The following is a 507,990-nucleotide window of genomic DNA, read 5'->3' as shown; positions in this document are numbered from 1 at the left end:
TGGACATATTTGTTGGAAGAGGGGAGGAAACCCAGAGTAGATAGTACGAGTGCAGTAATTATCTCTTAAAAGGAGTTAGGAATACTTCTCTTTCTGAGGCAGGAGTCAAGAAAGAGGCCAGGAAGATTCTTTACGTCTTGGTGGTGCAGTTCATGTCTTGTTTCCATTTGCATCTCCAGCATTGCTGCAGTGCCTGGTGCGAACTGGAAGCTCAGTAAATGTTTGTTAAATAAATGAGATGAATGAAAGAGAAAATTTTGTGATGAAAACTCAAGAAGTTTAGAGAATTACTTTTGAAAAGTCTTGATCTTCTCTTTTTTCTTGCTTAGCTATCACCTCCGTTTGTATTTATTAATAACAAAAAGAGAGATCCATAGCACTTGACTTGACAAAACAGAATATTTGCTATTTATTCCTTTGATTTTTAAAATTTGTTTTTAAGAAATAGTCAAAGTCGGGAAAACACCATGCTTCGGGCTAAAGTGGCACAGTTACAAACAGATCATGATGCTCTGAAAAGGCAGATTTCAGCTGAAAGATATGAACGGTGAGAAAAAAGTTTAACATTGATCAATGTTTTTATTTATTCCCTATCCTGTTCCAAAAAGGATTTAATATGGCTTACAAGTGGCAAACGTTTTTAGCATTAATAAAATTTTTTAGTAATTCTCCTAAAGAGGCAATAGGTGTTATGAAAGATAATATCCCTGCAGTAAATAAAATAGCAAATATTGTGTAAATTTCCCATAGCGTTCCTCAGGGCAAGATTAGGGCGTTATTTCAAAGGATGCAGCTAGGGAATCAAGAAGACAGTAAGGATTCTACAAGAGCCCAAAACAATATGGTCCAATAGGAAGCTCCAAATGCAAATCATCATAAAAGTGATGATGCTGATGATCATAAGGGCAGTTAACAAATATATGCCAGATACTATGTACATGTCTGATTAATCCTATTAACAATCTATTAGGCCTCTATTATAGGAAACTGAGATCACACAAATAGTAAATAGCAGAGCCAATACTAAAATCCAAGCAGATCTGCCTAGTTTTAAAGGCTGTACACTTAACCTTTACAATAGATTTCTTACAGCTTAGTAATTTTCATCCTTACATTTCGGTTCATTTGCTTTATTATTTTGAAAAATTTAATCCCCAAGTGATACAAACAGGAATGAGACCTTCTTTAACAGTTAAAGTCGAAGTCTAATGTGCAAATCAACTGTCAAGTTACTTTTCTTCCCTTCTGCTTTCCTACTGTGTTAATACCATAGACATCAGCATTCCTGAAATTTCATTCTCAAATAGCGGTCAAATTGCTTATTGGGTCAATTTTTGAGTTCTCTTATTCTTATCCATTTGCATCAAAACTTTTGAGTGATGTGCTGTTTGGAATATAGATGGAAAAAATATCTTAAAAAGTTTCTTAACGGAGTTAATAGTGAAAAAAGGTTTGTGAAACACCCAACTAGGTAGAAATCCTGGACACTGAAGAAGTCAAGGCAGAAAAGTCTGGGCCACCTACTGAATAGCCACAAAGGAGGTGGCAGCACAGCTACTGTGCTTTGTGGGGCAGACACAGACATAGAAGGAAAGCATAGCAGAGAGAGTGGGTTATTTCACTCCTGACATTTGGGAGTTTTGAGGCAGGAAGAAGGAAGAGGGCTGATTTACGTGCGACAAGAGGTGTGAAAGGAAGGGCCAGAGGAGGGAACCAACCAACTTTGAAAGTCTGTGTTCAGAGGGGCTTTGAACACTCCTATGATCCATATTCCTTTAATTGAAATCTTTTATCCATTACTTAGAATTCATAGAAAGACGTAGGACTTAAATGTAGTAGAAATACTAATTAATTAGTTGAGTAGAAATTACTTAATTAGTTAATAAGAATAACAGCACCTTATGTTTATATACCACGTTTTTGATGTAATCTCTTATTTGATCTTTACTGACAGAGAACGAGCAATCCAAGAGATGCGTCGCCATGGTCTTCCCACACCACCCCTCAGTTCTACTCTGAGGTCTCCTTTACATTCTCCTGAAGACGTGAACTGAGAATTATCAGAAAGGTAGGTACGTAACACCAAGGACAAGCAAAACTAGTCTATGCTTATAAAAATTCAGAAGGGAGTTTTCTGTGTGGGCAGAGGGGAGGTTGCCTGTAAAGGTGGTCAGCAGAACTTTCTGAAGTGATGGGCTCCCTTCTGGTCATAACCTCTGCTCTAAAAGTAACTGTCTTGATTACTAAAAGCATAAGTTCCTTTTCCGTGTTTTAGACATTTTATAAATGAAATCATACTTTTCTGGCTTCTTCTCCTCGGCAGTATGTTTGTGAGATTCAGCCATACTGTTGTGTGTACTTGTAGATTGTTTAGTCTTGTTGCTGCATAATGTTCCATTATGTGTTGTTGATGGACATTTTCTAACTTCCAGTTTGGGCTATTACAGATAGTTATGATGAACACTCTAGGACCTGTATGTTGGTGAAGAGCTGTGTGCATTTCTTTCGAGGATACACTTAGGAGTGACACTGTTGGGTCACTGGACATGTGTGTTCAGTGCATGTCATGTCATTGGACATGCATATGTTCAAGCTTGAGTAGATATGGCAAAGCAGTTTCCAAAGTAGTTGTAAAGAGCGAGGACACTGGCTGCAGAAGGGTCAAAGGATGTACTGATTCTTTGTAGATGGGATGAGTGGGAAAGAAGCGTGTCGGGCCCGGGGTTTGAAAGGTGGGTGATCGTGAAAAATGTAGGCTCGTTGACAGGAATAGTAAAGTCATTCTGTTTAAAAATTATGCATTTCTTTGCCTCTTTTAATAGAAGTATATGGAAGATAAGCATTTCCTGGATGACTCAGAATCCTCATCCTGAACGTTAGTTATGCGCCGTGCTTTAACATACTGATGCCACCAGGGTTTATTGGTGTCTGTAGGGCCTAGGTTTAAGTGATTCCTGATGACTGTGCTTTTGCTTTTGTGTGTGTGTTTGATTAAAACATACGGTTTTCTCTTTGACTTTGAGGACCACTTCTCCCTGCTGGCTGCAGTCACTGTGTCCTTCTAAGCTACTGCATTAATTTGAATGCGATTAGATGGAAGTTCAGCTTCTTGTTATAAAGCCTTATAGCGGTTGTGACACAGCTGCATTTTAGATCAGGGGTTGGTAAAGAGGGTCTGTGGGCCAGATCACCCCACTGCCTATTTTGGTAACTTCAGCTTTATTGGAGCATAGCCACACCCGTTTGTTGACATATTGTCTATGACTGCTTTTCCACACTGGCAGAATTGAGAACTTGTGACAGGAACCCTGTGACCCACAAATCTAAAATATTTACTATCTAGCCCTTTATATCTTGTAGCCTCTGGAAAACAACTGTACACCCATGAGATAATAAGACCAAAAAAGCAAATAATTCCCTAGTTTTATGAAAATAGACTTGACCTTATAGACCCCCTAAAAGGGTCTTTGGGACACCCAGGGATCCCCAGACTATACCTTAAGAACCACTGTTATAGAACATAGTAGAATCCAGCAATCTCTAAAGCTGTGATGAGTTAGAAAACTTTTTTAAAATTACAGTAAAATATATAACATGAACTTTGCCATCTTAACGTGTGTGTGTGTGTGTGTGTGTGTGTGTGTGTGTGTGTGTGCAAGATTAGCCCTGAGCTAACATCCATGCCCATCTTCTATTTTGTATGTGGGACACCTGCCACAGCATGACTTGATAACTTGTGGGTACGTTTGCACCTGGGATCTGAACCGGCGAACCCCAAGCTGCCGAAGCGGAGCATGCAAACTTAACTGCCATGCCACTGGGCTGGCCCTGCCACCTTAACTGTTTTTTAAGTGTGCAACTCAGTGGCACTAAATTCACAATGTTGTGCAACCATCACCATTTCCAAAACCTTCTCATCACCCCAAACACAAACTCTGTACCCATTAAGCAGTAATTCTCCAGTCCCCTGACCTCACTTCCCCATCCCCTGGTAACCTCTAATCTGCTCTTCTGTCTCTCTAAATTTGCCTATTCTAGATTTTTTCATATAAGTGAAATCATGCAGTATTTGTCCTTTTCTTCTGGCTTATTTCACTTAGGATAATGTTTTCAGAGTTCATCTATGTTGTAGTATGTGTCAGAGGTTCATTTCTTTTTATGCCTGAACAATATTCTTTTATATGTTTACACCACGTTTTGTTTATTCATCATCAGTTGATGGACACATGGGTTGTTTTCACCTCTTAGCTGTTGTGAATAATGCTACTATGAACATGGGTGTACAAGTATCTGTTTGAGTTGCTGTTTTCAAATCTTTTGGGAGTACCTAGGAGTAGAATGTTGCTGGGGTCATATGATAATTCTGTTTAACTTTTTGAGTACCTGCCAGACTTCTTCCATATGGCTGTACCATTTTACGTTCCCACCAGCAATGTAGGGATTCCAATTTTCCACATCCTTGCCAACACTTGTTGTTTTCCATTTTTTTTATTATGGCCATCCTAGTAGATGTGGATTAGAAAACTTACACAACCATTTGCAGATTCTCAGAGTAGCCTAATGATGTTGTTAATTGGTAACCGATTTCCATTCATATTTTCTAAATATTGTCACCCAAACTAATTTTAAGGGATTTCCCCATAAGTACTCAGAAATGAATATGAAATATTCATATTTACAGTGTCTCTCTGATAGTTAAAATATATAATCCAATTTTGTTTTTACTTTTTAAAATTATTGTTTCCAATACATGCTCACTGAGAAAACACAAAATACAAAAGTAAAAAGAAGGAAACAAAAATCACCTTTTTCCCCTTTTTTTATTGTGGTAAAATATGTATAACATCAAATTTATCATTTTAACCATTTTCAAGTGTACATTTCTCTGGTAGTTAGTACATTCACATTATTGTGCAAAACTAATCTCCACCATCCATCTCTAGAACTTTTGTATCTTAGCTGATTGAAGCTCTGTACACATTAAACACTAACTCCCCACTTTCCCCTTCCCCTGGCAACCACCATTGCAATTTCTGTCTATGAATTTGACTACTCTGTGTACCTTGTGTAAGTGGAATCATATAATATTTGTCCTTTTGAGACTGGCTTATTTCACTTACCGTAATGTTTTCATCCATTTTGGAACACGTGTCAGAATTTCCTTCCTTTTTGAAGCTGTATAACAATATTCCATTGGATGTATATGTCACATTTTGTTCATCCATTCATCTATCAATGGATGCTTGGGTTGCTTCCACCTTTTGGCTATTGTGAAAATGCTGCTATGAACATGGATGTGCAAATCAAAATCACTTTGATCCTGCAACCCAAGGAAAATAGCAGTTAGCATTTTGGTGTACTTCCTTCTTGTATTTAATTTGTAGTGAACATACACACCCATGCCTAGACATACATATATAATTCTAATAGAGATCATACTCAAAATAATTTTTATCCTGTTTTTTTTTGTTTTGTCTTATTCTTTAGGATTTTTTCTCATTGTGGTTGCAAGCATTTATTCTTATCATTAAAAGCATTTTCAAAAATGCCATTTTAAAATAGTAATCTAATGATTCATCACATGGATATTCCAAGATTTATTTAATCATTCTCCTCTTCTGGGACGTATAGCTTATTTTCAGGTTTTTCTGTTATAAATAATGTTTTACATCAGTATTGGACAACATGTCTAATATCTTCTTAAGTATGTCTTCCTAGGTATAGAAAAAGATTATTGTTTTCTCTCAATGTTTCCATTGTGGGATTTTTCATATTTTAATGGGTGTGTTTTAATTGGGAGGGTGATTAGATAGCACGTAAGGTCAAAATATTTGGAAAAAATATTTGATTATCCATAGTGTGCTATTCTAAGACCCAGGCAACATAATTTACAGTACTTGTGTATAATTTTATTACAGCTAGACATCATATCCCTTCTTTTGAGTGGTTTTTCTCAATTAACCTGCTATATTCTTTTCACTGTGTATCATTCCTTTAGTCCTCCTGTACTTTGAAGTACTTTGGTAGTTTGAGGGGAATATCTCTTTGAAGTATAGAACAGTACTTCTTAACTATTAAATATAACTTGATTGTGGGCAAAGGTTTTATTAGCGACTGTAATTTCAATTAAAACGTTACTGACTTTCCGTTTTTCGTGAACGTACTAAGTAATTTTGTCATTTTCTCTTAACTCACCTTTTTCCTCCCCTTCTTTTTCAGAATGATGACTTTCAATGAGTTTGCTATATGGATTTCTTTAAAGGACAGAACAGTAATGAAATATTTGAAGTACTTGTTTCTGAAAATCATGAACATTGACACAGATTCTACCTCTGTCAACTTTTATTTAAATCAGTGAATATTTATGTAAAAAATTTGGTTTAAAAGAGCTGAATGTGTATATTTTCATATATATAACAGAACAAAATATGTATTAATAGTGCTAACTAATATCTGTATTTTTTATTATTCCTGACTTAAATTACTCCTCAAAGTGTGTTTATACTGTGAATTAATATAATGTATTGTTCACATTATGCTTTAATAATCTTTTTCTTAATGAGCCGTGATATATATATGTAAATATTCTTACATACTTGTTTTCAAAGTGTTTTTAGTTTTCATGCCTGTGTTTATAACCCATATCTTTTTCACATTCACAAAGTATTATCAACTTTGATGATATGTTGTCACACTTAACTTTTTTCTTCTGAATGTAAAATTAATTATTCACCAATTTGCTGTCTGTCATCAAGGGGAATATATTCAGGTCTATTCTTATAACAGCAGAGGTCTTGATAAAATAATAATTACCATATGTGATTTGTTATTGCCAACTAGAAGAATGGTGATGGCAAAGATATGTTTATGTGTTATATACAAAATTATATCATTTTGGCTATCACATGTAATACAAATTCTATCAAATCAAAATAAAGCTATATTCAGATTTTTGTAAATCAATAGAACAGAAATTAGGGACACTTTTCAGTAAATAAAATTCCTCACTATATTAATCTAAAATTTCAGAGTATAAAAATATATTGGGTAAATATAGTAGCACATTTTGTTAAAATTCTAATATACATTCAATAATATCAATTTTTTTGCTTCTAAACCTGTATGTTGTAATTTATGAGTCTTCCAGAACAGTATGTAAACACTGAACTGTGGCATATTAAATAGAAAACAGCTTTTTACAATTAATATACAAAGTTGTAATTTTTAAGAATTTAGATATATACGTATATTAGTAGAAGAACAGAAGTACAAAACAGAATGCCAGATACAAAAACTAATTGTGTTTGAACCATAACCATTTAAAGAAAATCCTGTTCTTAATAGATTTCATTATGATTGCAAAAGAACTTAAAAACTACATAGGAAAGTGGAAGACCAATTATTTATGATACATGTTGTTTCCTCCTGTGGTTTAATGAAGTGGAGTGTATGTGTGTGTGTGTTTGTGTGTACCTGGGGGTGGGCAGTGCTCTTTTTCTAAAACTAATATGCCTTATATGTTCAGGTTATGCCCTTTGCAATAATTCAGTGTGTGTTTGGTGTGACATGGCTTACTTTTCCACCATCTTTGTAATTTTATGTATTCAATCTCCTTTGTGTGAATTCGTGTATTATAGCAAAATACAAGAGAAATGGATCTATTTGCGATGTCATAAGGAAAATCTTTTAATAAACATGTAAATAAAATAAAAAATATTTGTCCCCACCTTTTCCCCCAAAGCAACAGCAAGAAATATTTTGATAGATGTTTTATTTTTAATGTTTTCTATAATTAAAAAATGTGTAGCTTGCCATAATTATTTTCATAACCATGATACTACAATTTTTTAAAAATTAATTTTATCTTAAAATACTGAATGTTCTGACCTTTTATAGATGTTTTTAATTTGTTTTAAATAATTTTAAGTTATAGAGCTTGACACAAATTTTCTAATAAACTTTCCAGTCAATTTATTTTCTCTTTCTTACAGATAGATTTTTCTAGTTTTAGCCGTATTCTTAGTTCTCAAATTGGGTACAGTTTATTCAATTCAAAGTTTATCATGGTGAGATATGGGGAAATCCTTGAACTTAGCTGTCAGGCACTTTTTTTAAACTTTCATTTGTTTCCAGTTAGTTCAAAATATAGGAAATGAAGTCAAAGTTTCTATTTGAAATCCATGTACAAAATGGTTAAACAAGAGCGTGTGTGTGTGTGTGTACATTTTTCTCTTTTGTGAATGGTCTTCGTTGAGAACATCAATTATCGTTGACTATGCCACCTGCTACCTGTCCTTATTGCAACTTATCACACATCTGATATCATACCCCTCTCTCTAATTCTTAGAAGATTTTAGCATCTGGCTTACTGTCTCTCTACTGTTAGTTCTATCATCAGTCTTTTTATGTCGGTATCGTCTTGGAACAGTGGTTATTGACCAGGTCCGTACTTTGAAGTTACCTGGACAATTTTAATGAAAAGCTGATTCGTGAACCCTACACCAGTCCAGATAAATCAGAATCTCGGAGTGCGATGTGGGCATTTTTTTAAATTGTAGATTCTCTAGATGATTCTAACGTGCAGCCAGGATTTAAAATGCTAATTTAGAAACTGCCTCACCAAACTGATTTCATGGCCCACTAGTGGGACTCAATCTATAGTTTGAAAACACTGCTCCAGATCTTGTCATTTCCTCACAAAATCTCAACTTCTAGCATCCTGCTCACCTCTCTTTCTAGGTCATTCGATTTATTATGCCTATCCCAACAATTGCTTGATTCTACCCGGATCTCCAGACCGTTGATTCTGTCACTCATCCCTTGTCTGTAAGTCCGTCACTCTCCCTCTCCTTGTTCTCTAGCATAGACATCATTCTCCTTGCATATACCCTAAATCATCTTTTCTCTTTGAACTGAGAACTCAAATCTTGTTTATATCCAACTACTTCTCTGTATATTCTCTGTTTATTCTCCAACTACTCTGCATCTGTACTAAGTAGCTGAACGTGGCTGGAGAAACAAAACCATGCTGACTTTTCACTTGAAATGTACGGCCCTGAAGATCAACGGCCCACAGCACTGTATGACAGTCCTTACACATTTTCCTGGTCAGTTCACACTTAACCTCTCCCCAACAAGTATTTCACAGCTTCTCCGCTCTACTCAGACCTTCTATCCTTCCTCCTCATTCTCTGCTTGTTTCTTTTTTCACTGAGAAAATGGAAACAGTAAGACTTTTTCACCCTCCAATCTATTAATAACACATCTGAATCCATATAACTTCCTTCCCTCCTATCATAACATGAACTGTTCCATCTGGTTGTGACCCGTATCCATTCCTTCCACTACTTAAAAAGGCTCCTGCAATTAACCCCACATTCCTGAGTCATTTTTGCACTATTGGCTTGTTCCACTCGCATACATACCTCCCATTTTAAAATCCTCCCAGACCCTACCTTTCCATTTTTAGCACACTTTATAGCTAGAATTCCTTGAAAAGAGTTATCTTTACTCACTTCATCCCCTTTTTACCCCCACTTTTCTTCTTGGACTTTTCCAATCTTGCTTTTTTCTCGTTACTCCAGTCAAACCATTCTTGTTAAGGTACCAACAACCCCATGTGTTTTTTATTTCCACTATTACCTTTTTCACAGCTAATATTTCCACTAGTGCTTTTTTGTAATGTTTTGTACTTACTTGATGCTGCTCCTATGTTCCTCTGAGGAAGGATTGGGCATAGATATAGCTTTAAAATGAATTAGTTTATCTGAAGATAAGATGGAGAACTTCTTCCAGAAAGCATCAGAAATAGAGATTGAAAGTGTAGAAGAAAAGATAAGCATTATAGAGGATATTACCAACATCGAGGTAATAATAAGCCTTAGAAAAGAGAAATATTAGAAAGGAATGCAGAAAATATTTTAAGAAATAATGGAGAGAAATGTCCCCAAATCAAAGAAGGATATAGTCTGAGGTCTTTATTAAAAGGGTTCAGAGAAAGCCAAGTAGGAGAGAAGGAAAAACCCACATTTAGACACAATATCAAAGAAAGGAGAGAAATTTATATAAAAACTTCCAGAGAGAAAATGGGTCACCTAAAAAGAAACAAGGATCAGTTCTGCATCTATTATGGACTGAATGTGTCCCCCTAAAATTCCTGTGTGGAAATTCTGCTCCCCAATGTGATGATGTTAGGAGATGGGGCTGTGGGTAGTAATTAGGTCATGAGGGTGGAGCCCTCATTATTGGGATTAAAAGAACTTGTAAAATGAACCTTGCCCTTGTAAAAGGAACCCTAGAGAGCTCTCTTGCCCTCTCTGCTTTGTGAAGATACAGCAAGAAGTCAGCAGTCTGCAACCCAGAAGAGGGCTCTCACAAGAACCCAGCCATGTTGGCACCCTCATCTTGGACTTTCAGCCTTTGGAACTGAGAAATGAATATATATTGTTTATAAGCTACCCAATCAATGGTAAATTGTTACTGCAGCCCAAATGGACTGAGAACATCAAACTTCTCCATAGCTACACTGGAAACCAGCAATGTAGTATTTTTGGAGTACAGAAAGAAAAGAATTTTGAACCTATTAACTTTATAACTAGCTATGCTATCATTCAAATCTGAACGTATAATAAAAATGTTCTTAGGCATGCAAAGTCTCGGAAGTTTTATCAGGTGAAGATCCACACTGAAAACACTTTTGGAGGAAGAGAAGTAAGCATAGAAAATACTGCAAGAGATATGTGAATTAAAGATAATCAAGTAGCTTGGCAAAGTCTGTTGTACTAATAAAAAGAGGGGGAGGGAGAAAAAGAAAAGGAGAAAGTATATCCGTAATAATTCAGGACAAAAATTCTAGAATCTAGATAATACCAATGCACTGGGTGGTGGGGAAAAGGAGAAAAAGAGCACATAGGAACGTGAGAAGAGGTAAAATACTTGTCTTGTTGGGAGAGGATACAAATATTGATGTTTCAGGGAGAAATAACACAAATATGTCTTAAGAGCAACTATCATAATGATGTAACAGTAAACACTTACATAGGACTTCATTCTTACCAAGCACTATTCTAAGAGTTTTAACATATGTTAACTTATTTAATTCCCACAACAACCATATTCTCCTTTATTGTCATTTTACAGATGAGGGCACAGGCAAGAATTGCCCATGGACACATAACTAGTAATGGTGAAGTCACTTTTAGACAATTTTTAAAGAGATTTAACATTTAAACGAGCGTAACAAAACTTTTTCTGCAATAGAAAGCAAGAAAAGAGGAAAAAAAGTTGAAGTTCAGTAGGTGGAAAATATGAAATGAGATGGCAGAAATAAATCCTTATGTTAGAGTAACCATGATAAATATAAATGGATAAAATTCATCAATTAAAAGACAAAGTCAAATTGAATTTAAAAAATACGTCAGCTACAAGAGAAATATATTTAAAAATAAAAAGGCATAGAAAGTTTGAAAACAAAGGATGGAAAAAGATTTACCAGGCAAATGGGAACCAAGAGAAAGCTAGAGTACTTATCATCTGACAAGATAGAATTTTAGGGGGGGTAAAAAGGTGTTATATACTGGTCAAGAAGAATAGAACAAGCGGATATAGTCATCATAAATATACAGCCAAATATATATATATATAAAACTCCACACCCAACAAACTGAGTACGCGTTTTTTTGAGCCCATTTTTAACTTTTAAAAAATAGACCACATATTAACCCTTAAAGGAAGCGTCAAATTCAAAAGGATTAAATCATGTAAATCGTTTCTCTGACCATAATGCATAAAATTAGAAAATAATGAAAGGATAGAAGAAACTTCAATGTGTTTGGAAACTTAAAAATTTGCTTCTAAATTACTCTTTGCTAAAGATGAAAATCATAGAGAAAATGAAATAATTTAGACCGGTAGTTAATGATAATAGAACCACTAGAATCAAAATTGTGGGACATGTAGGAATAATTAGAGGAAAACCTATAACTTTAAATATGTTAATTGGGAAATAAAAACAAACGAGCAAGCATTTAACTCAAGGGATTGGAAAAAAGTAACAGCAACCTCTGCTCCCCCTTAAAAAATAATGGAAATAATAAAGGACAGAAAACAATGAGTTAGAGAACAATAACATCAACTAAAAAAATTGAGATTAAAAACCCGAGTTGGATCTATAAAAGGACTTATTACTAAGCTTTACTTGAAATGACTTATCAAGAAAATATACATAAAATTCAAAACAAAAAAGAAATAACTACAAAAGCATCAGATATCAAGAAAATTAAAATATGAAGAATGATTATATGCTAATGTATGAAATTTTCACGAAAATTAAAAATGTTGAAATTTGGTGCAAGAAATAATATTGAACTCAACTAGAACAATATGTGTTAAAAAAAATCGAGACATGGTCAAATATGAAAGGTCTGGGATTTTATTTTACCTTATTTACAAGCTAATAAGTTAACCTATTGCTGTTTCCTGGGTGCTGGCAGAAAATAGGAGACCCCCTGGGTTAGAGACAAAGGCCTTTGTTACTCATGGCACAGCTGGCAGCATAAGCATCATGTTTGCACTGGTTGTCGTTAATACTCCAAGCCCCCACAGGGGCATGTGGAGGAGCCCAGAAGAATTCTAGGCATGCAGAAGTTCATGTCACAACCCAGGACCACTGAGTTTAGGGAATCCATCTCTTTTACAGAAGCAGTTAGTAAGCTTGCTCTTTGTCCCAGAAGGAGACGTTGCCTTATCCCACAAGGTTGCTCACTGCAAACATGATGCTGAGGAATGGCCTGGGTAAATATCAGTCAGGGCCTTGCATTCTTGGCCTACCCACAACAAAAATGTACAGGGATGCTAAGGGTCCATGGCAAATTGCCTTTCCCAAGGATAATCCACCCCTTGACCCTATACATTCTTAGCCAAACTTGAGTTTTCGTATAAGTATGCCACTCCACTGGCCACCCTGCTTAATCTGTCCAACAGAGACTGGGGCCAAACCTGTTCAATTTGTCGCATGTAGCATCAATCAAGGCTAATATCAATAAGATTCCAAGCAGCAGGAAGAAGCTAACCAGCAGTACTGACCTCAGTCATGCCTCCCAGGATCCCAGACACAGCCAACTGTGAGTAACTATCATGGGGAGCAGTGGGTTGTTTTAGACATCCAGGGTGTAGTCTAAAGTCAGCTGTTAAACATTATAAGTCATGCAATGTAGACTGACCTGCTAATCTCCGGTGCTATCGCCAATGGGGTAATAGATGACCAAAAAGCAACCCTCACCCACAGAGAAGAGAAAGTCCGTGGCCATCTCTCCCTGAAACGCAAACAGATAGCCCAAAGGGTCACAAGTCACTCCAGTTGGGGGTTTGTTGTTAAACCTGATTTGGATCATCATTACATTTGGTTAAGAACCATGGGCCACATCACTGAGTAGTTGCAGCCTTGATACATATACATGGCATAATCTGACGCTGCTCAGCAGTCAGGAGAAGCATATGGATTTGTATCAATGAAATTTTAAAAAGATTGTGCTTGTCTGTGTGTTTGTACATGTATAGGGTAGAGTCCATGTTCGGGAACCGCCATTAATGGCATTAGGCCTAGCAAAATGGATCAAAAGTGGCCACGCCCACATGAGATTTTCTGTTTTCATAGCACGTGGACAGGCATGACAGATAGAGCAGCAGGTCAGACTGCCAGCCACTGCAGTTTCTTGATTCAGGCAGACCATATGATTTTTTGCCAGGCTGCAATGTAGGCTCTTTGTAGGGGACAAAGAAAGCATTCATTGCTATTGGTTTGGGCCCCACTCAAAGAATGCTGATTTGTGGGTTAGCTGATATAAAGGACCAAATAGAATGCCCAAGTGAGGCACATACTGTCTCCAGTTCCCACAAAGTCCAACAAGGAGCTGAATCTCCTTTTTGGTGGAGGAGAGAGGAGGGGCAGACATACAGCATTTTTTCCTGGCGTGCCCGAGGAATTGAGCATTGTAAATCTGCTTCTATAGTCCCAAAACACTTCACTTGACAAACTGGCCTGTGAATTTTGTTGGGGTTTATCAGCCACCCCTGCTGGTATAGAGGTGATAGGGGCCTTGAGAGGCTTCTGACTTCCGATCAACAAGAGGTCACCTACAAGGTGAAAACTTTGAAATCAGAGGGTAGAGGCAGAAGTCCTAAATCCTAGCTCACCCACTAGTGACAAATGGCAGGGAGTTTGTCCCACTAGCATGTCTCTACTTTCAGCTCTTCCCTGATTGGGATAATCCCCTCTGACACTTATGGGATGGGAAGTATAAGCACATAGCACGTCAATTCCTACTATACGTTCAGATGTACAAGCAACAAGGGAGCATTGATTTAGTCCAAAAGGTCCCACCTATAAGGTCATATTAGCTTCTCTCCCCTACTCTGAACCCTACCCAAAACCCATAAGTAAAATCTGAGCACTGTCTGATCAGGTAGGATGGTGACTGTGTGTCTATTCCAAGGGAACCATAAAAACTTGAGTCCTCCTTCCTTGAAATTCGTCACATATTCATACAGAGTGTGTATAACCTTCAGTCCTCCTTGGAGACAGGGAGACCTTGACCCAGTGACTAGGCTCCTTAAAGTAGCATGACTTTCCTGAGGTCAGGAAAGAGAAGGAGGGAGAGATGAGAGGGTGTAGAGGGAGAGAGCAGCTCCTCCCCAGTAAGCAAAGCTTTGCATTTACTCAACTAAATGAAACCAAAATTCTGTGTCCTTACTGCTGACACCATTTATTTCAGCTTTGGGGACCCCTTGACTCAAGAGCCATGGTCATGTTTTCTTTTGACGGTCCAGGGCTTACTGCCCCATTGTCATAGTGACATCCCTTTCATATCCCACCTGAGGAGGAGAACACCACTCAGCAGCTTGTTGCAATCCCACCTCTCATTGCTCAGCCTCTAAATATTTGTTAACAGGTAGGACAGTTGGGGACCCTTATTTCCTCCCATCGTCCAATACTTGAGTGAGAACATTCACTACCAGCTCCTGTGCAATCTTCTCATAGCCCCTAACCTCATCCTTTCTCTTCCAGATAGCCACATCTCTCAGCAACCTGTCCTTGCTGTCCAAACTGGGAAGAACTGTAAGCGGTCTGAAATTTTGTCCTACTCCCAACCTATCAGGTTGGACTGCCACACGTTCTTGAGTGACCAGCTGAAGACATGAAACTTCTGGGTCAGAGACAAAGCTCTTTGTTACTGCACAGCAGGCAGTATGAGTTTTGTACCAGTTCATGTCCTCCTATCCTGTGGGACCATGCAGGGAGGCCTGGGTGGATGCTGCACATGCAGAGGGTTTACATCACAGCTGAGAACCGCAAATTAGGAAACCTCAGTCTTCCATAAGAGGCTTCAGGCAAACCTGCCCAACCTTTGCCCTGGAGGGAGATGTTAACTTCTTTATATTGGACAGCAAACAAATCTGGCCCCTGCTCTGGGGTGACATTATATCTCCCAAAGCTGTACGAACACGCTTGAAAAGATAGTCCAAAGCAAAAACTGTCAGTGCCTCTGCTAAAAAGACATGCAGAAATGAGGGCTCAGTGGAGAATTGTCTCCCAACACTTGTAATGTTAATTTTTTTAAATGTGGTAAAATATACATAAAATTTACCATTTTAACAATTTTTAAGTGTACAATTCAGTGGCATTAAATACATTCACAATGTTATGCAGCTGTTATCATTATCCATTTCCAGAACTGTAATATTATTTTTAATGCACTGCTGGTTTTGGTTTTCTGGTGTTTTATTCAGATTTTTTATCTCTGCTCATAGGTGGGGCTGGCCTGTAGTCATCTTTTGTGTGAAACCCCACTGTCTAGCTTTCATGTCATAGTTGCCCTAGCTTCCTAGAATGAGTTGTGAAATTTCTCTTTTCCCATGCTCTGGAACCCTTTGCATTACATGGGAATTGATGGCTCCTTGAAAGTCTGTTAGAATTGACTCGTGAAATCACCTGGGTAGGCGTCTTTTTTAGACGAAAACATTTGCTCACCTTTTCAATTTCGTCTACAAATATTGATCTATTCAGATCTTCTCCCTCTTCTTAAGTCAGCTTGGTAATTCAGTTTTTCTGGAAAATCTATTTCATCTAGATTTTTATTTTTTTAATTTTTATTTTTTTTGAGGAAGATTAAGCCTGAGCTAACTATTGCCAATACTCTTTTTGCTGAGGAAGACCAGCCCTGAGCTAACATCCATGCCCATCTTCCTCCACTTTACACGTGGGACGCCTACCACAGCATGACTTTTGGCAAGTGGTGCCATGTCCACACCCAGGATCTGAACCAGCGAACCCCGGGCCACCAAGAAGCAGAACATGCGCACTTAACTGCTGCGCCACCAGGCCGGCCCCTTATCTAGATTTTTAAAAATCCATACCTCAGTTATTTCTCTTTTCTTGTGAAATATTTATTTTTTGTTTCCCTTCACTAATTGACCAGAGATTGGCCATTTTTTCCCTAAGAATCAACTTTTTATTTTGTTGATTAAATGTACTGTTTGATTTGTTTTCTATTTCATTAACTTCTGCTTTCATTTCTTCCTTCTTTCTGCTTTCTTTGTTTTTATTTGTTTTTATTCTTGAGTTATATACTTAATTTTTAATCTTCCTTATTTTCTGATGTATGCATTAAAGGCTATAAAATTTCCTCTGAGAACCTTGGGTTGCACCCCCACAGATTTTTTTGTCATTACTGTTTCTCATTGCTTTCTAAATAAATTCCAATTTCAGTTCTGGATTATTCCTTAACTGAGGTCACTGTATGATTTATCATCCAAGTCGAGACACTTTTGTGAGTGAAATATATATACTATGTCAGGACAATTGGTGTAAGCCAGAGATGTTCCAGGTGAACCAGAAAGTGTAGTCACCCAATTTTTAACACAAGTTACTTAAAAGGAAGTTTTAAAATTTTCTAATAAGATTTTGTTACAAATCTCATTTTGATCAAAGAATGTGATCTGCATGGATTTTGTTTTTTTGAAATTCATTGAAGTTTTTGTTTTTTGGGGGTTTTTTGGCCTAAAACTTGGTTAATTTTTGTACTTTTCCAATGGTTTTGCACAGAATGCATATTTTCTGTTTCTTGGGTACACATTTCTTGATATCTGTTAGCTCATGCTTGTTAATGCACTATATAGTTATCTTTGTCTATGTGATATGTCAATTTCTAAGAAAAGTTAAATTCTCCCACTATGAGAGCAGTTTGTTTTGTTTTGTTTTTGTTGAGGAAGATTGGCCCTGAGCTAACATCTGTTTCCAATCTTCCTCTTTTTGTTTGAAGAGTATTGTCCCTGAGCTAACATCTGTCCCGTTCTTCCTCTATTTAGCACGTGGGACTCTGCCACAGCTTGGCTTGATGAGTAGTGCATAAGTCTGTGCTCGGGATCTGAACCTGCGGACCCCAGGCTGCTGAAGCAGAGCGCAAGAACTTAACCACTACACCACCAGGCTGGCCCTGAGAGCAGATTTTTAACTTTTCCTTTTTTTCAGTTTTCAGCTTAAATAAATTCAAAACATCTATTGTTTGATATGTAATGTTTCAGGGCTGTTATATTTTTTTTTGTTGGTTTGTACCTTTTAGCATTTGATACTTTTTACTTTGAAATCTCTTTTATCAGATATTAATATTGCTGCTTACACTTTCTTCTTCTTCCTTTTTTTTTGCTGAGGAAGGTTAGCCCTGAGCTAACATCTGTGCCAGTCTTCCTCCACTTTATATGTGGGTCACTGCCACAGCATGGCTGATGAATGGTGTAGGTCAGCAGATGGGAGTTGAACCTGCACACCCGGGCTGCCGATGCAGACTGTGCCGAACTTAACCACAACACCACGAGGCCGGCCCCTTTTCTTTTTTTTTAACAGCTTTATTGAGATATAATTTATATATCTCCATACAATTCATTCATTTAAATTGTATGATTTGATGAGTTTTAGTATATTCACAGAGTTATGCAACCATTACCACAATCAATTTTAGAACATTTTCATCATCCCAGAAAGAAACCTCATACCCATTAAGGTCACTCTCCATTTTCCCCCAACACTCCTCCCCCAAACCATGAATTTACTACTGTCTCTATAGATTGTCTGTCGGGACATTTGATATAAATGGAATCATGCAATATATGGTCTTTTGTGTCTGGCTTCTTTCACTTACCATAACGTTTTCAAGGTTCATCCATGTGGTAGCATGTGTCTTTTTATTACCAAATAATATTCCATTGTATGGATAATATCACATTTTGTTTAATCTATTTGACTGTTGATGGACATTTGGATTGTTTCCCCTTTTTGGCCATTATAAGTAATGCTACCATAAACATTCATGTTTTGTGTGGATATATGTTTTCAGTGGTCTTGAATGTATACCTAGGAGTGGAAATTCTGGGTCATATAATGACTCCACATTTACATTTTTAGGAACTGCCAACTGTTTCCCAAAGTGGCTGTACCATTTTACATTACCACCAGCAATGTATGAGGGTTCTAATTTTTCTACATCCTCACCAACACTTGTTATTATCTATCTCTTTTATTACAGCTATCCTACTGGGTGTAAAGTGGTATTTCATTGTGGTTTTCATTTTCATTTCCCTGATGGTTAATGGTGTTGAGCATCTTTTCATTTGCTTATCGGCCATTTGTATATCTTCGTTGGAGAAAGGTCTATTGAGATCCTTTGCCCTTCTGAAAATCGGGATATTTGTCCTTTTAATTATTCAGTTATACAAGGTCTTTATATTTTCTGTATAAAGTCCCTTATTAGATAAATAATTTGCAAATATATTTTCCCATTCTGTGGGTCATATTTTCACTGTCTCGACGGCATCACTTGCTGCATGAAAGTTTTAAATTTTGATGTAGTCTAATTTTATTATTTTTTCCTTTTATTGTTTGTGCTTTTGGTGTCATATCTAAGAAACCATTGTCTAACTTATGGATGTGAAGATTTAATCCAATGTTTTCTTCAAGAGTTTTATAGTTTTTATGGGCCGGCCCGGTGGCCGAGTGGTTAAGTTCTTGCCCTCTGCTTCTGTGGCCCAGGGTTTCACTGATTCGAATCCTATGCACAGACATGGCACCGCTCATCAAGCCATGCTGAGGTGGCGTCCCACATGCCACAGCTAGAAGGACCCACAACTAAAAATACACAACTATGTACTGGGGGGCTTTTGGAGAAAACGGAAAAATAAAATCTTTTTTTAAAAAAGAGAGTTTTATAGTTTTTATATTTTTGGCTTTTACCTTTGATCTATGATTCATTTTGGATTAAATTTTGTATATGGTGTGAGATAGTGGTCCAGATTCATTCTTTTCTTTTTTCCAGCCTCATTCTTTTGCATATGGATAGCCAGTTGTCCTCATATGCTTCTTTTTGTCAGTATTTACCTAGTATACTTTCCCATTAATTTATTTTTAGATACCATCATAAGTTGTAATTTAGATGTAAGATATGGAAGATACAACAGTTATCCCCATTTTATAGATTTAAAAAAATTATATAATCATTTTCTAGTTCTTTTCTAGAATTTTAGATGATCTCTCTATTTTGATTTTTTAAGTATGCTTTTTGGTGAGGAAGACTGGCCCTGAGCTAACATCTGTTGCCAATCTTCCTCTTTTTTTTTTCCACCCCACAGCCCCAGTAGATAGTTGTATATCCTAGTTGTAGGTTATTCTAGTTTTTCTACGTGGGATGCAGGCAAAACATGGCTTGATGAGCAATGTGTAGGTCCACACCCAAGATCTGAACCCGTGAACCCAGGGCCGCCAAAGCAGAGCATGTGAACTTAACCACTGGGCCATGGGCCTGGCCGCCCCCAGTTTTACAGATTTGAGGAAATGTCTCAAGTTAAGTGAGTTATCCAAGGACCCATGCATAGGGACAGAAATTAGTACTATGGATAGGATAGGTGTTCTGATTCTCAAGCCATCCCAAAAGGTACTGCTTTCCCTCTGAGCCATTTAAATAAGCCCACTTTATTTACCTTAAACTCTGAATATTCACAACGGCCCATCCCCTGGAGTGGTCAGAAGGGAGTTACTAATCTTAGACCTGACTAGGGGAAACTTTCGAAATGATGGTATACTTCAATTTTCTCACTTTGGAGGTCAAGACTGTTGGGAAGACACAACAGGATTCTGAAGAAGTTGCAAGGGACAATTAAGATACTTCCTACACCACAATATTTCTTCTGCTTTAGCTTTTCTCTATCTTTTTTTCTTTGTTATTATCGATATGACTTTTACTTGCACAATTAATTTTTGTCCCACTCAGTTCATTAGTCTCGTCTCTCTGTGAAAGATTTTCCTATTGTACGCCTTCCCTGAACATTAAGGAAATTCAATGTGACTACACAGGGAAAGGATGATAAGCTGACATGGTGGAATACAGAATCAAAAGGCTTTGGAGATCCATGGTGTAACTCAGGGTTTCTCAACCCTGACACTATTGACATTATGGACTAGATCATTCTTGGTTGTGAGGACTGTCTTATGCATTGTAGAATGTTTAGCAGCATCTCTGACCTCTACCCACTAGATGCCAGTAGTAGCACCTGCCAACCAGTTGTGGCAACCAAAAATGTCTCCAGACACTACCAAATGTCTCCTTAGAGGACCAAATTACCCAGAATTGAGAACTACTGGTTTAACCATATAATTTCTTTCTCATGTCCTTCCTATAACCCCTAAGACAGCAGTTTGATGGTTAAATATTTTAAAAATTGCTAATGTTCTACATCTTTCTTTTGTATTGTCTTATGGTCTTTGAAAATCTATGTCTTAACTGCAAGGCAGTTAGCTATTTCAAAAGTGGAATAGCGGACTGATACCTGGTTTGATGTGCCCCACTATCATTGTTATTATATGTAGTAATATGAACCAACGTGTTTGAAAAGTGAGGGAAAAAACAGCACCTGTCAAAAATGGTCCCTGACAGCTTCTGATTTCTGAGGCCCATGAGACACAAAGTCCGGCTGGAAAGCTCTGAGCATGAATTCTCTAGAACTCTTTCAATATATATATATATTTTTTTGAGGAAGATTAGCCCTGAGCTAACTACTGCCAGTCCTCCTCTTTTTGCTGAGAAAGACTGGCCCTGAGCTACCATCCGTGCCCATCTTCCTCCACTTTATATGTGGGACGCCTACCACAGCATGGCGTGCCAAGCGGTGCCATGTCTGCACCTGGGATCTGAACCGGTGAACCCTGGGCCGCTGAGAAACAGAACGTGCGAACTTAACCGCTGAGCCACCGGGCCGGCCTCTCTTTCAATATTTTAAGAGTGTATAATTTGGGGTATCTTGCCCTGCAAAATTAAAAGACTGTAGACTACACTTGATTTATGTAAATATGAATTTTTATAGAGTGTGTTTTCATGTAGTTGGCAAGACTATAATATGTCAAGAAAAAGACCCCAGTTACATGTTCTTACAGATTTAATTTTTGCCTTCTGAGAACTTCTAGGGCTGCTGGATCAAATCAAAAGGAACTTGCTCAACGCTTTATGAAACTCTTTATTATGCTTATTTGGAATAAAGCAGACATTGTTCAGAATATGCAAGCACTGAACAACTGAATGATACCTATATTCACAAAAATACCCAAACATATTTTATGCTGCTGGTTAACTAAAATGTTTCATCTTGAAAAATCCAGTTGGATAAGGCAACATGCTCTGGATTCTCCCAGCATCAAAGTGGCTCCTTCTAAGTCATGCACCTGCATTAAAATTATTAGTCCTGTTTTTGGCATTGGGACATCCTGCTCAATATCGACTACCTATTAGGGTTACCTCTCATCTTTTGCATCTTTTGTCACAGCGGACTATTTTGGCTTTGTTTTCCATTTCCTGATTAATAATGACACTAAATTATTTTTAGCATCTTTGCATGCAGAGTGAATGAAAAGATCACCAGAAACTTATTTCCGTGTTTCATCAAAACAGTCATAGCAAAAAGTATGGAGAAAAAAGTCTCAGTGTTTCCAGTTAAGCCACAAAAGGAAAAGATAAATATTTTCCTTAAAATATCAAAGTCAGTATTGAATTTCATTATGGTTGGGGACAATAATGTCATTGTCACTCTGTTCAGATGTACAGCGACTCAGCAAAGCAATTTCGAACCTTTTTATTTGTGCGGCATCTTTCAACTTGTCTAACTTTCAGGAGTCTTAATGCCATTTCTCATTGTTGGGCGCTCTGTAGGGCGAAACTCTGGGTTCCAGTTCGCCCCGGTCAGTCTCTGGGTCATCCAGGTAACAGGGGCCGGATTTGCATCCCATGGGGGTAGTGACTGTTGTCCCAGATGCTTGCCCCATGCAGATGCGCCTCCCTGTGAGCCCACCGCCGTAACCTCAGACCCCACGCGTTCAGCTGCCCCTCGGGCCATGCCCTGCAGCGGTGGGGAGGGCACTGATCAATCCCACGCCCTTCCCTGTGGCCCTCTCCCGGTTTCTGGGGATCCAGGGAAGAAAGCCGTCCGGTACGTGCCATCCCCGGCGGCCGCGAGAGGGAACGCGGGGCGCCGGGTGCCCCGCGGCGTCGCCCGGGGGTCCAGGCGCGAAGCCGGGCGGGGCCGCGACGCGGGTCCGAGCGCCCGAGGCGCCGGCGGAGCATGTGACCACGCCGCGCGGGGCCGGGCGCGCAGTGCCGCGCGGTGGCGGCGGCGGGCAGAGCAATGGAGGCCGCGGCCGCTTGAGAGGCGGGTGCGCTGCCGGGGCTGCTGCGGAGCTGCTGGTGCTGCGGGGCTGCCGCGGGCTGTGCAGCCGCGTCCGCCGCCCGCGCGGGACCGCCCGTCGCCGTCCGGCCGCTCGGCCAGCCTCGGCGCCAGGCGGGGACCTCAGGTGAGCGCCCTCTCGGCCCGCGGCCGGAGCCAGACAATGGGGGCAGCGGGCGGGCTTCTTCCTTCCACTCGCGACCCCCCGGGCCGGGCCCCCGCGGCGCCCCGGGATTCCCGACCTTGCCCTTGCCCTAGGGGCGTGGGCTCGGGGCGGCTGGCCGTGGACTTTGGGGCGGTGTCCCCGCGTGTGTGTGCGGCGCGGACCCTCCCCGAGGAACCGGCGCACGGTGTGCACCGCTTTGGATCCCACGCAAAGGAACCTGCGGACGGGCTGCAACCCCGGGAACTTGCAGAGAGCGTGGGACCTTCTAATTCCCTCTCTCCTTCCCGCGCCGCGGCATCATGTCCCGGGGTCCCCGGCGCGGGTCCTGGCTGCAGCGGGGGGCAGAGCGAGACCTCGCCGTCTGGGATCTTGGACGCTGACCAGGGTCAGCCCTCTCCCCCCGTCAGAGCTGCATTGCTTTGTTTAACCTCTGCCAAGCCAATTCGCACAAACTCTTGTTGCCCCAATTCTGATGAGCCACCAGTTTGATGGCTGAGGCAAGACAAAGGTTTTCCCTGTTTACCAAGAGCTGGAGCCGGGAGACCGCACGCTGCCAGTGGTGTGAAATGTGTTTTCCTTATCTTCTCCCAGGGGTTCTTGCAGTGGCTTTCCTGGTTCTATAACCGTCCTTTCTTGCAGAGCTCTGTAGTGGCGAGATTGGACCTTCTAACCCTACAGATAGGGTGGGTGGGGTATGGCTTTTATTCATGGTTATCAGTAAACAGAAGGGCAGACGTTTACATTTTATATGGGATGTTTGCAGAATAGAGGCATCGTAATCATTTTCTGAATTCTAGATTTTTGAGAGAGAATATATATGTTTAAAGACACACTGATTCAGTGGGTGGGGGAAGGGAGAAGAAAACCTAGTAACTGGACCATGTGTTGTGAAATTTTAATATGGTTTTATGAATAATGGCCTGGAAACTGATCTGCTGTAGGTGACGGAGTGTCTGTGTAGGGGGTGGTGGTGATGGACGGGGAGTGGTTAGAATACAAAGAATAAGGCAATTTTAGTAAAAGGTTCATAGTAAACATCCTGTAGCAAATTTTTAATTCATTTAGCTGTCATTACATCTTTGTCTCCCTGTGAAAATCACCTATAGTAGTTGTTGAATTATATATAAAATGGCTAACAATTATCTGGCATTATATGTGACTCAGGAATCTGAATACAACAATCAATTTTGAGTAATTTAAAAAGTCAACAAAGACACCTTCGCTACTGCCTCCTTTATTCTGTGAGAAAACTGAGTCCTGGTTCAATATATTCAACAGAAAATAGTCTGTACTAAAAAAAACCTCAAAGGCAGATTTTTTAAAGAAAGATTTTGAAAAAATGCATCATATGGAGGTGATATTGTTGCGTTATAGATGACTTCAACTCAAAAATGTGAAGGGATAAAAATAATGCTACCAGATCACCACTTTGCAGTATTACCTAAAATGTGTTTTATTCAAAACCTTATTTTTACAGGCACCTCTGACATCGAGAAACTTTCACTCTAAAGACTTACTAGTACTTAGCACTGAATTTGGATTCAGGAAGATAATAATACTGACTTGACATACTTAGGCAATTGATGTGAGAAACAAAAGCCACCGCACAGTTCTTTCTAAACTATAAAGCACTACGATAAGTGTAAGTTGTTATTGCTAGATGGGGAAGCTGTATTTAACAGTTTTCTCTTACGAGATTTTGGAAATTAATTGAAATTAGTATGAAATTCTCCAGGGCAAAGGATGGTCTTTCAGTCTTTTTTTGTAGTCCACATTTCTAATCTGGCGTATAGTAGGGTTCAATAAATAGTTGTGGAAAGAATGAATTAATGCAAAATGAAATACAAATGGATAGGGAGCTGGCCTGGTGGCGCAGCGGTTAAGTGCGTACATTCTGCTTCGGTGGCCCGGGGTTCGCAGGTTTGGATCCTGGGTGCGGACATGGCACCGCTTGGCAAGCCATGCTGTGGTAGGCATCCCACATGTAAAGTAGAGGAAGATGGGCACGGATGTTAGCTCAGGGCCAGTCTTCCTCAGCAAAAAGAGGAGGATTGGCAGCAGATGTTAGCTCAGGGCTATTCTTCCTCAAAAAGAAAAAAAAAATACAAATGGGTAAAACATACACACGGATTGAATTGGTTTGCTTCTTTTAGTATAACGAACATTAACTGAAGGCTTACTGTGTGCCAAGAACCATGCACAGGTTATAGAAGCCTGGCGACCTTCCTTTTTTGATCCTGTTGTGTGTATGTTTCTGTGAAGAACGGGGCCCCTGGGGGTATTAATGGTCGGCTCATATGACCGAGTAGCACAATAGAGCATTTCACTTGTATGTACATATACTTCCTCACAAAGGCCTGTGGGGAGGCAGGGCAGATACTATCATTCCCATTTTGTAGGTGAGGAAATCCAGACTCAGCGAGATTAAATGACTTGCCAACTCCTTGCCACTGAAGCGCCAAGGCTGGGGACTCGATCTGGATCTCACGCCTAGAGCTTTCTCCTCTGAATCACACTGCCTTCTCCCAGAGAGGCTGCACCTCCCGAAAGATCCCTCTCCAGTTAGGCCTCATGAGAAAGTCTACCTTTTGAATAACTTTTATATAGGGAAAAGTTATAGTTTACAACCTAGTGCTTACTGAAGTGGTTAAATGTGCAAATTCTGGAGTTAGGTGACTAAATTTGAACCCTGGGTTTACCAGTTACCAACTCTGCGTCCTTGGCAAGTGACTTAATCTGTGTCTCAGTTTCCTCATCTGTAAAATGGTGGAAGTGATAGAACCTGCCTCATAGGATTTGGGGGAGGATGAGATGAAATAATGTGTCTGCTTAGCACAGTGTCTAGCACAAACTAAGCATTCAGTGTCAGCTAATTATTTTTATTCTCATTATTATAATGTAAAGCAGTGACTTTTAAACTTTCTTTTTTGCGCAGTAAGAGATGTATTTTACATTGCCATCCAGTATACATTACAAATATGTTTAATTTTTTAAAAGACTCATGAACCAATGCTTAGACTTCCCATATGTCATGCATTCTTATATTTTTTATTCTATTTTATTTAGGAATGCCAGCTGAGATCCACTAAATTTCGCATCCCATTAATGTGTCAGGACTTGCGGTTTGACAAGCAACTAATGTAAAGGATAATCAGATTAAGTGCATTAAAGAAAAATTTGTTATTGAATCTTTATATTTTTCCTTCTAATGATTTGGAATTTGAATATTAAACTACACTAAAAATAAGTTCTTAAACATTTCTTAGTAACTAGTCATTTATTGAGTATTTATTATGGTCCAGGTACTGTGCTAAACAGTCTGTTTATATATGTTATCTAATTTAGTGCTCACAACAGCCTGTAACTTGGCCTTGTGTTTCCATTTGATAATTGAAATTAAGACTCAAAGAGGTTTTATTAACTTGCTCAAGGTCATAAAGTTAATGAGAGATGAAGCAGGAATTCCAACTGAGTTCTGTTTGACCCCAAATTTCTCTGCTCTCTCCCACGCTCTGTTCTGATGTTCTCTCACAGTGATTTCTAAAGATGTATCATTTTTCTTTTACGTAAATTTGAATGGCAATATTGAGAATTTACCCATTGTAGTACATGTCTTGTAGTTTCCTTTGAAAGGACCCATTTGAAGAAAATTTTCAAGTTAGTGAAGTAAGAAAGCACACTGGGTAGACTAGTAATTCATTTTGACTTTGGCTGGTCTTTGATGTAAATATTTTGGAATAGCTTCTCAGGGTTTTATGATGGAGTCAATTAATTGGTCAGTTTCATTGAGCACCCAAAGGTTTAATATATCTTCAGAAGAGACATGAAATAGCTGTGTAACTATAAAAAGGCTTCATTACAAATGAATGTCGGCTTTTGTTAAGGCACAAAATGAAGACTCAAGAGCTACAAAGAGTATTTAATAGTATATTGATTTGTCTCAAAATCACCAGGCAGTAAAAGCATTTATTTTGGAAAGTGCTTGTAAGAAACTACCACTAACTGTCCTATTAATTTTTTTTTTGTATTCAATTCTTTGCAAATGTTTCTTAAATTTTTAGCAGTGTTTTAATTTTTTGCTATTTCTGAAACTTTCCTCCTCTTTGAAAAATATTGTCAGAGGGGATTGAAGAATGTTTTAAGGAAATATATTTTATAAATGATACTTAGGATACACAAATAGATGATTTTCAATGACAATGCAAAGGCAAATTTCACTGTTTATTTCACAATTATATCTTATAGATTCAGGCCCTTTAGTGTCTGGTTTGCGTATTGCTGTCAACATGTAGGAGTGTATCTTGTCGAAAAGCTGATTCCAGGTGCTTAAAGATATATAAATATGTTCCTGCTTTTGTGTTATAGCTTCTGCATACATGGAGCTTTAAACTTTTAACTGTATGTTGAAACAGTTTAGTTGTTGAATTAAGGTTAGTCTTTTCACAACTAGTAACTTTTTGTGTGTGTGTGTGTAAGATTGGCCCTGAGCTAACATCTGTGGTCAATCTTCCTCTTTTTGCTTGAGGAGGATTGTTGCTGAGCTAACATCTGTGCCAGTCTTCCTCTATTTTATGTGGGCACTGCCACAGCATGGCATGATGCGTGGTAAGTCCTTGCCTGGGATCCACACCCATGAACCCCGGGCCACTGAAGTGGAGCACACAAACTTAACCACTACGCTACCGGGCCAGCCCCCAAAACTGATCATTTTAAAATCAGAGTCTGTGTAGATCATGATGATATATTAGAGAAGGACAGCAGTTTCATGGTTTATTTATGTGGTTTGAAAATCCGTATGTTTCTGCTCGTCTGTCATCCTTTTCTATTGAGATTAGATTAAAGTGAATGTATTGTTTCATTTGTTGTTGAATATCAGATTTCATCCTTAGGTTAGCCCTGAAAAAATTGTTTTATGATGAAATGTGTATAAATGTAGTAAGCTTACTTTTTATGCTTATTTTATTAATTTATTTCTTTTCTCTAACACCTGACCCTTCATGAATTGGTATAGTTTTTGTAGCGTCAAGAAACGTTCCAGCTATAAAGCAGTCACTGTAATTTGTATGTTCAGGCAGATACTAACCTCGGTTACCATCACATTTTTTACTACTTTCATTCTTGATGTGAACATTCTTAGAGATAAGGAGAGCAAAACCAATTTAGATATTTACTTGTACTAGTGTCTTTGAGGCAGATACATATGCATATTTTAGGTTTATGTATATGTATGATTTCCACAGATATGTGAGGAGTGCGAGATTACAAACTCTTAATCCATAAATAAAAAATTATCTTGGGGCTGGCCTGGTGGTGTAGTAGTGAAGTTCGCGTGCTCTGCTTTGGTGGCCCAGGGTTCACAGGTTTGGATCCTGGGCACGAACCCAACACCACTCATCGAGCCGCGCTGTGGCAGTGTCTCGCATAAAGTAGAGGAAGATTGGCATAGATGTTAGCTCAGTGACAGTCGTCTGCAAGCAAAAAGAGGAATATTGGCAACAAATGTTAGCTCAGGGCCAATCTTCCTTAAACACACACACACACACAAATTATCTTAAGTAACATTGTGGAAATAAAAAAAACTAAGTAAAAATCTTTGAGATGTTGAGTGCCTTATAGTCAGTCACATGTTATCAGAAATATTTAAGAAGCCACATAGAACAACCATATGCAATAGCTTTTATATTCTAGTAAGTTTGTATGTAGAAAGGTGATTCCGTTTAAAACGTCAAAAATGAAAAGCAGAAATATTTTCATTCAGATTTTTAAATCTTCGCCAGCTCTTCCAGATGTTTGTAGAATTTTTCGAATAGTATACTTTGAGGCTTAAGTGGAGATTCCAATAACTTTGCTTCTGAAAATGGTACTATATTAAATATTAAGTATTTGAGGAAAAGATACAGAAACTGCCTCCCTGAAAGACTTGGGAAATATTTAAATCAGAACTAAGTACTCAGTTCAGTAGAGACAGGTTGTTAGAACAGAATTTAAGAGCAGACAGTAGCTGCTGAGAGGAATTATTCCAGTAACAAGAAAGGAAGGACAGCTTGGCGAAAGGCATTGGGCTTTTTATCAGGGAAGGTAGGAACGACCCACCCAGAGGTCCACTGGCCTCGCACCGCTCGCCTGGTGAGGGATTGGCTGGCACTGAGAGGGCGGAGGTGAGCAGGCAGGGAGGGTGGGCAGCGGAGAAGCTTAGTTATTATTTAAATCTGGCATAAGCCGGATTCAATAAATAATCTGTGAAAAGTCTTGTATATAATTGTTAACCCACAGTTTCCTCACTTGGGAGGAATAAAAAGTCCGTGGTCCCAAGATGACTGTTTTTGGAAGCGGAAACATCAGAACTTCAGTGTCAAAGCCTTTCTGGTCTCAGGTGGGGCCACTGCTGATGGGCTTAGGGGAGCTTCTGACAGCTTCAGCAGAGCTGGGAAGACACTGCTGATGAATTTCTTCCTTTTCAGAAGTTGTTGATAAATTTGGAGTGCTTGTTTTTCCCTGTCAGAGCATCACTGTGACAGATGCAGTGGGCTTTCTTGGTTCTGTTTACGATGCAGCTGCCCGGGCATGTTTGCGGTGGGTTAACTGTTTTCTGGAGTTAATGAGGTCAGGGTCACAGGTTCAGTTCCTGCGAAGGCCAGTTAGCTTTGCTTTGTTCTCTGATCTCATATTGTACTCTTAACCCAGACCAGCCATCTGGCGAAGGCAGATCATTGATCACAAAGGAACTAATAAGCAAGACAGTGTGGGAGGCGTGGCAGGAATTGAGTTATTAGAGAAACAGTTCCAAAAGCATGTGCCAGTTTGTGTTTCATAGCATTTTCTTAATATTTGGAAGATAACGTGATTGTCACGTTATTTTCTTGGTCATTTCTGTTTAACTCTCATTTTAACAGGTTTTTCTAGTTGCAAGTTTTTAGATATCTCATTCATTCAGCAGTTACATATTGTCCTGAGTGTTCTGAACTTTCCTCTAGGTGTGTAGGACAGCGACTGTGTCAGTGAGGGTGGAGTAAATGTCTGAAAGTAGAGGATCAAACCTCCTACTCAGTTGTTTACAGATCCAGCTCCACTGAATTAAAAAATAAAAGTTAAAAAAAGCAAAACACTGTTTTGAATGAGAACAAATAGACTGAGAATATCTAGGGAAACACTTTATAGTTTAAGTATACCTAGGTCTACAAATCTCTTATTCCCTTTATTAAAATTACTTCTAATATCAAGAGAAATATCAGAGATCATCTAGACTTGTGCTTTCTCATATGATAGCCACTGGTCTCGTATGGCTATTGAGCATTTGAAATGTGCCCTGTCAAAATTGAGATGTGCTGTAAGTTTAAAATACACACTGGATTTCAAACACTTGGTATGAAGAGAGACTGTAGGGGCTGACTTGGTGGGGTAGTGGTTGAGTTTGTGTGCTCCACTGTGGCGGCCCGGGGTTCTCAGGTTCGGATCCCCAGTGCGGACCTAGCATGGCTCATCAAGCCATGCTGTGGCACCATCCCACATAAACCAGACAAAGATTGGCAACAGATGTTAGCTCAGGACCAGTCTTCCAAACAAACAAAAAAATCCCCAAAGTAACAAAAAAAAGAATGTAAAATATGTCATTAATAATTTTTTAATATTGATTGCATGTTGAAATAATGTTTTAGATATGTTAGATTGAATACAGCATTATTAAAAATAATTTTATGGTTCTTTTTACTTTTTTAAATGTGCCTACTAGAAAATTAAAAACTACATATGTGGCTTACATTTATGGCTTGCATTATATTTCTATTAGGCAGCGCTGTTCTAGCCCAAACCCTCATTTTACAGATGAGAAGGCTAAGGTCAGAGGTTAAGTAACTGAGCTGAGTTCTTTCCATTGCCTGTAATCTCTCCTGCTAATAGGTTAGGTGCTCAGGAAGATAGGAGCTCTTTGAACCATTAGCAGACCATTTAGTGCATGGCAATTATCATATGTTACAAGATCTGTGCCTGACTCATTGCATATTAGGTATTTTGTCGATTGTGAGTGTGTGTGAGTGTATACACATGCCACATATATAGGAAGGGACTTCGTCTTGTTTGTGATGTTGATATTTAGGCTCAATTTTACCTTCCTGCATAGGTCAGAGGCCCTACAGCTTTATTTAGTTCTGAGAAAAGTACATTAAAATATTAGACATTAACAGTTGTAATTCTGGATTCAAGTGGGTACTTTTAATGTGTACTTCTCATTACAAAGAAGATTTCTGGTAGTTTTTAATGAACCTGGATAGACAAGGCAGCAGGATTTTCGGGCTGTGTCCCTTTTGGAAGGAGGAGAGCTGAAGTGAAGAGAGATGGCTCAGTCTGTGTTCTGAAGACAGAACTTATTATGAGCTGTTACTTACCATCTCTTAGCCATGGCTTCTCCTGATGTTCCAGCTGAGGAAGAAATAGCTGGGGTTGGCTGGTGCGAAAGTTGTGGCCCCAGCATGTGGGCTTCCTGTCAGTTTTGTGAGCATAATGGTCTTTATTTTTGAGGAAGGTTAGCCCTGAGCTAACATCTGCTGCCAATCCTCCTCTTTTTGCTGAGGAAGACTGGCCTTGAGCTAACATCTGTGCCCATCTTCCTCTACTTTATATGTGGGTCGCCTACCACAGCATGGCGTTTGCCAAGTGGTGCCATGTCTGCACCGGGATCTGAACTGGCAAACCCCGGGCTGCTAAGAAGCGCAACATGCACACTTAACTGCTGCGCCACCGGGCCAGCCCCAGCATAATGGTCTTTAATTGGCAAAGAGAAAAAAGAAGAAAACCTCAGGACCAAATTTATTGTCTGTTATTTTTGGTTAAGAATTTTGCTTTCCTAATCAACATAGGCAGTTCAAATTAACATCTTAAAGATGTTTACTTTATGTGCCTTCAGATCTGGTCTTTCTTTTTGGCCCACACAGAGTTCCAAGTCACTATCAGTTTATTATCAGTGACTCAGTGACAACTAGTGAACGACGACTTTGTCAGGCAACCTCGGACACTTCAATTAATCTCATCATCCGTACTAGCTAGTAATGTGCATGAATTTATCCTTTCATTAGGGGCAGTGTGGAGGTTGAAAGAAGGTATGTGATTACTTCCAGAATGGGGGCTTATAAAAACATTTCTGGATTATCATTTTTCTATGCTTTTTGTCTGTTACAAACAACCAAGATTTATCCTGGGTACAGAGAAACAAAGCAAGATGGCAATCTCTGAATGGTTACCTTCGAGTAGGCCAAAATAAGAAACTGTGTCCTGTGGTATGAAGTTTAGTGAAAAGTGCCATGACCATCCACATCCCATCCAGCCTGAGTCATCAAAACCCAGTTCATCTCATGTCAGCAGATATGTTACTGAGTACACACCATGTGCTGGTCACAGTGGGCAGAGTATGACAAGAACAAGGGCTGGGGGACTACAGCTCACTTGAAGACCAAAGTCTTCATCACTTTTGTTGTCGTTTCTAACTTGAGAAAAGAATGTAGCGTTTTTACATTGTTGCAGAACGACTGCATTACGATTCACGTTCAGCAAGTCACTAGCTGATTTCGTGTACTGTCGTGTTCCATTTCTAGCAGTAACCGGGTTTTTTCCTTGGGGTCGTGGGGGCAGTCAGTTGGAATAATGAGAGGCTTGTTGTCACCTGGGGAATCATTGAACATGGGAGGGTAGCACACTTCCTCTGTATTCTCTCCTTTTTCCCTGCTCCAGCTGTTTATACCAGGCACTGTGGAGTTGCTAGTGAATATAAAAATGAAGAACTCACGGTCTAGTAAAGAAGAAAGATAAGACAGAATGTAGAGTATGCTATGAGAGAAGGGCGCAGTGTTATGGGAACTCAGAGGAAGAAGCTGTCATTCTGGTGAGGAGTGGTCTAATGAGGGAAGACAAGGAGGCAGCTTGCAGAGGAAGTGACATTTGAGCTGGGTCTTAAAGGATGGGTAGAATTTTAACAGATGGAGAGAGGGCAGGAAGGTATTCCAGAATTAGGGAACAGAATGAGCAAAGATAGGGCAAGCACGAAAGCCATGGTGTACTGAGGACGCAGGAACAGTGGGCATGGAAGGGAACGGCAGGAGATAAGAGTAAAAAAGTGAGTAAGTCAAAATGTGGAGGGATTTGAAGGGTGAAGGGTGCTGACATTTTTTAGGCAACGGGGAGCTATGGAAACCAGGGAGTGGCATATTTGCATCTATTTTGGAAGGATGACTGGGAGTTGAGAGGTCTGGTTCTAGGCCCAGCTTTCCCTTTAATTAGCCTAGTGACTTTGTGCAAGTCACTTCGCTCCTCTGGGCCTCAAATAATCTCCTGCATAAGGTAAAAGGGTGGGGCAAGTGTTATCCAGTCAATCAGTAAACAGATACAGTAGTTACCAAGGGCCTACTCTGTGCCAGGGCTCCTGTTGGTGCTGGAACCCTAGAGCAAGCACAAAGGGCCCCTGTGCCAGGGAGATGATATTCTGGTGGGAGAGACACACAGTGAAGAGTATATAATGTCATGTCAGGTAGTGATAAGTACTATAACGAAAGTGGAGCAGAGTGAGTGGAAAGTGGTGCTGTTTCTAGATAGCGTAGCGCAGAGATCTTTGAAGGAAGTGGAGGAAGCCGTGGGAATATTTCAGATCTCTTCTAGATCTCAAATCATAGGTATAATTAAGGGAAAAGCTATGGGAGTTCAATCTCTTCAACATTGATTAAAATCGGTTTCCAAATAGATGTTGTTCTTACAGTTTCGATTCGTTCCACCAATACGCTTATTGATGGGCAGAATCTTTTTAGCACTCCATCGTTTAAATAGCTTGACTAAGTATAGCATAATTTAATTTTAGGAAACAATTTCTTTCATCATCTGAAAAATGTTGCTCATGTTGGTAATTTTGGATCCTGCCCCTCCCTCAGCACATTATCCATCTCCAACCTTGTGGCTTATGGAAGGGGGAATATGCTAACATTTAACCAACCAGATTTAAGGCAGTTGTTCAATATGTTGAATAGCTCTTCCAAGTTATTTTAATATAAATTAAAATTAAGTGGGAGCTCTGGGACAGCCCTGTTTTAATTAGAGTTGGAATGCATCTTAGGAGACCATTTCTGCCAGTTATAATCATAACAGTGGCATTAGGAATTTTTAAAAGAATCAGTAATAAGCTGAGTCTATCCTGAGGTCTTAAAGTTTGGTTTGTAGGTGATTCTTGCTGAATCAATGAAAGGCTGAAGAAGGCGCACATTCTTTTTTGGCCCTAAACCTTTTCTTGGTGATGTGGAACAGTTGAGCGGTAGTCAGCAGAAGAGAGGAAGAGAGTATGCTTAAAAGTGGCTTGTTCTTTGTGTGAGATATTAGGTAGGGAGATCTGGTCTTACCGTTTATTGAGGACCGTTCACAGAGTTTTAAAGTGATTTCCCACCAATTATGTCTGCCGTGTCAGGAAGCTAGAGTGGTAGACTGTCCTTTTAGAGACAGTGTAAGATGTGATCCCCGACCTTAGGCTGGCATGGAATCCAGGCTATGTGGCTTTGTTTCCTTACCTAGCAGTTCACAGCCAGTGAAGCTGGCCCTGCCTGAATAATTTAACTCATCTTGTCCTTTAAGATAGTTTCAAGGAGTTGCTATTAGAACTGAATGATGTACAGTTTGGGGCTTGCACATGTATTTTTGTTCTTTCTTCATTTTCCTTTTTACAGAAGATAGAAGTACCTCCTTGGTCTTCAGTTCTCCTGCTGGTTGTTTATAATTCCTGCTCTAGATTACTCATTCTGCCAGTCCTTGTTGTAATATCATTTATTTTTTAAAATTAAGTTCTCATTATAATTCCCTCATGCATCTGTCGTCCTCAGAATGTTTAGTTATTCGGTATAGAAAGGAAGGAAGGAAGGAGAGAGGGAGGGAGAGAAGAAAGGGAGGAAAGGAGGGAGGGACGGGAAACAAGAAAGAGAACTCTGGATACTGTACCAACAGGTCATGTTAATGTTTGTTTTGCTTATTATATCTGAATTTCCAATATTCTGATTTTTTCCCTCAAATAAAAAAATTTTTCATTATGGTAAAATTTATATAACATAAAATTTACCATTTTAACCATTTTTAAGTGTGCAGTTCATTGGCGTTAAGCACATTCCAAATGTTGCATAACCAACAGCACTATGCACTTGCAGAACTTTTTCATCATCCCAAACAGAAACTGTGCCTATTAAACACTAACTCCTCATTCCCGCCAGCCCCTGGTGACCTCTATTCTATTTTCTGTCTCTATGAATTTGCCTATTCTGGGTATTTCATGTAAGTAGGATCATACAATATTTGTCCTTTTGTGGCTGGCTTATTTCACTTAGCATAGGATTTTCAAGGTTCATCCATGTTGTAGCATATGTCAGACCTTTATTCCTTTCTATGGCTGAATAAGATTCCATTGTTCACATAACAATAAAAAAACCCATTCGTCTGTTGATGCGCATGTGGTTGTTTCCACCTTTTGGCTATTGTGAATAATGCTCCTATCAACATTGCTGTCTAAGTATCTGTTTGAGTCCCTGCTTTCTGTTCTTCTGGATATACACCTAAGAGTGGGGTTGCTGGATCATATGGTAATTCTAGGTTTCACTTTTTGAGGACCTGCCAAACTGTTTGCCACAGTGACTGTAACATTTTAAATCCCCATCAACAATCCACAAGGGTTCCAGTTTCTCCACATCCTCACCATCACTTGTTGTCTTTTGTTTTTTGATAATAGCCATCCTGACAAGTGTGAGGTGATATCTCGTTGTGGTTTTGATATGCATTTCCCTAATTATTAGTAATGTTGAGCAACTTTTCATATGCTTATTGGCCATTCCTTTATCTTTTTTTGGAGATGTCTATTCAGGTTCTTTGCCCATGTTTGAATAGAGTTGTTTTCTTTTTTGTTGCTGAGTTTTAGAAGTTCTCTATATATTCTGAATATCAATTCCTTATTTGATATATGATTTGCAGATATTTTCTTCCATTTTGTGGGTTGCCGCTTTACTCTGAATAGTGTTTTTTTTTTTTTTTTTGAGGAAGATTAGCCCTGAGCTAACATCTGTGGCCAATCCTCCTCTTTTTGCTGAGGAGGACTGGCCCTGAGCTAACATCTGTGCCCATCTTCCCCTACTTTATATGTGGGACGCCTACCACAACATGGCGTACCAAGTGGTGCCATGTCTGCACCTGGGATCTGAACTGGTGAACCCTGGGCCGCCGAAGCAGAATGTGCATGCTTAACCACTACATCACCAGGCTGGCCCCTAATGGTGTCTTTTGATGCACAAAATTTTAAAATTTTTGCAAAGTCCAATTTGTCTGTTTTTTTCTTTTGTTACCTGTGCTTTTGGTGTCATAGCCAAGAAACCAGTGCCGAATCCAATGTGGTGAAGCTTTTGTCCTCTATTTTCTTCTAAGAGTTTTATTGTTTTAGATCTTACATTTTGGTCCTTGATCCGTTTTGAATTAATTTTTGTATACTGTGTTAGGTAAGAGTCCAACTTCATTTTTTTGCATGTGGGTATCAAGTTTTCCTAGCACCATTTGTTGAAAAGACTGTTGTTTTCCCATTGAATGAGCTTAGCACCCTTGTCAAAAATCATTTGACCATATATGTGAGGGTTTATTTCTGAACTCTCTATTCTATTCCACTGGTCTATTTGTCTACCTTTGTGCCAATACTATACTGTTTTGATTGCTTTGACTTCGTAGTAAGTTTTGAAATGAGGAAGTGTGAGTCCTTCAGTTTTGTTCTTTTTTTCAAGATTGTTTTGGCTATTTGGGGCCCCTAGAGATTCCATATGAATTTTAGGATAAAATTTCTATTTCTGCAAAAAAAGTCATTGAGGGTTTTGGTAGGGATTGCATTGACTCTGTCGATTTCTTTGGGTAGTCTTGATCTTTTTAAGTCTTCCAGTCCATGAACAGGAGATGTTCATTTCACTTATGTCTTCTTTAGTTTCTTTCAGCATTGTTTTCTAGTTTTTATTGTACAGATCTTTCACCTCCTTGGTTAATTCCTAAGTATTTTCTTCTTTTTGATGCTGTTGTAAATGGGATTGTTTTTGTAATTTTCAGATTGTTCATTGTTTGTGTGTAGAAATACAAATAATTTTTGTGTATTGACTTTGTTTACTGCTACTTTGCTGAATTCATTTATTAGTTCTAACGGCTTTTTTTTGTGAAGTATTTAGGGTTTTCTACATAGAAAATCATATCATCTGCAAATAGAGATAATTTTGCTTCTTCCTTTCCAATTTAGATGCCTTTTATTTCTTTTTCTTGCTTAATTACTGTGGCTAGAACTTCCAGTACCATGTTGAATAGAAGTGGTGAAAGCAGGCGTCCTTGCCTTGTTTCCGATCTTAGAGGAAAATCTTTCAGTCTTTGACCATTGAGTATGATGTTTGTTGTGGATTTTTAATATATGGCTTTTATTATGTTGAAGTAGTTTCCTTCTGTTCCTATTTTGTTGAGTGTTTTTATCATGAAAGGGTGTTGAATTTTGTCACCTGTTTTTCCTCCATCAATTGAGATGATCATGTGTTATTTTTTCTTTGTTTTGTTGATGTTGCATATTACTTTGATTGATTTTTCTTACGTTGAATCATCCTTGCATTCCAGGAATAAATCTCACTTGGTCATGGTGTATAATCCTTTTAATATGCAGTTCAATTCTATTTGCTAGTATTTTGTTGAGGATTTTTGCGTTAATGTTCCTAAGGGATATTAGTCTGTAGTTTCCTTTTCTTGTAGTATGTTTGTCTGGCTTTGGTATCAGGGGAATTCTGGCCTCATAGAATGAGTTAGGAAGTATTCCCTCCTCTTTAGTTTTTTGGAAAAGTTCGAGAAGGATTGGTATTAATTCTTTAAATGTTTGGTAAAATTCATTGGTGAAGTCATCAGGTCCAGGACTTTTCTTAATTGGGAGATTTTTTTTAAAAGATTTTATTTTTTTCCTTTTTCTCCCCAAAGCCCCCCGGTACATAGTTGTATATTCTTCGTTGTGGGTCCTTCTAGTTGTGGCATGTGGGACGCTGCCTCAGCGTGGTTTGATGAGCAGTGCCATGTCCGCCCCCAGGATTCGAACCAACGAAACACTGGGCCGCCTGCAGCGGAGTGCGTGAACTTAACCACTCGGCCATGGGGCCAGCCCCCTTCATTGGGAGATTTTTGATTATTGATTCTATTTCCTTACTTGTCATAGGTCTGTTCATATTTTCTATTTCTTTGTGATTTAATTGTGGTAGATTTTGTGTTTCAAGGAATTTTTCCATTTCATCTAGCTTATCCACTTTTTTAGCATACACTTATTCATAGTACTCTCATATAATCTGTTTTATTTCTGTAGAATCGGTAGTAATGTCCCAACTTTCATTTCTGATTTTAGTAATTTGAGTCTTCTCTTTTTTTCCTTAGTTCATCTAGCTAAAGGTTTGTCAGTTTTGTTGATCTTTTCAAAGAACCAACTTATGGTTTCATTGGTTTTCTCAGTTGTTTTTCCCTTCTCTATTTCATTTATCTCTGCTTTTAGCTTTACTATTTCCTTCCTTCTGCTGGCTTTTGGTTTAGTTTTTTTTTTTTCTAGTTTCTTCACTTGTAAAGTTAGGTTATTGATTTGAGCTCTTTCTTGTTTTTTATTGTAAGTGTTCATAGCTAGAAATGTCCTCCTTAACACTGCTTTCACTGTATCCCATAAGTTTTCGTATGTTGTGTTTTCATTTTCATTCATCTGTGAGTATTTTCTAATTCTCCTTGTGATTTCTTCTTTGGTCCATTAGTTGTTTAAAAGTGTATTGTTGGGCTGGCCCGGTGGCGCAGCAGTTAAATTTGCACGTTCCGCTTCAGTGGCTTGGTTTGGTTCACTGATTTGGATCCCAGGTGCAGACATGGCACTGCTTGTCAAGCCATGCTGTGGTAGGCATCCCACATATAAAGTGGAGGAAGATGGGCATGGATGTTAGCTCAGGGCCAGTCTTCCTCAACAAACAGAGGAGGATTGGCAGCAGATGTTAGCTCAGGGCCAATCTTCCTCAAAAAAAAAAAAGTGTATTGATTAATTTTCCCAATTTTGTGAATTTCACTGTTTTACTTTTGTTATTGATTTCTAATTTCATCCCGTTGTGGTCAGAGAAGATGCTTTGTATGATATCTATCTTTTTACATCTATCAAGACTTAATTTCTGGCCTAACATGTTGTCTGTCTTGGAAAGTGTCCCAGGTGCACTTGAGAAAAATGTGTATGCTGTTGTTGTTGGGTAGAGTGTTTGGTGTGTCTGTTAGGTGTAGTTGGTTTATTTTTTTTATTTTTATTTTTTTAAAGATTTTATTTTTCCTTTTTCTCCCCAAAGCCCCCCAGTACATAGTTGTGTATTTTTAGTTGTGGGTCCTTCTAGTTGTGGCATGTGGGACGCCGCCTCAGCGTGGCCTGATGAGTGGTGCTAGGTCTGCTCCCAGCATCCAAACCAGCGAAACCCTGGGCGGCCAAAGCGGAATGTGTGAACTTAGCAACTAGGTCACAGGGCCAGCCCCTAGTTGGTTTATTTTGTTGTTTAAGTCCTCTTATCCTGTGACTGGTTGTTCTAGCCATTATTGTGAGTAAGGCATTGAAGTCTCTAACTACTATTGTAGAATTATTTCTCCCTTCAGTTCTGTCAGTTGCTTCATACATTTTGATCATCTGTCATTAGATGTGTGTTTATACTGTTATATCTTCTTGCTATATTGAACCTTTTATTAACATGTAATGTCTTTCTTTGTCTCTTGTAACCCTTTTTTGATTTAAAGTCTCCTTTGTCTGATATTAGTATAGCCACCCCTGCTCTCTTTTGGTTACTATTTACATGGAATATTTTTTCCCATCTTTTCAGTTTTAACCTGTTTGTGTCTTTGGATCTCAAGTGAGTCTCTTGTAGACAGCATATAGTTGGGGCATGTGTTTTTATCTACTCTGCCAATCTGTGTCCTTTTTTTTTTTTTTCTGCTGAGGAAGATTTGCCCTGGGCTAACATCCATGCCAGTCTACCTCTATTTTTTAGTATATGGGCTGCCAGCACAGCATGGCCACTAACCCAACAGTGTAGGTCTGGGAACTGAACCCAGGCTGCTGAAGTGGAGCATGGTGAATTTAACCACTAGGCTACTGGGGCTGGCCCAAATCTGTGTCTTTTGATTGGGGAGTTTAATTCATTTACATTTAAGGTAATTAATGATAAGGAGGGACTTACTTTTATCTTTGCACTGTTTTCTATATGTCCTGTGGCTGTTTTGTCCCACATTTCCTGCATTACTATCTTCTTTTGTTTAGTTGATTTTCTATAGTGAAATGTTTAAATTCCTTTCTAATTTCCTTTTGTGTATATTCTATAGCTATTTTCTTTGTGGTTACCAGGGGATTACATTTAACACACTGAAGTTATAACACTCTGATTTGATTTTCTATCAGCTTAATTTCAATAACATACAAAAACTCGGTGCCTTTCCAGTTCTGTCCCCACCTATCTTTATGCAATTTTATGCCAAAAAACATACTCTAATAATTCTTTTAAATGCATTAGTCTCCTAAGTTATTTAGAAAACAAGATCTGGAGTTACATACCAAAGTTACAGTAATAATAGCTTTTATACTAATAATTCCTTTTTTTCTTTAAATGTACTAGTCTCTTAAATCATGTAAAAAACAACAAAAAAAGTACAGTTACAAACCATTGTTAAAATAATACTATCTTTTATAATTGCCCATGTGCTTACTTTTATTGAGATTTTTATTTCTCCTTATGCCTTTGAGTTACTGTCTAGTGTGTCTTCATTTCACCTTGTAGGACTCTCTTGAGCATTTCTTGCAGGGCAGGTCTAGTGGTCACAAACTCCCTCTACTTTTGTTTATCTGGGAATGTTGTAATCTCTCCCTCACTTTTGAAGGACAGTTTTGCCAGATATAGCATTCTTGGTTGACAGTTTTCTTCTTTTAGTACTTTGAATATATTGGCCCATTGTCTTCTGGCCTCAAGTTTCTGATGAGAAATCTGCTGACAGTCTTACTGAGGAGCTCTTGTATGTGATGATTTGCTTCTCTCTTACAGCTTTCAAGATTCTCTCTTTGTCTTTTTCTTTTGAAAGTTTGATTATAATGTGTCTTGGTGTGGGTCTCTGAGTTCATCTTACTTGGTGTTAATTGAACTTTTTTGGTTTTTATATTCATGTCTTTCATCAAATTTGGGAAGTTTCAGCCATTATTTCTTCAGATATTCTCTTTGCCCCTTGCTCTCTTCTCCTTCTAGGACTCCCAAAATGCTTATGTTGGTCTGTTTGATGGTTTTCCATGGGTCCTTTGGACTCTTTGCTTTTCTTGAATCTTTTTTCTTTCTGTTCCTCAGCATCAGTAATTTCCATTGTCCTGTCTTCAAGTTCGTTGATTATTTCTTCTTGCTCAAATCAACCTTTGACTCCATCTAGTGAATTTTTCATTTCTGTTATTGTACTTTTCTACTCCAGAATTTCTTTTTCATTTCTTTTTAGGTTTTCTATTCTTTATTGATATTTCCATTTTGTTCACACGTTGTTTTCTTGACTTTCTTCACATCTTCCTTTAGTTCCTTGAGCACCTTTAAGAGAGTTGTTTTAAATTCTTTGTCTAGTATATCCGCTGTTAGGTCTTTCTCAGGGACAGTTTCTCTTGATTCATTTTATTCCTTTGAATGGACCATACTTTCCTATTTCTTTGTATGCCATGTGACTTTTTGTCCAACACTGGACATTTGAATCTAATAATGTGTTAACTCTGGAAATCAGATTCTCCCTCTTTGCCAGGATTTGCTGTTTTTTGTTTATTGTTTTTTTGATTGTTGTAGGCTGTCTCTGTGCTAGGAATTAGCCTGAAATGTAAACTTAATGTCTTCTTGGGTCTTTTCTGAACCTTTCCCAGGGCATATGGGGTCACTTTCTAATTTTCCCTGTATATGCTGTTGTGTTTGAATGTCCTACTCTTTAACGTCTGGTTCCTGGAAGGAAAAAAACTGAAAAATGAAGGAGAGGAAGGTGCTGGCCCTTTAAATTCCCTGAAAGTCACTTCAGCCAGAGGGAGAGGGGCTTGCAACAATGGGGGGAGGTACAACAACAGTGGCTGCCAGCCTTGGTGATCAAAAGCCAGAATCAGCTATCAGAGCATAGATCTCCAATATTTGGAGGACAGAGTCCTTTTTGCCCACCTTGGCTTCCTCAGGCTGTGTGCAAGCTGCTCCAGGAACCAAGCACAGCTGCCTGCTACACTGCTGGGGGTGGGGGATGGATAACTGCTATGGTGCTAAGAGCTGAAATTGAAATCAACCACAATTTACACTCCAAGACTTCCTCTGGAAGTTGCAATCCTTTGACAGACTCCAGAATTCCAAAACAATTACATTGGACAGATTCTGCCAGTGCAGTTGTTTTCTAGGGATAGAGAGAGATTCCTGGTGCTTTATACTTTGCCATCTTCCCAGAATCCTCTTCCCTTTGCCCGTTTTTGAAATGGGATGTTTGCTTTTTTGTTGTTGAGTTGTAGGAAATCTTTATATAGTCTGGATATTAATCACATCAGATATATGCTTTGCAAAGATTTTCTCTCGTTCTTTGGGTTGTCTTTTCACTCTCTTGATAGTGCTCACATGTTTTCTTAACTATAATAGTAATACATGAATGTGAAGGGGGATTACTATAAAAAGCAAGCAGCAAACACAAACCTGGCTATTCAGGTAGCTGGTCGTATTGCTGCTGTTTGATGAAGGCTCCCAGGAGAAGACAAGATGAAGAAAGTCTCTGAGTTGCAGTTTGGATTCAGCTTTCCTGAGAGTTTGTAAATGCTGCTTCTGGGTAGCCAGTGGGCAAGGCCGTGAGTGAATCCTGAGAAACACAGGCCTTCCTACAGTCAGAGCATCTGACACAGAGTGGAGTCGAGTATTGGTTATTCATATATTTTTCCTCCGTGTTGCTTCCTGAGACTTTGCTGATAACCGCCACATTCTGGTTTTCTTATGTATCTCTATTCACTTTGATTCAGCACTGATATTCTGCCCATGGTGTTCACCTTCTTTTCCCTATCCTATCTCCTTCTGTACTAATTGTACATTTTTCTGATTGTACATTTGTCCTGGTGTGTCCATAGCCCATGTTGGTGAGAGAAAAGCTTTCTGCTAGTTCAGTGAGTAACCAGATAAGCTTTCACTCTGGTTCTTTCTTTGGGGAACAGGACTATGCATTACAATTCCATCTACAAGATGTTTTTCATTACAAGTCTTCTGTTTTCAACTTCCATATCCAACTTTCTCAAGAAATTTGCCTTTTTGACTGGAATTCTCATTGTTTGTTTACAACCTGAAGCTGCAGTGGCGTGCTTATGGTTTTCATTGTTAAAATGAGGAAAATTACTGTTACTACTCTCCCCAGACCCATACTTAGGACAGTGGGAAGAAAACACCAATGTATACTTATTGGCTGTCTCAGTCTGGCAAAGACTACTTTGCTGTGATTATGTAAAGCTGAGTAAGTAAGCAAAAAAGACAGTACAGATTCCAGGAAATCGTCTTTACAACGTGATGGATGGAGAACCAGCATGAGGAGATAGTATAAATTTTCAGTACGTGATGCCTTGTCTTTAATTCTATAAGTAAAATCAAAACAAAACAGAACAAATCCTGTAGGAGAATGAAGGTCATTAACAAGTTTAGAAATGGTGATGTTTCCTGACCTGTCTTTGTGGAGGTTCAACGATGGAAGATGGAAGCCTAACCTCTGTACTTCTGTCTTTAATTGATAAGAGGGGTGCATACAAGAGCCCATTTTTTGTGCATGAGATCAGCTCCAAGTGTAGTGGGCTGTAGAATTAGCCTTGACAAACAGGTTGATATCAAAGCAGGAAGAGAGCTATTAATTGTGTGCTTTCCACTCCCAGGGTCCCATCTCAGTTCTAAGAATGGATAGATTTCATGACCCCAGTATTGCTCAAATAGATTCAACCAGTATAGAATTTTTTTGGCATTTTGTCTTCTTATAAGAGAACAAGAGTTGTTCTCAGATGCAGTTGAATCTTCATTTTTAGTCAGTGAAATAAAAACATTGTAATACTGCTTTGCCTGAATAAGTTTATGGTTGCTGAGTTTTTTATGTTTATAAATGTGTATATACACATGACTTTGTTTTTATGCAACCTTATTTATAAATAGTTTCTCAAAATATGCTGTTTGTATTTGTTTGGCTAGAGAGCCAGTATCTTTGAAAAGGTAATAAGGAAACAAGTGTTTCCTCAGAGGATATTTCAGAGTTTTACTGCACCAAGTAATGTTTCAGTGTAAAAGAAATGAGCCGTTTCTGTACCTAGCCTCAGGTTATATAGTCTTGCAGCATTTTTTGGCCTCCTTCCTTCAGCTGTAATGAATGTGTTAGCATCTGTCCCAGAGCTAAGAATAGTTTAATATAAATTCCATACCACCCACCATCCTTGCAATGAGAGAAGAAATAAATAAGGACTTTCTCTTTCTCAACAGACTGAGACTTCCGGACTCTGGCCTTAGCAGATCTTGTTTTGTCCAACATCTCTAAATATCTCTGCGCTGTTTAAAGGGTAGAGACAACCAGGATTCAGGATTGAGGCATAAGCTCGTAGGACTCATCTCCACCTGCCAGCGTACTGTGGACTTCTTGCTCCAAACCCTACAGACTGGAGCTCCCCTCTCTGACCACGGTCTTCTTGCCTTTCAACCCACCATTTCCTCATAGTTATAACCTTTCTTTTTTGCCTTCATTATGACCCCTTTTTTACCCCTTCCCATTTTCCCAGTGCTTCAGTCTGCCCTCACGCTCAGCCTAGGCTCCATGAGTGAACGTTTCTATACTCATCAGTACTCAACTTTCTGGCACTCTTGACCACCCACCCAGAACCCAAGCCAGTGCACACCCTGGTTCCAGCTCTCTTCCCTCGTTCTATTACACATTTATATTGTGTGTCCTCAACTGAGCCATCATCATTGGTCAGAACTAAAATGTTTCCAATAAAATACTAATTAAAAATTGCAATGACTTATTTTATTGCCTTTGACTCCTTACCAAATTTTTCAAAGCAGTTATTTCAAACCTTTTCCGTACACTTCAAATCCACCTTCATTCTTGGATGACTTAGCCTTTTGGTTTTTTCAGGAAATTAAGCCTAAACTTGCCTCTCTTACTTTTCTCCTTCTCAAGTATTTCAGTTCCCATAACTACTTCACTGTCTTAGGTTCTCTCTAGATCTCAGTTCTTTTAACGGACGTTTTTTGAATGCCTACTCTGTTGACATTTGGTAGGTATTGGATAATAATAACTTAAATTAGAGTGGATCCTATACTTTACAAAGTACTTGCATATACATTATCTCACTTAATCATTATCAAGCTCCTTTTCTTTAGTGATTCAGAACAAAAACTACCCTTTTACAAAGCCGAACTCTCTATTTGTTCTCTTAACCTTATCATCTCCCACCTCCTCAGAAACTTTGGTCTTCAGTTATCTTCTTTCTCCCACTGGTTATTTCCTTCTTGATATAAATATCCTTAGGCCTGGCCTAATATTAAAAAACAAACAAATAAACAAAACTCCTAGGACTTACTCCCTCTTTGAGATGCCATTCCGTCTTTTATCTTCCACTCAGTCACTCACAGATTTCTCACAAGTGTGGCCTTATGTCTCCACCTTAACTTTAAAAATTTCTACTAATTCCTTATAGCATGCAGTCTTGGTTTCCTATTCTCATCTTGAACTGAAACTGCGTTTTACAGGTTCACTAAAAATTCCAACCATAGCCAAAAAAATACACTGCCCTTTTTGCAATCTGTATCTGGGCACAGGTTGAGCACAGACATCTGAAGTTGATTTTTCACCCTTGAGACAACTGAAGTCATCTGAGGTTTGGTGCTGTGTGGCTCACAATGACCAGCTGTGGTTGTTGGGCAGTGGGGGAGGGAGCCGAGCCAAATACAGAAAGCTATCAAGAGCTCTCAGTCCTTGAGGAAGATGGTGAATGCCCCTGCAACCTCTTGACGTGAGCCTTTATTATCTATCACACAGGTTGCAGGGGACCATTATTTTCTATGATTCATCACCTTCCTTCTGTAGTTACTCATGTGTGGGATGAGGCCACTAGCAGAAGTACTACTCCTTTTTCCTCTTGTCCCTGCCTGTGAGCCCCAGCTCTTCTGTAATACCTACAGCTTCCAGGTAGATAAAGTGCAGTCCAGCCTATCTTTAAACTGAGTGTGTGCTGTCCTGGTTGGCTTTCTGGATTCGTAGTTTTGAAGGTGCCCTCAGGATGCCATGCAATGCAGAGAGGGGGTGGTGGTTCCCCACAAACACCAGAAGGCAGCCACTGCAGTTGGTTACTTTTGAATACCCTATTAAGAGATAAGAAATCAGACAATTCTATTATTACCTCCATCTTTAAGTTTTCTTGGGAGCATTGTTAAATATATATCAAAGCTCCAAGGTTCTGCATGAGGAATTTTCCACCTTATTAGGGGATCAGTAGCATATCAAAAATTTTAATTATAGTTGTCATTCCCTTCAATGTGGCTAAGAGACAGATGGGGAATAGTGGAGGTGATTATCCCTTGTAAACAGGATTGTTTTGCTCTGGTCCTACATGTCTACCTGAAAAACACACACACACACACTCAGTATGGGGAAGGTCTGTTACAGTGCTGTGTACATTGAAGAAACTAAATAAATAGCTTGTTGAATTAGTGCATGAAAAAATAAGTGAAATCCATGAGGATTAGGAGTGTCTGGGTATTATAGGTGACTGGACAACAACATAGAGGAGGAAAGAAGATTGTGATAGGAGAAGGTAGAGAAAAGTAAGTGGGTTAAGACAAAAAAGTAAAAATTAGAGTCAGATACATTCAAAAGAGATTTAATGAGGAAGTTAGAATTAGTCAAGGTGGTTCAGATGGAAAGTTGCAAAATAGAACAAGGATTGCCTGTTCTGTTATATAAGATGCTTACCTTTTCAGGAAAGGGAGGAAGTCTTCATCCAGGAGCATCTATTTTTTATAGGATATTAGGAGTAGACAATGGGAATTCAGAAAAGGAAAAAGTGTGTTTCTTAAACACTCTGATAAGTAATTTTTCTCCAGAGAAAAGCCAGAAGCAGGAGGTGAGTATGTATTAGCGATGGGAAGGGTGGGAGAGGATGAGTGTCATGCATCAGCAGCCGGTCCTCTGCCCTGGGTTGGGCCTGCAGGGCGCTACTGGGGTGGCTTGACTTTCTGAATAATCTGGTCTGTCCCAAAACATTCCTTCTCATATCTCAGTTTCCATCCTGTGCTTTAATTCTTTGGATCTGGATACCTGTCTCTAAGGATTCCTCTTTAAAATGCAATTCTCTGCCTGGGAGGGGTGGGTAACCCATTGGTAGCATAAATTAATGTACTTAATTAGCACAAATCACTTAACAGAAAAACGGGTCCAGGTTCTACATCTCATTGTGTGACAAGGTTAGTTCTCTCTCCCTTGTCTTTCAGATCAGATGGTTATACTCACTTCTGCCATTCATTCAAAAACATTTATGGAGTGACTACTGTGTGCTAGAGATTGTTTCATTAGATCCTAGAGAAACAACAGTGAACCAAACAGACCAAAGTCTCTGCCCTCATGGAGCTCCCATTCTAGTGTGTATGTGGGGAGGGCAGGCAATAAACAAATGAATAGGTAAAATATATAGAATTTCAGATCATGGTTTGTGGTCATTCCATGTAAAGGTCGTTCCTTTTTTGGAGGATAAAAAGTAGGGAAGGCGGATGGCACATATGAGGGTGGGGAGATAGCGGTGGTGGCAATTTTAGAGAGGGTGGTGGGGGACAACCTCTTTGAGAAGCTGACATTTGAAGGACGTGAGGGAGCAAGAAGCGATGTGGTTATCTGGAGGAAAAGCATTTCAGACAGAGGAAATAGCAACTGCAATGGGCCTGAGGCAGAGCCTGCTTGCCATGTCTAAGGGAAGTGAGGAGTCCCTGCATCCCTAGCTGAGTGAAGGGCGAGGGCAGCAGGAGAACTGTCCCGAGGGAAGCAGGAGCAGACTCTGTAGGGCCTGGTGGGCCATTGGAAGGACTTTGGCTTTTACTCCAAATGAGATAGGATGGCATTGGAGGGGTTTAAGCATCAGGATGACATGACTGTAGGGGAACAAGGGCAACAGCAGGGTGTGCCTTTAGAAGGTTATTCATAGCTTGGACTGGAGTGATAGTGATGGAGGAGTGTCAGATTCTGGATATGGTTTGGAGAAAGAGGACACAGAGAGACATGTGAAGTTGGAGGCAGGGATTGGAGTTATGCTACCACAAGCCAAGGAATGCCAGGAGCTGCCAGAAGCTGGAAGAGGCAAAGAAAGAGCCTCCTCTAGAGCCTTTGGAGGAAGTATGGTCATGCTGACACCTTGATTTCGGACTCCTGGCTTCCAGAACTGTGAGAGTAAATTTCTCTTGTTGTAAACCACCACGGTTGTGGTGGTTTGTTATAGCAGCTCTAGGGAACTAATACCGATGCCTATTAGACGTCAACGTGGAGATGTTGAAATGACAAATGCGTTTGGGTTTCGGGGAAAAGACCTGGGCTGGAGATGTAAAATTGGGAGTCTTTAGTATAGAGGTGATGTTTAAAGCAATGAGAGTGGATGAGATCCCCAGGGAGAAAGTGTCTTGAGAAGAGAGTATGTCCAGGGACCGAGTCCTGGGGCTGTCCTGTGTTCAGAGGTTGGGCAGGTGAGGATTTGGGAAGACCACCTAGTGAGCTCATTCGGGCAGAAGTTGGTGGGGAAGGCCTGAATCTCTCTCCCTTTCTGAATATCTAGGGGAAAAATGATCTGTTGAGTTAGAGACCTCCTACTTTTAAGGCGGTCGGTTAGCTTTTGTTCTGTACTAACCTCAAATGTCTTCCACCGGGGAACATTTTATATCAGGGGAGAAAGAAAGGATAGAGAGGCCCTTTTATCCTGTTCAAGAATGAGTGTAGAGGGCCAGCCCGGTGGTGTAGTGGTTAAGTTCACATGTTCCGCTTTGGTGGCCTGGGGTTCACTGGTTTGGATCCTGGGCATGGACCTATGCGTTGCTTGTCAAGCCATGCTGTGGCAGGCGTCTCACATATAAAACAGAGGAAGATGGGCACAGATGTTAGTTCAGGGCCAGTCTTTCTCAGCAAAAAGAGGAAGATTGGTGGCAGATGTTAGCTCAGGGCTAATCTTCCTCAAAAAAAAAAAAAAAAAAGAATGAGTGTAGAAAGCTGCCAGAATATTACCAGAGCAGCAAAGAAGCTGTGACTTCAGTCCTTCTCTTCTTCCACTCCAAAAGAGAAATATACCAGATCAAAGGAGGAATTAGAATCAATTAGAGAGAGAGAGACTCTTTCGGATAGTCGTAGTAAGTTGAGACTAGAAGGGGCTTAATTAATGTGATAATGTGTGTACAAGCTCAGCATACAGCTCTACATATAATGGGTGAGCAACTTATGTAATTATTATTAGGTAATAGCTATTTTCTAATCCTAGACTTTCCCTTTACAGACAAGGAAATTGAGACTCGGATGTTCAGGAACCAACGGTGACTCCCTTAAGCTACACAAAAAGAAAGGGAAATTAGTGAAAAGTCCTTAGCTTAGCATCCAAGGCCCTCGGCTTTCTAGTTCGAACTGCATTTCTGTTCCAGCTCCTCACCCCCTACTCTCTTGCTTGACCCTCCGCTCAGTGCCTCCAGTCTCTTCCCTCTCCTTGTGCATACAGTGGGTCCCTCTTGATTCCATGCTTTCCCTGTGTGTGATTCGCCTGCAAGCCCTTCCACTGCCTCTCTCCCTAGCCAGTGCCTTGCCCATTTTCACAGCTCTAACAACACCTGTGAGTTCCCTCCTGCCCTGTCTAGCCACATTACTCTCTTCCTCTATGAAATTCTTGAGCACGATTCCTAGGACACTATCTGGGTGCTGCAGCTACTAAACTGGTGGTGGTGGTTCGGGGGGAGTAAAATGCTATCAGCTTCTAGTCCATCATACCTCTCCTGCAGACTCTTCCTGCCTGTGTTGCAGAGCAGAGCTTGCTGGGTAAATACTGAGGGAAGCAGCCCAGAGGCTGGGCAGTGTGTGTGTGTGTGTGTGTGTGTGGCTTTGAGTTCCTGAGGAGAAAAGAACTGTCTTTTTTAACAGAAGTTGTGTATTGTGTCTGGCATGGCCTGTGTGACATTTTTCCCTCGTTTCTTACCTTGTTATAAAAAGACCTTGTGAGGCTTTAAAGTTGGATCCATCTTATAATATTATCTGAATTAAAATAGATAGTGTAATAGCCCTATTTGTACAGATAACTTCTAAGAATCAAATAGCTTCCTTTACACTAGGGTAAACTTAGGATAACCCATAAAAAGAGAAAATAGATTTCTTGCAAGAAAGATACTGGTAACAGTGATGTGTGCTCACGGTAACCAGTATCTTTTCAGATAGATGCTTCCTCGCGTCAAGGACTGAGAAATACCAGAGCATGACAGTAATGAAGGCTTAGTCCTCTTGTATTTACTCTGCTCCTCTGTGTAAAACTGTATTTACCTTGTCAATAGACAATCCAGGTTGCTTTCCTCTACCTTAGTATGTTGTGATGGTAACAATTACTGTTAGGACAGGTTGTATTTATTTATTTTTTTAATGCTTACAAAAGTTTCAGAATAGGAATATTTGGGTCCAAATGAAGTCTGAACTCTGGCTAAGGTTCATAGCTTAGGGAACTTGAAGTATGCTTCTGTTTATACTTTCACTCTCATAAATTATTTTTGTATAAGGCTTTCTATCTTGTGTGCCATAAAGGTGTTCATTAAAACTTTGAGTGAATGAATGGATACGTAATTTTATATTTTTTATATAATAAACATTTGTGTACAGGATTTTTAGTGGATATATGTTTTCAGTCTCTTGGGTATATTCCTAGGAGTGGAATTGCTGGATCATATGGTCACTCTATGTTTACTATTTTAAAAAAATCACTTGACTTTTTCCAATGTGGCTGCACCATTTTAGATTCCCACCAGCAGGGTATGAGTGTTCTAATTTCTCCATATTTTTGCCAACACTTACTATTATGAGTGTTTTGGATTATAACTGTCCTAATGCCTGTGAAGTGGTATCTCAATGTGATTTTGATGTGCATTTCCCTAATGGCTAATGATGTAGAGCATCTTTTGATGTGTTTATAGACCATTTGTATATCTCCTTTGGAGAAATGTCTATTGAGATCCCTTGCCATTTTTATATTGGGTTGGTTTTTTTAAAAACTGTTTTGTATAGTTCTTTGTATATTCTAGATACAAGTCCCTTAACAGATGTATGATTTGCAAGTATTTTCTTCCATCCTATGAGTTGTCTTCTCACTTTCTTGATGGTGTCCTTTAAAGCACAAAAGTTTTAAACTGTGACATAGTATAATTTATTATTTTTTCTTTTGTCATTTGTGCTTTTGGTATCATATTTAAGAAACCATTACTTAATCCATAGTCATGAAAATTTATGCCTGTCTTTTCTTCTAAGAACTTTATAGTTTTAGCTCTTACATTTAGGTCTTTGATCCATTTTAGTTAATTTTTGTATATGACGTGAGGTAGGGCCCCAACTTCATTCTTTTTTTTTTTTTTTTAAAGATTGGCACCTGAGCTGACATCCGTTGCCAATCTTCTTTTTTTTTCTTCTTCTTTTCCCCAAAGCCCCCCAGTACATAGTTGGACATTCCAGCTGCAGGTCCTTCCGGTTCTGCTCTGTGGGATGCCACCCCAGCATGGCTTGATGAGCAGTGCTAGATCTGCACCCAGGATCTGAACCAGCGAAACTCCAGGCTGCCAAAGTGGAGTGTGCGAACTCAACCACTCGGCCATGGGGCTGGCCCCACCAACTTCATTCTTTCACACGTGGATATGCAGTTGTCCTAGCACCATTTGTTGAAAAGACCATTCTTTCCCTCATTGAATTGTCTTGACACCCTTGTTGAAAACAATTGACCATAAATGTGAGGGTTTATTTCTTGACTGTCAATTCTGTTCCATTGTTCTATATGTCTATCCTTACGCCATTGGCACACTGTCTTGATTAATATGGCTTTACTCTTTTCCTTTTAGTACTCACGTTACAAAAGGGCATTTGAGTTTTATACGGTAGAGTTGTCTCTTACTGGATTAGGTAGTAACGCCATTGGAAAAGGCACAAAACAAACACAGGTGCAGTTACCCTTGAAAATCCTCAGGAAGGTGCAACCTTTGGAGATCAGGCACCATTTTTCATTGGTTCAAGATGGCCAGTTTTTTACCTTGTTGTTTTTTTAGTTGAGCACCAGCTGAAGGAGTCGGCTTCCATTTAGGGGCTCTGCTCTTTGAAAAATACTTTCCTTTAAACACTAGAATTTTGGGCTGGCCTGATGGCGCTGGTTAAGTTCACACATTCCACTTCGGCGGCCTAGGATTCACTGGTTCGGATCCCAGGTGCAGACATGGCACTGCTTGGCAAGACATGCTGTGGTAGGCGTCCCACATATAATGTAGGGGAAGATGGGCACGGATGTTAGCTCAGGGCCAATCTTCCTCAGCAAAATGAGGAGGATTGGCAGCAGATGTTAGTTCAGGGCTAATCTTCCTAAAAAAATAACTAAATAAAAATAAAATAAGTAAAATAAACACTAGAATTTCAGTGCATGTAGAAATTGGGTTCAAAGCAGATTCACACTCCTTTCACAGGCCCTCACTGCACATGTGCTCATTGACTGGAGGCTGGCAGAATTGCTTACATTATTCATTTCAGTTGTTCCTTTCTCCCATCTCTTCTACTCTCTCCCTTTGTCTTCTGCCTCTTTCTACTTCCCTCTCGCTCTTCTCTTCTTCATCTCTTCCCCTGGCTCCTCTTCTTTCTTCCTTTTTCCCTTCTCCTCCTCCTCTCTTTCTTTCAGCCCCCCTCTCAACCCCTGGCATATTTTGCTGAATTTCTCTATCTTCACTTGGCTGTGATATAAGTTATTATAACCCCTAATTATAGTGTAAATGAAATGAACCAACTCTGTCTCTTACAATTTTGATTTTAGCAGTTAAACTTTGTGGCAAGTGGTCAGACCTCACTTTAGGCTATGGTACGTACTTCTGAGGGTCTCAGCTGCTCGTGGCCAGGTGGTGAAGGAGATGTTTTAACCATCTGGTGCTGTTAAAGAAATAAACCCTAAGACTTGCGTACACACAATGGGCTGGTAAGGGCTTGCCCTTCTCCAGTCCCACTCACATCCGCTGGGCTGTCTTTTGGTGACTTCTTTCCTAGTCAATGGCCTTGTTCATTTATCTTGATTTCACCCATTTTGAGGATCTTTTGAGAGGGTGGGGCAGGAGCAGAGGAGCACAGAGTTAACACAGGCCTTACGAACAACCAGTAAGCAATTTTCTATACTTTAACAGTTTTCTAGAGTTTAGTTCTGTTCTGTCAACAGTTTTTGTGCCAGCATCAGACTACTGTGATCTTTAGGAAGATCACTGACTAGTGGGAGATAGATGAATGCACAGATAATAAAAAATATAGTTTGCTTATTTTCCTAATCGAAAAGAATGAAACCTAATTGTTGTAAAAAAAAGAATGTATGAAACTCAGAAAAGTATCAAAAAAATAAAAATTATCTTATTAGCCACATTAGGGTCATATGAAATTTTAGTTCAGAATTAGTTACTCTCTTATGCCCTTTATGTGGAGCATGTGTTCTCAACAGGGGTGATATTGCCTCTAAGAGGACAAAAATTGCTTTTTGCGGGGACTAAAATCTTAGATGTATCAATGATTTGCGGCTCTCTAAAAGGCCACAATATATAAACATATTTAAATTTCATGGGGGAGGGGCCGGCCCCGTGGCCCAGAGGTTAAGTTTGTGCGCTCTGCTTCGGCGGCCCAGGGTTTCCCTGGTTCGCATCCTGGGCACAGACATGGCACGGCTCATCAAGCCATGCTGAGGCACCGTCCCACATGCCACAACTGGAAGGACCCCCAACTAAAATATACAACTATGTACTGGGGGGGATTTGGGGAGAAAAAGCAGAAAAAAAAAAAGTTTGGCACCAGTTGTTAGTTCAGGTGCCAATCTTAAGAAAAAAAAAAAAATTTCGTGGGGGAGAGGGATGATTAGGAAAAAAATGTCTGAAAAGGCTCCTTGGGAGGCGCTTCCCTTTTAAATTCATACGTTGTAATCCTAACCCTTAGTACCTCAGAATGTGACTGTATGTGGAGATGGGGCCTCATAGAGGTGGTTAAGTTAAAATGAGGTCATTAGGATGGCCCTAATCCCGTATGACTGGTGTCCTTCTAAGAAGAGGAGATTGGGACAAAGATGAGCACAGAGGAGAGACCAGGTGAAGGCACAGGGAGAAGACAGCCATCTGCAAGCCCTGCCGACACCTTGATCTGGGACTTCCAGCCTCTAGAACTGTGACAAAATAAATTTCTGTCATTTAAGCCACCCGATGTGTGGTACATTGTTATGGTAGCCCTAGCAAACTAATAGAGGGGACGATAATGACAAAAAGGTTGAGAAACAGTCACGTGGAATAACTTAGTCTGTTTTATGTTCTTTTTACTTCAGGTCTATTTCTTTTCAATCCTCTGTACTATTGAACAATTGCAAAATTGGTTTTCAATTTTGTAATCTTGTAATAAGTGCCATTTGCAAAGGAATTTACCTTTCCACATCAATATCCAATTTGAATGTCTAAATTGCTCTATGAGGTGATCAGGTATTAAGATTCCTGTTTCATAGATGCCTCTGGCCCTTTATCATATCGTTTCCTCTGCCTAGGGAGACACTTCCCTAACACTTACATGCCACCCCCTTTTCTCTGCTAAATTCTTTCAGGACCTAGCTTCCTCCAGGAGCCTTTCCCTGACCCTCCGACATGCTTCCTTCGCACCCATTCTTTCCCCACCATGGTGCCAGCCACACTGTACTGTGTTGACTGTTGATTGTCGTTTCCTCTATCAGACTGGCAGCCCTGTGAGTGGGAACTCTGCCTGTCATCAGTGAACTTCCAGCAGAGTGCCAGGATATTTTGTTGATGGATGAATCAGATCATATCGCTATTACTTGAACTTAGTTTTTTTAGCTTCTAAATTCAGTTCTTTCTCAATGATACCACGCTACTTCTCTAATAATTCATCTGAATTATTTCTCATATGGGCATGGTTTTGTCTCTGAGTACAAAAGAATGCTAGTGGGGTCTGCTCTCTGTACTTTTCTCGAGGCCCGTTTTACATTCTGACAGTGTGGCATGTGTGCATGCATGCATGAATGTGTGTGTGTGTGTGTGTGTGTGTGTTTGTAATGGACTTACACCTTGACATGTTCCCCAAAAGACTTCATGCTGCCTACCACGTTGAAAAAGTCTCTTGTTAGTCCTTTCATAGTTTCCCAGTAACCTCTTCTTGGAGACAGTGATCCAAGAGATTCCTTCTTCCTTTTAGCCATTACTAGATGTGGGTATTAGACAACATTTATGATATAATATGAAGTTAACAAAGCTGAATCCAAATTATATGTACACCATGATTATAATTGTTTCATTCCTTCTTTTCACATAGACCCTGCAGGTAGCATGTTAGGTCTTGGGATAGAAAGGTAACTAAGAAAGGCCCCTGCTTGCATGCAGCATGCAATTTGTTGAAGACGAGTCGTGAAACAGATGAGTTCTACCGCAGCAGGGTTAGTGCTACAGCAGAGATAGGAACAGGATGCCGTGAGGCCTGACGAGCTCAGCAGCTGCTCTTCCCGGAGGTATTTTGGGAAGCCGTCATATAGAAGCTGGCTTTCGAAAGGAGAGTGGGAATTTGCCAGATTAAAAAATGGGAAAGAAATACACAAAGGCACCAACCTATAGAAAGATCTGGTCTAAAAGTGAGTATGTAAATGGCAAAAACTGAAAAGGAATATCCCCAAGTGAATAGTTGGCGTTGTATGGTTGTGGAATATGGGTAGATTTCTTTTTCAAAATTTCCTGTAATATTGTTGCTCTATTATTTTCATACCTCAAAATAAAATTAAACAATAGCCTATGACTATCGTATCAGAGCCTGAGTGAATTAATTTATTTCTCATTGCCTATATTTGCGCTTAATTTAACGTCCAGATTAAAAAACTAGTATTGCTTAATGGACTAAATTGTTACTGGGTTTTTAGAAGAGGGCATGGAACAGGATACCATTTGTTTCCTTTTTTGATAAACAGACCCCAAAGTTCCTTTTCCCTTGGGTTTCCACTGATTGGGTCTGGTCTGGGAGGCCAGGATAGGCCTTTGCTGAAGTATAAGGGGAAACTGTGTCTTCTGGCTGGTTGAGCAGAGAGAGTTTACCCTGATGCGGTTAGTGGAGTGAGCTTAACCAAGAAGGTGAGACAAAAAGGTGACTGGGAGGGATATGGGGAGACTGGATTATTTCAGTTACAGGGGAAGAATCCACAGATGGAGCTCTCAGAGACCCTGCAGGTCCAGAGAATGGAGCCAAAACGCTGGGCAGGTGAAGTCGCGAGGCTGACAGGAAACGAAGTCTGCAGACGCTTGGCTGGTGGTGGAAGGTTCCTTTTATGTGGAGTCCAGTGTGTCTTGCCAGCATAGGGGAAGCATTTAAAGGCACCGTATCTTCCCAGACAGCAGGCTTGGAGGTTTTCCCGAAATGACTTTAGAGTAAGGCTGAGTAGACTCTTGAGTTCACTGTGAGACCAAAGGTTACAACGGACTCTAAAGGTATATATGCAAAGGGGTTTCCTTGCTGATTTTCTTTGTAGAAGGAAGATTAAAAAAAAGAGAGATTTTTGATTACTTCATATTTGAATCATCACAGGTCACCCCCCGCCCCCTTTAGAGGATATTTTTTCTGTCTCTTTTGCCTAACAATTGTTTATTGCATCTTGGTCAAAGCTAAACTTATTTCTAACATCCCTCTGATAACTTTTGCTTTTAATTGTCTTTTTTTTTTTTTCTTTAAAAATGTAAAAATTTCAGGGCCAGCCCTGGTGGCCTAGTGGTTAAGTTTGGCATGCTCTGCTTTGGAGGCCCAGGTTTGGTTTCTGGGCTGGACCTACGTGACTCATCTATTGGTGGCCATGCTGTGGTGGTGGCTCACATACAAAATAGGGGAAGATTGGCAACACATCTTAGCTCAGAGTGAATCTTCCTCAGCCAAAAAAAAAAAAAAAGTAAAAACTTGAACCTTAACTGTGCAATAGTGGATTTATCTTTTTCCCAACAACGGAAGGCAAGTGTAGGTTTACCATTTGAACAGTTTAAGAATTTGAATGATCAGAACATGAGCACTAGAAGAGTGACATGAGAGGGAATATATGAGACAGGATAAGGAAAATTGCAACCTAGAATCACTGTTTTCTAATGGCTTATAATTTGTGTTATTAACTGAGTATTTAATATTCTAGAATACCTTTCAGAACTACATTAATACAAATGGTGGTGAAAAACTGGAAGGAATGATTCAAAATGGCAGCATTTGCTGGAAATATGATCATGTGTTCTGGCTCATAAAATGCTATTTTTTTTTTTTTTTTAGAGTTGAAACAATTCTAAATTTGATGTCCGTAAATCATCTTACATTATTTGTAGGCAACTAAGTACACAGGATCAGATATTAAATTGCACCAGATTTTCGCTTGTCTTAAGAGCCAGTTATGGCATAAGTCCAAGGATCAGATGTCACCTCTGCCTGAGAAGTCTTGTACGATTTTTAATTTTTTTACAGTGGTGTTACAACACATGTGTTACTGCATGGGTGATTAAAGAATTCTTGTTTGTTTGTCAGATAATCTCTGACTGTAAACTAAAGAGTGGCCCCTACTTTTTATGGAACCTCCTTGGAACTGAAACTTCTTCTGGACTTGAGTATTGTACATGCTGTGGTAAATGATAGTAGCTTGCCAACTCATTAGTAAGGGCAGTTTTCCAGAAGATATAGTTACAAAATAAAGGCCCCTCTCTCATCAACAGATAGTTTCAGTGGCAAAGTCAAGGTGACAAGACTTAAAATATTTATAAATTTTAAAGGCACCCACCCTTTGGTGACCAACAAGCTTTATTAACAAAGACAACTGATATGTTTACAGTAGTGAAGCCCTTCTTTCTGAAACAAAATTCCTAAATTGTGTCATTTTCAAGCTACGTTAGATCTAGCCACTTATTTTCTCTCTTATTCTAATTATCTTGTTACTAGAGATCAAGTTAAACACCTGCATGACTGTTTTATTCAGATCCTTTCAGAACAGCAACATTTTGTACTCAGCACTACTTTTCCTAAGACCCACCTGGATGTTCTCTGAGAATGTATCCTGTATATAGTTCTATTTTTAATGGTCTAGGCACCTGCACAGCATGGCAGCCAGAAATACAAAGATCTCTTTGAGGAGGCATGCTGAAGTAGAAGAGCTAATTAATTTTCTGATAAAAGCATTTTTTGTTTCCTGCTTTTATTGATTCAGCTATACATATTTAATATTTGTGGTTGATAATGATCACATCATGAAAAGTTAAATAATAGATTAATTTAAAGCATTAGTATAAGAGATATGGCAAGACATTAAGAGTCGAATTAATGCTTTGAAGTCATAAAGGAAAAATAGCCTTGAAGGCTAGAGTGGGAAGGGAGGGCTTCTGGAAGACTGTGGGATTTTTCTTCATCCATTCATTTATCAAATGTTTATTGACTGTTTACTAAGTTCCTGGAAGCTCTCTAGATACTGGGCCTACAGCAGTGGACAAGAGTGACTAGTTCTCTGGTCTTGAAGTGCTTATGTTTTGCTGGGAGAAGAAGACAATAAACCAAAGAAAATCTCTTTTATAGGAAATATCCAATAATGGCTCTGCAGAACATGAATATCGGGTGCTACGAAAGAGTGCCTCGAGAGGATACTTCATATTGTTGGTCAACGTAGGCTGCTCTGAAGGGGTGGCGTTTAAGCTGAGACCTGAATGATAAGAAGGAACCAGCCATGCGGCGACCTGGGCACTCCAGGCTGAGGGGCAGCCAGTGCCCAGGCCCTGAGGCAGGAAGGAGCTTGATATGTTGGAGAAACAAAAAGATGATATGAGAAAGATTGGGAGGGACTGGATCATGGAGGAATTGTAGGTTTTTTGATAAGGAGTTTGGAGGAAATGCTAATTGCATAATTGCAGTGGTACGCCATGGGAAGGCTTTAAGCAAAGGGTCTTGAGCTGGTTTATGTTTTAAAATTTCCTTCTGGATGCGTGTAAAGAATGGATTTAAGGAGGGCAAGAGCAGAGGCAGAGATACTAATTAGAGGGTGACAGTAGAAGTCTAAGCAACAGATTATAGTGTCTTTTACAAGGTGGGTGTAAGGGGCTGGGGTGAAGTGGATAGACTTGGGGTGTGTTTTGGGTATAGAGCCTACAGGACCGGCTAATGGATTTGAAATGGGATGTGAGGGAACTAGAAATCAAAGATGGCTTCTAGATTTCTGGCATAAGCAACTGGGTGAATGATGGTAAATTTGAAGAAAGGATAGGATTTGGAGAAAAGAAGCCAAGAATTTCAGTTATGAAGGTAGGAATAGACATGGCTTATGTGGTAGGCTTGTAAGATTTGGAAAAAACAAAAAGCTTTGCTCAGTGCTTCCAAGAACAGAGGACATCAAATTCAATTAAATAAACTTTAAAAATTATAAATGTATAGTTACTTTCTACATGGTGGCCTGTCAGGAGAAGAAGTGGAGCAGGAAGGTTGGGGAAATGAAGAAAGAGTGGCAGATAGAAACAAGAGGAATAAGCAAGTCAGGGAAAGACGGAGATGGAGAGATACAGAGAGAAAAATTACAGACCAAAGAGACAGACACTCAAAGTTAGAGGCACAAAGGACACACCCACCCACACAGACTCTGCCTTTGTCTGCATTCTCCTCTTAGAGCCAAAGAGAGATGCTAGAGGCAGTTGTAAGGAGGTCAGAACATTCTTTCTTTATTGTAATTAACTGTGGAAGTGATACCAAGAGACCGACCAAAAGTGAATGAGACCAAATCTTACTCAGGAGTAGAAAAATTGCCTTTATTCCATTCTTTGTGATTTCAGAGAATCTTGTACCTTGAAACGTTTCCAGGATGAACATGGTTTTTTCAGTTTGTTATTAGCTAAGGAGCAGGTTAAAAAATGACCTGAAACACGTATCAGTAACAGTGCACAATTAATTCATTTCTGTGAAGAAAAGAGGCTCTCAAAAGGGATTCTTTGTCCTTAATGGAAAAGTGAGAAATTAACTGTCAATTAAGAGGTTAAGTTGAGCTGCAGGAAAAAACACATGGACAATTACACAACAAATCTATTACGTACATTCCATACCTCACTGTGCCAAACCCTAAACCGCCCTGAATTTTTTGACGTAATAAATAGGCTCCAATTAGAATAGAAAAATACTTGGAGTTTTTTTGATTGTTCGATCTCCATCCATCCTAGACTCATGGTTAATTTTCTTAAAAATTGGTTATTGATTAAAAATGCATTTACAGCAAATCTGCAAGAACCTACAAATGAATCAATTCAACAGAGAAATATGAGGAACAAGATTTTAGATAAGTGTATTACTAGAAGACCAAGAAGCATGCCGGGCGTACTATAAGAGGAGGTACTTTGTTGGGATTTCCACTCTGCTTCACCCCAAAAGGCCAGTGAAACTCTATCACAAATAATGAAAATAATTGAGAGCTTAAAAGCTATGGAACCACGTTGGGCTGAAAAGTCAGGAACTACCTTTGGTTGAGGATTTTTCTTTCTTTGTCTTTTTTTTGTTAAATTCTTATCTGATCTTTCCTTAAGAGGAATGGAAAGAACACTCAAGACGTTACACCTGGGTTCTGTTATTTATGGTTGTATCCTAGCATTTCTGTGAAAAAACTGGATAGATTTCTAAAATCCACTTTAATTTTACATTCTAAAAGAATACTTAATATGATATTTGCATGTGTCCTCTTGTCCTGGCTTCTTGCCTTCTAGGATATTTCTGATGATCCTAATATTGTTACCAGCGGGGTCAGCTCTGGCCGGCTCCCAGACAGAATGAGGCCATGGGCACCAAGAAATGTCTGATGAGAGAACTGGGCATGTGTGGTGATTTACAAAGACAGATAAATGGTCACTACCCTTTTTTAGTGAGTAATATTAAATATCTGCCTCCAGAGGAGTTGTTTATGAGTGGTCATTCAAGGACGTAGTCTGGTTAGTATGGAAAGTTTTATGCAGGGGTTATTAACATTTGAATTTTTCTTGGAAGTTTCAAGGTAGGTTTTGATTATTACATACAATTTCCTCAAATGTTAGGTAAATGGATTACATACGAAACTGCTTTAAATGTTACTAGAGAGACATTTTGACCTAGATTACCATTTAAACCACAGGAAAATATCTTTCGGGCATGGCCTTCACTGCGGGTGGTGCCTCTGGGTTGCCACGTAGCTGCCATTTGGTTTTGTGTGCAAGTGTGGTTGGCGAGAGTGGAGTGCTGGTGCCTGGCCAAGAACAAATGTGCTTCCTGACATACCTTCTCTACAAACATTCTTATTCAGGTGACACAGATTAGAATAGATTTCCAGAAGGCACCTTAAGAGGAAAAGGTGAGAGGAAAATGGGAGAGTCTTGTGTGTTACCCATCACTAAATATTTCCCTCCCGTTTGCCAAGACTCAACCAGGAGTAAATGTGAGAATATTTATTTTATTGTTTATTTATGTGGCTCTCTTGAAAACCCTAAAGATTCCGCTTTTCACCTTCAAGTGGGAATTACTGCAAGTCTGTGTTTGGCTCGCAGTCCTGTCAGCACCGAGAGCGTGGTGGTGGGGAGAGCTCCCTGGCCATGGAGCCAAGGACGTGGATTCTTGTGTAAGCGCTCCTGCTGAACAGCTGTGCGGCCTCAAGACAGTCTCTGCCCTGCTGGGCACCGGAGTCTTGATCTGTGCCAGGGGTTGACAACCTTTTTCAGTAACCGACCAGAAAGTAAATATTTTAAGCTTCCAAGGCCCCATGTGGTGTCTATTGAATATTCTGTTTTGGTTTTGCCTGTTCGTTATAACCCTTAAAAATTATAAAAGCCATTCTTAGCCCCTGAGCCATACAGAAGCAGATTGTGGCCTGGCTTTTGCCCCCTTGCCTTAGTTTTGCCACCCCATTATATAGAATAGAAAAGGAGGGGAGAAAAAGTAATAAGGAGGAGTTTGAGCTGACGGTTTTTAGATACAGGACTCTGAGGAACACCAGGCTAAAGAGAAGATTCTGGAGGCAAGGACTTTTGCTTTCCTGTTCATTCTTTTGTCTTATTTTAAATATTATGTATTTATTCATGACAGAGTTTCTCTTTTGCAATTTCCTCGGTTTTAAAGTTGATTTCACTCCTGTCTCCTATTTTTCTTCTTTGACTCTCCAGCATATTACTGTTTACCATTTGTCAAACCCCCCAGATTTCTTCTTGCATACAAATTGCCCCAGAAGCAAATAGGTTAGAGGAATGGGGCTTTCTTTGCAGATGGAGATGTGACCTTTAACTTACAAAAAAGGAAGCAGCCATTTTATTGCCTCTGGAGGCCTAAGCAAAGAAATGAGTGTACAGCAGGCCAACAGGACAACTCTGAATTCTGGCAGGGAGCTTCAAGGAGGGAGCGGGGGGAGTGGCAGGAGGAAGCCAGGAATGAATGTTAAGAAATACTCCAATCTTTTTCTGATGGTGTTGAGTGCTGTTACTTACAGTTAACCAATAGTCCAAAGTTCCATTTAAAGAGCCTCCTTAGCGCAGATTGGAATGTGCTGGCATTTTTGTTTCCTGGAGGACAAGATCCAGAAGAGGGTGCTGTGGACCACACACCCCAAACTCTCCCTCTCCCCCTCCGCCTCTTCCCCACCCATGCACCCAGGTCCTGTGCCCTCTCCTATTTTTCCCCTCTTCTCGGCCCCTCTTACTTGACTTCCATGGCAGTCAGGAACTGTCCAGCCACATCACTTCCCCAAAACTGCCCAGTGAATTTCTTCGTACCTTTGCTCCACTGTTGCTGTTGGCTGCTGCAGTTGGTGAGTCGGCCCAGCCCCCATTAATGCCATGGGGTCTAATTACTGACGTTGGGCTTTGATTCCAGAGCCACTCTGAACACTTACTTTCCTTCTATTCTCAGGCAGGCACATTTGAAAAAGAAGCCTACACTCCACTTTTTCACCTTCTGTTCACTTCTCAAGCACAGTAATTTGTTAATAGCCCCCTCCACTCCACAAAAATGCCTTTACTGCCTCTCTTTTCCTTTCAGAAGGATCACTAGTGATTTTGGCATTGATGAATGGAATGTGCACTTTTTCAGTCCTTTCCTAACTGAATGCCTGTTGCAGAGACGCTGGTGGCCATTGACATGTTGAAATGCTTTATTCCCTGCTTTCTTGGATCCATCTCATGGTTCTCCCTGCTCCCTCTCGTGCAGTCTCCTCTCTCTGCATACGCTCTGCCCACCCCTTTAATGTTGCAGTCTCCCTGGGTTCTTTCCAAAACCCTCTTCTCCTATATGCTCTCTTGAGCTGGTTTCATTGATTCTTGAGGTGTTTACCGTGACCTTTGTGTTTGTGGCTGCCAGGTGTGCGTCTGCATCCCAACTTTTCCTCCTAAATTCACACTCCCTTATCCAGATCCTTGCTGGACATAACCAGTTAGATGTCCCCCTAGACATCACAAGGTTCACCATATGCAAAACTGACCTTAGTACCTTCTCCCCCAAACCTGAAGCTCCTCTTTTATCCCCTTCTCAGTTACCCAAGTCACCCAAGCCAGAAGTGTGAACATCTTCCTAGACCTTGAGGTTTCTTTTTTGTCCGCTCCCTTCCCCACCCAGTCACTCAGCAAGTTCTGTTGATTTTATCTTGTAATTTCTTCTCCTCTGCATCCCTCCTTCTCTGCTACTGCGTCGCTAATTCAGGTCCTCATCACCCATCTCCACCATCTTTTTCTCCAGTTTTGTCCCCCGCAAATTCATCCTTCCCTCTGTAGCCGTATCTAAAATCCAAACCTGTTACAGTGTCATACTCTTTTAAAATTCTTCAGTGGCAACTCATCACTTCTAGAATAAAACCCAAACTCCTTAGCATGCCTACATGACTCTTTATGATCTGGCTCCTCCACCTTTCCAGATCCGTTTCTTGACATTCTTTGTCTACTTTACCTTCTAATAATACCACATTCTTGAAGTTCCTGGGACAGTCCATGCCTTCATGTTTTCATGTATTTTCTTGTGCTGTTCAGTTTGTCCTGGCTAACTCTATGTGTCCTTCAAAACTCAGCTCAGATTTGTTCCTGTGTGTTGTGCCTCCCTCTCTCTTGCCACTTTTTTTTTTTTTTTTGCTAAGGAAGATTAGCCCTGAGCCAACACCTGTTGCCAATTTTCCTCTTGAGGAATGCTAGCCCTGAGCTAATATCTGTTCTAGTCTTCCTCTACTTTATATGTGGGTCGTGGCCACAGTGTGGCTGACGAGTGGTATGGATCCATGCCCAGGATCCAAACCCATGAACTCGGGCCGCTGAAGTGGAGCGCACTGAATTTAACCACTATGTCACAGGGCCGCCCTCTTTTGCCACTTTTATTGAAGTTATTTGTTGATACCATGTCTCCCTCATGCCCTGTGCACTCCTCCAAGACAGAGGAATCTTGCTTGTTCTTCATCGAATCCCAAAGCTTTCCTCTAATTTGACTCTTATGATAACCCTGTGCAGTTGACGTTATTGTACCCATTCTATGGATGAGGAAACTAAAGCTCAAAAGAAGCTAAATAAATATCTTGCTCAGTAACACATGGCTAGAGTAGCAGGAGAGCTGGGATTTGGTTAGTATTTACACATGCTAGCTATATATCCAGAAGGAAACGACAACTTGCAGTTGTAAACTTAAGAAATGCTCACTTTTACCAAAATTTTCTTGTGATTTTTGAGGCAGTAGAGAGAACAGTGGATGAAGTATCAAAGGCATAGGTTGAAGTATTGTTTGAATCATTTCTAGCCAAACTGATTCAGGCCAATTTACTTACTCCTTCTGAGCCTTTCCCCATCTTTCAAATGAGCGTAATAATAATGGAACAAACCATATGCCGCATGTGGAGGTACCATTGTAGGGTGTGCAGATATGACTTACTACTTGCTCAGTTTTTCCTTTGAGTTTACATATGTGGATCCACCTCAGAAACCAGATTCTGGCAAATTAGTTTTTTCACAGTATTATACCTCAATTTCTTTACCAATTTGAGATATTTTCCTTTAGATTTGAGGAGTAAATGAGTTAATATTTCGTATCACCAGTGAAGGGCAACATTTAGAATGCCCTATAAAAGTTTAAGAGTACAAGTTTAGATGCCTTGAAAAGTTCATACCTTAACTCGAAGTAGGATTTCCTGTGCCAGCTGAATTGGGTCACTTTCTAAGTGAAAGGAGCTTAAATTGCTCCAGTCACCGGGCTTCTTATCCTGGCTTTTTGTTAAGCTGTAAACACGATGCTTCCCTCTCCCTCCTGCTCTCTTGCTGCTTTTGTTACCTGAGGGTTCACTTTGCGGATTTTTTTTTTCCTCAGCCCTATCGCTTTTCTTGATAGGATGTTGACTGTTAAGTTGCCGCCTATGGGCATCACTTCCTGTAGGGAACTAAGCCAGTGTGTGCGCAGGAATCATTGGGACAAAATAGTTGTGGTGAGGGTGTTACAGGATTTTGTGGTCTGCAGTGCTGGATTCCCAGCTGGACTGCTCCAGGGACCTACCTGTAAAGGAGGAGGATTTATTTCATGCACTGATAGAGTTTCAATCTGTTATTAATGTGTATGAAAAGTTCTTAATGAGAAGTTTTACATTTACTATATGTCTTCACCTTAAATTTTTATTTTAAAATAGGTTTATTTATTTTACAGAAATATATTGAAGGGTAGCCATGTGCCAGGGACTACTCCCACTAAGGGGATAGAGACCAAGAGAGACACGTATTCTGCCTTCCTTGAGTTTATGGCTCAATCTGAAAAGTAAACTTGAAACAGGTAGTTACACTCATGTGTGATGAATACAATGAAGAGGGAAATGTGGGATTTAGGGGAGCTGAATGGACTGCAGTAGGCTCGTCTGCCTGGCACCCCTTTTCTAGGACTCACCCCTTGTGCCCGATCATCCACATGCTGGTTGTGAGTACAGGTTGAACCAATGCTGGGGTCACAATTGATTGGTTCAAAAGTGAGCACCTGTCAGGCTGGGCCAATAACTGTTCTTCCTCAGGAATTTTGGAAATAGAACAGAGGCAGTAAAACCAAGGAATTTCTGGGTGTCAAAACAGTACTGTGAAGACATGGGAACTTTTAGGGTCACCATAAGGCCTGGAGGAGAGGAGGAAGCCACAGGAAGAGAATGGGAGGAAATGAATCCAATACTCAGAGGTGTGGATTCCAGAGGTAGAAAGTTTTGGCAGCATTTGGGTTTCTGGTTAGAGTTCTTCATGAGATCCAACTGAAATACCCAGAATCTTTACAGTGAATTTCCCTTTTTTGCTTAAGGTGGTTTGGGTTGAATTTCTGTTGCATGACGCCAGAGCAGGTTTTCCTGATACAGACACATATAGCACAGGGACCTAACCCTAATTAAGAGCTCGGGGAAAGTCACTTGCAGCATTTTTACACAGTGTTGTAATTGTTGGTTTGAGTCCTGGGATCGCCCACGAATGATCATTTAACCCATAGTGTAGCTGGAGCTGATGTCTCTCTCTCCTTAGAATGGATTCATTCATTCCTGCTGAAGGTCTGCTCTGTCCCAGGGGTTATACCGGGCACTGAAGAAGCAAAAGTGATTACAGTGCACTGGGCCTTTGAGGAGCGTTTGTTCTCTACTGAACCACTTGCTCCCATTGTCACGTGCTCTGTGGTTTCCTCCTAGGTTTTACTTACATTATGGGTTACGTAGACATTGGTGGGCCAGTCTGGGAAACTAACTCCATATGACATTGTTTCTGTGGCAAATGCATTTCCTAGTTTGTGGGGAGGAGCATTTGTGCCCCTTGACTGTAGCAATTTGTTAATGCAGCAGATATTTTTTGAATACCCTCTATGTGTCAGGTACTGTTCCAAGCTTTGCAAACAGTGATGAAAGATACAGAAAAGGCTCTGCTGTCATGGATCTTAAATTTTAGTGGGGGAGATGGGCAGTAAACAGTGAACAAATAAATGAATAGATAATTTAGTTAGTGATAATTCCACGAGGAAAAATGAAGGAGGGCGCGGTGGAGGAGGGTGACTGGGCCAGGGGTGGAGCGTGACTTCAGGATCAGGGAAGGCATTGCTAAAGAGGGCATTTTTCAGGTGAGATACACCTGATCCAGAGAAAGAAGGGAACTCTGCATACCACCAGCTCTGAGGTGGAGAATCTTGTCTGGATTGGACCCTGAGGAACAGTCTGTTTTCTTAGGGGGGTCAGCATAGTATAGACCTGGACTGTCCCAGTACTGTGGCCACTAGCCTCAGGTGGATATTGAGCTCTTAACGCGGCTAGTCCAAACTGAAATGTTCTGTCAGTGTAAAATATACACCAGATTCCAAAGTCTTAGTACGAAGATAAGAATGTCAGACTTTTCAACATTTTTTATATTGATTACACACAAAAAAAGAATTCATAATATTTTGACATCAGTTATATAAAATATATGGTTAAAGTAAATTTCACTGATTCCTTTTTACTTTTTTAATGTGACTACTAGAAGGTTGAAAATTACATCTGTGGCTTGTGTTATGTTTCTGTCAGACAGCGCTGGTATAGATAATTTAGCCAGTGCTTTGGAATCAGACTGATGAAAGCTTGAGTACTTACTAGGAGTTCATTGTGGTTTCTGTGTTTGTTTTACTATGGACAATTTATTTGGTTCTCCTCCATCCTTTTTCATCTATCAAATGGGACCAATCATACTACCTTGTAGGGTTGTTTTGAGTATTAAATCAGATTTGGTAGAGTGCCTATTATGTACTAGGCCCTGGAAATCATGCTCGCCTCTTATTAACAAGTCTTAGTTCCTTCCCCCACTTCCCAATGTGGCATAAGTTAGTCATGCCTGCCTGTGGGTATTTGGGCACATGTTTGGAACTCAGAGTGACTGCATTGAGAAATTCCTATGCAGGTTCATGACACTATATTAATTTGCATTTTTGCCTTATTCTTTTCACTTGAGATTTCTGGGAGTTTTATTGTATGATGAAAATAATTATTTGCATTGTACAAATAGAGAAATTACGTGAAATCCAGAGTGGCTCTGTAGCGTTTCCTGGGCCCATAGAGCCTGGCCTCACGTTTCCTGCTATCAGGTTGACTTCTCTTCCCTTAAATCCTGTTGTCTTTCTCCACAAGGTGGGTGAGTCCTTCCATTGGAAGCTCTGAATAGGAATTCTGGTGCCAGGTGCCAAGCCAAAGTGATGCCTTATCTTCTGAATGTTTTTGATACTCTTGTTCCACAAAAGTGGCAATATCAGAATCCTGAAGACCTTGTGTATGCTTCAAGAGACCAGGTAACCAGAGGCCCTTCTGGCCCAAGGCCGTTTTAGATAACGATTATTTGGAAGAAAATGCTGATGCCTTTATTTTGACAGAAACACAAAGGTCTTTCTTTCCCAGGTGGTCTCTGTTGCCCTGTCAGTAATGTGTGCACCGCGCCTGGCGGTTCCTGGGCTTCAAACTGGGACGCTGGCGGTCATGATGATTCGATTTGAATCAGGAAGCTTTAAAATGATGTCATTAGAAGGACTGAATTTGACTCCTTGTTAAGATAGTCACCAGAAGTGGATTGCATAGCATGGGAATGTTTGCTTAAATTTTAGTTCAGTTCAAGTAATATTTATTGAGTCCAATGTTGGAAAAATGGTTTGCCATTTTATTAAACATCTGAGGGATTTTAAAATAGCATTTGAAAGAAAATTACTTGAAATGCAATGAAAGTTGTGTTGGTTTAGTATCTTTTCTTCCAATAACCACTTGTTTCTTTCGAATCCTTATGTCTCAAGAGGCATAGGCCTTCTTCCTTAATAAGTTATAATAATGTCTGCAACTCTGCTCCGTTGGCTACTATAGTCTTTCAGTTGGCAATGTAGGCATAGGAAAATATAGAAGGAATTTGTATAATGACATATATATTCATTTATATGTATTCCATAACTGCATGTACATTTATCTATATACATTTAACAGAATTATCTACCAGAAATCTTAAAAATTACATTTCTTTTAATAAAAGCAAAGAAATATAATTTATTTTGTGTACCAATTTATACATCCACTAGAAAGGTATGACAGTTACAATTTATCTACATTCTTACCACCACTCACTATTGACAGATAGCTCGATTTTTGCCCGTTTCATGAGTATCAAATGTATTTTATAGTTGTTTTAATCTCCATTTTCTGATCAGCAGTGTGACTGAGCATCTTTTCTTAGGACTATTGACCTTATGAACTTCCCCTTATATGAATTGCTTCATCATCACTGTTGCCCATTTTTCAATTGTTGTGATTTGTTTTTGTTTTTCCCCCCAATTTCAAGAAAGTCTTTATATATTCTGGATCTTCTCTCCATCCGTTCTTCATCTTTTGGCTTGATTCATGTTGTCTTTAGTCAGGAGGAAGTAAAGCAATTTATCAGTCCCTCCTTTATGATTCTCACTGTTTGTTTCTTTTTAAAGTGATGGCATAAAACTATATCTGAGTCGAGAAGGATTTCTTAAAGAAGACATTAAAATGCAGAAGTAATACAGAAAAAGATTGGTAAATTAGACTATGCCAAAATGAAAAACATAATATGTAGTTTAAATCATATAATATCTTCATTCACTCCAAAAATATTTATTGCCTGAAATATGCCAGGACCTCTTCTGGGTTCTGAGGATACAACTGTGTACAAAAATTCCTGCTCTCTTGCACTTACGTTCTAGTGAGGGAAACAGATAATAAACTAAAAATCAAGAACACACAATTTATCATTCCTATCAGTACTGCTGTGGAGAAATATCAGTGACCTCCATAGAGAAAAAGCAGGGAAAGGGAACAGGGAGTGTTACAATTATATAGAGAATTGTTAGGGAGGCCTCACTCGGAAGGTGACATTTGAGCAAAGACTTGAAGAAATTGAAGTGGTAGCATGTGGCTATGAGGGGAAAGAGTGAACCAAGCTGAGGACAGAGCATGTGGAAAGGCCCTGAGGTGAGGGTATGCCTGGCCTGTTCAAAGAGCAGCAAGACCATGTGGCTGGAGTGGAGTAAGTTGGGGGAAGAGTAATGGGAGACGAGGTAACCTGATGCCCTCAGGCAAGACCTTGTAGCCCATTGCAAAGATTTTGGCTTTTACCTCAGAGGGATGGAAAGTCATTGGAGGATTCTGACAGAGGTATGATATAACCTGAGTTATAAGGGTCACTCTGACGTCTGTGTGGAGAGTAACAGTGAGGAGGCAGAGAGACCAACTAGGAAGCACTTGCTCATCCAGTTGAGATATCATGGTGTTAGTTATGGAGGAGTGAGCAGAGGTCAGATTTTAAAGGTGTTTGTATATTTCATATTTTTCAAAGGTAGAACCAACAGGAGTTAATGATGGAGTAGAGGTGAGAGAAAGGGAAGAGTCAAGGATGATGCCAAAGTTTTCCATGTGAGTCATTGGAAGGATGGAGTTGCTATTTATTGAGATGAGGAAGACTGTGCAAGGAGCCAGTTTGGAGGGGCAGATCAGAGGGTCAGATTTGGACATAGTAAGTTAGAGATGTCTGTTAGACATCCAAGTAGAGATGCAGAAGAGGCAGAGGAATATATGAGGCTGAAGTTCAGGGGAGAGATTGGGTTGGAAATATAGGTTTGGAATTTTATTTAAATATCAATATATAGTTGATATTTAAAGCTATAAGACTGGATGAGGTAACCCAGAGAGTGAGTATAAATTATGAAAAGAAAAGGTTGTAGGACTGAGCCCTGGATCACTTCAACATTTAAAGGCTTGGGATATGAGGAGGGCTCTACAGAGACTGAGAGAGTCTCCAGTGAGGTAGTGATGGTGAAGTTCTGGAGCCAAGAGAAGATGGTGTTTCAGAAAGGAGGAAACAATCCACTGTCTCCAATGCTGCTAGGAGGTCGAGGACGATGAGGACTGTCAATTGATGATTGGATTTAGCAGTATGAAGGTCACTGGTGATGGAGACAAGAGCAGTTCAGTGGAACGGTGGTGGTGACAGACTGATTGAAATAGGTTTAAGGGATAATGGAAGAAGAATGGAGACAGCAAATAGAGACAACTTTTTGAGTTTTGCTTTAATATAGAGCAGAGAAATGGGACAGAAGCTATAAAGGGAAACAAGGGTCAAGAGAGTTATTTATTTTTTTAATGGGAAATATAGCATGTTTATATGCTCCAATAGATGCCAGTGGATGCATAAGTAAAGTGGGAAAATTAGTGATGTAGGAGAAGGGAAGAGAATTGCCGGAGCCTTCCCCTTGAGTGGATAAGAGTGAATGGGGTCTAGTGCACAAGTGGAGGGGTTGGCCTTAGGGAAATGGATACGCCATTCATAGTACTAGGAGAGACAAGAGAATACTACACATGGGCCCAGCTGCAGGTAGGTAAGTAGGTGCAGCGGTGAGAGCTTGTGGAAGTTCTCTTCCAATTGCCCGTATTCCATCAGCTGAGAGTGAAGGTCCAGGGAGGCTCTGTTGGAGGAAAGAGGGGAAGGTACAGAATAGTTGTCTAGGACAGTGGAAGTACAGATGGTGTGGTAGTATGTTAGGATTGTCTGACCACACCTTAGCGTGGGCTCTGCTGCTTGAGGGTCGTGGTCATGAATTGAAAATTTGACCAGTCATTCTAGCTGAGTGTGTTTCTCTAGCCATGTTCAAAAACACTGGTGCAGTTGTGGAAGAGGTAAGGACTGGGTTTACCTGGGTTTAGTGTTTTGACACATGAATAGGATGAAATGAGAGGGGAGGCGCTAGGCAGGTGAAGGTGTGTGCAAGGAAATGATTATCATGATAGACCATGGATCTAAGCTGGCTGAGAAATTTGAGGACAGGAAATAGTGAGCAATGATGAAAAAGGTATGGGATCAATGACTTGCAGATACAGTGGGGTCAAGGAATTGTTAGAGATATTTGGAGGAAGAAAAGGAAGCAGTAGAGAATTTGGTGGAGGGGTTGCCATTATTGAAAATTTTAGACAAGTGGCATTTTCCTCTTGATCTGCTTTTTAGTTGGAAATTATTTCATTTCATTTAATTAATTAATTAATTAATATTTTTGAGAAAGATTAGCTCTGACCTAACTCCTGCCAATCCTCCTCTTTTTGCTGAGGAAGACTAGCCCTGAGCTAACATCCTTGCCCATCTTCCTCTGCTTTATATGTGGGATGCCTACCACATCATGGCTTTTGCCAAGCCGTGCCATGTCTGCGCCCGGGATCCAAACCGGCGAACCCCGGGCCGTCGAGAAGCGGAACGTGCGAACTTAACCACTATGCCACGAGGCCGGCTCCTGGAAATTATTTTAAAGAATCATCTCTTTGTCTGACCTATTCTCCCCTCAGTTGTTAATATTCCAGAAATCAACACTGAAATTTCTCTAAAGAAACCCTAAAATGAAACAGTTAGTAGGTATGTTTAGTTTGCAAAAAAAAGTCTTTAAAACAATAAATGCTTTGCTGGTTTTTACTGCCCCTTTAAAATATTTTTGGAAATGCCCTTTGGCAAATCCAATGACTTTAGACTTTCTGGTTTGAAGTTCTGGTGTTTAAGCTATCTTTGCACATTGACTCGACAAATGTTTTCCTGCAGCACATATAGAGTGCGTAGTAAAGTTACTTTGAAATTGAAGTAAAATTATCTGGCACCTAAAACGTAATGTGAAAAACAGTAAGGACTTAAGGTTTTCTGGTGGAGTGGTGTAATAGATTTTGCTATGGACAGGTTGTAAAATCTGCCTTGATTTTTCATATATGAAATTTTGAAACATTTTTGAAGTTTTTCATTTCATATATGATGCCAGACAAGTTCTATGTTAACTCTTTATATAGGCATATGGTGCTTATGCTACTTTGATAATAAATGTAAGTAAATATTATGGTCTTGGGAAATCCTACAAAATGTGATCAACTTTAAAAAGAATGTTAGTGACTGAAACTTTTTCTGACCTCCTTTTTAAGAATAATTGTAGTCATCACAGATTTGGAGCACTGTTGCTTCATTTTTAATAACTGATAGAATTAACACTTCTTCCTCTTAATAATAGCAAGCACTTAAGATGTCAACAGGATAATTCCCAGGGGCCAACAGCTAGTTTTCCCAGGAGACCTCCACATTTAAACGTGGTGCTGCCACATGTAGCTATTCTTTACCAAGGTAAACAGCATGAACTCTGCTGGATTCTCGCCCAGTTAATTACATTAGAAACAACATTTGTGTAGATTCCGTGACCATTCGTTGAGGAACAGGTGGGTGTTCAGTTTCACTTGAAGGCATAGGTGATTGTGGACTTCTGTCTGAATCATCAAAGGTAGCTTTGGGAACCTGGACCTCCATCTTTCAAGAGTACCGCAGGTACCTTTAGAGTCACATGGAAGAGTGGGTAGGCTGGACTTGTATCTATCTAATGGTGACTGACTTTATTCAAATACCCTTTTTAGGGCCAGGATCTGACATTAGTGTTTGATGTTCTCTATTTCCTCTGGCTCCCTTATTTTTTCAAATGAGCTTGAATTTTATAAATACCTGCTCTTTGGGACATCCTTTGATCATGTACTCACCTGTCTTTGGCGTCAGGTGTCACTTGGCCAAAAACAGAGTTTCCCCAAGTTAAAAATAGACAAGTCTGTGGCTTAAGGAACAGTGTCCTTCACCTGCCCACACTGAACATTTTAGGTTTTGGCATATTGACTGTTCCGAAATGGCTAGTTTCCATGATTCCCAGTGTCCTTGGATGGTTTTGCCCTAATGAGACCTGGCTCTCTTCCTTGTGACTTACAAGCTGAGGACAGGAGGCTCTGTATGAGTTAGCAGACATTGAGCTTTCTGCAGGCCAAGCCAGCGGCATTCAATTTGTCACTCACTGGGCTAAATTAAGTGAGCACCCAGCTGGAAGTGGGACAGACTGGCCAACTGCACATCACACAGTGCCGTGTGTGTTGTTACGGGCAAATTCCGAAAAGGTGATGTCTCTTTATTAGCAGAGCCTATTGAAATAACAGGCTGAAGAAATCATATTTATGTCATTTTTGGCACCAGATATTAGTTTTTGGAAACCAGTTGTGTGGAGTTTTCCCAACCAGATTATTTCTAGGAAATGAATGAATTTTTGTTAAAACACATAATTATTTAATTTCAATGTCAGAAAGAATTAACTTTGCTTGAATAGCGTAAGTAACTAAATCTAATAATCGATTTACTCAGTTTTATGCAGCCCTATATACAGACTGTCCCCAGGTTAATTATGAAAAAGTGTGACATTTTAGTGACAAGAAGTAAATAGTTATAGAGTTAGAGTAATTAAATTTAAATTAGTAAGTTAGTACTTTTTTGCTACTTCCTCCCACAAACCTATCACTAGAAAGATTTGGGGCTTTCCTCCTGTTGTGGGTTGAATTGTGTCCCCACCAAAATTCATATGTTGAAGTCCAAACCCCCTAGTGTCTCAGAATGTGACTATTTGGAGATGAAGTCTTTACAAAGATAATTAAGTTAAAATGAGGCTCAGTGGGCCCTAATTCAATATGACTGGAGTCCTTATAAGAAGAGGAAAGTTGGACATAGACACATGCAAAGGAAAGATAATGTGAAGACATAGGGAAAAGACAGCCATCTACAAGCCAAGGAGAGAGGCCTTTGGGAAAAACCAGCCCTGCCCACACCTTGGTCTTGGACTTCTAGCCTCCAGAACTGTGAGAAAATAGATTTCTCTTGTTTAAGCCCCCAGTCTATGGTTCTCTGTTACAGCAGCTCTAGCAAACGAATACGTGTGTCAAGTATGTGCAAGAGAATAAAATCATAAGATTTTGTAGATAAATAAGTAAATGCAAGTTTTAAAACCTTAATTTGGATTGCAAATGATCTGAGTGGGGAAAACCGTTTCTTAGCCCCTCTGTTCCCGGTGCCAGAGCCCAACTGAGATGGGGAGGGTAGGACAGTAGAAAACCATGAGATTTTGGATCTGGAAAGGAACCATCTTAGACATCATCTCCTGCAACCTCCTTATTTACAGAGTTTTAAACTAACACCTGGAGTGCTTAGAGGATTCACCCAGGGGTACACGGTTAGTTATTGGCACATCTTTGTGCAGATCCCAGGTCTCTCACTTTCTGGTTCAAGGCCAGGCCCAACCCCTTTCTTCCCAAGGCTATGTCTGTATATAATGAGGTTCTGCTGTTTTGGCAAAATTGATTTAGAGAAGCAACCTGCTTTTCTTCCTCCCTCCTGTCCTTTTTTTTTTTGTTAAGAATGTTTTCTACAGGGGCCAGCCCAATGATGTAGTGGTAAAGTTTGGTGTGCTCCGCTTCAGTGGCCCAAGTTCACAGGTTCAAATCCCAGGTGCAGACCTACACCACTTGTCAGCCATGCTGTGGTGGTAACCCACATATAAAGTGGAGGAAGATTAGCACAGATGTTAGCTCAGGGCTAATCTTCCCCACCAAAAAAAAAAGAATAACATAATAATTACCATGTGTATCCACCACCCACTTTAAGCTGTTAAAAATTACAAATCGAGTTAAAGCCCCTTCCCTGGTGACATTTCCCTCCCTCCCCCTAGAGGTGACAACTCTCTTGAATTTAGCATTTAGCTTTTCCATGTATCTCTGTACTTTTATAAAAAGTGAATGTATTAGTAACAATCTATAGTATTGTACATACATTAAACATATTGAAGATATCCTGATAAATCTATCCTTCTCAATTTGTTTTTATTCCACTCAGTTTTGTTTATGAGATTTATCCTTGTTGACGTATATATTACTCCATTTCATTCATCCACTGCTGTATAGTTTTCTGTTTTATGAATAGACTACGTTTTTCTATTCTCTTACTGATCTTAGACTGTTTCTAGTTTGCTCAAAAATGCTGCTGCTATGAATAATCTTATGTTTCCTTGTGCATCTGTGTGAAAGTTTATTTAGGGTATATGTCTGTGGGTGGGGTTGCTAAGTCATAGGTTGTGTACATTTTCAGTCTTTCCACATACTGCCAAATTGTTTTGCAAAGTGGTTGTACCAATTTACACTCCTACTTCATAGTATGAGTTCCTATTCCACATCCTTGCCGGCAATGGTTTTGTGCCAATCTAATGCATTTTAATTCCTCTGGTGATGAATGAATATTAGCATCTCTTCCATGAATTGGCTACTTGGGCTTTTTAAAGTGGCTTTTTTTTTTCCTTTTACTAATCAGAGTCCCAGAGCCAGAATGGACCGAGTGGTCCTAATGTCCATCTCCTCATTTTGCAAAGGAGAGAGAGGCTAGAGAAATGTAGTGACGAGTTTAAGGTCCCCAAAGAGACAAAAACTCAGTCAGGGCAGTGACTCCCATCTCACTGCTTCCTGTTATACCAAAAAGTCAAATCATCCCTTTGAATGATTTCTCTTTTCGGTATTGTTAAGAACAGGGTGTGGGGCTAAACTGACTTTCAGAAGAGTGTAATTAGTGAGCGTGTGAGGATTGCATATGTGATTTTGTTGTAGCTGAAGTGCTGAGAACTCGAATCACTACCTCCTGTTCAAAACCTCTCTGGGTTTCCCATTGCTGGAAAGTCAAAGCTGCTTAACTCTGTCTGCTCGGTGGGGCCCCTCCCACCTCTTCAGGCTCTTCTGGATTCATCTTGTCTCTCCTCCAGCTACACCGGCTTGCTTTCCGCTTTATACTTGCTGAGCTGCCTTCCTCAGCAGGGCCCTTACACTCCGCCACATCTCCATCCAGCTCAGTCTTGAGCTCTCAGCTGTCACTTCCTCAGGGAGGCCTTCCTGAACTTTCCTACTGGACCACATCTCTCCTCTGTGCTTGCGAGGCCTCATGCCTTTCATAGCACTCATCACAACGGCACATTTACGTTTATGTGTACGATTATTTATTGAGGTCTCTCTTCCTACTAGTCCTTAAGTCCCATGAAGTCGGGGACTGTGTCTGTTTTTGCTCACCATTCTATCCCTAGCTTTTAGCAGGGTGCCTGACATATGGTTGGAACTCCATAAATATTTGTGGAACGAGTGAAGGAATAAATGGTCAGAGTCTTTAAGAAGCTCATCTTCCCAGACTCCCTGGAGGCAAAACTCTCTCTATCTAATTGGACTCACCCTGGCCCTACACTGCGTTCTTCAGGAAAAGAGCAATGCGATATGGGCTGTGTTAAAGATTTATAGTCATGGCTCAAAGGATATGGCAAGGGGCTAGGTAGAAGAGGAACAAAAGAGGATTAGCCATTGGGAGGGGGAGAGCTAGAGCAGTGTCCGCCTAATCAGGGAGCCCCCAGAACGGGCCCTTTGAGCTCCCTTTGAGGGTTCCCAGTACACCTGGCTGGCTGGCTGAACTCCAAATCCAGGAGGGTCTGGACCATGGGAGGGTGGACCACTTCTAGGCTAGTGGCAGATATTATTGACTTAGAAGGAAAGCCACTGAGTAGATCTTAGCTTAGCCTTTCCTTCTAGGATTCTGGTTTGAAGAACTCAAAATGAGGGTACAGTGGAAGACTAACAAGCAGTTTTGCTTCCGCCTCCCCTCAAGTGATTATTTTTACTTGCCCAAAACAAATGTAGTTCTGTATGTGACTAATCATTTTGTCATATTAATCCTTAAAGGATAATGGAACTCTTGGCATAGTCCAAATGGTGAGATTCTATGTCCAAGTAGAAATCTTTATTATTACATTTTCTATTCTGTGTCTTTTGTAATCTCAGCATTGCCCCGGATAGAAGAAAAGAGGAGACAGCTTTACCTTTTTGTAAGCATGTCCATAATTCTTAAAGCATTAAATAGCCATAATTCTTTTATCTTCTTCTTCTTCTTCTTCTTCTTTTTTTTTTGGTGAGGAAGATTGTCCCTGAGCTAAGATCTGTGCCAGTCTTCCTCTATTTTGTATGTGATGCTGCCACAGCATGGCTTGATGAGCAGTATGTAGGTCTGTGCCTGGGATCTGAACTCAGCAAACCTTGGGCTGCTGGAGCGGAGTAGGCAAACTTAACTGCTACGCCACCAGTCTCGCCCCCTTCTATGTTATTCTGAATTCGCTATAAAAAAAAATACGTTATCTCTGGAGTAGCAGATAAGTTATCTTTCACTTAGCAATTGGTAGCAAACACATGTTTTCAAGATGGATGATAACGAATTGTCACGTGCTCTGTTCAGCTTTGGCATCTCTTTCTTAGGCAGGGAGTTAAGTACTTCCTGTACAAGTGTTCCTTCTGCTCACAGCCTTGGGCACTCAGGGTTCTCAGTGGAGCACGCTCCACAAACTCCATGCTGTCACTAGAAGCAAAGAGCAACTGTGGTATTGCAAGAATGCCGAGTGGGAACACGGAAGCTAATTAAATAAGACTACCTGTCCCCAAGTAAGTGCAGTGTCTTTGCTGTAAAATAGAAGATATTTGCCTGTACTGTGTTATTGATCTTTCAAATGACTCTTCACGGTAGTTTTGAGCATCCAATTATTTTGATTGTAGACAAAGTAAAAATAACCGAAACTCAGTGGACTTGAATTGTTTAATGTGGTAGCAGCAAAGTACAAACTTAAATCTGTTCTCATTTTTGATCAAATAATAGGACCCACTAATCTATAATTAAAGGACCTACTACCCTATAATTAGAGGTTGTGCGAGGGTTGGATGAGGTAATATAAGTGAGTTTATAGGTTTAGAGTTTGCCTTCCCCACAGTAAGCTGTATGTTAAGTGTTGGCTATTATTAATTATGTTATTGCTGTTACTATTATCTCATGCCTTTCAATATAGCAAACCTATAGTGTCTTTTTCAGTGAAGAGACAGCATCCTTTCCAACCGTTAATGCCTTTGTTTTCTGTCAAAATTCCTTGAGTTTGCAGATCAGCTAGCATATGATTTCAAATGTGGAACATCTCTGAAGCTTGTTGGGTATTTATTGTATCTACTCCTCCTCCCTTCCCTCCACTCTGGACGCTCTGCAAATCCATCCCTGGAAAATCTAATTGCTTCTGCCTGAGCTCTGGGCTAGTGCCTCGAAATAATCCTTTTTGTGACGTCTGACTTCCTTCAAGATTCTTCTTCCAACCCCAAGCTCTTGTCCTCATTAAAACCCGCTTTCCGGAAAGTCACTGGGCGTGTAGTGAAGTTATTGTGCTATAGCTTGGTCTCCTGTTGAAGGACTTTCAGGCCCAGGTGAAATGGTGCCTAGGACGTTTTTCTGGGCAGTGTCCTTTCTCCTGTCCCAGTCAGGGGCCTTGATGAGGCAGACTGTACCTCCAAGTCCAGGCTTCTTGTCTTGTTAGAGCTCTTTATAATCTCGTTTGTTCCCAGGCCACACATCTTCAAGCCGAATCCTTTCTGTCCTTTAGACTTCTGCAAGAGTTGGGAAACCCTCGGGATCCTCAGAATTATAAACTGTAAACAGCTGGAAGAGCACAGTCAGGAGAGACATGAGTGCATGTCACAGGAGTGGATCCTCCTCTAAAGAATGATAAAACTAAACTCTGGAGACTAGTAGTATTGGCAAGCACTCCTCCTTATTAAAGGAGATCTGTACTTTTCTTAACCTTTCTGACACTGTCAACCTGAATAATATATTTGGAAAATTCTAAGGCTGCAAGATTGATTTATTCCAGTCTGCACACCTTTTCAGTGTTACCTCTGTGGAAGTTTTCTCATCAGCCGTAAGAAAGCTGTTTTATAGTCAAAAGAGGTCACATAGTTCCCTAAAGCAAAAAAAAAAAAAAAAAAAACCCTAAGCTGGCTGGCTTATCTAAACGCAGTGAGGGAAATCATTATTCTTTTTTTCCTCTTTTTTTCTTGGTTCCTCTGTAATAGCTTGGTCTTTAATAATCAGAACTCACTGGGGTTGTACCAGAACGTGAGAATATTTAATGAACACCATTGAACTGTGGTGGTTATTCTGGTAGAAAAGCACAAATATATTTACTAGAAAAGCACAAGGCATATTTAAGGCCAAGCTCTCTGTTTTTACACTAAGGCTATGCAGTTGTAGATAATAGTGCCTTGGGTAACACCAGAGAGAATTGGTGAAATTTGCCAGCCATGCCTATGAACTTTTTAAAATTTTTATTTTTTTGCTGAGGAAGATTTGTTCTGAGCTAGTGTCTGTTGCCAATCTTCCTCTTTTTTGCTGAGGAAGATTCACCCTGAGCTAACATCTGTTGCCGATCTTCCTCTGTTTTGTATGCGAGCCTCCATCACAGCATGGTCACTGAGGAGTGGTTTAGGTCCCCACCTGAGAAGCAAACCTGGGTTGCTGAAGTGAAGCATGCTGAACTTAACAACTAGGCCACCAAGGCTGCCCCACATGAACTTTTTTTGTGTGTGAGGAAGATTGGCCCTGAGCTAACATCTGTTGCCAATCTTTCTCTTCTTGCTTGAGGAAGATGGTCCCTGAGCTAACATATGTGCCCATCTTCCTCTGCTTTGTATGTGGGATGCCACCACAGCATGGCTTGATGAGCGTTGTGTAGGTCCACCCCTGGGATCTGAACCTGCAAACCTGGGGCCACTGATGCGGAGTGTGTGAACTTAACCACTACGCCACTGGGCTGGCCTCCCTATGAGCTTTTAATGGAGGCAGCGTGCATAATGTTTAAAGGGTGTTAGTGTCTAAGTCAAACTGCATGGGATCATATCCTGGACTGACCAGTTACTGTGTGACCTTAAACAGGTTATTTGCTCTCCATTTAGTGCTTCCATCTTTTCCCTCTGTATAATGGGGCCAGTGATAGTCCCTACCTCAAAGGGTTGTTGTGTTTATCATGCACTTAGAACAGTATCTGGCACATATGTGCTTAATAAATTAGCTACTATTATTCCTTTCCTTTTCTCTTTCTATTTCTAACCTGACACTTTTTTCATCTCTTCTTTCCTTCTTTTCAATTTTCCAACTTGTTTCTCTAGTTTTTGGACCTACCAGGGGCCCGCCAGCCCTGGCAGTCCCTTTGGTTTACTCAGGGCTACCTCTTGTAGTAGAAATGAGATGTCCTTTCTCTTAGTGAAATTTCCAAGTTGGAGCTTCCTCTTCAGATCATCGAACCCAAGATGTCCATACTACCTTAGGGAAGGTGAGCACAATTGGTGTCCTGGCTGAGATGAGCATTTAGTGCTGGGAGGCAAGAGGAGAATGTGTTAATTCAGATGGAGAAGATATTACAGGCCATGGAGCTGACGCATTTGTACCTGAATCTTTTTCTCCTCAGGGAAGTACCTACATTTTTGTCTGTTAGGATTCAAACATTAGGCTATTACTAGTTGCCTGCCAAATTTGTGGTCTTACTTAACAAAAGGGACCACAAACGTAAACACTGTGTGTGCAGAGCCCTAGACTGTGTTAGATCTCAGGATACTGTTGCCATGGAGAGCTACTTGTTTTTGAAGTTTTCAGAGGGAAAAGAGCCCTTTTCTATTTGTTTTGGATGGAGTACATGAAGAAGAGTAACCAGTTAATCCAGAGCAGTTACTTTTGGTCAAAATGGGCTAGTTTGCTTAGTTGCCTGCCTGACTCTCTCTTGCCTTTTTTCAATGACAAATGGAAAAATATATTTACAGTTGAGAAACATGGCAGACATCACCTTAACTAAGTGATGAAGATTTTCACCACCAACGATACAATGTATTGATACCCCTATATGATGTACCATGAAGGACACAACATCACTTCTCTGGTATTTTTGCCAAAAATGTATAACCTCAATCCAATGATGAGAAAGCATCAGACAAATTCAAACTGAGAGACTATACAAAATACTCATAATTGACCAGTACTCATCTGAAGTGTCAGGATCGTGAAAGATAAGGAAAGGCTGAGCACCTGTCACCGATTGAGGGAGATTAAGGAGCCGTAACAACTAACTGCAAGGTGGGATCCTGAATTGGATCCCAGAACAGAAAAGGGTTTTTAGGGGAACAACTGGTGAAATTTGAATAGTTTAGTTAATAGAATTATAGCATGTTAATTTTCTGGTTTTGCGAATTGTGCTGATTATGTTTGTTATTGACATTAGGGAAAGCTGAGTAAAAGGTATATGTGAACTCTGTAAAACTTTAGCAGCTTTTATGTAAATTTAAAATTATTTCAAAATTAAATATAAAAAAAGAAGAAATTGAAATACCATAGGTAAATCAAAAAATATAATAAGGAAGTTTGGAAGATAAAGTTGAGGAAAACTCCCTGAAAGTAGAGAAAAAAGACAAAGAAATGGAAAATATAAGAAAATTAGTGTATCAGTGCTGGAGGCCCAATATCCCAATCAGCAGAAATCCACAAAGCAGGAGAAATGGAAGGGAGAAAGTCATCAAAGAAATAAGTCAAGAAAATTTCACAGAACTGGAGGACATGACTTTCCATATTGAAAAGGCTCATTAAGTACTCAGCACAATACAAGCGTGTGGACCCATATTGAGGCTTACTGGTGTGACATTGCAAAATATTTGGGATGAAGAGAAGCTTTCAGAGAAAAGGGAGAGAACAGGTTACATATCCAAAGTTAAGAATCAAAAGGGCATCAAACTTCTCAATAGCACTGTTGAAACACAGACACAGTAAAGCAACTGCAATAAGAAAAAGAAGCAATGCCTTCAAAATTCCGGGGGAAGTATTTTCAACCTAGGATGCTGTCCTTAGGCAAACAGTGTGTGGGGGTGGAATAATTACATTTTCAGACATTCAAGGTCTCAAAAATTTTATTGCCTAGGATGTTAGTAGAAGATATGCTTCATCAAAGTAAGAATGTCAGAAAAAAAATAAAGAAGGAAAGAAAGAAAGAAAAAGAAAAACACGGAAAGCAGGAAATAGTGGATTTAACACAAAAGTGAGGCAAAAGGAATCGCCAGGATGATGGGAAGGGAAACTCTCAAGTGACCTCTTTGCAGAAGCCTGGAGAGCAAAATAGTCCAAATTTGAGAAGGTCAGAAATCTCGGGGGCCATGTCTCCAAGAAGACGAAATTGATGGAATTCTTGATTTAACTTATTAAGAGAAGATTTCAATAATCAAGTGGAGAATTTTAAAAATAATTGGCGTTAAATACGTAAAGAAAAAGCTAAAAGAAAAATAAGACAATCACTCAGGGTGGGGTTAGAGTGAAAATAGGATTGTTCAAGAAAAGAAAAATAATCATTAGTATGGACATGGCACAGCTGTGAATAGTGTTTATGTAGTCATAATGTAGACATTGAATATAGGACCATGCAAAAGAATGATCTAACTGTAGTGGGAGGATGGGAAATGTGGATGTGTGGATGTGGGTTGAGGGGGTGGGTGACTTCCATATTGGAAAGTCAAAAGATAATAAACCTTTATAACTAAAAAATCAACAGTAGCAACGTAACGTTGTGTTTGAGGATATGGAGATCAATGCTGAAAGAAACAACTAAAAGATTTTGAAGCACTTGCCTCTAGGAAGTGGGAAGAATGGGCTGGGGAAGGCGTTGCTGTTTTGTGTGATGAGCCATGTAGAACTGTTTGATTCTTTAAACTACTTATATAGATCACTGTGGTATTAAAAGAAAAATAAATAAAAAAAGTAAAGAAAGTAAATAAAAGTGAAAACTAACTCCCCAAATGTAAGTCATTTGAAAAGTTTAAAATACTTAATTTACCCTAAGAAGTGAATTTTTTTTAACTTAAAAAAACAGCTTTATTAAGGTATAATTGACATACAATAAACAGCACATATTTAAGTGTACATTTTGATGAGGTGTTTTTTGTTTGTTTGTTTGTTTGCTGAGGAGGATTTGCCCTAAGCTAACATCGGTGCCAGTCTTCCTCTGTTTTGTCTATGGGTCAGCATGGCTGCTGACAAGTAGTGTAGGTCCACGTCTGGGAACCGAACCTGGGCCTCTGAAGCAGAACTTCTTAGGGGTAGAGATTGGGTTCTGTTCTTTGTGCTATCCTCAGTGACTAGCACTGTGCCTGGGGATGAAATTAAATGAATACATGATTAAACAAATTTTTGCTTTGAGGAAGATTGGCCCTGAGCTAACGTCTGCTGCCAATCTTCCTCTTTTTTTCTGAGGAAAACTGGCCCTGAGCTAACATCCGTGCCCATCTTCCTCTACTTGATATGTAGGACACCTGCACAGCGTGGCTTGACAAGCGGTGCGTAGGTCTGCACCTGGGATCCAAACCGGGAAACCCTAGGTTGCTGAGGTGGAATGTGAAAACCCAACTGCTGCGCCACTGGGCTGCCCCCTACATGATTAAATTTTTTTTAAAAAAGATTCTTTTCTAGGAACTGATCACTGAAGGCATTTTCCATACTGGAGCACCCCAACGCCTTTCTTTTATAAATAAAAGCGTTTGAGACCCTCCATAATACATTTTGGAAAAGAGACTCTTACTTTTAAAAAAATTTACTTCCCATGGAGGATCTTTGAGTCCAAAATGTTTATTGAGTGTAGGAATATGGAATATTCAATTCCATGGGAATTGTTCCAATGGAACCAAGTTCCAAATGAACATATTCAGTTTGGAATATGTTCAGCTATAAGTATCCAAAAACTTAACAGTGGCTTAAGCAAGCAAGGACTTTATTTGTCTCACATAATAAAACGTCTGGGGTAGGCATCCCATGGCTGAGCTGGTGGCTCAATGATGTCACCATGGATTTAGGCTCCTTCTGTTCTTCCATTCCTCCTTGTAGGCCTTGTCGCGTGCTTGTCACTAGGTGCCTGTTGCACCTCCAGATATTGTCTCCACATTTTAGGCAAGAAGAAGAAGAAGAATGGCAAAGGACTAAAGGGGCATGCCAGGAGAAACTGGCCCCTTTAAAAACTTTCCTAGAAGACACTTCAGTGCTTACATTTCATTTGCCAGAAATGGGTCGTGGCTGCACATAGCTGCAAGGGAGCCTGGAAAGATAAGTGTTTAGCTTTTCAGCATCTGTAGGGAGGTGAGGAGTAAGTAGATTGTGAATGACTTTTGGGCAATCAAACTATAAAGTGAATTTCGGAAAATAGATCTCCCTTTAATTTTTGTTTTCTTTTTAAATAGCTCTTCCGGAGCACTCTTTTTCAAACTATAAAGTGAGACTTATTAGGGGTTCATAAACATCAATCCAGTCAGTTGCTACCACTATTAAAAAGAGTGAAATAGAGTAAAATAGAAAAGAATAGAGAATATCAGAGTCTATCTCACTTTGTTAGAGCAAATATTTTGTGAAACACTTGTTTGCTGTATATATTTATATTTATATATAGTGTATGTGTTCTGGATCACAGTGTAAAATATTTCTTACATGTGCATTCTAGTCTGAAAGCTTTGAAATCCCTTGTTCTGGAGAATCATTGATTTTACAAGTATTTATTATTATAAGAAATTTGGGGGTATATGGGGAACATATTATAGAGGAGGTAAAACCTGTGCATAAAGATTTATGACACAGGAAGAAAGCTGTATGTGCTATAAAAGATACCAGTAAAGCAGGGTGGAGGGTCAGTGGAGTTCGATTTATAGTAATTCTAACGGGTAAGGGGTGGGGTGAGCAGAGGTCCGGAAAGATCTTTGAAGGGAGTGGCACTTTAATGGAGGCTTGAAGGATCGGGGTCCTCCTTGTTTGTCTGCGCCTGTAATGCCCGGGGCATTGTTCACACCTTATAAGAGTGGATCATGCACAGATCAGAACCTTAAGTCCCCTCACAACCAAATTGTTTCAGAATTATAAAAACTTTAAGAACATCTTTATTTTCCTCTGGATCTGTTCATTTTGCCTCTTTTAAAAATGACCGCATTTTGTAAATCCCAGAATATCAGGGTGACTTTTGGACCAATCATCTTTACCCCCAAGTCTCAGATAATAATTGCTCTTCTTATTTTACTGAAAAATAGGGTCATATTTGTGCTCCTTTATTTTCCCGGTAAGATAATGGCAAAGCTATTATAGAAATATAAGATTGGTATTGACAATAAAATAAAACAAATTTTGCTTAAAAATCAAAATGCTCCTAAACTCAGAGAGTTTTAGTGTTGGAAGATGCGTCAGTGATACATGGTCCCACCTCACCTAATTTATACTGAGGAAATGGAGATTCAAAGAGGTGAAGGTAATGAAGCATAAGCCAGGAACCCAACCTGGGTCCTCGATCTCCCAGCCCATTGCTGTTTTTTAACTATCTCCAGCTAGTAATTTTCACAGGGATGAAGAATTGAGAACCCAGGAGAATGCTATTTCAGGACCTTCTATTCCTTCTAGAAACAAAATGATTCCACACCTTGCAAATTATTTGTCCCCACTGCTCTGTTTCTCTGGCCGGCGTTCTCTGGGTTCTACTGTCGTTAGAATTCTGAGGTTACTGCTGAGGATACAGTGACCCACTTTCAGAATCAAAAAGATCAGCTAATCTGTCTCCTTGCCAGTCAGCATTAGTGTTCGCTGCTCCTGTTCTCCTCTGCCTGCGCTCTTGAAGAATTGCTTTAACCAACAAGCTTAGTCATCTTCTCTGTAGTGTGGTGCAGAAGGGGATAATAAATTGCACCAGTCCTATCCCATAAGAGATTATAATAAATTTTCTTTCTGATGTTTTTATATAGATCTTATCTGGTTTCATGAGTGACACGACTCCTGCTCTTTGACTCAGAAAGCATAGCACTGATGTTCTGGTTTTGTAATAGCATAGGGAAAAAAGAATTTTTGTAAGAAAAAAATAAATTGAACCAATTTTATCTGGAGCCTAGATATGGCAGGGTAGACCCTTTACCCAGTCAGTGTAGGCATTATTGTCTTCATTTCCCTGGGGTAGACGTTCTTGTCTTCGTTTTACAAGGTCATAGTTAGTAATGGAGCTGTAATTCAATCCCAGAGCCTTCTAATTCCACTTTGTACTGCAGCATGGTGATCACACAGGACATTAGAAAGGGATCTTTGCTTCAGTGTAGATTTGGTAAAAGGACTGGATATTCACAGGCTCTGGCACAGCGATTTCAGTTGTCATCATAAGGTTTGTCAAACCTCTGCCCTATCTTTTGTTAGCCTCCTTATTGCAAGTAAACTTATGCAATTTAAAAATAAGTGCCAGAATAGATCTTTTTGGCTCTTTCCAAGTGACTGGATTTTTAATTTTTAAAATCGCTTTTCCATAAAAATAGCAATACTTTATGAATATTGAAACTGCTCAAACAAAGCCCACATTCTGTATCATTTATTTCTGTTCAACTGACAGATTTTCACCATTAATGACAGTGGGACATGTATAATACCATTATGATAAGATACATCAACCATAGGCTGGTCATCAACCCAACCAGAAGGGACTGTAGAGATCATCTGGCCCAGCCTCCTTATTTTGTATAGTGCAAATTATCCCTTTCCCTGTCCTGTCTGCTTCTGAGTTCTTTCATTTGTTCATTCATTCATTCATTCAGAATACTGACTGAGCTTCTACTGCATGCTAAGTACTGGGTTCGATCCTGAGGATACAATGGTGAATACAATATCTTCTTTCACTTCAAGGTACCTATAAATCTGAGAAGAAACAGACTCACATATAGCTAACTATGATACAGTTTAATAAGTGGAGTAATAGAGCCGTAAACTATGGGAGCTTTGAGGACACATTGGTTAATTATGTCTAAATATTTTCATCCTTTGTTGTAGTGTCTGATTAGGGAACTTAGGGTTTTGTAAGAAAAAAATAAATTGAACAAATTTTATCTGGAGCCTGGATATGGCAGGGTAGACCCTTTACCCAATCAGTGTAGGCTTTATTGTCTTCATTTCCGTGGGGTAGATGTTCTTGTCTTCGTTCATGGATACTTTGTTTTTGTTCATGGATACTTAAGAATGTTTAAAGTAGGGGCTAGCCCTGTGGCATAGTGGTTAAGTTCATGTGCTCTGCTTTGGCAGCCCAGAGTTCACTGGTTCAGATCCCCAGCACAGACGTAGCACCGCTCATCAAGCCTTGCTGTGGCAGGCATCCCACATATAAAGTAGAGGAAGATGGACTCAGGTGTTAGTTCAGGGCCAGTCTTCCTCAACAAAAAAAGAAGAGGATTGGTGGCGGATGTTAGCTCAGGGCTAACCTTCCTCAAAAAAATAAAAAAATTTAAAAAAAGAATGTTTAAAGTAGGAAAAGATCAGAGGCAGCAGATTATTTACTTAATATCAACAGAAAATAGAAGAATGCAATAATTTCTCAATCAAGTTCTTTATATAGTGACAATTGTATGTACGTAATCAGAGAATGAGCTCAATGTTTATAAAATAGTGAATTATCTTTTACTTAAATCAACAAGATACTCTGTGTGGACCATAGATTGAGAGATAAAAATAGATTTTAAAAACATAGAACAATACAACCAGTATGTAAGTTCCTGCCGTGTGGCCAGAATTATAGTTAGAAAGAAACATCATTGTCCCATCAGTGTAGCTAACATTTATTGAGTGCTTTCTCTGTGCTAGACACTATAGTAAGCACTTTACATGCATCGTCTCATCCAATTCTCACAAAAACCATATGTGGTGGTTACTGTGATATCTCCATTGTGCAGATTAGGGAACTGAGGCCCAGAGAGACTACATGGCTTGCCCATGATCACCTAGCTCCTGAGTGGCAAAGTTAGAACCATCTGTCTCAGAGCCCATGCGCTTAACAACTACTCTGGATAAAAGAAGTAAAAGATGGGGACCTGTAGTTTAGGAAAGTTTATACTTTTTTTATTACAGGGTAAAAATTTAAGGAATAATATGAAACCATATATAATCAAGTTCCATTCTCAGTCTTTTCTCTTCCACTTACACATACTCTCCATAGCCAAACTCATCCAGCCCCATTATTCTGCTCCCCATCTCTCAACTGATGACTTCTAAAGCTATATCAGCTAGCCCCATCTCTCTTGTGACTCCAGACCTCCTTTTCCAGCTTCTAATGGACATCTGCAGATAGTTTCCCATAGGCATCTCATACATAGTGTGTCTAAAAGTAAACTTATAGTTGCTGATCTGTATCTGCTCATTCTATTCCGGAATTCATTAATGGCATCACTGTTATGCCCTTCATAGCACACACGTCCAGATGTTGCCATTGCTTTCTTCCACTGTCCCATGGCTGACTCCACTCTAAACTATGGGTTTCACTGCCCCCAGTCGTTTACCTAAAATATCCTGATTTCAGGATTGTGTGGTGAAGTTAATTAAGTAGATCTCATGAAGATGAAACTAGTCAAAATGATCAGACTACTTGGATGTGAAGAAAAAGTCCATGCTAAATCAACTTCCACTGATTGTATGTTTAATTCTGACAAACACGTCAGAATTCCGTCCTGGTTTCAAAGTAGTCGAGATTTGCAGCTTACTGGGAGCTACTTCTTTTTGCTCCTGTAGCACTTTTATATCTCCGTTCTCTCACTGGTCATATTTTCATAATTATTTGTTTCTATTTATCATTCTGTTGAATAGCGGAGACTCTGGTCCTGTGTGTCTTTGAAGCCCAGCCATCACCAGCAAGCACAGTGCCAGACACAGAGCAGACATGTCCTGATGTTTGCTAGTTAAAGGAGTGATTCACCAGAATTTTAAAATTGAAAATTAACCACAAGTAGGCTGGGAACACATAATTTAATTTTCTCAGAAGTTACCAAATTATTCTCTATTAATATACAGCCAGTCAAATAATTTTGGGAAATCTTAGCCTTCTTCATATCAATTCACACAATATAAGTTGTTACACTTAGAACATACAATTTCACTGCTTAAAAATCTTGAGTGGCTGCTCATTACCTACCAATCAAGTGTCTTTTCAACTCTGATTATAAAGCTCTGCTCTGAGATTTCTTACCTGAAGGATCTTAAAATCTGATGTGAAAATAAGGTAGATAGGAAAATAAGACATCGTAACTAGGAGAATGATTACAAATATTCGTGTACGAACCATGATTCAGTAGCAGTAATACCAGCAGTGAGCAATTTGAGTCTTGTTTCATACTTCTTTTGTGAAAGACAGTTATCTATTTGATTTGAATTGTCCTGCCCTTTTAAAAATATTTGACTTACACATGTGATATTACAAATTAGCATAGAGATTTGTCTGTCCTTGCATTTCACAGCTAAAACACAGCACCAGTCAACACTTCTAGTTCTGATAATTATCCTCAAGGTCTTAGGCTTTTTAATACTATTAAGTAATTAATCGTAGAACAGAAGAGTGTCAAAGACAGTGGCCTACCTAGTGATTTTAACTTGGGATGGATCATTTTTTAACACCCTCTCCTCTATTCAACATAATTATTTTTGCTAATAATCATTTAATATTAATAACAGTCATTATTTTCTATATAGTAATCATTATTATAATATCAATAAATCATCATTTCATTAAAGAATTATTATATTCTTCAGTTTTAAAAACCAACTATACACAATAATAAATTTCAATTTTAAAGATATTGTTCGTATTCAGAAAAATATTTCTTGTATAAAATAAAATTTGCACTTACCAAACAAAAATATTACACCTTACAATTTGCACTGTTGTGCTGTTTTAAATGCAAATGAAAAACTTCAAATGGTCACATAAATGACAGAAATGAAGTACCTAAAGTTCTCTTTCTTCACATTATTATCACCAGACTATTCATTGTTTGTTGTTTCTGCTATTTAAGTGCAGGAATATGTAGCATGACAGGGGTTACGTGAACTGTGGAACCAGGTATAACAATGCTGAACGGTTATGAACTTACCCTGGAAATGAATCTGTGAGGCTGAATCCGCTTCCATAGATGTGTAAATGGACATTCTCCATACTAACTTTCATATTAAATGTTCATTAGAGATACAGAATTTAGAATGTGCTGATTTGATGCTTATATGTATATTATTAAAATTCGACTGTGACTGCAATAATTATTTAGAATTTAGACTAACGAGATTTTTTGAGGGAGGAATATTTTATCACTGACATTGTTTTGAAGTGACAATTCATGATGATAATAAAAAGCAGACTGAGTTTTAGTCAGTCTATCCATTTTTTTTTTTTTTTGAGGAATATTAGCCCTGAGCTAACATCTGCTGCCAATCCTCCTCTTTTTTTTGCTGCGGAAGACTGGCCCTGAGTTAACATCCATGCCCATCTTCCTCTACTTTATATGTGGGACGCCTACCACAGCATGGCTTGCCAAACAGTGCCGTGTCCACACCCGGGATCTGGGCCGGCAATCCCGGGCTGCCAAAGTGGAATGTGCGGACTTAACCACTGTGTCACCAGGCCAGCTCTATCCATGTTTTAAAATTCTCTGCAGACATCGCATCCCCTTGTTGTCTGCAGCTGGAGCAGACCACTCCCACTGCCCTGCGCTTGAGACATCACTGATCAGTCTTGAGTTATTGTTGTTTTGATTTCCCTTTCATGTTTCCATTTATTGTAACCACCACTGATAAATGTGCATTATATCTTCTGTTGAGGTGGAGCCTGACCTCTGTCCTGGATTCAGTAATCTCCCACTGCCTCCAATATCTCCCACCACCTTCTCTTCCGACCTTCAGACCTTCATTCCCCATCCTCAGTAACATCAGCAATTTCACCAAACCTTCGCTGTCAGAGAAGAGGCAGGAGGTCGTTCCTCTTTATTGAGCTTTAGCTTTATTATATTTCAAAATCTCAATAGTAGACAGGGTTATTGGTGAATGAACTTGATTTGCATTTTCCAGCCCTGCTTATGCTGATGTGACCTTATATCCACGGATGAGTATCAGTGATGTATTGCCTGAGGACAAGATGTGTTTCCAAATAAACTGGTTCACTAAAGGGCGGCTGGGGGGACTTCTTGCTATTCTGCATCTTGGTATCTTTTTTTTGTCAATTAATATGAAGGAACATAATGTTTCCTCAAACTGTTATAAGTGTAGATGTGTCACAGCCAAATGCCACTTCCATTAAATTTTAGGAAATCCGGAATGGCATTGAAGTGTTTAATTGCTATCAAAGTAAGACAGTGTTTTATATGAGATTTTCACTGGCAGTAAAGTATAAAGCATAGTTTTCCATTTAATATGATTAACTGGTGAACATTAATCATAATAACTGACATTTGTTGATTGTTTACTACGTATGAAGCACTGTTTTAAGTGCTTTATGTGGGTTTAGTGAGGTAGGTACTCTTATTATTCCCATTATATAGATGAAGAAACTGAGGCATAGAGAGATCAAGCAATTTTCTCCATGTCACACAGCTGGTAGGTGGCAGAGCTGGGATTCCAGTCTGGGCGATCTGGCTCCGAAGACCACCGTATTAGCCACTGCACTCTCAGTGATACTTAAAAGGCCTGTTGGGTGTCACTGAGTTCTAGAAACACTGGGACCCAGCAGGCACTGAGTAAATGATTACAGAAATAAAAGCAATTATGCATAAATCCGGAATCTGAATAGCCACACGTCCTGACTAACCACATTTGTCCATATCTATAACTAATAGGGCTTCTTTACTTAAAAAAAATTCTTTAATAATGGAAATTTCCAAGCATATGCAAAAGTAGAGAGGATAGTGTAAGGCCCCTTGTGTCCCCATCCCCCAGATTCAACAGTTCTCAGCACAAGGCCAATCTTATTTCCTCTCTCTTCTCCCACTCCCACCCCTGCTGAAAATTTTGAAACAATTCCAGACATCGTATTATTTTATCTGTAAATTCTTCAGTAGGTATCTTATCAAAAAAGGACTCTTTAAAAATGTGCTCTGAAGCACATTATCACACCTAAAAATTAAACTGTATAATTAATATCTAATATCTTGTCAGTGTCCACATTTTCCTGTTTCATAAGTGTATCTTTTTAGTTGGTTTGAAGCAGGATCCAAGTAAGATTCTTACATTGCCTTTGGTTGATAGGTTTCTTAAGTCTCTTTGAATCCTTAAACATTCCGTCCCTTCCCTTTTGTCTCTCTTACCATTTGTTGAAGAAGCATAATCATGTGTTCTATAGAATTTTCTATGTTGTGCCACCCTACCTTTGGGTGAGAAAGAGCTGTTTTTCGTTTCCCTAAAGTCAAGGCGAGGATAGTAGAGCAATTGTGGACTGTGATGTCCCTCAGTGGAACCACTGGCCACTGGGAAGCTGAGACGGACAACAGCCAGCTTGACAATACCAGTGTGCTGTTGGGGACCTGTCTCTGTGCAGTGATCCTTTTATCTTTTATGTTCATAGTGATAATAAAGAGGCATAGTCAGGTACAGGAGTGCCTTCTGAATCCTCAAATAATATCAAATGATGCTGAGTGTATATTAAGTGATATGTTCTAATTCTTTGAAAACTGCTAAGTTCACAGATATTTGATAAAATTAATCTTCATTACTCAGGATATCATTTAGTTAGAACATCCAAAGCTATGTTCATTCTTAAAATCTAGGTTCTAGGAATGGAAACTTTGGTAGTAAGGAATATGTTGGGTGACATTTCAAGGCCATGTAAATATCTTACTTGCCAGTGACTTTTATGTCCATTGACGATGCTTGACTAAATCAGTTGTTACATGGGGGTTGCAAAATGAAGATTTTTCTGATTTTATTTTTTCTTCTACATTTATTAGTTGGCATTCTTCTGTAAAGAAAAACTTTCCTTATTTTTCTCTTTTATTTGCTCTCTGGTTACACTCCCTCTCTTTCTGTCATCATTTTGTACTCATGGATTTTAAATTTTTATGTTTGTAATCTTTTATTGTCATAATTCTTCTTGATGCTCATATTGCCCAAATTTGGCCAGGGAGATCCCCTTCCAACCAGTTCCTTTCAACCTTTAACGTGATCCATTAGTCTTTGAGCACTTCCTCGTTTCTAGCCCAACAAGATATACCAGGGTCACCTCATGCTTTCCCTTCCCCAGACTAGACCTCAGCCAATACTTCAAGGATTCTCACCTCTGTAGTGAGGAATGGTATTTAAAAACCAAGATCTGGGTGCTAGGTGTACTCATTGCTTCTTTCCATACCCTTTGTGCCATGTTCCTAAGTCTTTGGCTGAGGGTGGAGGAGACCTTTCAGCCCTGCTGAGACAGTCCCTTAATCTCTCACAGATCCCTTAGGATTGTCGGTGGTTGAATGAAGAGTATGCTAGTTTTTCCATTCTCTAAGGATGAAAATTTGTAGGCTCTTTTATCTTCCAGTTGACTTAAAATTTTACCTCCTCTCTTGTTATTGGAGAGTCATAGAGTTGTAGACCCTTCAGTTTACAATTTTTTACTTAGAAATTGTTTTAACCAGTGGTTCTTTACCAATTTTGAGTCTCAGCCCATTTTGAAAATCCAGTGAAATCCAATTTGAAATCCAGTGGATTCTAACCCTGGAAAAATGCTCATAAACAAAAAAAAAATTGCGTACAATTTTATTGGGTTCTTGGACTTCTAAAGCCCAGTCAACTCTATGAAACCCCCCATATGATCCTAGGGTATGTTCCAACCCTGCCATTTTATGTATAAGGAAGCTTGGGATTAGTGACTTCCTTAAGGTTACACACTAGCAGAGATAAACTGAGCCTAGGGTTTTTATGTTTATATGTTTTTTATTCTCATAAAAAAGAAGTGGTTTACCCCCACTTATATCTCACAATAAGTTATGGAATGCAGTGAGAAAAAGACCTTCAAATAAAAGGAATGGCCTTGTAGAGAGAAGAGAGGAGGAGTAGATTATTATTTTAAGAACAAGAGTCCATAGAAGCAGGGCACCTGAGTTTTCCAGTTTAAAAAGAACAGAATTCTTTGTTATAGAAAATGTTTTTTCTAGAATTCCTTTTTCTTGCTTCCTCCACTCTAATATTTAACATGAAAAGTGGCTGATAGTTTTGCAGGCAGAGGCCACACAGGATGTTTCAAGAAATGAATGGACTATGGAACTTTTCTACCTGTGAATGAGAGCTTTCCCTGTTGTAGAGACCTGTTACCTTAGGGTTTCATAAGATAGATGTCTGGGTGTGTGTGGCTGGCTTTGTGAAATACCATCATCCATCATCGGGTGTCATCTATTAGCCTGTCTCAGTTGTCTACGAACCATATGCAGTTCTTTAGGAAAATGTATGGTTCTCTGCAGAAACCATGTTATTCAGCACCATTGTGACCTTCAATCTGGAAAGCCTCGTTAAATCTCAGCCTTGCTCCAGAGAGCCAGAGCCAGCTCTGAGGCAGCACATATCGAAGCTGTCTGTAGGCTTCGTTTGCACAAAGGGAGACTTCTATTATATTGTCCTTGGTATCACAGTTGGTGAAAGAGGGAAATGTTACTGTTTCTCTCTAGTGTTTTCTTATAGTGGAAGAGATTGGTTAAAGTACAGGCAGGCACTAGAATCTGAGCAAAATAAGATGGGAGTTGTCACTGTGTCCCATTTTACCAGTATTTCTTGGTTTGTGTGTGTGTCTGTGGAGGAGGCAGTGATGGTGTAGAGGGGACTGGAAGTTAAGTGATGCTAGAAAAATATAGGCTGCTTAAAACACAGGTGAACCAGGGAATGATTTTAACTCAAACTGGCTAGACTGAGAGTCTATAAAATAGTAGATGAGTTTAATTTACTGCTTTTCTTAGAATACAAAGTAGTCTGAAAAGCATGACCTACCAACCTCTGAGAACACAGATCACAGAGCCTTTATCAGGATGAAACAGAGTTCCTGTTCCTCTCTCCTTGTGTGTAAAAGAATCCTTAGTCACTGCCGATTCTGGAATTCTTTAGTCTGGTGATTGGTCTTGTAATTAATTTGTTTCCTGGGGAGATCTTTCACATCATCGCTGTAAATGCTTCTTGACACGGGTGATTGGATCATTTTTCTGCCGTTTTGAGATGCAACCAAACTGGAAAGGCAGTTAGGAAGGTGTTTCAATTTTTATTTTTCTGAAACAGATGGATAAAAATAATAGTTCAAATAAGATATAAGTAAAAGTATTCCTTAAGTTTCTGAACCTCCCACATAAAATGTTCTCTTCTATATGAAAAAAAAAAATCAAAGACCAAAAGTGATAACTGGACAAGAGCTAAAAATACTTTAAAATAAATAACAAGGTGAAATGATGTCAGCATCATGGCAGAGTGAGCTCTTCCCTTAGACTCTCCCCAATAAGATACAATGAAAAGGACATTCATAAACCAACAGAGGACATTAACACAACACAAAAGACCTCTGAGAAACCCACATAGCCATACGTCTGAAGGTGAGGTGCTGGACCCCCTGGGAGGAAGTGGAAGGAAGTAAGAGGATCTTCTCTCCCTTCTTGGCAGTGACCCAGGGCATGGGACTGTGTGTGGCTCAGAGAAGAGGGAGAAGGGCAGCCCTCCACAAGAATACCTTCCCTCTCCAAATTCCCTCACAGCTGGTGGGAAAGCCCCACAGAGAGGTGCCTAAGCTGTTGTGGAAATGTCTTCATCAAGCCAGCACCCCAGGAGAGCAGATAGCAAAGGCAGAACGAGAACACCCCTGGGATTGCACAGGTGAAAGAAAGCACCCCTTCCCCCACCCGGTGCTCCAGCTCAGCAGGTCAGGGAGAGTGCCTGTGCATACGTTAGAAAAGCAGCAGCTACAAGTGAGTGAACTGGAAACCACAGAAAGGGCCCTGTCAGCATAGATTCTAAGGACCAGCACAGGTGCCAGGGATCTCATTGGGTTCACAATACACAGCTCCTAGATCCCTCCACTGGCGGCAGGTGGAATCTGTGACCAGATACTACCACTGTGTGAACGCACAAATCCACCCCATCAAACAGTATGAAAAGGTGTATTAATACTCCAGACCAGAAGCAAAATGACAAGCACCCAGAAATCAATCCTGAAGGCACAGAAATTTATAATGTAAGTGACAGAGAATTCAAAATAGCTATCATAAAAAAACCTCAACGAATTACAAGAAAATACAGATAGGCAGTTCAGTGAAATCAGAAACAAAATTAATGAACAGAGGGAATTCTTCACAAAAAAGATTGAAACTATTAAGAAAAACCGATCAAATGTTTGAGATGAAAAACACAATGGATGAGATAAATAAAAATCTAGAGTCTCTGAATAATAGAGCTGATGTTATGGAGGACAGAATGAACAGTCCAGAGGACAGAAATATAGAAATGCTTTAAGTGGAGGAGGAGAGAGAACTAAGACTAAAAAGAAATGAAGAAATTCTCTGAGAAAAATATCTGACTCAGGAAATGCAACATAAGGGTTATAGATATTCCAGAGGGAGAAGAGAAGGAGAATGGAGCAGAAAGCTTGTTCAAAGAAATAATAGCTGAGAACTTCTCAAATCTGGGGGAGGAGCTGGAAATCCAAGTAAAAGAAGCTAATGGAACTCCAAAATATATCAATGTAAAAAGACCTTCTCCACGGCATATAGTAGTAAAACTGGCAAAAGTCAATGACAAAGAAAAAATACTAAGGGCAACAAGGCAGACGAAAATAACTTACAAAGGAACCCTTATCAGGTTTTCAGCAGATTTCTCAGCAGAAACCTTACAGGCTAGGAGCAAGTGGAATGATATATTCAAAATTCTGAAAGACAAAAACTTTCAGCCAAGAATACTCTATCCAGCAAAAATATCCTTAAGATATGATGGAGGAATAGACTTTCCCAGATAAACAAAAGCTAAGGGAGGGGCCGGCCCCATGGCCGAGTGGTTAAGTTCATGCACTCCACTGCAGCAGCCCAGGGTTTCACTGGTTCGAATCCCGGGCACGGATGTCACACCACTCATCAACCACATGCCGCTACTAGAAGAACCCACAACTAAAAATACACAACTATGTACCAGGGGGCTTTCGGAGAAAAAGGAAAAAAAAATGCTAAGGGAGTTCATTGCCACAATGGTCATGAAGGCCTTCATATCTGAAAAAAAGAAGTAAGGGTTAACAAAGCCTTGAGCAAGGAGATAAACAGGCAGACAAAATCAGAAAATTGTAGCTCTCTATCAGAACAGGTTAGCAAACATTAACATTAAAGATAAAGGGAAGGAAAACATCAAAAATAAATATAATCTTGTCATTGTAACCACAAACTCACAACACAAGATGGAATAACTTGTGACAACAATAACATAAAAGGGGAAGAGGTAAGGGATGGAATCAGCTTAGTATAAGGAAATAAGAGGCTATCAGAAAATGAACTATCTCATCTACAAGATTTTTTAATACAAATCTCACAGTAACCACTAAAAAAATAATCAGAACAGAGACACAAATGATAAATGAAGAGAAAACTCAGAAAACCATCATAAAGAACTACGAAACTGAACTGGCAGTCTGAAAGACATGGGATGAGAAATAAGGGAAATACAGAACAACCAGAAAATGAGTGATAAAATGGCACCATTAAGCCCTCATACATCAATCACTCTAAATGTAAATGGATTGAATTCTCCAATGAAAAGGCACAGAGTGGTGGGATGGATTAAAAAACAAGACACAACAATATGCTCCCTCCAAGAAACACATCTCAGCTCTAAAGACAAACACAGGCTCAGAGTGAAGGGATGGAAGATGATACTCCAAGGTAATGGCAAGCAAAAGAAAGCAGGTTTTGCCATACTTCTATCAGACAAAGGAGACTTCAAGATAAAATAGGCAATGAGAGACAAAGGGGCAGTATATAATGATCAAAGGGACACTCCACCAAGAAGACATAATACTTATTAATATAAATGCACCCAACACAGGAGCACTAAAGTACATAAAGCAACTATTAACACACATAAAAGGAGATACAACACATTAATAGTTGGGGACCTAACACCCCACTTAGATCAATGGATAGATCATCCAGAGAGAGAGTCAACAAGGAAATAGTGGATTTAAATGAAAAACTAGACCAGTTGGACTTAATAGAGATATATAGAACACTCCATCCAAATACAGCAGAATACACATTCTTTTCAAGTGCACATGGAACATTCTCAAGGATAGACCATATGTTGGGAAACAAGGCAAACCTCAATGAATTTAAGAAGATTTAAATCATATAAAGCATCTTTTCTGACCATAATGCTATGAAAATAAAAATCAACTACAAGAAGAGAGCTGGGGAAGTGACAAATGTGTGGAAACTAAACAACATGCTACTGGATGACCAATGGATCATTGAAGAAATCAAAGGAGAAATCTGAAAATATTTGGAGACAAATGAAAATGAAAATACATCATACCAGCTCATATGGGATGCAGCAAAAGCGATCCTAAGAGGGAAATTCATAGCAATACAGGCCCACCTTAAACAAGAAAAATCTCAAATAAGCGATCTTAAACTACACCTAACAGAATTAGAAAAATAATAACAAACAAAACCCAATATCAGCAGAAGGAGGAAAATAATAAAAATTAGAGAAGAAATAAATGAAATTGAAACAAAAATCAGTAGAAAGAATCCATGAAACCAAGAGCTGGTTCTTTGAGAAGATAAACAAAATTGACAAACCCTTCACTAGGCTCACTAAGAAAAAAAGAGAGAAGGCTCAAATAAATAAAATGGGAAATGAAAGAGGAGAAATTACAACAGGTACCACAGAAATACAAAGGATAGTAAGAGAATACTGTGAAAATCTATGTCAACGAATTGGACAATCTAGAAGAAATGGATAAATTCTTGACTCATACAACTTCCCAAAGCTGAATCAAGAAGAAATAGAGAATCTGAATAGACCAATCACAAGTAAAGAGATTGAAACAGTAATCAAAAACCTCCCAAAAAACAAAAGTCCAGGACCAGATGGCTTCTCTGGAGAATTCTATCAATTATTCAATGAAGAGTTAAAACATATCCTTCTCAAACTATTCCAAAAAGTTGAACAAGACAGAACACTTCCTAACACATTTTATGAGGCCAACATCACCCAGATCCCAAAGCCAGACAAGGACAACACAAAGAAGGAAAATTACAGGCCAATATTGCTGATGAACATAGATGGCAAAATCCTCAAAAAATATTAGCAACCCTAATACAGCAACTCGTTGAAAGGATCATATACCGTAATCAAGTGGGATTTATGCTAGTGATGCAGGGATAGTTCAACATCTGCAAATCGATCAATGTGATACACCACATTAAGAAAATGAGGAATAAAAATCACATGATCTTATCTCAATAGATGCAGAGAAAGCATTTGACAAGATCCAACATCCATTTATGATCAAAACTTTGAATAAAATGGGTATAGAAGGAAAGTACCTCAACATAATAAAGGCCATGTGTGACAAACCCACAGCCAACATCATACTCAGTGGTGAAAAACTGAAAGCCATCCCTCTGAGAACAGGAACAAGATAAGGGTGCCCACTCTTGCCACTTTTATTTAACATAGTACTGGAGTTTTTGGCCAGAGCAATCAGGTAAGAAAAAGAAATAAAAGAAATCCAAATAGGCAGTGAAGAAGTGAAACTCTTGCTGTTTGCAGACAACAGGCTTTAAATATAGAAAACCCTGAAGAACCCATCAGAAAACTATTAGAAATAATCAACAACTACAGAGTTGTTCCAGGGTACAAAAGTTGCAGGGTGCAAAAGTGGCAAGGTGTAAAGTCAACTTACGAAAATCAGTTGCATTTCTATTCTCTAACAATGAACTAACAGAAAGAGAACTCAAGAATATGATCCCCTTTACACTTGCAACAAAAAGGATAAAATCTCTAGGAATAAATTTAACCAAGGAGGTGAAAGACCTATACAATGAAAACTATAAGACATTATTGAAAGAAATTGATGATGACATAAAGAAATGGAAAGATATTCCATGCGCATGGATTTGAAAAATAAATATAGTTAAAAATATCCATACTACTGAAAGCAATATACAGAAGCAATGTGATCTGAATCAGAATCCCAATGACATTCTTCAAGGAAATAGAACAAAGAATCCTAAAGTTCATAGTGGGTAATAAAAGACCCCGAATAGCTAAAGCAATCATGAGAAAAAAGAACAAAGCTGGAGGCGTCACAATCTCTGACTTCAAAATATACCACAAAACTATAGTAATCTATGGGGCTGGCCCCGTGGCCGAGTGGTTAAGTTCACGCGCTCCGCTGCAGGCGGCCCGGTGTTTCATTGGTTCGAATCCTGGGCGCGGACATGGCACTGCTCATCAAGCCACGCTGAGGCAGCGTCCCACATGCCGCAACTAGAAGGACCCACAACGAAGAATATACAACTCTGTACTGGGGGCTTTGGGGAGAAAAAGGAAAAAAAATAAAATCTTTTAAAAAAAAAAAACTATAGTAATCTAAACAGCATGGTACTGCTACAAAAACAGGCACACATATCAATAGAACAGAATTGGAAGCCCAGAAATAAAACCACACATCTATGGACAGCTAATCTTTGACAAAGGTGTCAAGAACATACAATGGAGAAAGGAAATTCTCTTCAATAAATGATGTTGGGAAAACTGGACAGTAACATGCAAAAGAATGAAAGTAGATCATTATCTTTCACCATACACAAAAATTAACTCAAAATGGATCAAAGACTTGAAGGTAAGACCTAAAATCATAAAACTCCTAGAAGAAAATATAGGCAGTACACTCTTTAACATCAGTCTTAGAAGGATCTTTTCAAATACTATGTCTACTCAGGCAAGGGAAACAAAAGAAAAAATAAAACAAGTGGGATTGCATCACACTAAAGAGCTTCTGCAAGGCAAAGGAAATCAGGAACAAAACGAAAAGACAACTCACCAACTGAGAGAAGATATTTGCAAATCATATATCCAAGAAGGGGTTGATTTCCAAATATGAAGAACTCAGACAACTTAACCACCAAATAACAACCCAATCAAAAAATGGGCAGAGGATATGAGCAGACATTTTTCCAAAGAAGATATACAGATGCCCAATAGGCACATGAAAAGATGTTCAACATCACTAATCATCAGGGAAATTCAAATCAAAACTATGCTAAGATATCACCTTACACCCGTTAGAATGGCTATATTCACCAAGACAAAACATAACAAATACTGGAGAGGCTGTGGAGAAAAGGGAACCTTCATACACTGCTGATGAGAATGCAAACTGGTCCAGCCACTATGGAAAATAGTATGGAGATTTCTCAAAAAATTAAAAATATAAATACCATATGATCCAGCTATCCCACTACTGGGTATTTATCCAAAGAACTTGAAATCAACAATTCAAAGAGACTTATGCACCCCTATGCTCATTGCAGCATTATTCACAATAGCCGAGACTTGGAAGCAACCTAAGTGCCCACTGACTGATGATTGGATAAAGAAGATGTGGTATATATATATATATACAATGGACTACTACTGAACCATAAAAAAAGATAAAATCGTCTCATTCTCAACAACACGGATGGACCTTGAGGGTATTATGTTAGGTGGAATAAGCCAGACAGAGAAAGACAAATACCATATGATTTCACTCATATGTGGAAGATAAACTAACACATGGACAAAGAGAACAGTTTAGTGGGTACCAGAGGGGAAGGGGGTTGGGGGGTGGGCATAAGGGGTAAAGGGGCACATTTGTATGGTGACTGACAAATAATAATGTACAACTGAAATTTCATGATGTTATAAACTATTATGACCTCAATAAAATAAATAAATAAATAATAAGCTTGGCTATGTTGACTAATAATATTTGAGTCAATAAGAAAAAATATTTCCGAAGTAAAATTTCTTGAACTAATATTTATTTTTTAATAGCTGAGAAGATCTGTCAAACAGTTATTTTGGGAATCTGTTTTTAAAAATCTGGCAGTACTACTGAATTGTTTTACCCGTTTATTAAACTTTTTTCTCATATCTTCATTACAAGTATTATCCGATTGATTCTGAGAAAAGAAAGATAAAGCATTAGAATTTTGTATGAAGTGTCTTTTTGTTGTATGGATTTAGATATTTAGTTGGAGGAAGAGGTGGAGGGAAAGTAGAGAGTTTGGAGTATAGTTAGATTTGTTATTACTTTATAGATCATCTAGGCTCGTAAGACTGATTCTTTATAAACTGTTTACTTCCTCTGTGCTACACTGTGGTGCTGCTGCCACCAGGTGGATGCTGGTGCCTAGGCATGGCTACGTGGTTCAAACCGGAAGGCATCTCATTGATTATACAGTTTAACAAGCATTTATTAACCTTCCTATGCCTTAGACACTGTGCTGGGCACTGGGGATACAGAGATGAATAAGACACAAAACCAGTAAAGTGATAGAATTATGCATACAGTGCTACAGAAGGACAAAGGAGAAAACATACGGCTAACCTTGATTTTATGGAAGATGTCCTGAAGACAGCTTCTATATGAGCTGTACCTCAAGGGATGACTGAGTTAGGTTAAAGTGAGGATAGTTTGCATGTAACTGGTTCGAAGAGAGCATAATTTACCTATGTAAGTTATGTTTTTCTAAAACACTGTAACCATAAACTTAGACAAAAAAACTCTAAATCTCAAATTACTAAAAATAATATAATTCGTGTAGGAAAATTATTTAGAGCAAGATTTAAAGAATATAAATGTCAATATATTTAGTTATCTTCTGGTTAATCTCTTATTGTTAACGACCAATTCTTATTCTAATCTTGGTTTCAAACTATTTAAAAATTACCCTGAATCTTTTAAGATCAAAACCCAATGGATTCTCCCTTCCCTATCTCTTTATGTCTTTCTATTTTATTTATCTGTCTAATCTATCTATATCTGTCTTATCATCTATCAGAGTTAGTGACTTCTGGGGAGCTTGGAATAAAAAAAAGCTTTGCATTCTATTTTCTCATCTGCTAGTTGGTTAGTGCATAATGTGCAATAATTACACAGTTGTTTTAGGTTTCTTTGCTTGAGACAAAATTGGCTGTCTGCCAACTTGACTTGCACTCCTCCCCATGAAGCTGCCTTTGGGAGGTCACTATCTCCTTGTTACTACATCTGACAGATACCGCTCAATGCACATCTTTCCTGAAAAGATTGTCACTTCTCTGCTTAAAACCGTTCAGTTTCCTCACTGCTTTTAGGATGAAGTTCAGACTTCTTAATGTGGCCACATCTGACCCCACTTATGTCTCATCTCTCACCATGCTTCTCCACTCACTGGTAAGATTCCAAACAATTGACCTTCTTGCACTGTTTGGAATGTACTGTGCTCTCTCTCCCCTCCAGGACTTGCCTATTTTCTCTGTCCTCCTTTCTCTACCCCTTTGCTGGCCAACTCCTACTCATCCTTTAGGCCTGAGTTCAGACTTACGCTTTCCTTTTGAAGAAACTAAACCCCAGTCATGTTCTTAAAAGATCCATCCACTTCCTTCAGTCTCAGTTCCAGCGCCTCTAGTCTAAGCAATCATTGTGACGTGTCGGGACTACTCTAAACCCCCCCGACTGGTGTTTCTGCTTCTGTCCTTGCCCCTCTGCATAATGCATTCTCCACACATTCAAAGAATGGTCTCTTGAAAATATAATTCAGATATGTCACTTTTATTTAAAACCCTCCAGTGGCTTAGCATGTAATCCAACTTGGTTGATCGGGCACCTGACCACTTCGCAACTGCAAATCCCCCTGTCATCCTTGCCTACCAGAGAGCTCGGATCTCTGACCCATTTTGCAAACAAGACAGCAGAAAGCTGTTGGAGGTCTGATTGCCCTTGTAGCTTGCACTCTTTTCCTGAGTCACTATTTCGAAACTCTCTTAGATTGGCTGGATTCTGTTTCCAAGATTTCCTTATATCTGCAATGTGAAAAACCTATTTTTCATTAGAAAGTGATCGTTTAGAAACAAGAGCAATCAGTGATGATGCAAATTAGAGTTTACCCTTTGCATTGACTACGCTAAATAGATTAGTACAGAGGGCTCCCCCCGGCCCACCCGCCTTATCTGCCGTTTCGCTTCCCACCATTTCAGCTACCCTCGGTTCTCTGGTTTCCTGAAATATTAAATGTAAAATTCCAGAAATAAACACTTCATAAGTTTTAAATTGCACCCCATTCTGAGTAGCGTGATGAAATCTCGGGCTGTCCTGCTCCATCTTGCCTGGGACGTGAATCATCCATTTGTCCACTGCATCCGCACGGTATATGCTACTCGCCTGTTAGTCACTTAGTAGCCATCTCACTTTTCAGATTGACCATCACAGTATCACAGTGCTTGTATCCAAGTAATCCTTATTTTACTTAATACTGGCCCCAAAGCACAAGAGTAGTGATGCTGCCAGTTCAGATATGCCCAACAGAAGACGTAAAGCTCTTCCTTTAAGAGAAAAGGTGAAAGTTGTCGACTTAATAAAAAAAATCATATGCTGAGGTTGCTAAGATTTATAGTAAGAACAAATATTCTATCTGTGAAATTGTGAAGAAGGAAAAAGAAATTCGTGCCGGTTTTGCTGTCACACTTCAAATATGTATGTATAGGAAAAAACATAGTATACGTAGCGTTCAATGCTGTCAGCTGTTTCAGGCATCCACGGGGTCTTGGAACATAACCCCCGCGGATAAAGGGGGACCATTGTAATTTACAGGTGTGAAAACTCGGCAGGACAATGTATAGTGTGAGTAAAGGAGTATTTTTCATCTTTTTACCGTTATCTTCAAAGGAAGTACATATTTGTTGTTGATGTTTTAACTTTCGTTATTCTGGAATTAAATAAAATGGCACTTTGATTTTAGATTCATCTTCCACATCTCACCCTCCTCTTATCAATTAATCAGTTAGTCAACAAATATTTATTAGGCATGGATATAAATGTGTAAGACAAAATGTGATTCAATCCAACAAATATTTACAGAGCATTTGTTCTGTGTCAAGCCCTGTGCCAGCGGAAGAGGACAGCAGTTAACAAGAAGCGACTCCCTGCCTCGTTGAATTTATAATCTGCCTAAACACTAACACTAAACAAGTAATAACAAAGGTGATCCAGGTTAGATGTATGTAAAAATTTAACTGAATTGATTGACACAAAGATAAATATGACAGAGCCCCTTCTCTTAAAGAACTTACAATTTGTGTCGAAAGATATATACAGTTGACTAGAATAAGTAGAATAAATATTGTGGGAAGGATACAAAAATAGTACTTTGGAGCAAAGACTAGAAAATAGTTAATTAGGACCTCAGGAATTTCAAAAGACTCCATGAATAAGAAGTCAGCCTAGAAAGGTAGACATTTTGAGAGTCAAATAAGGGAAGGAGAAGCATTCTGGATGTTGGTGGTATTAATTAATCATATCCTTCATCCACTCCTGTTGGTGGCAGAGATTAAAATATATTAGCAGCTGTATTGCTGAGTAAGCTGGATTGAGGAATGTGGCTTGGACCCAAGGCCAAATGGTGCCTACAGCATTTCTCCCTTCTCCTCAATTTCATGTGTCTGCTCTGTTGGAGACGCAGCAGCTGGAAAACTGCACACTGCCTTCCAGAGGAAGATGTGCTCTGCTGATGGGCAAGAAGCTCTGTCTGAGAGAAGGGGCTACCCAGAAGCTGGGTCATGCCGGAGTACTGACTTTCTTCCCAATCAGATTGTTTATGTCTCTTGAGGGGAGGAAATATGAGTAATGGCAAGAGTGAAAGCTTTTTCCTCATTTCTTCCCTAAGAGAGCAGAACTATGGACAGAACTTCCCATATTATAGGCAAAACTGGATACCTGAGGAGAAGAATAAAAGAAATCTCCCTACACTAGATAAGAAAATGGACAGTTGTAATGATAAATTCTATGATGCAAACTGAGAATTCTACAGAGATCAGAGGTCAAGGAGAAGGGATGTCGGCAGGTCCTAGAGTGGTTAGGGAAGGCTGATCGCCTGGAGAGGATAAAACCTGAGCTGGATCTGTGATTCAGATGGAAAGAACAGATTCACACTGGTTTTCCTTCTCTGAATACCATGTAGTACGTCAATAGAAAACAAGCTGAGTTATATGTTTTTTGCTGAAAGCCATGTGTCAACTCAAGCGGTTTCTTGGAGCAGTGCATTATGTGGCAAAGACAGACACTGATTTTGGGAGCTCCAAAGCAATTCCAGGTAAGGGGGTACCCAGGTTGTATAACAAGGAGCAAGGGAATGTCAGATGTCTACTTTCACCCTCCCTCCACTCTCTAATTAGTGTTGATCAAGTATCTGCTCTATTGTGTCCTGACCCTTCACCTCCACCTACATTTTCTGGTAGAGGAAATTAGATGTCTTATTTTAAATAGTGTTTCATGGATGGATGCCAACATGATGAGGACAGACTTCCCATCCGCCTTTAAAAAGTTGGTGTTGAGTGGCTTGGGAATGAGGAAATGTGAAATTTTGGGTTAAAAGAACAGTGAACCGTTGAATGCTCAGGGTACTTTCTAACAGTTTTATTGAGATGAAATTGACATACAATAAACTGCACATATTTAAAGTGTGCAATTTGTTGAGATTTGATGTATGAATATGCCTGAAATTTCTCTCTACAGACTGCTTTAGCTGCATCCCCCAAATTTTCATATGTAATGTTTTCATCTTTATTCAGCTCAAATATTTTCTAATTTCCCTGTTGATTTGTTCATCTCGGGTTATTCAGAAGTAATGCTTTTTAGTTTTTGGATAGTTGGAGATATTCCAGGAATCTTTCTCCTATTGATATCTAAATACTTTAACTGTGGTCAGAGAACATACTTTCTATGATTTCAATCCTTTAAAATTTATTTGGCCTTGTTTTTGTGGTCACTTGAGAGAATATGTTGTATTCTTCTATTGTTGGGTTGAGTGTCCCACAAATGCCAGTTAAGCTAGTTTGTTGATAGTGTTGTACAAGTCTTCTATATTCTTACTGGTTTTCTGTCTGTTTGTTCTATTAATTGTTGAAAGAAGCATTGAAATCTCTGATTCTAATTGTCAATTTGTCTGTTTCTCCTTTCACTTTTATCAGTTTTTGCTTCATATATTTTGAAGCTCTGTCCTTAGGTACATAAAATTTATCATTAGGAAAAGACCCTCTTTATCTCTGGTAACATTTACTGCTCTGAATTCTACTTTGTCTAATATTAACCATTCACCTTTCTTTTGGTTAGTGTTATTATGGTATATCTTTTCTCATTCTTTTACTTTTAGCCTATCTTCGTCTTTATATTTGAAATGAACTTTTCTTTATTACATAACCTGACAAATCTCTCCTTTTTTATTTGGAACTAATTTATTGATGTAGTTGGGTTTAAAGCTACCATCTTATTTGATTTTTATTTGTCCCATTTGTCCTTTGTCCTCTTTTTCCTCTTTTCTTGCCTTCTTTTGGCAGGACTGAGTATTTTTGTTTTTTGCAGGCTTGAGTATTTTTTATAATTCCAATTATCTCCACTATTGGCTTATTAATTATATTTTTGGGGTTGCTCTGGAATTTATAGTGTACGTCTTTAACTTATCATATTCCATATCCAAGTAATATTTTACTGCCTCACGTATATTATACAAGTCTTACAATAGTATACTTCCGTTTTCCTCTACTGACCTTTGTATGTTGTTGTCATACATCTTACTTATACATGATTTGGGGTTATAAACCCTATAATGTATTATTATTTTTGCTTTAATCATTTAATTATCTTTTAAAGACACTTTAAGGACCCGCAGGACATCTTCCCAGGACCCGGCGGTTCCCCCACTGCACTCCTGAAGTGGAAAGAGGAAGGTCGTTTGAGCCGGCCCCTTTGGGCCCTGTGGCGGGAAGACACCCAGGGCCTTTGGGGAGTCCGGTCTCCGGGGCGTCTGTCCTCTGAGGCCCTCCCTACACCGCCCTGGATGCAAGGGGTGCAAAATTAGAGAGCTCGCCGGAGATCTGGCTTCAGGGGCACAGGCGTCTCGGTTAGGGGCGTGCTGAACCTTGGCAGCGGAGTGCGTTTCCCAAAGCCCCAGCCTTGGACCTTGCGAATTCCACCAGAAGTCTTTAATTGACTTCAAGTATCATACATGAGAGGAAGAAAAGAATTGGAGACTGTTGTTACTGCTTAATAATACGATTTTTGGACCTACTTGGCGTATGTCTCTGGCACTGCTGAGATGTTCAATGGAAGGAAATAATTATGATAATATTATCCAGAACAGATGTGCTGGAAATTGTCCCATAACGTTGATATGGTTTTAATCGACAAAACAAAAAAAAATCCTGGGCTTCTTTAAGAACTATAGTTGGACAGCCTCTGCTTGCGTTGTGTGTACAAAGTGTGAAGATATTTTTGTGATAAGCAGATGCCCTGAAGAAGTCACCTGCTGCAGAGGAGGCTTCCAATAACCAGACAGACAAGCTCACCACCGGACTGCTAAGGGACATCACCTAGACACCCACGTCTCCTCTGCCATCTCCTGGCCCCTTGTTCTGGAGAAAGAGGAGAAGAGCCAAGATGGCGCTGTGAGTAGTCCTCTTTGTCTCTCGCCCTTCGAGTCTACAATTATTTGGACACTTATCGCTTGACAAAGGATATCCAGACAGCATCTCAGGACGTCTGAGACACCCACGCGACTATACATCGGAAGGCGGATGGACTTTCCTCCGGGAGGATGTGGAAATAGGTGAAAACTCTCCGACCCCGACGGGAAGCCTAGTACCCGCAAGCGGCTTTCTTCCAACGGACGCCCCCAGAGGATCCACACACATCTAGGGCAGGAGCGAGAACACAACAGAGGAGCGACGGTGGAAACAGGTGACCAGAACCCTACCTAAACCCCCTGCAATTACTCCTAAACGCAGAGGGAAACTTTGGAGGTGCACACCTGAGCCCGCGGGGAGAGTCTCTCCCCGCCATTGGCGGGGAGACCCAGCCTGGTGCTCGGGGCGCCCGGAGGGTCCCAGAGAGAGACACGGAGGGCACGGAGATCTCCCAGCTGCCGTTGCCCGCCCCGTGGGACTAGGGATTGCCGGAGATCTCGGAGAGGACCGGGGCCGGGGGAACTTTCAAAGGCCGGTTCTGCGACCCGGAGGGGAAGCGCCGGAGCTCCGCCCGGGCAGCAGACAAGGCTCTCTGTCTGCCGTTAGCAGAGGGGCCACGCTGAGCATTCACGGCTCCGGGAGAGGCCCGGAGAGAATCCCAGAGGGCGGGGCGACCCCCAGCTGCCGTTGCCCGCCCCGTGGGGCTAGGGATTGCCAGAGATCTCGGAGAGGACCGGGGCGGGGGGAACTTTCAAAGGCCGGTCCTGTGACCCGGAGGGGAAGCGCCGGAGCTCCGCCAGGCAGCAGACAAAACTCTCTGTCTGCCGTTAGCAGAGGGGCCACGCTGAACATTCACGGCTCCGGGAGAGGCCTGGAGAGAATCCCAGAGGGAGGGGCGACCCCCAGCTGACGTTGCCCGCCCCGTGGGGCTAGGGATTGCCAGAGATCTCGGAGAGGACCGGGGCGGGGGGAACTTTCAAAGGCCAGTTCTGCGACCCGGAGGGGAAGCGCCGGAGCTCTGCCCGGGCAGCAGACAAAACTCTCTGTCTGCTGTTAGCAGAGGGGCCACGCTGAGCATTCATGGCTCCGGGAGAGGCCCGGAGAAAATCCCAGAGGGCGGGGCGACCCCCAGCTGCCGTTGCCCACCCCGTGAGGCTAGGGATTGCCGGAGATCTCAGAGAGGACTGGGGCTGGAGAGAGTTCCAGAGACCCAGCTTAGTAGCCTAGGGGGAAACCCTACAGGCTCACAGCAGCCTTAGGGAAAGCCTCTGCACAGCACCAGTAGAAGGCACCCAGCCGCCAGCCACAAGGCTGGAAGACCCCAGGGCAAAAGCAGCATAGCTAGGTGTACTAACCACAGACTGTAGAAGATGCCAATAGCTCTCCTGCGACCCATAGAGGACAAGTGAGATTTGGTGGGTGCCGACAGCAACGGAGCGACAAATATAAGTGATCCCACCCCTGGCCGCTGGAAAAGCCCATAACACCGTTGCAGACCCCAAGGAGAGAGCACATCTAGGTGGGCTGCAACAGTAGGCACCTGCAGCCTGAAGCCCCCCTGTGACGGCCCCCACGGCAGAGGAGGGAATCCAAAGGGCCACTGTGGCTACGAAGAGGGGCCCAGGCCCAGTTAGCAACTACGGACAGGGTTCCTGATTGGTGAAGTATAAACAGCTGCTCCCCCCACCGCAGCAGCTGAAACAAGTGAAAGGAGCAACTAAACTCTATCTCCATGCGGAGGCACAAATCAACAACATCAAGCAATATGAAAAAATACATTAAATCTCCAGAACAGAAAGAAAGCAACAAATACACAGAAAACAATCCCAAAGAAAATGAGATATATAATCTAAATGACGATGACTTCAAAACAGCCATCATTAAGATTCTCAATGAGTTAAGAGAGAATTCTGACCGACAACTCAACGAGTTCAGGAGCTATGTCACAAAAGAGTTTGATACGATAAAGAAGAACCAAACAGAAATATTGGAAATGAAGAACACAATAGAGGAGATTAAGAAAAATCTAGATGCTCTGAACAGTAGGGCCGATAATATGGAGGAAAGAATTAGCAATTTGGAAGATGGCAATATAGAATTGTTGCAGGCAGAGGAGGAGAGAGAAGCAAGACTTAAAAGATATGAAGAAACTCTCCGAGAATTATCAGACACAATTAGGAGATGCAACGTAAGGATTATAGGTATACCAGAGGGAGAAGAGAAGGAGAAAGGGGCAGAAAACCTATTCAAAGAAATAATGGCTGAGAACTTCCCAAATCTGGTGAGGGAGATGGATCTTCAGGTGACAGAAGCCAATAGATCTCCAAACTTTATCAATGCAAGAAGACCAACTCCACGGCATATAGTAGTGAAGCTAGCAAAAGTCAACGACAAGGAGAAAATATTAAGGACAGCCAGGCAAAAGAAACTAACCTACAAAGGAACCCCCATCAGGCTATCAGCAGATTTCTCAGCAGAAACTTTACAGGCTAGAAGAGAGTGGAATGATATATTCAAAAATCTGAAGGACAAAAATCTACAGCCGAGAATTCTCTACCCAGCGAAAATATCCTTCAAATACGATGGAGAAATAAAAACTTTCCCAGATAAACAAAAATTAAGGGAGTTCATTGCCACAAAACCTCCTCTTCAGGAAATCCTCAGGAAAACCCTCATTCCTGAAAAATCCAAAAAAGGAAAGGGGCTACAAAACCAAGAGCAGAGGAGATAAGTAGAAGGACAACAACAGAGAGTAGCAGCTCTACATCAGAACAGATTAAACCATGGGACGAGAAACAAAGGAAACTGAAGAAAACCGGAAAACAAGACACAAAATGGGAGTGGTAGGCCCCCACGTCTCAATAATCACTCTAAATGTAAATGGACTGAACTCCCCAATCAAAAGACACAGAGTGGCAGGATGGATCAAAGAACAAGATCCAACAATATGCTGCCTCCAGGAAACACACCTCAGCCCCAAAGACAAACACAGACTCAGAGTGAAGGGATGGAGAACAATACTCCAAGCTAATAATGAACAAAAGAAAGCAGGTGTCGCTATACTAATATCAGACAAGGTAGATTTCAAAGCAAAACAGATAAAGAAAGATAAAGAGGGACAGTATATAATGATAAAAGGGACTCTCCCCCAAGAAGACATAACACTTATAAATATATACGCACCCAACACAGGAGCACCAAAATTTGTAAAGCAACTCTTAATAGAACTAAAAGAAGACATCAACAACAATACAATAATAGTAGGGGACCTCAACACACCATTAACACCAATGGACAGAACATCCAGACAGAAAATCAACAAGGAAATAATAGAATTAAATGAAAAATTAGACCAGATGGACTTAATAGATATATATAGAACACTTCATCCAAAAACAGCAGGTTACACATTCTTCTCAAGTGCACATGGAACATTCTCAAGGATTGACCATATTTTGGGAACCAAAGCAAACATCAATAAATACAAGAGAGTTGAAATAATATCAAGCATCTTTTCTGATCATAACGCTATTAAACTAGAAATCAACTACAAGAAAAAAGCAGAGAAAGGTGCAAAAATGTGGAGACTAAACAACACGCTTCTCAACAAACAATGGATCATTGAAGAAATTAAAGAAGAAATCAAATATTATCTGGAGACAAATGAAAATGAGAACACGACATACCAAATCATTTGGGATGCAGCAAAAGCAGTCCTAAGAGGGAAATTCATCGCAATACAGGCTCACCTCACTAAACAAGAAAAAGCTCACGTAAGCAACCTCAAACGACACCTAACGGAACTAGAAAAAGAAGAACAAACAAAGCCCAGAGTCAGTAGAAGGAGGGAAATAATAAAAATAAGAGCAGAAATAAACGATATTGAAACAAAAAAGACAATAGAAAGGATCAATGAAACAAAGAGTTGGTTCTTTGAAAGAATTAACAAAATTGACAAACCCCTAGCCAGACTCACCAAGAAAAGAAGAGAGAAAGCGCAAATTAATAAAATCAGGAATGACAGAGGAGAAATCACAACAGATACCAATGAAATACAAGAGATCATAAGAGAATACTATGAAAAACTATATGCCAACAAATTGAACAACTTGGAAGAAATGGACAAATTCCTAGACTCCTACAATCTCCCCAAACTGAATCAGGAAGAAATGGAGAATCTGAATAGACCAATCACAAGTAAGGAAATAGAAATGGTAATCAAAAACCTCCCCAAAAACAAGAGTCCAGGACCAGACGGCTTCTCTGGAGAATTCTACCAAACATTCAAAGAAGACTTAATACCTATTCTCCTCAAACTGTTCCAGAAAATTGAGAAAGATGGAGAACTCCCTAACACATTCTATGAAGCCAACATCACTCTGATCCCCAAACCTGACAAGGACAACACAAAGAAGGAGAACTACAGGCCGATATCACTGATGAACATAGATGCAAAAATCCTCAACAAAATTTTGGCAAACCGATTACAGCAATACATCAAAAAGATTATACACCAGGATCAAGTGGGATTTATACCAGGGACACAGGGATGGTTCAACATCCACAAGTCAATCAACGTGATACACTACATCAACAAAATGAAAAACAAAAACCACATGATCATCTCAATAGACGCAGAGAAATCATTCGACAAGATCCAACACCCATTTATGATAAAAACCCTCAGTAAAATGGGTATAGAAGGAAAGTACCTCAACATAATAAAGGCCATATATGATAGACCCACAGCCAACAATCATACTCAATGGACAAAAGCTGAAAGCCATCCCTCTGAGGACAGGAACAAGACAAGGGTGCCCACTTTCACCACTCCTATTCAACATAGTACTGGAGGTGCTGGCCAGAGCAATTCGGCAGGAAAAAAAAATAAAAGGAATCCAAATAGGTAACGAAGAAGTAAAACTCGCATTGTTTGCAGACGACATGATCTTATACATAGAAAACCCCAAAGAATCCACAGAAAAACTATTAGAAATAATCAACAACTACAGCAAAGTAGCAGGGTATAAAATTAACGTGCATAAATCAGTAGCATTTCTATACACTAACAATAAACTAACAGAAAAAGAACTCAAGAACTCTATCCCATTCACAATCGCAACGAAAAGAATAAAATACCTTGGGATAAACTTAACCAAGGAAGTGAAGGATGTATACAATGAAAACTACAAGACTTTCTTGAAAGAAATAGGCGATGACATAAAGAGATGGAAAAACATTCCTTGCACATGGATTGGAAGAATAAACATAGTTAAAATGTCCATACTACCTAAAGCAATATACAGATTCAATGCTATCCCAATCAGAATCCCAAGAACATTCTTCACAGAAATTGAACAAACAATCCTAAAATTCATATGGGGGAACAAAAGACCACGAATTGCTAAAGCAATCCTGAGCAAGAAAAACAAAGCCGGCGGAATCACAATCCCCGATTTCAAAACATACTACAAAGCTACAGTGATCAAAACAGCATGGTACTGGTACAAAAACAGGTCCACAGATCAATGGAACAGAATTGAAAGCCCAGAGATAAAACCACACATCTATGGACAGCTAATCTTCGACAAAGGAGCAGAGGGCCTACAATGGAGAAAAGAAAGTCTCTTCAACAAATGGTGCTGGGAAAACTGGACAGCCACATGCAAAAGATTGAAAATTGACCATTCTTTTTCACCACACACCAAAATAAACTCAAAATGGATCAAAGACCTAAAGATTAGGCCTGAGACAATAAGTCTTTTGGAAGAGAATATAGGCAGTACACTCTTTGACATCAGTTTCAAAAGAATCTTTTCGGACACTGTAACTCCTCAGTTGAGGGAAACAATAGAAAGAATAAACAAATGGGACTTCATCAGACTAAAGAGCTTCTTCAAGGCAAGGGAAAACAGAATTGAAACAAAAAAACAGCTCACTAATTGGGAAAAAATATTTACAAGCCACTTATCCGACAAAGGGTTAATCTCCATAATATACAAAGAACTCACACTGCTTAACAACAAAAAAACAAACAACCCGATCAAAAAATGGGCAGAGGACATGAACAGACATTTCTCAAAAGAAGATATGAATATGGCCAATAGACACATGAAAAGATGTTCATCATCGCTAATCATCAGGGAAATGCAAATCAAAACTACACTAAGATATCACCTTACCCCCGTTAGATTGGCAAAAACATCCAAAACCAAGAACGACAAATGTTGGAGAGGTTGTGGAGAAAGAGGAACCCTCATACACTGTTGGTGGGAATGCAAACTGGTACAGCCACTATGGAAAACAGTATGGAGATTTCTCAAAAAGTTAAAAATAGAAATACCCTATGACCCAGCCATCCCATTACTGGGTATCTATCCTAAGAACCTGATATCAGATATCTCAAGAGTCCGTTGCACCCCTATGTTCATCGCAGCATTATTTACAATAGCCAAGACGTGGAACCAGCCTACATGCCCAGAAACTGATGATTGGATAAAGAAGATGTGGTATATATACACAATGGAATACTACTCAGCCATAAAAAAAGACGAAATTGGCCCATTCACAACAATGTGGATGGACCTCGAGGGCATTATGTTAAGCGAAATAAGTCAGTCAGAGAAAGACGAACTCTATATGACTCCACTCATAGGTGGAAATTAGTATATTGAGAAGGAGATCTGATCGGTGGTTACCAGGGAAAAGGGGGGGTGGGGGGAGGGTACGGAGGGGGAAGTGGTGTACCCACAACATGACTAACAAAAATGTACAACTGAAATTTCACAAGCTTGTAATCCATCATAACATTAATAAAAAAAAAAAAAAAGACACTTTAAGGAAAACAAGTATTTTGTATGTACCCCATCTTTACTATTTTTGGTGCTCCTCATGTTTTTGTGTCAACCTAGATTTCCATCCGGTGTCACTTTTCTTCTACCTGAAGATCTTCCTATAAAATTTCTTATAGTTCTGTACTGATGGTGATGAATTTTATTTCACCTTTGTTTTTGAAAAGTGTTTTTATTGGATAGAGAATTCTAGGTTAATAATTTTTTTTTTCCTTTCAGACTTTACAGATATACTACTGTTTTCTGGCCTCTATTGAAATCTACTCTCATTCTTATCTTTATTCTTCTGTATGTACTGTATCTTTTTTCTCTGGCCCTGTAAAGGTTTTCCTCTTTACCACTGGTTTTCAATAATTGGTTTTTGTTGTATCTTGGTATGGTTTTCTAAATATTTCTTCCTTCTGAAGATTTGTTTAGTTTACTGGATCTGAATTTATAGTTTTCAGGAAATTGGGGTATTTTCAGCCATTATTTCTTAGTATAAATTTTGTCTCTTCTCACCTCTCTCCTTACCCTCTGAGACTCTCAGTATACTTATGTTAGGCCACTTGATGTTGTCCTACAGTTCACTGTTGGTCTGTTCATTTCCTTCATTTCAGTAATTTTGCTCTCTGTATTTCATTTTGGAGAGTTTTTTGTTGCTGTGTCATCACACTTACTAATCTTTTCTTGTATACTCTCTTGTCTACTATTAATTCCATCCAGTGTATTTTTCATCTCTGGAAGTTTGATTTGATCTTTTTTATGCCTTCTATTTCTCTTTATCATGTGCATACTTTCCTCTACCTTCTTGAACGTATGGAGTGTATTTTATGGATGCTCAGGCTCAGAGATAAACAAATCCTTAGGCTGTTGTCTGTTTTAACACCTTTGTCTGAGACATCTCTCATCTGTGTCATTTCTGGGTCTATTTCTGTTGATTGATTTTTATTCTCATTGTTGGTCATATTTTTCTTATCTTCATGTCTGGAAATTTTTACTGGATGCTGGGCATTGTGAGCTTTATGTTGTTGGGTGCTGGATTCTTTTTTTTAATTCTTTGAAATAGTTTTGGACTTTGTAATTTGAGGGTGCAGTTAACAAGGGAACAGCTTGATCTTCTGAGAAACAGTTGATCTGTTCAAGGTTTCTTATTGACTTTTGTTAAGTGAACTCACTAACTACAACAGCGTTTAGTCTAGTGCTCAGTTGTTCCCATTACTCAGGTAATACCCTTCTGAGCTTTGTTCTCCTTGCCCATGTGTTAGAAAATCTTTGCATTCTAGCTGGCGGGAACATGAACTATTCATGGTGCTGCGCGAAGTCCACTTACTGTGCCCTCTAATCCATGGTTGAGATAGTTTCCTCGCATGTGTGTGCCAGTCAGTACTCAGCTAAAGACAAGGGTAATCCTTTGCAGATCTCCAGACATCTCTCTGTGTGTAGCCCTCCTTATTACTACCCTGTCCCTGAATTCCAGCTGCCTTGGCTTCCTTAACTCTCAAGTCTGTTTCCTCAACTCAGAGAGATCACTGGCCTGCACCTGGCCTCCTTCTACCTGCACTATAGGCTGCAAGTTCTCTGCAGTCAGTTAACTGGGCTCACTTCTTACATTTCCCTTCTCTCAGGGATCTCTGTCCTACACTGACTGTCATCTGGAGTCTGAAAAACATTGCCTCATATATTTTGTCCGGTTTTTTACTTATTTTAAGCTGAGAAGGAAAATCTGGTCCCTCTTAATTCATCATGGCCACAATTCAGGTAACATTTTAAAGAATGAAAAAAATTGAAACAAGAGTGTGGATTTGAGTGTTATTATTTCAGATATTCTGGTTTCTTCGATTTAAGGGTGGGGGAAACAAATTGGATAAGGCCCCTTTCTCCACTGAACTTCAGTGGAAAGCTCTTGCGTCAAGCCCGTCTTAGCTTGCTAAGCCTTTCCTCTGGATAGGCCTTTCAGAGAATTAGATATGCTCATCTAGGTTTAGGTGACAGTGAACTCCAGTTGTCCTACATTGGCCTTGAGGACTTTCTCTGAGATTATGATCTAAAGGTTTAAATCATTGGTTTAGGAGATAGATGGGATGATGAAGGAATGATATGAAATCACTAACACTTCAGTTCTCAGATTCTAAATTCATACTATATCTATTAGCTATCTTGTACCATGTGGCTGCACTTGAACTCCCTGTGTGTAAACGGACCATTTATCATCCTCTATCAGAAGAGTCTGAAATGTGAGATTTGAAAAGGTTTGACCCTACTTAAGACTAGAAGAAATGCCTCTTCTAATCTCAAACCTTTTAACCTAGAAAACTGAAAATAACTTGTCCTTCTTTTAATCAACAAAGAAAACACATTTGATAATTCCTGTTTCCCATCCTTTCCTAAGGATTTCTTCCTTTTTCTCAACAAATTTCAAAAAGCCCTGATTATTAGACCCTCTGATAATAAATATAACTTTAGTAGGTTTCAGAATTAGGCCAGTGTGTATAATAATTCTTCTGATGAAAGGCCTGCTGATGACATGAAGAAAAGTGCTAATGAAGTTGATAATGGCGTCCATATATCAGTGGGTCCAAATTAAGCTAGAAAAGTCATTTTGAAGTTTGTTTTCACCAAAAGGTGCTTCCATATACTCAACTACAAGTATCTTTAAGTGATAAAACCTCTTTTCCTTATGGTACTTGACTTGTGAAATTGCTTCAATATTTAATAATCATTATGTGTCATAATATTGCCATCATGACTGTAAAGCTTTCTTAGGAGCAACAACAACAAAAGCCTTGCGTTACCTCTTCCTCTTCTTTTGGAATCTGGAAATAGAGTCCTCTGCCTGTCTCTCTCTCTCTTTCTCTGTCTCTCTCAGTCTCTCAGTCTTTTTCATGACTGTTTGGGAAACAGCCTTGTACCTTCCTTTTTACTATATCCCTAGAGGCAAGGATGTAGACAAGAGAAGCAGTCCTCTTTAAACCTTGTAACTGGAAAGCATAGAGCAGATCCTTTGTTTTTGAATATATAGTGAAAGAAAGAGATTCTGAAAGGAATGATGAGGCATTGTCTGCTCAGTTTTCGTTTTATATCACAGCATCTGAATCTCCAACCTACCTCGGAAGGAATGCTTGCAAATGAAACATTCCTATGTAAGAGGAAGGGAAATGCTTCAGGATGCTGAGATGATTGACATATAGGTGGAAGATGGGTTTATGTCCCTGGGAATACAGTGAAATGTGAAAATTCTTACGTAAGAGAAAAAAAAATTTTTTGCCTTTTTAAAGTTTTTGCACAAATTAACTATATATATATTTAAAAAAGAAAAAAATCCATAACCGTCTCCACACACACACACATATATATATATATTTTTTTTTTTGGTGAAGAAGATTTGCCCTGAGCTAACATCTGTCACCAATCTTCCTCTTTTTTTTTTTTTTTTTTTTTTGGTTAAGGAAGATGAGCCCTGAGCTGAAATCTGTGCCAATCTTCCTCTGTTTTGTGTATGGGCTGGCTCTGCAGCATGGCTGATGAGTGGAGTAGGTCCACGTCCATCATCTGAATCTGTAAACCCAAGTCGCCAAAGCAAAGCATGTAGAACTTGGCTGTCCTCCATCTCCATGTGTTTAAACTTTTTTATTCCCATTCAATATTTGCCCACCTGCATAATGATTTTGAAATAAAATCACAACATAAATACAAGTTGGTATTCAGATTTTTTAAGTCAGCTTCACATAGTACAAATTTTTTGTGCTTTCAGCAATTTTTTTCTGAATTACTGTAAACCTGTGTAATTTAGCCTTACCATGTATTTTAATAAAAGTATGATCAGCAGAAGACAGAATCAATTTTCTTCTCTTTTGGGGGGAAATGTATATTTTAACTCCTTCTAGTGTTTTATCCCTCAGCTCTCTTGCCCTTTCTCCCTCCTGTCCACAGACACTCTTCAAGCTTCATTCTAACTGAGATCTGGAAGGGCTGGAGTGTCTTAGGCACTGTCACTGTGCGTCAGACTGACCTTGTTCTTGGCCTCTGCTCTGGATCACAGCGGAGACGACCAACGGTTCTGAGGATGTGGGGAAGGTGCCTTGGCTAATAGATGCTGCTTGGTTATTAACATGCTCTTTTTGGGGTCCCCTGCACTTACTACTATAGTTGCCCTTTGCTATTTGTGTTTGTTTTACAATTTTAAAAGCCTCACTCTCCGAAGCATGCATATACACATCAATGAAAAAGAGAAAAATCTTCCCTTAGTAAGTGAGATTGATGGAACTTCCCTCTATTATTGAATTTCTGCATTTCTTATTCCTAATAGAATGACATAAATATTTCTACATTGCATAACTACTTGTGCACACACACATTCCTATTTTCTGAAAATGTGTCTTGATAGTCACAGATAATGAAAGATAAATGAAAAACAATCCTGAAAAGCCTAGTTAGCATTTCCTGGGTCTCGTTCTTTGAAACATCCACTTTCTCCCTATCTGTCAGCTTTCTCATCCACATTTTTATCCCATCCACTGTAAGAGTCCATAGTCCATTCTGACAGCCACTCTCTTGGCAATATCCTGAACTTTCTTGCCTTTCCATAATGCAAGCCCAGCAAACACTAAACCCTGGGTGAATCCCAACTGTTTTCTTTCTCCATGCCTGTTTCTGGCGTGAGTGGCTGCTGAGTTCATCTGGAAAAACAAGAAGTCATACAACCAAGCATAAATGAGTGAATGAATGCATGAATTACAGAAAAGTACTGTTCATCAGTATATGAACAAGTAAAAAGTTATGATGGCATAGAATAATTGCTCTAGAAGTCAGAGAAAGAGGAGATCATTGTGAATTCGGATAATCGGAGAAGGGATAAGCTTTAACTTCTCTTCAGTTTTCTGCCATTACTTCTGGTAACTGCTACCAAGTGGGATGTTATGAAGAGCTAAACCCAAACATTTAACAACAAAACTAGAGTTGTTTAAACCCTACATACCAGAGATAAACACCAAACAGATTTTTTGTGTTTTCCACTAAAGAAACAAAGACTGACTTGACAGAAAGTTTACATAGGGAGTAGCGGGAGATAAAGTTGGGCCAGTTAATGGAAGGTCTTGAAATACTAGACAGAGGATTTTAAAATATATTGGAAATATTTTCTTTTAGTTACCTGTCATCTAACACTGATTTACCTGTCACTAAAGCTTTCAAGAGATACTCTAGGGCTTGGAATAAAATTTCCTTAAAAATAATTCTTTTTCACTTGAAATATTTACTTTTACTTATGAGATATGTTATGAATTTCAACTTCTCTTATTTTGATTGAGTTTGCTGTAATACCCTTAACTAATTATAAAAGTAATAGGTATTCACTGAAAAAAAACCAGAATGTAAGAAAAATTTTAAAGAATAAAGTAAAAATCATCCATTTTCCTATACCCAGAAATAACTATTGTTAACATTTATTGTCTATTTTTATATATATGTAAATTTTTTACAACAAAGGGATTATGCTATACAGATTATTTCTTAAACCTTTTCTCTTTTTACTATATTGTGGGTGTTCTTCCATATCGAGAAATATAGATCTATATTATGATGTTTAATGCCTAAATAGTATTCTGTTACATGGTTATGCCATAATTTAATTAACCATATCTCTAATGATGGCATTTAGATTGATTACATTTCTTCATCTTTGTTTTTTTGTGGGTATATTTCCAGAGTGCCCTTCTGAGAGTTTATTCCACTTCATACCATCTTCCTTGTAAGAAAAATATTTATTTTCCCATAGCCTTGAGAAATCTGGGAATTATCAAATCTTTTCCCAATTTACCTTTTTTCAAAAAAAACTTTTTTGCTAGGCATTTTGTGCAGTTGAAATTTAAATTTTTATGTGATTATATCTACCAGTCTTTTCTCTCATATTTTTGTCTTTGTTGTCATGCTTATGAAAGCCTGCTTCTTTCAACATTATAACATTTTCTTTTAGTATTCTGAGTTTGAAAAATATTTACACTTTTAATCTACTTGTTTATAATAACTTATAAAGTAGTCATCTTAGTTTTTCCCAAATGTTTACTTGATTGTCAGAAGAAAAATTATTGAATAATACATTCTTTCCATACTAATTTAAAAGTCCAGATGTGACCTAAACTAAATTCCAATAATTTTTAGATTTATTTATATATTTTGTAGCCTGGCCCTGTAATCATTTTTGCATATTCCTGTTCTGGTAGCACATTATTTAAATTTCAGTGTTATATTTCATTTTACCATTTGGTAAAGCAAGCCTCTTTTCATTGATTTTCTTTTCCACAATTTTTTTTACATATTGTTAATCACTTACTTTATTAAAAGAATTTTAGATTATAATATCCAATTGCAGGCATAAAAATTTCATTGACTTGCTTGGACTTCAGTCAAATTAGAGATTAATTTGGGGAAGTTTTTTTCATTTAGAGTCTGTACTTTTTTTATTAGATTTATTCACAGGAATTTTATATTGTTGCTGTTTTCATGAATAGTACCTTTTTTTCCCATTATATTTTCTAACTAATGTGGCAAAGTTGTTATCCTGTAACTGGAAAACTTACTAAAATTTCCTCTTAGTCCGGAATAGTATCAAGGTAGATAGTGATAAGCTTAAATAATGGTAATTTTTGTCTGTTTTTCCAATTTTTTTTTACTGTGTCTTTCTTTTTTGTCTTACTACCTTTCAGCTAAAATGTTCAAAACAATAATAGCAGTTTTCACCCTTCTGTCTTGCTTGTTCTTGCCTCTGTTGATTCACGATTAAGATTGAGTTTTCTGTTCTTTTATAACAAATGCTATATATAAACTTTATATATACATAAAGTTAAATATCTTTCCATTTTAGATTTACTGAGTGGTTATCATGATGAATTTTGAAGTCTATCAAATATTCTTTATCAGCTATCAAAATGATTATGTAATTTTTCTTCTTAAGTTTCCTAATGTTAATTATCCTGGCAGTCAGAGTAAACCCATCTTGACCATGATTTATTCTTCTTTCATTAGACTGCTAGATTTGACTTACCAATATTTTATTTCAAATTTTACATGCATATTCATAGATGAGATTGACCTTCAGTTTTATTAGGGGGGGTCCTGTCTTTTTCATCTTTGGTGTCAGTGTTAAACTTTATTCATTCTTTCAATAAACTTATATTGAATTTCGGTTATGTGCCTGGAATGCTAGTAAATACTAGGGATTAAATGGTGAACAAGATGGTAAAATCTCTGGCATCTTGGAGCTTGTAGTCTGTTGAGGGATGGAGTCAAGGAAATAGGAAATTAAAACTTGGTGTTGTAAATGCTACATAAGGAAAGTACATGGCATAAGAGAAAGGTAGGAGGAGCATCTATTCTAGATTTGGGGAAATCAGAGAATGCTTTCCAGAGGAAGTAGCATTTAAACTGACATTTAAGTAAGAATGTCCACTCAGAGAGTTAGTCAAGGAGAGTGTCCTTGAGAGATGGAAGATCCTGTGGGAAGACCTGAAGTGAGGGAGAACGTGGTGCTCCTGAGAGAAGGGAAAATGTTTAGTAGGACTGGAGCAAAGGTGGGAGGGGAGGAGGGTTGAGAGATAAGGCTAGAGTGCTTCCCAGAGACCAGAACCTGCAGAGTCTTGTAGAACATGGCCAGAAGTTTGGATTTTCTTCCTACGATTAATGAGGAGCCCTTAAAGGATGTTAAGCAGAGAAGTGATATGATCAGATTTCTTTATTAGAGGAATCTCACTTGTTGAATAGGAAGGGAGGCAAGACTGGAGCCAGGAGACCAGCTGGAAAGTTGTGGTAATCCAGCAGAGAGAAGCTAGTGGTGAGAACTAGGATAACTAGATGCCAGAGAATGGGGAAACTCTTCTGTTCAAGAAGAGTTCATAGATTTTGACTGTATTTGGGCCAAGGCCTCCAAATGAGCTGTTTAATCATAGCCTTCTACATTTCTTTCATGGCTATTAGATTATTCATTTTTCTGCCTCTTTCTGAGGAAATTTTGGTAATGCATATTTTTCTTAAAAATCATCCATTTTATATATATTTTCAAAATTGTAAGTATAAAGCTTACATACAGTTCTCTTATTTTAACCTCATCTATATCTGTGTTAAATTCCACTTCTCATCTAAATGCTCTATGTTCATATTTTCTCATTTATTTTTAGTAATACTTCCCTTAGATTTACCTATATCAACATTTCCCAGATGGGTATTCCATGGAGCGCTGTCCCAAAGAATACTGACAAGTAAGAACATGCATCCCTAAATAAGATGGGGAGACTGGATCATTCTATTAAAACAGTTATATGCTTTAGGAATTTTTAGTCTTTAATATGCTAATGTGGTTTATGAATTCTTAAGTGGAAGATTTAGTATGTTTTTCAAACATTTTTGCCACAAAAAGTTTTTCCGCCCACAGAGCATCTATTAATATCTCCTGGAATGAGTATTTAGTAGAACACAGCTTGATGATTTCAAAGAACCAGCTCATAGTTTTATTTATTAATCCTCTCTTTTTTTCTAATGTTTTAATTTCTGCTTTTATTTTTATTGATTATTTTATCCTAATTTTATCTTGGTTTATTTTATTGTTATTTTTTAGTTTCCCGAAGTTAATTGCCTAGCTTATTCATTAGCAGCTTTCAAAGTTATTATAAAGAACATTTTTAATGCTGTTAATTTTCCTCTGCATATAGCTTTGACTGCATCCTATAGATTTTATCGTTACAGGTCCTATGTTAATTTCTGAATAATCTGTCATTTCAGTTTTGATTTCCAGTTTTACCCAAGAATTATTCAAAAGAGTGCTTTTTAATATCTAGTGATTCATTAGACTTTGCTTATGATTTTAGGTTACAGTTGGTTAGATATAAATGTGTTCAATGTTTTGTTTTGTTTTGTATTTTTGAGGAAGACTAGCCCTGAGCTAATATCTGCTGCCAATCCTCCTCTTTTTGCTGAGGAAGACTGGCCCTGAGCTACCATCCGTGCCCATCTTCCTCCACTTTATATGTGGGACACCTACCACAGCATGGCGTGCCAAGTGGTGCCATGTCCACACCTGGGATCCAAACCGGCGAACCCCGGGCTGCTGAAGCAGAACGTGCACACTTAACCTCTGTGCCACCAGGCCGGCCCCTGTTCAATGTTTTATTATTCTTTTATAATAAGCATGATCAGAGAATATTTTATCTAATAGTAATATTGCCACCCTTTCTTAGTTTTCTGTTTTCATTTGTCTGATATGTGTTTTGCCCAGACTTTTATTCTCAAAATTTCTTTACAATTTTTATCTAATGTATCTTGTCACTGATATATGATAAGATTTTTTTTAACCCACGCTGAGTGTCCTGATTTTTTAATAGAGGAATTTAATCCATTTACATATATTTTGACAATGCTAAATTTATTCTTTTTTTTAACAGCTTTATTGAAAGATAATTCACTCATCACATAATTAATTCATTCAAAGTTTATAATTCAGTGATTTTTAGTAGATTCACAGAGTTTTGCAGTTATCGTCACAATCAATTTTAGGACATTTCCACCACCCCAAAAAGAAATCCTCTATCCACTAAAAATCGTTTCCTTTTTTCCTCCCTATCCCTCTAACCCCTAGCTCTAGGCAACTGCTGATCTACTTTCTGTCTACATGGATTTACCTCTTCTGGACATTTTATATAGTTGGGACCTTATAATATGTGGGCTTTTGTGACTGGCTTCTTTCACTTAGCATAATGTTTTCAAGCTTCCGTCTTGTAGTATGTATCAATACTTCATTCCTTTTTATTCCAAAATAATATTTCTTTATATGGATATTTCACATTTTATTTATCTATTCATCATGAACATTTAGGTTTTTCCACTTTTTGGCTATTATGAATAATAGTGCTCTGAACATTCATGTAGTAGTTTTTGTGTGGCCTGTGCTTTCATTTCCTTTGAGTATATGCTCAGGAGTGAAATTGCTGGGTCATATGGTAACTCTGTGTTTAACCTTTTGAGAAATTGGCAGACTGTTTTCCAAAGTTGTTACACCATGTTGTGGTACTACCAGCAATGAATGAAGGTTGTAATTTCTCCACGTCTTCATCAACTCTTGTTATTGCCTATCTTTTTTGTTATAGCCATCTGTTGTGGACTGAATTGTGTGCCCCCAAATTCATATGTTGAAGTCCTAACCCCCAGTGTGACTATATTTGGAGATAGGGCCTCCAAAGAGCTAATTAATGTTAAATGAGGTCATAAGGGTGGGGCCCTAACCCAACAGGACTGGTGTCCTTATAAGAAGAGAACAAGACACCAGGGATGTGCACGCAGAAAAAGGCCATATGAGGACACAGCAAGAAGGCAGCCATCTGCAGGCTAAGGACACTGGCATTAGGAGAAACCAAACCTGCTGACTCCTTGATTTTGGACTTTCAGCCTCTGGAACGTTGAGAAAATAAATTTCTATTCTTTAAGCCACTTAATCTGTGGTACTTTGTTATAGCAGCCCTAGCAAACTAATGCAGCATCCTAGTTGATGTGAACTGGTATCTCATTGGGCTTGTGGTTTGCCTTTCCCTCATGGCTAATGATGTTGAGCATCTTTTTATATTTGTTATTATTCCTTAAATCTTTTATCTTCTGTTTATTATGATTTAGTGTTCCTTTTATTTTTCTTTCCTACGATTTACTCAATTGATCAGGTTCATAAGTTAAATATCCTATTTCACTTGTTGTAGTGTTTACTCCTTAGATTTTTATGAGTGTATTTAAATGTGTATTTTCTGTCCATGGCAAGGATGAAACAGTGAGATCCTTAGCAGTCTTTCTTTTCTTCTCTAGTACCACAACTGCCCGCTCTCCTCTCTGTCCCCCTGCCATTGCTGCTAATTGATCTCAGCTTGATTTTCTATGTCATCATAAAACTGATTAGAGTTACATAGGAGATGATCCTGGTGCTGGATTGTACTACAAGTTCAGTAGAAAGCTCTAGCCGTTCGAGAGGAAAGATGCAATTCTCAAACTCTTGAATCCTGCAGCGTGAGACTGGTACATCTTTCAAATAGAAAAAAAATTGATTCCTTTTTGGGAATTGCCTTTTAAAGTTTATTTTGAATCTTCTACATTTGTTTATCTGTAAATTTGAAAATAAAACTCTTGGAAAATTGGAAAATAAATTGGATAATATTTGGTCAAAATGAAATGCAGAGCTTTTTTTAGGGAGAAAGATATTGCATAAATTCAAAGCCAGTAAAGGAAATCAAAAGCTATGATTTCTTTTCAAAATATAGTATAGTGAAATTGGCTCAGTAGAACTTTGTCAAGTACAAAAACCTGATTTTCAGGGCAAGTTTGAATTTTTATGGCTACACATAATTCCTTCAAATGGGCTGTATGTGGAATGCTCTCCCAAGTCCTTCACTTTCCTTAGAAGTGCTGTAGTGTGCTTGCATGCGTTCTTGCTGTCAAAGACATGTAAGCTTCAATGTTAATGTTTTCCTAGTTCGAATGACTTTTTAAAGATTTTTGCCTTATAATTGAAAATTCAAGCTGTCAGCACTGATTGAAGGACTGAAAAAAATCTCAGCACATTACACAAAGGTTTATAGTTCTGTTGGAAGTAAAAAATTGGGGCCGGCCCCGTGGCATAGTGGTTAAGTTTGGCGCACTGCTCTTCAGCCGCCCGGGTTCGCTGGCTTGGATCCTGGGCGTGGACCCACACCCCTCATCACCCATGCTGTGGCGGCAACCCACATACAAAATAGAGAAAGATTAGCACAGGTGTTAGCTCAGGGCACATCTTCCTCAGCAAAAAAAGTAAATAGCAAATTGTTCAGTTAGTCATCACTACTTATTAAGCCTCAATTTTAAAGCACTACACTAAATAGTATGGAAACTCATAGACAAATCCTTTAAGAAGCCCAAATTCTAATAACATATATTGAAAAATAGTGAAAAATCAAAGCAATACTTGGTAAGAACAGTTTAGTGGTTAATTTGCAAGCTCCATGTTAGCCTAAAGGGATTCATGTTCCCATTTGTTAGTTCTGACATTGGATAATTCACAAAGCTTCAGTTTGCACAAATGTAAACTGGAGAATATAGTAATAGCATCTGCCTCATAGGCTGGGAAAGTTTAAATAGAATAAAACATGTGTATATGCTTAATACAGTAGCTGGTACATAGTAAGCATTCATAAAATGCAAGCAATTGTTTTTAATAATTTTAAAATTAAGAAATACTACATATATCCAGAAAGTGCACAAATCATGTATGTACTCTTTAACAAATAATGATAAAATGAGTGTCAGCAGAGCCACCACTCTGATGGCAAGAAATAGAACATTGCCAGCATCTAGAAACCACCTCTGTTCTCTGTGCACCTTCCCTCTTATAACCCCTTCCCTCCTTGCCTCCACTGTCTTGGCTTTTGTGATAATCACTTCTTTACTTTTCTTAAAGTTTTAGTTTAGTTTTGTCTATTTTTGAACTTTATTAAATGGCTGCATCTTGTTTCTTTCATTCAACATAGTGTATGAGATTTGTCCTTGTCGATGAGTGTTGCTCTAATTCATTCCTATTTGTTGCTGTATAGTATTCCACTATATAAATATACAAACAATTTATTGATCTATTCTACTATTGATAGATATCTAGGTTATTTCCAGTTTTTGATTCCTAGACAGTGCTGCATGAACATCCTGGTGCTCCTATTTAAGAGATTCTCTAGGAATGCAGTTGCTGACTCACTGGGGATGTGTGGCTTCAATTTTATTATATAATGCCAAACAGTTTTCTAAAATGATTCTTCCAATTTTCTCTCTTTGCAACTGTGTATGAGCGTTTCTGTTGTTTCATATCCTCACAAATACTTGGTATTGGTCAGACTTTTAGTGTTTACAATCTAGTATACAGGTATATTATTGCAACTCATTGCTTTTTGTTTAAACAATCTGAAATTTATAAAAAATTTGCAAGTACAGCACAAATAACCTTTTTATCTTGAACCATTTGAGATACCAACATGATACTTTAATGTGCAAGGATACTTCAGTTTGTGTTTTCTACAAACGAGGACATTCTCCTATGTATCCCTAATATAACCAACAAAATCAGGAAATTTCCATGATTACATTGCTACTGTCTAAACTATAGACCCCATACAAATTTTTCTAATTGTCTGAATCATGACCTTTATGGCAAAAGAATCCAGTTCAGATTACACGTTGTGTTTAGTTGCCATGGCTCTCTGGTCTCTAACCTGGAACCACTCTTCAGGCTTTCCTTGACCCTCATGACCTTGACAATTTTGCAGGTTACAGGCCAGTGATTTTGTTGAATATCTTTCAATTTATGATTCTCTTGTTTTTATCATGGTTAGATTTAAGTTAGGTATCTTTCCAGGAATATCACAGAAGATGACCTTCTGTGTTCTCCCCATTGCATCCTATCCAGTGAAAGATTATTTTGATTCATCCTATTACTGATATTAGCTTTGAATACTTGATTAAGGTGGTGATTGCTGAACTTCTCCACTGTTCAATTACTGTTTTTTATTTTTGTAATAAATAAGTATTTTTGGCCAGTGAGAGCCACTTCAAGCAGGCTTCTGTCTTTTGTGACACGTCACCCTCTTTCTTTTGCTATTTCCTTACTTTCTGACATCAGTTCCCTTGGGAATGTCCTCCTTACACATAGGTGACCACCCAAATTTATTGCTTGCTCAGCTTTCTCCTCTGAGTTCCATCCCTGTCTATCCAGTTGCTTACCTGACATTTCCAGTTGCCTGTCTCACAGGCATCTTAAATTTTGTTTGTTCAAAATAGAATTCCTGACTTCATCCGTTAAGTGGGTTCCTCCCCTAGTCATCTCCATCTCATTCGGTTGCATTACCATCTTCCTCCTTCCTCAGGCTGAAAAAATAGATGTCAGCCTTTAGTCTTTGCTCTCTTCCGCACTACTCCTAGCTTCAGTCTGCCAGCAAACTGTATACATTTTACTTCCAAATATGCCTCATGTCTTTCCACTTCTCTCCAGTTCCTCTTGGCTCACTCTCTCCTTCCACTTGCACGATTACAGTAGCCTCTTCACTGGTTTCTCCACTTCCACTCCTGCTTCACTCTGGTCCATTTCCAGACATCTCTTATCAGTGCAAATCTGATCATGTCACCTCCTTGCTTAAAACCATGCAATGTTTCCTCATTCCTCTCAGAATAAAAGCTCCAAATGATCTGACTTACGCTTCAGTCTTCAACTCCATTTCATATTCTTCTTTCTTTTGCTATGATGTAGAAAGCAAGAGAAGCAAACCATTTTTTTCAGCTCCTTGAACATTCTATACTCTTTTCTACCCCAGAACCTCACCTGAACACGTGTCCTCTTGCCCTTTACACAGCTGCACTTTTCTTGTCTTACTCAGGATGAGAAAGGATAATTGTTCTCTACTCAGATGGGTCTTCCCTGATTATCAGTTAAGTTCATCTTACCCCGTACCTCAGTATTCTTTATTAAAACACTCTCTTTTCTTCATGGTGCTTAACATGATTTGAAGGCATTTGGTTATTTACTTGCTGAATGTCTTATTTTCCCCATTGAGAAGATCAGTGCTGCATAGTGACTAGTATTGAATTGTATGAGTAGTTACTCTTCTAGGAATAGTGCATTTCCAAGGTACTAACAATTCAAGGGGACACTAACTGTGATAACTAGATGGACCACTCCAGTGATCTCTCAGGACCAGAGCATTTCCCTTCATTTAGATTGGCCTTTCATAGCAGCATTCTGATTTGTGAACCGATGGAAATAAATACATTTTGGTTCAAATATTTATTGAATTATTACTGTTTGCCCGGCACTTCGGTTTTCTTGACTTCCTTAATCTTCTGGAAATGTGACTTTAAAATCCTACTCGTTCATTTAACACGGCGCGGCTCGATGCCTCTTCCTCTAGGGAGCTTTACTTGGCACCTCCAGCTGCGTTTACCACTCCTGCCTCTGGGGCGAGTTAGAGAGAGCACAGGATGCCACCACTTGCCAACTGTGTGACCTCCAAATAAAGAGGATCAGAGTACACGCCTCACAGAGTGGTAATGAAGCTTCAATCAGGTTTCATTTGAAAGTGCTTTGTGACCATTAAGGTTTTCTGCAGAAAGGTGAAGATTTGATTAATCTTTGTAACATTCTTTCTGACTTCTCTGACCTTTCTGTCCTCCTCTCTTCTGTTCCTTCGCTCAGCAGGTATTTCCTGAGCACCTGCTGTGAGGGACAGTCTCTGCCGTGCTTAGGGACGTGGACTCTGGGGCCAGACTCAGTCCCTGCTCTACCACCTGCTAGCGTGGGACTTTGGTATTTAACATTACTCTGCCTCAGTTTTCTACTCTGTAAAGTGGAAATCGTCATAGTACTTTATCCTGTAGCTTATTGTGAGGGTTAAATGAATGAATATTTGTATTTAGCTTAGAACTCTGCCTGGCGCGTATTATTACCCGCTAGAATGGATGCTCTCCTTAAGGGCAAGGATTTTTGTTTGTATTTTTCGTGGCTAAAACTCAGTGCCAAAAACAGTGCCTGGAAATGATAGGCGCTCAATAAATATTTGTAAATGAATGAGTGAATATGATGTCTTCTGGAGAAAAAAAATTAAAAAGACATTATTAAGTGCTTCTAGTGAACCAGGGTAAATATGGTTCTTTTATCATCCTTTCCAAGTTGCCATGAAGAGCTACCGTAAAAACTTGTGGAGAAAATGTCTCTGACAAAAAAAAATCTTTAAAAATCAGAGTTTACCAAACCATGAGTACTTCTAGCATTGGAACTGTGTCTCACTATACCCTTGATCCACAGCACCTAATTGATCCCTAGCATCTGGGAGAAGCCCAAGAAATGAATGAACGAACGAATGAATGAATGAATGAATGAATGAGTGTCTGTTCTCTGGAAGATTGACTGCAAAAAATGTCATCCATCCACTCTTTTTTTGAACTCCTGAGTCCTATCAGTCAGTCTGCTAGCAAGTAACACTGCTGAGCAAAATCACCTTAGTCATTCAAAGAACCCCCTTCATGGAGTTGAGTTTTAATGTTTTGTCTTTTTTTTTAAATCAAAGGATGATACAAGAAAAAAAATTTATGAAATCATTTACTGCATTTATTACAGAAGTTTTGAGGGCAGTGTCTCCTGTCTGAATTCAGTGCTCCCCAAAGAATTTGTGCCCCTATTGGATAATTTCCTTTTAAAATTCAGGATTCAGGAAAACCTAGCTTTCCGGAGGTATTGTATGCCTCCTCCTTTCTGCTGATGAGCATGATGTGACTAATTGTGCCTCTCTTTTCATTTTGACTGCCTAGGGCCCCAGAGTCAAACTTGAAGTTTAATTATGGTGTGCATATGTATGTCTTTCATTTCAGTGGTCTTGAATTTCTACTCTCTCACTTGCGTTGTTCGCTGTCTGGACTTTAAACTTTCTATAAATATTTTACTGTTATCTGGTTACACATGGACTTGCTGAAAGCTACCCCAAATCCCTATGGAATGAGGCAAATTCTACACAAATACACATGCATGCATGCATTCTTAGTTCTAACAACTTCTCATACAAAGGCCTCTAAATTTGGTTGCTGACACTTAGGAGGAAGAATCTCTTCTCCGTAGATCAAGTGAAAATACCAAATGCCATTTCTCTGTGTTGTCTCTGTGGTTCCTACAGTATAAATATGTTCTTTAAAATGTTTGGATCATGCAGGTGTAGCTTTCTGAAAATGAACGGCCTATTTTTGTGTTCTTTCAAAGGTTTGCTAAAATAGTGCTTTTGCGTGAAAGTCTCTTAGCCCTGACAGAAAATGCTATAAATAAATAAATGTTTTTTATAACTCCTCTGGAGGAAAGAACAGAGATCATCCATAAGTTCTTGGCTTCTTGGGTAAAGATAGACCTTGTTTGTGCTCTGCCTGTAATTCTCAAAAAAGGACATTTTTGAGGCATTGTGATCATGTCAGCTCAATTGGCAACTACTTTATTAGTATTTTGTAGAAGTTAATAAATCTCTGCATAAGACCCACAACTTGTCTACTTGATAGTTGTTTAGATGCCTTATCTTTATGGCTGGCTGTCACCTGTGCAATGATATGTCAACAAGGAGAGAGAAGAATGTCCGTCACAAGGTGACAGCAAACTGCTGCATCCATCAGGGTGATGTCACTGAGCTGGCACTGCCATCAATCAGCTCTTTACGGATTCTGGCTGCATTCTAGTTTTGCATATCGATGAAAGATAGGGAACTATTTCAGGACAGATCTTAGAGCACAACTTCTTTCTCAGTATTGTTTTGTGAACTCCAGAGAAAGAGAAGCTTGCGCTCTTGCTCCCCAGAACCTTTAAATGCTCTTTTCTCCTTTCTTGCTTCCGTATCTGGCAAAAATCTGACTCTTTCTTCGTATCCAGCCCAAAGTCATTTTCCCCGTGGAACACCTCCCACGTCCCCTGTGCAGAAGTCATTGCCTGTTGTATCTTATGCGATGGTAGTTAGTACTTTATAGTGTTGTGAGAGCTCACCCATCAGGGGAAGAATCATGCTGAAAGTCCTGTTATAAAGTTACCATGAAAAGGAAGAGAAGGTTATCGTTAGTATTCAAGGAGGAGAAGAAAATTCTAGCACTTACTGCCGTATCTCTAGTACGTTTTCTTCTGTTTCTTGGGAGAAGGTCTCTTTAGTAAAGCTATACAAAATCTTTCTAAACATAGTTGCACTGTCCAAATGCTGTCATCACCAGTGCTAACTAACCCCAGTAGCCTCTTCTCCATCCTGCCAGGCACAGTGCTACATAGTAGCAGGACTCTTATCCTGGACTTTAAAAACATTAAAATATTAAAAATAACTTTCACTGGAATTTTCTTTTGTATAAAAATTAACACATATTTATTATAGAAAAATCTAGCAAAAGCAGCCATACCACAAACCTCATAGCTAAGTTACTTCCATATTTTGATATTTTAGCCATCCTGTATTTTGAGTCGGGAAAGGTTTCATACTATTTCGCTACCTGTTTTTTAAAGAAGGCTACTTAGAAAGTTCATATTGATATGAACAGACTCTTCGGAAGATATATGCCCCTTCTACAGGATGCAGGGGCTGCATGACAGATCATTAAGGACACCAAATAAAAAGAGCCTGTGCACTGTCTCCAGGTTTTTTGAATTTTGTTCTTGCCCCCTGTCAGCTATGTGAATTGGGGCAAGCTGCTTCAGCCTTAGGAGCCTCAATTTCTTCATCAGTAAAAATGAGAACAATTATGCCTACCTCTCCTAGGCACCATAAAAATGAAACAATTTGAGGGGCTGGCCTGGTGGCATAGTGGTTAAGTTTCTGCACTCCACTTTGGCAGCCTGGGGTTCACGGGTTCGGATTCCAGGCACAGCCTACACGCTACTCATCAAGCCATACTGTGGGGGCGTCCCACATACAAAATAGAGGAAGATTGGCACAGATGTTAGCAAGCAAAAAGAGGAAGATTGGCAACAGATGTTAAGGCCAATCTTCCTCACCAAAAAAAAAAAAAGAAAAGAAATGATTTAGAAATGATTTGACATGATACACACACCTGTCACGTGGTAAGTGTTAGTCTGCTCACCATTGCATGGCTGTCCAGCTTCATTCTCAATACTCTTTGCCCCTGTGCTCCTGCCTTTTGAACCTCCTGTAGTTCATTAAATAGACGAGAATACCTTGTGCATATTTCCTCATTGCCTTTCAATCCTGAAGATGTGCATTAGTGCAGAAGGAAGATGTAGAGGGAGATAAAGAACTCCACACAAAGGCTTTATCTGGGGGTTCTGGATATAGTAAGAAAGCCACAGAGACATTCTTCATCCTAAATAAGATCTGTAGATTAAAAAAACCCATTAATGTCTATAAAGTAAATAATGAGCTGAAAAATGTTCATTATTCCTGGTAATTGTAATAACTAGTTCTCAGTCTTTGGATTTGTAGGGGTAGCTCACCATGAGATGTTTGTTTTTATAGGAAGATCACTTAATGAAAGTGATTCTATCAGGAAAGACTAAAATAGCATTTTGCTTTTGCATAAATTTGCATGTTTAGGCAATGTGTGAAATTAGGAGGGACTGTGGAAAGGAAAAACTTGTTCTATTTTCTTCTGGCATTTGAGGATGAGAAAAAAGAAACAGCCACACAGATTGATGTGATTTGGGGCCTGAGAATGATTTTGTTACATATGCCCACCAGACTTTTCACATTTCTGGCAAATGGAATCTTCTCCTTGTGAAACCCTTGATAGCGATTTTGTGTTTTGGCACACTTCTACTTATGCATCTTCTAGCTGGTATTAACCACAGCCTAACCAGTGCTGGTGAGATGACAAAATGCCTACTTTGTTAAAAACCACAATTTTGGATCAGAGGTGTGTAGGTTTTATTTTAATTTTAATTTTTAGGCTTGGCTTTTTAAATTATATAAGTGATAAATTGTATAAATAATAAATATTGTTATACGCTTATAAATACCATCTACTGCAACAAGTATCTTTGCCACACATAACTTTTTCCATGTTTTGGATTATTTCCTAAAGATAAAGTCATATAAATGGAAAAACTAGGTTAAGGGGAATAAATATGTTTATGGCTGAGATGCAAACTACCTTCCCAACTGTATTAATTTGCATTTCCATTAGCAGTGCCTGAGTCTTTGCTGTCTCTATTTGAACTCTTTGCTTGCTAATTTAATAAGCAAAATACTAAATCTCATTTTATTGTTTTATTTCTTTGATTGTAAGGTAAATATTTTTCTGCATATGTTAATTAGTATTTCTTTTTTTGTAAATTATAAATAGATGTTATTTGATTTTTAGTAGGATAGCTTTATTTAATCCTACAGATATTTTCTAGGTATCTAGGACTGATATTCTGGGACTCTCTGAGGACAACCTTTCTGCTGCCCTGCACGCTGCTCAGAGAGGCAGTGTAGCTAAGAGCCTGGCCTGAGGAGTGCATCTGCCTGGGTTTGAATCCAGGTTGTGCTACTTACTAGCTGTGTGTCTTTGGACAAGTTAGTTAACTCCCAGGGCTTCAGTTTCCTTACCTTTAAATGGGGATGGTAAGAATGGATTCTGCCTTCAGTAATTGTATGAATTAAGAGTCAGTCCACGTGGCACCTGGTGCACGGTAAGCATCAGTAAATGTGAACTCTCAGCCATCTGTCAGAACGTTAAGCTCCTGGAGAGCAGGGTTTCCATCTCGTTTGCAGATAATAGACTCTCGTTGGATATTCCTTTTTATTTTTGTTTTTTAATTTTTAAATTTTTTTTTTTGGTAAGGAAGATTATCCCTGAGCTAACATCTGTGCCAATCTCCCTCTTTTTTGCTTGAGGAAGATTGTCCCTGAGCCAATATCTGTGCCAGTCTTCCTCTATTTTGTATATGGGATGTCACCACAGCATGGCTAAATGAGCAGTGTGTAGGTTCGTGCCCGAGATCTGAACCTGTGAACCCTGAGCTTCTGAAGCAGAGTACTTGAACTTACCCACGACGCCACCAGGCTGGCCCTCAGTGGATATTCTTTAAGTGACTAGCCCTAGAAACGTGACTGAAGGCAGTAATCGGACCACTACAGTGTCTGCACTTTTCATTTTCCCCGGCAGTTTGAGGTAAAGATGTGGGTCAGACTGAATATAGAAGAAAGATATAATTTACCTGAACTTCCTTAACACAGTGGAACTAGAACTTCCAGGAGTCTGTGAAGAACGACCAGAAACTGCCATCTGGGTCAGGGCTCTCCAGTTGCCTCAGCTGTTTCTCTTTCCTTCCACTTGCTTTCAAAGATCGCCCTGCCCCAAGGTTCTCGCTCTCTCTGTCCTTGGGAATAAACAGATGCAGCGCATCTGACACAAATCACAATATTAGCTCCTGTTCAGAATTTAACCTGAAGAGCAGTTTGTTGGAACCTCATTTTAGGCCTAGTCTCCATTTATCTTTGCCCGAGGAACTCTCTACAACAGTTTTGGACGAGTTTATTGAGGTCTAATTTACAAACAGTAAACCTCCCCCTTTTTAAGGTCCAGTTTGGACATATGTACAGTCATGTGACCGTACCACAATCAAGGTATAGGAAAAAATGTCCCTCATACCCCTCTACCATCAATCCCCTCCTCCTGTCCCCAGCTCCTGGCCACGACCGAGCTGAAATTTGTCCCTGTAGTTTTGCCCTTTCTCAAATGCCATATAAATGAAATCATACAGTACCCAGCCATTTGTGTCTGACTTCTCTCACTCAGCATAATGCTTTTGCGATTCATTCACATTAATGCATGTATATGTAGTCATTCCTTATTTCTGAGTATATAGTTTTTTGAGCAATTTAAAAATCATCCTGTTTATCCCCTAAAAGTAAATGTCTGATTCTTCCTGGCTGTTTTTACAGATGCACCAAGAGTGTCAGAATGCCCATGAGTTGCATGCAAAGAACTTATATAACCCAGAAAATCTAAATAACAGGAAGATATTGTAAATTTGTAACTTGGTGAGGATATATCACAGTGTTTCTGAATTATACAGATTTTTGTTCTTTCCCACTGTGTTATGAAATAAAATTTTAAAAGCTATTTAATCCCAATGGAAAATTTAATATAGCATAAATTTTAAAAGTGCTTCGTAAAAATAAAGTGTAGCAATCAAACTAGATAAAAATTGCTAGTTTATTAACATAAGGGGACTCCTATGTGAGCAAAGGATAGATTGGTTGATTTACTCATCTCCTTTGGAACTGCTAAAGAGCAAACATCAATTTAACATGTAAAAAAAAGACATTCAGCTGAGTAAATCAAAATACATGAAGTCTTGCTAATCTTCAGAGCATCCGTGTTGTATGGGGAAAAATATTATTTATTAATATTTATAGCTTTAAAATTGAGTCATTGACAGAGGTTAAATGTCGTACTCAGTTACATGATCTTTTTCTCATCTTGGAGCTTTTTGGGGACAGAGACTGGTTTTATTCATTTTGCAGCCATGCATTTACTTAGCACAGAGAAGATGCTCAATATATCAGACTGACCAAATGAGGTAGCGTAGTAGCATGGGAGTTAAGAGTATATGCCCTGGAGCAGGAGCATGTTTTTGCAAGCAAAATTCAATTGGAAGACAGCCACAGCCGTGCATTAAAGTATTGTCTGTGGACGTTTTTACTCTGCAATAGCAGAGTTGAGTACTTGTGTCAGGGGCTCTCTGGCCCCAAAGCCTAAAATATGGGCTGTCTGGTCCTTTACAGAAAAAGTTTGCCAATCCCTGCCTTAGGGTCGTGCTGTCTAGGTTCAAATCTCAATTCTTCCACTTTCTGTGTGGCGCTGAACAAGCTGCTTGATTACCCTAAACCTCAGTTTCTTCATCTTTAAAACAGAGATCGTGAGAGTAGCTGCCTCGGAGGCATTCAAACTCAGGCCCCTACCAAGACCAGCAGATTAAGTGGAACTTTGGTCAATTGTTTCTAGATTATAAACTATCTGCAAGATTTTAAACTGCTTGACAGATAGGGTCTTGAATTCCTCATCTTGTTGTCCCCCAGTGTACTGTGGCCAGGGCGGGCTTCAGTAAACTTGTCTTAAATGGAAGTGAAGTTGTATTAGCGGGGCACCAAGTGGATCATTTGTCTGTAAATATTAGCCTTAGCTCTTAACTCCTTACTTGTTTCAAAGGACAATATGAAAGAGCAAGAATTTGGAGGGTGAAATCTGAATGTCCAACTACAGATGAACAGATAAGTAAATTAAGAAACACTCATTCAGGGGCTGGCCCCGTGGCTGAATGGTTAAGTTCCAGCGCTCTGCTGCAGGCGGCCCAGTGTTTCCTCAGTTCAAATCCTGGGCGCCGACATGGCACTGCTCATCAAACCACGCTGAGGCGGCATCCCACATGCCACAACTAGAAGGACCCACAACTAAGAATATACAACTACGTACCAGGGGGCTTTGTGGAGAAAAGGAAAAAAAATAAAATCTTTAAAAAAACAAAAAAAGAAACATTCAGTGGCATATTATCCAGGCAGTTAAAATGAGTATAGCAAAGACAATTTAGTAACGTGGAAAAATGCTTATTATAAAACATTAGCTGTAAGAACTGAAAAAAGTAGGAATACAAAATTGAATGTAAAGTACAATTAAAACTTTTTTTTTAAAGGCAGAGAAAAGGGCCTTCAGGTCACAGTTTTCAAACTTCAGCTGTAAATCTTGCAATGCTAAGGCCCCTCCTCAGAAATTCTGATTTAGTAAGTGTGGGACGGTGCCCTGGAATCTGCCTATTTGACAGGCATGCGAAATGGTTCTGGTATGAAGGGTCTGACCGCCAGCTTTAAGAATGCTGTCTTGAGAGAACGATCCAACATAGTTTTAGTGGGATTGTGGATAATTTTTTTTACTTTTTGATTTTTCTTTTGTGGTGGTGGTGATTGACTGTTTTTACATTGAAAAAATAAAATTTTAAATTTTATACACAATTTATCAAATTATTAATAAATGTATAAACGACTTTAATTTTTTTAAAAAGGTAAGCTGTGTTCTATCCATAGAACTATTAAAAAGAACATGGCCTGTCTGCATTGTATGGATATGCAATGATCCCCGAGATACCTTGTTAAGAGAAGAAAGAAATGTGTAGGACAGTGTGTATTGTATCTAATTTTTAAGTTAAGAAAAAGAAGGGGAGAAAGGGTTGAGGACATGCACATACGTGGTTGTATGTGTAAAGGATCCCTTGCCAGCCTTCCTTGAGATCAAGGGGGTTCAGGAACACAGAAGGACTTCACATCCCCCCCATAGTATTGTGGTGATATGGATAATTAGGCGTGAGAGCTAGCCTGAGAACCTAATGACCATTTGTCACATAGTTTCTATATCAAAAGACCATCAGCATTTCAACAACTGACTTTACAAACCAGCACATAAAATACATCACATTTTTTTAGGTTAAAGACTACCCATGTTGATGGGGCATAAAATAAAGGCATTACTGAGACCGGTAAGATTCATCCATGGTTGGGGTGTGGATGGATCTGTGGAAGTCTGTTCCCACTGGCAGAGAGCCAATGAAGAGATGGGGAGTAAGTTGTTTCTTTGTAGCTAAACCAGGGAAGATTCTCCACTGAGTTCTCAAACCCAAGCAGGGGAGACTAGACCCGAGTTGGAACAAAAAGTACTTTCCCAGATAAAACAAGGTGGAAAAGAAATGGGAAAATGAAAATAGGAGAATGGAAATTCAAGAGAGCCTTCAAGAAGGTTACACATTTGACGGTTGTCTTAGAATCATGTCTAAAGTATAAATGATTTTTATCATCTGATCAAGGGCCGTGGATTCTTAGCATTGGCTTAAGTGATAGTACTCTCAAAAGAAAAGGCTTCTTGGCCATCTGTCTCAAAGCTCTACCTTCCATACCTGGTGAACAGGTGAACAGGTTCATGACCCCTTTACTAGACCTGTCCTTTCATGCCAGAACTCTAGATTTTCCTTTAAGAATATAGGAAATTGATAGCTATTTATTCTCCAGCCAAGTATTGAGGAGATGCAGTTTATCGCCTAAGATCTGCTCATAAACAGTTACCTTTGAGAAGTTCAAAATAAACAGATTAGTTTACTCATCTGTAATTCAAACAACCAGCAGAAGTATTTATCTGGTGAGCTACTTTGCTGCAAAGAATTGAGTGAGTTCAGTCTATGATGCTTACGTTCTGTTTGTACTTTCACTGAGCAACAGAAGAAAAAACCCTCCTTTTTCCCTGCTCTTCCTCCTCCATCCTCTGTAATGGAATAACCTTCTGATGCCAACATTGCAAACACAGAGGACCCTTCATTTCTTGGCTTGCCACTCCCTGCCTATCACGTGCTTTCTGCTTGATTGGAGTGATAGTTCCTGGTAGAATCCGGTTAGCCCTGAAGAGTGCAGGCTCTTTGTGGGGATTATGCGTGTGTTGTTGCTCTGTTGGGAGCGGTAGTCATGAATCACAGTGCCTGGGGGACTGTTAAGCGGAAGGTTCAAGGAAAACCAAGTTTTTTTCTATGCTGCTCATTGAAAGTAAGGAAGGCTTAGAGTAGGGACTTATCCTGGATATTTGTGGGATACAAGGACACTGATTTGTTCCAAGTAGACAATTTGTGATGGGAGGTGGTAGGTGTTAGGTCATAGATAAAGCTTGTATAGGTTCAATGGGGCTAGGTTTTGTGGGGAGGGGACCTTGAATGCCAGACTCAGTTAGAAATTTATTCTGTGAATAAGGGGAGTCATTGCATTTTTGTAGAAAGAGAGTAACTTAACGTAAGCAGAATTTCCTGAATTAATCTGGCAGTAATGTTTAGGGCGCAACAGAGGCAGACTAACTGAAGGATAGGATATTGCCGAAGTCAGGCATGAGTAGGTGAAAGCCTGGATTAGGATGGTGACAGAGAGAAATGATTAAAGAGATATTCAAGGAAGGAAGCAGATAAGAGTTTCAAAAAACTAACCACGCATGGAGAAGGACGGAGAATGAAAAAGTAAAATGACAGGTGTCAGTCTTAGAAAAACTGTGTTGTCATTACAGCTGGCAAGGAATAGATGTTTGTTTTGCTTTAAAGACTTATCATTTGAGGGGCAAAAAGAATGTGGAGGGTTAAAAGCACCAGGAAGACACAGTTCTCAAGGAAACCAAAGAGACGGAGCATTTCAAATAGTGGTGTCCAATTACCAGCATCATGTATTAGGACTGGAGATGGGAGAGTGGTGAGGGTCAAGACAAATGTGAATTGAGCAAAGACTTTTATTTGGGCTTCAGAGATCATTGGTGACTTTCAAAAGTGCAATTCAAGTAGAATGGTGGGATCAAAAGTGATTTGGAGAATTAAGGAGAGAAAAATGCTGAGATGATGGAGATAAAAGGTACAGCCCGTTTGCCTCTGAAGTTTAACAGTGAAAAGAAGAAAAATGAAAATTAATAGTAGCAGCTACATTACAGATTAGCAAAACTTGTAGTTTGATTAAGACGTGTTTTCTGTGCAGAGGAATAGTAGAAAATTGTAAGACCAGGGCAGGGCTCGGGGGATAGTTAGAAATGGATTGCAACCCCTGAGCCTGACTCCTATGGATAAGGCATCTGTGAAGATGTTTCCATGAGCTAGCAGCTGTAGGTTTTCCTCCTCTACAGCTCCAACCACACAGCTTTAGGTAGATCTTTTGCACCTCTGCGTTCGTTCCCAGAAGTTCTGTTGGGTGAGAGGCAGGGGAAGGCAGGAGATGAAGGAGCAGAATTTCTGTATTCCTCCAGCTAGTGTGTGGAAGTAGAGGAGAAAGGGAAAGAGGTAATTTATATCCATTTTTACTTTTGGAGTTCTTTTCTTTTAATTTTCTATTTTATTGAGGTTGTAATGGTTTATAATATTGTGAAATTTCAGGTGGACATTATTATTTGTCAGTTTCATTATGTACTGCATCATGCTCACCACCTATAGTCTAATTTTTGTCTGTCAACATATATATGTGCCCGGTTACCCCTTTTGCCCACTCTTGACTCCCTGACCACTTTTGCTGCATCCCGTAAGAGTTTTATTCTCATTTATCTCCAGGTATTTTTAAATTTCTCTTTGATTTCTTCATTGATCCAATGGTGGTTCAGTAGCATGTTGGTTAGCATCTCCAAATATTTGTCACTTTCCCATCTTTTTTCTTGTAGTTGATTTCTAGTTTTATGGCATTGTGGTCATAAAAGATGCTTGATGTTATTTCAATCTTCTTAAATTTATTGAGGCTTGCCTTGTTTCCCAATATATGGTCTACCCTTGAGAATGTTCCATGTGCACTTGGGAAGAATGTATATTCTGCTGTTTTGGGATGGAATGCTCTGTATCTGTAAGTCCATCTGATCAAGTGTATCATTTAAATCCACTATTTCCATGTTAACTTTCTCTCTGGATGATCTATCTGGAAGTGGGATGTTGGGGCCCCTACTATTATTGTATTGCTGTTAATTTCTCCCTTTAGTTCTGTTAATAGTTGCTTCATATACTTGGGTGCTCCTGTGTTAGGTGCATATATATTCATAAGTGTTATGTCCTCTTGGTAGAAAGTCCCTTTGATCATTATATACTGCCCCTCTTTGTCTCTCATTGTTTTTTTCATCTTGAAGTCTGATTTGTCTGATATAAGTATAGCAATACCTACTTTCTTTTTTTGCTATTTGCTTGGAGTATCGTCTTCCATCCCTTCACTCTGAGCCTTTGTTTGTCTTTAGAGCTGAGATGTGTTTCCTGGAGGCAGCATATGATTGGGTCTTGTTTTTTAATCCCTCCAGCTACTCTGTGTCTTTTGACTGGAGAAGTCAATCCACTTACATTTACAGTGATCGTTGCTATATGAGGGCTTAATACTGCCGTTTTATCTTTTGTTTTCTAGTTGTTCTATGTTTCCATTGTTTCTCTTCCTTTATATTTCTGACTGCCATTTTATTTTGGAAGTTTTCTGTGGAGGTTTTCTATTTTTTAATGAGTTGTGGCTCTGCTCTAATTTTTTGTTTAGTGGTTACCTTGAGGTTTGTGTAAAAGATCTTGTAGATGAGATAATCCATTTTCTGATAGCCTCTTATCTCCATTAGCCTAAACAAGTTCCATCCCTTTTTTCTTCCCCTTCTGAGTTATTGTTGTTACAAATTATTCTGTTTTGTATTGTGAGTTCCTGACTAAGTTGAAGTGTTTATAGTTACTTTTGATACTTTCCTTTCCTTTATCTTTTAAGCTATATTTAAGTATTTGCTTCCCTGTTCTGGAAGAGAGCTGCAGTTTTCTGGTTTTGTTTGTCTGTTTATCTCCTTGCTCAAAGCTTTGTAGACCATTGTCTTTTTGTGTCAGGTATGAGGGCATCCTTGATCATTTCTTGTAGGGGAGGTCTGGTGGCAATGAACTTCAGCTTTTGTTTATTTGGGAAAGCTTTTATTTCCCTGTCATATCTGAAGGATAGTTTCACTGCATAGAGTATTCTTGGCTGAAAGTTTTTGTATTTTCAGTATTTTGAATGTATCATTCCCTTCTCTACTAGCCTATAAGGTTTCTGCTGAGAAATCCACTGAAAGCTTGATAGGGGTTCCTTTGTAAGTTATTTTCTTCTGCCTTCTGCCCTTAATATTTTTTCTTTGTCATTTACTTTTGCGAGTTTTACTATTATAAGCTTGGAGAAGGTCTTTTAGCATTGATGTAATTAGGAGTTCTATTGTCTTCATGTATTTGTACATCCAGTTTCTTCCCCAAGTGTGGGAAATTCTCAACTGTTGTTTCTTTGAACAAGCTCTCTGCTCCTTTCTCCCTCTGGAATACCTATAATCATTATGTTGCTTTTCCTAACTGAGTCGAATATTTCTTGAATAATTCCTTCATTTTTTAAAAACCTTAGTTCTCTCTCTTCCGCTACTTGAATCAATTCTATATTTCTATCCTTTAAGTCACTAATTCTTTCATCCATAACATCAGCTCTATTTTTTTTTTTTTTTTGAGGAAGATTAGCCTTGAGCTAACATCTGTGTCCATCTTCCTCTATTTTCTATGTGGGACGCCTGCCACAGCATGTCTTGATAAGCAGTGCATAGGTCTGCTCCTGGGATCCAAACTGGTGAACCCCTGAAACAGAGCATGCAAACTTAACCACTGTGCCACTCGGCCTGACCCATCAACTCTATTTTTTAAGGATTCTAGATTATTTTTTATTTCATTAATTGTGTTCTTCATATCCAGAATTTCAGCTTGGTTTTTTTAAATAGTTTCAATCTCTTTGGTGAAGTATTCCTTCTTCTTATTAATTTTATTCCTGAGTTCATTGAAGCATCTTTCTGAGTATTCTTGTAGCTTGTTGAGTTTCTTATGACAGCTATTTTGAATTCTCTGTCATTAAGATTGTAAATTTCTGTGACTTCAGGGTTGGTTTCTGGAGAATTGTCATTCTCCTTCCATTCTGAATTGTTGCTGTAGTTTCTCATGGTGTTTGATGAACTAATCTTTTGCCAGGGCATTTGTGGTCGCATCAGGTCACAGATTCCACTTGCGGAGCACTGAGGGGAAGCAGGAGCTGTATTTCTGATCCCACTTTGTCTGCTGGAAGTTTGGGGTTTTATGGATGCTTGTGCCAACTGGGAGAGCATTCACCTGGGCAAGTAGATCTGCTGCTGCCTCTCCTTAAAGTCGTACAGGCTGCTGTGTTTGGTGGGCGGGCCTTCCTCATGGGTCCAAGCCTGGACCACTCCTTGGGACTGCAGCAGCAATATGGACTCTCCCACTGGATTGAAAAGCAATCGTGCTGGGGCTCAGGGCTGCTGCTGCCTGCTCCCACAGTTGCGCCAAGGCATGGTCCCACCTTCAGGGCTGCAGTGGTACTGTGGGCATTCGCAGCAGCCAGGAAATCGTTCACCCATGTGTGTAGATTCACTGCCTTCTCTTCTTACAGTGACACCAGCTGCTGTGCTTGGAGGGCAGGGCTTCCTCATGGGGTCCAATCCTGGGCCACTCTTTGGGACCACAGCAGCACTGTGGGCTCTCCTACCAGACAGGAAAGTGATCACGTCGGGGCTCAGTGCTGCCATGACCTGTTCCCACATTCATGCCTATGTGTGCTCCCACCCTTGGAGCTGCAGTGGTACTATGGGTGCTCACACCAGCCGAGACAGCGGTTGCATGCATGCACAGGACTGCTGGGAGGCCAGAGAGTGCTCACCTATCTCCACCGCCTCCCCCGGGGTAGTCCATCCACCTTCAGGTTATAGCTGCATGCATCTCTCAAGCATCCTGTGTGCTGTTTGGGTATCCTCTCTTGATTAGTGAATGTTCATTTAGTTCTAATTCAAAGTGGGAGAGATAAAGGGAACAGCTGACTCCGCCGCATTGCTGACATCACTGATATATCCTTTTTTTTTTCCAAAGCATCACAGTATAATTTCACATCCAGCCAAGACTGGAATCTGGTCTGCTGGCCTAAAGTCCAGATCATTCCTACTGCATCCTGCTGTCAGGTCGGGGTCCTTAGAGGAGGGAAAGTCAGATAGATAGTATTACTACTCTGGTCCTCTGTCCACTGAGAGCCTCCAAAACTAGTATCACAGCTTGTCTTGCCAACTGCTGTTGGGAATGGGCTGAGAATACACTGTTCAAAGTGACTGTGTTGTATCTGCCTGCAAAGCTGAAGTCACCCAGACAGAAACCTAATTCCACCTGTCCAGAACCAGCAGCATAGTTATTACTCCTGGGCAGAAACCTTCAGAGTAATTCAGCTGCAGTTTCTCTATTACAATCTGTTCTCAAGTGGCAGGTCACAGGCATCATGACTTACAGGAGTAAACAAATCCTAGAGATGTGGTCCTGACACCCGGCCTTCCTGACTGCTGGACTGAGAGCTTGAAATACAGGAAACTGATTCTTAGCACTTGTTTTCTACAGCAGACCCCACAGACAGCAGGGGCTGTGAAATATCCTATATGTGGCCATGGCAAATGGAAAATGTTCACTTTTCAATTTATTCAAAGGATTGTACCTGGATATGCGTACTCTGGGTCCACAGAAGGATGACATTGTTCTTCCCTCTCCTTCCTCTTCCCTTTCACTCCCCAGGGTATGATACCAAACATTATGGCCTTGTTGCTGCTTTTCTTCTTGTATTCTTGGATTACAAACAAACTGCTAACATTTGAAGTATTCTGTAAAGTTCCTCCTGAGGATATGAGAAAGGACATGAATAGAGATGGGGCAAGGCTTCCAAACCTAAATGTTCAACATAGGACAAGTTGTAAATTGCTACCTGAACAGTAGCTAGGCTTCTGTGTAGCTAGTTTAGTTGAGCTAAAACCTTGTCATTAAATTTACTTGGAGTTTCACCAGGCCTCTTTTGTCTAAATGGGAAGAAATTTAAGAAAGGAAAATTGCGGACTTGGAACTATATATACAGTCAATATTATTATTCTCAGATTCCATATTTGCCAATTTGCCTAGCTAAAATTTATTTATAACCCTAAAATCATTACTTATGACACTTCAGTGGTCATTTGCAGACATGCACAGAGCAGCAAAAAATTTACGCCACCCGACATGCATGTTCCCAGTTGAGATCAAAAAGGGCAATGCTCTGCCTTCTTGTTCCCAATCTCATACCATAATCAAGTGTCCTTTTTCCAATCTACTTAGGTGCCATATTTTTTGCGTTTTTATGTTTTTTTGTTGGTGATTTCGCTGTTTTAAATGACCCCCCAGCATAGCACCAAAGTGCTGTTTAGTGTTCCTTAAGTGCAAAGAAGGCTGTGATGTACTTTATGGAGAAAAACAGTAGCCCTCCTTATCTGTGGAGGATATGATCCAAGACCCCCAGTGGATGCTTGAAACTGGGAATAGTACCAAACCTCACATATTCTGTATTTTTTTCTATACATATATCCTATGATAAAGTTTAATTTATAAAAATTACACACAATAAGAGATTAACAATAAGTAATAATAAAATAGAACAATTATAACAATATAGTGTAATAAAAGCTATGTGAATGTAGTTTCTTTCTCTCAAAATATCTTACTGTTCTATACTCACCCTTCTTGTGATAATGGGGCCTGATACAATGCCTGCGTGATGAGATGATGTGAGGTGAATGACGTGTGCATTGTGACATAGCGTTATTTTCAGCTGCAATTGACCTCAGGTAACTGAAACAGCAGAAAGCAAAACCATGGATAAGGAGGGACTACTGTACATATGTTAGATAAGCTTCATTCACGCATGAGTTATAGGGCTGTTGGCCGTGAGTTCAATGTTAAGGAATTAATAATATATATTAAATAAGCTGTCTTTAAACAGGAGCACACATGAAGTAAGACTATGTATATGTGTTGATCATTTGATGAAAATGTTGTAACCAGGGCCTCTCAGGAACCTAACCCCGTATTTCCCCTAGGAGCAGTGGTTCCATGTTAGGTACCGATATCCGTGGGTACTTTATAGAATATAATTACTGTGAATGAGTCAACCGAGCATAAAGCAAGTGCTTTCTTTAGAATGAGATATATTGCACTAATAAGTTAGGTTAATAGTGAATATTAAATGCCATCCTAAATGACTAATGAAAATGATAAAGAGCATGTGATTTGAGCTAGGCCTTCAAGGGCTGAGAATCATAGGGATCTCCATCGCTGGTCCATGCCCTGGTCCTGTGAAAGAAGGAGTCTTCTTTAGGACAGAGGATGAGCTCTCTTTCAGCAGTTGGTGGGTTAAGGGGAGTGCCCTCTAGAAAGTTCTGCTGCATCACTTTATTTGAACTTTTTTTCTCAGTTGCCACTAACAGGAGGATAAACAGTTGAGAGGAAGAACAATTTTTTGAGGAATGTCTTTTTTTCCTTTTTTGCTCTTCTGCTGCTACCTTTTGCCATTACTGTTTTCTTAAGGAAATCGATATTGATCATTATTCTTGATTCAGCCATCCAAAAAATGACTTCCCACGATGACTGTTTCTTTTTTGTGTTTGCTTTTGGAGTGTGGATGAGAAACATATTGTGTTTTTTAATCTTGTTCTGGCGAACTTGAACCAAAAGAAAGAAATACTAGAAGGGATAAGTAATAATGCACTTTTTTCTTCTTATTTCAGTTTATTTTAATCTAACTTAAAATGTTAAACACTGTGAACCATTTACTTATAGCCTCTTGATGTCCTGCTGATTTTTAAAACAAAGTTCTAGATGCTTTTGTCTGTCCTTGTGTGATAATCCTGTTGAGCAGACTGACATCCAGCGTACATTAGGAAGATGTATCCAGTGACAAAGTCCTCAGTCTTTAGTTGCCTTATTGCTTCCTTAAAGCCAGTAAAGGATTACCGCAGTGGAGGTTGAGAGAAGAATGTGCACCATGTGAAAGTGATGGAGGTGATGCTAACTGGTGGGTGGTGGTGATAGTGGCAGAGGTTGTGGAGGTAGGTGATATAGAGGTGGTGGTGGCAGTGGGTGGTGATGATGAAGCTGATGGTGATATATGTGAGTGTTCTGTGTAGCCCACACTTGGATGTGTGTACTGGATGCCCTTTTGTGGTGTTTGCCCAAACTTCAATACCTTCAATTCCTTTTTCTTTGAGAATTGCAGTCTCCCTACCCCCATTCTCCAGGGGTGATTCCTTGGAACCCATTTTAACACAATGTAACTCTCTCAGACTGTGATAAATAGTACTGACCCAAGTGGGGCCTAATTAGAGTCCTTCTTGTGAAAATTTTGAATTGGAATTAATAGGTTTCAACCGTAATCTGGACGGTACTGTTGAACAGAAGAGATCTAAAAGATGTGGCGTGACCATCTTCTGGCTGCCTTATGGGCTGAGTACTAGAGGAACAAAAAGACCTGTCAAGAGAGAAAAAAGTAGGGACACAGAGAGAAGCAGATGTAAGAAATGATCTGTAGTTCCAGGTTTTAAACTTTTGTCTGTAGCCAGGCTGTACACCTATTCCCAAGGTTCTGTTTAAATACCTAAGTATAATTATAATAAATTCTATTTTTTCTCAAGCTTGCTTAAGTCTGTTTCTGTTACTTGCCACTAAATGAATCCTAACAAACACAGTATGATACTGTTATCTTAAGATTTCCCACTCCACTTTTATTATAAAATCTTAGTAAATTAGCCAAGATATTCTCCACGATTGTTACTGTTAAATTGCCACCAATGTTTTATCCCTTTAAGAGTTCATTCACCCTAAGAAAAGGAAGTGGGAGACGATTATCATCTCCAGTATTACCTCTTTTGGGAAACATTTCCAATTCTGTCTGAGTTAGGGCCTCTACTCATGGGTTTCCTTAGCACAGAGTTGCCAGATAAAATACATGACCCCAAAATATTGCATGAGACATACTTATACTAAAAATTATGTTATTCATTTGAAATTTAAATTTAACTGGCCAGTCGGTATTTTACATGGCAACCCTAGATCCAAGCAAAGAGTCCAGAATCAAGAGTTGTGCCTGACACATTACCTGAAGTTAGCTGTTGCTGGAGCATGCACTTTGTAGAGTGTGAGTGTCTAGGGAGTCGTGAGGGACAAAGCTGCAGAGGAGGGCAGAGACCAAGTCATAGAGGGCGTGTTTTTTTGTTTTTTTGTTTTTTTGAGGAAGACTAGACCTGAGCTAACTGCTGCCAATCCTCCTCTTTTTGCTGAGGAAGACTGGCCCTAAGGTAACATCCCTGCCCATCTTCCTCTCCTTTATATGTGGGATGCCTACCACAGCATGGTGTGCCAAGCGGTGCCATGTCCACACCCGGGATCCAAACTGGTGAACCCCGGGCCGCTGAAGCGGAATGTGTGCACTTAACTGCTGCGCCACCGGGCCAGCCCCATAGAGGACGTTTTATCATAAGTATTATGATACTAAGCTGTGGTGATTATCCCATGATTTTTCTGTGTCCATCAACTAGGGCAAGATGTGTCCTTCCCTCCTTCCTGAGCCTCTAGCACAGAGGTTTCCAAGCTGTAAATGAAGATGCACTTCCTACAAATGTTTGTTTGTTTACAAATGTTGAATATATGAATATTTTGAGTATCATAAAACATTCACAAAATTGAAATTATCAAGCGTGAGATAAAGATAAAATATTTAAATTTTTTAACAGTGCCAAAAAATTCCCTTTGTTCCCTGAGAGCGTTGTAATTGAATATATGTCATTATTTTTTGCTTTACTTTATTTTAATTTAACACTGTGATATGGACATTTGATGGTGTGGTTATAAGGTCAGTTTACTTTCATAGTTGATTTTAGTAGCTAAAAAAGATAACTAAGAAAGAGATGTTGATCCAAATAGGAGAACATCTTTGACTGAACTTAGTAAATCATAATACATGTTTTTAAAGCACATCCACCAGCTGTGCCAAGATTCTTGTTTCAGTGCAGCTAATAAATTTTACTTTCCCATGTCATTCCTTTGTTCTTGCAAATTAAAATTAAGACATTACATTTTTATATTTCTAACAATGCTTCAAACTCATTAAACTTCTTCATTTGGAAGATTTAGAAACCTCTCTTTCCAAGTTTTTTAAGTATGCAGATGTGAAGGTTTTCATAGACTGCTCATTCTTTCAGCAGTCACATATTCAAGTATTACTGCTGGTCATTGTCCTAGGCTTTGGAGATAGAACCGTGAACATATGACAGACAAAACTTGCTGCCCTCATTCAGTGGGAGAGGGAGATAGGCAATGAACAAATAAACAAGTATAGTTAAAACATGTTAGACGGTGATAAGCATTAAAGAGAAAAATAAAGCAACGAAGGGGAAGGGAAGTGTTGATAGTAGTTGCCATGGTGGCTGGGAGACCAGGGAAGACCTCGTGGAAAAGTGATATTTAAATAAACATCTGAAGGAGGTGAAGGAAGATATCTGGGGACATCTTTCAGGCAAAGGAAACAGCCAGTGCAAAGGCCCTGACCTCTTTGAGGCACAGCACAGCACCGTTGGGGCTGGAGTAGGTTAAGTCAAGAAGAGGGTAACAGGAAACGGTGTCAGTGAGGTAGTGGTCAAATCACGTAGGGACTTGAGGCCATTGTAGGGAAAGTGGCTTTTACCCTGAGACAGATGAGAAACCGTTAGATGGCTTTGAGCAGATGGTGGCCTCATCTGACGTGGGTGTTAAGAGGGTGACTCTGGCTGCTGGGGGCAGAGGTGTGGTGAAGGAGTCGGGAGAGGAGTACATGCAGGCAGATCAACTAGGAATCTGTTGCTGTGAGATTATGGTGGCCAGGACTCCTCTGGTAGCATTGTCGACGACGAGAAGTGATTGTGTTCTTGATGCATTTTGAGAGTAGATTGAACAAAATTTGCCGACAGTTAATTGTGGGAATTGCGAGTAAGGAAGAAGTCAAGGATGACTCCTCAAGGTGATGACTTTCATCACTTGCGGCAACAACAAAATCACCTGATGGAAACCTCTCCAAACGCCCCTTTGCAAAATATTCTTTCCCTAGAATAAATTTCTTTGAAAAGTAGTGACTTTATCATTCATTGTTAAAGCATCAGCTTTATCAGAAAGGGAAATAACAAATGGCTGTTAGCAGTATTGCTCTTTAGAAAATATTTTTTGGAACAAAAAAACATAACAGATTAAACATGTCATTTTTTTTACAGCAAAAATATCTCTTCTGAAGCATATACAGCTGACAGTCAATTGGCGTCACTGAGGCGGTCAGGATATTTTATAACACTTGTCGATTTGTAAAAGAAAAAATGTGACGCAACTTAAAATTTGACAACTCTTCTTGGAGCAGTGGTGTGAAGGAACCAAGGAACCGCTATGTAGTAGAAAAGGTTTTCATGGTGACCCTCCATCTTGTTACAGGGTTTTATAATGATTCTACTAAACTGACCATACCAATGACAAAATGCCTCTTCTAGATTCAACTTCTTTTCTATAATAGCTTGCCTATGAATGATACGATGAATGCGTTTCATGCGTGGTAGTATCTTTTCCTGGACTCCTTTCTTCACTCTACTCAATTAATGTGTATAGGTTCTCCATAAAACATTGGGTTTTTTTTTTCTTTTTTGCTTTTTCTCCCCAAATACCCCCGGCACATGGTTGTATATCTTAGTTACAGGTCCTTCTAGTTGTGGCATGTGGGACACCGCCTCAGCGTGGCCTGATGAGCGGTGCCATGTCCGCGCTCAGGATCCGAACTGGCAAAACCCTGGGCCGCCTCAGTGGAGCGTGCGAACTTAACCACTTGGACACGGGGCTGGGCCCCTAAAACATTGTTTTTATTGAAGAAGTCATCTGTTATTAGAACATATATTTCCTCTGCTATACTTCTTTCTTTAGTGGCTCATTAAAAAGTAGTTCTTTCTATATTTCGTTAGTGAGACAGAAACGTCTGTACTTTCACCCAATAATATAAATTTTGCATGTTGAGTAATTTTTTAATATTTATTTCCTCAAAAATCTACCAACATTTTCTTTAACTATTAACTAAAGAATGAGTTTGATTGCCAGATTTTTATCTGTGCATTATTTATCAATAAATTATTAATAGAAGTGCTTGATATTTGGGTATTAAGTAAATCATTTTTTACAGTGGCAGGGAGAACAAATATTTCACAGATAGTGTGTGGCTTTTTGTCTTTTGTTTGAAAATACTTATTTTCAAAAATACTAAGTATTGTACTGAGTATTGCAGAGATTTAACGTCCGTGAAAAATATAGAGAGATTTGTATTCACATTCTGGAGTCTTAATTTTAAAATGTCTTGCCAATCACCTTGGCTTTATAGTGATGTGTGCCCTTTTAAGGCGCAACGTGCACTTAGAATGAAATTCACTCATAATAGTGGATGTAAATCAGTATTTCAGATAGTCTTATTGACATGTTGAAGGCTGATGGCTTGTCAAATATTAGATCATCATTGTTTTAACCTCATAATGTTGCTGACGAAGAGCTCATATTCGAGATTCTGGAACCTGTGCAACATCCACATGTTGATTTCTGTTATTCTCTATTTGTTTCTCTGTAAAGAATAAAAACAAAACTCTTAGAAGCAAAACAGACCCTGTGCTTGTCTTTGGGAACAATAATAGGGGAGCTGAGGAGACAATTGGTCTGAAATCAGTGTTGTGGGGGGAAGAATCTTAAGTAATGAAGCTGAGATGAAAAGCTTTGGTTCTCTTTTGAGGGCCTGCTGAAGGGTTTATCAGGGTTATTAGTCTTTTTCAAAGAACCAAGTTTTTGCCTTTGTTGATTTTTTCTATTTATGGTTGTTTTCTAGTTCATTTATTTCTGCTCTTGTTGTTACTGTTTACTTCCTCTTTTTTTCTTTGGATTTATTTCTCTGTTCTTTTTCTAATTCCATGAGATGAGTATATAGATGATTGATCTCCAAACTTTTTTTAATATAGCTTTGGCTGCATGTCACTATTTTTTATTTGTGATCATTTCATTGTTACTTAAGTCAAAAATTTTTTCTAATTGCGCTGGTGATTTCTTCTTTGACACATGCATGCTATTTAGCTGTGTAGTGCTTAATTTTCAAACATTTGACAATTCTCTGGTTGTCGTTTTTCTGTTGACTTCCAGCTTAATTGAAAGCATACTGTGACATACGTCAATTAATGTTCGACAAAGGTGCTATGACAATTCAGTGGGGTAAGGGAAGTCTTTTCAACAAATGTTGCTGGAACAAGTTGGGGGGAAAATTAACCTCTTACCCCTACTTTATGCCAGACACAAAAATTAATTTGAGTTAGATAATAAAGCTGAAACTATAAAACTTCTAGAAAAAAATAGGACAATATCTTTTAGACTTTTAAGTAGGCAGAGATTTCTTAAAGGACACTGAAAGCATCAAACATAAAGAAAAAATTGATAAATTAGAGTTCATCAATATTAAAAACTTCTGCTCATCGAAAGACTGATAAAAATTAAAAAGGCAAATCACAAATTGGGTGAAAATATATGTAATACATATATTTGATAAAAGACTGACATCAGAATGTATAAAGAACTCCTGTAAACCAATACTAAAAAAACTACAATTTAAAAAATGGACATGGGGGAGGGGGAGGGCAAAAGGGCACATAAATATGGTGACAGATGGCAACTAGACTTTGGGTAATGAACACAATGTAGTCTATGAAGGGGTTGAAATATAATGCTGTACACTTGCAATTTATATAATGTTATAAATCAATGTTACCTCAATAAAAATTTAATTAAATTTTAAAAAGTGGTCAAAAGACTTGAACAGACACTGCACAAAAGAAGATATACAAAAAGGTATCATCATTAGTCACTAGGGAAGTGCAGATCAAAACCTCACACTGCAATGGCTCAAAGGAAAAGTCTGCCAACACCAAATATTGATGAGGCTGTGTAAGCTGGAACTCTCGTGTGTTACTGATGGGAATATAAAATGATACAGCCATTTTGGAAGAATGTTTGGCAGTTTCTTCTAAAGATAAACATTCATCAATCCTATAACCTAGCAGCTCTACTCCTAGGTATTTACCCAAGAGAAATGAAAACACGTGTTCACAAAAAGATTAGTACAAGAATATTTATTGCAGCTTTAGTCATGATCGCTCTAAAAGGGAAACAATACCCATCCACCAGAGAATATATTAAAAAGTTGTGATATTTTCATACAATGGACTATTGATCAGCAATAAAAAGGAGTAAACTATTGATATACTCAACAGTGTGGCTGAATCTCCAAGACATTATGCTGAGTCAATAAAGCCAGATAGAAAAGAATATACCAAATGAGCACTTTTGTGTGAAGCTCAGGAACAAGCAAAATTAATCCATGATAATTGAAATGAGAACAGTGGTGGCCTTTGGGATGTGAGGATTGACTAGAAGAGACATGAGGGAACTTTCTGGAATGATGATTTGAAATGTTCTATATTTTTATTTCATTGGTGGTTACACAGATTCTTTTATCAAAATGTATCAAATTTTACACTTAAAAGCAGTGAATTTTACTTCAATTTAAAAAATGATACTATTTTTGCAATTTCCTGTGAATCTATATTACTTCAAAATTATTTGTTCAAATAAGTACCCTGTGATTTCCACTTGTTGAAATTGCTTGAAACTTCCTTTATGACCCACATGTGGTTAATTTCTGTAAATGTTTCGTGTGTACCTTAAAAGAATATGTAGTCGCTATTGTTGGGTACAGTATTCTAAATAGATTAGCAAGGTTGAGTTTGTTAGTTGTGTTGTTCAAATCTTTTATACCTTTACTCTTTTTTTTTGGCTTGTTCTGTGAGTTACTGAGAGATGTGTGTTAAAAATCTTCTACAATCTTTATAACTTTGAACATATTAATCATAGTTATTTTAAAGACTATATCCTATGACTCTATCTGGGTCACTTCTGGGTGTGTTTTTATTATCTCTTTCTTTCTTGGCCCTCTGCCCGGGTATGCCTAGTAGTTGTTGATTGAATGCAGGACGTTAAAGAATTGTAGATACTGTGGATGATGGTATCTTTCTCTGGAGGGCTTACTTTTGCTTCTGATAGGCAGTTAGAGTATGGCAGATCTCCTTAAACCGATGAGGGACTGAATCGATTTGAGGCTTAGTTCTGGTATTTTTTAGGCTTTCATCCTAGGATGCAGCCTTCAAGGGGATGCATGGGATTTCAGTTAAATAACTAAAAGCGTGGGATATTTACTTGGGCTCCTTCTATTTTTGGTGGGCCCTGAACTCTATTTTGCATTGCTCCAGCATCATGAAGCTGTCAAAAGCTCTGTTTAACTCCCCAGCCTCTTAACTGTTGCTTTCTGCTTGGTTTACATCGTTTATCAATTAGCAGATGCTTAGAGAGGCAGAATGTCAAGCTGGCTTCTCTGCACTTCCCTTCTCTTTGGGATCTCCTCAGGCTTGTGAGTCTGCCAAAAGGTCTGCTCACTTTATGTGCCTCCAAGCAGCTGCTTTCTGCTTGGCTTCTCAGCAGTTTTGCCCTGTGACTCTTAAAAATCAGTGGATGTTTTGAGAGAAAAAGTGGTACAATGACTTAACTCAGTTTTATTTTCCTTCTCCCTAAGATCTTGGCCTCTCATGTCCTGGCTGCCTTGGTGGCACTCCAATGCCTTCAAACAGATTTTAAGAATCATTTTATTCAGCTCTTCTAGTTGTGTTTAATGGGAAGTTAGTTTGATACAAGATAGTCCCTCATAGCCAGAACAGGGAACCCTTCTCCAAGCCCACACAGTGAACTCCTCACAAGGCCAGCCAGCCATTGTCATCCTGAGATTTGCAGTGATTGCTTCCTGTATCATTACCCCAGAAAGTTGTCTTCTTTTCCTGGGCTTTACAAAGGGCATATCTGAATCTGGGGTTGTTTTCTGGATGTTTCCCATCTCCATTCCAGTTAAAAGCTAGAGTCATCGTGTCACAGTTTTCCTTCCAGCATGTTTAGAAGGGATTGTGCTTGCCCTACCCACAGGAAGCCCATCGACCTAATTAACTCTGTGATTGGTATTTGAATAAAAAGGTGCCTTCACTACCTCTGGGGGAGGAATGAAGTAATCTAATGAATACTGCCTTCACTTCTCTGCTAGGTTGAATTTGTGTCTTTAGCTCCTTGAATTTTAGCTAAACTACCATGAAGAATAAATATGAGAATTCCGTATGTAAGAAGCGTGGGAGCCTCAAATTTGTGGATAGGATTCTTTCACCTCCTTCAAAAGTGGGAACAGTTTATGATAAATGCTTTTAAGCCCCTAGAATAATTTTAGGCTAAGGAATTCAAATTTAATATTATTAAATCAAATTGGATACCTCAGCAAAAAACTCTTTTGTACTGATTTCTGCCAAGGAATGGAAAGGAGATTCATTTTGAAGGCGTTCCCAGAGAGGATTGAAGATATAAAGCTCTTGATGTTTTGTTTTTTCTCAACAGTTCGCAAGAGCAGTGATTCCCTGGCTGTCTTGACAATGTACCCCATTTCCTGACACACTTACCACTGAAGGTGAATTCTCCTTTTTACAAGAAGGAAATTTTGGTGGAGAGCCATCCAACAAGGAAAGGACGTGTGGCTATCACGACAGGTAAGTCATTTGTTTAGAGGATGGGGAAGGAAGTAGCTTTTGGAGAAAATACTAAGGAAGATTTCATTTATTGTGAGTGGGACTCTAGACATTGATAGTGCATTTTTTGCTAAATATCAAGTTAAAAGATCCTGTCATTGATTATCTTCTTACCAACTGAGTAAATTTGGACAAATCTCTTAAATTCTCTGAGCCCCAGTTCTTTCATCTATAAAAGAAAATGTCATGTAAAAATGCTTTGCAAATGGGAAAGTGTAATATAAAAATGTAATTATCATTGTTTATTGTTTTGTTGCTGTTATGAAATCCTGTGGAATAGTTAGTGACCTTCTGTCTCATGGTGTTTTTGGATCACAGAGCCTAGTACTGTGATTTGGGGACTTAGTCTTGAGTGTTGGAGTGGACAGCATTCCCCACTTGCCCCCCTGTAAGAACAACATCATAACATTCTTTTGGCTGCAGGTATCTGTTACCTGCTTTTTGGAAGTTGGGGGAAAGGACAGAAGCTAAAGATAAGATCAAAGAAAAGAAAATAACAACTACCTGTATTTGTTGTTATGGCAAGCATTATGTTAAGGATTTGAATACATTATTTCTTTCAATCCACTTACTAAGCCTTGTAAGGTGGGTGTTATCCCTACTATGACGTTTTTCCTCAAGAGACAGAATTCCTTAGGGAGTCACTTAAAAGAAGATAAAAATCATTCTGGTTTATCATAATTTGGGAGATATCATTGGATGGTAGGAACTTGAAGTTTTAAATTTTTTTTTAACGTTTTACAATGCGCGTGTACAGCTTCTGTAATTGTGAAGTGGTTAATTAAAAATAAATGGATTCTTAAAAACAGTCTGTTGAGCACTTATTATAAAGTAGGTACTGTTCTGGATGCTTGTTCACGTCAGTGAACAAAACAGACAAAGATCCCTCACCTCATGGAGCTTGTGTTCTAGCAGGGAGGGCGACAGATAACAAATAATGCACGTGATATAGAAATAAATAAATTACTAGGATATTAGAAGCCGATAAGAATATGGAAAAAAGAAAAAGTAGGGCCGAGTCAGGGGAATTGGGAGTGCTGGGTGGGCGGAAGTACAAATTGCAGTGTTAAATGGAGCGGCCAGGGCCGGTCTCATGGAGGAAAGACAGGAAGTCAGGGGTTAGCCCTGGTGTGTTCCGGGCAGAGGAAGCAACCGATGCCAGGGTCCTAAGGAGGGAACATGGTGGGGCATTCCACACACAGCCAGGAGGCCAGTGAGGTGGAGCAGAGTGAGTGGGGAGGTGAGTTTAGATAGGCAACGTCAGCGCCGGGGGAAATAATGTCATTTCCTTGGTTTAGATACATAAGAAAAGTTACCTTGTTTTCTTCTTGCCTACCTGGTTTATTCTAAATGTGTTTCCTCTGCAATTAAAACACACACACACAATAAATAAATTATTCCTCCACCACTGTTTTAGTTTCCGAGGGTTGCTGTAACAAACTACCGCAAACTGGGTGGTTTAAAGCAACACCACTTTATTGTCTTCGAGCTCTGCAGGCTGCAAGTCCAGAAGCGGGGCAGGGCCATGCTCCCTCGGAGACGCGTTGCGGAGAACCTTTCCTTGCCTCCTCCTGGCTTCAGGTGGGGGCCGGCCGCCATTCACGTTCCTTGGCTTGCAGCTGCATCACTCCAGTCTCCGCCTCCATAGCCACATGGTGTTCTCCTTGTGTGTTTGTGTCTTCACATGGCCATTTTCCCTCTCAGAAGGATACCAGACACATTGGATAAAGGGCCCACCCTACTCCAGGATGACCTCATCTTAACTTATTACAGTGCAATGACCCTATTTCCAAATAAGGTCACCTTCGGAGGTACTAGGGGTTAGGAATTCAGTATATCTTTTTGGAGGATGCAGTTCAACCCTAACAGCTGCCTTAATAATAAACAATAGGTATTACTATTCCCCTCTTACAAGTGGAGACACAGGCTCCAAAAGCTTACAGGACTTGCCCAAGGTCAGAGTCAGTAAGCAGAAGCCAGGTCAGTGCGGTTTTACCATGGCACTCCTGCACCCCTGTGGCAGTGAGGTGACGATGGAGGTGACCGGGAATTGCCCTGGCTCAGGACAAGAATTGTACACGTACAACATCACAGTCCCCGTCCATACTACTTAACCCCAGGATGGCTCCAAGTTGATGCTCCATCTCAGCATTCCTATCCAAGGGAAAAATAGATGCCCCCTCTGTAACCCACCATCCATTTTGCATTTCGTTCTGTAGCGTGACAAACACAGGAAACAGATGCTTTTTCTCTTTTTCAGGAATTCTTCCAAAAAAATAATACTGCAATTTCTGTGACGTGTAGAACATCTTGTGACAGGACCACATGTTTTTTTCTCACACAACACGGGAAAAAAAAATATGGCTCTTGAGTCAGTTGGCGTATTGCAATGGAATTAGAGGACTTTGAAAGCATTTAATGTGTTTTGCTTTCTCATTATATTTAAAAATTCCTTCTTAATGTGAAGCTTGTCTAGCCATTTGTGAGCCTGAAATCAACACTAGAGCCTTATTTTTAGGCTTAGTCTTGAGGGATACATCTGAGAAAAGGAAGAGACACCAAAACAGAACAGAACACTTTTCCCTGAGTCATAGTGAGGAGTGACATCCCTGGGCCAGGCTGAACATGGATGAATCCACCGGAGTCAGGACTCCCAGAAGATTGTCTAAATCTTGGTCAAGGAAAGCAAATGCTCAAAGCCAAGCATTAAGTCTGGGAGGCGAGACAAAGTTCTGGTTGGAAAAAATTGTCATAGGGTCAAAACCAGAAAGATCAGACCTATATCACACAGTAGAGTTGGAGTCGGGGGGGGACTGGCCTGGTGGTGTAGCAGTTAACTTTGCGTGCTCCCCTGCCCAGGGTTCGCTGGTTCAGATCCCAGGTGTGGACCTACACACTGCTCATCAAGCCATGCTGTGGCAGGTGTCCCACATATAAAGTAGAGGAAGATGGGCACAGATGTTAGCTCAGGACCAGTCTTCCTCAGCAAAAAGAGGAGAGTTGGTGGCAGATGTTAGCTCAGGGCTGATCTTCTTCTTCTTCAAAAAAAAAGAAGTAGAGTTAGACAGATGAAATGGTTCAGAAAGTTGGTTGGGTGGGGGTTCGGGAGGCCTGTGTGTCCATGGCCCTGACTGCCCAGTGTGGGGCTGAAAGGGGGAATGTGTTGTGTAAGACCAAGTGGTCCCCTATCTGCTTTTGCTAAATATGGTTGTTAGCCATTTTTTGTTGTTGTTACATAGTCTTTTAGTTTCCTTTCAAGGTCCCTTTTTACCTCTGTTCTCAGTATGTTTTTATTCGCCCTAAGTTCTTGGGCTTCTCTTTGCACTTAACAACTGACTGCTTTGGGTCTGTGTGTGGGACCATGTGTTCTTCTTAGTATCAAAAGGAAGAAAAGAACTCTGCCTCTCTTCCAAAGCTGGTTCTACTCTTTGTTAAAATCGATTTTCTTTGATCCTGAACATGTGTGGAAAGAGCAAGGTCTTCGTCTTTTTCTATTGAGTTAAAGTGACCCACAGTCTTTGTCTGATGTCACCACCACAAAAGGCCACTCCCCAGAACGCAGCTCAGTCCCATGGGTCTGGTTGGGGGTTGGGGGGGGGCGGTCTCAGAGTCTGGTAAACACAGGTGCACCCCATCGACTTTTGATCGTCTAGCCGGTACTTTGCAACTGCAGATAAACAGCTGTTACTCTTACTGCTGCTGCTGCTGCAGACTGTGAAGGGCCAGCAGGTCAGGGGGCATTGATTAGAATTACTTCCTGGCTACAGACATTCTGGGAAGACACTAGGCTTTTCACAAGAAAGGCCAGAAGGTGACAAATATTAGAACTCAGAGACCTATTTAATCGCTCTTATCTCTGTGGAATGGGAATAAAATCCTCCTTTTTTCCCAGTAGGTAGATTGTTGAGCAATGTTGAGTCTTTTAATTATAAAACATTTTATTATAAAATAATTATTTATTCAGATGAAATTCATATAACATAATATTAACCATTTTAAAGTGAACAATTCAGTGGCATTAAGTACTTTCACGGTGTTGTATAACCACTGCCTCTATCTTGTCCGCAAACATTTTCATCATCCCTAAATTACACACCATACCCGCTTGACAGTTACTCCCCATTTCTTCCTCCTCTCAACCCCTGGCAACCACCAACCTGCTTTCTCTCTCCATGGATTTACCTTTTCTGGCTATTTCGTATAAATGGAATCACACAACATGTGACTTTCTGTGTCTGATAGAACGTTTATTTTTAATTACATTTATTTTTTCCGTCTTCTCTGATCACTATGCTGGGAGCGCTCGGGTGCCGCCAGAGTGTTACCATCACTCTAATTAGGACCTCCCAGAAGCAAACCTCTTCAGGAATACCTGCTCCAGTTCAGTTGCTGGTGGATTTCTCTTCATGAGACAAATAGGAGTTTAGAATAAAGTTACTGAGTTTGCAAGCATATGAGGAATTCGACTTTACCTATTTTCCTTCTATCCTGAGGCTCAATCCCCTTCGACATCCTTTCCCTCCCATCTGCAATTTATGTCATTGTCTAGTGGTCTGAACACCCATTTATCCCGTCATCCAGATGCACCTGTAATTGATATCTTGGCATTGGGGTAGATAGAGATCATATTGCTAGCCGAGGCAACCAAGCAGAGTCTCCCCCCGGGGAGTTAAATGGATACCAGCCGTCGAAGATGAAAATTTGAGAAATACTTTACACTCTCTTCTCTGGGGAGGCCAGTCGTCCTCCCTCCTCCCTTCTCTCCCCGGTGAAACAGGGGCTGTTCAGGGAGGGCTCCAGGATGCAGGCAGCAGAGGCTTGAAATGAGATTCCTCTCTCCATCTGCCAGACGTAACCCAAGATAAGTTGCACAGATGAAGCTGGCAGAGAAATGGGGAACTGAATGGCAAACAAGGTGCTGAGGGGACCAACCTTCTAGATAAATCCTTTTGCAGGAGCAAAAGAGTCTGCTGGTCTAATAATGCAGAACCCAAGAATTAAATGGGTGTAGGGCTAGTGGTTCAGCGAATGCAGCCTCTGTAAGTGTCTTTTCCACAGACCTCCTGAGAGTGTTATTAGCATGCCCTGTGGGATGACAGTTAAATACAGGACAAATTATGACTTGTCTCTCTCAAATGGTGATTATCATGTACCGTATTATGTGCTAGGTCTGACTGAATCATCAGCTATCTGCTCCAAGAATCTCTCTTCTAGGAGCTTGAAAATACCACCTTTAGAGTAACTAATGGCTTTGACAGGTGGGGGCTTTTTTGTTGATTCCGTTCCCTTCTCTCCCTCCCTCCCTCCTCCTCTCATGTCTCCCTCCGTCCCACCCTCCATTAATGTGTATGGAACTTGTTTTTTGCCAGACACTGTGCTAAGGGCTAAGGCTGTGAACTAAGACCCTGCCATCCAGGAGTTCATGGTCCCTCCCTCCTTCCTGTTATCTCTGCTGCTTTACGTTCTCCTGCTGTTACAGACACCTGTAAGTAGTTGTATCCTTGTCTGTTTCCCATAGTAGGAAGTAGCTTCTAAAGGTCAGAGTCCTGCCTGCCTTGGAGCCGCTGAATCCAGCATTGCCCTGGCAGAACTTTATTGAATTGAATTCAGATATGTAAACAGGTAACCGGATAAAATGTGATTAGTGATATTTGAGAGAGTTTTGCACAGAATGCTGAGAAGCACAAAGGGCAGAGTAAACAACTGCCAAAGGGAGCCAGAGGGCCTCCGGGAGAAGCCATTTGATCTGTCTTGAAAGATGAGGAGGTGTTTGCCGGGCAAACGGGGGGGCCACAATCTCCAGAGGTCACAGCTACGACAGAGTGTTTCCTGGGAGGGGCCCTTTGATCCTCTAAATCCTGCCCTTTCTTTCCTTAATGAAACCAGAAAAGAAGTGCTTGATTCTCCACTAGCTTTGGATCCAGCTCTGGGACCATATACGCACCTTTCCAGAAAGTGATGAGCCTTCTTTATTCTAGAGGCTAAAAGCCCCGCCCCCACCAAAAAAAAAAATCTATTGAATTCCTTAATGCCTAAAATGCCACCTGCGTATTTTAATCTTCCTTTTCCTTATTGAAATAAATAAAAAATATTTTATTTCCTTTTCTAAATTGGCTCAGGTGGAGCCATGATCCACTTCCATGATCCTTTCACCATTTCAACAGACATACAGTGAACACTTCCCACAGAAAAGGCACAGCTCTGGAGTCCAGCCTCACAAAGGACAGAGATGGTTTCTGCTCCCAGGGAGACTAAAATTGACACCAAACAGGAAGCTAACGTCAGCACAGAAATGATCCTCCTCTCCTGTTTACAATCAAGGCGAAGTCTTTGGTTACATCCAGGCACGCAGAATTGGCATTGAAACTTTTTGAAATAGAAGACTAATTCTGAAGTTTAGAAGTCTGAGGCACGATGAAGAAAGCTATACTTACCCCTGGAAGATTTACCAGGAAAAGGAAAAAGCATCTTCAGTTGAGACTTTACTGGGTGTAATTTTTAAGAAACCTCAGAAAATCTATTCCATGCAGAGAAATACTCCCAAAAGCAACATTTAAGACAGAACTTAAATTTTATATTATTTGGGTATATATACTTAGGTATTATAAAAGCATCTATCACTTTATTTTCATTTATTTGTGATAAATTTTGGTGTTTTTGTCGGACTTAAGGATTTTCTAGAGCTGGAATCCTGGTTTATAATTCTGATTATCACACAGATAAGGATGTGGCTTACCAAGGCTTGTCCTGTTTTCTTCATCTAGGAGAAACTTAGTGCTTGAGGTAAGGCTGCTCACCCTGATGCTGCCACTTCAGAATGCCCTCCCTCTTCTCTCTCTCTTTCTCTCTCGTCATTGGCCTAGCTGTCCTTAAAGGGAAATTCAAATGCCAGCCCTTCCATAATTCATTCTCTGACACCCCACTCTGTACACGTGATTCGTTTTTTTCCTCTGTATTGCCACAGCAGCTTATCCCCGCCCTCCCATACACACACACAGAACCAGACATTTTCTACCTCCTCTATAATTTTTGGTAAATATGTTATATCCCCTGCTAAAAAATGATAATTTCCTTGGAGTCAGTGATACTTTTCTTATGTCTTTTTTTTTTTTTGAGGAAGATTAGCCCTGAGCTAACATCTGCTGCCAATCCTCCTCTTTTTTGCTGAGGAAGACTGGCTCTGAGCTAACATCTGTGCCCATCTTCCTCTACTTTATATGTGGGATGCCTACCATAGCATGGCCTTCTGAGTGGTGCCATGTCCACACCCAGGATCTGAACCGGCGAACCCTGGGCCGCCAAAGCTGAATGTGTGCACTTAACCACTGTGCCCCTGTGCCGGCCTTCTTATGTCTTTGTATCTCATTCTCTCCTCCCTCATCCCAGAAATCTAAAACGAGGCAATAGGGCTGTGTTCCTTCTGGATGCTTGAGGGGAGAATCCTTTTCCTTGCCTTTTCTTTTGGTTTTTTTTTTAAAGATTTTATTTTTCCTTTTTTTCCCCAAAGTCCCGCTGTACATAGTTGTACATTTTTAGTTGTGGGTCCTTCTAGTTGTGGCACGTGGGATGCCACCTCAGCATGGCCTGATGAGTGGTGCCATGTCCGCGCCCAGGATTCGAACCACAGAAACCCTGGGCCGCCGAAGTAGAGTGCACGAACTTAACCACTTTCCCACGGGGCGGCCCCTTCCTTGCCTTTTCTGGCTTCCAGAGGCCTCCTGCCTTCCCTGGCTTGTGGTCCTGTCCTCTGTCTTCAAAGCCAGCAGCCTATCATCTTCCAGTCATTCTCTCTGTCTCTGACTTCTGCTTCTGTCACCACATCTCCTCCTGTGACTCCGGACACCTTTGCCTCCCTCTTAAAAGAATGGTTGTGATTGCATGAGGCCTACCTGGAAAATCCAGGATCATCTTCCCATCTCAACATCCTTCACTTAATCACATCTGCAAAGTGCCTTTGGCAGGAAAAGTATACATTCACAGTTCTGGGGACTAGAAAGTGGCCATCTCTCGGGACCATTATTCTACCTACCCTAGGACATGTGTTCTTCTGTACTTAGGGGAATAAGCCCTTCATCCTCAATAGAGATCCGTGGAATACCACAACCACCACTTACAACATTATTTCTAAGGGAAAATGATTTCTGAATTGTGGTACAAAATAAATTCACATCTGTGATACACAACCATGGTTAAACTGTGAACTCTTTTTTTTTTTCTTTTCTTTTTTTGAGGAAGATCAGCCCTGAGCTAACATCTGCTGCCAGTCCTCCTTTTTTGCTGAGGAAGACTGGCCCTGAGCTCACATCCGTGCCCATCTTCCTCTACTTTATATGTGGGACGCCTACCACAGCATGGCTTGCCAAAGGGTGCCATGTCCGTACCTGGATCCAAACCGGCGAACCCTGGGCCGCCAAAGCAGAATGTGCAAACCCAACCGCTACACCACCAGGCCAGCCCCAAACTGTGAACTCTTTGTATAGCAACCTCAGCAGTTATAACAATAAAAACCACTAATGGCCATCTTGTACGTGAATCTGCTTAAACTGTCTTCTCTCACCATCCCAGATATATAGCCCTTGTTTGCACAATACATCAGACAAATCGTATGATAGAACTGCCCAGTAGGATTTTTTTCCTGTCAGAGTTTTTTTAAGATCTTTTAAATTGTACAGTCATGTGCTGTATAACAACATTTCAGTCAACCATGGACCGCATATACGATGATGGTCTCATAAGATTAGTACCGTATAGTCTGGGTGTGTAGTAGGCTATACCATCTAGGTTTGTGTAAGTGCACTCCGTGATGTTCACACAATGCAGAAATCACCTAGTGGTGCATTTCTCAGAACATATCCTCATTAAGTGACACATGACTGTATATAAATGTGACCCCACTATACACTGAAAGAAGAGCAAAACTCATCATTTTGTAATGAGTTTACTGTTTGTTCAAGAAGGTGTAATGTGCTGGCAGTCTTAGTTTTAAGCATGTCACGCCCACTGCCCAGTAAACTGCTGCACCGTCTATTCAATACTGCAGTCACTAAGTAGAGCATCATACAAATGTTAAAATGGAAACATAGTATCTGAGGAGGTTAATAATGTTGTGAAGACTTGTGGGAAGAAGTTGACCGTGAGGAGGAGTAGAGAAAGGAAATGAGAGATGAAAAGAAAGATGACGAAGGGATAGAAAAATGACTTGAAGTCTAACATATGTCACGTTTTAAAAGACTTTGGTTCAAAAAACATAAACATTGTCCTATGCAGAGGAAACCAAGGAAGATATTTGATTTCAAATAAATAGAATGAAAAGACTTTTTCCTGGTCTCAAAAAAGTGAACATTTTCTTACAAAATATAGGCACAAACGATCTTTGAAATTCCATATGGAATTGTATCAGCCGTTAAAGGGGAGTGGCGTAAGATTGATTAATACCAGGCTCCCTTCACTCCACACAAACAACACTATCTCATACGGCTGTGAGTTCCTCCAGGGCAGGGCCAGGGTCTGATTCATCTTTGTGTCCCCAGGCCCTAGCACATGGTTTGGCATATTGTCATCATGTTTGTTGAACACCAAGTAAAATGATTGCCGAGTTAGTCCCTTCCTGCATAACACAGCACTGATTCATTTGGAGGAAATTATTTAAAAGAAGTTGACAAGAGAAGGAATGTATGAGAAAAGAAAAATAAAAAATATATTATGAAGTAGGCTATTGAGATTTTCAGAGGACATAGCTGGAAATTTTCTTCATTCCTAAATTGTTCGTTTCACTATAGCATATAATTTTCCATCAAAAAACGTATGCACTATGAGCAGACAACAACAAAAGTATATTGAGATTCGGATGTTGATATTAAGGAGTGAGAATCATTCATTCCTCAACTAAATTGCAAATTGCTACTTGTTGTATGCCCACTGTTGTATACATAATCTCAGGGAGGCACTTGCACATAATCAGATTGGCAAATACTAAATCAAAGAATGCTTATGGGCTACTTTGTTTTATTTAGAAGATCAGGAGGAAGAGTTTCTATTTTTCATATTCCAGTACTGGAGCATTCTTGATCCTGCCTCTGTTGAGATTATCAATTTGCTAGGGACAGATTTATGACTTACGCTTCTTTTTCTATCCCTGATTTGCATAGTTTGATATTGTGGGCTTCATGGGCACCCAGTAAGTAAAATATATGGAAAAATATACCAGTATGAGCACTGTAAAGTTAGCGTGGGTAGGCACAAAATGATTAGAAATACATTCTCATATATAGTAAACTATATTGATGTATTTTCCAAACTCTTTGCTAACGTTCCATGATCAGATGGGTAGACTGTAGAAGACAAATTCACAGGCAATACTTTACAGGATACAGTGGCAAGAGATACTATAAAAGAAAACATGAAGCTGATTTCAGGTCAATCCAACAGAGGACATTTGTAAGTCAGGCCCAGGAAATTGCATTCAAAAGCAATATTGTGGCATTCACAGCAATATGACAGTGATAACAAAGAAAAAAGTAGCAAAGCTTCAGAATAACCAGTTCTTCAGTGGTGATGGATTTAAGATTAGCACTAACAGAGTAATTCAGCTAAGAAAGCAGCTAAGAGGTACATAAAAGGAATCAAAATTGAATAAGGAACCATTAATGTTATAGCTTATGTTTCACAGGTAAGCAAAATGAGAAGTAAAATCATAGGAAATCGGGATAGTTCTCTGAAAGTGAGTTGACCTCCTCCAGTGGTTCGAACCTCCTACACAGATCTGGCTAAGTCTAAATGGAGACATGACGTTCATGCTGAGTATGTGGTCATTGTTGTAGCGACAAATTCAAGAACGTTAAGAGAGGGATGGAAGTAATAAATTTAGGAATTTTTAAAGGAAGAGACTCTTAAGTTGTAATGTTGATGAAAGGTGTAAGAAAATTATTCAGTTTTGTCTTTCTACTTGAGATTTTTCATGGATGATATGATTCCTTTAATAGAAGAAGACTTTGGAAAGGAACAGGTCGTGTAAAGGATATTTTGAGTTTAAGGAAATACTTAATACTGTGATGGAGAAGCAGGGAGGATGTGCAGTTTGCTTAGTATAGCCACTGTGCCAGGATATGGGAGTTTCAAGGTGTACAGAAGGGTGTAGTCAACACATGGCTGTAAATATGTAGGAAAAAGATGTACGCAAGCTTCATGGCAAAATGTTGTAAGAAATAGCTGATAAAGCTATACAAATTACAAAGATCAAAAGTTTAAAGTTTACAGAAATGCAAAGAAATGAATGCTTCAAAAATGTGGTTGGGGTCTGGCCCCGTGGTTTAGTGGTTAAGTTTGGCACACTCTGCTTCAGCAGCCTGGGTTGGCAGGTTTGGATCCCAGGTGCAGACCTACACCATTTGTCAGCCATGCTGTGGCGGTGACCCACGTATAACGTAGAGGAAGATTGGCACAGATGTTAGCTTGGGGCTAATCTTCCTCAAGCAAAAAACAAAAACAAAAAAAAGAGGAAGATTGGCAACGGATCTTAGCTCAGGGCTAATCTTCCTCAGCAGAAAAAAAAGAAAAGAAAAAATGTGGTTGGTACTTGAAGAAGTGTGAGAAAGATTAAAAATATACGACATTATGGTATTAAGACAATTTAGGTGATTACTTTTACCAATAGGAAGATGAGTGCCAAAGGAACTGTGGGTGTAAGCAAGAAAAGCACATGAAGTTTAATTTTTCTAAAGAAACAGAACTTAGAATGGAAATGTGTTATATCTGGTAAAACAGGAAGATAAAAATTGACCTTATATAAATTCAAATGTTTAAAAAATTATTTTTGCCTTAGTTTATCAATTCAGGATATTTTTCCCCTAATAAACAACCTCTTTGAGAATGAATGTCTACAAAGAATTTTGAGTTACTTGGAAAATAATACAGGAAGAAAAGAAAAATCATCATCATCTTTGTCATCATCATTATTATTATTGTTTTATAAACCTGTTCTCTCATCTGACAATATTATGAGAAATTGTACTGGAATAGCAGAATACAAAATCTTTGGATATTAGAGAGCATTTCTGAAACAGAAGAGATGAGGTGTGAGAGGACTGTAAATTTGGCAAGATATATTTTTCTTAGGCATAGTTTGGGAGTTATGCAGTTTCAAGCAGTGTAAACATTGAGTTTATTAATACAGTGAAAGAAAGCATCCCTGAACTCACTTACCTTTCCTTTTCAGGTGTGAGGAATACACTGAACTTCTCCCTCAGGGCAGGGGTCAGCAATTTGATCGAGGCTGTAATTCAGTGAATGTGCGGTTTTTATAGACTGTGAAATGCCATCATAATCTCAGTGTTTTATTACAGGTATCACTTTGTTCATCTTTTACATTTTATTGCATATTATATGCACCAACATGATGAAAGGTAATGTGCTTTCTTTCCCTGAAGTCGGAGGTGTAGGACAAAATTGATGGCATAAGGATAGGGCACTTTTTTTCCCAGTTTCATAAGGTTTGTGCTCATAGACTGCATGCTGTACTTTCTATTTCAGTAACATTTAACAAAATCATGGCCATGGAGGAAACTAAACTTATACAGAATGTTCACAGTGAGGCTCTGAGTGCTGATGGTTCAGGTATGGTACAAAGGCTACCCTGAGTTGCAAATTAAAGAGACAGAAGCCATCTTTTCCCTGTTGTTTTTAGTGTACAAAAATACCTGGATTTAACCATAAATAAGTGGTACAGTAATCTCAACTGTCTAGGACACAGTGAAGCACCCAGCTGTAAGGAAAACAAAGCAAAGCAAAGACAGCTAAAACAGATGCCAGTCATCCTCTGAACTCCTGGGGGAGCAGTCTAGGCTTTTGCTAGGCACTTAGTGATTCTCTCTTCACATACGATTCTATCATACTTGACTAATTTCCTGTCTCACAGGCACAAGAAACAATAAATTAGAAAGGAGAAGGAATTATGAGACTCACCGACCTAATAAGAAGTGACAGTAAAAATGTGAAAGGAGGCAGAATACTTATTTAAAAACAGGCACAAAAATGTTTTAAGGCAGAAGGATCATTGAGAGAAACAGACCATCCTGTGTCCTTCATTTTCCCCTCTAGACATCATGGTCCTGAGACATCACGAACAGTTTACAATCCTATTCAATGTATAATCTATTATAGAAAAACTTCCATTCAAAATGCCTTAATTTTAAAAAATTTTAATACTGATCGGGATAACATTTAGTTAACCTGTTTTGTTTTGGGGGACAAAATTAGGCTCAGAGACTGAGACTGTTTTTGCCAAATAGTTTATTTAACGCAGGTTTGCTATGGGATTTATGATAGGTTGATAAGCCAAAATAGCATACAGGATAATCTCTCTTAATAAGCCAATAAAGAAATAATATACTTCAAAGCAATGATAGATTAATCACACTGTTGTTCCAGGCAAGAGGAGATGAAAGGAATAAAGTCCAAATTCAATCGAGGTGTATCTTTTTATTTGAGTAGGTACTTGGGAGAGATGGCTAAACCAACCGAGAGCTGGCTTCCAGCTGCCAGCGCAGAATAAAAGTCTCCTGTTGCTAGAGCTCGTTGCTAGGGAACGGTTGGCGCCGGTGTCAGTGGGCAAGATAATCTTTGTGGGGCCCACTGCTGGCTTTCCACAACTGATAAGGGAGTCGCCCTGAACACAGGAGAAGCTAGTGTCCCAAGGTCTTCAGAGAGTTTGTTTAGGTCAGCAAAGAGTGCGTTGCCCAGGCAGAAACTCTCAAACAAGTCTCACCGACTCTGGGTATTCATAGGCTAAATGTCCCCTTGCCTAGTTGCTTCTCCACATGTTCATACTGATAAGCGCCCAGCAGCCTTGTCATCAGCTGAGCTACTGAGTTTTTATCAACACAACAGATGAGATGAAGACATCCTGACACAAATTACTTCATTCTTATGTCAAAACAACTTTGTTTTTTGTCTCTGTCATAAACAAGGGGATTAAAACAACTTCGCTTAAGTCATAAATAAGATTTGGAATCATATCAAACCAATACACAACATAACCTCATCCTTCAAAAATAGCATATAAATAAGAATTATCATATTATATTGCATTGAATGAGCCCTGAAATACGTCTATTTTCATTATTTGTGATCAGAACATTTTGATTTCAAACTCCCGTTTTTGATTTTTTTTTTTTGGCAGAATTCCTTCAAATGAGTTACAGGGAGACTACCCCGTAATTGGGTTTACCTCACGTTTCTTGGCAGAAATGAAAAGGATATGTGTTTGGTTCATTCTTGCTGGTTAATTTCCTGGGTGTTACATGTTTTTGTTTATTTTATCCAGAGCAGAGTTGCTCTCTCTTTAAAAAAAAAAGTAGATTGAAGATAGCTTATTTGGACGTTATAGACTTTTCCCTTTGAGAAAGTAGATATCAAAATTAGGGTAAACAAGAGCTTTGGCAGAGTTCTTCATTATGTCTGCACTCAGCTTCTCTTCCTCTGTGCCCCACCTCACCAACACACACCCTTGGGCCGATATGACTTGACAGTGTGTTTGTGAAAGCCTGGCCCCAGAATATTGTTCTGTGACTCATACCATGATGCTTTTACAACATCTCTAGAGAGGTTACAAAGTCTGTTAGACCTCCCTATTTCCTTATTGTGTAGAGTGAATTTTATTTTTTTAGGAAATGTTTTTTATTTTTCTTGATGAAGTGACTCCCTTTGACTCCATTATTTTTTGTCTTTCCTCGTTAGACATCACAAATTTACTTTGCTGTGTGATTCATCTACACAGTTCTATGATTGTTTGTTGTTATATGAGCTATAAAGGTTTTTCAGGTTTCTCTTACCTAAACCCCAAACAAACCAGATTTCATTTTTGGATTAGAGAAAAAAAATTATACTGCCATATATATAATGGCATTACAGCTGCCATATATTATAAGCTATTATTCCTTTGAGACATGAGAAGTTGTGCAGCCCATTGACCTTGAACCTCAAAAAGAAGAGAGAAGACACTTTCTCTTGAGAGAGTTTGTGTATCTTATGTCTTTGACACCAGAAGTTGGCTCTAGCGTTTTAATCTGGGAAGAAACAGACTCATCATGATCTCATTCCTACTCTCCTGTAATACAGCAAGATATTTCTATCTGTTCTTTGGATGGGGTTGGGGGTAGTATTTACTATGGAAATAGGAAGGAAAAAAAAGGAAAGAAAGTATGTGCTGAACCGTTAGTACCTGTGAAGAAATAGATCCATAAAACCTTCATAAACAGAGCTCCTATTCTCTACTTCTGGGCTTTTTTTAATTACCTACCGTGTACCAGGCACTGTGTTCTGTGCTGCTTCACAAGTGTCGTTTTTCTCAGAGCCATGTCCATGTCCTTTTAGTGTCCGTAAGAGAGAAAAAGAAAATTTTTCCCTTCCCCATGCTGACTTAAAAAAAAGAAGTCAGAGTAGAAGATTAGTGCTGTTAAAGTTGAAGGAGAAAATAAATGGCATAGAAAAAAATAATACACTTTACAGTGAGACCAAAGTATTACCTCGGGTACTGGTTTTCATTTTGATGATTGGTGATTCAAATTTAGTAAAACCTGGGCAGCCATAGATCACTTAGGTTCCGTCAAAAGTTTCCTATGTTTTTTGTTCATCAAGTGGATTCCTTGTATTTCATCAGCTACCGGGTTTTTGTTTGTTTGTGTTTTGGTGGGCTCCTTCTCAGCTCCTCAGAGCAGAGAGGCATTTTGGGCAGGTCAGGCCCCACAGCTTGATGATAGCAGGCAAGACAAATCCTCAAGAAAGTTGCCTCCAGTCACAGATGCTCCTGCTAGGTTACACTATCGTGGGAAGGTGATCGGAAGACACAGCCGCTTGAATGAGATAGGCACACAAAGCCACTATCAAGGTAGCAAACTGAAATAGGAGAAATGCTGAAATTTTGTGGCAAATATTGTTTAAACCTTTTTCATGCTTGTAGCAGTGCGTTAATTTTGGTTTGAGGTATAGGCTTGGTTAGAGAGAACCTGGGATTTCTTTATGCCCTTAGTTTAAAGTCTAACCGATATTGATGTGATTTATCCCTCACTCCCTAAGAACTTCTCAAGTTTCCTTCCAGAAAGAAGTGTTCTCTTCCTTGATCTTCCAGGATCAGATTTACATCACTGAAAGTTAATTTAAACTTCTGACTTTTAGGATCCCAAGTTGAGAGTAGTGGCTCTTTGCATAGCCCCCACCACCATAACACGGAAATATTCTTTTGTTCCTATTCATGATTTGGGAATAAAAATGGATTTTATTTTTATTATTTCCTTTCAAAGAGTAGAAACTTTAAAACATTCAGAAGTCTATTTTTACCAAATTCATTATAATAAAGTAATTCCACTTGTATCTTGATGATTGCTCTGACGTCTTATTCAGCATCCTAGATGCAATATTTCTTGCAAGTTCTTCCTTTCTTTCTGATTTGGCATTCAAATAGAAAGATCTAAAAGAATAGCTAGTCCCCAGAGTGCTCTTGGCCATTACATTGTGCTAGTGATCAATGGAATTAATTTATTCTCTGTAGCTTTTTAATTAACCTATAACTTAATTTTTTTTCCTATGAAATAGTTCTACACAACGAAATTCTCATTAATCATCAGCTGGGACCCTCAGAAGCTGAGCTAGAATAGAAAGAGAAGGAATGGATATCTCCTTCCCCAAATTAACACTGTTAATTGTAATAAGCATAGTGGGAGCATAGATCACTCTACACAGGATCCATAAGTTGCCCTAGGATAAAAGTCACCCAAAAGTTTTTGAATATGCTGACACTCATTTCACTGATACTCTAGGAAGCCACTTTCAACTAACTGCTCATCAGATATCATTGCCAAGAACAAGGCGTTGCAAGGAGGCTTGTCATGCTGTAGCTTTTATGTATTCTATTACCTTCCAGAACTTTCAGCATAAAATTAATGAGAAATTAACAAAGAATGCAGTTTAATTTTCTTTAAATACCCTTTTATTAAGAGCAAGTTTAGGTTCACAGCAAAATCAAGCAGAAAGTATAGAGTTTCCTGCCCCTGCAGTATAGTATTTTAACTTAAAATTTGACTTTTATAAAAATAACAACTTTATTGAGACATAATACACTTATCATTAAATTTACCTTTTTAAAGTGTACAATTCTGTGTTTTTTAGTATATTCACGGAGTTGTGCAACCATCACCACTCTCTTAATTTCAGAATTAAAATTTACTTTTAAATGATGAAATTAAAATACCATTTAGAGAATTTAAAGAAAAGGAGAAAAAACATCCCTCAAACTCACTATTCTAACCAAACTCTTGCCATTTTTTTGTATATTTTATTTCAGATTTTTTTAACATCCAGATATTTTTACAAAGGATGAGGAGAGTATTCTATGTAATTATTTAAAAGTGTCCCGGTGAGAGTCGATGGCTCTGTCTCTTTAAGGCTGCTCACACTGTGGTGACGTGTGCTGTGGTTCTTCTTGCTGTGTGTACATATGAAATTATTCACGTGGAGAAAAGAACTTCATGGCTGTGTGTGCTGTGGTGTGATGCTTTCCATTAAGCCATCTCTCTTGATATTTGAACATTCCAGAGCACTGTTAAAGCTTTAGACTTTTGGTCATTAATAGTGGATAGATGTCTTTTATTCCTTTGTGTTATGGTGTGAAAATGTTAAAAGCTTAAGTTAATAAAGCTGGTATGTCTTTTGATGATGGTGTCCCCTCAGACTAAGGGCAGACTGGGCACTGGGCATTGTGAAGGACTCATTTCAACTAACATCAAGAAGTATTCAACAGTGGAGCTAGCCCTGATGGCTTAGTGGTTAAAGTTTGACGTGCTCTGCTTCAGTGGTCCTGGTTTGGTTCTGGGAGCAGAACCACACCACTCGTCTGTCAGTTGCCATGCTGTGGTGGTAGCTCACATTTAAGAACTAGAAGGACCTACAACTAGAATATATAACTATGTACTGGGACTTTGAGCAACAAGAGCAAGACAGTAGAAACACAGCCAGCGGATCCAAACACATTTACGGAAGTTTCACAAATGGGCAAAAAATTCATGAAAAGATGCTCTGGGGATGTGAATGAAAACATTTTCTCTGGAATAGGATTAAGCACAGTTGGAAAAAGTGATAATGTTAAGTGCGATAAAGGACGTGAGCAATTATACACTACATGAGAGTGTAATTGATCGACCTTTTAAGAGGCTAATTTGATGGCATTTATTAAGATTAAAAATGTCTATCATCTTTAATTGAAGAAGAGCACTCTTAAAAATTTTGCAGAATAATATCATTATATATAAAAATACACATACAGATGTTCATTGAAGCCATATTTGCAATAACAAGAAATTAGAAACAATATATTGCTCAATAATAAGAAAACTGGCTAAAAAATTATGGTTGAGACAGTCATAAAAAAGGACAAGATCCAAATATATGTACTGCCCAGTGCAGATGTGTGTGATATACTTTTATGTGAAAAAGTGGAAATGTTATCATCCCTTTTTTATTAAAAAAGGTATATTTGTGGATAAGTCTGTTTATATGTAGGAAAACTGGGGTTGGGGCATTTTGCTTTTTGTTTTACATGATTTTTTCAGTTAATTGGATTATGAGTGATTTTTGCTTTTTTTCCCCTGGTGTTTTTCAAACCCATAATTTGAAAAATTAAGTGACATTCTTAAGGCTTTCAAAGATGAAAGAATGCAACAATTTAGCTACGCTGTCAAAGTATTGCCAAATAGAAGTCATTAAGGAACTAGCTTTAATGAGTAGGTAAAAATGATTTCTAATTAGTATATTAGCAGTTTGTATGGAAAAAGATGTTTCTAAGGCACATAGAAATAGTTTTTACTCAGGTTAAATCTTTTGAAATAATTTTTATTTTTTCTAATCATAAAAGTAAAATATGATCATTATAAAGCATTTTGAAAAGAAGTAAGAATATAAAGAAAATAATAAAAATTACCTATGATTCTATCCCCTAGAGATAATAGTAGGCTAAGTCTTAAAATCTTATTTATGCTGTCAATTTGAAATTTCAGAAAGGTTTAATTTTCACCGTGAGAGTATGCTTCACCCTAATCACATGTCTAATTGCTGAATTAGTGCAGGGATACATAAAATCTGAATAAAGTTTCTTGAATGTTTCCTATAGGAAATTAGCTTTGGTAATATTACTCATTGTAATAAGAATTTAAAAAGAAGGATAAAATGCTGAAAGATAGAAAGAAGTAGATAGGAGGGCAGACACATATGACAAATCCTAAATTTTCACATTATTAAGGAAGAGAGTAGAAGTGTCTGTGATCCAACCAGGTGGTAAAGACGTTTCTCTTTGTCTTTCCCCTCATGCTGTCTTGTGCTGGCAGCCAACCGATAATCATTGAGGGGCTGGCAAGAGTGGAAAGGACTGTCACTCCCCTGGGGTACTTGTGTTATTTGGTACCTGGGGAGTAATTCTCTGAGGGACTCAAATCCTCACAATATGTTCATACTTGTAGGAGGAGTGATTGGATTACAAAGAACCATCCCAAGCTTCTCACCCCAGCAGTGTTATCTAAGTCTTCCCTTTTCCATGACACGTCCTGGGTATTCTGTAATTATCAGCCCATGTATTCCAGGTGGGTCTGGTCAGTAGCTTCTTGAAGCCCCTTCCTTCCTACACCCCCAAGTCCGGAACTGCATACGGAACTTCGCTCCCAGAACCTACAGCATTGAGTAGTTTCTATCTCCTCAGCACTTTACCATGCTATCTTCACCTTTGTTGTCGTCGCATGTTGTCAAGTTGGCTCTGACTCCTTGCGAGCCCGTGAATGAGTGATGTCCACACTGTCCTGTCCTCAACAGCCCTACTCAGCTCCTGTAGACTCATGCCTAAGGCTCTTTTATGGAGTCCGTCCATGTCATGTTTGGTCTTCCTCTTTTCCTGCTGCCTTCTACTTTCTGAGCATTATTGTCTTTCCCGAAGAATCCTGCCTTCTCCTGATGTGCCCAAGGTAGGGCAGCCTCAGTTTTGTCATTTTTTCCTCCAGCGATAGTTCAGGCTTAGTTTGCTCTAGGAACCCCTTGTTCGTCCTTCTGGCAGCCCAGGGTTCCTGTAGAGCTCTCCTCCAACACCCTATTTCAAATGAATTGATTTTTTTCCTGTCAGCCTTCTTCATGTCCAGGTTTCATACCTGACCATGGTAATTGGAATACAAGGGTGTGGATGTTCTTGGCCTTAGTCTCTAATGACACTTCCTCACACTTGGTGATCTTTCCTAATTCTTTCATTGCTGTCCTCCCAAGTCTCAGTCTTCTCTTGATTTCTTGGCTGCGGTCTCCATTTCAATTGATGACTGAACCAAGGAAAACAAAATAACAATTTCAGTATCTTCATTGTCTACGTGAAAGTTGTGTAGTTCTTCCATGGTCATGATTTTGTCTTCTTGATGTTCAAATGCAGTCCTGCTTTGGCACTTTTTTCTTTCAGTTTCCTCAGAAGTTGTTTCATTTACTGCTTTCTGCCAGTAAGATGGTGTCATCTGCATATGTTCGATTGCTGATATTTCTTCCACTAATTTTCACTCTGTCTTCATCTGAGTCTAGGCCATTTTTTGGTATGACGTGTTCTGTATACAGATTAAACAGATAGGGAGATAAAATACACCCTTGTCTGACACCTTTGCCTAGAGGAAACCATTCTGTCTCTCCACATCCTGTCCTGACAGTGGCTTCTTGTCCATAATACGGGTTATGCATCAAGACAGTCAAGTGCTGAGGGACGCCCATTTCCTTCAGAGCAGCCCACAGCTTTTCATGATCCACGCAGTCAAAGGCTTTATTATAGTCTATAAAACATAGATTAATCTTCTTCTGAAACTCTTTGCAGCACTCCAGTAGCTAACAAATAATCGCACGTAGATCTCGTGCCTCTCCCTTTTCGAAATCCAACTTGGACGTCAGGCCTTTCTTGCTCCACATAAGGTAAAAGCCTTCATTGCAGCAGCTTGAGCATCACTTACCTGCATGGGAAACGAGAGCAGTGGTCCTATAGTGACTGCACTCCTTGGCATCTCCTTGCTTGGGTATTGGGATACATAGTGAGTGTTTCCGTTCTGTAGGCCACTGTTTTGTTTCCTATATTTGTTGGCATAGTCTTGTTAGGACTTTGACAAATTCAGTCTCTGTGACTTGAAATAATTCTCTCAATATCCCATCTACCTCTGGTGACTTATTTCTTTTTAGTACTTTCAGGGCAGCTTTCACTTCACTTTTCTAAAATTACAAATTTTTCCTCATAGGAATCTTCTTCAAAGGAGTCTGTCATCCTTTCATCTCTTCTGTATAGATCTTCAGTATACTGTTTCCACCTTCCCTTTATTTTCTCCTGATTAGATATGTGCTTTCCTGTTGGTCATTCTGCATTCCTAATCTAGGTTTAAATTTTCCTTTGATTTCTTCAGTCTTCTGCAAGACACTTCCTATTCTTTCTTTTTTGTTGTTTTCTTCTATATCTTTGCGTTGGTCATTATAGTTCACCTTAAGGAATGGCTATATAACCTGTAGGGTCCAGTGCAAAATGAAAACGTGGGGCCTCTTGTTCAAAAATTAAGAATTTTAAGACAGTGCAAGCAAAGCATTAAAACAAATGCAGGGCCCTTTGGGACTGCACAGGTTACATACCTACGAAGCTGGCTGTGCTCACCTTAGCCTTACCTTCTGACCAGGGTATCCTGTTTCTGAGAGAGGGGACATAGATGGTACCCCCAATCATCCTCTTTCTTTTTTGAGTTCATCTAGTACTTACCTCCGTTGTGGGGCTACCAGCCTTCTAATCGTTGGGACAAAACTACTCTTTGAGAACCAGACACAGGTGTTGTAGAGGAGGAAAAAATTCTTCTTCCTTCTACCCTCCTTGGTTTTCCACCTGTGACCCTGTAAATTGGCCTGACAAAGACAGATTAATGAGGGAAAAGGGAAAAATAAACAGAAGTTTATTAACATGTGCATCACACTTACACATGGGAGTACCCAGAGATGAGTAACTCCACGGAATGGGTAGAACTTGGGCTTATATGGTATCTTAGCAGAGGAACAATAAATTTTTAGAGAAGTGACTAGACAAAGGAAAAAGACTTCGAGTTTCTAGGGGCAGCAAATTGTTAAAAGGCAAATATATGGGGAAACTAATGGATGATAAGAGCTAGTTAGTAAGGTTTGTTGTGTAGATTTCTCTGGTGCATCTCTAGACTGGCGCAGGTCTAAAGTTGTCTCTGGTGGTTAACTTTTGTCCTTTCTGGTAGAAAGAGGAAGGGGCAGGGACACCTTTGTAAATTTATGTCCTGCTTTTAGGCAAATAGAGAGCAGAGAGCATTTCTTCTATCTACTTCCTCTCAGTTGCCTTCAGCTCAAAATAATCTTTATGCTAAAGTGTCATATTTTGGGGGTGGCATATTCTTGGGTGGCATTTTCTGCTATCCTACAGTGCCCTCTCTGGAAAGATGTAGCCCCATGGGCCCATGACTTGAAACCTTGTGCCTATTCACACAAGACTGCCTTTCCTTCAGGTGGACACAGCCCTATGCTACAGTACCTAGCCTGGCACTTGGTGAATGGCAGGAAAGCTGGATTTCATTCACCTCTAGCATACTTGGCTGGGCATCCTCATGCAGGGAGCAGCCTGCATAATCCTACATAATCGCCTAGCCTAGGGAACAACCTGGCGCTCCTTTGTCACAGAGTGGCAAGATCTCTAGGCTAGAATGTCCTTTCTCCTTAATAGTTTACACATGACAGTCCACATCCCTTGATTTGGGGTCCTTGAGTACCGAGGCTTCTCTGGTTTGCCCTCTAGCCATAGCTCTTTGACCTTTTTATTGGTTATTTTTGCTCACTTATTTTTACCATTCCTTTTCTTATGATTAAGAATCGTCTATTATTGGGATCTGGCAATCCATCTACCCAGCTTCACTGAATGAGTTTCTTTAGCAGCAGGCAAACAGATTCATTAGACTCTCCCTTTATCTTTCTGTTCTAAGCTGATGGGTGGGGTTTTAGGTCTCATCCTAAGACGATATATGTTTAAACAGAGAAAAGAAATTAATGAGATAGAAGAAGAGAAAAATGAATCATTGTGATCTTTATAGTCTTTTGTAATTCCTGGCTACCTTTGCCTGAGAGTAAGCCAGGGAAAGATGAGGCCTGAGGTAAGAGAAGAAAAGAACAAGTGAAGTTGGGTTCTTAAGAGGGTTTTTTTTTTTGACTAGATTCTGACATTAAAAATTAAAAGGACGTCAGATTCCCTTTCTTTCCCCCACCCACCAAAAATAAATAATGCGCTCACCCAGAAAGAGTTATGGGACATAAAATCTGTTCATATTGGCCTTTTAAATCCCTGCGTATGTTCCTACCATGAAATGAGATGAGAGTGGCAGGAGAGCCGTGCTGGGCTGCTGTACGACCATCCAGACTGGTATTCAGATTCCGGTTCTGGCAAGGAATGGATTGAGGTGGGACAGGGGCTGTGGGGATGTACTTTAGAAGAGCTGAAATCATCCAAACTAGACTACTAGGCCCCCATGAACTTTCCAAAATTCTTTTATAGCCTGTTTAAATGTTTTGTTTGTATGCATGTATGTGTGTGTCTGTGAGCATGCGTGTGTGTGAGCGTGCAAGCATGCACACAAGCATGTGTGTGTGTGTTGGGGACAGGACTGGAAGTTAAAAGTCCAGTACTCATTGTGGAAAAAAATACTTTCTTTTATTTATTTGCTTAGGTCCTCAGATTTGTTTGCCATTTCTGATGGCAGAAATTCAGGGTTTATGGTTTTGAAACAGATTACGGTATTCCCATGGATCAGTGTTGTACCTATGAACTTAGAGATATTCCATATGAACAGATTTATAAACAGATATACAATAAGTGTGCATGTGTTCTTGCTCACCTCTTCTCTGGATAAATCCAGAATTTATAGGAATGTGGGTTTCTCGCCATTAAAAATATTTAAGGCAGACTAGAAGAATATTTTCTTTGATTTTTATTTGGAAACTTCCTTTTACTCTCCCATTTTGTTTTGTTCTTGATAAAAGAATCAGACCTCTAGGTTAGTGTAAATTATTCTGTGCTTATTTTACTAGTTAGGAGGTAAGTTTGACCATAGAGAAGAGCAGGATCCAAAATAACTGTAACTTAGATACAGTTGAAGTTTATTTCTCTCTGGTTGACTGCTCAGGGTAGACAGTTCAGGGACAATATAGTGGCTTTACTCCATAAGGACATCTGGGACCTAAGTTCCTTCTCCATGTTGCTTGGCCATCTCTATTGTGCGTGTTTCATCCATATGGTCCAAGACGACTTGCTACCACGTCCATGTCCTGTGCACCAGGATGGAGGGAGGGGAAGAAAAACAGCAGATGCCTTCCCTTTAGGCACACGTCCTAGAAGTTACTTGTATCCCTTTATTCAGAACTTAGCTGTAAACTTTTTAGCAGGTGGCTGGGTACCCAGCTGAAAATCTTGGAGTTCAGCATCATTGAGGAAAGGGAGACTGGATCCTGGGGCGTAGCTGTCAGTCTGTGAGATCATATTCTCTTTGAGATCATATTCTACTCATCACATTTTGAACCCAGAAGACTAAATGTTGTATGACATAATTAGCTTATTAAGAAGGGAGACACAAAATCTGACTTTAAATAGAAATGGCTTCCATATCATAAGTCGATTTTGATCATTTACCAGTGGCTGCCAGTGCTACTGTGTTAAGAAAGATTGAGGGCTATATTTACACTGAGTAGGAAAGTAATTAGATGATCAATAAGTGATACCTTCCCTGGGCACAGCATAGGAGGACAATGTCATGTATTTGCTATCCTTAGTCTTAATTCAGAGAGCAACTCCTATAAAGTCATAGAGTCTACCGTAGGTAGCACTGTTAGGAATGTTTTCTTTCTTCCACAGTGGTTCATTCCACTGCCAGCAAGCAAGGTTTTAAATTTGGGGATGGGGTTGGGGCTTTATATATAAAGGAAGTACCACCCAGTGGAAAGGAAGGTTTAACTGAATGACCAATTGAATAAATTTTTAGAATACTCAGGTAAACCCGAGGGCACTAAGAAAGCCACCCTTATGTGATCATACTCAGGGAAGAAAGTGTGAAAAACTGATTGATAAGAATCCGTTAATTTTCTCCTTGCTCTGAACTTGTTTATATGACTGAATTAGGAGTTTAAAATACTCTGTGTACTGAATGTTTTACTTTACCTTTCTATGTATCTCCTCTCTTCAGCTAGACTATGAGCTCTTGAGAAACAAGTCTAAATGTGACATCTCTGTGTCTCTGACAGTCTCTAGCATCTCTTACGATGCAAAGAGAGAGCGCAATAGATACTCATTGATTGCTGGATAGAAACCATTCGTGGTGCTCTGGTTAGCACTATTTTTTTTCCCAAGGAGTTTGCTTACTGCATAAGCATTACAATCCTCAATTTATCTTTCGGACACTGAGGTTGAAGGTGACTAAGTGAATTGTACCATCCCTTCCGGTGGTTCTGAATGCATTATTGATTAGCAGCAGAATTGACTAGCATAAATGGCAGTTGAGGATTTTCTTCCTCTCTTGTACCTTGTGTCGTTTTGGCAGGAGAAGTGAAGGGCAATTTTCAAGCTTCTCCAAGAGCTGCATGGTAAATAATTGCTGGATAAATTAATATCCTCTTCTAGATGAGAGCAAAACAAGGGGCCAGATCTGGCTGTCCTGATTTTGCTTTCCTTGTTCAGCCCACTGGCGGGAGTCGCCCTTGCTCTTGGTTCAGGTCCCAGCTCCTCCCTTGCTTGTCTGTAACTGTGAGTGAGTCATGGCAACCTTGCTGGTCCTCCTTTTTCCAACTGTCAAAAGAGAGATGAGTTGCCACCAGATGATGTCTTAAAGTGCCTCTGACTTCTGGAATGGAAGACGCTCTGGAAACCCAAAACGTTGCAGTAAGTGGACTCTTTGCGTGATAAGTAACTCATTTTCTCTTCTCCCCTCAACCAAATTTTCTGCTGAGGTAAGTAATGTGGAGTGGGTTTTTTTGTTTTTTTCTTCAGCTTTTAGTTCCTTTTGTGTATGTCTGGCCTTGTAATTGTGGTGAATAAATGCTATAATTATAACCCTTTTTGACAGCTCTGTAATTTAATTGTAATTTGCTCTGAGCATCTTTTTAAGACAATGATGAGTACTGAAGATGCAGCTGTTCCAGTTTCATCTGCTAAACTGACAGGAATGGTTGAAATCATAGTCCCAGCAACTGTGGGAACTTCTGATCTATTCAAGGCCAAATATAGAGATATACTCTGTGTGTGTGTGTGTGTGTGTGTGTGTGTGTGAGTGACCACTTTTTGTACCCTGGTTTGGCAAAAGTGGCCGTGTGGTAGTTAGAGAGAGGCATCATTTAAAATTAGCTTTTGCATAAATATGTAGATTATTCTGAAGAGGAAAATCTTTTGGATTTATTTCTGCAGTAAGCTATGTGTCTTCTGTTAACATTCAGAGGTGGTGCCTCTGTTAACCTGAACTTGATTCCTGGCAGCATTGGCTGGGGGTCCTGGAGATCCACTGGTCATCAGGTGTTGTATTAGTTTGCTAGGGCTGACATAACAGAGTTCCACAGAATGGGTGGCTTAAACAACAGAAATTCATTGTCTCACCGTTCTGGGAGCTAGAAGTCCAAAATCAAGGTGCTGGCAGGGTTGATTCTTTCTGAGTGCTGTGAGGGAGAAGCTGTTTCATTCCTCTCTCCCAACTTTCGGTAGCCTCACGTGTTCCTTGGCTTGGACGTGATGTTCTCCCTGTCTTCACATTGTCTTCCCTCTGTATGTGTCTGTACAAATTTCCACTTTTTATAGGGACGTCAGTCATATTGGATTAGGGCACACCCTAAGACCTCGTTTTAACTTGATTACTTTTGTAAAGACCTTATCTCCAAATAAGGTCACATTCTGAGGTCCTAGGGGTTAGAACTCCACGTATCTTTTTGGGGGAGACAAAATTTAACCCATAACAGATGTCTCCTTGAACATGCAGGAATTTTCTTCCTATAAATTATGGCTGCAAATAATTGGAGCTTTTGGATGACTGCAGGAAGACTCTCACAAGAATTATTTATTTTATGGTGATACTGTTCCTTTCATTTATTTTGAGCTATAACACAGAGCAGTTAAATCTGCCGTCTTTCCTGATATTTGGCCAAGTAATGGTGGTGGAACCTGGTCTGCCTTTTGACTTTCACTGCCCTGAATACAGCTTACAGAATCTGATGCTATGAAACAATAAATCAGGGCAGGCCACCTCAGAACTTTGTAACTGGTAGATGAATTGAAGATGAATTCATCTAATTGGAGATGAATAACACAAGTCTCCCCCGAGCCAACTTCTTCCCCTCCGCCCACTACTACTCCCTGTTGCAAGAAGGAGTTTGAAGATAAATCAAGAAGATGCTCCTGATATCAGGAGATTTCTTCACTTGAGGATTCTGGTGGGCTAGACCACAGTTTGTTATGAAACAGAAATTTGAAAACAGTATCTAAGATTAAGTGAATAAAATGGAAGGAATGGAGATTGCTTGATGTGAGGGAAATAGCAGTGAACTGAATATTAGGAAAACTGACCAGTCAAGGTTCTGCAGTTGACTGACATGACCTTGGACATGTAAATTCGCCTTTCTGTTTACGCAGTGGACAGGGCGGGCTTTGGATCAGTAGGCCATCTCTCAGGTACCTTCCAGCTTAAAGTCCTGTGATTCCAGGGTTACTTCTGCATAAAGAAGCAGCAGGTAGATAGGAGTTATTTAGGTCAGTGCTCAATTGTATGTGTTTGGTGAAGTCTTAGAAGGTGTTAGGTAAGAGATTCAACATAATCTATGAAAATGTAATGATTATTTAGTGCATTGAGGCTTCCAGTAGGTTACGCTCAGAAACCCACGGTATAGTGTGGGTACAGAAGGCAGGCGCTGGTCTGGAGGGCCTCCTCCACTCCAGCACTTTGATCAGCAGCCACACCTGTATCTTTATCACCGCTCAGGTGTATTCTACAGCCAAATTCTTACTTTTCCCATAAGCTCAAATATCCTAAACATGCAGGAAAAGGTAATAAGATTCTAGGCTTTGTTTGCTTGCTAGATTAGCACAGGGAGCTAATCAGGAGGACTTGTGATTTCTAGTTTCTGCTCTTACGACCAACTCATGGCTCTCCATTAATAAGCCCTTCGAGCTTCACTCTGCTCCCGAAGAAGTGAATGGGAGGAGTTTAGTTGGTAGATGCCTAAGGGAAACTTGGTCTTGTTTGAAGGAGTTGGATAGCTTGCTGGAGCCTGTTGGCGAAAGGACCACACGCCTCGCTGCAGCTCTTGATGTACAATGTGAATAATACAGGATGTTGATTTCCAGGACCATCTGGAATGAAGACAAGCCAATAATTCATTTCAGTGGACTAGTAATTTTTTTACAAGCCTGGCTTTTGATATTCTTTGTGGAATCCTGTTCTTTGAACTTAGGACCTTTGGAGAAGGAGTTGGGTTGGCCATAAGGCATGATTATTCATTTATTAAACACTGACTAGAACAAATAATAGTTATGGCATGCTGTGACATGCGCTATATTATAGGTTTGAATGAAGGACTCTGTGAGCCAAATGGAAAGGGGAAATTAGTTCTGTGAGGAGGAAGCGAGGGCAGGCTTCCTAAAGGATGTAGCTTTTTAGCTGGGTCTTGAAGGATGGGCAGAAAGTAAAAGCTAACTAGATGGAGAAGTGAAAAGAAGTTCCAGGCAGAGAGATAACCATGGACAAAGAAGAAAGTGCTTGATATATTCAGAATCCAGCCAGTCATCCAACATGCGTGGGACTCAGGATTTATAGTGAAGAGTGACAGGGCACACCCCTGGACAGGGGGTAGGTTAAGGCTAGCTTATGAAAGATGTTCAATGTTGTGTCATGTTGGGGAGTTGAACTTGATCCTGTAAGAGAGAGACACTGAAAGGTTTTTTCTTTTATTGAGGTATAATTGACTTATTATGTTAGTTTTCAGTGTACAACATAATGATTCAGTATGTGTATATATGTTGTGAAATGATCACCACAAGAAGTCTAGTTAACATCTGTTGCCATACATAGTTACAAAAATTTTTTTCTTGTGATGAGAACTTTTAAGATCTGTTCTCATTGGGTGCATATATCGTTTTGAGTTAGTGTTTTAGTTTTCTTCAGGTAAACACCCAGAAATGGAATTGCTAGATCATGTGGTAGTTCTACTTTTAATTTTTAAGGAACCTCCTAAAAGTTTTTAAACATGATTAGGTCTGTGGTTTAGGAAGATCATCCTGACAGCCACATGGAGTATGGATCAGTGGGTGCAAGACTGCAGAGAGGAAAATGAACATGGAAACCATTGCAATACTCCAGAGAAAAAAGCAAGACGCGTCACCTTAGTTCAAGTGCTCCTTGTCTCTTGCCTGCTGTTACCGTCTTCAGGAACTTCTACGGAGGAGCTTTCATCATAGTCATTGCAAGTTAAGAGCTGCTGCTTATTTTTAAGTTCGTTGGTTCTTTAATTTTTCTTTAATTTAATTTTAATAAATAAGTAATGAATTTCCATATGTCAAAAATTTAAAAGTTTAAAAGGTATAAAGTGAACTCTACTTTCCACCCCGCATGCTACTTCCCCCTCCCCAAGATACCAGTTTTTGGTTGCATGTGACTCCCTAGGGAATTTTTTATGTATATACAAGAATAAATTATTCTATATTCTTTTCCCCCTTATAACAAACATGTATGCCAGACACACTGTTCTTGCTTTTTTCACTGGAGTGTTGCACCATGAGTGTCCTGTAGTCTCCCACAGCCGAGAGTTTGCTGATTGCATCCTAAATTGTAGTTTATATGTTCCTCTGTCCTCTGTATTTTCTGTGAATTGGCCGTTGGATCAAGGCGCTATCAGATTTAGATTAGATTTTTCTTTTCAAGACTACTTCATGGGTGGTGTATTCTTCCAGCAGGGAGCAAATAATATCAGGTTGTCTCATTTTTTTGTGTGGCTTCTAGTACTTTTATGGTTTGATTTTTTACATTTTAATCTTTGCACCACTTGGAGTTTATCCTGGTGTACAGTGTGAGTATAGTTGCAAATTTATCTTTTTCCAGTTGGCTATCCAGCTATCCCAACAACATTTATTGAATGGTTCATCTTTCCCACTGATTTAAGATGCCATTTTTATCATATATTAAATTCCCAGATGTATTTGGGTCTATTTTCTGGGCTTTCTATTCTGTTGCATTGATCCATCTGTGTAATCATGCAATAGTCTCATACCATTTTAATTATTGAGGGTCTATAAAACATCTTAATATCTGGTAGGGCTTGTTTACACTAATTACTCTTCTTTTTCAGAGCTTTCCTCAGTATTCTTTTTTACTGGAATTGCATTTGACCTCTAGGTTAAGGAGAATGTTGTCTTCATGATGTCAGGTTTTCCTATCCAAGACCACGATATGCCTTTCTATTTGGTTATTTGTCTGTTCCTTAGAAGTGTCTCGAAGTTTTCTTCATATATTTCCTTCACATTCCTATCAAGTTTATTCTGAGGTATTTTGTTGTCTTGGCTGTTATAACCGAGGACTTTTCATCCGTTATATCTCCTGTTTGTTGTTTATGAAAGCTACTGAGTCATCCATCAGACTTACTAAATCTGTTTTAGTAGTTTTTCAGTTGACTTTGTTAGTTTTTTCATCATATCATCTGTAAATAGTAATGATTTAACCTATTCTATTCCAGTCTTTTATTCATCTAATTCCTTTCTATTGTATTGGCTAAATCTTTCACTTACTTAATCCTGGTTCAAACATGTTTTTTTCCTCTGTGGCTGGTACTGTTTTACCACATATTTGCTTTTGGCTTAAATCCAGCTTTTCCAGCACCACCTGGCAGCAGGCGACATATCTGCTTCCTTTGCCCTGGAGCTGGGTGCCAGGTATGACCAGCTGGTATCAGATCTAGAGAGGATTGGGTGTCGGAGGATACACGCCTTCAGCCATGTCCTTCAGTCTAAACCTTAGGCTCTTCACTCTCTTATTCTTGCAAGGAAATTAGGTAAACAGCTCTTCATTTGTGATCTTCTCTCAACGTTGTAATTTCTTTTTTCGTTGTTTTTTAAAGATTGGCACCTGAGCTAACAACTGTTGCCAATCTTCTTTTTTTTTCTGCTTTTTGTCCCCAAATCCCCCCAGTTCATAGTTGTATATTTTAGTTGTGGGTCCTTCCAGTTGTGGCATGTAGGACGCCGCCTCAGCGTGGCCTGATGAGCAGTGCCATGTCCACGCCCAGGATGTGAACCAGCGAAACCCTGGGCCATCAAAGCGGAGTGTGCAAACTTAACCACTCGGCCATGGGGCTGGACCCTCAACATTGTAATTTCTTGAATAAAGACATCTTGATTGAATATTCCTCTTCGATGTCTTTCTCTTCTTGATCTTATCTTCTTCTTTTCTCTTACCTCCATTTCTCTCTGCCTCCCTGGACCCTTTTCTTCTTACCTCTCTTTTGATTTCTCTCTTCTCCCTTCAATCTTTCTCTTTCCCCAGGGAAATATGTTTACTTTTGACTCTTGGGATGATTAAATTCTTTTTATAAAAGAAAAATCTTACAGCTGGACTTGCCATGCTTTATTAGGTAGAAATAGTCAGGACTCTCTTTTAGTTCATCATTGTGCAACTGAGGCAGGAACAACAGGGTAGTGGAGCAGGAGCATCATGTCAGAGTCTACCTAATGTCCCCTTGGACCTTTAGGAAGTAATTCAAGAACAGAACGTTGCTTGTTATAAAAGGATTCTCTTAGATACTACTGTATTTTTAGATAGAACTCAGTCTTGGAAACCCCATCTTAAAGCTCTCGCTGTATGGCAAAATTCTAACCATGGAAAGCAAGTGTTCTGACTGCTCATGAACGGTCTCCTTATCCATTTAGACATTGTTCGATATCATCAGAAAATATGGTAAGTGTGTGAGTGAAGCCCTCAAGCAAAAGATTGGGCTTTATCAGATAGCATTGAATGAGCAAAATCTGAAGCTATAAGAAGTGGGGCGTTCTTATCTACATACAGTCTTATATGAGAACGTTGGGCTTTCTTCCAAGCTTGGAATCTTATATTTCATAAGGACACAAATCATGTCTTGCTCATCTTTGAATTTAAGACTCTGACTGACCCAGAGGAGACATATTGTAAGTATTTGATGATTTGGTGAACTAAACTAGACCACCCTGCTAAGGTTTGAGTGCTTATGCCCCCCACAAATTCGTATGTTGAAATCCTGATGTCCACTGTGATGGTATTAGGAGGTGGGGGCCTTTGGGAGGTGATAGGTCACGAGAGCAGAGCCTTCATGAATGGGATTAGTGCCTTTAGAAAAGAGACTCCAGAGAGATCCCTTGCCCCTTCCGCCAGTGAGGATGCAACGAGAAGTCTGCAGCCCAGAAGAATGCCCCCACCTGACCATGCTGGCACCCTAGTCTCGGATTTCCAGCCTCCAGAACTATGAGAAATAAATTTCTGTCGTTTATAAGCCATGCGGTCTGTGGTATTTTGTTACAGCAGCCTGAATAGACTAAGACACAGACCATCCCAGTAGATGGGCACATTTTTGTGATCTAGGAATTTCGGCGTGAGATTGGTGGTTGATGTAGATTGCCTTCTAATCCTCGCATTCCACTGCAGGACGGCTGCTGAGAATGAGGGAAGGAGAAAAGCAGATATCAGAACTATGAAATCAGTTTTCTCAGCTCTTTTTTGTTGGCTCAATTAACCTCTGTTCCTTAGTGGCCGCAGAGGGCTATAATGTAACAAATTTCATTAATGATGATTCTGACTCAGCAAAAAATGGTCAGATTATGTTTTATATACCCTGTTGCTAAGAGAAAATTTATGAAATCCATTTAAGAAAAGATTCCACTAAGAGTGGTAAACATAATGTAAGGGATATACTTTGGGTGACTCAAAAAATCTGCTACTTCCTTATGGTCAGATATTCAAGTTGTTGCTGTAACTACTTTTCCTGAGCATTGATTGTATAAACAACTCATTCTTTTTCTGCCCTAACATTTCATAAGAACGTGAGCATTAGGGAATAATCATAGGTAGACACAGTGCACAAGTGCTAGAAAACTTCAGACCCGAGACACTAGAATGGGTAGAATACCCACTTCGCAAATAGATACAGCTAGACAGAATGGTCAAGTGCTGGGGTCATAGGCCGGAGCAATGGATTGTCAGTAACAGAAGGAAACTTTCTGAATCTGCTGACAGCTCCTGGGTCTCCCTCGCCCAAAACTGCTTTGTGATCTCCTTGTAAAAGGTAGAACCAGATTTTAAAGCAGAGATTGGCAAACTTCTGTACAGGGCCAGATGGTACCTATTTTAAACTCTGTTGCAACTACTCAGCTCCATCCTTGTCGTGCAAAAGTAGCCATAGGCAGTGCTTAAACTAATGGATGTGGCTGTGTTCCAATAAAACTTTATTTTCAAAAACGAGTGTGGGCTCAACCTTGTTTTAGAGAATTACGTGGAGTTTTGAAATGAATGTTGTTTCCCATGATCAACAACAAGTGTGTCATGTATCATACATACAAAGTGTCTTACAGAAGGTAACTATTTTCTAGGACACAGCCCACCAATGATCTACCTAGTCACCTTCTCTCTTTCTCTTTTCTCTCTCCCTCTTACTCTCTCGCTCTCTTAGGAAGTACTTCTCCACCTGTGGTTCAGATCTGGCCCAGCATTGAAGCTGGTCTTTTTTCTTAAGCGGGAGATACGTAAGGAGCATCCAGTCAGCTTTGCTGCTTATTTTGCTTTCACTGTGAACCCAGGTTCAAGTCTTGGATCCCTACCTTAGAGCCCTTCCTGGTACCCCAGTTCCTCTAAGACTGAAATTCTGCCTTATCCTCGTTACCCCAGTCATGTCAGTGACTGTATCCTCATACGATGCTAGGCACTGTATTGAAACGAAAGCAAAAATCGACTTCTGTTACAGAGTACCTACTCTGTGCTAGACACTGGTACATATGCACAAATAAAAGTATATGATAACATTCTTTGCCACCAAAGGATTTGGTCTTTAACAGAAACAGGACTTTAACACATTAAATAATAAAATATAACATAATTTAATTAATGTGGTATAACAATTTTAATAGCTATGGTTTACTACAAGTTCTATTGAATATAATGAGATGTTAAAATGTGCACTTCACACATGAATTGTTTTCGGTGGAAGATTATATCTGCTAGACACTTGTGCGGAGCTCTGTAGAATTTGATTCCAGGTGAGGGTATTGTTATGAGCAATAGCAGTGTGTGTTGGAGAGAGGTAGGAGAGAAGGTTAGATCGGAAAGCACCAGATGGGGAGGAACTGGAAAGCCACTGAGGCTGTGGAGTTTATCAAGAGGACAACAGGGAACATCCAATGATATTTTATGGGGTTTAGTAGAGAGTAAGTTGCAATAGAAGAATGATGGACTAAAACCCAGAAATTCAAATGTCCTGTGTCAACCCTGCTGCTTACTAACCATGGAGTCTTGGAGTCTGCACTTGGAGTCCTGGAGCCTAAGTTTCCTTATCTGTCAAATGGTAAGTGCATATCACAAAGATGTCATGAGTGTAAAATGAGAAGTGAACTTGAAAAATGTTTTGAAAGTCTTTAAAAAAGCTTTACAAATGACAGAAATTGCAATGATATTATGACAGTGGTGATGCAGGAAGAGGATACTTGTGGTTATGAGCAAAATGAATTGTAATGGAAGAAACTAGACTTAAGAGACAATTGAATGGACGGAGGAGGGCCTATGCGCTGCCGTGAATGGATTACCAATGGAGAAGTAACTCAAACACAACAAAAAATCCACAATAAAACTCCATTGAACACATACTACCCCAATGCATCCTTGCTGATACAAATGCCACCTCATGATCATCATAAGCATCAATTCTAAAAGTACTGTATGCTTATGAATAAAGAGAATAAAGGGGGGGGGCCTGCCTTTTTATAACTGCAGCTAGAGGTTAGGCACATAGCAGAATTCAGGAGCTCATTTTCATGTCTGTTGCTCCCACTGATGTCTCTGCAATTTCTTTCTGCATGTCTTATTCTATCTTTCCAGTACCCAGTTCTTTTATTATGGTGGAAAAACAACTAATAGGGTAAAACTCAGAGCAAATAGTACTGCCTAAAAATAAAAATATCTTTTGGAGAAAAGAAAAACATGCCTTCATGTTTGCCTCTGCACTGTGGGTTTGCTGCTTGTTATTTCTTTGTGTCTTTTATCGCCCCTTTACAGCTTGAAAAGGGTCTACTCCCTTCCCGTCTGTTCACCACGTTAATTGGTCTGAGCAGGAAGAAGTTTCTTCAATATAGATCTTCTTCCTGCCTTTGGTTTTAAGTCCATTACATACCCCAGCAGCTTTATTGTTTAACTTCTTAATCTTCCTCTTATCAGTATATATTGGGACACGTCCTTGGTGCCCCTGAGGAGGTTAGGCATGGAGACTGAAATGATCCTTGGCTCCTTTTATAAAAAGCATGCTTAGCTTTTTCTGTATATAATTAACCTTGGGTGATAATCTGGCCTTTTCTGGTTGAATAGCAGGTATATTTCAATTGTTCCATTAAAAAAGATGTTCTGAGCACTGCCATCTGTCTGTGCCGGCCTGGGTGAGAGACAGAGGCAGAAGGCATTGTTCCTGTAATTGGGAGCGTAGAATCCACTTGAAAAGCAGTGGCGTGTTGGAAAAGATTAGACTCTAAATCAGAAGATCTGATTCTGCAGGTAACTTGCTTTATGGCCTGGCTTCAGCTTCTTTTTCTATAAAATGGATGGATTGAATTGGATCAATGATTTTCAAACAGTGTCTTTTAAAGATTTTTGACATTTAGGACCTGTCTACCTTAGAGGGCTGGGCAGGTAGGCCTCTGTCTCCCCAGGCCTCTTCCAAATGCTCCAATCGCTCACTTTTATATATTGTCTCCATATAAAATTTCAAATAAAAGTTTCCAGAGCTAAAAGTATTTGAAAGCATGTGGACCCAATAAGTCCTAACATCTTTTCCAATTTTGATTTTCTGTGAGCCTAAGACTTTGCAATAAAATATGAGAACATAGTATGTGCTAGTTGTGTGACAGAATTCTGTATCAGTCATTCAACAAACATTCACTAAATTCCTTGCAGGTTGCGGAATATCATAGCTCCTGAACATCATAGCTGTCTTCGGTTAGGTACTCTGTGGATTCAGATCAAAATGTATGTGAAATTTAATATGGTTGGTAGTTCTAGAAAATATAGAAGAGTAGAAAAAAAGAAAAAAAGAAAAAAACTGCTGACAGATCCTCCACTTAAAGACAATCACTCTCTCTCTCTTTTTGTTTTTTTGTTTTTGGTGAGGAAGATTGGTCCTGAGCTAACATCCATTGCCAATCTTCCTCTTTTTGCTTGAGGAAGATTGTCCCTGAGCTAACATCCATGCCAGTCTTCCTCTATTTTGTATATGGGACACTGCCACAGCATGGCTTGATGAATGGTGTGTAGGTCTGTCCCCAGGATCTGAACCAGTGAACCCAGGGCTGCTGAAGCAGAGGGTGCAACTTAACCACTAAGCCATTGGGCCAGCCCCTAAAGACAATCATTCTTACACTTCTGATTTATTTTCCTTCAAGGTTGTTTTCCCGTATCTCATGATATTTTAACATAGCTTTGAATATATATACACACACAGTTTTATATCCTGGCTTTTTATTTGATCTTAGAACATGGATGTTTTCCTTAGTGCTATAAGGACAAAGACCAGTGGATGTTGTCTAACAAGGCATAATCAACACGTAGCACAGAGCCTGGCCAATAGTTGGTGCTCAACAGAGATTAACTAATCAGATTATTAGTTAAATGAGTACTATGCAAATGTAAAAATTTTACATTCTGCCTGTTCTGTGATATTAAAACTCCCACTGCCCATCTTCTAAAGCTGAACGTATGAACGTATTAGGATCCTGTGGCTCCACTCCTAAGTGAATACCCAACAGAAATGCACACGTACATTCAGCAAAAGACATCTTCTAGAATGTTATAGGAACAATACTGATAATAGCCCCAAACTAGAAACTGCCAAGATGCCTATCAACATGTGTTGAGATAAATATGTGGATTCACATGAGGAATACAAAACAGCAATGATGATGAACAATCCACAACCAGACACAAAGCCAGACACAGAAGAGTGCATGGCCCACGATTCCACTGAAAAGTACAGGAAAAATCCATCTGTGCTGTTAGAAGGCAGGGGAGGGAGCATTGGAGGGACTTCTGGGTGCTGGTACTGTTTGATTCTTGACCTGGGTGCTGGTTACGTGGTTGTATCAGTTTGCAGAAATTTGTTAAGCTGTACAATTAAGATATGTGCACTTTCTGTGTGTGTATTACACTTGCATAACATTTTTGAAAGAACTTCTGTAGTTTTCTAAATTATAGGTGATTCTCAGTATAGTAGTAAAGAGCTATTAAGTTAAGGATTTGATTGTATTTCACTTAAAAAAGGAGAACTGAATCTCTTATGCATCTATTTATTAAGGTACCCCTTGGATGTATTCCAGTGTCACTGAATACTTCCCTGTTACAGCACTTACCACACTAGGCTGTAATTGTCTATTTTTCTTTTCCCCACACCAGACCATAAGTTTCCTGGGAGCAGGAACACTGTCTTTCTTGGTCAGAATTACATCCTCAGCAGGTAGTGTGTACTCAAGTCCTTGTTGAATGAATGAATGAGAGCTTCACTCAGGGAAGATGTGTGATAGGGGCACTGTCCTGGCTCCCGGTGGTCGTTCTGGTGTTTTATTTATGATGTTCTGCCAAGTTGATGCCTTCTCCTGAGTTTGCACACATTTTATACAGGAGAAAACTGCAGATAAAGGAATATACTGTAAATCACATTAAAAATAGTGCTATAAGAACTGCAGGCAGAATCATATCAGACCAAGACTCTACCCCATCCTTTGATAATCTTTTATCTCTTGAATTGGATTATCTACTAATTATCTATAACTGAATTATATAATCTGCCTTTATATTGGGAATTTATAATTAGTATGGTCTCTATATCGCTTAATTTAAAACCTACATTAAAATATATAGGAAAAGAAAAATATATTCTATATACACATGCAAAAAACAATTGGTAAATGGTGATGTGGTATGCTGAGATTATAAGACCGACGGAGGCATCTCATAAGCCCCCACATAAGCTACAGAAACACCAACAGCAGCAAATATAACTACATTGTATAGTAAGATGGTAAAGTGCCAAATTGTCCACTACAAATAATATATAATGGAGTGCTAATTATGTGCTATATGAATTTGGTGCGAGAAGAGCTAGAAGAAGGAATGGAAATGGCTAATAAGTAAATAAACAATAAAAAATATTCAAAATCATTAGTAGATAAATAACTGCAAATTAAAACAGTGTGAACATTTTCACCTACTAATCAGCAGTTGGTTTGTGTGGATAAATCATGATATGGTATAGAAAAATACAGTCTTTCTTAACAATTGGCATCTTTTTGGAGTAAAATTTTCCAGTGTGTCACAAGTATTAAAATCTGGCTATTCTTTGACCCAGCAATTTAGTTTTTCAGACTTTACGTTCAAGCAGCTATAAAATTGATCCTACGATGATTAATTCATTGAAGAGCATTTATTGAGTATATACTATGCATCATAAAGAAATACGTATTTGCAAAAAATATTAGTGAGTAATGGTATTTATTGCAGTTATGATAACTTATAAACCAACCTGACTCTCCAACAGTAGCGCCATATATAATCCCTCCTTCTTGCCCTTTACCTCATTCCCATTCCTGTCCCCACCGCCATACCCAGGCAACCACTAATCTACTTTCTGTTGCAATAGATTAGTTTACATTTTCTAGAGTTTTATATATGGGATCATAAGGTATATTTGTTCTCCTTTTTGTTTTCTTTAACTCAGCGTAATTATTTTGAATAACTCAGATTCATTTGTTATAGCATGTATCGATGGTTCATTTCTTTTCAGTGTTAAGTAGTATTCCATTGTATGGATATATCCAGGTTTGTTTATCCACTCACCTGTTAATGGATATTTGCGTTGTTTTCCTTTTGGAGCTGCTATGAATGAACATTCTAGTGTAAGTCTTTTATTTCTCTCGGGTATGTTTTCATTTCGCTTGGAATTTCCTCGGGGTGAAATGGCTGGTCATATGGTAGATATATACTTAACTTTTTAAGAAACTGCCAAAGTGTTTTCCAAAGTTGCATTTCCACTAGCAGTATGTGAGTTCCAGTTCTTCCACATACTTGCCAACAATTGTGTGTTCAGTCTTTTTAATTTTAGCTGATGTAATAGACGTGTAATGGTATCTCACTGTGACTTAAAATATACATTTCTCTCATAACTAATTTTGTTGAGGATCTTTTCATGTACTTAGTTACCATTCGTATATCTACTTTGGTGAAATGTTTGTTCAATTCTTTTCCCATTTTTTAATTGGGTGATTGATTTTTTCGTATTATTTAGTTACAAGAATGTTTAATATATTTTAGATACAAGTCCTTATCAGATATATGATTTGGACATATTTTCTCCCAACCTATGACTTACTTTATTCTCGTAACAGTGTATTTCGAAGAATAATTTTTAATTTTGATGAAATCCAGTTTATCAATTTGTTCTTTTATAGATCATGCTTTTAGTTTTGTGTCTAAGACATCTTTACCTAATTCAAGTTCTCAAAAGTTTTTTCCTATGCTTTCTTCTAGATGTTTTATAGTTCTAGGTTTTATAGTTAGTTCCTGGTTCCATTGTGAGTTCGTTTTTATATATGGTGCAAGATGTGGAACAAAATTCTTTTTTTGTTTGCATATGAATATCTAATTTTTCTAGCACCATTTGTTGAAGACTAATATTTCTTCACTAAATTGCCTTTACACCTTTGTCAAAAATCAGTCGTCAATATGTACATGGGCTGGACTCTCTATTCTATCTTTTTATCTTCTTATTTATCTTTTATCTATTTATCTTTATGCCAATACCACACTATCTTGATTACTATAACTTTATAAGTCTTCAAATCAAGCAGGATCATTTCTCCAATTTTGTACATCTTTTAAAAAATTGTTTTGACAACTCTAGATCCTTTGAAATTCCATATGAATTTTACAGTCAGTCAATTTCAACAAAAAAGCCTGCTGAGAATTTGATTGGGATCATGTTGAATCTATAGGTCAATTTGAGGAAGAACTGACAACAGTACTGAGTCTTTCAATCTGTGAATATAATATCTCTTATCAATGTTTTATAGTTTTTCAGTGTATAGGTCTTTCATATCTTTTGTCAGATTTACCCTAAGTGTGTTACATTTTATAAATGATATTGTTTTCAACTTCCAGTTGTTTGTCATCGTTACATAGAAATACAGTTGATTTTTATATATTGATCTTGTATTCTGCAGTCTCATTTACTAACTTATTTGTAGATTCCATAATTTTTTATGTTTTATTGAGATATAATTCACATACTGTAAAGTTCATTCTTTTAAAGTATACAATTCAATGTTTTTTAGTACAAAGCATCACACAACCATCACCGTCTAATTTCAGAACATTTTCATCACCCAAAACACACATCAATACCCATTATCAATTACTCCCCATTCTTCCCCTCCCGATAGCCCCTGGCAATCACTGATCTGTTTCCTGTCCCTGTAGTTTTGTCTTTTCCAGAATGTCACATAAATGGGATCATACAATATGTGGCCTTTTGTCATTGGCTTCTTTCACTTATGAAAACATAATGTTTTCAAGGTTCATCCATGTTGTAGCGTGAATAAGTACTTCATTCCTTTTTATGACTGAATAGTATTACATTGTATGGATATATACCACATTTTGTTCATTTATTCATCAGTTGATGGACATCTGGATTGTTTCTACTTTTAAACTATTATCCATGACTCTGCTGTCAACATTTGTATACAAGTTTTTGTGTGGTGATTCCATCAATTTTAAACTCAGTTTGTTACAATATAAATATTGTTTTTGTCAAAAAGGGAAAATAGTGGGGAAAAAAAGCTCAGAGAAGAAGTGATCATGGTGAGATAGTATTGTCACTGAAGATTTAATAGAGGAAGTGGGACTAGAAATGGGCCTTATAGGATGGGTCAGGTTAGGTAAAAACATGAAGTTGGGAGGAGGGCCGTGAGGTTGTTTCAGATGAGAGGAGAGCATGAGGGAAGGAAAAGCACAATGACTGGAGCCAAGGTGTGGTGCTAGAAAGTGGTCAAAAATAAATATTATGAACAGATCAAGAGCAAATGATGAAGTGTCTTAAACACCAAGCAGAGGTGTATGGACGTGATAAGCCAGGCACTAGGAAGCACTATAGGTCTTTAATCCAATGAGTAATATAATAAATATGATGTTTAGGGATATGTTTCTATAGCAGTAAATAGGAAGTATTAAAAGGTAGAGAGTTTGTGAGAGGAATACCAGCAAGGAGGCAATTGCAACATATTAATAAGGTGACTAGTGAAAGTGGAAAGAAAGGAATAAATACAAGTAACAGTGCCTTAAGTATGGAAGATGTACAGTCCCAACAACATGTTTTGTAGAAATAGAAAAATTCATTCTGAAATTCATGTGGAATCTGAAGAGACTCAGAAGGGCCAAAACAATCTTGAAAAAGAACAAAGTTGGAAATCTCACACTTCCTGATTTCAAAACTTATCACAAAATTACAGTCATCAAAATAGTGTTGCATAAAGACAAACATATAGACCAATGGGATAGAATAGAGGGCCCAGAAATAAACTCTCAAGTGTATGGTCAAATGATTTTTAACATGGGTACCAAGACCATTCGATGGGGAAAGGACAGTCTTTTCAACAAATGATTTTGGGAAAACTGGATATCCACATGCAAAGAAATGAAGATGGACATCACCTCACACCATATATAAAAATTAGGGGCCGGCCCTGTGGAGTAGTGGTTAAGCTCAGTGCACTCTGCTTCAGTGGCCTGGGTTCACAGGTTCAGATCCCAGGCACAGACCTACACCACTTGTTAGCCATGCTGTGGCAGCGACCCACATATATAGTGGAGGAAGATTGCAACAGATTTTAGCTCAGGGCTAATCTTCCTCAGCAAAAAAATAAATAAAAAATAATAAAAAATTAGCTCAATATGGATCAAAGACTTAAATGTAAGTGCTAAAACTATAAAACTCTTAGAAGAAAATATAGGAAAAAAGTTTCATGACATTGGATTTGGCAGTGATTTATTAGTATGACACCAAAGGCATAGGCAACAAAAGAAAAAATAGATAAATGAGACTTCATCAAAAGTAAAAACTTTTGTGCAGCAAAGGATACTATTGAGTGAAAAAATAACCGACAGAAGGAGAGAAAATATTTTGCAAGTTATCTACCTGGTAAGTACTTGATATCCAGAATATGCTAAAAACAACAACAACAACAAAAAACTCCTACAACTCAACAACAACAAAAATCTGATTAAAAAGTGGGCAAAGGACTTAAGTAGACATTTCTCCAAAGAAGATATACAGATGGCCAATAAGCACATGAAAAGATGCCCAGCATCACTAAATCATTAGGGAAGTACAAATCAAAACCACAATTAGATACTACTTCACACCAATTACAATGGCTGTTATCCAAAAAAAAACCCAAAATAAGAAATGTTGGTGTGGACGTGCGAAAGTTGGAACCCTTGTGCATTGCTGGAGGCAATGTAAAATGATGCAACTGCTGTGGAAAATGGTATGGCGATTCATCAAAAATAAAGTGGAATTACTATATGATTCAGCAATTCCACTTCTGGATGTATACCCAAAAGAAACGAAAGCAAGGACACAAACAGATACTTCTACAGCCATGTTCATAGCAGCGTTTTTCACAGTAGCCAAAAGGTGGAAGCAACCCAATTGCCCATTGACAGATGAATGGATAAACAAAGTGTGGTATATACATACAATGGTATATTATTTAGTCTTTAAAAGGAGGGAAATTCTGACACATGCTACAGCATGGATGAACTTTGAAAACATGCTAAGTGAAAGAAGCCATCAAAAAAGGACAAATATTGTATGATTCCACTTACATCATGTATCTAGAGAAGTCAAATTGATAAAGACAGAAAGTAGAGTGGTGGCTGCCAGGCCTCGGGGAAGGAGGGAATAAGGAGTTATTGTTCAATGGGTATGGAGTTTTAGTTTGGGATAATGAAAAAGTTCTGGAGATGGGTGGTTGTGATGGTTGCACAATAATATGAATGTACTTAATGCCACCAAACTGTACACTTAGAAAGGGTTAAAATTGTAATTATTATTATTATATTTTGGTGAGGAAGATTGGCCCTGAGCTAACATCTGTGCCAATCTTCCTCTATTTTGTATGTGGAATGCCACCACAGCGTGGCTTGATGAGCAGTGTGTAGGTCCACACCCAGGATCTGAACCCGTGAACCCTGGGCCACTGAAGTGGAGCGCATGAACTTAACCACTACACCACGGGGCTGGCCCCTAAAATTGCAAATTTTATCTTGTGTATATTTTACCACAATAAAAAAAGTAGATGTGCAATAAATGTTTGTTGAATGAATAAATGGTTAAAAAGTCAATAGAATTTGATAGAGTGAGGGCAAGGTAGGGGCAAAGGTGACTGTAAGATTTAAAGTCCTAGTGGTACCACTGACGGAAATTGGGAAATAGTAGAGATGTTGATTGCTTTGCTTTCATATGACATAATTATACATGAGGTGACCAAAGTGGAAACATTTTGGTAGACAGTTAGAACTGAGGTGGAAGATTAAGGCTGAAAATATAGACTTGGAAATTACCATAGCGGCTCTATTAAAGCCAAGAGAGCTCTTTGGTTTTCTCCCAACACTAACAGGGACTTAAGCACATGTTGCCCTCTGCTCCACCCTCCAGTCTTATTCCTCAAGGAGAGTCCTGTGTTTAAGGGCATGTTTTCTTTTTGTTTTTTTTTTTTTTAAGATTTTATTTTCCTTTGTCACCCCAAAGCCTCCCAGTAAGTAGTTGTGTATTTTTAGTTGTGGGTCCTTCTAGTTGTGGTATGTGGGATGCCGCCTCAGCATGGCCTGACTAGGGGTGCCATGTCCAAGCCCAGGATTTGAACCAGAGAAACCCTGAGCCACCAAAGCGGAGCAAGCGAACCTAACCACTGGGCCACAGGCCGGCCCCTAAGGGCATGTTTTCACTAATTCATTGACATGTGAATACTTAGCAAATTGACTTTTAAGGTGACTGCAAACTGTGGATTTTAAAATAATTAAAATGCCTCACCCTGTTTTCATTTGATAGATAAAAATGCAAGATTATGCGCTTGAAGAGATACAATGGGAGTAGGGGAAGAAATTGTAAAAGCTCTTCTTAACTCATATCTGACCAGAGACCGTAAAGCAATAAATCTTGCGTATTTGTCAAGTCAAGGCTTTCATCAACAACAGATAAGACATCAAAAGCTGGAGCCACCTGATTTGCATAAGCCACTAAAGGATTCTGTTTAGGAACAATGAAATATTATAGAACTTAGAAACTTGCATTTTGTAAGATGTGTCTGAAAAGATTATTTTGAAGCTTATTTTTATTTCCTTGGAGGAACAGAAGTAGATTAGCATGTTTTGTCGTGCTACTGACTCATTAAATACCAGCTCACACCTCTGTCAGTAAAGCTAAGTTCTTTGAGAAACGGAATTGCTCTTTTTGAACAAAGGTATCAGACAAACCACTTGTCTGGAACCACAGTCACACAACTGTACAGTCTCTCTGGATAGTGACAGCAAAATGCTCAATGAAGGTCATACTTCAAGTGCTCAGTGGAGAAAGGAGTCTTGTTCAGATAAGTCTATTCAACTACTCCCACACCCACAAATGCTAATCATTGACAGTATATTAAGCTTTTAAAACAAAGGTCTAAGTAACCATAAAGGAAAAGACTGATAGATTTGACCATATAAAACTTGACCGTATTATAAAACTTTTATGCTACAGAAGACGCCATGAGAAAAGTTTAAAGGCAAACAGAAAAAGCATTTGACAAGTGGTTTATATCCTAAATCTGTAAAGAGTGCATAACGTTAAGACTGTTTTCTCTACCCATTAGAGAGAGAGGGAGAGAGAGACAATATGTTGCTGGTGAAGCCGGAGGGAAATCTCACGCGTTGCTGGTGGAAATAGGAATTGCTCTAACCCTTTTGGAAAGTAACGTAGCAATGTATGTTAAAATTTAAGTGCACACCGACCCAGCAATCCTGCTCTTTGGAATTTATTTTCTAGAAATAAAAGCTTCAGTACCTGAACATACAGGAACCAAAATATTTACTTTAGCATTGCTTGTAGTGGTGTAAAAGAAAAAACTGAAACAACCTGAATGTACATTAATGGGAGCAAAGGTTGAATCAGTTATGCCACAGCTATTAGAAAGAATGAGTTAAACAAGTCTACGACCTGGAGGAATATGATGTATTATATATAATGTATTTATGATGTATGATGAAATGAAAAAGCAAATTGCAGAATAATTTGTAGAATATAATTACTTTTTAAAAAGAAAATAAGCCATTAGCCTTTAATACCTTTGTATGAATAAGTAAATAATTTAAAGAGAGCCAGGCAGGACCCAATGATGAACATGATTAATCTAGATTTTTGCACCTAAGGTTGATTTATTTGCACATAAGCTGCTATAAAAAAATAGTAAGAAAACTGGACCTTAGCTGCGAAGAATTGGATTAATTATACTTTTTTTCATGATTCACTGTCTTGTCAGTAAATACAGCTTCACCTCATCACTTTTTTGGGTGGCTGCCTAGTAGTTGATTGTATGACTATAAAGTAATATGTTTAATCAATTGCCTGTTGCCAAACATTTTAGATGGTTTCAAAATTTTTAGTTTTATGAATAATGCTATGTGGCCATTTTTATGTGCTTTCCAAGTTATTTTCTTAGCATAAGTTCCTAGAACTGAAATTGCTAGGTTAAAAGATATTTGTGTCTGTACATCTATATGTATATAGATAGATTGATTATAAATATAGATGTATAAATTTTTAGATAGAGATATCTTTTAACCCAGCAATATATATTACATTATATACATTATATATATTATACATAATATATAATGTTCTAGTCATCTAGTACTATATAACAAACTACCCCAGAACTCTCTATATCTATATATGTGTATATATATGAATATAGATATCTTTTAACCCAGCTGTAGGTATATAGTGTTCTGGTTATCCAGTGCTACATGTCAAACTACCCCAAAACTTAGTACTCCAAACAACAACATTTAACTTACCCGTGAATCTGGGTTTGGTCAAGGCTCAGTTAGGGCTGCTTATTTCTGTTCCGTTTGACATTGGCTGGGGAGGCTGGAATCTTTTGAAGGCTCTCATTCACATGGGTGGTGCCAGGGCTGGGAAGAGTCAAACAGCCGGGGCCTGGAGCAGCCAGGACTCCTCTGGCATCTTTCTCCATCTTTATGTGGTCTCTTTATACCTATACCAGGCACTGTGGTAAACTGACGTCACCGGTTCATCCCTCACCATGGCCTTGTGAGATGGGTGTCATCATGCTCAATTTACAGATGTGGAAATTGGCCTTTAATGTAAAACATCAACATCTACATCAAAGAATGATAAAGAAAGCCATCAGAACCTCCCTCTTCCTCAAGTTTAGCTAAAATCTAAATGCATTTAAGCAGGACTTTACCTGGAGCAAATTCAGGTCATCTTTGCACCTAAAAACAAAAAGTGTCTAAATCTAGAAATAGGATGAGTATTGTCAGGTTAAATCGACCATTGTGAAAACAGTCAGCCACCATCCGAGTCAGTTAGCATTCAGCTTTAGGGAATCATGGACCCCAACCCAGCCCCTGCCCCAGTCTCCTATGTGTTAAGAACACCAGACAAGATAAAAAGCTTTATCTTGTAATTCCCGCAAAACTTATAGACTTCTGGAATATAGACGCTTTAAAAAGGACAGATGGACATCTGCTCTGCTGATGTTTCTGTGTGAAATAAATTAAATGAAAGTCATGAGAAATTATTAAACCTGTGACTCTTATTGCAGAACTTTTTAAAAGCAATTAAATTCCAATTAAAGCAATTAATTTCATCACTGTTTTATTATTCATCCATCTGACATGATCCTGGCAAAGACTAAGCTCTGAGAATACAGAGGTATGAGGCTTAGTATTCATTTATTAAATTTGTATGCCCTTCCTCATACCAAAAGGTATATGAAATGGTTTGTAATAAATGACATCATTCAAGAAGTGGGGAAGATTGACAAGGGCACAGACGATAAATACCCTGATAGAGATATGCCAAAGATCTGCATAGCACATGGTGGTTGAGGAGGTGAGAGCACCTATCATAGACTGGGGTGCGGAACTGGGGCGCCCCGGAGATTCCTGAGAGGAATAAATAAGCTACACAAAAACCATCAGCGTGATTTTGCTCAGTATGTGTGTTTTACATTTTCCTCTGTTTGCCTCTTTCCTTGCTACCTTGGTCCTAGGAGACCAACCACAATTTAAAGCAGTGTGTAGGTGTCTGGCCTCAGTCACAGACTTGCTCCTCCATTTAGCCAGCTACATGCCGGATCTTTAAAAAGAAGATTCTTAAGATTCTTCTTCTCCTTCAGCCCATTTCTCTTTGTCTCAGAAACTTATTCATATGTTGCACCCCAAGGTTTCCATGAGTGCAGCTGTGATTAAATATGTGTGCATATCCACCATGGTTTGAGAGACATCCTGCTGCAATGTCAGCATGATGGAATGGCCTGCATCATGGCAGCTGCAATGGATGAAAGCAGTAAAGGACCTCAGATCTTCCAGTCAGCTGTTCACCCTACAAGTCAAAGTCCATGTTAGAGTAGTTGCCGTTTTCTTCCAGGTATCTGGTTGACATATGGAAAAGGGCAGACCATAACCCAAAGTGCTCATGAAATTTTCCTACCTTCAGTGGGTCTTCTCTCCAACGTGAATACTCACTTAAAGGGCTTTTTGTGTTTCCTGGGTCCATTAACCCCCATTTTTAACCTGGGTGGATTTCTATCCATTGCAACCAAAGGGCCTTGACTGAAACAAACACTCAAAGCACAAGTTTTATTCATCTTTTTATCTGCCCAGCAAGCCAATGGCTTAATCCTCCATGGTAAATTTCTATTTCTGAAATTCCATTTAATCGAGTCTTAGAGAAGACATTTTCTCTGCTTGGCTCAGTTAATATTAAGCCACTGAAGGAATGAGTGAATAAAAAGTAACCACGGTGAATTATCCCTCTGATTCCTCTGCCCTGAATTTCATTGAGGAACTTTTATTTCCAATTGAAAACTAGCATTTCTCTTATTCACTCAGTAAGTGAATATATAACTAGCAGCTGCTGTGTTCCAGGCATGGTTTATAGATGCTGGGAATGTAAAGATAAATAAGACATGGACCTTGTTCTCCAGGAGCCCACAGTTTAGTGGGGGAGACTGACAAATAAACCAGTGGTTACAATATAGCAAATGCTATTTAGGGGGAACCCTGGGAGCTATGAAAACACACCGGTGCACCTGATCAGCCTTTGAGAGAGCTCTGGGAGGCGGTCAAGGAAGGCTTCTTGCAGGTCCTGACACCTGATGTGCATCTTGAAAGATGAATAGGAGTTAGCCAGAGGAAGAAGCTGAAGAAGCTGTGCCAGGTGCATGGCCTCACATGGCAAAAGTAGGAAAGTGAAAGAGAGTCCAGTTCTTTCATGCCAAATTATAAAGTTTTTATATAAAGTTTAGTTCTCAGAAATTATCTTTCAGAATAAAGAGATTTGCCTTAAATTCAGTCTCTAAACACCTTTTATATTACAGGGCACTATCTCAATTATTTTGAACCAAAAAGAATTGTTTAAGAAAGACATAACAGCCTGGAGCTACCTCTGTCACTGCTGGTTTGTATACCTATAGAGGTCATTTGAGAAAAGAAGCAAAGAAATTCAATATAGATTTAGTAAGTATTGGGGGGTGGGTGGGAAATGACTTCACAATTGCAAGTCTTGGGTATCATTGCAAATAAGCCTTTTAAAGATCACTTTAAAATGAAATACAATTAGTGGTTACTTTGTGGAGATCATGAGTATACACCCACAGGATGAACGGAAAAATAAAACTCTTCTTATTTTAGGCAAATGGCTATTTGTGGGTTGAGATACAGTTTCCAGTGATAGCATCATGTCCAGATGAAAAAAATATTTCCAGTTTCAAGATAGTAGAGTAAAGCCATGTTCACTTCCTTCTCCTTTTTCAAATCCCCTAAATAGTAAAGAGAAAAGAAACAGAAATGCAGACTTCGTCTTTGATCACGCTAAGGGATGTGTGTAACCCTGAACTAGAATTTATGAGGACTGAGAAGTGCTGGAGGAATGGTAAGAGAGCAGAAAGGTCAAACCTAAGTTCCCGCAATACAGGCACCCAAAGAACCCCTGAAAGGCTCAGAAATAAAGGCACCAGGGACCACAGGAGACCGGGACCGGGTGGGAGGCCCCGAATAGGGATTCTAGGAGAAAGCCTGTCCACGGAGCAGTTGCACCCCATTTCACCCAGACAGGTAACCAGCCTCCCCCACCCCCAAATAAAATCAGAATTTCATTCTCTGGAGGAAACAAACCAGAGGACCACCAGACTCTGAGATAGCAGGCACAGAGGAGGCGGGAGTGAGCAGCCCTAGTTTGTACACTTGTCTGTGAATACCAGCAGCCTGGATATGCCAGAGAAGAGGTTGGAGGATCCACCGCTAGAGAAAATGAACCACCGGAGAAAAACCCGGAGGTACTGACCCTTGAGATTCCCCAGTTTGGAGATGACTCTCATGTCCTCCAGGATCTATTTCCCCTTTTATCCTTTTTACTAATGGAACGCCCTCAATTTTTGGCAAGGAACGTGGCTGCCTAGACAGAGACCACATTTCCCAGGCTCCCCTGCATGGAGCTGTGACCACTGACTAAATTCTTAAAAGCCGTGTAAGCAGTTTCTACTTCACTCCAACAAAAGAAACTTGCTTGTCCCTCCCTTTCTCTCTGTCCCTTCAAGGGCAGGATGTAGATATGGTGCTGATGAGGCAAGGGCAAGACCATCGGGGATGGTGGAGCAGCAAATATAAAGAAGAGAAGGAGCAGCAGCATCCGCTTGTCCGGCACCACCCATCAACGGTGGAATGTCAAAAGGGAAAGAAATGAACTCCTAACTTGTTTGAGCCGCTGTATTTGGGAGCCTCTGCGTTGTAGAAAGAAACTGTAGAAACTTAGCCTGGAACCTAACTGGTAAACCATGTATATATTTTTTTAAAAAAACAAGAACTTGGTTTTTTTGCCCAAATACTTTGTAGTGAAGCCTACCCGTTCATACCGTGTACTGGCTTCAAAACAGCTTTTTAGTGCTTCATTATTAAATATGAAGGGACAGCGAGGGATCACTAGACGCTTGATTACAGCTTCCAACATGAAAGGCAGCAACCCGAGTGAAGAAACAGGAAAAGGGAGCTCAGAGGACTCAGAAGCAATGCAGGGAGCAGAAGAAAACTTCAAAGAAAATGTAGTTAAGTTCTCAGAGAGGTAAGAGAAAGATACTGCATTAAAAAAGTGTAGGATGCTGTTCTAAAATGTGAGAGTTGAATAATACAGTATTTCCACATTAATATATTATTTAATTAAGTATATAGGCATAATTAAATTAATATAATATTTTAAATTAACATAATATTTTAAGAACATATTTGACTATATTTCAACTAAATGCCTAAAACATTATATATGTAAATTGACCAAAAAATCTAGAGCCCAGGGCAGGAGGATGGTCTTACTGGGAAAATGGGAAAGGCCTGAGATTCAGGACCCCGTTATATTTGATATGTTCTGAAAACTTTAGAATGTTCTGAAGGCGGGAGCATAGGGTGTGAAAGAGAGAATAGCACTGGCTCCCATCAAAATTCATAGCATGATGGTTCCCCGAAACTAGGAAGGAGGTTCATATACTGGCCACGATGTTATAGGCCTGACAATGATTCCCAGATTTCTGACATGAGCGCCTGAGTAGCTAATGGTGCTATTTCCTGAAATGATCATAAGAAGTTATGTGTTTAATAAAGACTATGCTTGGTTCAGTTTTAGACATACTGAGTTTGAGTTGTCTATGGGACATCCCAGTAGAGGTCCAGTCTACAGATCTGAAAAATCAAAAGCTTTTACTAGCTTTTGACATTTTTGTTTTATCCACCTTTGACAGAACTGAAATTCAGTGTACCTATACTGGTTGCTAAAATTCTGAAGTATTGTGTACTCATAAATGATCCCTTCTCCCAAACCCCCAATGCCTCCCCTGCCCCAACACTGTAGCTGTCCTAGCCCTTGCTTGAAACCCCCACAACACCCCACAGTCCACTAATCAGGTTAACTCGTGGCCCAGAAGTGGGCCTCCAGGACCCTGTCCCAGCCCTGTAGCTGTCCTGTCTGCTCTGTTAAAGTTTTTAATTTAACTCTGGCTTACAGCTCACGAACGCTGAACACACGTCCGCGTGCTTAGTCTGTGTCATCACCTTCCACAAATCTGCTCCCCAAATCCGGTAGCACTCCGCTCTAAGTCCCCTCTGCTTCCAGCAGTCTGAACTACTCACTACTGACTCCCTACGTTTCTCACCTTCCTTTCTTTGTGCTTGTTATTCAGGAAGACTTTACCTGATTTCTGAACATCCTATGTTTTATTCATCCTTCAAGGCTGGTTCATTTTCCCTTTTTACCAGAAAGACTTCCTCATCTAGAAATGGTATTTCCCTCTTTGAAATGATGATCCCCTCCTCGAAACAGCCATCCCTTCTCATGGCACCTATCACTTCCTATCTTATATTAGGGTATCTTAGTACTTTCTATAAAATTTTTTTCATAGTGGATAGGCAATAAATAATCGTTGAAGAAATGAGACTGTGAATCTAAATGAGAGGACTCTAGCAATTATCATTGGCATATATTTGCTAGCAGTTTAATCATTTCTTTGGAATATCTATGTAGAATAATCTCAGATTCCTCCCAAATCTCCCTGGGTCTGATTCCTATAATACAGTGTTTCCTTACATGCCAAAACACAAAATAAAACAAAACCACAAAACCAAAAACAAACAAATGCAGAAATGTTTGCTGATTTCCTGAACTAAAGCTTGTGGTACTTTCCAGTTGTGTCTTGGTCATCTCTCTTTAAGGTACAATAGGTGATAGTAATTTTCCATTTTTTGTGCTCACTTTAATTTAATTAATCTCTCAGAAATGCTAGAGCAGAGGTTTTCCCTAAGGTATGTTGCACTGTTTGCTCCACTGCAGCAAATCAAGCTCCTATTGTGACACTGGCAGCGGAGGATGAGTCATTGCTTTGGCTGGGACGAAGCGTTTCCTGAAGTTGGATACGAGAGCAGAATACCTAATGCCACCTTGCTACCTGTAATCTCTCTCAAACACTCGCTCTCCTATTGCCCTTCATGGAAGCGAAGTAAAAATCAAACTTCCAGTGTTTGGTTGAGGTAGCAAATAATTTCCACTTAAGGTCATTGGTATATAGACAAATTTTCTTTTCCTAGCATCCATCTAATGGCTTTTGTTCTCTTTTCTTTTAAAGAAGATTCAAGCAAAATACAGGCTATGGTAGGTTTCTCACTGATGCCTCAGTCTCTTTTGCCCAGAAGCAGTGTCTGGCACTTGCCTTAGGTAGATAAGATGGAGAGAAAGGTGGGCAGGAGGATTGTTCAAGGCCTGCAGGGTACATGGCCTGTAACTGCCAGCCCCAACCTGCTGCCTGAGCACCCAGCCAGAGCTGATGCTCTGCAATGCGGTTCTCAGCAAATCTGTATTTTGTCAGATACAGGGGAAATGAAACTTCCTTGAGATGCCATTTTCCTATCCTCTCTGAAACTAGAAAATGCTGAATGGGACTAAAGTATCTAATCTCTTCCCTCTCATCTCCCTTCCTTTTTCACTGATACCTTTTAATGAAAAGATCTTGTATCTTCACCTGGGCCATGTATGGGCGGTGAATGTAAATGAAGGTAGTTGACGTACAGATAACTTCAGGGTCAGGAAGGAAAGCATGCAGGGTGGTTATGCTGTTTCACACAGTGTTTCTCAGAGCAACTGTCAGGGGCAGAATCCTGAGCTGAATACTCCATTGGCCGTTTTCTCCTTACTGGAATTAGAATTATGTCAAAAGCCAACCCAACGGTACCTGTACCTGAGTCATACTGTAGTTTTTATTATAACGTGCCAAATACCCTACTGAGCTCATCAGGCGAGCTGTGCATCTTCCCATATTGCAGTGTCTTTGACTGGGATAATTTACCAGATGGAAGAATCTCATATGTTTGATTGGGAAACTTTAGGCTTCGGTCAGCCCAGAAGGTCAGTGTGCGTAAAGTGAAGAAAAGGCCCCGGACTTGCCCTCTGAAATTGGGAAATGAAGGTGGGGAAATAGGCAACTGATGTTACCTTAATGACATCAGAGTATGGCCTCCAGCTTCTTGCCTCTATGGCAGCAGTTTTCTACAATGGCGTTGTAGAAGCACTCTGTTATCATTAGTGAAGTACCTAAATTCTCAAAAAAGGGAGAGTGCATTCAGAGTTAGCCCTCTGTAAGTCCTTCTCACTTACCTGCCTTTTAATAAACTTTGCTGAATGTCAGAGAAAGGGATGTATTATTACTAGGGCAGGGGAGTTGCATGTAATCCAAGCTTTGTGCTCTGTGACCATCATCTGTCATGGGGGTGGTGGGAAAAGTAAGACTAAAAACTACTGTGGCATGAGACCCTTTTGCAAACTGTTTCCTCTCTTTCTGCCTCAGAAGCTAAGAGTTGGGGCCCAGATGTAGTCAGTATCTTTTGAAGCTCTCATTCTCTCTTGCTTGGTCCGTCCTACATGATGAAGCGCTATTCTCCTGATAGCCTTCTCTCACCTGGCTTTATTTCCAGTGTTCTGAGTGATGATAATATATCAGCCACTTTTCCAGCTGTGTGATCTGGCAGTTGTTGAGTTGCAGCTGACAATAGCCCAGAATATAAAGAAAAGCCCATTTTAGCTTTCAGAGTTACATGAGGGATCTCAACTCCTTTCGTCTCTCCCCGTAGTTGGAAGCCTTCCAATTAATAACCAGGAGAGGAAAACTCACCCCAGAGAGTTCTATTGGGAAGAGTGGGAGGGGATTTTGCATGAGGTGCTTTATATTTAGAGTATCCACAGTATTTTATCAATATAAATAATGTGGGAGAGTGGATTCTGTGAGGCTGAGGATTCTATATGGTACACCCGCTAAAATAAGTAAGTAAATGAATAAAACATCACATCAGTGCCAGAATGTGGGCTTAATCTTTCAGGGAGCAGGGCTGTGGGATCCCACTGAAGAATACTCAGCTTATCGTCCTGAGACAGGTGCTGCCTACAGGCTGAGCACCAGCATGATTTGTTTCCCACTGAAAAGTCAGGAGCATTGCGGAGGACAGCACACTGCAGTTTGTTTTCAGAGTGCTTCCTTCATTCACTTATTAGAAAATATTTCTTGAAATAACTCGTCCTGAGTCAGGGCTGGCATCTTACTAGGAAAAATGCACATTTGAGGGACCTAGTATTGTTTATCCATGGAAGACTGTGTGTTTTAAACTTTTGGCAATTAATCTGCTCACTTCCAGTGAGCTAGAACCACAGCTCAGCCGGGAAGTCTTTATTAAGTGCCTCTGTTCCCACTACAGTTCCGTGGGTCACATAAAGAGTGCAAGGAAGCAGTCTACTTGGAGAGATAACATAAGCATGGATTTTGAAAAATTAAGATGCAGTCAAGGCTCAGTTATTTAGAGGCACTAAGTTTCACTAAAATACCAATACCTACCTTGGCAGTCATCTTTCATAGTCTGCTAAAGCCCTCATCTCCACAGAGGCCTCTTGGGATCGTGCTGGAAGGAGGAGGATTCCCCTCGGAACGTGTCTGTCTGGCCTTGACTGCAGAGGCTCGCTGCATACTTCAGAGTTTAGTGCCGGTGTTAGGATCTAAGTTGGTTTCCAGCCCTCCAGAAAAAAAGGAGAAGCCCTTATCTTGTGGTTCTTTGAACTCTCATGTTGAATTGTATGTGTGTCTCTTATTGCCTCTGTATCCGATATATTACAAATATTACTTGTTTTTGTATTTCTCTAGAATTGTAGAAAGCTTGAAAGAGGTTTAACATTATTTTCTCGCTATCCAGAATACTACCACATGCCAGTGAGATTTAATATGTTCTGAGATTGGGGTGAAATAGCATAAAGCAACCTTATTTACATCTTCTGAGTAAATCTGAATTACTGTGAAAGATATCTGAAGCTCTTTAGCTTTCTTTCTCATTATGTACTTTCCAACATTTTTTTCCTCTTCATTCTCTCTTTTCTCCCACTTTGCTTTCATATTTTCCACTCTTCTTCTCTTCGTCATCTTTTTCTTTTCTTTGTTTTTTTAATATCAATTATTTCTTTATTGAGTTCATAATAGTTTACATCAATGTGAGATTTCAGTTGTACGTTATTTCTTGCCTGTCACCACATAAGTGGTCCCCTTCACCCCCTGTGCCCACTCCCCACCCCCCTTCCCCTGGTAACCACTGAACTGTCCATGTACTTGTTTACATTCCACATATGAGTGAAATCATCTGGTGTTTGTCTTTCTCAGACTGGCTTATTTTGCTTAGCATAATTCCCTCTAGGTCCTTCCATGTTGTTGCAAATGGGATGAATGTGTCTTTTTTTCTGGCTGAGTAGTATTCCATTGTATATATATACCCCATTGTCTTTATTCAATCCTCAGTCGATGGGCATTTGTGTTGCTTCCATGTCTTGGCTATTGTGAATAGTGCTGCAGTGAACATAGGGGTACATATGTTACTTTGGATTGTTGATTTCAAACTGTTTGGGTAGATACCCAATAGTGGGATAGCTGGGTCATATGGTAGTTCTATTTTTAGTTTTTTGAGTACTCTCCATACTGTTTTCCATAGTGGCTGTACCAGTTTGCATTCCCACCAGCAGTGTATGAGGGTTTCCCTTCTCTCCACACCCTCTCCAACATTTGTTATTTTTAGCCTTAGTGATTATAGCCATTTTAGCAGGTGTCAGGTGGTATTTTAGTGTAGTTTTGATTTGCATTTCTCTGATGATTAGTGATGTTGAACATCTTTTCATCTGTTATTGGCCATCTGTATACCTTCTTTGGAAAAATTTCTGTTCATCTCCTCTGCCCATTTTTTGATTGGGTTGTTTGTTTTTTTATTGTTCAGTTGTCTGAGTTCCTTATATATTATGGAGATTAACCCCTTGTCAGATATATGATTTGCAAATATTTTCTCCTAATTGATGGGTTATCTCTTTGTTTTGATTCTCGTTTCTTTTGCCTTTCAGAAGCTCTTTAGTCTGATGAATTCCCACTTGTTTATTTTTTCTTTTGTTTCTCTTGTCTGAGAGGACATGGTATTTGAAAAGATCCTTTTTAGTTCGATGTCAAAGGATGTACTACTGATATTATCTTCCAGGTGTTTTACAGTTTCAGGACGTATCTTCAAGCCTTTGATCCATTTTAAGTTTATTTTTGTGTATGGCATGAGATGGTGGTCTACCTTCATTCTTTTGCACATGGCTGTCCAGTTTTCCCAACACCATTTATTGAAGAGACTATCTTTTCTCCACTGTATGTTCTTGGCACCTTTGTCAAAGATTAGCTGTCCGTAGATGTGTGGTTTTATTTCTGGGCTTTCAGTTCTGTTCCATTGATCTGTGTGCCTATTTTTATATCAGTACCATGCCATTTTGATCACTATGGCTTTGTAGTACATTTTGAAGTCAGGGATTGTGATACCTGCAGCTTTGTTCTTTTTTCTCAGGATTGCCTTAGCATTCTGGGTCTTTGCCCCACATGAATTTTAGTGTTCTTTGCTCTATTTCCTTGAAGAATGTCGTTGGGATTCTGTGGAATCTGCATTGAATCTGTGGGTTGCTTTGGGTAGTATGGACATTTTAACTATGTTTATTCTTCCAATCCATGAGCAAGGAATCTCTTTCCATCTGTTTATGTCAATATCAGTTTCTCTCAGTAAGGTCTTATAGTTTTCATTGTATTTCATTTCATTTCACCTCCTTGGTTAAATTTACTCCTAGGTACTTTATTCTTTTAGTTGTGATTGCAAATGGAATTGTATTCTTGAGTTCTCTTTCTCTAAGTTCATTATTGGAGTATTGAAAAGCAACTGATTTTTATAAGTTGATTCTGTACCTTGCAACTTTAGTTGTTAATTATTTCTATTAGTTTTCTGATGGATCTTTTGGGATTTTCTATATATAAGATCATGTCATCTGCAAATAGCAAGAGTTTCACTTCTTCACTCCCTAGTTGGATGCCTTTTATTCCTTTCTCTTGCCTAATTGCTCTGGCCAACACCTCCAGTACTATGTTGAATAAGAGCAGTGAGAGTGGGCATCCTTATTCCTGTTCTCAGGGACATGATGCTCAGTTTTTGCCCATTGAGTATGATGTTGGCTGTGGGTTTGTCATATGTGGCCTTTATTATGTTGAGGTAGTTCCCTTCTATCCCCATTTTGTTCAGAGTTTTTATCATAAATGGCTGTTGGATCTTGTCAAATGCTTTCTCTGCATCTATTGAGATGATCATGTGGTTTTTATTCCTCAATTTGTTGATGTGGTGTATTCAGAATCTCATGTATAAGATAGTCCATTTTCTGATAGCCTCTTATTTCCTTAGTCTAAACCGATTCAGTCTCTTCCCTCTGCCCCTTCTAAGTTATTTTTCTCATGTCTTATTCCATCTTGTGTTGTGAGTTTGTGGTTAAAGTGACAAGATTGTCTTTGTTTTTGGTGTTTTCCTTCCCTTTAGCCTAATGCTATAGTTGAATATTTGCTGTCCTATTCTGATTCTAACTATTTATCTCTTTACTCTGTGTTTGGTGATCCCTTTCTCCCTTTTTTTCTTTATTCAGGTATGAGGGCCTTCTTGAGGATTTCTTGTAGGTGTGTCTCATGGCTAGGAAGTCCTTTAGCTTTTGTTTGTCTGGGAAAGATTTAATTTCTCCCTCATATCTGAAGGATATTTTTGCTGGATAGAGTATTCTTGGCTGAAGATTCTTGTCTGTTAAACTTTTGGATATGTCAGTCCATTCTCTCCTAGCTTGTAAGGTTTCTGCAGAGAAATCTGCTGAAAGTCTGATAGGGGTTCCTTTCTAGGTTATTTTCTTCTGCCTTGCTGCCCTGAGTATTCTTTCTTTGTAATTCATTTTTGCCAGTTTTACTACTATATGCCTTGCAGTAGGTTTTTTTACATTGACAAATCTAGGAGATCTGGAAGCTTCTTCCACACAAAGTTCCCTCTCTTTCCCTAGATTTGGGAAGTTCTCTGCTATTATTTCCTTGAACATGCTTTCTGCTCCATTCTCCTTCTCTTCACCTTCTTGAATATCTATAATTCTTATGTTGCATTTCCTCATTTAGTCGGATATTTCTCGGAGATTTTCTTCATTTCTTTTTAGTCTTAGTTCTCGCTCCTCCTCTGCCTGGAGCATTTCAACATGTCTATCTTTGCTTATGCTGATATGTTCCTCTATGATGTCCACTCGAGCATTCAGGGAATCCATATTTTATTTTATCTCTTCCAGTGTGTCTTTCATCTCTAATATTTCTGATTGATTCTTCTTTATAGTTGCAATCTCTTTTGTGAAGTAGCTCCTGAACTTGTTGAATTGTTTCTCTGTATTCTCTTTTACCTCGTTCAGTTTTTTGATGATAGCTATTTTTAATTCCTTGTCGTTTAGCTTAGTCCTCAGGACTGAGTTCTGGGTGTTTGTTGTTTTTTCTCTGGTCTGGAGATTTGTTGTAGTGTCTGATGTTGGAAGGTCAGCTCTTTCTCATTCTGATTATCATTCTGATATTATTTGGTTGCAGTTACAGCCTATTGCCAGTGGGTGGGGGTTGAGAGCCTTGTATTCTCAGCCCTCCACCTTCAGCAGAGATGGTACAGTGTGGGTCAGGAGAGGGGTGCTTTCTCCTGTGCGCAGTCCCCGGTTTCCTGATCAGCTCTCCCTATCTGGTCTCCTGGAGTCTTGGCTTAATGAGGTCACCCTGCGTGAAAGCTTTCGCTCCATTCGAGGGCTTCCCTCTAGGCTGCAAGGGTGCTAGGTAGTCCTGGGTGAACCCCTGGATGCGTGACCCCTCCCCTACTCCTTCCCTCACGGATCCTTCTGCAGCAGTCTGTAGGGGAAGGAGTGATGCTCTCTCTTACCCCATTCCAGCTCCTCCGAGGGGGGCTCCAGCCTCTGCACCCTCCACCATGTGGCTGCGCTCTCTGAGGGTTTTGTGTTGTTAGGATATCTTCTGTTGGAATATGGTTACCCCTTTTTGTTGTATGTTGGAGGGGAGAGAGTCCCAGGCAAGTTCACTCTGCCATGATGCTGACGTCACTCCCTCTCTTCTCTTTTTTGTAATAATTAGGAAATACTAAATATTGGTCAAGACATACCTGTTCGTTAATTCAGTGAATTTCTTAATGCTAACTAGCACTACAGTAACTTTTTTTTTTTGGCATACTTACTATATGCTGAACATTCTGCTAAATGCTTTATATGTAGTACTTAATTTAATCCTTACAAGTCAATAAGCTGTGTGTTATTATTATCCCTATTTTACAGACAAGAGAACAGAAACTTGAGAGATTATGGAATTTACCAAAAGTCTCATAGCTAGTAAGTGAGTGAATTGACTCAAACCAAGTGACTCTAGAGCTCATGTGCCTTGCATAGAGTGAGCTCTCAGTTCAAATAGTGTCACCAGGACACACTTTCAGAATGAGGGAAAGTGATTAAAAGCATGGTATTTGGGGGGGCCAGCCTGCTGGCGTAGTGGTTAAGTTCACACACTCCACTTCAGTGGCCCGGGGTTCGTGGGTTTGCATCCTGGGCGTGGATCTACACACTGCTCATCAGGCCATGCTGTGGTGACGTTCCACATAAAATAGAGGAAGACTGGCACAGATGTTAGCTCAGGGCCAGTCTTCCTCACACACATACAAAAAGCATAGTATTTGCAATTAGACACAGTTGGTTTGAATCTCAGCATTGCCACTTACTAGCCATGTAACACTGGGTGAATCATTTCACCTCTCTGAGCCTCAGTTTCTTCATCTGTAAATGTGGAAAGTAATAACCTACAGAGTGGTTATGAAATATTATATGTGAAACTCAGCCTGGCACATAGCCAAAGTCTAGTAAAGTTTACAAGTATTATTGTTTATGGAAGAAAACAGCATTTGCCCCCTTTGCTGTCAACTTCACTTAATTACAAACATATTTTGAAATATCTTTAATTGCCCTCCATAACCATTGGCAATTTACCATTAATGGATGTATCTAAAGATTCCTTATCTCCATTCATATCTTCATCCTGTGCAGTTCTGGGGGTTAGGAACTAGTTCTAAAATTTCCCACATGAGTTGTGAAGGAGCATAATACAGTCCTTCCATTTAACGGTTCCAGAATGATCTCTCAGCCTTCTGCCTGATAACCTGGTGCTTCATCAGTATTTGGATATTGGTCTAGGAAAGGAATCCCTGAAAAACTGATGGAGAGGAATTCCTCAACGGTCTGTCTTGAGATCTGTCTCCTGCCTGGCTAGATAGCTGGAGATCAGGCTCAGAGTTCAGAGACCTGGTTTCTTCACTCAGCTGGCATCTGACCTTGTTCAGCTCACTTAACTTCACTAGCCTGTTGCACAAAGCAAGTAGTGACCTAACCATCACTCTCAACTCCTCGAACTTGTTATGTGAGAGGCACTTGAAAAGTAGCAAGTGACGCGATTCAGCAGAAATGAATCTGCATGTAGATTTGATTTTCTGCATGAAATTTTATTTTGAAAGAATTTGATATTGAAGGTAAAGGATATACAAAAGGTAAAGCATAATACTTTTGTAAAGTTATGTCCCAAATTCTGAGTTTCTAAGTTATGCTCCAAAACCAAGCTCAGCAGCCACAAAGTCTCAAGTTTAATAAAGCCTTCTTCCTTCTTTAAGAAGGGGAAGATTTTGTCCAACTCTGAGATGGAGTTTCAGTACTTGAGAATCAAAATGATCAAAACCAAAGTAGAGATTTCAGCAGCGTGAACATCAGCTCTGTTGTTGGCTGTGTCAGGGAGCTCATTTAATCCCTTTGGCAGCTCTCAGCTTGTTGTTGTGTGTGATGCTTTCTCATCTTCATTTAGCCAAAGTGACTGCCACATACACAATGGCTTATGTCGATAAATAGTTGCTGACTCTTACATTGAAATGCCTAACTTACTGGGAAGGGTGATAACTTTCCTTGATTAGCATTTGCCAACTTTTTTTTACTTGATCTAGAGCAAGAAATATGTTTTATATCAGAACATATGTGCGTATAAAGTTGTGTATATAAACACACATAGAAATAAGAGTTTCATGAAGTAGTACTCACCCTATTTTGTATTCCACTCTGTTCTCTTCTCTTTTTTTCTTATCTAGTTTTATGACCGACTTTATTTAGGTTATGACCGACTAAGTTGATTGCAGGGTCCAGTAAATGGGCTGTCATCCACTGTTTGAAGGACACTGGCCTTAGAATTTCTCTTAGTCCAAACTTCACTGGGCTTCACCTGCCCATGAGGGAGGACTTTGCATCCTCTTTCCAGCTCACCTCCAATACACACACAGACCGCCATCATGACCATCGCCTCTACCGCTAAACCCTTTGGACCCTCAGGTGGAGAGAGCCCCGTGATCTGCTACCAGGGTATTTTTCCCCCCTAACAAGACTCCAGCTTTTTCTCATAGGAGGCCAGAATCTTGAAAACTTTGTGCATTTTGAAAAACTGCTTACTCTCCTCCTAAATTTTGAGTATTACCTGGCATCAGGAACTCAAGAACTCCTGTGATACACCAGTGCTAGCTCAGTGCTCTGTACACAGTAGAACTGCAGTAAATATTTGTTGATCAGTCATATTGCCAGGTTTGCACTTAACACGATGGAAACAGGCCTCTTGCAGAGGTAGTGCTGACCGCTGCTAGACAGAATAATGCTGCTTCTCCATAGATGGGCTGAGTTTAGTAGACAGGATATGAAGTTGTAGAATTATTAGGTGGAGTAAGAGTCCAGGTAGGGCATACATTCCTGAATATACAAGACACCAAGAAAAGCAGACAGGCAAATGCAGGGCTAGCAAAATCTGAATATACGGGGGCAGAATTCATCAGCGACTAAAGCTGCCTCCATTGGTATCATTGGCCCGTAAGTCTAAATTTTTCTGGGGCCCATCTGACTTTGCTTCTAAGGACTTAAAAAGAACCCTGAGTGGCTAATGTCATCCCTGATATCTTAGAAGTGTGTCTGAAAACAGGGGTTCACATGTTTTGGCCAGATTTGAGGCTCACACATTAGTGACTTTTCTCAGAAAACCTCACTGAGTCAGACCCCAGGATGGCAGTGAGATGATGGGGGTTAGGGATTCAGATTGTAGGACTGTGACACTATTCCTTCTCCATCAGCATTGTCATTCCTGCGAAAGGGACCTGGATCCTGACACAAAGAGATGGAATGACTTGGCTGTCTTTTACCAACTGGCAGACTGTATTATTGCCTCTCACAAGCCCTGACGGTCCTTAATTTTGCTAAATAAGCACAATGGTAACAAAACCAGCATAATTTGAAGACAAACCAGGAGTGGAGAAAACATAATGAATATAATTAATAGATAGTTTATGAAAAGAGTTATAAGTTTTACGAACCAAGATATGTTCTAAACTTGCCTAGCTTTTTAAAGAAATAGTTCATAGATGGGGCTGGCCCCAGGGCTGAGTGGTTAAGTTCACGCACTCCGCTTCTGCAGCCCAGAGTTCCGCCGCTTTGGATCCTGGGCATGGACGTGGCATCATTCATCAAGCCATGCTGAGGTGGCATCCCACATAGCACAACCAGCAGGACCTACAACTAGAATATACAACTATATGCTGGGAGCGCTTTGGGGAGAAGAAGGGAAAAAAAAAAGAAGATTGGCAACCGATGTTAGCTCGGGTGCCAATCTTTAAAAAAAAAGGAAAGAAATAGTTCATAGAATTTTAGAACAAGGAAGGATATTGGATAGTATGTAGTTTAGTTGCCTCATTTTACAGATGTGGAAACTGAGGTCCCAAGAAGCCAGAAAATGGCAGAGGTGACTAAATAAACCCAGATCTTCTAAACTCCGGGGCTTGCTTCTCCACATTTACATGATCTCTTGAAATGAAAAGCATTTCTCCTTGTTGTTAAGAAATAGTGAACAAAATGTCATAATTTTAGCCAATGTTGGACTCAGTGGTACTAAAACAAACAAAAAAGCAGCAATATTTGCCCAGAGGGGCTGCATTTAGGTAACAAAATTCGAGCCATCCTATTTGTGGTTCAGGAGTGACCTTTGTGAGGTTTCCTGGTGTTACTTGTGGAGCTCTGTGACTCTCCTTGAAGACTTTGGACAGTGAATTGTGTGGCAAACATTTGCACTTCTAAGGCACTTGCCACCACAGAACCTAGATTACCTCACAAAAGTAATTCCCAACCAAAAAGGACAAAGGACAGCTTTGCTTTTTTTTCTCCTTTCCCACCTCAAATCAACCGAGTGGTTACTAGTCACACTAGTAACTGTAACTAGTCACTAGTTACAGAGGTAACACATTCAAGACACAGGTGGAAATTCAAATCATTGACCTTTAGAATCTCAGAATTGGACTGTCATTTATTCCACTCGTATCTGGTGCCTGGATTAATGGACAGGTTCTACAAAAAAGGTAGCAGTTATGTCTTTTTGTTTCCCCAGAATAGGACAGTGCCAGATTGAATCTATTACCTGTCTGAGCTATTGTCCAAGATTCAGTCTGGGAATGAGAAACCTGGTGAGGGGACCGTGATTCTCAAAGGACTGCTGCATCCCTGCATGGTGCTCTCCAACGGGAACAGAATAAGGAGCCAAAAGAAATACACTTAATGCAGGAGAATGGGGTTCAGATCAAGGAAGACTAGCCTGACAGGACTGTCTGACGCCATCTAGAAGACTGACACAGACTATACAATTTCATTTGAAAATCTTATAAAACATTTTTTTCTGTTCTCAGAAATGATACCAGTGTAGCTCTACCCATAGGTAGGCACAGAGGACTAGCTGAGTTCTTATTCATTTCCTAGATCCTCTGAACACTAATGGATTCGTTCTGCTTCTTGGGTCTGTATTTCATAGGTCATCTACTCAATAAGCATCAAGCACTTTGCCTAATGAGTCCAAGACACATTAGTGTCACTTTGATCTGGGTCCACTTCCTACTGGTGCCATCGAGAATTCCTGTTAAATTTGTCAAGAACTGATGCTCACATAAGTAGAACTAGAGACTTCTGCCCTTCATCTCTAACAACTTTTACACCCTTAGGCACAGTTCGAGAATTTGACCCTAAACTCATCTAGCAGGAGCTAAGATTGCACCTGCCCCTAGGTTAAAAAAAAATCATTAGTCAATCAAATCATTCTGAAAGCTGTAACTAAGTAACTATTTAACTAACTTTTATTGAGTCTCTGTATTATCAATAATTTCTATAATTTTTCTCATGATTTCCATCTAAATGCTTAGCTCCTTTACAGTTAAACCAGTGATAGCCACACAATTTGCTCAATGTCCTCTGCTCAACAATCCCCAATAAACAGTAGGTTCTTCAGGGCTCATTTCTGGTGTGTCAGTACCATCTAGCTCTCAATTTAATGAATTTAGTGAATTCAGTGTAAAGACGCACAAACTTTGAAACTGTTAACAGTTCAAGACTAAAAGAGTACCAAACTGAAACACTGAAGCTTTTAAAAATAAGCTGATTTTTAAAAGAAATCAGTGAGACAAAATAATATCACAGAGGCTATAAACTCGCAGACATGACAATTGGAGCTGGCGAGCAGGAGGTAGCAATTATTCTAGACATATTGGTAAGACGTTTTTATGCTGGAGGATGGGAAATAAATCCCACTGAAATTCAGGGGCCTGTCATATTAGTAAAATTTCTAGGGGTCTAGTGGTCTGGGGCACACTGTGATGCCCCTTCTAAGGTGAAGGATAAGTTCTTGCATCTGGCCCCTCCTACCACCAGAAAGAGGCACAACAGCTCGTGGGCCTTTTTGGATTTTGGAGGCAGCGTATTCTTCATTTGGCTGTGCTACTCTGGCTCATTTTCTGAGTAACTTGAAAGGCCCTCATTTTGAGTAGTGCCCAGAACAAGAGAAGGTCCTGCAGCAGGTCCAGGCTGCCATGCAAACTGCCATGCTCATTTGGGCCATATGGTCTAGCAGATCCAGTGGTACTTGAAGTGTCACTGACAGAGAGGGGTACTGTGGAGGCTTTGGCAGGCCCCTGTAGATGAATCATAGCAGACACCCTGAGGATTTGGGAGCAAAATCCTGCCATCCTCTGCAGATAACTACTCATCTTTTGAGAAACAGCTTTTGGCTCACTAATGGGTGTTAACTATGGGCACCAAGTTACCATGTGACCTGAGCTGCCCATCGTAAACTGGGTGTTGTCTCACCCACCAAGCCATAAAGCTGGGCGTGCACAGCAGTACTGCATTATCAAAAGGAAGTTGTACATATGAGATCAGGTTCCAGCAGGCCCTGAAGGCACAAGTAAGTTACATGAAGTAGTAGCCCAAATATCGTAGTCCCCAGTCCTGCTACATTCCCTTCTCTCTCCCAGCCTGCCCCTGTGACCTCATGGGGAGTTCCCTATGACTAGTTGGCTAACGAAGAGAAAACCCAGGCCTAGTTTGTGGATGGTTTTGCACGATATTCAGGCACCACTTGAAAGCTTTAGGCCCATTCTGGGACAGGCCTGAAGGACAGTGGTGAAGGGAAATCCTCTCAATGGGCAGAACTTCAATCAGTACATCTGATTGTTCATTTTGGAGAAATGGTTGGAGGTAGAAGTCTATAACAATTCATAGTAGTGGCTAATGGTTGGCTGGCTGGTCAGGGACTTGAAGGAATATGATTGGAAAAATTGGTGACAAAGAGGTCTGGGGAAGAGGTATGTGGATAGACCTCTCTGAATGGGCAAAGGATTTCAAGATATTTGTGTCACATGTGAATGTTCACCAAAGGATGACCTTGGGAGGATTTTAATAATCAAATGCGTAGGGTGACCCATTCTGTGGATACCTGTCAACCTCTTCCCCAGCCATTTGTCAATAGGCCTATGAACAAAATGGCCCATTGGCCCAGTGACAGGGATGGAAGTTATGCATGAGCTCAGCAACATTGACTTCCACTCACCCAGACCAACAGAGACCAACACTGAGTTCCCCATATGGCACCACTTCCCAGGGTGATCAGCTACCTACCTGGTATAGATTCATTACATTGGACCATGTCCATCATGAAAGGAGCAGTGCTTTGTTCTTACTAGAACATACCCTTACTCTGGACACAGGTTTTCCTTTACTGCAAACAGTTCTTCTGCCAAAACTATCATCTGTGGACTTATGGAATACGTTATCCACTATAATTGTATTTCACACAGACATCACTTCTGATCAAAGAACTTGGTAGGTTCATGCTCATGGAATTCACTGGTCTTGCTGTGTTCCCACCATCCTGAAGCAGCTGGTTTGATAGAGTGGTGCAATGGCCTTTAGAAGACTCAGTTTCAGTGCTGGCTAGATGACGGTATTTTGTAGGGCTGGGACTATGTTCTCTGGGATGCAGTATTGGTGTTGTTTCTCCCATAGCCAGGCTCCTTGGGTTCAGGATCAATGGGAGTAGCTCTATTCACTATTATCACTAGTGACCCCCTAGGAAAATTTTTGCTTCCCATTCCCTTGATTTTAGGTTTTACTTGTCTAGAGTTCTTAGTTCCAATGGGACGAATGCTTCCACCAGGAGATACAACAGTGATTCCATTGAACTGGTAGTTGAGACTGTCACCCAGCCCCTTTGGGCTCCTCATGCCTGTCAATCAGCAGGCAAAGAAGGGAGTCACTGTGCTGACCAGAGTGATTGATCCTGACTTCCAAGGGAAACTTGGGTTGGTACCACACAATGGAGGTAAGGAAGAGTATGTCTGGAATACAGGAGATCCCTTAGGGCATCTCCTAGTACTCCCATGTCCTGTGGAGTAATCAAAAGCTACAACAACCCAAATCAGGACAGCTGATGGCCCAGGTTCTTCAGGAATGCAGGTTCGTGCACCTCACCACGCAAAGAACCACAACCAGCTGAGGTCCTTGCTGAGGGCAAAGGAATGCGGAATGGGTAGTGGAAGAAGATAGTTATAAAGACTGGCTACGACCACGTGGCCAGTTGCAGAAACAAGAACTGTAACAGTTATGGATATTTCTTCCTTATTTTGTTATGAATATGTTTGCATATATATTAATCAAATTTTTTTTCTTCCCTGTCTTATCTCTTTATCATCTAACATATGATGTGTTAATAACAACTTTATTTCTCAGTGTATAAGTTACAGGAGAAGTGTGAACATTCCTGAAGACTTTGCATCCTCTTCTGGGGAATGGGTTAGTGTGTTTTCAGATGTCCATGGGATATTGGTATCATGATAGTAGAAGTATGATTTTGTTATTTACCATATTTGGAGATTGAGTTTGGTAAAGGAGATGCATGTGGGGGCCAAGTTGACAAGGGGTAGAGTGTGATGATCATTGTGCTGTGTCAGCTTTTCTAGGCTACAGTCCTCAGTTATTTAATCAAACATAAATATTATTTAGTTGAGCCCTTTCTGTGAAGGTACTTTGTAGATACAATTAAAGTCCATCCTCAGTTGACTTTAAGTAAGGGGGATGATTCAAGATAATCTGGGTGGGCCTGATTCAATAAATTGAAAGACCTTAAAAACAGGGCTGAGGCTTCCCTGCAAGAAGAAATTCCACCTGTGAACAGCAGCTCCAATCTGTGCCCATGAATTCCAGCCTGCCCTTCCTGAGGACTTGCCCTATGGATTTCAGACTTGCTTCACCAGCGCCCACCTGGCGTAAAGCAATTCCTTGCAGCAAATCTCTTGATATATCTTATATACACAAACACGCACACATACACACATCTCCTGTTGCTTCGGTTTCTCTGATTAAAGCCTGATCAACACAGCCTCAGATGCCCCTAAAGCTTTTGTTTTACCCATCAGTGCTGCCAGCCAGGCCCTGCACCAATCCTGCAGGTGTTGGATATTCAATCATATGTGTTGAATTGAAATGAATTTAATATGTTCAGCCCTTGTATAGAGGTATTCTTTGTTGATGTGGTTTGCTAATGTGCTAAATATGCAGGACAAAGTAGCAGGCAACCCCCCGCCAATATTTTCCACTCAAAGTCAGCCATGGATTCACAGCATCCTCTGAAACTCAAGTGGCAGAAATTGGCAGTGACAGAACCACCACCCACAGATGTAGTGTGTGGGAGAAATGTGGCGAAACACTGAGGCTTCACATTAAAAATCATATCTGCCTCTGTTACTCTTCCTAAATATTATTTGGTTTCTCTTGTGAATTGTTGTGAAACATGGAAACAAAAAAGGAGGTTCTGAGACAGGCTAACAGGAAAACTAGCAAAGTTAAAAGTTGATGTGATTTGGAGAAGTAGGGGGCCCAAGAAATAGCCAACTAATTGTCATTTGAATTGATAGGTCCTTGCCTAGAACTAGGTAAATACAAACATATTCCAGTAGATTCTGTTTAGGTATTTACAGTCAATTCTGCTATAATGGACATATACATTACTAAAAATCAATGCACTCTGCGAAATCACAAAATGAGACTCAAGGGCTAATGGGAAAAATGAGATCATAGCACAACACAGAAAAATTCATCAGTGACATATTTTAAAAGGACAGGAACCTAATTTTAAAAATGTAGCAGTTTTACACGTGTTAAATAGTAATGAGATACGTAAATACATAAACACTACAATTGATATGGTACTTTACGTTCAAAAAGACCTGAAGTTTGCTTACGGACTGGAGCATTGGAAGGGCTGCCGTTTGTGTGTTATTATGAGGTAGTGGAAGGGAGCTTATCCGAAAGTGGACCGAAAGTTGTACCGCCACGTGTGTGTGGGCATATCTCATCACACAGGTGGCAGTCTGGGGTAACTGGTAGATATTTGAGGTGTACGTGTGTGTGTCTTTGTGTATTCCTGCACACCTCAGTTCGGCTGGGTGCAGTATTCTGCGTTCACCTTGTGTTTCTCCTGGATGAGATAGCATAGATTAATCACAATGGAACAAATCTGCATTTTCAAAACAAATGTGATTGCAGGACCGACTGAACTGCATGAAGAGATCGCCATCCTTTATCTGTACTCCCCAAATCTCAAAAGTTCTTTGTAAATTTGGTGCACATTCATTTGTTAGCAAAACTTAAGGTGAATATAGATGTTTTCCAGAAATATTGCATTTGATTTTAAAGTGCTGTCATAGATCCTACTGGGGTCTAAATATACCTTTATGCAATCTGAAAAATTCTGACTTCTAAAATGCATCCGCCCCTAAGGGCATAGGGTCCAGCAGCGTTGTTGAGTGTCTGCCTTGGTGCTATAGATGCGGAATAAATAAGGCACAGTCCTTGTACCCGGGGAACTTCGGTCCAGGAGCAATGGCACACTTTGCAGCATTGTAACAGATGTCTGTACGTGCACAGAGAACAGAGGAGGGAGTCATTCTTTCCTGCCAGAGTGTTCACGGATGGCCTTCCAGGGAATCTGGCACCTGGAGTGTATTTGGGCGGATGGTTAGGAGTTCTGTAGGCAAAGGGAGAAAGGCGTTCCAGGTGAAAGAACAAGTGGAAAGGTGCGAAGGCACACTCACAAAACAGCAGATCCAAAGTGATCTCTGTAATATCTCACAACTACAATGGGGTGTATTAGTTCACCAGGGCTGCATAACAAAGTATCACAGACTGGGGGCTTCAACAACACAATTTATTTTCTCACAATTATGGAGGCTAGAAGTCCAAAGTCAAGGTGTCATCTGAGGCCCCTTTCCTTGGCTTGTAGATGCTGTCTTCTCCCTATGTCTTCACATGGTTCTTCCTCTGTGTGTCTGTCTGTGTCCTAATCTCCTCCTCTTATAAGGGCAGTGGTCATATTGGATTATGGCCCACCCTAGTGACCTCATTTAACCTTAATTACTTCTTTAAAGACCCTGTCTGCAGATACAGTCACATTCTGAGGTCCTCGGGGGTTAGGACTTTAACATATGAATGGGGGGTGCACAATTCAGCCCAAAACATGAGATGTGGCACAGTAGAAGTATGACAAAGCACACAGGAGCCAGAGGAGGGTGTGATTAATTATTAGTGGGCTTGGGGTTTTGGGAAAAGCTTCAAGGACATACATCTTGAAGAACGAATAGAATTTCTTCACACTGAAAAGGAAGAAAATGGTATTTCTCACTGAGGAAACAAAGTAAATCTGAGCTTTGGGCCTGCCTTAGAGGTCTGCAACATGTGTCATAGCCCTTCCACCCAGTGTCCAGGACCTGCTCCTCCCTGATATGGTCTGGCTACCACGTTCTCTGCCTGTGACCCCTGACTTGTGAAAGCCACAGTCTCTACCCCAACAGGGCCTCTCTCCGTTTGTTCCAGGGACCCCCATCCTCTTCTAAAAGAGTATGATCGATCCTGTCTCTTCATTTTCTGAATCGGCACAGCAGCAAATATCTTTCTCCCTCCATGCCTCCCCAGAAAAGGAGAAAATTGCTTCTTCTTCCCCCATGTAACTTGACAGGCTGCCGCAACACCCTGTCCCTCCTCTCTGGAAGTGGAATCTCTCTCAGGCCTCTCTTGTCAGGGCGTGGCACTGGAGCACACAGCCCGTCTGACATGGCGCCAGCTCCTTAGTTTTCCTTGAAATATACCGGGATCATGGGGTCCAGTAAAAATGGGGTAGCCACTGAGTACTTGTGCATCACAGTGCGCATCTAGTCGTCTTTTGTAACTTAAGTTTCTTCTCAAAAGTATTCCGATGCTAAGAAAAGCGTTGCAAAATTCCCCTTAAGTAGTAAAATTCTAGGATTCAGACAATTGCTGTGTACTGTGTCCTAATATATGCTATATGCATGCATGTTTGAAATCAGAACTTGACCTAAAACATTAGGTTTAGTTAACCAAAACGTTTCAGTCAATTCATGTGGGTTTACCGGGCGATGTACTCCGGAGTTTCAGGGAGTGTGTGTATGAAATGTATGGTACCTAAAGAAACTGAAAAATGTTTGAAAGAAATAATGAAGACGGTGTTTCCCAGAGTATGTTCAGGGGAACACTAAACATGATAGATGTCCAGAAAGTCAAGTTTCCACAGCCAGACAAATTTGGGAAGCACTGCATATCCTCTGCCCCTTTGGAGAGCCATAATAATATCAGCATATTGAAGACTGTGAAAGGTCTCATAGTAAAGAAACATGTTACCTTTATTTTACCTAGATTCTTAAATGTGCTGGTCTTTTATAAAAACCTGGTACCAGCCCATAGAGCACATTCTGAGAAACCCCAGACTAAGACATTGAATGATGCTTAAAATAAACTATGATAGGAAATTCTGTTTCTCATTTGAAAACATACCATATAAATCCAATGCAGAGAAATGGTATACTTTTATTATTTAAGGTTTAGAAATGAAAAAGTAAGAATTGCATCCTTATGACAAATGGAAAATGAATCTGATTTGCCTGGCTTGCTCAGTGATTTTTAATTTTTAGAATCTTCTGTATAAACTGGCAATTATGATGATGCAGCCATCCAATGGTATGTAATTATATCCATGAAATAATGGATAATGAGTACTTTTTTAAATGAAAAAAAATTCCCCAAAGCAATTATTGGATGATGAAAATAAATTAATTTAATTCAGTGCTTAAAGAATGAAAATTACTGTGATCCCTGAAGCAGTGTATATGCATATTTAGGTTTTTTTATGTGAAAAATTACAATAGAAAAATGCTGAAATATTAAGAAAATGTGGCACCCAGTGCCTTTTCACCTATAAATTCAATCCTTCAGCTTGAGATGGTAAATTTCCAGAGAGGCTGGTAAACAGATGTTTCATAGCTAGTAAGAGATGGGATCAGGATTCGGGCCAAATACTCTTGTTTCTGGGGCCCACGCACTTAACCCCTAACTAGAGTTGCAGCCAGCAAATTTAGTAGCAATTACATTTCTTCCTTTTCCCTCCCCCTTCTCCCCACTGCCCCAACCACTCAACAAAAGTAAGTCTGTGTTGTAAAATTTGAAAATGCCATCTTAAATACTCTAATGTTGGAGCATACTAAACTATACTCTTTCTATATGATAGTTGTATTTTAGAGTATTTCATGTTAGCATTGGTGAAGTACTGTTTTACTACATTGTTAAAATTGCTTTAATCTCTTAGGCCCCATCTGTACAAAAATACTCACAATAACAGGTGGTGCTATTTGTCAAGAAAATAGTTGCTAGTGATGACTGACCATGCACTTATTCGGGTTAATCCTGTAGCGACAGGGTGTTAACGCAGCCCCCAAATCATAAGTTGATCATAAAGTAGTTTATTTAATGGATATTTATAGACACGTGCTCAGGTTTTCATAATGGTGGTTGTGGCATTGAGTTGGAAATGTTTCATAAAGTTTAGGTACTTGCTCTTTTGATGCAAGAGATCTTATCCCAAACTTTGAGAATAAAATTGAGGGATCAAGTAAATAAGAGTACAACGCCTTCTCTGATTTATAAAATTTCATTCCCTATTAATGTTGCTTAGTCATGGTTTGCTGTCAGAATATAAGGTGGGCCTAAATGTGATTACTGAGTCTTTTCATAAAGGTAATCCTGGAAAATTAATTAATTGCCACAGTCAACAATAAAATAATTATAAAAGTAGCCTTTTAAATTTTACTTAAAATTTAAAGATATTTCTGACAGGAAATGTATTATTAATTTTGGAAATGGGGAGGGAGAAATTATTTTTTGTATCCGAAATCTGACAAACACTAAGCTTCTGTGTTCTGACTCCTCTGAAGAGAGACTGGTGTTCTTAAGACTTAGAACTTCTTCTCATGGTAAGAAGGATGGGTTGTTGGATAGAGAGTTCAGTTCAGGTAGGTTTAATGTTCCTTTACCTGCCCGATAATAGCTAAGGCATTGCTGAAACAGCCTTTCCTGAGTAATCCTTGAGACGTGCGCTGACGTTTGGACTTTGACCCATCTTCTAGGATAATATGTGTACTCATGCCATGTGATTGCCCATATAACATGCAGCACAGAGTGCAAGAGTGCCTGGTTCATCAGCCGTCCTCAAACAGACCAGCTTTACAGATGGCCTGAAGGAGGCCATTCTGTGCTTGCATGAAGCCCACCAAGTTCTCCAGAATAAGGCTTCCAGATCCTGGCATCCTCTCTTTATCCCATCCTTGTGTTTGTATTCAGCTTCTTCCAGGTTCTGTTTGCTTTCTGTCTCCCCCAACAATATACCAGTGTAGCAAATATTTTATATATTGGCTGCCACCATTTTGGACCCTGAGTTGATACGAAGGACCTCATCAGCCTTCTCAGCTGACCAGCTGACCATGTAGACCAAGTCACCCATTAGTGAAATATACAAGGAACCTGTTCAAGAAACTGTAACTTAATTTGTCTTTAATTATAGTTAACTCCTTTGGTTCCAACTCAACTGAACACCACCAAATCTACCTTGACTTTAGAGCAAGTGGTGATTTTTTTTTTCCTATCAGTAAACTCTGACATAATCTAAAATTCTCGACTTATCTTAAAAACTAGGTTTGTGGACCCTGACTTGGTGGTAATGATGTCTTAACTGATATTGTTAGAATTTTGCTATGGTCTTTTAAAATATTTCTGATTAGAGAATTTGGGGTTAGACATTTCTGCAGTGGGAAAAAGGCAATTGATATAAATGAAAAAAGGAAGCATTTCACCTTGGAAATAAGTGAAGTGTAGCATAAATTACTATTTGACCATTTTCAGTGATGCTGCCAGACCTAGAAATCAGGTGTCATTTATGTATTTTGAGCCTTGGACAGTCGTAGAGAGAGGATTCACTTATTTCATCAGTCACTGCCAAAGACCAATTGTGTAATAATGTAATGATACCTGTAGCACCTTATAGAATTTTTTCTAATTTAAATTTTTTAATTGACTCATTTTATATAAGGTCAGTTCTTTTAACACTTTCATAATGTTCTTTGATGCTCTTCAAAAGTACCCATTATAATTTTTTAAAAATTATCTGTTGGAGATTATACTCATGGGAACCAAAAGTAGGTTTCGTGAAAATATCTGGCCTACACTCCTGAATAAATAACCACTGAAAAACATACAAACATTCTGAAGTCAAACCCTCCAGTCTTTTTTCGTCTTTACCATTTTTAAATGATATGATCTCAGTTGTATTGCACACTTTTTTGTCTTTTAAGTAATACGCAGTGGAAATAATTTAACCCTTTTTTGAGGACTACCTGCCTAGCACAATGCCTTGTGTACGGAGCCCTCTGATACATCATCCAGCTCCTTTCCTTTTAAACGGGATATAAGACAGTGTTGTTTCAGGGACCGCTGAGGTTTGAAGGTCTGTTTGCGCCTGTACTGAGGACCCCAGACTTGTCTTTTTGTAATTGGTGATTCTCCTGTCTGCTTCCTGTCTTAACGCCACTGCTTAGGGTGAAGTGGTTTAAAACACTTCTTCCTCACTTCAGATTTTCTGTGAACTCTCAGTAAGGCCAGAACTGAAGATCACCAGAGGAAATGAGGTGGCTGCCGGGAACATCGTGACCCTCAATTGTTTACCCAGACCTCCCGGTAGACTCTGGCCAGCAGAGGTTGGGAGCTCTGATCCTCAGCTGGGGCTCGTGCCTGTGTGTTTTGTGCAGAATTGTTCCAAGCACAGAGCGAGCTTTCGTCTTTCCTTTTCCCTCAGGGCTCCTAACTCCAGCTTCAAAGACGTGTTTCCTGTCACATGGACAAGTTATTTCCCTTGCGCCCCAGGTTCCTCATCTGTAAAATGGGGATGTTAAGAGTAGCTCCCTCATCGGGTTGTTGCGAGGATTAACTGAGTTAATAGTTGTAAAGTTCTTAGAGCAGAGGTGCATAGTAAGGGTTAAATAATTAAAAAAAAAAAGATTGACCTCTGGATAAATGACTTTTAAGCTTCTTAAAAGGAAAGAGCTGAAAAGATGCTGCTTCTTGTGGAGGGTAATTTACACTTTGTTTTCCGAGGTAGGAATGGAGTGATGTGGAGGATTTGTATCTGAAGGAGCAGAACTCAAAGGTATTACCTAATACCTACACATCTGCAGGAAATGCTGGCACTGAGCCTGGGTCCTGACTGGAGGCAGTAGTATGTGGAAGGAAGTTCATAGCAACTCCTTTGTGGCTCTTCATAGTAGACTTTAAAAGGACACGAGAGAAATAAACTGGAAATATATGGGGATGGAGGGAATTGGGGGCAGAGCTTATGCCAAGAGTTAGCAGTTATCATCTGTGTCTAACAAAGGCTAAAACAGAGGAGGTGTTTTATATATATATATATATTTTTTTTTTGAACACCTGTCTGACTTACGTGTTTTTCTCAGTTTTTTCCGTGGAGAAGGGCACAGGCCATCTGCTTTGTTAAAGAAAGCAGGCATCACCTTTGTGTGGCATGTGCAAGGGGGTGCTGTGCTGGCCACCATGAAGCTTGGAACCCCTTCCTATTGTCCCAGGTGTTTCTTGGAAGCTCGGGTGGCAGAAGACTCAGTGCCCTTGGCTTGTCTCTGCCTGAGCGAGCACAGCCAGGGACTGGCCCGCACATTCCTGGCGCAGGGCTTGGTCGCTCATTCACTCCGATGGCCGCCCTTTGCCCCAGCTCCGTTGGCTGGAGGCAGCTCAGTTGTAATTTGCTCTTAGGCTCAGAGGTGCAACCCTGTCAAACCGCAGTGTGCATTTGTCTTGTAATCCACAGACAAGAAGAAGGGAGGCAAATTCCAGCCGTTTAAGAAGCTGTTTGGCAAAAGGAAAAAGAAAGACACTTCGTTGTCCCAGGAGGCCTCAGTGAGGAAGAGCCATTCTCCCCGGAGTGTCAGCAATGGGACCTTCTCTTCCGATGAGGAGACCCTGGACGACAATCTAAGGTAATAACTCACACTTTTTTTTTTTTCTGCTCTTCGGCAGAGTTCCGGGGTGGGGAATGAGATCCCAGAGGAGGCAGGAGCGGAATCACAGATGTGTTTCATCTCTGGGAAGGTGGAAGACTTGCGGTACTTGGCGTGTTCTGTGTGGAGGAGTCACCGAGGGGAGTGGGCCAATGAGTCTGGACTCACTTTCCAGGAGAGCACAGGGGTCTGCCTTCATTTCACTGCCCTCACTGGTGGTAGAAGGCAGCACCCCACTGGCTTAGCTCAACCAGGTTCCTTGGATTGAAGGCGACTGCGTTCCCATATCCCAGTGCTGGGCAAGGAGAAACCATGGTTGTGGATTAGATTTTACACTGGTGTTGAGGACACAGACTGCTCAGGCACAGGGTGGTTACCCTTCCTCCTCCTAGCCTCTAGCACCTTCTGGAACCTGTCTGTGATGGAGCTCTTCCACTCCTTGTGGTCTGTGTTTCTCTCTCTCTGTCTCTGTCTCTTTCTCTCCTTCTCCCCGTCTTAGAACACAGGCACTAAATCTGGCTGTGACGGTGTCAAGTACTCAGAAAAGTGGGTCAGGAGGTACTTTCTCACCTGAGTGCGGGGAATTGAAGTCAGAGTCAGAGATGGTTAAACTCTGCTACTGACAGCTTGGAAGTCAGCTCCTCTGAGAAGCAGCTTCCCACTGTCGGATCTCGTTTGTCTGCCGTTGCCTCTTTTCCCCTAGCATCATTTGCACAGCTCCAGCAAAGAGCTGGACACTTTCTATGGAAATTATTGATTTGCTTGTCTGTCTCTCTCACTCAACGGCCAGTTCCGTGAAGTCAGGGACCAGTTTTTATTCAGCCTCATCTTAGGTGCACAAAAAAGTGTTTCCTGTGAATGCCTACTGCTGCGTAAATTGCCCTAATACGTGTTGAAGGAATAGAAGATGTAAACTGTGGTATTCTTACTGTGTTTCAAGGACGAGGACAAGAACGTTCTCTGTGGTGCGTGTCAGTAAGTGTAGTGTGTCGCCAGCTACAGTCGAACCCAAATTGCAAAATCCTCAGGCCAGCAATGCCCAGGAGGCTTTACCATGCCCACGGACAGCGTTTGTTAGTCCTGACTAGTACTCACTCTTCCTCCACAGACCTCTACTTGTTTCCCATTGTTTTTAGTAAGAAAACCATCGAAATGAACTGAAGAAAATGATTTCACTGCCAGGAGAGCACAGCTAGCGCTGAACTCACCCAGTTGTTGGACTGTGAGTGTTGATATATAGTTGAGTATTGTCCAGGATGAATCAGTGTTGATTTTACTTGCGTTTCTTCAGTTGTGAAATAAGAATGTGAACCTTTTGCCTCCCAGTATCAGAATGAGGTACAGTTACTAAAATGTGACTAAGTAGCAGTTTAATGCAAAATGAGGTTGAGTCTAGAGACTTCTCCTTTAGAAGGACTGTCCTATGAAAGCACATCTTATCCTTTTTATAGTAGGTTATGGTTTTGCCAAGTCCCTGATTTCATATTGAATTATGCTGGATTCTTAGAGGAGCCTGGATCCTGGTGGCTCTCTTCCCATTTAAGCTCTATTCCATTTACCTCTTGGGGTTTTCCTTCAGGTTTTAAGTTTTATAAAGCCTTGGAAAATTCCACAATGGATCAAACAGCTACATTTCTATAAAATATAGGTAATATCACCTATTCTTATTATTGACTCTTTTTATTGAAGTGTAATTGACATACAGTGTCCTATTAGTTTCAGGTGTACATCACAGCGATTCCATATTTATATACAGTGTGAAATGATCACTACAGTAAGTCTAGTTATGTGTCATGATTAAAGTTATTACAATATTATTGTCTATATTCCCTATACTGTACATTATATCCCCGTGATTTATTTACTTTATAACTGGAAGTTTGTACCTTTCAATCCTCTTCACCTGCTTCATCTGTCCCCTACCCCCTCCCCTCTTGGTAACCACCGGTTTGTTTCCTGTATCTATGAGTCTGTTTCTGTTTGGTTTGTTTGTTTTATTTTTTAGATTCCACATATAAGTGAAATCATATGGTATTTGTCTTTCTCATCTCACTTAGCATAATATCATCTATGTCCATCCATGTTGTTGCAAATGGCAAGGTTTCACTCATTTTTATGGCTGAATAGTATTCCATTGAATATATGTAACCACATCTTCTTTGTCCATTTGTCTATCGACGGACGCTTAGGTTGCTTCCATATCTTGGCTATTGTAAATAATGCTGCAATGAACATAGGGGTGCATATATCTCTTCAAATTAATGTTTTTGTTTTCTTCAGACAAATACCTAGAAGTGGAATTGCAGGATCACATGGTAGTTCTATTTTCAATTTTTTGAGGAACGTCCATACTGTTTCCCGTAGTGGCTGCAGCAATTTACATTCCTACCAATGGTGTACGAGGATTCCTTTTTCTCCACATCATCGCCCACACTTGTTACTTTTAGTCTTTTTGATAAGAGTCATTCTGACGGACATGAGGTGATATCTCATCGTGGTTTTGATTTGCATTTCACTGATGATTAGTGATGTTGAGCGTCTTTTCATGTGCCTGTTGGCCATCTGTATGTCTTCTTTGGAAAAACATCTATTTACGTCCTCTGCTCATTTTTCAGTTGGGTTGTTTGTTTTTCTGACATTAAGTTGTGTAAGTTCTTTATATATTTTGGATATTAACCACTTATCAGATGTCTGCTTTGCAAATATCTCCTCCTATTCAGTAGGTTGGCTTTTTGTTTTGTTGATGGTTTCCTTGGCTGTGCAAAAGCTTTTTAGTTTCATGTAGTCCCATGTGTTTATTTTTACTTTTGTTGCCCTTGGCAAAGGAGACTGATCCAAAGAACTGTTGCGAAGACCAATGTCAAAGAGCTGACTGCCTATGTTTTTTTCTAGGAGTTTTATGGTTTCAGGTCTTCCATTCAAGTTTTTAATACATTTTAAATTTATTTTTGTATATGATATAAGATAGTGGTACAGTTTCATTCTCTTACTTGTAGCTGTCCAGTTTTCCCAACACCATTTATTGAAGAGACTGTCTTTTCCCCCTTGTATATTCTTGTCTTCTTTGTCAGATTAATTGACCATAGATGTGTGGATTGATTTCTTCTGTTCCATTGATCTATGTGTCTGTTTTCATGCTAGTACCAAACTGTTTGGATTATACAGCTTTGTGATATAGTTTGAAATCAGGAAGCATGACACCTCCAGCTTTATTCTTCTTTCTCAAGATTGCTTTGGCCGTTCAGGGTCTTTTGTGGTTCCATACAAATTTTAGGATTCTTTGTCCTGGTTCTGTGAAAAATGCCATTGGAATTTTGAGGGGAATTGCATTGAATCTGCAGAATGCCTTGGGTAAGTATGTACATTTTAACAACATTGATTCTTCCAATCCATGAGCATGGTGTGGCTTTCCATTTGTTCTGTCATCTTCAATTTCTTTCATCCGTATCTGATAGTTTTCAGAGTACAAGTCTTTCACTTTATTGGTTAAATTTATTCCTAAGTATTTTACTCTTTTTGATGCAATTGTAAATGGAATTGTTTTCTTAATTTTTCTTTTTTGATAGTTTGTTATTAGTGTATAGAAATGCAACTGATTTCTGTATATTAATTTTGTATCTTGCAACTTTACTGAATTCATTTACTAGTTCTCATGGCTTATTGGTGGAATCTTTGGGGTTTTCTATATGTAATATCATGTCCTCTGCAATTAGTGAAAATTTTACTTCTTCCTTTCCAATTTGGACACCTTTTATTTCCTTTTCTTGCCTAATTGCTCTGGTTAGGATTTCCAATACTATGTTGAATATAAGTGGCGAAAGTGGGCGTTCTTGTCTTGTTCCTGATCTTAGGGGAAAAGCTTTTAGCTTTTCACCATTGAGTATGTATGATGTTAGCCATGGTTTTGTCACACATGGCCTTTATTATGTTGAGATAGATTCCTTCTATACTCACTTTGTTGAGAGTTTTTATCATAAATGGATGTTGAATTTTGTCAAATGCTTTTTCTACATCTATTGAGATAATCATATGATTTTTATCCTCCATTATGTTAATTTGGTGTATCACATTGATTGATTTGCAGATGTTGAATCATCTTTGCATTCCTGGAATAAATCCCACTTGATCGTGGTGTCTTAGTCTTTTATTTTTATTTTTTAAAGTTGGCATCTGTTGCCAATCTTCTTTTTTTTTTTCTGCTTTTTCTCCCCAAATGCCCCCAGTACATAGTTCTATATTCTAGTTGTATGTCCTTCTGGTTGTACTGTGTGGGACAGCTGCCTCAGCATGGCCTGATCAGTAGTGCCATGTCCACACCCAGGATCCAAACCAGGGAAAACCCTGGGCCGCCGAAGCGGAGCGTGCGAAATTAACCACTCAGCCACTGGGGCCAGCCCCTGATGCTTTTAATGTATTATAGAATTCAGTTTGCTAATATTTTCTTAGGGATCTTAGCATCTCTGTTCATCAGGATATTGGCCTGTAGTTTTCTTTTTTTGTGGTGTCTTTGTCTGGTTTTAGTATCAGGATAATGCTGGCCTCATAAAATGAGTTTGGAAATGTTCCTTCCTCTTCAATTTTTTGAAATAATTTGAAAATGTGATTATTGACTCTTGTTGATAAACCTATATTTATGAGACATATACTATATTTTAATTATTTAACATTTGTTTTTATAATAAAAGAAGCTGGAAGGATAAGCTTTGGATCATAAGTTTACATAATTTTAAAATTTAAAAAGACAGGAATATAGAAGTAATTTAAAATTTGTATTCCCCTTTCATCTCAGAAATTGACAATTGCAAATTATTTCACCTGTGAAGTAAGTAGTACCTCCATTGCATACAGTAAAGGTGAACTTCTGATTATTTGCCCTATTTACGGATGGAGAAAATAAAAAATGTTGTTTCCAACAACCCTCGTTTGTAGTTCACTGCTCAATTAACAGTCATGTTACTTTGCATTGTGTAATGATTCGCAGAATTTCTGTGCATCTTATTTGCTATCTCAGAAATGGACAGCTCTCACTAAAACACAAAACTCAAAATTTTATTTGCATGGTCTTGGGTGGAGGTTCCAAGGATGCAGATTTCAGCCCAATGTGAGGGAGAATTTCCCAACTAGTGGAGCTGCCTAAAAATGGGGAGTCTGGGGATGTGCCAGCAGGGGTTGGGACTGACCAAGGGGAATTTCTGCACTGGGTGGGAATTTAAAGGAGCTGAGCTTAACATGCTGTCAAACTCCAAGGATCTGTAATTCCAGAAATGTCTCTGTGGCAAAAAATAGCTCATTATTGATCTGCTCTTTCTGCCTGAAATTTCTCATTTCCGTCGGGCTTTTAGAGCATTGTGTTCTTTCTCTAGGTTAGAAGCCTTTATTTCTCCTAGGCTGCTGATTTTAAATGATACGTGCCTGTGGGAAAAGCAAAACAGTAAAACATGATCAGTTTTTAACAATTTAATGTAACTTCCTTTATTAATGAAATACAATAATATTCTGTTTCCAAAAGTGGTGTTAAATTTAAAAGGGGGGAGAGGGTCATCTTGGCCAATAGATTTGGGAAATTCTGGGCCAAAACAAATTAAACAGGATCCTCTACATAGGACTTTGCAGAGCTTTTACTATGCTAATGTGCCCTGGGAATCTCTGAGAAGAGGGCTGTGGGATGGAGCATCTCCAAGATTCCTTTAGCCACAAACTCTTTTTCCACAGAGAATATCTAATGGCATATATTAAAGATACCACTTACTGAACTTAATGCAATGTATTTTGCATAGGTGGACTCATGTAATCTTTACCACAACACTCTAAGATTGATATTATTATCCCCATTTCAAAGATGAGAAAATTAAGGCTAGAGAATAACTTGCTGGTAAGTTGCTGGCTGAGCCACTGTTGAAGCAGGAAAGAGCGCATGCTTATGCATCCACTATTCTGCCTCTTAAGGAGGCTGCGGCCTTACTAAGGAGCTAGTCACATGGCTCTGAGTTATCCTGTTGGTCCTGGGTCACCAGGCTCAGGTGTCTTCCTCCTTTCAGCTGCTTTTCTGAGGCTCTGCTCTCACTGGGACTCCCATTGTCCTGCTCCCACTTTCTACCTAACACCCAGCATTTACTCATCTTGTGCCGTGACAGCACATTATAGTATGTGCCCAGCTGTAAGCACAGGGAGAGTTGAAGGGGCTCCAGGGCGGGTGCGCTCACTCTCAGACTGGAGCGGTTAGGAAAGGGTTTAGGAATGAGGAGGCCTTGAACTGGCTCCAAATGATGGGCAGGACTTGGAGTGGCTGAGAGGCAAGGCACGAATATTCCAGATCAGGAATGGCATGAGCAGAGACTTCCACACAAGCATGAATGTGGCAAATAGAATAGGAGGGAACTTTCCCACTCACTCCGTGAGGCCATTGTTTCCCTAATATCAAAACCAGGCAAAGACATCACCAAAAAGAAAACCACAGGCCAACATCTCTTATGAATATAGACATTAAAGTTCTCAACAAAATGTTAGCAAACTGAATCCAGCAATACATGAAAAGGATTTTACACCGTGACCAAGCGAGATTTATCCCAGGAGTGCAGTTAGTTTAACGTACAAAAATCAATCAGTGTAAAATACCATATTAATAAAGGACAGAAGCCACATGATCATCTCAATAGATCCGGAAAAAGCATTTGACAAAATCCAACATCTTTCACAATAAAAACACTTAAAACTAGGAACAGAAGGGAACTTCTTCAACTTGAGAAAGGGTATCTATGAGAAATTGACAGCTAATATCATACTTCATGGTGAAAGAATGGATGTGTTTCCCTTAAAATCAAGAACAAGACAAGGATGTCTGTTCAGCACTGTCCTGTACCGTACTGTAGGTTATAGAGAGGACAGTTAGGCAAGAAAAAGAAATAAAAGGCATCAATTTTGAAAAGGAAGAAGTAAAACTATTTATTTGCAGATGCCATGGTCTTATATATAGAAAATCCTAAGGAAGCCACAAAAAAACTATTAGACTAAATAAGATTGAGCAAGGTTGCAGAATATAAGATGGGAGTTTTTGTTTTTGTACACTAGCAATGAACAATCTGAAAGTGAACTGAGGAAAACAATTGCATTTACAACGTCATTGAAAAGAATAAAATACTTAGGAATAAATTTAACAAAATAAGTGCAAGACGTGTACATTGAAAGTGACAAAATGTTATTGAAAGAAATTAAATAAGATCTAAATAAGTGAAAAGATATCTCATTCATGGATTGGAAAACTTAATATTGTTAAGATGGCAGTACTTCCCAAATTGATCCACAGATTCAATGCAATCCCTATAAAAATTCCAGCTGACTTTTTTTGAGAAATTGGCAAGCAGATCCTAAAATTCATATGGAAATGCAAGGGACCCAGAATAGGCAGAACAATCTTGGAGGGCTTATGCTTCCCAAGTTAAAAACTTACCACAAAGCTACAGTAATCTAAATAGTGTGGTACTGGCATAAAGATAGATATATAGATCAGTGGAATGTAAATGAGAATACAAATGTAAACCCTTACACTCGTGATCAACTGATTGTCACCAAGAGTGTCAGGATAATTCAGTGGGTAAGGAATAGTCTTTTTCAACAAATGGTGCTGGAACAAATGAATAGCCATATGCAAAAGCATGAAGTTGGACCCCTTTCTTACACCATTCACAAAAAATGAATTTCAAAATGGGTCACAGACTTAAATGTAAGAGCCTACTATAAAACTCCTAAAAGAAAACAAAGGGGTAAATCTCCCTGACCTTGGATTAGACAGTGATTCCTTAGGTACCAAAAGCACAAGTGACAAAAGGAAAAATTGATAAATTGGACTTCATCAAAATTAACTTTTGTACTACAAGCAATACCATCAAGAAAGTGAAAAGAAAATGGGAGAAAACATTTGCAAATCATATATCTGATAAGAGACATATTCAGAATAGGTAAAGAACTCTTTTTTTCTGCTGGGGAAGATTTGCCCTGAGCTAACATCTGTTACCAATCTTCCTCTTTTTTGAATGTGAGCTGCCATCAAGGCATGGCCACTGATAGATGAGCGGTGTGAGTCCATGCCCGGGAACCAAACCCAACTTGCCGAAGCAAAGTGCACCGAACTTAACCATTATGCCACCAAAACTGGGCCAGTAAAGAACTCTATAAGTGAAGAAGAAGAAGACTGAAAAAAACCCCAATTAATAAATGGGCAAGAGGCTGACCTTGTCGCAGAGTGGTTAAGTCCACGTGCTCTGCTTCAGTGGCCTGGGGTTCACCGGTTCAGATCCTGGGCACGGACCTACACACCGCTCATCAAGCCATGCTGTGGTGGCATCCAACATGGAAGAACTTAAAAAAAAAAAGACTTACAACTAGGATATACAACTATATGCTGGGGCTTTGGGGAGGAAATTTTAAAAAAAAGAAAAGAAGAGCATTGGCAATGGATGTTAGCTCAGGGCCAATCTTCCTCACCAAAAGAAAAAAAGCATACCTTTAAAAAAATAGGCAAAAGATTTGAATAGACATTTCTCCAATAAAGATATAAAAATTGTCCATTAACATATGAAAACATACTTTCTCAACATCATTAGCTATCAGGAAAATGCAAATCAAAACCACAATGGTATATCACTTCACACCCATTAGGAAAGCTATAATAAAAAAGACAATAACAAGTGTTGGTGAGAATGTAGAGAAATTGGAATCCTCATACATTGCTGATGGTAATGTAAAAAGGTACAGCCATAGTTTGACAGTTCCTCAAAATGTTAAACATAGAGTTACCATGTGATCCAGCAATTCCTCTCCTAGGTATATACCCAAGAGAAATGAAAACACATCTACATAAAAACTTGTTCAAGAATCTTCATAGCAGCATTATTCATAATAGCCAAAAAGTTGAAACAATCCACATGTCCATCAAAAGATGAATAGATGAATGCAATATGTTGTATATCCATACAATGGAATATTATTTTGGAATAAAAAAGAATGAAATACTGATACATGGTATGACTTGAATAAACTTGGAAAACATTATGCTAAGGGAAATAAGCCAGTTAAAAAAAATACTTCCTATTGTCTGATTCCATTTAGATGAAATGTCCCAAATAAGCAAATCCATTGAGACAGAAAGATTAGTGGTTGCCAGGCATGGGGTAGGGTGGCAGGGTGACTGCTAATCGGGTGCAGGTTTCTTTTTGGGGTTATAAAAATATTCTCAATGTAGGTAGTGGTGCTAGTTGCCCAATTTTGTGAATATACTAAAAATCATTGAAATGTACCCTTTAAGAGGATGATTTTTTGGTATGTGAATTATATCTCAATAAAGATATTTTTTAAAAGCAGGAACGACTGTGGCATTGGTGAGATCATATCTGGCTGAAGTGATAAGTTCATATTGTCAGGGGAGACTGGGGGCTTATTTTCCTCCCTTAAAACCCTAAAGTAGGAGGTAGAAATTTGGGGTGGAACAGAAAGGGATAATTTTGAAGTAGGACATCACTGCAGAGTAGAGCACACTAGCTTGGAAGGGTAAGGAGCTGCACCTGTTTGCTGGAGGGCATTGAGCCCGTTCATCCAGGGAAGCAGGCATCTTGATGGGAGAGACAGTGTGGGGAAAGAGATACAGGTAATTTCTGTGATTTGAAATATATTCCTATGCCTTTTAGAAAACATGGAGCTGTTCCTTTGGCCACATACATGTGAATCTACAAGAAGGAGATATTGTGGACGTCAAGGGGATGGGCGCTGTCAAGAAGGATTGCACCGCCAATGCTAACATAGCAAAACTGGAAGAGTCTGCAGTATTACCCAGCGTGCTCTTGGCACTGTTGTAAACGACCAAGTTAAGGGCGCGATTCTTGCCAAGAGAATTAGTGTATATTTTGAGCATATTAAGTACTCTAAGAGCCAAGATAGCTTCCTGAAATATGTAAAGGAAAATGATCAGAAAAAAGAAGCCAAAGAGAAAGGTACTTGGGTTCAACTGAAGTGCCAACCTACTCCACCTGGAGAGGCACACTTTGTTAGAACTGACGGAAAGGAGCCTGAGCTGCTGGAATCCTTTCCTTATGAATCCAATTCCCTATGGTTGACCCACGCACCTCTCCCTCCTCCCCCAAAGCTAATATAAATCCTACTCTCCACTTATACGATACCCTTATTCAGTCATCACACAAACCCCCCCAACAGTGTTCACAGTTTAAGGTAATTTTTAGTCCTGATTCAATACCTTCACTTTACAAATGGGGAAACTGAGGCTCAAAGAGATCGCAGTGCTGTTAGTGTTAGAGATGTGACTAGAATCCAAGTTAGCTGATTTTGCACATGGTTATCCTTTTGTCTCGAACAACCACATCCCCCATCTCCACCTCCTTCACCCTGCTAATTCCTCTTCATCCTTCATTTTTCTGCATAAATGTGCCTTCCTGGGGGTGGGGTGCAAGCTTTCTCTGACCCCCTCGGGAGGATCTGGCCCCCCTGCCGTTGTTCGCACAACTTCCTTTACCTTTCCATAAGGGTAGGCCTGGATAGCTTTCCATTCACTGTATCTGCAGCCTCTAGCCCTGTGCCTGGCACATAGCGGGCGTTCAATAGTTACTCATTTAATGAATGGATACATGAATACAGCTCTTTTTACCAGACGGACTCTTTCCACTGTTCAGGTCAGTATTCATCTAATTCATCCTTCAGTTCCCCACCATGGTAGAGAGTATCACTGTCCCTTTGACCGACTGAAAATTACACGGTTGGTGTAATGAGACAGCGTGTCACCAATGAACTGACAGTGAAGCTCAGGCTCCCTGACTCCCCGTGTGCGCCTTAGGTCGCTTGGCCTTGCTGCCTTTCAGAAGATGAAGTCAGAAAAGACTTATTTCACTTAATCCTTTATCCTCTATCCATAGGAACCTGGGATGCGCTGAAATTGAACAGAGACTAGAGAAGAAATACAAAAACCATTAAATGAATGAAAATTAGGGACTAACCAGGAGAATTAATGGAGCTGGGTTGGATAAGTCTGTGGGGAAGAAGGTTGATGAATCAATTACAGCAATTATTGGAGATACAATATGTGCGAGAGCAACATATCTTGTAAGTGTAGTTGCTTTCACTGGGGAGCTGTGTGACCTTAACCGAACCAGCCCCTTCACCTGTTAAATGGATGTGCTATCTCCCAGGATTATGATGAGGACAGAAAAGTCCATGTGACATTATACTATCTGCTCTAAGATAGCACTTTACATATGCTGGGTAATACTGAGATAAAGAGGAGGTTGGTAACTAGTTTTTTATTTCCAGAGCATAGACCAAGACCCACTTGATTCAGATGCTGGCTAGAGAGGTTTAGGAAAAGACCTTTTTCCAAGTGGAGTAACTGAGGAGTGAAGTACATAGCATGGAAGTCTGCGGAGTCCCCACAAAGCTTCAGAGGCTGGGTAGATGATTGCCCGTCCAGTGTGATGCAGAGGCAGGACTGAGCCTAGAGGCTGGAGTAGATGATCTTCTGACCTCCAGTTCTAAGATGTTTCTGTGTTTTAAGATTCCAAACTTTCCTCTTCTTCCTTGACTTTTTTTTGACGTATCCTGTTTCTCTTGTGAATATTAGGTAATTTGGTGCTCTGTAGCCTACTGAGTGTCATATATTTTCATAGAATACCAAAGTCCAGGATGAGCCGTCAAGATACCACACAAAAATATAATCTGACTCCTGTCTCTTCCAGCAACTCTAGTTTGTTTGATGAGGATACTTAATTGCTCTTTAGCATTTCATCTGAATGAGGCTCACGGATCTGTTTAGGGAGAAAACTGCTGATCAATTGCAATTGCCCCTGTTGTCATGGAAACAAGCTGCCATGGCACTATAATTATATTTCCTTATTCCTGAAGTGAATCCCTAATCATTGCTATGGTAATTACCCAATATCTATGGTCCCAAATTACATGATGCTTGTCCAAAAAAGACAAAGAATAAGGAGTAAGAGGGCTGGCCTGAGACATGTGTAAACTGTGCAGCTGCAGAAAGCCATCTCCTTTTTTGGGTAGGAGAATTTCCCTCTGCAGGCTCATACTGCAAGGTTAGCTGATGTCAGTGGGGCTTAGAATGTGCCCATGCTTAGAGCAGTGGTTAGAAAGCTGTGTCCGGTAGGATGACTTCAGCTGTAACAGAAAACACACCTACTAGTGTCTTCAACAGTAATGAAATATGTTATCTGATGTACCTGGAAGTCTGGAGAACTTTCCAAATTCCAAAGTCCATTAGTGATGCAACCCAGCAATATCATCAAGATCCAGTCTGATTCCTTTTTTCTCTCATCCTCAGGGAGTAGGCTCTTGTCCTCAGGCTTGTCCCTCATAGCCTCAAGATGGCTGCCATGGTTCCAGGCGTCACATGCAGATGACAAAGACCAGGGACAGAAAAGGGACCATCCCTGTCTTATGTCATGTTTTGTGAATGAGGAGAACTTTCCTAGAAGCACCTCCCCCAGCAAACTTCCCCTAACTTTTCATCGTTCCTTTCACATGAGACCCCGCTGCAAACAATACTTCCAGACAATGAAACTCAAAATGGAGATGGCTCTTCTTGACTCCTCCCTGCTCTCCTTAGCACTCAGTGCATGGTGGGGAGGGATGCAAGAGCATGACTACAGGGCTAACTTTGTTTTGCTTTTCTCTCACCTTCTCTCTCTGAAGTAGAAACCCTGCTCTTGCCCTGAGCTGCAGGCCACAGGCCATCATGCACCCTTCGTCTGATCTCTACCACCTCTGTAGATAAGCATGGGCAAAGGGCACTGGACCTGGGCTTGGGCATCCCAGTAGCATGGGTGTGGCCTCCTTTGCTCACAGGCAGCAGCACATGCCACCAAGAAGGACAGCCAGCTTCTTGGGGGAGAAGTGGAATCAAACACCAGAGAGCTGTTCAAATGAGTTGTCCATCCACGTGAGCTCAGTTGGAAAGGGGAATCAAGAAACACATCCAAAAGCATAGTGTGGTGGCTATTTCTGGTAATTTAGCTGTTAGCATCCAATTCCTCTTCTCAACACCACCCAGATTTCCTTTCAGGGAGTCAACTTTGCCTCCCTGTGTGTACCTCTGATAGGACATAGTGTCTGCTTCCTATGACAGAAGCCAGAAGGGCCACTTCCCCTCCCACTGCAGCCTGGCATGAGCAAGTGACTAGCCTAGCCAGTCAGTCTCTCTTTCCTAGGGCTTTGACTTGGCAGATGTGTCAAGGATATGAGGGACTCAACTAGGAGAGCAACCACTAACCAGGCTCTTCCTGCAGCATTGATGGCTGCTCTGGTTCCTGATGCCTAGACCCCAGAGCTCTGTTCACTCCTGTCTTTTCCCACGCCTTGACTCTAGCTTCGTTTGTTCTTTGAGCTCCTACTATTCTAATAAATTTTAATTGAGTGAGACAAAGTTAGTTTCTGTTGCTTGCAGCTAAGAACTGTAACGGACATGGAATGAAACCAGGAAAACTTGGAGAGAGAGCAGTTTAAAATAGAAGGTGGGAAGCAGAGCCTGGAGCAGTTCCCTGATTTGAGTTGAAAAGAAGGCCTGGAAGAAACCTTTAAAGATGCTGAACATCCTCCTGGCTTGCCCACCTGTTGGCTTCTCAGAGCTTTCCACAGTGGCCTCCTACCTAGGCCTGCCCTACCTGAAAAATGCCCATAACCTGAAAATACTCCCCCTCCACCCATCCACAAAGCATGTTTACCTCATGCTTTCTGTTCCCTCAGTGACCTCTCCATAAGAAACCCATCTGATAAACCAAGTACCGTAGAGGATTAATCATTTACTCAGCCACTGAAAAAATTTACTCACAAACTTTATTATATAAAGCACTGTGGGAGAAACCAAGATAATAGATGTGATCCCTGCCCCCATGCAGCTCGTAGTACTTACTGTGGTGGAGATGAGATGATACCGTCAGTATTAGAATCCCATCTGTGTAGCGCTTCACCATATGCACAGCACTTTTATTTTCCCTGTTTTTTAAGGCATGATTATAATAACCATAACATAAAACAGCAAGAGATACAAGCATAGGGCTTTCTGAGGAAGGAAAGATCCCTTTCTTCTAGGACGGCAGGAAAGGCTGTGTGGAGTTGATAAGATTTGAGCTGGACCTTGAAGGGTGGGTAGGGCCTGCACCGAGAGATTGGCATTGGACAGTCGGTGGAGAGGAGAGCCCATGCAGGGATAGAGCCCAGAGAGGATATTTGGGGAACCGAGTGGCTTGCTTTACAGGGTACTTGAAGTAGGGTAACGTTTGATAATAATGGGAAACACTTACATAAGTGCTTATGCTATTCTAAGTGCTTTGCATATCATAACTCATCTAATGCTAACAAAAGTTCCATGCAGTAGGTCCTCTTATCATCCCCAGATAAAGAAACTGAGGCACCTGGAGGTTTAATGACTTGCTGAATGCCACACAGCTGGTAAGTAGGAGAGCTAGGTTTCAGAGGTAGGCACATGGGCTCGAGTCTGAGCCCTAAATCTCTACATTGCACGACCTCCGTTCGTAGGGCCAGTGTGGTTTAGGGCCCTGCCATGAAGAGCCTTAGATGCCCAGCAACCTTTGCAGCTTCATCTGGTGGGATTTTGGGAAAAGGGAACCACTGGAGGTTTCGGAGCTGGCAGATTAACTGCTTTAAGATTAATGTAGGGTCTAAGAGGAAGTGGAATTGGAGAGAACTTCAGTTGAAGATCATTTGCAGATGTTGATCGTATTACAATAGACCAGAAGTAAAACCAGGGCGACAATGACAGTTATACACTCATTGGCCCTTCGGCGGCCCTCAGCGGTTCCTCCACTGATTTCTGAGGTTTCCCACACTCATCTTCCTGTGTGTTCCAGAACAAATCCTCTGAGCCTCCACTGTCTGCTGGGCTGGTGGTGAGAGCATCATGTCAGCAACTTTCTCTCCAGTGGTCCAAGAAAACAAAAATTCTCCATACTAAACTTGCAGCGTTTTCCTAAGTCTGAAATCGTTTCAAAATAGAAAATAATACAAGTAAGAGCTTCTCCTGAGCAAAGGTTAAACAGTGTGAGCTTTCTATTGCTTTTGGCGTGGTTACCTGCGTAAAATCCCATCTCTGGCTTACAGCAGAGTGGATAACCCATCAAGGCCTCAGCTGAGTTTTCCGAAATCTTTTTACAACTTTAAGTGCAGAAACGAACCCTTCAAAACAGCCCTGTAGTTTGGTCTGTGTGCTTCCAAAGTGTGCCCAAGGGAACTATATTATTTGTTGTTAGGTAGCCTTTCAGAGCTTCTAGGTGGAATTATGACAGTCAGTCAGAAGCTGACTCTGGGTAAATGAAAGAAGGGGAGGTGGAGTCGGGGAGAAGCAGCAGTGTCTCTTTCCTCCTGTCCTTCCACACCCGTAATGACTGAGATCAAAGGGCTTCAGTGTAATAAGATGTAGGGAGAACAGGACTCCCTGAGCCGCTCCTGGTTTATTTCAGGGCTGATAAACGCACCTTCTCTTAGAATTGACTCAGCCTGTTAGAAGCCTCAGGTCCTGTTCATGGCGTTTTAACCTCCTGGGAAGGAACCCTAGGAGCTGTTACTTCGTGACTCAGACACCAGGATCAGCTTTTCAGCACCTCAAAATTTCCCTTAATGTTAGGCAAATGTCAAAAAATGTTCTCTTCCTCTTCTTCCTCCCTCTTCTCCTCATTTTTCTCCTCCTGCCACCTGCCTCCTCTTCTTCCTCCTTCTCCCTTTTGCCCTCCTCTCCCTCCTTTTTTTCTTCTTTTGTCCTGTAAAGTCTCTGCCAATCTTTATAGACAGTGACTGTTTAATTTGGGTAGAGGATATCGAAATTATCTTAAATCTTCGCTAGGAAATAAGGACTTTTGGCACACCTGCTTACCTCTTCAGCTGTGTCCACGCAACGTCATGAGTCATAATGCTAGATTCATTCTTTTTAAAATCTTGATTGATCCCAATGTTCATAGCAGCTTATTCATCATAGTCAAAAGGTAAAAACAACTCAAATGTCCATCCACAGATGAATGGATAGACAAAATGTGGTTTATACTTACAATGGAATATTAGCCTTAAAATGGAAGGAAATTCTGACACATGCTACAACATGGATGAACCCTTGAAGACATTATGCTACGTGAAATAAGCCAGACACAAAAGGACACATATAAGATTCTCCTTATAGAAGATAGATAGAGTAGTCAGATTCATAGAGATAGAAAGGAGAATAATGGTTACCAGGGCCTGGGGAGAGGGGAGAATGAAGAGGTCCTGTTGAATGGTTATGGAATTTCAGTTTGGGATAAGTTTTTCGGAGATGGATGGTGGTGATAGCTGCATGACAATGTGAATGTACTTAATGCCACTGAACTGTAAAAATGGTAAACTTTATGTTATGTATATTTTGCCATAATAAAAAAACCTCAGTCAATGTATGTAAATATGAAAAAAATTCATGGATGCTGGTATCCCATTTGATACTGACAGATTTGGTGTTTAAGCAGTAAAACGGGTTCACCTGCTTTTGTGTAAGATTTGCAGCTCATTTGGGCAGCACATATACTAAAATTGGAATGATACAGAGAAGATTAGCATGGCCCCTGCGCAAGGATGACATACAAATTCGTGAAGCATTCCATATTTTAAAAAAATAAAATAATAAAAAGACATTTTAAATTGAAAAGAAAAGAAAAAGAAAAGCACTAAACACCCTTGGAAGTAATAAAATAAAATCTTTTAAAAAGTAAAAAAAAGGGGCCGGCCTGGTGGCACAGCGGTTAAGTGCACACGTTCTGCTTCGGCAGCCCGAGGTTCGCCAGTTTGGATCCCGGGTGTGGACATGGCACTGCTTGGCAAGCCATGCTGTGGCAGGTGTCCCACATATAAAGTAGAGGAAGATGGGCATGGATGTTAGCTCAGGGCCAGTCTTCCTCAGCAAAAAGAGGAGGATTGGCAGTAGTTAGCTCAGTGCTAATCTTCCTCAAAAGAAAAAAAGTAATTTAATAATAAAAAAAAAAATATTTGCAGTGTGGGTGACCAGGGGCTCTCTTAATGTTACTGTCTTGTTCACAGCAGCTATTGTTCACATAGCATCTTTGTTCCCAAAGAAATCCAAACATCTATGCAGACTGTGTTAAAATGGAAAACTGTGAGCTGTGAGTCAGGAGCCTCAGTTCTGTCTGGATCAAGTCTCTCTCTTCACCTTCCTGGATCTCGTCTTTGTCCATAAGGATTCAGGTCTTGGGCTCTGTGTTCACAGAGGGCCCAGAGTCAGCAGTGCCTGTTGGCTGTGTGAGTACTGCTGTCTGTCACAGATGCTGCTGCTCTGGATTAGCAGCTCCTCCTTTTACTGCTAGTTTCCTTGTAGAGACCCACTGGAGATCCACATCTGTGGAGCAGCAAGCTGAGCCTCCCAGCACAGTCCTGGAGGAGTGTGGGCAGGCAGAATTGAGTGCAGGCTTGAAAGGAGTCCAGGAGCTCACCATTTGCAGTCCTTCTCATTGATTTCTATGTTGTTTCTAAAGGATTTCTGAATGTGAAAGAACATATGATGTTGCCTATTAATGTCTTTTGCACTACAACTTTCCCCTAACCTGGACCTGACCTCATTTATAAAATACTACAGCAGAGCCTGAGGGATGATAGTGACAAAGAAATAGGAAAGATGGGAGTTTAATGAGAGACACTGATAAGTTTGTTTTTATTCATGTTGAGTTTGCAGAGACAGTGGGATAGCCGAGTGGCAGGGTCCACTATGTAGCTGGAGACGTGGGGAGAAGAGAGTGTAATGTTGAAGTCAGACAGACAGTTATGAAAAGTGACTGTTAAAGCCAGAAGAGTAGCCTCGGGCCATTCTACCATCTACGCCTTTGAAAAGACAACCACAAGAGTCAGGGACGGGTTGAGGGGAAAGACCAAAAAACTAGTCCCTTTGGGCTGATTAGAAGCCTCTGATTAGATGTTTGGAATCCGAACCTCTGTGCCAATAACAATAATATCAATGACAACAACAACAGAGCCAGGACAGAAGTAGAAAAACGAGGGTTATAACGTCTCAGCCGTGCTCCTTTCTGTCCATAGGCCCCAGGAGCTTCTGCTGCTTGGGCCTCCAAGTCCACAGGGCCCGTTTCTCTAGCTTATTTCAGTCACAGCTATGACTCTTCCCTGAGCTTATGAAAACTGTTCCTCAGAGCCCAGCGCTGTTAGAAATTTCCCAAGTGGGCCTCTTCCTCTCCTTCGAGAGTTTGCTTTTACCACATGTGCTTTGCATTCAACTGCAAATCTTGCTTAAATTAAGATGACTGTTAAATGACTGGATTGCCAGTCCTCGAGTTAGAAATTAAAAATCTGGGGGATTTCAGAGGTCTTTTTACGTCTCTTATGATCAAGAGGCTGCTCTGTGTTCCCGGCAGCAGAAGAGAAGGTTCCCACACAGCCAGTCTCGTTTCTTCCGTTTGGGCAGATGGAGTCTGAGGGAAGGTTGCAGTATTGAGGCTCAGAGGACGCTGCCTCGGCGCTCACTCCTAACAAAGGAAGGGGGAGGATTGGCCTGCTTCATAATCAATTGTGAAAGATCTTTAAATGTCAAGAATAAAGAAGTCCAAACGAACTCTGCTAAGGTACAATTTGTGGTAAATTGCCCCTCCACCTCCCAATCATGTAATTCGAAGTTCCCAGCTGGTTAAGGACAATGATGCCACCAAGCTCTTTGTTCATGAGAACATAGTTTCAAGCTTAGATCTCCACACGTGGGCTATTCAGTTTCAACGCCAGACCTGCCTCGAACTCTGGAACTTTGGGCATCATTTTTACCCACGCTTTGTCTCAGCTTCCCCTCCAGAGAAAAGGAAATAATCTATGTTGTAGAGTTGTTTGGAGCCAGAACTGGTAACCATGATTACCGAAGGTTTAAAATTACACAAATTGACAAGGACTTAATGTTAATTTGCATTATGCAAACTGAATTATTTAGAAGAGAGTGTTCATTCATGTAACTAATAAACCAATTACCATTCTCCTCCACTGTTTCTTCTCAGAGCTTTAAAATGGGACAAAAACTAGATATGAGAAGAAAAAGATATAAATGCATTTTTTCCTCTGAAGAGCAATGACCATATCAACAAGTAGGTTCTGACATGTGTAGAAACTTGATAAATATCAAAAAGTTATTTAATTACTTCCACGTCTGGATGTGATGAAGTAGCTTGTAGCAAATCAGCCCTCACACCAAGAATAACTGCAACTACAGATAGAATATTAAAACAAAGACATCTGTTTGAAGGCATCAGATTGCTGCTGAGACACCAGACTTGAGCAATGAGATCCTGGAGAGAAAGGAAGCCCGTTGAGTTAAGCCCAGCTTTTTGCATGTTGTTTCTCTCTTGTGGGCATCGGTTAACTCTTCATGCTGGGCAAGAGACCAAAAAAGCTAAGAGTGGCTGCTAAGAGGAGGAGAAGGCAGCAGAGCTGTAGGCAATTTCATGGAGCCAAGAACATAAGGCTGCCTGGACAGCCAGGACTTGAGGGACTAAAATCCTCAAGAAAAGAGAAGCCCAGAAGAATGAATCTAAATCTAGGCAACAGTTTTCCTTTTGAGGCATTTGTTGATACAGCTGCACAGGGATAGAAGCCAAAAAGCAGGGCAGAGTTTTTGGCAGTCTGTGATACTGGAAAGACAAAAATTGGGGTTTGGAGGCTACCAAGAAGGGGGACCTTAGAAAATAGCCCAGGCTCTCAGTTGAGACTTCAGGAGGCCTATTCACTAGAAGTGGGGACAAAACAAAAGTAGTCTGAGCCTCATGCAGATTGCTAACCAGTCCTGAGTCAGCTCAGTCCCTGATTGAATTGAGGTGATCTGCTCCTTTGCTGATCGCTAGAGAAGTGGGTGAATCCTCTCTGGAAGGAGAGAACGCAGCCTCTACAATTTTTCATGCATTATCTGTAGAATTCAATAAAAAAAATTACTAGGTAGTTGAGAAACAGACTATGAAGAAAACAAGAAAATGGAAATAGACCTAAAGGGACTAAGATATTGGAGTTTGAGACAGAGACTTTTAAATAATTATGATTAATATATTCAACAAAATAGTTGACAAGATGGAGAATTTCACCAGAGAATTGGGATCTGTTAAAAAGAATCAAATGGAAATTCTCGATCTGAAAAATACTACTGAAGTTAAGAACTAAATAGATAGTTTTGATAGCAGATTGGACACAACTAAAAGAGAGGATTAATGATCTGAAAGTTAGGTCAGTAGAAAAATCCACACTGGATCATGTTGAGTCAAAAAGAATGACAAATATAGAAAACAACACAAAGACCTGTGGCTCGTGGTGGGAAGGTCTGACATTGGAGAATTAGAGGAGAAATAGAGGAAAAATGGGGCAGAAGCAATATTTGACGAGGTAATGGCTGAGAATTTTCCAAAACTGATGAAAGACACCAAGCCACAGGTTTAAGAAGTATTATGTACTCCAAGCTGAATAAATTAGAAGAAACTCGCACCTAGCCACAACAGGGCAAAACTGCTAAAAACCAAACACAACAAGAAAAATCTTAAAATCAACTATAAATAAAAGGCAGACTGCCTTTCTTTTCAAAGAAGCAGTAATATAAGCATATCAACAAAAATTCTATAGCTAACATCATAACAATGGCAGAATATTGAATACTTTCTTGCTCAGTTTGAGAACATGACAAAGGCCACCATCACCCCTTCTATTCAACTTTGTCTAAAGATCCTAGCTAATGCAGTACGCCCCCACCTCCCAACAAAAGTAACACCAAAAATGAAGAAATAAAACTGACTTTTGTCACAGACAACCTGGTTGTATACATAGAAAATCCAAAAGGATCAAATGAGTCAACAGTCTTATTCTTATACTTAATAAATTTAGCTAAGCTTAGTTGTAATGCACAAAAATCAATTATATTTTAATATTCATTTCTATTCAACATAGTATTGGAAATCCTACCCAGAGCAATTAGGCAAGAAAAAGAAATAGGATCCAAACTGGAAGGGAAGAAGTGAAACTGTCACTATTTGCAGATGACATGATGCTATATATAGAAAACCCTAAAGACTCCACAAAAAAACTGTTGGAACTAATAAACAAATTTGGTAATGTTGCAGGATACAAAATCAATACACGGAAATCTATTGCATTTCTATTCACTAATGATGAACTATCAGAAAGAGAAATTAAGGAAACAATCCTATTTACAGTTGCATCAAAAAGAATAAAATACCTAGGAATAAATCTAATCAAGGAGGAGGAAGACTTGTATACTGAAAAGCACAAGACAGTAAGGAAAGAAATTGAAGAAGATAAAAATAAATGGAAAGATAGTTTGTGCTTATGGATTGGAAGAATTAATATTGTTAAAATATCCATACTACACAGAGAAATCTACAGGTTCAATGCAATCCCTATCAAAATGGCATTTTTCACAGGAATAGAACAAACGATCCTAAAATTTGTATAGAACTACAAAAGACCTCAAATAACCAAAGCAATCATGAAAAAGAAGAACAAAGCTGGAGGTGTCACATTCCCTGATTTCAAACTCTATCACAAAGCTATAGTAAATAAAACAGTATGGTGTTTGCATAAAAACAGACACATAGATCAGTGAAACAGAATAGAGAAGCCAGAAATAAACCCATTATATATGGTCAATTAATTTACAACAAAAGAGCCAAGAATAGTCAATGGGGAAAGGACAGTCTCTTCAATCAATGGTGTTAGGAAAACTGGACAGCCACATACAAAAGAATGAAACTGGCCACTGTCTTAGACCATACACAAAAATTAACTCAAAATGGATTAAAGACTTGAACAGATGACCTAAGACCATAAAACTCCTGGAAGAAAATATAGGCAGTAAGCTCCTCGACATTGGTCTTGGCAATGATTTTTCGAATCTGACACCAAAAGTAAAAGCAACAAAAGCAAAAATTAACAAGTGGGACTACATCAAACTGAAAAGCGTCTGCACAGCAAAGGAGACCATCAAAAAAATAAAAAGGAAACCTACTGAATGGAAGAAAATATTTGCAAATCATATATTTGATAAGGGGCTAATATCCAAAATATATAAAGAATTCATACAACTCAACAGCTGAAAAACAAACAATCTGATTAAAAAATGGGCAGAAGATCTGAATAGACATTTTTAAAAAGAAGATATACAGACGGCCATCAGGTGCATGAAAAGATGCTCTACATCACTAATCATCAGGGAAATACAAATCAAAACCACACCTCATGGCTGTTATCAAAAAGACAAGAAGTAAGTGTTGGCGAGAATGTGAAGAAAAGGGAACCCTTGTGCATTGTTGGTGGGAATGTAAACTGGTGCAGCCACTATGGAAGACAGTATGGAGGTTCCTCAAAGAATTAAAAATAGAATTACCATATGATCCAGCAATTCCACTTCTGGGTATTTATCCAAAGGAAACGAAAACACTAAGTTGAAAAGATATATGCACCCCCATGTTCATTGCAGCACTATTTACAATAGCCGAGATATGGTAACAACCTAAGTATCCGTTAGTGGATTAATGGATAAAGAAAATGTGGTATATATAAATACAATGGAATATTATTCAGCCATAAAAAAGAAGGAAATCTTGCCATTTGCAACAACATGGATGGACTTCAAGGGCATTATGCTAAGTGAAATGTCAGACAAAGACAAATACCCTATGATCTCGTTTATATGTAGAATCTAAAAAAATCCTAAAAACAAAACCCAGCTCATACAGAGAACAGAATGGTGGTTGCCAGAGGCAGAGGAGTGTGGGGTGGGAGAAATGGGTAAAGGGATCAAAAGTTTAAAAAAAAAAATAAGCGAATGAAGAATGGGGAAATCCAATAAATTTAGGTACCAGTTGTTATTAGGAATGTGCAATTGATTTATTAGTTGAATAGTAGTGAGACTAAAGCATTTTGTAAGAAGCTCTGCCCTAAAAACTATTCACTAGTGTTTTGAAAGCAGGGTATTAAAATTCACCAAATAAAAGCCTTTTACGCATTTATTTTGAAACTTGTTTTACTTGGTCATTGCTATGTAGGTCAAATTAACTATAGTCAAGAAATATCTTGTTAGACAAAATAAAATGGAATTGCACACTCCTATTGCCATGTTTAATTTGTGCTTTATAAAAACTCAACCTGGTGATAAGATAAATGCTTTTGTGGAAAAAGTGGGTATGTGTGTTACACTGCAGCTCGCTGAGCCATCGCCCCTTGTAAAGTATATGACTGAGCTGAGTCCCAACCTCTACTCTTGGGGACATACCATTTTTTTGAAATCTAAAAACCAATTGTATTTTAATATTCCACCAATAAACAATTAGAAAATAAAAATTTTAACCTATACCATTTACAGTAGGTTCAGAAACATCAAATATGTAGGAATGAATCTATCAAAGTATGTATAAGACCTTGACACAGAAAACTACAAAACATTATTAAGAGAAAGTAAAGAGGATCTAAATAAATGAAGGGATATGTGATGTTCATGGTGTAAAAGACTGAGCATTGTAAAGATGTCAATTATGCCAAATTTATCTATAGATGCAATGCCATCATGAAAATAATCCTAGAAGCACACGTTGGAGTGTGTGTGTGTGTGTAAATTTATGTAGAAATGCAAAGAGGCAAGAATAGCCATGTTGGGGGGGAAAAAAAGCTGTAGAACTTAAACTACTAGAAATCAAGACCCATTAAAAAGCTACAGTAATTAAGACAGTATGGGATTCTTATTGCTGTAAAACCAGATGAGTAGACCAACGTAACAGAGGCCAGAAACAGATTCAGATATATAGAGTTGCTTAATTTATGGCAAGTCACTCACTGTCTTCAAGCCTTAGTTTCCTCATCTATAAATTAATAGTGCTTACCACATAAGGTTTAAATATTATATACCAAAGATTTAGATATTATGTTAAGAGGTTAGCACACATGCAAGGTACATGGCAAGTGCCCAGTAAAATTTAGCATGTTAATATTACTCCTGTTGCTACTAGTATTGTTATAATTATTACGATACTATTCGTAGTAGTATTCCTTTTCTCTGTTTTTCAGCATGATCATCTGGAAGGGGGAAATGGGTGGACATTAAATCCTGGTTGTCAACAAGGAACATTTGGGGCAACACAGATGAGTAGGGGAATATCAATTCTTAGTCTACCTGGAAAAAAGAACGTGAGCAGGAAGATAAGCTTTCTGATTCAGTGGAGACTGACTTAGAAACTGGCATGGAACTTGGCCTAGCTCTAGCATATGGTGGCCACACTACTGAGAGACATTGGTAAACACGTATGAAGCATCTAAAATGACCTTCTGCATATATATCTGTTTGTAAGCCTATTTGAGAGCCTGTGCATGTATATAAGCCACTTGTAAAAACACTGTGTAAAATGAGGTCAGTTACCTCTTCTGCCATCTGAATCATAGCCGGGGATCTGGTAAGTTTAGACAAAATAGTAAAAGGTTTGATTCCGTAACCTTTTGAATAGAAAGTTTATTTTACAGCGCCTTTAGGTAAACCTGGAAGTTCGTTTTGTGACGTAGGACACACAATCTCTGACCACAGGGAGACAATGATGTGTTTAATCTCCTGCGTATTTGTATCCTAAAACAATGCCTCATGTTTCTTAAAGTGGGCTGCTGCCATGCAGCGTCTTGTGTTATTTAGCTGAAGGCTTACCTGTTATTCTAGCTATGTAGTATCTGCAACCCTCCCGTATTCCAGCCCGCGTGGCATTTGCCTCCTGTCTTCCCTCCTGCTCACCCACCCATACCCCGTTTCAATCATGGGAGGGAATACTCTAAGACCTTCCACCACTTTAAACACTTCAGCAGACTCGTGTGGGCTTGTATTTACCAGATCCAAATTCCGTTTCTCACTCTACTACTTGTATTTGGATGACTTTAGATAAGGTTATTTACCCCCTGAGTTTCATCTGCCACAAGGTGTTGGTGATGAAATAATGAAAGTAAAACTCTTCGCACAGTATTTTCATCAAAGTAAGGGTTGGTGATGGTTGTTACTATCACAGAGCCAGAAGGTGCACGTCCAAGTCTTTTGTTTCTGAACCTCATATACTTTTTTGCCATGCTGCCTGTAATTTGGCAAATTAGATGATATAATTTGGTACTTAGTCTTCCCAACTAGGTCTAGACTTGGTCGGGACCCTGCCCACTGCATGAAGTGAAGTGTAATTCACTCCAGAGGCGCCAGCTGGGGGCGCCTTTCTCCCAGTGCTGGCTCCTTTCTTGTGCACTTGGTCACTGATAAAACCTCCAGGTGGGGCCTCTTTCTGGGGAGAGGAGAGAGAGAACTGGCACTCTCTCGCCCCTGGTAGTCTGCACGATGGACAGCTGCCTGCCTGTGGTGTGTGTGGTTCTGCCTGCCCCTGCGAGCAGCCTCGGCGTGTATTCCTTCCCCAGAGATAGGTTAGTTTCCAGGATCAACTGAGGAACAGTTGGCTTCTGCTGCCTCCTCTTCCTGTACCTCACAGTCAGGGAGAAGTCTCAAGGTCCTCGAAGTGCAACCTTCCACCTGAAAAGTGTTTATTGTTGGGTACCTGCCACCTATAAGCTGTTCTATGTGCATGAAGCCCATCAGAATGGCCCTAACACGTTTCTCTGTCCTTTCTCTGAATTCCTGAAGAGTCTTGCCCAGGAGACTCTTTATTCCCTTAGTCCCTATTAGCAATTCTAGTCCTCATCAAGTCTTTGTTTTAGATGGATGTATCTTTCTTCCAACTTGATTATAATGAGAAAGAAAGAAACCCTTGCCTCTTACTTCTAGATCTGCATGTTACTTAAAAAGTGCCGGTTGACGAGACTTACTGGGGTAAAACCGATAGCGACGGCTCGTCAGGAGAAAGGCTCCTCCAGTGAAAATTTCTGCAGTGCCTTCTGTCCTGGGTCCTCTACAGATGATTAACTATCTTTGAGTCCTCTCAGTGAGTGGCTCTGAAACGCTGTTGTGTTGGAGACATGCTCCCTTACTCCTGCGGGACCCTTTCCTTACCCAGCCGCTTGGCTGACCCCTAGCAGACGAGGACACAATGCTGCAAGTGCTTTCTGAGTGAGACAGAGGATGTGGGTGGAGCCGCTGAGTCAGGAGGAACGAGAAACTGAATTGCCAAAAGAAATTTTATCATCCTAATAAAATGAAGCACGTGGTTTGCATTCCAGGTCCTTCAACTATTCTATGGGAACCCGGGCGTTTTCCCATGACAGTATTTTTATCCCTGATGGGGGAGCAGAAAGTGAGCAGACAGTTCAAGCAATGTCACAGGACAACATCCTGGGCAAAGTCAAAACTCTTCAGGTAAGACAGCTTGAGACTGGAAGGTCAGAGCCGTAGGAGTGGGCCCGGCTATGGAGGGAAGTGGGAAGAAGCCCTAGCTTGGCCTTGAGTAGTGGATTGGGAGGTCCAGGGGTAGCTCCTTCTGAGAACTGTTGCTTTCTCCAAACTGACTCAGTTCTCTGGAAGCCTTCTGTCCCCCTGTGAGAGGTACATTGTCATCATTGTGCCCACCTGCATGTACCCCTTCTCCTTGTCTCTCAAATTGTTCCCTCATTTTTAACTGGACATCACGAGGACAAGTACCCAGGAGACACTGCAGGACTCTGATGGGAGGAAAGTGTTCCTAATCGTTAAGCGTTGGCCATAATCCCCGAGTGCAGGGTTGCCCGTCAGCTGAGGGTGTGCACAGCAAGCGTTCCCTTTCCAAGTCTCCGTCTTTGGACAGTGAACGGTGAAACTCTTCATTATTCGGCTGTGTTTGTGACTCTGGCTCCCCGGAACCACCCTGTCTCAGAGGAAGACCATGACGCTCTTAAAACTCCCTCCTGTTCATGCCACAGAGTTGGGCAGTTTTCCTACATAAAAGTGACTCAGGTGGTAACTCCTTGATAATGAAAATATAATAAAATAACCCTTCACTAAATGTGATTGAAATAGTGGGGAATCCAGGAAAAGGAAGGGGAACAAAGACACTTGGGACCTCATCATGTAGGTTTGCCCGATTGCTTAGTAGAATTCACTTACCCAACAGAAGTGCCTAAGGAGCACTCCCCTGAGGTGGGAGCGCTTGGAGGTGATCCAAAGGATGAACCGGGGGACTCTGGTTTGCTGGTTTCCATCTGTCTGCAAGTCTGCAACAATGAATGAATAAATGAATAAAGGAATGAATGAATAATCAAGTTAAAAAAAAAACCGGAACAGCTGGCTTGAGTAGCCACTGACATGATGAAGCATTGTTCTCAAAGAAAATTTTCTATTTTCTTGAAATGTTCTTGTTTCTACTGGAGGTTAGCTATGTATTTTGTGATCTGTGTTTGGTTACATATTTCACATACACTCAGCTGAATATAGCACGAGGCAAATGGGGAAGGAGCCCACATCCTGGAACCACACCCAAACTTGCCTAGATCTTCATACCTACTGCCACCACTGCCCAAGGCTCGAGTCCTGCCCTCAGGGCACACCTAGGCACTTCCTTCACATTCCAGCATTTCCTAACCAGGTCCCATTCTTAGTTCTTGCTGGCTGTGCCGTTACACGTTTTACAGACTCAGAAGTCACTTCTCATGGTTTGGAGAAGAGAGAAGAGTGGTGATGGCCCAAGAAAACCTTGAGCTCCCTCCTCTGTACCTTTCCTTCTTGAAGTCTTTTGATTCCTAAGAAGTTCTGAGCCCCTGGCTCCTAAGATCCCCTTTCTAAGAGGAATGACTTTCAGATTTCAGTCCACGAACAGCTGTATTTTATGAGAGCTTTTGAGGAGTTCTTTAAAAATTAGCTAGTAATTCTCTGTGACATCACACCACATGCCACTGCCACTCCAAGAAGTGAATTTGGAGTTGTAAAAAATATATTTCTGCCGTATTGAAAATATGGAAACTCGATAAAAATATGTGAGTACTTCTTGTTCCTATTAATGCTATAAGGCACGAGTTTAAAGACTCTGATCTCACAAGGAATAAAATGTAAAACAACCAACTTCCCCGAAGCAACAATTCTATTAACAGGAAGAGAAATGTGAGCAGAGTCGAGTAACTGTCTCATTGGAGTGCTCTCCTTTGGACGGTATCTACTCTGCCTAATTTGGCTTCTGCTGCATGGATTCACAAGCTTCCTTACAGCTCTATAGATATATTTAAAAAAATAAATAAATAAAAGGCTTTGCTTTTCAAGGAGGGAAATGGGGACCATTATCATAGAAAATGTGATTTTTGGAGTGACTTCAGATATAACTGTATCACCCCCAAAAGACTGTGTTTTATTTTTCAGTCGACTAAGCAGTATGTTCCTGGTAAGTCATAGACACAGTAGTTAACTTTATTAACTTGCATGAATGCTTTGCATTTTTCCTTGACAACGTTATGCTGGTATTGATGCTTAGTAAGCAGCATAAAAGACCGCCCCCTCGTAGACTCCAGCATGGAATGAGGGTGTTTAGTTATGTCAGAGGCATGTATGTTTTTTGTCTGAAATTGTCTTTGTGTACTTGTGTATGTTTATTAAAAAAAGAGAGAGAGAAGTAATGGATAGCACCTATCTGACAATGAATGTCCTGGGAAGCTGATTAGACACTATTATTAAGACATTCTTTTGAAATGAGATTTCTACTGGAATGGCATTAAAAAAAAAAGAAAATCCGTTTTTCTCTGGCTTAACTTCCCAGCCCTTGGAACCCCACAGAACCGCGCCTGTCCTGCCGCGTTAGGAAAGGTTGCCCTCTAGTGTCCACACGTGGTCATCTCGGCTAGAATTGTGATGTGTTGCACCTGTGGCGGTTCCGCTCTCTCTACTGAGTACAAAATGACTGAATATAGCATAAATCAGCCTCCACTTTTCTGAATAAAGTGACTCTACCGCCTGCCAAAATTTCTGTGGCAAATGAATGAAACTTTAAAAGAAAAAACTACATTTTTTCCCTAGTATAAAAATATACATGTGACAACAGATTTTAATATCCAGGACAGTAATAGGGACAAAAACAACAATGATGTCCTTTTTGAGGACTCTGTACATAACAGTCAGATGCATGGCCAGTGGGTGAAATAAAAGACCTATGCCAGTCTCCACCACCACCTGGCTGTGTGGCCTCGGGGGCAGTCATTTAGCCTCTCTGGGCCTCATTTTCCCCATCTGAAAAATAAGAGATACATGTGATGGATGATCTGAAGGGCCCCACCAGTTCTTAACATCTGCCATCTATATGAAATCACTGGTCACCTGCTGGAGCACTGAGTAGCTTTGTAAGCTTTGCACTTCTTGCATTTGGGAGGCAGTGACCTTGATGTTCTTACAGCTGCCCAAAGCACACATCAGGGAGGGTGCCTATTTATTTGAGATCAGAGCAGGCTGTGAAGTGTGTACCAACTGATGATAAAACTCAGGACTATCACAGTCTAAGCCTGCAGGTGATTTTAAGAATTGCACCACACCTTTGTCAGGAAGTCCACTGACTATTTAGCTCAGGAGGGAAAACCTCCATCCTCAGTGGCTGCTGTCTCCTGCTGAGATAGATTTCGCTTAAAAATGCCCAAGTCAAATGTTTGAGGATCTTGACACCTCCTGCAGCTGTCAAGGACGCAAAGAATAAACATCTGCTCTTAGCCCCTTCTTCACAGAGCAGGTTTCTTTAAATGCGTATGCTTTTTCTTTTTCCTTTAAAAAAACTTCCTTTTAACTATGGGCGTATCGGCAGATCGCTCAAGAAGACAGCAACTTTCTTTTTCCCCTGCTTTGTTCTTACAGACATGGTCTGAAGAACGGCTGTGGAAAATCTGGGGGAATCTAAGCACTGGCAGTGCGAGAGCTGCAGAATAGGATGTGCTTGGAATTTCCACCCTGTGGGCAAAAGCTTCATAAATATGGATGCGCATTCCTATAACATCATTCTCCGGCATTCCATATTACAACAAAATGGCCCAAATGGAATGAATAAAATATAGTCCCTTTTAGCTCACATTCCAGTCTCAACAGTAACTCCATTCATAGCCACAAACAACATGGATTCTCAGTATAGTTATAATCGCAGGGTGTAAAAAGAGCCTGTGGGTAATTTTTTTTTAAAGTGGAGGGAGTGGTAGTAGTTTATTTCTCTGAAAACTTAAGGGCAAGCTCATCTTAACAGTCTGGTTTGCAGTGATTGCTTATATCGAAGCTCCTCTCGTGACAGTGCCTGAATAGTGGGCAGAATTAAAGTCACCAAAAAGCCACATTTATCCTTGTCATCAATTCACATGACACCTGAGATTGCCACATAGGTTTTAGCAGCCACCTTTTCACTGTCAGTAAATCGCACAGTGTCGAGACAGCCTAGTCTTCTTCAAGCCAGCTGAGGAAGCATTTGGAGCAGGAACCGCAGGAGAGGGAGAAACATGCAGATGCAGGAGCCTCGGCCTGGAGACCCTGAGCATCAGTCACCATGGCCTTGGCCCCTAGGTCCTGTCCTGGCCGTGTTCCACTGTCTCATCCCTGACAGCTGCAGGGTGTGCCTGTGAGGGCAGTACTTTGTCTGGACAGAGAGGCTGCAGCCCTATCCCTGAGCAGTGACCCTCTTTTCTTTGATGACCTGGGTCCTCCCCTCCTGCATCCCACTTTCTCCTCCTAAGCTCCCTAGCCACCAGGCTGAATTTATTTTCTCCAGAGGGATTTAAATCAGCGGTTTTATGGAGATGCACATTGTCATTCTCAAAGGCAACAGCATTGTATTTCTTTTGCCAGGATGAATATATCTGTGGCATAAATCAACCCTTTGATATACACACACATTCTCACTCCCTTCCTTCCTCCCTTACCCTCTTCCTCCTTTTTGCTCCTCCCTCCCCCAAACTTCCAGCTGTTGCACCTGCAATCAGGTCTCCAGCTCTTCCTGGGCCTATGCATTTCCTCTGCCCCCTGCACCCTCCTCTCAATCTGCCTCTTTTCTTTAACTCTCCACTTCATTTCTTAACATTACTTTCTCCATTTCCCAGCTTTGATCCATGTACCTTATTTCTCCTGTTCTTATTCCATCTATTTCCGCCCCCCGCCTCCATTTTCTCTTTCCTTTTCCATTGGTGGCCACGATAGCCATCCCATCTTTGGAGTTTATTTCAATCTATTACATTTTGCCATATTCTTTTTTTTTTTAATTATTTTTTTGAGGAAGATCAGCCCTGAGCTAACATCTGCTGCCAATTCTCCTCTTTTTGCTGAGCAAGACTGGCCCTGAGCTAACATCTGTGCCCATCTTCCTCTACTTTATACCTGGGACACCCACCACAGCATGGCTTGCCGAGCGGTGCCATGTCCGCACCCGGGATCCAAACTGGCAAACGCCGAGCTGGTGAAATGGAACGTGGGCACTTAAACACTGCACCACCAGGCCAGCCCCTGCTATATTCTTTTTTGTCTCTTAAGCATCAGGGTAGACCAACATCAGTATCCTAAAAAGTAATGAAGAAAAATATCACTATATTCATTCTTTTTTGTGATGGTGGCAAAAATCCTAACTAAATGGCATTTGAGTGTTAGGCCAGTTCTCCTTAACGAATTATTCTTTCCATTTAAGCAGAGGAAATACCCTCATATTAGCCCTGCGAGAGCATTGGTAGATGGCAGACCCTGACAGCAGGAGGTCTCACTCTAAAGAGATTTACAGCAGTTTCCAGCTCTTGGCAACATTCCTAGAGAAGGGATAACTGGTAAACCAAAGGCTGGGCTGGGAGCCCCGGACACAAGAACCATTCCCACCTCTTCTGCCCGGGTCCCCTCCCTCTCCCGCGAGACCGGCCTATGACTTTGTTATTCCGTGTCCTCTTGTCTAACTCCATCGGCTGTTCTAACCGTGCCTGCTTATTGATCTGCTAAGAGTAGATACTAACTGCTGCTTCCTGCTAAACTTGTTTTTAGAGACACCCTTTTGCAGCCTTCTCCTCCCCGAAACCCTTTTAGGCTGCTCCAGCTGTCCTTCCCTGGCTGAACTCAGGCTTTTGATGTGTGCTCCTTCCTGTGGTGCCAGGGGAGCCAGGCTCAGGCTGAAATGCCAGCAGATCAAACACAAGTCCTGTCTTTCTGTGCTCCTTAGCATGCTGGGGTGCCCAGGGCTGCGGGAGGGGAGTCTTGGGCTCACCCCTTTCATGTCTCTGCAATCTCACCGTCCACCATGCAAGCCCGAGGGCGAGGTGGGTGAAGGTGGGTGGATTTGGTACCCTTTGAGTTCAGAGGGAGAGGGGGCATTTCCATCAAGGGATTCCTCTTCAGTAAGCGATTAGAAATGCTGCATTATCTCTTTTATTTCTGCCCCTGTAAGAAGAAGGAAGTGCGATGTCAGATTTATGAGAACCAGTGGAGTGCAATGAAAATAACTCTGAACGTGGTCTTAGAAGACCTAGATTCAGATTTCCCTGGGGCCACTCATACTTTCCATAAGTTTGGGGCAGTCACCTCTCCCCACTGGACCTCTCATCTTTTTTTGTAAAATGAAGGGGTTGGACTTTGTGATTGCTAAGGCTCTTTGCAGCTCTATAAGATTAAATATTAGCCAGATTAAAGATAAATAGCAGATAATGTATTCTTTTTTTTTTTTTTTTGAGGCCTAAACGGACTATAAAACCCAAGTACCTAGACTGAGAGCAGCTGTTCTCAACTGGAGGCGATTTTAACCCCCAGGGGACATCAGGCAGTGTCTGGAGCATTTTTGGTTGTCTCGAGGGGGAGCAGTTTGCTACTGGCATCTAGTGTCCAGGGGCCAGGGGTGCTGCTAAACATCCTACAATGCACAGGACAGCACCTCACGACAAAGAATTATCTGGCCTAAAATGTCAGTAGTGCCGAGGTTGAGCAACCCTGATCTGATAAAGGCAGTGGTTTGTACAATGTATTCAATCTGGTAGTCTTTCAGATTACCATGGCATAATACTTTTTCCTTTTTTTTTTTTGAGGAAGATTAGCCCTGAGCTAACTGCTGCCAATCCTCCTCTTTTTGCTGAGGAAGACTGGCCCTGAGCTAACATCTTCCTCTACTTTATATGTGGGACACCTACCACAGCATGGCATGCCAAGCGGTGCCATATCCGCATCCGGGATCCCAACTGGTGAACCCAGGGCCACCGAGAAGCAGAACGTGTGCACTTAACCGCTGCACCCCGAGGCCAGCCCCATAATACTCTTTTTCTTCCTGAGTGTTGTTCACTTCTCTGCCACAGCCCATTAAATGTTTTTCCCCTTCCTTAGCTATTATGTTTATATATCTTTCTTCAGGAAATATACTGGCCTTTCTCTAATTCTAAGTATCTTCCTAATTTCTACCTCAGGTTTTTCCCTTTAAGCTACTTCCCCCCATTACTCAGTCCCTCCTGGACTCTTTCCTCCTGCCTGCTTCTCTGTCCTTTTCCTGCTTGTTCCCTCTGTCCCCTCCTTCTCAGTGGGTAGCTGCAGCAAGGCAAAGAGGAAGTGCTGATGGCAGGACAAGGTTGTTCCCATCCCATCCGTGATTTCAACATGGATCATGGGAAGACCTGCTGGCCCTGGGGCCGTCTCCACCTTGGCAGTGGGACCCACTCTGGCCAGAGCATGATGTTCAAGCCATGGGCTGGTGAGGAAGGTAGTTGAAGTATAAATATTCAAAAGGAATATGTCCAATGTGTCCCTTGGACAATGTTGGCATCTCCATGGAAGAGGTGGCTGGATGAAAAAGCTCGTGGCTTGAAGGTAGGAAAGAAAAAGAAAAGATGCTGGAAAACAAATTAACTTATTACAGGACTGCATCGTGGTTTACTGGCATGGTGATTAGTCTAGAAACCAGTTGTGTACAGAATATGCCTCAGTGCCTGTTAGATATGCTGAGGAGCCTGGTTCTGGTTACTGTGAACTGCTTCGCTGCTTCAGAACATCTTTCTTTTGTTTCTCTCCAGCGACAGTTGGGCAAGAATATCAAGTTTGGGCAGCCACCACCCAAGGCCGTTCCCATGAAGAAGGCAGACAGTGGGGAGGCTAGCTTAGAAGAGGATCTGTTCCTGACCAGTCCCATGGAAATTGTGACTCAGCAGGACATCGTCCTCTCAGACACTGAGAACAAAGTAAGGCTCCTTTGGGGAATGACTTGATTGCTAATAACCCCGGGGTGGATGTTGGGCAGTAGATGGGGCGTCCAGTAACACTGAGGTCTGCGGGGCGGGGAATAATGAGTAGCCCAGGTCTGGAGAGCACTTCCTGGGCCGGTGCCTTGACCTGCAGTGGGACCAACTTGGAGGAGGGGAATGAAGAGGAGACATGGCCTTTGCAAGTGCTCGTCCCAGTGTTTTCCACTTATTCTTTGAGAATCAGGTTGGCCCACCTCTTCTGGGCAGCTTACCTGGTCTCGCCCCCAAGCTATACTCTCCTCCAGGCCTTCCCTGGGTGTCCTTAGTGCTTCTTACACATCTGTACCCCACCTGTACCTGTGTCCACGTAACTGTTTTCTTTCCATCTCTAAAGGTTCAGTTCCTTGAGAACAAACTGGATCCTACACATCTCTGTGTCCCTAGGACTTAGCTAGTGCTTACTTAGTAGCACCAAATCATTGTTTGTCAAATTGGACTAATTTAGAGGGAAATGAGGAAAGAATGAAGTAGGTGCTCGACGAGACAGAACATATCCAACAGACCAGCTTGAAGTCTCCATAGTCTAGAAAGAAAGTCACATTGGTCCAGCCCTGTCCTAAATTTGGTCTTTTGATACTTTGAAAGAAACACCATTAAAGACAAAAAAAGAAAGAAAGAAACACCATGAGCATATCCTGAAACTGAGTCCTTCCAGCAGCAGAAGGGGCGCCCTCAGGCTCTTACGGCAAAGGAGCCTAGGTCCTTCCTCAGCGAGAGGAAGGAGTGCTCGAGGTGAGGCACTGAGTCTTCCAGTCTTAAAAGAAAGCATTCTCTGTGCTCTGCCTGTCAAAGTGCCTGAAATTACGCTGGGTGTTATTAAGATGGGCATGCTCCCACAAGAAGTCATGATGGTTATCAGCTAATATGTCATAAGAGTAGTAAGAAAGATAAGCAGCTTGCAGAACAAAGTGAGGAAGGAAAGAAAAGGACGGTGTCCTCCCCCCTCCCCCCCCGCCCCGTTACCCCTCTCTGCCTGGCCCTGGCCCTGCTGACTCCGGTGCCCACTGGTGGTGGGTGAAGCAGGGATGGGATGTATCCCTCCCGCTAGGTCCAGAAATGCTCTCTGCAACCTCTCCAGTGCTAGGCAGCAGAACGGCCATGAGCCTTGATGCAGGGATTTCCTCCAGCCTGAAGCAAATGTCTTGCCTGTTACTGATGATCCAATAAGTGCAAGACTCCGTGGCCTGGGGGAGAAGGAGGATCGTTTGTTCAGCAGGTGCTGTCCCAGCTGTGGGTGTGACAGAGGTGAGCGAGATTAGACAAGGCACTGCCCCCGTGTAGTTTACATTCTAATGACAGGAGAGGAAGATGGCAGAGAAGCCCACAAATAGAGAAATGTAATTCTGGATCAAGCTGCACAGAAAATAAAACAGGATGATAGAAAAACGAGGAACTTGGTAGGGGAGAGGTTACTTCTTTAGGTAAGGAGGTCAGAGCAGCCGTGAGCAGACCTGCAGAGGAGGCCGTGTTCTAGGCAGAGGGAAGAGCAAGTACAGAGGCCCAGAGATGGAGCTGAGCTTGTCCTGAAAGAGGAGCAGAAAGCAGGCCAGTGTGGACGGCTGGAGCTTGGTGGAGGGTGCAGTGTGGGTAAAGCGTGGTGTGGAGGCCAGATGGTATAGGCCACGGGAAATGAGTGAACTCTATCCTGAAAGTAATAGGAAGCCTCTGAGTAATTTGAAGCAGAGCAGTGACATAATTTGATTTGTGTTTTCTAAAGATGCTTCTAAGTGTGGTGCAGAAAATGGACTGAGGTAGGGCAAGCTGACATTATTGCTCTGGAAGGGACGATGAGACCCTTTTGCAACTATTGACAACACAAGATAGAAGATATTAGAACGGTGCGGATGACGTGGTGTGGGTGTTCCCAAGACAGGCGAGGTGGCCAGGCTGTGAATCTTCATCCTTTTTCCTCCTCTTCCTTCCTTCCTGAATTTTTTCGCCTCCTCTGGTCATTCAGCTTCTCAGCCCAGCCCTGTGCATGTGCCTTAGTGAGCTGTCTTTTCTCCATTAGGGAAGAGGTCTGGCAGGTGAAGATGGGGAGGGCAGCCTGCAGAGCCAAGAGCTCTGAGGGTGGAGGCCGTGTGTAACACAGCCCTGCTTCCCAGGTAGGGTGGCTGTTGGGCGGCCCCTAAATTCTGTCAGCGGGGGGGAGTACATCAAGGACTGAAGTTGGAGCCCCCTACCTGGGAAATGTCTTGAACTCAGGGAAAAGGGAAGTGCACACTCTGTGTCTCAGGAGCCCTTGTGGAGTCTGGACATTAGCAAAATCTCCAGGGTGACTCCTGTGGCCCTTTGATGTCAGCTGTGCCCCTGTGTGGAGGAGGTGGCGCCCCTTCGCAGGCACAGACAGTGTCTGGTTGTCTGCCCAGAACTTCCTGTTCTGGTGTTTGACTTGAGTGCTCTCTTTACTGTTCCAGTCCAGTGCTACGCCAAGTTCTCTGAGTCCTCTGAATCTGCCTGGAGCCCGAAGTGAGATGGAAGAGAAGGTAATACGATTTGAACTTATACATTTAGCTTCTTTACGTTAACTTCCATTTTTCCTTTATTTATTTATTTATTTTTTGGGATCTGCTGCCTCATTTTTCTGTTCATAAATGCTGCGTTCATCCATTACTTTAAACATCTTCAAAATGTGGCCAGTGGTAGATGTTGTGGCATCTGTTTCCATGGCAACGCAACTGCTGGAACTGCACCCTACTCTGAAAAATAGCCACACTCCCAGCATGCATGTTTTCGGAGTCTTAGATGTTGATAATTTTCCTAAATGTATCACTCCAAGACACTTTAAGCCATCGAAAAAGACATTCCAGAATACTTGAGCGTACCCAAGTCTGTAAGGAAGAGTTTCTTTCTATTTAGAGATGCCAAAAAAAAAAAGACCTTAGCATTTCGCTACTTGTAGTTATTTTTGTTTTTTAACTGTTTGGCATTCCTTTGAGACCTGCGACTTTACTTGCAGAAGTCTGGGGAGGCCTGTCAGGACTGCGTGCCCCTCTTCTGTAGAGGCTGCCCTGCTCCCATGAGGACTTTTCACCTGCACAGGGGTCCAGGTGACCTCCTGGGTCTGGCAGACAGTACAGTGAGCAGGGTCTATCCCCAAGGCTTCTGAAGGAGCTGGCTCTAGACAGTGTCACTGCACAGACAGTGAAGAAGCCCACCTGGAATAACTAGAAACAAAATATTGCATTTAAATCTCAGCTTCAGGTGCATATCTGTGACTTCAGTCTATCACATTGGGCTCGAACTCCTTTTACTCATGCATCTGTTAGGGATGGAAATGTTTAATTCGTCTCTTTTCAACGATAGTTCGGAATTTGATGCCCATTCTAAAGAAAACCATAAATAAATGAAAGCTAGAGACCAAAGGCTAGAGTTATTTTTCCTTACTTTCGTGCTTCCTGTTATAAATTAATATTTACTGAGCGTCCGTTTTGCTCTTGGAGTTGGCTTGGTCCTTTATCTTTTGTGCATAAATATGGAAGGTAACTGCAAAAAGCAAAGCCGTCAGCTAAACCCCACTGTCTGTGCATTTAAGCATGAACACAGTCAGACAGATGAACCCTGGCCTGTCTCATGCTGTCCCCATGTCTGAGAGCGCCTGGCACAGGCAGAGAGGCCTGTGAGCGCCCTCTGCCGCACGTTTGGCCAGGAGCCGTTGCCTGGCTGCTTGCCTGTATATTGTCTGTAGTTAACAGGCGTGGCTTCTTACCATTTGATTCATTGTGGCCTCTTGGTTCAGGCAGAGCCGTGGCCCCTCTGACCTTTCTAAATTTGTGTTCGTCTGAGGTTGTGGTATGTAAGTGATCGCACCTGTATAACGGAAATGCAAGCGTTGCTGCAGTTCATCCTTTGAGGAGTCACCCTTTCCCTTGTGGCACCTTTCTGCCCTTCGTTTGTTCACCACGGCCTCCCTTTAGCTTCTCAGTGCACTCAGTGCTCTGTGACTTGGAGTGATGGTGCTAAACCATTTGTGCAGGTTAGAAATCTCAGTACTCAATCTGGACATAGATGCTATTCTTTATTGTTCCTTCAACAAATATTTATGGAGCATTTACCAGATGAGATTTGCTACTTGGGCATAAAAGGGACAGATATGAAGATCAAAAAGACACATTTCCTGCCTTGAAGGGACTGAGGTAGGAGGCTGAGATCTGTATGCCTGTGTCTGAGGTAGGGAAGGCTCTTAGAGGCATGGAGTTCTTAGCATAGACATGAACTAGTCCAGAGCTCAGAAAACTGCTACTTATTGTAGGCCTTGTGGCCATAAGGTTGCAGCTAAGACTCTCCTTTGTTCTGCTCTTCCTTTGTAGCATAAAAACAGCTAAGGACAATGGACAAGGGGCGTGGCTGTGTGCCAGCAAAACTTTATTTACCAAAACTGGCTGGATTTGACCCCCTGGCTATGTTTGTCAACCTCTCATCTAATCTAACCCCCATATTATGCAGAGTAGGTAAATTAGTCCCTGAAAGGCTAAATGATCTTTACAAGTGAATGCAAATATCATTGGCTGAACAAATAGTCAACATTCTGTGTTTTGATTCCAAAAGCAGTGCTCGTTTCAAGGTACCAGTGGGCCCCTCTGCTCGCCAGCCTTCCCTGGGCCAGGCTGGGCAAGGCGCAGGCTCCAACCGTGCCGCCATTCCAGGATTCCTTGCAGGTTGTTTTCTGACCTGGACTGACTTTCTATTTCCATCTCCACTCTAGGTTGTTCCAGTTAAACCGTCTCGGCCAAAAAGACACTTCTCTTCTGCTGGCACCATCGAGAGTGTCAACCTAGATGCCATCCCCCTGGCCATAGCTCGCCTGGACAACAGTGCCGCCAAGCACAAACTGGCCGTTAAGCCAAAAAACCAGAGGGTGTCAAAGAAGCACAGGCGGCTTGCCAGGGTACGTAGAGCCTGTGACCAGCAGATGCCCTTGCTTGCTGAACGCTCACTCTACCATGTAGGGTGGTTGTCGAGGGGAAGCAGGTCCTTTTAGTGTTCATCGCCCTTTCTGACATGTTGGCCTCCAGGAGGCTGATAGACCCATGAGAGAGAGGTCTGCCTTTGAGGGCTCCAGACACTTAGCGTTTCCTTTGCCGCAGAAAGGTGGCCCAGCTTTCCTCCGCCATGGGTTAGCCAGAGGTTCAGTTTGATTAGGATGGACTTCAAAGTCACAAGTTTCAGGGCACATTGATGAAGTGTAAATCTCATTTTTTTCCTCATCTTTCTGATGCTGGACTATGGGTTCTCCTATGATTATTCATTCATATTAAGAAAAAGGAATTTGAGAATGAAATAAAGGGGCTAGAGAGTAAAGATGGAGATGAAGTTCCTTCTTCCACCCGCACAGCTTACTCTTGGGGTGACAGATGCCCAGGTTTTCCTATCTCTGTACTTAGAACAGCTGCCCTTTCTTTCTGAGGTTAAGAGGGCCACCTCCATTGTGAACAGGATGAGAATGGTTACCTGTGCAAAAAGAAAGGGCTAATTCTGTTTCCCTTACCAATGTTAGGATCGACCAAGTGAGCAAGATGGCCTTCTGCACCCACTGTCCCTGGACCAGAATGGACACCCTGTGGAAGACAAGCTAATTTTGCATGAAGAGGAGCCAGAGCTGCTGGAACCTGAAGAAGAGAAGAGACGTCAAGAAGAATACTGGCGAGAACTTGAGGCCAAGTGCAAGCGGCAAAAGGCGGAAGCAGCCGAGAGGAGACGGCTGGAGGAGCAGAGGCTCCAGGCCTTGGAGAGGAGGCTTTGGGAAGAGAACAGAAGGCAAGAGCTCTTGGAGGAGGAAGGAGAGGAAGAGGAGGGAGAGGAGAGAGAACTACAGCTGGCGGCAGAAAAGAGGCAGCAGGAAGAGGAGAGGCAGAGACTGGAAAGGCAAGGTTGCCAAGGCCAAGAGCAGGGGGAGCAAGAGGAAAGAAGGCACCTGGAGGCCGAAGAGCAGAAGCGTCTGGAGGAAGAGGTCCAGCGACTGGAGGGCCTCACTCAGCAGGAGGAGCTGGAGGCACAGAGCAGGCAGGAAGCCGAAAAGCAGCGGCAGGAAGAAGAGGAAAGAGAGTTGAAGGAGCTCAGAAGACTGGAGGAGCTGGAGGAGCAGAGACGGTGCGAGGCCGAGAAGCAGTGGCTGCAGGAGGAGGAGAGAAGGCTGGAGGAGCTCAGAAGACAGGAGGAGCTGGAGGAGCAGACATGGCGGGAGGAGGAAGAGAAACGAATGAAGGAGCTCAGAAGGCAGGAGGAGCTGGAGGAGCAGAGACGGCGAGAGGCCCAGAAGCAGTGGCTGCAGGAGGAGGAGAGGAGGCTGGAGGAGCTCAGAAGGCAGGAGGAGCTGGAGGAGCAGAGACGGCGGGAGGAGGAAGAAAAACGAATGAAGGAGCTCAGAAGGCAGGAGGAGCTGGAGGAGCAGAGATGGCGGGAGGAAGAAGAAAAACGAATGAAGGAGCTCAGAAGGCAGGAGGAGCTGGAGGAGCAGAGATGGCAAGAGGAGAAGGAGGCAAAGAGAAAGGAATTACTGAAAAAGCAGGAGGAAGTGGAGGCACAGAAGCTACAGGAAGCAGAAAAGAAGCATCAAGAAGGACTGAGAGTGGAAGATGAGAGTCAGCCGGAGCTAGCTGACAAAAGTGGCTTGAGGAGCCCACTTCAGACTGACTTTGCAGAGAAACCAGAAGAACGAGAACACCTGAAACCTGAGAAGCAAAGAGAAAACTCTGAGGAACCAAGCGTTTGCGAGAAGCAGAGCCGTGAGGCTGAGCCATCAGGAGAGCAGCAGGGAAAGCAGGAGGATGTTCACGGAGATGATCGTGTACGTCAGGAAAAGAGAGAAGAAACTAAAGTGCAACATCCCCGGAAACAAGAGGCGCAAGGGGAAGAGAAGCTGGCTCCAGTGGAGACGAAAGAAGCTGCCGCTCCAGAAAAAGAGAGAAAAGTGGAGGAGCTCAGGTGGCAGGAAGTAGATGAGAGGCAGACCATGCCCAGACCCTACACCTTCCAGGTATCATCAGGAGGGAAACAAATTCTCTTCCCCAAAGTCAATCTGAGCCCAGTGACGCCCGTGAAAGATGCAGGACTTGCCTCTGCTCCCCATGAGCCAAAGGCCCCCAAAGCCAGCCCGGCCTCCCATGCCCTGCCCTCGTCCCTGAGCATCCCCCACACCGCCATCCTGGTCACAGGAGCACAGCTCTGCGGCCCAGCTGTCAACCTGAGCCAGATCAAGGACACAGCGTGCAAGTCTCTCCTGGGCTTGTCAGAAGAAAAGAAGCATCTGGATGTCCCCGCCGTGGAGAACCCACCCCGAGCCCCCGTCGATCCCCGGGCAGGCAGCGGGAAGGCCAAGCCTCCCCAGGAGTCCCCGAGCAGTGTGGCCGCACTGGCTGAATGGGCGTCCATTCGGTCCAGAATCCTGAAGAATGCAGACAGTGACCAGCGCAGCGAGAGAGATCAAGGGCGTCCCAGGGATGGGCACAGTCCGAGGGGCCGAAGTGATTCCCGAGGGAACCTCCGGAAGACCCCGCCAGTAAACGCAAAGTTCTCTATTATGCCTGCCTGGCAGAAATTCTCTGATGGTGGCACAGAGGCCTCCAAACAGAACACAGAAGCAGAAAGCATTAGAAAAAGACCTGTGCTAGGTCCCAGCGAAGAGACAGCACCCCAGCCCCTGGCTGCTGATCCTCACGAGCACCGGAAGGGTGCAGAGAAACTGACGGTGCACCGGGAGCCAACGGACACCACAGAGGGATGCAAATTTGCCAAAGACCTTCCATCTTTCCTTGTTCCAAGCCTTCCTTACCCTCCGCAGAAAGCTGTGGCCAATGCAGAGCCCGTGACCACTTTGGACAGCGAGACCACAAGTGGTATAGGAAAGCCAGACCCCGTGATGCCAGGTGGAGAGGAAAAAGCCTCCCCTTTTGGGATAAAGTTGAGAAGGACCAACTACTCCTTGCGCTTCCACTGTGACCAGCAGGCAGAACAGAAGAAGAAGAAAAGGCACAGCAGCACAGGGGACAGTATCGAAGGGGGGCCGCCTGCACCGGGAAGCACAAACGGAGAGAAAGAGACAGACGGTGTGGCCCTCAGGCGTGGCCTTTCACTCCCTGCAGAGAGGAAGCAAGCCCTGTCCACCTGGAAGGACCCTGCTGAGAGCCCCTCCAGCCACTCTGCTCCTGCAGCCCAGCCCAGGCCCCCACGGGCGAGCAGCCAGACTCTGGCTCCAGAGCAGGACAAGGCAGCGAACAGGATGCCCTTGGTGCAGAAGCCAGCCCTGGCTCCCAAGCCCGCCAGTCAGACCCCGCCGTCCTCCCCACTCCCCAAACTGAGCAGGCCCTACCTGGTAGAGCTGCTGGCTCGCCGGGCTGGGAAGCCCGACCCGGAGCCCACCGAGCCGTGCAAGGAGGGCCAGGAGAGCGGTGCCCCCCGGCCGCCCTGGACACCACCCCCGGAAAGGAAGGCACAGAAGCGGGGTAAGGAGGAAGAGGTGGAAACAGAGAGAAGGTTCGCTTCCCCGGCTCCCTCTGCCACCAGGCAAGAGAAGCCTTCCCAGACCCCCGAGGCCGGCAGGAAAGGTATGTAGCTGCAGGTCGGCAAACTGCCTCTGTCCAGCTCATTGTCTGTGTCACAGCTAAAGCCAGAACTGCCTGAAGCTGGAAGGAGCCATCAGGGCTGGTGTGAGAGCGCTTTTCCCTTACTTAGAGGCCAGTTTGCTATTCCTGAAGGGCCCTCCCTCCTCAGTCACAGTGAGGCTCTTTACCTTTGCAGCCCTCCTTTAAATTTTGGAAATGCAGGCTGACTCTGCTATGTGTTTGTAGCTCATATCCATCAAAATACTTATTTACACGAGTAATAAGTTAAAGGTGCTGACACTTAAGACAAACGCACTTTCAGTTGACGATGGAAATTGAAATACAGTCCTAATTAATGAAGATTTCATTGATCATTAATCATTATGAGGGGGCCGTGCAATGAGAGTAAAGACTGGAGTTTCCTAGACCAGTGACTGTTCTATCTCTGGGCAGTAGCAGTGCCAAGCGGGGAGGTTGGGGGCTTTGACAGCTCCATGGGCCTCAGGAGCCTCGGTGTGGGTGATTGACTTTGACTCTGTTTTATGCAAAATACTCTACAGATGTATCCTGCCCTCCCAGCTTGCCATTGCAGAGCCCTCCTATAAAGAAATTTGGGAGGGACCCCTGCTCCTGGCTGACCCTCATGTTTCTACATACCTGAGGTTTGGGGCTGCTCAGGGATCACTGCAGTGGCTTTGGGGCCCCTGAGAACCTTCATCAAATACTTTTTCTTTTCTGTTTTACAGGGTAAGAGGTCAGGTGTGGGTCATAGGCCAGGAAGTTACTCACATTTCTCAGAGAAATTCTCCCCTGAGGTTTTTTAGAGAGGGGTCGTTTTTTCTCTTTGGTTTAATTGTTTAGGTTTGGGGTGATTTTTGCAGAGAAAGGGGCTGTTTCCTGAGGAGTGTTGGTTTGGTTACTTGCCTTAAGGAAACCTGCTCGTCCTTTTGAATAGACTTTTTCTTTTTTTTAAAGATTTTATTTTTCCGTTTTCTCCCAAAGCCCCCCGGTACACAGTTGTGTATTTTTAGTTGTGAGTCCTTCTGGTTGTGGCGTGTGGGATGCCACCTCAGCATGGCCTGATGAGTGGTGCCATGTTGGCGCCCAGGATCTGAACCAGTGAAACCCCGGGCCACCAAAGTGGAGCGTGAGAACTTAGCCACTCGGCCATGGGGCCGGCACCCTGCTCATCCTTTTTTTTTTTTTTTAATATATTTATTTATTCCTCTTTCTCCCCAAAGCCCCCTGGTACACAGTTGTATATTCTTCATTGTGGGTCCTTCTAGTTGTGGCAGGGGACGCCGCCCCAGCGCGGCCCGATGAGCAGTGCCATGTCCGCGCCCAGGATTCGAACCAACGAAACACTGGGCCGCCTGCAGCGGAGCGCGCAAACTTAACCACTCGGCCACGGGGCCAGCCCCGCCCTGCTCATCCTTTTAACCAAAAGGACTGGCATATTGATCAGCTGTTTCCAGACCATTTCTCCCCAGTGATTTCTGTTTGTCCTGCTGATAAGGAGCCCATATTCAGTTTTGTTTTGTACCTCTGTGCTGGGCCCTGGGGGGAAAGCCATGGGAGCCCCCACAAGCCGGTTAAGAACTGTCTCAGTTCCCTGTAGCCTTGTGGGTCTCATGGTCGCAAGCCTCATTGTCTTTCAGAGCTAGGTGTTTTGGGGGTCCATCTCTCAGCTAGACGTCTTAAAAGTTGAGGTGCCAGATGTAGGGTCCAGACCCTTCCCTCTTCGGGGAGAAGCTGGGAGTCATGTGCTCCCTCCTGGTTGTGGGTTGCCGCGCCGGGGGTGGGGTTTATGGTAAGATTGTGCCTCAGCCGCTCCTACCCGTTTTGATGTGGTTTTTTTTCTCTTGGTCCGATGTGTAGGAGTCAATCAGCTGGTTTCTGGATTTCTTTCAGAGAAATTGGTTCATATGTAGCTGTAGACTCAGTATGTCTGGGGAGGAGGGGAGTCCCATGTCACCATCTGGAACCAGAAAGCTCATTTTCAGTTTTGATGTTAGCTTTTGTGTTGTTAGCTTTCAAGGTATTGTCAGAGTCCCTCTCACAGCCTGGCCTGCTCTATCACTCCGTATCTTCTCCCCAAAGAAATAATGTTCCCACTCTACTTCTTTCTCATAGAGATGTCCCTTTAAGCCTTAGGATTTTCTACCAAAGACTATCACTGCCCCTGTTTTCTTCCTCACTGTCCAGATTCTGGGCTGTCAGACTCTACCAGTTGAGTTTTCATTTGGTAGGAAAGAACCATGAAAACAAGGACGTTGTGCCTTATGGGTGGTTGCTGCCTAAAGACCATTGGGATTTTCCTGTCTGGACTCTAGGCCAGGGCTGACCAAATTTATTTGATGGAACACCCCATCAGAATAAAAGTGTTCAGGGGCCGGCCCTGTGGTGCAGCGGTTAAGTGCGCATGTTCTGCTTCGGTGGCCCGGGGTTCACCAGTTCGGATCGCGGGTACAGACATGGCACTGCTTGGCAAGCCATGCTGTGGTAGGCATCCTACATATAAAGTAGAGGAAGATGGGCATGGATGTTAGCTCAGGGCCAGTCTTCCTCAGCAAAAAGAGGAGGATTGGCAGCAGATGTTAGCTCAGGCTAATCTTCCTCAAAAAAAAAAGAAAGAAGAAAGAATAAAAGTGTTCAGCCTGGACCTCCAATTTATTTGTTAGCTGTGTACATGTGGTACTACCATTAGCTAAAACCCTGTGAGCACCATATACCCTTAGAGTGAAGTTCACTGAAACAATAGTGGATGTCAATCCACATTGCAAATCACGATGCTACGTTTTATTTTCTTTGGGCAGCTTCTTGTCAGATCCGATGTCTTCGTAAAGTGGCAGACAAAGAGCTTGTCAGGTCTGCTCTGTTCTTAGGCTTGCGTTATTAGTAACATATCAAGTCTATAGTTTGCAGGAATTTACACATTTGTCCATTTCATAAGGGATCATTTAGTTCTCAGGAGATATGATGCTCCATAAGTCATCTAACTGCAGAACCTCACAATATGCTAAAAGCAAAACAAGTGAGGACCAGATTGCTGGTTCTCTCCCCGCATCGCATCGCATCGCATCGCATCACATCACAGTGCTCCCAGCTTCCCTCGGGCGTCTTGAAACACCGTTTGTGATACATAGCCTGATGCAGGGGCTGAGGGAGGTTGTCAGGGCCAGTCTGAGTGTTAAATATTAGAAAAGCTTGATTTTGTTTTTATTTTTAGATTTAAAAATATAGAAATAGAAATTCTAATCTTCTTTCATCCCCGGTGAATTCTTGCACCTCCCGTAGGGCACACACACCGTTTTTTTTGGAGACCACTGCTATAGAAAGGAGTCTGCATTCCCGAGGCTGAGGCCAGCCAGGACCAATGTGCAGGCCCAGCCACTGGGAGAACCCAGCCTGGTAGGAATGAAAATAGCGACAATAAGCCTCCCGTGTTTGTCCTCTAACACTTGGATTACAGATATCATCAGATGCCATCTCATTCTGAAATGCCCACCTCCTTATGGTGGGTAGAAGAGATGTTCGGTGCCCCTTTCTCCAAGAACTGACCTTAGGGAGCAGTTATTAGAACCCTGTAATTCCAGGGGGCACTTGCTCGTCTCCCCAGAACCTGAAGGAGGGAACTTGAGTGGGCTGTGGTTCTTGCTGTCCACCGAGTTTAAAATGAGAGGGAATAACTTTAAATTGTAGCCAAATAAATTTGTAATTAGATTATTTTGAACTCCCCTGACTAAAAAGGTCATGTAATTAACAAAGAACATCTCTGTCATTCAAAACCTTGACTGAAATGAGGGTTTTTCCTGTTTTGAGGATAATTTCAACAGCAGTCATCCTTTCTACTTAACCATTTACAAAGTGCTTTAATTGACACTGTCTCATTCAGTGCTCGGAGCACATGTGTAGATGATGATCTCAGCTCCATTTTACAGATGAGAGCACCAACATCTGAAAAGGTAGGTAACTTGCCTCCCCCCAACAGTGGCGAAGCCAGGACGAGGAGGCGTTCTTTCTCAGGTTAAACGGTCTTCCCCTTACGCCAGGACTGCCTCCAGTAATTCTTGCCTGGCATTTGTAAAATGCTGTAAGCCTTTAAAGAATACTTTCACATAAGTGTCCTTATGTTGCTTCTTGGACTGAATGACCTTAGTCATATATTTGCTCAAAAAAACATTGTTCAAAATTCCATAGGATTTAGCAAAACCTATTTTATTTCTCTTCTCGCTGTTCCTTTAAACCTGATCTGTGACTCTCATTTTCCCCCCCATCTCTTGGGTAAAATCTTGGGCATAGTTCTTCAGTCACTTAAAAAAAGTTTTTATTGGGGCTGGCCCTGTGGCCGAGTGGTTAAGTTCACACGCTCCGCTGCAGGCGGCCCAGTGTTTCGTTGGTTCGAATCCTGGGCGTGGACATGACACTGCTCATCAAGCCACGCTGAGGCAGCATCCCACATGCCACAAGTAGAAGGACCCACAAGGAAGAATATACAACTATGTACTGGGGGGCTTTGGGGAGAAAAAGGAAAAATAAATAAATAAATAAATAAAAGTTTTTATTGTGATAAAAATGCTTAACATGAAACTTACCATTTTAACCATTTCTGAGTGTAAAATTCAGTAGGGTTAAGTGCATTCACATTGTTGCACAACCAATGTCCAGAACTTTTTCATCTTGCAAAACTGAAACTCTGTACTCCTTAAACAACTTCCATAGTCCCCTCCCCCAGCCCCTGGCAACCATCACTCTACTTTCTGTTTCTATGAATTCGACTACTCTAGATACTTCATGTAAGTGGAGTCACACAGTATTTGTCTTTTTGTGACTGGCTTATTTTACTTAATTATAAAGTCCTCAAGGTTCATCCATGCTGTCGCATGTGACAAGATTTCCTTCCTTTTTAAGACTGAATAATATTCCCTTGTACGTATGTACCACATTTTGTTCATCCATTCGTCTGTTGATGGACGCTTAGGTTGCTTCCACCTTTTTGCTACTGTGAATAGTGCTGCTGTGTACACAGGTGTACACCTATCTCTTTGAGATCCTGCTTCAATTCTTTTGAATGAATACCCAGAAGCGGAGTTGCTGGGTCTTATGGTAGTTCTGCTTTTAATTTTTTTGAAGAACCACAGCACCCTACTGTTTTCCACAGAAGCTGTACCATTTCACATTCCCATCAGCCACACACAGGATTCCAATATTTCCACATCCAAACCAACAAATGTTATTTTCTGTTTTTTTGATACTAGCCATCCCTAATGGGTATGAGGTGATATCTCATTGTGGTTTTGATTTGCATTTCCCCAATGATTAATGATGTCGAGCATCTTATCAGATGCTTGGTCATTTGTATGTCTTCTTGGCAGAAATATCTATTCAAGTTCTTTGCCCAGTTTTTAATTGGGTTATTTGGTTTCTTGTTGTTGAGTTGTAGGAGTTCTTTCTATATTTTCAGTTACTTTTTGAAAATAAAAAGTCCTTAGGCACTTAGAGTAATGACAGTCTCATGTTAGTAATTAATATATCACCTCCAGTGCCATAATCAAAACTCCAAGCTCTATTTCAGATTAAAGTGTCTCCCTTCTAATTGGGCCCACTTGGGGCTGAAATGCCTCCAGTGGGGATGCAGGCATGGTCGACGTCTCCCCTTCCTCCCAGCCCGGAAACAGGCCCCAGAGCTGGGGTAAAGAAGGGAGAGAGGTGAGGCATTGGCGCTTGCTGCTCTTGGCTCACTGATGTTGAGTGCTGATTCTTCTGCAGGGCACTTCTGTGCCACCCTTAGACCCCTCACCTTCCGCCTGGGCTCTTTCTCCTTCTCCTGCAGTTCTCTTATTGCACTGGTGCCTCTTCCAGGCCACCCTGGGTCCCTCAGTCTCACTCCAGGCTGCCTCTCTCTAGCCCACGTGGCCCACGTGGCCTGAACCTCACGCAGCACTCAACAAACTTGGAGGCCAGAGTCTTCCCAGCACAAGCTCCTCTTCTCCATCTTCTGGCAGGCCCTTGGCAGCCACCATCCTCACCTTCAGACTTTTCTAGGTGTGACTAGAACCTCAAGGCTGTGCCCCACAGACTCCAGGAGACACACTCAGGTCATCTGAGGACCTTCTCACTTGGCTTAAGCTCCTTTCTTCCTGTGTGGGGAGAGGACATGGGAACACATCATGCTTCCACAGTCTTTTCCAAAGAAATTCTCCACTCTGGCATCTTCTGCCTCAACCCTGATTTTTCTATGGCCTTGAGGTGGCTGATGGCCACCTCCTGGGCCAGTCTCAAGCAGGTCACCCAGCACGTTACTTCAGCATGTGAGAGTGGGGGCCGATGATTATCTGTTACAGGCTGTGGTTGAGCACTTCAGCTGAAACCAGACAGGAGTCCCATTTTAACATCCTGCTTTCTGTGTTTTGATCCCCAACTACAGTCCAGACCTGTTATTCCTTTACGCATACTATGTTATAGGTTTTTTTTCTTTTTGAGGAAGATTAGCCTTGAGCTAACATCCGTCACCAATCCTCCTCTTTTTGCTGAGGAAGACTGGCCCTGAGCTAACATCCATGCCCGTCTTCCTCTACTTTATATGTGGGACACCTGCCACAGCATGGCTTGCCAAGTGGTGCCATGTCTGCACCTGGGATCCGACCCGGTGAACCCCGGGCCGCCGAAGTGGAAGTGTGCACTTAACTGCTATGGCGCCAGGCTGGCCCTGTTATCAGCTTTTTGAAGTCTGGTCCATAACTCCAGGAGGTGCTATGCAAATTATAGTTCTCAGGAAATAAAAATATGGCTAGAGGTTTATCTTTTCAAATTATTTCAGTCAATTTTAAATTTAGGCAATTATACTTTAAAGGTATTTTGACCCTTGTGATAAATACCAGTCAAAGTTGTTTGCAGAAAACTGTCCAGTTGCTTTAATGACCCTCCCGAGCAAGTTCAGATGGAAGGTTTGCTCTGGGATCCCCTTTTACATAATAGCTTTCAATGGAAGTCATTTAGAGCTCAGCAATTTGGTTTTTAGACATTTTATTGCCCTTGAGTAAAAAACCGAAACATTAAATTAGTTCCCGTGTATGTAAAGCTTCTCAGTTGAGCAGAATGCTTAAAGTGAATATTTTTTGATTTTCTGGTTAACTAAAGATTAATTCAAAACTTTCCGTTTCAGTTTTACAAAAAATTCTGAAATGCGTCAGTTTCCTTTCCTGTGTTAGATCCTAACTGCATCTTTATTTGATGATTATGGAGGTTGCAATGCCCAGGGCTCATTATAAATATGAATTTGCTTTATACAGCATTATAGTTCTAAAGGGTATAGAAAATTAAGCAGAATCTGTCGTTTTTTTTTTTGTGCTTGAATTCCTAATTCAAACTTGTTTTGGTTCTTTTTCCTCAATATAAAGTCCGGGTGACTGAGAGCCCTGTTTGGTAAGGTTCTGGATCATCAAGTGTAAACTTCTATTGGGTTTCAAAAGAACAGGACCATAGTGAGCCCTTTTCCTTTGAGATAGTAAGGGATTCAGTGCCAGAGTGATTCTTTCTAAAAATGCCTAACTTTTACTTCAGGGATAAGAAGGGGATGACTCTCATAGACATAGATAATAAGAACAGCTCACTTTTGTAGAGTGGTTACTATATGCTGAGCGCTGTTCTAAATGTTCCGATACCCAAGGTCTGTTAATCTTCCCGGCAGCCTGACGAGGCATGTGTCTTCATGGCAGCCTGACAAGGCATGTGCCGTTATCATCTCCACTTTATGGATTCGAAACTGAAAAAAAGTAGCTACTTCTCCTTAGAGAAGTAGCCTTTCTAAGGACACATAAGGTCAAACCCAGATCTGCTCAATTCCAGAGCCTGATTACCCTGATACCCACCCCCTGTGCGTAGGCGAGACAGTCAACACAAGAAAAGCACAGACTGGAAGTCAAAAGGCCTGGGTTCAAACTTCAGCCCCTGTACTAACTGCTGGGTGACCTTGGGCACGGCCCATGACTGCCATGGACCCTAGTACTCAGGTCTATCGAAGGAGGGCACTGGACCAAAATCACGGCGTCCTACTGCGTTCCGCGGAGCCCTGTTGCCCTCAGCAGCCCCACTAGGGGGACCCGTCCCCTTTTTCCTCTTTCATACGTTGGGTTTCACAAAGGATATCGTTTAGAGGAGAAAAAGGTTCCACTGAAGAAATAAATTGTAAAAAGTAATAAATAAAAAAAGAACAATGAATCAAAAAACTGCCTGAGTCCCCTCTAAACCTGAGATTTTATGACACTGGAGATTTTATTTTTACTTCCATTTCCAAGGAAGAGAAACGTTCCTGTTTTTCTGTTGATCAAGATGTTACTTCCCCACCCAGTGGAGTCACTCAGGCATCACCACAGAGTTCACGTTAGGAGGGGACTTGAATATTTCATGGGCTGATTAATATGTCGCAAGTTTTAGGGGATGAGGGATGAGATAAGTGAGCAGTTAGTTTCACTGCAAACCTGCTTTTGTCTTTACTGATTCTGATCACAATTCCAACACGTATGTGTGAAGTGGGGAGATCTCCCACACCTCCAAGCAATTCTCGGACACTACCTGGGTGTCATACATTTCACCTCAAGATAGCCTCAGACCCCACAGGTTAAGGGCTCAGTCTCCTCACAAGACTGTCCCCCATTCAGATGCCAATCACAAGTCACCTGTGCTTCTGATCGACTGACTTAAACCAAAGGTTCCCACGACCCTCTCCTTGGGTTCAATTAATTTGCTGGAGCGGCTCACAGAAGTCAGAGAAACATTTTACTTACCAGATTACTGGTTTACTATAAAAAATATAACTCAGGAGCAGCCAGATGGAAGAGCTGCACAGAGCAGGGTATGGAGAAGTGGCATGGAGCTTTAGCAGGCCACTCTCCCCAAATCTGCAACCTAGAAGCTCACTGAATGCCATCCTTTTGGGTTTTTATGGAGGCTTCATTACATAGGCATGATTGATTAAATCACTGGCCATTGGCGGTTGAACCTGGAGGTTGGGGGTAAGACTGAAAGTTCCAACCCTCTAATCACAAGGTTGGTTCCTCTGCCAACCAGCCCTCATCCGTATCTGTGGTCCCAAAGTCACCTCCTTAACATGACAGGAGACACCTTTGTGCTCTTATCACATAGGAAATTTGAAGGATGTTAGGAGCTCTGTGCCAGAAGCAAGGACGAAGATCAAATATATATATATATTCCTTACTGTAATCACAATATCACAGTCTGTTTTCCCACAGAAAAGCCAGTGCTTCAGAGCAGGCACTCTTTAGATGGCTCCAAACTTGCGGAGAAAGGTGAAACGGCACAGCCCCTGTGGATAACGTTAGCCCTGCAGAAGCAGAAGGGGTTTCGGGAGCAGCAGGCGACTCGAGAGGAGAGGAAGCAGGCCAGGGAGGCCAAACAGGCAGAAAAGCTCTCCAAAGAGAACGTGAGTAGCCTGGTCTTCAGCTTTAACTTTGCCTCCTGTGCTTGGCTCTTTTAGGTCACAAGGATTTTTTAAAGAAAGGGTTAACCGAGACTAGCAGAGAGTACTTAGGGTAAAGCAGTCAATAAATTGACCACTGTTAAACCAAGGAAGCATTTTCAGTTAGAAATCTGATTTGGTTTCCTTATGCCTTTAGGTTAACCTGATTTGGCAGAACCCACAATATAATTAGCAGCGATCCACGCACACAACAGTTATGTGAGAAATATGAAAATGATTGTGTTTGTGCAGTGAATTGAGAGGAAATCAGGAGTCTTGCTCTATGGCCCTGATTTTATAGACAGTTCGATGGGGCTTCTCTAGGAAGTAGCAGTTCCTCTTTGGGACATTTGCGCTGAGCTGCTCAGTGGTCGGGGGCCAGGGTTGAGCACACATTGTTCCCCAGTGCGGTCCAGCTGCTCTTTTGGGAGCAGAGGTCGGGGGCTGGCAGGCAGAAGCCCCCAGAGCCTCATGTGATCAGTGTCTCCATGTCCTCAGGTTGAAAACATGCTTTCTCTGACCTTCTCTGCCCATCCAGGCCAGTGTCAGCCCACAGCCTGGAAGCAGCAGTGTCAGTAGACCTGGTTCTCTGCACAAGTCCACCACTCAGCCTGAAGAGAAGCAGCTGGAGACCGCAGTGTCCAGGCTGGAGCGCAGAGAACAGCTGAAAAAGGCCAACACTCTTCCTACATCTGTGACAGGTAGAGAGCAGGTCCATTTCTATTTAACTGCAGTTACAGGTGTTTCTTCTTAGAGCATGCTTTCTTTCCTCCAGTGTAATAACTAGCACAGCATGTTAGGCATTTCAAAGCATAGGCTGGGTGACAACTCCATTCCTGAACTTTGATACTGATAAAGACCACCAGGAACTCACCCACCCACCAGCGGTGGTGTGATAGTAAATGTTTAACAATCAGCTCTTCAGGGAGCGGGGAGACCTCTGATTTGTAGCATTTGCCATTTTCCATGGTGTGAATACTCCCACCATGGCCAATTTCAAGCTACCAATGTGGCGTCAACTCGCTTGCTAAATTCCTTGAACATTCAAACTATCTCCACCTCCCCACTGCCTGTAGTCCAGCAGAATTAGCTCTATTAACTTGCTGTAGCAAGGGAGACTACATCCCATAAGAACCTTCCAAACAAAGAAAGAGACAAGATTATAATAGGATTTGGGGTAAAGGGTGAAGTTTAGGTGAAATTTAAGTGGAGCAGTGTTTTGATAGGCTGAAAGCAAAGCAAGGGTGGACATAAAGGGGTTGACGTCAAACCTGAGCTAAAAAGTGCACTCAGGGTCCTGCTTCCTTTGACACTATAAAGTTAGGCTAAATGTGTGCAAGCTGTATCTGGAAACCTCTACCTGGAGCTCTGCACCTCGGGTGGAAGTGGGAGCTGCTCTGAATCATGGTGACCACATGGCTCAGATACTCCAGACAAAAGTGGGATGGTCCCTTCTCACTGATGTGATTTCAAACAGCAAGTTTCCGACCGGCTGTGACTTTAGAGAGCAAGATTTTTCAGCTCTAAGTCCTTAATGTTAATATTAGCAACAGCCGTGTTTATATGTTCATGACACACAAGAGACACAAACACATTTTTTTTAAAAGTCTTTATTCTGATCAAAGGTAAAATGATCCAATAATGTTTCCAACTATTTCCTTGTTACAAATCACTTGGAGGATGGACAAATCTGAATGAGCTTCCTCCCAGGGGTTAATAGGGTGTCTGTTTTCCCCACTAGGTAACCCTCCTCCCCAGAGGGCACTGAACTCCTGGCCCCAGGCTTTGTATGCCTTGGTAACCTGCTAGCTGGGGTCTGGAAATGTAAAGAGGTCTCACTTTTTTTTTTTTTTGAGGAGATTAGCCCTGAGCTAACATCTGCCACCAATCCTCCTCTTTTTTGCTGAGGAAGACTGGCCCTGAGCTAACATCCGTGCCCATCTTCCTCTATTTTATATGTGGGATGCCTGCCACAGCATGGCTTGCCAAGTGGTGTTATGTCCGCACCCAGGATCTGAACAGGTGAAACCCAAGCTGCCAAAGTGGAACGTGCGAACTTAACCACTGTGCCACCAGGCCGGTCCCTAAAGAAGTCTCACTGTTAAGGCTACATTTACTGTTGGGTGAGGGGGGAAAAAAACTTTATATTTGAAAACCACTTGGAGCCCTGTGTATTTTCTCAGGAGCCTCCATGGGCTTTATTTCATTTGATCTTATGCTCAGGAATTAAGGGTTTTAAACATTATGTGGGTGTGTCAGAGAGAGAATTCTTTCAAAATAAAATAAAAGCTCCAAAGTCAAAGAGATGACACCTTTCTCTGCCTGACTTCTTGGAAGTATCAAAGAGTTAATGTAGTTCAGCTTAAGAAAGCGAGCCTTTGTCCTGAGTATTTGTCTTTTCAGTAAGTATTTCCTGAGTTCTGTGAATGTGGAGGCATTGCCACGGGCACTAAATATGACCCAAAGATAAGACTGGTACCTCACTTAGGAAGCCTCTGAGGTCTGGTAAAGAAAGTGATATGGTGCCGAGGAATTGTTAGAAGGCCCGAAAGGCACAAGAGCTGGATCCTGGCAGGATCTGTGCGTCTCAGGGTGGAGGGACCCAGGGCATGCTTGGTGGAGCGGGTGATAACTATTGACCTCACCAGCTTGATAAATTCATACTGCTGGTTTGATCTTTTTCTTCATGAAATTGACTGGTTGTATGACTAGAATAAAAAAATTAACCTTTTATTTCTTATTATCATGCAGGCATAGCTTCTGTGCACAGAAAAATTAGACTTCTAGAAAAATCTCGGAAATTAGAATTGACTGCACTGTAATCTGTGTGAAACAGTTATGATCACATAGCTTTCTTTCTCTAATTCTTCTCACCAAGGATGCCCAGTGCTTCACTGGGTTTTCCTTTCTGACTCTCATACTTCTGATAAATCAAAATGTGGCTCTAACTTATTCCTTTCTCCTTTGCCTTCAAAACGACATCCAGTGGAGATCTCTGATTCAGCTCCCCCAGCGCCGCTGGTGAAAGAAGTCACAAAGAGGTTCTCTACCCCAGACGCTGCCCCTGTGTCAACAGAACCAGCCTGGCTGGCTTTGGCCAAAAGGAAAGCCAAGGCCTGGAGCGACTGTCCTCAGATTATTAAGTGAAGAGTGACTCTCATCCATTTCTATTGCCAGTTATTGGCTCCTCTCTTGCCCTTTTTATTTATTTATTTTTTATATGAGGTAAAGAAACCAAGCTAGGGAAAAGAAGCATGTTTTATAGGCTCTAAAATAATGCTTAGAAACTGAACTGGTGGTGTTCCTTGTAAAGAGTGTATTTGCACAACCCTAGGTCCTGGTGCCTTGAGCTCCTAGTTCTAAAGAGAAAATTTTGTCCAAGGGACCACATGAAGCAAAATCTCTAAACTAAGAACTCATGTGAGCCTGCCATGCCCAGCCCATGGCCCTTCTACACATCCATCCACACACCATTCAGAACATGTACTTTTGCCAATCTTTGTAATGGCTTCTTGATTCTCTACTCCAATTTCTTTTATCCAGAACATTTACCCCATCATATGTTTGGGGATTTCTACCGTTTTCTACAGTAATGGTGAAAGGATCATATATAGATAGAACCAGGAATGCTCATTCTCCTGAATGCAGTGAGTAACTGGGAATCGTAAATAACAGTCGGGCTCTCAACTCTGTGCCCGTGTCTGTTTTTCGTGAATCTTCCCCAACCCGCAACCATAACATAGAGAGCGAATCCATTCACACTTCTACCACACTGGTAGTCCACAGGCCCCGTAATACCAGTACTCTCCTTAAGGACGTGGTAAATTTGGCCCAGTCGGCTCCTAGAGAACATTTTTATTTAATATGGTGAAGAAAGGACGCTACAAATTCTCTTTCCATCTCTGTGAATCCCTACCTAGTGCAGTGGATCTTAAGATGTTCAGGCTCCATCCCCGGCCTGCTGAATCAGATCCTGTGAGGATGGGCCTGGGAATGTCTATTCTGGCAAAAACTCTTCAGCTGAATTCCAATGTAGCCCAAAGGTTGTAGAACCTTGGGCTGTACTGCCTCTAGGGTGATCTGGTTTCTAAAACTGAAGGGGAGGCTCATTTCCCCCCAAGAAGCAAAAGTGAGACAGGAAAAATAATAAAACAATCCCCAAACCAGCCATTTATTACAAGATACAAGAGCCTATTGACGTTACATGTCTCTGAAAATTCCCTTAGGTCTTTAGGGAAAGGTAACAGGAAGCCAAGATTTGGAGCCTTTGTACTAAGAACTTCCTGTGGGAAGTTTCTTTACCGTAATCAAGTAATTTATATTTAGAGTCAAATGTGCAGTAGTATTTATAATTTAGAGCATTCACCTTGCTATCATTAAAAAGCATCCCCGAATTTTAAGTGGCCTTGTTGTTATACACATGTGATAGAAAGAAGGGACCTGGCAATTTAAAGCCACATATATTCAGTTTTATTTCCCTAAATTTGCTTTATATGAAACATAGACATATCAGCAAACCCACACATTGCTGGTACTAACTTTGTATTTCATCGTGTTGGCATATATTCTCCTTTTTTTTAGATTCTGACCCCGAAATATAAATACAAATCCTTTGCCCAGTGCAGGGGGATGTACAGCTTTTTCTCTTCTCCTACAGAAACACATTTTATTGGTATCAGTCATTTCCCTTTATGCTCACTCAATATGCAATGTGCTGTTGTTCTATCATTTACCTTAAAGAAAAGATGACGGCAACGTTATTTACCATATAGAAGGCATTTTCTTTCTGGAAACGATGGCTCAGCCTCATGGTGGCAGCTGGCATGTGTGGTCAAGTGGATAGTTGTGCTCTTGCAAGTTGTACTTAATATATATACTGGACCTTCAGACTGTTAAGAATCAATGTAACTTTAATTTTTTTTATTGCTATGGGAGGCACTTAGTATTCCACTGCACGTTTTCCACGCAGATGTTCATTTCTAAATCGAATATGTAGGCATTTGTTAGTTTCCGTGATTTCCTCACTAATATAACACTTTTTAAGGGGATCTTTTCACCTAGAGCCCTGGAATTATAGTGCTACAGTAATTCTTCTGAACTGACTTTTTCTTTCATCCCATCAGCTTTCGATACTATCACAGTAATAACAGAGAATAGGCGAAGAAATCAGATTATTAGCAAAGAACGGTGAGTGAGTTAACTCTGCTGACTCATATGCCACCCAGCCCATACAAAGTAGGGGAAATACCTCAGTTAAAACGTTTCCATCAATCTTTAAACACATACTGAAGAAAAGGTCAGTTACAGCACTTACTTCCAGCAACTTCTAAAGGATACATGTTTAATATTTCATGTAAAAATTACTCCAAATTTGCACTAAATACCAATGAAGTGTTATTTTGCTTTAGTTGTTTTGCAGTCTTTTCTGATCAACAAACTAGGGGGGAAATTCTGTAAAAACATAAAAAATTCAAGACTTTTTTTTTTTAAATGAATGACTGCTATGTTAAATACACAAGCTTTTTTTTTTTAACAAATGTATACTTCTGGCAAGGTTATAGATGATTAACCTCTGTTCATAGACTTATATATAAAAAATTAGAGTTTTTTTGTTTACTTTTTTAATTTTTCAAGTGCAATTGTTTCTTACACAGCATATTATTAATTACTATTAAATTATCATTTTAGCCAGTTAGCAAATTATAGTATGTATTTTTTGTCTCTTCTTGTGACATTTCGTTTAATTGCTTATTTTAAAGCAGGAACATTAGAGTTACAAGCATCTTGCAATATTTTTACCAACAATAAAATTAAGTAGACTTAACAATCAAAATACCTTAATGTGATTTTAATATTATTTTGAGATTTTGGTTGTATAAAGTTTTAATGTAAAATGTCCATTATTGAAGGAAAAGATCTTTCAATAAAAAATACCCACAAGATCTTTGGTGCTGATGGAATTTCCTTTTCAAGTTGAAGATTTTACTAATTTCAATGATGGTCTACAAGCAAGCTCATGTTTACATAGCTTTTGTTGAGAAATAAAAATTTCAAGGCATTTTATGTGGTACCTTATTATATTTTTCACTAGGTGTTTTTGGAGAAAAATAATGAATGGGGGCAAATAAAATATCTATTTCAATCCTCAATTGGAATTGAATGGTCTGTATCTCAGACAAAAGGATCCTACAGCGTCCTTACTCAAAATGTGAGCCGTACAACAGCAGCAAGGGCATGAGCTGACAGCGTGTGAGAAATGTAGCTTAGGGCCCCAGACCAGACACACTGACTCACATGGCTGGGCTAGGGTGAATGAGCCATGTGAGTGAGGCCCTCGCCTGGGGTGCCAGAAAACTCAGTAATCAAGATAAATACTTTTTTTTTAAGTATGCTTTTTTGGTGAGGAAGATTGGCCCTGAACTAACATCTGTTGCCAATCTTCCTCATTTTTTTCCTCCAAAGCCCCAGCATGAGGTTGTATATCCTAGTTGTATGTCATTCTAGTTCTACTATGTGGGATGCCGCCACAGCATGGCTTGATGAGTGGTCCATGCCCAGGGTCCAAACCAGGGAATCCTGGGTGGCTGAAGGGGAGCATGCAAACTTAACCAGTTGGCCATCGGGCCACCTCTGATAAATAACTATTTTAATGCAGTATTTTAAAACATCAAAATTAGCACATATTCCATGATGAACAAGTATCAAAATTTTAAATAAAGACAGGGTCAGTATTACTGAATTTTCTTTTTGCCTCAGGCTTCACTGTAGCTCAGCAGAGCACCCTCCTCCCAGCCCTCTCAACTGCAATGTGCATTTTAGCAAGAGCTCCAGGTGGTTAATATACACATGAAGGTTTAAGAAGCACTGACCTAAAACCTGGAGATATGTTGTTCTTTTTGGCCAGCCAGCACCTCAATCCCCTTTCTATGTTTGGGGAAATCTCCAACTCATAGGTCTTGGTGGGAGGCAGCACTCGCCTCCTACCACGTGAAATGCCTGATATGTGCTTTCCTCTACTCTTTCATGGCCATGGAACCTATTTCACTCCAAATTGGAAGGGACTCTGAATTGGGAGCAACTGACCAAAAGATGGGGAAACTGTGAGGAAGTCTGGAAGTGGAGGGGAACAGTGTCCAGCATTAGTAGTGTCAGCATAAGTTTGAGCATTCTAGAGCCTCAAGGATAGCAGCTGTGTCTTCATCAGGCCGAAATCATATAGTGACTTCAGGCACTTATTGTTCCTGGCTATATCGCTCTAGCCCTCTTTGCAATTCTGCAAGCTACTCAATATTCTCTTTAAAAACTATTTTCTGCTTAAAATAGCCTGAGTTGGCTTCTATTGCCTGCAGCCAAGAACTATGTCATGTTTGATATTTGAGACTTCACTGATGAATAAATGGACAAATGAAACAATACCACATTGATTGTAGAGATGGGGGAAAGGTCAGCAACAGAGTACATTTTTGTTACTTTAAGTGCTTAGCACAGATGTCTAGGATGTAATATGCCTTAAATAGTAGTTATTATTATTATTACAAGCACTAGTGGCTAAATTCATAAGTGTTATACAAAAAAAGAACAGTTGTATTACCTAAGCCATTATATCATGAAATTTCAAGGAAAATTAAGACTTATTTTTCTGAAGTTTTTTTTGAGGAAGATTAGCCCTGAGCTAACTGCTGCCAATCCTCCTCTTTTTGCTGAGGAAGACTGGCCCTGAGCTAACATCCATGCCCATCTTCCTCCACTTTATATGTGGGGACGCCTAAGGCTTGCCAAGCGGTGCCATGTCCGCATCTGGGATCTGAACCGGTGAACCCCAGGCTGCTGAAGCGGAACGTGAGCACTTAAGCGCTGCGCCACCGGGTCGGCCCCTCTATTGAGTATTTTAAGTGACAGAAAAGACTAAGACAGAACTTCTGTTTCAGTGCTCTCTTGCTACATAACATAGTACCCTAAAACTTAGTGGCTTAAAACAGTTCCTCTTTCATTATTTCTCATCATTCTCTGGGTCAGCTATTAAATATCTGGCAGCACAGCGAGGACGGCCTGAACAGCCAGGGGCTGGCAGAAATGCTGGGGGTCATATGTGTGGAGCCTTCGCTATTACTGTTAACTGGCCTCCTCAGTTCTCAGAGTGGTCTAGGTCCACTCTCCCACCACGTGACCTGTCCAGCAGACAGCCAGACTTCTTATGTGGCAGCTCAGAGCTCCCACAACTGCAAAAACAGAAGCTGCCAGGCCTTCTTAAAGCTTAAGCTCAGAAGTGGCATAATGTCACCTCTGCTGCATTCTATTGGTTAAAGCAAATCATAGGCCAAGCCCAGGTGTAAGATAAGGGAACTCCATAAAGGACATGGCTACCAGGAGGAGGTACAGTTCACTAGAGGCAACTTACTACCAGGCAAGTGCACGTAGGTATAAGCAAAGTGCTATGGGACTGAAGAAGCAGCATTAAACGTTAAGAGAAATCATGAAACTTAGTAGTATAGAGGGTTTTTTCTTTCCTAGTTTTTGCTGTGTTCCCTATCTCTAAGACACAGAACAACAAAAAAAGAGATGCGACAAGAGCAAAATCTAATAAATTGAAAAATTAGGTGCAAAAATATTCATCATCAAAGTTCGTATATCAAAAATTAAGAGAGGGTATATCAAGTTGAAACTATATAGTATATATATATTATTCTATATTGGCACTTTATTCATTTAAAAACAGCAAATAAAGAACTTCTTTTGATAAATAGATCCTACTTTTGAAAACTTTTTCTTATGAATCTCAGTATAAATGAGTGAATGGTGTATTACATCACAGACTAAGTTTTAACCCACCAAGTATATTCTGCTCTTTTTTCCACAGAGGTCTTCTGTAAAAAAAAAAAAAAAAATACAAAAAAGGTAGAATATCTGTAGCCTAATTAAAATAAGGTGCTACTAAATATATTGATATGTTTTGTTCTTAAACTCCTTTTAAAAGCATTTGTTGCTCCTACAGGAAGTAAAATATGGTTGTTCTCCAATAAAGGGTAATAGACAGGTTTCGTAACAAAACATAATCTTTAATATAAAATAAGACTATCCACATGCTCTATAATGGTAAAATATTTGCAAACATCTCACAGATACACTCGAATAGGACTGCACTTGATTATTTTTGATTGCCACCCAATAAATCCAGACAATAAACATAATTATTTCTACATCCAATAATAAGCATTGATTCCCATACCACAGGAGAAGAAAAGACTTCTCCAGGAAGTCTATACACACTTTGCAATTGCCCACTTTTAGATTCCAAGATCCACAGTTTCCCATCAGTAGAAGCTGCTGCCAGCAACATTTCATCACTACGGTTGTAGTTATGGAAATTAAACGGTGTTGAATATACCCTTGAAGTAGTTTCAAATTTCCATTGGAGGTGACCTTTTGTATTACAACAGTAGATAAAGCAGTCATGGGAACCAAAAAATATTTCTTGCTCTGATGCTGAGGTACATGGGGATGAAAAGATTGGTTCACTGGTACAGAACTGCCAAACCTGAAAAGGGTGATAAAGGCAAAAATAATTCCTTCATCTCATTTCAACAATTCTGTAGCTTAAAGCTTTATGAAATTCTTAATAAAAATGTAAGAGATGTAGGCTGTTGAATGATAGCTACGCAGAGAAAATAATGGCTTTTCTGAAAAGTAGCACCCTTAGATAAGACCTCTACCCCAGTGGTAAAATCTAGCACAAAATACATCGGAGTGTCCTTATTACATGAGTCATTGCTATGCATAATATTATGAAGTAAAATTAATTGTGAACCCCATTCACAATAGTATGTCAGAGACACTGAGTTCAAAGATAAAAGTGCATTGAGTTTTCAGTGTGTCTGATTAAAAACTGTATCTTATTCTGGTCTCCTAATGTAGGGAGAAAGAACTAAGTGTGGCTGTAAGGAAGAATTTATGTGCAATAATGTAAAGTTTTGTGGGGTTTTTTTTGAGGAAGATTAGCCCTGAGCTAACATCTGCTGCCAATCCTCCTCTTTTTGCTGAGGAAATCTGGCCCAGAGCTAACATCTGTGCCTATCTGCCTTTACTTTATATGGCAGAGCAGGGCTTGATAAGCAGTGTGTAGGTCCACGCCTGGGATCCGAACCGGCAAACCCCGGGCCGCCGAAGCAGAGCGCGTGAACTTAACTGCTCTGCCACTGGGCTGGCCCCTAAATTAAAGCTTTAAACTAAAAGCTATGAGTTGTGTGTGCTAGCCCTGTGGATATATACTATTTGCTTATTTCAAAGCTACTACAGACAAACCTGTCATCCAACACTTTGAAGAAAAGGCACAAATCTAAGGTAGCATTTACAAATGCACAGTAACAGCAGCATAATAAAAAATAAAATAAAAATAGTAGGCATATTCACAAAATATAATTTGTAATCTCATTTCTGTCCCTGATTTGGACAAAATCACTTTAATATTTCTATGGTTCATCTAAGTAAAATAGGAGCAATAGCATTTTCCTTTTCTTCTTAGGAATCTAAAGGTGAGAATATATTCAAACTACTTTGTAAATAAAAATATTAACTGAACATAATAAAAGATTTCATTACAAAGTAATTGTTATACAAGCAAAAGAAATGCTAGGCTGTGAGGGGTGAATGTAGAATACAGAGCACCCAGAATCAACCCTCGCCATCAGTGGGCTAACTGATGTTGGCTAGTGCACTCTAAGTCCACAAAATAATCCCCCCAATGGAAAACACAGCAGAAGCTGTGCCATAAATGATAGTCACTCCCGGGTACTAAAGAAATGGAGATTATGCTCCCAACGAAAGATCTACTATAACCCAGAAGGAGCCCACCCTGCCAGTCTGAAGTTGAAGAGGGGACGCCATACAATGAAGAGTTATGCAACAGATTTTGATTTTCATAAAAAAGCAGGGGCTTTTTTAAATTTTCATAACCTCAATAGGAATTCTAATAAAATTGGCTAAAAACTGGTAAATTTTTAAAAATTGGAGGAGGAGGATGGCAAACGTCTAACAATGTTTGGGTAGAATCTTTTAAATCTACTATAGCATCACTCAAAAATCAAGAAACCCATGGCCTGACAATAAAATAGAATTAATCTTCAACACAATGAGTAATGATGTCTAGAATTTTACTTAAGTTGTCACCAACTACTATGCCTTTGAGAAAGATATGTAAAACAGAACTAGAAATTTTTACCTGTTCTCCAAAGTGAGTAAAGCACAGTAAATTTCCATCTACACAGCCAATACAAATATACTGTAGGCAACACCGTGGAGAAGAGAAGAGTGGTTTTCCACAGGAATGTTTCCAAATTCTGTTCCCAGTAGCCTGTCATGAGCAAAAAGAAATTCATAGCATTTAAATCATTCTACTAGTCATTACCCTTTATAAAACAATCTCATAAATCTCTCAGAGGCAAAGCCATAAACACCAGAAGATGCTATAGTGGCAAGCTGACATTATAAACGAAACTAGCACACATATAATACACAGTTATAAAATTAATCTACTATTTATGAGAGCTAAGATAAAAACTTGCAGTAAAACCAAGAAAGAACTAGCACATAAGATCTATCCTTAGAATGGACACAAAGTTCTTAAAATGACTGAGAAAACTCTGCCAACTTAAAAAATAGATAAAATACATACACAGAGCCTGAATTTTCTCACACTTCATGTCAGTCATTTCTAATGAGATTTGGTTCAGTGATATCTGGACTATATCTAAGTGAAAAGTACCTCTACTTTTCAGAATTCAGCAAAAATAAAAGAATATTAAAAATAGGTAATAAAATCAATACATATTATTTTATACCTACAGGATTTACAGCCAGTAAAAGTCCTCCCAGAGTAGCAAAATACAAGTGATGTGGAGTCAGGCTCAAACAAGGAGAAGAAAAGACAGTCCCTCCACATTTTAACTTCCAAACACACTTCTTTTTCTACAATTAAGAAAGCAAATTAATTAGTTCCTGTTGGTGGTGAACAAATCCACATATCCTATCCCTCATCATATGTCTATTTAGTTAATATAAGTTTTTATTTTTAGTATAAAAGTAATACATGCACTCTGTGGAGAATCAAGTTAGTATAAAGACGACAAAGGCCACCACCCAGAGATAACCACTGTTAGCATTTTAGCATTTTCCCTTTTGATCTTCTGGTACACACACACACACACACACACACAGTTCACTATAGTTGAGATCATTCTGAATATACACTTGGTATCTAATTTAGCTCACTTATTTTGTAAAACTCTTTAAATACTACTTTACTGCATAATATCCTATATGAACATAAAATAATTTCTCTACCTTATCATTGAAAATTGTTTGCAACTAATTTCTTGGTATAAGAACTCGGAAATAGATATCTTGGTGCATATATTTGTCCATGTTTCTGATTATTTTTCCAGGACAGATTCCTAGAAGAATTTTACTGAATCAAAGGATATGAAATTGTTACCTGTGGCCAAACTGTTTCCCTCGGAGGCCTCACTAGTTACCTGCCACCTCTCTCATCAGCATTTAATGTTATCATTCTAATCCAATACCATTTGTTTCTCTCTCTCATAGTTTTAAATTTTCATTCCTTTGATTATTAAAGGTATGAAACATTTAAATAAATTTACTAGCCGTTTCTTCTTTTGGGTCCTGTGCATTTATATACCTTGCTTATTTTTCTATCTGGATCTTTATTTTTTTTTTATTAATTTGTATTTGCTCTTTATTTTCATTTAGACTTACATAAATAGAAATGAGTTTTAACTCTGTTACATTTATTTCAAAAATTTTCCCCCAACTTATTTCTTTTAATTTTGTAATTCTTAAATTTTTTAAAATTTTATGTGATCAGGTCTTACAGATGTTTTCTTTTGTAGTTCTTCTCTATTGTCAAGACAGTAATTCTAAGCTCTTTACAGTTCAAAACTCTGAATAGCAAATTTATTTGTGAAAATCTGGAAAGGAATTTAAAAGTGTCTTAAGGGGCCAGCCCGATGGCTGAGTGGTTAAGTTTGTGCTCTACTTTGGTGGCCCAGGGTTTCCCTAGTTCGGATCCTGACCGTTCATCAGGCCATGCTGAGGTGGTGTCCCACATAGCACAACCAGAAGGACCTACAACTAGAATATACAACTGTGTACTGGGTGGCTTTGCGGGGAGAAGAAGAAGGGAAAAAAAAGTGTCTTAAGATATTAAAACTGTTAATTAACCCCTTATTATTCCCTGACCACAAAGCTAGACTTGGGAAATAGTTAACACCTGCTCTCCTGGTCAACAGCACCTGGCAACTTCACACTCTTCTTCACTATGGTATGAGACTGATGAGGTGAATTCTTACATAAATATCCAAAGCATATGCATGCTGGTCATGAGATCCAATGTAAAGGAGTCCTGTGGTTGGATCCATGGTTGCTGAGCTTTTGACAGCATCCTCAGTAGTAAATGTCCAGTATTTTTCTCCACTACTACTTTTCAGAACATAAACTAACCCGTTATAACAGCCTATTGGGAAACAAAATATAAAAGATGAGATTTAGATATGTCACTGGAAAATAATTCTTTAGCCTAAATCATGACAATTTATATTTGATGTTCTTCATGTGTATCTGGACTCCATGTTCAGCTCAGATCTAGCTTTCAGCAATGTAAAGCACCAGCTGAACAGTAATCACTTGTGTAAAATACCTATTTGGCAGTTGTACCTTATTTTTTTTTAAGAGTTTAATAAAGTGTTTCACTACCAAGAAAACAATGAACATAACTATCTGAATGGCTAAAATACATAAATTTTTAAACTGACAATACCAAGTGCTGACAAGGATGTGGAACTGGACCTCTCACACACTGACAGTGGGAATGCAAAGTGGTTCAGTCGCTTTGGAAAATAATTTCTTATAAAGTTAAACCTACACTTACCATACAACCTCCCCTCCCTACATACCGACTCAAGTGAAATAAAAACATATTCACACAAAATCTTGTTCACGAATGCTTATAGCAGTCTTATTCATAATTACCAAACACTGGAAATAACCCAAACGTGCATAGATAAACAACTTGTGGTACATCCACACGATGGAATACTCAGCAATAAAAATAAACTATTGATGCATGCAATAATATGGATGAATCTCAAACACATTATGCTAGGTAAAAGCAGCCAGACTCAAAGGCTACATACTATACGATTTCATTTATTTGACTTTCTGGAAAAAGCAAAACTTAGAGGGACAGAAGAAAGATCAGTGGTTGCCTGGGGGTAGGGGTAGGAGGAGGGATGACTACAAAGTGTTGCAGGAATTTTTTGGAGTAATGGACTCTTAATTGTGGTAGTGGTTACATGACAGTATGTGTTTGTCAAAACACAAAACTGTATATTAAAAAGGTAAGTTTTACTATATATAAATTATATCCTAATAGAAAAATGTTTAAAGTAATGAGTGACCACCATGTGCCACAGGCTTTCAGTTTAGACACTTGGGATGCAAACAGTAACCTCAATGAGCTGACTTTCAGGGATGGGGATTACTCATGAGCATTCACATGTACAAGTGAAAGCTTCCTGTAGTATCAGTTTCACATTGTAGGTGTTCAAAAGGGAAGGATCAAATTCAGATTCAAGTACATCTCAGCTAGGATAGCACATGCAAATAGGGAGATATGTTCCTCAGCACTTAGTCTGAAAGCTTTGATGAACAGATTCCATGAGCATATAAAGTGAAACCTAATGTAGTGTGTAGTAAAAAGAGAGTGGTAGTCAAGGAGACATTTCACCTGGACCCCCATATTCCTAGTAAAGTAAAAGTCACCTCCACCTTAATGAAACTGAGTAGCAGCTAATAGCTAACACTTAATCAGCACTTAGCCTAGCAATGTACTAAAGGATTCATAAGCAATTCTCATTTAATCCTCTCAAAAGCTCTATAATTGCGGTGGTTTTAAAATATGTCCACAAATTTTTTGTTACTCTTCAAGAGGTAGAGCCTAATTGCCTTCCTTTCGAATGTGGGCCAGACTTAATGATCTGCTTCTAATGAAGAGAACAAAGCAAAAATGATGGTATGCAACTTTGGAGCCTAAGTCATAAAACTACTGCATTCCTCCTTACCCACTCTCTTGAACCACTCACTCTGAGGGAAATTAACTGCTATGTTGTGTGGGCATTCAAGCGCCCTATGGAGAGGCCCATGTGGCAAGAAACTGAAGCTTCCTGCCAAAAGCCAACAAAGAACTAGAGTCTTCTGCTAGCAGTGATGTGAGTGAGCCATCTTGGAAGCAGATTTTCCAGCCCAAGTCAACCCTTCAGACGGCTGCAGCCCTATGAGAGACCCTAAGCCAGAACTGCCAGCTAAGCTGCTCCTAAATTCCTGATCCACAGAAACTGTGAGATAATAAATGTTTAGGGGCCGGTCTGGTGGTGCAGCGGTTAAGTGCGCACATTCCACTTTGGCAGCCCGGGGTTCATCGGTTCGGATCTCGGGTGCGGACATGGCACCACTTGGCAAGCCATGCTGTGGTAGGGGTCCCACATAGAAAGTGGAGGAAGATGGGCACGGATGTTACCTCAGGGCTAATCTTCCTCAAAAAAGAAAAAAAAAGTTTGTTACTCTAAACCATTACATTTTGGGATAATTTGTGATGCAGCAACATGTTTTATTTATTATGCTCATGTACTCATGAGAAAACTGAAGTTCTAAGAGGTTCAGCAACTTGTCAAAGGTCAGAGAGCTGGTAACAGCTTTAGAGCTAGGTTCAAACCCAGGGACTCTGACCCAAGGCCCACACTATGAATCAGCCACAGTTAACTATTATTATTTGACAGCAACCAAACCCACCACACATAGGTTCTTTTTTTTATTTAACTTGATTCTACTAACATTATCATATGGTAATTGAATTTAACTCTGTAAACTTCAAATTCAGAAACTTACCTACTACAATAAAGTTTCCACACTTAGATACACATGCTGAGGATTCAACTCGATCTCCCAAAATCTGTTCCCATTTCACCTTCCCAGAGTAAAGGTCAACTGCCATCATTCTGTGAGAATGGGAGCCAATGTACACAGTTGCAGATGACTTATCAACAGCTGGTATTACAACCAGAGGTGAAGCATCTACACATTTGCCTGTGTCTGACATCCACCTCACACATAACTCCATCTTCTCAGCCTCTATCACAGGTGTTCCCTCTTCAGAAAAGAATTCTGCAACACAGGATGGATCTTTTGATTTCCCACTAAGAGCTGGAGGATTTAAGCTTTCTACATTTTGAGTGTTAGTCTGTGAAATTAAATCAGAAGAACAGGCTGAAGGGCAATGTCCTAACTTAGTTAAAGGCCTCGTAGTATTCACAGACAAAATCTGACCCCCTCTGCTCAGTGCAATAAAAGCATTTATCTTCTTGTCACAATTTAAAGGCATGACAGAGTTCTGATGTAAAGATTTTCCACTGGTCTCTTGATTAATGTCGCTGAATTTTCTTTTTGTGGCATAATTCTTGCTAAATGTCAGATCTTCATCTGGAAATACTGTTTGAACGATGTGATTGTAAATCTCTAAAATGGAACTGTTAAGAATAATTTCCAGAAGCCCAGGTACTGATGTGCCAACAAGTTTTTCAATCTCATTGAGGAGCCGTATGGACTTTAAGGAATCTCCACCACTATTTAAGAAGAGTGACTCATCAGGAATCCTCAAAGGATCTTCTGAGAGACTCAGAATAGACTACAGGAGAGAAGGGAAAAATATGGTGAAGTAAAGGCCCAAAACCAAAAGAATTCAACATTTACAGGTTACATATAGATGACAGTACCTACAGTAATGATATAAACATAAGACACACACAAAAATTTTTAATTCATTAAAATAAATTTTAAAATTTTCTTTATAGTTAATGAGACCATCACTATGCTGCCAATTTTGTCACAAACTCACTCTAAAACTACAAATTATACTTCTCTTTAGTTTCCCTACCCATAAAATAGGGAATGGAATTACAAAAACATCTAATTTACTAATTATAAAGCCCATAAGATAATAATATCTGGTCTTTCTATAATATAGGAATAATATTTATCTTCATTTGCTTCACATAAATCAAAATTGTTTTCCAAGAATAGAAAAATAAAATGGATAAGACTTTTATCTAGATATCCTCTATTTTCAAATAAGACTATACAATTACATCCTCTTTTCAGAACCCTTTAGAAAACTCCACAATTTATCTAAGAAAAATTGTAATGAACTATGGTTGTAATAAAAAATAAATATTTCAAAATAAATTTTTAAAATTATTTGCTATACATATTTATATATATATAAATTCCATTAAGCAGAAACACAGATGTTGATATGTCAAGTTAGGTTTTCTCTACAGTGCCTTTTATGACTACCTCACTTCCAATAAATTTCTTTATGAGGAGCTTAATCTAATCTTATAGTAGAGAACTTATTTTAATACAAATTGAATAAACAAAGCTAGAGGAGCAGGGAGAGGGGTGGGAGAAAAAGCAAAAAACCCCACAAAGTTATACTATTTAACATCTGGGCAGTAATAACATTCTTAAACAATTTTATCAGACTTATTAGGATGCTTTTGTTCTCTAAAGATATAACATGACCCTTTTATAAAAACAAATTTGTATCTTAAAAGTTGTACCTTCCACAAATGCTGTAATTTTTCCCAAAGTTCCTCTTTTCCGTTGAGCTTACACTCAGACTTCAAGTTTATGTAGTTTAAATAAATCTTGTTTAACTCAGAAACATCAATTTTGCCTTAACATAAAGAGAAATAATTTTTAAATTTCAGCTCAAACCCTTAACATCTTCATTAGTCATTTCACTGTAAAGGTTAGAAATCCTATAGAATAGTTTATCATATGTAATTAATTCTAAAGAAAGCAGTTCCATGCTACCAAGAATGTAGTGGGTAATAGATGAAAAAAGAAGAAAGGAGGAATTAAAGTTTATCTCATTTAAAGAGTTAAAGAAATGGTACTATTAACTCAGTAATCACTGCATTTTGAAGTAAATATTAAATAAAAAGACTATTGGGAAGGCAACATAATACGGTGATTAAGAGCATATGTTTTGAAGTCAAACAGTCCTAAACAGAATTTCAGCTCTACCACTAACCAGCAACGTGATTTTGGGAAAATCACTTAACCTCTTTAAGCCTTATTTTCCACATCTGTAAATGGGAACGATACCACCTACTCACAGCATTTTATGGAGATACACAGCATTTAACAGAGGGTCTACCACAATATATGCTAGTATCACTTATAATAATAAGGATTTAAGTGGCCTTTAAACTAGTTATGAATACAATTAGTATCATTTGGCACTGAAACATATCTGCTTTGAATTATTTTACCATGAGATGTAAATGGCAGAGAATCAATCAACACAAGCTCATCCGGGATTGCATGACTTGGAAGATGTTTCTGCAGTTCTTCAAAGATGTAATCCTTTACTAAATCATTTTTGGACACCATGAACAGAATTAATTTTTCCTGATTATACCATGTAACTGCACAAGACTCCACTTCCTGAAGACCTTCAGCAACCTATAAGAGAGATTATCCCAATTTGCCAATGAGGACATTTAAAAACAAACTTCCTAAATGCTCAAACATATGTCTGAAATCAACACAGTCAAATTAAATTTTGGAATACACTAGAGATTTTTAAAAAATTGTTTGCTACTATTACTATTATCAGCACACAGGGTTCCTAATGTTTTTAAAAAATAATAGCTCCTAGAGCAAAATACACCAATTTAACAGTTATTAAAAGCCATTTTGTCACTTATTAAAAAACAACTGTCTCTGCATGCTGGGAATAAGGGGCACAATGAACTATATCCATCTTTTATTATAATTCATCACTAATACAAAAATCTTAGGTTTAAATAATAGTGATAGAGAACCCTGGCACAGAAAATTGGTAATGGCTGCCTCCAATACGTATGTATATTAACAGATATTTAATATTTAAGTAGTTCTACCTGTTGCACAAGTTCAATGTTAAGACGTTTGCCATGACGTTTAATCTGACTGTCCTTTCGTCCCAAGAAAAATATCTCTCCATCTTTCACAGTCACAAAGTCTCCTGTGGCTCGCATTGTGCCAAGTGGTACTGTCACTTCGTCATCAAGAAAACATACTCTGTTTCTCCCACCTTTGCAAGATATAAATACCAATGTAATAAAAAATCCATGGAAAATATATTAAAAACCATCAAATCAAGAACATCTCCAAAATTAGTTTCCAATTTTGAATATTTATATGAAAGAGGGGCTCACTTTTAAACATTGTCCCATAAAATTAGATACGATAACCTCAGTAAAATAAGTAAAGGGATAAAACAAAATTTATTTCTAAAAATATGTGATTAAAAAAATTCTTAGAATATTGATTAAATACAATTTTATCTATATATATATAAATATAAAGGTCCAAGTTACAGTTCTAAATTACTTTTTTATATTCCCTTAATGTATTAGACGTTGCTATCTGAAATAATTATGGTAACTTATTAAATGTTTCATGACTATGAGGATGAAATTAAAAATTATCATCACTGAAAAGAATACTGGAGTTAAGAAAAATTGGAGGAAGAATAAAAAAAAGACATCAGACATTTTTTCTTGAAAAAAAATTATTCCCAATCAACAAATATAAAACAACCTAAAAATACTTGGCCATCGCCTTCTTGAATTGCGAAACCATCAGTATCTCTAACTTCAACTACTGTTCCAAGCAGCGGAAATCCCAGTTGTACAGGCAATTCACATCTATGAAAACACAACAACCCAAACCAAATTTAAAATCTTTCATTTGAATCACATTGTACCAAATAAAGAAAAAAAAATATAAATTTTTGCTATAAATCAAAGACTGCCAAGAGGAAAAGGTTAGGTGGAAAGAGTATCATGTTATTCATTGCTGTTTAGTCACAAAAAGTTCTACCAGGATCTGTAGCACAAGTTCTAAGAAAGGTTCTGGATTACCAGCTTAAAATTCTAGATAAAATAGTGTTTCTAAAATTATTACCCCAGTGCCTATCAAAAACACTATTAGTGTTAAAATACTGAAAAAATACAATTTCTCTCTACCCTATTTAGTAATTGAAACACTTACTTCAAAGTAGAGTTAAGAGTCTTCTCTGGAATCCTGTAAAAAGTCGCCCAACTTGATACCTCTGTGATACCATAAATATTAAATATTTGTGTTTTATTGCCTACTCCTCTCCAGCTTTTGAGAACAGTCAATGATGGAAATGCTTCACCACCAAGGGCTAATACTCGAAGAGAAGTACTAGTTGATAGAACAGTTGACTTGATAAGCTGAGATCCAAATCTTCTAAGCAATGTTGGTGTTGCCTGTAGATACATTAAAAATAAATGATTTCTTTTCCTTTACTTAAAAAGGTAAAAACTGTAATGTAAGTTCAAAGCTTACATTGGGAGCCCACATGGGAATTAAAGCTGTGTTTATTAAATGGCAAATCATATTTGGAACACTACTGAGGCAGCATTATTTTCTTAATAAGGATATCAATTTTGCTTTAGCAAAAAGCTTATGCAAAAATATTAGTTGTTTCATTATACAGTTTAGACAAAAAGGTTTAAAGATAAAAAGGACAAAATCTATAAAATCAACTCACATTTCCTCGCCCATTATCTCTATGTAGAAAAACTGTGTAGAAGTATTAAAAAAAATTGCCTAAACAAAATAATATGAATCAAAATTTTTCTTTATTGAGGTAGTATAAGTGACATACAATAAACTGTACATATTTAAAGTACACAATAGGGCCAGCCTGGTGGTGCAGTGGTTAAGTTCACATGCTCTGCTTCGGCGGCTGGGGGTTTGCAGGCTTGGATCCCAGGCATGGACCTAGCACTGTCTGCCAAGCCATTGCTGTGGTGGCATCCCATATAAAATAGAAAAAGATTGGCACAGGTGTTAGCTCAGGGCCAATCTTCCTTACACAAAAAAATTAAAAAGCGTACAATATCAATTTTGATATATTATCAGTGAACTCATCACCACAATCCAAATAATGAACATATCCTTCAACCCTTTTTCCAAGTTACAGAATGCTCACTTCTTGCTGTATCCTCACCTGGTGGAAAGGACAAAGGAGCACTGTGGGGTCTTTTAGAAGGGCAATGAAGCCCATTCAAGAGGGCTCTACCCTCATGACCTAAGCATTCCCAAACGCCTCACCTCATAATACCACCACATTGGGCATTAGGATTTTTAAACACTTTATTTTTCCTTTTTTCTCCCCAAAGCCCCCCAGTACATAGTTGTGTATTTTTAGCTGTGGGTGCCTCTAGTTGTGGCATATGGGATGCCACCTCAGCATGGCTTGACAAGCAGTGCCATGTCCACACCTAGGATGCAAACCAGGGAAACCCTGGGCTGCTGAAGCAGAGTGCGGGAACCCAACCGCTCGGCCATGGGGCCGGCCCCTGGGCATTAGGATTTTAACATATGAATTTTGGGGGACCCAAACCCTCATACCATAGGACTTTTTATTGCTGAGTGGTATTCCACTGTATGGATCAGGACTGGCTTTTGCATTTCCATATAAAACTTAGGATCAGCTTGTGAATTTCTACCATTTAAAAAAAAGTCTACTAGGATTTTGATAGGGACTGTGTTTAACTTATAGATCAATTTGGGGAGAAGTGCCATCTTGACAATACTGAGACTTCTAATTCATAAACATGAAATGTCTCTTCATTTATTTAGCTCTTTAATTTCTATCAACAATGTTTTATAGTTTTCAGTGTACACGTCTTGGTCTTTAAATTTATTCCTATTTTACCATTTTTGATGCTACTGTAAATATAATTATTTTCTTATTTTTGGGTTTTACTCTCTATTATATAGAAATGTAGTTGATCTGTGTATTGATCTTGTGTCCTGCAACCTTGCTAAACTTGTTTATTAGCTCTAGTAGTTCCCCCACCATCTCCTTGGGATTTTCTATATATAGGATCATGTCACCTGCAAATCGAGTTTGACTTCTTCCTGTCCAATGTGGGTACTTAATTTCTTTGTTCCATGTTTTTTTCTTTTTGCCTATTGCACTGGCTAGAATAACCAGAATAATGTTGAAGAGAAGTGACAGAAGCAAACATCCTTGCCCTGTTCCCAATCTTAGAGTGAAAGCATGGCTTTTCATCAGGTATGATGTTAGCTATAGTCTTTTTGTAGGTGTCATCATGTTGGGGAAGTTCCTTTCTATTCCTAGTTTGTTGAGAGCTCTTTTTTATGAGGTGAATTTTGCTGAATAATTTTTCAATATCTGTTGACATAATTATGTGCTTTTTGTCCATTATGATGTGGTGTATAAAATCAATGGATTTTTGGATGTTAAACCAAATAAATGTGCATTCCTGGGATAAATCTCACTCAGTCATATTTTAAGTTTACTGAGATTTGTTTTGTGGCCTAGCATATGATCCATCCTAGGAAATTTTCAATGTGCTTGAAAAGAATGTGTATTCTGCATTTGTTGGATGGAGTGTTCTATATATGGAATTTGGTTGATAATGTTGTTCAAGTCTTCTATATTATATGTGCTGATTTCTGCCTAGTTTTTCATTTAATTATCAAAATTAGGACATTAAAATTTCTAACTATTGAGTTGTCTATTTCTTCTTTCAATTCTGTCCATTTTTGCTTCGTATATTTGGAAACTCTTTTTTTAGGTGGATATCATCTTCTTGATATAACAATATCCTTTTTTTTTTGGTGAGGAAGGTTGGCCCTGAGCTAACATCTGTACCAGTCTTCCTCTTTTTTGTATGTGGGATGCCACCATAGCATGGCTTGATGAGCAGCGTGCAGGTCTGTGCCCAGGATCTGAATCCACAAACTCCAGGCTGCCAAAGCAGAGCATGTGAACTAACCACTATACCACTTGGCCAGCCCCTAACAACGTACTTCTTGATGTACTGACCATTTTGTCATTATGAAATGTCACTGTTGCTGGTTTTTTGTTTATTTCTTTTCTTTTCTTCTCTGGTGAGGAAGATTGGCCCTGAACTAATATCTCTTGCCAGTTTTCCTCCTTTTGCTTCAGGAAGATTGTCACTGAGCAAACATCTGTGCCAATCTTCCTCTATTTTGTATGTGGGACACCACCACAACATGGTTTGATGAGCAGTATATAAATCCATCCATGTCCGGCATCTGAACCAGCAAACCCTAGGCCACCAAAGCGGAGTGTGTGAACTTAACCACTACATCATCAGGCTGGCTCCTGCTTGTTTATTTCTTAGTTAGTAACTTACCTGGGCTAACTCTGTGAAATCTGTCTTCCCTGTGATGTGAGGCCACTGATGTCGCTGCTCAGTTGTTTTTTAAAATATATATTCTTGTTTTCATTTTTAAGTCTTGCTTCCTATCACTTAGTGTCTGCATAGCTCAGAAGTCAACCAATGACTGGACAGATTGTTCACACAGATGGATCTGTGTGTGGACAGGGGAGCTCATTCAAAGTTCAGGCCATTTCCAAGCCTGATCCAGCTTTTATTTTCCATGGGCCCTTTTGTGTCTCTCACATGCATGCACAAAGCCTCAGGGTCAGCCAGGAATTTGCTTGCCCTCCCCACCACTGCAACCTCAGGCTTTTGGAGCTATTGCCCCTGAGGGAGAGCAGCCTCAGTCTAGAATGCCACGATTCCTATTGCTTTTATGCAAAATTTGGTAATTTTTAAAAACATAAACACTTTTCAGATAGTTGTATGCCTTTGTTGATTTCCAAAGCATTGAAACGGTTGCTCTGTCAATTTTGTCCAGCTTTATAACTGCTTTTTGGGGAGAGGATGTGCCAATCTCCTGACTTGGCCACAGTCAGAGGTTCTGTGTGAATAAAGATATTTCAATGGTTTCTTTCAATAAAAGCTAGAAGAAGCCCTAATGGACAATTCGAATTTTAATTCAGAAAAATGATTTAAGGTCATGGCTTGTCAAAAGTAGTAGGATAACCATACATCCCAGTATGTACTTACTATTCCAGGTTCCTGTCTAGGAATTTAATGCCTCTATTCACTCTCAAAATTCCAGTTTTTGGTAATAAATTATAATAGCCACCCTATTTACGAGGCATTCTACATCAAGTTCTTGACTGTTCCACCAAGAGTTTTATCATAAGGAAAATCTCTTGTCAAAATGATGGCTGAGCGGTCCTGCTCTCCATTTTCACTACAGCAAATCTGAAACATTGTAGCCTAATTTCTGGGGTTAAGGATAATTTCAACTTTGAACTCTACAAATGAATGAACAACTATGAATATTCAGCAAGATAAAGCATAGTAACACTTTTCAATACTCATAAACTAAACTTGGCAGAATACAAGTAAATATCTTTTGCTACCAAATCACCCTAGGCATAAAAAAACAGGACTTAGCAAATAATAGAAAAAGTAATAGGGAATGTTAAGGTTTCTTCCAAGTTTTCTAAGGAAAAACTCATATAAAAATGAAAAACACTATTATGCTGACATTCTGGTAACTAGCAATCTAAGATTTTGCTCTAATTAAAAAGTGTCACTTTTAAAGGGCATCAAGTTTAAATAATATAACTTTGTTACCCAGAATATGCAAAAAATGCCCAAATATATTTTAGGTTTGTAAGAAACAAAAATTGGGCCTTTCCTCCCAAGAGGAGAAACTCCTTACTCCTAAAACAAATAAAATAGGTCCTTAATTTCCTCAAAAACTTTGCCCATTTCACTTTGGGGCCTTTCTCCCCAACAATAACTCAAGATGTTCTATATCTTCCAATTTTCAAAACTTTAGCAGTATGTATTCTCTTTGAGAGCTTTTAAGACCCTTGCTTAACATCCAATTAGGTTTGGGGTAAGGTTATTATTTATAAACAAAATCTGTACAGGGAGCTTTTTTTTTTTTTAGGAAGATTAGCCCTGAGCTAACATCTGCTGCCAATCCTTCTCTTTTTGCTGAGGAAGACTGGCCCTGAGCTAACATCCGTGCCCATCTTCCTCTACTTTTTATGTGGGACGCCTACCACAGCATGGCTTGCCACACGGTGCCATGTCCGCACCCGGGATCCGAACCAGAGAACCCCGGGCCACTGAGGCAGAATGTGCGCACTTCACTGCTGTGCCACTGGGCCAGCCCTGTACAGGGAGCTTTTATGAATATATATGAAAAAATACATCAAGGCAAAAATCCTTGACAACCTACATATCACTTGATAAGATATTTGATTTTGGAAGCTAAAGATGAATACTGACAACAAAGTTAATATTCACTAAAGGACAAGACGTGTATCTTATACAAAGGAAAGGATAGCCTGTCAGCTTCTTACTTCTCTTCCTCACTCAAACCAAGTCAGATGTGATCAAAATAAATAGTGTGAGTTAAATAAAATCACTATGAAACTATATGTAAAATTTGCTGTGTTCTGGGAAATGTGTATCAGTTTCTCAGAAGAATCTATGACTCCACAAAGCGATTTGCTGTGTTCTAGGAAATGTGTATCAGTTTCTCAAAAGAATCTATGACTCCAAAAAGGGTAAAAACTACTGCTAAAGTATATTTCTCTGAGACTGTGCTAAACGTTAGGCATCAGATTTAAAGAGGTGTAATTCATTGACTTTACACAGAAGGAAAGTCTCTTTTCCTTTAGAAACTATTACTCAAATCTAAGGTACTTTGCAAATGTCCCCTGAAATACATGCTCCGTAAATTTTGTAGGAATATAAAAGCTATATTAAAATCTTGCCCAGATTCACAGACTCACTCACCAATAGATGAGAATTTATATCCATTGATACATAGTAAGCCACACTGCTACACTCATTTCATATATATATAATATGGGTTTATTAGGATGAAAAACACATTGCCTAAAAACAAAGTGAATATCAAATTTTGCCTTTTGGGCAGAAATTTAACATCCTCTCAAATCTCATTACATTAGATATAAACCGGATACTTTTAGTTTATCATGATATTCATGTAATTTTGCTAATTCTAATTCTCTCTAAAATCTTTAATTGCTTGCAATGTACTATCTTAAGGCTTGTTGCACCAGTCACACACTTTCAGACATATATTTTTTAAATCTTTAAAAATGCCAAACTTGGGGCTGGCCCCGTGGCCGAGTGGTTAAGTTTGTGTGCTCTGCTTTGGCGGTCCAGGGTTTCGCTGGTTCAAATCCTGGGTGCGGACATGGCACCGCTCATCAAGCCATGATTAGGCGGCATCCCACATACCATCACTAGAAGGACCCATGACTAAAAATACATAACTATGTACCAGGGGGCTTTGGGAGAAAAAGGAAAAATAAAATCTTAAAAAAAAAGAACGGCAAACTTAAAAAATATTTTTTTCTGTAGGTTAATGTAAAATATACTGATGTAAAAATCAGAAAACCTAAATTTCTAACTCAACTATAATTTAACTTACTTAAACTAGCTTTTAGTGAGAAACATCATAAACTTAAAGACAGGAGAGGCAGCATATCCCAACAGATTTGAAAGTCAAGTTCCTCTAGTTATTAGACTATGTACAAAACATGCAGTAAAAGAATTTTCTAGACAGAATCAACTGATTTTTTCCATTCTCAAACAAAACAGTGACATTATTAGGAGACAGCCCTTGATAATCTAACTAGATTATCATTAACCTAATGTAAAGAACTACAGAAATATAAAATAGTCTCTAAAACACTTAAAATATTGAATAATGAAAGACAAAACATTTCATTTACACCTAAAGTGTACCTGCAAAACAGTCACTCTGTGATGGGAAAAGAGAACAGCAGCTAATTTTGATGGGATCACCTTGACAGAAGTTGGTACAATAAGCAGAGAGGCACCACTTGACAAAGCAACAAATATTTCCACAACAGAAGGATCAAAGGTCAGAGGTGAAGCCAGAAACAAAACATCATCTTGTGTGATCTCAAAAAGTACCCTAAGGAAAAACAGAATGTAGTTAGGAGAAACATCTACCATTTGGTAAACACATATCCTAAAAAAGTATTTACGACCAATAAGTTTCTGGATGTTGGCCAAATTTTTGTTTTTCTTAGATTAACCAAAATAGTACTGTTAATTCTAGATTAAAATGTAAGAATTATAAATATAAAGATTAAAAGACATTTAAAGAGGTCAGCCCAGTGGCACAGCAGTTAAGTTCGCATGGTCTGCTTCAGAGGCCTGGGGATCGCTGGTTTGGATCCTGGGTGTGGAGTTAAGCCATGCTGTGGTGGGCATCCCACATATAAAGTAGAGGAAGAGGGGCACGGATGTTAGCTCAGGGCCAGTCTTCCTCAGCAAAAAGAGGAGGATTGGTGGCAGATGTTAGCTCAGGGTTAATCTTCCTCAAAAAAAAAAAAAAGACATTTAAAGCAATATCTACTTTTTACCATGACATATTTTATCATCTGTGATGGCTTTCTGATGTGTCAACTTGGCTGAATTGAATTCTAGAATTCCCTTTCTAGTATGTTTCCTATTAGGGTAGAAGACAAAGGATATTCTCTCTTCAGAGCTGGAGGACAGAAGGGAGTCAGCTGCCATGTGGTTACACACATACCTTCTCCCAGTTATTCAATCAAACACTAATCTAGGTGATGCTGTGAAGGGATTTTGTAGATATGATTAAAGTCCCTAATCAGCTGACTTTAAATTAATCAAAAGGGAGATTGTCCTGGGTTGGCTGGATTTACTCAGTTGGAAGGCCTTTCAAAGAGTTTTTAGGCCTTCTCTCTTTTTCTGTGAGGAAGATCAGCCCTGAGCTAACATCTGTGCTAATCTTCCTCTCCTTTGTATGTGGGATGCCTCCACAGCGTGGCTGACAAGCAGAGTAGGTCCATACCCGGGATCTGAACCCACAAACTGGGGCCACTGAAACAGAGCATGTGAAACTTGAACCATTTGGCCATGGGGCCAGCCCTGTTTAGGCCTTCTCTGAAGACGAGACTCCGAACAGCAGCTGAGTCTGCAATTACTCTCCCTTCCCCCTAATCTTTCCTGGCTTGCCTGTGGATAAGCACATGTCATGGGATTCCAGCCTGCTTATGATCATCCCTTTCTGTCTACCCTACAGACTTTAGTCTTGCTTAGCCAGCTCCCACAGCTGTAAGCCAATTTCTTGTAATAAATCCCTGATATATCCTCCTGGTTCTGCATTTCTAGTAGAATCTTGATTTATTCTATCCCTACTTATTCAAGGATGCTTAGCAGAGACTTCTGACTCCCTTTTCCCACTTTTTGGCATTTTCCCCTCAGTAGCTGAACAAAGAACAGAACAGAATATACGTGGATAGGATATTACGGATATAATGGATATCCATAATAGTCACTGTTGAGCCTACAGCACTGCTTCAATTTGAACACACAAAACCCATTCTATCTAAAAGCAGGGATTACCTTAACTTCAAAATATCTCCAAATATGGTATTGTGGAGACCCACTCAGAACCCCAGAGTTGGTATGAAGATTCTAAATTGAAAACATTGTCGATTCAACAAAGAAAGAAGTCTTCTTGGAGTTCCCTTATCTGACTAATAGCAGAAACTTCTGGGAAATGAGGCTGCCATAAATTCCCTTTTCAGGTTGGCTTTTACGCCCAGGAAGGAGATCAAAAGTAAACCTCCCAGAAAACCCCTCTGCAGGGGAGTTTTACGGCCCTGCAGAACAGAAGACTAACAAAGTTTCTTATCTCCCTTTGTCTTTCCTAAAGAAACCTACTTGTTCTTCCAACAGAAGCCTTTTCTTCCCCTCTCTTTCCCCCACTAAGTTAGGTATATAAGCCTTTAACTTCAACCATTTAACCATGAAGGAGTTCAGAACATACCACCCCAAAATATGCTGCTCTAGCATATTGACTATTTTGAGTTAAAGGCACTTGAAAAACAGCATATACAAGAAAAACACTCTGACCTTCCTGTTTTATTCATAAAAGCAGGAGATAAAATTCCCATATGAAAGATGTCCTCCTCCCTATACCAGCAGGAAAGTAACATTCTTATCATCAAGCATGAGAAATTGAGACCGAGAGAATTCGATACAAACAGACCTTGTTAAAATAATTCTTATCTTCCTTTAGCCTCCCTACATAGTTTAATCACTTTTCCATAGTTGCCTCTCTCTGTTCAACATAATATAAAAGCAAGCAGGTTTTGCCATTCTTTGGGTCTTTGTTCCTTATGAAGGATCCTGTGTCACGTAAAACTTGTATTATGTAAATTTGTATGCTTTTCTCCTGTTGATCTGTCTTATGTCGATCTAATTCTCAGGCCCAGCCAAAAGGAACCCTAAGAGGGTAAAAAGTAAAAGTTAGCCTCCCCTACAATCAGCTAGCTACTTCTTGTTAGCTCCCATATGTATACAAATAAACCTTTTTTCTTCTAATTCATAGGTCCCCAGACATTGACCCTAAGAGGGTAGAAGAAAAGTTTTTCCTCTCAACAGTATAAAGATTTAAAAAATCTAATTATAGTATGCATTATATTTGTAAGGTAAGATAAAAATTCATTGTATGATATAGGCTACCCTCAAACTTCAATTTTTTCTTTTCTTTTTTTTTTTTTGTGAGGAAGATTGGCCCTGAGCTAACATCTGTTGCCAATCTTCCCCTTTTTGTTTGAGGAAGATTGTCCCTGAGCTAACATCTGCTGCCCATCCTCCTCTTTTTGCTGAGGAAGACTGGCCCTGAGCTAACATCTGTGCCAATCTTCCTCTACTTTATATGTGGAACGCTGCCACAGCATGACTTGATGAGTGGTGTGTAGGTCCATGCCCAGGATCCAAACCTGTGAACCCTGGGCCACTGAAGTGGAGTGTGCAAACTTAACCAGTACGTCACCACGTCAGCCCCTCAAACTTCAATTTTTAATGGAATTATTCCTCACAAATATTGTCTGGTTTCCTAGTTAGCATCCAGGGGAGAGCAAATTTAACAACAGGCTCCCTATAAAGCTTAAACTCTGAGAATCATTTTTAGTGATTTCTCAATTCTGTGAACAAAAATGGACAGTGTTAAGCATTCATGGAGAATCTGGCAGCTAATTTCAAGAAAGCAGCTTAAGAACTGTTCAATATAGGAAAAGTTGAGAAAAGAGAAAAGAGATTTTAAAGAAGGAAAAAGATAGAATGGAACAAAGGTTTGTTCAGCTTACTACCTGTGAGGCTTAGGGTTGTGTATGTAATATATTGTTTCTCATTTTCCCAACCACCCTATGAAGCAGGTATGGTTATCACTGCCATTTAAAAATGGAGAAAAAGGGAATTCAGGGAGGTTAAGAAACATGTCAAAGTCAGAAACACCAACTAATTCCTAAATATAATTTTTAAAAGACTTTAAAATTGAACCTGCCTGTTTTAATTTCACCAGAAGACTATTTAAGGTATGTGATATTAGAAAAGATGTCTGTCTAACAATTTAATTTTAAAAAGATCAATTGAGAAGAGAATAAGAAAAATAACTGTAGGCTCTTCAAGATAGGATTACAAAAATGTATTTAACATGATAATAACCTAACCCAATATATAAAAGGATATGTTTTGGTGGGTATTTCTTCAAAGTACTATATTAACTCATCCAACTCCAGAAGTAAAAGGGGGGTGGGAGGAGAAAAAAAACGCCACACCAAAATAATAGAAAGAAAAGTTTTACTTTTTTTCCTCACTGAGCTACTTTTCTTGTTTGACTGAAACAAAAGGAGTTTTAAATTTCCACTTCATTTCTGACTCAGCAATCAAACTAGGCAATTATCCACAGAAAACAAAACCATTCCTTTAAAAACTAAAAGCCTCACAAATGCTCGTACAACTAAAGACTCTGTATATTTGATGCATAGCTATCAAAGAGCAACTATTCACCTTAACTTTCTTCTTTTTTGGCATTATCTAGAAAGATTAGTAAATATTTCAAGGGAAGGTCATTTCCACATTATCACTACAGAAGAGAGATACAATGTATGCCTTTGTAAAATGAGCAGCTTTGGGCACAAACAACACATACTTTTCATGTGTTACTGCAACAATAAAGCAAAAGACAAACAGAAAAAAGGAAATCAAACTGCCATAATCCGCTCTCCGACTGTAGTACTGTCACAGTTGATAAAACAAAACAAAACAAAAAGGTTTACCCCCACAATTCACTGCCTATATTAACAGGACTTTACTATCCCATTGTCTTCATTAGCCTAATTTTATTATTCTAGAAGACTCTAGACCAAGAAAATAAAAATCGCACAACTTTATTGTTCATTACTGAAAACCAAATCAACTCTTTAATAAAAGCATCAACAATTTACATCCCAAGACTCTCTGAACCCCTCTCCTCAAAAGTCACCTTGCTATATCCACCAATCCTTAATTATTGTATCACAAACCTTACCCAATCCTTAAAATTAAGCCCTTGTATTGAAAAATCTGCCTTAAACTAGACTTTAAAATCTCAATAAATCAAATCTTGCCCTTCCTTCTCTGAGACTATCACATTCTTGAAGCAGGTTGCATTGTCTCTTACCAACGTAAGCAATAACTCAGCTTTGTCTGTTTTTTTGAGGAAGACTAGCCCTGAGCTAACTACTGCCAATCCTCCTCTTTTTGCTGAGGAAGACTGGCCCTGAGCTAACATCCGTGCCCATCTTCCTCTACTTTATATGTGGGATGCCTACCACGGCATGGCTTTTGCCAAGCGGTGCCATGTCCACACCCGAGATCCAAACCACCAAATCCCAGGCCGCTGAGAAGTGGAACGTGCAAACTTAACTGCTGCGCCACCGAGCCAGCCCCATAACATTACTGTTTTAATTTCTAAATTAGATATCTTAACATTTCATCTCTTCGGAATCCAATTATTTAGCACCTTACTTACTTAGGAACCTAAAATACACCACAAAGGGATTTTTAAAAGGCAAACAGATTTCATAAAGTTCAAGCACAAAACAGCTATCAAGAAATCTCTATGCTTTATTCATTAATCAACCCCTCATCCCTCACTAAGCACATATTTGCTCTCCCCTTCCAGATAATTCCTGCCTCTGCTAGGCTCAGTGCCTCTTAGTCAGCTGTCTCTCTCATCTCCCCCAGATTCTAAATCTGCTCCATTCTTCAGGTTCCCTATATCTCCATTCCCTCTCACCTCCCATACTCTTAGCATAAGGACTTTGCTTTCTATTTCACACTAAAATTACAATCCATCAGCTTCCTCTAGCATTCCTTATTACATAAATAATTTATGTAATAAAATAATTACATAAATAAAATAAAATAATTTATGTAATTTATTATCCCTCTTATCTTCTTAAGGTTCTCTGAAGAAGAGGTATTCTACCCAGTATTTTATATATCATCCCCTCCCATCTCAAAGTATCTTACTCCTATACACTAGAGTCATATATCACTTAATGACAGGGATACATTCTGAGAAGTGCACTGTTATGCTAACATCATCGAGTGCACTTACACAAACCTAGATGGTGTAGCCTACTACACACCTAGGCTATATGGTACTAATCTTAAGGGCCATCATTGTATATGTGGTCCATCCTTGATCAAAACATCATTATGGGGCGCATGACTGTACTTCTACTACTTGATTTCTTAAAGCAACCCTCTTTATCAACTCTCTACCCTCAACTTATAAACCTCTTCCATCTTAAACAAAGATAAAAAACTTATCCCCTCCCAGAATTCTTCCTTTTCTATTAAAACTGGTTTATAGAAAATAGTTTACTTTTGTTATCTCCCTTTCCTTATCTCTCATTCCCTTATCTCCAGCCTGTAATCTGTCCTCAACCCTGGGCACTTAGAAGTAAAGTCACTTAAGACCAGACTGTCGATTACAACAGACACCTCTCTCTGCAGCATGTAACCATTCTCTTCTTCTAGACCTGTGCTGTCCAATACGGTAGAATGTGCCTATTGAGCACTAAAAATGTAGCTGATTCACATTGATATGTGTAAGTACAAAATGGTGTAAGTGCTAGATTTTGAAGATGATTAGCATAAAAAAAGAAGGTAAAATACCTAATAATTTTTTTTTTTTTGAGGAAGATTAGCCCTGAGCTAACATCTGCCACCAATCCTCCTCTTTTTTGCTGAGGAAGACTGGCCCTGAGCTCACATCTGTGCCCATCTTCCTCTACTTTATATGTGGGATGCCTGCTACAGCATGGCTTGATAAGCGGTCCGTAGGTCTGCACCCGGGATCCAAACTGGCGAACCCCGGGCCACCAGAGTAGAATGTGCAAACTTAACTACTGTACCACCAGGCCAGCCCCATTAATAATTTTTATATTGATTACATATTGAAAGATTTTATATATACTGAATTAAGTAAGATATAATGTTAAAATTAATTTCATTTACTTCTTTTTTTAAATGTGGTTACTAGAAAATTTTAAATTACATAAAACTTACGATGACATAAGATTATGTATTTGTCTCTTGGGGTTTCTGTTTCTATTTGTTTCCTCTGATTTCCTAAGACTATTCCCCTCTGGTTCCCTTCCTCCTCTATTTCCTTCCTTCTTTACAAGGTGAGAATCTCAACTTCATAGAGATTTCTCATCTCCCAACCATAACAGCAAAACCAAACTCAAACTCAACAATGCTACAGGAGTGAACTTAATGAAATGCAAATCTTTTTTTAATCATTCTTCATCATCTATTGAATTAAGTTCAAACTTCTTCAACAGGGTATACTAGGCTCCTGTCCCCTCAGGTCACATGGCTCCTGCTCTCTCTTTCCTCAGCTCTGTCCTAATGGACTCTAGAAAGCCAAACTCCTTCTTTCTTCCATAATTCTGCTATACCTCTGCCAGGAATGTGCTTCCTCCCTTCTTATTAATAATTAAGAAGCAAAGCTTCCAACTATATCATTTGTTTGTTGTTTGGCTCCAGTTCTGACTCAAACAGGTAAAGCTCTAGTCTGCAGAGAACTAAAGTTCAGATATAGCTGAAACAAAAGAGACCCAATTACTTAGGACTATCAATTTAGGAACAAGAGTTATAAAGAACAAATATTTTAAAATTATTTTTTCCTTTCAAAATACAAGTTCTGAAGAAGGATTCTTAGGACAGAACTTACCGAAAATGCTGAATGTTTGGCACTATACATGCATGAGGCACTCTGACAATCTTAGGTTTCCCCGTAGTGCCTGATGTATGGAGAACATAAGCTAAGCAATGCTTTAGCTTCGCATCCATGTGCTCTTCTGACTTTTCTTCATTGCTGTTCTCAGAACTTGTGCTGTTTGTCATTTTTTCTTTTTCATATTTCTCTTTTCTTTCATTTAGCATCAAGCTCACCTCAACATTTTTCCAGTGAAGTCTGAAGAGTACTATGTCATTATGTTCTACTGTAAACGTATCATAGTTCAATAACGTTTCATAGGAAGATTTGAATTTCTATGTTAGATGGGGAACAAAGTTTACAATATGAATATGTTAAAAGGTATTCTTTTTTTACATACAAATAATATGAAATATTCATTTACTCATTCAACATGGCTTTTTCTTGAGTACTTGCTATATATCCAGGGATAAAAAGATAAGAAACCCCGCCAAGAATAAAGCTTATTTTCAAACTCACCTTAAAAACAAAAAGACACAAAAACACAACTGCAGTGCAACATGGTAAATGCAATGATGAAATATGTTTGAAATGTTAATGGAAACAGAGGAGGCTGAACTCTGCCTGGAAAGGCAGAGACTGATTCTTCATACGTAATATTTGTGTTATAAGTACCAATTCTCCAAATAAAGAATAGGGGTACTTTAGGCAAACAGCCAATAAAGAGTATCCGACCTGACAAAGCTGGTGTTGTAGAGAACATTAAGCATTTCAGTAATTTGCAGAATTGGGGGAGAGGGAGAAGGTGAGCTGAGCTGTTGATAGGAGATGAGATGCTAATCCTTAACAATTTTGTATACTCAACACTAAGAAGTTTAGACCTAAACCTGTAAGTGATAGGACCCAACTGAAGGTGGCAACAGCATAGACTAGACTTTACTCCTCAAGGAAAGACTGATAAGTAAGCCTCTGATAAATGAGAGCCATTTAATGAAACTTTTACAACGAATCAGATAACGCTATGTGGGCCTGAACTAGTCTATTGCAACAGGAGTGGACAGAAAGCATCTATGAACAAAAAATCAATAGGCTTGATAACTTTCTGGATATGGAGTAAGTCTAAGAAGATTGTTGAATTTTTGGCTCAGGTATTTCGTGGATGGAGTTAGATTAATACAGAAGTAAGCTTGGATGAAAAGATGCTGAATTCAGTTTGTACATGCTGAAAGTGAGCTTCCTTTGAATATACCTTTATAGGTTGATAAAAAGCAGTGTAATGAAACATAACTTAAGCTTTCATGTTGAAGAAATCAATAAATATGAGAGAAAAATGTCACAACCCAGGAGCCTTAACGTTTTCTATTTGTGCTTGTTATGTGTATATTTGGGGTAGGTTGTGGAGTGGCCTATAATGTTAAAAAAAATTAAGGGCTTACAATTCTTAAGACCTAGCTCAAACCCATCCTTCTCCATTAAAATTGTCCTCTCTCTACTAGGTTACATTTACTTTGCTTAGGGCAATGTCACACTATGTACATCTTACAGGTTCACGAGTATTAACCTTTTTCCTCCAACTATAAAAGCAACTAGAGGGCAAGAATCATGTCTTAGGCTTCTTTCACACAACAATGCCCTCCTAAACACCCTGTCTCTAGTGCAAGTTTCCTCAACCTCAACACTACTGACATTTTGGACTAGATAAATTTTTGTCGAGGGCTGTCTTGTGCCTTGTAGGATTTTCAGCAGCATCTACCCAGTAGATGCCAGTATCACCCCATTTCTATCATAACAATAAAGAATATCTCCAGACATTGCTGAATGTCTCCTGGGAGGCAAAATCATCCCTAGCTGAGAACCACTGCTCTAATGGATGCTGGGCATACAGTAGATGCTCAACAAACACTTCCTGATTGCTTCTGTGTTAAGTGAAGGAAGAACACTTACACTACACCACCATCAAAGTCACAGAATGGGAAACAAGGTACTTTCTATGAGATTTTGCTGTGTACCCAACTCCTTCCTATATGCAGTTATAAAGAATGGCTTGATATTGACAATTAATTCTCACATCCAACCACCTCTTCTATAAAACTTTCACCAAGGTTGTTAAGGAAAATCAATGTCACATCCCCATTTTAGTTTTGTTTACTTATCAACAAAGAAATAACCAATTTGAGAAGCAGAAGAGAAAACTTTGGCCAGACACTGATAAATATGTATTTACAAAATATTTAATACCAGATTAATACTTTAGTTGTCTCTTTCTGGAAGCCTTACACATGAGTCTTTAGGAAGTCCTCCACATATCTCAAGCTCTTGATATGTCTCACTGCTCTACATACAGATATGGATGCATGCATATACACACACACGGGCGGAATGCATTTAAGTTACCCCCAATATAAACTGCTTCATATAGGAAATGGGTAAATACCTTCTAAAATGTTCACCCTTTCTCTTTGGTAAAATAATATTTTATAAACAAAAAAATGAAATACTAATGAAACATGGGCTGCATCTTGCTGAAAATATAATATCAACTCTTGCCCCTAAAGCAGTGTTTCTTGGCTAGGTCTACGGTTGGCAGTCACTTACAAATTAAAAAAATAATAAATTTAGTTTTCCAGAAAGGTCTGATCTAAGTGCCAATCTCTTTTTCAAAATCTAAGCTTGGTTATAACTTTTTAATGTTGTTAGCTACTGTAAATTGCCATAAATACACAAAAATAAAAGTTTAAAGTACAGTATAGGAACAACTTTGGAAAGAGAAATTCAAAACAATGCACAATGCATTACTATGAGACTAGACGATATATCCATGCCATAGAGTAGCAGTCCTCAATGGAGTGTGTGGGATGCAGGATGCCTCCAGGAGACACCTGGCAATGTCTGGAGCCAATTTCCATTGTCATATCTGGGGGATGCTACTGGTATCTATTGGGTGGAGGCCAGGGATGTTGTTAAACATCCTATAACCTACAGGACACTCCTTACAACAATTACTCAACCCAAAATGCCAACAGTGCGAGACTGAGAAATCCTGCTGAGTTAGTAAATTTAGAAATCAAGAAAAGATGGGACCCCTTCAATTGAAAGGTAAATGTACCACATAAAATGGAACAATTTAAATACCCACACTTACATTAATTTGCTGTTTTTCAACAAGGATAAACTTTAAATTACATTTTTTCATAAAATGAATTGATAACGCTGGTGGTGAATCTGGATCAATAGGAGCATAAGCAGCAGGGACTTGGAGAATTCTAAAGAAACAAAGTACAGAGTGAGCATAGAATATCTGTTGACAATAATCTTACTTTAAGCATTTCTATTTCTCTATGGACTTCACTATTTTATCAGAAATTCTCAATGTTTTTGTTGACACATCTTTGGTTATAAATAGTTATTTTTATCTTGCTCTTAAGACTGAATATCCTGAGTGTTTACTATAAAAAATTTTCATCACTTATTATAGAGAAATCTAAGATTTTTTTAAAGTTTATGCATTACAGTATAATACACTTGGTTAATTGGCTACTGCTAAAATACCAAACAGGTAGCAGAGTTTAATTTCTTCATCTGTCTATGCAGGATAACATAAAATTAGCTAAAATAGCCTCATGTAACTTATTTGTATGCAGATTAATAGAATTTGCACATGAAAGTTATATATCACCAAAACTGGATACCTTAAAGGGGAAAAAAAAAGCTTTAAAATTGATTCGTATGTGGCAATAGCTGTAAAAATAAGATCAAAGATCAGTTAGTCGTTTTAACTACAAGTACTTTGAGGTACACTTTGAGAACACTAGATATTTGTACATGGTAAATTCTCAATAAATTGTTGTCAACGATTGAATGAAAGTAAATTTTTAAACTTTTTTTGCTTCACATTTATATAATTAATCTACTAAGACACATATTATGGGATGAATATCAACTTCTCTATTTCTTTAACAGCTTTTCTTTGCTGCAGAACCCAAGTAGAGAAACCACTGTATGAGGATAATATTCTAGAACTTAAATGATTGAACAGGGGCTGGCCCGGTGGTGCAGTGGTTAAGTTCGCACGTTCTGCTTCTCGCAGCCCAGGGTTCACCATGTTGTGGTAGGTGTCCCACATATAAAGTAGAGGAAGATGAGCACGATGTTAGCTCAGGGCCAGTCTTCCTCAGCAAAAAGAGCAGGAGTGGCAGTAGTTAGCTCAAGGCTAATCTTCCTCAAAAAAAAAAAAAAAAAAGATTGAACATTTGCAAATATTTGTTTGAATTAGTGTCTTCCTCAATTCATATCTCAATTTTTATGGACCATCATCCAAAACTCTCATTTATTCATTCATTCACTTACTGAATACGTAAGTACCTAAAATTTCAGTCTTGGGGAAAAAACAGTCATGTTATTTCTGAAATACTTGTTTTCTTTGATCTAACTACAGTATTTAATGACTGTTTTCCTTTGGCAAATGAAGCCTTTATATTTTGGAGATATTTAAATGTTCTACTATCAGTAAATACTTCTAGTCTCTCTGAAATAAGATCAGATTAACTAATTTAAACGATTAAAAATAATCGTAGGGTAAATATGAACTCCTTTAGTCTCTCTAGAATGGACCAAACAATATAGAAAAATCCAATAGCAAATAGAACAGTAACTTGCAATATATTCTATGCATTAAAGAATTACAGATTAGGTTACAGTAATATCAAATTTTTAGTTCTAAAAAATATTACCCTAAAATCCAAGAGGGTAAGTTTATCCCAGGATGGCAGTAGAGACCAATTGCCCGAATTCCTTGAAAGTCACAGTGTAATAGCAGAAAATTCGATAATTCTGAAGCAGCATTAATCACAGTCTTGTAGGTGTAATAAACTGGAGGCTGGTTGTTACATTCATCAAAACATACAGCTATTTTATCCGAATAAAGGGAGGCAGCCTGATGTACCAATTCCTGAAGAGTCATTTCACTGAAGTTTATCTAAACATCATTGGTAGCAGAGAACTCAACCTACATACAGAATGTTAGGGGGACACGGAGTTTCAGGAAGGTTGGTTGGGGGAGAGAGAGAGAGAAAAACTTCTATTACTCCTCACAAAAATAACTATATCAAAGACACATAACTAAAGAATCTCTGAACTTATAAATTGTCCACAGTAACTTTGCTGAGAAGAATGAGGTTGAAAATTAATCTGATAGAATCAACTTAACACTGGGTCAGAGCTAGAAGAAAATGTGGGAAGGGAGTGGTATACATAGATGAGGATGAAACTGGTAGAAATGTAGAATTCCCTCTCAACTGATCACAATGTAAAAAAAGCATATAAAAAAATTAACCAATAAAACCAAATTCAAAGCACCACATGCTTAATTTTTTCATTTTTCTTCAGTTATTGTTACAGATTGATTAAAATAAAGTGGTTAAAATCCTGTACGGTGACTTTGAAAAGACTAATGCAAATAAAGTCTGCTTTTAGGAACTGAATTTAGGTGAAAGCAAAACCAATCCTTGAAAGAAAAAAAGAAAAAAACTCTACCTACAATCCAGTTTTAGTCCACTATACATAAACTGTGCTAATTACTATTTATTATAATACTTTACAGAGGTCACATCTAGTCACTTTTATAATTGTGAAGAAGTAGGTTCTTCATACTCTAATTTGATTTTTAAATTCCCAATAAATTCATTTAAATTTAGACTCAACATAGTATTACAACTCAATAAATCATTGTATCAATACAAAGTTCTCTGGGCTTCTTAATGCAGATTATACAAAAAAAGATCTGAAACAGTATTTCATCAAAGAAACTTTAGGGATCACTGATAAAAAAAACCCTCACATCGGCTAGTATTTTTTGAAGGTAAATGTGATTTCCCCCCCCCATGAAACCTATTTCCAGATTTCAAAGCAAATAAGACTTATCAAGTAGCCTATTTTAATTATTCAAGTTTTTGTTTGTTCATACTTATTTGAACTGATTTCCCTACTGATTAAAAATAAAACATTTTCATCCATGTCATTTAATTAATATCAGAGAAAATAACCCATCCTTGAAGAGAGCAAAATGAACCAATAACTGCTGAGACCCATAAGGTTTGGAAATGCTACGATTTCTAAAGTTTAAAAATATAACTTTAGGGGCCGGCCTGGTGGTGCAGCAGTTAAGTTCACACATTCCGCTTTGGTGGCCTCGGGCTCACCGGTTCGGATCCCGGATGCAGACATGCCACCGCTTGGCAAAAGCCACACTGTGGTAGGCGTCCCATGTATAAAGTAGAGGAAAATGGGCATGGATGTCAGCTCAGGGCCAGTCTTCCTCAGCAAAAAGAGGATGGGCAGCAGATGTTAGCTCAGGGCTAATCTTCCTCAAAAAAATAAATATATATATAACTTTAGTACTTACAATATCTATTTTTAGTAAGCATTTCTATAAATACTAGCTTTTTGTGATGCACAAGATAAAATTTTTAAGCTTTCCTCATACACACAAATGATCCTTATATAAGGAGGACTTCCCATAGCATGCACTAAAGTTATGGGGAATGAGTTATGTTGCAAAATACAATTAGCGCAGAAGGGTAACTTCCACTACCCTCTCCCACAAATGAATAACAAATTGCCTACACTATAGAATGTATTATACTAAGCCATTCTATTTATCTTTTTGGGTGAGGAAGATTGGCCCTGAGCCAACATCTGTGCCAATCTTCCTCTACTTTTTGTATGTGGGACACAGCCACAGCATGGTTTGTGAACAGTGTGTAGGCCTGTGCTCAGGGATCCAGACCACCCCCTGCACCACAAAGCGCCTGAACATAACCACTAGGCCTCCAGGCGCTCTGCACTCCCCCCCTCACCCCCCACTAAGGCATTTTAACAAGAATCTATAGTCTATGTGCAAAAAACGCTTTTTAATACAAAAACATGTAAAGGAGGTGTGGAAAATTTGATCAATAGATTATACTCTAAAATTACTTGACATCAAAGTAAGGGGCGATTGTAAAATGAATTCTTAAAAAAGAAAATGCCACTTTTACGACAAATTACAACACTCACCACACATATCTATACAACAATTAAGGTGTTTTTCTGCTTTTGCCAATTTTCCAGTGGTTGTTAGAGAGAATTAAGGCAAAAATCTATTCTTGTCCAAGGTTTTCATTTTCATTAACTGAATCATAAATACACTTTCTCCAAGAGAATACTATACTTATTGGAAGCCCAAACATTTCTAGAACCTTATAAGGTAAAAAAAAAAAAAAACAAAATCTGACCAACAGATTTTATACGTAATGAGATCATTAAGTCTTAAGATATTTGCTACTTTCTTTTACAACCGTGGAGGCTGCTACTTAGTCATCGGAGGTGTTAAGAGTGTCAACAAATTCTGCTTTGGGGACTCTCCCTAGGCTATCGGTTATTTTAAAGACAGACAATCTAGCAACTTTATTTTTCCGAATCCACTGGCTTCTTAAGTTACGTTATGCGACTACGTTTAATAACAATGCACTTTATAGCTTCCGAAATATTCTTTGGCGGGGCAGGCTTATTTCCAGAGGGGCTAAGGCAGGGCGACTCAGGAGAAATACACAGGTCAGGTTTAGAGTTCGCACCACACCGGCCCGCCAGACACGACAGGCTCAAATCCGAGGCCAGATGGTGGCCCTCAAGCTGAGCAAACCTGCGTACAGCCAGGCCCAGGTCTCGTCGTACTTCGCCTCCCTCATACAACTCCTACCAGACACTGCCGCCTGCCGAGACTCACTCACACGGCCTAGGGGTGAGGTGCAGGTCCGAGCCCATCGGGACCTTGTCCCGAAAGCCCAACCCCGACCCCTCTCCCCACACAGCGCAGAAGCAATTCCACACAAGCCGAAAGGCCACCCCGCCGCGCACCTCGCTACGATCTGAATGGGGCGGGCTCTCCCGTGAATCCTCCGGGTCGCCTCGCTGACGTCAGCACCCCGCGACCTGGGGCACGCAGCGTCGCGCGACCCCGCCCCTTCCTAAACTGCGGAGCAGACCTAGGAGAAGAGCTGGTCGTCTTCACTGACGGCTCTCGGCTCAGACGCCCGCTCTGGTCGTGTTGGCTTCTGGTCAGGTTTTGCAAGGATTTTAGAGCTGACTGGCTTGGAGTCGTACTCTTCCATACTTGCCAAGAAACTCTGGGCAAGATACTTTAATTCTGAGCGGCGGTCTCCTAGTTCACAAAGTGAGGATAAAGACATCGCCGAGGGTTGATGTGAAGAAAGATGAAATGTTTGTGAAATGCGAGTGACTAGACTGCATCCATTCGGCATTTTCTGAGAACCTGCCCTAGACTGCGGGGGGCTGTGACTCCAGCGGTGAGGCTTGCAAACACAGACCCTGTCATCAGTAGGCTGACATTTTAATTGGAAGGCATATTTAAACAATAAGAAATTTTCAGCTTTCAATAGGCGGTATGAAGAAAATAAAGCAGGTCTGAGGGGGAGAGAGTTACCTAAGCTATACTCTTGAATAAAAATCTGTTTCCAAGGGAGTTGTTACAGTTGGAGACGTGTAAGTTAATTATTAAAAGCGTCAAGGGCAGTAATGTGTAGTGATTAAGCTACTCTGCGGTAACAGAGAGGAAATGATCAGGGTTTTGTTTTCTCCTTTGGCTAGGGAAAGGACTGAGAAGGCAGCCCACCATTTGGCAAGGATAGATGAAAAGGCATAGGATGCTCTTGTGTCCTTAGATGTTGGTGGCAAGAAACTGTAGCAGTAATCCAAGTAAGAGATACCTGCACTTGCCCATGAGACTTTCACCAGGATGTACCACAGGTCTGGGGTCGGGGGGGGGGGCTCCCAAACGTGTATCTTATCTTTGTTTCTATATTTGGGAACGACACCATCATCCACTTAGCAGCCATAAAAAAAACCCTAGATTTTCCCCCCCTCTTTTTTATCCTCTTATATCCAGTTATACCCTATGTCCTCCAGTCACCAATCTCCAGACCAGTGCCCACCAGCCAGCTACATCAGAATTGCCTGTGGTGATGTTAAAAAACACAGATTCCAGACTCCTGGACCCCCACTCCCAGAGGTTCTGAATTAGTTTTCTATTGAGGGACCTACAATCTGCATTTTTCCCCCAGTCTGCATTTTTAAAATGCTACCATCTTCATCTCAACTACTGCTACGTTACTTCATGCCTTTTTAGTCAGCTTTTCCGTAAAGCCGTTCCAGTCTTGCTTGGCTCCAAGACTGGGAATTGCTGCCTGACTGATGTCCGCATCAATGTCATTTTTTTTTTTTTACAATATTTTGCAGTATCATCTTTCAATTCTGATATTAACAATAGTTTTTTTTGAGAACTTTTTGTCCCCTGCAGTCTCTTTTTTTCTTCTGTTGGTTTTGGACTTTCACCTTAGAGGCTTCCTTGGGTGTCTGGTAATCCTTAATTATCTGCTCGTATTTAAAAGTGGGGCATTTAAAAAGCTGATTAGAAGCTCTGAGTCTGTGGGACAAGTTTGTTGAAAGTCAAGTGAGAGAAAAGGAGGGCTGCAAGGGGCAAGGGAGGGGGGTCTTAGAATTCAGGATAAAATGGTTCACTTAATTCTCCTGTTTCAAGTGCCTGATGTCCTCCAATATAAAGAACTTCTGTTTTACTGTCTCCTGAACAACAAAATGGCCTTTAGAATTAGGCTGTGGGGGTGATGGATGGTGGCATAAGGATATAACTCATTCCTAAATGAACTTCCAATCCTTTTAGTTACCCTCTTCACCCCTACTTCCAGAAGCCAGTTTCTGAGTTGTTTAGGGCATTCTGAAATGTAAATAGGATTGCTTACTGGCTTTGCTCACTGCTGGTTTAGAATTTAGCTTTTCCAATCATCTGAGCCCTTTGGTTTTGATTTCAGAATTTTGTTTCTCTCTTTTCCTCTCTCCTTGAGAGTTTATGACTCTTTAAAAATCCCTTTACTGTCATTTTCAGGGCATCCTAAGAGGAAGCAAACGTAGAAGACTATGTTCAAGACACCATTTTTTACCTAGTAATCTAGAGTGATCATTCTAAAACATACACCGGGTCAGTCATGGCAATCTCCTCATTAAGAAGCTTCAGTCATCCCCCATTGCTTGCACGATGACATTCAGACTCTTTAGCAAGGCTAACAAGATAGTTCATTATCTTTCTAGCCTGATCTCACAGTTGGCCACTGCTCCCACACCCCCCATGCTCCACATCCTCACACCTGAGGCTGTAATCTCCAGCTATAATGAGACCCCAGCGAGTCTTCTGAGCATACCAAGCCCTTATCAAGTTTCCACACCTGTGCTTTGGCTGGGTCTCGGCTGAAATACACTTTCTCTCCCCATGCCTGATTAACATTTACTCCTCTTGTAAAAATAGCTTAAACATCACCTTCTCAGTGCATTTCTTTAAGCCTTGCCTGAGAATTTACCCATCCTTTAACCTCCATCCTATGAGCCCAGCCTACTGTTGGGAGGGGCAATGTGCCATGGGCTGAACGTCCCTGCAAATTCTTGCTGGGTATAGAGTGCAAGGTACTGACTTCTCTTTATCCAGGTCATTTTTCTGGGTTGTTTGGGGTGATCAATCTTCAGAGCTGAGGTGATGTCTTCCCCAAGGACAGGCTTGCTTCCACTTAGTATAAAAGTAGTGAACCCCCCAAACTTAGTATTCTTTTCTTGTAAGGCAACCCACTGTGTGTGCAGACATCCATCTATGTCCACCTCAGTCACCCGAGTGGGACTTGGGAGGCATGGGGAACTGACAGACATGAAGCTCTGGCTACTGCTTTTGCCACAAGTAATAAAGTTCTGTCTTTGACCCAGGTATCTCATGTCCCCTGCCAGGAAACAGTAACAGGCTAATTATTAGCTTTTAAGTAGGGTACAAGGCTAGATCCTTCTCAAATGGTGACTGATATACTTCTCATAGGACCTCTAACAGCTGCTCTATTTCCAAGTCTGACTTCTTATATTAAACAGTAAGTACCTTGACAGTAGGGATTCATGTCTTGTGCACCTGTTTCCCCAACTATCCTTTTACTCCATCAACTACATTGTTCCAATTCCTGGCAAATGTCAAATGCCTACCCCAGTACCTTGCTGATCCTTTGCACATTTATTGGTACATTCTCATTTTACTGCTTCTCTTCACCAAATTCCCAACTCATCTCAGTCGTGAATGTCATTGTTTCTTTCAAAAAGAATTTTGAAAACCCTTGACCCTACCCCAAGACAAGGTTAGGTCCCTGTTATGTGCTCTGTAGCACTGTAGAACATAATCACAATTGGGATAATGGTGTGTTGTGTGATTTACTCTAACAGTGTTCAGCTGCCCAGTTGAAGGCAGAAAACTGGTGGTTGGGTTCATTCAGGCTTGGCATTTTTTTGAGGAAGATTAGCCCTCAGCTAACATCTGCTGCCAATCTGCCTGTTTTTTTGCTGAGGAGACTGGCCCTGAGCTAACATCTGTGCCCATCTTCCTCTACTTTATGTGGGATGCCTGCCACAGCATGGCTTGTCAAGCGGTGCATATGTATGTCCGCACGTGGGATCCGAACTGGTGAACCCCAGGCCACTGAAGCAGAATGTGTGAACTTAATCACTGCACCACAGGCCAGCTCCAGGCTTGGCATTTTTGTCAGGTGACTATGAAAGAATGGAGGGATGAAGGAAGCCAGGCTGTTTGCAAGATAGTGACCTTATTGTATTAGAGTTTTCTAGAGAAGCAGAAGCAATAGGATAAATAGATTTTAAGAAATTGGCTCACACAATTGTGGAGGCTGGCAAGTGTGAAATCTAGGGTAAACCAGCAGGCTAGAAAATCAAGTTAAGAGGTGATGTTGCAGTCTTTAGTTTTAATTCTACAGGGCAGCAGGCTAGAAACTCTGGCAGGGTTTCTATGGTGCAGTCATGAGCATTCTATCTTCTTCAGGAAACCAGTCTTTGTTCTTAAAGCCTTCAACTGACTGGATGAGGCCCACCCACACTATGAAGGGTAATCTGCTTTACCCAAAATCTACTGATTTGAACGTTAATCACATCTAAAAAATATCTTCACAGCAACATCTAGACTGCTGTTTGAACAAACTGGGCACCAGAGCCTAGCCAAGTTCACACATAAAATTTCCATCATTGCCTAACATATCCAGTGAAGCCAAATAAGCAATTTTCTTTCCTTTTTTTCCTTAAAGATTGGCACCTAAGCTAACATCTGCTGCCAATATTTTCTTTTCGTCTTCTTTTTCTCCTCAAAGCCCCCCAGTACCTATTTTTATATTCTAGTTGTGGCATGTGGGATACCGCCTCAGCATGGCTTGTTGAGCAGTGCTAGGTCTGCACCCAGGATCTGAATTGGTGTAACCCTGGGCTGCCGAAGCAGAGCATGCGAACTTAACCACTTAGCCATGGGGCCGGCCCCCAAACAAGCAATTTCCAATGAAGCAAATTCAATGATTGAGGAAGAGTACAAGGACCCCCTTGGGTCTCCTTTGTGCGATCATTTTCCATTTTGTCACAGTGCAGGGAGTTCAGTATTATGGTAGATCCCGGAAGAAATTCCAAAAAGCTTTAAAAGCATTGGTTCCTACTGTCCAAGAACAACTCAGCTACATGAGAAGATGATTTCTGCATACAAAAGCATAATTTTACATTGCATACTGCAGTTTACTCTAAAATGTCTTTCTAAGGAGGATGCAGCTTTTTCTGAGAGGCCTAGATTTTAATTTTACCTCTTCAAGAAACATGAGGACAATTTTCCTTAGAGGAGCTGACTAGGCTTTACTTGAAACCCTAAGAAAGAAGGCATTAAGAGATTCAAGTGAAGCACTGGCACAAGATTTTGAGAGGCAATAGTAGTAATGATTGCACGGATTAAGTCTACCTAAAAGCAGACTTTGCTAGATTCCAGAGCAGAAGAAATAATGTCTAAAATTGATACAGTAAGAGGCAGTATGAGTTAATTATTTAAAACAGATTTAACACCAGAAAAAAATATTTAAATGTGGATGCACTAGAGAGGACTGGAGAGGGCAGTAACCTCTTTGTTTTCTAACTTTTAAAGTATGTGCATGTATTTTGATTATTTTCTGTTTTTTAGAAGTAGGACTCTGGTATCTTTATTTTTAAACAGACTATTTTTTACAGCAGTTTTAGGTTCACAGCAAAACAGAGCAGAAGACACAGAGTTCCCATCTCTCCCTTGTCACTACATATACATAACTTTCCCCGCTGTCAGTATCCCCCCCAGAGGGTACATTTGTTACAAATGATGAACATCATTACTACCCAAAATCTACAGTTTACATTAGGGTTCACTCTGGTTGTTGTATATTCTATGGGTTTGGACAAATGTGTAATGACATGTATTCACCGTTATAGTAACATGCAGAATGGTTTGCCCTAAAAATTCTCTGTGCTTCACCTCTTCATCCCTCCCTCCCTGCTCATTCTTGGCAACCACTGATCTTTTTATGGTCTCCATAGTGTTGCCTGTTCCAGAATGTCATATAATTGGAATTATACAGTATATAGGCTTTTCAGATTGGCTTCTTTCACTTAGTAATAAGCATTTAAGTTCCCTCCCTGTCTTTTTAAGGTTTGACAGCTCATTTCTTTTTAGGACTGAGTAATATTCCATTGTCCGGATGTACTACAGTTTATTCATTTACCTTCTTTATTTTGATTTTAAAAAGTACTCCTCCAATGCCCACATAGTTTTGGAATCTAAGCCTTCTCTTCTGTGACACCCTCCCTATTCTCGCTAGTGTTTTCATGGATCTTGCCACTATTGTAGTGCTTACTTAGCAGTGCATTTCTAATTACTTTATTTGTCCCTCCTACTCAGCCAGCAATTTTGCCTGGTTCATAAGAGATGGCCTATTTACTGAAACGCCTAGATCAGAGAAATAAGATCTGACTAGCTGGTGCCAAGTATGGAGCCTGGATGTGACTGTCACTGTGCTGTTCACCATAAGGCACTAACTGAAAGTCACTGTTAAAAAAAAAAAAGAGTACACACACGTATTTAAACATACTTATTACAAATATCTGTCACCAACACATCACAAAGAAGTCACAAAAAAGTAGGCTTACTTTAGTTCACAACATAGATCCTGTGAAAACACATTTTTCGTCTTCTCTGCAGTTTACAAGACTTATATGAATTTAAAGCAGTTAAACATTCGAAATTAAATTGGTAGAAAATTTTAATTGAATTCAGACTTCAGAAACTTGTGAAATAAAAGGCCATGATGGAGAAACAGTAGGAAATTTGTAGAATTACCAAACTGTCACAATACCATTTTCCTTTATAAAAGTATCTCAATAAAACAAAATAAAAACTGTGGAAAACAAAATAATACCTATGGAAAACACAAAGTCAAATCAGAGATTTTGGTTCAGTACTTTCCCTGAGTCTCTTGTTTTAAAAACTCAAATGTAAATAAGGCCAGTTCAAAATTGACCCATAGGTCTTGCCTCCTCCATGCTGCTATGAGGAATACATTTAAGACAAGAGGCTATACACTCAAATGGACACAGGGCTTTATTCAAACACCAATTTGCTTGTGTCACTGCCACAGGGTTATCTGACCTGCTGCTGCCTGCTGCATGTGGGCTTAAAGAGCTGTCTCAAGATTTTATCTTGGCCTGCTGTAACATAACACACAAGACGATATACCAAATGAAGACCAAAGATTTCAGTTATTAATAAATAATAAGTTTCTAAATGGACTGGGATACTATATACATAAAATTATGGTAACAATAACACAAAAACACTTATGTTTTAAAAATCTTACATAAACGGGCTGGGGGCAAGTCATCTTAAAATTTTAAATCTCAGATGTTACAAGAAAAAACTTCAAAAAAATCTAATTCATTAGATCCCAATAAAACAAAGTAGAAAAAAGTGATTTCCTTGATCCTTAAACAAAATTGGCCCCTACAGTGTTTCTATTTGATCATTTAATTGCAATGATATTTATGTATATGCACACATATGTGTACACATGCTTGCAAGTGATCAAGCACTTCATTAAAAAAGCATACAATCAAATGAAGGATAGAAGTTTGTTAGAATCTAAAGACTTTTTCTTTTTACTTCAAATGTACTAGGTTACTTGCTGGGCTTATACTATATGGGCACTAAGTGGTATGGATCATACTTTCTAGTCAAATGTAGGAAAATTTTTTCCAAAGACATGTTTTTACAATCATTCTTAGGGCATCTCAAAGTCAGGTGGCAAAGCACTGCTAACTGTATGTCGCCCTTCATCATAATGAAATCTCAATTGCAGACTAACGGCCAACACTTCAAAAGCTAATAATCATGCACTATCTTAAAATTGAGGGGTGAAATGATGCCTTTAACCACAAAAAGTATGACACTTATTCACATTTCTATTAATTATTTAATTTCGTAAAATAACTACCCCATTGCACAGGTGGGGAAAAGTGAGGCACAAAAAGGTTGTGTTTTTTTTTTTTTAAAGATTTGTCTAAAGTTAGACAGGGAAGCCAAAGTCATAACTACAATCAGAACTCTAGAGGTTGACACCTTTGGGGTATAACAGATTCAAGGTTTGCATGAAATGTTATATTTAACTCACCTGTCCTATTTCCATCACACCATCTCAGTCTAACCTCTTGCACATGCTTTAAAGCATGGACCTGGGAAATGCCACCATGACAAGATACACTAGCTGATGCTTGTGTAAAAAAAGAATACCAATATTATTGTATCATATGCAATCAGCAAGGTTCAATTATGAAAATATTCCATAACTGAATTCCAGTAACTCAAGAGACATTCCACAAAATTCTCTAAGAATTTTCCCTAAGTACCTAGCAATCCCTTCTAAAACAGAAATTTACATATTCTTTACATTACTGTTGATGATCTGAAATTAAATGTATACAACCTCATAACTGGTAGCCTCAAAGTACTAAACTGCTAAATAAAACTGAAAGGATCATCCAAGTTCCTAGAGAATACCAAAATTATCTAAGATTATTAAAGAAAGCGTAGCACTTTGGTACCCTTTCCAGAAAAAAATCTTAAACTTATAAAAGTAAACATAAGCACGTGGCATTTTACATTGTATCAAGTGCGTAACAGTAAATGGATAAGGTGTAACCACTACAACTTCTCTACCAACTTTCTACCTTGAAATATCAAATCTGCCCCAATGGCTACCATTCCATTTCCACAGGGTATTTCCCAGTGAGACAAGCTGTACAATGACCGTTCTTTTCAAAACATTCCAGACCATTCCCATTTTCTTGAATTATATTATCCTGCTTTGTACAATGACCGTTCTTTTCAAAACATTCCAGACCATTCCCATTTGCTTGAATCATACTATCTTGGTTTGTATAATGACCGTTCCCATTTTCTTGAATTATAATATCTTGCTTTTTCTCTCTCTTTTTTTTAAGTTTTATCCCTTCTCGTACAGATGAAACCAGTCCTTCTACTGACAGATACACAACACTGTTTGCTCCTACAGGGAGAAAGAGGGAAAAAGAAAAAGATCATGAGACTTCCTTTAGAAATGAAGAACTGCTTCAAGAGAGCATAGTTACAGACACAAAAACTCAAGCCAGGATAAAAATTTCTTCTTTAGCCTCTCTCGCTCTCAAAAATAAAAAAAGGCATAGAGGGGGCCAAATCAATAAAACTCAGGACCTTTATTATTTTTTTAAATTTTAAATTGGGATTTAAGGGATAACAATTTAAAATAGCAGGGGAGGCTTCAAGTCGAGGATGAATTCAGAAGGCTTCAGGAGTAATTTTCTTGATTAAGAAAATAAATTTTGACGTCAGGAAGATCTGGGTTCAAATTTAAGCTCAAGGTCACTTACTTTTCCTAAGTCTACGTTTTCATCTGTAAGACAAGGGAAGCACTGCCTAATTGTAGAGTTTTTGTGATGTTACTACAATAATACAGATATATTCCTGGCAAAGAGTAAGTGCCCAAAATATGATATCAATTGGGTGATATTCAAATTATTTTAAGTGGTAAGCCACTGGCAGGACCAGTCAAAAGAAACACGAGCCATAAACAACCAGTGTGGAGGTAGCGAGGCACACTGGCTGGACATTTACGTGATATTTAAATAGTTTATACCTCACCAGAATTCGAAAGGCAAATGTCTTATCCAGGATAAGCTAGATCTCCAAGTCTCTTGACCTCATTATTAAAGGTAAGCTGCATAAGCTTTTTACTTTTTGATTTTTATCCACATCTAAATTATTCTATTAGAACCTGTGGTAAAATTGTCTTTGTTTTTCTTGGGATTTGACCTTTGGGAGACCTGGAAAGCCTTTCTTTTCCTCTGATCTCACCTTGGCCTAGCTCTCCAACAACAGCCCTTACTGTGGTGTCTATACACACTAGGCACTCTCACTATTCAGAATAGTGTTCAATATCTGCTCAACATATTATAACATCTACTTTTTTTTTTTTTTTTCAGGAAGATTAGCCCTGAGCTAACTGCTACCAATCCTCCTCTTTTTGCTGAGAAAGACAGGTCCTGAGCTAACATCCATGCCCATCTTCCTTTACTTTATATGTGGGACACCTGCTACAGCATGGCTTGATGAGCGGTACCATGTCTGCACCCGGGATCCAAACTGGCGAACCCTGGGCCGCCGAAGTGGAAAGTGCGAACTTTAACCGCTGCATCCCCGGCCAGCCCCTATAACATCTACTTTTAAGAAACACTGAACACTATTTTTTATTAAAATAAATAAAATAAAAATTTCTTTACAATTATTGAAAGTGTAAAGACTGAGAAGCTTTGGATTTTCTCTATTAATAAACAAAGATAAAGTTTATAGAAATTTTAATACCTACCTAGATATTCTGCAAGATGCTCAAATTCTGGTTTATTGGCAATAAGCTCTTCTTTTGTTGGTATGTTTATTCCCATGAAGCACGGATACCTAATTGGCGGTGAAGCTACTCGAATGTGTACCTTGGAAAGAAATCATTTCACACATTCATTATTTTGACATTCACTGTATGAATAATTTTGTTACATTCTGACACAGACAAATGCAACATAAAATTGTTTTACAGAATACTTAATAAGAACATATGGGTAATAAAGCAAACTACAAAATTTCTTTCATTGAATAATAGGTGAAAAAGAGTCCTGGAAAATCATGTGGTGTACATATATAACTCCAGTGTTGAGTCAGAAATACTTTTAGAATTAATTCATTACCAAGAATCCTACTTGAGCAGCCTGCTCTAGTCTCCAAAGTATCCTGGACAAGAATTTCAAAATGTCAGCCAGTTGTAAAGAGTTCCTTTTACAAAGCTGCCCATTGTTTCCTTCTGTCATTTATGAATGAGGAACTTTCTTCTGATGTCTTATTTCTTATTTAATGACTTATATTCCTAGGACCACCTTCATTTTCTCTTCTAACACTTGAGTGGCACTTTTGCCTACCTCTTATTTTACCCTTTTAAAAAGAAAACTATGATCTACCATGATATAACAAAAATCTTACTGCTATAAAGAGCTATTTTTCTCTACTATTATTTTCCACCTTTTGTCAAGGTACATTTACAGGGCTATAATACATGTCTACATTTACTTTTTACTTTTCTTATACTAGCAAAGATTTTCCCAGTCTTCATAACTATAGCTTTTAATGGCAGAATCACATTCCATCATACTGATGTATCAAGGTACTACACTGTGTCCTATTGGTAGATATATAAACCATCTCCATTTCTTTCGTTTGTTTTTGTCTATTCTTTTTACTATTGTAATAGATGTTGAATGTAACTTTACATCTCTGTTTTTATTACATTATTTTCACAGAATTCCAAAGAGATTATAATGATAATCACAGTCATAAAAAAGCCTAGAAAATCACAATCATAATTATTTTTGAATTTTTTAAATAGACCGTCATACTGCTTTCCATACCACTTTCTCCTACAATTTTCTTTTTAAATCCGCTCAACTATTAGTTGCAAATTACATCTCACTTCTGTAATCTGAATTACTGAAATATTTAGAGTTAGAGTAAGCTTTGAGATTTAAGACTATAACCTAATGTGTCATATTTATTACATCAGGATTGGTTCCATACCTTCAAAAAGAGAAAGTAATAAATACTTTACAAATTTAAAAAGTATTCTATTTTGTGTTTTTAAAATTAATTTTATAAAAATTTTAAGTTTTTAAATTGAACTTTTTAATCTATTACGGACTAAATTCAGTAGGTAGTTTAAAAGTGGCTATCAGATGTTTTCCAAGTTGCTGCAGTTATTCCTAAACCAACTTGGTTTGAAAAATGTCAATTTATTATATTGAACTATTTTCATTCATTTCATACTGAATTGCAATTTTTATGCCTGTATCATATTGTTATTTATTGGTGCTTTAGGATATGTTTTAATATTACTTACCTCTTTTGCACCAGATTCTTTGAGCAATTTGATTATGGGTGAGATCGTATTGCCTCTCACAATTGAATCATCTACAAGAACAATTCTTTTGTCTTTGAAGTTGTCTGACAATACTCCAAATTTTTTTGCAACACCAAGTTGTCTTAACCTCATGTTTGGCTGAATGAAGGTTCTTCCTACATACCGGTTTTTACACAGCACCTCCACATAGGGAAGCCCACACTGATAGAGAAGAAATAAAAGGACAATGAGTGGTAATATACAGAGAACTCTAGGTTCCTATTTTCTCTAGGTCATACTTCCATTATAATATATATGTATAAAATTTAAATGTAGTTGTTATTCTGAACTCTCCATCATCACATTACAATTTTCCTTCACTACTTAAACCATAGGGGAAAAAAGGCAAAAAGAAAAATCATTGAAAGTAATATATCAAATTAATTTTGCTACAATTTGTAATGCTTCTCTCTTATACATTATTTCTCTATCCTGGAAGAGAACACTAAACACATGAAGACACGACAAAGAATATATCACTGTCAGAAAAATTCACATATTTAAAAATTATCAGCAAGAAATGAATTAAAACCAGTAGGCTAAGGAGATGCTTTTTGAGAGATGAGGTGATTTATTCATCTTTCAAGGTAATACTTCTCTAAAATGTGTGCATACTATTTCTTTTAAAAATTAATTAAACTAAATTCTCCAACATGGTGAATGTTGGGTATTATACCCTAGAATCACTTATAACCTACCTGGTTACAAAAAGCAAAATTAAGCATAGTACTAAGAACATTATACCAAATGAACATAAATGGCTTTATTATCACTCATACTCAGTAGGGTACAAATATACCAGTGGCTTGTGAGGGTACTTCAAGAAGCAGGTTTTAATAATAAGTAAATATTACCACTAAATTCTTTTTTTTTTTAAAGATTGGCACCTGAGCTAACATCTGTTGCCAATCATTTTTTTTCCCTTTTCTCCTCCCCCCGAAAGCCCCCCAGTACATAGTTGTATATTCTAGTTGTAGGTCCTTCTGGCTCTGCCATGTGGGATGCCACCTCAGCATGGCTTGATGAGCTGTGCTGGGTCTGAGCCCAGGATGCAAACCAGCAAAACCCTGGGTTGCCAAAGCAGGGTGTGCGAACCTAACCACTTGGCCACGGGGCCAGCTGCACCACTAAATTCTATATACTACATGCATGATGTTATCTTTTTAAAACAAAGAGGATCATTCTACTAGCCTCTGGGTGAACCTTTCTGTGGACTCTACTAAAATAATGCCACTGAATGAAAAGGCTGGAAAATAAGCAACTAAGTAACTCTTATAAAGGAAGCAACCTTTTTTTTCCCTTACAATAAATTGAGATTCCCTTTATATCCAAGGATTTCTAATTCCACTGGCAGAAGAACAATTCACTGTGTGTTAATTGAAAGAAAATACCTTTCCTGCATAACCAAGAGCAGCGGGTGTAGCAGATTCCGGAACGGTGCTAACCAAATCTGCATCCACAGGTGCTTCAATTGCCAGCTGCTGACCACAACGGTATCTTACTGTATAAACCATTTGGTCTGGAATGTTTTAAAAAGGAAATAGATTATTTTTACTTAGTATAAAACATAGCATAATATCACTATTGTAAGAAACTAGCTTGTTAAAACTCTATAGATTGAGTAAAAAAAGTAAGACATACAAAAACACTAAAATGGAAATACAAAACTGGGGAATTCACTATTTTAAAAAAATTGACCTTAATACAGATCTGAAAATCATAATCCTTACTTCTAAAAGAAAAACAAAATCCAAGAGTCAGATGAAAGGGAAAAATAGCAATCTTATGACTTGCAGGCTCAGTCCCATATCCACAACATATAACTATGTGCCTTCAAAAAGCTAGGTGAGCCTTTGGGCCAAGAACCACCATGTTTCAATGAGATAAATAACAGGTTTTACAGTTAAAGATATTTTACTTACTTTCAAATATACTATCTGGTCTTGCAAAATAAACATATTCAAAAATACAAAAAGCCATTGGGTTTCCTTCAGATCTTGGTATAATATCAAGAGTTTGGACATTATGTCTGGATATTTCCACAATTTCTCCAGGCAAGACTTCACGGTAATATCTTGGAAAACAATGTTAAAGAAAGAAGACTTTAAACAAAGCAGTCCTTAAGTTTGATAATAATGTCTATTATAAAGTACACAGAGTTCTTCCCTTATAAAGGAAAACGGTTAAGTTTAATATAAAGTTTCCAGATGGCTTAAAAAATAAAAAATTAATATTCCTTTAGCAGAAATTTTTGTAAATCTGTTACCCTCTAAATTCTAATTTAGAATTTTTTTAAAATCCCTAAGTTTTACTCATTTTTGAAAGAATAAAGGCTAAAGAGAACATTTTTAGCCTGGCTTAAATTTTTCAATCATAACTATTCTGTTTTGAGGAGATTCTTCCTTTTTAAAGTAAGTCTCAAGGTATTTTGGAAGCAAGATGCCAGTTTCAGAATTAGAAAGTATTACTGGAACTTTAAATTTAAAGTCAGTACTACTGCTGACCACAATGTACAAAGGAAATTGCATTTATAAATATGTCTCCTTGCAGACATCAGAAAGAAAACTTTTATATGAAAATTAAAAAAAAAAAAATTTTATCGATGTGGGAAAAGCTAATATGCTGAGTGAGATAAAACTTACCTTGCACCAATAGATAAAAAGCTACAAGATTCTGAAGATACCACCCATCCTTCGGTTTCTGAAGACTTTTTCTCTACAAATCACAAGACAATTCAGTTAATGGATTCAAGGAATTTTAAAAGAGGCTACCTATTTCAAGAGAACAGTTAAATACCAAACAGATAAACAAAAAAGCTCACAGAACATCCATTTCTATGACTTTAAGAGCACATGGATCCTCCTTTGACTTGAGCCAAAGATAAAATTAATGATCCCAGGATTCCTTCAAACATTATGATTCCATGGCTCTAATAAGACATCTGATCAGTGAAAAAGAAAATGACTGAAATCATACTACACAAATGAAAAAGCTGGGCAAAGGCTATGAATAGGCAATTCAGACAGGACAAAATAGGGATGGTTCATTAAATATATTAAAAGTAGCTCATCTTCAGAAATACTCAAGGAAATGTATTTTTAAAACTAAGTATTTTCTGGGGCCGGCCCCATGGCCGAGTGGTTGAGTTCTCATGCTCTGCTTTGGTGGCCCAGGGTTTTGCTGGTTCAGATCCTGGGCGCTGACGTGGCACCCCTTGTCGGGCCATGCTGAGGCGATGTCCCACATACCACAACTGGAAGGACCCACAGCTAAGATATACAACTATGTGCCACGGGGATTTCGGGAGAAAAAGCAGAAAAAAAAAAAGAAGATTGATAACAGTTGTTAGCTCAGGTGCCAATCTTTAAAACTAAGTATTTTCTTTTACCTACTCCCTTCTCACTCCTAAGCTTCCTATACCTAAAGCTTTCAGAGCATGCCAACAGTAGGACAAGGACTTGCAAAAGCATTATGAAATTATAGTCCATCTGAAGTTCATTACCTTTATCATTTATATCAGATATAGGAATAAGACGACCAATGCATAGAGGACGATTTCCATAAGGATCTCGTACTGCATAAATAACATCTCTGTGCATTATAAGCAGGGAGTATGCTGTAGGCGCTTCCTTCATTAAGTTTTTAATCCTGGAATTAATTAAATAATTGAATGAATAATTTCAGTTATAAACACATGCGAGGTAAACTCTCATTTACCAGAGCCTCAAGTTTAGCCTAGTTTTACAATTACCTTGCTACCCAGTCTGGGGTGTCATCTTGTTCCTGAGGTGGGGTATATGCCAGTAACTGGGTAATCATTTCGCTATCAGAACTTGTTGACAGACCAATACCATGGCGCAGAAGCTATTTAGAAGGGAGAAAAGTGTAACTATTAGAGGGTAAGCTCTACCTCACCCCTTGCCCAATAGCCCACCACAATAGAAAGAGATCAGGCATTGTGTGGATGCTCAGTTATGAAAATCCCGAATTCTACAAATGGTATGTATATATAATAATGGAGAACCGCTGCTGGAGGCAATGGGAAGTCTCTGAAGGTTTTCAAGCAGGAAAAAAAGAGGGGCTTCAGGAGGTATATATAGAAAAGCTTTTGAAAACTAACTTTGAACGAACGTAGACCCACAATGGGGAGGGAGGTGGCAGAGAAGGCATGAGGACTGGGGATTGTGGTTCTAATTTTTTCAGCTACTGACATTCCTGATAAATACAACACACTCCCACAAGAGTGGCACACTACAATGGGGACAGTCAAGCCAGGTTTGTTGGTGATAGTGACGGTGGCTACCCATCCTCACTGATTATCACTGATAGAGTAGAAGAAAGGAATTGATGGTATTGAACCACTAAATGTAGGAGATGTAACAAAAACTGCTTGAGTGCAGTCTAGGATGATTACGAGGTTCAGAGCAAGACTGACCAGGACAAGGGCATCACTACTGACATGCACAGGCTGAGCTTAAACTGATGCTAGAACATTTTCAGTAGGCAGCTAAATGCGTAGAGATGAAGTCTAGCATCTGGGTAAGAGGTTATGTCTAGAAATAATGAGCTAGGCATTGTTTGGAATTGAACTTTCAGTGGTTATCTCTAAGTGGTGAGTTAAGTAATTTTTACTTCCTATTTATACTTTTTTGATTGCCTGAATTAAAAAAAAATTTGTTTTTCATTTAGGAGCAGAAAAGTATATTGATGGTCATTATAATGCCAGACCCTAAGAAAGGCACAGGACAAAGCTCTGGGAAATAACTAAAGCTAGAGTCAAAAATAGGACAAAAAAAAAGGGAGGACAATGAGTGGTACAGAAGCATGGGTTTTAGATATTTTCCATCAACCAATTCACAACCTTCTGACTCCTATAACTATTTATCCCATGTGAAATGCCTGGTTCTAGGATGCTAAGTGGATAATAGGTGTTACCATTCCATTACTAAATATCACCTGAGGTTTTTATTTCTGAGGTTACCAAATCAAGATTGAAATCTAATGAAGTGAAGAAACTTGGCATCCACGAATGAATGGCAAGAATAGATAAATAAGAACTTATCAAGAATACAAAGATACTAAGTAGTTAAAAAAAAAAGGAAGATGAAATGATGGTAGAAGTCAAAGGCACAAATTAACACAGAAAGCTCGAAATAACATGCTATGAACAAAAGAGACTATAAGTAAACTCTCTTTGCCCTTTCCTCAGGCTCTGTTTCCTGTAATTGTTTCCAAATCACTTTTTCTTATATGTATCACCTTTGAGTTTATATTCCATTTTCTTCTTATGCTTTGAACATAGGGACAAAGTTAAAGGGACAGCAAAAATCCATAAACGCTAATTTCTCTGTGCTTCTAGTAGCAACCGTAAATCAATGTTTCTACGTCTCTACTCTAAAGCAGTGTCTCAGAATCACCTTAGTAGCATATTTAAATGACCACTCAGCACCCTCCCACCCCAGATTCTGGGGTAGTATCTTAGAATCTATAGTTGTGACAACTATTCCAGGTATTTCTGATAGAGTTAGATAACAGGTGACGACAATTAGAAAACATTCTTTACAGATTCATTAATTTATCCCAATCATGAGAAAAGCATTAAAAAAAAACTTACCTTTCTCCTTAATTGAGCAGCATTTATCAATTCGCCATTATGTGCCACAGCTATCTTCCCATGAAGTGTTTCAACAACAAAGGGCTGACAATTTTCTAATTCACAGTTTCCAGTAGTGGCATACCTTGTGTGTCCAATTCCAAGATTTGAAATATATAATTTCTTCAAATTGTCTTCAGTAAAGACGTGATTTACAAGACCCATTCCCTTGCAAAGTGAAAGTAAAAGCTCGTCTTAGAAAAAAATAGACTAGTAGCACTAGTGAGTAGAGGCTTTTCTAGGAATCTGCTCAGGCAATCCCAAATTAGACAATGCATTTCACTTCTCTGTGCTTCAGAATTCTAACCTTAAGGGGGAAAAAAACCCTAACTTAATTGTAATAACTGTGCAGCATTTAAAAAAAGTTTGTGAGGTGAAATTCACCTAGCATAAAATAAAATTAACCTTTTTAAAGTAAGCAATTTAGTGGCATTTAATACAGTCAACATTGAAATGCTTGTTTTATGAGATATTTTCCATTAAAACATTGAGGAACAGACGTACTAAGAGATAAAATTTGTCAAATGTAATAAACTAAATTATTTGCATTTTAAAAATTCAAAGTGTTAATTATTCAAATAAACGACCTGTTTGAGTGAGTCAGTCTAGCAAACTATCACTGGAAAAAAAATGCATCCTAATTTGACAAGTGGAAACAGCTGATCCAAAGAGCATTGCTTCTAAATGAAAATTATTTATTCAAATTTCCTTCCCTCATCCTCATACACTAATTATCATCTGGTTATGGTTATCGTTATAATCAACATTATTTTATGTTCAAATATACCTTGTGTGTTTTGAATGTTGGTACTGAATTCCCATCACTGGTCACAATACCAGCACTCTCCTGACCCCTGTGAATATAAAAAGGTATCAACTGTTAAATATACTCCATTGATAAGTTTCTTAATGAACTTTATGAAACATACTTTTCTTCAAAGCATCCATGAACTTAATCTGACAACACATTAAATGCTACTAGTACTAGTGACACTTCCCATGACGATGATGATGTCAATTAGCAACAGCAGCACATATTGTCAGAGTTCTAATATGCCAGGCACTGTCCTAAGCATTTACACGAATGCTCTAACTTATTAGGCTTTCACAAAAATCCAACGAAGTAGGTACCATGATTACCATTCTTATTTACAGATGACACTAAAGAAACAAATTAAATAACTTACCCAATGTCACACAGAGAGCGGTGGCACAGCCGAGATTAGAACTTCTGCTTCTAACCTCCATTCTATGTGACCTCTAATAAGGTTGAGTATGTAAATGACTAAGTAGATATAAACAAAAATCTTGAAATAGCAGGTAAAATGCTTAGTTGTGGTACTGGAATTATGAACAAAATTTATTTATGATTTTTTTCTTTTTTTTTTGTTTTTCTGCACTTTCCAAATTTTCTCCAACGAATACCTATGACTTCTGTTATCAGAAAAAAATAAATGCTGCTTCTTAAAAACCCTAAGCTGATCAGGTACTCTGTATCTTGTTTTCTGCATTAGTATTTTAGGTGACGATACAGAGGAGAAAGCCAAAAGCTAGGCTGGAGGTAGGGTAACACATGGTTAAGACTTAGAGGATCTGCACCACTGTGGAGTATAAACTCAAACGATAAAGGTTTCAATTGCTCAACAATTTTTAATTCTGAACAAGGATTATAAATACTAGACGTTTATTAACAAATTTTTGTTCCAAAGAACATATATGAAGGTAGAAATAAAAAGTAAATCTTTACCATATATGTGTGTATGTGTTAATTAATACATTGATTTATTTGGTAAAAAAGATCTTTTTCAAAATTACATATTATAATTGTTTAGGCATTTAATTAACAAGAAAAACTATACCACTAAATGGACTTGCAAAGTAAAACTCTAAAAAATTAAAATTGAAATGATTTTAGTAAATTATCACTGCATTAAATACTATGCTGAAAATAGCTTTGCATAATACTATATACCCTATAAGACTGAACAGGGTTTCTTTATTTAGTGAAATGATGTGGTCTTTAAGTCAACCGATGCTAGAAGACTAAGCAATTTATATCAGAGGAAAAAGAAAATTAATGTTAGTTATAAACCTTATGGCAGAAAGAACCTCAGCCAACCATTTCCAAACAATTTTTAAAAAATCAACAATCATTTAGTAAACCAGAGTAAATTATGTAAGAAAATAAACAAAAAAAACGGTTCTTTCCCTTTTGTCTCAAAGGTAATTTTTCCTTAAAGCTAAAATTAATAACGTTAGGAATCACTCAGGTCCAGGCTTCTTTAATCACAAAGCCTGCTTATTTGGCAGTTTCTCAAGTTACTCCCCTCAAGGCAGCTTGAACCAGTTAAACTAGATCCTTTCAGCTCTCTGGAGCTTATTGACAACCAGCCGTCTGGTTTCCTAGGAAACAAAACCTTGGCTAGAAATAGTGAATCATTTCCAGGTCACTTTCAACATGGAGAGTGGAGCAGGAAAGCACTGGACTCAGGAAGAGGTTAAGGCTTTGCTAAGTGTCTGGGCAGAAAAAAATATACGAAAACAACTCTATGGAACACTGAGAAATAAAGGAATATTTATTTATATTGCTAAAAGGCTACAAGCATTAGGAGTATACAGAGATTGGAAACAGTGCCGGGCAAAGTATAAAAATCTCAAATATGAATACAGAACAGTTAAACATGCACACAACTCTGGAGACAGCTCTAAAACTATGAAGTTTTTCCACGATTTGGATGCAATCCTGCAGTATGAACCTGCCTCACAATTAACAGAGGAAGATGCAAATGGCAGGTGCCTAGCAACGCTGAGCCAAAGTACAGCCCCAGAGACCACTGAAGGTAAAAAGAAAAAGTACCGTTCTTTTGTTTTTACCTAACAAACTGTAAGAGTACAGGACTTCCGAGTCCATATGATAAATAAAGCATGAAATATGAAGGTTGAGAAAAACAAGTGACTTCTTATGCTATTTTGCACAAGGTAAAAATTAATTTACAAAGGGTTAAATACCACTACTTTTAAAATCTGTAAAATACAGAAAAAGCACACTAAAATGACACTTACTGCTAATGCCAACTGCTCCTTACGCATGTCTGATATGTTTTTGGAAAATGGACTGGGTTCTGAAAATATTTTAGGTTTTAATTTTATAAGAGTGGCAAAAAAAAAAATATATATATATATATATGTGTCACTCAACTGTTGTTTTCCCACAGTTCCAAAAAAGACAGAACTTTCTGCTCTGTATTAATGTTGCCATTTTCCTAAGTTTATAAATAAAAGTGCTAAAATACTAAGAACTGATAACTTCTTCACTACCTGTTTGGAAGAAGAGCTCCATTTTAACTGTAAGTAAAACAAAAACAGATTTGATAGATTCAATGACAGATGATAAAATAAAGTTCTTGACCTGCTGTGTTGTTCAGCCCAACACTACTTATACAGAATTTGCTCACTGTCTGCAGGAGCCGAATGCATCACTAGGCAAAGTGGGGAAACGAATGGTTAGATTTCTCCCATAGCCAAGTCTTACAGATGTTATTTTTAAGAGAAAGTTGTTCAATTCAAAATCTGTAATATCTACTGTCTGTGTACAACATGTGCAAAGCACTGAGCTACATGCATTCAGAGATGTGTAACCTCAGAAAGGACGGAACTATAAATAAACGTTAACACCCAAGAGAAAACAGTACATAGTATAATAAGGGTGCCAAATGAGAAGGACGTTAAGATGACAGAGATAACAGTTGGGTTAACTTGGGTTATCTGAACTTTGAGTTTAAAGCTCAATAATAAATCATTTGGTAAAAAATCCACCCCACTTACACACTCCCTTTATATTTGTGATACTATACCAAAGTCTGAGAAAGCTTAGCAGTCACTACCAAGTTAAAAAGCAATTACATTATTTTATTTAATTAATCACCCTGCACTCTTCATTATTTAAATGCTTAAATACTGATTAATGATAAGTAAATCACTCAGCTTCTAGAAGGCCTTGATTTTAACCAGAGGTTGGTGTAATGAAGATGTGGGTGCTAATAACTCTACTTCTTAACAAGATCTTCTAGCCCTTGCAGGTACCCCCATGGCTCCAAACTCCCCAGTTTCACTCATAAGCAGAGGGCCCATAATTACAACGTAACCACGTATGTTTAAGGTATCTGGAACTCCCAATTCTAAAACCAAACTTTGTTCTCCCATCAAAATTGATCTTCCCACAAATCGCTTCCACTTCAGTATCACAGTATTTCTGATCACTTCAACAGAAATGTTTGAGATATCCTTGACCTTTGGTGAGTCACTAAGTCCTTAAAAAACCTACTGACATGTTTCATAAATTTTCCCCTCTGCTCCATTCTCAATACCACCATCCTGAACTTCACCATCTACCACAAGGAATATTAAGATAACCCCTTAACTGGTCTCTCTAGTTTCCAGCTCCTTTCCACACATCTTCCACAACACTAGTGGTGGTTGTTTTTTAACTTATTAAAATTATAAAATTACAAGCACATTGGCATTTTGTTTACATTAAAAATAATCTTTAAATTATACCCAGAATTAATCGTAATTTAGGACTAAATGTTACTTTTAATGGCTCCATAACATTTAATTGCGTGCATATACTAGAGTTTAGGTCTTTGACCATCTTATACAAATGATGTGCAATCAATACCTTTGTCTATATTTAACACTATTACTTCGGGATAGACTATCAGAAGTTCAATTACTGGTCAAGGGGGTATGATTACTTTGAAACATAATGCTAACATATCTGCCTTCCAAAAGAATTGTACTTCACTAACAATGAGAATGCTTCTTTTATAGAACCTTGTCATGCAAGACTAACGGATGGGGTAGGAGGGGAAGACACTTTGCTAATTTAATCAATGATGGAGTAGGCTAATTTAATAAATGTCTACAATAGTGTATGCAATCAATAACTTTTTACTTTGTATTTGTTTAATTACTAGTGGTATGGAACATTTTTTCTATAATATTTATTCACTTTTATATGAATTGACTGTTCATGTCAACTGAGGCCTCAGAAATCTGCATGATCTCTTTTGCCTTACGATTTTGCATGATTTTTATTTCACCAACAAAATCCAAAAGGTTTTAATGTAATCAAATAGTTTATTTTCTAAGGCTTAGAAAGCCCTCCCTTCTCCAGGTCTAATTCATTTATAAGGTCTACTGGTTTTTCTATGGTGGAACCAGCAGAATATTAATTGGTGTACAATAAACTAAAAAAGGGGGGAAAAATGAATGTGCCTTTTCCACTGCGGGATTAACCTCATGCAAGCGGTAAGGATAAAGGATTTGGTCCCCTCTGTTTGGCAGTAGGTAGTCTGGCTGAGCCTTGGCAAAGGACCCAAACACAAACTCCAAGAGGCTTCATGTTGTGGTAATTATAATCATCCTCAACCTCAAAATACCTTTGGCCTACTGCTGCTGAATTACATTTCTTCAGCGACTAAGTTTCCACTCTGTTTTCCTCCCCTTACTTTATACAAATGCATGAGGAGTAATGACTTAAGAGTTTCAGTTTAAAATCTCCAAGGCATGAGGCTCCTGCATACAATTTTGAGATTCACACTGGGAAACTTAAAAATTTCCTGAAGAAGTTGGGTAGAGAGCTTTTGTTTTTCACCCTCATCTGTTTGCTCAACTCCAGGCCCTTTTCTATAGACATAAAACTAGGCCCTAAACCAAATGAGAGAACAGCAAACCTTACCTTTCCTTACTGGTCTTATAATCAGGCTCAGATGTTAAATTACCTGGGTATGTCAGTATCTTCCACACTTCTCTCTACAGAGAATTCTTATGTAACTCCCGATTTTTATTTTCCATATTCCCAACTAATTCTCAAACATTTCCTAACTGCAATTTAGCTTCAAATAATTAGGAAGCCTAATTTAAAATTTTTGACGATTACTTTGAGAGTTTTAAATTTATACAATTACGCCACTGGAAAACTTCCCTTATTTTTTACTTTCCTATTTTAATATATGAATCCCTAACATAATCTTTAAGATGATAAACAGCATTTTCTTTATTCTTTAATGGGAATGCCTCCAAATATAAGGTGAATCAAGATTTTAAATGAATGTTTATGTCATTAAAATCACACTGAACATTTGATCTCCTAAAGTAAAATATAATACTTTTTCTGCTACTCAGTAAAACAAAATTGGAAAAACATATATGGAAATAATATAAGATGAATAAATCTTTAATTCAGAAAACTACAAAGAGCAATCAAAATGTTCTTAACCAGTCTAAAACCTCACTGTAATTAGGACTCATCTTCCACTTCACATGCCAACTGAATTGCAAATTCTGTATGTTGGATTCCTTTGAAAGACGTACTTCACTTTTTCCGCAATATCACCCTCCTTTGATTACTTTAAAACATAGACTATGACTCATTTTATGAAAACCTGTATAAAACATCCAAATCATAAAACAAGGAAATCAAGGAGGGACTTCATTTTTGAAGGTTGGCATGGTTCTTTTTTAAAAGACACATTCCCTAGTCCATTTGAACATAACTTAGATTAATTTCTAGAGTTAGTATCTATCAATCAATTAATTACATAAGATACATATAAACTCTTAGTAATTTGACCACGTGCCAAAACAAGATTTTCTGATTATTTCATTACATGACCTCTTTTACACTGCTAGTATCATTTATGAAGTGCCTACTATGTTAAAACGCCTCAATTAAGAAATGTAATTTGAGGGGCTGGCCCCGTGGCCGAGTGGTTAAGTTCGCGCGCTCCGCTGCAGGCAGCCCAGTGTTTCGTCGGTTCGAATCCTGGGCGCGGACATGGCACTGCTCGTCAGACCACGCTGAGGCAGCGTCCCACATGCCACAACTAGAGGAACCCACAACGAAGAATACACAACTATGTACCGGGGGGCTTTGGGGAGAAAAAGGAAAAAATAAAAAATCTTTAAAAGAAATGTAATTTGAAAACCACAACCATTACAAAATTAGCATAGAATTCTAGTTAGAAGTTCAAAATAAATCATGTCAATGGGATGCAAGAATTAACTTCTCTTTATATACACAAATATTAAAACCATATTATACCACTTTGTTACAAAATGTGTCTGTCACAAATCTATAATCCTTTGTGAATATGATCAAATTCAGCTCAAGCTACTAGCACTATAGGTTACATTAATCCAATTTTTATTTCCTTAGTACTTATTTTTAAAAGGAATTCTGTTTTCTTTCCAGGCAAAATGTCAGTCACATTAGAAGACAAGGAAGATATCTCAGGAAATCCTTTACTTTTGGTTTCTCATGTCAAACCAATGGAACTAGGTATAGTATGATCAGCCAAAAATATAATGAAACTGATCCAATTTCAAATTAGAACATAAAGACTGGTTTCTAATCTGAGAAATGGATGATTTTTTCCTGTTAGAAACACTTAGGATTAATTCATTTCCCCCTTTTTTACCAATCTATACTAAAAAAATCATTTCTAAAACAAACCGTTTCTTTAACAAATTATACATTGCCTGGAAATATTAGCCTTCAAATTTCCAACCTCTATGCTTTTAAGAAATCTGATGACCAAAATTACACATAGTAGCGTATTTATGAGCATATTTATTTAATGAGCATATCACTCAGCATTCTGAGGGGTCTAAGACAAACAGAATTTTACATTTGAAAGTAAATAATATCAAATCCATTATGAGGTCAAGTATGATTTTATTCACCCAATTAAAGTCAACAGAAATCCTCTTTTTGCTTCTAAATTCTTATTGAAGGTTAACCCAAATAAGCAAAAATACGGAAAAGCATTTCAAAACAAAGACATTATATATACCACAAAATAAAAACGACTCTCTATTTCAGGTAAATGCTACAGAGTGGTTTTTAATAACTTACATTACAGATGCTGGGGTCTGAACTACCTTTTTATTAAACATGAAATCTGAGAAAAACATAAGATAATATGGTTGTTAAAAAAACAATACATGTCAAGTAATGCTATTACCATAAAATGAGTTGCAAAACTGTGCAAAGACATTCTGCCTAGAAACAAGGCATTACGAAATTTCCGGCACATTTCTTTACATTAAAAGAACCTAATACTTCACTTAAAATGGCATTTGGTCTTTGACCAATGAAATATCTTTTATTGTCACAAGGTATAAGAAGTACCAATTGTTAGAATGTGCCTCTTCCATGCCCTTCATTCATGACTTGGTTCTCAACCCTGCCTGTCAACTAGAAGTGCAAGCTGGGGATGAGGGGTGGGGGTGGCAGACCAGGGCACTGGTTTATAAAAGCTCCCCAGAATCTCCCTCTGATAGGTAGCCAACGGAAACCATTAGATAAAGAAATAGAAAAGAAATAGAATAGCTTGCACCTATCCTATCACAAAAAAATTGTCTAAAATGAACCATTTTCTTATGTAATTATATTGCTTTCTACAAGTAAATAAATCTCAACTTTCGCTATATACTGGCATACACCCCACATACTAAAGGATTGGGATGGAAGAGAAAGAAATGATAGAGAATAAAGATGATCAAAACGTGACTAATTAAAACATAACTTTATTAAAGCCAGTCACTGTCACGATAAGGAACAGATTCAGGTTCTGTACTTCACTTCCCTGTTAAAGAGAAAAGCTAAGCTACAATTTGTTATTCCATCTCCTATGGAGAAAATTACTTTCTTTACTAATATTGCATCCAATTATTTATCTTGTCTGATGTATGTAACCCATGTCTATCTCTTTTCCTCCCCACCTGATACAGGTAACTCTATATCAATAATGGAACCCCCTAACAATCCAACTTTTATTCCAACTGTAGCAAATGAAGGAGGAAAACACTGGACTGTGCCAGAAGTCAGGGCTCTAATAGGCATCTGGTCTGATAAAAGCATACAACAACAACTAGAGGGAACAGTGAGAAATAAAAGGATATTTGAACAAATTGCTGCCAAGCTTCAGAAATTTGGAATAGAGAGAGACTGGAAGCAGTGCAGAACAAAGTACAAAAACTTAAAACATGAATATAAGACTGTAAGAATGGCTCAAGACCTAGGCACGACTAAGAGTATGAAATTTTTTACTGAGTTGGATGCTATTCTGGGACACAATAAAACAGAAAAATCGCAACAAGAATCCCAAGATAGAGAACAAGCTACAGAATGTGCCAATGTAAAAACAGAAGAGCATCAGACAGGTAGGAAGATGAAGAAAAGTAATCTTAATATTATCTACACCATATAAAAATGTTCAGTAGCATGATAACACAAATACAGTCTGTTAAATAGGTTTCATTAAAAGCTATTCAACAAGCTAATTGCTGGATTATAATGAAACAGATTTAATGTATATTTGATCTCCTCCAGAACATAATAAAAATTGGATTTCCAGGGCGAAGTTTAAAAACAGACCAATTTTAATAAAGTAAAAGTAGAGCTCTACATGGCAAAGTTAAAACAAATTTTCATACTAACTGTCGTAAAAACTGTGAGTAAACAGAAAAAGGGCATTGAAGAACTTAGAAGAATACAAAACCCATGAGAATGTCTTTGAAGTCTAAGTTCTTCTGCAACACATCATAAAGTTCTTTAAAATGAATTTAACCCAAAGGACTGAGATATGGTATACACAAAGCATGAAATAAACTGGATGACTTCTAGCCCAGGAGTCAGGAAATGCAAGTTCCAATTCAGTCCCTCTGGAACCTTGAATCAACCAAGTATCTCCTGTAGACCTAACACTGTAAAATGGGGAACTGGACAAGATGGTCTTAAAGACCTCTACTCATCGTAATGTTTCTAGATCTTAATATATGCCTTAATGATGCCATCTTAATTCTCAGAGTATGAGTGTGTCTCTAGGAGAGAGAGAGAGAGGAAGGAATGATAGAGAGTTAGGATTTGGAAATGGTGAGAAATCCTAAAATGTTTCACTGGCTGGAAAGAAAAAAAAAGGTCTGCCAGAGAACTATATACCTGCCCTATTAAAATTAAAATGTAAAATGACAAGAGATAAAGTAGCCCAAGAGTGGTGGCATGATTATGTTCATACAGCAATTGCTGGAGATGCAGCTGAAGATGACTCTATCAGTTATATGTCAGAACACCCAATTAGAGACTTGTAACACCAGATATCTATAGTGCTAAGATATCACTATATCACAGATATCTAAAACTAAAAGATGTTTAAGAGTAGGGAATCCAAACTACAGAAAAACAAGCAGCCACGGTATTTAGTATCAAGTTCACTCTAAAAGGCAAAATAATATATTAGAGTTTAAAATGCAATTCTGAAAGTGAATAAAAAACAAAAACGAACCACTATATATCTCATTATGTTCATACAGTCACTGCTGGAGATACGGCTGAAGATAACTTGCTCAGTAATATGTCAGAAGAACTAAGAGAGAAAGATACAAAACGAAGTCCTGGCACAGGTAAAACAATATTCTTTGGTTTTTTGTGTGTGACAAAATATATAGATGTTATTATAAAATGCTGCTACGGACTGAACTGTGTCACCCCACAATTTATATGGTGAAGCCCTAACCCCCTATGTGACAATATTTGGAGATGGGGCCTTTAAGAGATGATTATGTTTAGATGAGGTCATGAGGGTGGGGGCCTTCATGATGGGTTTTATAACATAACTATATATAATACTATAATAAGATGTTACAATACCTAAGATATTATTGTAAGATGTTATAAAACCATATACAAGAACGTTATAAAATGTGAGGTACTGTTGGATAATACTCATATTCACAAAATACAGAAATGGAAGGTGGAAATTATTAATGAAAGTTATGTTCCCTATGGCTGTTGTTCTCAAAGTGTAACAGCATCAGCATCATCTGGAAACTTATTCAAAATGCAAACTCTAGGGCCCCATCCAGAATCAGAAACTCTGGGGTTGGGGCCCATCAATCTGTCAAGTCCTTTAGGTAATTCTGATACACGCTCCCCTATGGTATAGGGTACTAAGGGGGTGGAAGAGAGCGAGTGCTTCCTATCTGATAGTTTGCCTCTTCTATGCAAACCAAAATTGGGGGTAGGGTGGGGGACCACCAAGGCCCCAAGCAGAAGCCTGGCTGTCACAGACCTTGCACATAAGCCTTTCAGTCCAAAGCTTCATATAGCCTTGGAAAGTGTAAAGATCAAAGATCACTGTTGACTAATAAAACAAGGTAATCAAATTCCCCACATTCTTGGCAAACTTCTTCTGATTTATCAGATATGACTAAAACCTCAATGGGGGCCGGGCCAGCCCATGGTGGAGTGGTTGAGTATGCTGGCTCCGCTTTGGCGATCCAGGGTTTCTCTGGTTCAAATCCTGGGCGTGGACATGGCACTGCTCATTAAGCCATCCTGAGGCGCCGTCCCACATAGCGCAATCAGAGGCCCTCACAGCTAGGATATACAACTATGCACTGGAGGGCTTTGGGGAAGGGAAAAAGAAAAGCTCAGTGGAAGAAAGGAAAGCTGTTAGAACAGTGACAGGTAAAAACGAAGGGAAATTAAGAAGACTAGCTGGACAGGAACACGTAGCTGACTACGGGCATGATGACAATGGGCAAACAAACTGTATGTTCCCAAGGTTTCTGATGGCATCATAGCAATGATTCCTGTCATTAACAGTTAAAATCAGATTGCTATCCTGTGTAATAAGATAGAAAGATTTCCATGAAAAAAATTAAGAGCTTTGGCATTCAGAAGATTTTAGCTTGTTAGTCCTCTGGAAAACTCACTTAACTACAATACCTCAAGATCACTTCTTAAATGTAAAAGGAAAAGATTAAGTAAGATATAAACTGACAGTTTTTTAAAAAAAATTGTTTTGTATGTTTACACGTTAATTTGGAATATATCCAGAAAATATGAAACAGGATATATTTACAGTCCTTCTAGAAATTACGCTACTTTAATTTTTCACATGAAAATAAAAGCAAAGGTAAAACCCACACAGGTTTTATCATATCTAAATACATATGAAAAAAATTTAAACAGGCAGGGATTTTAGGCACACCCGTAATATATACCTATTGATGCATAAATCACCACTCCGCTACTTAGAAAGTTGTTGCATTGAGGTATAAAGATACAGATGTTTATCTTTAGGAAATAAATTCACATCCAATGTTCTTTCTTTAGAAACAAAAACACAATAAAATGATATTTTCATGTAAAAATAGGTACAGGTTACCTCATTTTTATTTTATATATTTTACTGATGAAATATTGTAACTGGAGTTGCTACTGTCCATATTATTAACATTGAAGGAGATAAAACTGATCCCCCCAAAGTAATTTCTTTCCTATCTTAAATGTATCCTATAAGTTTCTTTCTAATTTCAAACAAAAATCCAGCCAGAGCTGTGGACCCCCTGGATTCTGGATAAATAATTAGTTGCCAATTTAGAACTCCTGGAGATTTTGGTCCAGTATAGGTTGTAGAGTGGGTTTAGACACCTGTATTTTTATAGATCATCAAGCACAGCCACAGTTGAAAACCATAGGTAGGTTGTCTTGTGTAGAGAATAAGATCAGCAGAAGGCTGAGGAGAGTAATAACATAAATTCTAATTTGATTCCATTCAGGGGAGAAAAATTAGCTAATTCTACTACATGAACACCTAAAAATGCATGATTAAGGCAATATGAAAGAAGTTAATCACTGGGAAAAATCAGAGAACTCTTAGGCTAGGCCTATTATATTTAGTAAAAAGAAAAGATCTGGGAAAATTGAATAACTACTTCTTTGGATCTAATATAAATTAATTTTTCTCCCCAGTCTGAAGTATAAGCAAAAGAGGATAAAAGGAATCAGAAAGTTAGCAGAGGAGAAAGAATGCCTAAAGAGAAATTAATGTTTGACAATCTTATCAGCTACCTGTCTCTTCTAAGTAGGAGAAACAAAACTGACTTAATTCATCTCCAAATCAGCTGCCATTTATATGAAGTGAAATGCCTCAATATCTTGGTATTCTTGCAGGTCACTGCTTTCTAGTATAGGACAGTCACAGGTAGATGAATTTTGGCTTGGAGGGGTGGAGACACACATACTTAACTCAGCACAGAAGTCCTGCAGTAGTACATTATATCCTATTAGAGGAAGTCACTCTTATCTTCAGCCTAAAAATCACAAGTGAAAGACGACACTGTTCTTTTAAGAATAATTGTAGGGGCCAGCACAGTGGCACAGCAGTTAAGTTTGCACATTCCACTTTGGGGGCCCGGGGTTCACCAGTATGGATCCCAGGTGCAGACCTACACACTGCTTGGCAAGCCATGCTGTGGCAGTGTCCCACATATAAAGTAGAGGAAGATGGGCACAGATTTTAGCACAGGGCCAGTCTTCCTCAGCAAAAAGAGGAGGATTGGTGGCAGATGTTAGCTCAGGGCTAATCTTCCTCAGAAAAAAAAAAAAGAAGAAGAATTGTAAAACTAACTTCTTCCTTTTGGCTGTGATAAAATGTATTTCCAAAATTAAAATTTTCATTATCCCCATAATTTAACAAAAATTAGCAATGTGATGGCCAGCAGAGGGCATTAAAGTATCTATTACTAGTATCTCAGAAGGTATGCTAAGCATCTTGTTTTCTGCAATTAATTTATTTCTTTTAACAGACCAAAAATTGGAAATAATTTTCTTTAAAATGGAATATTTAAACACTTTTGTATATTTTGCATACAATTCGGGTAATCAGTGAAATCATTATGTAAATTAAGGTACCTTGGTCATGTGAAACAACACATTGAGAAGCTTTAAAATTTTAATCCAATAGGAGATCCAGATAAAGACTTGATTGTTAAAATTTCAGAAAACCTAAGAATTATAAATGTAAAAAAAGCTCAGATATATGTAAGCTGATAAATTTAAATATAAGCAACTTGTTAATTATAAAGGCATGACTTTCCTAATTCTTACTGCTTTATATTTTAATAAACTTTTAAGAAGCTGTGACATAACAAAGAATATATCTGACCTTTGTCCCCAGTTCCTGGCATACAGCTTCAAAAACCTTTGAAATTTCCAGTGATAGAAGTGTCTTCTTTATTCTGGGGTGACCCAAGGTGGGCTCCTAGATAGCTTCAGGAAAGGGCTGGTCATGAGAAAAACCAACCTTGTGATTAGAGGGTGGGAGCTTTTGGGCCAGCCCAACCTCCAGCAGCGGAGTGAGTCTGGAGACTGAGTTCAATCATGTAGCCAGTGATATAATTAATCATGCCATAATGAATCACATCAACAAGAACTCTGGTTCAGAGGAGCTTCCTGGTTGGTGAGCACATTGATGTGCTGGGAGGATGATATCTCCTGACTCCACAGGGAGATGGCAAGGAAGCTCTGCATCCGGGACCCTCCCAGACCTTGCCCTATGTGTCTCTTCATTTGGCTGTTCCTGAGTTCTACCTTTCAGAATAAAACTGTAATCCTAAGTATAGCAATTTCCTAAGTTATGAGTCATTCTAGCAAATTATCAAACCTGAAGGAGGGTCATAACAGACCTGGAATTTGCAGCCACTCAGCTGGAAGTGTGGCTAGCAGCTGAAGTAAGAGCAGTCTTGTGGAAGATTGAGCCTTTAAAGCTGTGGAGTCTGATGCTAACTCTGGGTAGTTAGTGCCAGAATTAAATTGCAGTACACACAGGTGGGGCAGAAACACAAGAGAAACTAAATGCGCCTCCTTCCTTAAAAGATGTTAAATTTAAGGATTCCTCCCCCATATGACATCTTATTTCCTAGGACTAATTACTCAGAATTTCTACATAACACCTAATCTCCATAAATGTTTCTATTTCTCAATATGTACGATATGTACCTTAGCCTAGAACTGATGGCTTTAGTCACAAGTAAAATGTTATAAATTCATATTCTGCTGAAATAAGGTTTGAGCTCAAAGGTTACCTTGGACTTGTACTCTTGAAAAAGTAGCCACTGGGGCAAGGGTAGGAGAAGGGTTTGGGCATGGAAGGTAGTAGGTGTAGCTACAAAATGGCAACCAGAGGGATCCTTATACTGTTGGAATAGTTGAATATCTTGACCTTGACGGTGGAGACATGAACCTTACATAGTGATAAAAACATACACACACTCACAAATGAGTACAAGTGAAACTGGGGAAATCTGAATCAGAATGGTGGACTGTACCAACGTCTATATCCTTGATGTGATCGTATATTATGGTGTTACAAAATGTTACCATTAGAGAAAACTGGGCAAAGTATAAAGGGGATCTCTCTCTTATTTCTTACAAATGCAGGTGAATCTACAATTATTCAGCAAAAATTTCAATTAAAAAAATAGCTTACTAGGTAGCCCTATGTGGCTCCAGAGTACTTGTCATTTGAGGTCTTGATATTGCTAAAAGCTAAACTTCATCCCAGTCTCACTGTGCAAATGTCCTTAATAAGAAGATCTGGTCCTATCTTGATATAAATCTCCACATACCTACTGTTGAATATGCTTATGTGCCCCCTAACCACGTTCTGCCTCACTGGTGTATTAACACCAACTATTGTCTAGTTTTACAATAGTCATTACAAGCAACTGCATAGACAACTATATTTAGTAATGCAGAATGTTTTTCAAAAAAATAACGTCCCAGTGTATAGGAAAGTACAGCTGAGGTAAAAGAATAATATCATAGCATTTCTATACTTGAACGTAGCAATCCAACATCCGCATATGAGGAGGAGCTTTCGCCAAATTACAAACAGCTGATTTGTAGACATCCTATGCATACATTGGTACATTAGAAAAATCCATGTTATATTTACCAGGCTAAGCACCATTGGTTCCTTAAAATGTTTAACACCTGTCTGCTGTTAATGTCTCAACATGAAATTGCTAAAACCACTTAATGTCTTTTATCTCTTTGTACTGTATTGCAGTGAAGATCATTCTTAGTTATAATGAGGATCAAATGAGCAAACAGATTAAGAACTCTTTGTCAAGCATTAAAATGTAACAATGAAAGATGTTATCAAATTGGGTCTAAAAGTTCTATCATACTCCAAATACAGCATACTGCCTTGTGACTTTTAAGGCAGAATACTCCTAAGATTTTGAAGGTGGTGAATACTACAAGGCCATTTTAAAATTTGGTTAGAGATGGCATACACTCTTGGCTTCAAGGTTACAGTTTTGATGCTGGAATCCAGCCTTACTGGTTTTTAGTTTTGCAGCACAATCTTCAATTACGAAAGTAGATTAGAGTTTTGTAAACAACAAATTTAAATTGCTATTCTCTTTGTTTTCCGACAGAAGAAGATACCATAAGCACTGTCTCAGAAGAGGTGGGCAGCCTCACAGCACCACAAAGTGCCACTGGGTCAGGTATGGGGTCTAAATTGTTGAATTTTATTTATTTTTGCTGAGGAAGATTAGCCCTGAGCTAACATCGGTTGCCAATCTTCCTCTTTTTTTGCTTGAGGAAGACTAGCCCTAACCTAACATCTATGCCGAGCTTCCTCCACTTTATATGTGTGGGTTACCACCACAGCATGGCTAATGAGTGGTATAGGTCTGTGCCCAAGATCCGAAACTGTGAACCTAAGCTGCTCAAGTAGAGCGTACCGAACTTAACCACTATGCCAGGGGCCCTAAACTGTTAAATTTTAAATGTTAATTTGATATTTAAAGTCTAATATACACCAGTTTAAGTAGTTATAGGGCAGATCTCTATTGTGTATAACCCCAAATGCCCCATACCTGAGCTGGTGGATAAAATATGGTAGAGGAAGAAAGTGTCTATTCCTACTTCTTACTACAAGAAATTAGTAAACACTGAGGCTCTTCATATTCATAAATATCCAGTGAAGATCACTTATTGATGAAAAGCAGCTAAGTTATTCTAATATTGGGGATAAGTCTGCCTTATAATTTTAAAAATATTTTATTTGAATATGAATGTATGAAAACATTTTTTGACCCTCATTGAAATCACTGTAATGCTCAGTGCTTTACATCAATCCAAGTTGTTTTAAATGAATAACATTCAAATACATGATTTATCTGTAAGTTTGAATAATTGCAAATCATGTTGATTTATAGGTAATCATATTCCTGTAGAAGATGCTAAAAGTCATTTAGAGATTGTAACAGCGAGTGACACAGAGGCTGGAAAACACTGGTGTGACAGTGAGGTCAGAGCGCTTATACACGTATGGTCTGACAAAAAAATTCAGCAAATGCTTGAAGGGGCCACAAGAAACAAAGAAATATTTGAGGAAATTGCCAGAAGACTAACGCAATTAGGAATAGACAGAGACTGGAAACAGTGTCGTACTAAATACAAAAATTTAAAATACGAATATAGAGTTTTACAAAGGAAAAATGGCAACCCTCAAAGAAAAATGAGATTTTATGAAGAAGTTGACTGCATCCTAAGACGACCAACTCTCAGAACTGCCAAATGGAAACATGGTAAGCTTGGAATTGACCTTTTAAAAAAAATTCTATAAACGTTCCTCTTTGCATTTTAATTTAGTGAGAAACTCTTCAGAAATAAAATTCTAACACTATTATATGTTCAAATGACCCCCAGAATTATTATAAAACATGTACCTAAGTTAATAGTTTTAATTTCTTTCCAAACCCTGTACCAAAATACTCCTAATTCTTAAACTCATTCTTCTTTACCTGTCCAGTTGCTTAAATGTTCTTACTTTAGTGTACTTGAATGCTTGAAGACTAATGTATTTTAAATGATGTCATAATGCTTCTTTTCCCATGTTGTTTGTTTTAAGAACTATTTGAAGGTCATACCAAAAACCCAAGAACTTTGAGCATCAAGAGAAAAGCATATGAAGATGGTAAGAGCCTCAGAAATGCCAAGTTTTTCCATGTTGAGAGAAAAGCTTCTGTTGCTTTTACCTGATAAGAGATGTTTATGCCTGTCCTTGAAAATTAGACTAAATATATTGTTTACGAGCTGCGTGAGAGCAAAAAATGCTGAGAAATGATTTCTTTCATAGCTCATTATGAGTGAAAGTAACAGAGTAAATGGAAACTTTCCCAGAGTCAGAAATTTCCGCACAACTATGCATTTATCATGAGCCTTTAAAATTAGACTTCACAGTGACTGCTATCAAGACTGGGATACAAAAGGGCAAAAACTCCACAAACCACTAAGTTCTGAATTTTGGTTTTCTTCAAAGGTAGTTAGTAATGGGAATAACATTTTAGTAATTCTACAAATAAGCCAAACTCACAAGCCAACCTAATTACATGAGCAGTAATTCAAAAGGAACCCATTACAGACATCAGAAAAGGTAACGTAACGTAGCATAGCAAAGAAGAAAACTGCAGTACAGAAGAAAAAGCAGGGACTGACAACAGAAAACCTGTGTTCTAGTCTCTCTCTGACCCTAATAACACAGAGCAAATCACTCCATCTCTCTGGATCTCTATGAAAATTCAGCTTTAGCATTTAAAGATTTATAATTTATCGAACTGTTTTGAGTAGATACAAACAGCCGAAGAGCTCAACTTTTAACACACCCATACAACCACCACTCAAATAAGACACAAAACATTACCAGCACCCTAGAGGCCTCCCAGTCATGAATCATCTCCCTAGCCTCCCTACAGGTTATCACTATACTCACCTCTATCACCATAGATTAGTTTTGGAATCATACAAGATGTACTTAGTACATATTTTTTAATGTCAAGCTTCTTTCACTCAACATTGTTTGTGAGATTCATCCATGATTTTACTTGTAGCAGGAGTTTGTTCCTTTTTGTTGCTGTAGAATATTCCATTAGAGGAATATACATCCCCCTAGCCTCTTTATCTGTTCCACTGTTGCACATTTCCATTGCTTCCACATTGGGACTATTATGAATAATGCTGCTATAAAAACTCTTGTGCATGTCTCCCAATAAACATATGCATGCATTTCTGTTGAGTATATACCCAAGAGTGGGATGCAGGGTCATGGGGTATGTGTATATCCAAGTAGTGTTCTAAGCACTTTACATATATTAATGCATTTAACCTCCACCACAACTCTATGAGGTGGGTGCTATCGTTATCCCCAGTTTACAGAGGAGGAAATGGAGGCATAGAGAAGTCTGCGCTCTTGAACCAGCTGGCTACACTGCTTCTCTGTGAGGGGCAGGGAACACATTTGCGCTGAGGGTACAGTATTCCCAGTATCTGCCACAGTGCCTTGCATATACATAGTAGGAGCTCAACAAATGTTTTTTGAATAAAGTATTAGAGAATAGCAGGAAACACCCTCTTAACTGCCCCCTCCACCTCCTGCCCAACATCAGCTCAAGTGAGTTGAAAATTTTATTCTCCATTTTTGGACATAAATTGCAAGCCAGAGGAGTTGCTCTACCTTTGCCTTCTCTTAATACCCTCTAGTGGATATACTATTGCAAAGTGAAATTGCTAAGGGCTAACCACATTGAAGTATCATTCCCAACCCAGTGAATTTGTGCGCTGGACCTTTAAACATATAAATCTAGTCCAACAGAGGAGAAAACAGACTCAAAAGTTAGAAGACTTGCCCAAGATCAAACTGATGTTACTAGGAAACTTGGGACTAGATTTCAAGTCTTAAGTTAAGGAGCTATTCCCAATACTGACCAAAACGATAAAGCAGTAGTACTCTGAGACACTTCTGGGGATAAATTCTGCTTCAGACTAATGCAAAATGCAAAGTTCTAAATAATACTATAACTGGAAGAATTGAAAACACACGATTTAAGACTGAGAATCATTAAATCACAAAAGTAATTGAATTAAAAGTTTTTCAAAATCAAAGACTGGAACAATTAGCAAAGACAGTTTTAAAATAAGTCACTTCCCCAAACAAGGGGATATAAAGCACTATAGGAATGTGACACATTTGGTCATTATCACTCAGAGATGAAAATCAAAATAAAGTTGTCCCCAGTGTTAATTTGGCAACTCAGAGCAAGTTCTCTTACAACCTAGGCTGGGTTCTCCAACAAACTAAATGAAGATAACTGGGAACTAATTCCATAGAGGTTTGTCTGAGTGCATCTGTCTTTCTCACAGTGCCTTTCCAGTGATAATGTTATATACTCTATTTGCAGAACCAGCGTCTGTATCTTTTAAGAAAACTGCTCCTGAGATCATTGCAAACTGGTTTCCTCAAAGCATAACAGAATCCAAAGATTCTACAGAAAGTTTCTGCAGACAGGAGACCCCCTACATGACCCAGCTTCATCAGGTAAATCTCACAAATTTTTAGAAGAGGTGTGAAAATGTTTATCAGTTGTAGTGTTCAATTCCTAACCCAGGAAATTGCCAATTCACTGAAGGGACGGGCATTTTCATTTCCTAACTAAGCAAGGAAAGGCTAACGTTGATTCATGGGATAAATCTATGAAATTTTAATATCTAATTCTTTTTATGGAATCTTCAAATATGTCCATGTCATTCTAGTCTCCATAAAATGTGACTGTGATTTAAAGATGAAGATTTTTGATCTGCAAGGGGGTGTGTGGTTTGTCCAGAACTCTGCAAACCACTGATGTGTTTTCAGGACTGAAAAAGCATTTGGTGATTATATGAAGCTGACACGAACAGGTACGCACACACAGCTTACAGCCAGAGAGGACATTTTCAATGTTAAACTAACATTCTCCCTGACAGAAAGGAGTGCTATAGAATAAATCTGCAAATAGCCAGACGACCACTAAAAAGAAGTACTTCTGGATGAACCCATCTGGATTAAGTATCCAGCGCATGACTATCTAGTAATCGTTACTCCATTTGTAATACATAATATTCTAACTTTCAGGTATTCTGTCACCCTGAGAGTAAGTTTTTTGAGGTCAGATTATGGCTAAGACAAAAAGAGAACCAAATACAGTGCAAAAATGATAGTAAATCTTACCTTCTAGATTCCATGTTATAGAAAGATAACGTATAACAGATAAATTCCTTTGTCAAAAAGGGAAAAAAAATTGAATCTAGTTGCTGTTGTTTTAAAACTAACCATTCAAAATAAATAAATAAATAAACAAATAAAAATAAAACTAACCATTCAGTGGAGGGGGGAGAGGAGGTAGAGCCTTCTGCAAGAGACCACACATGCCAGTGTACAGGGTATATAACGCCTACTGTTTATTGAGCTATCACAACCTAGCCAGTTTTGACATTCCTTGACTGAATGCCATATGAAAACATTAGTTCTTAATCTCTGACCCCAACCTACTAGTTTAGAGTAGCAGAAAATTTTATCTTCTAGACATAAAGGAGTTTCATTGTTCTTCCATCAGAATCAGTTTCCCAAAGGGTGAAGATTTTTGCTAACTTAAAATTTTCAGTTGGATAGGATTATGGGCTAGAACTGGCCCTCTCGGTGCACCTTAATGATTCTATGCCTACACAATAAAAATCTTAAATAGTTTTCCACTAACACATTTGTTTTCCAGAAGCTACTGGGTTTCTTGCCACTGTTGTTGAGATTATCACAAGGTCAATTTTCAACACCACAGTTTAGCAAAGACTTTTGATCAAATGAGCAGCCTAACAGAACCCATTTAATATTGCTCTATTATCATATAATCACATTTGTCGCTTTTATCTTGTATTATCTAATCTCATAATTCTTTCACATAAAAGCAATTGTAGAAAAGTGCATGTAACTAGGAATCGAGTTGTATTCGTTAAAAAAAAATCAGCCCCTTTTTCTTCAGGCAGAGACTGGGGATGGACTTTCTGAGTTATTTTAGCTAAAAAGTACATAGTTAAGAAAAAAAATTCAAGATCAGGCCATATATTTCCCACAGACCACAAGGCAACTCTAAAGATCCCTAGTTTCTGCACACCTCTTCCCATGACAGAATATCCAAAATAACTTCTCTAAGAATGTTAGAAACTAACGTTGCTCTGGACTACTATATAGATTTTAGTTTTTCCTTGGATTATTTATCTAATCCTCTCAAATGTATTTTAAAACAAGATCTCTATTATGGTCAACCCACAGTTATCCAAGATTAGAGTCATTCAAGTTAAAAATATCCTTTTTGATTCATCGGGGATCCTAAATTACTCTCACTTCTTAGCAAGCAATGAGTACACAAGATGTGAAACTCAAACTCAAGTATTTGGGACCCAGAAAAGAAGCAAAAAGGCTACTTTCAACTTAAGTTTGGTGAGGGAAAGCTAACCATTTGGAATGCATTTAAGCATATTGCTCCCATATTGCCAAAAGGGTTACTGCTAAGTTCCTTAACTGTCCTAGTTGTTGTTGCTACGGTAATGCCTTATCGAAACTTTGTAATACTTTCAGTGGTAATATCAAACCTAGGTTTATATTTCTTAACCCAACTGAACTGTTTACATCAACTTCCAGTTAGGTCAGGTAGCAAGAAATGGCAAGATAACGGAAGCACAGTTATTTTTTAACTCAAAGGGACCTACCAATTTTTCAAAATCAATATGTATCCTGCTATAGAGGAACTACCCCCCTCTCCTTCTTTTAAAAAAGGGAGTTACTTTTTTGGCACTCTTCTTACTACCAACCTTTTCATTCATTATCTAAAACGTTTACCAATGAAATCTTTTGCAGATGCACTATCCCCTGTGATTGGTTTATTATCAGTTAATTTATACAAGATCTTCAATCGGTAGTTCCTTTTGAACACCAACTAGTCCTGTTTCGCTAAGTTACCCTATTTATAACTACCACCAAAGCCACAATCTGCTCAACAGTTCTGCCCTTGCAAGCAAACAAAAGCTTGTGCTGTTTGGAGGCTCCGCGCGAAGATCTCAGGGTGCTGTGGGTCCTGGACCAGCAGCCACCCGACACGAGCCGATAAGGAGAGCAGCTCCAGGCTCTGGGAGATTGAAACAAGCAAGCAATCGGGAGCAGCCCGGACCAAGCTAGCCTAAGCGAACCAGAGCCTTACAAATTGGTCAGACTCAAGAGGCGTGCACAAACTGGAGGAGGGCAGAGGGCCTCTAGGGAGCATTAGGCGTTGAGGGGATAGGCTGAAGTCCAGGGAGGCAGGGTGGCCCCCGCGCACGCCTTGGCAACCTGGTCGATGCCACAGGCAAGTACCGGTTCAGGTAGAGAGATCCGGCCTCCCGGCCCTCAAAAGCGCGCGAGGTTGCCAATTCGGGCAGCAGAAAGCGCCTCGGGCAAACAGAGAAGCATACGCGCCGCCACCCCCACGCCTCGCCCGGCTGCTCACCGGTGTTGTAGCCCCACGAGTCCCAGAGTGATCACATGCGGCACATCTAGCTGCGTGGGCCACTCTCCTGAGGCGATGCACCCGAACACGCCACATTCCTCTCGGATCCCCAACTCCTCCAGCTCCATGTCGCCGCCAATAGCACGTGGAAGGACCTGCCGCCGCAAGAGGGATCTAAGTACCAAGCAGCAGCGTCTCCCTCGGCCGGAAAACCCAAGGAGCTCGAGCCCGCAAGAGCTTCCTCCCTCACGGCGGCTCGACCCTCGCTACTGCGGCGGCGCGAGCTTTCCCCAAGTGAGCGTGATTAGCTCGCCCCCTTTTCCCGTCACCCTCTCCCGCCCCTCTCCGGGCGCACCAATGAGCGAGGACCGAGGAAGAGAGTCTGCGGTTGAGGGGCGGAGTCATGATTGGGTGGGGGTGGAGCTAGTCCTCTACCAGAGCCCTACGGGAACTAGTTTTTCTGCACGTGGAAATCTCCGTTACTTTCCAGCACCCAAGGCTGGGGTGGTGAGGACTAGCGGGGTTAACATCATTTCTCTCCCCAAAGATGTAAACTTTGTGTGCTCCTCCCCACACGCTTTCCCCCGGCCCTACTACTTGGTACACTCCAATCTATGACCTGCTCAAGCTGGGGAGAAGGAACCCGGGTCGCGAGCTTCTGTAGAACGGGGAGGGGCTTCCAGTGCGCGCCACATTTCACCTTTCCTGCCACAGCGCCCGCGCGGGCGGGGGGCGGGTCCGCGCTGCTGCGCTTGCGTGGCGGGAAGCCTTGGGGCCGCGCTCGCTGGCTGCCGGAGACTAAGTTCGTGTGTGGCGGCAGAGAAGCTGCGGGTTTCCCTGCTGCTGTGATTCTGGCCAGTAGCGCGGTGGGCGCTCTGCGTTACGCGGCCCTCCGGGGGCGTGTTTGTGAGCCGCTCTGACCACTCCTCTTTTCCAGAGTCCTGCCTCCCTTCCTTGCGCGGCCGCGGTTCCGAGCCCTCTCAGGATAATGGCGACCGCTGAGGGTGAGTAACGGGCGTCCCTGCTGTTCACCGCCTTCCGCCCACAGGCCCGGAGCTCGTGGGTCGGCGCGGACGGCCCCAGGCCTGGGGCGGTGCTCGGTGTCCCTGCAGCGGCCCCTCGAGGCCGCGGGGCGGGGGGACACGTGTCCCGCGCTCCGCCGAGAAGCGCGCTGGACAAAGCGCTCCCGGGCCTCCGCGAGCTTTCTAAACGCCCACCCCTGCCTCCGGGGTGTGGAAGAAGAACGAGAAATGGCCAGGGGTTGGAGGGGTGCCTGGAAATGGCGTTAATGATCAGTAGTATTGTAAAACAATCACAGGAACGTCTAGTCTTGACTTTTCAAATCAAAGTGCTTTTCTTGTTAGGTTACTAGTAACCTGCTATTCTACAAAGTTAATAATTGAGCCTTCTAAAAAATCTTCCTATTTTCCGTGCGGACTTTGTGTGTGTGTTTTAAAGTAATCTTTTGGTTCCCTGATGACTTTGGAGAGCTCTAAAACCACCAAGCCAAAAAAGTTTTCCTTCTTCACTTTGCGTTTATGATATTTACTTATTTACGTGATCATTTTGTCCGCGAGTGGGCAGATCCTCGGGAAAGATTGTGCTGATGAAACGTTGGTTTTTTCCACACACGCACTTTCCAAATTTGTGGTGAACCAAATTGCTGGTGTTGGCCAGTTAGTCCATTCTCTTCCACATAGAAAAATTGAATTTAGGTAAAAGATTATAGACTAAAAAAGATCCAGATGATCACGAGTAGCACCTCCACAAAATCAAGGTGTTGGACCAGAATTTTTCCTGCCTTACCTCTAAACTGGTGGAGTCTGAGATTTTTACTCTCCCACTTTCTTCCATCTTACATGTTCTTCGCAGTTAATCTTTCTGAAATTTCACTTTCATGGTTTCTAAATGGCACTTCCTTGCTCAAAAAATGTTCAATAGCAGCCTAAGTGCTGTTGGAATCCAGCCTGAAGACGCTTTCATTCACCTGCTGCATACTGCTTCTTTCCAACCTCTTCATCTCTAACTTTAGTTTTTCTCTGTTGTGAATCTAAGCATGTTCCAGTCGGGTTAATCCACCAAGTTTACTCTTCTCTGTTTATTTTGCTGTTTGTTCTACAACAGTGCTGCCTAATAGAAATACAATATGAAGCTGTGTGTAACTTTGTTTTCTAGTAGCCACGTTTTAAAAAGTAAAAAGAAACAGGTGAAATGAATTTCAGTATATTTTGTTTAACCTGATATATTCGAAATAGTATCATTTCAACATGTAATCAATGTAAAAAGTTGGGATATTTTGCATCCTTTTTTCTCATATTGAAATCCATTGTGTGTTTTACACTTAACTCACATCTCAAATTGGAGTAACCGCATTTTCAAGTGTTTCATGCATGTGGCTAGGGCTACCTTATTGGGCAGCACAGTCCTAGATGTTCTTACCTCTTCTCTGTGCAAGTTCTATACTTTTCAAGACCCTTAACATTTAAATTCTACAAATTATTCTCAGTCTTCATCAATCTCTTCTGAATTCATCTACAAATTTGTAGCAGGCATTTTGGCACTTGTAGTATATGTCTCCTATGATTGTTTCTTATATCTACCCATTAATTGAAATTCCTACCCTATTTATCGACTAGGTAATAAATACTGATTCAGCTAAACTGGGGGGGGGCGGTAGGTAGAAACTTTCTTTTGCCTTTTATCTAAGCTGGGCAACATTCTTAACTCTTCCCTCTCTTTTATCCTCTGTATTGAATCAGTTCTTAAAACTTTTGCCTTGTAAATATCTTGAGTCTTTTTCCCACTGATTTTTCTTTAGACAAGGACGTTTCTTGCCTGGATTGCTGGGATAGCATCCTAACTGCTCTCAGTCTCTGGTTTTCTTCCCCCTCCCCCCAGCCCCCGCCCCTTACTTCATGTTCTACACAATACCCATAATGATCTTTCTAATATAGAAATCTGTCATTTTACTAAAGTGTTCAAAAGTCACATGGCTTTTCATAGGTAGTCTAAACTCAATCAGCATGGCTTATGAGGCCTGAAGGGTGAGTATTGAAATGGGAGGTAAAGGAACAGTGTTCCAGGCCTAGGGGAAGAACATGTCGAAAGCTTGGGAGGTGGGATAGAGATTCTCTTACGGAAGTTGGAGTTCTAGAAAGGAAATAGAGAAATCTGAATTTGGAGTGCTAAGCTGGGGCTATATCTTGAAGGGCCTTTTAGACCTTGTCAGTGAGTCAAGCACTTAGAATAGGAGGATGGGAATTCATCCTCTAAATTAGATATGCTGCAGTGGCAACTATTAAACTGAATTGTAACTGGTTTGTTTAATGGTTACCTCCACTATCTGGTGGTCTGACCCCTGCCCAACTCTTCTGTCTTATCTCTTGTCTTTCCTTTCTTCTCCTTAGCTGCTGCCTCTTCCCTGCCCAACAGCACTGTACACACACACAGTGCTCCACCCATACTGAAATTCTGCCATGCGCTTTCACCCCACAGTGGTCTTTTCACCACCACTACCTACCCCTTTCCCTCTTCTGGCTGAATTGTCATCATTCCTCAGATCTCAGCCTAATCCTCACTTTGTTGTATACTTCATTCTCTGATTTCTAGGCTAGGTTAGGTGGCCCTGCTATGAACCTGTGATCCCATAGTCTATGTATTTTTCATGTTATACTTATTATGACGTCTTGTTTAATCTCAGCTTCCCTCAGACTCAGGTCACTTGAGAGCAGGAACTTGGTCTTGTTTACTTGTATATCCCCAGTACCTGGCACATGGACACTAAAAAATGCTGATATTGAGACTGAGTCAGTGTTCTGGGAGCATGAGGGGTGATTTCTCCCCCTTGGAAATTTTAAGTTTTACTTCTGTTATTTCTGATCTTCATCTAAATCAATCTTTCTAATGACCAGCATCTACTTTTCTTTAGGTCTTATGACCTGCATCAAATCAAAATTGTATTCTCTTATCTTTACTTTCTCACAGTTTCCTACAACTATTAGTGAAGAGAGAGGATTAACGGTAGAGATGGGAAAGCAGGATTATGAAATAAGAAGAGGTGCTTCCAAATGGACTAACTTCAGTGGGTGGAGGGGCCTCCTCTTATACATTAACTCAAAATGTATCTTAATTCTGCTTCAGTTCTCCCGTGAGAGAGGTAGGCTGATAGTGGAAAGAACACAAAATTAGATATCGGAAGACTTAGGATTTTGTCTGGCTCTGCCATTTCCTAACTGCATGATCTCCACCTTTTTGATATAGTTTCCTAGTCTCTATAATTATTTACATAAGCATAATTCTTCATAAAATTATGTGAATCAGATGTGATGATACATGTGAAAATACTTTGTAGAGTAAGCCTCTATGCAGATGAGTTAATTTTTACTATTAATCACTCTGTTCACTGCTTCGTCATTCATTTATAATTTAGTCTTCAATATTCAGGAAATTTATTCTTGAAATTTGATGTTTGCATTTTATTTCCACAGTACTGAACATTGGTAAAAAACTCTATGAGGGTAAAACAAAAGAAGTCTATGAATTGTTAGACAGTCCAGGAAAAGTCCTCCTGCAGTCCAAGGACCAGATCACAGCAGGAAATGCAGCCAGAAAGAATCACCTGGAAGGAAAAGCTGCAATCTCAAATAAAATTACCAGTTGTATTTTTCAATTGTTACAGGAAGCAGGTAAGTGGTCTGTAGTCTCTCCCTTCATGGTCTCTCTCACACATACACATTGGTCCTTTTATGGGGAAGTGACATTATTTGGATTAAGAACATGTTGATTACCAGTTATATTTTTCAGTTATTACAGGAAGCTGGTAAGTGACTCTCCCCACAACCTCCTGCCTTTCTCACACACACACACACACACACAGACACAGACACTCATTCACTCACTCACACACTCACACTCTCACACTCTGATCTCTTTCATCAGGGGGTGAGATTTGGATTAACAACATGTTTGGAGATGTTTCACAAGCTAAGCTTATTTAAATCAAGCCAGGAACTCTTGAATTTCACTGTAACAGTTTCCTTGGATTGGGATTAGTAAGTAGTATCATTTACTTAGTAAAAAGAAATCTTAATTTGCTGTCTTTGTCTGGCATGTGTATCTTCTCTACAACTTCTCTCTCCTGCAATCTTCAATTTTGAGGAATTTAACCTACGAAGAAAGCCCGTTCTGGATGTTAGGCAGCTGAATTGAAATTGAGTCCTGTAATTCCATATAATTATTCTTTGCTCTGCCCCTTGGAGATAGTGAAGAATTTCAAATCCCTCTTCTACCTGAAAGCGCTGGAAAGTATTTGAAGACTGCAGCCATACCTTCTCATCCTGCCATTCCACAAGTGAGGGATTTGGACTAGATCAAAGATTTCCAGGAGTTGCCTTCTAACCTAAAACTGAATGAAGACTATTTCTAATAGAGAATTCTATTCGAAACATGAAATTAAGATTAAAACATTATGTGGAGGGCATAAGGAGTAAAAGAAGGGAATTAGGATAAGAAGTTTTTGTAGGGATTCAGTCAGTAGCTGATTGGGGTCTGTAGTGTGTGAAATCTCAACTAGTAGAAGATTTGAGCTCTTTCCCTCTAGCTCTTTCCCTCATTGCTTTAGATCATGCAACCTTTGAAACCTCTGGTTCCTTATCTATAAAATAAAAGCTTTGTTCCTTATAATTTAGTTCTAATTTTATAATTTAATAATTTTCTATTTACTTCTAATATTCCAGTTGCCCTTTCATTTCTTAGAGTTTCCAGTAAGCATTAGTCTTTCTTAAATTAATTTTTCTTAAGTCCAAAGTGGAATTTAATACTTCTGTTTCCAGTCAAGACAGATGTACCCGCCTTCCACAAAATAACAAGGTAATTCAGGTTAAATCTGTTCTGTCAGTACAGAATGGGTTCTTGAGTAGTTTTGCCCCTTCTAAAGTACGTACCTGTTTCACATTTTTAAGTTAGTGTGGAAAAATATATATTTAATTGCCAATCTAAATTGTCATCCACATCATAAATCCCTCTATGCATTGAAAGTGACTATATTGCTATAAATTGAAGGACGTCCCACAGTTCCTAAGTAATATGATCCAAAATTTTTATTTCAAGCCTGCCTTGATTGGTGGTTTCCCAATGACTGAGTAGATTTCTAGAGAGAACATCAAACTAATTTTAGGTTCCTTCTGCAGTACAGATAAAGTGATCCCATTTTTGACCTCCCAAGTTATCTCCTTTTCCCCATGTACATTAACATTTTTAAAAGTTGCTTAACCCTATAAATTAACAACAAAAACTAGCTTCTATGTACCCACAGTAATTGTTCATAGCTATGGAGTTATATATATACTTTTAAGTAATGGAAGATAAGTACAGGCCCAAGTTTTTATTTGCTTATTCAATAAGGCACTATACAGTACACTTTCTGGGGTTTAAGGACAAGTGAATCAGGGTGATCCAAGTTGTCTCTGTTTGTCCAGGAGGTTTCCTAGTTTTGAGTCTGAACGTCCTGCTTCTGGGGAGACTGGGAAGTTGGTCACCCTAAATGAAGTTCTCCAACAGTTATCTTTAAAGTACTGTATTTGGCACACTTAACATAGCTAAAACTAACATGGTTCACAGATGTTGAAAAGTGTTTTCCAGGTTTTATATACTGTGAAATAAAGGAAAGCCTAAGTTTTTAAAAAATTCTTCAACAGATTAGTTTTAAAGGACAGATCAGGAGTTCTTTTAAGCCTTACGTAATTTTACTTGCTAGTAGTTAAATGCTATGTCCGGTTCAGCACCAGTGGTCTGTTTAAAACTGCTTTCTTTCTAACCAGGTTATATCCAAATGGTAGGTATTTCCAGGAATTAAAATGGAAAGAGCACCAGAATAGAATCAGTAAATCAGGATTCTAGTTTTCTCGTTGTCACTCAAAAGCAAACTGTTAAATACTGTACAAATAATACATACGAGTAATACTGTTTTTCCATGGAAATATTCTACAAGCTGTACCTGAGCTAATGAAATTCATGGATTTGGTCTCAATACTTAAAAATCGAAATTTAACCTTTAAGTGTCAGTTCCCAACCACAGAAACCCACTGTAATTACATTTAGTTGTAATAGTAGTGCTAGGAATAATGGTCCTGCAGCTGCTAAACCACAGATGGGAAACTGGGAGCCTTAATATGTGGGTGGCCCCAGGGATATGTGGGCTGATTAGCTATCATACATGGGCATGCAATTCAGAGTACGAAGTGACATTTACATTTTCTTAGTAATCTTGATAGGAGTTTTGAATTTTGTAGACAACTGAAACAAACGGGGAGTTCTTTTGCTCATCGTATGCAGTCGTGAAATTTGCTTTAATGGTTAGCATGTGTATTAGAATCAATCACTATATCATCTAAACTGAATCTTTTCCGGGAGCAACTTTTTTTTTCTGTATGAGATCATTACCATAAGTTGATTTTGTGATTTTGGTTCTCTTTGATGTGGGGGGAGGGTTCTCCTCTGAGTAAAAGTAACTATTGTTTATATTTAAACAATAGGTTTGGATACTAGTCTGTCAAGTGTGGTATATAAATGAGCAGATATGACTAATGATTAACAGACTTAAAAAAGAAGGGCTCTTGAGGCCAGGCATGTACTTACCACCTCCAGTTAAGGATTGATGTAAATCACCTGCCTGCACATAAGCCCAATCAGTCATTAAAGGTTAAAATGACCATTTTACTGATAACGTTCTTTCCCAGAATTCCTGTTTGTGCAGCATAGCACAATTTATTCTTTTCCCTGTTTTAGTTGAATCTATTAGTCAAACCCAGAGGGAATGCGTAGAAAACAGTACAGATTTTGGAACTAGACAGTGCCTTTCAAGTCCAGGCTCCATTACTGATTGGCAACATGACATAGCTTGTCAAAGTACTTAACTTCTTTGAGCCTCTGCATCCTTCACTGTAAAATGTAAATAATACTACCTCGAAAATTTTATGTGTGGTTAAATGAGATAACATGTAAAATGCTTAGCACGGTGAAAGGTTCCCATAAATGTAGGCTCCCTTTATGTATGAATACATACATAAGATCAAAGATCCCCAGTCCTTCCCTGTTAACAAAAATTGATTTTAGAGGATTAGATTGGGATTGGGGTACTAACATTACATTCTGAAGATGAGCATTATTATGTTAAACCCATACACGTTTCCAAGAGATGTTTTAATTCACATTAATGCTATAGTATTACTTTGTACTGTGATGTAATAACACTTCTAGGAGAGGCAGTATATGTGGTTATGTGGGCAGCCTACAGAGTTCAGAGAGTGTGGGTTAGAAACCCTTCTTTACCTAGTACTAGCTGATAGAACACTGTGCCTCACTGTCCTTACCTGTTTTGTTGGATGAGGATCACACTATCTACCTTATCAGGTGCTATAAGGATTAAACAAAAAGAAATGAATTTAAAATTCCTGACCTAAAGTAGGTACTGATACTTTTTAAAATTAAATTGTGGTAAACTATACATACATAAAATTTACCATTTTAACCATTTGTAATTCGGTACAATTCAGTGGCAGTACATTCACAATATTGTGCAACCTTCACCACTATCCATTTCCAGAATTTTTTCATCATCCCAGACAGAAACTCTGACCCATTCAACAATAATTCTTCCTTTCCCCTTCTCCCCAGCCCCTGGTAACCTCTATTCTACCTTCTGTCTCTGAATTCCCCTTACTTTAGTACTTCATATAAGTGGGATTGTATAATATTTAGCCTTTATTTTCACTTAGCATAATGTTTTCAAGGTTCATCCATATTGTAGCATGTATCAGAATTTCAGTCTTTTTTATAACTGAATAATAATCCATTATATGTATGTACTACATTTAGTCTATCCACTCATAACAGAGTAAGAGAAGGGAGAGGAAGGACAAATATTTTCTTTGCTCTTGGCCAAATTGGCCGATATGTTCCTGCTGCTACCTGTTGGATGGTTTTTTCAAGGATTCTTTGCTTCAAATATTAAGACAAAAAAGCTGTCTAAAATTTTGGGCTGTATCTGATTGTGATGAGTACCTTGACATTTTACAAGACCCGTATAATACTGAACCATAGAATATGAGAATCCTGCAATCAAATCTCATTTAGAGATAAGTTAGTGCCACTTAGATAGTTAAGTGCCTTGTGCAGAGTTGAGTGTGCAGTGGCAGAAGTAGTAGTCCAGCATTTTTTTAATAAATGTTGAAAATCACTGGACCCCAGATCTGATCCAGTGTGTATTTTGCCATACGACATTAAGATGAAATATTCCTGAATATTTTGATAAGCAGTAGAAAGCCATATTAATAATTTCATTTTCCTACTTGCACCTTTTAAAAAAAATTACATTGATTTTTGATAGTGCCATTTAAAGGTAATGCAATTGGCCAGGTAGGATTTTTATTTGGTAAAGGGTATAGTTTTATTATGCCTCAGATCTACCCTTTTAAATACAACTTTAATGCTTTTTTTTCTTTTTTTTTTTTTAATCTTTTATCATCAATATGTAGGCATCAAAACTGCTTTCACCAGAAAATGTGGGGAGACAGCTTTCATTGCACCTAAGTGTGAGATGATTCCAATTGAATGGGTTTGTAGAAGAATCGCAACTGGTTCTTTTCTCAAAAGAAATCCTGGTGTCAAGGAAGGATATAAGTTTTACCCACCTAAAGTGGAGATGTTTTTCAAGGTAATTATTTTATGCTGTTGTGTCTTACTATAACGTATCAACAAACTTAAAACCACAGTCAAAAGATGTAAACATTATTAAAGCTTTTGTTATTGCAATTGTCATTCGAGAAATAGATGCCAGTATTGTACACTGGCAATGATCATTTGGATTTTTAAAAGAAAACATCTGTGAAAATATACTTATCTTACTTTGGACCAAGATGACTAACAAAATGAATAAATTAAAATTAGCAGTTACTAGGAAGAAAGGAAAAGTAACAATTCAAAAAATTTTGGAATTTATTGTTGAAGAGTTTGAAGTACAGGCTAATATGAGGGATCTTTTATATTTAAATACAGAAAAATTGTATTATCAATGTTTCTTATAAGCAAAAACATATATGATATGGGATATAAGAATCCGTGGTTTTGAATTTGTATTGGTTTTCTTTATTGAAACAGCTTTTCTCTTTCCATTGTTATACTCTTAAGCATGGTCCTACTTCGGAAGCAATGTCAGTGTTGCATTTTTAATCAGTGAACTGCACAATTTAAAGCATCATATTATGAGTATAATTATGCAAATCAAGACTCCACAAAAGAAAAATTTCATATAAAGTTGGGACACTACTTAGAATAAAATGAAAGTGTTTTATCTTTTTTTACTAATTTCTATGTATGAAGTCTCTTGAATTATCAAATAGTGTCTCTAAAGACTTGTGATGTATAAATTCTTATCAAAAATAAGATTAGGAGGTTATGAAAACTGCATCTGGAAAAGTTTGGTGAACTCAAATATATTTCGACCTCCTCATCTCTATTGACTGATTAAAGAAAAATAAAAATCACAAACTTGTGTTTAAATTAGTTTATATAGAGAGAACAAATTCTTTCAAATACTTTATGACCTAGAATAAGTTACTCATCCAAATATTTTGAATTTTAAAGTAGCTATAGAAAACAGAAAAATTAAAAACAATTGTGAATTAAAGGTATTTTAAACAAAAACTAAATCTTTAAAGAAAATATTTCTGATGAATTAATGCTCAAGGAAAAAAGGACTTCAGGTTATCTGAAAAGTTAAAAATTTTTATGTTTAAATTAATTGTACTCTTATACTTTATTCTCAGGATGATGCCAATAATGATCCACAGTGGTCTCAGGAACAGCTAATTGCTGCAAAATTTTGCTTTGCTGGACTTGCTATAGGCCAAACTGAAGTCGATATCATGAGTCATGCAACACAGGCTATTTTTGAAATACTGGAGAAGTCCTGGTTGCCCCTGAACTGTACCCTGGTTGATATGAAGGTACAAGTAAAAGGGAGATTTGAAAGAAAAGATTATAACTGAGAATTGTCTTTAGTAGTATGGTTTTGAAAAACTTTTCTTTGGTGATACTCTGTTTCTAGATTGAATTTGGTGTTGATGTAACCACCAAAGAAATTGTTCTTGCTGATGTTATTGATAATGATTCCTGGAGACTCTGGCCATCAGGAGATCGAAGCCAACAGAAAGACAAACAGGTAAGTAGTGCATTAGATTTTTTTTTATCCTTTGCAAGATCAGGCTGGGATGGAGGAGAAAGGAAAGATGGGAAGAAAAGAAAAGGCAATTACTGTTCCTTAAGATCTGAACCTGAGTTGATTGCTATTTATTTATTTATTTTTTATTTTATTTTTTATTAAGGTTATGAAAGTTAACATCCTTATGAAATTACAGTTGTCCATCATTATTAGTCATGTTGTAGGTACACCACTTCACTGCTGGTGCCCTCCCCCCACCCCCCTTTCCCCTGGCAACCACCGATCAGTTCTCTTTGTCCATATGTTAACTGCCACCTATGAGTGGAGTCATACAGAGTTCATCTTTCTCTATCTGGCTTATTTCACTCAACATAATACCCTCAAGGTCTATCCATGTTGTTGTGAATGGGACGACTTTGTCCTTTTTTATGGCTGAGTAGTATTCCATTGTGTATATATACCACATCTTTATCCAGTCATCAGTTGCTGGGCACTTAGGTTGGTTCCATGACTTGGCTATTGTGAATAATGCTGCAGTGAACATAGGGGTGCATGGAACTTTTGGAATTGCTGATTTCAGGTTCTTAGGATAGATACCCAGTAGAAGGATATCTGGGTCATAAGGTATTTCTATTCTTAACTTTTTGAGGAATCTCCATACTGTTTTCCCTAGTGGCTGCAGCAGTTTGCATTCCCAGCAACAGTGTATGAGGGTTCCCTTTTCTGATTGCTATTTATTTTTAAAGATAAATATCTCTTACATTTCCTGTATCTTGAAAAAAAATAAAGGAGTAATACTTTACATTTATAAAGTAGACTTCTCATTTATTATTTTAACAGATGCTCATACAGAGCAAGTATTATCCTTGTTGGGCTAACTGAAAACTAAGGCTCCGAGAGGATAGATTGTCATCACAATTATATAAGTAGGTGGCAGATGTGGGACACTGTCTGAAGTCTGGATCTTATCAGGTTCCATTTCTGCTCTTTCCTTTAAAAAACAAAATTAGGGAAGACCCTCTCTATACTTACTATATAAGAATTTTCAGGCCTGCTCATTGTAGTTGCTAGTGTAGAGTGCGCTTGTCTTTAAGTGAAAATAGAAGTATACTTCACTATCTGAACTTTCTGTAGTCTAATTCAGGAAATCAGTTTGTAGACTCAGATGCATTTTCACGTATATTCTTTGCTATGCCAACTCTTAATAATTCATCTGTACCCCAAACTCAGAAACCAAATAATTTCAGATAGCAAGAATATTACTAATAGAATACTTGTATTCTAAACTTCCTATCTTATTTTCTAGTCATATCGTGATCTCAAGGAAGTAACTCCTGAAGGGCTCCAGATGGTAAAGAAAAATTTTGAGTGGGTTGCAGAAAGAGTAGAGGTAAATCTTTTGTAGTAAATCCATACTGTGTTCTGTGTTTTTCTCCAAAAAATCTTGCTTCAAAAAGAGAAGACAGTGACAGGATGCAGTGCTTTTTTTTTTCCCCCTATGACTTTAAAGAAAGGAGCGGCTTTAAGAAATATATCAGCTGAACTTTCCTCATTGGCTTACTGGAACCCCCTGCTGTTAAGCTGGCCAGGACACTCCTCCCAAATTCCACTGGGGAAATCTGGAATCCTTGTCTCCTCCCTTCCCCTGCTGGAGAAGCTTTACATTTCCTACCCACCTCTCCACTGCTACTCAGAGTTCCATTAGCGTGGGTTTCCATTAGCAGAGTTCAGAATTGGAACTCCATGTAATGTTAAAATGTCACGTTAAGATTTATGGTATTATTATTACTAAATTCAATGGAAATTGAATAGGGTTTCTGGTTATCTAAAGGTCATAACCACCTTTTAGAACATTTCCATGGAAACGTGCCTTTTGAATTCCAAGCAACTAACTTAATGAAGATTTGTAACGTGACCTCTGTATTTTGGCTGATTGGGTCTTAAAACCTACATTAAACAGAATGTACTAAAAATCTTAGGATGAAATATTTTGTATTACAGCTTCCTGAATATTAATTAGAAGGTTTGAATATTTATCCTTTTTATTATAATAGTAAACATAATTTATCTAGTTAAAAATCTTATTCTTGAGGTCTTAATTATGAAGACCACTTTCCTTTACATATAGAGGTTATCTTGAAAAATAACTCCTCTATCATTTTACTCTATTTGTTTCTGTCTTAAATTTGGCCTGTTAAGAAAGAAAATACTCTGTGCAGATACAGTTTTCCTATAAACTATAGCTCTGAACTCACTTCTTATGGTACTCATGCTTATATTTATCCATTTTGGTCCTTATCTTCTTTTGCATATCCATGTTTTCTTTTCCAGTTGCTTCTGAGACCAGAAAGTCAGTGCAGAGTTGTAGTATTGATGGGCTCAACTTCTGATCTCGGCCACTGTGAAAAAATCAAGAAGGCTTGTGGAAATTTTGGCATTCCATGTGAACTTCGGGTAACATCTGCCCATAAAGGACCAGATGAAACTCTGAGGATTAAAGCTGAATATGAAGGTAAATGTCAAATAACTAGAGCATTTGAGGAAGTTACCCTGATTTTGCCAAAAAATTTAATGTTTAGACTAATGATGCTGAAAAAGAGCTTTGTCACATTTCCAAGGGAAAAAATGTGGTATTCTAGCCTTTCCTGATACTCGCCTCTAGAGAGTTTAAGGTGCTCTAGGAGCTTATAAAAGATTGGATCAGGGAGAAAGAATTGAAAATTCAAGCATGGACAGAAAATAAAGACTAGAATTAGTCTTTACCTAATAAGAAGCCCTTCGAACATTGTTTCTAATATGCTCCCACAGAAAATAGGCCCCACATAAATTATGGGAGGCCTGAAGTTGAAGCAGCAGATCCTCTCAAGTATCTTTAATGGCCAGCCTTTCCTGGGAAGCAGTCAAACATGAAATTAAGGAATAAGTGCAGAATTTAGTATATAAAAGAAATGTCTTGATGGGATAGCATTGGTCTAAAATAATGGTGCCCTGGAGACACAACCAAATGTTTCTCAACTGGAAAAAATGTTGGTTGAGTATTCCTTCTAAAGGTACTTGCCACAGAACATAGTTATTAAGATTTTTTGCAAAAGGGGGCAGGTCTCAGACCCCTTTGATAATAAGCTAATAAAAGCCAGAACTCTTTCTCCAGAAAAGTGCAGATACATTAAATTTTGGATTCCACATAAGGAATCCCTGCTGTAGGAAACAAAGGAATAATTTGTAAATTTACCAAAGAATGAAATGTTGAAGAGATATGTTGGGAAATATATTGAAGGGTTTTAAATATTTGGCTACGTTATTAATTTGCCTTCAACTCTTTTTTTCAAGAAGTGCCCCTAAACCTCTAGTATCTGTTAACTGTGTCTCCCTATACCCTGTTGGTTGAAGGACACCGACACAGACACTGGTTCGGGTGGTGTCATTCGTTTCAGTGAGCCTAAGCAGCAATAGTAGAAGGGGCCTTTGAGCCATTCCCTCACTAACATCCTGGTACCTCGTTTAGACTATAGATCTTGAACATGGCCAAACCTATTCTTGCTACTTTATTACTTGACATACAATAAGAGGCAGGGTGAACTTTATATTTTAAATATATATATAGTAATAGCACCTTATTTATGTGTCTTATTTAATAGTGTCGTATTTAAGACATATAATCCCTTTTTTTATTAAAGCTATCTTTAAATCTTTTTTGAATGTTTAACAATTATAAACTGTAATTTCCCTAGGGGATAGCATTCCCACTGTATTTGTGGCAGTGGCAGGCAGAAGCAATGGTTTAGGACCAGTGATGTCTGCTAACACAGCATATCCAGTTATCAGCTGTCCTCCCCTCACTCCAGACTGGGGAGCTCAGGATGTGTGGTCTTCTCTTCGACTGCCCAGTGGTAAGATATATTGAATTTTTTTTTTTTTTTTAAAGATTTTATTTTTTTCCTTTTTCTTCCTAAAGCCCCCCGGTACATAGTTGTATATTCTTAGTTGTGGGTCCTTCTAGTTGTGGCATGTGGGATGCTGCCTCAGCGTGGTTTGATGAGCTGTGCCATCTCCGCGCCCAGGATTCGAACTAATGAAACCCTGGGCCGCCTGCAGCAGAGCGCAGGAACTTAACCCCTCGGCCACGGGGCCAGCCCCAAGATATATTGAATTTTTAAAAATTGTTTATTAAAAAATTTCAAACATACACAATAATAGAGAGAATACAGCAAATAACATCTTGTATCTGTAGCTGCGCTCTCCTGCTGGATTATTTTAAAGCAGATCTTAGACATTATAGCATTTTATACTTAAATATTTAAGTAAGGCTCTTTAAATGATAAAGACTAGTTTTTAAATCATAATCATGATACCATATTCACACGTAAGGAAAATTAATGGTAATATCTTAAAATCATCTAATTTCTAGTTAGTGTTCAAATTTTTCCAGTCATCTCATTTGTTTTTACAGTTGGTTTATTCAAATTAGGATCCAACACAATCTTTGCATTGCATTTAGTTGATATCTCTTAAGTCTCTCTTAATTTCCCTCCTTTTTTCCATTTGTCCTATTTAATTTTCCACATTTTGAATTTGGCCCATTACGTTCCTGGATGTTGTTTAACTTGCTCTTCCATCCCCTATTTTTTCTATAAACTGGTGGTGAGATCTGTAGTTAGATCAAGTTCAGATTTGCTTTTTTCCCCCCAAGAATACATCATTTGTGGTATTGAGATTTTTTTTTAAGTGAATTTGATTACTTCTGTAGAGCAAATGAAATTTTATTTTTAAAAATTAGGGACCAGAATAATTAACATATAAGGAAATTTTATCAATCAACTGATTGAGCAGAATCTCAGAATAACAATGTTGTGGTAGGCTCATCATAGTCCAAGATAGTGATCTGATCTGCAAGTCTGGAGAGTCAGTATTGTTTCAGTAAGAGTTGATTTGCTTATTACTTAAATACCAAACTTTTCTCACAGTTTTATAAATCCCCTCTTGATAACTATTTGAGTCAGTTAAGTATTTGAACCCCCTGATCTGTACCAGTGTGGACTGGCTTCTCTCTAGGCCTGCTGTGCTGTTGTTGTCTTAAGGTCACCCTTTACCATCATCCCGGACGTTCATTTTGCCTTTCTGTAGTCTTGGATCTCTTGTTTCCTAGGTCCCATGTCTTCTCCTTTTTTCATTTATTCCTTCTTTTGTTGGAGAGCATTCTTAGTGAACTTCCTGAGGAAAGGTTACAAAAGGTAAACTTTTTGAGACCTTGCATATCTAAAAGGTTTTTTTGTAGCCTCACATGTCTTTGGTAATTTGGGAATAGAATTCTAGGTTGAAAATCATTTTCCAGCAGAATTTTGAGGGCATTACTCTATTGTCTTCTAGCTTCTCGAGTTACTGAGAACTCCAGTGCCTTTCCACCATTCTGATTCTAGGTCATTTATGAATTTTATTTCTTTTTGGAAATTTATAGGATCTTTTGTCCATCCATTGTTAAATTTCACAAAAATGTATCTTGATGAGTCAGTTTTCATCCTGGGCTTTCAGTTGGCTCTCTTAATCTGGAACTCTGATTCTTTAGCCCTGGAAAATTTTCTTCAATTACTTAATAATTTCCTTCCCCCTCCATTTTCTCTCTTCTGTTATTTTCAGATTTATTATTCAAATTTGGAACTCCTTGATTTCTATTCTCTTTTCTTTCTCTTATTGCTGTAATTTCTGGACTATTTCCTCAACTTTACATCCAACCCTTCTATTGAGTTTTTCATTTTGTATATGGTATTTTTAATTTCCAAGAGCTCTTTTTTCTTCTCACTTCCCTTCCCCCGACCAAACATTCTTTTCTTGTTTAATCTTTGCAATAAGATATTTGATCTCTTTAAGAGTATTACATATTTTTTCACATTAGTTCTTTTCCTCAACTGTCTGGTAATCCTTGGCTCTTTGCTCTTAAGAGTGGAACACTGTAAAAAACCAGTTAGAAGTTATGTGCAAGTGATGCTGCTTGTCAAAAGTGGGCTTCACTGTGGGGTGATCTGGTGGGGTTGTTGCTTGAATAACCCCTCACATCAGTGTCTTTTGATCTTTTCTCATGTGTTGATTAGAATTACCCAGAGAACGTTTCTAGTCCCAGTCTCTTACTGGAGGAATAAACCTGGCTGCCAGCATTCTGGAAGCATCTTAACATGTGTGATCGCCTGTTTTCACTGTGGCATTCCTTGTCTTAACTGTGCCTGGTGTTCTCCAGTCCACAGAAGTCTGGACTAAAGTCTGTTTTACCTTCAGAAAAATGTAAAACTGCCTTGGTGCAGAGGGGGCAGTTGCTCAGGCACGTAGACTGGGGAGGGAGATCTGATAGCCTAACTGCTCCTTGACTTTCACTCAGATCTTTGCTTTTTAGCCCCATTTTCATCCCACTCCTCCCTTCAAAGGTATGTGGTGCCACTGATTCCTCAACCTTTGAGTGGGTTTTGTAAAGTCAGTCAGGTTGTTCTTCCTCTTTCCCTGCTTCCAGGCTAGGATTAAATTTTCTTGGTCAGCTAAGTTAGTTACCACTCCATTTGTCTTTCAGCTGCCAAAATGTCATTGCTGTTAACTGTTTGTTGTTATGTTTGTCTGTTTCTTTATTCCCTTTACTGTTGTTTTTATATGATTTCAGGGATACATCTTGTAATTAATCCATCTTTAACTAGACATCTGATTATATCAACTTTTCGAGTTAAAAATCTACCATAGCTGTAAAGGAAGCTATAACCAAGTTTATGCCAGAGGAAGAGTATAGGTATTATCCTTGGAACTTTGAAGAGAAGAATGCGATGAACAAAAATTTGACAGTTTTAATCTAGTACTGTCCAAGGAGAGAGAGGGAATCTGGAATATTTGTACATTCTTATCATTAGAATTGGGGATAATCTTTCAAGCAACAGTTTTATAGTGGCCTGTGTAAAATCCTGAAAACTCCTTTTCTCTTTCTCTTATAGCATGCTCACTGGATAACCTAGTTTTTTGCTAATTAAGCTTTTTTGGTATCAAAAAGTGAGTCCTGGACAGTAGGCACAGGTATTTCACTTACTGGAGTGGAACACTCTACTTAGTTTACTACTAATAATAATGGTTGACATTCATTGAGTACTTAACTATGTGCCAGGTAATGCTCCTAGCACTTTATCTGTATTAACTCATGGAATCCTCATATAAAGTAGCTACTAGTTGTCATTCTCCCCCCCGCCCCAACCCCTTGTATTTAGGTCATGAGTTTACAACATTGTGAAATTTCAGTTGTATGTTATTATTTGTCAGTCACCTTATAGGTGTGCCCCTTCACCCTTTGTGCCCACCCCCCACCTCCCTTCCCTCTGGAAACCACTAATTAATTCTCTTTGTCCATGTGTTTATCTTTGACATATGAATGAAATCCTAGAGAAATCAAGGTCCATCCATGTTGTTGCAGATGGGGCGATTTTGTCATTTTTTATGGCTGAGTAGTATTCCATTGTATATGTATATACCATATCTTCTTTATCCAATCATTGGTCAGTGGGCACTTAGGTTGCTTCCATGTCTTGGCTATTGTGAATAATGCTGCAGTGAACATAGGGGTGCATAAGTCTCTTTGAATTGCTAATTTCAAGTTCTTTGGATAAGTACCCAGTAGTGGGATGGCTGGGTCATATGGTATTTCTATTTTGAGTTTTTTGAGAAATCTCCATTCTGTTTTCCATAGTGGCTGCACCAGTTTGCGTTCCCACCAACAGTGTATGAGGGTTCCCTTTTCTCCACCACCTCTCCAACATTTGTTATTTTTTGTCTGTTATTATAGCCATTCTAATGGGTATACGGTGATATATTAGTGTAGTTTTGATTTCAATTTCCCTGATGATTAGTGATGTTGAACATCTTTTCATGTATCTGTTGGCCATTTGTATATCTTCTTTGGAGAAATGTCAGTTCATATCGTCTGCCCATTTTTTAATCGGGTTGTTTGATTTTTTGTAATTGAGTTGTGTGAGTTCTTTATATATTATGGAGATTAACCGTTTGTCAGATATATGATTTGCAAATATTTTTTCCCAGTTGGTGGGTTGTCTTCATTTCAATCCTGGTTTCCCTTGCCTTGTAAAAGCTCTTTAGTCTGATGAAGTCCTACTTGTTTGTTTTTTCTTTTGTCTCTGTTGTCTGAGAAGACATAGTATTCGGAAAGATCCGTCTAAGACCAATGTCAGAGAGTGTAGAGCCTATATTATCTTCTAGAAGTTTTATGATTTCTACCTTCAGGTCTTTGATCCATTTTGAGTTAATTTTTGTGAATGGCATAAGAGAATGGTCTACTTTCACTCTTTTACATGTGGCTGTCCAGTTTTCCCAACACCATTTATTGAAGAGGCTTTCCTTTCTCCATTGTATGTTCTTAGCTCCTTTGTCAAAGATTAGCTGTTTGTAGATGTGTGGTTTTATTTCTGAGCTTTCAGTTCTGTTCCATTGATCTGTGTGTCTGTTTTTGTACCAGTGTCATGCTGTTTTGATTACTAAAGCTTTGTAGTATATTTTGAAGTCAGGGATTGTGAGGCCTCCAGCTTTATTCTTTTTAACAGGATTGCTTTAGCAACTCAGGGTCTTTTGTTGCCCCATATGAATTTTAGGATTCTTTATTCTATTTCCGTGAAGAATGTCATTGGGTATCATTCCCCTTTTATAGATAAGGACACTAAAATTAAGTAACTTGACCAATGTCACATAGTAAGTGGTGGAGCTGCATAAATTGACTATTAATACAAATGAATAAAATGACCTTATGATTTGTATTTAGTCTGTTCTTACTGGGGATAGTGAGAGTCAGAGAGTCTGATGAATTCCAAGCATATTTGAGGAAATGGAGCTTTTGGTATCTGTAAGCTAGTTCATCGTTGACTGTGATGACACAGACATAATAGTACCTCCTCAAGAAACTACATGAGCAAACATGTGGCCTCCAAGGAAGTTACTTTCTTACTCTACTCTCTTTTAGATCTTATTACTATTGAATTTATTTATCGACTGATATTACTTAAAATTATTCTTTGGATTTGACTTTTTTACTACTTAAAAATGTTAGAGGGCTGGCCCCATGGCATAGTGGTTAAGTTTGGCGCACTTCACTTTGGCAGCCTGGGTTCATGAGTTTGCATCCTGAGCACAGACCTGCACCACTCAGCAGCCATGCTGTAGTGGTGACCCACATATAAAATAGAGGAAGACTGGCACAGATGTTAGCTCAGGGCCAGTCTTCCTCAGGAGAAACAAAACAAAACAAACAAAAAATGTTAAAATAGTTCAAGTGCAAAGACAAAAGGAGTAGCTATAAAATTATTAAAACAACATACCTCAAGTTTGTCTAAGAATAGGTGCTTCTACCCACTTACCTTGTCCTTTGTTTTATTTCTATTGCTATTCATAGGGATAGTGTATGTGAAAAGAACTTTGAAAAAGGTAAATTTCTTTGCAAGTGGATTCAGTGAAAAGAGTGATAGATGATGTACATAAAATATCTGTTCATGGAAAATAAATACTACTTATCCTCTAATAATCACTTTACCACTCTAACAGAAAAGATGGAAAACTCCTTCCACAGATTCTACTTTAGACAAGGATAATACAGTAACTTTTACCATCTGTGACTAACAGGACTTCTGTGAATATAAAATAGTTTGCTACGTGCTATTTTCATTACTAATTGATAGCTCAATTTTCTGTTTTCCTTTCTGAACCAATAGGTGTTGGCTGTTCAACCGTACTTTCTCCAGAAGGATCAGCTCAGTTTGCTGCTCAGATATTTGGATTAAACAACCATTTGGTATGGGCCAAACTGCGAGCAAGTATATTGAACACATGGATTTCCTTGAAACAGTCTGACAAGAAAATCAGAGAGGGCAACTTATAGGAAAGAACGTCATTGCATTTCTTAGGAGAAAAACTATAAATTTCTAGTTTAGCTGCAGAAAAAAAATCAAGAAGAAAAGATTTTAAATCAATCAGAGCAAACAAAATTTATTAGTGGGTAAATGTTTCTCTAGATTCATGGGTTAGTAGAATATGTGTACATGTGTATTAATATTTCTTTATAAGCAGTGAAATTATTCCAGTGGTCTAATGGTTAAGATTCGGCTCTCTCACCACCAAGGCTCGGGTACGTTTCCCTGTCAGGGAACCACACCACCCAACTATCAGTTGTCATACTGTGACAGTTCCATGTTGCTCTGATGCTGAAAGCTATGTCACCAGTATTTCAAATACCAGTAGCGTCACCTATGGTGGACAGGTTTCAACAGAGCTTCCAGACTAAGACAACTCCAGACTTCCAGAGTCGACATAACTAAGAAAGTTAAAGTACCATAAGGACATTTTAAAATTATTCTTTTACCCACTATATGGTCATTTTTAGGTAGGTAACATAATCAAATATATTCAAATACTAATAATGTCCTATTATACAGCTCTAAAGTTACTACTTGACCTTCTGTATCTCAAACTATAAGTTTTAGAAAGTTAAAACGTTTGTATCTTAGAAAGGATGGAGGAAAAGTTGAGATTGGTGATAGGGGTAGGGAAGACACACTAAATAAGATGAAGAGGCACTGTGGAAGCCATAGAAAGGGGACTATTTGAAGAACTCTGATGGACGTGAGGGCAATTTCCCTCGGGGAAAAAAAGTACAGTCACCTGTCCAGTTCCAAATGAAAGATTTAGTACATCTGGTATGGTTATGATAAGTGCCTCTGTGGATCATAAAATTCTTTTAGTTCTGATAATACATATTTTAGCCACACTGATAATCCCTAGCCTATCATCATTTTCAGAAATTGGAGTCTCCCAGTCGATAACCGTAACTAGTTTCTTTCTTGTAATAGCATAAGTCTGGGCAGTGTACCCAGCAAGATTCATTTCTAAAGGAGCAGTTGTTACTGAGGGATTGACTTACCATCAGTCTATAAACCATATTTGGAAATCACTGTTAGATTATGCAGCCTTGAGGATTTTGTAGATCACTAAACTTTAATCCAAGTGTCCATGAACCCTGAAAACTTACGTGTAAAATTTTATGTATATATTCACTTTTACAAAAAGGATCTGTGTCCCCCAAAATGTTAAGAATCTGCTACAGGTGGAATCTCAGTAAAATCCTTGCCACTGGTCTACACTGTCTACACTTTTTCAGTTCCCTTTCAACCATTAACAAGCTAGCATCTCTTACCACTTCTTTCACTTGATCTCTGTGGGGTATGATTGACCTAACCACTCCTTTGTCGGGCTAGACACCAAGATATTCCAACCCAAATGTTGATCATTTCACTTATATTACTCTTTGCCCTTAAGTATTGATGTTTCCTACTGAGTTTTTCACCAAATTTTGAGTACTTCCATTTTACCAAATAATGGTTGGATGATCTTAATTTCTTCAGCTAAAATTAGCATTACTGACTCTCAGCTCTGTTTCTGTAGACTTGTGTTTTCAACTGTCCATTTCTCTGAATACTCCAAACTTAATCAATCTTGCACCAAGCTTGTAACTCTGACTACAGTGATTGTCCCAAATCATAAGCTTGATTTCATCCTTGATATTTTTCTCTGACCTTTCACATCTAAATCTTCACCAAGTCTTGAATTTCATCTCTTTACTCATCCTGTGTACAAAAGCCTCAAGTTGGAGTCAAATTCTACATTACTAGCCTAATCTAGAAGGTCTTCATTACCAGCCAAACCTTTTTGAAGTTGATTGTCCAAGGACTTTCAACATAAATTCAAAATCTCTTTTGCAACATAGATTCCTTTGAAAAATAAGAATGCCATTGACCCTTTCCCTAGAAAACTGCACACAAAATTTACGAACAGATTCCACTGGTTCTTAGGTTCCCTTGAAGCCTATCCATGGTCCGTAGGTTAAGAATCACTGGTGTTAACCCATCAAGCGAACTTGCTTTCCCCATAATTTTTGGACTGTTAGATATCTGTACCTTTAGTTCTTAGAATGTTCTCATTTCTGTCATTAAAATCTACTTGTTAATTACTACAGCTTCATCTTCACTGTCTCCATGAAATCTTCCCTAATCACCTCTAGCTACAGTGGCTATAAGTAGTTCTGTTCTGGATTGTAAGCTCCAAGAGGAGAAAATATAATTTTACACTTTATTTCCCTGACACTGCCTTATGTTCTGCTGTGCTATGCCTAGCTATGTGCCAGGGATGGGGGAATTGTAAAAATCATGTACTGCTTAGTTTTCTATCATATGTTAGTTCACAGGAACAATTAAAAAGATGTGATTTTAATATCTTTAAACTTTGGCTTCATGATCTCTGAATACTCACTGGCTGCTATTTCAGGTCTTCTGTCCCTACCTAGCGAAAATTCCACCTGTTTTCTGTGCAGTACATGAAAATTTTCAAACACTGATTTAGACTGGTAGATAGGACTCTTATCAATGGTCATCATCAATTTCACTATTAGTTTCTTATTAGAGTACATATATCCTAAAAATAGTGCTAAATACTTGCTTATTTTAACTGTGTTGAAAAAGTAACTTACACAAACATACCTAGTTTGCCTTTTTTGGGTATTTATACTTTCTGTGGGATCTTGTAGCTAAACATAAAAAGGGGAAGAAAAATTGTGTCTAAATAATGTGGTACTTAAATTTTGTATCATAAAGCCATGCTTAGAACTGCGGTTGCTTTAATGCCTTCTGAAATTTAAACACTAGCCAAATAAAAGACACAGATAAGCTCTTGTGTGAAGCTTTATTCATTCATCCATTCATAAGATACATGTTTTGCCTGGTTTTATTCTGGGCCCTAGGAAAGCTGCACTGAACAGAGACAAGGCTCCACCCTCACAAAACTTACATTTTATTGGGGATGACAAACCATAAAAGATAAATCAGATAGATTCAGGAAAGTATACATGCATATGAAGAAGAACCAAGGTGAGAGGACAGTGATGAGGAAAAGAGGAATGGTTTTGAGGAGAGCAGAGCAGTGATGTTAAAGATATGGGGGAACAGCTTTCCAGACTAAGGGAACAGGAAGTAAAACAGTTCACCTTTTTGAGGACCTGCAAACATGCCAGTATTGGTGGAGCTCTTGTGAGCAAGGGTCGGAGTGGAAGGAGATGATGTAAGCAAAGGCCAGATCACTTAGGGCCTGTAGGCCACACTAAAGTGTGACAGGAAAAACCAATCGAAAATTTCAGCAGGGTCATGACATGTAACGTTTTAAAGTTCTCTGGCTATTGTGTGGACAAGAGAAGAAGCAAGGAGATTGGTTAAGAGGCTATTGTAGTCCAGGTGAGGGATGATGTGACCTTCAACAAGTTATTTAAAATTTTGGTGCTTCAACTTCCTTATGTGTAAAATGGGACTAATAGTACCTACCTTCTAAGGTAGTTAAGAGAATTAAATGAGTCAATATACGTAAAGTATCCTTGCACATAAGGCGTTATGTAATATCCATTTGGCAGAGTTAGAGGATGAAATGAGTGGAATAGATTCACCATGAAAAACTGCCTTGAATTTGATATTCCTTTCAGCTGATTTAATTTTGAAAAATGAGGAAAAAGGACAGAGAGCATAATGTGGCTTAAAAGAAGCATGATGTGCCATGGAACATCCACAATCTCTCCCTGCCATCTTCAGTCCAGCAGTCTTTGGAAAGCCAGTGAAAATGCTTACTTTTAATGGTGCTTTTTGCACTTAACTTCCCACAACCTCAAATACTTAGGGTGGAGTTGTTAACCTAGCATTGTGGTGCAGTGAAAACAGCAATGGAATGGAAATGAAAAGACTTCCTTGAGCATATCAGTCTTTGAGCTTCAGTTCTCATTTGTAAATTGGGGCTAAATATTTCTTCTGCCTGCCTCAGAGTGGGTAAAATGACAAGGTGCTGTATATGGAAGCTTCTCAGAAATCATAAATGGCTAAATCCATTCGTGCAAAAATAAGTTTTTGAGTACCTACTATGTGTACGACCCTGGGGATGCAACAATGAACAAGATCCAATTTCTGCCCTCAATGAGTCTGGGAGTCTTTCAGCTGCAGACAAACACTATATCATCTTAATATGGAATCAAGTATAAGGGAATTATTCTGAGTAGTATTCTGAGTACACAAAGGAAGAAGGGATCTAAAGAACAAGTGTCTATGTGAGTGAAAAGGATGGACTCTAACTCCTCGCACTCTATCCTCAGTCCCTCTTACCTTTCCTTAATTTTCATAGAATTTATTACCACCATAGTATGTATCTGTTTATTGCCTGTCTCTCCCAACTAGAAAATAAATTCCATGAGTACAGTGGGTTGTCTTTGTTGTTAATTGTATTCCTAGCTAATAGTGTAATGCCTGACACCAGCACATACAAGACACTCAATAAATATTTGCTCAAAGAGTAAATCTGCACATACCCAGAGGTATGGCAACATGGAACTACACATAACTAAATATTAGAGGAGTATAACATGCAAGGGGAGTAACAAAAGACCTATGTGGGTTGGAGAGGTGGCAAGCAGAGGCTAGATCATAAAGAACCTTACATGCTAGGCTTTGTAGCTTGGATTTTATCCTGAGGTTAGAAGAGTGGCATTAGATATGTGCTTTGAAAGATCACTCTGGTTTGGAAGGCTCCTGTGTCAAAACTGGCAGATTAAATCCATATATTTATATCCTGTTTGTCACAAAACCCGATTAAAACGCCAGAGGAAATAGAAACATTGGAATCGATAGCAGAGGAGTTGTGAGGAATTTCTAGAAGCACCAAAGTATATGGGATCAGACTGATAAAAAAGTCAAAATTGTGAACCCTTAAATAAAGTCAAAAGCACTACTAGGGAAGTGGTTCTTAACCTTTGGTGGAGAGGGAAGGAAGAAGGTGGTATAAATACCTTTGGAGACTGATGGAAGCTACGAAGCCTTTCCTCACAAAATTGACACAAAATTTTGGGTATACCAAATGTCATCTGGAACTCCCTTTACCCTCCTGAAATCTAGGCATAACTGGCTTGAAACCTTTGACAGTTCTACAGCCAGTGAAAAGTCCACAGCTCTTCCCATGATTTTTACTAATTCACAGAGATTATATCCTCCTGAGTTAAGAGTTCGCTTGACCATTAGTGCTGTTTTTGTATTGTACTATACTGACCAGACATGAAATGTGCCAGACACCATAAGACATAACCATGAGCTGGACATACTTTCTGCCCTCAAGGAACTCACAGATGAGAAAAGAAATAAGAAGCAAAACTTTAAGTTAAAAAGTTCAGTACCAACTATGAGCCAGGCAGTGTACTAGACCGTAGGGATACTGCAGTGAGCAAGGAAAATACGGTCCTTGGCTCCATGGAAATTACAGTCCATTTGGAGAGAGAGAGGCCTTAAACAATGATCAGTGTTCAGGAGTACAGAGCTCTATAAGAGAGAGTGATGGGGAACGTCACGTACTCAGCAAGGTCAAAGAAGTAACTTTTAACCTGGAACCAGAAGTTACAGAAATACTGAAGGATGAAAAGGAGTTTGCTAGGTTGCTGGGAAAGAGGAAAGGGAAAGTGGCAAGAGTTGGTAGGATCGTGACAAGATATTAGCCTGCAGAGTAGGTGTTCAATAAACTGTCCTGTCATTCTCATTGAGAATATTCAATAGATAGTCTGTTCTGACATTCAAACATCTTGATATTTAAGGTCTTACAAAAACCCTAAACCCCCTATGTCTATGTGTTACTTGAGTGCTTACTATGCCAGGATGCATGAAGAACGTTTTATCCCTAGAACGGTTATATATTATCCCTATTTTACAGGTGGGAAAACTGAGACTCTGATAAGTAACTTGTTCACAGACATCTAGTGAATTGCACAGCCAGGAACTGAACCTGGACATTCTCACTCCAAAACATATTGCCCTTCCGGCCTTATTGCTGACTGCTCCTCAACCGGAGCCCAAAGGGCAGCCAAGGAGTTTCCACCAAAGGTGCTTTGCACTTGGAGATTCTTTTCTTCTTCTGTGCCTTTCCTCATATTCGCTTCTCGGCCGGAACTTTACCTAGAATCAACCCCAAGTTTTCCTCCTCATCTTTCAAGATCCCTTTCAAATGCCAATTCCTCTACGAAGTATTCTCAAGCAGCAATGAGAAGCCGTCTCTCTCTTTCAAATGACTCCCTACGGTTTCTAGTTGCTATTTTACCAGCCCACAGACCTTTTATTTATCTTCCATAGACTGTCGCCCAGCTCCGCCTCGTAGGACTAAGACGCTTGTTTCGCCCGCCGCGGTCGCTCCGGAAACGCACGCCGCTTTGAGCCGAAACGGTGAACCTTCTCAATTCGCTCCCGGGGTCCGACGCCTCGTTCCTGCAGACTGGCTTCAGGACAGGAGTAGCGACTCTATCCACGCAAAGTTCTAGCTACGCAAGCTAAGATTATAGTCTCCAACACTGCTCCGGGATAAGGACGCTTCCAACTTCGAAACACTAAGCAACCGCCGGCCTCCTCCTCCGCTAGGCCGCCTCCGAGATCCTCTTCCGGGGTAGAGGTCGTCCCGCCCCTCCCGCGTCTCCTCCAAGATGGCGAGCGGCGGCAGCGGGGGGGTTTCGGTGCCAGCGCTCTGGAGTGAAGTGAACCGTTACGGCCAGAATGGCGACTTCACGCGGGCTCTCAAGACCGTCAACAAGCGTAAGTGTCGGGACGGGCGCCGGGGCGAGCCCGAGCGGGCGGGAGGATGCGGCCTCCTTCCGGCGTGCGCGACCCCCTCCCAGTAGACGCTGGGAGGAGAGACCCCCGCCCCCCGCAGCTCGGGCGCGAACGCCCGGGGGGCATAGGTCGCAGCCCCTCGGGTCCTCCGGGCCTGCCCGGGGTCCTGGGGCTTAGAGCCACGTGTACTTCCCTCTTTACCCCCCGCGGGAAGCGAGGGACGGATTTAAAGAGACCGCAGCCTGGCGCCTCTTCCAGGCGGTTCTTTACTCCTCTGTTTTCACGCCTTATTTCGCAGATATTCCACATTGCCTCCTCTTCTCCTTGCTTTTAGCGGAGTGTTCAAGATAGTATTGCTGAGGGAGCTTTTTCTCTGGGGCTGCAGCAGGGGGAGGAACCTGCCTGGGACACGTACTTTAGAAGTTGGTGCTGACAAGGTGGAAGCTGTACAGAATCAGGGTGGAGGGAAGGGCTGGATCTGGATGTCAGGCCTCTCATTCCCACAGATAGAATCTCTCCTACGTCATTAGACCCGAACGTGTGTGTGTAAAAGCCCTAACATTTGAAAAAACATCGGAAGAAAAGTTTGGCCTGTGTTTTGCCCCGTAACTGATCATTTCAAGTAAACTGCCTTCCTTCGGTGTGAGGTTTGCTCATTATATTCTTTTATGGTTTATTATGTAACTGTAATATGGCCATGCTTTTTAGTGCTTTCTGTCGTGCTAAATTCTTCCTTAGTGAAGATGCGGCTTATATTTGTTAGATTTGGAAACATAATTACCGGGACGGAGTTTGGCTGTTCAAAGCAGTGATAACATACGGGGTATGTCAGTAACATACACAGGTGTATAAATAATTTTCAACAACATATTGCTGGGTTAATGTAAAAAGGAGTGATTGTGCTCACAATGCACTTTTGGTGATTTAGACATTGAGGAAAATAGCTACTAATTACAATCGTTTGGTTCTTAAACTTATTTTGAATTAACTTTAGCCTTTGGCTAGGCCTGCAACCAATACCACTCAGCAGTGTAGTAAGTATTTTGCAGGAATTGTTTAATCAGCAACGGCTGAAAGTTTGTTATCCAGTATATATTTTCTTAATTGGTTGAAATTACTTTGATTCTTAGACTGAGAATTGGATTCCTCTAATTGCCTGAGAACATGGGGAGTGAGCCTGGTCATTTTGATAGTGAACAGCTGTTAAGCACTGAAACTTGGCCACCTGAGTCCGTTACTTCTCGTTGGTCATCTTAGGTGAAAAGGGAAATTTTGAATGGTTTTTGGAAATGTTGCCAGCAAGATAAATTGTGTTTGTACACTTTACAGCTTATATATTTTTCTGAAATATTCTCATTTAATCTTCTTAATAACCTTGTAAGATAGGTAATGCTTTCATACTCGTCTTGCAGATCAGAAAATTGAGATTTAGTAATTGACTTGTGTAAGACCTCGAGGCATTTAGTGACAAGCTTGTACTCAAACTTAAGTCATTTGCTTCCAAATTCTACATGAGCTTTGTTTCTTTCCCTGTGAAGTAATGAAATATGTAGGTTGTTGCATGGGTCCCAAGAGAAAAAGCTGTAGAAAACAGCTTCTTTCTTACTTCTTTATTTCACTCTACTTTTTTGGTACATGTATCTCGGGAATCTCTCTCGTTGAAAGTCTAACTAATTATAACTCTCCTTATTGCCACTTCTTAAGTTAAAAATGGAGATCAGCTTTTTAAAAATATTTTAGCTAATCATTTCTGCTGCAATAAAATTGGAAATGTAGCTTCCTGAGGCAGGGCGTGGGAAAATGTAGTAAAATGTGAAAGGGGAGTGGATTTAAAAATTACTTTCCTAAATGTGTTCTCTAGTACTGCAGATCAACAAGGATGATGTAACTGCGCTACACTGTAAAGTGGTATGCCTTATCCAGAATGGAAGTTTTAAGGAAGCCTTGAATGTCATCAATACTCACACCAAAGTGTTAGCAAAGTAAGTGGTACAATTAGTTGTTTGTGCAGTTATTAGAAACACTTTTATCATAGTCATAACCATTTCCATGGTTTTTTTCCCTGCTATTCAGTGATTTTTTACCTTTATCTTTTCTTCTTTCTTCTTTTCTTTTGCTTGCCAGTAGGGTTTCTGAAACTGGAAGGAGCAATAGTAACTTTAGTTCTTTTCTACTTTAGGGAGCCTTTTCTTTACGCGTCTTCCCGTTGAACCACTAAGAAGGAGGTAAACCATACAAGCCTGTGGGACATAAATGTAACCAGACTTCTTAGAAGACATAGGGAGAACAACTCAGCAGAAGTTTAATTATAAAAAGAAAAAGGCAGAGAGGGCAGAACTTGTAGAGCAGGAACGCATGTGTATAGCTTGTAAGTGTTTATGCTGATCGAGGTCTCTAGGATGGTATGACAGTCTTAGCCCAATCTTATCCCTACCCCTTTGAGAATTTTCTAGGTGAGTGTGATTTTAGGCCAAGATCTTTCATTGTCAGGGTTCTTTAGCAGTCTTTAGAAGATGTAGCAGTTTTTTTGTTTTATTAACCTTTTTCATTTATTTATTTCATTTATCATTTCATGAAATGTAAACTTGTATTCTAAATTGTAACTGTAATTTGATTTTTCTTTACGGTTATACCTAAGCCCTAAAAGAAATGTGTGTTGAAATGAAGTTTGCAGCATGTTTATTCTTTAATGAGATACTGGTTTATAAGGTGCAGAACATTATATAGTATACTTTTTTTGTATAAGAGAAGGAGGATATAAGAATTTATATGTGTATTTTCCTGTATTTGCCAAAACAAACAGTAGACAGAAAAACGGTGAATAAAAAGTCACTTCCAGGAGGTAAGGGAGAGCAGGGTAGATTTGAATCGCAGTGGGAGTGCAGCCTCTTAGTGTATATCTTTTTGGTTTTTTATTTGAGCCATATACATGTATTACATATTGAAAAGTAACTGTTAAATGTCATTAAAAATAAAAGGAAAGGGTACACTGCTTTCTACTAGTAAACATGTTTATGTTAAAATTCAATATTTTGAATTTTGGCCATTTTGTAAGATAGGGAAATTTTCAAATAATTTATTTTAGGCAAGTAAATAAAGGATATTGCCATTTGCTTTGATAAGTATTTTTTCGTGTGGGTTATGGCGGAAACTTCAAAATGAGTTTCAGGTGTCGTATTAAATGTAGATGAATTTTCAAGTCAATGTATGGAAGTAGTGTTTTTGTAGTTGTGTGTTTACCAGTTGTTTGGTTATGTTTTTAAGATTTCTAGTTTCTTTTTCTTTGCTAATAATTTGCTTCTTAAACAAAAGCTTTATATGGCTTATTTTTTGATTAGTAGATTTAAGAAACTTCTATAATAAACCGTTTAAAATAGTGTTCAGATTGTCTTTATATAGAAGACAATGTTATTTAACTGATTTATTATTTCATTCTTAAATGTTTGTTTCAAAAGACCGATAATTTTGGTAAGAATATCCATGAAAACAAGAGAGGCTAGGGAAATGGATGTAATATTTTCTGCCACTTAGGAGCTGTCTGATTTTCAGACGTCAGCTTTGTCAGTTTCCTCATTTGTTGTTAATCGGGATTAAATAACTTCATATAGATCCAGTGCTTAGAGCGGTGTCTGACAGATAGTGGGTGCTCTGCAGTGTTAGCTAATACATAATCAAATATTGTTTTTTTTCCTTTTTCAGTAACTCTCTTTCCTTTGAGAAGGCATACTGTGAGTACAGGCTGAACAGAATTGAGAATGCCTTGAAGACAATCGAAAGTGCCAATCAGCAGACAGACAAACTAAAGGAGCTTTATGGACAAGTGGTAATTACTGCTTTACAATAACTCTTGACAATCATCCTGAGTGAGCATGATTCTACTTGTAGGAAGGAGCAGGGATGAGGAACCCCAGTCCATCCTGGTGCTCCAGAAAACTCGCCACCAAACAAATTCTTGAGGTTTGAACATATTCCCAGTTCTTGATCTTCATACAAGCAATTGCATATATAGTGTTCTATGAACAAATGACTTCCTGAGGGTAATTAGAAAATTAAGAACTATCCTATGAAATTTGGACTTTTTAGTTGGAAAGATGAAGGCCAATGAGCTTATCTACTTAATGCAGTTTTGAAATTGTATTTCTTTCTACTTTTTAACTGGTATTTTATTCTGAGTTTAAAATAATGTAATCATGATGGATAAGAATTTAAATGAATTCAGCTAGTTTATGAACTCCCTGAAAATATCTTATTCTAAAATGGTTTTGAGACATATAATTAAGCCTGTTGTAAAATAGGGCTGTTAATGATGAGAGGACAGAAATGTTATATTATAACTAGCAAAACCCTCTTAAAGATTTTTAAAATGTCAGTTTAGGGCAAATAATGTTGTGTTGAACGTGTTGTCCCAAGGAGATAGTATGAATTTAACAATTCAAATGGGATGAAGAAAGTTCATGGATTGTAGGTCTGTAAAGAACTTTTAAGGTAAGTTGGGGAAGTTTAGGGTAAATTCCAGCATTTTGAGATTGATGAAGGGTACCAGTCTGTCCTACATGGTGACTAATTGACCCAGAGTGGCAGTTCTTATTGCTCTTTGAGAAGAACTTGAGTGAAATAAGCAGAAATTACGTTTTGTGTACTTTATGTTACCCTATGCAATAGCTGGTTTCTGGAAAAGAGAAAATGAAGATTAAGTATAGTGAACTCCTAGGAAATACTAAATCCTTTTGTTAACATCTAATTTTCTTCCTATTTGTTGGGGGTTGGTAATTGTTTTGTGTTGTGGGAAAATTTTTTCATCATAAGTCAGATTTAGGTAACAGGATGATTTTTATAGAAAGCTTTTCTTTCACAGCTCACATAGGCACTTACCTAACGTCAATACAATGACTTTCCTGAATCATGACTACAAATCTACAATATAGTAGAGATTCATTGCAAGTAACTTTGAAAGTGTTAGTAGCAGAACTAATTGAAAAATTATAAAGGAAAAACGGTTGATTGCCCATCTTATGCTGAATAAGGTTTTCTACTTAGTGGTTTCAAAAAGGGTTTGTATGTTGTTAGAGACATATGACTATACCTGTCTTCTCTGATTTTTTATTTGCTATTTGTTTCTTCAGTTATACCGGTTAGAACGCTACGATGAATGCTTAGCTGTGTATAGAGATCTTGTCCGAAACTCCCAAGATGATTATGATGAGGAGAGAAAAACAAACCTTTCAGCAGTTGTTGCAGCTCAAAGCAATTGGGAAAAAGTGGTTCCAGTGAGTATCTCTGTGTACCCACACAGCCATAAAATAATATTCCTATGTGGTACTTGATTGGTATTTTGCTCTATGACAGGAGAACCTGGGCCTCCAAGAAGGCACACACGAACTGTGCTACAACGCTGCATGTGCACTCATAGGACAAGGCCAGCTGAGTCAGGCAATGAAAATCTTACAAAAGGCTGAAGGTCAGACTTAACTAAAATTATATGTAATTGTAATGTGTGTGTAACTTTGCAAAGTATTTCCAAAAATCACACTTGACTTTTGTGAAGTTTTTAAATGGAAATTACTGATGCAGTGGGAGTTTCTCAATAGAGTTTTTGACCATATCTCTCCTCTATTTCTGTCTGATCCCTAAGCCAGACTATGTGTCCATTTTCAACCACCCCAGACCTTAAAGTCTGAATTTTTAGGGGAAGGTTTTTGAACAAGTTACTATAGATGTTAAGTGTAAATTAAGTGAGTTAATTAATATCAAGCACTTAGAGTAGTACGTGGCATATAAGTATTCAGTAAATACTGGCTATCATTATTGTTATTAAACAGGTACTCAAGTAGAGTAACAATATGAGGTGTTTCTGTGTGTGCATATATATACACACACTAGATTTATACATTAATAACACTATTCAAGAACATTTTAACTCCATTTAGTATGTTTCCATATAGAGTATTTATATGCTTTGAATTTTTTTGTTTTCTTTTTTTCTGAGGAAGATTCACCCTGAGCTAACATTCACTGCCAATTTTCCCCTTTTTCCTTTTTGTATGTGGGTCTCCACCACAGCATGGCCACTGACAAGTGAGTAGTGTAGGTCCATGCCAGGGGACTGAACCCGGGCCTCTGAAGTGGAGCTTGCCGAACTTAACCCCTAGGCCGCTGGGGCTGGCCCTGCTTTGAATTTTTTAAATAAGAAAAAAGAAAATTTATTAGAGAACTTAAGTCGAGTCTTAATTCCTCAAACATTTACTTTTCTTCTGCATACATTTTCCCTGGAAGCTATAAAAGTGATATAGGGACTGCAGTGAATGGTGGAGAGGAAAAAAAGGTTAAACAGGGTCTGTTTTACTCTTGAATGTTAAGGTTAAAATCAGAGGTTAGAGCATCATGAGAAGAAAACTATGTTTGACAATTAGAATTTCTTGATCATACCCATTATTGACAGTGTTATGGGAGAAGGATATTCTCATTGATTGCAGGTTTGAGTGTAAAAGTAGTACAGACTATCAGTGGGCAGGTTTGGTGATGTCTAGCAGATTTAAAAATTTGTATACTCTTTGATCCAAGAATTTTATTTCTAGAAATTTAAGGAAATAATTAGATACATTTATATATGTATCTGTATGAATGCTAATTGAAGAGATGTTCATAAGAAAAAATCTAGAAACATCATGAGTTTCTGTTCTGTTAGAGGATTGGCTAAGTTTTACTATAACTACAAAATAGATTACCATGCAGTCATTTAAAATAATAGTAATGTAGATCTATATTTATTATATCATAAACATGTTCACAGTATATTAAATGGAGCAAGAGAGGTTTCAAAATATTGTGTAGAATATCCCACTTTCATTTTAAAATGCATCTGTGCGTTTACGTTAAAAAGCAACTGAAATGCTAATAGTGATTATCTCTGAATGGTAGAATGATTGTCTTTATTTTTATAGTTTTCTATAATTGATTTTTTTTGCAATCAACATTTATTACATTTATATATATATATATTTGTTGTTGAGGAAGATTTGCTCTGAGCTAACAACTGTTGCCAATCTTCCTCTTTTTTTTGCTTGAGGAAGATTAGCCCTGAGCTAACATCTGTGCCAGTCTTCCTCTATTTTGTATGTAGGTCACTGCCACAGCATGGCTTGATGAGTGGTGTAGGTCTGTGCCTGGGATCTGAACCCGTGAACCCTGGCCACTGAAGCAGAGCACCAGACTTCACCATTACATGGGGCCGGCACCACATTTATATTTTTTAAATGTTCTCCCCTCCCCATTTATTTATTTATTATTGTGGTAACTGTTTATAACATATAAATTTCAGGTGTACATCATTATATTTTGATTCCTGTGTAGATTACATCATGTTCACCACCCAAAGGCTAATTACAGTCTATTACTACACACATAGGCCTAATCACTGCTTTCCCCCTCTTCCCTACCCCTTCCCCTGTGGTGACCACCAATCCAATCTCTGTCTCTATGTGATTGTTTGTCATCGTTCTTATCTTCTACTTATGAGTGAGATGGTATGATATTTGACTTTCTCCCTCTGACTTATTTTGCTTAGCATAATACTCTCAGGGTCCATCCATGTTGTCACAGATGGTCAGATTTCATCATTTCTTATGGCTGAGTAGTATTCCATTATTGTATATATACCACATCTTCTTCATCCATTTGTCCCTTGTTGGGCATCCACGTTACTTCCGAGTCTTGGCTGTTGTGAATAATGCTGCAGTTACATAGGGGTGCATGTATCTTTATGTATTTATGTTTTCATGTTCTTTGGATAAATACCTAGCAGTGGAATAGCTGGATCATATAGTCTTAATTTTTTAAGGGATAAACGTTCTGTAAATTTTTTTTTAACACAAATTACAAATGAAAGAAAAATGCTGAAAAGCTAGAATAATCAGAGATTGGTAATATTCATGCAATATAGTTGATACTAATGATCATTTTCAAATTTGCTTTTTATTAAAATTATCTTGAAATCCTCTGCCCAAGAATTTAGTTCTTGCTTTTTGGAATGGTGAAAGGAATGGGAGTTACCAGGCAATGTTAATTTTAAAATTTTTTCCTATAGATCTTTGCCGCCGTTCATTATCAGAAGATTGTGTAAGTATTCCATTCTTGTTAAACCTGAATTTTACATTTCTGACTAATATAAATTTGTAGGAGGCTTCATTGTAGTGTTTATTGACTTTTTGGAATCAATGGTGATTCATTAATTAGGAACCGTAGTAGAAACCCTCTTGATCAGTTATTTGATGGAGTCTTTTAGGGTGAGAAATTACAAGACAAAAATTTGTATGTGCCTTGCACATTTTATTTTAAATTCATATAAACTCATTTTCCTATTTTAGGTGTAGCACTCAGGTCTTTGAGTATGAGTCCATTGATAGGATTCCATGCATATTTCTTACATAATCCAGCAGTTGTGATTTTCAGTGCAGCAATATCTTAAAGACAGTTGTGAAGTAGTTTCATTATAGAGTTGGCATTAGATGTTAACTTTTTCTCCAATCTCTGGTGTTTTCTGGCTCACATCTAATTAAGACAGTAATTTTCTTTAGGAACTCACCTTTATCAAATATTTCTGAGCATTCAACATAGTTTTCATTGAAACAAGTCTCTTCATACTCATGGTTCTTTTACTATAATAATAAAGTTTTATCATTTCCTTATCAAACCCAACTAGCATAATGGGGTTGGAAACAAACATCTGACTCCTGGTCAGCATACACTCAACAAGTGAAAGCAGGAGTGCTGGATGTGGTAGAAGAGAGCAGCCTCCTGGCCTTGAGCATTGTGCATGGGCATCAGTCAGCCTTTCCAGAGGATTGGAGAATCTGGAGTGTCGGTTAAGAGAGCTGCTCCTTTAATTACAGAATTCATTTCAGCTTTTTAAGTTCTTTGTATGATGATAAATAGAACTTTGTAATCTTTGGATTGGAGTTGGTAGAATTAAGAGTGAAGCATTTTTAAAATGTGTTCTTATGATAAAATTGTTTCCAGAATTTAGGGGTGTTAACTATAAAAAGTTAGACCTGCTATCTGGTCTTTTACATTTTTTGTCATTCTTAGGTTTTAGAGAATGATAATGATCAGTGAATGGTATTTCTGAGCTTGTTGCCATATTCTTCCAGAATCTTTTTGCCATTCTCTTTTAAACTTCCTTTGGTGATAATTCCTAAATTTTAACCAACTCTAAGGGAAAATTCCTGAAAATTATGTCTTCTTTAGGATTGTATATCTTTTGAATGTTTGGATCACTTGGTAAATACGTGGATCAGTTTGAGGAATTCACACACAAAAAAATGTTTCTTCTGCTTAGGATGGGACTGAGGAAGACCCACAGGCAGAACTGGCCATCATTCACGGGCAGATGGCCTATATTCTGCAGCTCCAGGGTCGTACAGAGGAGGCTTTGCAACTTTACAATCAGATAATAAAACTAAAGTAAGTGGATTATTTAAATGAAGTATCTTTTATAGGGAATGAAGTTTACTTTTAAAGCTTTATTCCTTTTTGACTGTTTCTTGTTGTTTCCAGGCCAACAGATGTGGGACTGCTAGCTGTGATTGCAAATAACATCATTACCATTAACAAGGTATGGGATAACAAAGATTCCCTACACTTATATTTTACCCTGAAAGCATATTACCCCACCTTTGTCCTAGGATAAGTGTTCTTTTTTCCATAACAAAGTCCAGTTATAGTAAAAAATCATAATGGAGAGTGTTGTAACAATGATGATTCTGCAAGCTATATTCAAGTAATAAAACTTTTTTGTAGTTACAGACCCTGGACTTTAAAATCTTATGCTTTTCACAGTTTATAATAATATGGAAAATCTCTATTAGAAAAATAAATTGTTTGGACTTTTAAACTTTAAGTGTGTGCATGTTTTACATGATTTCTTCATCTAGTGAGTCTGAATGCAAGTTTTCTATACATGATTTTTTCTTTCCAATAGTTTTTATTTTGGGGGAGGGGAGACATGGACAGGTTCTCTCTCTCTCTGCCCCTCCCTCCAACCCATGTGTAAAATATTACAAGTATGTATATAAACAGTCCTAAGGAGTACTGTACTAATGAAATTAACCACTATTTGGAACATCATTTTAATGGGAAAACATTTCAAGTTCAGATTTGAAATTCAAGTCAATAGAAAAATAAGAAAAGTAACATTTGATTTCTTTTGATATGCCATGTGATTTTTCAAGTCTCATCTTCTTTCATACTCACAATTATCTTTGTAGCTGACAATACTCATCTCCATTTTATGGGAGTATAATCTGAGGTTGAAAGGAGTTAAATAATTTGAATAAGGTCACAGCCAGTAAGAGGTAGAACTTGGATTCAGATTCCATTCTCTGACTCCAAAGCTTGCTCCTTCTAGTCATTCATGGTATATCTCTCTTCCTATAGCAGAAATTCAGAGTGTCCCCAGATGTAGGATAATGGCATTAAGGATGATAGTAGTTATAGGATGTTGCAGGCCATTGGCATGGTTTAGGTTTCCAAAAATTGATGCTGGCATTTGAACCTTAGCAATATATACTTGCCCATGTTCATGAATAATTTGAAATGCCAGTGAGGACAAATTCTTTTGATCTGATATATAATTATGGAGAGGAGAGTGTGTGAAGTACTGAATATCTCAATGTAAAAATATGCACTGAACTTTATTCAGTCAACAGGTATTTATATCTGACTTTTTTTCAAAACAGTGCTGGATGCAATAGGTAATGCAAAAGAAATATGAAATATGGTCTTAATCATTACATAGTTTAAATTCTCATTCTGGTATAGAAAAAAATTGTGCATGTTTAAATTTCTTCTCTATAACTTCAGTATTTGGTGAAAGAAAAGATCTCTGGGTTGGCAAATTTGAGCTGACCCTTGAAGGAGGGATACAGTTCAAAGGTTAAGCAACAGTATAAGCAAATGAACATAGGAAGAAATATTTATCACTTGTGGGGGGTAAAGTGAGAAAACAGAAGATAAGAGGATACATACATGCTGGTTAGTTAAAAAAAAATAAGTTAGATTGAATGATAGATATCAAGGTATGAGAGGCCTTGAAAATAAAATTTTTGAATAACAAGTGCCATGGGAGCAAAGTTTAAGAAGTCTGGCAGTGGCATGCATGAGGAATTGAAGTATTAAAATAGGGGCATAGGACAGCCAACTGGAAGTATGGTTTCTTGAGGATTGATTTATATAAAAGCCAGTTTCTTGCTGTAATTAAAATAATTTCACACTGGTTTGGAAGTTCACACTCAGAAGAAGTAGAATTTATTTTACATTTCTTCTTTGCCTCCTTTTAGTCTTTAAGCTACAGAAGATCTGGTTTAAAAAGCACAGTGGTATCACTTATTTGCAAATAAATATATCATGTAACAAAGTTAGAATTCTGTGCACACAGTAGACCCTCAGATGCTCAGTTTATCCTCCTCAGGGTATAAAGTGACTTAACTGTCTTCCTTCCTCAAAAGGTATGTGACTTTCTATGATTCTTAATAGGACGTTCTTTAGGCAGATAACACTGTGTCGTCCCACACAGAAATTTTAGAAATGAACTTCCTTGTACTTCTGCCTCGGTGAAAAGGGGCTTAAGAAAAGGAAAAACAGTAGCTGTATTACATTAGTATTTTTCTGCTAAAAATGGGTTCAAAAGAGGCGTGAATAGATTTCTGAATTTTAATGTAAGCAAAGCTTACATATAACATTTCAAAGAGGAATGAATTACATTCCTCATTTGTCATCTAAATTCTAAAGGACATAGTTTGTAGAAATTGCAAATTTAGGTATCTTTGTAGTTTGAACTTCCACTGTAAGATCTGTGCTATCCCAAGTACTTTTCTTCAAAAAGCTCAAAACAAGCAGTTAATAGTGGAAAGACAAAAGGAAAGAAAACCAAGAACCCAAGATACTTATATGCATTTTAGGAGCAGAGGCACCCCAACCAGGTAGATGTATTATCTTCCAAGCTCTCTTGTCATGTTTATATAAAATAACTAAATGAAATAGGAATAAGGCCTTGGAGTGTTAAAAGAGTTGAAGTCTGAAATTGCTGTTAATGGTGGATGAACTTTTCTTTGTCAGGACCAAAATGTCTTTGACTCCAAGAAGAAGGTGAAATTAACCAATGCAGAAGGAGTAGAGTTTAAGCTTTCCAAGAAACAACTGCAAGCCATAGAATTTAACAAAGCTTTGCTTGCTATGTACACAAACCAGGTAGGTGACAGACCTCTGGTTCCCCTGGCTAAACGTTTCAGAGTATGGCTTATGAGGCACAATGGGTGTATCAGTCCAATCTATATTGATATTTTTTGTTTATATTTTGTCTTAAACCCATGTATTCTACAGAATGTCATATATCATGGATTTTGTTAAGCAAGTAATTTGCCCGGTTCTTTGTAAAGGTGTGCAGTTGGTGGCTTTTAAGAGGAAGAAAACATTATTCACACCTGTAAATGAGACAATTTTCTTATTACCTTATTTCTAATCTCTGAATTCAAGTAAAAATCATCAAAGATGCTGATCATGATTACAGATTTAAGATCCATCTTTCATTTCAGTTTGTGCACAATCATAAAAAGTTGTAAATGTTAAGGAGGCTAATTCTAACTTAAATATGGATTAATTCTAATTAAATTATGGTTTCATACTCTTCTAGAATAGAAGTTTTCAGTGGGAGAATGAGAGGCAGTAACATCATTTAGAACTGAGTTGTTATTCTTAAATACTTTAGCAAGAAATAACTATACCTTTTGTTGTTTTGAAGCAAAGGCTAATACTTGATATAGTTTTTCTAAGGAAAATTTTGGAATTAAAGCATCCAGATGAATGTTTAGAACTTGTCCTTTACCTAAATGCTTTTAGAAATCATGGCTTAAATTTGGTAAGTGAAAATCTTTTTCTTACAGGAAAAAATTGAGAATAGATACTATAAACCACTTTTCTCACCCTAGGCAGTTCCTCACTTACTATTTTGTTTCAGCTGATTTCCTTCCCCCTTCCCCAATCCTTCTTTTGTTTTTGATCATTCATTTAATGTTCAATTTTATTAACCAGCTTCTTTTCATGGGGGGAAAATACTGTCTTTTAGGCAGAACAATGCCGCAAAATTTCTGGCAGTTTACAGTCCCAAAGTCCTGAACGTCTCCTGCCTGTGTTAATCCAAGCTGCCCAGCTCTGCCGTGAAAAGCAGCACACAAAAGCAATAGAGCTGCTTCAGGTAAAGGAATTACTTAAATTTTCAATGAGTTGTGAGGTAGTTGCAGCCTTGTTTCATTTTCATTACGTTAGAATAATATACAAGCCTGTAAATTTCATGAGAAAACTAAAAGTAAAGTTCCAGTAGACAAATTCCAGCGTGTCACTTTAGTTAATTCTTGGAATATGGCTTTGTTTAAATAAGTTTGTATTAGTAGATGTTTGTCATAAACCCTGAAGAATGCTTTTCATTTGGAGATTTGACATGAGTTGGGGAGTTGTTTTAGGCTTATAATACCAGAACATGCTAACCCCTTTTTCAATAATGTGTTCTACGTTGAGTCCCAATCTAAAACCTCAGACAGTTACAGAGATACTAACTTGGTTTTTATCAACCTAAACCAGCTGTTGGATTACATGTTTGAATTTACTGAGGGTAGACTACATTGGAAAGTTGGACAGGGTAAAATTAGGATCATCCTGAGGGGGAGTGTTGCTTAGCAGGGACCCTCAGTAAGGAGACATCATGTATTTGAGTATCTTTCTTAAAAAAAAAAAAGGGCCGGCTCCATGGCCGAGTGGTTAAGTTCCCGTGCTCTGCTGCGGTGGCCCAGAGTTTGGATCCTGGGCGCGGACATGGCACCACTCGTCAGGCTAGGTTGAGGTGGCATCCCACATCCCACAACTAGAAGGACCTGCAACTAAGATATACAACTGTGTACAGGGGGGGTTTGGGGAGATAAAGCAGGAAAAAAAAAAAAAAGATTGGCAACAGTTGTTAGCCCAGGTGCCAATCTTTAAAAAAAAAAAAAGTCTACATAGTAATCTTAATTATTATTTCTCTAGTAGTGACTTCCTGCAAACTTGACATTATTGCACTTACATTCAGAGCATAATTTTAAAGTGAAGTAGATGTCAAATAAAATTTTTTTGAAGTTAAAATTTTAACCTGAAACCGGAAGTTTAATATTTTAAAACTGGATTTAAAATTTTATGTTACTGAGATAAATAATTGGAATGTGTACAATTAGTTGTGTAAATTAAATGTTATTTTTTTCCCCCACCTAAAAAAATTTTAGGAATTTTCAGATCAGCATCCAGAAAATGCAGCTGAAATTAAGCTGACCATGGCACAGCTGAAAATTTCCCAAGGTATTAATGATGATTTCATCATGATTAAAATATCATTTTAATGGAAACATATGGCTGAAATGATTCTGAAGTAGTTGTGAGCTATGTGATTTTAAGATTTTTGCATAATGACGAAGCATAATTATTGCTATAAATATGAATCTGGATGGTGGGAGCTCCAACAGATTTAGTAGTGTTAGTTGGCCTTTTCTTGGGTTATTCCTAAATTGTTAGAATGATTCTTATTCTATGCCTTGAAAGTCAGTAGAAGCCAAGGATTCTGCTATTCCAAAAGACCATACTTACTTAAATTTCCTGGGTATGTCATATGTAGAAATGCTTATATCTGTCACTTGGTTGTATTTGCATGCAGTAAGGGTTACTTTGCATCCTAGTTTTCAAAATTTCTTAGCCCTTTATCCTTCATTTATACTTTATGACCCTTATCTTTGGGAGAAACTGGCATTTTTTAATCTTGCAGAAAACTGCTAGTGTTTTTGTCCTTGATTTTTGAACCAACCTTGAGTGATCATCTAGAGCTGTCCGTATTTGATGGTCACTATCCACACATAGCTATTTTAAGTTTAAATTAAAATTAAATGAAATTTAAAATTCACTTGCTCAGTTGTGCTAGCTGCATTTCAGAAGCTTTGTATCCACATGTGACTAGTTGGACGGCAGAGATATAGGACTTTTCCATCATCACAGAAAGTTCTGTCAGACGAGACACCTCTGGTGTAGACCATGCATTCTTGGTGGGGGTGATGATTGGTTTGGTGGGGGGGCATCAAAAAAATCTTAGCTATTACAGAGGCTGAAATGAAAATTTCGTGGTTAGAGGGGAGGAGAGTTGGCAGTTAGGGGGAAAAAAATGTCTGAAAAGGCTCTTTAGTAGGTAGTAAAGAAAACAAGTTTGAGAAACACTGCTGGTCTCCCTGTTACCCTGCTCTCACATTTCTTTCCTTTTCTCCTTTGTTTGTTTTTCCTTTTCCCACCTCTCTGCTTTTTCTTGTGCTCTTTATCTTCATTCCTCATCTGGTTTTTAGTTTAAGTTTTGCAAGGATTAATCATGATTCTCAAATTACTGAGAGAGAGCCTGTCGTGGTTTTTGTTTTGTTTTTAAAGACTTTGGAAGTTTTGTTATTGAGGTTTGCAATGAGTGGAAAATCAGAATCTTAACACCATAGGAAATTTTCCATTGTTCTCATGTCTGCAGTAACATATTTCAAGGCCTTTAGTGAAGGACTGCACCTTTAAGTTGCGGCCTGAAAAAGGAAAAATAGGACCCAACAGACTGGGAGTCGGGAAGCGTTTTTTCTGATAGCAGCTCTGCCATTAACTTTCTTTATGAGTGTAAGCAAGATATATTCTTTCCTTGAGACTCAGTTTTCTTATCTGTAAAATGAATAAATAGAGTACATTATTCCCAAGATCCCCAAGCTTGAGTATTTAGTGATGTTACAAAATATGACTCTTAAATTTCTTTTTTTTTCCCATAAAATACTTTCTTCAATATGATGCTGATTGTTTTTAATCTCTTAAGGTAATATTTCCAAAGCATGTCTAATATTGAGAAGCATAGAGGAGTTAAAGCATAAACCAGGCATGGTGAGTTCATAACTAAAGGATTATTAGACTGAAAAAGTAATGGAATTAATAGTCCATTGGTATGTTTGCTGTTTCTTTGTATTCATTTTGATTTCTAATTATTTGTTTATTCATAATGTAGGGTAGTAAAAATAATAATTACTTATCTGGTATACATTTTATTTCGTTTTGTGCTCTGCTTTGCATTGGTTTTTTATTTAGTCAAATGTGCCAGGCACTTTAGGCCTTACATTATCACTAAAAGCCAACCTCAAATAACCTAAAAGCTGTATAGGGAGTTTCTTAGCCTAAATTATTTTATCATGTCTTAAGTGTGATTTCTTTCAGTTAAAACAACTTAGTAGTAGTGGCCAACAAATTTAGTTTTTAGTTCTCTGAATATTCAGGCATCACAGGTTTAGATGGCTAATATAGCTACGAAAGCATCTATTTCAAAGTAGAGACTACTTCTGTAGTGGTGGTATGTGCATTTATTGAACAGGACTGTTTTCATGGCTGTGTCCTCTAACACGGCTTGTTTATAGTTGGCACTCAATAAATGTGTAATATTATGGTAGTGCTTTCTCTTTTGAAGATTCATATTTTAAAGACTGAGCTACAATTACTTTAAATTAGAATCAAATATAATATATGGCTGAAAATAAAATGTTTCTAATATTTAATATCTGGCCTTCTGTTGCCTTTCAAGAAATATATCCACTTCCTCTAGGTTGTCTAATTTATTTGCATAAAAATTCAGATATTCCTTATTTATTTTTTTTAGTATCTGTAGATCCTCTCACATTCCTACTATTGGTTATTTGTGTCTTCTTTTTTTTTGTTATCAGTCTGGCCAGAGGTTTATCAGTTTTATTGATTTTTTTCAAAGATCCAGCTTTTTGTTTCTGTTTCCTTTCTATCCTCATCTATTGCTAAACGCCCCCCCCGCCCTACTCTACTCCAATCACGTGGGCCTCCTTGCTGTCCCTCTGACACACTAGGCAAGCTTTTCACTGACTTTCTGTAGCTCAGGCCACATGTAACTCATCATGGGAGTTTAACCACACTCGTGTGCACCTCACTGATCACACATTTACTTATCCCAACAATGTTTTCTTATATAAACTAACTTTCTAAGCACTTATTCTCACATTCTGTACTTACCTTGTTGTGGACTGGTAACAAACTGTGAACTGGCACTGCTTTAGAGGAAAGGTACATTTTATAGATAACTGCCTTTGTATTTGAAAAACACTGCTGTTCGTGGTATTTCTAGTTATTACGCTCTATAAAGATAGTCATTTTGATGTTGAATTAGGTACTCACAGAGTGCGTAGCAGCCTTTATTTGCTATTTGTTCAGTGTTTTTCGTTTTCAAAAACTTGTTCTGAGAGAGAAGGGGAGATTTTATTCATTCATTTATACCTTTGGCTGTGTAGGTGTCTGCGTTAGTGACCATGTACAGCCATGAGGAAGATATTGATAGTGCCATTGAGGTCTTCACACAAGCTATCCAGTGGTATCAAAACCATCAGGTAAATAAATGGAGTAAAATGTTATGAGGCTATGTTTTTACATAAAAATAAAAAGTTGCAGTAGTAAACTCAAAATTTAGGAGAATTGAAATATTCCAAGTCACTATTTTAAAAACAGAATGCTATTAGGCTGTCGAATTCATTTTTTAAAGTATACTAGATCCAAATAAAGTTATTAGAAATAAGAAGTTGCCAAGTGAAAAAACATAGCTGTTATGTTTTCTGAAGCTTCTTCTCGTGTATGTATGTGTTTGTATATGTAATCTTAAGAAATAAGAATGCTAATAGTACATGATTGCACATAAGAGAGCTCATCTTTAGTGGCTAGAAAGCCTATGGATGGTAGTAATTGGTGGAATAGTAGTACATAGAATAATTGTATATCATATCTCCATCCAATAGGAACGTCTTCATTTTTTCCAGTATGGGTCTCTGCATAGGCAATATCCAACTTATGTATACACACAGGTGACATTTATACTGTTAGCCCTATTAGCAGTGGAGGGATATCAGTGTTCTAGGGAGTATTGTATTAAAATAATGTTTGAAAACTGTAGTGACATATGTTTGAGATTTGATTATGAGGGAATATTTCTACTTGTAGACAATCTAAATAGAGATGGATTGTGTTCCAAATTCATAAATTGGTCTTCTCTTGTACTAATTTGTCTACCCCCTCCCTGTATGTGTATATGTGAATTTGTTTTTGTTTTGTGCATTCAATAAAACTTAAGATGAGGAATTTAATGGATAGGTCCATTCAAAGGTCTAATAAATGTAGTAACTTCATTGACTTACTAGATATTTAGATTAAACCTTTTTTTCCCTCTTTTTATTGAACCTATAGCCTAAATCTCCTGCTCATTTGTCCTTGGTAAGAGAAGCTGCAAACTTCAAACTCAAATATGGACGGAAGAAGGAGGCAATTAGTGACCTAGAGCAGCTATGGAAGTAAGCTCTGCAAGGTGGAGATGTAGAAATCCAAACTTTATTGCTGTTATTTGAAATGAGGGAGTTATTTTGCTTGTTTATGTTACTTTCTCCAGTTTTATAAACTGTTTAGTAACTTTCTTATTTCTTCTTTTAGACAAAATCCAAAAGATATTCACACCCTGGCGCAGCTTATTTCTGCATACTCGCTTGTGGATCCTGAGAAAGCAAAAGCGTATCCTTTTGATTGTTGTTCCAGACAGCTCCCAAGTAGCGCACAAGATCTCTTCCAGTACCTGTTTTGACCAGGGCTCTTTCTGTTGTAAATTTTAACAAACGAAACCCGCTTCTAACTAGTAGAGACAAAAATGAGAATTTATTGATCAATGTGACTGAAATATAGTGATACATCCAACTTGGGGTACAGTTTGATCCAGAGGCAAAAATGAAGTCAACAAGGTGCAGCCTCTATCCCTCCAGTTCAAGTCTGGCAGCAAAAAAAAGAAAAAGCATATTTTATTTGGGTAATTGTACATGATTCTGAAATGTCATTCTGTTTGAACTGTCTTTGGTCAAACAATTACTGAAGATAAGAGGATTCAGTGTCCTCACTGGCTGAGTTTGGACCATGTGTGCTCCTCCAGTCCAAGCTGTGTTCTCAAAACTGCAGCCACAAGTCAAACCTTTGCAGGGAGCAAGTTTGTGTTTTATAAGCTTGATAGTTGTTTTGAAATGTAGTTTTTATTAAGCTACAACCTTGAAGTACATCACTGAGTGAAGGAATAGATGATTACTTTGTGACTCTTTTCTCAAGTTGTCCTTTCACAATATATGATATATAATTGACCTTATGACCTGTTGATTTGTTACTCTATAGAAGATTTAAGAACATTGTTTTGCTTTTGATGAAGAGCATCAAAAAAAAGTGTCTTTTTACATTGGCAGAGGTCTGCATGTATACGTATTGTGTTCCTGAACTGCTGGATCCCAGTCTTAGTAAACACTTGCCCTCGTCAGATAGCATGTCCCTAAAAGTAGATGTTGAGGCTCTTGAAAATTCTGCTGGTGCTACGTACATTCGGAAGAAAGGTGGAAAAGTTGCTGGAGATAGTCAACCAAAGGAGCAAGGGTAATGTAACATTCACTAATACTGATTTAAAATTATATAAGGAATAAAACGTTCTTATAAAAATTCCCTGTGAATAAAATTTGTCACCTTTGTTAGTTTTCCCTTCTCTTTTGCTGTGCCCAGCTCTTAGTCCTTGTTTCTGCCCTCCTCCCGGCCCAGAATTAACCTCTGGTATTAATTTAATGTTTATCCTTCAGGATCTTCTTTGTATTTACACACAGAAGTAGTTTAGAAATATTTTCCTAGGGCTGGTTTATTTTTTGTTTTTTACAGAAGTAGGATTAGATTGTACTTACTGTTTTCCAATTTCTTTCATTTACTAAGTCGTGGAGATTTTTCCATATTCTAAATGTAGACATTTCATTCTTTTTATGCATAGTATTCTACAGGCTGGATGTGCCCTACTTTATTTATCTCTTAAGTTTTTGATGTATATTTAGTATATCCACTTAGTATTAGTCTAGTAATTCTAAACCAAAGTTCAGACGAGGTTTATTTTGCTGATTTGAAGAAAAGGATAGCCAGCTTCATTAATTTATAAGAAGTCAAATTCCAATTCTTTCCTTGTACTCCTATATTGCCATCTCAAAAACACAGTTAGCAGAGGCCTATAGTAAAATGTTTAAGATTCTGTTTTTGACTCAGGATGAATAGAGAATGTCAGAGAGAGAATACTTTGCCAGTTTTGTGGCCATCATAGTTGTTCACTCCTTTTTTGAATGGCTTTTGAAGTGTAAATTTTTTCCTGACTTCATTAACATATCAGCAACAGTAAATGATTGACTTCATTATGAATTCTGTCTTTAGTAAAAAAGCATTATCATCCTCATAATAGATTTTTAAATTTTTTTTTTTAAATGTGATAAATTTAACTAGAATTAATATCCCAGCTAGTTGATTAGCTTTGATGAACCTGCACCAAGTTGTAAATGCCTTTATGATAAAGTGCCCAGGTTACTCTTGCACATGCTTAGTGCTATGGAAATATTTTACCACATTGATGGTAAAGATTTTTCTTCTCTTTGTAGGCAGGGAGACTTGAAAAAGAAGAAGAAAAAAAAGAAGGGTAAGTTTTTTTGTTTGTTTGTTTTTTACCCACCCTCCCCATCTCTACATTCCTTTCTACATGATAAAAGCTTGAGTTTAGCCCTGTATAAAAAGCTTTGGATATAAATATCCATTCTTGTATCTTTGAACACGTGACTTTTGTCTTGATGATAGCTAACATTTAATTTTATTACTTTAAAGAGTGCAACTCTGGAATTTGGTTGCCTGAATTCAAATGTTGCTCTAGTAACATTGCTCTTTTGCTGTGACTGTGAACAGGTTGCTTAACATACCTGCCTGAGTTTCTCATCTATAAAATGGAATGTGATAGTATATACCTCATAGGAGTAAATGAAATACCACATGTAAAGCTCTTAGAACAATGCCTGGCACACAGTAAGCCCTTATACTTTAGGGTGCTTTCGGCTACAAGTACCATAGAACTCCGTCATACTGGCTTAAGAAAATTTGTTTATAAAAATGGCAGTGTAGATGAAGGGTAGAATCAAGGTTGGTTGATCCAGTAGTTGTATCTCTTTGTTTTGCTTTACACAAAACTGAATCCGATTAGAGTCAGAGGATGTTTGTTGGAAACAGTCAAGGCCACATAACTTGTCATTTACATCCAGCAGGACAAAGAGGGTCTCCCTGCATTTGGCAGGTCTTTCCCATTAATCTGATTGGGCCAGCATAGGTCAGTGTCCAGCCCTGGACCATTAACCAGGGGAATGCCATGCGTTTATTGACTTAGGCTGTGTTCTTAATCTGTGGCAAGAGGGGGTGGAATTAACAATGCCTGGCTTCAACTAGTGGAGATTATTCCTGGAGCCCCCTACCTGTTCCTGAGTCTTTGGGAAATCTGTGGTGGAAATCAGGTTGTTTCTTGATTCAGGTTTCCCAAGTCTGCCAAGTTTGTTACCACTCCTCTGTCTGTTTTCTTTCTTCCGAAACCTCCTCAATAATACCTTTTCTCCTGTTCTTCCTTCTAATGTGTTACCATTTTAGTGGGGTTTGGGGATGGTGCAGAAGCTAATGTTTGCATTCACTCTCTCTTTTTAACTAGAAGTGTTATTAGTTCTTCACTTTTGTCACCGTGCTTGGAAAATGGTAAAAACTCAATAAATATTTGTTTTATCTTGTTTTGTGTATTAGTGATACTGCAAGGGAACACCTGATAACTATAGGTAGCAATAACCTGCTATTTCTCTTTCTTTTCCAGTTTTTGTAGTTCACAGATGAACATTTTTTAAAACTTAGAAGTGCTATATGCTCATTCTAAAAACAAAGGAAAACAAAAGCAAACAAGAAAACACTAAGATTTCTTTCATTATAAAATGGCATAGGGGCTAGCCCAGTGGCACTGCAGTTAAGTGCGCACATTCTGCTTTGGTGGCCCAGGGTTCGCCAGTTTGGATCCCGGGTGCGGACATGGCACCACTTGGCAAGCCATGCTTGGTAAGCATCCCACATATAAAGTAGAGGAAGATGGGCACGGATGTTAGCTCAGGGCCAGTCTTCCTCAGCAAAAAGAGGAGGATTGGCCGCAGATGTTAGCTCAGGGCTATTCTTCCTCAGCGAAAAGAGGAGGATTGGTGGCAGATGTTAGCTCAGGAGTAATCTTCCTCAAAATATAAAAAAATAAATAAAATAAAATGGCATAAAGAGTGGAAAATTCCCCACCCCAAATTCATGCTCCTAGAGATAATTACTTAATTTTTTTGTATATACAAACATGCATTATTATGTGTTTACATGCTCAGTCAATGAAAGTTTTTACAAAACTGATATGAACATGTCCTCAGAGTAATTTAATCTTCTACTTTAGACTGTGTTGTGCATTTTTCCAAATTATCAAATATAGATGTATTTCACTTTCTAACCCATAGCTATAACTTACTATAGTGTAGGTATACTATAATTTATTTGATTGTTCCTTTTTTTTAGCCGAGGAAGATTTGCCCTGAGCCAACATCTATTACCAGTCTTCCTCTTTTGGCTGAGAAAGATTCGCCCTGCGCTAACATCTGTTGCCAATCTTCCTCTCTTTTGTATGTGAGCTGCTGCCACAGCATGGCCACTGATGGAGGGTGTAGGTCCACACTTGGGAACTGAACCCAGGCTGCCAAAGCGGAGCGTGCCGAACTTAACCACTGGGCCACTGGGCCTGGCCCTGATCATTCTCTTATTGAGAGACATTTAAGTTAGTTTAATATTTTAAAGAATATCATAGAGAATATTCTTACACACGTAACTTTGTGGTTTGTGGGTATCTACAGGATAAATTTCTAGAAGTAATAAATTTTGACTGGTACTACCAAATGAAATTGCTCTCTACAAAGGCTATACCAGTATACACTTCTGCCTATAGTGTTTATGTCCCACTGTCTCACCAACACTGGGTATTACTACTTTTAATATTTGTTAAAATTTTGATAATTTGATAGAATTTGTTACCATTTTCATTTTTAATTAGGTTTAGCATCTTTTCACATGATTAAAGACTTTGATTTCTCCTGGCTTATCCTAATTACAGCTGGACCCAGTCTTCTTTGCATGATTTACCTGTGGTTATCAATAGTTCATTCTATTTTAAGAATAATAATTCACTCTGTTATATAGTATGCAAATATTTTTGTTTTATTTCTTTTAAAATTGTGTCTTTTACCAAATTAAATTTTAAATTTTTTATATAGATACATCTATGAAATATTTCCCTTTCTGGCTTCTGAATTTCATGTCATGCTTAGAAATAAGGCCTCTTCCCCTGCTAGATTATACAAATAAAACTTTCTCAGATAAGTTTATTTCAGTTTTAATGTTACTTATTCCCAGGTTTGGACACATGGTTTAAACAATCTGTCTTGAAAACATTATGGACAGATCTCTCATTTCTTTAATCAATTAATTGTTACATAGGAAAACTGCCTAAGAATTATGACCCCAAAGTGACCCCAGATCCTGAAAGATGGCTGCCAATGCGAGAACGTTCTTATTACCGGGGAAGAAAGAAGGGTAAAAAGAAGGATCAGATTGGAAAAGGGACCCAGGGAGCAACTGCAGGAGCTTCCTCTGAACTGTAAGTCATTGCTCCATTGCTCCCCAGTTGAAGTCACTCAGCATAGGTTGGTTCCTTCTGAGATTGAAGAGTCAGGGTCAGTCTCATACTAATCTCATACTAATGACTCAGGATCATTTTAAGAATTTTTAAAAATATATTTTAAGTATGAGAAGTAGAGTCAGATGTCTTTGATAAATGTTTTGCAGTATGCTTAGGTAAAGGAAAGAAAATGTGGCATTTCTGGTTTGACTGTATTGTAAATACTAGGATGGTAGGATTGTATTGTAAATATTAGAGTCTCAGTACCTTCAAAAGGAAACTGAATACACTGAGTTGTTGAACTAACTAAATATCTAGATAAACAAACAGATATAAATAAATGTGACTAGAAAGAAGTATTGAAAATGTTAATAAATAAGTTTATGTGGTAGGGTTATAGGTCATTTTAAAATTTTTTCTTTATTTTCCAAACTTTCTACAAGTTGGCATGTACCATATATTATTTTTTATTTAATTATAAAGTAATAAAAATTTTATTCAAAAGAAAAATGGATAGGGAGCTGGGGAACCCACCTTAAAAGAAATAGAATATGTGTGGGAGATTTTTAAGGGTAGACAGTAAAATTCATGTACCTACATTATTTTTATAGCCTTTTCCTTTGTTGAATATGTGAATAACCAACACTTTCCTAATCTGATGATTTCAGGGATGCCAGTAAAACTGTGAGCAGCCCACCCACCTCCCCAAGACCTGGCAGTGCAGCAACAGTATCTGCATCTACAAGTAATATCATACCCCCAAGACACCAGAAACCTGCAGGGGCTCCAGCAACAAAAAAGAAACAGCAACAGAAAAAGAAGAAAGGTGGAAAAGGTGGCTGGTGATTAGAACATTCTTGTTGCAGGCTGTTTCTAACTAGTCTCATTGACATTAGGAACATGATAAAGGTGACACAGCAAGAAGCACAGAGCTGCTCCCTCTCCCATCCCCACATTTTCATACAATTATTTTCTTGTGCATCAAACAGGAAAATATCTTCTGCAAACTCTGCCTAGTCAAACTTGGCCTACCTGTACCACCTAGCTTTGCACAGATGATAAGGACTCAGAATATCTACCTTGATACCTGTTGCATCCTTTCTCTTTGTGTGCTGATCTGGTGTTTTTTTCAGTTTCACAAACAAGGCATGTTATCCAAAGTTTCCTAGGATTTAAACAGAAATCACTTCTACTGGTTCAACTAAGTCTGAAGATACTTGTTCCTATCAAGTCCCACTTTAAATTATGTCTTAGGAGCTTTAGGAGACTGAAAGTGGAATCTTCTGAGCATTCCAAATATCTGCTTAGAAATATCATGTGATAAAAAGGGACCTTATTAATACACTGGTATTCTTCACTTCATTACCTGAGTGGCCACAGGAAAACTAAATGTCTTGATTAATTTTGACCATAAATTCTCTGTCATGTGATATTGGAACATGGGATAGTGTGTGTATGTGTGTGTGTATACATATATACATATATATAAATTAGGACTCCTTTGTACCCCCATATTGTTTTCAGATTATGATAACATTATATTGATTTAGCACCATTAAAGAACTCAAGGAAAATATATCAATGTTGTAAGAAGTTGACTCTTAGACCCAGTGTTCTGAGTTCAGATGGGTTTGGACTGTCTCAATCAGAAAGATTTAATGGCCCCTATCAAGAGCATGAAGATTGACTTCCTAGTTAGAGACGAAATCAATACCAGAGTTCAGTAGCAGGCAGTACTAAAACTTAACAGAACTGTTTGGCCCAATTAAGATCCTCATGGCTCCTCTTTCTAGTTAGGGGTACAAACACTCATTACCCTTCTCAAAGTAATGAAGTATTATACAGTCAGTCTGTGGTGTCAGTGTCGCTCTGGTCTTTCCTTGCTTGCAGGCCACTTTCCCTTTGAACAGCTGTGAGACAGACACACTGGGATGCCCACCCTTGTTAGAATTCATTTTATACAGCCCAATTTAGACTTATGAGTATTTCCTTGTGATTTTATTACTCCATCCTTGTTAATAAAGTGCTGCTGTGTTTGACTCTGTTGTAAATATCTATGAAACTTCTTCAAAGAGTTTTTTTAAAAGCCTTTCCTCCTTTATAAGAGTAAGAAATGCGGTGCTGCCCTTCTCTTCAGCATAATCAGAATCTGTGGTGGCATCTAAACGAGACCCTCCTACATATGAGTGTTTTATTATGGCATAATACTTTTTGAACTCTCAGAGAATAGTCTTGGTAAGAGACAGATATTTATTCTTTTCAATATATTCCCCATTACAGGAATAATTATTAGTAAATTTGTTAGGATTCATTAAATTTCTGTGGTGAAGGATAATTATTTTTTAGGTTCACTAAACTACCGAATTTTGGTGAAAGTTATCCATCATTGAAAATTTTGACCCAAGGTACAACAGTGACATTTGCAGTTCTCTTTTTACTCATTGTGATTGCCAGTCATTGTTAGTCTTTACTAAGCAACTAAAACCTCAGTTTAAGTAGTTATAATTGTCAAATGAAGTGTAAACATCTACATTAACTTGCTAGTAATTATTTCTTCTTTTGGACAGGTCTTTAAACAATGACATATATACTTTGTATATATATGTGTGTGTATGTGTACATTTATAGAAACCCATACGGATACATCCATTCACTGTGGCACATTTTAAAATAAAATATTCTAGCAGTGAATATGGATTAAGGTGTTTTGGGTGTTGGCATTTTATGGAGGACTTCCTGGTTAGTGTAGCTAAGAATTTTTTAAGCTGAGTATCTAAAATTGTCCCTTGCCCCTCCCAGCAAGCCACAAAACTAATCTAATGGAATTGAGAGAACCTGGTTTTAACTTCGCTGAAACTTCATGTCATATGTGTATATAAATAAACCGAGGTGTAAACTTTTTTTTCTGAGGAAGATTCTCCCTGAGCTAACATCTGTGCCAGTCTTCCTCTATTTTGTATGTGGGTCGCTGCCACAGCGTGGCTGACGAGTAGTATAGGTCCACACCCAGAATCCTCGCCACCGAAGCAGTACAAGCGGAACTCAACCACTAGATCACAGGCCGTCTCCCTGTTTAGTTGTAGTTTTAATATCTGGCATTACTGGTATCTATGATCCTGGCAGACTACTAATTTAATCTCCAGGGAATTTTTTTTAAGTGGAATGTAGTAGGAATTTAAAATAAGGGGACTGTTCAACTTCCTCCATTGTTTTTCCCTAAGCATCCTGGATAGCAGCCTCTAGACATTCCTAGTGGAACGTGGGCGGAGGGCGAGGAGATACCCCACTCCACTTTTGAGGCTTGTGATTTCTAGCTGCGGGAAAGCAGGGAATCCTCTGGGGACGCTCAGGACTCTGGCGCCTCAAGCATTCTACCGTTTGGTGACAGTGGGCTGTGCAGGCTCGGGGATGATGCGGGGGAGGTGAGACGCTAAGATGTGTTCGGCGTAGAAGGGCTGTCTGAGACCCGCCCTGCCCAGCCTGAGGGAATCGCGCCAAAGTGCGCCCTCCCGGGGAAGTAGCACCTGGGGACGCCTTTCCTGCACGGACGATCTGCCCCGTGGCTGGGCCTCTCGGATCCCCTCGGCTGGGCTCGACCATTCCTGTAACTCCTTAGCCTTCCCCTCCCCGCTCTTCCTTCCGCGAATCTGCTGCGCGCAGCCCCCCGCGAGTGAAGGCGAGATGCCCGGCGGCGGCAGGCGCGCCCGGGGACTGGCCGCGGCTGCGGTGACCGCGGGGGTGCTCTACGCCGCGTGGACCTACGTCTCGGCCCTGCGCCCCCCGCGGGGGCCACACCTGCCGGGACCCAGGGCCGCAGCTCCAGCGCGCGGGCGCGCGAGGGGAGGGAAGGAAACAGGCGGTGGGGATGGAGAGGGCGAAAGAGAAGAAGAGAGAGAAGGGAAAGGAGCCGGAGAAAGAGAAAATGCGGGGAAAAGGAAAGGAGAAGGAGAAAAGGAAGGAGGTGGAGAAGAAGAAAAGTAAGGAAAAAGTAAAGGAGAAAGAGAAGGAAGAGAAAAGGAGTAAAGAGGAAGAAAAGAGGAAAGAGCAGGAGACAGAGAAGGAACAATTTAAGGGAAAAGAAAAGAAAGAGAAGGACAACAACAGCATCTTGACGAAGCCCCCGCTGGAGCCGCGGGTAAGGGACCGGTGCCTCGGACCCTGTCCCCGAGGCCATTGTCGGCGTTCAGACCCGAGCGCCCGCTCTGTTACGTCGGAGGCCCCGACCCGCGCGGGAGGGAATCGGGTCTTGCTTTCGGGCTTTTTAATCTGTGGATGGAGGGAATGTGCCAAGCTTCGAACGACCCATCACCAGCCCCTTCTCCCCGGCCCTCTGCCCACCCTCACCCCTAACCCTGACCCTGCGTCCCAGCCCTCTCAGGTCTAGTGCTGAGGAAGAAGAGGTCTCAGCTGGTCTCCACGGGGACGCGAGGAAGGGCGCTTTCCGGCCCCGTCTCTGTCCAGCGCTCAGCACTGGCTCAGAACTCCCACAACACGGACCCAGCCCCGAGCCCTCGGCGCACACAGGCTCTCTATTCGAATCCTTTCTGTTGAATAAGTTCTTTGTCGGAAGGTGCAGGCTTCCTGAATTTGCGCAGGATGTGTTTGGGGCCTGTCTGGACTTTTCTCGTGCACCCTGTGATTACTGCTTCCATTGTTTTCAGATCACCACCGCCCAGAAGGGACGGTTACACACGAGCATTGTAGTCACAAAAGGCAAATATCTATGATTCCACTTATATGAGGTACCTAGAGAAATCAAAATAGACACAAGGAGTAGAAGGGTGGTTGCCAGGGGCTGGGAGAAGGCAGAATGGGGACTTAGCATTTAATGAGTACAGAGTTTCAGTTTTACAAGATGAAAAGAGTTATGGAGATGGATGGTGGTGATGATTGCACATTATGAATGTATTTAATACCACTGAACTATATTCTTAAAAATGGTTAAGATGGTAAATTTTTAAAAATTATTTTATTGAGGTCATAATGGTTTATAAGATTGTACAATTTCAGGTGTACATTATTATTTATCAGTTTCTGTATAGACTGTGTCATGCTCCCCACCAATAGTCTAATTTTACCCATCACCACACATAAGCGCCCCTTTACCCCTTTCACTGCCCCCCATCCCCACTCCTGGGCCCCCTTCCCCTCTGCTAACCACTATTCTGTTCTCTTTATCCATGTGTTAGTTTATCTTCCACATACGAGTGAAATAAAAATGGTTAAGATAGTAAATTTTATGTTATGTGTCTTTTACCACAATTAAAAAATTGGGAGGGAAAAAAAAAGAAAAACCAGGCATTGTTTGAATTGGCTTAATGGGCTCTGTTCTCCTGGAGTTCCTGAGCTCAGAGCTGCTTTCTGATTCTAAACAATTTGAATGATTAATGGAGATTTGATCTCTGGTAGAACACAGACTACCTAGAGCCGTACATAGTTAAAGGAATAACTTTTGACAAGGAGCAGTGGTGTTCAGAATCACATTCTGTGTCCGAACTCTGGGTTTACAATAATCCCAGCTTTCCTTAAGAGATGATAAGCATGAGGAAGTATGTATTTTAGACTAAAAAATAAGCAAGATGTCATAGCGCATTAGTGACTGCAGAACTTCTAGATAGGGGGCTGGCCCGGTGGCGCAGCGGTTAAGTTCGCACGTTCCACTTCGGCAGCCCAGGGGAATGTTTCCAGGTCCAGATCCTGGGTGCAGACCCATGCACTGCTTGTCAAGCCATGCTGTGGCAGACATATAAAACACATATAAAGTAGAGGAAGATGGGCACGGATGTTAGCTCAGGGCCAGTCTTCCTCAGCAAAAGGAGGAGGATTGCCAGCAGACGTTAGCTCAGGGCTAATCTTCCTCAAAAAAAGAAAAGAAAAGAAAAACACTTGAAAAGAAAATGAATAAATAAGTGTACAAAAAAAAAAGAACTAGATAAGATGAGCTTAGGGGCAGTAATGTGGTTGGAAAGGGACTAGGGAATTGTTTTTATTCACAATATTTCATAGGCTCCAAGATGCCATTATTTTAGGCACCATTAAGAAAGAAAAAAAATGTGCCAACCAATATATGACATACCATGGATTGTAAAACCCTCATTTCAGAGATGTTAAACTGTGTGGGAAAAAATGCATCCTGGAATTGATGAGATATGTTGGGGTAGCCTGAGTGGGGCTGTTGGTGGCGATAATAAGAGGGACACAATCCACACCCTGCAGCCATTTCTTGGGGCCACCCTTTACAGATGCAATTTCAAACCACCCAGTGAAGTCTCCTTTGTGCATCAAGTCCCTCCTTTTTACCATCACACTCTCAGAAGGACACTATAACATTTAGATGCAGATGGAAAGCAATGGGGAAGGTGGTGGGAACGGAGCTAGGAAACATCTGTGGAAATACCACTCAATTTAAGAGCTATCAAGAATTCACTCCAAAAACGTAGACTTTTTCTAGTTCTGTTATTCACTAGACAGTCTTCATAAATCATGCTCTCTATGCAAGTCTCTACTAGACCAGACCTTAAAACACATTACTTTCACATAGATCTTACGATAATAATTCTTTTAAAAGAGGTGGGATAGACATTCCAGTGCTGCTTAGGACCACATTTTACCAGAAATCCAGTCTAAGTCTAATGGCAACATTTAGTGTCCAAGGAGAAATGTTTAAGATTAATGTTTTAAACAGTGCCATTGAAGACATTTACTAGTGTTTTTTGGTTCATGAGAAACCTCTTTAGTAGGCTGTGTGGGAAATAGAATTGAATTCCTGTGAGCAGTCTGGCTGTATTGTTGCTCACTTATTATTACAGTTTACATTAAAGTTTGTGCCCTAAAAGCCACCTTTCTGAGCACTCTGAACTTTCTATTTCTGTCTTCATACCAGCCTGCCCTTCTTGTCCCTCAGTCGCTTGTCATAAAAATTTCTAAGGCTGGTACATTGGTGGAACGCTTCTTTCTAAAGTTTACATCTAGTACAACAGGTTTTAACATCAGGTTTTAAAATAAATGCTCATTTGTGATTGGAACTGGTTTAATAATTTCTATAATCTTAGCCTTTCATTTAACTATGATACTTATATTAAAAAGTATGAGAGGGGGAACCTTGCCCTAAGAGCTTTTAATCTAGTGATCCAATTGGGAAGACAAGACAGATTAATAATACGAGACCTTAGACGCTTACATGCTGAGTGGCGCCATCAATATGTGGACCATCAAGGTGCCAAGACCCCAAACAACAAATCGAATTCTGGTGCAACCCCATGAACACGAACTCAGGAAGCAAAGTGAAGTCTGAAAAATTGGCCCTGTGCTCTATGGCACCTCACATAAATGCTGATATATATAAAGTATTTATTTGACAGATTGACCAGGAGTTGGGGAGTGGAGAGGGAATGTGTAATTAATATCACGTAACTAATGGCTGATTATAAAATACAAACTGATTGGTACAGTTTGTTCTAGACCTATTAAATTACTCGTGAAATTTTGTTTTGGTTTACAGTTCCACAAATATTATTGGGTCCTACCACAGGCAGGCACACTGTCAGGAGGCAGGAAAACAAGGCCCCTGATAGCCTAAGTTTATGGATTTATCTTTTGTTTCACAGGAGAAAAATAAGCAGATCCTAGTGTTGGGCCTGGATGGAGCAGGAAAGACCAGCGTTCTCCACTCTCTAGCTTTAAACAGAGTCCAGCACAGTGTGGCACCCACCCACGGTTTCAACGCAGTGTGCATCAACACTGAAGACAGCCAGATGGAGTTCCTGGAGAGTAAGCCCTCTTCTCATTAGCTACGGGGTAGCCGCGCTTATGTACCTCAAGCCAGACATAACGTTATCAACATTGGGTCCTTGGGAAAAGTAACACTGGGTCAGACTTTCCCAGGCTCTTAGAATTCATGTGTAGATTAATACTGGGGTACACCGTGGGGGAAATCAGTTTCTGCTCTTTGTATTTTCTCCTTTTTGCAGAGGTGGTGATAGAGGGGAGCTGAGGAAGGCTTTTTCGCAGCCTCTCACATAACAGCCTCCCCCCTCCCTTACTATCCCAAATAAACACGCAATCTAAGTGTACAGTGTGCTTCCCTCTCTGCAAATGCAACTACAGACAAGCTCCAAACCTCTTCTTGTAGCCAGATGGCAGGCCAGAAGCCCCTACTCTATAGTCATTCTGGAGTCGCCGCCTCTCTAAATATTGCTGTTCCTCAAAGTTGCATCAGATCCTCTTGTCTTCTCTTTACACTTTCTCCTTGGATGATTTCATCCATCTTCTTGGCATTAAATACCATCTATATGCTAAAAACTCCCAGATTTATCTGTCCAGCCCAAACATATCGAAACGTCGCCTGACATTTCTACCTGGCTGTCTAATTGGCCTTTCAAACCTAACATGGGCAAAACAAAATGCTTCAATTATCTCTATGTCTGTTCCTTTCTCTGTAATGCACTGGACAGTAAATGGCTCCTCACCCATCAAGTTGCTGAAGCCAGAAAACTTGGAGTCACCCTTGATTCCTCCTGTATCCCCAACTCCAGTCCACAGTAAAACGCTATGAATTTTTCTACCTCTAAAACAGATCTTGAATTCATCTATTACATCCTTTCCCACTGCCCCTATTTGAGTTGGCGCCTCCATCGTCTCTTACTTAGATTACTGCAGTCGCCTTTTTATTTTCGCTTTCACCCAGTTAAGAAGAGAAAATGGTGGGCAGAGAAATTGGTAAACCTTGTAACCAAATCTTTAAGCTAAAAAGCATTATTAAGAATAGAGGTTTCAATTTGCCCAGAAGCTATAGAAGAAATAATAATTTTAACTAAATAGATAGCTAAGAAAATAGTCTCAAAATATAAAAAGTGGAAGGAAAGAGGGATGGAAGGAAAGAAGGAAAAAGAAAAGAACAGAAAGAATTCAACTGGGGGTAGGAATGGACAGTGAGGGATTTCAACATATCTTTGCCAATTATTAAGAGGATCAAGGAGAAAAAAATCAGCAAAGATGCACAAAATTTGAACACAATGAGCCAGTTAAAAATAACAATATAAAATTAGTCAATATAAAAAGGACAATATAAAATAAAGATAGTAAATAATTTAGGCTTTGTGGGCTACATGATCTCTATTGCAGCTATTTAACTCTGCAACTGTAGTGTGAAATCAGCCACAGACAATATGCAAGCAAATTCACCTGTCTGTTCTAATAAAACTTTATTTGTACTGAAATCCAAATGCAATATAATGTTCATGTATCATGAAATGTTACTTTTTTCCCCCAAATATTTAAAATTGTAAAATTCATTCTTTGTGGGCTATACAAAAATAGGCAGTAGGCCAGATTTAGACTGTGGGCCATAGTTTGCCAACCTCTGTCTTAAGAGAAAAATAAAAACTAAATTAAATTCATTGTGTAAATATTATTATCATTACTGAAAAGTTTCTTCTGGGAAGAATCAGCAGAACGAAATCATCCAAAGGCATTTTTTTCTGAGGCAAGTATTCCTGAATGCCCACAGGATCATATTAACTCTTAGTGCAGTATTAAGAGGAGAAATTAGTTATGGGATTTTGACAAAGGAAAAAAATTGTGCAAATGAGGCTAGCCAATGAATTCAGTACATTTAAAACTTATTTTAGGGGCCAGCCCAGTGGCGCAGTGGTTAAGTTCGCACGTTCCACTTTGGCGGCCTGGGGTTCGCTGGTTCGGATCCCGGGTGCGGACATGGCACTGCTTGGCAAGCCATGCTGTGGTAGGTGTCCCACATATAAAGTGGAGGAAGATGGGCAAGGATGTTAGCTCAGGGCCAGTCTTCCTCAGCAAAAAAAGAGGAGGATTGGCATATGTTAGCTCAGGGCTAATCTTCCTCAAAAAAAAACAAACTTATTTTAGAGAAATAGGTGTTTTAACCCACCACCCTCAATGATTTTAATAGCCTATTCCTATTTTTTGAGCTATAACTGATAGACATGGAGTGGCTGCTATGGCCACTATGTATAACAGGATCAGGAGGCATCCGCTGTAGTATTTAGTATCTTTGTGTTCCAGAATGAATGAACCACTTATGGAGGGTAAATATTGCCACCAACCATTTCCCCAGTAACATCTCTCTGGTTGTTCTCAGAATTGGGTACACTCTCACACAGTGGTATTTTATCAGAACACCTGTCCACTGTTCAGAATTATCTACACGTGCCTTTCCTGCCCTCCTCAGTGGACGCTTCTGCGAGCTTTGTGTGTCTTCTTTCCCTCCTGTTCTCTGTAGTTGGCGGCAGCGAACCTTTCCGTTCCTACTGGGAAATGTACCTGTCCAGGGGATTGCTGCTGGTCTTTGTGGTGGATTCAGCAGATCACAACAGATTACCTGAAGCCAAGAAACACCTTCATCAACTAATTGGAACAAACCCAATCCTTCCTCTGGTTGTGTTTGCAAACAAACAGGTAAAAGTCTGTGCAAATAGAAATTGTACTCAATAGTTTTATTATTAGTACAAGAAATAGAAATGTCTACTTTTTTTTTTTAAGATCGGCAACTGAGCTAACAACTGTTGCCAATCTTTTTTTTCCCTTCTTCTTCTCCCCAAAGCCCCCCAGTACGTAGTTGTATATTCTAGTTGTAGGTCCTTCTGGTTATGCTATATGGAATGCCGCCTCAGCATGGCTTGATATGTCTGCGCCCAGGATGCAAACCAGTGAAACCCTAGACTGCCGAAGTGGAGCACGCGAACTTAACCACTCGGCCACGGCACCAGCCCCAGAAATGTCTACTTTTAATAGCTAGATATTCAACAATACGCTGCATATTCAGTTCAATTTATACCTATTAGATCTACTGGATTATAAACTCCTTGAGGGTAGAGATTGTTATTCACCTCTGTGTCCCTTGTAATACCTAAAATACTGCCTTATGCATAGTAGGAATTCAACAAATATGTTAAATTTAATTCAACAAACATTTACTGATTGTCGAATTGATTCCAACAAAGTATTTGAGTGTCTGCCACGTATAAAGAAATAGTTTGTTTCAGATTAATTGGACTGACCTTAATTTACTTCATACATAAGCATTAAAAATATTAAACCTCCATGGAGAAATTAGAACACTTGTGCAGTGTTAGTGGGAATGTAAAACCGTACAGCCGCTGTGGAAAACAGTATGGCAGTTCCTTAAAAAATTAAAAATAGAATTCCCATGAGATCCAGCAATTCCACTTCTGGGTATATACCTCAAAGACTTGAAAGTAGGGACTCAAACAGATATTTGTACACCTACGTTCATAGGAGGATTATTCACAATAGCCAAAAGGCAGAAGTAACCCAAGTGTCCATCCACAGATGAAGGGATAAACAAAATGTGCATAAACATACAATGGGATATTATTCAGCCTTAAAAAGAAGGAAATTCTGATACATGCCACAACACAGATGAACCTTAAGGACATTATGCTAAGTGAAATCAGCCAGCCACAAAAGGACAAATACTGTATGATTCCACTTTTATGAAGTACCTAGAGTAGTAAAATTCATTGAGACAAAAAGTGGAATAGTGCTTGCCAGGGGCTGGGGGAGGAAGAATGGGGAGTTATTGTTTAATGGGTACAGAGTTTCAGTTTTGCAAGATCAAAAGAATTCTGGAGATGAATGGTTGCACAACAATGTGAACGTACTTACTTAACTGCATACTTAAAAATGGTTAAGATAAATTTTATGTGTATCTTACCACAACAAAAAAAGTAAAAGAAAATAAACACCTATAGCATTATACTACCAAAGCCCCTTTCTCAATTGCTAGCGTTGTCAATCATAAGAGAGGTGAATTCCTACCTTCTCTCCCAATACTGCAATGGCTGAACGTTTACGAAAGTAAACTAATTACAAATGATGACCTGAAGTAGGAGCCTATGGTAAAGTCCAGCATAGAAGCTAGTCCAGCAGCTTAGATTATTTTTAAAAGAAAGGATGGAGCTTTAAAAAAAAAAAAGAGCATTTTAAGTAGCACAAACTACAAAGATGTAGAGGATAAGGGTACATATAAGTGAGCTGTATAGTATTCCACTGCATGAATTATCACATTTTAACCATTTTCTTGCTGGGCATTTGGGTTATTTCCAAGTTGTTATTGTTATAAACAGTGCTACAGTGAAGCTTCATATATATGTCTCCTTGTAAATGTGTATCAACATTTCTCTAGTGCATGTACCTAAAAAAGGAATTGCTGGGTTTCGGGTTTGTACAGATTCAATTTTACTAGCTCTTACAAAGTTGCTTCCAAAGATACTGCATCAATTTATTCTTCCACCAGCAGAATATGACAGTTTCTGCAGCATCACATCCTTGTCAATATTTGGTATTGTCAAACTTTTCCATTTTTGCCAATCTGATGGGGCTGAAATTTTATTTTACTATTCTAATTTGCATTTTCTTAACCAGTAGTGAACTTGAATGTCTTTTCAGGTGTTTATTGGTTGTTAGTTTCAAATTAGTTTCATTCTTCATGTACTACAAATCCCTTCACCAGCTTATCATTTTATTCTGCTTATGGTTTCCTTTTTTATACATTTGTTGTTGTTAGATTCCAACTCCTAGTGACCTTGTGTACAGCAGAGTGGAACCCTGCCCAGTCTTTTTGCACCATCCTCTCACCTTCCAGCGCTATATCAGACAAAGCTCTGCTGCTATTTGTAGGGTTTCCCTGGCCAATATTTTTGGAAGTGGGTGGCCAGGTCCTTCTTCCTAGTCTGTCTAGTCTGGAAGCTCCGCTGAAAACCTGTCCACCATGGGTGATCCTGCTGGTATTTGAAATCCTGGTGGCATAGCTTTCAGCAGCACAGCAACACACAGCCACCACAGAATGACAACCAACAGGTGGGTGGTGTTGTTCCCTGACCACCGGGTTCCCTGAAAACAAACCAGGGCCGCGGTGGTGAGAGTGCAGAATCTTTACCACTAGACCACCAGGGCTTTTTGCACATGAGGTTTCCATTTTTAACATTCAAATGTATCAATACTTTCCTTTGTGGTTTGTATGTCTTATCTTCATCAAATTGAATAAACAGAGCCATTTGGTGTCAAATTTATAGCTTTTCCTAGGGCATAATAATGAAAGGTTTGGATATTCTCATTTAAGATTAATGCATCTTTGTTGATATTCCTTGGCCAAAGTAATTTATGTTTTCAGATTGTTATTATGTAAGAGTTTTTAAAAAGTCTTACTATCTTTATTCTTTCAGTGATGACCTCTTTAAGGCACAATTGTAAGAAAGAAAGAAAAAAAAAAACCAATAAAACTAAGGCACAATTATGTAAGTGTGGAATAAACCTGGTATTTAGCCCTGATAAGCTTTTATCATTACAAAGAGCCCTTCCTCCCCTCCAACCCTCCTTCTTCTATTTCCTTCCTCTCCAATTCCATCAGGGAATTTATTAACTTCAGACACTGTCCACATGTTACTGGATCCATTAACACTGCTACAAAAGTCACTGCAGGCTTAGGACTAAATGAATTCAGGTTTCAAAAAGGCAATATATTGGGATGACCAACATCCAAGAAAGTAATCAACTCCAGCCAGAAACTATGTATGGCACATGAGGAAATGTCTCACAGGTTCCCAGTAATGGAATTGGATAGGGTCATACTGGTACATGAAACAGAATGACACAACATTGGATTATTTCCAGAGATTTAAAAGTGATCTCCTAAAACTTAAGGAGAACACTATGAAACAACAACAAAAAGCCAATTACAAATGCAGTTTTAGAAGTGAAAATGATAAAACTTTTGCAAAGGACTGAAAAACTATAACTGAATCCGTGTGTGTATTTAGAAAAGGAAATATCGGAAGCCATTTGCATAAATAATTCTTGATGTATGAGAGGCAAAGAAATATGTTTTGACCTTGCCATTTTGACCTCAAGAAGGTTTTGACCTTGCTGTGCGCATAAGCAAAGGCTCTCTGTCTGCTCATTTGAATCTCTCCTCTCTCTGCCTCTCCCTGTGGGTTTCCCTCCTTTAAGCCTTTGTCATCTCTCCATCTTGTCCTCTTTCTCTCCACCTGTCCCTCCCCTCTTGGCCTCCTTCTCCCACCATTCCATTTTCTAAATCCACTCTCTCCCTGCTTCCTTCTCTATCTAACCTCCACCCCTCAAAGTCTGATCCAAAATTTTTTGTTTCAGTAGAAATAATGGTCACAAAAGAAAACTCACAATGGCAAATGCTATAATCAGTAAAATACAATATGAACAAAAACCAATTAATGAATCAAATTTCTATTGTTAAAGATAAATTAAAAATAATTGATCCATGGGCCTGGCCTGGTGGCACAGTGGTTAAGTTCACATGTTCCACTTCAGCAGCCCGGGTTTTGCTGGTTCGGATCCCGGGTGCAGACATGGCACCACTTGGCAAGCCATGCTGTGGTAGACATCCCACATATAAAGTAGAGGAAGGTGGGCATGGATGTTAGCTCAGGGCCAGTCTTCCTCAGCAAAAAGAGGAGGATTGGCAGCAGTTAGCTCAGAGCTAATCTTCCTCAAAAAAAAAAAAAAAAAAAAAATTGGTCCTGTTGAATATAACCTTGGGAAAATAAAAAGGAAAATAGAAAATCAGAAGCAGATTGACTGCACTGTTTAGAAAATTGATTAAGGTATTATATTGGCTTAACTTCATTCCAGAAAATACTTTTTTGGATGATAACTCATAAATGCTGGTATAATTCTGATGAAAATCTTTCTAGTCAAACAACTACTAGGGTCATAACAATGGGGTCACAATATCCTCTGTATTAAAATGGAGATGGGGTCATTGAGAGCAATAAATGAGAGTAATAAATATGTCTTATTCAGAAGGACTGCAAAATAACCCACTTTTTTTTCGTACTCTTTTTCCATTCTGAGTGAAGGATCTTGAAGCCGCCTATCGCATTACAGATATCCATGAAGCTCTGGCATTATCTGAGGTGGGAAACGACAGGAAGGTGTTCTTGTTTGGAACCCAAGTGACTGAGAATGGCTCAGAGATACCCTCCGCCATGCAAGATGCCAGAGACTTAATTGCACACTTGGCTGCAGACATGCAGTGACCAAGCCCAGGCCCACTGTGGGGCTCACAATCCAACTGTCACCAGGGGGTGTTGGCGGCGGCCTAGAAGCCAAAGACTTCCACCTTCAAATAAAAAATAAGCCATTTCCTACTTTCTCAATGCACAGAATATATACAAAGATAATGTTAATTGATTAAGAGCATCTATTTATTTAGATTTTGAACTTGAAAAATATTGGTAAAAACAATGTATTTGGGGGGATTGGGGTTTTTAATCAACAAAATTAAAGTGAACATTAGCGAGCATTCATCCCATCTGTAGTTTTTCAAAGGCATGAGATTTATATTAAAATATTTTAATTTTCTCTTTTCAAGTAAAAACCCCGGTCTCTTTCTTTTAAGTAGATCCGTTTAATACTGTAGGGAAAGAAATACTGAGATAGGGCAATGAGAAAAGTAAGCACTATCAAACCCACACAGAAATATAAATTAGCAGCATTTAGAAAGATTTAGGAAAGGCTTCTCTTCTAGGAGCCTATTATATTGGATGAGGAACATTGTGGGGATTTGTTTTTTAAATTCCTGACATTTTGCTTTTATATGTAGATAAGCTTTCTTCATTAGAAATATTTTGTAAGAGTGATAACTCTATTTACCTACAGACATGATATAAATGCCACTTTTAACCTTAGTGTCTTGCCTTGATTTTAAAAAAAGGACTTCTAGTTTCCTGTCTGGCATGTAAGAAGTTTGGAAGCTGCCACTTCTTTCCAACAACAAGTAAAAAACTAAACAGACTGAAAAATCAACAGTTCTTCCAGGATTTGCTGTGCCCAAGATTGGAGCGACCAACAAGAGAACACAGAGGAGAACAATTTACCAGAGCAAAGACTCACAAGCAGAAACTACCCTCGGGAACCAGTGCCGGGGAGGAAAACCAGAACTGTAGTTGCTGGAGGCTCAGAGTGGACAACTCTGAGAGTTAAAAATTCCAGGGGGATCCAGTGATAGTGGGGGTCCCTACAACTCTGTGAGATTTATCTCTAGGAGCTCAACTAGATTCCCATGCTAAGTATCACAGAAAAATCCCCCAGTGCTTCCAGAGGAGAAGAAGAGGAAACATTTTTGAAATACACCAGACAAGACCTGCCCTCAGGGGAAACTAGTTAACCAGAGCCTAACCCGCTGGGGTATTATCAGAGCCTAACTGACCTGGAGAAAAAAAATGCCCAATTCCAGCCCACACTAGCTATCTTGTCCCACCTAAGTGGGGGAGAAAATGAAGACACACACATGAAGTTTGCAGTCCAGAGGCACAGGTTCACTAAAAGATGGAGATCTAATTATAGAACTATAGAACACTTCTTCTCCCCCAACACCTTACCACCATGTTAATAAAGACCTATTGATAGCAGTTCCTTTTACCTAGTACATCACGCCTTCCTATCAAGAAAAAATTACAAGACATACTAAAAGACAAAAAACACAGAAGAGACAGAGCAAGCATCAGAACCAGACTTAGATATGGCAGAGATGTTGCAATTATCCAACTGGGAATTTAAAGCAATGATGATTAATGTGATCAATGTACTAAGGGTTCTAATGGATAAAAGCAGACAGTAGGCAAGAACAGATGGGCAATATAAGCAGAGATGGAAATGCTAAGAAAGAACCAAAAGAGAAATGCTAGAGATAAAAAAATACTGTAACAGAAATGAAGAATGCCTTTGATGGGCTAATTAGTAGACTGGACATGGCTGAAGAAAGAATCTCTGAGCTTGAAGATATCTCAATAGAAACCTCCAAAACTGAAAAGCAAAGAGAACAAAGACTTAAAAAAAAAGAGCAGAATATCCAAGGACTATAGGACAACTATAAAAGGTGTAACACACATGTAATGGGAATACCACAAGGAGAATAAAGAGAGAAAGAAACAGAGAAATATTTGAAACAATAACTGAGAATTTCCCCAAATTCATGTCCGACACCAAACCATAGATCCCATAAGCTAAGAGAAGCAGATAAATGCCCCCCAAAACTATACATAGGCATATCATTTTTAAGCAGCAGAAAATCAGAGATAAAGAAAAAAAATCCTGAAAGAAGTCAGAGAAAAAACACCTTAACCATAGAAGAAGCAAGATAAGAATTTCATCTGACCTTTCCTCAGAAATCATGCAAGTAAGAAAGAATGGAATGAAATAATTAAAGTGTTAAGAGAACAAAACCACCAACCTAGAATTCTACACTGCAAAATTATCCTTCAAAAATGGAGAAAGACTTTCTCAGATGAACAACAACTGAAGGAATTTGTTGCCAATAGACCTGCCTTGCAGGAAATGTCAAAAGAATTTCTTTAGAGAGAAGGAAAATATGTAAGTCAGAAATTTGGGTCTACATAAAGAAAGGAGGAGCACTGGAAAAGAAATGTGAAGATAAAGTTAAAACTTTTATTTTTCTTATTCTTAATTGATCTAACAGATCAGAGTTTCTTCAAAATAATAACAACCCTGAATTCAATTATGTATGCTTACATGTATATATATGTTTATGTTACTTATGTATAAATGAAATGAATGACAGCAATGATACAAGGCATGGGAGGGAGGAGTTAGAATTACTTTGTTGTTATAAGGTATTTGCACTGCCTGTGAAGCAGTATAACGTTTGAATTGGTTGTAAATGTATACTGCAAACTCTAGGACAACCAATAAAAAAAGTAAAAGACATTTAACTGATATGCTAAGAAAGGAGAAAAATTGGAATCATGTAAAATGCTCAATTAAAACCAAAAAAGACAGGGGGCTGCCCCAGTGGCATAGTGGTTAAGTTCACGCACTCCACTTTGGCAGCCCAGGGTTTGTGGGTTTGGATCCTGGGTGCAGACCTATACACCACTCATCAAGCCATGCTGTGGCGACATCCCACATACAAAACACAGAGGAAGATTGGCACAAGTGTTAGCTCAGGGACAATCTTCCTCAAGCAAAAAGAGGAAGATTGGCAACAGATGTTAGCTCAGGGCCAATCCTCTTCACCAAAAAACTAACTAAATAAATAAATAAACAACTACCTTCAACTTCACCCATTCAATCATTCATTCATTGAACAAACCTTTAAAAAAAAAACCCACAAAAGGCAGAAAAAGAGTGGAAGACAAAATTAGAAACAACAAAGGCAACAAATAGAAAACAGTAACAGAAATGGTTGCTATTAATCCAACTATATCAATAATCACTTTAAATGTCAATGGTCCAAATGCACCAATTAAAAGACAGAGATTGTCAGAGTGTATCAAAAAACAAGACCCAGCTATGTGTTGCCTATAATAAACCCACTCTAAATATAAAGACACACATAGATTAAAAATAAATGGATTAAGAAAGATATACCATGATAACACTAATTAAGAGAAAGCAGAAGTAGCTATATTAATTTCAGACAGCAGACTTCAGAGTAAGGAAAGTTATCAGGGATAAAGAGGGGAATTATATAATGATAAAGGGGCAACTCTCCAAGAAGATATAACTATCCTTAATGTGTATGCACTTAACAACAGAGTGTGAAAATACATGAGACAAAAACTGATAGAACTTCAAGGAGAAAGAGATGAATCTACTATTATAGTTGGAGGTTTCAACACCCCTCTATCAGAAATGGACAGATCTAACAGGCAGGAAATCAGTAAGTACATAGGTGAAATCAACACCACCATCAATCAATTGGCTATAATGGACATCTATAGACTACTTCATCCAACAAAATCAGAGTGCACATTCCTCTCAAGCTCACATGGAATATTCACCAAGATAGACCATGTTGTGGGTCATAAAATACACTTCAACAAATTTAAAGAAATAGAAATCATACAATGTCTGGTTTCAGACCACAATGGAATTAAGCTAGAAATCAATAACAGAAAGGTAGCAGGAAAATCCTAAAATACTTGGAGATTAAACAACACACTTCTAAATAACACATGGGTCAAAGAAGAACTCTGAAGAGAAATTTAGAATTATTTTGAACTAAATGAAAATAACAATTTATCAAAACTTGTGGGATGCAGCAAAAACAGTGTTTAGAGGGAAATTTATAGCACTAAATGCATATATTAGAAAAGAAGAAGGATCTAAAATCAATCATCTAAGTTTCCACTTTGGAAAAATATAAAAATAAGAGCAAATTGAACCCAAAGTAAGCAGAAGAAAATAAATAATAAAATCGATAGCAGAAATCACTGAAACTGAAAACAAGAAATCAATAGCAAAAATCAAAGAAACCAAAACCTGGTCCTTTGAAAAGATAAATAAGATTGATATCTGTAGCCAGGCTAACCAAGAAAAAAAGAGAGAATACACAAATAAATAATAATACACAAATAAATAAATGAAAGAGGGGACATCACTACAGATCTCATGGATATTAAAAGGATAATAAATGAACAATTATGAAAAACTTTATGCCCACAAATTTGATAACCTAGGTGAAATGGACCAATTCCTTGAAAGAAACCATCTGCCAAAACTCACACAAGAAGAAGTAGACAATCTGAATAGGCCTTTTTCTATTCAAGAAATTGAATCAACAATTAATAACCTTTCAAAACAGAAAGCACCAGGCCCAGGTGGGTTCATTGATGAATTCTACCAAACATTTAAGGAAGAAATTATACCACTTATCTACAGAGACAATACTTCCTAACTCATTCTATGAGGCCAGCATTACCCTAATACCAAAACCAGATAAAGATATTACAAGAAAATTAAACTATAGACCAATATCTCTCATGAATATAAATACGAAAATCTTCAAAAAGATATTAGCAAATTGAATCCAACAACGTAAAAGAAGAATTATGCACCACGACGAAGTGGGATTTATCCCAATATGCAAGGCTGGTTCAAAATTTGAAAATCAATTCATATAATCCATCACATCAATAGGCTGAAAAAGAAAAATCACATGATCATATCAATAGATGCAGAAAAAGCATCTGACGAAATTCAACACCCATTCATGATAAAAACGCTCAGTAAACTAGGAAAAGAGTGAAATTTCCTCAACTTGATTAAAAAAAAAAAAAAGCTATAAAAAACTTACCCCTAACATACTTACTGGTGAGAAACTTGAACTTTTCCCAACTTCAAGAGCAAGGCAAGGGCAACTTCAGGAACAAGGCAAGGGCATCCCTCTCACCACTGCTTTTCAACATCCTACTAGAAGTCCTAGCTAATGCAATAAGACAAGAAGAGGAAATAAAAGGTATACAGATTGAGAAGGAAAAAATAAAACTGTCTTTGTTCATAAATGACATAACTGTCTACATAAAAAAGTCCAAAAGAATCAACAAAAAAACTGGACCTCATAAGCAATTATAGCAGGGTTGCAAGATACAAGGTTAACACACATAAGTCAATTGCTTTCCTATATACCAGCAATGAAGAAGTAGAGTTTGAAATTAAAAACACAATTATCATTTACATTAGCACCCTCCCCCGAGTGAAATACTTAGGTATAAATCTAACAAAATATGTACAAGATCTGTATGAGGAAAACCACAAAACTCTGATGAAAGAGATCAAAGAAGGACTAAATAAATGGAGAAATATTCCATGTTCATCAATAGGAAGACTCTCTGTTGTCAAGATGTCTGTTCTTTACAACTTGATCTACAGATTCAATGCAAGACCAATCAAAATCCAAGCAAGTTATTTTGTGGATATAGAGAAAATGATTCCCAAGTTTACACAGAGAGGTAGAAGACCCAGAAATGCCAACACAATATTGAAGGAGAAGAACAAAGTTGGAGGAATGACACCACTGATTTCAAGACTTACTATAAAGCTATGGTAATCAGGACAGTGTGGTATTGGTGAAAGAACAAACAAATACATCAACGGAACAAAATAGAGAGCCCAGAAATAGACTTACATACATGTAGTCAACTGATCTTTGACAAAGGAGCAAGGGCAATACAATGGAGCAAAGATTGTCTTTGTAACAAATGGGCCTGAAATGACTGAACAAACACATGCAAAACAGGAATCTCAACACAGACCTTACAACCTTAACAAAAATTAACTCAAAATGGATCACAGACCTAAATGTAAAATGCAAAACTATAAAACTCCTAGAAGGTAACATAGGAGAAAACCTAGATGACCTTGGGTATGGGGTATGGCGATGACTTTTGAGATATAACACCAAAGGCGTGATCTATGAAAGAAAGAATTTATAAGCTGGACTCGATCAAAAATAAATCTTTTTGCTCTTCAAAAGACACTCAAGGGAATAAAAAGACAAGCCACAGACTCAGAGAAAATATTTGCAAAAGAAACATCTGATAAATGACTTATCCAAAATAGACAAAGAACCCTTAAGACTCAGCAACAAGAACATAAACAACCCAATTGAAAAATGGGTCAAAGACCTTAACAGACACCTCATGAAAGAAGATATACAGATGAAAAATAGGCATATGAAGAGATGCTGCACATTATATGTCATCAGGAAAACGCAAATTAAAACAATAATGAGATACCACTACACATCTATTAGAATGGCCAAAATCCAGAACACTGAGAACACCAAATGCTTGTTAGGATGTGGAGCAACAGGAACTCTCATTCATTGCTAATGGGAATGCAAAATGGTACGGCTACTTTGGAAGACAGTTCAGCAGTTTCTTACAAAGCTAAACATACTTTTACCACACGATTTTGCTCCTTGGCATCTACCCAAAGAAGCTGAGAATTTATGTCCACATAAATATCTTTACATGGATGTTTATAGCAGCTTTATTCATAATTACCAAAACCTGGAAGCAACCAAGATGTCCTTCAGTCAGTGAATGGAAAAATAAATTGTGGTACATCCAGACAATGAAATATTATTCAGTCCTAAAAAGAAGTGAGTTACCAAGTCATGAAATGACATGGAGGAAACTTAAATGCATATTACTAAGTGAAAGAAGCTAATCTAAAAAGACTAAATACTGTATGATTCCAACAACATAACATTCTGGAAAAAGTCAAAATTATGGAGATAGTAAAAAGAACAGTGCTTGCCAGGGGCTAGGTGGGAGGGAAGGATGAATAGGTGGAGCACAAAGGACTTTTAGGACAGTGAAACTACTCTGTGCAATCCTAAAGTGGTGGATACATGTCACACATTTGTCTAAACCCATGGAATGTACAACACCAAAAGTAAACCCTAATGTAAACTATGGACTTAGGGTGAGGATGTGTCAATCTGTAGGTTCATCAATGGAAACAAATGTACCACTCTAGCGGGGGATATTGATAAGGAAGGAGGCTATGAGTGAGCAGGGGTACATGGGAAATCTCTGTATGTTCTGCTCAATTTTGCTGTGAACCTAAAACTGCTCTAAAAATAAAGTCTATTTAAAAAAACCTAAAAATATCATGAGCTAAAAAAAAAAGATTTGAAAAGGGAATTTGTTCTGCAAATCCTTCCTTTTAAAATTTGGAATCTGTGGCAAAATGAAAAACCAAATTTGGTGAAGACGGTTATCCCCTCCCAATGTTAGCACATCGCCTTCTCTATCAAGTTTTGGGTTGAAACGGAACATAACTGAATTTAGGCATGTATGTGCAAAATAATTGCCCCAGGAGAGATGAGACATTAGAGTGTGTGCCTTTAAGGTTACTAGGTTTCTGTCAGAGCTTCAGGATAATGTTTAACAGAATCATATCACAACAGCCACTCAAGTGTCTAATGTCAGACCTTCCTTTGTCTGTCCTATGGAGGTTGGATCACACAATGATTCAGGATTGTCAGAAATCCTGAATTTCAGCCTCTGCCCAAAGATTGCCACATACCGGCCCCCGGACAAATCCCTTAACCATCTTGTGTCTTACTTGGTCTTCACCTGGAAAAGCATTAAATCGAATGCAGACTACTTCTTGCCCTAAATTCTGATTCTATGTGGTCTCTCTTCTTTATATTGTCTAAAGTGGTCAGGGACAGCCATAAGTTCCTGGATGCCTATTTCAAAGGTGATGCCAAAAGGTTTCAGGATAGGAATGATACCTGTGTTCTTCCTTGTTCAGTCTTGTTTTGCTCCCATTCTGATTTTAGCTTTCACATTTTGGCAATAAGTGTTGTGGCTGGAGTTTTTCCTTCAGTGAACAGCTATTGAGTGCCAACCTGCAGGCACTGCTTGATGCTGGGGATGATTAAAATGGGGACTTGAGATACTCTCAGGCTAGCGAGGGAGGTATATGTCACAGGAGTTTCTAGTGGAAATGGCACTCAGCCAAGACAAGTTGGCGTGTGGTCACAGAGGCTGCCTGGCTGGCAGTCTTCCCAATAGGACTCACGGGGTGGCATTCATTACGTTGGAGAACTTACCACATCTGGCATCTGTTGCCAGCCTTCCAGGCTCAGAAACTATAGGTTTAGTTAACACACTAACAGTGGATCTGTCTTTTCATTTTTTCATTTACTCACCATTTATTGAGCGCCAACTATGTGCCAGAAAATGTGCAAGAACTCTTTCAGTTAAAAATGATAGCAATTCAACTTAAATTTGTGTGTGCCAAAAAAAGTGAACATTTTTGGAGTCATCATACTGGACAGTTTGGGCATAGGTGGATTCAGGGGTTCAAAGATAACAAGACCGCCTGTCTCTCAGCCCTGCTACCCTCTGCTTTGCCTCATTCTCAGATCCCCTTTGCAGGGGACTGCTGTCAACACCAAGCTACATTCGTACAGCTCATGATCCCAAAGTAAAAGGAACCCTTCCTTTTAAAGCAGCCATCTAGCAAATCTCATGGAAGGACATTGATTGGCTCTGCTGGGGTCACATATTCATCTCTGAACCAATCCTTGTGGCCATATTGCCCAGACTGGGGTTGGGGAGCAGGATTAGCCCCCTCAAACCGTAGTGGATGAATTCCTAACAGAAAGGAGGGATGCTACTTTTAGAAGAGGGAAAGAATGCTAGGGAGGAAAACAACAGAAATAACGACAACTATCCAAGGTCATTCACTGTGCTCCACACTGGGCATACACCAGCCACCAGGACAGAAAATGTCCCTGTTGTTAAGGAGCTTACATTCTGCTGGGGAGGCAGACACAAAAATAAAAAAGCAGAAGAAATAGTTATAAATTGTGTAGAAGCAAGAATCTGAGATAGAAAATAAAGGCGGGAACATTTTTTAAAATGACCGTGCACTGGAAAAACCTCTCTGAGTGGGTGATATTTAAGCCAAGCCCTAAAGAATAGAAAAGAACCGGTCTGTGAAGAGAAGTGGGCTCGGGCAGTGGGGACAGGTGTAGGAAGAGCTGAAACGGGAACCAAGCATGACATGTGAGAGAAGAACAGGGAGGTTGGAATGTAGACAGCAAGGGTGGAGCAGCCCAGAGTGGACTGGAGAGAGAGGCAAGGACCAGATCCAGGGGCACCTTATGGTACAAAGCTTGAGATTTATTCTAAATAGTTTGGAGTGTCATGACTGGAAATAGGCCAAGTCTGAACACCAGTTGGGAGGCCACTGCAGAATCCAGAGAGATGATGGTGGCTTGGACTGGCATGGTGATTGCAGATGGAAAGAAAAGCATGGAAGAAAGACATATTTGAAGAACGAACTGGAGCTGCTGATGCATTAGAGTGGGGGATGGGGGCGAGGGAAAGAGAGAATCAAGACTGATTCCTAAATTTCTCCCAGAAAAGACATAAGTCAGATTCATGAGGTTAGTGTATAAAATCAGAATGCCAATATATAACTGTGATATGAACCAGAATTCATTCTGTGTGATCCTAATCTCTCTCAGGTAGCAGACTCTGGGAAGCTGGGTCATGTCAGAAAGTTGCCTGGTGAGCATGGATCTGTTGATGTCTAGTGGCATCAGGCCAGACATGCATCTCAAGAGGGCCTGAAGAACCAGCTGTAACATTTGCAGTCTGTTGGCTTCGGTCCCTCTCCCCTCACAGTTCTTGAATGGGCACAGCCGCCAGGATACACAGATGCAGAGAATGGATATCCTTCCGTATATCCATTGTGGGGTGAAGCTCCTCTTCCAATGGATATTTGAAGGCATTCCATTTAGGACTAGATGTACTGATTTAGGGGCCATCCTGCCTCTTTAAGGAGAATTTACATAACTCTTCCCTGATTGTTTACATGTTGAGTTAAAACACTCTCTGGATAGCTTTATCTCTTCTTTCCCCAAGTTTTTGGGAGATACTTCTTGAATTTCTATATAGTACTGCGCATGTCTATACAAGGGTGTGTCTGGGGGAGCAGATTTCCTGATTCATGTATTGCACTCTCTTCTAGTTCCATTCCAGATGACAGCCACAATTCAAAATGTTTTTCTTTTAACTTTTGCATCTGTGAGAACATCTAAGGAGTACACAGTAGGGTGCAAAAAGTATACTTGGGTTTACCATATACTTGGGCAGATGACTTATTCTTTAACATCTCTAGTCTCTCCTTTTGAAAAGAACATGCCACTAAAACTCTACCATTGCTTTTCTCCTCTACCACAGCACCACGACATGAAAATTAGCTGAAAGCACTCCTCAAGAAATTGAGAGAGATCCTGGCCACTTACCTTTTTAAAATCTCTTGATATAATAATAATGATTAAAAAAGAGAGGGGGTTGCCAAAAATAAGGTTATAAAAACTCTGGTATGTTGTATTTAAAAGATATCACATAAAACAAACTAATGCCATCAATACACAAGCACACATACAAACAAATACATTGCACTAAAAGTGTGCTGTTCACAAGATAACTACAGGATTTATAAAAACAATGATTTATAGCGCACTTCAGTAAACACTATGCCCTGTAATGAGACACAAGTTGTAGATGAATATATTTTTCTTTTACTCTCGTCAGTATTTCTTTGTGACTGTGTGTAGAACTTCATGTGGAAATTAAGTAAAAAATCAAAATTTGAGACTTTTCCCGAATGTTAAGCTTGGACCAAATGACATACTGGTATCGCCCTCCTCTCACAACCCTCATTCCTATTGCCACGCATTTACTAGAATCTGATGGAAATCAGTCTCACTGATCCAGGGCCTTAGAATTTTGTCAGTCTCGGCATCCCCTCCCAGCACGATCAGGGGACAAAGGACTATGGATACCCTGTGCCAGAGAACCTCTGAAACACCACAGAGACCCAGCTCTGCTGTCTGAGCGGTGCTGTAACTGGACTGTAAGCTGATACGTTCGGCCCCAGGGACTGGGCAGCGGCAACGGAGAGCACGCGAGAGTCCTCACCCTTAACACGGGCGACAGCAGGTCAGCAGCCCGTCGCCTTTCTCCACGGACGCGCCCCCGGGCTCCTCTCTGCCTGGTACAGAGCGCGGGGAGCCCCGGAGCGTGGCGCATCCCCTTGGCAACTGGAGAACGCGCTGGTCGGGCGCCCGGGGCGGGGCTGTCGGGGTGGGGGGTGGCGGGCGGGGGCGGGGGCGGGGCGCGGGCGGCCCGCATCCCTCACCTTTCGCTCAGAAGGCGCGCTGCGGCCCGGCGGAGCGCAGCGCACAGCAGCGCCGCGCGCAGCCGGAGCTCGGGCCGCAATGGAAAGTGGCGAGTTTTCCAGTTCATCCGCGCTGTCCGACGGCCTTGACACACCAGAATTCTCTGCTCTCTTCGAAGCCCACCGGAAGCCCTTCGTATTCAAGATCTTCAACGTGCACGAGTTTGAGGCGCCGGAGGAACCCGAGGAGCCAGAGGAGGCCCATGAGCAAGACGAGGGCGATGAGGCTGATGAGTCCGATGAGACCCCCGAGCCCCACAGTCCCTATGAGCCCCACCAGCCCTGTGAGCCCCACGAGCCCTATGAGCCCCACGAGCCCTGTGAGCCCTACGAGCCCTATGAGCCCCATCAGCCCTGTGAGCCCCACCAGCCCTGTGAGCCCCACCAGCCCTATGAGCCGCACGAGCCGCATGCTCCCCGTGCAGCCCAGGAGCCCCACAAACCCTACGAGCCCCATGCGCCCCGCGAGCTCCGCAAGCTCCACAAGCCCCGAAAGCCCCGCCAAGCCGACCTTCCCAGCACCGCCGTGGTGTTCTCCCCATCTCTGGTGACCAGATTCCCGCCACGGATTCCGCTGCCTTCCCTGAGCGGTAGGTGTTGGGGCCCCTCCGAGGCTCTGAGCAATCCCGTCCCATGATGTGAAGGTTTGCATGGAAGAGCTCGCTTTGTTCTGAAGGAATGTAATTATTTTGTCATTTCGTTTACCTGCTGCTTTACAGTCTCCTATCTTTGGACCTCAAGGGGCTCTGTGGGAAATTGAGACTCTGGTAACCAGAGAAACTGAATCTCTTCACTCTCTCCTCTCTCCACCTGATGACCTCCTAGCTGTCCTTGAGTTTCCGTTGTCACTTCTTTTTGAAGCCCTTCTTAATTCTTCTCTACAGTTACTCATTGCTTTCCTCTGAGTTGCCACTTTGAACATTACCTCTATAATAGCGCTTAAGATTGTGTGTTACATCATTATCTTTCTCCCCAACTAAAGGGGAGGATCCCTGAAGGAAGGATATTTTTGTCAGTGTTTGGCACATGGCAGCACTCAGTGAATGCTACCATTACATTGTGATAGTAACAAAACACTCATTGAGCAGGAATTCAGAGAGTACATTTACTCAGTGCTTACCATATGCTCAGTCTTCACCAAGTTCACAAGGTAGCAGGGCTGATGGGACTTGGGTTACATCCTTTGCTCTGACCATACCAGATCACTTATGACCTCTCATTGATGACCCCACTCAAAACAATTCTTTGTTCACATTGGGCTTCCAGTCGCTTGGCTGACCACTTTTTATCTCATGTTCTCCTTGACTCCTCTTTATCGGCCTCGATTCTGTGGTCTATCATTTCAGTTGCCCACTTAGAACATCTTCCTCCACCGCATTGGCTCTTTGCTTATGCACCAGACTTCTCCTGGCAAAACCCTAACCCTGGTTAAACCCAACCATTCACTCTCTGCCTACACCTGACTCTTGCTATACAGAATCACACAATCAGACTGACTGTGTTTATTTCCATTTCATGACCACAAATCTCATTTGGTCATTTGGCAGCGCCTAGCAAGCCCACTTTATTCACCTCGTAAGTTAGTTCTCCTAATCTCTCCTCTAACCTTCGTACTTTTTTTTGACCCCCAAACAGCTGAAGACTTTGCCTCACACCTTAAGAAAATAGAAGCAAATAGTCGTGAACTCCCTTATTTTCTTAACCGTAATCTATTGCCTTCCCCAAATCTGCACTCATGGGTTCTATCTTTTCTCATATTTCAGGGAAGAATTGTTCCTCTTTCTATGAAAAGCAAAACCCTCCACTTGTGCTTTGAATTCCACTCTTGTCTCCAGAAGAACTTTGTTCCTGCAGTTCCTGCCTCTCATACAGCATCAATTTCTCCCTTTCTGTTGAATCAGACCCATGACCGTACACATATACTGTAGAATCTTCCATCTTGAAATAACTCACTCCACCAAAACTGCTCTAGGTAACTACCTTTCTCTCCACTGCCAACCCTGTCATCATGCATGGAGATTTCAGTAGCCATATGAATGATCCGCTTGGCTTCTCAGTTGTTTGACCTCCTCACGTTGAATGATGGGGTCCTTCACCCCATCTTAGGCGCCCACTACCCTAGCCTTTGATAACATCCATTGCCATACTATTTCCAAAATCTCTATTTCAAGCACTCTAATCTCTAACCATGTCCTGTCTTTCCAGCTTACTCACTCCTCTTGTATCCCTTCTGTCAATTCTTTAGTTTCAAAGGGACCTTTAACCCATTAATGCTATTAACTTTTCATTATATATCACTACCTTATATCCTTCTATCTCTCTTTATTAACATTGTTGTCCATGGTCCACCAATGGAATCGCTCCCTTGCAAATATCCTTAACTCTCTTGCTTTACCTTCCATCATTCTTGCCTAGTTAAATCCAATTCTTGCCTGCACTTGAAAAACAGATGATAAGAGAAAAACAAACAACTATGCTGACTAATCTTTAAATTCATGCCCTTGAACTTCAAATGGGCTCTCAGTGCTGCTTGGCAATCATACTGCTTTCTCCCAGTCAATTCATTTTCTAACATGGCATCTACCAAACTACCAGTATCTGTACATATATACTCTACCTTTTCTCCTGTTATTTTTGGACGAACTCTCCTTGTTCCTATTAAAGGCCATTCTTTCAACCTGTGTGTTGGATCCCATCCCATCTAACTTTAGGTCTTTTGCTCCTAAAGGAGCCTCCTGCTTCAGGACCTTTTCAGGACCTAATCAGGACCTCTCCTGCTTTATTCCCTTCAGCACATGACCGTGCAGCAATAACTCCTATCTTTAAAAAAATGAACCTTCTCTTAACTCCATGTACCCCTCCAGGTACCACTCCTGCGTCTCTGCTCCTGTTTAGAGAAAAGTCCCTCTGAATAATTGTCTGTAAGTCATTATCTGCATATCCTCTCCTCTCATTCTCTGAAAACCCACTTAAGCTTTCATCTTGTCTACTTAGCTAAAGTTGCTCTTGTTGAGGTCACAATGACCTCTGCCTTGCCAAATTCAATGGTTAATTCTTCATCCTTATCTTACTCATTTGACACATTCACTCCTCTTTCTTGGAGGTCTTTCTTTACTTGATTTCTGGGATACCACTGTCTTCATTGTCATCCTGCCTCATTCATTGTTCCTGGCTCGGTTTCCTTTGCTAGATCTTTCTACTCTTCCCAGCCTCTAGTTTGACGTGAGTGATGGCTCAGTTCTCTCAGATTCTTTAGAACTTTCCTTGTTCCCTAGGTGATATCATCAGTTCCATGCCTTTAATTGTGTGCTGGTGACTTCCCAAATTATCTCTAGCCTCAACTTCTCCCTTGAGCTCCAGAGTTTAATAACCACTTGTCTATTTAACATCCCTACTTGAACATCTAGTAGGCATGCAAAATATAATGTGTCCATAGCTGAACTCTTATTTCCACGTCCAAACTTGCTCTTCCCAATTGTTCTGCATTTCAGCAAATGGCACCACTATTCATCCATCCAGGTCCTTAGGTCAAAAACCTTGGAGTCCTTCTTCACACTTGTTTTTCTCTTACACACTGCCTCCAAACCATTAGCAAACCCCAGTTTTGAAATATATGATGACTATGACAATTCTTAGCATCTAACCTTCATTATATTTGTAAGCCACTCTTGTTTGGTCCACTGCAGTAGCTTCCAGCTTGGCTCTTACTTCCAGTGTTGCCCCTCCTCCCCCATTCATTGTTCATATCAGTGGTCACAAGGATTCCTTAGAACATACATTATATGCAACTCTCCTGCTCTCATCTCTCCAGAGGGGGTTCTCATCTCAAGTAGTTTGTAATCTAAAGTCCTTAGCAAGCCTATAAGACCCCACATGATCTGGCCCCTGCCTACCTCCCCAACCTCATGTCCCACCACTCTCCCCACAGTGTGTGCTCTCCAACCACATGGGCCTCCTTGCTCCTCACAATCATTTCACTTGCTTTTTACCTCTCCCAGGACACTCTCCCCTCAAGTGTTTGTCACCTCTGTCAAAAAGAACACTCTTTGGCCTTCCGATTTTCTTTAAAGCACTTATCTAAATGACTCTATTAGGTATCTTTTTTTTTTTTTTTACTGTTTACAATAAGCTCTCTGAGGGCAGAACCTTTGTATTCCCCACTGTTTCATCTGCAGTGCCTCCAACAGTGCCTGGAACAGGTCAGGATTTAGCAATTATTGTTGAATGAAAGAGCTCTCATTCAGCCTCTATGTCACCAAACCTAATGATTCCTTCTCTGGTTGTTAAGAAGATTACATGAGTTAATACCTGTAAACCATTTAGAACAGATTGTGGTATATGGTAAGCGCTTAGTAGATGTTAGCCATTGTTAGTAGTAGGTAGGATTATTATCTTATTTGACCTCTTGGCAGCATTTAATACAATTGGCCACGCCCTTCTTGAAACATACACCTCTTTCTCTTGGCCTCTGTGACATCACAGTCTCCCAGTTTATCACCCACCTAACTGCTTCATCTTTCATTTGCTGGGTCCTCCCTGTTTTCCTGAACTCTAAAGGCCTCCATGTTAACCCTTTTTCTCTTTGTTTACACTTTTTTCCCCTATGTGGTCATATCTACACTCATGGCTTTAAATAGATTCTCTGTGCTGCTGTCTCCTAAATTTATATATTTCATCTCTACTCTCTCTCCTGAGTCCCACACTCTTGTATTCAACTGGCTACTGGACATCTCCATTTGGATATATCATACGCATCTCAAATGTCATATACTTTGAGACAGAAGTCTTGATTTTCCTCCCAATCTTGTCCCTCCCTCCTCCTTACAACTGGTTGCTCCCAGAAAATAGCATCCAGTTGCTCAAGCCAAAAAAAAAAAAAAAGAATCTGTTAGTTCTCCCTGATTCCTCTTTCTTTACCCTCAAATACAATGAGTCCAAGGCAGGGTCTGGTGGTTTTCTCTCCAGAACTTTTCCTGAATTCATTCATTTACACTGCTAACACCCTCCTCCCAATGATGGTCATTTGTCACCTGGAGTTTTACTTGAGCAGCAGTCTCCTGCTCCTACTCTTGTCCCCCGCAGTCTCTTTGCAACTGCAGCCAGAGTGAGTATTTTAAAAACCCAATCAGGTCACATCTTTCCCTCACTGTAAAGTCCTTCCTGTGGCTTCCCCTTGCTCTTAGGATAAACCCAAACTTTTTGCAGGGGTCCCTAGAGCTCCCTAGGCTCTCTGACCCCACCTCCTACCGCTCTGCCACAGTCATGCTGGCTTCTTTTCTGTTCCTCTAAAAGGCCAATCGCAGACTTGCCCCTGCAATGTGTGGTTTCCTCTCCCCAGATGCTTATTGTTTTCCCAGGAGTTTTCCCAGGATTGTCTCATGGTTAATTCCTCAGCCCGTGTTTTTAAAAGGTGGGAAAGCCTACCTTTTAGAGGGTTTTCCTTGTCCATGCTGCTGTCCTGTAGTAGCTCCCTGTGAAGTAGCTTGATGTTGAGACTCTAAAAAGTTTTCAAACTCTGCTTTAGAAAACATCACTTTAAAGCTTCCTGTCTTCTCAGTTGTCTTCTAGATTTTTCTTGTTAAAAATTCCAATAAATCTTTACGCTAATCCCTTTAGTAGAGCTCAGTAAGCATCAAGCATAATTATATAATATTTACATAAAATAATGTAAACAATAGGCAGTATTTAGTCAGCATGTCACCATGCCTCTGCTCACTCAATAAAAGTTCCTTCGTCTAACATTTACCGAGCATTCTAAGGCACTTTTCTGTGTCCTGTGGGGGTGTGATGATGACTGAGACATGGCAGTTTGGTTGTGTGCAAATTCTTCAAATTTATATTATAGAATAGGTCCCATCCTTAGTAAATCACCTTACTAATGTATCATCACTGTCACCGTTAAATTTTATTGAGCACTTACGGTGTTCAGGGTGTAGACACTGAGCTGTAGATGAGTGAGGGGTGGATCCCATCCTTGAAGGACTGTTACTGTGGTTGGGGAGGCTGAACACGTCTATAACAATAACACGTCCATAGCATACTAAGTAAAGTGGACTGGAGTGGCCTATGGGATAGTCACTTCATTTTTCTGAGTTAAACCTCTTTTTTTTAAAAGAGAAGAAAGGCTGAAAAAAAAGACCCAAAGTACTCATTAAAGCCACTTACCTAAAATAGGTTGAAATAGAGACTAAATATTTAACCTCAACTATACAGAACCGAAAGTATTTAATCTGGATTTATAAAGGATTAGGCAAGTGATTTAAAAGAAACAGGACCTCAGGCAAGTGTGGGAGTATGGAGGGAAATCATATTGAGTGAAAATTTAAAACTTTTGAAATTTATAAGGTATTCTCATGATTAAAAAACCAAAACAATATTAAAAGACTACAAGGAAATGTCTCACTCCCATCCTGTCCCCTCTCTTGCCTTCTACAGGTAACCACTTTTGTTAGTTTCTATGTATCTTTATATAAATACAAGAAAATATCATACAAGGTTCTGTGTGTGTCCCCCTTTCTTACTCAAGGGGTAGCATATGCTATACTGTTCTTCACTCTTTTCACTTGACAGTATTTCTTTCTTTTTTTCTTTTTAAAGAATTTATTTATTTTTTTCCTTTTTCTCCCCAAAGCTCCCCGGTAGATAGTTGTATATTCTTCGTTGTGGGTCCTTCTAGTTGTGGCATGTGGGATGCTGCCTCACCGTGGTTTGATGAGCAATGCCATGTCTGTGCCCAGGATTCGAACCAATGAAACACTGGGCTGTGTGCATGGGAGTGCGCGAACTTAACCACTCGGCCACGGGGCCAGCCCCCGACAGTATTTCTTTCCGTATAAGCACATATAGAGTTTCCTCTTTTTATTTTTTATTTTTGTTTGGTGAGGAAGATTGGCCCTGAGCTAACATCTTTGCCAATCTTCCTCTATTTTTGTATGTGGGACGCTGTCACATCATGGCTTGATGAGGGTGCGTGGGTTCGCACCCAGGATCCATACCTAGAGACCCCGGGCTGCTGGAGAAGAGTGCACCAACTTAACCACTATGCCACCTGGCCCACTGCTAGAGTTTCCTCATTTTTTAAGAGAACAGCTGCCTCATGTTCCATCACATAGATGTGCACTAATTTAACACCGCTTGATTGTTTCAGGATGTTGCTATTACAAGCAATGCCATAATAGGTAAACTTGTACAAAATATCAACTTGTACACATGCAGGCATATCTGTAGGATGAATTTCCAGAAGCAGAATTACTGGAGGGTAAGTGTTTGTGTGACTTTGATTTAGCGACATTGGGCTGCATGGGAGTTGATTCGTTTTGCAGGCCCACCAGCAGTGGAAGTGCCTGTTTCTTCATAGCCTCACCGTTGTAGCATGTGGGCAGACGTTTGTGTTTCTGAAAATCTAATACAAAAAACTGGTATGTCAACTAAGTTTTAATTTGCATTTATCTTAGTGTATGAGTGATAGTAATCATCCTTTTTGATGTATATTTTTTCATGTCCTTTGTCTCTTTTCCTTTTGACTTGCTAAGTTTTTATTTGCAGGGAGATTAGCCCTTTTTCTGGGATGTGTATGACATACTTTTTGCAGTTTGTTGGTCGTCTCTTTGTCTTTGCTTATCTTTATATTTTTGATTTTGCCATAAAAACATTTTTATAGTAAAATTCATCAATCATCACTTTTATGGCTTTGAATCATAATTAGAAAGTCCTTTCCTACTTATAGGGTATGAAGAAATTCACCTATGTGTTTTCTTTCATAGTCTTTTTTTAAACATTTAAATCCTTGATCCATTTGGACTTTATCGTGGTGCATGGTGTGCGTTATAAATCCACCTTTCTTGGTGGCTACCCGTTGCCGTGCCATCTTCACGCAGGGGAGACTGGGTGAAAGTGAACGTGAACAATAGATTTGAAATTGGAAAAAAAAATCACTAAAGTGCAGACGTAGGGGCGTGAGAGGAGGCATAGCTTAATAGTTAGCTTGCTCAAAATAGTTAATTTTTGAGCTCTAGTTTGCATAGAAGTCCCAGATTTATTGCTGTTGTTTTTTAACCAGATGGAAGGGCTTGCCCTCTTCCTGGCGCTGCCTTCTCACTCTCAAGCAAAACCCTGTCTCACGCTCTCCGGTCTTTTGCCCAGATGACCCTGAGCTGAGGCACTGGGGAGCTCAGGTAGGGAACTGTGCCTAAGAGGAGAGCAGGGAAGAATGAACAGTAGTAACAGATCATCCAGCTTAGTATCTCATATCAAAGAACGTCCAATGTTTGTTCACGTACTCACACCCAATATAGAACTGGACCACTTTAAGACCAGTCTTCAAAACAATAGTGCCCCTGAAATAAGCATGAATTTTACTTCAAAAAGCCTTGAAAAGTAATGTAGGTCTTGCTGAAGTAGCTTCAAGGGAATTACACCATCTAACACAGAGCAAAACCTGCTAAAACGTTCTTGAGGCATTTCTCTTCCCAAGTCCCTGTCCCCATGACAGCTGCTGCCCGCAAATACCTCTCCTGTTTCTCTCAAGCTCCAGCTTGCCCCTCTCTAACCCTCTCCTTTCCTCCCACTAGATCTGTTCTGAGAGGCGCTGTCTTCAGCGGGACCTCGTTAGGTACAACCAGGGACTAGAGGCTGAGCAGCTCAAACATGGGCTCCTTAGGAGGCAGGGAAGAGGGCAAGGTGGGGAATAGTTGTACTTTGATAGTTCATCCTTATCATGTTGCAAAATGCTTTACTTCTTGCAGTGGGACTCCCAGTGTAGGAGTGCCTCATCCCCATCAGGGAACGGCTTTAATCATAAACAGCTTTCTCCCAGCAGATGGCAGCCTTCCCCATCAGATGGTTTGGAACATAGGTCAGATCATCCCATTTATTAGCTCGAAAGGGCAACAGGAGCAGCGTGGTTTATGTTCTGCAGAATACAGTAAAATAAAAACATTTAAAGGGCATAATACAACCATAATGTTCTGATTGTCTCTTAGAGGAAGATGCTATTCATCATCCTGCTCAAAATGCTTTAAGGGCTTCTTCCTGTTGGTCTTAGAAAAAAAGCCAACTTCTTCAGGACTCGTCATCCTCTGGTCTGACAACAAATCCTGCTGTCCTTTCCCTGGCTCTCTTCCTTCCAGCCACACTGACCAACTGTCTTGCTGGGCCTTTTGCTTGATTCCACCTCAGGGCCTTTGCACTTGCTGTGTCCTCTGTCTGAAATGCCCTTCCTCTCTCATTCCCTCTTCTCCCCTTAGATCTTCATGTATCTGGCACCTTCTTGTCTTTTGTTTCCACAGGAGAAGCATCATTTTCTCTGAAAGACGCTGCCCTGACTACTCTGCCTAAACTGGGCACCCCCTTCCTTCTTGCCTTACCAGCCACATCACAGTAATTCATTTTCTTGCTAGCACTTACCACGGCCTGAAATTATTTACTTGCTTATTCCTGTCTCTCCACCTGAAAGGCAAGCTGCATGAGGTTAGGACAGGGACTTTGTGTTGACCCTTCTCTAGTCTGACACTTAGAATGCATGGATGAATTCAGCATGAAAGTCGTTCACGGGGACATTCCTGAACGTTTTCTAGATTCACTTAGTAGTTACTGAGCTCACAGTAGCTTATGTTCATTGAGTGTTTTACATATTTAACATCATCTCATTTTATCTCTAAAACAACCCTTTGAAGTTAGTCCTATTTGTTTCCCCATTATAAGATGAGGAGACTGAGGCACAGAGAAGTTAAGTGACTTGCCAAGGGCCGCACACAGAGTAAGGGGGCAGAGATTGAACCCAGACGGTCGGATCCCACACTCTGCTCCACTTCACCCCCACACTGTTCACCTGGGCGAGGTGCGATGGGGGACAGAGAGGTGAAGGTCGGTGAGATAATGAAGGGAAAGGGCTCAGCGCAGTGCTGGTGCCTTGTCACTGCTCAGTAGATATCATAGTGTTTAGTCAATAGCACCTAGTATGTTTGTTAGAGTCAGGGAATAAGACATCTCTTCAACTGCCTACACTGTGTGCTGTGAGGAGTACAAAATAAAGCAGAGTCCTTCCTCAGGAGTTCACAAGGTAAGGGAAATAATGTAGACGTAAATACGACAGAATCTGTAATCAGAGCCCAGATGCATGATGTGGGCATTCAGCCCAACCATAACCAGACCCTCTACATGCAATTCTCTCTTATTCTTGGATCACCCTGCAAAGGCCCCAGTTTATTTTTGTCCCCACTTTATAGATGAGGAATCTGAGACTCAGTGCTTTGTCTGAGGGCATGTGGTGGGGGGACCAGTATTCAAAGCCCTATCAGTTTGATCCAGAGCCTGTGAAATACTGCAGGGTCTAGATGGGTGGGTACCGGCTTGACCTCAAATGGGAGAAGAGCAGCACTGGTGTTCTCCCTACAGAAGGAGCTGGGAGATATTTGATGGACAGGGAGCGATGCTGGGGTTGTGATACAGGAAGCTCTGCCGATAAGGATGGATTGGGTGTGTGACCTCCTCCTCCACCCCAAAGCGATGTGAACGCTTGGACACTGCTGTGCCCAAGAGTCATGGCTCCAGCTCCGTACTGGGCATTTCAATTTGAGCACACACTTCAGAGGAGAGGAAGCTTGATGCTGTTGGAAAGAGCATTGAGCTAGGAGGCATTTACTTCTGGTTTTTCATAGCTGTCTGTCTGTTTCCTTTCTAGTGAAATGAGGAGGGTAGATTAGCCGCTCTATATGGACATCTCTGGTGCTAAGACTCTGTGTTTTAGTACAGCTGCTTAATTTGATATAACAAGATGTTGCCAAAGTGAGATTGCTACGTATTCTTGAATATAAGGAAATTTTAAAAAATTCTGGCCAAGTTGAATATATAAACTTTTAGGGATAAAGATATAATAGACAAATGCTTAGTTATAATTGTGTTAATTTTGTTATACATATAAAATTGAAGTAATGTTAAAATAAATTATATAATTTAGAAATAGTTGTTTCTAATGTCATATTTCATGAAAAAGTTTTATTCTATTTTTTCACATACATATTTGACATGACTAGAGTCACTTTTTGAGTAATTTAAAACAATTTTTCAGGGCATATCATTTTTGTTTTTAAGTAAATTTTTATTTCTAAGTAAAGTTTTGAGATAGAAAACAAAAGATTTTTTTATTATGGAAATTTTCAATCATACGCAAAATAGAGAAGGTTATAATGAACTCCCATGTGCCCATCACCTAGTTTCAATAATTATTAACATTTTGCTAATCTTGTTTCATATAGGCATCCTCTCCCAACTCCTTCACCACCACCCCACCTCCAGCCCCACATTTTTGGGGCATCCTATAGGACAAATTGTTTTAAAGTAAATACCAGATACCGTGTCATTTCATCCATAAATTCCTCAGTATGCATTTCTAATTGCTAAGGGCTTTTTAAAAAAAACATAATTATCATGTCATTATTACACTGAACAAAATTTATGATTAATCTTTGATACCCTCTAATACCCACTAAATATTTAGGCTTCCCTAATTGTCTCAAAAATGTATTTTCCAGTTGGTTTTGTTAAATTAGGCCTCAGACAAGGGCCACACATTGCATTTGGGAGGTTATGTGCCTTCTCTTTTATTCTTTATCACCAACCCTTATCTTCTCCCTTTTTTAAAAAATTTTTTTTAAGATTTTTAAATTTTTTTTACATTTTTTTCCTTTTTCTCCCCAAAGCCCCCTGGTACGTAGTTGTATATTTTAGTTGTGGGTCGTTCTAGTTGTGGCATGAGGGATGCTGCCTCAGCGTGGCTTGATGAGCAGTGCCATGTCTGCACCCAGGATTCAAACCGACAAAACACTGGGCTGCCTGCAGCGGAGCACGTGAACTTAATTACTCGGCCACAGGGCCAGCCCCTTATCTTCTCCCTTTTAAAAACACTATTTGTTAGAAAAATTGGGTAAAATATCCCATATTCTGACTTTGATTTGTTCTTTGTGATGTCTTTAAATTTTTCTTCTAGCTCCCATATTTCTTGCAAATCATATAGATTAAGAAGCTTGCTTAGATTCAGAATAAATCATTTCGGGCAAGAATATTTCGCAGATGATGCTGTGCATTTCCTCTTGCATGACGCTTCCAGGCACACAGTGTTTGGCTCTCCCATTTGTGTGGTTCTAAGGTTGATAAATAGATTCAGGTGAGGTCAGCTCATTGCTCCATTATAAGGTTCCCCATCCACCTTTCGCCAAATGGTTTTAGCATCCAGTCTCATTCATTGCCTCGATTCCATTATTTTATTAGGGATAAGATAGGGCCTCTTTTGAACCCATGTTTGATGCTGTCACTGGCAATTATGTTACAAGCCTTCAGAACCCATTCATGTAATGTAGCAGTAAGAACTTTTTTAAATGCATGCTTTGCTTAGTGTACTTTTATCTTCGCAGTACAATCACTATATTCTTTGTGTTTTGTGTTTCTATTTTGCTTTTTAAAATGATGTTTAAAGCTTGCTTAGAGCAACATCCAACAAGAATCATCCCCAAGAATAGTTAGTAAATCTGTTTTAAATTTCTTCAACTCTCTTCTGTTTTTAAATATTAATTTTTGTAAGGAGATCTCTATAATTATTCCATTCTAGCATTAAAGTTGTTTCAGGCTAATATGTTTTCCTTGACCAGTTCTTTGTTGCAAAAATAAAGTAATTGAGAAAGTGCCTCATAAGATGGGTTTTTGTAAGAACTTGCATATAAGGTAACCTCCTCTTTTCTGAGGAATAACTTTTGGGGAAAAATCTTGCCTTATGTTCACTAATTTATGGTACTTTGCTTGAAACTCTCTTATTTTTCTTGATTTAACTTGATCTTTTGAAACACATATATCAAGAGTAAAGTTTGAGGAAGGAAAAAAGTAAGAAAGCAGGATTCTCTTCACCTCTCCATTATCAAGTCTGATAATTTATTTTGTGCCTGTATAACACCATTGAGACCTCACAAGAGAAATTATTTCAGATTTCAATATTAGGAAAAGTTGGTGTTCTCTGCTTTCAATGGTAGGATGCTCTGATACAACTGTACTGAGCTTTATGATACATTCTTCTTTTGTTTCATTTTATTTTCCTTTCCTTTCTCCCTCTGCTATTTTTCTACCTCTCTCCTTGAGTTTTTCATCTTAAAACAGATAATATCCTATTGTAGTGTATGTGTTTATGTAAGCAACCGCAAATCCTTTTAGGAATGAGAGGAGGGTATAAATACATAAAGAAACCAGTGAAAAGACATGTGAGTACCTGTTCCCAATTAGTTTCTCCTTTCACTAATATTAGTTTTCATAGTTGGAACCCTTAATAGCAAATGCTTCCTGAACAGTCACTTGAACTTAACAATTACTTAAACAAATGTTCTTCTTTATTCACAGAAATGTAAGCAGAATCTTAACTCTTGAATTTTTAGGATTAATAATAGCTACCATTTGTTGTGTATTTACTGTGTTTTGGGCACTAAGCAACGTGCTTTTCATGTATTATCTTATTTAACTTTCCTATAACAACGTTTTGAGGTAAGAACCCATTTTACGCTTGAGAAGACCAAGGTACAGAGAGCATAGGTAAACTCGCCCAAGATCAGAGGTTAGATCCAGGATCTGGTTGCTGGCAGTCTGATTCCAGAGCCAGTGATCTTACCCATGAAACAGTACTGTAATAGTCCCCAGGTTGTCTGCTTCAAAAAGTGCCAATGCCCATGTCTTACCCCTAGAGGGTGTGATTTAATTGGTCTGGACTGGGACCTGCAGAAAAGATCCCTAGGCGTTTCCGATGTGCAGACAAGCTTGGAAACCATTGTAACACCGCTTTGCTTGGGACATTAGCTAACAACAGCCACCTGAGAGCTATTCCATTCTACCAGTTGGTGAGATAACATCAAAAGTGTGTTTTCTAAAATAAAGAGTGTAAGCTCTACCATGGGAGAAGTTATAGTATGAAAGGACAATAGGAAAGAGCATTATTCATTCACGTTATCATATTTATAGAAGTTTTTTTAGGATTGATTCAGTATTATACTGACCCTCTGACCTGTGTACATAAAACTAGAAACCAAGCTTGGTAATACACGAGGAGTCCACAGAACACGTGCTGCGTCTTTCACAAGTGACAGCATGACTGGGCACAAGGACGTTTTTGTAGACTACTCTCCCTTTTCCTTAGGTCTGAGTCAGGTTACCCTTAAGAAGGAGAGTAATAGAAAATATCTGAATTCAAAAATTCCATTTCTTTTCTTTTCTTTTTTTTTTTTAAAGTTCATAGCCTATCTCCTACTAGGCTGTCAACTCCTTGAGAAGAGAGACCGCTCATTTTTGTTCTCTCAGCCCTGGCACCGTGCTGCACATAGCGGAAGTGGATCGATACTTGATGGTGTGTTTCCTGCAGGGCTCTGTTGAAGCTGTTGATACACTGAAGTTGTAACTAATGATTCTAACTATCATTTGTCTACTCTCTGCACCTATTATAGACAAGGTGCTTTACATTTATGACACAGACCTACCTATTATCCTCCTATCTAAGAAGGGGAAACTGAGTTTCAGAGAAGTTAATTCCTTTGCCTGAGATTGTGCAGCCAAGTAAGTAACAAATGAGCCATGTCTGTCTGTTGCCCGAGCACACCCACTTTCCTTCACCCAAAGCACTCCAGAGGGTAGAAAATGTTATTTCAGAACTCTTGGATGTGATTAAAAACTCCCAAGAAGAAACTGTCTGGAACAATCTGTCATTATGAGGCCTATTATAATAGACCTTTGGATAACTTGGCCTGTATGATTTCCTACAGTTTCCCACATTAAAAAAAACTTCTACACATGCTTTTTAATTTGCTTAACCGTGTCTTCTGTTTTGGAAATTTCAGGTGTATCCAGTTTTCCACTGTTAAAGATACTGCAGTGAACATTTTTGTGCATAAATCTTTGCCCACACTTGGAATTGTTTCTTTAGGGTACATTTCTAGAATTAGAATTGGATTAAGGAACACTGTATAAGGAATGCTGACTCATCCTGCCAAGTCGTTTTCCATAAAGTGTACTAATTAAATTTCTACCAGCAGTACCCAAGTACTCATCTCATCTTACCTTTCCAGCATCATTATCCTTTGCAAAAAGTTTGCTAATTGATAGTTTAAAAAATATCTCATTTTCGGGGCTGGCCTGGTAGCATTGTGGTTAGGTTCACACATTCCACTTTGGTGGCCCAGAGTTTGTGGGTTCGGATCTTGGGCACAGACCTACACACCCCTCATCAAGCCGTGCTGTGGTGGCGTCCCACATACAAAATACAGGAAGACTGGCACAGATGTTAGTTCAGGGCCAATCTTCCTCATCAAAAAAGAATCTCATATTTTATTTGCATGTTTTGCTTACAAGCAAATTTGAACTTTTTCTTTTGTTTATTAGCCTTTTACAGGTCTTCATATATGAATTCAGTTCCCATCCTTTGTCCATTTAACTTTTGACACCTACCTTAATGTTTTCCTTATTCATCTATACATTTTGTACTCTTCAAATATTGAGACTATTGTCTTTATAATATTTGTTGCCAAATATTCCTCCAAATTTTTTCCTGTTCAACTTTTAATTTTTGACACAGAGAAGTTTCAATTTTTAAATATTTTAACCTTTTTTTTTTTTTGAGGAAGATTAGCCCTGAGCTAACATCTGCCACCAATCCTCCTCTTTTTGCTGAGGAAGACTGGCCCTGAGCTAACATCCATGCCCATCTTCCTCTACTTTATATGTGGGATGCCTGCCACAGCATGGGTTGCCAAGTGGTGCCATGTCTGTACCCGGGATCTGAACCGGTGAACCTGGGGCTGCCGAAGCAGAACGTGCGAACTTAACCACTGCACCACTGGGCCAGTCCCTAATCTGTATTTGTCCTCTATATCTTTTGTCACCTTTAACTCTAAGAGATTAAAATCCAGTGATTAAGTAGATGTTCTCTTATTTTTGCTCCAATTAGAGTTTTAAAAAAATATTTAACTCCTTGATTTACCTGTGGTTTATTTTGGTACACAGCGTGACAGATTTAATTTGGTCATTTCCCTAAATAGTTATTTTTCCTAGCTCCTTTCTCTGTTGATTTGTGATGCTGTCTTTATCCTATCTTTGGTTCTTACTGAATCTAATTTTTGCTTTTACTTTCCTTTTCACAGATCCTGGTCCCCGTGTCTTTGTAAGGAAAAGGTAAGACTATAGGTATAATACTCTCCAGCCTAGCTGGATGGAACAGACTCAAGGTGGGCCATTTGAAGTGAAAGCCTGTCTTGGGCTTTGTGAGAAGAGGATTTCTGTGTTTTCCCTTTTTCATTAGGCCCTTTTCTAATGACAATTCCTGTGGGAGAAGGAAAGAAGAGAGAGAAAGTGATTTGGGAGTGAGATGGGGAAGAAGACTGAGATGTTGGAGAGCATTATAGTCCCCGTTTTACTTGTTTGCTGAATGCTAGGCGTGTCACATGCTAGGTCTGAACCTGTAAGGGCCTTGGGTTCTTGACAGTCTCCATGTCATAGATTTTCTGAAGATCCAGGTCAATGTGTCCCAGTCTTGCCTTGTCTCTCATTCAAGTACAGTAGCTAACGAAATCTCAAGAAAGTGCCCTCTATGAAAAAAAGTGTGTGTGTGTGTGTGTACATACAATGTGCAAAATAGATGCCTCTTGAAAGTAGATACTTACTCTTGGTTTGGCTAAGATATAGTTAGAAGAGGTAACGATAGAATCATTAAAGAGAAATACCAAGGGTTCTTGTCAATGGTTCATATAGATGAGAAGTGAATAATACCAGATTTTATTTTTATCCGCTCTTGTAATAAGTGAGTTAAAACCATTCATATTTATTGTTATTGTTTAACATTTACGTTTATTGTTATTAGAGTTGTTTTGCCTTTCCTATTTACTAGGCTTTCTAATTGTTTTTATTCTCACCTCTTTCAGGCGGTAAATACTGCTACCTTGTTTTTGTGTAATGTTTTGCAGTTTAAAACATTTTTTTTCCTCACAAGAATCCTGAGAAGTCCATAGGGGAGACGTAATCAACTAGATTTTACTGAGAGAAAATGAAATTCAGAGAAATGATGTCACTTTCCCAAAGTTGTGTGGTGGCTGAGAGAACAATTGGTGGAACTAACGTTTACTAGATGTTACCAAGTGTCCACTTAAAATACCACATTACTTCAAATAAGTGTGTGCTGAGTGAGCAAACTCTCCTGTGGTTAGATGGACAGCGAAATAGTTTATCCCTAGTAAGTTTTATACTTTGAAAAAAAGACTGTGAAGAAAGTGTTTCTTAAAATTTTTGTTGTTTTGCTACTTCTTGCTTTTGTTTGATTGGTTAATTTGGTTTGATTCTATGAGAGAATGGTGCTACCTCCATTATGTAACCCTGTCCCCATCCTATAAAAATTCGTGTTAAACAAATGTGCTATCCCTGATTGTTATGAAAGAAAATGTCTTCTGAGTATAAACAAAATAGTTAAATGTAAAAGAGAATTTTGACTGAAAGAGAGAATTATTTGAATTACCTCATTAATTTAGACCTGAAATCATTTCCATAATTGTTGTTATATAAATGTATATTTGTTGCTCTGCATGCAAGGTAAGGATTTCAAAAACTTTCTTAGCTATTGGCAAACTGTAGGAGACTAATTGTCAATAAAGACAGGGGACAGCAGTGTAATCCTCATTTGAAGAAATCTGCCTTCAAGAGTTAAATCCTTCAGCCTCATTCTTTTGTTTCTGCACAGGATCACGACTAGACATTGTGAGGTAACGCAATACCCAAGAGAGAAGGGAAGCCTGAGTTAAGATGAAGAGATGTAGTTTGGAGGTGTAGCTATGGTGACGTAATGCATAGTAAGTGAATGAAAAGGAGGTGTTGGTCAGACCTCTACACAGAATTAGCAGTTGTTAATGAGATTATTTCCAGTTGAAATAAGAACCCAATTTAAGTATCTACAGGAATGAACTAGGAAACTATCAATAGTCTTGTATAAAATGATACATTAAAAAAATGCTTAGCGGGTGAAGAGAAAGCAGTGAGGGAAATCTTGGCTTGGAGGTGATTATGGAAGCCAGAAGCTCACTTGCTCGAAAAGATTAATATATAATACAATGTTTTGTCTGCAGCTATGACTTTCTTTCTCCTCCACCTAGTCCCCCTCCCTGGAAAGCTCGCTTAGGCTGTCTCACAGGGCTCACGCAGTACCTACGTGGCAAAGCCGTTCTTCTCTTGAATAGGATGTAGATTTTTTTTCTGGCAATGGACGGTATCTTCATTGTTTCTAGATATTTACTGGCTGGTTTGGGGTTACATCATTATCAATTATGTAGCAGATCCCGAACGTTTCACTACCAAAGAATCTTTTAGTTATCTCTACCCACTCCCACAATCTCATGTTTTGAAAGATTTTTGTTGTTGTTGTTGTTTACAAGACACACTGCATTTGTTAATTTTTTGAAAAGTTAAGGACACATCTAAGTATTGATCAGAGTCTCCTATCAGCATGAAGTAACATATGGAGATGATATAATTCAGAAACAAATTTGGTATTTTGGGTAGTGTCTACAGCCTGGCTGTGGGTGGTATAGGATTCCATTTGACTTTTTGAAATGTTCTGAAGGTAGTGGACTCCCATTATTATCTTCGTGGATGCCCTGAGGATTTGGGAACTGCAGGCTGGAAACTCTTGTATTAAGCAGCAGAGTCCTGAGGGACAAAATGCAGGTGGATTAGTTACAATAGAAAAGGGGGGAGTTAGAAGAGTCCGGAGGATGAGACACTGGGGAAAAAAGGGTGTGGAGGTGGGGTACCATTCTTACTACCTTCAAACATGTATTTTATCTAGCAACCTCTTTGATTGATAAAACAGTTTAAACAATCTTAAATGTATCCTTTATCCAGTTTACGGATAGTTCCATGATTTTCCCTTATAGAGCACTTATAATGAGTTTATATTTTAAACAATTAAATACCAATTCAGTTCAACTCGACTAGCATTTACTGAGTATTTACTACATACAAAGTATCATGTTAGGTGCTGCAGGTGAGAAAGGAAAAAGGAACTAACATTTATTGAGTACCCAATCCGTCGCTAAAATGTGCTAGGCACACAACCCTTTGAGATGGGTACAGTTATTTTCATTTATAGATGAGGCTAACCACATTGGCCTCCTGTTATTTTTCAAACATATAGGTATGCTTCTGCCCCAGGGCCTTTGCACTTGCTATTTATTGCTACTGGAATGGGATGATCTTTCCCTGAAAAATGTGTATAGCTAGTCATTGTTCAAATGTAACCTGATCAGTAATGCCTTCTTTGACCGCCTATTGAAAATCGCAGCCCTCTCCCCATCACATACTCCTTATCCCCCTCACTTGCTTCATTTTTCTTTATACCTCTTACTACCATCTAATGTACTATATATTTACTTTATTTCATGTATTGTCTTTCTGTCCCCACTTGAGGGCAAGGGTTTTTGTCTGCTTTATTCACCAGTGTACTCCCAGCCCTGGAACACTACTTGGTACATAGTAAGTGCTCAGTAAATATTTGTTGAACGAACGAACTAAAGCTCAGAGAACTAAGTAACTTGATCAGGTATAAGAAAATGGCACTCCATTTTAAAATAATAAAACCCAGAATCTCCACTGTTAGTACTGGAATAATAATATCTTAGGTGAAAAGAATTGTTGGACCACGTGTTCCATGTCCCCAAGGTTGGTTGCTGTCGCCACCACTCTGACCTCGGGGGAGCTATTCCGCTGTCACTACTGTGGCCTAGTTTGTATGCATAGAATCCTTTACTTGCATTACTCCCCTAGCACAGGTAAGGCAAAGCAGTAAGGGGCAAATAGGCCATTACTGAAGGCTGAAGGGCAACGCAAGTGTATTAAACACAGAATAACGTGAAAACAGACCATCTGATTAAGCCTTTTAACTTGATGTTCAGGGTGGATGGTCAGTTTTGTGATTGTGCAATTTGGGGAGTTCTTAACTATTAATGCCTCCCGGCCTCGTCCCACTTTCTGAAAGGAGCTTTGTGATGCATCAATCACCGTTTAATTGAGGAGGCCATGTCTTCACATGAGGGTTTGCACTGGCTGTGTCAGGCCTGAATCCTGCCTGACACCAGGGCCAGGGCTTATCCTAACACAAACAGTTTAGAGCCTGTTAAAGAGCTCAGGCAAGTTTTAGGGAGAATGCTTTTCCTGGTCACCTCCCTTTTTGTAACAGAAGCACTTTCCTTGAGTAATTCTCTTGGCCTCTTGCCTCATCACTGAACTAGACTCCCCAGGGAGTGGGAATGACATGTGTCTGATGGAGGTGGGAGAGAGAACCGGCCCCTTCTGGGTCCTGTCCCTTTGGGACCTGCCTGTCTACAGTGAGTCATCTTTGTGGTCTGCTTTCTGTCACATAGCAAACTTAGCCCCTGGGGGGGATGGGGGGAGGCTTGCAACTTTGGGGCACAAGTTCAATTCAGGGATGTCAGTGATCCACATTACTCTCTGCAATATCATTTAGTGAGTAATAAAGTATTTTTATTCTATTGGTCCAACTCCTGTGCCTATTTTTCATTTAGTTCCTAATTGCGGTGGGCAAAAAAGGGTGTTATTTGTTGTGCCCTTCAAACTCCAAGCAAGTACTTAAGCAGTCATAATATGAGCTACAGTAACATAGGTGGTGTATCAGTCTGCGTAGGATAGGCCATGCTGCAGTGACAAACAAGATACAAAACTCTCAATGACCTAATGCAATGAGAGTGTATTTCTCCCTCACATCACAGCCAAGTGTGAGTTGGCTGGCCCTGCTCTGTCTTGTAGCTATGCCATCTAGAATATGTGCCTTCTAGAGTCACTGCAACAGGGAAAGAAAGAGATGGAGGCATGCTAGCTCTTAAGTGCATTGCCCTGAAAGTGATATGTAACACTTCTGCTGAAGTTAGACATAACTAGTCATAGCTCGTCACGTAGCTCCAAACAGCTGCAAGGGAGGCTGGGAAATGTAGAGAAACCCTTGGATACTTGGGAAGCACAAATATCCCCACATGTCTGCTGTAGGTGGATTCAGAAGAGTCCGGGAAGGTCCAAAGGGGCAGAGTAGGGAAGAAAGGGGGTGGGGTGGTACCCAAAATATATTTTGCCTATTTCATAGTTTTCCCAAAGCCAGATATTCTGTCTGAAGTTTATCTGTACAATCTCATCAGAATCCAAAGCCATCAAGCCATTTGCAAATTAACAATATAAGAATGGAGGGTTGGGGGCTGGCCCCGTGGCCGAGTGGTTAAGTTCGTGTGCTCCGCTGCAGGCGGCCCAGTGTTTCGTTGGTTCGAATCCTGGGCGTGGACATGACACTGCTCATCAAACCACGCTGAGGCAGCGTCCCACATGCCACAACTAGAAGGACCCACAACAAAGAATAAACAGCTATGTACCGGGGGGCTTTGGAGAGAAAAAGGAAACAAATAAAATCTTAAAAAAAAAAAAAAAAGAATGGAGGGTTTTTCCCATTAAGTGTGCATTTTATCTGAGGTCTTCTGGAGACAATATACTTTGGTTTTATTGCATTTTTGTTGTTTTTGTTTCACTTTGTACTATATTATTAATGATTCCAGGAGTGAGAATTTTGAGTCCACAATATTTTTTAATCCTTTGAGCTATTCAGCACTCTTCAAATCATATCAAATAGGGCATGGGTGGGGGGAGTTTTTGCCCCTTGGGATTTATTTGAGTAGGAGTCATCTGATGTAACTATATTTGTTAAGCATTCTCTTTGAGTTAATCAGCTGGTGTTTGTTAGTTTTTTTTCTAGGAAGAGAATCCAAGATCTTTCTAGGCCTAAAAAACAATGGGGAGCCCCAGATAGGTAAGGCAATGTTGTATAGTCTTGTTTGTGATGATTGTGTTGCTTATATTAAATAGATAAATATTATTCTTACCTTCCCACTAACCCTGCATCCCAGGTATATCCACCTCTCTGCTCAACTAGATCCACTGAAACAATATTGTCACCTCAGTTGAGTCAACGTATGGAAGGCTAACCTTAGTTCAGTGGTTCTCAAATTTGTTTGCACGTTGGAATCACCTGGGGACATGTAAAACTGACTGATGCCTGGGTCCTGTCCCCAGAAATCCTGATTTACTTGGTCTGGGGTGCAGCCTAGGCTTCAGGAGTGTTAAAAGCTTCGCAGATGATTCTAGTAGGCAGACGGATTGGAGAACCACTTTGACACTCTCGTGTCCATCCTCCAGGTTCAACTTCCCTGCCTCTCACATCTGGTCCTGCTGTCTCTAAGCTTCTGCCCAGAGCACGCCTGTTCTCTGGATCTCCAGCGTGCTGGATGCACTGTCCTTCTGCCCTTGGCCGTAGGACTCCCCCTTTTCTTCTTTGGCTCCTGAGTAAAGCTGAATTTTTTTTCCTTTTTTTGTGATCTCCTATTGCTTTAAAAAAATTAATGGACTTTATTTTTTAAAGCAGTTTTAGGTTCACAGAAAAATTGAGCAGAAGTACAGGGTTTCTATATTACCACCCATGCCTCTAGTTTCCCTTATTATTAACATCTTATGTTAATGTAGTCCATTTGTTACAATTGATGAAGAAATACTGACACATTATTAACTAACGTCTATAGTTTACATTAAGGTTTATTTTTTGTGTTGTATATTTCTATGGGTTTTGACAAATGCATAATGTCATGTGTCCACCATTACAGTGTTATGCAGAATAGTTTCACTGCCCCAAAAGTTACCTGTGCGCTACCTGCTCATTCCTTTCCCTCTCTGAACCCCTCACAACCACTGATATTTTTACTCTATCTATAGTTTTGCCTTTTCCAGAATGTCATATAGTTGAAGTCATACAATATGTAACTTTTTCAGTTAACAGTATGTGTTTAAGCTTCCTCCATGTCTTTTCATTGCATGATAGCTCATTTCTTTTTAGCACTGGGTAATGTTCCATTGTCTGGTTGTACCACAGTCTATTCCATTCATCTGTTGAAGGGCATGTTGTTTGCTTCCAATTTTTGGCAATCACAAATAAAGCTGCTATGAACATTCATATGCAGGGTTTTGCATAGATGTGAGTTTTCAGCTCGTTTGGGTAAATATCTAGGAATGCAATTGCTGCATCATATGGTAAGAATATGTTTAGCTTTGTAAAAAACTTCTAAATTGTCTTCAAAAGTGTCTGTACCAATCCCACCAGCAATGAATAATAGTTCCTGTTGTTCCACATTCTCATCAGCATTTGATGTTTTGTATTTTATCCATTCTAATAGGCGTATAGTGGTATCTCATTGTTTTAATTTGCATTTCCCTAATGACATGATCTTGAGCATATTTCGTATGCTTATTTGCCATCTTTGGTGAAGTGTCTGTTCAGCTCTTTTGCTCACTTTTTAATTGGGTTGTTTGTTTTCTTATTGTTGAATTTTAATAGTTCTTTGTATATTTTGAATACCAGTCAGATGCTAATAGATTGAATGTTTGTGTCCCCCTCAAAATGCATATGTTAAAACCTAATCCCTAATATGATGGTATTTGGAGGTGACCTTTGGGAGGTGATTAGGTCAACTGGGTGGAGCCCTGATGAATGGGGTTAGTGCCCTTATAAAAGAGATCTCAGAAAGTTCCTTCTCCCCTTCTGCAATGTGAGGACAAGGTGAGAAGATGCCTGGCTATGAAGTAGGAAGCAGGTCCTCACCAGACGCCAAATCTACTGATGCTTTAATCTTGGACTTCCCAGCCTCCAGAACTGTTAGCAACAAATTTGTGTTGTTTATAAGCCACTCCCTCTATGGTATTGTTATAGTAACCTGAATGAACTAAGACATCAGATATGTGTTTTGCAAATATGCTGGTCTTTTCATTCTCTTAGCAGTGTCTTTTGAAGAGAAAAAGTTTTTAATTTTAATGCAGTCAAATTTATCAATTTCTTTCTTTCATGAATTGTGCTTTTGGTGTCATACTTAAAAATGCATTGTAAAATCCATTGTCACCTAGATGTTCTCTTATATTATCTTCTAGAAGTTTCAGAGTTTTGCATTTTACATTTAGATCTGTGTTACATTTCAAGTTAATTTTTGTGAAAGGTGTAAGGTTTATGTCTAGATTCATTTTTTTGCATGTGGCTGCCCAGTTTTTCTGGCACCATTTATTGAAAAGACTATCATTTCTCTATTGGATTGGCTTCACTCCCTTGTCAAAGGTTAGTTGGCTGTATTTGTGTAGATCTATTTCTAGGATCTGTATTTTGTCCCATTGATCTATTTGTCTGTTCTTTCACCAATACCACCCTGTCTCGGTTACTGTAGCTTTATAGTAAGTCTTGAAGTCAGGTGGCATCAGTCCTCTGAATGTATTCTTCTCCTTCAATATTGGGTTGGCTATTCTGGGTCTTTTGCCTCTCCATATAAACTTTAGAATCAGTTTGTCGATATCCACAAAGTAACTTGTTGGGATTTTGATTGGGATTGCGTTGGATCTATAGAGCAAGTTGGGAAGAACTGAAATCTTGACAATAGTGAGTCTTCCTGTCCATGAACATGAACTGTCTCTTCATTTGTTCAGTTCTTATTTGATTTCTTTCATCAGAGTTTTGTAGTTCTTCTTTATATAGATCTTGTACGTATATTGTTAGATTTATACCTATGTATTTACAATTTTTTGGTGCTAGTGTAAATGCTGTTATGTTTTTAACTTCAAATTCCAATTGTTCATTGTTGGTATATAAGAAATCAGTAGAATTTGGATATTAATGTTGTATCCTGAAACTTTGCTATAATCTAAAAACTGAATTTTTAAAAGCCTTGTTTTTGAACATTAAAAATATAATATGCTTTAAATTCTCTTTTTCATGGATGGATATATATACATGTATTAGAGGTACACATTGATAAGAGATGTGTTAACGAATATTGCTAGAACTGTCAGTAATCTTAAAACACTCTTCCCTACCCACCCCTATTTGAAACCAGTAGAAAAACTGAAGGAGTGATTTCATTAGGGAATTGAAGTCAGAAAAGTTCATCCAGCTTGCAGGTACCAAAACTGAAATTTGAATCTATGTCCATCGTCCAGAAAGCCCATTTATTTACAGCACTGACTGTTTTAGAAAGGCATGGTCCCTTTGATGGCATGGAGAACTGGAGTCAGGAAGATTGATTTGGGGCTGTTACAATAATGCAGGAGAGAAATAATTAAGGCCTGTCCTAAGACGGTGGCCTTAAGGGTTAAGAGAAATGTTAGAGTCAAGATAGAGATGGACAGGGGCTGCCCCCATGGCTGAGTGTTTAAGTTCATGTGCTCCGCTTTGGCAGCCCAGGGTTTCACCGGTTTGGATCCTGGGCACTGACATGGCACCGCTCATCAGGCCATGCTGAGGTGGCATCCCACATAGCACAACCAGAAGGAGCTATAACTAGAATATGCAACTATGTACTCGGAAGCTTTGGGGAGAAGAAGCAGTAAAAAAAAAAAAAAAAAAAAAAGCAGATTGGCAACAGATATTAGCTCAGGGGCTAATCTTTAAAAGAAAAACAAAACAGACAGAGATGGACAGAATTTAGTGACAAATGAAATATAAGAGTCTGAGGGAGAGGAAGAGTCAAATATGATTTCTAGGTTTCTATAGAAATAGAGTGGAAAACGCTGTTATAACTGCGAAAGGAAATATAAGACGGGGATGGATTTGGGAGGAAGGAACATTTGGTCATGGGGGGTGCTTTTGAGACATTCAGTAAGTATTTGGAAATACAGAGTTAGCACTCAGGAGAATACTTGAGGATACTTGGAGATGCTATTTTGGAATCATCAGTATTTAGTAGTAATAAAAAAAAATATTGAGGAGGATGGAACCCTGAGACACAGGCCATTGTGAAAGTTGTGAAAGAGGAACTGCCTAAGGAAGCTGAGAAAGCATAGGCAAAAGGAAATCAGGAAAGAGAGAGCCTCAAAAGCCAAGGAAGGAAATTATTAAAAGGAAGATGGATCCTATGAGGACAGATTCAAAGAGTTTGTGGTGGGCCAGACTGGCAAAGAAGGATTAAAGACTGACTTCTATCTTCAAGTATGTAAAGCAGTTTAAAGAGATGAAAGCTAAATCAATATTTGTTTTATAATAGAGATTATAAGAATTTCAGAACAGTAACACTGCGGAAGGAAACTGATGAAAGCTGTTTCGTGTTTCCTGACTCTGGAAATCTGTTAGAGACTAGAGATTTTGCTGTTCAGAAAGGGATGACTGAACACAGAACTCTCAAGAACATTTCTAGTTCCCTATTGTAGAATTCCAGGGTGTGATTGCACCAGACTTTGTTATATTTCATGGATCCAGCAAACAGGTAGGACATGGGTAAGAATCTTATGCTCGGGGGTCAAGTCCTTCATATGGACCGTAGAAGATTAAAATTTTATTTCCTTGATATTGCTAGCCATGTGACAGCTAAACATAGGTGACTCTTTAAATGCTGGCACAGTAGAGTGAACAACTACCTGCATGATATGCTACTTTAACATCCTGGTTAGTCTTCCATCTTCCTGGTGAACTTTGTATCCACATTTTTCTTGACTGTATAGTCTCTGCTCTTTCTCATTCCACTGATCCTTTTCTTCTAATTTATCTTGAGCCAGATCTCCTGTCTTTTACGTAATCCTCAGTGCTTTTAGTTCACACTATGTGTTTTCTAGTTTTTATGCACAGAATTTTCAAGGAGCTCGTAACCTCAAAGGGTTCAGTTCCTAGAAGGCATCATCAGGACCATGTTTTATGGACTTGATTTAACTGTTGTGTCTAAAGTTACTTTTGCTTTGAATTTGAAACAATGAATACAAAACCAGCATATTATCCATCACCCCTGCTTTCTATCCCTGACCCCTTAGCCTCTCTTCACCTGCACTTTTGTGTTTACCCCTAAGATACTTTTCATTTTTTCTGTTACTGCTGATATTCTCCTGGCCAAATCCTATTTTCTTTTGCTTTTTTCAGTTTCCATCCTTTTTGACGTCTAAATTATATTTGATGCTTTTTGATCTATTGCATGCATCTTTTCTCAAAATCTTCCTCTCCTGACTCCCCTTCCATGGTGCTAGCCTCTCTATCCACCAGCCTTTTCTTTAGGAAGCATAGTTACTGTCTTTCCCGCTGTCAGTCCCACTCTGACCCTTGTCGCCTGAGGCCCCAACTTCTGCTTTAGCCTCCCATTCTCTCTAATTTCTGTGTCCCATCACCATCAGGTGGGTCCAGTTTTTGCTATTCGTTCATTCATTAAACCATGATTGTGCCCCTGTTGTGTACAGCACTAAAGCATACAAGGAGGGAATCTCCCAAAGATTAAGATGTGGTCCCTCCCCTGGAAGAACGTACAGGCTGGTGAGGCAGGCTTTCTTTGTCCAAACTGTGGAGAGCTTTGTAAGCCACATTCTGGAGTTGGGACTTCATTCTAAAGCCAGTGGAAACCTTTGAAGTAGCTTAAACAAGGGGATGGCTTGATCACTCTGGCAGTGGTGTGGAAAACAGAGTGGAGACAATGGGATCTGACAAGGGAGATAGCAATGGGAGTGAGGAGAAATGGACAGATTTGAGCCATATTTAGGAAATGGAATCAGCAGAATGTACAGGGTGGGGATTTAATTAATTAATTAATATTTCTAATAGTGACTCTGGCTGATGCTTACAGAGTAAAGAAAGAAACATTATCTGCCAAAATAGATACAAAGAAAAAAAAACAGCTAGGGCCTTTTAAAGGAATAAACTCAATTGGTTGACAAATTCAGTTATGTGCAAACTCAGGTTACTCAGGTACCTTTTTCTGACTCGTCGACCAGGCCTCCAGGGCCGCCTCCTGCCTTCCCCACCCATTCCAACAATGCTAATTACTTCCCAACATGACTTTTCTGCCTCTGCCCAGACATGCTTTGTCTAATGCTTGATTATCTCCATTTCTCCTGGTTACCCCAACATGGAATGTGCGTCATTTCTGGGAGTCTGTGCCTTTTACTTTCTTCCATGAAGCTTTTTCAGGTTACTCCTGGGCTCATTTCTTGTTTTCTCTTCACCCCCTGCACAATAATCATACCTGTTTCACAGGGCTGTTGAGACTAAAAGATCTGATGTCTATAAAGCACTTAGCTCCATACCTGGTCCACAGTAAATATTCCACAAATGGAAGCGATTAAGATTACCCTGATGCTATTTTATTTTCAGATCTGGTACAGGGCTTTATCCAAAGGGGGAGAGCAGTGTAGATAGGTGGCATGCCCATTTTATGTCGGACCTGATTATAAATTACAGTGTTAATGACATGATGGCAGAGACAGAACTCTCTCTATTAGGTTCATTTTTTGGTCACCATGTTTTAACACAGTAGCTGAAACAGTCTTATTTTATTCTTATTGTAACTTCCATATGTAGTTTATCTGTTTCTGATGCCTGGAAATTGTAAGACTTCACAGAGAGTGTTCTGGATGTGAGGTAAAATCAGGACAGAAGCCGTCGAGAGCCATTTCTAAGTTGTCCGTTAGTAGTGAGTTCCTTACCGTTTTATTTTTCTGCTTTCTAACAGGAAACTGTTTTGGGGGAATCAAGATCCTATTCGCCCTATTTCCCAGGGTGCTCTGAAGGCTCAGCTGACCAGAAGACTCGAGGACCTTGCCCAGCCGAAGGAAGTCTCCCACCGATATGTCCCTAACAGGTCAGTGTCGGTGTGTGATCAGGTTACTTCATCAGAGTCTCTGGGGAAAATGAATACATAACCCAGCCCTTTTATCTAAAAGCCAGAAATTGTCCAATCTATAGTCAAAACGTATTGAGGATTAGGGATTCTATGTGTGTTTCCAATCTGATGCTACCGTAAAACTTTTCCAGAGTAAGGTCTAATATTTAGCTCTTGTGGACTTATATCTTACAACGTTTTGGCTTATCAGGATTTCGAGTTTTTTCAATAAAACTAGAGTGTTGAGCAAGGATATGTACCATCTAGAACTCTGTAGTGGGTGAACTTATTTGTGCATGAATTTTGTATACCACTCATGGGTTTGATTACCATGAGATAATTACTACATCTAAAGGTAAGAATGGCGTTAGGGCATGTTTGTTGAATGACTAAGCTTTCTGCTGGTTGGCTCTTTGAGGAAAGACTGTGGGTCGGGGGATGGGTGCAGGCTGTAAGGGAGGTTAAAGTAACAAGAAAAAGGTGAAGATACTATTATTTATCTGAAGTTTGGTGTCCAAGATAATTGAGGTGGCCATTTCTCTATCTATTTAAATATACACCTTTAGTCAACTTTTTCTGGAAGGGGCCAGATGGTAAAGTTGGCCTCAAAGTTGCAACTACCCAACTCTGCCACTGTAGCGGGACAGCAGCCATAGACATTGTGTAAACTGAGCGTGTCTGTGTTCCAATAAAACTTTAGGAATTTTGCATTTATATTCATCAGGGATATTGGTCTGCAGTTTTTTGGTAATGTCTTTGTTTCTTGTAATATCTTTATTTATGGTAATGCTGTCCTCTTAGAATCAATTCAAAAATGTATAGAATTGGTATTTATTTCTTCTTTATACATTTGCTAGAATCCACCCATGAAGTCATCTGGGCCTGGAGTTTTTTAGTGGGAAGGTTTTTAACTATAAATTCAATTTATTTAATAGATACGGAGCTGTTATGAATTTGTCAAATTAACACTTGTTAAGTGGAGTGCAGGGCCACGGTTCAACAAGAGACCACAAGAGAAATTGAAATAGAGAAATTTAATATGCACAAGTCCTAGAGGAAGTATCTGGTACATTTCAAGGGGCTACACAGGGAGGTCAAGGCAGAGTGCAGACAGAGAGAGGCAGGAACTGGGGCATATGCCTTAATTAGAGTCCCAGGTGGAGTGCTTTGGGGTTCCTGGGCTAAGGCCAGATTGGTCAATTCAAACCAAAAGAGTAGGAATTTGGTAAGCTCCTTGGGAGTCTTATCTAAGGGGTGTGTAAGGGGAAGGCATTGGAAGTCAGGGGAGACCGTTGGCCACAAGGGCTGTTGGGGAAGTCATATCGGGAATGCACATTTACTTGTGATTCTGTGGGCTGCCATTAGGGCATGTGCTTACACGAGCAGCCAGTGTCAGTTTGTCACTGTGGACTCCTCAGCCAAACAAAGTGGCTGCTGAGACAACAATACCATGGAGTAGCTTAGCTAAACTCTTGGCAAGGGCTCTTCAGATTATTTCTCTCTAAATGAGCATTGGTAGTATGCGTCTTTCAAAGAATTTATCCATTTCATCTAAGTTTTAAAATTTGTTGGCGTAAAGTTGTTCCTGTATTCTCTTATTTTCCTTTTAATATCTGTCCAGTCTCTAGTGATTATCTCTTAGAGACTAAGAAAGTATTCGGGTTTTTTTTTTTTTTTGAGGAAGATTAGCCCTGAGCTAACATCTGCTGCCAATCCTCCTCTTTTTGCTGAGGAAGACTGGCCCTGAGGTAACATCCATGCCCATCTTCCTCCACTTTATATGTGGGGCGCCTACCACAGCATGGCTTGTGAAGCGGTGCCATGTCCACAACCTGGATCCAAACCAGCGAACCCTGGGCCGCTGAGGCAGAAGGTGCACACTTAACCACTGCGCCATCGGGCTGGCCCAAGTATTTGGTTTTAAAAGCAGCAAATTTTCTCTTTTTATCGGTGTATTTTTGGTCTATTTAGAAGATGCAATTTATTTATTACAGAAAATTTTCTGTTTTGGAATAGGATATTAGAAGCCAGCTGAAAACTTGATGGCTATAACCATATCTAATTTCTCCTCGTGTGGAAAATAGCTCAGTAGTAAAGGGGTAGACTGTCATACCTGCTCCTGTAGACCAGGGCTCAATGTTGGAAGTTACTATGATAATTTAAATTCATGCTCGTTTCACTTAATTCTTTACTCTTCTGCAACTTGCAGGGCTCAATATTACCTCAGCTGCGGTAGAGACTCTGTAATCTGGCCGATCCCTCCTGCTGCCCTGTTTAGCCAACCCTCCAAAAGGATCCAGAAGCTGGCACAGCCCAAAAGATTCAAGAAAGAGTATCTAGTGAATAGGTGGAGTACCTTGAGAATGTCCATAAATTCTAATCTAATTTGGTTAACTGTCACAATATTGTTGTTCTTTTAGGGTATGCAATTTCATAAACTAAAAGTCCACTTGTGTTTCAAAGGATCAGGGTCAAAAATCAAGTATTTGCAGCAATTGTAGGTAATCAGAAGGTCATCATCACTAATTACATTTGACTCAAATTGTGGTGAAGCTAAAATTCACGCTAAATTTACCATTGTCAGCCAGTTAAAGGGAAATTTACAAGTGAAACATTACAGGTTTTTGCAATTTGTAGAACTCGATGTTCTCTGATGCCTCTGTGACTTTTCAAATGCTCTTTCTTTTGCTTTGGATGTTGAATTTCCCCTTGTCTTTAAATGACAACTTAGTTGGTACCTTTCACATGGAAGCTGAGATTGTGATGTGGTTGCTGGAGAAATGTTAGGTTGCATTAATGGAATACGCACAGTGTACAATTACAGCAAGGTGATAGTACTACTGTACACTACTTTAGTAGGAACACCTTAGATATGTGTTTCCACATATAGATGCTATACTTTAAGAAACTGATAAGAAATTTGAGACTATTCAGAAGATGAATGAGATGTTGAGGCTTCTGGAAACTTTGTTGTATGAAAAATAGCTAAGAGCAATGACGTGTTTAGCTTAGAGAGGAGACCAAGGAAGCAGTGATAGCCATGTTCAAATGTTTACAGGGTCAGCATCTGACAGGGGAAGAGAAGATAGAAGTAAAATTACTTTATGTTGATCCTAGAACTGGATTTAGAACAAAGAATTTACAGAGCAGCAGATGTCAGCTAAGTGTAGGAAAATCTTCCTGACTAGCTATCCAGCAATGGAAACGTTTATCTGGAAAAGTCAGCTGCCTTCTCCACCCCAGTCCCTGAAAGTATTGAAGCACAGGCTGGAATAGTGACTTTATGTGGATTTTAGAAAAGATTCCTGCATTCAGAGAGAGGTTGAACGGGAGTCTTTTTCCATCATAGAATCCAGCAAAAGAGGCCCAATTCCTCCCACAAAATTTCTTCACTTGCTTATTTATCAGTTCATTCAGTAAAATATGCTGACTTAGTTAAAATACGCTTATAAATTTGGTACTTGTACATCTCTATATAAAAGCCAGAGGAATGCTTTATCAGTCACCACTTTTTGAGAGAACTCACTTTGATGTTTCATCTAAGTGAAACCCCCTGGAGTGCTAAAACTTTTTATATTTTTGAAAGTTTGTTTCTCACCTTTCCTAAGCAGACTTTTCTGCTATTGAACATACATGTAACCGTTGTTCATTGGATTGAGATCTTTATTATGAACATTGACTATTATACTTTAATATAGAAAACCTCTCAGGAGCTATTTAAGTACACAGCACAGTTTTTCTTAGGCTAAGTGGTCTGACGCCTATGCTTTGAGATTATGAGATATTTGCTTCTCATAATTTTCTTGTAATTTCTCTTTTTGTCAGAGGAATAGTCTCTAACTAGCCTCTTTTTTTTACGTTTTGTACTTTGGGAATGATAACCAAGCTTGTTAGAATTGCAGGGTGGGGAGGAAGCAAGTGCTTACTGAAGACACACAGGGCTCTCCAATAAGTGACCTGCGTGAGCTTGGGCTTTGTGATATACATTTTAGCTGATTCACTAGAGGGGCTCAACAGCAGATTTGAGCAGTCAGAAGAAAAAAGTCAGCACATTTAAAGATAGGTCAACTGAGATTATCGAGTCTAAGGAGCAGAAAGAAAAAAGAATGAAATAAAATTAACAAAGCCTCACAGACCTGTGAGATATCATCAAAAGTATCAACATTTCCATAATGGGAATCCCATAAAGAGAAGAGAGAGATAAAGGGGCAGAAGGAATATTTGAAGAAATAATAGCCCCAAACTTTCCAAATTAGATGAAAAACATTAATCTACACATCCAAGAAACTCAACAAACGTCAGGTGTGATAAACTCAAAAGAGATCCGCACCTTGACACATCACAATCAAACTCTGCACAGCCGAAGACAAAGAGAGAATCTTAAAAGCAGCAAGAGAGAAGAGACTCATCACATACAAAGGATCTGCAATAAGATTAACAGGTGGTTTCTCATCAGAAACCAGAGAAGCCAGAAGGCAGTGGAATGACATGTTTAAAGCGCTAAAAGAAAAAACCTGTCAGCCAAGAATACTTTAGCTAACAGAACTATCCTTCAAAATGAAGGAGGAATTGAGACATTCTCAGATAAACAAAAACTGAGAAAATTCATCACCAGCAGACCTGCTTTACAATAAATACTAAAGGGAGTCCTTCAGGCTAAAATGAAAGGACACTAGACAATAACTTGAATCCACATGAAGAAATAAAGGGCACCAAGAGAGCTAACGACATAAGTAAATATAAAAGACAATATAAATGTATTTTTCTATTTGTAACTCTTTTATTTGCCTACCTGATTTAAAAGACAACTGCATAAAGCAATAATTGTAAATCTGTGTTGGTGAGCATACAATGTATTTAAGAAAAACAGCACAGGGGCCAGCCTGGTGGTGCAATGATTAAGTGTGTACATTCCTCTTCAGCGGCCTGAGGTTCACCAGTTCAGATCCTGGGTGCAGACATGGCACTGCTTGTCAAGCCATGCTGTGGTAGGTATCCCACATATAAAGTAGAGGACGATGGGCATGGATGTTACCTCAGGGCCAGTCTTCCTCAGCAAAAAGAGGAGGATTGGCAGCAGGTGTTAGCTCAGGGCTAATCTTCTTCAAAAAAACCCAAAAAACAAAAAACAACAGCACAAGGGAAGGAGAGGGAATGGAGTTGTGTTAATCCAACTAGATTGTTGTAAGTTAAGATGTCCAGGGGAACAACTAAGAAAATAATTTTTTAAATATAGTAAAAATAATAAGGGAATTAAAATGGTACACTAGAAAATACCTTATACAAAAGAAGGGGGGACTGGAGGAATAGAGTAACAAAAAAGATGTAACACATATAAAAAACCCCCAGCAAAATGGCAGGCATAAATCCTAGCTTATCAGTAATTACATTAAACATAAATGAATTGAACACTCCAATCAGAAAGCATGGATTGATAGAATGGATTAAAAAACATGTACTCAACAATATGCCGTCTACAAGGCAACATACTTTAGATTCAAAGATACAAATAGGATGAAAGTAAAAGGATGGAAAAAGATATGTACTATGTAAACCAACCAAAAAAGATCTAGAGTGGCCATACTGATATCAGACAATATAGACTTTAAGGCAAACATTGTTACTAGAGACAAAAATGGGCATTTTACAGGGCCGGCCTAGTGGCATAGCAGTTAAGTTTGCATGTTCTGCTTTGGTGGCCTGGGGTTCACTGGTTTGGATCCCAGGCACAGACCTACACACCGCTTGTCAAGCCATGCTGTGGTGGCATCCCAGATATAAAATGGAGGAAGATGGGCACAGATGCCACCTCAGGGCCAACCTTCTTCAAAAAAGAGGAGGATTGATGGCAGATGTTAGCTCAGGGCTAATCTTCCTCAAAAAAAAAAAAAGGAGCATTTTATAAGGTCAATTCATTAGGGAAATATGACAGTTATAAACATACATGCACCTAAGAACAGAGCCCCAAAATAAATGACGCAAAACTTGGTAGAACTGAAGAGAGAAATAGATAATTCAATGATAATAGTTGGATTCTTCAAAACCCTACTTTCAATAAAGGAAAGGATAACAAGCGGAAGATCAACAAGGAAATAGGAGGCTTGATAAACACTAACAGACATTTATAGAACTTTCCATCCAACAATAGCAGAACACACATTCTTCTCAAGTGCACACGGGACATTGTCTAGGATAGATCATATATTAGGTCATAAAATGAGTCTCAATAAATTTAAAAGAATTGAATTCATACAAAATCAGTTCTCTGACCACAATGGAATGAAATTAGAAACTAATAGCAGAAGGAAAGTTGGAAAATTCAAAAATATGTGAAATTAAATACACTCTTAAGCAAACAATGGGTCAAAGAAATCACAGGGAAAAACAACAACAGGTCAAAGAAGAAAACACTTTGATAAAAATGAAAGCACGACATACCAAACTTATGAGACACAGATGAAATAGTGCTTACTGGGAAATTTTAGCTATAAATGCCTATATTAAAGAAGAAAAGAGATCTCAAATCATAACTAATCTTCCATCTTAAGAAATTACAAATAGAAACAAGCAATCTAATTCAAAACAAGCAGAAGGAAGGAAATAATAAAGATTAGAGTGGAAATAAATGAAATAGAACCTAGAAAAACATAAAATCAACAAAAGCAAACATTGGTTCTTTGAAAAGATAAACAAAACAAACCTTTGGCTAGACTGACCAAGACAAAAATAGAAAAGACTCAGATCACTAAAATCAGGAACGAAAGACGAGATCTTTCTAAGGGGTCATTTCTATAAAGTCCTGACCTTATAGAAATAAAAAAACATTATAAGGGATTACTATGAGCAATTGTAAGGCCAACAAATTAGATAACCTAGATGAAATGGACAAATTCCTAGACAGACCAACTACTGAAATTGACTCAATAATAGAAAAATCTCAACAGACTTATAACAAGTAAAGAGATTGAATTAGTAATTTTTAAAATTTGCCACAAACAGCTCAGGACCAGATGTATTCATGGATGAATTCTATGATGTATTCAGAGAAGAACTAACACCAATCCTTTAGACCCTTCCAAAAAATAGGACACTTCCAAACTCGTTCCATGAGGTCTGTGTTACCCTGATACCACAACCAGAAAAGGCCATTAGAAGAGAAGAAAACAAAAGACAGTATCTCTTATACATGTAACCACCCATACCAAAATACTATCAAACCAAATCCAAATATACCTGCAACAATCCACACCAAAATACTAGTATGCCAAATCCAACAACATATAAAAATAATTCTACACCATGACCAAGTTGAATTTATCCCAGGAATGCAAGAGTATGTTGGGTTCAACATACTAAAATCAATGTAATATGCCAAATTACTAGAATAAAAGACCCCCAAACCACATGATCATCTCAGTAGACTCAGAAAAATCATTTGACAGAATTCAACACACTTTTATGATAATAATGGTCACAAACTAGATATATAGAAGGGAGCTTCCTCGATATGCTCAAAGGCATCTACAAAAATCCCACAGCTAACATCATAATTAGTAGTGAAAAATTAAATGCTTTCCTCCTAAGACCAAGAATAAGACAAGGATGTCAGCTCTCATCACTTCTATTCAATATCATAATGGAGATTCTTAGGGCACTTAGGCAAGAAAAAGAAATAAAAGGCATTCAGGTTGTAAAGGAAGCAGTAAAACTATCTCTGCTCTAGATGACGTGATCTTGTATATTGGAAATTTTAAAGAGTGCACATACAAACTATTAGAACTAATAAATGAGTTCAGGAAGGCACAGAATCCAAGATTAATGTACAAAAAAACCAATTGCATATCTATCCATTAGCAATGAACGATCTGAAAATGAAGTTAAGAAAACAATTCCATTTACAATAACATCAAAATGAACAAAATGGTGCATGTAATGGAATATTACTCAGCTTTAAGAGGGGAGGAAATTCGCATACATGCTACAATGTGGATGAAGCTTGAGGACATTATGTTAAATGAAATAAGCCAGTCACAAACAGACAAATACTGGATGATTCCTCTTATATGCCGTACCAACTGTAGTCAAATTTATAAAGACAGAAAGTAGGATGGTGGTGGCCAGGGACTATGGAGTGGGGGAAATGAGTTGTTTAATGGGTATAGAGTTTTGCAAGATAAAAGAGTTCTGGAGATTGGTTGCACAACAGTGTGAATACACTTAACACTACTGTACTGTACTCTTAAAAATGGCTAAGATGGTAAATTTTATGTTATGTGTATTTTACTACAATTAAAAATAATAAAAGAACAAAATACTTGGAAATAAACTTAACAAAAGAAGTGCAAGACATGTACACTAAAAACTACAAACCGGAGGCCGGCCCCATGGCCAGGTGGTTACGTTCACGCGCTCCGCTTCGGCGGCCCAGGGTTTGCTGGTTCGGATCCTGGGCGCGAACCTATGCACCACTCATCAAGCCATGCTGTGGTGGCATCCCACATAGAAGAACTAGAATGATCTGCAACTAGGATATACAACTGTGTTGGGGTTTTGGGGAGAAAAGAAAAAAAAACGAGGAGGATTGGCCCAGATGTTAGCTCAGGGCCAAACTTCCTCACCAAAAAAACCCCCCAAAAAACTACAAACATTGTTGAAAGAAATTGGATATTTAAATAAATGGAAAGACATTCCCTGTTAATGGATTGGAAGTTTTAAGTTTCTTATGATGGCAATTCTCTTCAAATTGACCTACAAATTCAGTGTAATCCCCAGTAAAATTCCAGCTGCCTTTTTTGATAGAAATTGACAAGGTGATTCTAAAATTCATACAGAAATGAAAGGGACCTAGAATAGCAAAAAGCAATCTTGAAAAAGGAGAGCAAAGGTGGAAGATTTACAGCTCCTGGTGCTAGAACTTACTGAAAAACTACAGTCATCAAGACCGTGTGCTTCTGGCATAAGGATAGACATACACATCAGTGGGATAGAATTGAGAGTCCAGAAATGAACCCTTATATTTATGGTCAACTGATTTTTAATGAGGCTACTAAGACAATTTAATTGGGAAGAATAGTCTTTTAAACAAATGGTGCTGGGATAACTGCATATCCACATGCAAAAGAATGAAGTTGGAGCCCTACTTCACACCATTCACAAAAATTAATCCAAAATGGATCACATACCTAAACATAAGAGCTAAAAGTACAAAAGTTTTAGAAGAGAACATAGGCATACATCTCTGTGACCTAGGCAATGGTTTCTTAGATATGATACCAAAACACATGGGAGAAAAAAATTCATAAATTGGACTTCATCAAAAGTAAAAACTTTTGTGCGTCGAAGGACCCTATCAAGAGAGTGAGAAGACAGCTCATAAGCTGGGAGAGAATATTTACAAATCATATATCTGATAAGAGATTATTCAGAATATATATAAAGAATTCTTTGAACTGTAGGGAAAAATACAACCTAATTTAGAAAATGGGCAGAGGATTTGAATAGACATTTCTCCAAAGAAGAAATACAAATGAACAAGAAGCAGGTGAAAAGATGCAAAATATTGTTAGTCATCTTGGAAATGCACATTAAAACCACAAGATACTACTTCACACCTTCTAGAATGACAATAATAATTAATAAACAGGAAATAACATGTTGATGAGGATGTGGAGAAATTGAAAACTTCATACATTGCCGGTGGGAATGTAAAATGGTGCAGTTTATATGGAAAACAGTTTTCTAGTTCCTCAAAATGTTAAAAATAGAGTTATCACATGATCAGCAATTCTACTTCTAGGCATGTACCAAAGAGAATAGAAAACATATGTTCACACAAAAACTTGTACATGAATATTCATAGTAGCATTTCGTAATAGCCAAAAAGTGGAAACAACTGAAATGTTCATCAGTGGATGAATGGATAAACAAAATGAGGCAAATCCATACAATGGGATATTATTCTGCCATAAAAAGGAATAACGTACTAATACATGAATCTTAAAAACATGCTAAGTGAAGGAAGCCAGAAGGCTACATATTTGTATGATTCATTTTATTTGAAATATCCAGAACAGGCAAATCCATAGAGACAGAAAATAGGTTAGTGGTTCCTGGTGGGGTGGGGAGGGGTGGAGTAAGGAGGAGGGACTGTTAATTGGTATGGGGTTTCTCTTTGGGGTGATGGAAAGTGTTCTGAATTTTAATAGTGAAAATGGTTGCACAGCTTTGTCAGTATGCTAGAAACCACTGAATCGCACACTTTAAAAGGGCAAATTCTATGTATGTTAATTATTTATTAATTTAAAAGACTAACACAAACTGCTCCTAGAGGGTAATCATATATTTATCTGAGAAAAACTTTCTCCACGTGAGCTTTTTAGGTTTGTTGGTTGGTGGTCTTTTGTTCGGGAAAGGAATATGTGGGGAACAGCCCGTGAAAATTGGCCAAGCTTCTGGGAGTTATGAGCTGCAGTCTTTCAAACTGCGGTGCAGAGGAGACTGGCCATCACAGAGGGGTCCTTGGTAGTGACTGGAATTTTTATCTCAGGGATTTAATGAGATTTTGGAACGAAGTGAAGTGCTTTTTAAACTACAAGTCTCAACCTATCAGTGGATCAAGAAATTGATTCAGTTTTTTTTAAGTGAAATGTTAAAAATCAGAATATGTTACCCAGGGAAAGCATTGTTTCGTGATAATTTTGCTTCAGATACACCCAAACATAAACGCGCGTGCGCGCGCACACACACACACACACACACACACACACACACAGATTTGCATATATTGTATCACCATATAAAATGCACTTCTTACTGTGGATCATAGTAAAAAAATTTTACACCAATCTGGTAGGAAGGGCACTAATGGTTATGGGAAAAGATGATCCTAAGATGGAAACAATGTATATAATTGATTGGAGATTGATTATACCAATGAAAAGTGCAGTTATTTTTTCTCCCATGATTATACTATTTCATGTTCTATTTGCATATAGGCCCTTCAGTGATTCCTTCACAAGAGAGTCTCCTCGAGTCTCTGATCCTTCTCCCCGGATATTGCGACTCTCAATAGCCAAAAGCACAAATCCAAACTATGTTCCTCCAAAAATCGTAAGTGGGTCCGTGTGAAAGAAACAGTTCCTGATTGATTTTGTAACATGTAACATGTTTGTAACTGTAACATGCTCTGCTCTTATTTCTAGGTGTGTGTTTTCCTTTTCTTCCTGTTTATTTTCCCCTCTCATCAAATGAACTTTTCTAACTACCTCCCATGTGCCTAATGTATTAGGCAGGATTTGATCAGAGAAGCAGAATGACTATGATGATATAGAATTAGACCTTATGCAATTATGGGAGCTGATGGAGAATTCTATGGAAGGCTGTTATGGCAGTTGAAACTTGGGTCTGCTTATAGATGTAGAAGCAATGAGAGAGAGTAGGGGTAGGTCAGCAGTTCCCCAGAAGGTATTTACTTTAGGGGAACCCATTACTGGTTCTTCAAGCAAGGGGAATCTAGCCTCCTCAGCAGGGGAGGAAGGGCTGATGCTATTGGTAGGGAAGGCTCAGTAGTATTTAGGGGTTTGAAGTCCCCAGCTTCATTGGAATCTGACCATATATCCCCATTGCAATTTTCAAGGTCCCTTTCCTTCTCAGTCATTTGCCCTGACTTTAACACAGGAGACCATACAAGTTTGGGCATTCAGTTTGTGCTGTAATCGACCCAATCACAGAGTTAAATTTTGAGTTTGGTTTCAGAATTTTCAGCCCTGTGACCATGGAAGATAAGGATTTCTTTTAGGGAAGTCATGAAAACTTTCTGGTCCCTTACCTAGACCTTAAGGTGGGAATTTAAAGGCCTAAGCTGATCATTTCTTCCCTCAGGTTCTTCAGTGCACTTAAAAGCAACCAACACACCCCACTATACCTCTTTATTTCACTAAAATGTTCTCTGGCAGCAGCTACTTGGTCACCGAAGTCTTGCTTTCTGTTTTGCCACTGCATGCCATGGACTACCAGTGCATGGTAGTGCTTTTCTTTCTTTCTTTTTTTTTTTTTTTTAACCACTGGCAACAGGATCATTAATACCTTTAAATCTAAACAGCTCTGAAAACAAATTCCAGATAATCTAGAACCAATACAGAGGACTCATCTTTAAAGTTCTGATTTGGTTGTCTGTTGCTTCTACCAAACCACCCCCAAACTCAGTGGCATAAAACAACAGGCCTTTTGTTATGCTCTAGGATTTTGTAAGTCAGAAATTCTGACAGGGCAAGTAGGTACGGCTTGCTTGTCTCTGCTCATGTCTGGGGCCTCAGCTGGGCTATCTCTAATGGCCTGGCTGTCTGAAATGGTGGGGTTGTCCTAGTCAGCTTGGGCTGCTGTAACAAAATACCATAGACTGGGGGGCTTAAACAAGGGACATTTAATTTTCACAGTTCTAGAGGCTGAGAAATCCAAGATCAAGGTGCCAGCAGATTCTCTTCCTGGTTTGCAGATAGCCATTATCTTGCTGTGTGCTCACATGACCTCTTCTTTGTGTGAGCACACACACATGCACAGAGAGAGAGAGAGAGTTATTATCTCTCTTCCTCTTCTTATAAGGACGCTAATCCCATTATGAGAGTTCCACAGTCATGACCTCAACCTTGTTTCCTCCCAAAGGCCCCACCTCCTAATGCCATCACATTGGAGGTCAGGGTTTCAACACAACACATGAATTGGAGGGGGAGGGACATAAACTTTAGTCCATAGCAACAGCTATGGGTGGCGCCTAGGCTGGGATGACTTAAAAGCTAGACTCAGCTGGGAATATGTTCAGGAGCACCTTCTTATGGCCTCTCCATGTGTCTTAGACCCCTCTCAGCATGGCAGCTGTATTCTGAGAAGGAACGTCCTAAAATGGAGTGTTCCGAGGGTGAGCATTCCAAAAGAACCAGGTGGAAGCTGCATGCTTTTATGATTTGGCCTTGGAAGTCACGTAATGTCACTGCAGTCATACTCTGTTGATTGATGCAGTTACAAGTCTGGCCAGATTGAGGATGCCCGGGACACAAGCTCCACCTCTCCATGAGAGAAGTGGCAAGGAATTTATAGCCACTTAAGAAAAAAACCTGCCACGCCCATTGATGTGAATCTTTTGCTGTCCTGGAGCCTGGTTCCGTATGCAGGAAAGACTGTTCAGAGATACGCTCCCGATTTAAAGAATGAATAGTCAGTTTTTAAAATTTCAAATTAAAAGTCTATTCCTTTCTTAGGCTTTTATGTTTAGCTTGTAAGTTTCACTTTTCTATTTATAATTCTAGCAGGGTTTTTTAATTATTTTACTGAGGTCATATATTGGTTTATAGCGTTGTGTGTGCTTCAGGTATACATTGTATTTCAGCTTCTGTATAGACTGCATCATGTTCACCACCAATGGTCTAGTTTTATCCATCACCACACGTATGTGCCTCTCTACCTCTTTTGCCCTCCCTCCATCCCCTTCCCCTCTGGTAACCAGCAATCTGTTCTCCTTATCTGTGTGCTTGTTTGTTTGTTTGTCTTCCACATATGACTGAAATCATATGGTATTTGTCTTTCTCTGTCTGACTTGTTTCGCTTAGCACAATATCCTCAAGGTCCAGCCATGTTGTCGCAAATGGCACTTTTTTTTTTGGCTGAGTAGTATTCCATTGTGTGTGTATGTATATACCACATCTTCTTTATCTAGTCATCCATTCATGGACACCTGGGTTGCCCCCAAGTCTTGGCTATTGTGAATAATGCTGCAATGAACGTAGGGGTGCCTATATCTTTTTGAATTAGTATTTTCATGTTCTTTGGATAAATACCCAGAAGTGGAATAGCTGGATCATATGGTGTTTCTATTTTTAGTTTTTTGAGAAGTCTCCATACTGTTTTCCATAGTGGCTGCACCAGTTTGCACTCCCAGCAGCCGTGTCATACTGGTATCTCTGATATCTCAAGCCCTCCTACTTGGTTGACCCTTCTCTTGATCCTCTGACACCCTGCTGTGGGACACTGTGCCTTCTCCCTTCCTACCAGCCTCAGACACCTACCTTGCTTTCCTCTCCCAATTGATGAGGAAGGGACAAGGAAGAACTGCTTTCCTTCTTTCCGGGGTCGTGCCCGCTCTAGTTTCTGCCTGCTTTTGATTGCTCTCCAGTGCCTTCAAAGAGTTTTTTTTTTTCCCCAATGTTTTGTTCAGAGTCTATAACTCTTATCAGCAAGTTAATCAGTTCAATATAAGCTACTCTACTGCTACTGGAAGCAGAATGCCCTAATTTGTCTTTGAATTTTGTTTTTGTTACTTTGGGGGCATTTAAAGTGTTACAATTTTATGTGTGGTAAAATCTACTAATCTTATTTCTTTGAGATTTCTGCCATTGCTTTATGTTTAGAAAATCCTTTTCCGAAAATCACCTGCAGTGGTGTGCTTGTGCTGGCTCGCAGGAGCTGATGTTGCACACCTCTCTGCAACTTCACGTTAAGTGCCATCACCTTGGTAGTTTGAAATTGGCCACGATGGGGATTTTTACACCACGGAAATTGACAAGCACTACAAATCTGTCTTTTTTCTCTGAGGAACTAGCTGTTAAACATTTACCTGCACACCACTGGTCAACTCTGTTTTCTTGTAATATTTTTGTGATTACTTTTAACTTTTAAAATAGTTAATTCCTCAATCTATTTGAATTATATTTTTATATAAAGTAGGAGTAAGAATCCTCCCCACACTATTGCCCCAGGCTTTATTTACTGCCACAGTGATTATATACCACAATGTTATTTATATGAGGGCAGTGGTTTTCAAAACTGTGGCCCAGGTATGGATAAAGTTTTCCCAGACCCTTTTAAGTGATCTGCAAGTTCAAAATCATGCATGAGTAAGAAGTTCATTCATTCTGCAAGATAGACCAATGGATTTTAAAATAATAGAGTGTGAAAATTTCTGTGACGTAGTTTCAGGTTGTACATTGCAACAAGTATTTAAGAAACTGCCATTTGTCAAGTTTTACTGTAGTATTGAAGAATATCCACGATTATCTGAAAAGGCTGTTAAAATATGCTTCTCTTAGATGTGGTACATGTATACAATGGAATACTTCCCAGCTGTAAAACAGAACAAAATCATTCCATTTGCAATAACATGGATGGACCTTGAGGGAATTATGTTAAGTGAAATAAGCCAGCAAGAGAAGGATAATCTGTGTATGACTCCACTCATATGAGGAATTTAAAATTATGGACCAAGAACAGTTTAGTGGATACCAGGGGAAAGGTGGGGTGGGGGGTGGGCACAAAGGGTGAAGTGGTGCACCTACAACATGACTGACAAACATTAATGTACGACTGAAATTTCACAAGATTGTAACCTAGCATTAACTCAATAAAAAAAAAAAATATGCTTCTCTTTTCCAGCTACTCTGTGAAGCTGGATTTCTTCATATACTTCAACCAAAACAACAGTGTCCTCTTAAGCCAGATATTAAAGAGATTTGCAAAAATGTAAAACGTACCAATCTTCTCACAATTTTTTTTTTATTTTGGGAGATCAGGTTATTTGTCTTAAAAATATTTATATTGAGGGGCCGGCCCGGTGGCGCAGCAGTTAAGTTCGCATGTTCTGCTTCTTGGTCGCCCAGGGTTTGCCAGTTCGGATCCCGGTGCAGACATGGCACCACTTGGCAAAAGCCATGCTGTGGTAGGCATCCCAAGTATAAAGTAGAGGAAGATGGGCATGGATGTTAGCTCAGGACCTGTCTTCCTCAGCAAAAAGAGGAGGATTGGCAGTGGTTAGCTCAGGGCTAATCTTCCTCAAAAAAAAAAGAAAATTTGGGGCTGGCCCCGTGGCCGAGTGGTTAAGTTCATGCGCTCCGCTGCAGGTGGCCCAGTGTTTCGTTGGTTCGAATCCTGGGTGCGGACATGGCACCGCTCATCAAACCACGCTGAGGCAGCGTCCCACATGCCACAACTAGACGGACCCACAACGAAGAATATACAACTATGTACTGGGGGGCTTTGGGGAGAAAAAGGAAAAAAGTAAAATCTTTTAAAAAAAAACCTTATATTGACAGGTAATGAGTTTCTTATTTTTTTAAGATTAAATAAGTTTTCTTAAACGTCTCAGTTTGGGGGAACCCTCAGTTACTTTTAAGAGTGTCAAAGGGCTCTGGACCAAAAAATTTGAGAACCACTGTACTAGATCATATTTCTGAATTCCTCTATTTGGTTACATTGATCTCTTATTGTGCAAGTATCATTTTGCTTAAATTATTGTAACTTTAAAAAATATTTTAGAATGGGGTAGGGTATGTATACCCTTGTGTCTCTTCTTTTGGCCATAACTTTCTTATTGTCCTTCAAGCTTCCTGTGTCCCTGCTTCAGTTCTTCTCACACACGCCTGACTGGTTAATCTCTAGCTCTCATCATGCCTCCTTTCTAGTGACAAGATCGGATGGTTCTTTGCTGGCTATGAAGAAGGCCCCCCACATCTAATCTAGTTTCAAATGCATTTACAAGTCTGATCTCCCTGCGTCACTAGACGCAGTCTGTTGCATGCTTTCTTGCCTCTGTGCTCGGACTTTCCCTTCCACCTTCCTTCCTTCATCCTCCCTACCTTTCCTTCTCTCTCTGCTTGTCAAAATCTGATCCTTCCATCAAGGTCCAATCTAATGTCTCTTAATCCCTGAAAAGAGAATCCTTCTTGGATTCTTCCACCCTTCTCACATCTTCCAAAGTTTTATTTATTCTATTTTATGGATATCAAATAGTCTTTTCTAAAATAAATATGAATTTTTTAAATTAAATATTGACACCTGAGCTAACATTTGTTGCCAATCTTTCTTTTTTATTTTTTCTTCTTCTCCCCAAAGCCCCCCAGTACCTACTTGTATATTCTAGTTGTAGGTCCTTCTGGCTCTGCTATGTGGGATGCTGCCTCAGCGTGACCTGATGAGCAGTGCTAGTGCGTGCCACCCCCAGGATCCGAACCGATGAAACCCTGGGCCACCAAAGAAGAGCGCGCAAGCTTAACCACTCGGCCAGGGGGCTGGCCCCTCAAATAATCTTAATGATTTGCCTATAGGTCTATGATTCCTTCTAACTTGAATATTACTTTAAGGAAAGGGACTGTTTTATTATTCTTTGTGGTGTCTTACATAATATAATTAAGAAATATTTGTTTAATGAATCGAATTAATGAATGATTGTTTTATTTCCTTTTCGATTGTAAGCCTCAGCTGAAGGCAGTGGTTGTCATATATTTCTTTGATTTTCCCTAAACCTGTTAGGAGACAAAACTTTATTCATTGGAAATGCTTAATTACTAGTGGTGCATGGTATTATACAGACAGATAGGACCTTGGGTTTGAATCCCGGCTCTGCCACTTACTAACTATATAAACTTAAATAAATTGCTGAACTTCACAGTACCTTGGTTTCTCCGTTAATGAAATAGAAATAAAAATGACACCCTAGGTGAGGAATTAATACATGTAAAACCCTGTCAGTGTTAGTATCATCATCTCATTTTAAAGAACACAAGAAGGGATTTGCAACTTTGTGTATTATTTTCCCACCCACAGATAAAAACTTATTTTACTTCTTGTTGTTGATTATGTTCCCCCTCAAAGTCTTGTGGTAACTTTTGCATTTGAATACAAGTAATTTAAATAGATGACTATGTAATTTGAACACATTTCCACAATTAAGATAGTGAGAAGTGACTCAGGGGACTGGTATAACATTGTCTATGGAGATATATGGTTCTGCCCTTCTTTCTCTTGGCTTTGGTTTCTTTTTCTTAACTGTTCCAATTAGAAGAGAGCCAGTTAAATTCACTCTGAGCTTGGAGATTTGTGATAATGTGAGTCCCAGTTTCCAAAGGGCAAAAATAGTAAGAATGAAGCAGAATGCTCCCCCTTATAGTGTTCTCATGTGGTGAGGGTGAGCCTTCCCTCTTGGCTGCGTTTATTGCTCCACAAATCAGTATTACCATTTATTTCTTAGTCAGTATGTAACATTGCCATTTCCTCCCCATCTTTAGTTTAATAGTAAGTTCCTGAAAAGCTGGGTTGGAATCCATACAACCTGGTTTGGGAAAGATGGAAATTGATCCTTTCAGCTATGATCATGGGTTACTGCAAGATTCTCTTTCTTTCTGCTGGATTTGCTGAGAAGTCTGGTCCAGAGGTCAGACTGTACTTTGTAATCTTGATTGAGACAGTGTTTATTATTTGATACTTACAGGTACTATTTTGTTTTTCTGCCCTAGATTGAAACCAGGATTTCAATTTCTACCCTGACTGCTGTCGCAACTCCAAGAATTGTAGACCTTGCCCATCCAAGGATCAAGTTAGAGGGTCTATGCTATGAGAGAGAAAGAAGTGAAATGCCCATCCGTCCTGTAAGCCATCACTGCCTTGGCATCCACTTCAGTTCACTTTCTGGTTGTTCCTAGGGTGCTATTTTGCCTCTATAGCCAAAGTCATGGGAAAAGAGAATCTTGAAAGAATGGTCTGTGGCAGGAAAGAAGACCTACCTGCAAGATATGGACAGAGACTTGGGCGTAGAAGGCAAAAAGCATGGGCTTTGGAGTAGTAAGAGCTGATTTCAAGTTCCAGCCTCACCATTGCTAGCTTTATGATGTTGTGACAGCCTTCCTGAGCCTTATTCATTCAATGAGTATTTGAATGCCTGCTGTGTGCCAGGCACCACTCCCAGCGAACAAGATGGTGGGAGACAAAAAATAAATAAGTAAACAGATAAGATAGTATCAGGTAGTGATTATTACTATGAAGAAAATAAAAGAGGAAATGAGTGACAGTGGGTGGGGGTGGGGAATAAGATACTTTGCATATGGTAGTCAGGGAAAGCCTCTCTATGGAAGAGATAGTTGAGCTGAAATCTCAATAATGGGAAGGAGTCAGCTAAGTGAAGATCTGAGAGGAGAATATTGTAGTAATGGCAAGAGCACTTGTCAAAGTCCTAAAGTTGGGATGACCTTGAAGCTGGGTGGAGCAAGTTGAGTAAAGATAGCGGTTCCACTTGGAGGATGGTTGTGACTTGTAATATACTGCATGGTGTTCAGCACAGAGCCTGGCACCTTCAGTGGCTTCCCTCTCTCTTCCTCCTTGACACTCCCCTCCATTCATTGTGGTTGCAATTTGTTGCCCAATCCCAGTTGAATTTTCAGTAAATATCTAATGATCATGGTGCTGAAGGAGGTCGGACCAATTTCACCCTCTTTCTGGGAACCTGAGGATTTGATATGGAATTCTTAGGAAAGAAAACTAGTCTGGGAATCAAAAACCCTTGGGAGAGTGTCTTGAGTTGGCTAAAGTGACTTACCTTGTGACCCTCAGGCAAATCACTTTATTCTCAGTTTTTGGGTATGTAAGATGGGAATGAAAGGCATCTTTCTGTAATTGTTAGGATTGTTTGGGTGTTAAAAATATGTATATTTCAAAAGTGATACCACTGCAGATCATCAAATTCTTAGAACCCAAGACAAATCTGTAGCAATGTAATACAGAACACTTTCAGGGCTACTGAATGGTGTTCATTGTCCTAATTCTTTTGAATGAGCACTTACAAGAGAGATTAGTAGCTAAATGTTAGCCTTTCTGTTTTACCAATAGAGCAACATAATAGAAAGGCAACCTGGCAGACTTGGTTTTCAAAGTAAGACCAAGAAGAGTTGATCAGTCAGTCAACATGTTATATTATATATTATAACGTATTATATTATTCAGCACCAATTATGTGCCAGGGTCTATTCTAGCTTTTGGCAAACAAGTACTTCTCTGAAGAGGTTATATTCCAATGGGGAGAAGCAGATAATAAACATACCAACAATGAGATAAAGGAGCTAAGCCAGGTGTTGGTAAGTGCTATGAAGAAGATTTAATGAGTACTGTAGAAGAGGGTAATTAGAAAGGCTGATTTACCTTGGATGGTCAGGGAAGAACTCCTTGAGAATGTGATATTCGAGTCTGGAGACTTGAATAATGAAGAGGCAGCCATGACAGGATTGAGGAACGAGGACTTCAAGCAGAAGAACTAGCAAGTACAAAGGCCCTGAGATGGAAAGAGCTGGGCCAGAAGGGCCTCGTGTGGCTAGGATCATAATGATCAAGGTGGAAAGAGAGGAAGATGAAGTCAGAGGAGCGGGAGAGCAGCCAGATCATAGAGGGTCTTCTAGGACACAGCAAGGAGCCTGAGTTATTCTTAGCAAAATGGGAAGCCACCAGAAGGTTTTAGACTATGGATGTGACATGATCTGAATTGGGTTTCAGAAAGGACTTACCTCACAGAGCTGTTATGATGATTAAGTGGGAATGATATAGGTAAATCACGTAGGACACCTTCTGGCTCATGGAATACACTTATTAAAATGCTCATTGTCTCCCTCGGTGACTGCCATGTGAAGGCTGGATTGTACAGGGGCAAGAATGGAAGTAGGGAGACCAGTTTGGAGTCTGTTGCAGTAATCCAGGAGAGAGATGGTGGTGGCTCAATTAGGGATATGGCCGTAAAGAGAGGGAGACATCGTGAGATCTGGGATGTATTTTTGTGTCTTTTTGTTTCCATCATAGGTATCCCACGCTGCCTTGCTAGCCACACCAAGCCCTCGAATAGAAGCTCTAGCTAAAGCCAAGCCTCTTCATCAAGATTATTTACCTGCCCGTGATGCCTACTGGCCGGTGTCTTATGCTGCTCTCCATTCCAAAGCGTCTCCAAGAATTCAAGAACTAGCTAATCCAAGTACAAGGTATGTCAATTTAAGGCTGAGATGGGACAAGAAAGGCTGAGGGTGCAGGGAGAGGGGAAAGTCGACCTAATAAAGGCAGTGAAAAGAATTGTAGAAATACAGGAAATTTGCAAAACCTTCTTGCTTACGTGTTACATTCATTGTGACAAATCTGTGGTCTTCTTACCATACGTATAAGGCTACGGTTAAAGGGTGTGTAGACTAGTATTGAAACTTAGATTTAGGAGACAACTCTGTGAGTATGGACCTGGGGTTATTTATCTAACATATACTGTTAAGTGAAACAAGTTACGGAATAGAGCATGTAATATGTTGTAGTTTGTGTAAGAAAAAAATATATATGTGCCATATATTTGCTTGCCTATGCCTATAAATATCTCAGAAGAGTATACGAGACACTAGTAACGATGGTTGCTTTTGGGGGCCTGGGGAACTGGGATGGGAGAAAGGCTTATTTTTCACTAATTAAGCTTTTGTATTTTTCAATGTTTTTGCATCATGTCCATATAGGACCCATTTCAAATAAAGAAGAAAATATATTCAACATAGAAGAAATGGCTACTTACTGTTTATTTTTTAGAAGACCTCTTAACTTGCCTGAACCTCAATTCATTGTGTTACCTTCAAGGGATAATATCTGATCCCCCTTTTTAAGCATCATCTGGTAATCCTAGGAGACACTGAAAAAGTTGTAGAAGTCTTGAGCTCAGGGAACAGTAAATACGTTAGTTCTTACATAATAAAATATTTGTAAACTTTTACAATGTGTTTTTCCTTTAAAAAAAAAGTTCAACATCAAATGAAATGAAGCTCATTCTTTGTTCATTGACAAAGGAAAGGGAAGAATGAGATCAAGTGTTCAAGATTCTATCCCACTGGCAAGGTTATTATTTGGTGATAAGGTGCTAAGGGTGGAAACTTCAACAATTTGATTTCTATAAGTCCACCAGAGGGCTGTCTGGCTTGTTTTAACATTGCCGAATTATTGAGCAATTTCCAGAATTTACTTTCTGTGGAAAGAGCAAAGGAATCTGATCTGGATTTGACCACAGATCATTCTTATAACTTCCCTGAGCCTTCATTTCCTTATCTATATAGTGGAGGTCAAGATTCCTCTTTCATGGGGTGTTTATGAAAGTCAAAATGGGATAATAACATAGTGCCTAATAATAGTGGAGCTTGAGGAATGTTAGTTCCATTTTCTGTTCATCTTATTTCAGGTTGAATTCTTTTTTCCCTCATTTCAGGGCTCCTGTGCGTATTGTATATTATGATCCAGATGTCTTTAAAGTCAAGCCAGCTGCTTTGAAAACGCAATGTTCTCCGAGGATCCAGGAGTTGGCAGAACCTATTATGCGTTAAATACAGAAAGCCACCTCAGTCAAACCCTAGTTATGTATCTAGAAGACGTAGTAGATGACTTAGTTCCTGACTCTGGTCCTGTCAGTTTGTCTTCCCTCGCCCCCTCAAAAAACATGAGACTTCAGGGGCCCCACTGTGACGTCAAACAGCAGTTGCTCCTGTTCCCTGTCATCATGTGCTTAGCAGGTTTGAGGACTCCAGCATACAATAAAAGAGAAAATGACAGCCTGCCTTCTTCTCCTTCCTGTCTCCTCACAAGCATCTTGGCCGTCTCATTGCCGTAACTGACCTGAAGAAACACTCTTCCTTATATTTGCCAGTGAGATCTGCGTCCCCAGTCGCTGATCTCTCCTTGGTCCCTTCTCTAAATCCTAAGAATTGAAATCATTCTTTTTTTTTTTTAAGATTTTATTTTTTCCTTTTTCTCCCCAAAGCCCCCTGGTACATAGTTGTATATTCTTCGTTGTGGGTCCTTCTAGTTGTGGCATGTGGGACGCTGCCTCAGAGTGGTTTGATGAGCAGTGCCATGTCCACGCCCAGGATTCGAACCAATGAAACGCTGGGCTGCCTGCAGCGGACTGCTTGAACTTAACCACTCAGCCACGGGGCCAGCCCCAAGAAATCATTCTTTGTGTCACTTTTCCAACCTCCCCTCATTACTGAGAGACAACACGGACATGGTGAGGCCTTTTTAGATAAGTCGAAATGTTTTTTATAATCTGTAGATGAAATTTAGGGAACGTTAAGTGATTGCATCTCCACCAATCTCTATTCCTTCCCTCACCCTCAGTGTCATTGATCATGAATGACAGAAAAAGTAAGGCTTTTGGTACATGTTATAATTCTCTGTCAAATTGCATCTGGCCAGAGTTTTCTATTTAATTTGTTTTATTCTCTCTGTGGGTCAGTATTTTACAAATTAAACTAACTTTTATGTCATATCTAGGTTTACGTGAAGATGATCTTATTTGAAAATCAGTTTTACAAATGAATGAGTTCCGTCTCTAAACTGTGTGTGTTAAGGAGTTAACTTGTGTTGTGGAGAAGCAATACCATATAGAAGTTTTGAACTTGAGTTTTGGAATCAGACAGACCTGGGTTTGTGTTCCCATGGATCCTTTACGAGGTATGTAATTTTAAATTAATTCCCTAGCTTCCTGTGCCTCAGTTTCTTGATGTGTAAAGTGGGTCCTGCTGCATTATTGTAAAGATTAAATAGGAAAATTATGTAATAAAGTATGAACTGGAAAAAGCTTGTTTAAAAATTTAGCTCCTTTTGCCTCTAAGAGGAGAGTGGCATATTTCATATCACTGGGAAAATGAATATCTTCGTGGCTTGATTCATATGTTAAATGAATGTGGAGGGTCTGCTTCACCAGGCACTGTGCCGGCGGGCCCTGAGGTATCACAGGAAGCCAAACGGATGTGGGCTCTGTTCTCATGGAGTGTTAAGCCAATTGGGAGAGATGGATGGAATTCAAACATTCACAAATACATGTAAAATTAAGCAGTGGCAAGTGCTGTGAAGGAGAGGGTACAGTGCTATGAAATAACAGAATAGAGGACTTTGGCTCCCTTAGGAAGGCAGGGGAAGGCTTCTTTAATGAAGGGACAATTGGGCTGGAATCTAAATATCAGTAGGATTAACCCAAGAGGGAACAGGAAGTCAGTCCAGGGAGTGGGAACGTGGGTTAGTGGACATTTGTTGATTTGGGGGTCACCCTGCCTCCATTCCTCCTCCTTGTGGTAAGAACTCCCAATTTTCTTTTGGGGGATTACTTTCTCTTCATTGTCTAAAGCTTTACTGGAACTTTTATTAAAGTGTCCGGGCCAAGGGATGGGCATGTGACTCAAGCCAGCCATGGCCATTGAACTGTCCTCTAGGGCTTTGGATCTTAAGCAGAGTGGTGCAAGGGGCAGGGGGCTAGTTGGGCCTATTTCTCAATACTGATGCCCTGATGAGACTTCGTTTTGCTCCTACTACCTGTGTTCCTGGAGCTGCCCTGGCTCTTCACTTATTCCTTAGACTTAGGAGCTGCTCAGTCTTCCAGTAAATCCCCTGTGGCAGGTGGGGAGATGCATCAGGGACTGAAAGAAGGCCAGAGTGTCTCATATGGAAAGAAAAAAGGGGTTGTGTGATGCAGGAGGAGGCAGAAAGATGGGAACCAGGCCATTCAGGGCCCTGGAGGCCACGTTAAAGATTTTAATCTTTATCTTAAAACCAGTGGGAGCTGTTGAAGTAATTTAAGCATAGGGATAACACAATCAGAGATGTCTTTTGGAAAAATTACTTTGACAAATAAATTGGGGAGGGGGCAGTGGAGGTAGGTAGACCGAGTTAGGAGGCTATTTAGTAGATCAGATGAAAGATGAAAATCGTTTGGTGGTACCATGGTGGAGATGGAAAGAAGTGACAGACTTGAGAGATATCTGAAGAGGTGAATTTTTACAGGATTTGGTGATGGATTGCATATAGGGTGGGAGAGAGGGAAGTGTTCAAGATAACCTGGATTTCTAGCTTATAAAACAAGATGGATATTGACAGTCTGAATATACAAGTGGACAATGGCCAGGCCATACATGACAATAGAGCTGACTCACAACCTCTGCACAGCCAGATCAGGAATCCAAACCACAGCCTCTGCAGTCCAGAATGGTCAGGATCTGGTGCCTATTTTTTGCCCCCACTTCCAACGCAGGACCAACCAGAGAAAGAAAGCCAAATATATCCTCTAAGCCAATCACATAGGATGCCCAGTTTCTAGTTAGCCTCCAACTTCCCCACGCCAACAGCTTCTAATCAGAGTATACCCAAGGCTTTCCCCCTACGCCATCCCACTATAAGCTTTCCACTGCTCTGCCTTTGAGTCTCTGCCAAATGCAGGTGACAGTGGCTGACTCCCTTGCTATAGCAAGCTCTGAATAAATAGCCTTGATGTGTTCTCATTTGGGTGATCTTTCTTTACACAATAGAGAGCCCTTCACTGATGTAGGGAACACTGGGAGAGGACCAGAAGAGGAGAGTGGAGGAGCAGGTGTCCAGTTCTGGACACTTAGCTTAGAGGATGCCTTTGAGACATGTAAAAGGAGATGTCAGGTGCAGGGCTGCATTAGGACTTTCACAGACCCTAGGCACTTTTGCCTTTCTAGGTTCTTTCTTCCTTAAAATAATATTAAAAATTATATTTTATGATTGCATTGGTATAAAGATGGACATATGAATATTATATATTAAAACATTTTAAAATGAAAGTTAATTTTTTCTTCTCACTTAAAAAGAACTAAAACATTTTTGTGAGCTCCTAAAAATATTGTGGGCTGTCGGCACTGGGCCTACTGTACCCAATGCAGCCGTCGGCCCTGTTCAGGTAGGCGGTCCTTATATGGGTGTGTGTTTCATCGAGGAGACCTGAGATCTGCCAGAGATACATGTGTGTGAGTCGTCTCCGTTAGGTGTGATTGAAGCCCAGGGGTGAGAGAGGAGGGACTGAGAGAGTGTGAACCCTGACTGATGTTTACTGATATTGAGGAATTGCTATTAATTATATTTAGGAGGGTACTGGTATAGTGGTTTGTTTTTAAAAGCATCTCTTTTAGAGGTGCATGCTGAAACTTTTGTGGATAAAGTGGTATCCAGAATTAGCTTCACAATAATCCCGACAGGGGAGTGGATGAAGGTATAGTTGAAATGATGCACTGTTGAGAGTTGGTGATTGTTGAAACTAAGTGATGGGAACATAGGGTTCATTATAATATTATCCCTTCTATTAGATATGTTTGAAGTTTTACATAATGAAGTGCAAAGTGGGAGGGGAGCGAGGATGGACAGTTAGAGGTCAGCAGAGGCTTGAGGGGCCTGAGCAATGCAAACTCCCCCAGCACTCCGCCCCTCGGTCAGGTCTGCTTCACTCCCCAGTGTTTAGTGTAAGGGCTGTTTAAGGGGGGAAACCAAGGCAACGAGTCTCTATTCCAGGTCCGGGGATAGTGTGGAGGAAAAACAGCACATAGATGGTGAGATAATTTATAATTTGGTGGAAGCAGGATTGTGGAGTGCAACCCACTAGGAATAAGGTAAAATAAGATAAACTGGTGCTGCCACCCCAAGTCCAGGGGAGTGGGAGGGACTCAGAACTTTCACCACACTGACGGCAGGGGAGGGGTTTCAAGTTAATTCTAATTGAATTTTCAAATGTCAGGATGCCTCTGTTGACCTCTGGGGTGCAAGTGCTTCACACACAAGATATGAAGAATAAGTGCGAACAGAGAAAGTCTTGAAGACTTGCTTGTTAACCTGGGTTTGGTTAAAGGAAAGTAAATGGTGACATAAGTGTTAAATGTCTTCCTGCGGTCAGGGAGAGAGGGGGTGAAGGAGGTCCTGCTTCCGGTCAAGGAGGCTGGTTCTGGAATGAGGTTCTGTCAGGTATTAACTATGCAACCTTATACTAGTTACTTAACTTTTCCAGGAAAAGGGGCTGACAGTGTTTTCTGTTGGGATTTGAAAGGTTCCAATAAGTTGCACCCCTTCTTTCTTTGCCTGGTTCAGAAACAATTGAGAAACCCAGGCAGATGGAGTTCACAGTAATTCATTCACAACCAATAAAGCTGTTTGGAGAATGTGACTGTGGTGGACCCAATGGATTTGCTAGTATACCCCTCCTTCTGATTGAATTGAGCCCCTGGCAGGTCTCCTCCACAGGGCACACCTGTCCCCAGCGCAGACAGAATGCACGCTCCTTACGGCTGGGAGATCTCAGGGGGAAAGATCTGCACTCCTCCTAGATTCACCAGTAGAGGAGTCGCTGCTCGCATGGGAAGGAGGAAATAGCGGTGGGTGAGGGTGAAAGGCAGGAAGTTCTCCTCTAGTATTCTGTCTCTCCGCATGGAAACAGGAGCATTGGGGAATAAATTATAGTTCAGCCCTAACACCTGCCTCATTGGGGTCTTGTGAAGTCCTTAGCACAGTGTCCAGTACAGAGTAAGTGGGTTTTGTTTTCTTACTCGTTATTATTAGTGGATGTTAAGAAGCTTCCCACGTCTTTCTGGATAATGGAGTTGACTTCCTCTGGTGATGCCAGTTACAGTCCCAATGAAAACACGATTCTCCTTGTAAGGGGTGGCGTCCACTTCCCCACTGCTTGAGTCTGGGCTGACCTGTGACTTGGCTTAGACCAAGTGGCGCAAGTGATACCATACGACTTCCAAGCCCAGGCCTGAAGAAGCCTTGCGGCTTCTGCTCTTGCCTTCTTGAAATGCTGCTCTGAGACTGCATGGGAAGAAACCCAGCCTCCTTGAGAGACCACTTGGAAAGAGAGGCCCGGCACCCCCAGACCTCACCTCTGAGCCCAGCCTGCAGCTCAGCCTCTGCTCAATGCATCCAGGAGAGAGAACCAACAAGACCAGCGGAACTGCCCAGCTCACCCACAGAATTGTCAGAAAAAAATGGTTATTGTTTTAAGCCACTAAGTTTTGGGTTGGTTTGTTATTCAGCAATAGTTAACCGAAACAGGTAATGAGCTGGTGGAGCAACAGACTGAAGCCGGTGGGGGGTGAGAAGGTGGGGGCAGGGGGTTCTGACTGCAGCTGGCTGATTTCCATAGGTTTGTGAGCGTGTCCTTGGTCTGGGTCTGCTAAATGAGCAAGCAGACATTTCTCCCTTAATTAGATGTTTTAAGCCCCTGTATCAACTTGTGTGAATTAACCCACAGCAGATCTGAACTTAAGTGACGCACAGTTGGCTGGTAAGAACCCGCATGAATTGAGGCAGAGGAGTGTGGTGTTTGCTGACATCGCGAGTCTCCCACTTTACCTGACTCCTCTCTCCTCCTCCCAGAGGGTTTTGCTTCCTAAGGACCCATCTAAGGAGGTCCTGGCCCCTGGCCACCCTTGGCAGCAGAGACCTACCAGTGAGGAGAGGGAAGCTGAAGACACACGTTCTTTCACAGTTTGTGTTGACTTTTCCATCTGGGAGGGGTTGCCAGGTGGGAAGACTTCCCCACCCAAAGCAGCGTGCTTCTGCCTGCCTGCCTGCTCTCTGTTGCCAAGGCGTGGTCTGCTAGAACTTCCAGGATGTTGGGCATCCTAGACTGGATTGCAAGACAGGGCAGGCATACGTCTGGAGACAGAGAAAGGTGGCTGTGGGGAGCGGAGGAGCAGAAAGAAGCAGCTAGTCTTCACTGTGAAGTGGGGAGTGAAGTCACGCCAGGATACCAGGGACACAATGGTGGTGGGTAGGTAGCTGCTCTGTGAAAAGTGGAGAGTGGCTATGGCTCAGGCAGATGGGCATCAAAGGAAATCTTTAACAGACATCAGGTAGCACACTTCTTTTTGTGTAATGCTCTAAGCAGGCAGGAGTGCCCTGGGGCTTAGACAGTTGGACAGCACCATAGTCTGACTTCAGCAAGCTTAAAATGTAGCCTAGGTCAGGGAGCCATTTTAAATTCTGGCTTCTCTGGGATTATTACCACATGGTTGACCATTGGTGGAGAAAGAAAAAATGACTGTACTATATGATTTCAAATTTACGGGGAGGCAATGTAGACATGGTTGGGAATGTACTTTCTAGCATCAGAATGGCAGGATTTGAACCCTGGACCTACCACTTATTAGCTCTATGTCTTTGGATAAATTAATTAACTTCTCTGGGCCTCAGTTTCCTCACTTGTAAAATGGAGATAAGAATGGTACTGTCAAGGGGCTGGCCCCGTGGCCGAGTGGTTAAGTTCGCGCGCTCCGCTGCAGGTGGCCCAGTGTTTCCTTAGTTCGAATCCTGGGCGCGGACATGGCACTGCTCATCAGACCACGCTGAGGCAGCGTCCCACATGCCACAACGAGAAGAACCCACAACGGAGAATACACAACTATGTACCGGGGGGCTTTGGGGAGAAAAAGGAAAAAATAAAATCTTTAAAAAAAAAAAAAAAAAAGAATGGTACTGTCAAATGCTGCTCCCCAAATCCCCATCTAATGGCTTCTGGACAAAGCAAAGCTGAATTTCTAGCTTGCTGAGATAAGGGCGATCTCTACCTCAACAGAGTCTTAGCAGCATCTAGAAAAGGGAGAGCAGAGGAGGGGTATTTATGAGTTTGGGGCTTGATTAGGAGTGGACAAGGGCTTGACAGACACAGCAAGGCAAGGATTTCCGAAGGAGCCTTTGGGAATTGATGAGACCAGGGGAGTATTTTCAGGACAATTAGCAGAAGTTATTTGTAACTTCATCTCCCTGGGCAAGAGTTTCCTAAAGCTGTAGTCCTGAAGGCAGTGGGATAGTAAAAGTCATGTTAATGTAGACAGTCAAACGTGTGGGTGTAGATGGTTCAGGTTCAAGTTCTCCCAACTTACCTTCAGCATTCTTGTGAAGAGTAAATGAGATAATGGATGAAGTGATCTAAGTATAGACATGGCACGTGGTAAATACTCAGTGATTGTTACCATTGGTAGTATCATTTTGCTGTCCAACCCTATCTCTCCTGCTAGTTTGTTAATGCATAAAATTCCACCTGCAGAATTGTTTTATCATAACCTAAGGCTTTATCCTTTTTTAAAATGCAAACACAGGCAGAAAGGGTACCTCATTAAACCTAATCAGGCATTTATTTACACCTCAGCATGGAGGGGTTTATAAAATCTTCAACAGGGAACCTGGAAACTTAGAATATAAACTTTACTAACCCCTTAGGAGAAATGGCACTATACATCCTTAAGCTATTCTAGAGGGGGCTTGCACATGCCCCATCCATGCAAGACAAAAGGACAGTAGCTCTCATTCCAGAACCCCTGAATTTCTCTCTTTCAATCTTGGGTGTCAGGCTGCTCTGATCTACTAAGACATTCTTACCTCCTCAGTGTTTGTGCTTGCCCAGTGTATCAGTCAGTGTTCTCTAGAGAAACAGAACCAGTAGGAGATTATCTATCTGTCTATCTATCGTCTATCATCTATCTTTCTATCTAAATGAGATTTCTTGTGAGGAATTGGCTCACGTGATTATGGAGGCTGAGAAGATCCATGATGTGCTATCTGCAGGCTGAAGACCCAGGAAAGCCAGTGGTGGGATTCAGTTGAAGCCTGAAACCTTGAGACTCAGGAGAGCTGATGATATGAATCCAAGTCTGAGGGCTGGAGATGATGAGATGAGATGTCCCAGCTCAAGCACTGAGGCAAGAAAAAAAAGAGTCAAACTTCTTCTTCTCGGTTCTTTGTTCTACTCAGGCCTACAACAGATTGGATGATGCCCACCCACATCAGGGAGGGCCATCTACTTAGTCCACTGACTCAAATGGCTAATTTCGTCTGGAAACACCCTGACAGATACACCCAGAAGTAATATTTAATCTGGGTACCCTGTGGCCAGTCAAATTGACACATAAAATTAACCGTCACACCTAGTCACAGAGAGGAGCTGGGGATTTGCAGGTGGAAGAAGGGATGCTTCATTATCTCTAGAGAAGGATTCCAGTTTGTTCTTGAAATCACAGACTCCCAACAAAGCTCCTTAGGCTAGAGAGGTAGTAAGCTGCCTCAGTTTACCCCAAAGTATCTGCAATCAGTCATCTCTTCTGCAGGTTTCTATACCATGCCAACAGGCTCCAGACCTGGGGATCAACCCTGGCTGTACCTTAGAGTCAACACGGGGGCTTTAAAAAGATACCTAAACAAAAAAAAAGGAAAAAAAATCCCTAGGCTGGGCCTGCTCTTGCCACCCCTGACTATCCAACCCTCATCCAACTGAATCAAAATGTTAAGGTGAGCCCCAGGCACTGCTCTTTTTCAAAAGTTGCCCAGGGAATGCTAATGTGCAGCTTAAGAACCACTGCTCTAGACCAGTGCTACTCAAACTTCAGCTGCACAAGTCTCTCTCAGAGGACTTGTTCAAACAGATTCTGGGGTTTCACCCCCCAGAGATTCTGACTCAGAAGGTCTGGCTGGGGCCTTGAAGATGAGCACGTCAAAGATGCTCCCAGGTGGTGGTGATGCTGCGTATTGGTTTCCTAGGCCGCCATGACAAAGTACCACAGACCGGGTGACATAAACAACAGAAATGTATTTTCTCACAATTCTGGAGGCTAGATGTCCAAGATCAAGATGTCAGCAGGGGTGGTTTCTTCTGAGGCCTCATTGCTTGGCTTACAGATGGCAGCCTTGTCCCCCACATCTTCCTATAGTCTTCCCTCTGTGTATGTCTGTGTTCAAATTTCCTCCTATTAAAAGGACACCAGTCATATTGGATTACAGCCCACCCTGATGACCTCATTTTTAACTTATCCCTTTAAAGACCCTATTTCCAAATACAGTCACATTCTGAGGTACTGGGGGTGAGGACTTGGACATATAAATTTTTAGGGGGACACAATTCAGCCCCTAGCATGCTGCCTCTTGGATGTGTGGACCCCACCACTCTGAGTAGCAAGGCTCTAGATTCCACAGATCAAAGAAGCAGTATGGGTTCATCAGTTAACAGCCATTTTATAAGAAATATGATCTCTTATGGCTTCTTTTATATATTCCTTTGCTATTAATGAGATCTCTGAGTTCTCTTTGCCCTTCCCTCTGGAGCAAAGTGAGCAAGGGGGAGAGAGGTAGAAGTCTGAGGTCAGAGAAATAGCCAGGAGCCAGGGCTTTGTGGATTACTGTGAGGACTTTTCATGTGAGAAGCAGATGGGCATTCTCTGTCTCCTGACCCTCTGCTGAATATCCTAAGGTCTGGGAGATCGTAGTTCAAGATCTTCCCTTACCAGCCTGCATCAGCCAACTGAGATGTTCAATGGCAAGCTGTCTGTATTTCCCTTTGCTCATTTCCGTTTTAGTCTGCATGTTTTTTTAAAATTTTATTTTATAGTGGTAAGAACACAACACGAGATCTACCCTCTTAACAAATTTTATATGTACAACATGTTATTGTTGACTGTAGGTGCAATGTTGTACACCAGGTCTCTGGAGCTTATCTTGTTGGACTGAAAATTTATGCCTGTTGTTTAGTAACTCCTCATTTCCCCCTCCCCTGAGCCCCTGGCACCACCATTCCACAAATTGATTCTATAAATTTGACTATTTTAGAGACCTCATATAAGTGGAATTATGCAGTATTCATCTTTCTGTGACTGGCTCATTTCACACAGCGTAATGTCCTCAAGATTCATCCATGTTGTTTCATATAGCAC

The 507,990-nt window shown here is 39.5% G+C and overlaps 8 protein-coding genes and 1 non-coding gene across 35 annotated transcripts in view; 7 read left to right on the top strand and 2 right to left on the bottom strand.

Moving 5' to 3' along the window:
• CEP135 (centrosomal protein 135) overlaps positions 1-7,948 on the top strand; it is a 69,921-nt gene extending 61,973 nt beyond the window's left edge. For 3 of the 4 annotated variants that reach the window (XM_014835800.3, XM_070505809.1, XM_070505811.1), the window contains 3 exons: positions 443-547; positions 1,955-2,068; positions 6,220-7,948. In XM_014835800.3, coding sequence (XP_014691286.1) covers positions 443-547; positions 1,955-2,054 — 205 coding nt within the window. In that variant the 3' untranslated portion in view covers positions 2,055-2,068; positions 6,220-7,948. Of the gene's footprint in view, positions 1-442; positions 548-1,954; positions 2,073-6,219 lie in introns of all 4 variants that reach the window. The other variant, XM_070505810.1, reaches the window with a different exon arrangement.
• Positions 7,949-22,670: 14,722 nt separating this feature from the next.
• CRACD (capping protein inhibiting regulator of actin dynamics) lies at positions 22,671-309,083 on the top strand. Of its 10 annotated transcripts, XM_070505793.1 has the most exons (12): positions 22,671-22,882; positions 157,660-157,808; positions 234,013-234,181; positions 260,429-260,564; positions 262,530-262,551; positions 268,148-268,312; positions 270,793-270,861; positions 273,081-273,263; positions 273,873-276,918; positions 286,152-286,357; positions 286,932-287,094; positions 289,380-292,335. In XM_070505793.1, exons 4-12 carry the CDS (start codon positions 260,467-260,469, stop codon positions 289,538-289,540), a joined length of 4,113 nt encoding a protein of 1,370 aa, XP_070361894.1. In that variant the 5' UTR covers positions 22,671-22,882; positions 157,660-157,808; positions 234,013-234,181; positions 260,429-260,466; the 3' UTR covers positions 289,541-292,335. The 10 variants fall into 10 exon arrangements, with proteins under 10 accessions (XP_070361894.1, XP_044621970.1, XP_070361897.1 ...); XM_070505796.1 differs by lacking the exons at positions 262,530-262,551; positions 289,380-292,335 and adding an exon at positions 308,535-309,083 and having other exon boundaries at positions 22,685-22,882; positions 286,167-286,357; XM_070505795.1 differs by lacking the exons at positions 262,530-262,551; positions 289,380-292,335 and adding an exon at positions 308,535-309,083 and having other exon boundaries at positions 22,685-22,882.
• LOC123284857 (U6 spliceosomal RNA) lies at positions 250,753-250,857 on the top strand. Its single transcript, XR_006526302.1, has one exon. It is a non-coding gene; the product is annotated as a U6 spliceosomal RNA (small nuclear RNA).
• Positions 295,429-328,479, bottom strand: AASDH (aminoadipate-semialdehyde dehydrogenase). 15 transcript variants are annotated; one of them, XM_070505800.1, is made up of 17 exons: positions 328,403-328,415; positions 327,563-327,744; positions 326,707-326,867; positions 325,240-325,514; positions 323,652-323,772; positions 320,525-320,844; positions 313,198-313,390; positions 306,563-306,804; positions 306,110-306,216; positions 305,428-305,600; positions 304,795-304,987; positions 304,078-304,193; positions 302,348-303,143; positions 299,755-299,918; positions 298,232-298,354; positions 297,609-297,740; positions 295,429-295,928 (listed from the first exon to the last, which is right to left on the bottom strand). In XM_070505800.1, exons 4-17 carry the CDS (start codon positions 325,467-325,469, stop codon positions 295,539-295,541), a joined length of 3,300 nt encoding a protein of 1,099 aa, XP_070361901.1. In that variant the 5' UTR covers positions 325,470-325,514; positions 326,707-326,867; positions 327,563-327,744; positions 328,403-328,415; the 3' UTR covers positions 295,429-295,538. The 15 variants fall into 15 exon arrangements, with proteins under 15 accessions (XP_070361901.1, XP_044621972.2, XP_070361903.1 ...); XM_044766037.2 differs by lacking the exon at positions 326,707-326,867 and having other exon boundaries at positions 328,403-328,436; XM_070505802.1 differs by lacking the exon at positions 326,707-326,867 and having other exon boundaries at positions 313,258-313,390; positions 328,403-328,436.
• A 6,044-nt stretch (positions 328,480-334,523) lies between these two features.
• Positions 334,524-369,238, bottom strand: PPAT (phosphoribosyl pyrophosphate amidotransferase). Its single transcript, XM_014857820.3, has 11 exons — positions 368,864-369,238; positions 346,434-346,500; positions 345,608-345,814; positions 343,745-343,857; positions 343,496-343,641; positions 342,636-342,708; positions 341,916-342,067; positions 341,385-341,512; positions 339,934-340,155; positions 338,362-338,482; positions 334,524-337,005 (listed from the first exon to the last, which is right to left on the bottom strand). The coding sequence occupies exons 1-11, from the start codon at positions 368,989-368,991 to the stop codon at positions 336,695-336,697; spliced, it is 1,668 nt and encodes a 555-aa protein (XP_014713306.1). The 5' UTR covers positions 368,992-369,238; the 3' UTR covers positions 334,524-336,694.
• On the top strand, positions 347,047-392,817 carry PAICS (phosphoribosylaminoimidazole carboxylase and phosphoribosylaminoimidazolesuccinocarboxamide synthase). The gene is made up of 16 exons (XM_070505808.1): positions 347,047-348,486; positions 354,443-354,874; positions 356,024-356,113; positions 361,943-362,014; positions 362,732-363,103; positions 363,427-363,492; positions 365,753-365,889; positions 369,801-369,867; positions 373,351-373,548; positions 378,397-378,575; positions 379,687-379,866; positions 379,968-380,081; positions 381,388-381,471; positions 382,413-382,593; positions 383,813-383,971; positions 389,813-392,817. The coding sequence occupies exons 1-16, from the start codon at positions 348,105-348,107 to the stop codon at positions 389,977-389,979; spliced, it is 2,880 nt and encodes a 959-aa protein (XP_070361909.1). The 5' UTR covers positions 347,047-348,104; the 3' UTR covers positions 389,980-392,817.
• Positions 392,818-396,185: 3,368 nt separating this feature from the next.
• Positions 396,186-422,479, top strand: SRP72 (signal recognition particle 72). The gene is made up of 19 exons (XM_014857821.3): positions 396,186-396,742; positions 398,622-398,742; positions 400,460-400,583; positions 401,884-402,027; positions 402,107-402,218; positions 404,844-404,875; positions 406,095-406,219; positions 406,313-406,370; positions 408,872-409,003; positions 409,878-410,006; positions 411,064-411,136; positions 412,659-412,723; positions 414,142-414,237; positions 415,085-415,188; positions 415,325-415,402; positions 416,159-416,296; positions 417,325-417,362; positions 420,260-420,419; positions 421,109-422,479. Exons 1-19 carry the CDS (start codon positions 396,634-396,636, stop codon positions 421,284-421,286), a joined length of 2,016 nt encoding a protein of 671 aa, XP_014713307.3. The 5' UTR covers positions 396,186-396,633; the 3' UTR covers positions 421,287-422,479.
• Positions 422,480-423,104: 625 nt separating this feature from the next.
• ARL9 (ARF like GTPase 9) lies at positions 423,105-436,158 on the top strand. Its single transcript, XM_014857823.3, has 4 exons — positions 423,105-424,575; positions 428,048-428,210; positions 430,696-430,871; positions 435,329-436,158. Exons 1-4 carry the CDS (start codon positions 424,306-424,308, stop codon positions 435,506-435,508), a joined length of 789 nt encoding a protein of 262 aa, XP_014713309.2. The 5' UTR covers positions 423,105-424,305; the 3' UTR covers positions 435,509-436,158.
• Positions 436,159-447,027: 10,869 nt separating this feature from the next.
• Positions 447,028-499,018, top strand: SPMAP2L (sperm microtubule associated protein 2 like). Its single transcript, XM_070506546.1, has 8 exons — positions 447,028-447,577; positions 463,148-463,178; positions 475,550-475,678; positions 477,909-478,046; positions 486,694-486,808; positions 493,975-494,106; positions 496,298-496,473; positions 497,721-499,018. The coding sequence occupies exons 1-8, from the start codon at positions 447,028-447,030 to the stop codon at positions 497,833-497,835; spliced, it is 1,386 nt and encodes a 461-aa protein (XP_070362647.1). The 3' UTR covers positions 497,836-499,018.
• The last annotated feature ends 8,972 nt before the right edge of the window (positions 499,019-507,990 follow it).

The sequence above is a fragment of the Equus asinus genome, chromosome 3, assembly GCF_041296235.1.
Source record: "Equus asinus isolate D_3611 breed Donkey chromosome 3, EquAss-T2T_v2, whole genome shotgun sequence".
In the NCBI taxonomy this organism is placed as follows: Eukaryota; Metazoa; Chordata; class Mammalia; order Perissodactyla; family Equidae; genus Equus; species Equus asinus.
This window is presented reverse-complemented; position numbering and strand designations above follow the sequence as displayed.

Coding starts and splice junctions, on each gene's coding strand:
- ARL9 (XM_014857823.3), top strand. CDS start 424,306: ATGGAGAGGGCGAAAGAGAAGAAGAGAGAGAAGGGAAAGGAGCCGGAG. Junction 424,576..428,047: donor AGCCCCCGCTGGAGCCGCGG/GTAAGGGACCGG, acceptor TTTGTTTCACAG/GAGAAAAATAAGCAGATCCT. Junction 428,211..430,695: donor CCAGATGGAGTTCCTGGAGA/GTAAGCCCTCTT, acceptor TGTTCTCTGTAG/TTGGCGGCAGCGAACCTTTC.
- PPAT (XM_014857820.3), bottom strand. CDS start 368,991: ATGGAGCTGGAGGAGTTGGGGATCCGAGAGGAATGTGGCGTGTTCGGG. Junction 340,156..341,384: donor CTCTTGGTTATGCAGGAAAG/GTATTTTCTTTC, acceptor CTTCTCTATCAG/TGTGGGCTTCCCTATGTGGA. Junction 337,006..338,361: donor GCATCTTGCAGAATATCTAG/GTAGGTATTAAA, acceptor TTCTCCCTGTAG/GAGCAAACAGTGTTGTGTAT.
- SRP72 (XM_014857821.3), top strand. CDS start 396,634: ATGGCGAGCGGCGGCAGCGGGGGGGTTTCGGTGCCAGCGCTCTGGAGT. Junction 415,189..415,324: donor GACCTAGAGCAGCTATGGAA/GTAAGCTCTGCA, acceptor TTCTTCTTTTAG/ACAAAATCCAAAAGATATTC. Junction 415,403..416,158: donor GATCCTGAGAAAGCAAAAGC/GTATCCTTTTGA, acceptor GCTGGATCCCAG/TCTTAGTAAACACTTGCCCT.
- SPMAP2L (XM_070506546.1), top strand. CDS start 447,028: ATGGAAAGTGGCGAGTTTTCCAGTTCATCCGCGCTGTCCGACGGCCTT. Junction 447,578..463,147: donor TCCGCTGCCTTCCCTGAGCG/GTAGGTGTTGGG, acceptor TCCTTTTCACAG/ATCCTGGTCCCCGTGTCTTT. Junction 496,474..497,720: donor CTAGCTAATCCAAGTACAAG/GTATGTCAATTT, acceptor CCCTCATTTCAG/GGCTCCTGTGCGTATTGTAT.
- PAICS (XM_070505808.1), top strand. CDS start 348,105: ATGGAGAGTGGAGCAGGAAAGCACTGGACTCAGGAAGAGGTTAAGGCT. Junction 378,576..379,686: donor AAGTGGAGATGTTTTTCAAG/GTAATTATTTTA, acceptor CTTTATTCTCAG/GATGATGCCAATAATGATCC. Junction 382,594..383,812: donor GATTAAAGCTGAATATGAAG/GTAAATGTCAAA, acceptor TAATTTCCCTAG/GGGATAGCATTCCCACTGTA.
- CRACD (XM_070505793.1), top strand. CDS start 260,467: ATGACAGTATTTTTATCCCTGATGGGGGAGCAGAAAGTGAGCAGACAG. Junction 286,358..286,931: donor AAAAGCTCTCCAAAGAGAAC/GTGAGTAGCCTG, acceptor CTGCCCATCCAG/GCCAGTGTCAGCCCACAGCC. Junction 287,095..289,379: donor TCTTCCTACATCTGTGACAG/GTAGAGAGCAGG, acceptor AACGACATCCAG/TGGAGATCTCTGATTCAGCT.
- AASDH (XM_044766036.2), bottom strand. CDS start 325,469: ATGACTCTTCAGGAATTGGTACATCAGGCTGCCTCCCTTTATTCGGAT. Junction 303,144..304,077: donor AATTACAGCATTTGTGGAAG/GTACAACTTTTA, acceptor TCTCTCCTGTAG/TCTATTCTGAGTCTCTCAGA. Junction 297,741..298,231: donor TTTTACTGGCTGTAAATCCT/GTAGGTATAAAA, acceptor TGCTCATGACAG/GCTACTGGGAACAGAATTTG.